The sequence below is a fragment of the Homo sapiens genome, chromosome 3, assembly GCF_000001405.40.
Source record: "Homo sapiens chromosome 3, GRCh38.p14 Primary Assembly".
Lineage (NCBI taxonomy): Eukaryota > Metazoa > Chordata > Mammalia > Primates > Hominidae > Homo > Homo sapiens.
In genome coordinates, this window is record NC_000003.12 from 38,837,270 (window position 1) to 39,406,504 (window position 569,235).

Here is a 569,235-nt window from a genome sequence, read left to right on the forward strand (position 1 = left end):
TTAATATCAAAATCGGGCCTAGAGAGGGGATGGGTCTTGGTGACGGTCACATAGCAAGTTGGTGGGAAAGCAGGGACTGTGAGGAAGGCAGGGAGGTTTTCTCAGCATTGAAGGGAGGGAGCAGGAAAGTAGCTTCAGGCCCCAGTGGCTCTGAGAAAAGGCTGCTGTTGGGCTCATCAGAGCATTCTTAAGTGTAATTGACTTTTAGGCATTAAACTTTTACCAGAATGAGCTCACACAAGGTCTGTAGGGAGAGGGAAAGTGCCTGGCGTTTCCTGCCTCATGGGGCAGTGTCTGTATGGAAAGCCCCTCCTCCTGGCTACAGGATGTGGCCCTCTCCTGGGAGGGAGAAGAGAGGTGAGGTCCCGGGAGATGGTGCAGGCTAGGAAGCAGAGTGTTCAGTGCCCAACTTGTCCTCTCCAACGCTGGGTGGAAAGAGGACAGGGGTTTAGACCACCCACCCAACAGCCGTCAAGCAGTCATGCTCTGTGTAGAGAGAGACTACTGCAGGGGTAGGGAAGAGGAGACAGAGAGCTCAGTCCCTCCTCCTAGGACACAGCCCTCTCCTCTCCTGACCAATCTTGCTCACTGGTTTGTCCCTGAATCTGTCCTGCCATCAATCATGAACCTTGTTTCAATCACTACCAATCTCTGGACATCAGTGTTCTCCTCTGTGTAATGAGCTGAGCCAGATGATGTGTTGAAGCTTTCTGAGTGTGGCCATTCCCTAATGAGGGCATTATCTTCATTCTTAGGTGGGCAGGTGCCAAGACATAGCAGCCATCCCTGGAACAGCTGCAGCCCCTCAGTTTGACTTCAGAGCTAAAATGAGGGATGCTGAGGTTTACTGAGACTTCCATTTAAACCCCCAAACCTCAAGGGCAGGCTTTTTGTTACAAGTTTGTTGAAGCTGACATACTGTGAACTGCACACATTTAAAGCATACAACTTGATAAATTGTGACCCATATTATTCACTTGAGAAATCATTACCATGAACAAGATAGCAAACATATCAACATCCTCAAAAGCTTCCTCCTGCCTCTCTATCCTTCTTTCTTATCAATCCCACTCTCACCCCCAGCTTACCATGGGTTTACTTGTCATTACTGTTTAGTTTACATTTTTTAGAATTTTAGATACATGCAATCACTCAGTTTATACTTGTTTTTGTCTAGTTTCTTTCACTCAGCATAATTCGTTTGAGAATCATTCCTGTTATTGCTATCAACTATCAATAGTTCATTCCTTTGTGTTTACTAGGTAGTATAGCATTGGATGGATATACCACAATTCATTTATCCATTCACCTGTTGATAGATATTTGGGTTGTTTGCAGCTTGGGTCATTAAAAATAAAGCTACTATTAGTGTTTGTGCACAAGTCTTTGTGTAGGCATGTTTTCATTTCTATTGGGTAAATACCTGGGAGTGGAATGGCTGAGTTGTGTGGTTGGTAGGTGTACGCTTAACTTTACAAGAAATAAGGAAACTGTTTCCTAAAGTGGCTAGCTATTTTATGTTTCTACCAGCAATATATGACAGTTCCAGTTACTCAATATCCTCAACAAAACTTGATAGTGTCAATTTTTTCTTTCTTTTCTCTAAAGTCCACTTTATTGTTTTTCTTCTTCAAAAATTAGTACTTTATATGTTGTACTTAAGAAATCTTTGCCAACCCAAGATCATTCTCCTATGTTTTCTTGTAGAAATTTTTAGTTTAGCTCACATTTATGTCTATGTTCTATTTTGGTTAATTTTTGTATATGGTGTGAGGTAAGAATCAATGTTCGTTTTTGTTGTTTTTGTTGTACCTGAGTACCCAGTTATTCTAGAAACATTTTTTGGAAATGGTTTCCTCATTGAATCTCCTTGACATCTTTGTTACGTATCAATTGAACATATATGTGTGGTTCTATTTCTTTTCTGGATTCTGTTCTGTTCTGTTCTGTTCTGTTCTGTTCCATTGAGCTATTTATCTATATTTATGCCACTAATACACCATCTTGATTACTATAGCTATAGAACATTTCTTGAAATCAGGTAGTGTTGACCACTCCAACTTTTTTCTTCTTTTTCTGTTATTTTCGCTATTCTAGGTCTTTTGTATTTTCATATAAATTTTAGAATCAGCTTATTAATTTCTACAAAAAACTTTCAGGGACTTTAGGATTGCTTTGGGGAAAAGTTATGTCTTAACAATATTGAGTCTTCTGATCCATGACCATAGTATTATCTTCTTTAACTATTTAGATCTATTTAAATTTCTCAAAATGTTTTGTAGTTTTCAGTACACAGGTCTTGCACCTTAGTTGTCAAATTTATTTCTAAGTATTTCATATTTCCCCATGCTATTGTAAATAGTATTTTAAGTTTTAACTTACAGTTGCTCTTTGCTAGCATATAGAAATACAATTGATTTTAAAATAATGATTTTGTATCCTGCTGCCTCCCTAACCTCACCTTTTTTGTAGATTCCATAGGAATTTCTATGTAGTCAATTATGTCATTTGCCAACAAAGACAGTCTTACTTATTTTCCAATGTATCTGGATGTCTTTTACTTTTTCTTGCCTTATTTTCCTGCTTAGGATTTTCTATACAATGTTGAGTAGAAGTTTCATGAGCAGCCTTCCTTGCCTTGTTTCAGATCTTTGGGGGAAAGTATACCATTATGTAGTTAGCTCTCCTTTATTTTATGCTCTTCGTCAGGTTGAGGAAATTCCCTTTTATGCCCAATTTGCTGGAATCTTAGAGCATTTTTTTAAAAAAATCAGGAATGAACGTTAAATTTTGATAAATGACTTTTTTTCCATCTTTTGAGATAGTCATATGATTTTTCTTTTTTAGTTCATCAGTATGGTGCATTACACTGATTGATTTTCAACTTCCGACCATTCATGTATTTCTGGGATAAATCCCATTTGTTGTAATGTATTTTTAAAAACATATTTCTGGATTTGATTTGCTAAATTTTGTAAAATATCTTTGGATCTATGTTCATGAAGCTTATTGGTTTGTAGTTTCCTTTTCTTGATACGTCTTTGTCTGGTTTTTATACCAGGACCTCATAGAGTCAATTGGAAATATTTCTACTGCTTCAATGTTTTGCAAAGTTGTGTAGAAATTGAATTATTTTTTCCTTTCCTGGAGTTTTCTTTGTGGAAAGAATTTTAACTAAAAGCTCAATTTTTAACCTAGATATAGTACTATTCAAGTTATTTCTTCTTGAGTGAGGCTAGTTTATGTCTCTTGTGGAATTTATTCACTTCATCTAAGTTGTTGAGTTTATCAGAATAAAATTGTTTGTGATAATCCCTTATCATGTTATTTTCTGTAGAATTTATTGTCTATAGAATTAGTGGGTGATTCTACAACAACACGATAATAAGGGATTCATTCTATTCTCATTCCTGGTATTGGTCATTTATAACTCTTCCTTTTTTAGCTGGAAATTTTTCAGTTTATTGATCAGCCCAAAGAGCCAGCTTTTGGTTTTATTGATTCTCTTTATTATTTTTCTGCATTCCATTTCATTAATTTCTCTCTTATCTTTATTATTAATTATCTTCTGATTAGGAGCATGTTTTTAGTTTCCAAAGCAGCTTTAGGGATTTTTCAGGTATCTTTCTGTTATAGATTTCTAATTCAATTCCATTGTGATTGAAAACATATTTTTAGGATTTGAATATTTAAAATTTATTGAGACATTTTATAGTCCCATCTTGGTAAATGTTCTATAAGTACTTAAAAATAATGTGTATTTTGTTCTTACTGAGTTCTATAAAAATCAGAGCAAGTTGGCTGATAGTTTTGTTCAAGTCTCCTATACCTTTTTATATTTTCACTCAGTCCTGGAGTGGTCACTCCCAACTCCAGGCAGGGCGTTTCCCTCACTTGATGTCTCCCCTGATTAGTGGTCCATCCCTTGAGGCTTTGGTGCCCTCCCATGGAATAGTAGAAACCTCTCTTTTCAAACTTCAATGTGAAAATGGATGATCCAGAACATTACTGAGACCTTCACTTAGATCCAAAGCAATTTTTTTTTCAAGTATTGCTCTTTAAAACATTAATTTAGGAGAAAAACTGCGTAGAAGTCTAACTAGGGCTCATGAATCAATAGAATATGAGCCATCAGCATGATTTGGCTCCAGGTATATTTCCTATAGTCCTATAGCTCCAATATACCTCCTATACTTAAAATATAGGAAGAACTTAGAGTATGGAAAGGGGGCAGGGGAACTTGAAGCTGCACTGGCACCAATGACACAGTGTTTTTACTTAGCCTGTATGCTCATTCAGAGTATCTTGAATTGGGGGATTGGTGCAGATTAAAGGAAGCTAAATTAGTACCCCCAGGATACCTCTTGGTAGCACTACAGTCAGACTAGTACAGTTGTAGTCTACATTAATAGAAGTCTATTGTCCAAAAGGAAAAGATGTTCCATTGCTCCCTGCTCTTCTAAAACCTGGGCACCTGGTTTTAGAAGAGATAGATTAACCATATTTAGAAGAGATAGATTAACCATAGATTGCCTGAAGAAGGGAGAGAATAGAAAAAGGATGGAAGCTCTGTCAAAATATTAGGGGACCAAATACATCTACAGAACTGAGTATATTAAATTTGGAGAGGGAGCACAGCATCTCCCCAGTGTGAGTTTCCACATTGTAAAGACAACTTTAAAAACATGCATTACTTTGAGAGAAAAAGAAATGGATGCAAAAGGTTCACAGACACTAGCAAGAAAACCCTGTACCTTCTGTTTAACATCAAGCACATTGTCTCTTTTTGTCTGAGAGGCAGTGCAGTATAGTGGTTGATAGCTTGAGACCTAGAGCCAGAATGCTTGGGTTTGAATCCTGACAAAACCTCTTACTGGCTCTCGAAGAAGCCTCTTATTTCCTCTACATGCCTTAGTTTCCTCATCTGTATAATGAAGGTTACAAATAGTTTCTACCTAATAGAGATATTGTGAAGAGGTAAGGCTGGTAAAGTGGTTACCTGGCCCAGAGTAAGTGCTCAATAAATGTTAGCTCTTGTTTTCTCAGTGCTACTTTGATTACTCCTTGTGTATCAAGGGACAGGATTGCCCATTCAATGACCCCGGAGGTTCTATCTGGGTTGCCAGGCAACAAGCAATCTGGAATCAGTGGCTTACCCTCCTTGAGCAGGAGTAGCTATACAGGATTTCGGATCCCCAAGGGCATTGGGTGTTAGAAACTGACATTCCAAGACTGCTCCCTGGAATAGCTGGCTCCCTGGCCCAATTGTTTATAAGGCAAGCTCTCATCTTCGCCCTATAAAAAGGTAGAGCAATAAGGGGTGGGATTCTTTCCTGGATCCTGCATGCTGCTTGGTGGAAGGGATGAAAAGGTGGGACTGTGTATCTCATCTTGTTGACCCAATTTCTCCAAGGAAGCCTGCTCTGTTCTCACATTACATGTCATGGTATTTACTGTCACCTACTACCCCACATTCTTCTCTGAACTGTCTCACTCCTCTTCACCTTCATTCCCTGAAAACATACCCTCAGGGCAAGTCCCTTGCCTGCTTCTAGAGCTGGGTGTACTCTCTCTCTCCCATGATGTCTGCTCCTGGGGTTTCAGACATCACCTTTGCACCGAAGACTCCTGTCCACACCTTGTCCTCAAGTTCAAGTCTTGGCTGGGCATTGTCAGTTAGACCTGACATCTTAAACTTTCAAAATATTTAAAATTGAATTACATTTTAGATGTTCTTCCTCAGCCATTAAAACAAACAAACAAACTCCAACCCTTGCTCCTCCTATGCTATTAACTTAGTACCCTTTACTGTCATCTATCTTGTCCTCCCTCATGGTCAGGCAGCTGGCACAAGCATCTTGGAATCACACCGCATTGCCCTCACCTCCTTCCTGGCTCAGTGCCTCTTCCCTACCAGGATCAGACCTTGTTTTTCTCCATTCCACCTTGCACATTCTATCCAGTTATTTTTCTTCCCTGCTAAAACACCTTCAATGCCTTCTTATTATCAAAATACGCTAGAACTCCTCACTCTGGCATTTGAGGCTCTCCACAAATGTCTGTGTCTAAGATTCAGTTGCTGCTGCTCCACTCCCTATACTCCATGTCCAGTCAGTTGGGTAATTCATACTTCCTCACACTTTCTAGTTGCCATTGAGCTGCCTGTACTGTCTCCCCGACTTCAAACACCCTCCAAAACCAGGTTCACCTGTCAAAATCCTACATACCTGTCAAGCGCATCCATCTCAGATGCTCCTCTCTCAGGAGGTCTTTCTGTGAGCTTGCTTCATTCATGTCCTCAGAGCAGAGGCATGTTTCTGGTTTATTACACTTGTTATGTTGTATTGCATTATTATTGCATGGACACTCATCCAATTCTCCTGCCAAAGAGCAAATATGCTCTTGAGACTATAGTCCTATAGTCTATTTGGTTAGAAGCAGTTTACACAAAATACACTGCATTCATCCTTGGAACATGTCTGCCAGATGAATTGCACGGGGGCTGATCTACCTAGAGTAAAGAAAACTCAGAGAATAAGGGGACTGGATTCATGTGCCTGGAGGGCTGTTTGCAGTGGAAACTCAGTATGTCCCAGGGAAACAGAGCTCACACCAACATCTCTGCCTCCTGAGGGTGTCCTGGATCCTCTCGCAGTGAGCAATATTTCTAGGGATATTACTATGAGCTTTCTATCACCCATCCAGGGTTTAGATAATTCACCATATCCTGCCTGGGCTCTTCTCCCTTCAACCCTATGGCTTTCTAAGTGCCAGGCCTGTGTACAGATGATGTGCAGCCCTCTCCGAAAAGAACATGTTGGACATTTGCTGCCATCTAGTGAAGGTAGAGTGGTCCAACCTTTTGATAAAGCTAAGCAGATCTTGTTTTCTCCCTAGGAGGTGGCCCCTGGAAACCAGCCCTGGTTAAACAGAAGCATGTCAGGGTATACAGGTGTGCATGGAAGGGAGGAGGGTGAAGCCTGTTTTATTATTATTTTTATTTTGTTCCACATATTCTGAGGGTGAAGCTTCTATACAAAACAGATCACATTCAAGCTCCTGCATGGCAGTCTGGAATGGGCAAGACCATGTCCTTCCAGATCCTCCCCCTACCTCTAGCCAAAAGGTACCCTTCTTGAAATGATGACGAGCCATCTTTTTTTTTTTTTTAGAAACTTGATAGGGAATCTATAAAACACCTAAGGTTCATAATCAGAGCTTCTTTTAAAGGAGCCATAGGTTACTTCCAGTACCTCAAGGAGAATGTGGCCATGACTTTGTAACTAGTGATTTCCACAAGGCCCTCCCAGTCCTGCACAGGAGCCCTGGTAGCCCATCTCAAAGCTTCCCTGGTCCTGAGCCCACCCACTTCCCCTTCCCATCATGGCACACAGGCTCGGGCTCCACCAGGTGCATGACTGTATGCAGGTCACTCAACTTCTCTGAGCCTCAGTTTTCTCCTTTTTAAATGGGGTATATCTTCCTCATTGGGTTGGTACGAGGTACAAAAGAGATCATTCATGACAAATGCTTAGCCAGTGCCTGATGCACAGAAACCACTAAATAAATATTAGATAATGATATTATCACTATTTTTACCAATGCTTCAGAGCACAAGGCTGCCTACAAAACTCAGGCCCTTGAAATGAATACATCAAGTCATGGTAAGATCTTACACACTGAAAATAATCACCTCTCAGCCCACCACAGGATCCAGTGCTGCCATTCCCTTTGCTGGGCAGTGTGGGGCAGGTCAGAGGGCCCGACCTCAGACTCCAGGCTGCTGACAGACACATCAGTTCTTCTCACCTGTCTGAGATACAGGGTTCCAGGGCTATCTCTATGAGGTTTTCCTCCACTCCTCAATGATCACAATGTAGGTTCTTTGCCCCTCGCCCAGCCTTTTGGGGGACTGAAAGCCTAATGCCTGTTTGACCTCTTGGCATCTCCAGTTTTTAGGGAACTCCTGGGCTCCTCCTGCTCCCAAGCCCTTTTGATAGGTCTGGGTGTTTCTTTGAAACAGACATTCAGCCAAAACTGTAAATAGGGCTCATCAAATGGCTAAGATCACTGGTTAAGCAGTATGTCTATGGATCTCTCACCCCGTGCCCCACGTGTTGCTAAGAGGGTACTCTCTCTGTCCAAGGTGCCCACTGCAAATATCTTAACCAGCCAAGTGGGGCTCTCTTTTCAGTTTCAGCAAGTGATGTGCTGCAGTCAGCTTGAGCCAGCTCTCAAGAACTTATTATGAGCATCTCTTCTCAACTCCACGTCCAGTAACATGTTGATAGCTTGAAATCAGCCATAATGGGAGTACTCACACCACAGAGATTAGTGAATGCTATAAAGCATGGCTTTCTTTTTCCTGAACAGTCAGTTGTTAAACACTTGTCAGATACACCACTGGTTCTAGTCTTTAATTGCAAGCAAAGCACCACATTTAAACCACTACTCACACAACCACTGAACAAAAGGGGAATATTAGTGTACTACCTGAAAGGAACACAAACAGAAAGCTTTATTGAATTTATATATATATATATATCTGAGATGGTAGCTTGTGAAAGGGTAGTAATTGACAAGTCAAGATTGTGCCTCTAGGTTTTAAACAAACCCAAAATAATTAATGTTGGTAAAAAATGTCTGCAATAAGCTATTCATTTATTGGCAAGTTTTGAATTTTCATTTAGCATGCAAAAGAGCTACATGTGATAAACCACATACTTGCATCAGGAAAATATCAAACAAAAATGATGTATCTAGAAACATAGAAAATACAACTTAAAATTTTAATGTGTTTTTTGTTTCTTATTCTTTTTTGTTTAGATATAATTTGAACCATGTTTCTTTTCTTTTCTTTTTTGAAACAGAGTCTCACTCTGTCACCAGGCTGGAGTGCAGTGGCACGATCTTGGCTCACTGCAACCTCCGTCTCCCAGGTTTAAGCGATTCTCCTGCCTCAGCCTCCCAAGTAGCTGGGACTACAGGCGCACGCCACCATGCCCAGCTAATTTTTGTATTTTTAGTAGAGACGGAGTTTCATCATGTTGGCCAGGATGGTCTCGATCTCTTGACCTCGTGATCCACCTGCCTTGGCCTCTCAAAGTGCTGGGATTACAGGCATGAGCCACTGCGCCCGGCCTGAACTATTTCAATCCTAAAATTGGTATGTCCTTTTACAGTCCTTCCTGGTGTCTTCTTCCTTATTATAATAGTACCACTGGTTGTCAAGTAGCCTTATCTTATATCTCTGTAAGTATTATTTAAAATGAAATTGAAATATCATTTATTTTAGCCAGAAAAGAAAATGGAATGGCTAATTTGGTGAATCCACTCCCTGTTGATACACTAAGCTGCTGACCCCTGGAGCTCAGAGGCTGAAGGCAAGGCTGTGAAGCTATGAGGTAGGCGTGGAGGTGAGGGCTCAGTCACAGTGGACCTTGCCCTTGGCCACCCCAAAGCTAGACAAGTCTCCATTGCAAAGAGTCTGGAGTGGTGAATGAGGCCCGTTTTCCAAGTCATTTTGGTCACCTTGGTCACCCTTGGTCACCTTCATCATGTACTTTCGAAAGGCCTTTTGAATAATAGCAGCACCTCTTTCCTCTTCCTTTCTCTTGGTGGTGGTGACTATGGGTTCATACAACTTCTTGAGAGGATTGGCTTCCATGAACTTCTCTTCCATCATTGCTTTCATACTATCTAGGCCATCAGAGCCACCGAGTACCCTAGCGGTGAAGGCGAAAAGAATATCCATGCAGTGGAGGCGATCTTCACTCACCATGGGCAAGTCCATTACTAGAAATTGATATTTATTTGGCTTTGCGACACGCAAAGGCTCAGGCAAGGCATCAGCAAAGTCAGAAAGGGCAGAATATTTGATAAATTGTGTTGCTTCTGGGTCAAACTTTTCCCACACTTCATAAAATATGTCAAAGTCATCTTCACCCAAAGGGTCCTCACTTTCTTCAGTGGCTGTATTGAAGTTCTCTAAAATCACAGCAATGTACATGTTGACAACAATGAGAAAGGAGATGATAATGTAACTGACAAAGTAGGATGTGGCTATGCCAGGGAGGTGGCAGTTTTCTGAGGAAGAGTTACATGATTCTTTTGATCGCAGCATGGGGCTGAGCAGGGAATCCCAACCTGCTGATGTGCTTATCTGGAAGAGACAGAGCATGCTGCTGGCAAAAGTCTTGAAGTTGAATATGTCATCGATTCCAGACTCTGGATTCACTTTGGAAAACCAGTTCATACCCAGAATGGCATAGATAAACATAATCAGAAAGAGTAGAAGACCAATGTTGAACAGAGAAGGAAGCGACATCATCAGAGCAAAGAGGAGAGTCCTGATTCCTCGTGCAGCCCGGACAAGCCTCAGGATTCGGCCAATCCGAGCCAAGCGGACAATTCTGAAGAGCGTCGGAGGGAAAGGAATGTGCTCCTGATTTTCCAAGGTAGAAATCATTGTACCTCAGGAGAAGGAGAAAAGTAAATAAGTTTCCAGAAGGCACACTGGTTTCAGATCCAGCCTGTCTCCTGCCTCAGAATCCTATGGGGGCCAACTTTTTATCAATACTTTGTAGCTTATGTACAAAACTAAGAATTTCTTTTACCACTATCAGGGAAAATACCTATCTGTGTCTTAATTTGGAAAATAGTTTCCAAGGGCCATACAGTTCTTCTACATTTGTGTGTAGAAGAATTTAAATACAGCCCTACTACAAGTGAGGACAGCTTATCTGCTGAAAGAGCCACAATGTCTGTAGGGCTAGAGGGAAATGGTAGCATTGGAATGCTCACCTTTAGGCTGAAGCTGCCCATGGATCTTTCATAATTGTCATCCTCATTCCAAGGACTTCTGAGATCCAAACTCAAAAAGCTGAAGGGACACAATTTGGAGATACTTTCTCTGTTGCTGCAAACCCCATAAATGTCATTTCAGAGGTTTGATCAAACAGCTGAATATTTGACCTAAAATGTCGCCCTGCCTGCTCTGCAGGCAAGTGATACAAGGATTTAAGACAATTCACATTTTGGCCTAAACATTATAGAATGGTTGGAACATGCTTGTCTTGTGTAGACATGGCCTTGTTCTTGCTTTGAGAGTCTTCTAGGGTTGTTAGGGGTCATGGGCAGTATTTGAGTGCCCATGACCCCTAATGACCTTGAGTGTCCTGTAAGGTCACTAGGGGTCTATTAGGGTTCATGGGCAGCAGAATGCTCTGCTGTCACCTAATGACTAAAGAGAACTAGTTGATTATATACTTCACTGACTACCCAATTGTGCCAAAGAAGTTTAATTCATACTTTAATTGGAAAGTCAACCCTGGAAAGATGTAAAGTTTCTTAAGTGCCAATTCAGCAACAACTGGAGGAGGCCCATCATTTAAGATCTACCTCCTCTATGAATATTTCTTGGGCTGATCAAGCCCATAGTAATCTGTTCTTTCTCTGAGCTCATTTCTGCTTTGCACCATGTGATTTGGTGTTCAATTAATTTCCCTATCTTTTTTTGGCACTTTAAGACGAGTAAGCCGTAATACCTCAACTAGATTGTTAACTCCTAGAGAGAGATTCATTTCAACTCACACTCATTTTGCATTTCTCCAAAAACTTAGGAAAGAGCTTGGAAAAGTACTGAGGCTAAAGCGTTGGACGGCAGAAATATTGGCAAAGGCATATAAAACTCTGTCCACATTAGTAAGTAGGATTAATATATGGATTAATCCTACCGCTGAGTATTATTTGGCTTAATATGTAGATTTTCTCATCCACTGGGGCAAATGCCATACAGCATGTATAACTGCAATTGCCAAGCAGTTGTTCAAAGGACAAAAGTCAGAAACATTTCCGCAAAGTGCATGATGCCTGGCACTGCATGGAAGGAGCTGTTGGAATGAATGAGCTTCTCTTTTCTCATCAGAGGAAGGGCTCTTTGAGTTCTTAGAGGGCCTCCCCAGACATCTGACCACCATTTTCTAGCCCTTTTTTTTTTTTTTTTTTTTTTTTTTGCTGCTGTCAATTTCACCAAGACTTGTGATTGGAATTGACTAATAAAAATTAAAGGTCTACTTAACTGTAAACTCATGGAAGAATCTATTGATAAGCTTTATCTACATTAACATCATGGCTTAGAAACCAGAACACACTATGAACTGTAGCATATTTGTTGTTGTTCTCTGAAACATCTGCAATGCTGCAGTAGCATTAGGAACCAAAATATCTTGATCCAATATATCTGTTTGATGCATTCTTTCTGAGATCGCAAAAAAGCTTCCATTTGGAAAATCAGTTTTCTTTGTCTTCATTGTGTTTTGAACTATGAGAAGGGCTCCTGGACAGTTTTACATAATTATAAAATGTCAAGTTAACAGTTTAATTAAAACCAGACTTCAAAAACCCAGAGTAAGCACTTATGGTTTAGCCATGAAGAATTTAATTTTAAAGTTGATGTGTGTATGTGTGTGTTTTATAAGAAGGAGTATGGTAATAACCTTCTTTCTTTTGTATTCTTTTATAAGCCTTTTAGTTAACCCTGCGTGTGATTAGGAAAAATATACTGATTAGAGAATGAGGCTGGTTGGTAAGCGGGGTCAAAGAATCTGAGACAAGCACAGTTCACACTGTGGTTTAAGTTAACATGGGATATAGAATAGAAAAAAAGCTTTGATTGTCTGAATGATATACTCTTGAAAGCCCAATCTAGAGTGGGCCATGGGGCCTTGTATAGGGGTTGAAAGGGGGCACAGCAGTGCCACAGGGGCACAATAATTGTGATCTGGCACCCATGTGGATTTTGAACAAAGGAAAAAACATGGGCAGTAAATCCTTAAAACTAAAAAATGCTCATAGGGCTTATAGTTGCACAGGAAAGGTAGAACTTTGACTCAATTATCTGAATAAATCAGGTTACCACCACAAAAACTTCTGAGTCATTTTAATTTTGTCTATTTCCATTGAATACATTAGCTGCATGATTATTGAACTCTATTTCAGTTGTGTAGTGAGTTAAGGGAACAGAAATTACTCTCTATCTCCTAGCAACTTCCCAGTAGAGAATGGCATTAGTACCCCTGTCTATTCTTTCAGAAAGTACACTTGGCCCAGTTTTCTGCTTTGTGGATAGTTTGAACAAACTTCAAAAAATGATAAGATTTACAAACTTACTTCTGGTTCTTAAAGTCCCTCTGACTGCTGATTTTACTTACTAACAATGGAAAGAAGCACGACCACACAGTCAAATAAATTCCAGCCATTGGTGAAGTAGTATTGCCTCAAAGCAAAGATTTTGATGAGACATTCTAACGTAAAGATGACCACAAAGACCCAGTTGAGATGGTCAAGGATGGATTTCATGGCTTTGGGTTGGTTGTATGATTCAGCCATCATGCTAATCATGTTTAGGATAATGAGACTTATGATGATGATGTCAAAGATCTGGCTTGTGACTATGTCGAACACGAGACCTTGACATTTGTTCTGAGAAAAAAAAGAAATTATAAATCATTTTGAATGCAAGAATAAAATTACATACAATAAAAAGAACATAAATACAACAGAATTTGTTTTTCCTTACAATTAAAGCAGTTCCTTGAAAAATACACAGACCCTTTTCAAAGGGCAAGAAATTCTTATAAATCCCCAGGCTTGCCTTATATATTTTCATTAAAATGTAATTAGTAACTGGTTTTAAGTGCTTGGGCTTATAGCTTTAATTCCATTTTAAAACAAAAAATATTAAAAAGTCTTAGTAACAACATAACTTTGATGTGATTGATGATGTGCTTTGCTGAAATAAAACAGTGCATGTTGGATTTAATAATAAAAAGATGAATCTTGGTATCTATATTTTATCTGTTTCTGTATTCTTACTTCAACAATATTAGTGCAGAGAATACCTGCTCACATAAGTATGTTGGACAAAATGGAATTAGTATCTTCAATGCTCCATTTGCCAATTCACAATAATCAGAACTTAACCAAAATTCTGTATTCAAATAATTCTTCAATGCCAATTTTAAAATTCTTGTTCACTTGAAGATAAAGCTAATAGATGAGATTATAATCCAATAATTACTAAAACTGAAAATAGAAAAAAATGATTAATTTATACTATAACTGAGGGTGAATTTACATGTGGTTTATATATAGATGGCCATACTGCCCAAAAAGTGAGTATATGCTGATTGTTCAGGTACAGGTCCTAACTCAAGTTTGCATGCCAAGTCTACCATATGCAGTGAAATTACTCAATTATTCCATTATTTTCTTTAATACAACTGCTGTGAAGCACTACTTTGTTCTTCACTTTGTGGAAAACTATTCCTAAATACAAATTCAGACATTGAAATTTTATAACATTCTTGACTATACGTTGGTTGCTTTACAATCTGTGTACATATTGTTTTATATTATATTATCACCTAATCAAAGTGGCATACACTATTATCTTTAGAGAACTCACATACTCCTAAGAATACATCTTTAGACACCCAAGGGATCTGTTATATAATCCAGGCAAAGATGATGTTGGCTTGTGGTGGTGACAGCAGATAAAGATAAAAGCATATAGGCTTAAGAGCTAATGTGAGGTGGAAGCAAGAACCGTCAGAGAATTCAAATGTAGTGGGCTTTGAGAAAGTTAAGACTGAGAATATAGTTTCCGGTTGATAAAACCATCTAACCAGCCAGAGAACAGAGGATGAGGAATATTAAAGAGAGATGATAAGATCTGACCTGAGCAGGTTGAGTTGAGGTGCCAGTGGGGGGTCCAAGGGCAATGGGCAGGTAGAAGTATGAGTTTGGAGTGCAGGTACAGAAGCTAGAATACAGATGACATTAATACTGATATGAATTAAAACCACGGGAGTGAATTATATATCACTTGGGGAGAGCAAGGGCAATGAGAGGAAGGAGGGTAGGGACAACACTGGAGGACACTACATTTCAGTTGTGACTTTCGAACCATGTGCTGGGAGCCCCAAGGCTTTTATCAAAGAGCCAGGAGAAGACACTAGAAAGTCAAGTGCCTTTCCTATTTAAGCATGAATTTGGGAAGTCAGAAAGGAGCTGGAGAAAAGGTGCACTCCAGGGAAGCGGAATGAAGGGCAAAAAGAAATATGAGGGAGGGTGAGTATTGGTTTTATAGTTAACTCTAACATCTAGACAAATAGAGGAGATTAAGAGCATAAATTACCTAAAGTGTTGGATTACCTAAAGTGTTGGATGATCAAAAAAAGCATTCTATGTCACTTCAGAACGCAGTGTGACTCCTATACCTCAGTATGAATTTTAAACCAAGAAATGAAGCCACCCTGTGAAGATGCTTCAGGAGAAATCGAAGTGATTCCAAACCCCTTGTTCTATTACTGGAAATGAAATGCATCAATGCTCAGGCTAAAACAGCTATGTTTTCCACCTATGCAATTGCTCTTCGTTTGTTTCGAGGGTCAAAAGCTAATATTTGGATTTTAGAGATGGAAAAAAAATCTCTGGGGAGATAAAGTTGTGGGTCAATGGCTAACTGTTGATTTAAAGTCTAAGCCCAGACTCAGGGACTTCTGGTGATATGATGTTGGATTTATCTCATGCGACACTAATCTGGAATATAAAAGTCAAGATAAACGTGCAGTGTTAGGTGGTGAGATTGTATTTGATTACCAGAATCATTCATTGAAGGCTTGATTGGTGAGTTGTAGCTACACAGGGAGAGCTGTGATTTTGCACCTACTTCCAGATAAGCCATGTGATAAGCATGCTATAAAAGATGGCTAAGGAATGGAGGTGACAGCTTTCCTATGTTAATGTTGTCTGCACCCACTTTCAGTTCATCTCTTGCAGCCTAGCATGCTCTGTGCAGTGCATCTATGTGTTGCAACTTTTGTTGGGCTGTGTGCTGTGTTGCTTGAAATAAACTGATAAATATGTCAGAACATATTGTGTCTTGTGACTCTTTTAGTTAATGCCAAACCCAAGACCAACTGATAATGAGTCAGTGGTTGTATAGCATGCATATGTAAACAAAAATTCTCTCTTTTCTTGTTGTTGGCTCAAGTTCAAGTAAGAATTTTAAAGTGAAATTAGTACTAGAAAGTGAGATTGGTATTTAAAAGCTAGATTCAATTTAGGTAAACTGAAGTCCCATAAACCGCTGGCAGATTAAACCTCCCCAAATATAATTTTATCATTAACCCTGTGGTCAAAAATCTCTCACTATATAAAAGATAAATTCTAAATCCTTGGCCCTGACATTCATTGACTTTTTTAGTGCATCAAAAATACTTCATTTTAGTGTGATGGACTCTGTTTGTGCCTTAAAACATATTTTTTTGTTCAATAAATAATTACTGAGAACACATTTTATGCCAGGCCCTATTCTGGGTGCCGAGAATAGCAGTAAGTAGACTGCATTCATCATTTGCGATCTCATGTTCAAATGGAAACCTCCAAATTATCTGCATGCTTCCGATTGCAAGCCCTTCTTTCATCCTGCTTTCCCTGACTTTTCAGCCTCCACTGACCTGCTCTGCTATGGAGCATTCAAACTCACTTGTCAGAGCTACCAACTCTGTTGTGCCTATTGTACTACTTTATAACCCAATGCTCTAAAGTATGTATACAACATCTCAGCTCCTCAATTAGACTGCAAGCACAGAGCTGCCCTGGATGCTACTTCTATCTTGCCCCATAGTACCTGATAAAGCAGGATTCATAGAGCACAGGGATCAGCAAACCATGGCCTATAGGACAAATCCAGTGACCTATCTGTTATTGTACAGCCCATGAGCTCAGAATGGGTTTTACATTTTTAAATGTTTGGTGAAAAAAAAAATCAAAAGAAGAATAAAGTTTTGCGACATATGATAATTATATAAAATCCAAATTTCCATGTCCCTAAATAAAGTTGTGTTGGAATACAGGCATGTTTATTTGTTCTATATTGTCTATGGCTGCTTCTGTACCACAATGGCAGAGTTGAGTACTATGACAGAGACATATAGCCAGCAAAGACTGAAATATTTACTATCTGGGCCTTTAAGGAAAAGTCTGTCAATCCCTGATATACAAAGTTTATCATAAATACTTGTAAAGTGGAAGTAAGTATGCATGACCTTAACCTCACACTAATAAAAACTGGTAAAAAGTATTACAAGTACATTTTAAACTCATCAAAATTGAAAAAAGCAAAAACAGGAAGATGGGAGATAGGAGGCAGGGCTAACGTGCATCTCGCACTTGGATGGACAGAACAGTGTGTGGAGACTCACACTGTGGACTTTTGCTTCAAGAACCACCGCAGGAACGTAACAGGAAAACCAGAAGAATTCACAGATCCTTTGAAAGAAGTGACATGCCACTGCAGACTGCACGAGACAGGTGAAAAGCCGTGAGTTCCCAAAGTGTGAGTGAGAGGGGGGAAAACCTGCCTCCAAACACACATCCCCACTGGGGAATCTGAAAATGCAGATCACGAGAGAAGGTTGTAACCTTACCTAGAGCTGAAATGACTTTAGGGAGCTGCATGAAGTGCAAAAGTAGAAGAAGCAACAGGAACCTTGAAGGTACTCCCAGTCTCCAGCTTGGGCCCTGGAATGCCATTCCTGACTGTATCTCACAGGGGTCTTCTGAGAAGGCAGCCAGCCAAATAAAAGGAGGGGCCATAGGGTGAAAGAAACTTCCAACTAGATTCTGTGATAATTTCGACTGGGCACAAACTTCCTTGAGCAGAATCCAGGGGGCTAACGGGAGTTGCTGCAGATACGAGTGCAGGAGCTGCTGACATTGTGGGCAGACAGGGAGGGATGTGGCCTGAAAGCCATGCTTGCTTTGTCAGCAGGGAAGCTTATGGCCTGGGGCAGGTCTGAGATCCCTGAGTAGGCTGCCTGGATCTAAACTTGGTGCAGTTAGCACGGTACTGCAGGAGCAAGACCAGCCTCACCAACTGTGTGGGAGCTGGGCGAGGCCTTTCACTACTGGCTATCCCCCACTTCTCTGGTGATCTATACTGCACAGCAGAGGTAGCCATAATCCCCTCTGGAACATAACCTCATTGGCCTGAGGACCACTTCCTCATCCCCCACAGTGGTTATGGCAAGCCCCACTCAAGGAGAGTCTGCACTTGGACCTGCCTAACCCTGCCCTCACCTGATGGTTTTTCTCTACCTGTCCTAGTAGCTGAACACAAAAGACATAAACCCTTGGGAGTTTTATGGCTCTGCCTGTCTCCTGAAAGTCAGAATACCTCCCCTGGCCAACTTAGGGCAAGCGTATATCCCACTGCTAATAGCACAGTGGTGCTCTCTTGAAAGCACCACCTCCTGGCTGGAGGTCAACCAACTCAGGACATGACTGCAATTCATGACAGAATAGCCCTGATCCCAGGAAGGAGAAAACGACAGCTAATTCTACTGCCTGCAACATCCTGACTAACCAGAGGTCCTGAGTCTGTCCACGTGACAACTTCACTGCTAGCATAACCAGCATTTGAGAAAGCCAGCATACTAAATGTATCTACAGCCAAGGACTCTCACAGAGTCTACTTCACTCTCCTGCCACTTCCACCAGAGCAGGTGCTGGTATCCACAGCTGGGAAACCTGAAAACAGATCACATCACAGGACTCTTTGCAAACATTCCCCAGCACCACCCCAGAGCCTAGTAGCCCTGCCAGGTGGCTAGAACCAGAAGAGCAATAACAATACTGCAGTCTGGCTTTCAGGAAGCCCCATCCCTAGGGAAGGGGGAGTGCACCACATCAGGGGATCACCCTGTGGGACAAAAGAATCTGAAGAGCAGGTCTTGAGTTCCAGATCTTTCTGCTGGTGGGTAGTTTCTCACAGCAGAAACACAATTGCAGTGCTGGCACAGTAGGGAAAGTCTGCACCTCTAGCCCAATGGGCAGGCATCCTCTGTGATTGTGAAGGGCCTTAGAAAAGAGGTCCTTGTTTTCCTCTGGCACTTCACTGCAGACACAGCTGGGGCTTCCCCCACAGGAACACAGTATGGAGGCATCTATAGACAGCCTGTCTGGAACAATCCAGGGTGAGTGCGGCCCCAGAGAAGGAGCACACCCTAGATTCAGGCTGTGTGAGAGGCAGAGTCACAGTTCCTCCCTACTTGGAACATCAACATTCCTACAGATGAAAAGAGGTGGCTGTCTGATCTGAACAGCCAAAACACTGGGATAGGAGTGAGGCTGTGAGGTGAATAGCTTTCTGGCTGACCTGGCAGAGGAGCTGAGGTAGCTTCTACTCTTCACCCTGATAAAACCTCAGCGCATCTAACTGAGAGGTCTCCCAGCCACCTTCATCAAGGCTGGGACCTCAGCCCACTGTTGGGTATTACATTTACCCACCTGCCTTAGCCATAGCCAATGCCTACTCAGGGATACCTTCTCTATTGGCCTGAAGCCTGAATCATCAAGTCAGTAAATAAAACACTGGGAAAAAATAAATAAATAAATAAATAAAAATGTACACCATGAGAGAACCAGATAAGCTGCAAGAGATCCCTGCCATTCCAACTCCATAGGAGACAGTGAACTTGCCAGCACACTAAGACAGTAACTACTACAACCAGCATCAGGGAAAGCCAGTGCACAATGACTCTTTATAACTAAGGATCTCATACAGAGTCTTTACTCCTACAAGCACCAATAATCAAATTAGGCTAAAATACACACTGTCCTGATGTTAAAGAGGGAAAATATTTTAAATTTAAAAAACACAGTTCAATTAAAAATAAATCCAAGAACAATTTTAAGTAATAGTCTACCCAAGTGAAAAGGAACCAGAAAAGTAATTCTGGTAATATGACAAAATAGGTTCTATAACACCTCCAAAAGATCATACTAGCTTCTCAGCAATGGATCCAAACCAAGAAGAAATCTCTGAATTTCCAGATAAAGAATTCAGAAGATTTATTATTAAGCTAATCAAGGAGATACCAAAGAAAGGTGAAAACCCACTTAAAGAAATTTAAACAACAATACAAGATATGGATAAGAAAATTTTCCAGAGAAATAGATATCATAAAGAAAAAATACTCACAACTTCTGGAAATGAAAGAAACACCTACGGAAATGCAAAGTGCCATGGTAAGTTTCAACAATAGACTAGGACAAGTAGAAGAACTTTAGAGCTCAAAGACAAAGCTTTTGAATTAAAAGCCAATCAGACAAAGACAAAGAAAAAAGTTTAAAAAATGAATGAAGCCTCCAAGAAATTTGGGATTATGTTAAATGGCTAAACCTAAGAATAATTGGTCTTCCTGATGAAGAAATCTAAAGTTCATAAAACTTATCTGAAGAAATAATTGAGGAAAACTTTCCTGGCCTTGTTAGAAATCTAGACAACCAAATAAGAAGCTCGAAGAACTTCTGGGAAGTTCATCACAAAAAGATTATCACCTAGGCACATAGTCATCAAGTTATCTAAAGTCAAGATGAAGGAAAGAATCTTAAGAGCTGTGAGACAAAAGAATTAGATAACCTATAAAGGAAAACCTATCAGATTAACAGTTAACTTCTCAGCAGAAACCTTACCAGCTGGAAGGAATTGGGGTCCTATCTTTAGCCTCCATAAACAATATAATTGTCAGCCAAGAATTTTGTATCCAGTAAAACTAAGCTTCATAAAAAGAGGGAGAGATAAAGTCTTTTTCAGACAAATAAATGCTGAGAGAATTCATCACCACCAAACCAACACTGCAAGAAATGCAAAAAGGAGTTCTAAATTATGAAACAAACCTTGAAATACACCAAAACAAAACAAAACAAACAAACAAACAAAACCTCCTTAAAGCATAATTCTCACGGGGCCTATAAAACAACAACATAATTTTAAAAAACCCAACAAAGTATTTAGGCAACAACTAACATGATGAATAGAACAGTACTTCACATCTCAATACTAACGTAGAATGTAAATGGCCTAAACGCTCCATTTAAAAGACATAGAATTGTAGAATGGATACAAACCAAGCATCTACTGTCTTCAAGAGACTCACCTAACACATAAGGACTCATATAAACTTAAGGTAAAGGGTGGAAAAAGACATTCCATGCAAATGGAAATGAAAAGTGAGCAAGAGTAGCTATTCTTACATCAGACAAAACAGACTTTAAAGCAACAAAAGTTAAAAAAGACAAAGAGGGACATTATATAATGATAAAATGATTAGTCCAACAGGAAAACATCACAGTCCTAAATATATGTGTACCTAACACTGGAGCTCCCAAATTCATAAAACAATCACTATTAGACCTAAGTAATGAGGCAACACAATAATACTGGGAGACTTCAGTATTCCACTGACAGCACTAGACGGGTAATCAAGACAGAAATTAAACAAAGAAACAATGGACTTAAACTATACCCTAGAACAAATGAAATTAACAGATATTTACAGAACATTCTACCCAACAACTGCAGAATATACATTCTATTCATCAGCACATGGAGCATTCTCCATATCACATGGAGATAGACCATATGATAGATCACAAAACAAGTCATAATAAATTTAAGAAAATCGAAATCATATCAAGTATCCTCTCAGACCACAGTGGAAAAAAACTGGAAATTAACTCCAAAAGGAACCTTCAAAACTATACAAATACATGGAAATTAAATAATCTCCTCTTGAATGATCTTTGGGTTAACAATGAAATCAAGATGGAAATTTAAAAATTCTTTGAACTGAATGATAACAGTGACACAACTTATGAAAACCACTGAGATACAGCAAAAGTGGTGCTAAGAGGAAAGTTTGTAGCATTAAATGCGTACATCATAATGTCTGAAAGAGCACTCACAGACAATCTAAGGTCAGATCTCAAGGAATTAGAGAAAGAAAAACAAGCCAAAGGCAAATCCAAACCCAGCAGAAGAAAATAAATAACAAAGATCAAGCAGAAATAAATTAAACTGAAACAAAAAAAATACAAATGGTAAATGAAACAAAAAGCTGGTTATTTGGAAAGATAAAAATGATAGACCATTAGTGAGATTAACCAAGAAAAGAAGAGAGATCAAAATAAGCTCAATTAAAAATGATACAGGAGATAGTACAACTGATACCACAGAAATACGAAAGATCATTCAAGGCTACTACAAACACATACATGCACAAATTAGAAAATCCAGAGGAAACGGATAAATTCCTGGAAATATACAACCATCCTAGATTAAATCAGGAAGAAATAGAAACTCTGAACAGACCAACAAAAAGTAGCAAGATTGAAACAGTAATAAAAAAATTACCAACAAAAAAAAGTCCAGGACCAGATGGATTAACAGCTGAATTCTATCAGACATTTAAAGAAGAATTGGTACCAGTCCTACTTATGGAACCGCATTTGCAAAATTATAACTGAGGAAATTATGATAGTGAAAGAAATCACACCTAATGGACTCCATCTGCTTCTAACCTTTAAGCTGTCCTTGTTCATTCCTGGGCATAGGCTGAACTAACTTTGGGAAGGAATTCAGTTCATGGCTTGACTTTGAAACAAAATTGATAATAGATCTTTCCCAAAATGACCCCTGCTCTTGCCTGGGGACCAGTCTGCCTTTGCAGGACTAACAAATTAGCTACAAGATTAGAAATTAAGGTTTAGGGGTCATGCAGCCCCTGGGCTCCAAGAGTCTGAACCTCCTCAAATTGCTCCTGGGGATAACATCAGTACAGTACTGTAAAACCTAAGATCAGTGCTTGAGATATTTTGCAGACCTTGCACTGGATGGATCAGCTGACACCACCCAGACCCATAATCTGCCTCAACCAGTTCTGCCATTCCACCCAGGAACAGAAGATAGCAAGAAAACCTCACTTCGACCCCCTATGATTCCATATCAAACCTGACCAATTAGCACTCCCCATTTCCCTAGCCCCTACCCACCAAATTATCTTTAAAAACCTCTGATCCCTGAATGCTCGGGGAGACTGATTTGAGTAATAATAAAACTCCCATCTCCCACACAGCCAGCTCTGTGTGAATTACTCTTTCTCCATTGCAATTCCCCCATCTTGATAAATTGGCTCTGACTAGGCAGGGGGCAAGGGTGGTTACACTAACACTAAAAGATAGAGAAAGAGGGAATCCTCTCTAAATCATTCTATGAAGCCAGTATCACCCTAATACCAAAACCAGGAAAGGACACAACAAAAAAGAAAACTACAGACCAATATTCCTGATGACTATAGGTGCAAAAATACTCAAAAAATACTAGCTAACTAAATCCAACAGCATATCAAAAAGAAAATCCACCATGATCAAGCAGGTTTTATACCAGGAATGCAGGGATGGTTTAACATACGCAAGTCAATAAATGTGATACATCACATAAACAGAATTAAAAACAAAAATCATATGATCATCTCAACAGACACAGAAAAAGCATTTGACAAAATTCAGCATCTCTTTATGATAAAACCCTCAGCAAAACTGGCATAGAAGGAACATAGCACAAGGTAGTAAAAGCCATTTATGACAAACCCACAGCCAACATCATACTGAACAGGTAATGGTTGAAAGCATTCCCTATGACAACTGGGACAAGATAAGGATGCCCACTTTCACCACTTCTATTCAACATAGCACTCAGAAGTCCTAGCCAGAGCAATCAGATAAGAGAAAGAAATAAAGAGTATTCAAATTGGAAAAGAGGAAGTCAAACTATTGCTATTTGCCAAGGCTATGACTGTATACTTAGAAAACCCTAAAGACTCATCCAAAAAGCTCCTAGATCTGATAAATAAATTCAGTAAAGTTTCAGGATACAAAATCAATGTACATAAAACAGTAGCACTGCTATACACCAACAACAACCAAGCTGAGAAACAAATCAAGAATTCAATTTATTTTACAACAGCTGCAGAAAAAAATAAAATACTTAGAAATATACCCAACCAAGGAGATGAAAGATCTCTACAGGGAAAACTACAAAACACTGCTGAAAAAAATCATTAATGACACAAACAAATGGATACACATCCCCTGCTCATGGATAGGTAGAATTAACATTGTGAAAATGACCATACTGTCAAAAGCAATCTACAGACTCAGTGCAATTCCCAACAAAATACCACCGTCATCCTTCACAGGACTAGAAAAAAAAATCTTAAAATTCATATGGAACCAAAAAAGAGCCTGCATAGCCAAAGCAAGACTAAGCAAAAAGAACAAATTTGGAGGCATCACATTACCTGACTTTAAACTATACTACAAGGCCATAGTTACTGAAACAGCATGGTACTGGTATAAAAACAGGCATGTAGACCAATGGAACAGAATAGAGAACCCCCCAAAAAAGCCAAATAGTTACAGCCAATTGATCTTTGGCAAAGCAAACAAACATAAACTGGGGAAAGGACACCCTATCCCACAAATTGTGTTGGGATAATTGGCAATTTGCATGTAGAAGAATGAAGCCAGATCCTCATCTCTCACCTGGTACAAAAATCAACTCAAGATGGATCAGACTTAACTCTAAGACCTGAAACCATACAAATTATAGAATATAACATCAAGAAAACTCTTCCAGATATTGGCTTAGGCAAAGAATTCATGACCAAGAACCCAAATGCAAATGCAACAAAAACAAAAATAAATAAATGAGACCTAATTAAACTAAAAATCTTCTGCACGGCAAAATAAATAATCAGCAGAGTAAAGAGACAACTCACCAGGTGGGAGAAAATATTCACAAACTATGCATCTGACAAAAGACTAATTTTCAGGATCTACAAGGAACTCAAACAAATCATCAAGACAAAAACAATTCTATCCAAAAGTAGGCAAAAGACATAATCAGACAATTCTCAAAAGAAGATTTACAAATGGCCAAGAAACATAGAAAAAAAATGCTCAACATCACTAATTATCAGGGAAATACAAATTAAAACCACAATGGGATGCCACCTTACTCCTGCAAGAATTATCATAATTTAAAAATCAAAAAAATAATAGATGTTGGCATGGATGTGGTGAAAAGGGAACACTTTTACACTGTTGGTGGGAATATAAACTAGTATAACCATTATGAAAACCAGTATGGAAATTCCTTAAAGATCCAAAAGTAGAACTACTATTGGATTCAGCAATCTCACTACTAGGTACCTACCCAAAGGAAAAGAAATTACTATATGAAAAAGACACTTACACATACCACATGTTTGTAGCAGCACAATTCGCAACGGCAAAAATGTGAAACCAACCTAAATGCCTGCCAACCAAAGAACAGATAAAGAAAATGTGGTATATCTACACCATGGAATACTAGTCAGCCATAAAAAGGAATGAAATAATGGCCTTTGCAGCAACCTGGATGGAGTTGGAGACCATTATTCTAAGTGAAGTAACTCAGGAATGGAAAATCAAGTATTGTATGTTCTCACTTATAAGTAGGACCTAAGCTGTGAGGACATAAAGGCATAAGAATGATATAATGGACTTCAGGGAATCAAGGAGATGGGTGGGAAGAGGGTGAGGAATACAAGACTACACACTGGGTACAGTGTACACTGCTTGGGTGACAGGTGCACCAAACTCTCAGAAATCACCACTAAAGAACTTACACATGGAACCAAAAACCACCTGTTCCCCAAAAACTACTGAAATAAAATAAAATAAACTGGTCAAAATTAAGTTCAAACAAACCACTAAGTTCACATGGTCGCAATAAGTATTTACTTAAGCACATATTGCCTGGCTCACTCAAAAATAAATTTAAGTTGTTGTCCAGGCTCTTACTTTTGAGTTTGAGTATCTAATTTTCCTAAGTGTTTGAATATGTCTTGACTTCTGTTGAGTCCTTAATGTCTGCAAATTTTAAGAATAAAGAAGGATGGCATTACGGAAATTTGAGTTCCTCACAGTAACTCAACTGTTCTACATATTTACAGTCATTCAATTGCTCTCACCAGAGGCCGTGGAATGGGTTTTTGAGGTTTTTTGGATCCTAATTTTTTCATTGCATTATAGTATTTCTTCTGTTCTTCTGTCATAAAAATGTCTTGGCCACCTAAGTATATGGAGAAGATAAGAGCTAATTACCTTTAACAGTTTTTTTTTTAATCTAGTTCTGAATTTTTTGACACAATTTTAAAGTTACATTACATTTCTATTAACAATTCTTAAAATTTCAATGGTAAGCTTAAGAGACTGGACCATAGCGAAATGCTGTAAAGAAACAAGATTTAAGTTAAGGTATACAGGAGAAATAAAGTTACCTTTATCAGTTATTTTTCACTTTTTAGAACAGAAAGGTTACAAATCTTCGCAAATATACACAGAATCTTTACAAAAATTTGATATATTTCAGCTTGCATAAATCAAACCATGATGCAACAAAAATAGAAATTAGTACAAAAATTTAGACAAACATCTCATAAAGGGCAATTGAATTTCTCTTAAATAATGAATACACATAACACTACTAACAAAGCTGCATAAAATCTGTTCAGAGCCACTCTCAGGGAAAAAAAAAAGTTCTAACTATTTTCACTACTGAGCAAGAAAGAATAGAAAAATGAACTAGGATTCTCATATCTGGAAATTTGGGGGCAAAATATTTAGAAAGGCTAGATAAACTAGAACAGAATTCTTTTAAAATGTAAAGCTGAACTGGCATAAAAGTAAGAAAAAAATTGGGGGTCTGAAAATTGAGAGATCAAAAAGATAGACTAGTAAATTAGCCCAAAGCCATGGCTGGTCTTAGAACATTTACTAATCTCTGTAAACTAGAATCTCAGTTTTTAGTAAATGTAAGGGGGTAATGGGAAATAAGGCCTACGCAAAGACAGGAGAGGCACAGATGTCTTTGCAAGAATATGGGACTATCCAAAGGTGGCCAACAGAAGGGTAAAGAAAAAAACCCGAATCTGTCTGTTGGTAATGGAAGACAACCAGAAAATTGTCTCAATCCAGACTATGAGTAAAAAGCCAGTCTTCCCTGATCATTTGTGACTTCAGGCTTACTTTGATGAGGGTTTGGGGTTTGACTTTACTCCACCAGCACAGATAAAAATATGTAGCCCTAGAAGTCAACCTAAAAATTAATCAAGTTGTTCTGGGATGCTGGGAAGAAATTAGTCTTTTAGTAATCATATATGTCATAGTAGTATTAATACCACTATTCTGAGACTGTAGTGTGTGTATGTGTGTTGTGAGATAAAGAAAATGAGTAATTGTGGAAATTTTAAATTCTATCATCTTTGCCTTTGAGAATAAGGTTTCTCAGTGTGGAAAGGGGGAGATATAGATGTTAAGTGAAAACTTTGTAGTCCTGAATTTGAGTAATCAGTATGCAAATTTCCACTTATATATTTCCTTGTAGTCCTGAATTTTAAGCAACTCTGTCCACTAGAAAGGCTTAGAAACAATGACAATGAGCATTCTAGACTGTGGTCTTGGAAACCGTTTCCCACAAAGAAACAAACAGTTTTTAGAGAAATAGCTGATTACAGAACTAGGGCAGGAAGGGTACAACCTAAACTTGGAACATCGTGGCATTTCAGAGAACAAGAAAGTTGTCAAATGGAAAGACCTTATGTATTTGAATCCTGATTTGAAAACAAACAAACAAAAAGCTTCAACAGAAACAAATAAGCAAATGAAACACAGAATTAATAAATAAACATTTTTCTTTTAAATTAAAGGCTCAGACCAATTTGAAAATAGACTCGGTATTTGATGAATTTAAAGAACTCACATTAAACTTTTTGGTGTACTAATGGAATTGTGGTTATGTTTAAAAAGAGATGTGTTCTAAAATATTTATGAATCAAATGATGTGATGTCTGTGGTTTGCTCCATAAAAAAAAATCTGGTGGCAGAGTTGAGTAAGGGCGTATATGGCTTAGAACAAGCACATTCTTAAGTCAATAAATGTTGTGCTAGGTGATGGGTATTTTAGGTTAATTCTAGTACACTCTTATGCATGTTTGAGATTTTCTGTAATAAAAAGTAAAACAAGACAAAACAAAAGGATATAGTGGATTGTTCAAAACGATGATTTCTAATGTAAGCTTAAATCTAAAATCACAAAGACTGACATCCAAATTGCAGGTATTGATAGCAATCAAGATGCATATTACAGAGAGGATGCTACATCACACACTCCTGAGTAGCAGAAGCAATACAGTTTGTGTAACAACAGGGAACAACTTTCCCAGCAGATGCTAAGAAGGCTAATTGGTATCAAGGTACATTTTGGATGAATTATGAGAGTCCAGAGGAAAAATAAAAGAAAGCCATAAAACAATTAGGAAAACCAAAGGAGAATATTTAGTTACTTGATTTGGGGATTGAGAAATGCCTTTAGTTCATAAGTACAATTAAAAAAAAGCCAAAAATAACAAGATTGGGAGTTTGACTCTGAAAAATACTAATGTCTATAAGTTAAATATGTTATTACAAAAATATAAGATGCATGTCACAAATTGGACTTATATAAAAATGCAATCTCAGACTTAAAAATAGACAAATGATATAAATAAAAAACTCTTAAAGGAGAAATACTTGTGGCCATCAACCTGTGAAAAAGTGTGTAACCTCACTAATGATCAAATAAATAAATATAAAACAATGAGATAATACTTTCCCCACCAGTCTAAAAAAGATAATAAATATATAACAATTAGAATGATGAGATCTCAGTAACCATGCATTTTCATATTCTGCAGAATAAGGGTACCTAGCACAGCATTTCTGGAAGGTATTTTGACAATATGTCTTCAATGCTTTTAATATTGTAATTCTAGGAATTTATGCTGAAGAAATAATCAGAGATACACAGAATTTTAAAAATGGTCATAATTGTTTTAGAAGAGCAAGAAATTTAAAAACAACCTATAAATGTCCAAAGAGGGGAATGATCAGGATAAATTATGGTCTATCCATAATATGCAATGTAATTCAGCCCTGAGAATTCCTTTTTTTTTTTTTTCTCTTTTTCCTTCTTTGAGATGGAGTCTCGCTCTGTTGCCCAGGCTGGAATGCAGTGGAGCGATCTCGGCTTACTGCAACCTCTGCCTCCCAGGTTCAAGCAATTCTCCTGCCTCAGCCTCCCAAGTAGCTGGGATTACAGGCGTGTACCACCACAGCTGGTTAATTTTTTGTATTTTTAGTAGAGACTGGGTTTCACCATGTTGGCCAGGCTGGTCTCGAACTCCTGACCTCAAGTGATTTCCCCGCCTTGGCCTCCCAAAGTGCTGGGATTACACGCATGAGCCACCACGCCCTGCCAGAGGCTCTGAGAATTCTTATAGCAAAGTTAATTTTATGACATAAGCTTATAACTAATGAGGTCAAAACTACAAAATTAAAAATATAAGGTAATCCTAACTGTGTAAAAGTAATACGAAGTGACTGGAATGGATTATATCAAAATCATAAGAGGCATGGTCTAAAGTGGTTATCATTTGGTGGCCACCTTTGGGTGATTTAAATTTTCTTTTTATCTTGATTTTCCACATTCACTACAAAGCTCCTGTGGATTTTAGAATCAGCAAAATAAACATGTGTTTATTACAATGCATAGGGAAGAAAACCTCCCTAGCCCTGCCTCTTCCCCAATCATCTTCTTTCCGAGTAGGGTGGATAGATCTGCTGAGGCTTGGGTGCTGGGGGCCAGGACACACTGGCAGGAAAAGGAGAGTATATTAGTTTTATAGTGGATAATAAAGTGCATTTGAAAGGTTATTAAAATATGACCCTAGTGTCATATTTAATAAATACTAATCCTGGTGGTTGTTGTTCTATTAGGGTTCAGTTATTAATGGGTTTCATCTCAATAGTAGCAATGTCCATTGATTAAGAAGGTAAAAGAGAATAAAAGTAATGACTTAATTAAACCCAGATGTTTTCAGTCTTCTTTCAGCCTCATCTTTGAGGATCATCTCCAGGCAGACATGGGAGGCTCCCTCCTTGTTATTGTGCAGATCATAAAGGCTACTTTGTATAACATTCTAGGCCAGAATTATGTTTTGTTAATGCATTTGGAGGACAGAGATAAAATTACCAAATCAAGACAACCCAGATACTTATCTTTTTCTGCTGTTGGTTGAAGTTGTCAATGATAACGCCAATGAAGAGATTCAGAGTGAAGAATGAGCCAAAGATGATAAAGACTACGAAGTAAATGTAACCGAGTGAATTGCTCTCAAACTCTGGCTGTTGTTCTTTCTGTTAGAAATTTTTTTAATAAGAGAAAAAAACAATTACTGGAGAAAAATATAAGCATTCTAACTACCTTATCTAGAAGACCAAGGTGTTTCTTAGCAGCAACATTGACTACATAGCCTCTTCCTAACAGCCATAGCCCCTGTTGGGAGCCTGTCTTTCAGTTTTTGCAGCTCAGCTTGAGTGATGGCATGTGGCGGGGACCTGGGGTGATGGAAAATCGGGCTTTTTATTCTAAGCAAAGGAGAATCATTGAGGGACTGTAAGGGAGATGAGTGGTATGATCACATTTGTCTTTTTAAAAAGTCATCCATATGGAATGTCCATATGGGTATGTAACTGGAGGGAACCTGACTGGAGGTGAGGCCACCAGAGGAGGGGCACGTTCACCTTGGGCAGAGGTGACTAAACTACTAAGTGTTGTTGAACTACTATGACCCCCATATAGAGCCCACTGCTTTACTTAATATGTGGTAATGTCCTTTCACTCTTAACTTCCTAGTGCCTAGCATACCTTCTGATATGTAGATTTTTGATACACATGGAATAAATATCTAAATGAATGAATAAATGATCGAGCTCTAAAATGGACACAAATGGACTCCAACCAAGCTCTCCTAGTCTAAGATACAACCCAAATCACCTAAGAGCCCTTTCATCCAAGTCCTTTGCATTGTTATTGGCTTCAAGCACTTTCAGGCAGGTGGCAAAAAGATTTCACTTTTTTTCCCTCTATCACATCAAAGATATAAGTGCTGATAGCTCTGACTAATGTTTAATGCATTTATGGTATTTGTTATTCAACACTCACAATGTAGACTAGTGTAATGAAGGTAATTATTTGAAAACATTATTTCTCTCTTTTGCTATGAAGACTACCTGACTTTAGTCCAAGTTTGCTTGAGGCATCCATTTATTTGAACAAAAGGTAGACATTAGTACAGAAACAACGTAATGGAAAGAATATTTAGCATTAGACATTTAAAATAAAATTGCCAAGTGGGCTAATAGTCTTGCATGTTAGGTTACTGCTTTGAGATATAGGAATGTCTGTACTCCTTCATGTCCCTCTTTGTTAAATCAAAGGTTTGAAGGTGGAGAGTTTTATTGGAGGGAGATTTAGACAAGAAGATGAAATTATCAAAGCTCACCCAATTTGTTCATAGGAAATGTAGGAAAAATAAACAGAGACAGAAAATCAGAGCTGCAAGATGTGTGTCCTGATTATCCCTCTTTGGGTCTGGAAAGGGGGGTTGGAATGCAGTAAATTGAGGGAAACATGGAAGGCAAAGAGGGTATTCTTGCTTTACTTCTGCATTTCCTGGAAGGAATTACTACTGGGAAGGCCTGAGATATATCAGGAAGGCAGGCTGACTTAAGAGATTTGAGTAACATAATTGAACAGAGAGAAGTCTCTTGAACCTCTCAGTTCTCATGTGGCTTGGACACGGAGTTGATAGCCATGGGCCTGTCATGTTGGGCCTTGCAGCAAGGGATGGGAGTAGACTGCCAGGGACCATGGGGAGGATATGGCAGAGTACCAGTATTTAAGGCCAGGAGGAGATGACGGGGAAAACGCTCACAGTTTCAACAACCACAACTTCAATATTTGAGGCCAGCAGAGTGCTGGGTGACTATATAGACAAGAGTCATCAAGCTAGAAGCCAGCATACAACAACCAGTACATATCAGGACCGGCATCAAAACAGGCACCCCTCCACACACTTCCACCCACCTGTCACTCACTCTTGGAGCATTTGCAAGCCACACACCTTGTCTACTACACATCTGCAAAACCTTTCCTCCCCACTCCCCATCTCCACCTCCGCACAGATGGATGTCAAAGCCAAACTAGAGTGAAGGTCATGTACTCGAAAAGACGAAAGAAATGAGTACATTAGTATTTTTAAAATATTTCCTTTGCTATAAATTGTAATTATAAAATTATGTTGTATATATAATTATAAAATTACATTGTATATATAAATATTACAATGTAAACTATAATTGTTATAAACAGTTAAGTATCTACTGTTACCTTTGTCTTTCCAGAAAGTTGACTTTATTGACACACCCAGAATTAAGCAAACTCAGATTTGTTGCTATGCATCATCTGTATATTAACTTATAATGACAATCTGTGAATTTATAATGACAACTGGAATGGCCATAAAGATTAATTCTTATCCCTCGGTGCTGCTATAACACTAATCAAACCACTTCTACTGCTACTACAGGCTGAGTATCCCTAATCTGAAAATCCGAAGTCTCAAGTGCTCCAAAATCTGAAACTTTTTGAATGCTGACATAACATGCAAAGGTCATGCTTAAAGGAAATGCTCACTGTGGCGTTTTGGATTTTCAGATCACGGATGCTCAACTGTAAGTATTATGCAAATATTCCCAAATCTTACAAACTCCAAAATCCGAAACACTTCTGGTCCCAAGCATTTCAGATAAGGGATACTCAGTCTGTACCAGCTCACAGGTACTGAATACTTTTTAGGTGTTAGGCATCAACTCTGCAGACTCCCAAATAGGTCGAAACACACACATGTGCTATAATAGGAAACAATAATTTCTGCCATTGACTCCATTCTTGAGCCAACCATCTGCTTACTCTATGGCTTTGGGAAACTCTTTCTTTTTATCCCTCAACTTTCCAAGCTGGAAAATAGAAACTAGGCTAGATTACTGAGTGCAATTCCAACTTTGGGAATCTGTGATTATCTTTTCTTTAACTAAAATTCAACAGCTGGTCATCACTAGAAACTCTAAAATTCAACAGTTGGCCATCACTAGGGAGTCTGGAGCCATGCGAGGGTCTCCCTTGCAAATTTAGTGCAGTCTTAAGGTTTCCCACAATCTAAAACAGATACTCTTTGAAATTTGGTTTCTGACTATCCAACCATTTGGAGAAGAGGGAAGAAGAAAATCAAGGCATCCTGTGATTCTGCCACTTCTGGCTCCATCTCCTGTATGAGTGGTTTTTCCTTGGCCACCATGGAGAAAGAAGACTGGACTTCAGAGAATACTGGGGTATCAGATACTCACTAGAGGATGCATAAGAATCCTTTGTATTAGGCAGTGGTATCTCATAGTGTTTTGTTCCAAAGAAAACAAGGCAGAGAACCCCAGCTGCTGGAACTATGACGCCAGTTCTGGACTGTCCATGTAGTCATGATATCTCTGACTTGACCATAACACTCCAGAACATGGTAGAACACTGACTCACCTCTGTGGAATCAACAGCTGCATATATAATATCCATCCAGCCCTTAAATGTTGCCTGCAACAAAAGCAGAAAAACATGAATAATACAAATGTAGACTTGCCATCAACAGATACATGGCATGGAAAAGCAGGTGAGGCCCAGTGGGCTGAATATATAAGATGATACCCCAACCTTCTAGGACAGGATGCTCAAATAAAAGAACAGTAGAAGGGAACTCAAGGGTGTGTGTCTTGGATTTTTTTCTTCTTCTTCATTTGTACAAGATACAAAGTTTAAAAACAAGAAATTTCCACCTTAAAAGTTACCAGAGAGGCTGAAGCTGTGGCCCAACAGCTGAAAAGAGACTGGCTAAGAGTTAAAGGGTTCTTTTCTGATGCCATATGTATTTGCACTGCCTGTTCAAGACCTGGCAACTGTGCTTTAAACAGGGAACTGTTCAAAGTGTCATGACCTACACCTGAGGCTCCACTCCTCTCTGCCTGGAGATGTGGAGAGCCAGCAAGGTGCCATACAGGACAAGGTGAGATGTACAGATCCTTAAAGGGGCATCACTAGGAAGCTGAGGCTCAGCAGTCAATGAAGTTGCAGATGCTCAGTAGAGGACAATTCCAGAAGGCATTGGCTTTCATATAAGGAATTAGGATTTGCTTCTATTATCACAATGGAGTCACTGCATTTTTATTAGCTGAGAAACAATTCATGATTCTCTGAAGGTTTTTCTCCTCAGAGTGAAAAACATACTGACTGTACTTACCACTTGCAGCAGAGCGAGGTAAGCATTTCCCACATTGTCAAAGTTGACTTTCTGGTTGATCCAAGAGAAATTGCCACTTTCACATTGACTTTTATTTGTAATGATGGTATAATTTATAACTGAGTCTGTTCCATTAATGCATTTCCCAAATTTTCCAGAAAAGAAGTATACTCCCAGAATACAAAATACGAGCCAGAAAATGAGGCAGACAAGCAAAACATTCAGAATGGCAGGTATGGCACCTATGAGAGCATTGACCACCACCTTATGGAAACAAAAGCAAAGAAAACCATAACAGATGGGTAGGATGCACCAGGCTCTTCAACTTCTCAGCATGGGCCTGATGTGCAGGGCTTGATCTCTTGGAGCTCTGTCCTTAATCTCCACATACATGTGCCCCATCCCCATGACAAGCCCTGCTCTCAGCTCCCTACATAATGGGTCCTCTCTGTTGCCACTGAGGATACCTTGAGAAGTGCCCTGGTGATGACAGTGTTAGAGACTTATGGACACCTACCCCAGGATTCTGAGGCAAAGCTACAGCTCATCTTGGCTGTCACAGAAGCTTTTAGGGTAGAAAGTATATCTTAGGCTTTTCTCTACCCCTCAAATTCTAAGCACTGGGCAGGCTGGGAAGTAACCCAGGAAAAGCTTGGCAATTTAAGGAAATCTCAGCCCAAAAAGAACTGTTGGTCTTTCCACCTTTCTCTGTTAACTGAACTTCTACCCATTCTTCTGCAGAATGTACCTTCATTCCTTCAAACTGGGACAGCGCACGAAGAGGCCTCAGTGCTCGTAGAGTCCGGAAGGACTTCAATTCCATTAAGTTAATGAGGGTGGTCACAGAGACCTGATGGGAAGAGAGGCCACAGATAATGTACCTGACTTGGTGTCCAGCTGGAAAGTCCATTTTTCTCCTTATCTACCAAAGCTACAGTCCATAAACGTGGGAACAATGCACTCACGTTATTTGTTTAGTGAAAGACATAGAAAATCCGAGAAATTGTTGTGAATTAAAGGAAAGCAAAGAGATATAACAATCACATGTAATCTGGGGTGCTGAATTGGATCCTGGATTGGAGTGGGGGTAGGAGGTGGATGCATAAAGGGAATTAACCATAAAGAATCTTGTTATGGCAGTCAATTGAAATTTATTATGATAGTCAATTGCCATAACAAAGATCTTTATGGTGAATTTGAAAAATTTGAAAATGGATGTGGATTTTAATTGAATCAATGTTAAATTTCTAACTTTGATCACTGTATTGTAATCATGTGAGACATTGTCCTTGATAGGAAATATACATTGACATGTTTAGGGGTAATAGGTTTGATGCTTGCAACTTAATCTCAAGCAGTTTAGGGGGAAAAAAAGAGAGAAAAAAATGACAAAGCAGATGGGTGACAATAATTGGTGAACCTGAAGAAAGAATATGTGGATTTCATTATACTATTTCCTGCAACATTTTTCTTAGTTTGAAATGATATCAAAATAAAAAGTTACATGGAAAAAATAAATTATTTGCTAATATTTCCCCTAATCCAAATAGCTCCTTATTGGGGAATTAAATGCTATTTTCTCTCCCAATATGCTTCTTCTCAATAGGACAGAACTGAGTATTAGAAAGCTCTGTTAAGTATACCAAATTAAATCTTAACAATATTTACAGATGCTCAGTAGAGGACAATTCGAGAAGGTATTGGCTTTCATATGAGGAATTAGGATTTGCTTCTATTATCACAATGGAATCAATGCTGAGCTTGAGTTGAATCTGCTTGCTGCAGATCTTCAGCCATTCTTATTATGGAGAGTTTTCAGAGGCTCAGCTTGGAAGAAGAGTTGCTCAGCTGGATAGGAAGTGAATCAGGATAGTCCTGACTAAGCTGATGTCAGAGTTCACTATTACCTAAAAACATTCCTCACAAATCTTGCCAACCTCATTGTAGTAGTGAAGAGAAATTGAGTTAATATGACAGAATATTAAGATTTTGAAATTTATAATCAATTTACAGTGTATTTATAATGTTTTTAGTGGGCTTTTTGTTTACAATGGCACCACTTTTGGAGAGTTATTTAAGTTATTAAGTTATTAAGTAGCTTTCTCGCAAATACTCCACTTATTCCTAGCCAGATGAAAACAGATGGCAAAGTTTAGCAATTCTTCTGTTTTACCAAATCATTGTCATAGTTGGTGAGAAGGGATGTTCCTACAGAGACCTTATACACCTCTTTACCTTAAACCTTACCCAAGTTTCTGTTCCATCAGACTTGCAGGTATCAGTGAGACACATAGAAACACCCACATTCTTTCCCACCATACTGTACTCTTCAAGTGAGAAGTCTTCTACTAGTTTTATCTTATTTTTAAAATCTAACTTGCATTTATCACTCTGCACTGTTTTTGAAATCATCATGTTGATTATATTCTTATGGTTTGCTCCTTGTAACTGTTGAGGAATAGTACAGCATATAAATCTTCATGTTTTACGGATCCATTCCTCCTTGGTGAATACCTAGGTTATTTCCATTTCTTTCCTATTATGCAAAACAGTACACTGGACAGTATTATGCACAACAGTACACTGGGCAGATGTGTGCATTTTTCTTGGGTACATATGCAAGAGTTCTCCTTGGATCTATAACAAGTGATATTTGTGGATTGTGAGTTGGGTCATTTGTGATTTTTACTTAATATAGTGCGAAATATTCCCTACAGTGGCTGTACCAATTAAATTATTAGCAGTGGTTTGAGATCGCATTTTCCTATATCCTTCTAAATATCGATGTTATCCAACTTTAAAATTTTTGCCATGGCATTTTCCTATATCCTTCTAAATATCGATGTTATCCAACTTTAAAATTTTTGCCATGGCTGGGCACAGTCGCTCAAGCCTGTAATCCCAGCACTTTGGGAGGCTGAGGCAGGCAGATAGCTTGAGCTCAGGAGTCTGAGACCAGCCTGGGCAACATGGTAAAACCCTGTCTCCATAAAAAATACAAAAATTAGCTGGGCATGGTGGTGGGCGCCTGTAGTCCCAGCTACTTAGGAGTCTGAGGCAAAAGGATCAATTGAGCTTGGGAGGCAGAGGTTGCCACTGCACTCAAGCCTGGATGACAGAGTGAGACCATGTTTCAAAACAATATATTTTGTTTTCCAATCTAATGAGTAAAAAGAGGCCTCTCATTTTAATATGCACTTCTGTGCTAACTGGTGATAGAACTAGTGTATATTTCATCATACGTTTATTCCTTTTGTGAATTGGCTGTTTGTATACTTCTCCCATTCTTACTCTGGGTTGTTTTTTCCTGTGAATCTGTAGGAAATTTGTATATGTTGTGAATAATAATGATCTGTTGTGGAAAATACTGTCTCCCAGGTTCTAGTTGGTTTGTAACTGTAATTAGAGTATTGTTGAATACAAAAATAAAAGTTTTACTACATTTTGATGTAGTTGAATTGTGTATCTTTTTGTGGTTTATGCTTTTCTAATAAAAATTATGATGGTAATTTTATATAATCTTGATTGACAATAAATATTATAGAACTGTTCACATACATTCTCTCATTTAATCTGTACAACAATATCCCAAGCTAAGCAGCACTTTGCAACATCTACCATATTATAGATGAGGAAACCTGAAGCTCAAAGGATCAGCAACTTGTTTCAGGTCATACAGCTGATAAGTGGTGAATTTCAGATTCACACCACAGTCTGCATGATGTCAAGGCTAATAATAGTAATAGTAAACCACATTTGTTGAGTGCTTTATCTGTGATTTGCAAAGATATATAATTGTAAGATTATTTTCTTATTTGATTCATTTCTGTTCTATTCATTTATTATCAATATTATGTTTATCTCATTAAATAAATTTGCAAGCTTTCCTTCTTTTGTCTATTCTTTGTAACAATTTGAATAAGATGAGATTAATTCTTCCTTGGAAGTTTGGTAAAACTTACCTGCAAAACCATCTGGGCCTCTTGATGATATGATTGTATACATAGAAAATCCTAGAGTCATCCAAAAAACTCCTAGAACTGGCAAATGAATTCAGCAAAGTTTCAGGATACAAAATCAATGTACACAAATCAGTAGCACTGTGATACACCAACAGTGACCAAGCTGAGAAACAAGTCAAGAACTCAACCCCTTTTACACTAGCTGAAAATAAAATAAAATAAAATACTTAGGAATATACCTAACCAAGGAAGTGAAAGACTTCTACAAAGAAAACTACAAAACACTGCTGAAAGAAATCATCAATGACACAAACAAATGAAAACACATCTCATGTTCATGGATGGGTAGAATCAACATTGTGAAAATGACCCTACTACCAAAAGCGATCTACAAATTCAATGCAATTCCCATCAAAATACCACTATCATTCTTCACAGAACTAGAAAAAACAATCTTAAAATTTACATGGAACCAAAAAAGAGCCTGCATACCCAAAGCAAGACTAACCAAAAAGAACAAATCTGGAGACATCACATTTTCAGACCTCTAACTGTACTATAAGGCCATAGGCACCAAAACAGCATGGTACTGGTATAAAAATAGGCACACAGACCAATTGAACAGAATAAAGAACCCAGAAATAAAGCCAAATACCTACAGCCAACCGATCTTCGACAAAGCAAACAAAAACATAAATTGGGAAAAGAGCACCCTATTCAACAAATGGTGCTGGGATAACTGGATAGCTACAGGTAAGAGAATGAAACTGGATCCTCATCTCTCATCTTATATGAAAATCAACTCAAGAGGGATCAGGGATTTAAGTCTAAGACCTGAAACCATACAAATTCTAGAAGATAACATGGGAAAAACTCTTCTAGACATTGGCTTAGGCAAAGACTTCATGACCAAGAACCCAAAAGCAAATGCAACAAAAACAAAGATGAATAGATGGAACTTAAAACTAAAAAGCTTCTGCACAGCAAAAGAAACAATCAGCACAGTAAACAGACATCCACAGAGTGGGTGAAAATCTTTGCAATCTATACATCTGACTAAGGACTAATATCCAGAATCTACAAAGAACTCAATCAAATCAGCAAGTAAAAAAACAAATAATTCTATCCAAAAGTGGGCAAAGGACATGAATGGACAATTCTCAAAAGAAGATTTACAAATGGCCAACAAACATAGGAAAAAATGTTCAACATCACTAATTATCAGGGAAATACAAATCATAACCACAATGTGATACCACCTTACTCCTGCAACAATGGCACTAATCAAAAAATGATAGATGTTGGCGTGGATGTGGTGAAAAGAGAACACTTCTACACTGCTGGTGGGAATGTAAACTAGTACAACCACTATGGAAAACAATGTGGAGATTCCTTAAAGAACTAAAAGTAGATCTGTCATTTGATCCAGCAATCCCACTAATGTGTATCTACTCAGAAGAAAGGAAATCATTATATGAAAAAGACACTTGCACACACGTTTATAGCAGCACAATTCGCAATTGCAAAAATATGGATTCAGCCCAAATGCCCATCAATCAACCAGTGGATAAAGAAAATGTGATATATATATAGAGAGAGAAAGAGACATATGGTGTATATATATGGTATATATATGGTGTATATACTATATATATGGTATATATATGGTGTATATACTATATATATGGTATATATATGGTGTATATACTATATATATGGTGTATATACTATATATATGGTATATATATGGTGTATATACTATATATATGGTATATATATGGTGTATATACTATATATATGGTATATATATGGTGTATATACTATATATATGGTATATATATGGTGTATATACTATATATATGGTATATATATGGTGTATATACTATATATATGGTATATATATGGTGTATATACTATATATGGTATATATATGGTGTATATACTATATATATGGTATATATATGGTGTATATACTATATATATGGTATATATATGGTGTATATACTATATATATGGTATATATATGGTGTATATACTATATATATGGTATATATATGGTGTATATACTATATATATGGTATATATATGGTGTATATACTATATATATGGTATATATATGGTGTATATACTATATATATGGTATATATATGGTGTATATACTATATATATGGTATATATATGGTGTATATACTATATATATGGTATATATATGGTGTATATACTATATATATGGTATATATATGGTGTATATACTATATATATGGTATATATATGGTGTATATACTATATATATGGTATATATATGGTGTATATACTATATATATGGTATATATATGGTGTATATACTATATATATGGTATATATATGGTGTATATACCATATATATATAGTCTTTGGTATATACTATATACATACACCATGGAATACTACTCAGCCATAAAAAGGACCAAAATAGTGGCTTTCACAGCAACCTGGATGGAATTGGAGACTATTATTCTAAGTGAAGTAACTCAGGAATGGAAAACCAAACATTTTATGTTCTTACTCATAAGAGAGACCTAAGCTAAGAGGACACAAAGTTGTAAGAATAATACAATGGACTCTGGGGACTCAGGGGAAATGAGGGTGTGAGGGATAAAAGACTACATTAGGTACAGTGTACACTGATCGGGCGATGGGGCACCAAAATCTCAGAAATCACCGCTAAATAACTTATTCAGGTAACCAAACACCACCTGTTCCCTGAAAGCCTATTGAAATATAATAAATAAATAAATAAATAAATAAACCCACCCATCTCAGCCTGGTACCCTTTTTTGACAGTGTGGCTTTGGACAACTGTTTTGATATTTTTAATGGCGATCACTAGATTTCTAGTGAAACTATCACTAGCTTTCTATTATGTATTCAGTGAATTTGGGCAATTTATAGTCCACATCCTCATTTTTACCTGTGAGAAAATTATTGTCAAAAGAGGGGAAATGTTTTGCTTAAGGTTACACAAAAAGAGGGTAGACCAATTAGCTTTAGGACCCAGGCTCCTAAATGTAGGGCTTGTATCCGGTAAAACAGAGTTCCCTATAATGGAGATAACAATCATCTGTTCACACAGTTTTTAGGGTTTTCTTTTTACTATAATCTATTAAGATAATACGTACAGAGTTATTTGCTCTCTAGAAATTAATAGGACTGACAAACGTGGATGTTTTTATTCCCATCTTTGAATCCTGTTGTAGTTTCTATGGCATTTATACCTTTCTAAAATGCCTGAACCACAATGAGCTTCTGTTTCCTTGTCTCTGAGCCTCTGGTTTTCTTGTTAGTAATGTGGTAGATGTCATGTAATACTGATTAACTCAGAATATTGATGTCCATATTAAATGAACACATGGTCTATTTGTGCTAACCAACAACATTATGGTTCTCCAGTGGGGTTTCCTGACCACATGGTTTATGCTCAGATATTTGTCTTATCTACTTCCTTGCATAGCAGGGACAAAGTTTAACTAATTACATCATGATGGAAAGAGGTAATGTTAAAATCAAGGGCCCTGGAGTGAGACTTACTAGGTTGCACCAGTTTTAATTATATAAAGGTATTACATAATCACATGTATCCTGAAAATATGTCCATCTACTATGTATCAGTAAACATAAAATTAATCTTAAAAAAAGGATGTAATGTTAAATCAAGAGCTTTGGAGTGAGGCTTACGAGGTTTGTATCTCACCTCCACCACTTCTAGCTGGGCAATCCTGAACATGTTTCTTAGCCTCTCTATGACTTACTTTCTTTCTCTGAATATACAAAAATAGTAGCACCTGCCACAGAGTGGCTATGACAACTAAAAGAGAGAAGGCATTTGGAGCATATGGAAGAGTACTTGATACAGAGAAAGCACTCAATAAATGTGATCCACTAATACTATTATTAGCTTTTGTGTCATACAGCTAGACACGTGAATCCCAATTTCACCACTTATCAGCTCTATGACCTGAAACAAATTGATAATCCTCTGAGCTTCAGGTTTCCTTGTATACAGTGTGGGAGGTGTCATACAATGCTGCTTAATTCAGAACATTGTCATGCATATTAAATGAGAGACTGTATGTGAACAATCCTCTTATGCTGCTTGACAATTAAGATGGATATTAGCCTAGTCTATTGGCTGCTGACCAGCTTTGAGAAGTCTTGAAAAGAAATAGAAAGTTGGAAGAAGAAAAAATCGAGGATACTGAAAGTTATTCTAGGTACATATTATACATAAACAGTGCTTATGGAGAGAAGTGAATGAATCCCATCATGGGAAAGGTTGTAGTGGTGAGCATATAAAGTGTAGTGTATGATGAGCGGGACCTAGGAAAGGCTAAACTGCTTACAGACAAATGACAACTACTTACAAGTACTGTGAAGAGGCAATGATAACAAGAAAAACTATTTTAGACAGACATCCATATGCGGCACACAGGAAAAGCAGCCTCCATATGATCCCTGCCTTAACCACTACCCCAGCCTGTGTGGGACACAGAGATGGTAAACTTACAATCACAATGATGAAATCAAGGCAGCACCAGGCACTGGTGAAATACTTTCCAAATCCGAAGGCTACCCATTTTAGTACCATCTCCAGGATAAAAATATGTGTAAAAATAATGTCAGTACAATTTAGTAATTCTTGGATTTTGGGTTGGTTCTCAAGGTGAACATCTTCAAATATCTGAAATGAAAAAGCATAGCCATAGGCCAGGTTGAATATTTGCAAAGAACTCCTTGGTAACTTTACTTTTTGTTTTTCTTCCTTATATGAATAAAAACTGGTATCTCTCTTCGTAATGAGGTTCTGCTCAAAAGATATTAAGGCTAAACTTTTCCAATGGAATCCATTCCTTGAGTAAGTAAAAATGGAAGAAGGAAAATCTTCTTTCTTCTGTTGTCACAATAGTTCCTCAACTGCTTATTACTGGTCCCCTGAATATTAAAACATCTTCCTAATGGATCAGCACATTATTTCCTGGGCTTCCTCATCTTTTCAACTCCTGCCAAATATGTCTTGCCAACATTCCCAGGACCACCCAGTGGCATAGACCATCTCTCATCCTCCCAATTGCCTTGGTGGATTAATTCAGTGTCTCTTTATTGCTTATAACATTAAGTCCAAGTGCCTTAGCCCGTTCTCTAAATCCTGCCAACCCTGATGCCCCTCATCTATCCCTACAAACAGCCTTATCCATTTACCTTACCATTCCCTACAAATAGTGTCATTTCTTATGTGTGCCATGACATTAACAAAATTTGGAACACTCTAGGCTAAAGCTCCCAGTGTAAATTACTTTGAATATTAAACATTGTTATTTGTAATTATGAAAAAGAGATCCTGGCTTTCAGAGAGACCCTTTTTAATGCTACATCCAAACACTTCCCTCACGCAAACTGTATGTGATTCTACAGGGTCTATATAACTAGCGTATAAGCTGTCCTTTTGGCCTTTACAGAGTTACTGAGAATGAAAGAAAGGAAGACGGCCTGTTACTAAAGCTGCCCATGAAATTTACGTCAACATTGAAGGCAGGAAGGGAATCATCCTTGCTGTTGGAGACTAGGGTAAGCCCACAGCTCCAAAGTCCTGGGGTGAAAAAAAGAATGCAAAAGAGTAAAACAGTCTCACTTCCAATTGCCAAATTGGTTTCTGGCTGAAGAAGGCCCTCTATCTCATCCTCTGCTCTTTCAGCTCTTCAGCTTTAAGATTTCAGCTTAGCTGATATTTTCTATAGGAAACTGTCCCGTTCCAGCAGGATTGGGTTAGGTTCCCATCCTACATGCTCCCATGTCACCCACTGCTTCCCTGAGTAGACCACTTAATTGTTCTATCTATCTTGATCTATACTTTCTGGTCTATAATCACTCCAGCTGTCTTTCCTACTAGACTTCAGGCTCCTGGAGGTCAGGGACTTCGTTTGTTTGCCTCTTGAGGATAAACAAATCTGAATGGTATTGGGTGCTCATTTCCTCCCTTATTTGGGAAGCTTACCAGTAAGCTGGTTCAGCAGATCTGAGTTAGCTCAATGGATGAGCACGCTTATACCTGCAATTGAGCTTCAGAGGCTTCCACATTATATCTAGGCCATTTTCTGACACAGGAAGCTCTTATTATTACATAGTTGCCTAGACCAGAGTTTCTCAAACTCTAATGAACCCCAAATCACCTAGGGAACTTGTTACAATGGACTGCTTGTTACAATGTAATACTCTGCGTTTCTAACAAGCTTCCAGGTGATGCTGCTGCTGCTGCTGATAGACACATATAGTGGCAAACAACTTGATGTCTCTTGTTCTCATTCTCTACAAATATGTACAGAGAAATATGGGCTGGGTCCTTCCCCTGGCACCCTCTGCATTGTGTGTTCAGCTTTGCTCTGCCCAGCCTACACCTGCCTTTCCGAAGGCAGATAAGAACTGGAGTTGTGTGCCCTCTGCTACATTTCTGATCATACATTTTCTTTTTATGGCACCATGGGGCATTTTTGCTGTGGCCTTTTGGCACTGTCACTGCTTTCCCACTGCCTATATCATAAGTACCATTTGTGGAATAAATACAAGAAACCCTACACTTGAGTAACAGTAGACAGCCAGTGAAAATGTAGTCACCAGAAAGTCTACAGGTAACCCTAGACCCAAGATTAACAATAAAAATTTATTAAGGGAATTCTCTGGGATGGTTTTAGAGAAATCTGCTTTTCTATTTGAAGAATAATTTACACTGTAGTAAGTAGACAAATGGACATGTATGTTGATCACAGTCCCCGGTGGGCTCTGGTATGTATTCATCTCTTTTCACCTAGAGATCACACAAGTGTAAAACACTAACCAGAAGCTATGGGGTGTAGGAGCAAGACATTTCCTTGTCTTTTTCCACTTGCTAGTGATTCACTGTGAAATGTTCTGTCACTCTTAGCAGGGGAGAACCCAAGGCTCCTGGGTTTAGTAATATGGAACCAAACTCTCATAACAAACTCATAACTTTGTTATGTCAAACAGTAAGAGAATTTGGTTCCCTATTATTTAGCTCCACATTACTGTATGATCATTTTAAGGGAAGATGCATGATAGAAAAAAGCAGAAAATAGAAAAGGAGAGGGCGAAATATGCAGGTGATAAGAGAAAAGATACTATCCCTCCCTAGCAGGGAGGAGAAAGGGAGACAAGAAGGACCAGAAGGTGTGGAGAGAGAGCATAAAGGAGTGGATAGCTCTATGGCTATAGAAGCTGATGGGTTCAGAGTTATTTCTAAATCTCATTGGGACTCATACCACACTTTGACCATGCATATAAAGCAACATCTCCTTGTCCTTTCTTTCAAGGGATCATGAATGACAGAAAATACCAAGGCAACTTATTATATCCTAATCTGGTCCCTGTAACTCCCTCCCATAATATTTTACCTTTCAGAAAACAGCACTATGGCTTATGGTAACAGGGAGAGTAGAAGCACTGCTGTCTAGAGGAAGAACTATGTAGGATACAGTGAAAATGTCTAGAAATCCCCCAAAAATGAGAGGTAGATGATCAAGGACCAGACTCTAGTGGCCACTTTAAAGTGCTGGTTTTAGTTAGTCTTCCACACAGATAAAGCATCTTTGCTTGGTGATATCCCAGTTGAGCACGATTTCAGAAGCTGTGCAAAACCCTGCCCACTGCGGGAACCAGCAGCATCAGAGACCACTTCTGTCTGGTCTCCCATATTCACAGTCCCACGAGAAGCCAAGTCAGAGTGCAGCTTCCCCAGCTGCCCTGATGCCCAATGTCTCCACAAGACAATGATGATTTACCAGTGCCCCACTGCTCAGCAGAATCACAAAGATAATAAAGCTCTCAAACCAGCTGTGTTTCACTATTTGGTAGCAGGTTTTCCGCAGGTTCCACCAAATGACCCAGGGAGGCTTTCTCTTGTCCACGCTACAGCATGGAAAGCAGCAACCAAAGCCTGAAAGGAATTAATGGTAGCACTATCATTAGTGTCTGTAATAAACTGCATTAAAATGCAACTCTTCACCCCTTTCTGTGTTCATGCCCCTTGCCATGCGACCTGCAGTTGCTCCCATTAAAGAAGTAGAGCATCTTTTTCTAACATCTTAAATCTGGTCCCTGCCATGTGACTTGCTTTAGCCAATAGAGTGGAATGGAAGTCACACTGTGCCAGTTCTGAGCCCAGGTCTTGAAAAGCCTTGCATGCTTCCACTTGCTGTCTTGTGCCATCTCCATAAAAAAAGGCAAATTCAGGCTACCCCATTGGGTCTGGAAGGAGGATGATAGACATGTGGAGTAGAGCCATGTTGCCCTGTTGAGCCCAGGCTAGATAACACTTGCATGAATGAAGCCAATCAAGATCAGCTGAATCCTGCAGGCACATGTTTACTATTTTATGCCACTGAGGTTTTGTAGTTGTTTGTTATGCAGCAATTTTTTTGGTAATCATAAAGAGATCATGTCTGGAGGACTCCAGGGAATGAGGTAGGATGGCCACAGGCTTTGTGAACCTCTCAGGTCATACACGAAAGAATTTGATCAAATGTCGAGACGTTTACAAAGAGCTGAGCATTTGTTCTGAACACACACAGGCCTTCAATATAGACCACATTGCCCTTTCCACCTTTTCTCCTCCTCCCCTTGTACAAATTCTGCTGATCCTTATTCATGATGATTATAACATTCTGCTCCTTTCCTCATCTTCTTAAACCACTATGGGCTCTCTTCACTCTGCCTCTTTTCTTCTTCCAAAAACATCAGTAGGTTCATCTTCCTAAAAGACTACACTTTTTTCCTGGCTTTTATCCCACTCCTCCCTTCTTTGATAAAACCACCTTTCTTTCTCATCTCCACTGTTGACATCATATGCACACCTCAAGAGCCAGTGCAAACATAAATGAGGAGAACTGCAATCTACTGGAAATCCTTAATCCAACTCCTGTCCAGCTTTGGAGCTGTTAAGCAACCTGGAATGTGAGTTTGAAACCTGTTATTTGTGTTGCTTCTGGACCCAATTTAATCCTAAACTTATAGATAATTTTTTTAGATTCATTCATTAATTTGTTTCACTTATTTATTTATCAACATTTGTTGAACCCATTTCTGGGCCGGCTTCTATTCTTACACTAGAGATACAATGCTGATGAAGTCACTGCCTTTGTTTTTAAGGACCTCATGGGGGAAACCAGTGCAAATAAGTTCACTACAATGAATATAACAAATAGTAAAGGCCTATAGGAAAAAGCCACTATATCCACTCAAGGAATTAGGAAAGCCTGCATTTATTGATTGCTTATTTTTGTTCCAGATGCTCTTCTAAGTGATTTATATTCACTCATTTAATAGTCACAACAACTCTTTGCTTTGGATACTATTATTACCCTCATTTTAGAAATAAAGCACAGAGAGGTTAACTAAATTGAACAAGTCACACAGCTCATAAGTGGCAAGGCCAGAATTTGAGCTCAGGCAGTCTGGCTTCTAAGCTAAAGATCCTGACTACAATGTCTAAACTCTTTTCTTGGTCTTTCACCTCAAATACACCCTGACATTGAATGCCCTGGGAACCATAGAAAGTGGCAGACATATTGGCCCAGTGGGCTTTCTAAGAGAGTTTTCCAGAGTGTTTACCTGGCATTTTGGGCCATGTGAGAGGAGCCCAATTAAAGCAAGAATTTCCTGAAATCCCCTCTGCCTAGATCCGACAATCGCCTCAAGAATCTACGGGTGCCCTCTCATTGCTTTTGTCTCCAATAGAAGTAGAAAGATGATATCTACTAAAACCACAGAGCTTCAAAGAAGAACAGAAACCCCATCCAAAGATTCTGTGAACTGGATGCAGAAATACTGCCACTTACCTTTGGGCAAACATCTCTCTGGTTGCTTTTTGGGAACCATCTCAGGTAACCATCCAAAGCCATCCTGAAGATCAATGGTGCTACATTCTGATAGTATACTGGTAACATCAGACTTCTGCACATCAGAACAAAACGAAGGGGGTGCCTTTTACTAAGACCTTCTTTCACCATAGTAGTACGGAGTTTCTCATTGTCTGATTTTTTAAGGATGAAATGAACTAGGCAAAGGTTTCTAGGATGAGAGGTGTCAAGAAACACCCCTCCTGCTGGGTCCTTTTCTAAGTGCTATGACCAGCCTGACTTCAGAAGAGAACTCTCTAGCTCATCTCTATAGCTGAGGAATAGCAATGCATATGAAGATACAGTACCTCCACGTTTTCTCCCTACAGATCATAACCCTGATAGGCTGCCTAACTCCAATTATGTGATGAGAAGAAGGCTACTTTACTGAGACTATAATTTTCCACTGTCTCACCTCCTGGAATAATAGGCCTAGACCAGTGGTTCTTATTTCTTTGGCCCTCCAGGAGACATTTTGGCAATGTCTAGAGACATTTTTCATTACCTTAACTGGCGGATGCTACTGGCATCAAATGCATAGAGGCCAAGGATATGGATAAACATCTTACAATTCACAGAAAAGCTCACCATGACAAATAATTGTCCTGCTTCAAATGTCATACTAGTAAAGTTGAGAAACCTGGCCTAGACTTTTGCTCAAAACTCGATTCTTGCAATTTTCTCTGCATTAATTGTGCCATTTTTCCATAATAACTATCCTGGAGAAGGTGTGTGGATGAGCCACAAGTTCCTCTGACAACATCCTAGGAAAATTACCTTTCGGGGATCCTGTATGGTCAGATGAGGCTCATCTTCAGAGAACATGTCAATTTCCACACTTTGAACTCTCTGGCTCGTGGGCTTCTTGTTCTCCTGATGGAGCTCATAGGCCTAACACAGAGAGCCCAGAATAGAATTAATATTCCTCCTGGACATGTCACTTAAGATGAAAGAAGTTTGAATGCTATTTGGTTTTCTCTTTGTCATGAGAATAAGCCTTTGACATTATTACTCTTTTTTCTCTTTAGAAACTGCTCCTGGAAAAACTCAACATAATATAATTCTGGGAAAACTACTAGAGGAAACAGATACTGAACTTGTTACAAAGATACATAATCAAAACAGTATGGTTCTGGTACAAAACTCCGCAAGTAATTCAGAAATAAAACTTACATGGAGATTTAATATAATTTACATGGGGATTTAATATATTTTAAATGTGCTCTTTCAATTCAATGGCTAGATAATAAATTATTTAATAAATGGTACACAATGCCATAATATAGTAAAAATAAAATATATAATCTTATGACATTCTGATGTAAAAATAAATGGGTAAACATTTTAAAAGAAAAATTTGAAAAATAACTTGCTATCATGTGGGGTACAGAGAGTTTCCTTAGCAAAACAGGAAACTAAAAGACATAAAGAAAAATAATAAAACATATCACTACATAAAACTGAAAAATAAATTTGTTCTGATGACCTACAGGAATATCTAATAAGGATGTGTACAGTCATGTAACCAAGCAGCTTGGCAGCTGAGCCTCGAACTGTGTTTTAAACATTTTTTTCTTCTTTTCCTCTTCCTCTTTCCCCTCCAAGTCTCAAGATACAACTTTGAGACAACCTGCATATGTGTTACCTCTTATCTTGAAATACAGCCTTGGAATGTGCTGTGAGCCTCCACTGCCTTTCCTTTCCCATACTATATTCCCATACCTTATGCACATTTATTTACCTAAATGCTTTTTAAGTACACGCCATGTTCTTTTATGTGGTCATATGTTTTCTTAGAAGCTTCGAGAGTCAGATCCTGATAGGGACCAGGTACCTCTAGAATTCTCTCCCCAACAAGATTACTTCAAGAACAGAACCTACTTCAGGCTGTAGAGTGACTACAAGATTGACTGCAACTAATTTATAACCTGGCAGGATCCATGATGGCACCAGCCCCTTCACCACATGGGACAATAATTCAAGAGGGGCCACTGGAGCAAGTCACACCACCTGGCACCTCCTAGCCCCTCTTGCCTATTCTGCATCTCAAACCCTTTCTTTAAAAACCCCCGCATTCCGGGACTGTTGTGGGGTGGGGGGAGGGGGGAGGGATAGCATTAGGAGATATACCTAATGCTAAATGACGAGTTAATGCGTGCAGCACACCAACATGGCATATGTATACATATGTAACAAACCTGCACGTTGTGCACATGTACCCTAAAACTTAAAGTATAATAATGATAAAATAAAAAAATAAAAAATAAAATAAAATAAAAACCCCCGCATTCCTTCCACAAATTGAAGAGTAGAATGGGTCTCTGCTCTTCCCCTTGCTGGCACAGATAATAAGAGAATATTGCTCTTTCTTATCATAATTTGTTATTATTTTGAATTCTTTTCATAAGCAGCTAGCAGCCGGACGGATCCTTTTGCTGGTTACAGTCACATCTTGGGTGAATGTTTTATCCTAACATCTATGTGAAGACTCTTGCAACTCTGACATTATAAGGTCATGATTCAGAAACATTTCTCCACACATGTAATAGCATATGTAAAAATACACACACATACAAATATAGCCACGAATATACCTCACAAACATACACATACAAAAAGGGGTAACCTGTCTGTGGACTAGACACAGAAAAGAAATATAAAGTAGTAAGAATTTAAATAAGATAGCAGGTAATGGTGTCTAAAAGTACCCTAGATGAGGAAGGGAACCAGAGCTATATTTAAGGCTTGAAACTGTGGGCTGAGGTAAAGTTTTTGCACTTAAGAGAGAAAGCCAAAAAACACAAATGTCGCAGCAAACGCTTATGATTACAATTGTATAAAGCTGCATACGTAGGGAGACAGGAAGAAGTACAACCTCAGAAATGGGACCTGGGCAAAAGTACCCACTGGTTCAGTGACTGGATCTGCAATATGACTTGTATCATTATTAGACAACAACCCAAAGCTGGTGATAGAAGACATGGATCTGAAATGGATGCCACAGAAGGATTTATTACAGACAATCATAGAACTTAGACTGCAAAGAGAATGACAGATCTTCCCACTAAAGATGAGCTTTTAAGCTAACATTCCAAAATATATGAGGAAACAAACATAAAATCAGTAGACTTCCTAAAATTAACAACTAGGAGGTGAATTCACTTGAGAAAAAGATGAAAGTTACATAATAATCTGAAAATGTCTTTAAATTAATACATATAGAATTTAATAAAGAAGTTACATAGAGTTTCACTTCCTGGATGATAGCATGATAATCTCTGCGGACGTTCTCCCTAGGGAAATAAGCATAAGTGGTGAAAACTGTTTTAAAAATAATTTAAAGTCTCTAGAAATTATTCTGAGAGTGCACAGCAAATGAAGAAACATTTGTTCAAGAAAATCTACTAAAATTCAGTAAGAACAGCAGAAATTGATGACACTTAAGCCATGATCTGACCTCTCCCCCCATCCCTTCCAGCCAAGTTTTATGGAGGCTCCACTCTAGACCAAGGTGGCCAAGAAGATAGGGCTCCCTCTACCCTAGCTCTCAATCAAGGGATGTGGTGATGGGTGCACCAAAATCTCACAAATCACTGCTAAAGAACTTATCCATGTAACCAAAAACCACTTATTCCCCAAAAACTACTGAAATTAAATTTTTTTTAATGAAATTGAAAAAAAAGATATTGAGCCTTTTGAATGGAAAGGCACATCAATGATATCTGCATAAGGGGAAAATCTTTTTAAATGCTTACATTAAAAAAAATACAGCCTACATGTTAAATTACCTATTGCAGGCCAGGCACGGTGGCTTATGCCTGTAATTCCTGCACTTTGGGAGGCTGAGGTGGGCGGATCACCTGAGGTCCAGAGTTCAAGACCAGGCTGGCCAATATGGTGAAACCCCATCTCTACTAAAAATACCAAATTAGCCAGGCATGGTGGCACACACCTGTAATCCCAGCTACTTGGGAGGCTGAGGCAGGAGAATCGCTTGAACTCGGCAAGCAGAGGTTGCAGTGAGATGAGATTGTGCCGTTGCACTCCAGCCTGGGTGGCAAGAGCAAAACTCCGCCTCAAAAAAAAAATTACTTATTGCATACTTATTTTATTTTAGTGCAAGGCCTGTCACATGGTGGTCATTCAATGCATTTGAAATAAAGAAATGCTGGCCGGGCGCGGTGGCTCACGCCTGTAATCCCAGCACTTTGGGAGGCCGAGGAGAGCAGATCACGAGGTCAGGAGATCGAGACCATCCTGGCTAACATGGTGAAACCCCATCTCTACTAAAAATACAAAAAAATCAGCCGAGTGTGGTGGCCGGCGCCTGTCATCCCAGCTACTCGGGAGGCTGAGGCAGGAGAATGGCAGGAACCCGGGAGCCAGAGCTTGCAGTGAGCGGAGATCATGCCACTGCACTCCAGCCTGGGCGACAGAGCGAGACTCCATCTCAAAAAAATAAAATAAAATAAAATAAAATAAAATAAAATAAAATAAAATAAAATAAAATAAAATAAAATAAAGAAATAAATGCTGTTTAGTATCATCAAAAACAATCCCATTTTCCAATGCATAAATGATTACACCACCATGAAATGCCTACCAATAAAAATGCATGAGTTATGGAAAAAAAAAAAAGCAGCAGCAGCTGCAGGCCATCAGCATTTCTTATCTCTTCCAACTCTGAGTTAAGGCCTCTAAATTTCTGGTGAGTGTGGCCAAAAAGTTGGCTCCCTTTTTCCATCTAGCCCTCCACTCATAGGGCAGAGACTTTATCCCAGAAGCGGCAGCCCAAGAATACTAGAATCATCCTCATTCCAGCTTACTTGTAGGGCAAAAGCTCTGGGGGTGGGGAGGATTAAGGAAGAAGGAAACTGAGAAGTTGAGAGGCTACTGCCCCTGCCCAAGTGCCTGGAATTGTGCTTAAAAGAGTTTGCCCAGAGTGGGAGGTAATTCATAAGAAAAAAGAGCTCTGAAGCTCTCCATAGAACTGACTTTATTTGAAACAAAGTGGTGTGGGGAAGTATAAGTCTAAGAGTGTTCTTGAAAACAATGGATATTGGATATTTTGATCATAAGCAAATAAGAAGAGATTGGTAGCTCTCCTTCATTAAAGGCAAGAAACTAAAACATAGGTCAGCAAATTCACCACAAAGAACTACGGAAAGTGATGGCTAAGGAGAGTCCCCCTGGGGTCAAAACAAATCTCAAAGACTGCGCTTAAAAGCTATCACTTCCTGAATTTAATTGAATCAGACAGTTGAGCAATTTATGCCCCATGGCATTGTCAAGGAAAATAGAGCAATTATCCAGCAATTAGTTGAGCCTAAAATCGAAGTGTAATACCAAAAGAGGCAGACAGCTTAACAGAGAGATCACAAAAGGAGACAAAGATAGCCTTGCTGAAACAACAGTCATCCTACACTGACCGTGTGCACATCCAAGGATGTACTCTCCTAGGAGTGACACCAAAGCTTTCACATTGTGTGTGAATGGAGGGGGATAGGTTGGAGAGGGAGCAGATTCCACTAAAATAGTCTAGCCAGATTACCATTTAATAAAGAAGCTTCAGAGAGGAGAAAAGTGAATCAGTTATAGAGTTTCCACAATATGTTACTTAAAATGTCCAATTCAAAACAAAACAAAAATATGAAATGTGCAAAAAACAAGAAAGTGTGACGCACACAGGGGAAAACAGTCAGTAACAGAAACTGCACATGAAAGGGTCAAGATGTCAGAGCTAATAGAAAAAGAATGCAAAGAAGCCATTATAAATATATTTAAAGAATTAAAAGGTACAATGCTTAAGGAAATAAAAGATACTATGACCATATACAATCAAATACAAAATATCAATAGAAATTATATTTTGAAAAGAACCAAATAGAAACTTTGGAGTTGAAAATTATCATAACTGAAATGAAAAAGTCACTAGAGAGACCAACAGTACATTTGAAGAAAGAACCAGTGAATTTAAAGATGAATCAACAGAGACTGTGCAATCTAAAGAGCACAGAGAAAACAAAAGAAAGAAAAATAAAAAGAGCCTCAGAGAAATGTGGTGCACCATTAAGCACACCAACCAGAAAGGAAAGAGAGAAAGGAACAGAAAAAATACTTAAATAAGTAATGGCTGAAGACTCCTCAAAATTGATCGAAAACATTAATCTACACGTCTTAGTCCAATTTATGCTGCTATAATAGAATTCCTGAAATTAGTAATTTATAAAGAACAGATATGTATTTCCTACAGTTCTGGAGGCTGGGAAGACCAAGATCAACAGGCCAGTATCTTGTGAAGGACTTCCTGCTGCATCATAACATGGCAGAAGGCATCACCACATGGCAAGAAAGAGAAAGGAGGGAAGGCAGCAAACTCATTCTTTTATTAGGAACCCACTTCCACAGTAACTAAACTACTCCCACAATAACAGCATTAATCCATTCATGAGACCAGAGTCCTCATAATCTAATCACCTATTAAAGGTCTTACCTCTCAACATTGTTACTTTGGGAATTAATTCTCCAACATATAAACTTTAGAGGACACATTCAAATCCTAGCACTCCACATCTAAGAAGCCCAATGAAACCCCAAGTAGAAAAAACACAAAGAGATCCACACCTAGACATATCATAGTAAAAGTGCTGAAAGACAAAGAAAAGAGAAAATCTTGAAAGTAGCAAGAGAAAAGTGGTTCATCATGTACAAGGTGACATTGATAAAATTAACACTGACCTTGCATTAGAAATAATGGAGACCAAAAGGCAGTGATATGATATATTCAAAGTGCTGAAAGAAAAAACAACAGTGAACCAAGATTTTTATATCTAGTGAGGCTATCTTTCAAAAATGAAGATGAAATAATCACATTCCCAGAAAAACACAGAGAATTCTTTGGTAGTTCGCCTACCTTATAAAGAATACTAAAGGACATCCTACAGGCAAAAAACAAGTGACCCTAAATGGTAATACAACACACAAGTATGATAAAAAATATATATTTCTTTTCCTTTCTTCTTTTAGCTGATTTCAAAAGCAATTGTGTAAAACAATATGTTTAAAATTGTGTTGCTGGGTATGTAACATATAGAAATAAAATATATTTGCTAATAAGAGCACAAAGGATATGGGTGGGAGCAAAGTTGCATTGGAGTAAGAAAATCACACCTGCAGGTAACTCACAGTCACAGGAACAAATGAAGACAGCCAAGAGTAACTAAGAAGTTTATTAAAATAAATCTTATAAATATACACTTATTTTCTTTTATTTTCTCAGCTCCTTCAGTAGACATCTAGTTATATTAAGCAATAATAAAAAAAAGTTGTTTGGGTTTTAACATATATGAATATAATATGTAGAATTTAAAACAATACAAAAACAGGAGAGAGGAAATAGAGCTATATATGAGTAATATTTCTATAGCTCACTGGAATTAATATAAATCTGAGATAGACTCTGATGAGTTAGATGTATATGTCAAATTTTAGAGTACCCAAATAAGGAAATAATTCAAAAAGATTTTGAAAAAACTAAAGTTATTAAAATGTTATACTAGAAAATATTTACTTAATGCAAGTGAAGCAGTAGAGAAATAATAAAGGAAAAAACATGGAAGACATATAGAAGACAAACAGGAAAATATGAGAAGTAAATAAACTGAATTAACAACAGCATTAAATATGAATGGTTTAACCAATCCAATCAGAAGGCAGAGATTGCCAGAATAGATAAGAAAACAAGATCCAATTATACACTGTCTGCAGAGGACACATTTTGGGTTCAAAGATATAAATAGATTGAAAATAAAAGGATGGAAAAAGACATGTTATGCAAACAGCAACCATAAAAGAAGCTGGGATGACTCTATTAACATCAGACAAAATAGATTTAAAAACAAAAAACTTACTAGAGATAAAGAGGGACATTTTATAATGATAAAAGAACCAAAATATTGGGAAGATATAGCATTTATAAACATATATACACACCTAACAGAAGAGACCCAAAATATATGAAATGAAAATTGACATAACTGTTGGAAGAAACAGACAATTCACAATAAACATTGGAGATCTCAATACCTTATTTTCAGAAATGAATGAATAACAACTAGATAGAAGATCAACAGGGAAATGGAAGATTTGAACAAAACTATAAGCCAGTTAAACCTAGCAGACATCTATAGAACACTTAATTCCAAATGGCAGAATACACATTCTTGTCAGGTACACATGGAACATTTCCAGGATAGACAATACACTATGCCACAAAACAAGCCTCAAAAATTTAAAAGGGCTGAAATTGTACAAAGTATGTTCTCTGATCACAATGGAGTGAAATTCGAAATTAATAACAAATAGAAATTTGAGATATTTATAAATATTAAACAACACATTTTTAAATAAGCAGTGGGTCAAAGAAGAAATCATAAGAAGAATTAGAAAATAAGATAAAATAAAATATAATTAAATATATAGAAAATAAAAATGAAAATAAAATGTATTTGATATAGCTAAACATTGGTTAGAGAGAAATTTATAGCTATCAAATATGAGTCAGTAAACAGGCCCTCCTCAGACATCAAATCTGTCACTGCCTTGATCTGAAACTTCCCAGCCTTCAGAGCTGCGAGAAATAAATTTCTCTTGTTTAGAAGTTACCCAGTCTATAATATTTTGTTATAGCAGCCTGAATAGACTAATACAATATCCATTACCCTCACACTCCCTGACAGCCCTCATCTCCCACCACTCCTCACCCACAAGATTGGTCTCTGCAGAAACTGAGTTTGTTCCCAGCACTGCCTTTTTTTTCTAAAACAAACAAACCAACCAACAAACAAAACATGCTATTCAGTTTACTTCCCAATCCCCTTTTCCTCACTTTTCAGCCAGTCCAAATTCTACATTTCTTGTAGAGTTCAACCAAAGGAACTCCCCCTGTCATCCCAGCCCACTCTGATTTTGCTCCCCTCTGAACTCTTCTGACACCTCCTATCTGTGCCACACCTGCAGGACCACAATAAAGAACCTGTCCTGAGATGTGCACATGGGTATCAAAGGGCAGCCACGTTTTGTACCCTTATTATCCTTGCATAGTGCCTAGAAAAGGGCAGGCTACCAGTGCCCTGTGATAACTCCAGCTTTGTATGACCTTTAAGTCTATGTGTGAACCTTCATACCTGTTGTTCAGGCTCAGGTTGTGTGATGCGCTGTGCATTATCTTCACCAGAAAATTCAACGTCATCTTCCTCCTCCGCAAGTGGTGCCAACCAAGTCCAATCATGCCTGACGCCCAGGGTCTTTGGTACAGAGGTTAGTATACCAAGCTCCTCCTGGGTCTCTGAGCCCCTTTTCATCTCCATGACCAGGGGAATGATGTCTTTGCTTTGTGCAGCACAGCCTCCTGCCACCTCTTTTTGCTGTGGTAAGTTTTGCTTCCTGCACCACTTGTGACAGAAATGCTCAAGAGTGTGTCTCACAAAACAAAAAGCCCGGCGGAATCGATCCAGTGCTAACTGGACTTTAGTTTTCCTGGCCTCTCCTTCTAAGTTTCCATTTCTTTCCTCATTGCTAAAGGAATTGAGCAGTAAGGCAATGAAGAGGTTGAGCACCTGGGAATGGGGTGGGTAGCAAGAAGAAAGGAAAGTTTAGCAAAGGAAAAGATATAGTGGGTTTCCAGGACAACTTTTCCCCAAGACTAAAAACAGAATCAAATTAGAGTTTTATGTCCCACTGTCTCCTAAGAAAGCTCATCTATCCAATAAATAAAAGATTGAGAAAGAAATAGAAACAGTAAGACAGAATAAAAATTGAAATTAAAGGGTGCAAATAGCCAAGTCCACTTTCCCTACATATAAATAATATGGATGAGTAGACCCTTACCAGGGTAAAGCAGAATGGGATAACCATATGGCAAAATTGAGAGTACATTTCTTGAGGAACAGCTGGATAGTGAGCTTTGATTTTTGCTGGAATTTCCCACAAGGATATGAATCTGATATTCAAGCCCAATGTACAGTCCTTTCTTATTTGAATATTTGTGAGATGATGTACTTTACAGTTTCTTTAGGTCCTGTTGCCCTAACCTTAGTAACGTACTGGGGCCAAGCCAAGCGAGTTGGACCAAATATGCAACTCTTTCGTTGAACCACATATCACTTCAAATTCACATAATCCCAATAGCTTCCTACCTGGGTTCTTTGCTCATAATTACACACTCTCTAATTCATCATCTTTACCTCCTCAAATTCCTTTGTTTGTGGCTCTCTTCAGCTCGACAATAGACAGCCTTTGGAGAGAAGTGCCTGGTGGGTGTAAATGGGTCTAGTCACAGTTCCTCAGCTGCACTGTGAGAATTCCCACCTCTGGATCTTTGCTTAAGCTCTCCTCTATCTGTCTAAGTCCTCCTTACCATATAAGTGGTCTTCTCAAGTTCTGTAATCTTCCACGAATCCTTTCTCGGTGCTCTCCTCCCACTCCCACTGGTGATGCCCTGTTCTTCTGAGCTTTTGTATGTATCACTTAGTGTCTAGGCACACCATTTATTAGGTACTTAGGATAAAGCTATCGTGTGTAGAGAGTTAATTATATTGCACTATAACCCCAACTTGATCCTGAAGATCTTGTGCAGTAAGGCAATGAAGTGCACTTAATTAGCCTCCTCATAAATATCTATGCTTCCAGCTGCAAGTAACAGACTCAAGCCAGCTTATACAACAAAAATCTGTAGCATAACAAGAAGTTCGAAAATAGAACAGCAGGCCAATTATGACATGAATACAGGTTTGTTCTCTCTTTTCACTCTACCTGCCTCAGTGTTGGCTTTGTTTTAGGCTGGCTCTTCTCATGGTTGCATAATGTTTGCAGGTTTGGTCCAAACCCCTCTGGCTAGGCCCCAATACCTCATTGAAGTTAGGGGAACAGGGACCTAAAGACACTGCACAAAGTACACCATCTCTCAATTCGTGCAAACAGGAGAGGATTGCACAGCAGTCCTGGATGTCAGATCCATATTCCTGTGGGCAATTCCACCACAGCTCTAAGCTCATGATCTGGCTTTTCCAGGGGTCACAGTCATAAAAAAGCCCAGAGGAAGTAAAACGATCATTTTTTAAAAACACATATTTCTTAAGAACAAAAGATTGTTCCCAAATTGCTCCAGTGGACATCTCTTTACATCCTATTGACCAAATTAACTCACTAACTCCTATTTCAGCCAATCACTGGGGAAGAGAATACTATTGTCTTAGAATAATCATCTGGAATAAAATAAATTTGGGGGCATCAGTCAAATGAGTAATATGTGTCAAAGAGGTTTTTTCATGCTTATCATACTTTTCTCAAACAAAATTTGAATGAATATTTCAAATATTTATTTGGCATTATATTTAGAATAATAATTTTTACTAGTAAAGTTTTGCAAATGAAGTAATGCATTTGAGAGGCATGTAGGATCTTTTTTTTTTTTTTGAAAAAAATCTAAGACACATACCACAAGTTTTCCTATCACCGTGATCAATATGAAGACAATAACACACAATGATGATGATGCATTCGCTTCTTGCATACATTCCCACATATTTTCGATCCATTCCCCGCAGAGGATGCGGAATACCACTAGGAAGGAGTGCCAGAAATCCCCCATGTGCCAGTGCCGTAAACATGAGACTGTCGGGCCTGTCGGGTTACAGAGTTTTGGACTCTTTTGGGAATTGAAGCTACGGCCAAAAAGCTGCATGCCAACTACTGAGAAAATAAAGATCACAATGACCAGGACCACAGTCAGGCTTCCAAGGGCTCCGACAGAGTTGCCGATTATCTTAATTAGTGTGTTCAAAGTTGGCCAGGATTTGGCTAACTTGAAGACCCTGAGCTGTAGAAAAAGACAACAAACAAAAATGGAAGAAAAGCCAGTTAAGGACAAACTCCATCTGCTCATCTATAAAGCAAATGACATATACCCAAACTTATGACATCCAAAACTCTCTTCAAAGTTAAATCTATCCTGAACATAGCCATCAGATCGCTGTCATAATCTAATGCTCACCTGTATCTACTTTCTTATTTGAAAATGGAAACATTGGCCGGGCACAGTGGCTCACGCCTGTAATCCCAGCACTTTGGGAGGCCAAGGCGGGTGGATCACAAGGTCAGGAGATTGAGACCATCCTGGCCAACATGGTGAAACCCCGTCTCTACTAAAATACAAAAAAATTAGCTGGGCATGGTGGCGCATGCCTGTAGTCCCAGCTACTCGGGAGGCTGAGGCAGGGGAATCGCTTGAACCTGTGAGTCAGAGGTTGCAGTGAGCTGAGATTGCGCCATTGCACTCCAGCCTGGAGACAGAGCAAGACTCCATCTCATAAAAAAAAAAAAAAAAGGAAATATTTTGTTTTAGTTTTTTAATCATTAAGGACTTTGGGATCAGCATGGTGACTGAGCTACATAATTATTATATAAAATGAATATTTTGGAATTATATGTAATATACCAAGCGTCAGCGAACTCTGGCCTGAGAGCCAAATACAGTCCATTGCCTATTTTTGTATGACCTCAGAGACAAGAATACTTTTCCACATTTAAATGATTGAAAAATAATCAGGCCAGGCACAGTGGCTCTCATCTGTAATCCCAGCACTTTGGGAGACTGAGGTGGGTGATCGCTTGAGCACAGGAGAGTTCAAGACCAGCCTGGGCAACATGGTGAAACCCCCATCTCTACAAAAAATACAAAAATTAGCCAGGCGTGGTGGTGTGCGTCTGTAGTCCCAGCTACTCGGGAGGCTGACGAGGGAGGATGGCTTGAGCCTGGGAGGCAGAGGTTGCAGTGAGCTGAGATCACGCCACTGTACTCCAGCCTGGGCAACAGAGCCAAACTCTGTCTCAAAAAAGAAAATAACAATAATCAAAAGGATATTTCATGATGCATTAAAATCATATGAAGTTCAAGTTTCAGCATCCATAAATAAAGTTTATTGGAACATAGCCATGCTCACTGGTTTTTGAAAGTCTATGGCTTCTTTTGTGCTACAATGGCAAAGTTTAACGGTTGCCACACAGACCACACAGCCTGTAAGGCTGAAAACATTTACCATGTGGCCCTTTACAGAAAAAGTTTGCTAACTTCTGCATTATATAATTCAGGCCACGAGTCTGAATCTAAGCCTCATAAGAATGATTAGAGTAATATGGCATTTGTAGTCAGGAGAGAAAAGGCAACCAGCTATTCAAGACTTGTATACTTTTTCCACAGAGAAATTTTATCCTAGATCTTCACGGACTTTATAGGAAACAACCTTAGAGAAAACATAGCAACTTGTTTTATAGGTTGTTTCTTATATTAACTTTTGATATAAACTGACGGTTTTACTCCAAAGTACAATTTTGTTAAGCACATCCCCTATTTGGGGATGGAAATGTTGCAGGTCAGTAAGGCTTCTGCTTGAAGAGGACTGTCATTGTCTACTCAAAGGGGAGCTAGGAGCATCCCAGGAAAAACCTGTGGTTCCATTCTCATACAGAGACAATGCCACAGATTTCCGTGCATTAGAGCCTGGCTGTAATAAGCCTAAACAATGATAAAGCAAATGCAATTTTGCTTACCTGAGTGCTAATAAAACATTAGTAGGAAAGCTTAATAACACCTGACTTTGAGCAGTGTAACCTCTTACTATATCCCAAGTATAAAAAATATAAAATGTACATTTAGGTAACTGAATGAGGTGTCTTACTCTATAGGCTTAAAAATCCTATCTGAAAAAAAAAGGTAAATATCTTTGAAAGGGGACAAAATCCCACCTTGGAGGTTTTCTAGTTCCCCTTCTCAGATTGGATTTCTCTGTAGTCCTCTGTCTATACCTTTCCTGGGCTCTGTCACACTGTACTGTGCATGTAGCCCAGTCTTGTATCACTCCTGTGCTGCAACCTTCTCAAAGACAATGATTTCCTCATCCTTTGTGCCTTCCCTCATGTCAGTTTATATTAGGTACTTTGTAAAGGTTTCCAGAATGCTTCCAAACTGGATAGCAGGCAAAGACTACAGAACAGAAATGTAGCACTGGCAGCAGTGAGAAGGAAACTTGTGAGATAGATAGCACCTGCCATCAGCTCCCCTGCATTCCTCCCCGGCATTCTATAGTCTTTGCCCCCCTTGGCGAGCCCAATATGACCTGAAAGATAGGAATATTTTCCCTTATTTATTTATTGCCTCACAGCTCCATGGGAAAAAAAGAGTGTCGGAAGGGTTGTGCACAGAGCAAGGAACAGAGTCCTCACACTGGGAGACACAATTTTGTACCCAGTTGCCTAAAGGGTCATCTCTGGCAGGAATGGGCTAAGGGTATAAGGGTTCAGTTAAGCGAAGTCCCCCCAGGGACTTGCAAGACTATTAAAGACCTGTGCAGGAAGAGGAGTGCAGTTTTGGTTCTGGGGTTAAGGTAAGATAAATTAAAGTTTAGTACAAGATAACCACTGAACTCACTCAAAACGTTTTTTCCACTTAGGCAGCTACGTTTATGCAGTAAAATAAGAAAGTGCCTTACCACTCTGAAGGAACGCAAGAATGGCCAGCTTCTCTTTTGAAGTACACAGTTCATTACATCTGCAAAACTCAGAAGAGCAACAATGCTGTCAAAAATGTTCCAGCCTCGGCGAAAGTAGTGGTAGGGATCGAGCGCAATGATTTTTAGGCACATTTCTGCTATAAAAATGCTAGTGAAAACCTAGAGTGGGACAAAGAAGAATGAGAGAAGGAAGCTGCGGAGATAACACTTTTAAGAATGGCCCAAGGGAAGTACAGAGGTTACAATGAAATGAAAAGTATTCTCATGATTGACACACTATACCCTAAAGTCCATGCAATAGAAATATTTACTATTGTAGCATGAACCTCACTATGACTTTGCTCCTCTCTCCATCCCTCTCCATGGTGCCCAGAGCAATGTAACCAAGCTCACAGACACCAGAATGGAAAATGAATATTATTTCTCATTCTGTTGAAGATAAAGCAAAATGGTATTACTGGTAGATGGCAGGGTGACAGAGTGTCAGGCAATTTCTCCTCTGAATTCTCTTTAGAATACCAATTAAAACAATTAAAATAGGGAGAGAAGGAATGTAAACAATAGCCCTGAAAACTAAGGATAATTATCCCCCATAAACTAGAATCCAGGAGGAGTTCACCTGACCACCTAATTTCAACACCTTGATCAGAAAAATTAAAAATAAAAACAAAAAAGGGGCACAGATCATAGAATTAGAAAACACTTCCAGGGGCAAAAAAAAAAAAAAAAAGTCTTTGAGCAACTCAATATATGGGATAAGCCTTAAATTTGTTATGGTTGAAAGGAGAATTAGTGAATCAGAATATAATCCTAAAACTCATTCAGAATGCAGGGCTCACATTTCCAGAACAAAATATCAAAGAATAAAAAGGAGAGGCAGGAATTACAAAAAGTACTGAATTTTGTATTTTCCATGGGCAAAATAGTTTTGTCTTTGTCTTCAATAATCAGATAAATACAAGCTTAAGAAATATGTAAAAATGTTGAATGTAGTAGCCAATTAAAAAATAAATCTGTCTTCCATATCTTTGCAAAAAATAAAGCAAATAATTTCTTCACGGCAAACAGCACAGTCTTATCACATACAAACACAAATAAATAGAAATGAAAAAAGCAAGAATACAAAAATAATAAGGTAATATTAAAAGGATTAAAGTCTTTACAAGGATTGTTATAAAACTGTCTACTACAATTCTGGGGGGAACCTATAAACGACTAAATTCGATTATTAAAAATAATGGATTATCTATTTTTATAAATGATTCAATGATTTACTATTTATTTTTAAAAATGCCTGAAATAAAATGGCAAAAGTTAAAGACAAAAGGATAGCAAAGATAAATCCAGGGTAGAAAAATAAAAATAAATCAAGAGTTACAAAGAAAATTCAAGTTTATTTTCATATTCCCCCTTTAAATACTGCCATCTACTCCTGCTCAGTGTCACCACCAGTATCTAAAAGCATACAGTGATGCCTGTCCTAGATAATTGTGTAGTCATCCCCACCTCTTTTGACTCACTCCTCCTTCTTGTATCTCCTTTAGGCTTTAGGCATCAAGCTCTACAGCATCACCAGATACCTTGGGACCATTGTTTTGTCAATTCAATCCAACTTTTCTTTATGGCTTCTTGGCATTCAGTGTATCCCTCTGATTAGAGCAATCTCTACCCTAGAGAGTTAATTTTCTAGTCCAGTCCTGCAGAACTCTACAGAGTGGCTTAATCCTGGCCCATGCATCAGAGGAGGGAAGTTTTGATGTGCTCCTTGGAACTTAAGACTCCAAGGCTTCTCTCCACCACTACTACCATGGGAGCAGTAAATAGTGTGGCTGCCATTTTGGTATTGTATGTCCAGGGAGTAGGCCCATGGAATGGAAACACAAGCTATGTGTATGGTTCTACATATTTCCTGCCAATTTTTAGGAGCTAGGGTGCAGCTGCTGCCTGTGTACTTGGAAAACAACAATGTCCCTGTGGCCCTGTGGCTCCTCCTGCTCTGGAGGAAGTGAAGAAGAATGTCAATCACTCAGTTTCCAACTGCAAAATGTAGCTTCACCTCCACACTCAGGATGTCTAGTCAGTGGTAAATCTGAGATGGGGGTTTTTCTCATTTTCTAAATTTGGACCAGCAGATGAAAACAGATCACCACTGCAATTGGGAAGCCCTGTCCACAGAGATGACTCTGGGTTTTTGAGTATTCTCTACAACTTATTCAGTAACTCCATTCCACCAGGAGGTGCTAAAAGGTGGAGTCTGCTGACCATGCCCCTATAGACACAGCTTGCTGCCTTCAACTGAAACAATTTCAGCTCATTTCTGAGATGCCTCAGCAGAGGATAGCTGAATACATGGCCAGGAGACCCTGATCTGTTACAAGCAACTATGTGTTAGGTTTGTCAAGCAGCATGGAATCTAGTCTAACCCATTCACACCCACAAAGCATTTATTCCCAAAGGCAGCATGGAGAAAGGAATTTATGTGCTATGTGCAGACTGCCTGTGAGGAGAACCACCCTGGTTTTATACTACAGTTCCACTGTATCACTGCTCCTTGTGGAGGGATGTGGAACTAAGGATGACAGGTACCTGACTCTAGTGCAGTGGGTTCTTTTTTTTTTTTTGAGATGGAGTCTCACTTTGTCACCCAGGCTGGAGTGCAGTGGCACGATCTCGGCTCACTGCAAGATCCGCCTCCCTGGTTCACACCATTCTCCAGCCTCAGCCTCCTGAGTAGTTGGGACTACAGGCGCCTGCCACCATGCCCGGCTAAATTTTTGTATTTTTAGTAGAGATGGGGTTTCACCGTGTTAGCCAGGATGGTCTTGATCTCCTGACCTCATGATCTGCCTGCCTCGGCCTCCCAAAGTGTTGGGATTACAGGCGTGAGCCACTGTGCTCGGCTGCAGTGGGTTCTTAACAATGTAAAACAAATTTTTTAAAGACATGTAAAAAGACATCACAAAAAAAAAAATGCCAAAAAAGGAGAAAAAATAACACTAAATAAAAATACATACACACATACATACATGCTTACATAAAGCTTGCAAATATTCTGCAATGCTAAAAATGATCATCTTTGTCAGCAGGTACATGGGACATGAATTTCTTCTATTTCCCTTATTTATATTTTTCCTTATTTTTAAAAAATAAAACAGCATTTATTATTTTTTAAATTAGAAAGATAAAACAAAAGTTTAAGAAGAAAAGGCTAGACATTCTGGTAAGGTTTTTAGCTCATTAATCCATCAGCTAATTAGGGTAGATCATCCCGTGGGCAATTATTTGTTGTTTCTGATATTCGAGGGACTAATTTTTCCTTGAGAAAAATGCCTTCCACAAGAACCATAAACTGAAGTGAACAGTCCTTGAAAAGTCTGCTCCCCTTAGTTTTCCCAATTTAACTGAGACTAGATCTATCCAATGAGAAACATATTGAAGCAGGCTCAAGTCTGGAAATTCACCCCACCCCAGCCTGACCAACCCCCAAACAACCCCTTCCAAAAAAGTGAAACTTCCACAGCTGACAGGCCCTGATTCATCTTTCCAGGGAGAATAACACCTAGTAATAGTAGTCACATTATTTTGTGACAAATGATGTCATGAATATCACTGGGACCACAACAGCCATTACCACGGTTCTCTGGATATGGTTAACATTTTCTTGATTATCTCAGAGAGCTGAACTTTTAGGATGTCTGCTTGTATCTGGCTTACCACTGAATGGCTAAAGAGATACCTGAACATACCAGAGGGCCAACTCAGGACACATGGACAGTTTCTGAAATGAACCGGGTAAAAGTAAAACCGTAACAGCCATCTTTTCCCTCACTCCACTGAAGGGGACCAAAAACCTAGGTTAGGTTAGCTCATTCACAAAATGTTTAGACTTTGAAAAAGTTATACTTTAAAGTATGAAATATGTTTTTTATTTTTAAAAAGTGTAATGTTACCAAATTCCCTATATTCAACATCTTCTCAAAACTGGCCTCCATCTTGTGATGCTCCATGGCCAAGAAGACAGTGTTGATGATGATGCAGATGGTGATGGCCAGCTCAGTAAACGGGTCAGTCATCACAGTTCTCAGGACCTTCTTAACGCACAGCCACTGGGGGCAACAGTTCCACACGAGGTACTTGGATGCCAGGTTTTCTCCACAAGGGAGACAAGGCTCTTGTGATTTTTCTTGTTCTGGAGGAGAATGAGCGAGAGGTTGAGGAGTTAGCTCTGAAGCAATCCAGATGCCCTTTGCCTGAGTGCATTCCTTCCTCCCTCTTCCCCAGGGCCTCCTGATACATGATCAGTTGTGAAATGTTTTGATTTGTGTAGTCAGAAAGGTTTTTCCACCAATCTTAGTGCAGAAGAGACAATGTTCCACATACAACTAGCATGCGGTACAGTCAAGTCCATCAAATATTTACACTCTTACTGAGCATCCAGGAGCTGAGCTTTGATGTTAGATATATAGATGTGGAAATCAACATTGGCTGGCTGTGAATCCAAGAGAGAGATAGATACAGGCACAAGTTATGTCCACTCAAGACAGACCATAAGGTCAGCTGTAACAGAGGCAAAAGGGGCAACCAGGGCTCAAGGGAAGGGGCATCTATAAGCACTGAAACAGTAAAAGGGACTCTATCCTCTAGTTGAGTTCAGACCATCCCTGATTTCCCTGGCACCGCTGCAGGGACACATGCAGGGCAAACGAGATGATGCAGTAGGCTTAAAAGTGCTAGAGGACCTATTTGACCCCCCTTGCAGGGAGTAAATCCTGCTCCTGAACACCAACCCCTGGGGTGGGGTCCTGTTACCTGCTATTAATCTGGTCCATCAGATGGCTCCAGCCTTTCTACATAGGTCTTCTATTGCCCATGTGGGGTTTCTGACTCTAACTTCAATAACAACTGCCACCTCCTGGAGACTTCAAAGTCTTCTGTTCTTTGACTGACTATTGTTGTCACTTGGATCTCTTGTGACTCCCAGGCCTGGTTTGAGGCCCTGTTTATGCATTTTGTCTGAAGTCCCATCCCAAGTCTAGCCAGCTTCCACCTCTACCCAGGTGCCAGTTTAGAGTGGGCCCACAGGGAAGGTCTGCTTCTTGTGAGCCACTTTGTTTACATGCTCCAAAGAGGCAAAGGAAGTCACTCTTTGCAGGATGGTACAGTGGGTTGGTTCCAAAACAGCCTCCTTTGCAGAGGGCTTCTAGGGGATTGGGAAGAAGAAGAATGGAAGGACATCACTGAAGTAGACTTTCCCTTGGATTGGGATGTGGAACTTACCCTTCATGGTGATGGTGAGGATGCTGACAGCACTCAGTGCTCTCTGCCTTTGGAGAGGATCTCCATGCTCATCAAAGTGGTCCAGTGATAGATTCTGGGACAGTCGTTTGGTTTGCTCTAGGAGCTGTGGCTGTAAGAGAAGGCATAGGGCACCTTCTAAAGACAGGGGCTGCCTCTCCTCAAAACTTAACAAACTACTTTGTTCCAATGCTACATGTAATGAAAGTGCTCAACATTTTCTATAGGTCTACTCACCTCGTCTTTACAGCATGCCAAATATTCAGTTTTCTTATTTCATGTTTAACAAATAAGAGAAATCTGGTTTGATCATTCATATTTCCTATGCATGCACATTTCTAGAGTCCTACCTACAGACATTTTACTTTCTCTGTGTTTCATTCACTGCCAACAAAGAGCAAACAAAATTTTACAAAAACTAGTAAGCAATGGTTCCGGGTATGAAAGCAATACAAAATCCAATTTGTAAACAATGTTTAAAGGTAAGAAGTGGAGTATAAATTTAGAAAGGTGGACTGGAGCCAGATTGTGAAGTGCTAGCTGCAGTTGTGAAGTGAACAACCGCCTATACGGTTTTTAAAACGGTTGGTAACTAAAAAGAACAGTCCCACTAAATATCACAAAATCTAGATCCTAAACCTCAAACACACTCTCAAGCTGGGCCCAAGGGCTAGCTCACTCTCTCACATCTACCTACAATTCTAAAGTTACTGGAATTAAACAGTGCAAACCTCCAGCTATCCAGAAAATTTGGGTTTTCCTAGTGGCTTATTTTCCAAGGGTTCCGACTCACCAGAGCCCCAGAGGGAACTATCTTTTTTGTGATAAGCCAATCTAGATAGTCTTTCTATGAGATCTCTCCCTATTACTACAGCAGAGAACTGATCATAGCAGTGGATGGGATCCTTCTACCTACTTCTGCAAAGGCCTCTCAATTCCCTTTCCCCACCACATTATCAGGCATACATATCCACCTTCTACCTACTACATCTCCCTCTATCTCAGGAAAGTGGCTCTTGCCATCTTTACCTGTATCTTTAGCATCTTCCTCTCTTCTGACTTTTCTCTGGACAATTAAAATATGTCTGAACATCCCCCTCCTTAATGATAAGAATAACTTTTTCTGCTGCCCATCCCTCCCCCACCACCAGCTTCATTTCTGCACATCACGCTGCCTAATCAACATCCCTGCTTGGAGGTCCCATAAGCATCTGGAAATTGGCACATTCAAAACTGAATGAGCCATCTTTCCACTCCCAAAATGTGTACCTTTCCTGTCTCCATAAATTACCCTCCATCAAGTTAGCTAATCATGTCGGAAACCAGGTCTTATCCCCACACTGTCCATCAAGTCAACTGCTAAATTTTATCTTCTCCAGATCACGGTCGTCTGTTAATTGCTCTTCATCCTCACTTCCCTAACCCTGGTTTAAGCCACAGGCACCTCTTACTTGGTTACTGCAACAGCCTCTTAACTGGTCGCCTCCAGTTTTGCCCTCCTCCAATCCCCTGTCTTCAATGCATCCAGAATTTCATAAATCCAGTCATATCCCTCTCTTATATAAACCTTTCAATGCTCTTTACCCTTAGCCCTCATTGAAAAGGGTAAACTCTCTAGCTTTGTTTTCGAGGTCTTTTGTGATCCCCCAACTGATCACTATAGCCTTGTGCCACCCACCCTCCCCCAGCCTCATCACACATGTGCATGCATGAGCGTGCGTGCACGCGCATACACACACACTGGCAAGTTTTCTAATGGGTCATGTTCTCCTGCTTGCCTTCGCTTCTAGGCTTTTGCACATTCTATTCTCTCTGCAGGTAATGCTCTCTTTTTCCTTTTACTGGTGAATTCATCCTTTCAGCTGACACACTGCATCTTCTGGGGACCCTTTTCCATTGCTTTTCCCCCAGGCCCCATGAATTCTGGATGCTGTTGGTTTTCCCACCCATATGTCCTTACTTGAGGACTTTCTCTAATGATTCAAATCCTGTCTTCCTTAGTGCACAGCAAGTAGGAAATTAGAGGGAAATTATTGTCTTCTGTCTTCAGCAATCTTTAATCTATGATGGTCCAAAGTTGGTATATATATACCAACATATATGTGTGTGTGTGTGTGTGTGTGTGTGTGTGTGTATATATCTATATATACACACACACACACACACACACACACACACACTTTGATGCCCTTACTTTGGAAGGATTAAACTCCAACTACCTGGCTTCAGTGGTAACTGGCTTGATAATGCATCTTCATTGGTTACCTTCCATTCCATATAGCACTTCTTCCCTCCTTTCCCAGTGCTTCCTGGGATCACTTCCCAAATAATCTACTTGCATTGTAATGTCTTTGGGTTTGCTTCAGAGGGAGCCCACACTGACACATAGTTCCTCCTCTGTTCTCCCACAGCAATCAGCACATCAGTCATCACACTGACTCATAACTGCCTTCTTATCAGTATATCTTCATCATTAGCCGTACACTCTGTGGAGTATAAAACATGTATCCCTAGCACCTATCCCAGTGCCAAGAAGATAGTAAACACTGTAAACACTCTAAATTGATGTTTACAAATAAATGGATAATTGAAAAGACACATGGATGCATGAAAGTATGTGCAAATGGATGAATGAATAAATGAGTAACTGAATAAATGAATTATTTCAATTTGATTGGCAATTGGACCTGTCCCCCTGGACAGCAATATGGTATCATTAATTCCCTGGAAAAGACTTACCTTTTTTTGGCAATCTTCATCAGAATCTGACCCAGGAGGCTGGTCTTTCCCAGACTCTCTCAAAAAGAAGGACTTCCTTTTCTTATTACCAAAGAGCTTTCTCTTTTTTGGGGTAAAATATGATGTTTCAAGGGAAGTAAGTGAACTTCTGTCAATTCCCATGGCAACCAGAGCCTTCAAATTGAACAAAAGCAATTAAAGAACAGATTACACCTCCTCATGAAACATTGCAAATGACCCCGACCTGAGAGTGGTGAAAATCTCTCTTCTGGTAGCTCTGTATCATTTAAATTGCTCATCATCTACCTGGACTACGCTAGCTCTGTTATTTATCTGGGGAAACATGTCCTGTTTTTGCACAGAAATTGCAGCCACCAAAAGCAGCATTGACTCTTTCATATCTCTGTGTCACTGCCCCTTAGCACAGTGTCCAGTATGCGCTAGGCACTCAATAAATACTTATGCCTGATAGTGCAGATGTTAAGCACTTACGATGGGCATCCTTCTGACAAATCTTATAGAGGATCAGTGCGAGTATAAAACATGGTCCCTGTCCTGAAAATCTGAGACTTGAGCTGGAAGAATGTAAAGATTCCAAGGAAACTATTAGAATGGCCTATAAATAAGACAAGGATTGCAGACAGGGAGAGGTGAACATTATTCTAGAGTCCACCTCAAGCAAAGGCGCCGAACACAAACATCTCCAGATTTCCAAAAGAAAGCCTGGAGCACAGCCTGGATTTACATATACTTATGTTGTATCGTCTAGTCAGTAATTTAGGGCATGTCTTAGAAGGCTTAGACTTCAGAAGGTCAAAAAGCATCAAGACCAAGCGTTCCCCGTTTTGAAGGGCCTGGTGCCTGGACAATTTTGTGAAAGATAGCAGCACAGCCATTCTTCGAGGGACTTATATTCTCAGAAAAGCACCAGTAGAGAAAGCACTGAGACCAGGCCAAGGGTGGCAGCCTTGAGTCTCAGGTCACATTGCCTCTGGGGACCCCTTCCCCTCCCCAGAGCAGATCCCACTGTCTGACCCCATGTCCCTACCTCCTTTTCCTCCTTTAACAGCTGCTGGGCTTCCTGAAACATCTTTTCCTTGGCCTCTATCTCTGCAGCTACATTCTTGTTCTGCTCCTCATATGCCATGGTAACAACAGCCAGGGTTAAGTTAATCAGGTAGAAGGAGCCCAGGAAAATGACCACAATGAAGAAGAAGACTGAGTAGAGCCCAGTAGTACGCAGGGTCTGCAAAGGACAGAGCATGTTCTTGAATATCAAACCTTCTTCCACAGGAAAGTGACCATCACCTCAAGCAAAAACCACACAGTAGCAGACAACTGGTCTTCCCCCAGCACTGGTGGGCTCAGTTGACCACAGACCATATAGCTTCCCTAATACTCCAGGGATTCCTGATGCCCTATCTCTCAGTGGGGAGATACTATCCACACCTTCACATGGAAGTTTCAGTGACTTTACTATCTATAACTCTCTCAAGAGTATCTGCATTTTTAAAATAAAAGTGGCAAGAGAGATAGGGCAGTAGGGAATCTGGAGGGGGCTAACATTTCTAGGAAGAGGAGGGGTTCTTTGGAGTCTTCTTCCAAATATTGCATTTAAAATTTTCTTGAAGTTTCTTTTTTTTTTTTTTTTTGAGACGGAGTTTCACTCTATCACCCAGGCTGGAGTGCAGTGGTGTGATCTCGGCTCATTGCAACCTCCGCCTCCTAGGTTCAAGTGATTCTCCTGCCTCATCTTTCCAAGTAGTGGGGATTACAGGCACCTGTCACCATGCCCTGCTAATTTTTGTATTTTTAGTAGAGTTGGGGTTTCACCATGTTGGCCAGGCTGGTCTCAAACTCCTGACCTCAAGCCTCAGCCTTCCAAAGTGCTAGGATTACAGGCGGGAGTCAGCGTGCCTGGCCAATTTTCTTGAAGTTTCTAACAGAATTAGTAAGGCAGAATTTAACAGTACAACTGTTAAAGATGAGACAGATGATAAAAGTGGGGGATGAATGGTAGTTATAAATAAATGGTAAATAAATAGGTAAGTGATAGAGGGGGAAGGAAAAGGATGGAGGGAGGGAGAGAGGAAAAAGAGAGACTATAAATAGATAACCTGTTGATAAAGCTTCTCCCAGGAATCTTGGGTCATCAGCCGGAACATGGCAAGAAAAGACCAGCCAAAGTTGTCAAAATTCGTATAATTATAGTCAGGATTAATTTTGGTGTGCTTACATTCATATTGTATGGAACAGGCACTAGATATTGGAAACAAACAGAGAAATAATTATGTACGCCACAGCCAAGCTTCTTTTTCCTTCCAACGACTCTGGTTTTTCCAAGGGCTGTGGGATCACACCAGGAGCCCTAGAGGAAGGGAGTATTTGTAAAGTGGCCCACTGCACTGTCTGACAAGACTCTTTTGCTAATGAACTGATTAATAAATTCATATAAGATAGTTTTTCATTGAAAAATTGAGTACAGTGACACGTGAACAATGAATAGTATAAAAGCACATACAATGAATATTAAGTCTTCCTCTCTTCCCAGTTTCCTGATCCCACTTCTTAGAGGCAATAGTTAACAGTTACTTTTGTAAATTTCCAGAAGTTTGCTATGACTATACAGCACATCTATATCTACACACAACTTTTATAATACACAAAAATGGGAACATGCTTTGCACTCTCCTGCACCTTGCTTTTTTTAATGGAACAATATAGTTCAGAGCTCTTTTCATATCACCATACAGGGAGATATCTTATTTCTTTTCATGTCTATAGTTCTATGATTTATTTAACTGCTCTGCTAATGATGAATATTTAGGTTTCAGTAATTGACAGTCCTTCACTCTTACAAACATTTGGGCAATGAATATCTTTGAACATAGGTCTTTTCACATATTACCAAAACACAAATTATTGAGTGTATCTATAAGATGTACTAAGGGTATGTATTTCTTAGTTTTTTAATAAATAGTATTTTAATCAAAGTAATACATGCACATGGCTTAAAAATTACATGCACCAAAAAGCTTATAATGAAATCAATTGTATAATTCTTTAACTGTCATTTATACACCCCAAATTCAACAACTGTTAACTCTTCTACCTCCGTATATCTAAATAGTGCTTACACTGATATTTGATTTATCAATTGTAGTTCGTGTTGATTAACTTCTTGCTATGGTAGACATTTTTTCTTGGCTTTTTCATGTTGCTTTTTTATGTTTTACTCCCTCATTCTTCTGGAGCACTTGTCAATTAGCTTCTTAAGAAGATTGTGTAATCTTTGCATATATGAATATATATTTATTCCATTTTCACAATCAATTGGTAGTTTGGCCAGAAATAGAATTCTGAGTTGGAAGTTTTTCCTTAGCAATATGAAAGCACTGCTCAGTTATTATCCTGTGTTGCTATTAAGAATTCTTATGCCAGTTTGATTTTTGTTCCTTTTTGGGTGACCTTCTTTTGCCCATTAGTTTTAAAATCTTTTTCCAAAAAGTTCTGAAATGCCATGATAATGTCCTTGGCATGGTCCTTTCTCATTCACTGTGTTGGGTACTTTCTGGAGCACTGAGGGACTTGCATCTTTAGTCCCAGGTAAATTCTCTGCATCATTTCTTCACTAATTTCCTCCCTTTTGTTTAATCAGTGCTCTAGTTGTAGAATTCCTACTTAGTCAAAAGTTGGGACTTTTGAATTGACATTTACTCTCAAATTTTCTGTTCTCTTTTTCCTACTTTCGGGGCTATTTCGTCAACTTTATCTTTTAGTTCTAATGTTGATTTTTGTGTAATAATGTTTAATTTCTAATAAGTTTCTTTTTTTGCTGTTCTTTTTTCACAACAAGCTGCTTTTTGTTTTATGTATATAATATCTCTTTTAATTTCACCAAGGACACTATTCAAAGTTTTCAGAGCCCTTTCTGGTTCTCTTGTTTTGTTCATGGCCACATTTTCTGTGGCTTTATCTTGGCCTCCTTTTTACCAAAGATTTTCTTCAGATGCCTGGTGAGCCTGAGCTGTTCATGTGTTTTAATCAGAGGACCTGACAAGCTGATTGGGATTTGCCTGGTGGGCAGAGTGGGAATTTGTGAGTGGTAGGTTTTGCTTTAGGTTGACTGAGGAGGAGGGCATCCATTGTGCCCTCTTTCTCACCAGACCTGGAGGAAATTCTGTGAAGTCCCAGTGCCCTCTAACTTCCAGGAGTCTGCTGAGGATGGACCTACCATATTTAATCTCCCTCATTTCTTGGTCACCATTCAAAATATAAGCCTGTTTTGTTCAATCTCCTCCTCTCTGGGTGCACCCTCTCATCAACTTATACAGGTGATTAAGCCTCTCCGCCAGCATCCCCATCTCAGCTAATGACATTATCACTCACTCACACTGATATGAGAAGCATCTGTAACAGTTTTCTCTCCTTTGCACTTCCCGCCACTCTCTTACACATGGCTTTGTATGCACAAATACACACCAACATCCCCTCTTCAATCTCCAAATTTTTTTCTTTCTATTTATTTATTTTTACCTATTATTTTAGGTTCTGGCGTACATGTGCAGGTTTGTTATATAGGTAAACTCATGTCACAGGGGCTTGTTGTACAGATTATTTCATCACCTAGGTACTAAGCCTAGTACCCAACAGTTATTTTTTCTGCTCCTCTTGCTGCTCCTACCCTTCATCCTCAAGTAGGTCCCAGTAGCTGTTGTTCTTTTCTATGTCCGTGAGTTCTCATCATTTAACTCCCACTTACAAGTGAGAACATGCAGTATTTGGTTTTCTGTTTCCTGCTTTAGTTTGCTAAGGCTAATGGCCTCTAACTCCATCCATGCTCCCGCAAAAGACATAATCTCTTGCTTTTTTATGGCTGCATAGTATTCCATCATGTATGTGTACCACATTTTCTTTATCCAGTTTGTCACTGATAGGCATTCAGGTTGCTTCCATGTCTTTGCTATAGTGAACAGTGCTGCAATGAACATGCATGTGTGTGTATCTTTACAGTAGAATGATTTATATTCCTCTGGGTACCTACCCAGTAATGCGATTGCTGGGATGAATCCAGCAACAGTAGTTCTGTTTTAGGTCTTTGAGGAATTGCCACACTGCTTTCCATAATGGTTGAACTAATTTACACTTCTACTAACAGTGTATGTGTTCCCTTTTCTCCACAACATTGCCAGCGTCTGTTATTTTTTGACTCTAATGATAGCCATTCTGACTGGTGTGAAATAGTACCTTATTGTGGTTCTGATTTGCATTTGTCTAATGGTCAGTGATGTTGAGCTTTTTATCATATGCTCGTTGGCTGCATGTAAGTCTTCTTTAAAAAAAAAGTCTATTCATGTCCTTTGCCCACTTTTCAGTGGAGTTGTTTTCTTATTGTAAATTTAATTTCCTTATAGATGCTGAATATCAGACCTTTAACAGATGCATAGTTTGCAAATATTTTCTCCCATTCTGTAGGTTGTCTGTTTACTCTGTTAATAGTTTTTTGGTTTTTGTTTGTTTTTGTTTTCTGTGCAGAAGCTCTTAAGTTTAGTTAGATCCCATTTGTCAAATTTTGGTTTCATTCTGATTGCTTTTGGCATCTTCATCATGAAATATTTGCCCATTTCTATGTCCAGAATGGTATTGCATAGGTTGTCTTCCAGAGTTTTTATAGTTTGGGGATTTACATTTAAGTCTTTAATCCATCTTGAGTTGATTTTTGTATATGGTGTAAGAAAGGAGTCCAGTTTCAATCTTCTGCATATAGCTAGCCAGTTATTCCAGCACCATTTATTGAATAGGGTGTTTTCCTCATTGCTTGTTTTGTCAGCTTTGTTCAAGATCAGATGGTTGTAGGTGTGCAGCCTTATTTCTGGGCTCTCTATTCTGTACATTGATCTATATGACTGTTTTTGTATCAGTACCATGCTGTTTTGGTTACTGTAGCCCTGTTGTATATTTTGAAGTTGGGAAACGTGATGCCTCCAGCTTTATACTTTTTACTTAGGATTGCCTTGGGTATTTGGGCTCTTTCTTGATTCCATATAAATTTTAAAACAGCATTTTTTAAATTCTGTCAAGAATGTCATTGGTAATTTCATAGGAATAGCACTGAATCTGTAAATTGCTCTAGGCAGTATATCCATTTTAATGATATTGATTCTTCCTATCCATGAGCATGAGATGTTCTTCCATTTGTTTGTGTCATTTTTAATTTCTTTGAGCAGCATTTTGCAATTCTCATTGTAGAGATCTTTCACCTCCCTGTTGGCTGTATTCCTATGTATTTTATTATTTTGTCACAATAGTAAATAGGATTGCATTCCTGATTTGGCTCTCGGCTTGGCTGTTGGTATACAGGAATGCTAGTGGTTTTCGTACATTGATTTTGTGTCTTGAAACTTTGCTGAAGTTGTTTATCAGCTGAAGGAGCTTTTGAGCTGAGATTATGGGGTTTTCTAGATATAGATTCATGTTATCTGCAAACAGGAATAGTTTGACTTCTTCTCTTCCTATTTGGATGCCCTTTATTTCTTTTTCTTCCTGATTGCTCTGTCCAGGACTCCCAATACTATGTTGAATAGGAGTGGTGAGAGAGGGTATCCTGTCTTGTGCTACTTTTCAAGGAGAATGCTTCCAGCTTTTCCCCATTCAGTATGATGTTGGCTGTAGGTTTGTCATAGATGGCTCTTATTATTTTGAGGTATGTTCCTTCAATATCTAGTGTATTGAGAGTTTTGAACATGAATGGATGTTGAGTTTATCAAAAGCCTTTTCTGCAACTATTGAAATATTCATGTGTTTTTTTACTTTAGTTCTGATGAATCACATTTATTGATTTGCATATGTTGAACCAACCATGCATCCCAAGGATGAAGCCTACTTGATTGTGGTGGATTAGCTTTTTAATGTGCTGCTGGATTAGGTTTGCAAGTATTTTGTTGAGGATTTTTGCATCAATGTTCATCAAGGATATTGACCTAAAGTTTTCTTTTTTTGTGCCTCTGCCAGGTTTTGGTATCAGGACGATGGTGGTCTCATTGAATGATTTGGGGAGGAGTCTCTGCTCCTCAATTTTTTGGAATAGTTTCTGTAGGAATGGTACCTGCTCTTTGTACATCTAGTAGAATTCAGCTATGGATCCATCTGGTCTCAGGATTTTTTTGGTTGGTAGGCTATTTATTATAGATTCAATTTTGGAGCTTGTTATTGGTCTATTCAGGGAATCAGTTTCTTCCCAGTTCAGTCTTGGCAGGGTGTTTGTGTCCAGGTATTTTTAGTTTGTGTGCTTAGAGGTGTTTTTAGCAGTTTTTAATGGTTATTTTTATTTCTGTGGGGTCAGTGGTAACATCCCCTTTGTTATTTCTAATTGTGTTTATTTGGATTTCCTTATTTTTTGTCTTCTGCTAGCTTTGCTCTTGCTTCTCTAACTCTTTCCATTGTGATGTGACATTGTTTAAGTTATTTCTAAGTTTTTGATGTGGGCGTTTAGTGCTATGAATTTTCTCTTAACACTGCCTTAGCTGTGTCCCAGAGATTCTGGTATGTTGTATCTTTGTTCTCATTAGTTCCAAAAAACTTCTTGATTTCTGCTTTAATTTCATTATTTACCCAAAAGTCATTCAGAGGCATGTTGTTTAATTTCCATGTAATTGCATGGTTTTAAGTGATTTTTTTAGTCTTTTCTTCTATTTTTATTGTGCTGTGGTCCGAGAGTGTGTTTGGTAAAATTTTGGTTCTTTTGCATTTGCTGAAGCTTGTTTTATGTTCCATTATGTGGTCAGTTTTAGAGTATGGGCCATGTGGTGATGAGAAGAATGTATATTCTGTTGTTTTGGGGTGGAGAGTTCTGTAGAGGTCTAACAGGTCCATTTGGTCCAATGTTGACTTCAGGTCCTGAATATCTTGGTTAATTTTCTGCCCCAGTGATCTGTCTAATACTGTCAGTGCTGTGTTGAAGTCTCCCACTATTATTGTGTGGGAGTCTAAGTCTCTTTGTAGGTCTCTAAGAACTTGCCTTTTGAATCTGGGTGCTCCTGTCTTGGGCGCATATACCTTTAGATTAGTTAGGTCTTCTTGTTGAATTGAACATTTTACCATTATGTAATGCCCTTCTTTATCTATTTTTTATCTTTGTTGGTTTAAAGTCTGTTTTGTCTGAAATTAAGATTGCAACTTCTGCTTTTTTTCTGATTTCCATTTGCTTGGTATATTTTCCTCCATTTCTTTTATTTTGAGCCTATGTGTGTCATTACATGTAAGATGAGTCTTTTGAAGACAGCATACCATTGGGTCTTGCTTTTTTATCCAGCTTGCCATTGTGTGCCTTTTAAGTGGGGCATTTAGCCCATTGACATTCAAGGCTAATATTGATATGTCCTAGTCTTTCTGTCTCCTAAACGTCTCTGGAATGCATCCATCCAGCTTTCTTCATCACCACTGTACATCTTCATGATCCTTATTCTTTCTACCACAGTCTTGTAATTGGCTTCCTCATCTACTCTATGCATCCATTCTCTATACAGAAACCATAGTGGCTTTTAAAATATGTCTAATCTGCCCAGTCATCTGCCTGCCCTAAAACCTTTCCATGTCTCCTGCTTCCTTTGTGATCAAGACCAAAATCGTTGGCACTGATGAGCTATCACGTCCTTCATGGTTGGCTCTTGTCTCTGTTCCTTCCTGCTCTCTTGCCTGTCTGCCCAAAAAGTTGCTGGGCTTCTTGTCAATCCCTATATGCTCTTGTGCTCCAAGGCCTTATGCTCACCCTTGCTGTGCCTACTGTCTGGAATTGTTCACTCTTTATCTACTGGAACCTCCTACTTAGACTTCAGATCTGAGTTGTAGTCACGGTGAATTAGTCAGCAGGGGAGGAAGCAGTGACTGGAGGGTGAAGACTAGCCTGGGCCCTGAAAAGACCAAAGCCTGCCTGGAAAGATGATCACAGACCTGCCTTCTCAGAGTGCCATCTCCTCAGAAGCAAGCATGTTGTGATCACTGTGGAATGCTGTGTACTAGGAGTTGGTTTACCACAAAACTCTGGAGCATTCATATTGTACCTAGACTGAGAGAGATGTGCTGGCACATAAACTTAGAGACAAGAGCCCTATAAAGACCAGTTGTACATCATTGATCATTAGAGAAATACAAATCAAAACCACAATGAGATACCATCTCACACCAGTCAGAATGGCTATTACTAAAAAGTCAAAAAATAACAGATGCTGGCATGGATGCGGAGAAAAAGGAACATTTATCCACCGTTGGTGGGAGTGTAAATTAGTTCAACCATTGTGGAAAACTGTGGCAATTCCTCAAAGACCTAAAAACAGAACTACCATTTGACCTGGCAAGCCCATTACTGGGTATATACCCAAAGGAATATAAATCATTGTATCATAAAGACACATGCAAGTGAAAGTTCATTGTCACACTATTCACAAGAGCAAAGACATGGAGGCAACCTGAATGCCCAACAATGACAGACTGGATAAAGCTAATGTGGTGCATATGTGCCATGGAATACTATGCAGCCATAAAAAGAATGAGTTCTATTACTTTGCAAGAACATGGATGGAGCTGGAGGCTATTAACCTTAACAAACTAATGCAAGAACAGAAAAACCAAATCCTACATGTTCTTAGTTGTAAATGAGAGATAAATGATGAGAACACATGGACACACAGTGGAGAACAATAGATACTGGGACCTATTGGATGGTGGAGGTTGAGAGAAGGAAGAGAATCAGGAAAAATAACTAATGGGTACTAGATTTAATACCTGGGTGATGAAATAATCTGTACACAAATTTACCTATATAACAAACCTGCATATGTACCCCTGAACTTAAAATAAAAGCTAAAAAGAAGACCAGTTTGTGCACCAAAATCTCAGAAATTACCACTAAAGAACTTATTCATGTAACCAAGTACCACCTGTTCCCCCAAAACCTACTGAAATAAAAAAAATACCCAAGTTTGACTGCTGTTAAGCATGGTATGTGTCCTCTGCCTCTCTACTTTCCCCACCACTCTCTATTGTCATATACACATCACACTTGATTCATTTTGTGTCTGATGTTATTTGAGTTTTCAACAGCTAAAATAGTTTTTTGGACTTTTTATAGCAGTATAGTATTGTAATAAGAGATTTTGGAGGCAAAAGACTTGGGAAAAAAAAAAAGGACTAGTTGGAAACAAGGCTGCTGCTTCTGCCTGTCTAGGTTATACACCCCACGTTGGATTCTGCCTATGGTAACCACACCTGTCTGCCTGTGTGAGGGGTAAAAGAAGTGCTATATGCAGCAGCTGTCGGGCTCCCTTTAAGACAGGGATCCCCAAACCCGGGCCCCAGAGCAGTACTGGTTCATGGCCTGCTAGGAACTAGGCTGTACAGCAAGTGAGCAGCAGGCGAGTGAGCATTACACCTGATCTCCACCTCCTGTCACATCAGTGGTAAGCATTAGATTTTCATAAGAGTGTGAACCCTATTGTGAACTGCGCATGCAAGGGATCTAGGTTGCACGCTCCTTATGAGAATCTAACTAATGCCTGATGATCTGAGGTAGAACAGTTTCATTCTAAAACCACCCCCACTTCCTGCCCACGAAAAAATTATCTTCCATGAAATCAGTCCCTGGTGCCAAAATGTTGGGGAGCTTTCTGGCAACAGGGACCGGTTTCATGGAAGACAGTTTTTCTTTCTAGAATGATCCTCAACAATATCAATGCAGTGTGTGCTGTTGGGAATCATTCTAGAAAGCTCAGTAAGCTTCATATTAGATTAAAGCCTATCGTGTCTTGCAAATGGAATGAGAGAAGCCTTCCCTAATTCTCCAGACAAGGTCACAACCCCATCATACCTCTCAGCACCTGCACATCACCCTTATAACACTCATCACACTTTCTAGTAATCATGCATTGCTCAACAGCAGGAATACATTCTAAGAAATGTGTAGTTAGGCAATTTTGTTGTATAAACATCATAGAGTGTACACACAAGCCTAGATGGTATAGCCTACTACACACCTAGACTATGTGGCATAGCCTATTGTTCCTAGGCTACAAACTTGTACAGCATGTTACTATACTGAATACTGTAGGCAACTGTAGCACAATGGTAATAATTTGTGTATACACAGAAAAGGCACTGTAAAAATATAGTATTATAATTTTATGGGGCCAGTATCATATATATCATCCATTATCAATCTAAATATCATTATGCAACACATAACTGCATTTTCTGTGCATCTGTCTTCCCTAGAAGACATCAAATCCAAAAACGTGGAGCTGCCTTGTTCACAATTGCATTCCTTGAGGCAAACTCAGGGCTTGGCACTCTGTAGATTCTTGTTATCTATTTGTAATTTAGGAATGAATGTCATCTATTTCATCAGAGTACCTTGCATATTATCTTAATTTGAAATACACTCAATAAATCTTCACTGAATTGAATCTTTCACAATAGAAAGCACCGCTAACCTGAAGGAAAAAAGAGTTTCCCCATTGGAGCAGAGGGCCAGCAGCTGTTGGGGCAAGTGTAAGTGGATGTATGTTCAACTGTGTTTGTAATTTGAGGCAATAGTTGTCAACAGGTCAACAAAGAGAAGAAGCATGCTCAGATACTCTTGCAGCAGGGCAATGCCACTGAACAGGAAACAAGGGCCTCACAGGGCTCTCAGTCATAACATCCCTTCTCAGTTTTGAAAGTCTTGAATACCTACTCCATAAAGTTGAAATATCACTGTTTCAGTAGGTTTCTTATAAGCTTCCAATTTAACATAACTAGGGAGGAAAGCTGCCTTAAACACCAGGAAATGATTTTTTAATTTAATAACACAAGTCTAAACATGTTTAGACACATGAAATAATTATGTGAGAACTATCATCACTGTGTCCACCAGTCATTAAAGACTGTTTGCCACACCATTCTAAAAGGTCTAGAGGTACTCTTCTTGGGAGGAAAATGATTATAAACCTCTTACCTGTTACCCATCCAGATGCCACACATTTTGAATTCAGGTGAATTTTCTTTCTTTTCAAAGCAATGGTCTGAGAGAGGAAAAAGTCATAAATTCAGATTTTAAAAAAAACATTGAAAGGAAAGAGAATAGTAAGTATGCAGATTATGCTTGAAAATGGATGTTTCTACATCTTCTAAAATGATTAAAGGAGGTGTGTCCAGAGAGAAACTGGAGCCCAAGACCTCTGGAAGGAGTAAGAAGGAAGGAGGGAAAAGAAGAAGGAAGGAGAAGTTGGAGGAGGAAGCAGTGACATCACCACCACCACTTTGCCTCTCTTAAATAATACTGAACCGAAGATCCTCCCTGGGGGAAGCTGGACACAGACCCATCCCATGAGAGACATCAAGAGAGTGTAGTCACATGAGATTCATGACACATGGAGTAGGTGTAGGGTCAACCTCAGCATGGAGAGGGTGGGCACTGAAAGAAGTGTTGTTGGCCGGGCATGGTGGCTCACGCCTGTAATCCCAGCACTTTGGGAGGCTGAGGTGGGCAGATCACGAGGTCAGGAGATGGAGATCATCCTGGCCAACATGGTGAAACCTCGTCTCTACTAAAAATACAAAAATTAGCTGGGTGTGGCGGCACATGCCTGTAATCCCAGCTACTTGAGAGGCTGAGGCAGGAGAATCACTTGAACCTGGGAGGCAGAGGTTGCAGTGGGGTGATGTCACTGCACTCCGGCCTGGTGACAGAGCTAGACTCCATCTCAAAAAAAAAAAAAAAAAAAAGACGTGTCATTGGAGAAATACTTGAGGAGTGGGGCTGGGAAGCTGCTGATTATTGTTAGCCAAATCCAAGCATTCTAAAAACTTCTGCAAATCATTACAAAGAAGTGGGCAGAGATCTAAATGGCAAAGGGATGGGACAGCATAGAATTGCTCTTGTGGATGTGGTTTCAAGACTTTCCTTCTCCATAGGAAGCCAAAGAATGAGGCAATTCTCTAGGAAATGCATCTGCCCACAGGAGCACCCTGGATGGATGAAGTCCTCCCTTGCTGCTAAGAGACTCTGTAAGGGAAGTGTGAAGGCAGGACAAGTGAGGATAAGGAAAAGTTAACCATGCAAAAACCAAGGAGTGAAAGAAAGGTTGGGTATTTACCATAAGCTTCCGGGTTACTGATATTTTTACAGTCCCTCGAGATGCATTTCAGGTTCAGACTTCCCATGAAGAGCTGCTGACCTACCAGGGCAAAGATGCTGAGGCAAAAGAAGGTGAGGATAATCACGTTGACCAGCTTCTTCACAGAGCGTAGCAAGGCCCCCACGATGACCTTCAGACCTGAGAAAGAGGACAGGCTTGGGGAGAAGCCCATCCCCCTCAGCCAGACACTCACAAAGGCCAAGTAAGGAGCAACTGAAGTCTCGGAAACTGTCAAATTGCAGGCTGGAACTGGACTCCAGCCTAGCCTATGATTCTGATGCCTTGAGTTTGTGCTCCAACTCTGTGCCTTGGAAGCTGAGTGTCATCAAAGCAGTCAACAAGTTTGAGACTCAATCTCTCTATTCCTGCCCTATGCCTGCCTCAGTGCTGCTATGAGGAGCAAGCAAAGAGGCTTTGAATAGAAACATGCCACACGGACTCAAGGCATAGGTTGAGGACAGTTGCAAAGGCACCACCTAAGCTGGGGCCACACTAGAGAATGAGATAGACCTGTATTTAACATTTAGTAGATACTGTCTACTGTCAAAGTACTTGAGTACCATGAGACACAGCTAAATTGTGGGGTATAGGGGATGAAGGAGATTTGTCTAGACCCAAATTATGAGGATATCCTGGGAGGGAAAACTCAGATTACCAGTTAGAATAGGGTGTTTTCTTTTCATTCATTCATTCATTCAAGAAGTATTTATTAAGCACCTACTATGTCCATGGCACACTGTTAAGCTGCCAAAGTTACAAAATAAATAATCTTGTGGCATGCTAGTAAATATTTAAAACTGGCTCTTCAAGCAGGAGGCAGGAGAGCCCTGATCTATAGCATTTACAGGTTTCCTTGTTTTCTGAATTCTGTGGTATAGATCCTGATCCCCACTCACCACCATGGTAGATTTCAAGCTACCAATATGATGTCACTGGACAGAGCTGGAAAAAGAACAAGTCAACTTCAGCAATCCACTGAGTCTCAAGATAGCTGGAGAGATAAACTCCCAGATGTAATTGAAAGGCATGGAATGACACTAAGTGACAAAATTTCAATTGATTAGCATAGAGGTGAGAGCACATGGCAGCATACAGTGGGAGGCCAAGCCCTCAGTGGATGGGCTTCCCACAAAGTATAACACCAGATAGCAGGAACCTGGAGGCCAAGCTGGGACACTTACTATATCACCAATTGAAGGCAAACCAGAGGTTACTACAGTGTCACCCAAGGCAGATTTTAATCTATAACAAGAGGCTTCTCCAAAGCAAGAAATGTGGATGAGTGATGATTGTGATTCCTGGATCATTTTTTAATAGTCTCATAAAAGATTGTGCCTCACACCCTTACTTCCAAAAAGCATCCAGGCATCTCAGTGCATTTAATGGGCCAAAATAGAGACTATATTCACCTGTGTGGAGATGAAGACGGGGACATGAAAGCTGCTAAATGACTGCCTGAATGTGTATTTACTTATGTGAAAATAAAAGGGGCTCAGCTCATGCAGAAAGCTCCTAAATCTACCTGGGAAAACAAAGTCCTACTTGAAAAGAAGAAGGAGAAGGAGGAGGAGGAGGAGGAGGAGAAGAAGAGATAAATTGTATATAAAGTGTCCTCTGACTACCAGTTTCTTTATCACTATTCAGTTGCTTTTCTGAAGTTTCAAAAAATAACCTACTGCTTCTGTTTGAAAGGACTGGAGTTTAGGTATTGGGGCCATGCGGTATAGTTTATGTCTATATCATCAGCACAACTAAATAGTTCCCATGTCTTTTTACAGTTTGCCAAAGCCACTGATAGAAGAGAAAAGAAGGGAAGGGGAGAAGGTGGGGGGAAAGGAGTCCAGAGAGGGAAGATAATAAACTGTTTTGTTTGTTTGTTTTAGTAAAGAAAAGAGAGGAAAGGGGAAGGAGAGGAAAAGGGTGTGCTATAATAACCTCATTTTTAATAAACAGAAATTCATATTCACACCCAACCTTGGCTTCATCCTGATCCGAAGGGCTAACATGACTTCCTCACCTGGCTTCCAGGAGACCACCTTTGGTTCCCCTCCTACTTCACAGGTGGCTGCTGCTCATCTCCTTCCCTGGTTTCTCCTCTTCTCCCTTTCATGTTTCAGTACCCTGGGGCTCAGACCTTGGTCCTCTTCTATTCTCCATCAGTGCTTATTCCCTTGGTGATCTCTTTAGATCTCACGGCTTTAAATATCTATAGACCCTTGATTCCTGAAATGGTATCTCTAGCTCTGACTTCTCCCTGGACTCCTGGACTCATATATACCTAATTTCCTGCTGAATCCTTTCCCTTGGTGGTCTCACAGCCATCTCAAACATAACATGTTCAAAGCTAGCTTGTAATCTGACCCCAAGGCCTGCTCCTCTCACAGCCTTCTCTGTCTCAATCAGTGACATCAGGTATAAAAGTCATTTTTGACTCCTCTCTTTTGCTCACACCATGTATACAATTGATCAGTCAGGAAATGCTATTGTTTCTACCTTTGAATTGACACAGAATCAAACCAGTGTCTACCAACTCCACTACCACTACCTGATCAGAGAGCACTGCCATCCCTTGCTTGGATTATGGTCTCTTGTGTCAGTTTGGGTTTTGAGGAGCAGACATTCTGAGATCAGATGTGCCAGAGATTTGTGGGGGTTGGGAGGACGCCTGTGAAAGATGAGTCGGGGGAGCAGGAGTGGGCAGGGAGAAACTTCAGACTGCAGCTCAAGTTTGATGTCTGAGAGACAGACAAGGGAGGAGGATTGGATAGGAAGAACCTCAGACTGCAGTGCAGCTGTCGGAGTCTCAGCCAGGTCACTGGAGAGTCCCTGAGCCAAAGTTTCCTATTAGAAGAATCCCATATGCTTCAGGAATGGGCCAGCACTAGAACCCACACACACTGTGCAGGGCAGGCATGATCTTGGCATGTGGATGAATGCAGTGGGGAATCCAGAGAGGTGGAAGCCGGGATCTTTAGTCCACTGTGCTCCCTGTAGCAGGAGGTCTTCCTGCTTCTCCCATCTCCCCTACATTCCATTCTCCACACAACAGCTCCCATTTCTTCAGAGTGAAGCGCATATCCTCCCTGTGCCTACAAGACTCCCCTTCAGTCCTTTTTTTTTTTTAGACCTTAGGCTGGAGTGCAATGGCACAATCTTGGCTCACTGCAGCCTGCAGCCTCTGCCTCCCAGGTTCAAGCAATTCTCCTGCCTCAGCTTCTCGAGTAGCTGAGATTAAAGGTACTCACCACCACATCTAACTAATTTTTTTTTTTTCTGAGACAGTTTTGCTTTTGTTGCCCAGGCTGGAGTGCAATGGGGCGATCCAGGCTCACCGCAACCTCCCTCTCCCAGGTTCAAGTGATTCTCCCACCTCAGCCTCCTGAGTAGCTGGGATTACAGGCATGCACCACCACACCTGATTACTTTTGTATTTTTAGTAGAGATGGGGTTTCTCCATGTTGATCAGGCTGATACCAAACTTCTGACCTCAGGTGATCCACCTGCCTCAGCCTTCCAAAGTGTTGGGATTACAGGAGTGAGCCACTGCACCTGGCCTTAACTCTTGTATTTTTGTAGAGACGAGGCTTTTCCATATTGGCCAGGCTGTTCTGAAACTCCTGGCCTCAAGTTATCTCCCCACCTTGGCCTCCCAAAGTGCTAGAATTACTGGCGTGAGCAACTGTACCCGGCCCCCCCTTCACTTCTATGATCCCACCTCTACCTGGCCTCTCACCCTCTCCTTTCCAGTCCCATCCTCATCCTTGCTACTCCTCAATCTCTGTGCTGGCTGTTTCCCATGCTCAGAATACTCTTTCCCATATATCTGCTTGTGTCACTCCCTTGCCACCTTCAAATCTCTGCCACCTCTCACCTCAATGACAACTATCGTGATCACTCTGTTTAAAACTGCAACCTCCTTCCCCTGTACCCTGTGACTTCCCATAGCCCTCATGGTGTCTACTTTTTCTTTATATTTTCCCTGGCACATAGCACTTGCTCACATGCTACATAATGTACTTATTTATTATAGTTGTTGCTTCGTGTCTGTCTCCCCACCCCCACCATAGAAGGTAAAACTCCATGAGTCCGTATCCATTTGCTTACTACTAGATCTCAAGCAGTTAGCACAGTGCCTGGACATATTAGGTGCTCAATAATTATCAGTTGGACCATCAAATAAATTTGTAAAGCAGGCTTTGTTTGTTTTTGGTTTACATGATGACATTTTGAAAAAATTTAAATATAAATTAACATTCTTTCTAGATAGGAGCCAGTGTGGAAAGTGAGAGTGACTTACGTGAAACTACTGAAATTGCTTTCAAAGCTCTGAACACACGGAAGGTACGCAGGGGCAATAGTTTGATGGTGATTCCTGGAATATATGACACAATCCTACAAGACAAAGCACAGGGAAGGCATGGGCTTGCTCAGTCCTGCAGCTGCACTGCACATCTCCACAAAAGCCACAAGTAAGCTCAGCCTGAGGCCTGTGACCTCCAAGGTGAAATCGACAGCCTCACCTTTCCAGCCCCACCTTTATCTTAGGATCTGGCAATACCACTGTTCTTGCTATGAACTGCAGAGGACGCTGTTCTCAGTTCACCTTCATACGTGGACACAGATGAAGACTCCTTGAAATAGTTCATGTAGTTGTGGCTACATCCATGAATAATAGAAGTCCTCTCAAATATTTACTGAGTGGCTGACAAGTTCCATGCCCCAAGGCACTTCACTAAAGTCTCCTGCCACTACATGGTCAAGCCTGAATGTGTAGCCAGGCAGTGTAGCTCCAGAGCCATACTCTAAACCACTGTGCTTCACCACCTTTCAATAACGAAGAGCACACAATCTTTGAACTTCAAATGTAAAACTCTGAAATTACTAGCACCTACCTCCAAGGGCTTTTGTGAATATTAAATAGGAAAAAATATGCAAAGTGCTTAACATAATGCCTGGTACATATTGAATGATGCCAGGTTTACTATTGTTGTGCTGGCAATGTGTCACTGCATTTCTTATTTTTTCTTTTGCTGACTCCATTTCATCATTCAGATTCCAAATCAGTGTCTTTCCTTCAGGAAGAGCTTCAACCTTCACCTTACACCATACATGATAATTAACTCAAAATGGACCATGGACTGAAACATAAAAGCCAAAACTACAGAACTTCTAGAAGTAAACAGGAGTAAAGCTCTTTGTAACCTTGTAGCAGCCAAAGATTTTTTAGACTGCTTTGTTCTTCCTATATTCTCTGACAGCTTAATACATGTATAGCCCCTATCCTGGTACTCATCATACCATATTTTCAGGGCCATTAATTGTTACTTTTCCCCTCTGGACTGTGAGCTTCATAAGATTGAAAACCATGTCTTTTTTTTTTTTTTTAATTTCATTGGCACACCCCTGTATCTTCCATAGAGCCTGGCCCATAACAGGCCAGTGTTGGTGAGTAAATGGCTGAAGGAACACGAACTTGAGTGTTGACCTAGAAATGGCTTTGTGTGTGGGGGCCTCTGGCCAATTGGCTGCACGTGCTGTTCAGGGCCAACCAACACAGCACTCAGAGCTCTAGGCATTACTAGGCCATACTCAGCCACTCAAATGGATCCACACAGAGCTCTGATGGAAGCAAAGGGGCTTCTTTCCCACTCCAAGTCTCTTCAAAAACATCTTTAATATTCTTACGCTATTCCAATGACAATGGAGTCCAGCCAGTTCCATGGATCTCGAAGGAAAGAAAACTCATCCAGAATGAAACCTCTTGCCAATATTTTAATCAAAGCTTCAAAAATATAAATCCCAGTGAAGACACACCTAAAAAGCAAATCATTTACAACAGGAAGAAACATGATAAACAATGTGAAAAGCAAAGAGCCCTTCTATCTTACTGGCCTTGATTTTTTTTTCCATTTCAATGTGACATTTAACATTCTGGTCTTCAGCAAACCAGAGTTCAAAAATGCAAGCTTTTTAAGCAAGTCCTGGTATTTAGAATTTCAGAGAAACAGGCCCAGAGATAAATTGTGAAGCTGCATTTCAAGGCCTAGCTTTATGTCCATATTCTTGAGAATAGTTTCAGGTAACATGAGACCCAAGCACTGGAGGTTGTACTTTGTCACCACCATTCTAGAGCTGTCACTCTGATGTACAGAAGGAGACAATGGTGACAGAACAATGAAGAGAGTAAATGACAAGCAAATAGCTGAATTTTTTCATACCTGTGTTCATGGATTGGAAGGTTTAATATTGTTAAGATATCGTACTACCCAGGGTGATCTACAGATTCAGTGCAATCCTTATCAAACTCCCAATGACATTTTTTACAAAAATATAAAAATCCATTCTAAAATTCATATGGAATTTCAAGTGACCCCAAATAGCCAGAACAATCTTGAAAAAAAACAAATTGTGAGGTCTCACACTTCCTGATATCGAAATTTATTACAAAGCTACAGTAATCAAAATAGGGTAATTTATCATGGAAAGAGATTTAATTGACTCACAGTTCAGTTCAGCATGGCTGGGGAGGCCTCAGAAAAATTACCATTATGGTGGAAGGGGAAGCAAACATGTCCTTCTTCATACGGCAGCAGGAAGGAGAAGAATGAGAGTGAAGCGAAGGGGAAAGCCCCTAATGAAACTATCAGATCTCATGAGAACTCACTATTACGAGAATAGCATGGGGGAAACCCTCGCCGTGACTCAATTATCTCCCACCAGGGCCCTCTACCACACGTTAGGATTATGGGTACTACAATTCATGATGAGATTTGGGTGGGGACACAGACAAACCATATCAAGGTGGTACTAGCATAAAGACACATATAGACCAACGGAATAGAATAGAGAGCCCAGAAGTAAACTTTTGCATATATGGCCAAATTATTTTCCACAAGGGTGACAAGACTATGGAATAGTCTTGGCAATGTCCTTGGAAAAAGGACAGTCTTTTCAACAAATGGTAAAGGGAAAACTGAATCTCCACTTGCAAAAAATGAAGTTAGAATCTTTACTTACACCATATAAAAAATTAACTCAATATGGATTAAAGTCCTAAATGTAAGACCTGAAAAACATAAAACTCATAGAAGAAAAATTTGAAAGTCATATACCTAACAAGGGGTTAACATCCAGAATATGTAAATAACTCTGACAACAGAAAACCAAACACTGCATGTTCTCACTCTAAGTGTGAGTTGAACAATAAGAACACATGGACACAGGGAGGGGAACAACACACACTGGGGCCTGTTGGGGGTGGGGAGCAAGGGGAGGGAGAGGATTAGGACAAATACCTAATGCATGTGGGGCTTAAAACCTAGATAACAGGTTGATGGAGAAGCAAACCACCATGGCACACATACAGCTATGTAACAAACCTTCATGTTCTGCACCTGTATCCCAGAACTTACAGTAAAATAAAATTAAATTAAATAATAAAATAAAATAGAACTCCTACAACTCAACAATAAAAAATTAAATGACCTAATTAAAAAATGACCAAAGGATTTGAATAGATATTTCTCCAAAGATGAAATACAAATGGCCAACGAGCATATGAAAAGATGCTCAACATCACTAACCATTAGAAAAATGCAAACCAAAACCACAAAGAGATGACCTCATGCCCATTAGGATGGCTACTATTTTTTAAAAAACCTAAAATAACAAGTGTTGATGAAGATGTGAAGAAATGGGAACACTTGTGCACTGTTGATGAGATTGTAAAATGGTGCAATCCCTATGGAAAACAGTATGAAGACTCCTCAAAAATTAAAAATAGACCTGCTATATGATCCAGCAAAGCCACTTCTAGGTATATGTATAAAAGAATTGAAAGCAGGTTCTCAAGAACTTATTTGCCTACCCATGATCATAGCAGCACTGTTCATAATAACAAAGAGGTGGAAGCAACCCAAATGCCCTTTGCCAGATAAGTAGACAATCTCCTAAAAAAAGAAAATAGCTTACATCTTTTTTATATTCCCACACTGTCAAAAATACTGGGTCTGTGCACGCACACACACACACACACACACACACACACACACACACATGTTTGGGACTGAAACAAGTAATTCAGTCAAACAACCTGTCAGTTCAGAGTAAAATGTGGTATATACATGTGATGGAATATTAATCAGCCTGAAAAAGGAAGAAAATTTTGCCACATTCTACAACATGTATAAACCTTGAAATCATTATGCAAGGTGAAACAATCCAGTCATAAAAAGACAAATACTGTGTGATCCACTTATATGAGGCAGGGGCTGAGGGGAAGATTGAAATGGGGAGTTGGTATTTCATGGATATAGACTTTCAGTTTTGCAAGATGAAAAGAGTTCTGGAGATGAATAATGATAATGTTGTGCAGCACTGTGAATGCACTTAATTCCAATAAACTTAAAATAGTTAAGACGGTATCTTTTATGTTATGTGTACTTTGTCACAATTTTAATAAAAACTGGGCCCTTCCTTTCTCTTCCCTGAATCTTCCATCATATTCTATCCTTGCTATGGTTTGAATGTTCCCTCCAAAAGTCATGTTGAAATTTAATTGGCATTATTATGGTATTAAGAGGTGGGACCCTTAGGAGGTGATTAAGCCATGAAGACACTTCCTTTGTGATGTATTAATGCCAATATCTCAGGAGTGGGTTCCTGATAAAAGGTGAGTTCAGGCCTCTTTACCCTTGCTCTCTCATGTGCACATTTTTGCCCTTCTGCCTTCTGCCATGGGATGATGCAGCAAGAAGACCCTCACCAGATACAGACCCTTTGATCTTGGACTTCCCAGTCTCCAGAACTGTAAGAAATACATCTGTATTCTTTACAAATTATCCAGTCTGTGGTATTTTGTTATCACAACATAAAATTGACTAAGATAATTCTCTAATTTATTTCCCTTTTTATCTGCTGTCTCAAAAAAAAAATCTCGTATCTTTTGTTATAATCCCAAGCTGCAAAAATACTGAGTCTGCAAGCACAAACACATACACACGCTCACTTGGGACAGAAACAAGCAATTCAGTTAAACAGCTTATCAGTTCAGAGTAAAAGAAGTGGACCTTTTCTGGTAAACTATCCAGTCATAATAGCCCTGAAAGCTAAAGAACAAAGGCCTTGAGGACTTGAAAAAACTCAAAGCAGCCAAGTCCAAGAGCAGAAATGGTCATGAGGCTGCTACAGGCAAGAGCTCCTCCTTGCTTCAGGCTTTTTCTGAGCTGCTCACCTTTTGTGTGACAAATGAGCATATCAGATTAAATAATGTCTGTCCTAAAATATGTGTGTGTGAATGTAGGGTTGCAGGAGGTTGTTAAAAATGTCCTCATATAAACAGGCATTAAAAGAGTTTAAAAAGGCAACATCTTTTAATACCAGTTTTAAATTATAAAGTTATAGATGCTTTGATAAAAATCTGCAATTGCAGATTTGTGGGATTTTTCAAGTCTTCATACAGATCTTAAGCAAATGAGACAGCAGACTGTCGCTGCTGTTTCTGCCTGACATTCTAGTCTCCCACCTCTTACTTCCACCATTCTCTCTTTTCCAGCTGAAGCCTGACCATTGATGGGACAGGCAGATCAAAATGACATCTGATGTGGAGTAAAACCATGCCCACCAGGAGGAAATTACATGCCTCCTTGTATGAAGACATTTTTAACAGCCTCCTCCCACCCCACATTCACGTATCCACTGTTCATCCAAAACTTCCAGGGGAGAGCAACAGCTTTCCCCACACTTGACTCCTGCCTCTCTGCTTAAAGAGGGGTTTTCCTCCCTGCCTTATGGGTATTTTAATAGTGAAAATGGCCTCAGAGCAAATTACCTTCCCATAATAGAGAAAGAAGGCTCCTTGCATCTCACCACAAGGGCTAGGCAGAGCAAACCGCAGCTGTGGAAACAATGCACTCTCCTGATCTGTCTCCTCCATAGGTCCTGCCCTCCTCATCAAAGGCTTCCAGGGAAGCTGCAGTAAGCAACGAGTAGCAACCCCTGCACTCAGTTAGCACCTCATGCAACAGCCAAATCTCCAAAGGGGAGACCACATTCCCCAAGGACATTGCCAGGATGGCACCTATTCCTGGGGCTATCTGTGCCCTCCTCAAGGCACAGCCCCTCCACTGGCCAGCCTTAACCAGGTTCCAGGTTCCACCCAGCAACAGAGACAGACAGTCCCTACAAAGACACCACCTAGAAGGGAGAAGAATTCTCCAGAGACATATAGACCAAACCAGACCTTGTAGTCAAAGAAAGGGCAGTTTTCAAAGTCTGACCACTAACCGGTGTCCCAGAAACCACTAGAGCCAAGTAAAGGAGAATAGATGTGTACATGATTTAGAGAACACTTCCAGGAAAAAGGTAGGGTGGAAGTGACTGGAGACTGCCTTCCCAAATTCCCATTTAAAATCTATGAAAACATTTGAAAATAAGAACATGTTCTAAAGAAGCATGACGAGAGTGGGCATTGCCCAGATTCCAGGAGGAAAGCCTCCCAGGGTCATCAATCCATTTTTCCTTGGAGCATCCAACCTTGTTCACATAGTCCCTTTCCTGATGATGTTGTATTCCCTAATAAGTGCCTGCAAGGTCTGGGAGTCCCCAGTCCTACTCCCCACCAGAGGTACAAACAGCTGCTAGCCAGCTTTCACCATCATACCTCTAGCGGGAGTGATTTTTTGCCTCTGCGCCCAAGTCCCTCAAGCCTTAGAAACAGTAAGTCATTGCTCCAGTCATTTTAGAAATATTAGATAAGCCATTCCATTCACAAGAAGCTTCTTATATTTGCCTGAACCTGAGTGGGTCTCTTTGAATTACTAGAGGATCTGAAAGGAAAAGTACAGCTACAAGGGTAACTAATGTGGGAAATGTAGTACAATACTTGCAACTTGCCAAGTCAGATACCACAAATGTTACTATAAACATCCTTAAAGAAGAATCTGCAAGAAACTGAACCAAAGAGGAAGGGAAAATAAGAATACAAAAGACATTTAGAAAATATTAAAAATTGAAATGCCACATATTAAAACCTACAAGACAGAGACAAAGCTGTACCCCTAAGCATTGTCCCTATAAATATTTTTATTATTTACAACAAGAAGGAAAATGCAGTCAGGCTGGAGCCAAGATGGCCGAATAGGAACAGCTCCAGTCTACAGCTCCCAGCGTGAGCGACGCAGAAGATGGGTGATTTCTGCATTTCCATCTGAGGTAACGGGTTCATCTCACTAGGGAGTGCCAGACAGTGGATGCAGGACAGTGGGTGCAGCGCACCGTGCATGAGCCGAAGCAGGGTGAGGCATTGCCTCACTCGGGAAGCACAAGGGGTCAGGGAGTTCCCTTTCCTAGTCAAAGAAAGGGGTGAGAGACGGCACCTGGAAAATCGGGTCACTCCCACCCCAATACTGCGCTTTTCCGACGGGCTTAAAAAATGGCGCACCAGGAGATTATATCCCGCACCTGGCTCGGAGGGTCCTACACCCACGGAGTCTCGCTGATTGCTAGCACAGCAGTCTGAGATCAAACTGCAAGGCAGCAGGGAGGCTGGGGGAGGGGCACCCACCATTGCCCAGGCTTGCTTAGGTAAACAAAGCAGCCGAGAAGCTCCAACTGGGTGGAGCCCACCACAGCTCAAGGAGGCCTGCCTGCCTCTGTAGGCTCCACCTCTGGGGGCAGGGCACAGACAAACAAAAAGACAGCAGTAACCTCTGCAGACTTAGATGTCCCTGTCTGACAGCTTTGAAGAGAGCAGTGGTTCTCCCAGCACCCAGCTGGAGATCTGAGAACAGGCAGACTGCCTCCTCAAGTGGGTCCCTGACCCCTGACCCCCGAGCAGCCTAACTGGGAGGCACCCCCCAGTAGGGGCAGACTGACACCTCACACGGCCGGGTACTCCTCTGAGACAAAACTTCCAGAGAAATGATCAGACAGCAGCATTCGCGGTTCACAAAAATCCGCTGTTCTGCAGCCACCGCTGCTGGTACCCAGGCAAACAGGGTCTGGAGTGGACCTCTAGCAAACTCCAACAGACCTGCAGCTGAGGGTCCTGTCTGTTAGAAGGAAAACTAACAAACAGAAAGGACACCCACACCAAAAACCCATCTGTACATCACCATCATCAAAGACCAAAAGTAGGTAAAACCACAAAGATGGGGAAAAAACAGAGCAGAAAAACTGGAAACTCTAAAAGGCAGAGCACCTCTCCTCCTCCAAAGGAACGCAGCTCCTCACCAGCAACGGAACAAAGCAGGACGGAGAATGACTTTGACGAGTTGAGAGAAGAAGGCTTCAGACGATCAAACTACTCCGAGCTACAGGAGGAAATTCAAACCAAAGGCAAAGAAGTTGAAAACTTTGAAAAAAATTTAGACGAAAGTATAACTAGAATAACCAATACAGAGAAGTGCTTAAAGGAGCTGATGGAGCTGAAAGCCAAGGCTCGAGAACTACGTGAAGAATTCAGAAGCCTCAGGAGCTGATGTGATCAACTGGAAGAAAGGGTATCAGTGATGGAAGATGAAATGAATGAAATGAAGCGAGAAGGGAAGTTTAGAGAAAAAAGAATAAAAAGAAACGAACAAAGCCTCCAAGAAATATGGGACTATGTGAAAACACCAAATCTACGTCTGATTGGTGTACCTGAAAGTGACAGGGAGAATGGAACCAAGTTGGAAAACACTCTGCAGGATATTATCCAGGAGAACTTCCCCAATCTAGAAAGGCAGGCCAACATTCAGATTCAGGAAATACAGAGAACGCCACAAAGATACTCCTTGAGAAGAGCAACTCCAAGACACATAATTGTCAGATTTACCAAAGTTGAAATGAAGGAAAAAATGTTAAGCGCAGCCAGAGAGAAAGGTCGGGTTACCCACAAAGGGAAGCCCATCAGACTAACAGCAGACCTCTCGGCAGAAACTCTACAAGCCAGAAGAGAGTGGGGGCCAATATTCAACATTCTTAAAGAAAAGAATTTTCAACCCAGAATTTCATATCCAGACAAACTAAGCTTCATAAGTGAAGGAGAAATAAAATCCTTTACAGACAAGCAAATGCTGAGAGATTTTGTCGCCACCAGGCCTGCCCTAAAAGAGCTCCTGAAGGAAGCACTAAACATGGAAAAGAACAACCGATACCAGCCATTGCAAAATCATGCCAAATTGTAAAGACCATTGAGGCTAGGAAGAAACTGCATCAACTAATGAGCAAAATAACCAGCTAACATCATAATGACAGGATCAAATTCACACATAACAATATTAACTTTAAATGTAAATGGACTAAATGCTCCAATTAAAAGACACAGACTGGCAAATTGGATAAAGAGTCAAGACCCATCAGTGTGCTGTATTCAGGAAAAAACCCATCTCATGTGCAGAGACACACATAGGCTCAAAATAAAAGGATGGAGGAAGATCTACCAAGCAAATGGAAAACAAAAAAAGGCAGGGGTTGCAATCCTAGTCTCTGATAAAACAGACTTTAAACCAACAAAGATCAAAACAGACAAAGAAGGCCATTACATAATGGTAAAGGGATCAATTGAACAAGAAGAGCTAACTATCCTAAATATATATGCACCCAATACAGGAGCACCCAGATTCATAAAGCAAGTCCTGAGTGACCTACAAAGAGACTTAGACTCCCACACAATAATAATGGGAGACTTTAACACCCCACTGTCAACCTTAGACAGATCAACGAGACAGAAAGTTAACAAGGATACCCAGGAATTGAACTCAGCTCTGCACCAAGCGGACCTAATAGACATCTACAGAACTCTCCACCCCAAATCAACAGAATATACATTTTTTTCAGCACCACACCACACCTATTCCAAAATTGACCACATAGTTGGAAGTAAAGCTCTCCTCAGCAAATGTAAAAGATCAGAAATTATAACAAACTGTCTCTCGGACCACAGTGCAATCAAACTAGAACTCAGGATTAAGAAACTCACTCAAAACCGCTCAACTACGTGGAAACTGAACAACCTGCTCCTGAATGACTACTGGGTACATAACGAAATGAAGGCAGAAATAAAGATGTTCTTTGAAACCAACGAGAGCAGACACAACACACCAGAATCTCTGGGACACATTCAAAGCAGTGTGTAGAGGGAAATTTATAGCACTAAATGCCCACAAGAGAAAGCAGGAAAGATCCAAAATTGACACCCTAACATCACAATTAAAACAACTAGAAAAGCAAGAGCAAACACATTCAAAAGCTAGCAGAAGGCAAGAAATAACTAAAATCAGAGCAGAACTGAAGGAAATAGAGACACAAAACACCCTTCAAAAAATTAATGAATCCAGGAGCTGGTTTTTTGAAAGGATCAACAAAACTGATAGATCCCTAGCAAGACTAATAAAGAAGAAAAGAGAGAATAATCAAATAGAAGCAATAAAAAATGATAAAGGGGATATCACCACCGATCCCACAGAAGTACAAACTACCATCAGAGAATACTACAAACACCCCTATGCAAATAAACTAGAAAATCTAGAAGAAATGGATAAATTCCTCGACACATACACCCTCCCAAGACTAAACCAGGAAGAAGTTGACTCTCTGAATAGACCAATAACAGGCTCTGAAACTGTGGCAATAGCTTACCAACCAAAAAGAGTCCAGGACCAGATGGATTCACAGCCAAATTCTACCAGAGGTACAAGGAGGAACTGGTACCATTCCTTCTGAACTATTCCAATCAATAGAAAAAGAGGGACTCCTCCCTAACTCATTTTATGAGGCCAGCAGCATCCTGATACCAAAGCCAGGCAGAGACACAACCAAAAAAGAGAATTTTAGACCAATATCTTTGATGAACTTGGATGCAAAAATCCTCAATAAAATACTGACAAACTGAGTCCAGCAGCACATCAAAAAGCTTATCCACCATGATCAAGTGGGCTTCATCCCTGGGATGCAAGGCTGGTTCAATATATGCAAATCAATAAATGTAATCCAGCATATAAACAGAACCAAAGACAAAAACCACATGATTATCTCAATAGATGCAGAAAAGGCCTTTGACAAAATTCAACAACCCTTCATGCTAAAAACTCTCAATAAATTAGGTATTGATGGGACGTATCTCAAAATAATAAGAGCTATCTCTGACAAACCCACAGCCAATATCATATTGAATGGGCAAAAACTGGAAGCATTCCCTTTGAAAACTGGCACAAGACAGGGATGCCCTCTCTCACCACTCCTATTCAACATAGTGTTGGAAGTTCTGGCCAGGGCAATTAGGCAGGAGAAGGAAATAAAGGGTATTCAATTAGGAAAAGAGGAAGTCAAATTGTCCCTGTTTGCAGATGACATGATTGTATATCTAGAAAACCCCATTGTCTCAGCCCAAAATCTCCTTAAGCTGATAAGCAACTTCAGCAAAGTCTTCAGGATACAAAATCAATGTACAAAAATCACAAGCATTCTTATACACCAACAACAGACAAACAGAGAGCCAAATCATGAGTGAACTCCCATTCACAATTGCTTCAAAGAGAATAAAATACCTAGGAATCCAACTTACAAGGGACGTGAAGGACCTCTTCAAGGAGAACTACAAACCGCTGCTCAATGAAATAAAAGAGGATACAAACAAATGGAAGAACATTCCATGCTCATGGATAGGAAGAATCAGTATCGTGAAAATGGCCATACTGCCCAAGGTAAGTTATAGATTCAATGCCATCCCCATCAAGCTACCAATGACTTTCTTCACAGAATAGGAAAAAACTACTTTAAAGTTCATATGGAACCAAAAAAGAGCCCACATCACCAAGTCAATCCTAAGCCAAAAGAACAAAGCTGGAGGCATCACGCTACCTGACTTCAAACTATACTACAAGGCTACAGTAACCAAAACAGCATGGTACTGGTACCAAAACAGAGATATAGATCAATGGAACAGAACAGAGCCCTCAGAAACAACGCCGCATATCTACAACTATCTGATCTTTGACAAACCTGACAAAAACAAGCAATGGGGAAAGGATTCTCTATTTAATAAATGGTGCTGGGAAAACTGGCTAGCCATATGTAGAAAGCTGAAACTGGATCCCTTCCTTACACCTTATACAAAAATTAATTCAAGATGGATTAAAGACTTAAACGTTAGACCTAAAACCATAAAAATCCTAGAAGAAAACCTAGGCATTACCATTCAGGACATAGGCATGGGCAAGGACTTCATGTCTAAAACACCAAAAGCAATGGCAACAAAAGCCAAAATTGACAAATGGGATCTAATTAAACTAAAGAGCTTCTGCACAGCAAAAGAAACTACCGTCAGAGTTAACAGGCAACCTACAAAATGGGAGAAAATTTTCGCAACCTACTCATCTGACAAAGGGCTAATATCCAGAATCTACAATGAACTCAAACAAATTTATAAGAAAAAAACAAACAACCCCATCAAAAAGTGGGCGAAGGACATGAACAGACACTTCTCAAAAGAAGACATTTATGCAGCCAAAAAACACATGAAAAAATGCTCACCATCACTGGCCATCAGAGAAATGCAAATCAAAACCACAATGAGATACCATCTCACACCAGTTAGAATGGCAATCATTAATAAGTCAGGAAACAACAGGTTCTGGAGAGGATGTGGAGAAATAGGAACACTTTTACACTGTTGGTGGAACTGTAAACTGTAAACTAGTTCAACCCTTGGGGAAGTCAGTGTGGCGATTCCTCGGGGACCTAGAACTAGAAATACCATTTGACCCAGCCATCCCATTACTGGGTATATACCCAAAGGACTATAAATCATGCTGCTATAAAGACACATGCACACGTATGTTTATTGCGGCACTATTCACAATAGCAAATACTTGGAACCAACCCAAATGTCCAACAATGATAGACTGGATTAAGAAAATGTGGCACATATACACCATGGAATACGATGCAGCCATAAAAAATGATGAGTTCATGTCCTTTGTAGGGACATGGATGAAATTGGAAATCATTATTTTCAGTAAACTATCGCAAGAACAAAAAACCAAACACCGCATATTCTCACTCATAGGTGGGAATTGAACAATGAGAACACATGGACACAGGAAGGGGAACATCACACTCTGGGGACTGTTGTGGGGTGGGCGGAGTGGGGAGGGATAGCTTTAGGAGATATACCTAATGCTAATTGACGAGTTAATGGGTGCAGCACACCAGCATGGCACATGTATACATATGTAACTAACCTGCACATTGTGCACATGTACCCTAAAACTTAAAGTATAATAATAATAAAATAAAAAACAAAAAAGAAGGAAAATGCATGAACTAAACATTCAAATTCATATTTTAGAAAATGTTATGTCCTATTGAATGTATAATGAAGAAAATAAAAGAAGGCAGAAGGAAAAATATCATATATATATATATATATATATATATATATATATATATATATTTTTTTTTTTTTTTTTTTTTTTTTTTTTTTGAGACAGAGTTTTGCTCTTGTTGCCCAGGCTGGCGTTCAATGGCATCATCTCTGCTCTCTGCAACCTCTGCCTCCCAGGTTCAAGCGATTCTCCTGCCTCAGCCTCCTGAGTAGCTGGGATTACAGGCATGTGCCACCATGCCCGGCTAATTTTGTATTCTTAGTAGAGACGCGGTTTCTCCATGTTGGTCAGGCTGGTCTTGAACTCCCGACCTCAGGTTATCTGCCCGCCTCGGCCTCCCAAAGCGCTGGGATTACAGGCGGTGAGCCACGGCGCCCGGCCAAAAATATTATATTTTTAAATAGAATTTAAGGCCAGGTGCTGTGGCTCATGCCTGTAATCTCAGCACTTTGGGAGGCTTAGGCAGGCGGATCACTTGAGTCCAGGAGTTCAAGACCTGGGCAACATGGCAAAACCCCATCTCTACTAAAAATACAAAAATTAGCCAGGCGTGGTGGTGCATGTCTGTAATCCCAGTCACTTGGGAGGCTGAGACACAAGAATCTCCTGAATCCAGGAGGCGAAGGCTGCAGTGAGTAGAGATTGCTCCACTGCACTCCAGCCTGGGCAAGAAAGCGAGATTCTGTCTCAAAAAATACTAATAAAATAAAAATAGAATTTAATACATAAATAGAATTTAAGATATAGTTTTAGAAAAACATAGAATTTAAGACAAATAGAATTTAAGACATAGTTATAGAAAAACTATAGAATAGTTTTTAAAATGGAATTTAAGATATAGTTTAAAAAAACATAAAAATAGGCAAGCCTCTGGCAATTCTAATCACAGAAAAAAGAAAACATATGAACAAAATGATAAATGAGAAGAAGAATATAGCAAAATATTCAGAGAAATTTTAAAACTGAAAAAGATTACCAATGAAAAATGAAAAAGCTATTAATAAATGAATTCCTTCCCATTTCACTAATTCCTTATATCCCTCTCCAAAAGATTTGCAGATATAAATCACTTTACTGGATAATTCTCTCTTTCTTTCTCCCAGAATACCTCATTTCCATGCTATTAAAAACATTTCAAGGCCGGGCGCAGTGGCTCTTGCCTGTAATCCCAGCACTTTGGGAGGCCGAGGCGGGTGGATCATCTGAGGTCGGGAGTTAGAGATCAGCCTGACCAACATGGAGAAACCCCATCTCTACTAAAAATACAAAATTAGCCAGGTGTGGTGGCGCATGCCTGTAATCCCAGCTACTCTGGAGGCTGAGTCAGGAGAATCGCTTGAACCCGGGAGGAGGAGGTTGTGGTGAGCCAAAATCGCGCCATTGCACTCCAGCCTGAGCGACAAGAGTGAAACCCCATCTCAAAAAAAAAAAAAATTTAATACATGGGAAAGATGGGGAGGAGCCATACAAGTCATCAAAAGAGTAAACAAATGCTGACAACAAATTTTATCAAAAATAGCACACAATTTTATATATATATAAAATATTGATATGTATAATACTGATGTACATACATATATATATATATATATAGTTTTATATAACAAGGCAACTAGTTACAAGGCATAATGAAAGAAAAGACCACATTTATAATGGCAACAAAAAACAGTAAAATTCACAAACAAATTTAACAAGAATTGTGGAAGATCTGTATGAAGAAAACTTTAAAGCAATTAGAGGAACACAAAAGAAGATTTTAACAAATGAAAAATATGTCATGTTCTCAATGAGTTCCAACCTCATAAAGATGTCAGTTTCCTCTAGGTTAATTTATAAATCCTTTCATCATGTCAATAAAACTAACCAAGTTGACTATAAAATTTACATGAAAAAATCAACAAGAGCCATAAAAATTCTCAAAAGGAACCTCTAGCACTCCTAGACATTACAACATTAGACAATCTTGATAGTTAAAAAGTGTGGTTCTGGCATATGAAAACGCAGACCAATGGAAGAGAAAAGAAAGTCCAGAAATAGATCTGAATACCTAAGTAACATTTCACATCAGAGGATAAGAGGTGGACTATTTAACAAATGGTGTTGGGACAAATGGATAGACATCTGGGACGGAACTATGAAGTCAGATCTATTTATGACACCCTACCCTTGAATGAATTCCAAATTATTCAAGGATTTAAATTTTTAAAAAAGGAAACTATAAAAGCACTGTAAGAAAATATGAGAGAGTCCTTTTATAACTCAAGGCTAGAGAAAGTGTTTCTAACTATAAATCAAAATCCACGGGCATAGAGGAAAGTTTGTTAAATTTAATAAAGGAAAAGAAAAAAATAATAAGCAAAATTAAGAGACCATTGATGCCTGCTTCAATTGTGATGAAGACATGAAGTAGCTGGGCAAACCCTCCCACAGATAATGAGTATTAAACTGGAAAATATATATATAAGGACAATTATTTGAAGGCCCTGGAAGGTAAACAAAAGGAGGCAGAAACTGGGGCAGAGTTTCCCCTTAAAAGAAGGTACCTGCAATGCATAAGAATTATGAAAATGTTTAACTGTTTTGGTCTGAGAGTGTTTTCCAACTTCCCCACTCCCACCCCAACACTGGCAAATGGCTGCAGTCCTGAAGATTTAAGGTGGCCGAGGGTGGGGTTCAGAGCTGGCAGAGCAGCTGGAAATTTAGGGAGGAAATCCTGGAAGCATGCAAGAGAGAGCTAAGCAACAGGAGGCATAAAACATGGAAATGACATACTTAAAGTGCTAGAAAAACAAATTGTCAAGCACTGATTCTATATACAATGAAACTCTACTTCATAAATGAGTATGAAATAAAGACATTTTCAGATCAATATAAACTGAGAATGGGTTGCCAACAGAACTGAACCACAAGATATATTAAAGGAAGTTGTTCAGGCTAAAAAGAAATACTACCAAAAGATAACTTGGATCTACAGGAAAAAAAATGTCTTTAAAAGGCATGTGCCCATTAAAAGCAAAAATGATAAACTGTATTGTTGGGTTTATTGTGTACATTAGCATAACTATATGATAAAAAACAAACAGGGGACTAAACTGTGGCATGGTTCCTGTTTCACTTGAAGGAATTCAACGTTAACTCTATTTTGCCAATTTAACAATGCATTGTTTAATATGTGAAGAAACCACTAAAAAATGCAAATAGGTAAAGCTAAAAGGCCAGCAGAGGATTAAAATGAAATACTAAATATACATGATTAACACAAAAGGAAGCAGGAATGGAGAAATAATGGAGTAGCAAAGGAACAACAACAATGACAAAAAAAAAAAGAGATAAATAGAAAACCAATAGAAAAATAGCAAAGCAAAATCCAATTATATAACTATATTAAATGTAAATGAACTTTAGTCATCAAAAGTCAGAGACTGGATTGATAGACTGCATAAAAAGCAAAAACCAACTATATGTTGTTTACAAGATATACGCTACAAATACAAAGACACAGAAGGTTTGAGAGTAAAAGAATGGAAAAAGATATACCATGCAAACAAAGAGCTTAAGAAAGCTGAAGTAGCTATATTAATATTAGACAAAACAAATATTTAAATGAGTATTATTAGAGACAAAGAAGACATTCCATAATAATAAAAGAATGAATACATCAGGAGGATAATAATAATCATCGTAAATATGTATGTACCTGATAATAGTGCTTCAAAATACACAAAGCCAAATTTGACAAAAAGAGAGAAAGAACAGACAAATCCACAATCATAGATAGAGATTTCAAGCCTCTCTTTCAGTAATTCATAAAAATGCTAAGTAAAAATCAGTAAAGGTACAAAAGATCTAAATGACACTATCAACCACCTTAACTTAACTGACCTTTTAAGGAGTATTTAAGAATGTGGCAGAATCCACATTCTTTCCAAGTGCATGTGAAACATTTCCCAAGATAGACTATAAAAGATGTTTCTCTTTATTTCAAAAGATTGAAATTTTACAGAGTGTATTCTCTGATCATAACTGAACTGAAATTAGATAATAATCAGACAACCAGAAAACAACTAGAAAGGTATAAAATATTTGGAAATATTAAAAAACACACTTCTAAATGACATATGGGACAAAGAAGAAATCATGAGAAAATGTAGGGAATATTTTGAACCAAAAGGTAATAAAAACACAGTGTATTGACATCTGTGGAATGCAGCTAAAGCAGTTCTTGGACAGAAATGCATAGCTTTATACAATTGTATAAGAAGAAAAATCTAAAACCAACTATTTAAGCTTCCAACTTAAGAAGCTAGAAAAAGAAGAGCAAATTAAAATCAAAGCAAATTGAATGAAAAAATTAATAAAGACTTTGAAACTTTCATATATTGCTGATATGAATGTAAAATTATGCTGTCAATTTGAAAAAGGTTTAGCAGTTTATTAGAAAGTTACATATATACTTATCGCAGGGCCCAGCAATTACACCTAGGTATTTATCCCAGAGAAATGCAAAAATATCCACAAAAGATTTTTATACGGAAGTGTTCGCAGCAACTTTATTCATAATAGCCCTAAACTGGAAATAATGCAAATGTGCATCAATAGATAAATGGGAAAACTATATCCATTCAATGGAATCCAACTTAGCAACAAAAAGAAAAAAAAAATGTAGAAATATACACAACAACATGGATGCATCTCAAAGCATTATGCTAAATGAAAGAAACCAGATACAAAAATATAGTATCATACATAGCATATGAAATGTATACGAAATTCTTAAAAAAGGCAAAACAAGTCTAGAATGACAGAAATGAGATCGATGTTTGTCTGGGGTTGGGAGTGGGAATCGGGGATTAACTGCAAAGAGGCATGAGACGTTTTGGGGGGTAATTGAAATGGTCTATATATCGATTGCAGTGGTTTATATTGCATAATTAAATAGGAGTTAGAAAAAATGGTCTCATTTATTCAATTTGCATTCAATATGTTCCTGAAAGATTAAAGCAGTAATTATGTTAAACTAGAAAAACTGGAACTTTTGATAAGAAAATATTTATACAAATATAGAACTTTTAAGTTAAAACATTAATTCATATGTCTGAAAAGCCAATGCAAATGATAAAAAGTTAATATTTTGGTTATACAGAGAACTCAAACTGATTAGAAAAGAAATAAAAATGATACAGAAGCAAAGATGGAAACACACAATTCAGAAATGAAAACATTAAAAGAGTCTAAATCAAATATTTCATGTTGTCATTCATATATGGGAACTGAAAAAGTGGATCACATGGAGGTAGAGAATGGAATGGTGGTTACCAGAGATGGGGAAAGACTGGGTGAGAGGTGAGGAATGGAGAGAAGTTGATTAATGAGTACAAAAAACAGACAGAAAGAATAAATTCTAGTGTTCAATAGCACAGTGGGATGACTATTTAGTTAATAATAATTTATTGTATATTTCAAAATAGCTAGAAGAGAAGATTTGAAATGTTTCCAATACAAGGAAATAATAAATGTCCAATTGGGATTGATATCCCAATTACCCTTAAGTGATCATTACACAGTGTATGCATGTATCAAAATATCACATGTACCCTGAAATGTGTACAATTATTATGTGTCAATTAAAATTGTTTTAAGTCTAACCCATCTGGAAATTAAAGAAATGCTAATATTTTTAACTCCATAAATTAGAGAAGAAAAAATTTAATGCTAGCAAGAATGTGATATAATTGGTTATTAGAATACACTGCTGATGGCAGAGCAAATTGATACAAACTTTTTGGAAAACATTTTGTCTATATATATCATTAAAAGCATTAAAATGTACCTTTTTATCTAGAAAATCCATTTTTTTTTTTTTGAGACAGAGTCTCACTCTGTTGCCCAGGCTGGAATGCAGTGGCTCACTGGGCTCACTGCAAGCTCCGCCTCCCAGGTTCATGCCATTCTCCTGCCTCAGCCTCCCGAGTAGCTGGGACTACAGGCACCCGCCACCACGCCTGGCTAATTTTTTGTATTTTTAGTAGAGATGGGGTTTCACCATGTTAGCCAGGATGGTCTTGATCTCCTGACCTCGTGATCCACCCGCCTTGGCCTCCCAAAGTGCTGGCATTACAGGCATGAGCCACCACGCCCAGCCTAGAAAATCCATTTCTAAGAGTGTATCTCAAGAAAATAATAATTTAAGAATAGGGCTGCGTGCAGTGGCTCACGCCTGTAATCCCAACACTTTGGGAGGCCAAGGTGGGCAGATCACCTGAGGTCAAGAGTTCAAGACCAGCCTGGCCAACATGGTGAAACCCTGTCTCTACTAAAAATACAAAAAAATTGGCTGGGCACGGTGGCAGGCGTCTGTAATCCCAGCTACTTGAGAGGCTGAGGGAAGAGAATCGCTTGAACCTGGGAGGCAGAGGTTGCAGTGAGCTGAGATAGTGCCATTGCACTCCAGCCTGGGCAACAAGAGCAAAACCCTGTCTCAAAAAATAAAAAAAAATAAAAAAAGAATAGCTTTATTTTTGGCATAGTGAACTCCCATAACAATTTTTTACAAACAAAAACAAAGAATAAGTAAATACATAAATACAGCTTTATGCAAAAAGATTTTTATGACAATGTTACAATCTACTAAAATGCTAGAGTGGTGAAGTACATTATGGTTTATTCACCTGATAAAATATTATATAACCATCAAAATGGATACCTATAAAACTTATGTAAACACAAAGAAAACCACTTAAAATGTGAACATATGTGTGCTGTTCATTACAAATTGTAAAAAAATAAAGGTCAAAAATAAAACTGATTCTGCCAACATATGTGTTAGAATTATTAGTGACTTTTTCTTTCTCTCCAGTGTAATCATTAACTGTCTTAGGTATATTTGTTTAAAAACTTAGGACAGGTGAGTGAAGGAAAAATACTTACTCTGCAATGTCAGTATTGTTACTGTTGCTGTTTTTAGCAGGCCCTGTAGCCATGAACACGCAGTTGATGATAACGGTGCCGATAATGAACATGCTGAACAATGTGGCCAGCATCCATTAAGGCAGATATGTTGCAGGATGGCATGCATCATTAGCTACTGGGTAAGACTGGGGGTGCCCCTGATGGTCCCCTTTTCTGCAGGTGCATCTATCTTCTGACTGTGAATGTTGGATGAGAACAACTCACAACTGTCCCCTCCTGTGGAGAATTGTCCCCTGCTGAATGGCAGCCTCCTCACTTGGAGAGCTACACACCCCCTTCTACATGTCTGACTGACTTAGGCCCTTGCTTCAAAGTGGGACAATTCTGTGGTGCAATTCATGCTCCAGAGTTCTTCGTGGGATCAGAATGAAGGTGACTCAGCTGAGACCATATCCTTGCTTGGCTCTTTGTTTTCCCCCCTTCTGCTTCCCTTTCTCCTTCTCCAGAAAGCACTCCTCTGTTAAATCACTTAAATAAGAATGCCCATATCAGGCTCTGCTTCTAGGGAACCAAACCCAAATAGTTATTCATTGCCATTCTCCTCAATATTTTACTAAATCTACCAACCCATATCTTTTTCTCATTTCCCTGTCTAAAACTTCCTAGTGTCTCCCCCAACCCTGGCATACAGCAGAAATGCTTAATAATTCCTACCTGCCTTTACATTTTAAGACTGACATTGCAAACCCTAAGTTTTAAGAGCCTGAAAAGGCATATAAATGGGTAAAATGGGCTGGTGTTCAGCCACAAGAGGGGTGCAGAGGTGGTGAGACAGAGCTTACATGCCCCCTCCAAAGAGGCAGCAATTCCTTACTCTACCCATTTTTGTCAGGTATTAACAGAAATGGGAACCTACCCTTGCCAGTTTCCATCTTTCAAGAAAAGCTGGAAATCTGGAGTATTCATGTTAGAAAGTGTTTTTCAAAGTTTTAAATACTGTGTAGGTCCAACACAACACATTATCAACTCAATATACTGCACAGGTTGCCAGTTTACAACTCTTTAGGTGTCAGCTTAGATGCACCTTCCTCTAAGAAGCCATCCTTGATGCCTCTAAAGCACAGCAGTGCCTCTCCCTGCTACCACTTTCACACGACCAATCTCACTAAAGAAGTTGCCTGCCTTTTAGTCTATGCCCTTCTGAGGCCATAGGACCCCAGAGAAGGAGACGACATCTTGCTCACATCCAGCACAGTCCCTGCCTGCAGCAGTAGGCACTCAGCCAGTATTTGTAGAAAGAATTAGCTATTTGCTTCCATCCAATAACATGAACACCGTGGGGCACGTGCACTTTTCAAATGATCTGGACTTAGTAAAAGGTGCAATGAAAGGATATGAATGGACTGAGACTCTAATGGCTAAACTTCTGATTGAATTGAAAGGCCCAAAAATGAACAAGGCATGCTTGGCACTGAAGCGGTAGATTGTCCTCTTTCTGTTTAACACCATAAATGTCTGCAAAACAAAAAAAACAATACAAGAAAACACACACATACACAACAGGAATTAAATGCAGTGACAAAACAATATTTATCATGAATTCATTTAGAGAAAATTATAACATAAACTGTTGGGCTGTGGAATATTTACCCAATGGGATACTCCAGAAGAATCAGAGATGGAAAACACAGGACCTGAAAATACCAAAATTAGGAGTATAGAGGAATAACTGGGGAAAAGAAAACCCTTAATATTGTACTCCATGGTACGTATCAACGGGGAAAGGGACTAGAAGAGAACTTGAAGAGGCAGAAATTGAGCTTGGACATTTAGATTCAGCAGATTATTTTAAATTATTTTGATTATTAACGAAAACTTTGCAATGAATCTTAGAATAAGTGACCTAAAGGGTCCATGTTTGCTATGCCACAGGTCTGAGAAATGCTGTGTGAAATAACCAGTCAATTCTAACCTTGATGATCTTCAAGAAAAAAGTCACCAAGTTTCCTGGATTTGCTCTTTCTTTACCTCTGTGGACATAGGGGCAAATTTCCCTGTGGTTCTTAACCAGCAGGGGAGGTGGGCATTGCCCCTACAGAAGGCATTTGGAAATGTGTGTGAGTATTTTTGGTTGTCTGCTGTAATGACTATGGGCTCTACCGGCCTTTTACTGGGAAGACCCAGGGATGCCAAACAGGACAAACTTGCCAATGGTACATTATGCCCGCCCCCCCACAAAGTGCCCAGTGGAGTCCCATTAAAGAACACTGAACCTCTGCCCATTTTCTCCTAGCATGACTCCCTGGGCACTGGGAATGAAGCAGCCCCTGGACAACAACCTGTCACTAACATGCTTCTAACATCCACCTCCAGACCTCCCTTTTTCCATGTAACTGTAATCTAGCTGTCCCCATATCTGTCCCCATGGCTATCAGTTACAAAAGCCTTCAGAAAGTAAGAGTCATTCCTTTCTCCCCAACTGATGGCTCCTTTCAGATTTGCAAAAAGTACTACTTGGCCATGTAATACAGCATGTTCTCAGGCAGGAGAGACAGACCTCGGCACCCAGGCCCAACGTTAGCACTGTGAGTGCTACCTTGGCTCAGGTGCCAGAACGTCAGCCACTGCCAACCATCAACCTTCCTTTAATGAGCTGCTGGGATTGACTGGTCTGATGGTTATCTGGCTGCAGGGAAAACTGTGCTAGGGTATTTTTCTTTGCCCCCATAATAATGAAATGAGCCACGGGGTTTTTTAAAAATATGAGCCAGGAGCCCAAGACCTGCTTTGGAAATTCTGCGCCTTTCCTTTGAACAGACATACAATTTTGGGGCAGAAACAAACCTCTCTTTGAGATGAGTCACCCCACATTAATAAGTGGTACAATATGGCTCTCCTTCTGTGCCTTTGATTTTGATATTTTATTGATGCCTCTTCTTACTGCTTTAAATATTTTAACTAATGGTGTATTTAACTCTACATGCCAGGGTTTTAATGATTAAAATGATAGGTACTAGCTCCTCCTGCCTGCTTGCTGACACTTCTCTACTTCTTTCCCCTGTTGCTCTTCAAAATGGGGCTTCCAAAGAGAAGTAGCCTGTGATGATAAAAAGCACCCTTGGGTTTGCATCCTAGCTCCACCACTCACTGGCTGCTTGACCTGGCTTAAGCCACTTTCCCAGCTAGGCTCTGGTTTCCTCATCTGTAAGGTAGAGTGCTAATCATGATCACACATACCTCACATGACTGTTGAGGGCACTGGTCATGTGAGATCATGGGTGTGCAGAGCTCTAAACAGATATCGTGTCTTCTTATTTAAAGTGAGGACCCAGGCTGAGAAGTGGTGGTCCTAGAATTACCACCCAGGCTGGAATAGTCCTGTTCTCCCGGACTGTCAGCTGCACACCAAACTGCTGCCTGACTCATGCGTCTCCTCTCCAGCATTGATGCAGAAGGAGACCTCTACAGTTAACTCACCTCCAACAACTATACCTCCAAGAAGGCCCTGGAATCCTGGGGCATCAGAAAAAGGAGAAACATTGGAGTGTTTTTGCTCCTTCAATTCTTTCCCCCTTGCTTGTCCTTCCTACTTATACTCTACTTTCCTCTGTATATGTGGTCCTCATTTGGCCTGGCAACTCTAAGTCTATCCCAATTGAAGTACATGCAAATCAGGCAATCTTTCTTTGAAAGGTCAGTTTCTTATGGATGCCAGCCAAAGATGCTCTCAGCATCCCATATTTTCTAGGGCTTCCCCAAACCTCCCAGCCTCCTAGGTCTCTAACCTCAGTATGGCAAGGTGGGGTTTCCAACCTCTGCTGGATCACACTGCGAGGTGATGATGGCAAAATCTTCTGAGCCTTTCCTGAAAGGGCCAAGTGTGCTCACAGCCTCAGGCTCTAGAGCAGTCATGTGGGAGCTCAAAGTTTACATTCCCTCACTCGGGAGCCCCTTCAAGAAACCTTTACTAGAATTTCCCTGCAAGAACTGCATCCAGGCAGATAAAATAGCAAGGCTTTCACATATTTGCATTGAGTTTACATAGAATCTGCATGTGCCCACTTGGTTACCATTTTCTTAGGTTTCATTTATTGAGCTCCTACTATGCATCAGTTGTTGGTTTGAGCCCTATTAGTCTCATTTAATAGCCTAGAAAGCCTATTATCCAAGAGTTTTTAAGGTAAAATCTTGTTGCTATAATGAGCATTTCTGGACCATGATATTAATCCTTTGTATCAGTATAATGCATTATAGTGATAAAGTGCTTTCCCAGCATGTCTATGCTCTAAGGTAGGAACATCAGGCATTATTTCTATTATACAGATTTTAAAAGTGAAGATTAGTAAAGTGACTTGCCCAGAGTCATAAAGCCAATCAATTGAAATGGCCTGTATCTAACTTCTGGGACTACTAGTCCAGTCCTCTTTCCAGACTTCATTTTGTGTTTTCTCTGTTTTCCTTTTATCCTTTTGCAGTCCCTCATCCTCATCTTCTCCTCTAATACATGCATTGCAGAGAAAAAATGAGGACTGAAAGGGGTTTTCAGGACTATCAAGGCAATGCCAGGGGATGACAGCAAAGAAGAGGCACAGCCTGCCTGCTATAAACCCTAAGAGTGGTGTTTGGAGAACCTGTAACACCAGTTACAACTGCATGGTTAGAACACCCCCACCCCCACCCCCCCCCCCCGCCCAATGAAGTACCTTATGATTTCGGTAGAATGGGTCCAAGTCTTCCAGAGGCTTTCCTATGAGCTCACGAGGAATGTCGCCATAGAGCTTGGGCAACTTCCTGGAGGCCTTTAGGTCAAGCTGAGGCCGAGGCTGGGGTACTTCTCCTGTCTGGTCTTTAGACTTCTTTTTCTCCTTTTGGATGGCAATCCGCTTCTCAATTGCAGCCAGAGAGTCGGAAGTGAAGGGGCGGAAATTCCGCTCATCTGGAAAGATTACTGGGTAGCATCTGTCATCCATCTTCACCCTCAGGACAGAGACAAGCCACAGATCCTCAGAAAGGCCTCAGGAGGCGGGAATAAAACAGCCTGCCCTAGGATTCCAGTCTTAAAGGATGGTGTCATAAGGATCTACAAAAGCTGAGCTGAGGTCAGGGGCCTTGGGAGCTGATTGGCTGTGAAGATCAGAAGAGATGACCACCACTGTGGGTATAGCAGGAACTTTTGGCATAGACAAAACCAAAGCAGGGCATCATTCCTGGAGGACCTGGCAAAAGGCGGGAAGTTGAGTTCAGGAACAAGTGAGCAGAAGAAGCCCAGTCTCTAAAACTGAGACCCAGACATTAAGCAAGACAATAAGGCTGAGCCGGCTGAACTGCTGAAGTGGGATCTGCAAGTAGCAGGCAAGTGGCCACATGGCCCAAACAAGAGAAAAAGGAACAGGGAATTGACTGGGCCATAGTTATGGATTGCAAAAGCAAAACTGAAAGTGCATGGGTCTTTTCTCACATCCAGTCAGTAAAGTTCTTAAAATGTGATGAAATGGGAACAAAAGAGCCATAAACATAGGCATGAACTGCGACCCCCATGCCGGCTCTCTCACTTCTAGGACTTCGACCCTAAGAAAGTGAGAGGTGACAGCGTGCTGGCAGTCCTCACAGCCCTCGCTCGCTCTAGGCGCCTCCTCTGCCTGGGCTCCCAATTTGGCGGCACTTGAGGAGCCCTTCAGCCCACCGCTGCACTGTGGAAGCCCCTTTCTGGGCTGGCCAAGGCCAGAGCCGGCTCCCTCAGCTTGCAGGGAGGTGTGGAGGGAGAGGCGCGAGCGGGAACCGGGGCTGCACCCGGCGCTTGCGGGCCAGCTGGAGTTCCGGGTGGGCGTGGGCTTGGCGGGCGCCGCACTCGGAGCAGCCGGCTGGCCCTGCCGGCCCGGGCAGTGAGGGGCTTGGCACCCGGGCCAGTGGCTGCGGAGGGTGTACTGGGTCCCCCAGCAGAGTCGGCCCACTGGCGCTGCACTCGATTTCTCACCGGGCCTTAGCTGACTTCCCGCGGGGCAGGGCTTGGGACCTGCAGCCCGCCATGCCTGAGCCTCCCACTCCCTCCATGGGCTCCTGTGCGGCCGGAGCCTCCCCGACAAGCACCGCCCTCTGCTCCACGGCGCCCAGTCCCATCGACCGCCCAAGGGCTGAGGAGTGCGAGCGCATGGCGCAGGACTGGCAGGCAGCTCCACCTGCGGCCCCGGTGCGGGATCCACTGGGTGAAGCCAGCTGAGCTCCTGAGTCTGGTGGGGACGTGGAGAGTCTTTATATCTAGCTCAGGGATTGTAAATACACCAATCAGCACCCTGTGTCTAGCTCAGGGTTTGTGAGTGCACCAATCGACACTCTGTATCTAGCTGCTCTGGTGGGGCCTTGGAGAACCTTTGTGTCTATACTCTGTATCTAACTAATCTGATGGGGACGTGGAGAACCTTTGTATCTAGCTCAGGGAATGTAAACGCACCAATCAGCACCCTGTCAAAACAGGCCACTAGGCTCTACCAATCAGCAGAATGTGGGTGGGGCCAGATAAGAGAATAAAATCAGGCTGCTGGAGCCAGCAGTGGCAACCCGCTGGGGTCCCCTTCCACACTGTGGAAGCTTTGTTCTTTTGCTCTTTGCAATAAATCTTGCTACTGCTTACTCTTTGGGTCCACACTGCTTTTATGAGCTGTAACACTCACCACGAAGGTCTGCAGCTTCACTCTTGAAGCCAGCAAGACCACGAGCCCACCAGGAGGAATGAACAACTCCAGACGCACTGCCTTAAGAGCCGTAACACTCACCGCGAGAGTCCGAGGCTTCATTCTTGAAGTCAGTGAGACCAAGAACCCACCAATTCCGGACACAAAAGCAGAAAGGGTTTGTTAATAGGGTTACTCTACCATAGGATAATAGCTTCTTTGAGGACTTTCTCTACAGCCACAGGGTTCAAACTAGACACTGAAAAGAAGCAGTAGTATTCAGGTTGAATGCCTATTTCCCCATGCCAGCCATCCTCTTTCTTTCTTATTTACTGGATGCTAATCTAGGGCTGACTCTTACACCCACTCCAGGAAATTATAGTAAGAAACCCAACATATCACTGGTTTGTTCCTTCAACAATTATATGCCCTGTGTCTGTTCTAGGCATGGTGCTAGGCACTAACGGTGAAGAAACACAGTCCCTGGTCCAACAGTTACACTGTCCTGGAGTAGTAGAAAAGACAAAGACAGGAAACTAAAATAGAACAAATGCTACTACAGAGAGAAGTAGTGGGGCTATGTCTATGCATAGGATAGGTGTCTCATCATAGGATAGGCGTCTCAACAGGGAATCAGGGACTGTTGTCCAAACCTTTAATGTCTAAATTGAGACCTGAAGGAGATGTAAGACTTAGGACAAGAGAAAAAGGGGGACACTAGGATGCTCCAGGGAGAGCAAATAGTGTGTACAGGAACCCTCAGCTGAGAAAGAACATGATGTCCAGCAACTGGTTCTGTTTGCCAGGAATGGGGATTTCATGGAGTGGAATGGCCAATAGGGCTTTACTCAGCAGAGGGAGAGAGTGGGCAGGCCTGTAATCTTTGGTAAAGATCATGGACTTCCCCTGAGGGTAATGGGGAATTACTAAAGGTTTGGGTTTTCATTGCTGTTGTTGTTACTGCAGAGGCGAAACACTATCAGATTTGTTTTTTTTTGTTGTTGTTGTTGTTTTTTTAAAGAAAAGCCACTCTAACTATTGGGAATTGGCAGGGATATGGATGGAGCTGGAAGGCCCTTAGCAAACTAACTCAGGAACAGGAAACCAAATACCACATGTTCTCACTTATAAGTGGGAGCTAAATGATAGAAACTCATGGACACATAGAGGGGGACAACACACACTGAGGCCCATGGGAAGGTGGAGGGTGGAAGGAAGGAAAGGATCAGGAAAAATAAGTAATGGGTGCTAGGCTTAATACCTGGGTGACGAAATAATCTGTACAACAAACCCCCATGACACAAGTTTACCTATGTAACAAACCTACATGTGTACCCCTGAACTTAAAATACAAGTTAAAAAAAAAAAGTCCCTCTAACTGTTGGGGATTGAAAAGGCTTGAGATAGGAAGATAAAGGGGAGGCTAAAATCAGAGAAGTGAGCTTGGAAACTCTTGTAGCAAATCAAATTACAGGGGATGATCTAATGACATGCATGGATTTGAGAGTTAATAAATAGCCTTGACATGAGATTAATGGGAAGAGAGAGACTTGAGGGATGGTCCTTACCGAGATTCCTGGCTTGAGCAGATGAGAGGACAGTGTGGCCACTCACTGAGACAGAGAGTGCAAGAAAAGGAGGGCACTGCGAGGGAATAAATTTGGTTTGCAACACACGAAGCTGAAGCTGCCTGGGGAACCTGCAAGTGGAGAGAACCAAAAGGCACTCGAATATAGGGAAATCATAGTTCACACATGTCAGGCTCTGAAAACAGCGTGAAAGCAAAGAAATGTAGCCAAAATTTCTCTTGAAACTCCCTCAGGAAGGCACCATACTGAAGAGGCATCCCAATTCATTACTTAAACGAGTTCAATACAACCAGCTTTTCTTCCAGGGCCAGAACCAGACACTCTTTCTTCAGGTTAGCCCCAAACAAAGTAGTTGGATTGTGTTTCAGGGCCATGATAAAGGCAATGTATGATCCTTCAAGTATACTATGATTAGGGCAAGCAATGATAATACTGTGAGAGCCATATGTCAGCTGAAACTGAATGTAGGACTGTAGATTCATCACTGTCTGTCCCACATTCATCCAGAGTCAAGCTCATTATTGATAGGTCTGGATGATGGAATTCCCCGCACTATTTCAATTTCCCCCTCCTCATGAACATGTGTAATTGAATTTGTATGAATGAAGTGGGCATATAATGAGACTCTGCTGCATTTGACTCTAGAGCTCAAGAAAGACATTTAATTCAGAGCATAAGTCTTTTGCAGTGAACACAATATGGATGCTAGTCAATCCTGTAAAATGGATGCGCTGTGAAAGACCCTGGATGGTAAAACCTGGACCCTATGCTCAGTTACAGCAAGGAGTCCAGTGGCAGGTGCTGCCATCCTAATGGGGCGATTAAAGAAGCAACTGGACACTTTCACCCTGCCATTTTGACTCTGGGAGATATTTTGCCTGGGTTCTTAAGAAAGAGAAACTTGCTAAAAATAAATATAACACAAAATAAAACTGACAACCCCTGAAACTGTACACAGTAAAATTTGTTATAGATGATAAAAAAACAAACAAACAAACAAACAAAAAAACAAAAAAACACACACACACCTAAAGAACCACATCTTAAAAGTAACATTGGCCAGGCACAGTGGCTCATGTCTGTAATCCTAACACTGTGGGAGGCTAAGGCAGATGGATTACCTGAGGTCAGGAGTTTGAGACCAGCCTGGCCAACATGGTGAAACCCTGTCTCTACTAAAAATACAAAAATTGGCTGGGAATGGTGGCATGCACCTGTAATCCCAGCCACTCGGGAGGCTGAGCAGGAGAATCAGTTGAATCCAGGAGGCGGAGGTTGCAGTGAGCCAAGATTGTGCCACTGCCCTCCAGCCTGGGTAACCCAGCCAGACTCTGTCTCAAAAAAAGAAAAGAAAAGAAAAGTAACATTGAGGCCAGGTGCAGTGGCTTACACCCACTGGGAGGCCAAGGCAGACAGATTGCTTGATACCAGGGGTTTGAGACCAGCCTGGCCAACATGGTGAAAACCCATCTCTACTAAAAATGAAAAATTAGCTAGGTGTGGTGGCGTGTGCCTGTAATCCCACCTACTCAGGAGGCTGAGGCACAAGAATCGCTTGAACCAGGAGGTAGTGGTTGCAGTGAGCTGAGATCACTCTACTGCACTTGAGCTTGGGCCACAGAATGAGACTCTGTCCCAAAAAAAATGAAAGTAATATTGAAAACTGCAAAAATTGACCCAGGAAAAGGAAAACTGAATAAAAATTATGAACTCAAATAAATCTGACAAAATAAAACCACATGCAGTATGCAGTAAAATTTCCTTATTAACTGAAAAAACAATTAATGGAAGAATCAAGTATTCTTTAATAAGTAAACTCAGGAAAATTCGACTGTGAAAATCAAGGCTGCATCCACAAAATAGATAAAATTGATAAATTAATAGAAAATCAATATGGCACAAGCTGTAATTGGTAAAATTTGAAATGACTCAAACCCTTATGGTGAAATTTGTACAGAAATACTTAATTCTGAAAATTTTCTGTGCAGAAAATAGATTGCATTGCTAGAAAATTGATCAAAGAATTAAATTAGCTAAGTGCAATTATTTTCCAAGTCCTGCTAACAAATTTGAAGATAAAATTTTCAGATTCTGAATGACTCTTTACAAAAAAAATTACTTGAGTATATACTCCCAAACAATGAAAAGAGAATTCAGAAAAGCAGGATGCATGGAATCCAAGACATTATGTCCTTAACCGAAGAGTGCAATAAAATATTTCTGGTCAACCACACATCAATAGGCTTAAGAAGCAATTGCTCAACCACCATGGCACATGTATACCTATGTAACAAACCTGCACGTTCGGCACAAAAGCCCGGGTATGGTGTCTCATGCCTGTAATCTCAGCACTTTGGGAGGCTGAGGCAGGCAGATCAGGAGGTCAGGAGTTTGAGCCCACCCTGGCCAACATGGTGAAACTTCATCTTTACTAAAAATACAAAAATCAGCCAGGTGTGGTGGTGCGTGCCTGTAATCCCAGCTACCTGGGAGGCTGAGGCAGCAGAATCACTTGAACCCTGGAGGTGGAGGTTGCCATGAGCCAAGACTGAGCCATTGTACTCCAGCCTGGGTGACAGAGGGAGACTCCGTCTCAAAAAAAAAAGCAAAAACAAACAAACAAAAAGAAGCAATTGCCCTGACAGAAAAGTCAGAGAATCCTGGGAAAAATATTTAAACTATAAAGAAAATTTTATGTAACAAAAAATATGTTTCAGAAAATGGTTTTTCCAAATGTTAAAAGAAAGGTAATGAGAAATTCCATCAAAATAAGACGTACTTCAAAAGTAATGGTTTATAGACAAAGCCAACTAAATGATTTGAACCCTGATACCCTGCCATTTTGACAGGAACCTTGGTAAGGAACATCCTTCAGTATAACAGGAAAAATAAGATAATTCATTTGACCTTGACCTTGAATGTGCAGCAGATAGTAACATCAGGGTCCATTCCTTTACCTTTATTATGGGTCCAAATATAGTACAGTTCTTGGTTCCGGAAAATAGTAGCTACAAAATTATGATATAATTCAGGTTATCTATTAGTTTTTAATTTTCACAATCATCCTAAAGATAAAGCAGAATTAATTATAATTATAGAGTAGATTACAAATGCTATAAATGTTATAAAATTTTACTACAAGCTGAAGTCGGAGAGAAAAAGTGAAGGGAAGATTAAAGATACCAATTTTCTCACCTTAAACATTTAGAGAGTCAAGACACTCTATGAAAGGTTGGTCAAGCCATACAAAAATAAGTTTATACCTTAAAATTACACAGATAAGTACAAAACCAAATTTTAAATACAGATAACAAAAACTGGAAGAATCATGGGGAGCCCAGAAGGATTACCATCAATAAGCTAAATTCCTCATCTCCCATAGGGACAATTCAAAAACTTCTACTCAAACTGTATAAATCAAGAAATAGCAGTGTAAGCTAATTTAAAGTTAGAGAGACCCCCTACAAATATATACAATGATTATTTTGTCAATTGAAAATTAAATAGTCCCTGGGCATAGTAGTTCAAAGAAAAAAATAAAACTTAAAAAAAAATTAAAGAGAGAAAATGACCAGAATTAAACACTAAAATGGTTAAAAGTGGGACTGAGCATAGGTGAAAGTGGAGACATTTTACTTTTAACGTTATATCCTTCTCAACATTTTCTCCTTCTAAGCTATTTGAATTATGTGCTTGTGTTACTTTTATAGGTTGCAAAAGGATTGTGAAAATCCTTCAGGGGATGAAAACATCTTCTGATTCAAACTAGAGAGACAAGATATCAAGCACGACAGGCTCCCAATCCCCTTGGGCCATGAAGGAAACAAGCAGAATCTCAACTTGCATGCAGTCTTAAACTGGGAGGCCGGCCACATGCGGGTTACGACTTGACGTGGGGAATGACAGAGCCTGGGAGAGCAGTGAGGAGGCCCTGCAAGACCTTCATGAGCCCAGGGGCCAGTCTTGCAGGGTGGCCAGGGCTACCTGTCACAGGGAACTCTGCAACTGCTCTTCTGTAGACTGGCCCACTCCTGCCGAATAGACAGAAAGCAAACACTCACCTAGGAGAGAGGACTAAGGCCTCACTTTCCAAAGCTGCAAGCTTTATAGAAGCACTTAGGCCTGACCTCCCATGGTTCATTCATTCATGTGCTGGGCACTGGGGATGCAAAGGGATATAAAGCACCAGCCTTCCAGGGTCTTCCAATCTGTGGAGACCAGGTGAAGAAATGACGGAGGATGAAACCATGCCATGTGTACGTCTGCACCAGAGGCAATTGTTGGGTGCTGTGGGAGCCCTGAGTGGGGCATGGTGACGAGGAATCAGAAGTCATTTAGCTGGGAGGAGGGAGGGAGGTGGCCTGGACAATAGGCAACGTAGTGTGAAAGCACTGAGGGCTGCACACGGACTCCTGGCTCTTATTTATGAATTCGCCTGTAGTTATAAAAGTCACATAGCCTCACTGTGCCCTCCAGCTCACTCTCCATCCTTCCCCACTCTGCTCAGTGATGCAAAGCTGACCCACATGTAGCCCCCCATGGGATCTCTCACACTCTGGCTTATGGCTGGGTTTGGTTGGTGAGAGGTATCCAGCAAGTGACCCGGAATATGATGGGAGAGTGAGGGCAGGGATTTCTCTTCCAGCTTTCCCCTGATGGTGGCCATGGGCCACAGTGCCTGTGAGGTGCCCATCTACAGGGCTCGCACCTCCCTTCCCTTGCCTCTTCTGATGTGGGGTGTAATGGCACCTCACTCTCACCAACCTGAGAAATGCACCATCACCTGCTTCTGTTATGGTACTCTGCCCACACCTTTGTAAAAAGTCCCTTTAATAAAATATCCTCACAATGTCCAATTTGAGCTTGCCATCTGTTTCCTGCTGGGGCCCTGGCTGATAGAGTCATTCACTAAATACAATTTAGAAATCAGGAAAAGGAAATTATTACCCACAAGCCATAGCCATCTAATATGTACAAGTTTTAACATTTTAGTGTATCTCTTTGCAGTAGTCTTTTTGTCCATATATTTCATATGACTGTCATTGTCCTGTATAACAATTTTAAATGGTGACTTTTTCACTAAACCCTATAACAAGAACATTTTCATAAAGAAAGCTACCATTTCATAGTGTCTATGCTGTTCCAGGTGAAATTTGGAGTGTGTTAACTAACATACATTATCTCATTTAACCCTCAAAACAATTTTATGAGATATATATTATTCTTGGGGATATCTGAAAGAAATGTTCATCTAGAATGAAGGTGGATTATTTATGGCCTTCTCTTTAAGGTCAGAGGCTTTAACCTTATACCTTCCTTGCCTGGTGTTTCTAGCTTTCTCTTTTGGCAAAGAGCAAACTGATACTGTGATTCTCATACTTTATCCTAACCAGTAAGGGAAATCGCAAGATGTTTCCAACTGCTCACCTGGAACATTTCAGCATAGATCTGGTCCACACAATCTGGAATGCCAGAGGTCCACACTGAGGTTAATAAGAATTATGAATTATGGGCTAAACAAAGGGGCAAATGCTTTAAATGGATTATCTTTCAGAATTTCCCCCAGAAATCTACAAGGTGGGCATGATTACATCATCCCCATTTTGCAGAAGACATTAGGTCTTACAGAAATTGAGAAAACTTGCTTATGATCACATAAGTAAGTGCTGGAAAATCTCAAGCCGAAACAATTCCATTCCAGGCCTTATACTCTTAGCCACCATGCAATTCCTCCTACGTGCCTAGTTCTTCTTACTTAAAACTAAGATATCCCCAAGGAGATGGGAGAAAGGAGTCAAGAGGAGAAAGCCTCACAAGCTTCCAACTGGGCTGGTATGCGTCTATGGCAGCCTCACTGTGTGTGATGTGGCCTCCCAGGACCTCAACCCACTGCCACCTCCTCATTCACATGTCAGTCCTACGGGCATTCCACTGGCCTCACCATGACACTCTCATCCACCACCCAAGTCAGACAGCTTAATGGTAGACATGCCCTACAGAAAACCTCCTCATTCATTTTAGGTGTAACCTGAACAAGTTCTTAACTTTGGTGACACATAATCCATATTTATTAACGTAAGTTACAAAAAAAAGATATCTCTTTCCCTCTTCATAGATCCCATAAGAAAATCAGAAAGCAAACGAACATGATCAGAGTTTAATGAAATTGATCTCAATTCAAAGTCAATCCCAAGATTAGTTTGCTAGCTCTTCAGTAAAGAAATCATGCATGTCAATTTCTGATTAAATAAATTGGCCACGGGGAATTCAGAAAATATTTGGAGGATTTTTACCATCGCCTCAGTTGGAGACAAGATTTGAGATGACCTTTTCTAGCAAGGTCCAATTGCTGGCACAAAGTCCAGGGTTGCAAGCGCCTATTAGGCCAGCTGGCCATCTCCTGTCCCTGTGAGCCCATGACCTCTCAGTGTATTTGACAGCAGGGAGAACAACCCGATGGACTCCACCAGCTGAGCCATATATCTCGTACCCGCTCTCTGCTTCTAATTTGATCAGAAAATAATCACAAAAGGCCTGTACTCTACCCTGATGAGAAAAACAAACCAAGTTCCAGGTGGCAGGTCCCAGACTTGAAAGAACAGAACAGGCCTGCACCCGGCCCAGAGGACTTACCTGACTTCTTGGTAAGGTGGCTCCAGACAGCAATCCCAGCGATACTTCTTGAAGCTCTCCACAGAGCAAGTCTCTCAGCAGAGTTCGAGCTTCTGCTCCTGGCAGCTGCCTGGAGCCCTTCTGGGAGGAGCGGCTTGGAGGCTGGGTGGAGAGTGTGGAGGAAGGCAAATGGGAAGAAAGCCAAAGTGATTTTAAAGAATTGTGTAGGAAACCCTGTAACCGGAGAAGTGACTGAGAGGGTACTTACATTTATACTTTGGAAGCATCTGCCTTTAATCAGTGCTTAATCTAACTCTGCAGAAAGCATCATTAATAAAGAAACAGGTTGTTGTTTTTTTTTCTGTGGCCTGATCCAAGTGGGTGAGGGAATACAGAAAAGTCTGTGTGAAAAGCCAGGTTGTGCTTCCGCATTAAGCTTAAGCTGCAGGCCTCCTAACCCAGTGTTCTGGGGTCTCACCCCCCACAGGACCCACTGAGGCCCACACAACATGGAATTGCTTACAGGGTGTCCATTTGGCATCTCCTCCTTTCTCTTCTCTTGTGCCATTAACCTTGGGGTTCAGACCTAGAAAAATATTGATAACATGCATGCTTATGTGGTGGCCATAGGGATGCCAAGAGAACTTTTGGTCATCCAGACAACTCTGCAGCAGACTGTCACCAACCCAAAACTCCCCCAAGTAAGCTCTTAGTGTTTTTTTTGTTGTTTGTTTGTTTGCTTTTTATTCCTGGGGAAAATTTAAGTCTCCCTGGAAAGTATCACACCATAAGCTATTGTCACCTTCAGGAGACTAGCTGACAGTCAGCTGAGATAAAGGGTACAGGGTGAGTGTTTACAAGGAAGTAGGTGCTTACGGGAGTGCAGGATGGGAAACAGGAAATTTTGGTCCTGCCACAAGGGGCGCTGAATACTGGTTTCGGCTCCACCACTTCTCAGCTGCATGTTATTGGAAAGATCACTTAGTTTCCTGAGCCTTAGTTTTCTCCATGTTAAATATGATAATTCTTTCAAATCTTTTTACTGTTAAGAAGCAAATGTGATAATAGCTCTAAAAACACTCAGCAAACACTAAATCGAAGTATCTGTGGATTTTTAAGAGGAAAAATGCCTGGTTGCTTTTCTCCCCCTACTAAGCCAACACCCAGGTCCTCTGGAGAGGAATTGAAACCACAGACGTGGGATCAGCCCCTGGCCTGGCATGGAGCATATGGCTTGGGTTTTTGAAGCAGGAATCAAAAATTCTAAGCCCTTGCCTGGTTTCACAGTGACTCCCAGAATAAGAGAAGACCAAAGAATAAGAGAGGTACTTAGAGTTAATAAGCACTTTTTACATAAATGCAACGTGTGTGTTTGAAAAGGTAAGAGGACTCCGAATCCATTATCTTAAAGAGCCCTGGCCTTTTGAAATGTAGACTCTTTAAAAAAATTATTTTTCTGATAGGATTGTTTGGGTTTTTTTTGTTACTGATTTGTTTGAGTTCTTTGTAGATTCTGGATATTAGACCTTTGTCAAATGTATAGATGGTGAAGATTTTCTCCCACTCTGTGGGTTGTCTGTTTACTCTGCTGAAAAGCTCTTTAGTTTAATTAGGTCCCAGCTATTTATCTTTGTTTTTATTGCATTTGCTTTTGGGTTTTTGGTCATGAAATTCTTGCCTAAGCCAATGTCTAGAAGGGATTTTCCAACGTTGTCTTCTAGAATTTTTATAGTTTCAGGCCTTAGGTTTAAGTCTTTAATCCATCTTGAGTTGATTTTTGCATAAGGCAAGAGATGAGGATCAAGTTTCACTCTTCTATATGTGGCTTGCCAATTATCCCAGCACCATTTGTTGAAAAGGCTGTCCTTTCCCCACTTTATGTTTTTGTTTGCTTTGTTGAAGATCAGTTGGCTGTAAGTATTTGGGTTTATTTCTGGGCTCTCTATTCTGTTCCATAGGTATATGTGCTTATTTTTATAGCAGTACCACACTGTTTTGGTGACTATGGCCCTATAGTATAATTTGAAATCAGGTAGTGTGACGCCTCCAGATTTGTTGTTTTTTCTTAGTGTTGCTTTGGCTGTGTGGGCTCTTTTTTGGATCCATATGGATTTTAGAATTGTTTTTTCTAATTCTGTGAAGAATGATGGTGATATTTTGATGGGGATTGTGTTGAATTTGTAGATTGCTTTTGGCAGTATGGTCATTTTCACAATATTGATTCTACCCATCCATGAGCATGGGATGTGTTTCCATTTGTTTGTGTCATCTATGATTTCTTTCAATTCCATCAAAAAGTGGGCTAAGGGCTGGATGCGTTGGCTCACACCTGTAATCCTAGCACTTTGGGAGGCTGAGGCTGATGGATCACCTGAAGTCAGGAGTTCAAGACCTTGGCCAACATGACAAAACCCCATCTCTACAAAAAACACAAAAATTAGCTGGGCATGGTGGTGGGCGCCTATAATCCCAGCTACTCAGGAGGCTGAGGCAGAAGAATCACTTGAACCCAGGGAGCGGAGGTTGCAGTGAGCAGATATCATGCCACTTCACTCAAGCCTGGGCAAAAGAGTGAAACTCCGTCTAAAAATAAAAAATAAAATAATAATAATAATAATAATAGTGGGCTAAGGACATGAATAGACAATTCTCAAAAGATATACAAATGGCCAACAAACGTGAAAAAATGCTCAACATCACTAATGATCAGAAAAAAGCAAATCAAAACTACAATGTGATACAACCTTACTCCTGCAAGAATGGCCATAATTAAAAAATCAAAAAACAGTAGATGTTGGCGTGGATGCAGTGAACAGGGAATGCTTCTACACTGCTGGTGGGAATGTAAACTAGTACAGCCACTGTGGAAAACAGTGTGGAAATTCCTTAAAGAACTAAAAGTAGAACTACTATTTGATCTAGCAATCTCACTATTGAGTATCTACCCAGAGGAAAAGAAGTCTTTATTAAAAAAAAAAATAATCTGTACATCCATGTTTGTAGTAGCACAATTCACAACTGCAAAATCATGGAAACAACCTAAATGCCCATCAATCAATAAGTGGATAAAGAAACTATATCTATTTGATGGATATATATATATATATATATATATATATATATATGATGGAGATATATATATATATATATATATATGATGGAGATATATATATATATATATATGATGGAGATATATATATATATATGATGGAGATATATATATATGATGGAGATATATATATATATGATGGAGATACATATATATAATGGAACACTATGCAGACATAAAAAGGAATGAATTAACAGCTTTTGCAGTGACCTGGATAAGATTGGAGGCTATTATTCAAGTGAAGTAACTCAGGAATTGAAAACTGAACATCGTATGTTCTCACCGATATGTGGGAGTAAGCTATGAGGATGCAAAGGCATAAGAATGATACAATGACTTCGGGGAGTCGGGGGGAAGAGTGGGAGAGAGGCAAGGGATTAAAAAACTACTAATATGGTACAGTGTAGACTGCTCGGGTGATATGTGTACCAAAATCTCACAAATCACCACTTAAGAACTTACTCATGTAACCAAATACCACCTGTACCCCAATAACTTACAGAAAAATTTTAAAAAATTAAACAATTTTTTCTGAACAATTAAGTCACATTTAAGTCACATTCAGACTTCCTGAAGTTTCAAAGAATCTTTCTAGCTTCATCTTTAAGGTAAATGCAAATGATTCCAAGTGTAAAGACTTAAGTGACAAAGAATAATACACACACAGGTCACTTGAGTGGAGTTTGCATTCAGGACTTTTCTGTCCTGTGGGAAATTAAAACATGTGTCTGACAAATGGAGCAGAGCACCTGTGCTGGGTCCACATTGTAAGAGGATGTCAACAACAGACACGTTCAGAGGCGCCCCACATTTGCATCCTTGGAGCCACACAGCACATTGCCGTCCCTTGGTGATGGCAGGCAGCAAGACCCTGCCAGTCTCAGTTCTGCCGTCTGATGAGGAGTCTGGCTTCAGCATCAGTGGCCAGGTAAGGTGCATCAGCTTTAGCAGCAGCAACACCTCCCATCTGCTCATTTAGCAAAGATGACATTGAGCCGCCTCTACTGCAGAACACCATGCTGTATCCTGAAAACATTAAAACAAGACCTTAGGTCTTTAGGAGCATGCATCTGCTGCATGAGAAAGAACAGGTGTGCTGAGAAAGAACCATAAAAAAGCAAGAGATCATCAAGGAGCTGCAAGTAAGATACAGAGGCTTTCACAGAATGGGACAGGGAGCAACTCGTTCTGGTATGGCTTCCGAGAAGAGGTGAGATTTAAACTGAAGCATAGAGGATGACTAAGAACTCAACAGGTGGAGAAAGTGGGGATGGGCTTTCCATGAAAAGCAGGTGCAAGGGCACACAGGCTTGGAGGTACAAGCATGTGTAGACAACCTCTAGTGGTTTCATGGAGATGTGGTATTGCCAAAAGGAGGAGCATGGAAGAAGAGGAGGCAAAGTTGAAGGGATGCCTTGAATACCTCTTGCATACCACCAAGGAGTTCAAACCTAAATTTGTATTGATTCACACAGCAGGCATGATACTGGCACCGTCTCAAGCTCTCGATTACTTTAGGCATAACCACCAAGTCTTCTGTTTCCCTGATGTGGGCCACTGCTGACATCCATGCAAATAAGCAGATGTCAATGGACAACGTTCAGTGTAGGATGAGTGCCGCTTAGAAGAGTGAACAGCCAAAGTGAACAGAGCATTGTGTGGGGAAACTGAGAGTAAGCAAACCAAAAGAACTGGCTGTGACTGATTCTTCAGAGACAGCTCTGAGGAAGCACAGAATCCGTGGCTAGGAAGCACTTCCTCCAGGGTTCTAATGGAGACTCCTAGTAGATCCTTACAGAAAGCATACTCATTGAGAAGAGTTTCATGATCTTGTTCACTGCCGTGCCGTGATTAAAACAGTGCATGTCACTTAATAGGTGCTTAATAATTGTTTGTGAATAAATAAAATAACTGCTAACCTCCTCATAGTCCTTTCTGAGACCCAGCCCTGGCTCCTCAATCTTGTATGTCTGGTCCTGGGAAGGAGGCCCTGCCAGGCCCCTGTAAGACAACGTTTGTAAGGTCTGGTTTCTTCATTCCCATCTTTTGTTTCCAGCCAGCTTCGCCCAGTGCAAGCCCTTCTCACCTCTCATCTTGACCATCATGAAGGCCTTCACAATCGACAGTCTGCTCCAGTTTCCTCCTGGTAAGCTGTCCCTATCCTGACCACCCCTGTTCCAGCCACATCTTGCTCTTCTCTGTTCCCTGCCCTGACCAGACCTTGTGGCCACTCTGAGTCTTGCTAAAGTCGCAGTGCTCTCCTCTTGCCTTTCTTCTCACGCATTTCCCAATCTCTGAATTTCTGCTGCTTCTGTGAAGCCTTTCTTTTTCTTTTTTTTTCATATGACAAGGTGTTTATTGGAGTCTTAAGAATTGCAATTTGGAAGACACAGATTCGACTAGAAGTCAGCTTGTGTTCCAAAGAAAGGGAGGGGAGTATGCATTTTTAAAAGGAAGCCGAGGCCTGGGTATGGTGGTGCACACCTGCAATCCCAGCACTTCAGGAGGCTAAGGCAGGAGACTCATGGGAGCCCTGGAGGTGAAGGCTGCAGTGAGTTAGGATTGTGCCACTTTACACCACCTTAGGTGACAGAACAAGACCCTGTCCCTTAAAAAAAATTAAAAAAAAAAGAAGCTGAGGATGATTATGCAAGTTGTTTTGAAAAAATATATATCACTGGTAGAGGCAGCTGGCTTAGTACCTGAGATCATTGGTTGTTTCTGTTCAGAAGTTGCAGCGCTGGTGAAATTCAGCTGCTTTCCAGAACGTTGCCATCAAGGCTGTTTGGCCCAACCCAAAAATTCGAGGCAAGTTTCTGAGGGTTTTTGTTGTTGTTGTTTGCAAGGTTGCAGGTCGTCAGTCCTCCCTAGAATGGCTTCCTGACTTCACTTTAGAGATCTGAACCAGAGGGACATCATTTTGTGTATCAGTTTCACATAACAAAGGAAATTAACATTTGTTAATGTCATAGTTCATTATTATCATTATAGATCATTCATTCATTACAAAACAAATAAATTATGTAATTTGAGGTAGGAGTATTTTACAAAAAAAAGATGAAGCAAGGTAAGAGGAGAGAGTAGCAAGGATTGTACATTTTTATTGCTATACAATATTTTATCCATTTATGGGGTATATTTGATTTTGTTGCATGCATAGAATGTGTAGCAACCAAGTCAGGGTATCTGGGCCGGTATCCATCACCTTGAATATTTATTATTTGTATGTGTTGGGAACATTTCAAATTCTCTCTTCTAGCTGCTTTGAAATATAGAATACATTGTTGTTAACTACAGTCACCCTACTCTGCTGTTGAACATTAGAACTTATGCCTTCTACCTAACCGTATGTTTGTACCCACTGACCAATCTCTCTTCCTACCACTGCCCTCCACATCCTTCCCAGCCTCTGGTATCTATTATTCTCCTTGGCTTCTGTGAAGCCTTTCTTGACCATGTTTATGCAGTGCATTGCATACTTTCATGTTTCAAAATTATTTTAGACATTGCCTTTGTGTTTTGGTTTGGGTTCCCCCAGAAGCATTAGACAAGCACTCCAGTGTGGGAGTTTATTTGGAAAGTGATCTCAGGAAACAGGATTGAAGGAATGAGGAATGGAAAGCTGAGAAGGAGAAGCCAATAAAGGGTGTGCACTTGAGATGATTACTGATATGGCCAACTGTGGCTCAGCCTCTCTAGAGACTGTCTGAGGAACCACATAGAATGTACTTGAATATTAGGAGGCTGAAACATCTATCCTCTGGCTTACATTCCCTATTGTCAGAGATGCCATGGTAACCAGCCTCCAAGGCAGCCCAATGATCCGTATCTCCTGATTTTCACTTTCTTGTGTGGTTCTATCCCAAATTGAACAGGGCTGACGTGTGTAAACAATAGAATATTGGAGAAGTGACAATGTGTAATTCCTGAGGCTCAGTCATAAAGGGCATTGCAAGTTTTGTCTTGCTGTCTTGGATTGCTCACTCTGGAAGAAGCTAGTTGCCATGCTGTGAGGACACTCAATGAGCCCTACGGAGATTCCACGTGGGGAGCATCTGAGGCCTCTTGTCAATAGCCAGCACCAGCTTACCAGCCATATGAGTAAGTCATCTTGGAAGCAGACCCTCTATTTTCAGGAGTTCATTTCCCTCCCATCTCCAAATCCCTGGGCTATGCTTGTTTGTGGGCTGAGAGAGCTCCCATGGCTTTGGAGAAAGCACTGAGACAGAAAAGCCAAGTGAAGCAAGGCAGACTCTTGAGGTGGGATGCTGTCAGTATGCAAGGGAACTGTCCACCACAGCTTTAGCTGGAATCAGAGGTGGGCTGCTGGAATGTGGCAGGGAATACACAAGCACCTGCTAGACTGAGCAACTTCCTAAAAGATGATTCCTGCATATTCTTATTTCCCCTCCCCAGGGCTCATCAAAGGGCTACTCACACATGTCAGTATTCAGCAAAGGCATCAACGCCCAACTCATGAGAGCTCCTGCAACAGTGAAAATTGCTCCATCCTCTGACTTCCACTATTCATTCCTTGTACCTTTTCTAAGTATTTAGTTCACTCTGCTTCCAATTCTAATATACAGTATTGAGGATTCTTTTGGAACAGAATGCTAACCCTAGCTAGTATAAGCATAAAAGAAAGCTTGCTGGCAGAGAACAGGGGTGTCACACAGAATTCAAGGGGAGAGAAGCTTCTGACCCTCATGGAGTAGAACCGAAGAATGAAGACCTGTAGGAAATACAGGGAGGTCTGTGTCTCCTTGTCTCTTGCAGTTGTTGCTAGTCTACAGCCTCTTTGCTCTCCTTTCTCAGTGTTCACTGGTTTTCTCTGATCCTAGTACACCTGACAGAAAATGTTCACTCTCAACCACCATGTTTACATGCTGCTCTCTCTCATTCCCAGATACAAAATTCCTAGGGAAGGGACTGAGTGGCCCCACCTGGCTCAGGGGCCTGACTCTGAACCTCAACAGAGGCCAGAGAGATGGAGGTCAGGCAGCTGCCCCTGCCAACCTGGTGGACCAGGGAGAAGCAATCCCTAAAGAAAACCCTAATGGGGATAGCAACATTATAGCAATGTTTTAAAAATTAAATGAGGCAGTATGCCAAAACTTCCCTTCATACATTCTAAAATGTTATACAAAGGTCCAACTTTATTGTTATTTGGGAACCAGTGTAGTGTAGAGGGAAAACACACATGCCTCCCCCCAACACACATGTGCACACACACGTGCACACACACATATGCTTACACATGTGCACACGCATACATATATGCAAACACATGCACACAAGCACACACATACACACCCACACACGCACACACATACACACGTCAGAATCAAAGACCTGGCCTGAAGCCTACCTTGTTCTGCCACCTAATAGCTGTGTGATCTCCTTTTGAACTTTCTGAGCCTCAGTTTCTTCATCTAGAAAATGGCACTGATAACATCTACTACATAAAGTTTTCATGTATTTAAATGATCAGGAGTTAACACTTTATAAACTGTAAAGTACATGTGAAAATAAATGCATATGGTTGTGGTAATAGTATTTATATATGTGGTCTCCCACTAGCTACCATGTCCCTACCCCACACACAGATACAAATACATACACACTCCAATTCTTTATGCCCGTCACAGCCCCTACCTACCATATTTGAGCCCCAAGTAGTAGCTGCAGTGGCTTGCTGACTTATTTGTGCAGGAGGGTGCAGGGAAGAGGTGGTTGGAGGGAGGAAGGGAAGGAACAAGGCAGGCAGGCAGGCAGGCAGGCAGGCATGCTGCCAGACTGAGGCTAGGATAGGTGGCCAAGTCTACATGGAGGCCCAGCGAAGGGACTGGCTGGAAGTCAAAAAGGATATAATTAACTTAAGAATCACCATAAACTTGTTGCCACTCTTAATAGGCTTCAAATATTTTCTCAATTTACCCTGGCTTCATTCTTCTTGGTTTACCCTTACTGGGGAGGAAGGAGGAGAAAAATCTTAAAGGGGCAGCACCACCAAGCACATAAGAGGGATGAACAGGTCTAAGCTTTGAACAAAATCTCAGCGGCCTGCTGTGACATCAGCTGCCTGCACGGCCCCTCCTTAGGGAACACAGGGAGTGAGGGAGTTGAGTTGTAGTGACAGGAAGAAACACACATGCCTGACCTGGCTGTGAAGCTGCCATCCTTGACCCTGTGGTCTAGGGGCTGCAGTTTAGTGTTCTTTGAAGAGTCAAGGGAGGATTGCCTTGTGATGCTCCCTGTGTTTGGTCATTTCAGCTTGCTTTGTTTTTTCCTGACTAGGCAGAAAGTGCATGTTGGTATTTCTGGAACAAATTTAAAAGCTTCTGGAAACGAATTCACAATGTGCATAAGAAAAGAGACAGTGTCTGATAACCGAAGTTCAAGCTGAGAAGCAGCATGATTGGATATCACAGGATCAGCTCCTCACTCCACCTTAAGTTAACTGCTTAATGCCAAAGTCTAGTCTTAAGAAGGCTCAGTTCTCTCTCTAAAATTGAGAACACAAACCCCCCAATCTACCTCCCACATAAGGTGGCCCAATCAAAGCCTCCAGGCTTGCCTGCCCCTGTGGCCATCTTTTGAATGCTCCCTTTTATCTGCAGCGCAGATGTTAGCTGCCTGTTTCTCTGCTGTCACCTGTATCCACTCTTGCGGCCCCTGGCTTCTGGTCCCCCAAAGAGCCTGCTCTCAGGAAAGCATTAGTGAGCATCGTAGATCTCACCAGTGTTTCTGTAGGGGAGAGAGCGGAGGAGGGTTATACTGCACAGCCCATAGCAAGAGGGGGGATCTCTCTTGGCCTTCTAACCCTACTGGACCCTCGATTGGATCTATTCACCTCAATTTCCTGCCATCTTTCCTCTCAGGAATGAAACAGATTTCAATACTGTTTCCAATCTTAAAGATGCCACCCCCTGTAATTTTTTGCATGCATGCCCTTGGGATCTTACTCTCCATCTCATCAAGCAATTTACCTGAGTATTTCTTTGAAACAAATAATATGCCCTCTCCAAAATAAATTTTAGTAAAGAAATATGTCACCAGCTCATTAGATTGCCATAATTTGGAATTAAAGGTAACTTTCTCTTTTAGTTTGCTGTCAATTTTATATTTAATCTTAGAAATTAAAAATAGATACTAGAAATCTTAGTTAATTTTTTGGTTGAGGCCTGGCCTTTCAGACACTATTCAAGAGGCCTTGAGGTGAGTGTGTGTGCCTGCTCACAGATGTCTAGAGAGTCAGACCCTCAGGGTCCCTGCTTAGCTCACTCTCCTGGATCATCTGTGACCCATGCTCTGGGCAATCCAGATTGTTAGCCTCTAGGCTCCTTGGACACCAGCAAGACCCCTTCCCTATAACACCCCGCATGATGTTGCCTTCTGAGAAGAGGTCAGCACCATGGGCCGTGAGCACACCCTGACCATGAAGGCTTCATTGTGCCCCCAGAGCTTTGGGACTTTGCTCAAAAGGAGGGGCAGGTGTGGATGCTCTTTCAGCCCCTCTGAAAGCCCAGACTACCTGATCTCCCAATCCCTAGACCCATCTTCCTCCATCAGGGAGCTTAACAGGCTTTGAAGTAGAGGCAGAGCTGCTACCAGAGCCCCAGTGGAGGGTCCAGGGTCTCACAGCCTCAGCAACTCAAAGCTATAGATCCTGTTGCCGTGGCTCAAATCCAGAGACGTAAGTGTCTGATGTGTGTCCCTGAGAGCTCAGCTGTGCATTCACACTCACCCATACACTTACACACTCACATTTTTTCTTTTCTTTTTCTTGTTTTTTTTTTTAACAGACAAGGTCTCTGTCTGCCGCCCAGGTTGGAGCTCAGTGGCATAATCATAGCTCCCCGCAGCCTTGACCTCCTGGGCTCACATACACAGAGCTCAGCAGAAGAGACACGTGAAAGAAACAGACTCTAAAACCTAAAACGTCACTAAGGACACCACCTAATTTCTTCTGGATGGTTGGACTCCCTTTACCCTAGAGGTAAGGAAAGAGGCTCACAGGCCAGGTGATCCCAAAGTGGAGACAAAAGAGCAAGCAGGCAGGTAAAGGGCCTTACTAACTGAGCACTGGCCTGGCTAAGGCTCACCTCTCTGTCCTCATCTCCCCCGCACTCATGCCAGAGACTTATTCCCACAGCCATATCTGTGCTCCTGCTGGACCCCTGTATGAGATGCCCTCTTCTTTACTTCCTTTCCAAATCCACACCAACATTCAGAACTGGTTCAAGTCCTCTTCTTCCAGGGAGCTTTTCTCACTGCAAGATCTGACCTTTCTTGGCCCCCAGTAGCCCAGCCAATGACACTGACAAATACTATGTGCTCCTTCCTCCCCTCCCTGTTTCTTGGTGAATGAGCCTCATCTCCTGGGTGGGCTGAAAGCTGGTTCAGGGCAAAGACTATCCTACTCTCTGTATGTCTCAACACCCAGCCTGGAGTTCATGCTTATAAAGTAATATTCAATTCCTTATTAACTGGGACAAAAGATGTTGGATGGGAGAAGGCTCAGCTGCTTCCAGAAAGACACTTGTGCTTCAAAGCTTAAGGAAGGCAGGAGGCAGGAGGAAGGAGGGAGGCAGAGAGGTAGGGAGGGGGAAGAAGCACTCACTAAAAGCTTATGGAATACACAGAAGAGCTGAGCATCAGAACAAAGACTCATTTAAGAGGGCAAAGGAAACACTAGATGGCTGTTAATGGTGAACTGAATATGATAAATTATTTCTTAAATTACTTGGTTTCACTCCTTGTTGTTATGTACAGTTAATTGGAGGGAACAAAATCCTGCTGCAGAGAAGAGCTCAGAGCTGTGCCTGCCTGGATGGGGGAGTGATGGGGGAGCCTTGGAAGCCCCCTTACAGTCTCAGATTTTTCATTTCTCCAGGACCTCATAGCCATGATCAAGGGCTGACAAACCACCATTCACCCTCCAGCTTCCTCCGGTGACCCAGGTCCTTTTACCTATGCTCTGGTCCCCTAGCAGGCTTGGGTCATTGGCAGCCCAGGTAGCCCAAGGGAGAGAGAATCAGAGGTGAGCTGAGTGGCCAGAGGTCATCTAAAGGATTCCCCAGACTTTGAACACCAACCAGGCCCCAGCTGTCTCTCACCTGAAAGAAAGCTAGATGGCTTCAACAGCAGATTTCATCTCAGTTCAAAAACTTGGATTGTGACTCTTTTTTCCCTTATGTTTCATATATATGTATACACACACACACATACATATATATGTAAACACACACACACGCACACACTGAGACACACTGAGGTACACTGAGTTTTTACCAAATTTTAAAGCACTTAGTGGAGAAAGGGGTCAAAGGAGACATACAGAGTAAGACACAGTTTCTGCCTTCACTTACTTGGGAAGACAGATACAAGTAGATTGAATTTATTATGGGCTGCATAGAAAAAAAAAAGTCGTTCTAACACTTAATTTAACACAAAGAATCTGTTAGAGTTTGGAATTTTATTAATAATCCTGTGGCCAAAGGGAGAAGAGGCAGGCAAAGTGAGCCTGATAACATTGTCAGCAAAGGAAAGAAATTTAGGAACATGTAGAGCTGTGTGACGGACCAGGATTTCACACAAAATGTTTACATGAAAATTAATTAATGAGGCTTGGAGAGTTTTAGTTACATTATATAGGAGACAATATTAAAATGTTGAAGTCCACTTGTCTACAAGATAGTTTAATAATTACTATCAAAAGGCATTTTTATAATTATAGAAGTAGAAAAAAGAAAAGTTATAAGATGTAGCATAGGTGTAAGTTTGAAGACCATGTCACTTTTTCTAAACAATATTTAAATTTACATTTAATCTTATGTTTAGAAACTATTCTCAACCTTCAGTTTTATCACAAGAAAATGTTTTTAATTGCTATATTCGTTTGAATACACTTTTGAATAAATAAATATTATCTCAGGAGAAAAAGCTTTTTCACAAGTCTGTTAATTAGAGGCTCACTGTCTCTTCTTGCAGTCAGAAGTCAACAGTAACACCACATAAATGGTGTTGAGATACACACACACACACACACACACACATATAATTATATATAGCAAAATCAAAATGCTAACAAAGAAAGTAATATGAGATAATGGTTTTTATATTAAAAAACTGTGGTGCTTAAAGAAGAGCCTAGAATGACAGTTCTATCAGTATGGATAGTTAGATACCTTGAATAATTCTTGCTAGTAAAACAACTAAAATATTGGATAAAATATTAAAAGTTTAAAAATTAGAATATTTAAAAAGCTCTGATGATTTAAGCACTCTAAAGATAAATAGAAAACAGAAACCTCTGGATGGAAGAGAGTGTTGGAAGCAGCTTTGACCTGAAGGATCTGTGCCCCACCCTGAAGATCTTAGGCTTCCACTTGGATGACTGCACAAGGTTGAGGCAGGACAGAAAGCCTGGGGACCATCTAAAGTGGAATATTTTAAAGGAGTTTATTGTGTAAAGCTGGAGCACCAAAGGGCTCCACCTACAGTGTAAGGTGAACAAGAAATAAAATCTCTCTTTAGAAGGAGGCTGGCAGATGCCAACAGGAATTCTTTCTGAAGGGGTTGTACTGTGACCCAGACCTTAAGCAATTCCCACAAATAAGATTTTAGTAAAAATATCACCTTACAATCAAAGTCACAAAACATACAAGGAAATAAGTCATCATGAGTGAGAGCCAAAGTAATAGACAACACAAAGGCTTAGGAACTGGAATTAACAGATAGAAAATGTAAAAACTAATAGAAAAGCTGAAAAACATGAGGGTACAAGAGATCATAAAGAATAATCTTAGAAAATTTCAAAATTAAAGAAACAGTATTTCTAGAAATAAAAATAATTAGCAACTGGGATTTAGAAATGTAATGCACAAGTTAAACAGATTACACATATATGAAGAGAAAGTTAGTAAACTAAAAGGTAAATACAACAAAATTAAACCAAAATATGGCACAGGAATACAAAATGATGCAAAATAAGTAAGAAGGGTTGGGACATGGAGAATGAATTAAGAAGGCCTAATTCAAGGCCGGGCGCAGTGGCTCATGCCTATAATCCCAGCACTTTGGGAGGCCGAGGCGGGCAGATCACGAGGTCAGGAGATCGAGACCATCCTGGCTAACACGGTGAAACCCCGTCTCTACTAAAAATACAAAAAATTAGCCAGGCATGGCAGCAGGCGCCTGTAGTCCCAGCTACTCGGGAGGCTGAGGCAGGAGAATGGCGTGAACCTGGGAGGCGGAGGTTGCAGTGAGCCAAGATCGCGCCACTGCACTCCAGCCTGGGCAACAGAGTAAGACTCCGTCTCAAAAAAAAAAAAAAAAAAAGAAAAGAAAAGAAAAGAAAAGAAGGCCTAATTCAAGTCTAATTGAATTTCTAAAAGGAAACAATAGAAAAAAATAAAAACAATATTCGAAGTGTATTATAACAATGGAGAAATTTCCAGAATTATTAGGAAATGCCAATCTTTGAATCTAAAAAGCTCAATAAATCCAAAGTGAAATAATTTTTAAATCAATAACTACGTGCAAAATAGTGAAATTTTGAAACATCAAAGGCAACTAGATTCTGAAAGCTGCCATAGAGAAAATAAAGATCGTGTACCAATGAACGGCAATTTAATTCTTGGCTGATACCTCAATATCAATAAAAGAATACAGAAATCAGTAGAGTAAAATGTTCAATATATTGAGAGGAAAAAACCCAAAACTGTCAACTTAAACTTGTATGCTGATAAAAAACTATTTCAAAAAACGACAGTAAAATACAGACAATTTCAGACAAAAACTAAGAAAAATTTACCATTAAAAGATCCTCACTGAAGAAAATCCTAAAAAATATACTTCAAGCAGAAGAAAAATTCTTCCAAATGCCAAGTCTGAGACACATGAAGGGATGGTGAGTAAAAACGTAGGTGGATATGAATAGGAGGATACAGCTAAGCAAACTCTGACTCTGAAGTTAATAATAACATTAACAATAGTAATAATGTCTAATAGAATAATGTCTAATTCGAGGGGTGAGAAGGTAAGCTGGAAATAAAATATGGGATAACAAAAGCATCTAAGTTGAGAGAAGTTAACAAGAATTAAAGCATTCTCAGATCCTCGTACTGGTCTAATTCAGCAGGATTAATATTTGGATTGGTTTTGGTTTAGTGCAGGCATGTTAAAACACTTGCTCAACAAATTGTTCAACTTCTTTAGCAAGCTGAGCAAGTTGTTCAAGTGGACATAGAGTGGATAACTTTTTCCAAACAAGTCGAGAAGGAAATTTTAGTAAGAAAAGGAAAAGAAGTCAAGAATGAAGATTGTTAAACATTATGTAAAGTGACAATACAGTCACAAAAAGATAGATATTATATGATTACACTTATATGAGATACCTAGCAATTCATAGAGACAGAAAGTAAAATGGTAGTAGCCAGGGGCCGGGAGGAGGGGAGAAAGAGGAGTTGTTTAATGGATATAGAGTTTCAATTTGGGAAGATGAAAAAGCTCTGGAGATTGATCTCACAAACATGTGAATGTACTTAACGCTATATTGAATGGTACACTTTAAAATGGTAGGATGGTAAATTTTATGTTAGGTGTATTTACCACAATATTTTAAAAGGAAAAAAGAGTGGAAATTGTTTAGAATTTTTTTAACCATAAAATGCAGTATAAAGAGAAAACACATAATAAGCATAATAAGATAGTATAAATATATTTTAATATATCAGTAATCACTTTAAAGTTCAATATACTTAACTCTCCAGTGTCATTGTTTTCATATTGGATTTAAAATAACAATCCAGTTACATGCTTGTTATGAGACACAATTAAAATATAAGAAGGCAGAAATATTGAAAGTCAAAGAACAGTAATATACATACTGTCATAAACCAAGTTTCCATACTTATGAGGACTGTTTCTTAGTTTTTACACACTCAAAACATCTACTCACACCTCCCACAAGACACTTTTGAATGCAGCAGACTTAAGGCCTGGGGAGGTGATGGCAGAAATTGCATTACAGAAATACAAACAATTTCAAATCAAATACAGTTAGAGCATTCATAATCTAAAAAATCTGAAGTCAGCAATGCTCCAAAATCTGCAACATTTTGAGCACTGATATGACATTCAAAGGAAATGCTCACTGAAACATTTCAGGTTTCATATTTTCAGATTAGGAATGCTCAACCGGCCTGCAAATATTCCAAAATCTTTAAAAATCTGAAATCCAAGGTACTTCTTGTCCCAAGTATTTTGGATAAGGGATACTAAACCTGTATTGCACACTTGATCTTAGCAGTTCTTTGGTCACCCCACTCCAAAGCTCCAGGCATCATATAATCTCATTGGCTTCTCCCTTAACCCTTCCCCTCTCTCTCCCACACTTGCACCCAGGATCTCTAATTCTTCTTGCTCATCATGCCCAGCAATTCAGCTTTCTCCCGTCCCCCTACCCAAACCCAGTCAATATTCAAATCCATGTAGACGCTCTGAATAATGACAGACATTTTACTTAATAAGAGCCTTCCTTCTCAGAAGGTAGTGATTTATTATTATATGTAGAATTAGAAGCAATCAGGAGAATATTTTAATATCAAATACTGCACAGAGTGTGGCTCATTCCAGAGCAGTAGTTTCTAACCAGCAGTGAGCATCCAACTTCTCAAAAGCCTCTCTGCAAATCCTCTTAATCAGACCTCCTACCATGGATTTGGATCCACAAGTATTTCTGTTAAGCTAAAGAGAAAACAAAAAGAAATTACTGTTGCTGAGTAGGTTGTGATCACTCAAAAAGGAGAAAGAGTGGGTTTCCACTCCACTCTTGACTTCCTAGTCCAGCCCTCCTAATTTGTCTGAAATGTTGCCATGGTTTCTTCTCTAGCCAGTTGGCCTGCTATTCCTCCTCCCGCTCCACTGGCCCTGTACACGCCACATCTGAGACCAGGGCTGCTCAGAAGACTCGGAGGGCTCCCCATTGGCACTGGATAAGAATTCTATCACCTGAACAAGTCACTTTACCCCTCTATGCCTCAGTTCCTTCATTTGTAAGTTGTAGATGGTAGTAATTTGTAGGCAGTCATGAGGTTGATACGGGAATGAAGAGTCAATATTTGAAAACCCTTTAGAACATTGCTTGATACATCATAAGTGCTCAACAAATGCAAGCCATTACCACTGTTAGTGTTGTTTGTGTTTTCTCTGGTTTTGATCACACCTCTTTGCTCTGCAAGTAAAGCTGCAGAATATGGCCCTACCTTCACCTGCCTTTCCAGACTCATTTCCCACTGATACCCAAATTGGAACATCTCCATCACCCAACAACATGCCTTGGAGCTTCCCCTTCTGCGCTTAGCTTACTCTGTAACTTCTACTTGGAATGCATGTTTTTCTTTCTCTCTACATATTGATTAATCAGCAGATAAGCCATTCTTTCAAAGGCATAGCTCAAGTTTACCTCCTCCATGGACTTTTCTCTTCTTGCCACCATCCCATATTAAATCTGCATCATCTCTCACCAGGAATATTTGAATGGTCAGACCATCTTCAGCCTCTCCCCACCAATATTACTATTCTCAATGCTTTCAGAAAATTATTTTCCTTTTAGAAGAACATACATTCACTGATTGTCTATGATGTGCCAAGCACTGTTGGAACCTTCTGCAATATTGCAACTACCCACATACAACAGGTATTACTATCCCCATTTTACAGACAAGAAAACTGATGCTCAATGCCAAGATCACAGAGCTGGTGGTGGAGAGGCCAGGATCCATGACCACATCTGCTTCCTGCAGAACCCACACTTCTTCCACCACAGTCATCTCTGCTCCAGGTTTGCCATTTTTGCCACTTCTACCGAACACCTGTATAACTATTAACTTACTATTTTTATTTATATCAAGTCTATTTTTATTCTTAGATATATTCTTTTTAAAATCTGTATGTCACTCCTGTTCATTAAAAATGAATAACACTTTTCCTCGGCACGGTAGCTCATACCTGTAATCCCAGAACTTTGGGAGGCCCAGGTGGGTGGATAATTTGAGATGAGGAGTTCAAGACCAGTCTGGCCAACATGGTGAAACCTCGTTTCTACTAAAAATACAAAAATTAGCTGGACGTGGTGGCACACACCTGTAATCCCAGCTACTCGGGAGGCTGAGGCAGGAGAATTGCTTGAGCCTGGGAGGCAGAGGTTGCGGTGAACCGAGATCACGCCACTGCACTCCAGTCAGGATGACAGAGTGAGACCCTGTCTCAAAAAAAAAAATTAATAACTCTTTTCATAAACAGAAAGTAATATAAAGTGAAATGAAGATAATTTGATTTTATTAAATTTAAACATGATAAGGAAGGATAAAGAAAAGCTCCCTAATGTGGTTTGTGGACCCAGCGTGCTTTGGCCCTGTCCCCTCCAGCCTCGGCCCCTCCGCTCTCTGCCTTGCCCTTCCACAGCAGCCTTCTTTCTGTCCTTAGTGCTTGCCATGTCACTGCCACAGGGTATTTGCACATGCCACTCGACCTAAAACCTTCTTCCCCATCATGTTTACTTACCTCCTTCTAGCCTTTCAAAGGTCAGCCTCGGGAAACCTTTAAAGAACTTCTAATTGGGCCAAATCCTCTCTACCTCAGGCCTCAGGGCGCTGTGGGTCTCTCCTTCATAGCACTTTTCCCAGGGACAGTTTTGCATTTGTTTGTGAAATTGATTAGCCTCTGTTATGTAAATTCACCAGGGCTATGACTATTCCTGGTTTTGCTCACCATTGAATTTCCAGAATTTAGCATGGTGCCTGACACACTGTAGGCATTTAATAGTATTTGCTGAATGAAGAAAAGAGTGAATGAGTGACTGAATGGTTCCCAGATTTTTGAAATCTAAGTAGTAAAGTGCAATTCCATGTGGATGTAACTTTTTTCTTCCCTAATCAACACCTGTGTTTCTGACTTGATTATGTGGTGTGAGAGATATTGTAAGCTTTCTCCGGTGAGGTCACCACTGCTTCCTTTGACCAAGGAGGCACAGCTGGGTATGGTGCTCACAAGTTTTGAGAGTCAGTGCTTTCTGAATCTTCTGAGTCCTCCAGATACTGCCATCTCCATGGTCCATCCTTTGCAGATCTGTGTCATCCCATTCACACAAGACTGTGACAGATAGGCAGGGGCTTCCATATGGAAAAATAAAGATATAACTAACAAGGTTTAAAACAGCCTTCCATGATTCTTTTAGACTTCACATTTCATAAAACACCAAAAAAATTTGATCATTTCTCTGCCAAGTCTGCATAGTGTTTCTCCAAAGTCTCTCTATCTCCACTGCCAATCTCTAAGTCAAGCTCTTGTCCCTGGCATCTCAACCATTCTAACAGACCCCTCCAGCCTTTGTCTTCTCTAATGGATTCTCTAACAGGCACAGTCCTAAATTCATATATGGGCAGGTTGCCTCTTAGCTGAAAAACTGGGAAGTCTCCCAACTCCCATTTCCCCACAGATCACATCAAGGCTTCCCCAGCAAAAATTTAAAACCCCCTTAGTGCAGACCCCACCCTGCCCATTCAGCTTCTTTGCTCAACAGAAGAGAAAGCCGCTTGTTGTTCTGTGGTCACCCTGAGATTCAACCCAGGCCTGCAGCTCACGTATGGCCCACATCACACCCACACCAGCACCAGGCCCAGGGGACCAGGCAGAAGGAGAACCTGAGCGACTCAGTGTTAGTCCCCACAGCTGAGGAAGCTCTCAGAGGTGCAGACAACCCTTGCTGCTGGGTGCTCGTAAATGCTGGAGGAGGCATCAACTTAGGCACAACTCACAGTAGGTGTGAATGAAAATATCTCTTTCTGCTTTCTTTGAGAAAAAAAAAAATACCAACTCACATTGAAAGAATAGAATCATTTACATTACATGGATCCTGGGAAAACCATGGAAAACTGCACTCAGGGAAAAGAATGGCAGAAACAAGGGGAATCACCTCCAGAGGCAAATTGGTTTCTAAAACCATCTCTCCAGGAAGGGAAGTTAATGGGGAAGCAATTCAACAAAAGACCCAGAACCACTGCAGACAACTGTGATTCAGTGATGTCGGTCATGGAGCCACAGCTGCAATACGCTCTTACTGCGGAGCCCAGGCAAGTCACAGAACCTCTCTGAGTCTGTGATACAGAGATGGTAAACTAAACATCATCAGAAAAGTGGGAGGATAAGGAAAGATATGTGAAGAGGTGTTATAAACTGTAGCCTGGTTTCAAGTGTATATGAGCTCAAGAGAGACCTCTGGGGGCTTTTTGGGTTTTCTGGAGGTGGTTGCTTCTGGCAGAGAGGGGATTACAGATAAATCAGGTCAGATCCAGAATTTTGTCCCCACCTTTGATGATTCAGAAACATTTCATTTATTTAAGAAAATAGTCCTGACTGATATCCAGGGCAGCTTTTCCCCAACATCATGCTACCAAGGAAACCAAATTAATAACCAGAGATTTACTTACTGGGGGTGGAAGCTGAGCCAAAGGAGACCAGATAGTCAGAGACACACTTTTTTTAAAACCACAACTTACACAGAGCCTGAAATTTCTGATACAGTGGAGAAATGGTCTATCAAAACCAGGGTGAGATACCACAGAACACCAGACACAGTATCTCACTCTGTTTGTCGGTAGCAGAACAAACCCTGTAATTGGTTTTCTTCAATTTCAGGAGAAATCCTTTGTCTGCCCTTTCTGTAGATGTCTACCTGTCTGTCTGCATTTTCCACTAGTATGACACAGTTTCCAAGGCTACAGTTTATGCTGTGGTTCTTGGTTTTCTTCCTTATCTTCCTAATTCAGAAAAACCCTAATCTGATCAACCACATGTTTAACAAGCCTTCTCTGAGTTCAGCTTTCCATGTATTACGGAAATTCTTATTATCCAGGAATGTCACTTCCTGACCTGTTGGAGAAATTCAGAGTGCCTTCTTTTGTACTTTAATTACATTTCCAAGTAATTCAGAAAAACAGACTTGGAAAATGGCTTGAATTTGGCTCCAATATGAACAGAGCACTGTGAGGAGAGAAGGACTGAAAAAGCAGCAACATTGAGCACCAAGGTGGCCAGTGCCTCCGGGGCCCATCTTCCTGGTACCTTTAGGCATCAGTGTTTCTGTGTTGTGTGTGTGTGTTTGTGTGTGTGTGTGTGTGTGTGTGTGTGTGTATTCCTCATCCGTGGTCTCAGGAAAGAGCAGCAGACATCTGATTTATGGCAAATTTTTTAGACAAAGTGCCATAGTAGCCATCCCAAGGCCAAGCATGAATCTAGCACCAGGGCAATCCACAGGGAGAATTCCAGTTCAAAAAACATAAGGGAGAGCCTGGCACAGTGGCTCACTCCTGTAATCCCAGCACTTTGGGAGGCTGAGGCAGGCGGATCACCTGAGGTCAGGAGTTTGAGACCAGCCTGGCCAACATAGCAAAATCCTGTTCTATTAAAAATACAAAAATTAGCCGGGCATGGTGGCAGGCACCTGTAGTCCCAGCTACTCAGGAGACTGAGACATGAGAATCACTTGAACCCAGGAGGCAGAGGTTGCAGTGAGCCAAGATCCCAAGGTCATGCCACTGTGCTCCAGCCTGAGCAACAGAGTGAGACTCTGTCTCAAAAAAAAAAAACAAAACAAAAAGCAAAAAGAAAAAAACAAAAACAGACAAACAAAACCACAAGGGACAAGTGTGGCCCCATCCAGCCTCAGGTGTTCCAGTGAGCCGAATGAAGCTGACACGTAGTGCAAAAGGAGATGGCATTAACTTAGAACTGTGGGATTGAGCAAAAGATGAAAGTACCAACTTGGGCCAACCCTGGCCTGTTTGGAACTGGGAGTACTAAGGGGGAAATGACAGTCCCTGCTGCCTACTCTGTGGGACCACATCTGGACCACTACAGGATGCAGAATTCCTGGAACTTTTACTGGGTGTAAAGCGCATTTGTTTCCACAGAGCAAGAGGAAATTAGCTTCATTCTCAACAAAGTGCACAAGTCTTCCTGGCCCACTAAGGCATCCTTTTTTCTTAATGGTTTAATGGGCCCTGGGTAAACAGTGGGTGAGCCCCTGACTTAAATGGAAAGGTCTGAGATTATGTAATACAGCCCTGCCGAGCTAATAAGGCAGGGTGGGGAGCTGCTTCAGAGCTATTGCTTTTATACGAACAACCCAGTGGATTGTTTTACTGGAACAAGCTTTGACATAGGTTTCATTTACTAAGGGAGGAAAATTTCTCTGAAAGTAGGGAATCAGCAGACATAATATATGAAAGATACAGTGGTGAAGCAGCATATAGTTAGTTAAAATGTGTCATGCTACACAGTGACAATGGTGATGGCTCAAGGATGGGGTGGGGGTCAGGAAAGGAAAACCAGGAAGGAAGAACTGTGGACCCAGGGTCAGGATCCTGGGCTGTCATGTAACATCTTCCAATAAATGTGATCTTGGGGGAGACCATTTTGGGCCTTGGTTTCCACATCTGCGAAATGTTATTATAGCCATGAACACTTACTGAAAGCTTACCCCATATGCCAGACACATCTTCCAATCAACTTATGTGAGTTATCTCATTTAATTTTCACAACAATACAAAGTAGCGGGGAAAACTTCTGGCTTCTCTTGAAAACTCAGAAAATCTAACAATGTTGAGTATGAGTCCAAAATGTCAGCAAGAAGCCAGAGCTGAATAGGGAAGGCTGTTTTAGATGAGACCATTAGCCACAGACCTCACCACTCTTCTTACTGTGCTACTTATTTCCTTTATAGTACCTGAGTGGTTCCTGCTGCGTGTGGGTTTGTGGCCCCTGCATTAGATGGCCTTCATGATTCCTCTTCACCCCTGAGCTTTGATGTTTTTTGCTCCATGTCACCTTCACCAGAGTGGTCAGGCCATTCTTCAATATTCAGACCTAGGCAAAAGGTGCATGACTTTGAACTCCCCTAGTTAAGTTAAGGCTTCTAGAAAGAACAGGCTTTGGGAGCTGAGGAAGGGTGCTCACTGTGCCCTATAAAATAGAGTTTCAATAGACACTGGGTCCTCTGTGGCCTGACCTCCCCTGTGTCAGCAACTTGAGTCTCACTTGAATGGGGAAAGAAAGTAATAGAGAAATGAACAAGGAAATTCTGAAACCCTCAAGACAAACAAGGACCCTCCTATCATTAAGGTAAAGCCAAGTGTGACCCTAAGGCAAGTTACTTAACCTCTGCGTCTCAGTTTCCTCATCTATAAGTTAATGACAACCTCTACCCCATAAGGGAGCTTGAAAGAAAATCCAAAAAAGAAAGAATCTCTTTGAGTTGCTAATGACTCTTAAGTTTCTGGTTCTAGTCCTTTGACCATCATGACAGTCCTATGGTTTTACGAAAGAACTATCCATCTCTATTTAAAAAACAAAAAACACAAAGACCTTTTTTGCTTAAGCTAACTTGTGTTGGGTTTCATCCACCAGGAAGTTAGAGAGAGAAATTACTTAGAGATAAACTTACACATTACAAATCCTTCTGTTCTGTGTGCTTTTAAAAATGTTCAATTTCTAAATGGGCCTCTGGTGAAGATAATGATCACCTCATTGATTTGTTCCCAGGAGAACAGGGTAAAATGAAGTCCTGCTGATCACATTTCTAAATCTTTTTAGTCCCATTGCTTTGGGAAAGTTTCCACACCAGTCATCCTTCTACAGCCTCCCTCTTTCCCACTGTTCCTTCTCTGCAACCACCAGGAAAGGAGGAATCCCAGAGCAGTCTTGCTCCATGACCATCAGGTCCTTTTCACTCATAATCCTCTTAGACCACATTCTCTAGGAATGTACTCATTCTTCAATGGGTGCCTCCACTGAGGAAGGTGCCCTATTCATCTGGAGACCAACATGTTCAGAGCTGCTAGTATCTGCCTCCTTCTGGCTCTTCAACATTGCATTCAATCTAAAGAGCTCCCCCTACCTTCCCATAATTGTTATTTTAGTTTAAATAAGAAAGAGCTGGTTTCTGTTGTTTGCAACCCAAGAACCCTAAATCCAATATGGCACCTTAGTGGTGAGGACAAGGGGGTAGATGGTAAAAGGGAGATATTGATATTGAATTGTCAAGGAAAGCCTTTCTGAGGAGGTGAAATTTGTGCTGAGCTTTTTTTTTTTTGAGACAAAGCCACACTCCTGTCCCCCAGGCTGGAGTGCAATGTCATGATCTTGGCTCACTACAACCTCTGCTTCTCAGGTTCAAACAATTCTCCAGCCTCAGCCTCCCAAGTAGCTGGGATTACAGGTACCTGCCACCATGCCCGGCTAATTTTTGTATTTTTAGTAGAGACGGGGTTTCACCATGTTGGCCAGGCTGGTCTCAAACTCCTGCCCTCAGGTGATCCGCCCACCTTGGCCTCCCAACGTGCTGGGATTACAGGCGTGAGCCACTGTGCCTGGCTGAAATTCGTGTTGAGCTTTCAATGAAGGCACGCGAAAGTCTGGGGGAGGGAACATTCCAAGAAAATAAGAGCAAATGCAAAGACCTTGACTCAGAAACACATTCAAGGGCAGTGAGGAGGCCAGTGTGACTAGAGTTGAGTGAATGAGCAAGCATAGTAGGAGATGAGGCAGAGATGTAGGCAGGGGCTGGATTATGTATGGTCACTAGGCTGCAGCAGACTATTTCAGTTTTGTGATACAATGAAAGCCACAGGAGGGCTTAAACAGAGGATGACATATTCGGATTTTTTAAAAAAATGTCTTTCTGGCTGGCTGTCTTTTTTTTTTTTTTTTTGAGACAGAGTCTTGCTCTGTTGCCCAGGCTGGAGTGCAGTGGCGCAGTCTCAGCTCACTGCAAGCTCTGCCTCCCGGGTTTATGCCATTCTCCTGCCTTAGCCTCCCGAGTAGCTGGGACTACAGGCACCCGCCACTACGCCCGGCTAATTTTTTTTTGTATTTTTAGTAGAGACGGGGTTTCACCGTGTTAGCCAGGATGGTCTCGATCTCCTGACCTCGTGATCCACCCATCTCGGCCTCCCAAAGTGCTGGGATTACAGGCGTGAGCCACCGCACCCGGCCTGCTGGCTGTCTTAAGAATCAACTGTTAGGGACAGGTGTAAAAATGAAAAGATCAGTGGGGACACTGTTGCAGGAGTGCAGGCTGGAGGTGACCATGGCTTGGGTGTGAGCTATGGCAGTGAAGATGGAGAAAGGCAGATAGATTTGTGAAACCATTTCAAGAAAAAGCTGTCTTACATAATTTGCTGATGTGGATTGTGAGGGGAAGAGTATAATCAAGGCTGAGTCTTGGATTTTGGACTGAACAACAGCATAAATGCATTTGCCATTTGCTGGGATGGTGAAAACTAGAAGAGACATGTTGTTTAAAGTATTAGTCATCTACTGCTGTGTAAGAAATGACCTCAAAACTTAGTGGCTTAAAATAGCCATAAGTGTTTACCATCTCACAGTTTCTATGGGTCATGAATTCCAGAATGGATTAGCTGGGTTCCTCCAGCTCATGATCTCTCCTGAGGTTGCAGTCAAGATGTTAGCTAGTTGGTCTTGGTTGGGACTAAAGGGTCTGCTTTGCAGGTGGCTCACTCATGAGGCAAGGTTGTACTGGCCATTGGTGGGAAACTGCCATTTCTCCCTACCGGGACCTTTCCACAGTCTGTTTGAGTGTCCTATACAAGTGATGTAAGAAAGTAAGGCAAAAGCCACAATGTCTAGCTTTGGAAGTCACACTTTTTGATTTGCACAATATCCTGTTAGTTATACAGATCAGCTGCCTTCATTGTGGGAGGAGACTACACATGGGCATGAATACTAGGAGCTGAGAATCACTAGAGGCCATTTCAATGGACCGTCACCACACCATCCACACTGCTGCCAGAAGGAAGTGCCGACAGAGCCAGCAGATGCGTCAGGGAGGCCAGTCTAATAAAGAGGAACTGAAGAATATGCAGGAATAGGAGTGGAATGATCAGTTTCAGAGAGATACAAATGGATCAAAGGGAATGATTCCAGACACATGGAATGGAGACTTCAGTGGAGCTGGGTGTTCCCCATTGAAGTGTGAGCTGAGCTGGACAGACCCTGCTTCTGCCTTACATACTGAGTGGCCCACCAGGCTTTATGAACGGTGATGCAGTGAGGTGACCACAAGAAAGAAGAGGGAACCCCGAAACTGAAGATGTAAAAAGAAATCAATCCAGGCTGCTAATCAGGTTTAAGATGCAAGTATCTCTCCCTCCCTCCTTCTCTCTCTCTCTCTGTGTGTGTGTGTTGTTGTTGTTGTTGTTGTATTGAGTGGGAGTAGAGTTGGGGAATGAGCCAGAGATCAACCATGTTGGAGAGGAACAAACAAAGGACAAGGAGGCATTGAAATATGGGGCAGATCCATACAATACTGATACAACCAAGTGGAAGTCCTGCAATTAACCCTGCGATTTTTGCAGCCTGGCCATGCAGAGCACAGCTTTGTGTTTGAGGTTTGTACTGAGTCTCTTGGAGCAAGGATCTATAGAGCCACATGTCATTTTCCAGCTGTGAGACCACTTTCCCCTTGACAGGTCAAGGTGGAATTCAGTCCCCTGCATTTTTGTACCCCTACCCGTTTCTTTCCGCACCTGGACAACTACAGCAAGACCAGTAGAGACACATCCCATTGAGAAACACAAGGCTCTGCCTACCACACACACACAAGTGTTTAATGTGAAACCACCCCAAACACAGTACATAGTGACTAATGCGCAGTAAAAGACAGAAGCTGAGTATCTTTGGAAGGGAGGATGGGAAAATTAACATCACAGGCATTCATCCATCTCTCCTCTTTCCTGTCCTGTCCTGTCCTCTTTTCATCGCTCCTTTCTCCCCTATTCCCTCCTCTTTCTTCTTCCTCCCTTTCTCTCCCTCCCAGTGCCTTTCTCTCTCTCTCTCTCTCTCTCTCTCACACACACACACACACACACACACACACACACACACACCTGTCCTGTCCTTTACAGGATTCACTCATCTTGCAAGGCTGGCTAATGGCACAAGCATGTCTGGGGCCCATATTTCTAGCTTACAGCTTCTTCCACAGGGACAGGGCTGTCTCTCTCTCAGTGCCTGAACCTTCTTAGGGACTCCTCAAGGAATGTGGATCAAGTATTGAGGAAAGTAGTAATCTCCCCAAGACACTCTGAGATCCAAGACTTTTCTCCTAAGAGCAGGCATCACACAAAGGAGACACCATTTGCCCATGTGACCTGAAGGGGTCTAACTTCATCCCTGAGGCGACCTCACACTCGTTCTGGACACTGGCACTTCAGTGAAGCCTAGTTGATCAAATTTGATGAATCTTACCTTAAAAATGCAAAGAGCAGGCTCTGTGAAGCCACAGAGCCCGGGGCTGCTCTCTCAGGGAGCCAAGGTGCCCTCTTGCTCCAGGCCCAGCCTTGAGGAGAAGTTTTCTTAATAAAGGACCACATCCCAAACCTGTCTGGCTTCTCCAGCAGCAGAATATTTCACTGCCCTGTTTCTGTCTCCAGCCCACATTTGCAGAGCTTGCACATAACTCACTTTGCCATCCTGGGAAGGATTTGAGCACAAAGTCTGCAGTTCAGCCTCAGAATCAAGCGTGAGGGAAACAGTCATACCGTCCTGCCTCCAGGACTAGCTACATAATTTGTGGCGCCCGGTGCAAATGGGAATTTGAGGCTCCTTGTCCATAAATAATTAAGAATTTTAGAATGGTGACAACAGAGCATTAAAGCACTGGGCTTTCTGAATGCAGGGCCCCATGTGACTGCACCAGTTACACACACATAAAGCTGGCCCTGCCTGCCTGTGACTTCCCCTGAGTCCACAGCCTTGATGCCTGCCCTTAACATCCTTCCAGCCAGTCTCCCTGCTTGCCTCTCTAGCCCTGGGCTGAGCCACACAGGGCTCTGAAGGAGAAATACTCTTCCTTCCTTATTTATCACCTATCTCTCATTCTCTGAGCCTAGGCAATTCCATCATTCACCTCCTGGCCAGTACAGACCCTGTGGCCTCCATCACAAGTCTCTGGGCTCCCCCATCCCTCCTTGTTACAGTTCTCTCCCCGTCTGCAGCTCATGCCTGCCCTCCACACACCTTGCAGTCTCTTTCTGTCTCAGGTAGTCCTCGCACACATCTTTCCCCTGTCCAGCCCTTACTCCATCTCCCTGCCATTGTTTCTGAAAGCCATCGCCTCATTTATTCGTCTTGTCACCAGGATTCTGCCCAACAAAAGAGTTCTACCATCAGCTTGGGAATATTCCCTCCCCTCATAACAACTCCGTTCAGAGTGTTATAAGACTGCTAGGCTTTAAAGATATTTTATAAGTGACAGGAGATATCTAAAAGTTTATTTTTATTACAACTCTGATTTTATAAATGAGGAAATAGGAATGTGGATGGGGTAAGTGGCTTGTCCAAGGTCACATAGCTAGTGAGTGGCAAAGCCAAGACGGGATTCCAGCACCTGCTGACTCCTACTACAACTCCTAAAGTTGGGACTGATGGGGTCATAGGAGAATAAAAGAATAAGGACATAAAGGAAAAAGGCAGTATGTGGTTTTTTAAAAACAATGGCTGCATATTCTTTGGCACCACTGAGAGGTGGGGATCTATGTCCCTTCTCTTGAGTCTGGGCAGGTTTGTGACTGCTGCAACCATTAGAGTAAGGTGGAAGTGATGAAGGGTCAACAAAAGTCTGCCTGGTTCTCCTGTGATGCTCACTCTGGGGGAAAGCCAGCCTCCATATAAGAACTCCAGACATCCTGAGACTGCGATGCTGGGGAGACCACAAGTAGCGCTCTGGTCAACAGCCCTAGTTGAGCATCCACCTAGCAGCCAGCATTAACTCCAGCCATGCAATGAGCAATCTTGGACTTCCAGCCAGTTGGGCCATTAGAAGATTCCAGCCCCTGCCTAAAAGTTTTTTTTAACTGAGGCCCCAGACATCATGGAGCAGAAACCCGCTGCCCTGACTGAATCCCTAACCCACAGATCTGTGAGTATACTAAAATGGTTGTTCAAAGACAGTAAGTTTTGGAGTGAGCTGTTATGCAACAGTAGTAAGCTGGAACAGCTAGGTACAACCCGTGCATCTGTCCACTGATGTTCAAGTCATAAATTTCACATGACTTACTCTAACTGCTTTTCAGAATTCCTTCAACAGGCAACAAAAAGATGGTGCTTTTGAAGAATGTGCTTAGAAAGAGCAGGGATTCCTCTTCCTCATCCACATGCCTCAGTCCAGCCAGGTCTGCTTTCTGAAAAGAAGTGGAGAGGCTAGGGTTCCAACTCCAGTTGCATACTTAACTTCTCTGAACTTCAGTTTTTCCTCTGTAAAATGGGAATTAGTGAGTAATTCCACATAGTGGAACTGGTAGGTGATTTTAGGAGAGCAAATGTGTGAACATGCTCTGGGAACTTTGCAGCACATTATGAAAATAATCATTAAGGCCCCCTACAATCCGTTCCCCCGTCCACCCCACCCCCTCTCATTTTATCTTGGTGCCTGGTAGATACAGGGTGACTCTGTCGAAATAATGTTCCCAGTCCAAGCCATTAGCTTTCCAGAGGCTCACACAGCTGTCATCTTTCTCTTCCAGTTTGCACCTTTCCAATAAAAGCATTGCCTCTTTTGATTACAGGAGAATTCACTCTAATTGACTTCCAGGCATTAAAGTTTTACTGAGATGAGCTCAGAGGCTCCCTGGGGATCAGGGGAAGTGCAGAGCATTGCTGCCCTTAGGGCCCTGGTGCTGCCGAGAGTTTCTAAAACAGTTGGCTCTAAATTTTGGCAGAGCGACTTCTGGGGAATATAAAGAGCAGCTCAGAGCAAGGGAGGCACTCCATCTCGACTTATCCGAGGTGCTGGAGGGGAGAAACTGCTGGGCCCCGGGCTCCCTGCTGCATCTCACTCACCTCTGCAATAAGGGGCAGAGACCGAACACAGACATGGAGGCCCTCACACCTGCATTCCTGACCCAAATCTGCCCACACAATGCCTCTATGTGGGCACAAAGGAGTGAAAGGCATGGCGCCTGCCCTCAAAAAGTCAGCATTATGCTTGCATGTATGATAGGTGTTGAGATAATGTGAGGCAATATAATTAGGTGCCAATTTAGATGGCATAATTAGCATTAAAAGAGGTAAATTGGAGGAGGAGAGAGGAGCAAAGATTAGGGATGACTGAGAATGGTTTCCTACTAGGAAGGAAACAAGTGCTGGGCCTTTGAGAACAATAACAATAGTAAACACTTACATACCACATGCTCTGTGCCAAATCCTGTGCAAGCCCTTTATATACTTTAACACATTCATTCCTCCCCACAGCCCTTCGAAATAGAGTCTGCTTCCAATCCCCTTTTCACAGATGAGAAAATCATGGCATGAAAAGGTTAAGAAACTCGGCACAGGTCAGAGCTAGCAATTGGTAGAGGCAGGATGTGGAGCCAGAAAGTCTGACTCAGGGGTCTGTGTTCCTGACCACCACACTGTGTGTCTTTCAAGGCAGTAAAGGAGATGAGAAGGAAGGGAAGTACCTTCCAAGCAGGAGACACTGCAGGCACAAATGCACAGAGTGGGGACTCTGCTCCCCATTCAGTGGCCAATCACATCTTTCTTCCGTCTCCTGGGGGAAAAAATAATCATGTATATGGTTTTTTGTGCTTAGGAAATTTCCAGGATGATATGGAAAAATAAATGTTATCAGTGATTACTTCTTAGAAATGGATGGGAGTGAAGTGAAAAAAGTATTTTATACTTTCTAAAAGTTAGAAAGTTTCACCTTGAATCACTTTTACAACTAAATATTGTTTTATAAAAAACAAATTAAGACTATCCTCCCCATGCCCCACCATTTCTCTGAAGGAAACAGTTGCTCAGAAGGAGAAGAAGACCAAGCCAGGGCCAGTCCTTGGGCAGCAACTGGGTACAGGGAAGATGAGCCTATGGACTCTTTCCTCCGCCCAGAGGGAGCTGGGGACCTGCCCTCCTGCCAGCTCACAGAATCCATCCTTCAGGCTCTGGACACTATGCTCACCCCCACCCTCTCTTCCTTTGTCTCTGAGCTCCCCAACCTTCCTACTCACAACTGTGTGTTTGCGGCGATCATAGAGAGATGAAGACCTCTTTGTTTGACCTGATAATGTTGTGCAATTTCCTAAAGTTACTTGACAGCTTACAAAAATTGACAAAATTTGTATAAAAATTTGGATTTCTGACTTTGGATAAAACCAAAAGATCTGACAATCCTAGGCCTCCATTTTCACTGGACAATTTGGAAGCGGAGTTGATGTTAAGGTCAAATGTCATTTACATGGCACCTATGCTGTTGTTTTTCTTATAACTGGCCTGCTTGCTTAGCTACATCACCTGCTGGGTCCTGGTAAGCAGTTGAATTGGCAGTCTGTGCTTTATTTTTTATTTATTTATTTTATTGTATTTTATTTTTGAGACAGAGTCTCACTCTATCCCCCAGGCTGGAGTGCAGTGGTGTGATCTTGGCTCACTATAACCTCTGCCTCCCAGGTTCAAGTGATTCTCATGCCTCAGTTGCCTGAGTAGCTGGGATTACAGGCGTGCACCACCATGCCCAGCTAATTTTTGTACTTTTAGTAGAGACGGGGTTTTACCATGTTGGCCAGGCTGGTCTCGAACTCCTGACCTCAGGTGATCTGCCCATCTCGGCCTCCCAAAGTGCTGGGATTACAGGCATGAGCCACCATGCCTGGCCAGTCTGTTCTTTAGATTGCAAATAACTCCCAGTTGTTTCACACTTCTGCTTTCCCAAAGATTCTTGAGTGCAGAAACGAAGTCCAATACATCCTTTGCATTCCACCTATATTCTAACAGTGAAGCTTTTCATTGAAGGCCTGATGAACTGATGTCATGATTAAGTTACAGAGTAAAGACCTGGATTTCAGTCTATCCAGGATTGGCTATGGCCACATCATCTGTGCAGCTCAACACTCAATCCTCCTCAAGAATGGTCTGTGCTTTTATGCCTCGGAATATTGATAGACAACATGCTGCTCTCCCCTTGGCTTATGGTTTTACTAAATATAACTGCTGATTTCTGTTATCTGTCTTTACAAACAAACTGCATCCTCTGGTGGATCTGCCTTCCCCGCCTTGACAGTCAACTTCCCATTACATCTCTCTTGCTCATGCATATTATATGAATGACTCATGTATCAACAAAAGGAAGAATCCCTTATAGCTTTTACTTGATTCATTTCAAATAGTAAAAGAAAATACCCTTACAGCCTGTGTGTCATGCTAAACCTCTTTCATACCTTTAGTCTCACCAAATACTTTCAGCAACCCCCGGAAGGTGGCATGGTCACCATATTACAGATTAGGAAACCAATGCACAGATAGGTCAAGTAACTTGCCAAGCATCATATCTCCCAGCTGGGACCTGCATCTAATCAAGTGCTTTTTCCTGATACATCAAGGGCAGGTAGAGTTTTACTGGCTACCTTTCCCTCTTCCATTTTGCTTTTGTTCACTGCCTAGCCTTCAGCTGTGGGCCAGGCTGAGAGCTTCCTACGCCACTCTCCTACCTTACCACACACACTTGCCAGCTCAGTCCTAGGTCAGGTACAGACATCCCCGATTCTCAGGAGCAATGGCCAATGCTGCACTCTGCCCACTCAGCCCCAGAGAACTGGTCCCTAATGGGTTGCAATAAGAGGAAAAGAATATGTGGTTCTCTCGAGGCATTCCTCTGCCTCAGATTACCTGTGACCGTGATTGTTTGAGATGACTGTGACTCCCAAGTGCTTGAGAATCCACCTGGACTCCTCTGGGGTGGCCATGGGAGAACAACAGTGTCCTTTTTGAAGGGCCTTGTAAGGGACAACATACGCCAGACACTGGAGCGCCTCTGGGAGTTTTATTCATTGGAGAATCCAGGATGAAGGCTACCGGGATCAGAAAAAAAAGAGCCCTAACAGAAGCCAATCTCAAATGCCACTGAGAGGCACTGAGCCAAAGCTGGGTCTCACTCTCCTCGGCCAGGTTATGTCGTATAGCAGATGTCTCAGAGTTATGCTAGCCTTGGCTCCCTTCTCCTCCTCTAAAACTTCTAGTTTCCAATCACATACTTTCATACTAAACAGGACGGAAATTGGTTTTACTATAAGAAACAAATCATGTGTTGATCGTAACATCAGGCCAAGAGGAACTTCTGGTCACTGAAATTTCATAAAACTACAGGGAGGCACTGCAAATGCAGAAGAAACAGAGGTCTGAGATAGGAAAATCTACACATTCAAAGAAAGAAACACCCAAGCAGTCTTTTTTCATCACTTTTCTCCTGGCCTGTGTGCAACGGTATCAGCTGCTGTTTATGCCCTGTCCAATATCCCACCTATCCCAGCCCACCTAAGTTCCACAGCACTGGAGATGTCTTCCAACCCCTCAAGTGCCTAGTGTCTCTCTTCTTTTCTGCCTCCTGCATGCAGGGAACTTGGAGTAGGGGGCTGCAATTAACACCACTGGGGGCAAGTTCTCCACAAATTACATGGGAAGCAGCCTTGCCTTCCTCTAGTGGGAAGATTTTGCAGCATCTTCCATGCAGTCTCTTAGAGGGTCCCAGTGCGGTGCAGCCCTAGCTGTCCACGCAGTAACCATTCATTAGCATACTCTACATGGACTTTTCTCCTTTCCCTGCCTCATTCTCCTCTGTCCTCAACTGGTCTTCCTGGGATCGCTCCCCAAATAAATTCTGTGCATCCAAGTCCTTGTTTCAGGGTCTGAAAGAAAAGAATCAAACTAGACACAAGATAAGACTAAAAACTAACTCAGTGATATACTTTGATTGCAATTATTCTTATTTTTCTTAATGCTAATTATAAAGTATTCCTATATATTGTCATGGCAGAACGATGGACCAGCTAAGCTCCTGGATCCCTGTATAGGAACCTGTAACAGGATGGTAAAATGAGCACCCAGGATACTGAGCGTCACATTTAAGGTGAAATGCTGGACTAGCATAGGAAATGTTCAGAACATGTTTAGGACATTTCTAGGGTACTTATATAAAACTGTTTCCAAGACTCTTGGCCACTTTCCCATTTGTTGTTGACGTTTAAGAGGCCACAAGCTGGAAAAGAGAAAGAGGATCTCTTTGGAGAGAACTGTTGGTATATTATGATTCCTCCCTACTTCTGCCCTCATATCCATCAGAGATAAGCATGTAGGTTTACAAGCCCCTACATCAAACCTAGTGAGAGGACATCAAGGAGCACTCCTGAGGAAGTTGGCCTAAGTCCCTTGGAGTCTGCAGTGTCTGTGGATCATGGAGGGGTTTGTCAAGCCAAAGCATGGGGAGTGTTTCTATGGACGAAGTGGGAGGCAAAGGGGAGAGACAATTTAAATAGACTTGGCCCACAAGATCCACCTGGAGACAGATGGAAGCTGGAGGGACCTACACTCACAGGGCTCTGGGGGAGAGACTCACATGGCCAGCAGAGGAGCTATTTGTCTGCAGCTGAGAGGCTGCCAGAAATGTGAGGCCAGTCTCTGAAGACCCACAGAAGCCCCACAAAGCCGTCAAGGGAAACACCCCTGCCTCTCATTCTACCTCCCTACCTCCTCGCATCTACATTCACCCACCCTCCACCCTCAAAGATACAGACACACTTCCTGGGAAGCTAACAAGCTTGACAGGAAAGGGTAGAAAAGACTTAGTGTGACTTCTGGGCCCCAAATAAGCCCATATCAGCATATAAGGGAAGCTTTAATTTAAGAACTTTTTTTTTTTTTTTGAGTTGGAGTCTCCCTCTGTTGCCCAGGCTGGAGTGCAGTGGCGCGATCTCGGCTCACTCCTCCCGGGTTCACGCCATTCTCCTGCCTCAGCCTCCCGAGTACCTGGGACTACAGGCACCCACCACCATGCCCAGCTAATTTTTTGTATTTTTAGTAGAGACAGGGTTTCACCATGGTAGCCAGGATGGTCTCCATCCCCTGACCTTGTGATCCACCTGCCTCGGCCTCCCAAAGTGCTGGAATTACAGGCGTGAGCCATGGCACCCGGCCAATTTAAGAAGTTTAAGAAGAAATGTGAATGGAGTTTCCTGGATGAAATTAGTGTTTGAATTGTGGACTCAGTGGACCACCTTCCTCCATGTTGGGAGGCAGGGAGCATCATTTAATCTGCTGGGGGTCTGAATAGAACAGAAAGGAAGAGGAAGGAGAAATTCCTCTCTTTTCCTTCCCACCTGCCTGTTTGAGCTGGGACCTCAATATTCTCCTGCTCTTGGACTAGAATTTACAGCACTGGCTCCCCTGGTACTCAGGCCTTTGGGTTTGGACTAGAATTACACCACAGTTTTTCCTGGTTCTCCAGCCTGCAGATGGCTGAATGTGGAACTTCTCAGCCTCCATAATAATGTGAGCCAATTTCTCACAATAAATTGTCTATCTATCTATCTATCTGTCTATCTATCTATCTATCTATCTATCTATATTTTGTTTCTCTGAAGAACCCTGACCAATACAAAGCCATAATCCCACAATGTACAGATAAGGATGTATATAGAGATAAGGACTGTGAATAAGGTCATAAGAATGTGACTCTAATCTGATAGAGCTGGTACCCTTGCAAAAGATGAAGAGACACCAGAGCATGAGCGCGCGCTCTCTCTCTTTCTGTCTACTATGTGAGAACACAGTGAGAAGGTGACCATCTACAAGATAGGAAGAGGGCCCTCACCAGGAATTTAATTGTATGGCAACTTGATCTTGGACTTCCCAGCCTCCAGAACTATAAGAAATAAATTTTTTTTTCAGTCATCCCACCTGTGATATTTTGTCATAGAAGCCTACTCTTAGACACATATAAATGTACAGAAAGGGTGGATGGACATAGGCACTGGTTCACAGAGAAAATACAGTCAAAAGACAGAGCCCAGAAGCACCCATGTAGCATTATCCAGGGCAGGGAGTGCCTAGCAGATAGGTATTTCAATCTGCTTGAAAAGAATGTCCTTTTCAAGGATGAGTGTATCTTGCTGTCAAGATTCATAACATCAACCATCATTTATCCAATTAGCCTCATTTGCAGGAATCCCAGACTTCGTGATTAGGTGGCTTCCAGGAAGCATTTTTCTAAAGACTCTAGGAAGCTGCCATAAGGCCCCAGTTATCTTGGCAGTGTTGTCTTTTATTGTAAATGAATAAATCAACATCAGCCTTGTGTGGACTTTGAACTTGAGACCCTACTTTTGAGAAGATCAAAGTGCTGAGAAGATAATGTTCCCATAATACTACAACTGCATTGACCCACCTATTAGCATCTGCATCCATAATCACTGTCTTCCCTCCTGCGGTATATTGCGAAGATGGCAACAAATTCTTCCATGCCCTATAGTTGTGTAAATTTGCGGTTTCTCCCATCAAGAAGGAGAGTCAACTGGACATGGTGGTGCATGCCTGTAGTCCTGGCTACCAAGAGGCTGAGACGGGAGGATCACTTGAACCCAGGAGTTCAAGGCTGCAGTGAGCAGCCACTTGATCATGCCACTGTACAGGATAAATGTTAATTCTTCCTTCACCGCCAATCACATCTTACTACTTTCTTTGCCTCCTCCTGGGTTTACATGACCATCAGTTCCCCGCTCAGTTACCACAAGTGGCCTCCTAACTAATCCCCCTGCTTCCACCCTTGCCCCCTCTAATCTATTCTCAACGTAGCAGTCCAGTGATCTTTTAATAAAGTCATGTCATGTCACTGCTCTGCTCAGAACCTTCCCATGGTTCTCCGTTTCTCTCAAAGTCTTCACAGTGACCTCAATGACCTCCAAAGCCCTGTTCTATCTGCTTCACTCCCATTAAATCTCTGACCTTGCTTTTGGTCTCTCTTACTTACACTTACTCCACTTCAACCACATCAGTCTTCCTGATGTTCCTGGGACAAACCAGGATGCTCTCCTCTTAGGGTTCTGGCCCTGGCCATCCCCCTTTGCTGGAGTACTCGTCCCCAGATGTGAAAATGCCTAGCTCCCTCATCTCCTTTAAGTCTCTGCTCAACTGTCACTTTCTCCATACATCTATACCAGTCACCCTATTTAAATTATAATCCACAAAGAAATCCCAGTCCTCATGCTATGCTTTATTTTTATTTTTCGTTTCCATAGTACTTACTCTCTTTTAACATCATATACAACTTATTAGGTTTGATACGTATTCCTCTGCCCCCACTAGAATGTTAGCTACACAAGGGCAAGGATCTGTATCTGTTTTGTTCACTGACAATCTCATGTGCCTAGAACAGTGGATAGAACACAAATGAGACACTTAGTAAATGTTTGTTGAATGGCTAAGTTAGTGCTTGAATAATGGAGATAAATGAATGTGGAATCTCCATGTTCATCTCTAATTTTCCATCTCCAAAGATTCAGAAAGGAGCATAGGCCTTAGACAATGGGGCTTTCCCCACCGTCTGCAGTATCACATAATACCTGTAAGTATTTATCATGAATACCAACCAATGCCTGTTAAGGTACATGTTTATGGATTAATACTTTTAATTCAAGATATCCTCACTTGGGACAATGAAGGTGCATACTGATAGGAGAGAATCCGATTTTAAAAATAAATGTATTAAATATCTATAACTTAAGGATGAGAAGAAAAGGATTTTCATAATCCCCTTCCAAAAACAGAGGGATTCTTTGCTTTAACAACTCCCTCCCATAAAAAAGAAGTCTTGCTTTTTAAACATGGAACTTCTCCCAAAACTGATTAGAATGAGACTCACTTTATAAATATTTACATGTACTGTTTTTCAGAAATATGACTACTACGTTAAGGGAAGGAAGAACAAACAGTTATCTCTGCAGCTGAATTTCTCACGAAGTCCAGAGGGCAGCTTTTATGAGCCATCCCAGCATTTCTGTGATTTAAGTTTGAAGCAAGCAGATGTAGCCATCATAGGAAAATGTCATTCCTCTTGGAGGAAGAAGCTGGATGAGTGAGTCTGGAATCGGGTTTGCAATCTCCACTAACCAAACACATAGCAGCACTTCTATGATGCTTTTATGTCTAGTGGGCTTTGTAAGCTCTTATAAGGTAGAATTAAGGAGTTACTAGTTCAACCATTGTGGAAGTCAGTGTGGTGATTCCTCAGGGATCTACAACTAGAAATACCATTTGACCCAGTCATCCATTACTGGGTATATACCCAAAGGATTATAAATCATACTGCTATAAAGACACATGCACACATATGTTTATTGCGACACTATTCACAATAGCAAAGACTTGGAACCAACCCAAATGTCCAACAATGATAGACTGGATTAAGAAAATGTGGCACATATACACCATGGAATACTATGCAGCCATAAAAACTGATGAGTTCATGTCCTTTGTAGGGACATGGATGAAGCTGGAAACCATCATTCTCAGCAAACTATCACAAGGACAAAAAACCAAACACCACATGTTCTCACTCATAGGTGGGAATTGAACAATGAGAACACATGGACACAGGAAGGGAAACATCACACACCGGGGCCTGTTGTGGGGTGGGGGGAGGGGGGAGGGATAGCATTAGGAGATATACCTAATGTTAAATGACGAGTTAATGGGTGCAGCACACCAGCATGGCACATGTATACATATGTAACTAACCTGCACGTTGTGCACATGTACCCTAAAACTTAAAGTATAATAATAATAATTTTAAAAAAGCCTATTTAAGGATAATTATTCCTGGGAAAAGTCTACTTAACATGAATCCACTTAAATGGGAAGCAACATTTTACAGCAAATAATGGAGGTAAGGGAGAGTGTGGATTGAAGCTTTAGCTTTAAAAGAACTAAAAATTATAATACTACATTTGTTTTCTTTTACATGTAACCACTTTTGATTATCATTGCAACTATAGACGAATTCTTAGGACAGGAAGTTGAATCAAGACTCATTTTGGTGTGCTTTTTTTCTAAAAAACAAAATTGTAAGGTGGCAAAATATGGCATCCATCATTTCTCATTTGACCTTCATATCAAGATTTTAAAGAAGGTAAATTTTGCAAAATAATCAAGGACTTCACTTTTCTCCAGGACCTCTCCTAACCCTTTGAATTTCTAATTATCCCCTTTTGAAGACTCTATTATGTCATCATCTTTGTTAATTTTCTCTTCTTCAATTGTAATCAAACTCTGCCAGACCCTCATTTCTTGGAGGCATTCTAATAATTATTCCATCAGTCCTCCTCCATTGCTTTCATTATCTTAGTGAAATCCTTCATGTTTGTGAGATTGGCAGTTTCACCTTGCAATTTGTCAGCATAATAATCACAGTAAAAACACCTGACAATAATAGTGGGTGGGAGTAGATGCCAGTGTTAAGCCAGAGGGAGGTGTGAGTGGAGACTAGCTTTATAAGGTTCTGTTAGTGAACATTTCGTGTTGGGATGACCTTTGCTTCCCAACTTATAATTATAGGTACTCCAATAGTAAATACTCTGAAAATGAGGTTCCCCTGCACTCAAAAACAGGAATTAGCATTGCAGGTTCTTGGTGAAAGTACTAATTGGAAGAAGTGTGATGATGGATATAGCACCTGGAAAGGTGATCAGCTGTAACCTATGCATGCTGGCTGAGGAACTGACCAATACCCCCTCAGGCTTGGCTCTCAGCTCCTGTAGGTTTGAGCCCTAAAATGTGGTCAACACCTGAAGCTAGAATACTGAAAAGATAAAGTAACACAAATATCTGCTTTGTAGCTACTGCCATCTAGTGACTTTAAACTTCATTTCCAATTTGATGTTTGTTAACATCATAACCAACTCTAGGGGGCAATACATTGCATGTAGTCTGTGACTTGGATGGCTTAGCTTAGCTTTGTAAGAGCTGACAAGACTTAAAATCCTTTCCCCCTGTTGGGAGTCTGTTCGGAAGTCTTTGATTTGTGTCTGGGTTGGTGTGGACTGGGTAGAGCTTGGTTTTACAAGTCCTCAAGGTATGCATGATGATTCACTCTTGGAATAAGGCTTGTTCTTTCATCTCCTGACTTTGCACATGTTCTTTACATTGTTGACCTACTCTCCAGCTTCTCTTCCACTCAATCAGCAAACTGTTCTTAAAAATCAAATTCAAATATACCCTCTAGAAGGGCGTTCTCAACTCCCCCCTCCCCAAACTTGTTCTTACTTTCTTCTGTGCTTTTAGATCAAGTTTTACTCAGTTCTGTTACATTTACCACATGCAACTTAATTATTTAATAGTCCTTTCTTCCTCTAAACTCAAGATTTTGGGGTGCAACTGTTACGGTTTGATCTTATTAGCATGTATTTCATTCACTACCTAGCACGTTGAAGATAATCACTGAACATTTATTAAATTAATTTTTTTAAATACCGTGATTGGCTGGGTGCAGTGGCTCACTCCTGTAATTTCAGCACTTTGGGAGGCCAAGGCGGGTGGATCACTTGAGGCCAGGAGTTTGAGACCAGCCTGAGTAACATGGCGAAACCTTGTCTCTACTGAAAATACAAAAAATAGCTGGGCATGGTGGTGTGCGCCTACAATCCCAGCTACTCAGGTGGCTGAGGCATGAGAATTGCTTGAACCTGGGAGGCAGAGGTTGCAGTGAGCCATGATCATGCTACTGCACTCCAGCCTGAGTGACAGAGCAAGACTCTGTCTCAAAAAACAAAAACAAAAACAAAATCCACGATTATGCCAAATGGTTCTTGGTTTCACCAAGGTTACATTAACCTCCTAAACTCATTTTTTTAGTGAGGTAAAATTCACCATTTTAACCATCTGAAAGTGTACAATTCAGTGGCTTTTGATATATTCACAATATTGTGCAACCATCACCACTTTATAATTCCAGAACATTTTCATCACCCCTCAAAAAAAACTCCATATCCGTTACAAAGCTGATCTCCATTCTCTCCAGTCCCCAGCCCTTGGCAATCACTAAACTACTTTCTGTCTCTATGAATCTGCCTACTCTGGGCAAATAAATACGATTATATAATATGTGGTCTTTTGGCTTCTTTCACTCAGCAAAATGTTTCTTTTCCAAGGTTTATGCATGTTGTAGCATGTATCAGTATGTCATTCCTTTTTATGGCCAAATAATATTCTATTGGATGTATATAACACATTTTGTTTATCCATTCATCAGTTGATGGACATTTGGATTGTTTCTACTTCTACATCTATGTTTTCTTCTAAGAGTTTTATAGTTTTACTTCTTACTTTTACGTCTTTCATCCATTTTGAATTAATTTTTGTGTATGGCGTGAAGTAGGGGCCCAACTTTATTCTTTTCTATGTAGCTATCTAGTTGTTACCAGCAGCATTTGTTTAAAACAAACAAACAAACAAACAAACAAACAAAACACTATTATTGGCCGGGCGCAGTGGCTCACGCCTGTAATCCCAGCACTTTGGGAGGCCAAGGTGGGCGGATCACGAGGTCAGGAGGTCGAGACCATCCTGGCTAACACGGTGAAACCCCGTCTCTACTAAAAAAAATACAAAAAATTAGCTGGGCGTGGTGGCGGGCGCCTGTAGTCCCAGCTACTCAGGAGGCTGAGGCAGGAGAATGGCGTGAACCCGGGAGGCAGAGCTTGCAGTGAGCCTAGATGACGCCACTGCACTTCAGCCTGGGCGACAGAGTGAGACTCCGTCTCAAAAAAAAAACAAAAAAAAACTATTATTATTTCCCCATTGAATAGTCTTGGCACACTTGTCAGAAATCAATTGACCATAGATGTATGAGTTTATTTGTGGACTCTCAATTCTATTCCATTCAGCTATACATCTATCTTTATGCCAGTACCAAACTGTTTGATTACTGTAGTTTATAATAACTTTTGAAATTTGGCCAGTGATTCCTAACCTGAAAAGTTCAAACAAGTCCAAATGAGAAACAAATATTGTGATTTATTTTGTCTATAATATGACCCACAACCAGTGCTTTAATAAATTCTCCTTACATGAGCTTTGTGCAAATGGACTATGTTTGTGAAGTAAAAAGAGCTGAGTTTCACCATCTTGAATGATTTATACAAGCAAAAGGCCAAAGGCAAAAAGGAACAGGAAAACATACACAGTCCAGGAATTTGCTGGCTTCTAAGAAGGGATTTGTATTTCTACAAGTTTTGTAACTGAAGGTTCAAAACCATTTTACCCAGATCACACAAACCATGGAGGCTCCAACTGACATCAAGGGTATGTAAGATGTGAGGAGACAGATGTAGTACAATTCTTCACCCTTCTCTGTATCCATACCCTTTGCCATGTGGCTTTGCAGTTTCTAGCACTCCTTGATTTTGCATTTGGCTTTGTGACTTGCTTTGGCCAGTGGAACAAAGTAGAAGTCATAGTATGTTGGTTGCAAACCTTAAATGCTCTTCTGTAATTTTGTTTGCTTTCTTGAACCTCTGCCTCTGCCAAAGAGAAACATACTTGCGTTAGCCTGCTTGGCCAGGAGAAGGATAGGAGACCCATGGAGTCAAGCTGAACTGCTGCAGCTAAGTTCAGTCTAAATCAGCCAACAAGATCATGTTCTTGTTCTTTTTTAGGAACTTAATTTAGAAAATTAAAAGTTGTTTATTACAGTGCTTTGCCTACCCAACTAGTAGGGAGTAAACTTATTTAGTCTTTGTAGAAAATACTTCTTTTTTAACTTTTATTTTAGATTCAGAGGTACCTGTGAAGGTTTGTTATATAGATAAACCCATGTCATGGGAATTTGTTGTACAGATTATTCAATCACCCAGGTATGAAGTCCAGTACCGAATAGCTATCATTTCTTCTCTTCTCCCACTTCCCACCCTCCATCCTCAAGTAGACCCCCGTGTCTATTGTTTTTCTTCTTTGTGTTCATAAGTTCTCATCATTTAGCTTCCACTTACAGGTGAGAACATGCAGTATTTGGTTTTCTGTTTCTGCATTAGTTTACTAGGTATAATGCCCTCCAGCTCCATCCACATTTCTGCAAAAGACATGATCTCATTCCTTTTTAGGACTGCATAGTATTCCATGATGTATATGTACCAGATTTTCTTTATCCAATCTGTCATTGATGGGCATTTGGGTTGATTCCATATCTTTGCTATTGTGAACAGTGCTGCAATGAACATCTGCATGTATGTGTCTTTATGGTAGAATGATTTATATTCCTCTGGGTCTGTACGCACTAATGAGATTGCTGGGTTGAATGGTAGTTCTACTTTTAGCTCTTTGAGGAATCACCATATGGATTTCCACAATGGTTGAACTAATTTACACTTCCACCAACAGTGTATGTGTTCCCTTTTCTCCACAACCTCACCAGCATCTGTTCTTTTTTTACTTTTTAGTAATAGCCATTCTGACTGGTGTGAGATGGTATCTCATTGTGGTTTCTATTTACATTTCTTTAATGATCTGTGATATTAAACTTTTCTTCATATGCTTGTTGGCCGCACATATGTCTTCTTTTGAAAAGTGTCTGTTCATGTCCTTTGCCCACTTTTTAATGGGTTTTTTTTTCTTGTAAATTTGTTTAAGTTCCTTATAGATGCTGGATATTAGACCTTTGTCAGATGCATAGTTTGCCAATATTTTCTGCTATTCTGTAGGTTGTTTACTCTGTTGATGGTTTGTCTTGCTGTGATGAAGCTCTTAAGCTTAATTAGATCCCACCTGTCAAATTTTGCTTTTGTTGCAATTGCTTTTGGTGTCTTTGTCATGAAATCTTTCCCTATTCCTATGTCCAGGATGGTATTGCCTAGGTTGTCTGCCAGGGTTTTTATAGTTTTGGGTTTTACATTTAAGTCTTTAATCCATCTTGAGTTGATTTTTGTATATGGTGTAAGGAAGGGATCCAGCTTCAGTCTTCTGCATATGGCCAGCCAGTTATCCCAGCATCATTTATTGAATAGGGAGTCTTTCTCTCAATCCTTACTTTTGTCAGCTTTGTCAAAAAACAGATTGTTGTAGGTGTGCGGCCTTATTTCTGGGCTCTCTATTCTGTTCCGCTGGTCTGTGTGCCTGTTTTTGTACTGGTACCATGCTATTTTGGTTACTGTAGCCCTGTAGTATAGTTTGAAGTTGGGTAATGTGACACCTCCAGCTTTCTTCCTTTTACTTAGGATTGTCTTGAGTATTTGGGCTCTTTTTTTATTCCATATGAATTTTAAAATAGTTTTTTTCTAGTTCTGTGAAGAATGTAATTGGTAGTTTGATAGGAATAGCATTGAATCTGTAAATTGCTTTGGGCAGTATGGCCATTTTAATGATATTGACTCTTCTTATCCATGAGCAGGTAATGTTTTTTTTCCCATTTGTTTGTGTCTTCTCTGATTTCTTTGTGCAGTGTTTTGTAATTTTCATTGTACAGAATATGAAAATATCTTTATTTTGCCCTCACACTTTAATTATATGTAGAATTCCAGGTTGACGATTTTTTTCTTTCCACTCTTCATACATATAATTCTATATCTTCTGCTTCAGTCTCATGTGATACTGTAGCAGGACAAGCTGCAGACAAAACCTCTGAGACACCGAATTGTAGAAGGAAGGGCTTTATTCAGCTGGGAGCATCAGCAAGCTACTGCCTTAAAATCCGAGCTCCCTGAGTGAGCAATTCCTGTCCCTTTTAAGGGCTCACAACTCTAAGGATTTCACATGAAAGGGTCGTGTTTGATTTGAGCAAGCAAGGGGTACGTGACAGGGGCTGCATGCACTGGTGGTCAGAGAGAAACAGAACAGGGCAGGGAGTTTCACAATGTTCTTCTATACAATGTCTGGAATCTATGAATAACATCGGTTTTTAAGTTATGAGTTGATTTTTAACTACTGGATTTAGGCCAGGCAGGCCCAGGCCTGGTTTCAGGCCTGGCGCCGGGCTGCCTGTCTTTGGCTTTACTTCCTTGTTGTTTCTTCTAAAACAGGTACTGAGTATAAAACAGTATAAAACAATATGAGAGGGTCTCTCTCTTCCCTCAATACAGGGCTCTGAGCAAAATCTGCCATTCTGTACTAGGATCTCCCCAGACATTGGCAAGTGACTACAACCCCTGAGAGGGGTAACAAAGCTATCTCAGGGACCAACCTCTTTCCTTTCCTACCTCTGGCTTCGCATAATGAGCCCCATTCTAGTCTCCTACCACGTGTGAAAGTGTTTGTGGCTCCCATTCCTGCAAAGGCATTAAGTTTTGGCTCAAAGTGCCCATTTACAGTCCTGGTTCCCCAAGGACCATGTGACTTCAGCCCTTGTTTGCCATGTGGGCTGTCTTTTTGCTTCACATAAACTTTCCATTAACTTCTAGATCAACTATCCATATTTTTTTATTTTAAAATATTGTCTTATCCATTTTTACATATTTGGAGCAAAGGAAAAAGCATTTGGCATGTGCTCACTCTGAGGCTTTGAACAAAACCCTCAATCAGTATTTAAACATAACAATGAGCTTTACTAATTTTTTCCCCTCATTCTGCTTCCTGCCTCCCACTACCTCTCGGATTTGTTTTTTGTTTTTTTTGTTTTGTTTTGTTTTTCTTACCTGAGTACATACTTTAATAATTCCTTCAGAGAAAGTCCAGAGTACTGAGATTTCTAAATCATTATTTTTAAGAAAATAGTTATCTTTCATCTTCAATGTTGAATGACAGTTTAGCTTGGTATATGTTTCTAAATATAAAGTAATTTTCTCTCAGTACTTTGAAAATTCTGCTCTATTGTCTTTTTTGTTCAATGTTTTTGATAAGAAGGCTTATGACAATCTGATTATCATTCCTTATTATGTAATACATGTTTTGTCTCTAAAAGATTTTAGGATTTTTCCCTTTATCCTTTACATTCTGATATTCACTATGAAGTCCACACATGGCCTTTGCTTAGTTTTGCATTGTGTATTGTGTTTATCAACATATTTGATCTTTCAGTGCTTCAAGTGACAACCTAAACAACTAATCAATATCTGGGAATGAAAGAACCTTCTCTTGAGAATCTGACCAGCCCAAGAAGTCCCAATGATACCAACATAAAGGATTCCTTGAAAATAGCCCAGCCAGATCATTCTATGATAAAGCCCACATCTGATGCTCAATCAGGGTTTGCATGCCCCACCATTATATAACCAATCAAGAATCAACAGACATCTGGGAGCTTTTTTATGAAAGATGGAGACAAACCAACCAATAGATAAAAGCAATCTTGAGGAAACAGATTCTGAAAGAAGGAAAAAAAAAAGAAGAAGAAGAAAACATATTATCGAAGTCTTCAGGGTACTTAGAGAAAATGTTGCAGCCATGAAACTACTTGAGCACAGTGGTTCTTGCCTGTAATCCCTAGGACTTTAGGAGGCCAAGGTGGGAGGATTGCTTGAGCCCAGGGGTTCAAGTTTACAGCAAGCCATGATTGTACCACTGCACTCCATCCTGGGTGACAGAGTGAGACCCTGTCTCAGAAAAACCAAAACCAAACCAAACCTAAATAAACAAACAGGAGCATTCAGAGGACTTTAATGTCACTAAAAGAAAAAATTTTTAATTCAATAGAAGAATTGAAAAATAAAATTGAGAAAATTGTACAAAAGTAGAACAAAAATAAACAAGACATAGAAAAAAAGTGGTGGTGGAGAGAGGATCTGAATAGTAGTTTCATAGAGAGAGAGAAAAAGAAGAATTTAAGTGAAACTATTATCAAAGGAAAAATTCAAGAAATTTTCCCAGAATGGAAAAACATGAATTTCCAGATTAAAAAGACCTAGGAAATGCCCAGTACACTGGACTCATACCAAGACATATCACTGGGAGATTTTAGAATGCTGGGAAGAAAGAGAAAATACTTGTGATATAATAAGAAATATACATAAAAGAGCAACTCAAAGCACTCTAAAAAAATTTTAAACAATTTTTTAAAGAAATGTCCATTTTATCTTCATCCCCTGTTCCTGGCACAAAGCTCCTAAAACCCTTGTAATTTCCTGAGTGATAGGAGCACCTTTTGTTATAACATTGGGTCTTAGTCCCCGGTTCCTGACATAAGAGCCTCTATGACCCTTGGAATCTCCAGAGTGATAGGAGAGTCTTCTTTCATGTTAATAAAATGACTGGTGGCTGGGTTCCCTGGATAGCCTCAGGATAGGGTCTGGTTGCCAGAAAGACTGAGGCATTTTAGGAGGGGAAAGGGGCTGGAGATTGAGCTATTCACCAATGGCAATAATTTATCAGTTATGCCTACATAAAGGAAACTCCATAAAAACCCTAAATAACACTTAAAAAAGTTTCCAGGTTGGGGAATACATCATTGTGCCAGGAGACACATCCCAAATCCATCGGGAAAGGAGCTCCTGCACGCAGGACCATTTCAGACCTTGCCCTATGTACCTCTTCATCTGGCCATTAGTTTGTATTCTTTATAATAAACAAGTAAGTGTAGGTAAAGTGTTTTCCTGAGTTCTGAAAGACATTGTAGCAAATTATCAAACCTGAGGAGAAGGTCATGGAAACCCCAGATATGTAGCAAAGTTGGAGAGAAGTGTGGATGGCCCTAAACACCCAATACTTGCAACTGGCATCTGAAATTGGGGGCAGTCTTATGGGACTGAGCCCTTAATCTACGGGGTCTGCATTAACTCTGGACAGTTAGTGTCAGAAGTGAATTAAATTGTAGGACACCCAGTTGGTGTCCAGAGAGAAGTGGAGAATTGCTCGGTGTGGGAAATCTACACATTTGGTGTCAGAAGTGTTTTGAATAGAGGCAAAAAGTTTTTATTTTAATACTAAAAGTTCTCTGAATGTAGAGTAACAGGATCAGTAATCACAATGGCTTTTGACTTCTCAATAGCAACATTGGGGTCTAAAAGATAATGGAGTAATTCATTCAAAATAATAATGGAAAATCATTTCCAAATTATTATATTAATTCAGCCAAACTCTCAATCAAGTATGAGAGGAGAATAAAGTCATTTTCAGACATGCAAGGTCTGAAAAAATGTGTCCCCAGGCATCATTTCACAGAAAGCTACTGCAGGATATATTCCACCAGAACAAGAAAGAGGAAGCCTTAGGATATGGGAAGAGTATATAGCATAGAAGAGAAATCAAGAGAATCCTCTGGATTTTGGTGAAAGGAGACACCCGGATAACTGCTGAGCACCAGATATAGAGGGAAACCATTTCAAATGGAGCAGTCAGAAAGATCCAGAAGGAAGTCCTTTTTAAAAGATTAAATTATTAGAACATCCAATGCATCTAAATATATTTGGAGCTGGGCGCAGTGGCTCATGCCTGTAATCCCAGCACTTTGAGAGGCCGAGGTGGGTGGATCACCTGAGGTCAGAACTTTGAGACCTGCCTGGCCAACATGGTGAAACCCCATCTCTACTAAAATACAAGGGTGGGTGTAGTGGCACGTGCCTGTAGTCCCAGCTACTCAGGAGGCTGAGACAGGAGAATAATTTGAACCCAGGAGGCAGAGTTGCAGTGAGCCAAGATTGTACCATTGCATTCCAGCCTGGGCAACAGAGCAAGACTCCATCTCAAAAAACAAAAAAAAAAGTATGTATATATATTTGGACCAGTAATTCCCAAAGTCAGGTCCAGTGGCCCTAGGGGTCCCTGAAACCTTATTAGATAATTTGCAAGGTCAAAGCTATTTATGTAATAATACTAGATATTATTTTTCTTTTTCAATCTCCTTCTCTCATAAGTATACAAAAAAGTTTTCCAGAGGCTACATGGCATGTGATATTACAACAGATTGAATGAAAAAGCAGATATGAGAAGTCAGCTGTCTTCCAAGAAGCCAAACATTAAAGAGATTTGAAAATATGTAAAATAATATCATTCTTATTATATTTGTTTTGTTTTAGAAAACATAGTTACATTTCATGAAAAATGTTAACATAAAATACATTTAGTATTTTCATGTATTAATACATAGATTTTATTATTGGTAAGTTTTAATTTCAAATATGATAAATGTAGTGGATATGACCCATATAATCAAAAGCTCTTTGGTCGTCTGATCCTGCTCATGCAAAAATAAAAAGTGCATATATATATGTGTGTGTCTATATATATACATATATATATAAAGCTCTTTAGGATTCTCCGTCATATTAAGAGTGGAAAGGGCTCTTGAGACCAGAAAGTTTGAGAATTGCTGATTCAGAAAACTAATGGAGAGTTTAGGTTGAATTTTTGTTAGGTAGACCAAAGCAAACAAACAATTATAAATTCCAGAGAAAATAGAAAGTTGAACAGAAAAGGAAAACTAAGCATAGCATACTAGATGGCTCAGCTGAAAAGAGTGTGTACAGTCTTTTAAAAATATTTTTTATTTTCATTTTTTGAGACAGGGTCTTGTTTTGTCACCCAGGCTGGAGTGCAGTAGCATGATTATAGCTCACTGCAGCCTTGACCTCTAGAACTCAAGTGATCCTCCCACCTCAGTCTCCTGAGTAGCTGGGACTACAGGTGTGCATCATCACGCTCAGCTAATTTTTTTTTTTTTTTTTTTTGGTAAAGATAGGGGTCTCATTATGTTGCCCAGGCTGATCTTGAACTCCTGGGCTCAAGCTATCCTCCTACCTCCGCGTCTCAAAGTGCTGGAATTACAGGTATGAGCCACTGTGCCCAGCCAGGGCATGTACATAGCCATATTAACGTAAAATGATATTGTCTAATCAAAGGTATGACATAACTATATTAGATAGTAGGGGCAAGTCTAGTTAAACGGAAGTTGTCAAAAAAGAGCTAAATTCTCATCTTCCATAGTGAGAAGTCAACAGATAATAACTAATTCTAAAAAGAAGGTTTTAAAAATAAGCATGTCATTTAGAGATATGAAAATAAATCCTAAAAAACCCACAAATAAAAGTAGAGGTAGTGGCCTCTAGAAGGGGGAAATGAAGAGGGAGATGGCATTTTCCCAACAAGTCCTGTGGAATTATTTGACTCTAATTATGTATAATTTTGTTGAAGATGAAAGCTGAAAATAGAAAAAAATTAGTACAAACAGAAGTTTTAGTTTTTCTTTTTTCTTTTTTTTTTTTGAGACAGAGTTTCGCTTTGTTCCCCAAGCTGGAGTGCAGTGGCGCATCTCTGCTCACTGCAAGCTCCGCCTCATGGGTTCACGCCATTCTCCTGCCTCAGCCTCCCAAGTAGCTGGGACTACAGGCGCCCGCCACCATGCCCGGCTAATTTTTTGTATTTTTAGTAGAGATGGGGTTTCACTGTGTTAGCCAGGATGGTCTTGATCTCCTGACCTCATGATCCACCCGCCTCGGCCTCCCAAAGTGATGGGATTACAGGCGTGAGCCACCACTCCCAGCCCGTGAGCCACCCTGCCCAGCCTAATATTTCTTTTTTCTTGACTTTACAATAGATAAATTCATGAGATAGCAGCTAAATTTTCTGATTCAGAGACCACTGCAGTAAATTTGGGATTTTAAATTTTGATTTGAGAAATGGAAGATTGTAATACATGTTTCCGAACTGGGGGGTGGAACATAAGAGAATAACAAGGGTGGGATTGCTGAGGAGGGGTGTGTGTGGTTTGAAGAAAAACTGCTGTTCATTGAAGAACCATTAATATTTATAAGAAACAGTGAATTCAGAATCAAGAGAGCGGACTGTGGTTCCAGCTCTGCCACTTACTCCCCTTGTTGCCGAACCAAACCTAGGGTCTGCTTGTCTGGCACAGCATAGCCAAACATTAACACTGAGGTTTTGCAGCAAGAGAAAGGAGGGCATTTATTTGCAGGGTGCCAAGCAAGGAGACTCAGGCAGCTATGCTTAAGACCCGACCTCCCTGATGGTTTACAGAAAGGGTTTTTAAAGGCAGGGGTAAATTTCAGGAAAGTAGAAGTTACAGGCAAAATTATAAATTGATACATGAAGGTTATACACTGGTTTGGCCTAAAAAGGTGGGATATATTTAAGTGAGGGCTTAAAGGCCATAGGTGGATTCAAAGATTCTCTGATTTGCAATTGGTTCAGGAAGTAAGGCTTTGCCTAAAAACTTGGGGTCAGCAGAAAGGAATGTTAAGTTCTGGCCTGCAGGCGTGTCCTTCTCCAGGGCCCTCAGGAAGAAATTTAGAACAAAGAACAGTGGTCAGAGTTTGGTCCTCAGTTCCCTTTTATCTGAGGTCTACGTGCCAGCAGATGGCATTTTCCATTTGGTGGAGGTCCAGGTTTCTGAAAAAACAACTCTGAAAAAGGACATATGATAAGATATTATCTTTAGTTTCTATAGGGAACCAAATATCTTGTGGTTCTAACTTCCTAGTCTACTGTTTTAAGCTAACTTTTTGCTTATCAGGTTGCTCATTTATTTCTCAAGGCTAGCTAGATGCCTGGAAGTCTCCTTGAAGGAGCTCAAGATTTTCCTATATTTCCAAGGTTGGGGGCGGCGGGTTCCTAAAAATGGTCCCTGCTCTGTCTCATCCTAACCAAGTCACTTGCTCTCAATTTCCCGTTAAATAAGAGGAGTGCACTTGATAGTCACTCAGATTACAATTAAGTCAAAAAATTATTGTATGTTCTACCAATAATATTCTGAATTACAAAAAACAGGTCAGACTGATCTGGACAAGGAAACTCTCTTATCTTTAAAATATAAATAAAAACATTTTAGAAAAGAAAAATAATATTTGATTTGGGCTTTGAGATTTACAAATTAAATAATATGAAATTCTGGGGCCAGGAGCAGTGGCTCATGCCTGTAATCTCAGCACTTTGGGAGGCCAAGGCGGGCAGATCACCTGAGGTCGGAAGTTCGAGACCAGACTGACCAACATGGAGAAACCCCTTCTCTACTAAAAATACAAAATTAGCCAGGCATGGTGGCTCATGCCTGTAATCCCAGCTACTTGGGAGGCTGAGGCAGGAGAATCGCTTGAACCTGGGAGGCAGAGGTTGCAGTGAGTCGAGATTACGCCATTGCACTCCAGCCTGGGCAACAAGAGTGAAACTCCATCTCAAAAAGAAAAAAAGAAAAGGAAAGAAATTCTGTTGATTGAATAAACTTGGTGTACTGGATCAGCTCCTTCCTTACTTCCTTCCTTCCTTGCTCTTTCTTTCTTTCTTTCTTTCTCTCTCTCTTTCTCTCTTTCTTTCTTTCTCTCTCTCTTTCTCTCTTTCTTTTTTTTTTTTTTGACAGAATCTTGTTCTGTTGCCCAGGCTGGAGTGCAGTGATGCTATCTTGGCTCACTGAAGGCTCCACCTCCCAGGTTCAAGCAATTCTCCTGCCTCAGCCTCCCAAGCAGCTGGGACTACAGGCATGTGCCACCGTACCCAGCTAATTTTTGTATTAGAGACAGGGTTTCACCATGTTGGCCAGGCTGGTCTCAAACTCCTGACTTCAAGTGATTCACCTGCCTTGGCCTCCCAAAGTGCTGGGATTACAGGCGTGAGCCACTGTGCTCGGCCTGGATCATTTTCTTTACATGAAAACTCCATAGCAGTTTTTCTTTGAGCTCCTTTCCAATAACTTCCTTGCTTCATAAATTCTACTTAAGATGTTTTCTCTTCCTGATCTCTATGTGGGCAGAAAAAAGGTAGCAATGCTTACGTAATAAATGATTATGCTCATCTTTGACTTTTTCTTATGTTCATTTCTACAGTTTCTACTGCAATTATTTTTTTTAACTGAGGATGGCTAAAAATGTACCTCCAGCTAGAGTTTATAAATGCAAGATAAATGCTTGATGAGCTGCTATTAGAGGTTCCTGAAAATAAATACCAGGTGACAGTTTGCACTGTTCATCAAAGAGCATTAACAGAGATGAGAGGGTGGCATACTTTTTTATTTTAAAAAACAACCAAATGAAAAAAAGTCATCAATAATGCTACCACTTAGAGATAATGATCTTTAGCAAATTACATCATTAACAGTGTCTTCCAATCCTTTTTCTTGGCAGGTATAACAAACTAAGTGATCCAAAAACACATTTTACATGCTTAGTTCACACAAACTTTCACATACATAAAATTTGTATATGCCATAGTTGGAGCTATGCAGGAGATCCAGTCCCTGCTGGAGATGATGCTAGGACACAGAAAAAGAGGAAGAAATTCTCTGGCTTCTGCCTTTTTTTTTTTTTTCCAGTCTCCCAGTAGTGCCTCCCATTGGCTGAACCCAGCCAGAAGTCAGCTGACGTAAGATCTTGGAAAATGCAGCCCACAGCGGGGAAGCCCCAGGAAGTCACAGGAAGAAAGGGAGAGGCACAAACAAGCACAGGATCAGCATAGCCCACCCTTTTTGCTATTCAGCATCCATTCTAATCTTTCTGCCCATACTTAACTCTCATAAAACAACCTTATGCTTCTACCTAACATAAAATGTTAGGCGGAAGATCTGTCCAACAAATAAGGATGTTCTTGCTCTCTCCCCAACAAGGGGAAACACAAAATCTCATCTGTCATGTTGTCCACATCAAATCTAAGATCTCCAAGGGATATGCAGCAACAGCAGGTCTGGCTGTATCTTCTCATACCTGGTTGCCATTGAATTAAAGTTAAGCACCATTGAAAGTCTTTGTGCAAAACCACAGGGAAAAGATGAAGGGCAGAGGCTTGGAATTATTGGTTTAAATACACATAACACTGCAGCCTCAGTCCTCAGCTTCGTATCTGATCATGAAACCATAGTTGATACTTATCACATCCTTTTTCCATTACCCATTCCATAATACCTTTGCCTTCGAGCAGAACCTTGGCTGGTTGGAATTGTTTACACAGTGAGGTGACCCACACCTTCATTCTTTTTGGGTTTTAGTCCTTACTCGTCCTGAATTTTTGTGGTCACTCTTACCCACCTCTTCCACACTGACCTTTTCTACTGAACATGCAAGTATTAAGAGGTGCCCCAGGGAATTCGTGATTCCAGACATGGTCTTCTCAGTCCTCATTGAGTAGAAATGCCTCCAATTCAATGGAACTATTGTGTCTCCTGATGTAAGCATTCTGCTCTTGGGAATTAGGACTTCTAGACCAGAAGTCAAGGTTACAGACAAAGTCAACAAACTCTTGCAAACAGGTTATTAATTGTAAAAAGGAGCCCCTCCCATTTCCATCACTTGGTTTCCAAACAGTGTGCTCTTGCCAGGAGAGAAAATGAAACATATATAAATTATTGGCTCAAAACACATCCTATAAGACAATATCCCAACTTGGTAAAGTATTGTCTCTCAATTATGTCTGCCATAATTGAGTCTTTAGCAGATCATTCTACCATTTTTATCAAGCCAGCTGCTTCTGGATGGTGGGACACATAGTAAGACCAGTTGAATCCCTTGCTGTACTTATTTATGGTAAAATGAGTTCTGTGATTGGAAGTGATGTTGTGTGGGATACCTTGGGGGTGAATAGGAATCCTATAAATCCATGGATAGTGCTGCTAGTTAAAGCAAGTTGAATAGAAGCAATTATTCATATTCAGAAAAAAAATTCAATGAGATAAAAATGCTGCCCACTTAATGATGGAAGGGCTTCTGTGTAATTGATCTACCATCAGGTGGCTGGCTGGTCTCCCAAGGAAATGATATAGTATGAGGGGCTCATCATCAGCCTTTGTTGTTGGCATATTGTGCACTCAACAGCAGCAGCAGCCAAATCAGTCTTGGTGTGGGAAAGTCCATGCTGTTGAGCTGAGGCATGGCCTATGTTTCTGATGTCATGGCCACTGCTATGGTTTGAATATTTGTTACTCTCCACAACTCATGTTAAAATTTAATTGCCATTGTAGCAATATTAAGAGGTGGAGCCTTTAAGAAGAGAGAGCCATTAAGATCAGGGCACTAGGCCTCCACCCTCATGGGTGTGATTGGTGCTGTTATAAAAGGGCAAATTTAGCCTCTTCTAGCTCTCTTCTTGCCCTTCTACTTTCTTCCATGTGATAGCATAGTAAGAAAGCCCTTGACAGATGCCAGCCTCTTGATCTTGGACTTTTCAGCCTCCAGAACAGTGAGCCAATAAACTTCCACTCATTATAAATTACCCAGTCTCAGGTATTCTGTTATAGGAGCACAAATGGACTAAGACAACCACTTTGGGTTTCTATACACAAACCCACTGAGTAAGCACAGAACGACTGAAAAAAGAGACTGACTTATGGCCATAGGATGATCATCTTGAAGCTTGATTATTGTGAAGCTCCACTGATGTTAATGCCATCTGCTCAGTATTTACATTGGATACAAACATTTGTATACTCTGTGCCTCTCCTAATTCAGGTTTCCCAGAAGCAGAGCCTGAAACAGAGGTTCATATATATGCAAAATTTTTTCCAGTGGCTTAAACAAATAGATGTTTATTTATTTCTCATAGAGACAGTGACTACACTGAAAAGGGTTACTGAGCACTGGATTGTTTTGGTCATCACAGGAAAGATGTGACATATATATTTTTTGAGACAGAGTCTTGCTCTGACTCCCAGGCTGGAGTGCAGTGGCGTGGTCTCGGGTCACTGCAAACTCCGCCTCCCGGGCTCAAGCAATTCTCCTGCCTCAGCCTCCCAAGTAGCTGGGATTACAGACACTCACCACCATGCCCGGCTAATTTTTGTATTTTTAGTAGAGACATGGTTTCACCATTTTGGCCAGGCTGGTCTCGAACTTCTGACCTCAAGTGATCCGCCAAACTCAGCCTCCCAAAATGCTTGGATTACAAGCATGAGCCACTAGATGTGATATATTTTTAAGGCGCTATCAGGAGAAACTGATAAGGGAATGAGAGAAGCAGGGTAGGGAAGGAAAAGGAGCTATGTAAGAATGTGGGTTAAAGTGAAGTCTAGCTTCACCTGATCCCACAGGGAACTTTGAAGTATAAATTGTGCCACAGAATCTGTCCCACTTTGAGGCAAGGAAAGGGGCTTTAGTACCCCCATTGCAGATGGTCATTGGCCATGGGCTGCCAGGGTAGGGAAGGCAGTAAAATTCTCAGGTATCTGGGGTAAGATGGCTTTAGTTGTTCAGGGGTGATCCCCCAGAGAAAGTTGCAAGTATGAGGTATTGCCTGAAACACCCTGTCAGCTCAAGCATGTGCATACAAACTAAGGCACTGAAAACAATTCAATTTCTGATGTTTATTCCTTTGTGTAGATCCATGTTTCCACCTGGCATCATTTTCCTATGGCCTGAAAGACATCCTTTAATAGTTCTTATAGTGCATCATGTAGTAGTGATAAATGCTTTCAGCCTTTGTTAAGTTTGGAACATATTTATTTTGCCTTCATTTTTATTTATTTATTTACTTAACTTTATTTATTTATTTTTTGAGATGGAGTCTTACTCTTGTCGCCAGGCTGGAGTGCAGTGGTGAGATCTTGGCTCACTGCAACCTCCACCTCCTGGGTTCAAACAATTCTTCCGCCTCAGCCTCCCAAGTAGCTGGGATTACAGGCACACACCAACATGCCAGGCTAATTTTTGTATTTTTGGTAGAGACAGGGTTTCACCATGTTGGCCAGGCTGGTCTCAAACTCCTGACCTCAGGCGATCCACCCATTTCAGCCTTTCACAGTGCTGGGATTACAGGTGTGAGCCACTGTGCCCAGCCAGCCTTCATTTTTAAAAGATATTTTTATTGGTTATAAAATTATAAGTTGATAGTATTTTTATTTTAGCACTTTAAAAATGTTGCTTCACTAGTGCTTGAACTGACTGTGTTCCCCTCAAATTCATATGTTGAAATCCTAACACCCCGTGTTGTTGATATTGGGAAGTGGAGCTTTTGGGAGGTAATTATATCATGAGAGTGGAGCCCTCAGGAATGAAATTAGAGATCTTATAAAAATACACAAGAGAGCTTGCTTCTTCTCTCTCTGCTCTCTGCCATGTGAGAACACAATAAAAATGATGGCCTTCTGCAAACCAGAAAGTGAGCTCTCATCAGACATCAAGTCTGCCTGCATCTTGCTCTTGGACTTTTCAGTCTCCAGAACCCTGAAAAATGAATGTTTGTTGTTTATGCCACCTAGTCTATGGTAATTTGTTACAGCAGCCCAAGCTGACCAAGGCAACTATTTTCTCACTTACATTGTTTCGAACAAGAAATCTAAAGTCATCCTCATCCTTGCTTTTCTGTAATGCCTTTTATTCTCTCTGGCTGCTTTTAAGAGCTTCTCTTTATCACCAGTTTTATGATGTGCCTTAGAGTTGTTTTCTTTATGTTTCTGTACTTGAGTATTTTCTGAGGTTCTTGGATCTATATAGTTTCCATCAAATTTGGGAAAATTTCAACCATTATTTTTTCAAGTATTTTTTCTGTCTCTCTCTCTCTTTCCTCTCTTTTGGAAGCTCCAACTGTATTGTTTGAAGTTGTCCTGCAGTTCACTTTTATTACAGTTTTCATGTAGAAGTTCTATGTCTTTTTTTTTACATCTTTTATATCTCTACTCAACTTTGTGAACATATGCATATAGTTACAACTGTTTTAATGTCCTACTAATTATAATACCTATGGCACTTCTGCGTGGTTTTGATTGAACAATTTATCTCCTTATTATGGGTCATATTTTCCTACTCCTTTGCATGCCTGGCAATTTTTGTTGGGTGGCAGATATAGTGAAATTTACTTGTTAGGTGTGGGTATTTTGTATTCCTATAAATATTCTTAAACTTTGTTCTGGAACACCATTAATTTATTTGGAAAGAGTTTTGTTTCTTTGTGGTCTTACTTTTAAGATTTGTTAGGTAAAACTGCAACAGCATTCATTTGGGGGCTAATTATTTCCCATTATTAAGGCAAGACTCTTCCACAGGGACTACCCAGTGCCCTGGCTGGTGAAATTGGGCCACTATTCCTGGCTTTTTGTGAACCCTGGGCACTGTTACTTCTAATCTTTTTAGAAACTTCTTTTCCTGACCTCAGGTTGATTCTTCACACACATGCACTGATCAGTACTCTGCCAAATACTAGAAAAGAACTCTCTACAGATCTCTGGGTTTCTTTCTGTGTGCAGTTCTTTCCTTGTTGGTTGTCTGTCCTGAAAACTCCGGGTGTTTTTATTCTCCTTCAGACTCTCAGCTACTTCTCCTCAACTCAAGGAAGCTACTGTACTCTGCTGGGTTCCCCTTCCTGTTCTAAGACCTGGAAGCTCTCTCAAGATAGGGTTCACCTCCTTTGTTTCCTGTTAAGGAAACTGTCTTTTGTTGTTTGATGTTGAGTGTCTTTAAAAAATCATTGTTTTGGGCCAGGCGCGGTGGCTCAAGCCTGTAATCCCAGCACTTTTGGAGGCTGAGGTGGGTGGATCATGAGGTCAGGAGATCAAGACCAGCCTGGCTAACATGGTGAAATCCTGTCTCTATTAAAAATACAAAAAATTAGCCAGGTGTGGTGGCGGGCACCTGTAGTCCCAGCTACTTGGGAGGCTGAGGCAGGAGAACGGCGTGAACCCGGGAGGCAGAGCTTGCAGTGAGCCGAGATGGCGCCACTGCACTCCAGCCTGGGTGACAGAGCAAGACACTGTCTCAAAAATAAATAAATAAATAAATAAATCATTGTTTTGAAACTGCATTTGCAAAAATTATATAACAGTGATAAAGTTATGGCAGTGGGGGAGATCTGATCTAGCCAAATGCTCTTTCTTTTGCCTTTAGCCTTCAAGCTGCCCTCCTAGGCTTAAGCAAGCTAACTTTGGGAGAAATATAGTTCATAATTTACATGATAATAACCCTTCCCCAAAATTCAACCATCTTTGTAAAGCTAATGAGAGACCACCAGGCTAGGAGGATAGAGAAGCCTGAATTCTGCTAAGGTGTAGACATAAACAATTGCCAGCCATTATTCTGGAGGTCACAAGATATGCAACTTCCCCAATTATTCCTGCAGATAACATTAATATTATAGAACCTAAGATTGGCCTTTTGAGATATCTTTTCAGTTTTTTTGCATGTCCGATAATGGATGGCTGTACCTGGACCCACCAACCACTCCTGTGACCCCACCCAGAAGTGACTCAGTGCTCAGGAGAATCATTTCCCACACCCTTTTGATTGCACCTCCAACCAATTACCAGCAAGCACTACTACCCCTTTCCCCAAACTACCTTTGAAAAACCCCTAACCTCTGAGCCTTCAGGGAGATTGACTTGAGTAATAACTCTGTCTCCTGTGTGACGTGGCCGGCCTCACATCAATTAAACTCTTTCTTTACTGCAATGCCATGGTCTCCATGAATTGATTTTGTTTGTGCACTGGGCAGGAAGAGTCCATTGAGCAGTTGCAGTTTCACATGTTTGGTCTATTTTTTCATTGTTTCAGCAGGAGGATCAATCCAGTTTCTGTTATGCCATCTTTACCTGAAGTCAAAGTCCACTCTGCTGTTATTTTTATGAATCCCTCACTTCCATTTTCCAAAGCTTAATTTGTTCTTTTCATAACTTTTGAGTAGAATGTTTAATTCATATGTCACTTTCTTATTTATAATGATATTCCCTTTTATCACAACTTTATCCATAACCCATACATTTTACTTTATAGGGTTTTTCTTATCATCGCTTTCATTGTCTCATCAGATAAATTTTTTAAATCTCCAAATGGTTGGGGTATTTACTGTTTGATCATTTTGTATCATTGTTATTATAAACTTCTTGTTTTTCCACATTATGAGTAAAGGCTGTGGTGAAGCAGACCCCATAGTGGTTAATAGTTTGAATGCTTGAGTCAGAAGGCTGAGGTTTACATCCCTGCTCTGTCTTTTTCTGACTATATGATTTTGCGCAAAGTATTTAACCTAAGGCTCAATTTCTTCATTTGTACAATGGAGATGATAATAATACCTATCTCAAATGGTTGCCCCAAGAGTTAAATAAAGATAATAAGTATCTGGGAAGCCTTAGCGCATAGTAAGCATTCAACAAATCTCAATTAAAGTTTCTATTTGGGAAAATTTATAGATTTCTTTGTGGTCAAATTTTGATACTCACTGATACTTGAAAGAATAAAAAAGGATGTTCTCAATAGGTGTGGTCAATGTTGCAACGGATGTTACTGATCTCCAACTCCATATTCCTTTGTCCCGCCTCAGAGTTTGCCTGAAGCTGCATTGGGCAATGTGCCGACAGGACAGTTTCCCTCAAGAACCTGTACATTTCTCTGCTTGTCTACCTGAAGGTGCTCCAGGGCAGTCCAGCAGTGTTTGAGATTTGAAACTCTCAGAGATAATTCTCAATCAGTGAGGAACAGGAAAAAAGGGATACAAACCCCAGCTTTCCTGTCCCTTGAGAGAGAAAATCGAAGGTGTGTTGTATATATTCTTCCTAGAATCCCCAAAAAGACTGAGCTTCGGTCACCCACAGAAGAAACCCACTCATTTTTTATGCACCCTGGATGGGCTTTTTCCTCTTCCTGTCTCACAGTTCCTGCTCTTTCTCTTGGGCTTCCTGAGATTACCTCCTAAATCTGCTTTCTGTAGGAACACACACTAACACAGATATGTATATGTATTAGATTGTCCTAGCAAATGCACTGTTCACATCCTCTAAGCAGTGGCTCTCAATTCTCATTTCATATTATAATCAACTGGAGAATGCATCAAAATTTCTGGGAATGGTGAAATAAAAAACAAATCCAGATTTAGTAAGGAAAGACTTTATTCAAAAAAAAATATTGCAAAGGGGAGTGGGGAGGAACTATTGCAATAGTGAGAGAAGAGCTATTACAACAGAGAGAACCTTCTGACCATAAGATCTGTTAAAAAAAAAAATAAGCTTATGCACATTAAAATTTTAATAAGTTTATTTGAGCATTCAGCTATTTGTGGATGGGGCAGTACCAGACCACAGGTGGTTTAGCGCTCCACCAAGAAGGTAAGGGAAACTTTTTGAAGGTGTTCATAGAAGTAAGGCAAATTAAATATTTGCTTGGTTAAAATGGAAAATCCCTAGTTAGAGGTTAGTTGGCCATTTCTGATTGGTGAAGTCTCTAGGTAGAGGTTAGTTGGCAGTTTCTGATTGGTTAAGCTTAAGTTTTGCTTTATTGTTTACATTGAGTTGGGTTTTAGTTTGCTTAGGAACTCAAGGTGCTGGAGCTGTATTAGCCTAATGGCCTCCCTATTAATGATTTTGACAGCTCTCAAGGCCAAAAAGGGATTTCTTTTATAGAGAGGAGTAAACAAGACAAGAAAGACCCTGGTGTGGGGAACTGGGATGAAAAGGTGGCCTGATGGAATAACAGATCAGAGAATGGTTTGCTCTGAGGCCAGCCTATTCTTGAGGGGCTGCTAAGAAGATGTTGTGGGGACCTGAGTGAAGGAGAGAATCTTAACCGAAGTTTGGTTAACAGGCATTTGTTCTGAGTCCCACCTAAGTCATGTGGGAAAGGATGGTTCTTTGCAATGGGCCTTTTCCAGAACACAAAATGGGTGGGCAAGGGAAGGATTCTTAACTGTTTCTTTTTTCCACAATGATACGACTCAGGTAAAATTCAATGTTGTCTGGATGGAGCCTGAACAACATTTTCTAGAAGCTTCTGTAAACTAAAAATAAAATTCTAAGCCCCTCAACTGACTGCTTGGCCAAGGAGTCCCCAGCATAATCTTGAAAACTGAGTTATTGGCCATGATGGGATCGGGGGTTCAGACACACCTTGTTATACCCCCTCCCTGACTAACCATGATTAGGCTTTCTTCCCTCAGGGCTTAGCAGAAACCAGCCCTTTCAAAAGACTCCACCACAGATATCAATCAACCAAGTGCCTAAGGCTGCCCCTCCTTTTTTCCCTGATAAGAGATCACCACTGGAGTAGTTCTGGCCTGTCTAAGGAGAAGGCACAGTAATGGTTTGTGTGTCCTCTGCTTCACCTTTTGATATCAGAGGGCCAAAAACTCCACCCTCAGATCATGCTGACATTGCTATGTTTTGTCCCTGGGACTCATGGAGAGGCGTGAAGCTCAATTGTGCATGTGCATGTTTCTCCTTTCATAAATATTCATGACTTTTCCTATAGCTTAATAAATATGTATATTTGGCCACTGTGCTACACATAAATTTCTGCTCCCTTTGCCCCTCCCTTGAAGTGTCTGTTTCTGGCTTCTTACTGGAGGCTGTGCTTCCCAGCCTGTCAGAATGGCCATCCTGCAGGCTGCAACCCTTTATGAGACATAAAGCTTTCCTTCCCACATTTATGAACCTTATCTTTCTTCAGTTGACACTTCCTAGGTAAAGTATAGATTACAATAAGAGACTTGTGAGACACATCAACCAATCAAAATGTGTAGACCTTACTCAGATCCTGAGTTAAACACAGTTTTTCTTGCCAGGGGCAGTGGCTCACACCTGTAATCCCAGCACTTTGGGAAACTGAGGCTGGTGGATTGCTTGAGTCCAGGAGTTTGAGACCAGCCTGGGCAACATGGCAAAACCTTGTCCCTACAAGAAAAATACAATAAGCCAGGCACGGTGGTGCATGCCTGTAGTCCCAGCTACTTGGGAGGCTGAGGCAAGAAGATTTTGAGCTCAGGATGCAGAGGTTGCAGTGAGCCCTGATCATGCCATTGCACTCCAGCCTGGGTGACAGAGCAAGACCCTGTCTCAAAAAAAAAATAAATAAATAAAATAAAATAAACACAGCTATTAAATAATGGCATTTGTGCAACAATTGGAAACTTTAACACTAAATTTTCGATGAAGTTAAGGAATTACTGTTATTTTTTAAGTGTGATAATGATATTATGCTTACAAATTTTTAATTTTTAAAAAGTGATAAGGGTATTGTGGTTATGCTTTTTAAAAGGAGTCCTTACATTTTAGAGATACTGACTGGAAGAAATGTTTATAGATCAAGCAATATGATTTCTGCGATTTGCTTCAATATAATCTGGAAAGGGGGAAACTGGATGGGGACACAGCTGGTCATGAATTGATAATGGTTGATGCTAGGTGGTGGACCATGTGGGCTCATTTGGTTAGTCTATTACTTTTGCATATGTTTGAAGTTTCCATAATAAAAAAGCATTTAAAAAGAAACTTCTAAATTGTTCTTCATATACAGCCTATATTGAGAACTGCTATTCATACCCTTACTTATTTTTTGTCTGCTCAATTGTCAAAACCTGAAAGGGTTTTTTTGAGGGTTCTCCTTCCATGACTTTTATATTTCTATTCATTTCTATTTGTATTTTCTGCAATGCTTCCTTTATATCTTTTATTGCTTTATTATTTGTCAAAGTAGGTTTATAAAAAATACCCTTTTCTCTTTAAAAATAATATATGCTTATGGCAAAAGCAAAGAAAAAATCAAGCAGAATATAAAGGTAGATGATGAAAAATAGACTTGCCTTTCACCTCAGATCCCCAACTTTCTTTTTTTTTTTTTGAGACAGAGTCTTGCTCTGTCACCCAGGCTGGAGTGCAGTGGCATGATCTCGGCTCACTGCAACCTCTGCCTCCCGGGTTCAAGCGATTCTCCTGCCTCAGCCTCTCAAGTAGCTGGGACTACAGGCACCTGCCACCACGCCTGGCTAATTTTTGTATTTTTAGTAGAGGCAGGGTTTTACCATGTTGGCCAGGCTGGTCTCAAACTCCTGACCTCAGGTGATCTGCCCGCCTTGGCCTCCCAAAGTGCTAGGATTACAGGCATTAGCCACTGTGCCTGGCCAAGATCCCCAACTTTCAGTCCTTTCAGTCCCCCTTCCCAATCACCAGTTTTTTCTGTCTCCATGGAGGAGTAGTGACTATGTATATAAACTGTAGGGACCAAAAGGTGTGATACCTGTCCTCCCCATCACAAGTGTCACTGCAGATACTCCTATAACAAAAGACAGGTTAACAAGAGAAGAACATAACAGATTCATTTAGTCAAAGTTTTACATGCTTCAGAAATGAAGACCCAGGGACTCAGGGAAAATCGTTTGTTTTTATGTTTAGGTTCGATGAAGAATGGATAGCCATGTAGAAATGTGATTAGACAAAAGGGTATGACCTAATAGTAGCAGATAGACTGGGGAAGCCCAAGAAGGCCTGTCTGTTCAGAATCTTCTTGGCCTCTCTGTTGTAGCATTTATTCCTCCTGGGTATGGGGCAGGACCCTTTGGAATGAGGTTAGGTCTTATGACCTACTATCAGGCAAGGGCAGATCAGAGAACATCTTTATGGCCAGTGTTGGGGCTCAGAAAACAATATCCCAAAATGAAGGCCTCAGAAGCAGCCTTAAGAGAAAAAGTTTCTCCCCTGAGACTAGCCATACAAACTAGAATCCCTGTTCCCCAAGGCAGGTCACAGAAACCAGAACCCCTTTACCCCAAAGCCAGTCATAAAACCAGAACATAATACTCTAACTTTTCCTCTACCTTTCTGTGTAAAACTGGCCATAAAAAAAGTTATCTGATCTTCCTTGTTTGACTGTAAGTCATAAGACTCCCATTTCAGAAAGGGTCCTGCCCCATACCCAGAAGGAAGGAATGCATGCTCAGAGAGGGCCAGAAGAGTTTAGACAGACAGGCCTTGCTGGATATCCCCAGTCTATTAGCATTAGATCATACCCTTTCTGTCCAATCACATTTCTACAGGGCTGTCCATACTTTTTTGAACCTAAGCATGAAAATGGACAATTTCCCCTGTATCTTTGGGTCTTCCTTCTGAAGGCTCCTGTATATACACATTACATAAATTTGTATGCCTTTTCTCCAGTTAATCTGCCTTTTCCAAGTTGGTTTTTCAGCAAACCCTCAAAGCGCCAAGTGAAACCCCCTGGCCTCTGCACGAGCTCTTAGACAGAAAGGTTGGAGGAAGTTTGGAGTAACAGCTTGCTTTGGATAAAGGGAGTTCTAGCTTCTAAGAGCCCCCCTTAACCCCTGGGGAAGAGCAATTCTTGTTCCTGACTTACTTCAAGAGAGGAGGGGTGGGAGACAGGAGAGCAGGAGGTCAGAGAGACCTTGGTTCTGAGGCTGCTTCTGAGACCTTCCAGTCTCCTTTAGTTCAAAGTACTCAGCATGCCAAATTGCCCTCAGAGAGGGTTCTTCTATCTCACACAAGAAAGGGTTTGGAGCAAGCCCATAGAGGGAAGTGAAAGCAAGTTTATTAAGAAAGTAAAGGAATAAAAGAATGGCTACTCCCTAGACAGAGGAACAGCACAGGACGCGCAGCTGGTTATAGTTATTGTTACTTCTTGATTATATGCTAAACAAGCGGTGGATTATTCATGAATTTTCCTGGAAAGGGATGGGAAATTCCTGGAACTAAGGGTTCCTCCCTGTTTTAGACCATATAGGGTAACTTCCTGGCATTGCCATGGCATTTGTAAACTGTCATGGCGCTGGTGGGAGTGTCTTCTAGCATGTTAATGCATTATAATTAGTGTGTAAGGAGCAGTGAGGACAACCAGAGGTCACTTTCATCGCCTCCTTAGTTTTGGTGGGTTTTGGCTGGCTTCTTTACCACAGCCTGTTTTATCAGCAAGGTCTTCATGACCTGTATGTTGTGCCAACCTCCTAACTCATCCTGTGACTAAGAATGCTTAACCTCCTGGGAGTGCAGCCTAGTAGGTCTCAGCCTTATTTTACTCCTCCCCAATTCAAGATGAAGTTTCTCTGGTTCAAACGCTTCTGACAGTTCTATTGCTATTATTTCTTTCTTTTATACCTAATGCACTAAGTATTTTTATAACTAAAGCAGTATTTTTGTTGACAAAAATACTTAAAAGAGTACTTGCTTCAGCAGCACATATACTAAAATTAGAATGATACAGAGAAGATTAACATGACCCCTGCACAAGAATAACACGCAAATTCATGAAGTGTTCCATATTTTTATTACATTATGTGTCAATTAAAAATAAAATAAAACTTTAAAAAAACATAGAAGAAAATCCTTTCAACCTTAAATATCACATACTGATCTGTCATTAGATTGTCTGCAATGATTTCTCAGCTGACAAGTCATATACAAGGCAGATATTTATCTTTAAAATAATCCTGTGTTCTTTTTTATGTGTGAAGGTTCACTTTCTGAAAATTCATTAAGCTCTATACTTAAGATGTGTTCACTGTTCTCTACCTGGGATATAATTTAGAAATGTCTTCTAAACAACTCATTTGCTCACCACGAATTATCTGAACTACAACCTCGCCGGGTCGTGGGAGTTCTCCCTTTTCCCATCATGATGAAAACCTTTAAGTCCAACTTCCCATGATACCAGTGATTTTCTCCCGGGTAAAGGGCCTTTAACATCCTGCAGACCTCTGTCAAGGAAAACCAGGGCCAGACAGAAGTTAAAGCAGTGAAGACAAATTTTATTCAGGAGCTATTGCAATAGGGAAAGAGAGACCTCAGTTTAGAATGGGCTCCCTTCTGAATACAAGGACAAGTGGGAAATTATGGCCAAGGTGCAGGGTGAGGTCAGTGGATGGAAATTACTAAAAGGGAACATCAGCAATAAGAGGGATTCTAAACTGACTCAGCTTCTAGCTGAAGGCAGCCAGGATAAGAAGATACTGAGGGAGAGGGGTTGAGGAATTTCATCAGATATCAAGGGTGGTCAGATACCAAGGGTGGGGGATTCTAGTGACACTAACTCAGCAGGATTCTTTCTGAAAGCAGAATAAGCAAGCCAAGGACAGAGCCCATGGTCTGGGTCTTCAGGGCTTAGAAGAGCCTTATTAGTGTTAAGTCAGAGAGAGTCTGTCGCTCTAGATGTCCCTAAAGCCCCCAGGGGTAGGAGAGCTAACTTTCCTAGACAACTTCTGAAAACAGCTGGCCCTCCAAATCAAGACTGCCTGATGCCACTTCCTCCCATGGAGGCCACTTCCAGGAATGGGTCACTCTACTAGAAAAAAAAAATGTCCAGCAGAAGCCCTGGCCCTAGAAACAACTCACATGGAAAGATGGGTAGAATGAGGGACATTGAACATCCCTGTCTTGTTTACCTTGGCATGGGGGATTTTCCTTTACTCAATAAAGACTATTCCTTACTTAAGTCATGCTTGCAAAGCCAGTGGCAACCATAAAGGGCCTCATCTGGCAGGATAGATCCTCCTTCAGTTTTATTAAACCACGAGATTTGCAAAAGGATTGTTACTGGGTTTTGGGGGTCATTCACTTACTCAAGGTTGACACCAGTTTTTCAAAAATCCCTGCTTGTTGCCCAGGGGTCAGTGCATGATAGTGAGATTCAGAACATATGACTTTCTTTTGTAAATTGGAAGCTCAGCTCGAAAGTGTAGGTAAGAAAAGAAGGACCAGCATTGGCACTCAGCTGTGGGCAAATTTCTCAAGCAAATGAACTTTAGGAATAAACACTCGGCTTCTGAAAGTTTAGCCCCTTAAAACTATCACTGCCCCTATCCCTTAAAACATCTCACAAACCCGACTGGGGAGGCTGTTTACCCCACATTCACAGCTGCTATTTCAGATACTACCAAGGTTGAAGCAAGGATTTGAGAAGTAAGGAGGTAGGAGAGTTCTTCCTTAGCTGGTGGCTTCTCTGGAACTAGCAGATGATTAAAGCTGGCATTTTACCTTCTAGAGCTTTCTTGGGCACTTCTGGGAGCCCCAGCTCTGTGACCCAGCTTCAAGTCTCCTGAAGAGGTGACATATTCTGCTCCTTGGACTAGCTGCATCCCTCTCAGCCCTGGGTCATGGTGATGCACCCACACATTTTTCATAGTTGAAGACTTCTTTCTCACCTCCCAGGTGGTCCTCTTGAGTGGGACTTAATTCAGTTCAGCCTGGATTTTTCTCCCATCTCCCACACATCCATCTAGTCTACAGAAAACCCTCATCAAACCCCTACCCCCTCCCAAATAAAAAACTGTGGGAGTACAGTCTGTCAACTAGCACTCTTGTGGCTCTACCACCAAAACAACTAGTTGGCCCATCTCTAGCCCTCTAGATTTTGGAGGGTTACACCCCAGACCACCCATCTGGTCACTTACCAAGCTCTCAGATGCTCTCACTGAAGATCTACCTCATTATATTTCAGATCACAGCATACATCCCCTTGGCGGAGAAGGGATAGAGTTCATAGTACAGATTTTTTCCAAAGAAATAGTTTAACCCCTCTTCCCATGTTCTGACACTGTTAATATCCTTAAACCTGCTAGATGCTTATAACTAGTTCTCAGGGATATTTCATTTGTCAATTGGCACATAGGATCCGTCTTAAACCTATTTGAGATTTTATATTAATTATGTTTCTACTTCAGGTCAAACTGAGACAATAAACACTCATGCCATACCATTCTTTAACTGCTGTCTTGTCCTGTTTTCTGTTGTTATAACAGAATGCCTGGGACTGGGTAATTTATAAAGAAAGGAAGTTTATTTGGCTCACAGTTCTGGAGACTGAGAAGTGCAAGGGCATGATGACAGCTTCTGGCAAGAGCTTTGTACTGCATCATAACTTGGCAAATGGCATCACATGGCAAGAGAGCAAGAGTGTGCAAAAAAGACAAAACATGAGGGGTGGCCTTGTGTTATAACAATCTGCTCTCATGGTAACTAATCCAGTCCCGTTGGAGCAAGAACTCCCCATCGAGAACTAACCCAGTCCCATGAGAGCAGCATTAATGTCTTCATGAAGGCAAAGCCCTCATGACCCAAACACTTCATAAAGTTCCCACGACTTTTCAACATCATTACATTGGGAATCAAATTGCAACATGAGTTTTATAGGGGACAAGTCATATTCAAGCCATTAGTAACTGCCTATGCGTGGCAGTATCAGTAACTGTCTGGATGCATCTTTATGGATGTATCAACAATTCATTTAATCTGTCATGGTCATTTACTTCAATAATGCTTTAATAAATATCCCTTTACCTGTGTTTTTAAGTCAACTGTTAATATACCGGTAGGTAAATTTCTAGAAAAAGAGCTAAGTCACTCTCTGAAGGGGTTATACCAATTTACCCTCCCAATCTAAGTGTAAAAAAAGATGGTTTTTCCACATCCTCTGAACACAGTACCTTATTAAACTTTTAAACCTTTTCCAATGTAATAGGTAAAAAATTATATCTATATAAATATGTATTTTCTTGATTATAAATGAAGTTAAATATATTTTTATGCAATTTAAAACCACTTATTTTCTTTTACTATGAGATGCCTGTACATATCTTTTGCCCATTTTTTCCTATTGTGCTTTTGGTATTTTTCATATTAACTTGTAAACACTTCTTGTATTATTAGGGAAATTGGCTCACTGTCATGTGTGTTCCAAACAGATTTTCCCATAGTGGGAAAGGACATAGTGGGCAGGGGAACCCATGAAGAGATGGTTCAAGGCAAACGTAGTACAACTCAGGGCATTTAGAATGTAGCTACATTTGGAACAGCATCTCTCACATCTTCTCCTGTCTTCCAGATGTTACTGAGTTGTTACCTTCTCATTCATAGCAGTTCAGCAATGAAGATTTAATTGAAATGTAAGAAAAAGGGTCCATTGGACAGTCACCATGGCAACTGCCCCTCCCACAATATTTACCATTCAAAGGCTTCTGCAGGCATTCATGTACAACCAATTAGCAAAGAAAGATTCCAGATTCACAACCCTAATTTTGAATGCAGTTTGAAGGTGCTTAGAGACATAAAGAATGCCTGTGCTTTCTATAGGGAGATTACTAGGAAAAGAATTGTCTTCAGTTCCAGCTTCTGTGGCAAGATGATTTGTTCAGACATTAGAGTATATTTTGTTTTTAGTGTAATTTTTCTTCCATTTCCACCATCTGCTGAGGGTTGCCAGCCCACAGTGCTTGCTGGTCTCAAGAGTGGTTTATATTCCTGGGCATAAGGCAGAAACTGCTTAAAGATCATCTCTAGTCTTGCCCTTAGTGAAAGCTCAAGCTCACTGAAGAGTTTTAAACTATAAATCTAAGTGGGGAGGGGCATGGCGAGGAGAAGCCAATTCTCTTTGGAGGCAAGAGGAGGAGTGAGCGAAAGCAGGAGATGCTCTGCAAAGAGGGCAGACCTGTAACCACTGCTGAAAACATCTAGGTTGGTGACAGAACCTGGTCGTGATGGCTGGAGCTCTTCAGGAAGTGCAGCCCTAGGCACTGGGATTCCCGGTCCTAACAAAAAATCCCAGTCTCAACGGCAGAAAAGACCAGTGGCTCGCCCACTTCCACAGGACCATATTTCTGACACCCTAAGGCATCTCAGCCCTAACCACTATGGCCTGAGGATTGTTGGTGCTTCCAGGCATATAACCCCTGGGATACATGAGTGACTTTATGGTATATTAGAGTGTCAGAAGAATCTTAACAGTAACTGAAGTTACGTTTTCTATCATTTTAGCTGGCCAAGAGCTTGAAATTATTTTTATTTTTAATAATGCGACATCCAATTTGACACATCAGTTTGTGGATTAAAATTTACATCCAGCGCACGTTTTTAGACTAGTATTGTTAAGAAGCCTCAGCCAGTTCAGCTCCTAACAAAAATCCTACCACACACACACACAAAGCACATTTGTGACATGGTTTTTATATTGTTTTTATTTTGCCCACTTAGTACTTTACAAACACATTTTGCTTTATTTCTTTTAATGTATTTTCATGATCAATTATAGAACTTTTATGGGAGAAAATAGGTTTCCTGAAAAGATACTTTGGTTATGACTTTTCATCAGTAGGGATTAAGTGTTAAGTATTTTGAAGTCTGACTTGTCATATTCGCCAGTTAGTTCAAATCAAGGATGGCCTGGATGGTTCTCTACTGCCCTCCAGTGGGAAAGCTAGATGGAGGTCAAAGCATTTTTGAAATGGAAAATGGACTGGTTTATGTGTCTCTAATATTGGGACGTAAAATATATAGACAGAAGGAGATAAAAGAACTGAAGGATGTTTTCTTCTCAGTGTGTTCAGAAATAAGTGAACTGTTGAACAATGAACCATTCAGCACCATGACTTCTTACAACTTCAAAAGGATATTGTAAATACTGTATTTAAAACCGAGGTCTTGGCCAGGCACGGTGGCTCTCGCTTGCCTATAATCCCAACACTTTGGCGGGCCAAAGCAGGAGGATCACTTGAGGTCAGAAGTTGGAGACCAGCCTGGCCAACACGGTGAAACCCCATCTCTACTAAAAATACAAAAATTAGCTGGGTGTGGTGGCATGTGACTATAATCCCAGTTACTTGGGAGGCTGAGGCAGGAGAATAGCTTGAACCTGGGAGGTGGAGGTTGCAATGAGCCAAGATTGCACCAGTGCACTCCAGCCTGGGTGACAGAGTGAGATTCTGTCAAACAAAAAACAAACAAACAAAAAAAAAACAAACAAAGAAGGAAGGAAAAAGAAAAAGAAAGATAAAATGGAGGTCTTTCTGCCAGGACAAAAATAGTACACAACTTTGAACTTAAACATTTTAAGCATTCTGAGTCTCTATGTATACTTATATAATCTTGCTTTACTTCTGTATAATTATTTAATTATGATCTTCTAGTCTATTATATATCATAACACCCTTATTTCTTCAAAGAAGACTATTAAAGGGCTATGAAGAAATTATGCGGCTTCTTAGTTTCTCCGTGAATCTGATTAATATCCGTGATAGGCTTGCATTAAAAAGTTTATTTTGTTTACAGAAAAAGTTTGCCAAACCCTGCTAAGTCAGAATTCCCACCACATTTGCATCCTGCTTTAACCAACTGATAGATATATTTTACAGTGAAGGAAAAACTTAGAAAAAGTACATTTTACTAACATAAAAACAAACAAAAAAAAACCAAAAATGGTTATACAAAAGGAGTGGATTAATCTCTGAATACTGACTGATTCTTACGTGCTCATTTCCCCCTGTACTTCTAAATATACTTCTAGAACTGATGTGTTTAAAACAGATTGATGTCTGTGTCAGGAGCAGGGCAATAAAATAAACTCAGTTGCTCAAAAAATTAGTTTATTTAGCATTTCTGCATTATTTAAATGAGTCTTATTCTATTCTTTTAAAAATCTGTCTTTAAAATATCCAAATTAACATATTAATCACTAACAGACAGTGGTGGTTATAAATAAAGGCTCTAATTATGTTGCATTTTTAAATATATTTTCAAAATATATTAATTCCTCTTGAACAAACAAAAAATATGAAAACACTCACCGCTCCCCTCTGGTAAACAAGATGCCAACTCTAGGGTACGGTGGAAAGACATACTGGATACTTTCACTGTGTTCAGCAAATGGATTGAACATGGAGCCAAAAACATGCGAAGCACTGGGACAATCTGAAAACAACAACAACAACAAAAAAAACAAGCTTTATCATTTCACAAGACCTTTTCCAGGTTGTAAAAGCAAGAGAGGAGGCAAGAAAAACAGAAAATTTCAAACTGATTTGAAAATTTTTAAAAAGTGATAGAGCCTGTATTACATAAAACTTATGAGACAGTTGACTCTAGGAAATTATAACACTTTGCCAATGTTTCCTGGGCAAGCTGATTATTAAAAATAATACCTAAAATATATTGAATATTTCCTGCATACTAAGTGCTATGCTAAGATCATCTCATTTGAATTCAGAAGACCCATATGAAATGGGTACCATTTTTATTACCATTTTACAGATAAAGAAATTGAAGATGAGAGAAACTGGCCAGGCACAGTGGCTCATGCCTACAATCCCAACACTTTGGGAGGCCGAGGTGGGCAGATCACTTGAGGTCAGGAGTTCGAGACCAGCCTGGCCAACATGGCGAAACCCTGACTCTACTAAAAATACAAAAATTAGCCAAGCTATGGTGGCGGGCGCCCGTAATCCCAGCTACTGGGGAGGCTGAGGCAGGAGAATTGCTTGAACCTGGGAGGTGGAGGTTGCAGTGAGCTGAGATAGCGCCACTGCACTCCAGCCTGGGTAACAGAAGGAGGTTGCATCTTGAAAAAAAAAAAAAGAGAGAGAGAGAGAAAACTTAATTAACTTGCTCAGGTAATTGGCAGAAGAAAGATCAAACTTCAGAGGATGATTTAACAATAGCAAGTCTGGTTTGTTTGGAAGCAGAAGCCTTCTAAAACTCTTATTTACTTTTTATATTTACTTTTTATATTTACTACATTTTTGTTTATTAGACATGTGAGGTTTCTTTCCAGATGTTAAACTTTTTTCATGTACAATCTACATTTTATTGCACAAAAATGCTTAAAACAAAGATTCGAGACTCAAAGAGAACAGAACTACAATATACCTCAGAAGTACCTTGTGAGAAAAGCATTGTTATTACTATTTTACAGATTAGTTAAGACCTTGGGGGCTTGGAGAGATAATGTGAATTCTCAAAGGGCAAAGGCTGACCTAGGACTTGAACCACATCATGTGAATAACTTCAGGTGTGTAAGATTGACTTGAGAATATTCCTTAGGTCATGGCACATGGCTATCATTAGGCATTCACAGGGAATCTGAGAGATTATATGAACACATCACAGTACAGCTGGCCCTCAATATCCATGGGTTCCACATCTGTGGATTCAAGCAACTGCAAATAAAAAATATTTGAAAAAAACTCAAGAGTTTTTTTCTTGTTATTGCCTAAACAATATAGTAGAACTACTATTTACATAGCATTTACATTGTATTGGGTATAAGTAATCTAGAGATAATTAAAAGTATAGGATGGGCATGGTGGCTCACACTTGTAATCCCAGCACTTTGGGAGGCCAAGGTGGGCAGATCACAAGGTCAGGAGTTCGAGACCAGCCTGGCCAACATAATGAAACACCATTTCTACTAAAAATACAAAAATTAGCAGGCATGGTGGTGTGCATCTGTAATCCCAGCTACTCAGGAGGCTGAAGCAGGAGAATTGCTTGCACCCAGGAGGCGGAGGTTGCAGTGAGCCGAGATCGCACCACTGCATTCCAGCCTGGACAACAGAGTGAGACTCCATCTCAAAAACAAAACAAAACAAACAAAAAAACTATACAGGAGGCAACAAAATACCAGCAAATAGAATTCATCAGCACATTAAAAAGATCGTTCATTATGACCAAGTGGAATTCAGCCCAGAGATGCAAGGACGGTTCAACATATACAAATTAATTAAGGTGATACAACATATTAACAGAATAAAGGACAAAAATCATATGATCATTTCAATTGATGCTGAGAAAGCATTTGATAAAATCCAACATCCCTTCATGATAAAAAAAAATCCTCAAAGAACTGGACATAGAAGGAACATATCTCAACACAGTAAAAGCCATATACAACAGACCTATGTCAGTATCAGACTAAATGCAGAAGAACTGAAAGTCTTTCCTCGAAGATCTGGAACACAACAAAGATGTCCACTTTCATCACTGTTATTGAATATTTTAATAGTAGTCAGTGTCCTAGCTAGAGCAACCCAGTAAGAGAAATAAATAAAAGGCATACAAATTGGAAAGAAAGAAGTCAAATTATCTTTGTTTGCAGATATGATCTTACATTGGGAAAAACTTAAAGACTCTATCAAAAAACTATTAGAACTGATAAACAAATTCAGTAGAGTTGCAGGATATAAAAATCAACATAAAAAATCAGTAGCATTCCTGTATGTCAATAGTGAACAATCTGAAGGAAGGTAATTCTATTTACAATAACAACAAATCAAATAAAAACCAAGAATAAACTTAATCAAAAAAGTAAAAGATCTCTATAATGAAAACTATAAAATGTTGATAAAGGAAATTGAAGCAGACACACAAAAAATAGAAAGATATACCATGTTCATGGATTGGAAGAATTAATATTGTTAAAATGTCCATACCACCAAAAGCAATCTACAGACTCAATGCAATCCCTATGAAAATAACAATAACATTCTTCACAGAAATAAAAAAAAATCCTAAAATTTATACGGAACCATGAAAGGCCCAGAATAGCCAAAGCCATCCTAAGCAGAAAGAACAAAACTGAAGGAATCACATTACCTGACTTCAAATTATATTACAGAGCCATAGTAACAAAAACAGTATGGTACTGACACAAAAACAGACACACAGACCAAGGGAACAGAATAGAGAATCCAGAAATAAATCCATACATCTACAATGAACTCACTTTTGATAAAGGTGCCAAGTACATACACTGGGGAAAGGACAGTCTCTTCAGTAAATGGTGCTGGGAAAACTGGATATCCATATGCAAAAGAATGAAACTAGGCCCCTATCTCTTGCCGTATATAAAAATCAAATCAAAATGGATTAAGGACTTAAATCTAAGACCTCAAACTATGAAACAACTAAAGGAAAACATTGAGGAAACTCTCCAGGACATTAGTCTGGGCAAAATTTTTTCTTTTTTCTTTTTTTAGAGATGGGATCTCCCTATGTTGCTCTGGCTGAAGTGCAGTGGCTATTCACAGGTGTGATCCTGGTACTGATCAACATGGAAGGTTTTTTTTTTTAGATGGAGTCTCGCTCTGTTGCCCAGGCTGGCGTGCAGTGGCACAATCTCAGCTCACTGCAAGCTCCGCCTCCCGGGTTCATGCCATTCTCCTGCCTCAGCCTCCCGAGTAGCTGGGACTACAGGCACCCGCCACCACGCCTGGCTAATTTTTTGTATTTTTAGTAGAGACAGGGTTTCACCATGTTAGCCAGGATGGTCTCAATCTCCTGACCTTGTGATCCACCCGCCTTGGCCTTCCAAAGTGCTGGGATTACAGGCGTGAGCCACTGTGCCTGGCAACATTGAAGTTTTGACTTGCTACATTTCTGACTTGGGCTAGTCCAATCCTCCTTAGGCAACCAGGTGGTCTGGTCCCCTGCTCCTGGGAGGTCACCACATTGATGCCAAATTTAGTGCAGAAACTTGATTGGCATAGTGCGTTATAGCCCAGAACTCCTGGACTTAAGCAATCCTCCTGCGTCAGCTTTCTGCACTCAGCAGATTTCTTTTTATTTTTTTTTAGAGACAGAGTCTCACTCCGTAGCCCAGGCTGGAGTGCAATGGCACAATATCAGCTCACTGCAACCTCCGCCTCCCAGGTTCAAGAGATTCTCACGCCTCAGGCCTCCCAAGTAGCTGGGATTATAGCCATGCCCCACCACATCTGGCTAATTTATGTATTTTTAGTAGAGACGGGATTTTGCCATGTTGGCCAGGCTGATCTCAAACTCCTGGCCTCAAGTGATCTACCCGCCTCGGCCTCCTAAAGTGCTGAGATTACAGGCAAGAGCCACCACACCTGGCCAAGCAGATTTCTTGAGTAATATCCCAAAAGCACAGACAATCAAAGAAAATGGATAAGTGGGATCACGTCAAGCTAAAAAGCTTCTGCACAGCAAAGGAAATAATCAACAAAGTGAAGAGAGAATACATAGAACGGGAAAAAATATTTGCAAACTATCCATCTGACAAGTGGTTAATAACCAGAATATATAAGGAACACAAACAACTCTGTAAGAAAAAATCTAATAATCCAATTAAAAATGGGCAAAAGATCTGAATAGATATTTCTCAAAAGAAGACATACGAATGAAAAGGTGCCCAACATCACTGATCATCAAAGAAATGCAGATCAAAACTATATTATCTCACCCCAGTTAAAATGGCTTTTATCCAAAAGACAGGCAATAACAAATGCTAGTGGAGAAAAGGGAACCCTCATATACTGTTAGTGGGAATGTAAATTAGTACAGCCACTCTGGAGAACAGTATAGAAGTTCCCTCAAGAAACTGAAAATAGAACTACTATACGATCCAGCAATCCCACTGCTAGGTATATAGCCAAAAGAAAGGAAATCAGTATATTGAAGAGATATCTGCACTCTCATGTTTATTGCAGCTCTACTCATAATAGCCAAGATTTGGAATCAACCTAAGTGTTCATCAACAGACAAGTGGATAAAGAAAATGTGGCACGTGTATACGATAGAGTACTATTCAGCTACAAAAAGGAATGAGATCGTGTCATTTGCAACAACGTGGATGGAACTGGAGGACGTTATGTTAAGTGAAATAAGCCAGGCATAGAAAAACAAACTTTGCATGTTATTACTAATTTGTAGGAAGTAAAAATTAAAACAATTGAACTCATGGAGATAGAGTAAAATGATGGTTACTAAAAGCTGTGAAGGGTAGTGGTGGGGGTCAGGGAAGTGGGTATCATTAATGGGTACAAAAATATAGTTAGATAGAATGAATAAAACCTAGTATTTGATAGCACAAGAAGGTGACTACAGTCATTTATAATTTGTTGTATGTTTTAGAATAACTAAGGGAGTACAATTGGAATGTTTGTAACGCAAAGAAATATGAATGTTTCAGGTAATAGATACGCCATATACCCTGATGTGATTATTGCACATTGTATGCCTCTATCAAAGTATCTCATGTACCTCATAAATATATATACATCTACTATATACCTATAAAATTAAAAATAAAAAAAATTAAACTGTACAGGAGGATGTGCTTAGGTTATATGCAAACACTATCCCATTTTATATCAGAGACTAGAGTATACTTGGATTTTGGTATCAGAGGAGGTCCTGGAACAAATCCCCCATAGATATTGAGGGATGACTGTACTTATAATGGGGGATAGAAATGAGAATGGGAGCCGAAAATAAAGAAGGATGTTAAACCTTTCATATTATCTAGGAGTTTTGGCAGAAGTCTTAAAAGCTGAAAACAATGTAATAGGTGTCAAGGCTTCTTACATTTTGAATAACGAAACCAATCTTTTCATAAAGAAAATGCTAAAAAGATTGTTAAAGGAATTCTGCCAGGACAAGCCTCCTAGCAATTTTGTAAGAGAAGGCAAAGAATTAAATGGTAGATTGAAGAGGGTGATGGTAAGAATATCTTTGTGAGAGCTGTGAAGGCGCTGTGACATTTCCACTCCCCATGAGGAAGAGAAGGTGTATTAGTTATCTTTTGTTGCAATGCAAATTATCCCACAACTTAGCCACTTAAAACAATAATAAACATTTATTGTTTCACACAGTTTCTGTAGTTCAGGAATTCAGGAGCAGTTTAGGTGGTTGGTTGTAGCTCAGAGTTTCATGAGGTTGCAGTCAAGATGTTATCTGATTAGTCAAGCTGAGGTTACATGAACATACTTTAACTATAGAAGTGAGTAACTATCCTCATTTTCTATAGTGGGAGTATTGCTCACCACAACCAAGACACATACAGTGAGGAATTCCACACACATAGAAAGAGGGCTCAGATGATAAACAGCAGAAAATAAAACCACAAAAATGTCAAACACAAAGTCATCCCTTTGGTTGCCCAACACCAATATAACCATTGCTTCCAATGTTTACATTTCAAAAAAGTGTTGCCACTTAAAATATTGCAATTTTCCTTTATACAATCAAAGATGCACTCACACTGTCACTCTCCAAGGAAGTCAATCCAATGTGTCATCAGTTACCACATCCATCAACCCAATTCCAAGTCTAGAACCATCCATCACCAAGTCTAGTTGGTGGCCATTCTTCTTCAAGTTCTGTACTGATTTCGTATCCACATTCTGATACTTATGGACTAAATAATGAAGTTTACAACAGTATCACACCCTACATACAATAGTGAAGTATAAAGGCTAAAGAAAAGTGAAAACACATAAAAGAATACATGAAACATTAAAAAATACATAAACAAGATGACAACTCTCATTTCTTCCCCTGATCATAAGGCCTTCCCTCCATTTATGACTTCCTTTCTCTACTAGCGATTCCATGTTCCTTTTACTTTCAGCCAATACCTTCATTTCTAAGGGATCCAAGCATTTGGTAGATCTATCTGTTTAAAGATATACCAGCAGAACTATTTTTTTTGCTTGATGATAAGTTTAATAACATCAATCAATACCATAACCTTCTTCCTCTCTTTCACCTTCTTCTTCTCTTGCTTATCCAATGATAGATGACATGGAAAATGGTCAGATGGCAGTCTCAGCTCCAAATCAAAGAAATCATTGTTTAGCCCTTGCTGGAGGAACTCCTTTCTTTAGAAACAAACCTCTAAAACCACCGAAGCCCAGAATTTCAGAGAATGGAAGTCTAAAAAATTGTTTTAAGTGGGTCATTAGGTATAATATCCCTTTGTTTCTGAATCTATTTATTTTGCCTATGGCAGTGTGATGGTTTTAAAATACATCCACAAACACACAATGAACCCTCTCCTGCAGACTCCCTGGGACCTAAGCTGTCACGGCATGGTACCATTTTGGGAAAGAAGCCACTGCTGAAGTACATCCTGCCCCAGGATCCAATGGCCCTATGTCTCCAATATCCCTGGGGCCCTGCGGTCATTCCACCATGCCCATACAGAAGACTGAGTGCCAGTATCCCAGCCAGACCTAGCAGTAGAGCCATGACTCTAGCACTAAAGCCCACATAGCACTCTGTGCTCCAGGAAGCAGGTAGTCCAGCACAGTAAGGAGGTCACCCTCAGGAGTGAGGAAGCCAATGTGCCTGGCCAGCCACCTGGTACCCACCGCTGCCAGCAACCCTATCCCCTCCAGTGATGAGGCTGCCTTATGCATGGGCACCCCTAGAGACCAAAGATCAGCCCACCTAGAGGCTGTCACCACTGGAGACCCTGCCCCCTCCAGTGGCAGAGCTACCATGTACCTGAAACAGTTCCCAGGGACCAAGGACCTGCCCACTTAGCACCCACTGCTGCCAGCAACCCTGCCCCATCCAGTGATGGAGATATAGCATGTGTACATGTCCGCCAAGGGCTGAGGACTGGTCTACCTAGCACACACCACCTCTGCTAACCCCACCCCCTCTAGAGGTAGAGACATCACGTGCTGTGTTCCTCAGGGCTGGTGCCCACCTGGTGCCCACCACAGCTGGCAATGGCATCCTATAATCAGTAAAGCTGTTGTTCCAGGCAAGCACCCTCCCATAATCCAAGAACTGGCCACCAATGGACACTTACCACCAGCAAAACTACACTATAGCCTCCATAAATGTCAACAGTCTATGCCACTGTGGCACTCAAATACTGCTCATGCTGTTAAAAATCACACAGAGACTACATAACTGTTATTGCTTCTCAGCCTTTTGTCTAAGATCGAGTGTGGAGATTATACTACTGCACCCACTCAGAACCAAAGCCAAAGCACCTTATGCAATCAACACTACAGGTCACAACTACAGGAAAAAAGTCTTTCCCAATGAAAGCTACTCCATGAAATTGGAAGAGGTGACTATTTTACCAGATGCACAGAAATCAACATAGGAACACAAGAAACATAAGAAAACAAGGAAACACGACACTGCCAAAGGAACACAATAATTCTCCAGTAACACATTCCCCAAAATGAAAGCTATCAGATGCCTAAAAAGGAATTGAAACTAATGAGCCTAAGGAACCTCAGCAAGATACAGGATAAATACAGACATACAAATGAAATCAGGAAAACATTAATGCTCTGAATGAGAAATTCAACAAAGAAACATATATTATTTTTTTAAAAGAACCAAACAGAAATCTTGAAGCTAAAAGATTCTGCTAATGAAATAAAAAATACAATAGAGAGCTTCAATAACAGACTAGATCAAGAAGAAAATAATTTCTGAAGGCCGGGCATGGTGGCTCACGCCTGTAATCCCAGCACTTTGGGAGGCCGAGGTGGGCGGATCATGAGGTCAGGAGATCGAGACCATCCTGACTAACACGGTGAAACCCCATCTCTACTAAAAATACAAAAAAAAAATTAGCCAGGCATGGTGGCGGGTGCCTGTAGTCCCAGCTACTCGGGAGGCTGAGGCAGGAGAATGGTGTGAACCCGGGAGGAGAAGCTTGCAGTGAGCTGAGATAGCGCCACTGCACTCCGGCCTGGGCGAAAGAGCAAGACTCTGTCTCAAAAAAGAAAAACAAAAGGAAAATAATTTCTGAACTTGGAGACAGGTCTTTTGAAATAACCCAGTCAGACTAAAAAAAGAAAAAAGAATTCAAAAAGAATAAAGAAAGCCTACAGTACTTACAGGACATCATTAAGCAAACAAATATTCACATTCTGAATGTTTAAGAAGGAAATGAGATGAAAAAGGAATAGAAAACCTATTTGATGAAATAATCACTGAAACCCTTCTAAGACTTTGGAGACATATGGACATTGACATCCAGGAAGCTAAAAAATCTTCAAATATAGTCAACCCAAAAAAGTCCTCTCTGAAGCACATTATAATCAAATTGTCAAAAGTCAAAGACAAAGAGAGAATTTTTAAAACAGCAAGAAAAAAATGTCAAGTCACATATATGAAAATCCCCATTAGACTAACAGCATTTTTCTCAGCAGAAACCTTACAGGCCGGGAGAGAATGGGATGATATATTCAAAGTGCTGTAAGAAAAAAACTGCCAAGCAAGAATATCAAACCCAATAAAACTGCCCTTCAGAAATGAGGAAGAAATAAAATTTTCCCCAAACTAAAACTGAGGAAATTCATCACCCTAGACCATCCTTACAAGAAATACTTAAGGGAGTCCTACATCTGGAAGCAAAAGGATGATAACCACCATCATGAAAACACAAAAGTACAAAACTAACTGATTGAAAAGATACACAAATGAGAAAGAAAAATAAACTTTATCACTGCAAAGATAAATTAGAGAAAGAAAAGAACAAAGAATTTCAAAACAACTAGAAAACAATTAACAATATGACAGAAAAAATATCATATTTCAATAATAACCTTGAATGTAAATGGATTAAATTTCCCAATTAAACAATATAGACTGGCTGAATGGATTAAAAAAACAAGACCCAGGCCGGCACAGTGGCTCATGCCTGTAATCCCAGCACTTTGGGAGGCTGAGGCAGGAGGATCACTTAAAGTCAGGAGTTTGAGACAAGCCTGGCCAACATGGTGAAACCCTGTCCCCACCAAAAATATAAAAATTATCTGGGCGTGGTGGTAGGCGCCTGTAGTCCCAGGTACTCAGGAGGCCAAGGCAGGAATATCGCTTGAACCCAGCAGGTAGAGGCTGCAGTGAGCCAAGATTGTGCCACTGCACTCCAGCCTGAGAGACAGAGCAAGACTCCATCTCCAAAAAAACCCAAACAAACCAAGAGCCTATTCTGCCTATAAGAAACTCACTTCACTTGTAAAGACACACATAGACTGAAAGTGAAAAAATATAAAAAAGAAATCCCAATGAAATTTCTACAAGAAAAACATTGGGAAAACACTCCAGGACATTAATCTGGGCAAAAATTTCTTGAGTAATACCTCACAAGCACAAGCAACCAAAGCAAAAATGAACAAATGGGATCACATCAAGATTCCGCACAGCAAAGGAAAAAATCATCAAGGTGAAGAGACAACACACAGAATGGGAGAAAATATTAGCAAACTATCCACCTAATAAGAAGTTAATAACCAGAACATATAAGGAGCTTAAACACTTCTATAGGGAAAAAAAATCTAATAATCTGATCAAGAAATGAGCAAAAGGTCCAGGTGCAGTGGCTCACGCCTGTAATCCCAGCACTTTGGGAGGCCGAGACAGGAGGATCACCTGAAGTCAGGAGTTCGACACCAGCCTGGCCAACATGGAGAAACCCTGTCTCTACTAAAAATACAAAATTATTCAGGCTTGGTGGCGCATACCTGTAATCCCAACTACTCGGGAGGCTGAGGCAGGAGAATCACTTGAACCCAGAAGGCAGAGTTCGCAGTGAGCCGAGATCATGCCATTGCACTCTAGCCTGGGCAACAAGAGCGAAACTCCATCTCAAAAAAAAAAAAAAAAAAAAAAGAAAAAGAAAAAAGAAATGAGCAAAAGATCTGACTAGACATTTCTCAAAACAAGACGTACAAATGGCAAACAGGCATGTGAAAAAGTGCTCAACATCATTAATTATCAGAGAAATGCAAATCAAAACTACAATGAGATATTATCTCACCCCAGTTAAAATGGCTTTTATCCAAAAGTCAGACAATAACAAATGTTGGCGAGGATGTGGAGAAAGGAGAACCCTCGTATACTGTTGGTAAGAAGGCACATTTGTACAACCATTATGAAGAATCATTTAGCAGTCTCAAAAAACTAAAAATAGGGCTACCATACGATCCAGCAATCCCATTGCTGGGTATACACCCAAAAGAAATGAAATCAGTATATCAAAGAGACATTTGCACTCCCATGTTTGTTGCAGCGCTGTTCACAATAGCCAAGATTTGGAAGCAACCTAAGTGTCCATCAACAGATGAATGGATAAAGAAAATGTGATACTTATACACAATGAAGTACTATACAGCCAAAAAAAAAAAAAAAAACCCAGAATCCTGTCATTTGCAACAACATAGGTGGAACTGGAGGTCATTATATTAAGCGAAATAAGCCAGGCACAGAAAGCAAACATCACATGTTCCCACTTATTTGTGGGATCTAAAAATCAAAGCAACTGAACTCATGGATACAGAGAATAGAAGAATGGTTACCAGAAACTGGGAAGGGTAGTTGGGGGTGGGTGGTGGGGAGGTGGAGATGGCTGATGAGTACAAAAAAAATTAGAAAGAATAAATAAGACAGTATTTCATAGCACAACAGGGGGACTACAGTCAATAATACTTTAATTGTACATTTAAAAATAATTTAAAAAGTATAATTACATTGCTTGTAATAAAAAGGATAAATGCAAAAAAAGAAGGATAAATGCTTGAGGAGATGGATACCCAATTTTCCATGATGTGATTACCATGCATTGCCTGCCTGTCCCAAAAGATCTCATATATCCCATAAATGAATACACCTACTATGTACCCACGAAAGTTAAAGATAAAAATAATTTTTTAAATGCCAAATGTAAACGCAAACAGAAACCAAAAACAAGCAAGAGTTTTTTACTTTAAGTCAAAGACTGTAAAAAGAGAAAAAGAATGTCATTATATAATAATAAAGGGATCAATTCAGTAAAAGGGTGTAACAATTTTAAATATATATACACCCAGATATATAAAGCAAATATCATTAGATCTAAAGGGAAGACAGACTCCAATACAATTAAGTTGGGGATTTCAATACCTTTGACCAGATAATGTAGACAGAAAATCAACCAAGAAACATCAGATTTAAACGGCAATATAGACCAAATGGACCTAACAGACATTTACAGAACATTTTTTCTAACAGCTGCAGAATACACATTCTTTTCATCAGCTTATAGAACATCCTCCAAGATAGACCATATGTTAGCCCTCAAAACAAGTCTCAACACATTTTTTAAAATCAAAACCATATCAAGTATCTTTTCTGACTACAATGAAATAAAACTAGAAATCAATAATAACAGAAACTTCGAAACTGTGCAAATACATATAAATTAAATAACATGCTCCTGAATGATAAATATGTCAATGAAGAAATTAAGAAGGACATTTAAAAATTAATTGAAACAAATGAAAACAGAAACACAACATACCAAAACCAATGGGACACATCAAAAGCATTACTAAGAGGAATGTTTATAACAATAAATGCCTACATCAAAAAAAGCAGAAAGATTACAAATAAACAAACTAATGATGCACGTCAAGGAACTACAAAAACAAGAACCAACGAAACTCAAAATTAGCATAAGGAAAGAAATAATAAAGATTAGAGCAGAAATAATGAAATCGAGACAAAAAATACAAATCAACAAAACAAAAAGTTTTTTGAAAAGATAATATCCACAAACCACTAGCTAGAGTAATTTTAAAAAAAGAGAGCAACAACCCAAATAAATAAAATCAGAAATGAAAAAAAACAACTGTTACCACAGGAATACAAAAGATCATTAGAGACTATTATGAACAACTATATGCCAACAAGATGAAAAGCCTAGAGGAAATGAATTCCTGGACACACGCAACCTACCAAAATTGGATCGGGAAGAAATAGAAAACCTGAACAAATCAATAACAAGTAATGAGATTGTGGGAGAAATAAAAAGTCTCCCAACAAAGAAAAGCCTAGGACCATGGCTTCAATGCTGAGTTGCACCAGGCATTTAAATAACTAACACCAATTCCTCTCAAATTATTCCAAAAAATTGAAGGGGAGGGAATTCTTCCAAACTCATTCTACAACCCCAACACTACCCTAATGCCAAAACCAGGCAAAAACACAACAAAAAAAGAAAGCTACAGGTCAATATCCCTGATGAACATAGATATAAAAATTCTCAACAAAATATTAGCAAACCAGATCCAACAACACATCAAAAGGATTACACATGATGATCAAGTAGATTTATTTCAGGGATGCAAGGATGATTCAACATATGCAAATCAATAAACAAAAGATACATCACATCAGCAGAATCAAGGACAAAAACCAAACGATCATCTTAATCAATGCAGAAAAGGCATTCGATAAAATTCAACATCCTTTCATGATAAAAACTCTCAACAAAGGAAGTATAAAAAGAACATACCTCAACACAATAAAGGCCATATATGACAAACCCACAGCTAGTATCATCTTAAACAGGAGAAAATTGAAAACTCTTCCTCTAAAAACTGGAACAAGACAAAGATACCCACTTTCACCACTCTTATTCAACATAGTATGGAGAATGCTAGCTAGAGCATTTAGGCAAGATTAAAGAATAAAGGGCATCTAAGCTGGAAAGGAAGTGTCAAATTGTCACTGTTTGCAGATGATATGATCTTATATATAGAAAACTTAAAGACTTCATCAAAAAATTCTCAGAACTGATAAAGAAATTCATAAAGTTGTAGGATATAAAATCAATATACAAAACAGTAGCGGCCAGGCACAGTGTCTCACTCCTGTAATCCCAACACTTTGGGGGGCCTAAGCAGGAGGAACACTTGAGGCCAAGAGTTCAAGATCAGCCTGGCCAACAGGGCAAAACCCTGTCTGTACTAAAAATACAAAAATTAGCTGGGCGTGGTGGCACGGGCCTGTAATCTCAGCTACTCAGGAAGCTGGGGCATGAGAATCACTTGAATCTGGGAGGTGGAGGTTGCAGTGAGCCGAGATCAGGCCACTGCACTCCAGCCTGGGCAACAGAGTGAGACTCTGTCTCAAAAAGAAAGGACAGAAGCAAGGAAGGAAGGAAGGGAGGGAGGAAGGGAGGGAGGGAGGGAGGGAGGGAATGAAGGAAATTATAAAACTCTGATGAAATAAATTGAAGAGGACATACACAAAAATGGAAAGACATCCATGTTCATATACTGAATTAATATTGTTAAAATGACCAAACTACCCAAAGTGATCTACAGATTAAATGGAATCCCTATCAAAATACCAATGACATTCTTCATAGAAATAGAAAAAATAATCCTAAAATTCATATGGAACTACAAACGACCCCAAATAGCCAAAGCAATCCTGAGCAAAAAGAACAAAATTGGAGGCATCACACTAACCTCAAAATATACCATACAAAGCTACACTAAACAAAACAGCATAGTACTGGCATTAAAAAAGACACATCAACCAATGGAACAGAATAGAGAACCCAGAAATAAATCCATGTATTTATAGCCAACTAATGGTTTTTTTGAAACAGGGTCTTGCTCTGTCACCCAGACTGAAGTGCAATGATGTGATCTCTGCTCACTGCAGCCTCAACCTCCTAGGCTCAAGCAATCCTCCCACTTTAGCCTCTTGAGTAGCTAGGACTACAGGCATGCACCACCATGCCCGGTTAATTTTTGTATTTTTTGATAAAGACTGGTTTTGCCACGTTGCCCTGTTTGGTCTTGAATTCCTGGGCTCAAGCGATCCACACACCTCAGCCTCCCAGAGTGCTGGGATTATAGGTGTGAGCCATTGCACACAGCCCCCCACCCCCCACCCCCACCCCCATCCCCCCACCCCCACCCCCACCCCCTTTTTTTTTTTTAAGACTGGGTCTTGCTATGTTTCCCAGGCTGGAGTGCAGTGACTATTCACAATTGTAGTATACTGCAGGCCTCAAACTCCTGGGCTTAAGCAATCCTCATATATCAGCCTTCCAAGTAGCTGGGACTACAGGCATGTACCACCATGCCTGGCAATTAACTGATTTTTAACAAAGGCCCTATAACATATTGGGAAAAGAACAGCCTGTTCAATAAATGGTGCTGGGAAAACTGACCCCCTATATGAAAAGGAAAGAAACTAGACTCCCTACGTCTCACCCTATACAAAAATCAACACGAAATGGATTAAAAACCTAAATATAAAACCCAAAACTATGAAACTACTAAAAGATAATACAGGAGAAATGCTTCAGGACATTGGCCTGGGCAAAGATTTTATGGATAAGCCCTCAAAAGCACAGGCAACAAAACCAAATATAGACAAATTGGATTACATCAAACTAAAAAGCTTCTGCACAGAAAAGGAAACAATCAATAGAGGAATGAGACAGCCTACAGAATGAGAGAAAATATTTGCAAAGTATTCATCCAACAAGGAATTAATATCCAGGAAGTATAAAAAACTCAAACAACTCAATAGCAAAAAAAACCCAAATAATTTTTAAATGGGCAAATGATCTGAATACACATTTTTCAAAAGAAGACATATAAATAGCCAACAAATACATGAAAAAAATGCTCAACATCACTAATCATCAGGGAAATACAAATCAAAACCACAGTGAGATATTATCTCACTCCAGTTAGAATCGCTATACGAAAAAGACAAAAACAAATGCAGAGGGTGAGGATGCAGAGAAAAGGGAATTCATACACTGTTGATAGGAATGTAAATTAGTTCAACCATTATGGAAAACAGTGTGTAGATTTCTCAAAGAACTAAAACTACAACTACCATATGATCCAGCAATCCCACTACTACCCAAAGAACAGGAAATCAGTATGTCAAAGAGATACCTGTCCTCCCACAGTTACTGCAGCACTATTCACAGTGGCCAAGATACGGAGTTAACCTAAGTGTCCATCAAAAGAAGAATGGATAAAGAAAATGTGGTACATATATGCAATGAAATACTATTCAATCATAAAAAAGAATAAAATTATGTCATTTGCAGCAACATGGATAGCACCGGAGGTCATTATCTTAAGTGAAATAAGCCAGGCACAGAAAGATAAATACTGCATGTTCTCACCAATATGTGAAAGAGAAATAAGTTGATCTCAGAGAAGTAGAGAACAGAATAGTGGTAACTAGTGGCTGAGAAGGGTAAAGGAGAGGATTATATATAGAGAGGTTGGTTAACACATATAAAATTACAGCTAGGTAGAAGGAATAATTTTTGGTGTTCTATATCACTGTAGGATGACTATGATTAACAATAATTTATTCCATATTTTCAAATAGCTAAAAGAGTGGATATTGAATTTTCCCAAAGCAATTATTACAGATTGTATACAGGTATCAAAATATCACACTGTACCCCATATATATGTACAATTATTATGTGTCAATTAAAAAATACATCCACAAATTTATTGATACTTCATAAAAAAAGGAGTCATCTAATCCCCTCTCCTTAGACACTGATGGCCTTAGTAACTAAGTTCTAATGAATTGACTATGGCTTAAAGTGACACTGCATGACTTCCACTGTGAGTTTAGAAAAAGCATTATAGCTTTCAACCAGATTTTTCTTCTTCGGGATGCTCATCCTTGGAACCCAGTTAGCATATTGTGAGGAACCAAATAGTGCTGTGGAAAGATCATGAGAAGGTGTTCTAGCCACAGCTTTGGCTAAGGACTAGGCCAACACCAGTATCAGTCACCAGACATGTGAGAGAAGGGGTCTTCAGATGATTCCAGCCCCAATCTTTTAGCTGCCCCAGCTGATGTGAAGTGGATAGTGGAACAGAGACAATCTGTTCCCATGAAGCTCTGCATAAATTACAGATTTGTAAGTAAAGTAAGGGTTGTAATTGTTTTAAACCATTGCATTTTGCAGATGGTTAAACAGCAATAGATAAAAGGAACAGGAAAAAAGAGTGCTGAATATTGGACAGTAGTTCAGAGCATATACTGCATCCTACAGGACAGTATCAAAAAGGGTTATCTCCCAGAAGGCACCATAGCTAAGTCTTCAATATATCTTCAATAAGACAAGATACTTCTCAGTGATTGAGTACACAATTAGACCAATAAATTCCATGGGCAATAGCCCATTGCATTACTTCTTTCATTGCAGAGTGAATTTCTTGGTCAAAAGCAATATAGTGTTAGAGAAAATGATAGTGTCTAAAGCACTGAGTAATTCCCTAGATGGTGGTGTCAGCGGAAGTACAGTGAGCAGGGAAAGCAAATCTCAATCTAGAATAAACATATTTTAGAGAGGACAAATAAGAACTCCCTCAATGATGGGGAGGGCCAATGACCAATGGAATAGACTTGCCTACATGTGACTGGCTGACCCTCCCAGAGCATGGGGTATTGGTCACTGCTTCTGAACACCCAGCGGTGGCTTGGTGATCCCATGCATAGCTCCAATCCTGTTGCCATTGCCATTGCCATTTATTTCATGATTCTACTGAGCAGGCAGTGAGGCTGAGTTTCATCACAAAGCAGTTCATTTCATCCATATGATTCTTAAGATTTATTCTGAGAGGTCCATCACTATATCCCTTCTGGAGTCTTCCTTGTCACTAGTTCTCCAGTCTTGCTCTTTCCATGTCCTTCACAAACTGGCCAAAAAATTATCCTCTGACCCTGAATTGACCATTTCTCCTTTCAGCCAAACTGAACATCAAAACATACTGGTGAAAATTCTGCCCACTGAAAGAACTTCACTATTTCAATATTTTTCAGGTCCAAAGCAGGACTACAACATATCAATTTCTAGCAAGTACCAGTATATTGTCCAGAGCAACATACCTGTATTGTATTTTGCACATCATAGGTGCTCAATAGACACTTAAGCAATTTTTAAAATACAGACATATTATTTCCCTACCTGTATTTCAACAGCTTCCCATTGGTCTAAAAGATCCTGCTGGGTATGGCCTCTGCATACTCCTTTCACTTCTCTGTACTCTAAGCCTTGACTCTCAGTTCCTGTAATGTTCCATGCTCTCTCCTGCTACAAGACCTTTGCTCAGACTGTTCCCTCTCCTTGCCTAGTTAACTCTTGACTCAAGATACTTCCTGTCTTACAATCATCTTTCTTCATAGTACTTATCTCTGTATTAATTCCTGTCTCATCCTGGGACTCTAAGTTCTATGACTATGTGCACTCACCACTGATTCCCCAACACCTAATATAGTGCCTGGCATATATGATATGCTAAATAATATTTTGTTAAATGAATGAATACATGAATCAGTGAATGAATAAGCCTGTAATGATGCAGTAATTTACCTATAAGTTATCACTGCCAGTTTTGCTTAAGAAGCTTTCTGCCATCACAATTTTTACTCATCTAATTCACATTTCTTTATTAATTTAAGAAGTATTTGTCAAGACAACTTTTCTAAGCATTACTTATATACTAGCACTATGCAACAGAAATTTGTGACCACATATGTAATTTTAAATATTCTAATATCCATGACAAAATTAATAAATTTTATTTAGCCTAATATACCCCCAAACATCATTTCAACATGAAATCAATACAAAAAATTATTAATGAGATATTTTACATTCTTTTCTTCAAACTAGTCTTTGAAATTTGGGGGTAGTTTACAATTACATATCTCAACTGGAACTAGCTATATTTCAAGTGCTCAAGAGCCACAAATGACTAGCAGATACATCATATGCTATATCCCACAGTGTAGTTCTATAGGATTCACTTTCACTAGAGAGGGTCTGATCACCCTCAGCTCTTATAATTAGTGGTCAGGAAAACCACCTTAAGTCAAACCTAACTGTTCCAGTATAAGAGATGATTTAAACTAGAATTGTCTCTGGGAACAATTTTAGCTGGTGTACCGTTTTCGCCTTCCTATAACATCTTTTTGTCTTGTTTTTTTTTTTTAAACTTTTAAGTTCAGGGGTACAAGTGCAGGTTTGTTATATAGGTAAACTTGTGTCACGGGTGTTTGTTGTACAGGCTATTTTGTCACCCAGGTATTAAGCCTAGTACCCATTAGTTATTTTTCCTGATCCTCGCCCTCCTCCCACCCTCCACCCTCCGAAAGGCCCCAGTGTGTGTTGTCCCCCTCTTTTGTGTCCATGTGTTCTCATCATTTAGCTCCCACTTATAAGTGAGAACGTGCGGTATTTGGTTTTCTGTTCCTTTGTTAGTTTGCTTAAGGATAAGGGCCTCCAGCTCCATCATGTCCCTACAAAGGACATGATCTCGTTCTTTTATGGCCCCACTTTTTATCCTTTTAATTTAAACGGATTCTTTGCTCCCCCTGAAGATGGAGGCCACCTCCTTTGCAAGGACTTCTATCTCTCCCCCTTTGAGGCCACGACATAATTCTCCGCATTTTTAGGTACTTAACAGTAAATCACTTGGTTCACTTGGTTCTCCTGCCTGCCTAGGAAAGGTCAGGAGATGGTCCAGCGCCATGTCTAGCACTGTTAATTCTTTCAGTGCTTTCGTTTTGCTTGGGCCTCTCGGGGAGGGCGCGGAAAAGAGCGCAAGCCAGGGTCTAGGACCACACAAGTGAATTCGTGTTGCTCCCTCAGCCCTGAAAAGTGGCTCTCTCCCCATCAGCATTATACTTGCACAGTGGTTTTGTTTTTAGGTGCATCTACCTCATCACATGGCTACCGGCCACACAGCAACTAACAGCACCGAGGAAACACAACAGCCTGTTTACCTTCAGCCCCGCCACTAACCCTTGGCCAAAGGGAAAGGGGCAGGACATCCTCCCGCTCTGAGCCACCTCCGGAAGTGACGTCGGAGTGTCAACATGCAAGATGGCGGCCCATCACCGGCAGAACACAGCAGGGCGGAGGAAAGTGCAGGTATGGAAGCCCGGTTCCTCGGTCTTCCGGACGCGGCCGGCAGCTCCGGGCCCACTCCAGCTAGAAGGTGCCCGGCGCCACGACCAGCTGGGGTAGCGGCATGGGGCGAACGGGGCGGGGCGCGGCCGGCCACGAGGGGTGGGGCCGCGGCGCTAACGGCTTGAGGAAGGGGCGGGGGTCGGCTTGCTTGGCCCTTGGGGCCCAGGCCCGGGACCCTCGTGGGCGGCATTCTGAGCCCGGGATTGCTTGTCGCCGCTCTTCTGTAGGAGTGGACTTGCGGGGTCGGGATAGGCTCGTTCCCCGCCCACTTGCCTCCCCCTTGCCCTGTCTTTCTTCGAAGCGCTCTGCCCTCGCTGCGTCGGAGCCGAGGCCTCCAGGGGTTTCCCAGGGGGGTGGGCGTTGGAGGAGTGAGCGGCTTGTGCGGGGGCGTGGCGAGGCGGCGGAGCGCCAACGGCCCTGCGGGGTTTCTGCTGAGGATTCCGCACTTGGGAGCCCCCAGCCCTCTCTTATGTGGGAGCTGTCCCCTGGGTAGGTTTAAGTGACATAAGAATGTGCGTGGGGAAATTATAATTTTAATTGTTTTGGTATTTAAGTTCCTCTTCACCATTTCTTCATCTTAAGTGTGCATCGCTGAATCTGTCTTTATTGTTTGTGTAATTTATTGTCCATGTGGTAAAGAGTTGTCTAATCTTACCGTGTGTGTCTTGTGCCTTATGCCTTTGTGAATTCACTTTTGTTTGCGGTTACGCTTAAGAGTTACTGCCACTTCGGGGAACATCACACACCGGGGCCTGTCGGGGGCTGGGGGCGCTAGGGGAGGGATAGCATTAGGAGAAATACCTAATGTAAATGACGAGTTGATGGGTACAGCAAACCAGCATGGCACACGTATACCTATGTAACAAACCTGCACGTTGTGCACATATATCCTAGAACTTAAAGTATAATAATAATATTAAAAAATAGTTATTGCCACTTAATATTTTCAGTGATGCAGGGAATAAAAGCCCTCTTACAGGTGTTTGCCTGCAGGTATATTGTATGTGGTAGTGGCAGTTTGGTGCATTTATTCATTAAACATTTACCTAGCACTTAGGGTGGCCCCCAAAGGGGAAAAGGGATTGAAAGGGTGTAGAAATAATTAACACCTAGGCTTTCTTTATAAAACACAGCATTATATGGAGTTCTGCGGGTTGAAATCAAGTGTCAGATAAAGGTAGTTAGATGAAGGGGTCCTTCAGTAAGGTAATCCCAGCAGAAGGTGGTAGGCCATAAAGTCTTCTGATTAGTTCACATCTTGGTTTTATTGATCTCACTGATCAGTACAGTGTCTTAAGCACTCACTGGATGTTTGTTGAAATGAGTGAAATTAATAAGTCTAAACTCACCCTATTAGGTGTTTTTCAGTGCATTAGTGATAGGATTTAAGTATCACCAGCATCCAAGGCAGGTAGTGAGAATGTCTCCTTGGGACTGAAATATAACTCAAAAAGTAACCCGATTGTATTATAGACTCTATGGTGGTGTACATCTTAGGAGAGTAAGGGTAGTTAATCAGGCCTTTCAGTTTATTGCATTAAGACTTAAAACTCCTATTACTGCAGTGTGTTCCCTGCTTGCTTCCTTCCCAGGCCTGCCCACTCCCAAAATGCATGCAATAAAGTATATATATTTTAAAAAGACTTACAAGGCAATTGTACTAGTATGGGATGGAGAAAATGTAAATTAACTGCAGCAGGTTTGGAAAAACAGTGTTCCAATAGGCTGAATGTGAGCCAGTGCACGTAGAATGAGGCAGGTGATAGATAATTCCACTTTTCACTGGTCAAAGTACAAAATTAGAGTTTGGTGTTCAGCACTTAGGACCTTGTTCTTCATAGGTAGCAATCAGATTGGTGAACTGACTTGAAATTATTTCCTATGAAGAACTTTTGAAAGAGCTGTCTTAGATTAACCTGCTGAAGAGAAGATTCAGGGAACTTTCGGAATTTGTCCCTAAGGTATAGAAGCAGCCTGAGAAGCCACAGGGATTGATTTCATCTGAACCATCATTGTCTATGAGGTGTTTTTTAAACTAATGCGTGTTCATTGTAAAAATCCCAACAAACAAAAACATAAATTAGAGTTGCCCTCCATGCTTCCAAGAAAGCTACTGCGGGCAATGTCATGTTTTAATCCTAGACCAGAGTTTATCAACCTGAACATTCTTGAAATTTCATCTGGATAATTCTTCGCTGTGTCTGAGGGAGGGAGCTGTCCTATGCATCACAGGTTCTTTGGCATCATCCCTGGCTTCTACCAACTAGATGTAGTAGCATCTCCCCAGTTGTGACAACTAAAAATGTCTCCAGACATTTTCAAATGTCCCCTCAAGGGCAAAATTGCCGCTGGTTGAGAACCGCTGTTCTATACCTCTTGCTGTTTGTGTACCTGACTTAACATATTTTTTTGCTATAAATGGAGCCATAGTATTCACTGTTTTGTGTCTTGCTTTGTCAAATTTTTAAATAAACATTCCCTTTAGCCCAGAATTCCTTATCTAAAAATATATTCTACAAAATTGCATATGCATGTATCTGTCCCTACTTATGCAAGGGTGTTGTGTGAAGCCATTCTTGAATTGCTATAAAGAAATACCTGAGACTGGCTCATTTATAAAGAAAAGAGGCATAATTGGCTCATAGTTCTGCAGGCTTTACAGGAAATATGGTGCTAGGATCTGCTCGTCTTCCAGGGAGGCCTCAAAGAGAGAGAGAGTCAAAAAAGCAAGTCAACATGGCATATTCCCATTTCCACAAAGGAAATATGCATTTTAAAAGTCAGGAAGGGTAATAGCAGTGATTATCCCTTTGGGAATAGATTGTGTGATTATAGATAAGACAGGACATGGGATATCTTTTAGTTTGAAATATGCACAACTTTGTATTTTTGAACTTTTTACCACATTATTTGCTCTTATACATCAAAAAGAAAACTTCTCATCTTGGAAAAAGCATACATGGGTACTTGGAGTAAATATACTTTGTCTCCTGACTGTCTCAGACCACGAGACAGTAGCCCTGAGCTCCTTGTCAAGTTGTAGGCCAAGACAAACCCTTGAGACTTAAAAATATTGCTAAATAATCAGTGGAGGCCAGGCGTGGTGGCTCATGCCTGTAATCCCAGCACTTTGGGAGGCCAAGGTGGGCAGATCACTTGAGGTCAGGAGTTCGAGACCAGCCTGGCCAACATGGCGAAATCCCGTCTCTACTAAAAATATAAAAATTGCCGGCATGGTGGCGCATGCCTGTAATCCCAGGTACTTGGGAGGCTGAGACAGGGGAATCGCTTGAACCCAGGAGGCGGAGGTTGCAGTGGGCCGAGATTGTACCAGTGCACTCCAGCCTGGGTGACAGAGCGAGACTCCATCTCAAAAATAAAATAAAATGATACTTAAAATCAGTGGAGAGGGGTCCAAACATACTGCATATTAATTGTAGACATAATTTTAAATGAGTCCATGTCCTACCATCTTCAACTTCTAGGAAAACTAGAGATACGAGGGAAGAGGGATGGATTTGTGACTGTCAGAAACATAATCAAATATGTGAATTCAGATACATGATGTAGCATTTTCTCTGGTAACCAGGATATCAAAGCAAGTCTTTTCCATCCTTAGCAGTCCCTTGGTGGTATGATTTTCCAGCAACCTGAGTCTGTTGATTGGCTCTCTGTGCCTCCATTTTTCCTCCTGTTATGGCCTCTTCCTTCAGTGCTTCACAGTGCTTGGGGAAAAAAAATACTTCGCTTAACTTGCTGCCACTTCTAGTTAAGCTCTTTCCCCAGCTAAATGCCAAGAGGACTTTTGTGCTCACTACCGTATCCTCAGCATTTAGAATAGTGCCAGGCAACAAGTGGGTGCCTAGTTAATATTCGTTGAAAGAATTAAATCCATTTTCCTCTATTTTTCTATAGCCAGACATTTTAAATTTTTTCTCTGTACTTTAATGGATGCAGATAACAAGTTTTTAAGGTGACATGTCTTGAAACATATCAGCATATATAGTTTTCGTTCTTTAATGACCACATAGAATGGATGTACCATAATTTGTCTAGCCATTTCCTTATTGAAGATATTGCTTTGATTTTTTTTCCATCATACTATAATTTGCTTTGAAAAAACCTCCAGTTATAAAATAGTAAAGGAAGTGTTACAAAAATAAATGAAAGGACAAAGATAGATAATACAGAATGCATAAAAGATGAGGGATCAGTTTGAAAGTTCCAGTATCTGACTCATTTGAGTTCAAGAAAGAGCAAAGAAAACAGAGATGATGATTAATAATGGATACAAGAAAATTTCCCGGAGCTTAAGTGCCGCAAATTTCTAGATCGAAGGGGCTTTCTAAATGCACAGAAAAACTAATGATAGAAAAAACAAACAAGAAATGTCACAACACCAAGGAAAAAGAGAAAATCCTGAAAGCTTAGGGAAGGAGATGACGAGGGAGTGGAGGAAAGAATGAAAATAGGATCCCTTTAAAGCTGTATGAAACAGAATGGCATTGAAATCAGTGGCAACATTGGATGCTAGAGGAACTTACAGCAATGCTTTCAAGAGCTGAGAGAATTGCTAAATCAAGTGTAAATGTGGAGGAAAGACCTTTTCAGGCATGCAAGGACTAAGTTGCCAACCCATGTGCCTTTTCTTATATTACTTTCTTAAGGTATTGGGGATGTATTTCAGCAAAACTATGGAGTGAACAAAGAAAGAAGGAGGCATTAGAATTCAGGAAACAATGGCTGTAACCCAGAAAAGCAGTAAAGGAAAACACCAAAGGTGACAGCTGTGCCAGCAGATCTAGAGGGCAGTCAGCCTAGATTGTAATGAGAAGAAGGAGGGTTTGGAGGGGGAAGCCTTCTGAGAAAATAAAGGGGTGGGGGTGAGTTCTGTGGTACAGCAATTAAAATTGAAATTAAAGTGGAGAAAACCATTGAAGAAGGAAAAATTAAAACTCTAGGGAAAACAAAAAGCTCTTTGAGGAAGGAAATGTATTCATAATATAGTACTTAGTAGATAGCCTTACAGTCACAACAATATAGCACGGATTATTTGTTCAATTAAAAATAGGGATGTATCTATATTAGAAGAGTAGAGGGAGGAGATATTGAGGGTAGTTTCAGAACTACATCCTAATCTACAGTAGCATGAGTAAATCGATAATGTCTAAAATGGATGAGCCAAAAAGTTATAGGATAAGCACAATATTTAGAGAAATGCAGTTAACTATCCAGTAGCAACAACTGAGTTGCAATTAGTTACCTTTAGGGATGAAGACTAGGTGTGGGAGTCTTATCCAGACAGTAGAGAGACTGTTTTTCATTACAGTCATTACTATTTGATTTTCTAAATACAAGCAGGAATTACTTGGATAACAAATGATCAAATTTTAAAAACTAAGTAATACATGTTGTTTGTAAAACATTCAGAACACATGAAAGAGACATGAATGAGTGAAAAATCACCATAATCCCATCATTCAGAAATAACTGCTGGTTATTTTATTTTATTTTTATTTTTATTTTTTTGAGACATTGTCTCACTCTGTCTTAAGGCTGGAGTGCAGTGGCACCGTCATGGCTCACTGCAACCTCTGCTTCCTGGGTTCAAGTGATTCTCCTGCCTCAGCCTCCTGACTAGCTGGGACTACAGGTGCGCACCACCACACCCGTCTAATTTTTGTATTTTTAGTAGAGACGGGGTTTCACCATGTTGGCCAGGATGGTCTTGATCTCCTGACCTCGTGATCTGCCCGCCTTGGCCTCCCAAAGCTGGGATTACAGGCATGAGCCACTGCGCCTGGCCCCTGGTTATTTTTATATATGTATAGTCTTCAAAACTTGTGTATTTGTTCTGAAATATTTAATATTTTGAAACATTTTTATAATAATGACTATTGTACATTGTTGTGTTGGACCACACATATTTCACTAAAAATATATCATGGCTTTCCGCCCATGTTTATCAGTCTAGACCTCCATCAACTCTTTCTTATTCTTTAGAAACAGGGCTCTCATGCTGTTGCCCAGGTTGTAGTACAGTGGTGCCATCATAGCTCACTGCAGCCTCAAGCTCCTGGGCTCAAGCAGTCTTCCCACCTCAGCCTCCTAAAGCACAGAGATTACAGGCATGAGCCACCACACCTGGCCTACATCAACATTTTAAGTGATTGAATAGTGTTGTGTTTTACAGATGTGCGTGCTAGAATTTATCCAACTAGGATACTTCTAATTCTTTTGCATTTTAAAGCACACGTCTTTAGGAAATACCGTTGAAGAGGTTGGCCCAGACTGGTTTTAACAGTAATTACTTTCCACCTAGAATGAGAATTCTGACATTCAGGTTATTCTTTCACTCTTGCCTTAACCAGTCAGATAATCTCCCAGAAGTCTGGATATCAAGATTTAGATATGCTGCACAGTCTCAGTTAAAGGAAATGTGAGCTAGGTAAGCAGCCCTGGAACCCCAGAGAAAGAGAGATTGAGAGAGGCTGAAGTTGACATTGAAGCTAGCTTGGTTCCTGGTGGCTTTGGAAAGCCAATTCATGCAATGATACGTATGTCTTTTATATGCCAGACACTATAATGGGGGCACAGGGGTGGAAGGAACAAGGCAGACAAGTCCCTTGCCTTCTTGGAGCTATTATTCTAATGGAGAAGATACACCAAAAAATATAAATGTGGCTGGGCGCGGTGGCTCACACCTGTAATCCCAGCATTTTGGGAGGCCAAGGTGGGTGGATCAGAAGGTCAGGAGTTTAAGACCAGCCTGGCCAAGATGGCGAAACCCTGTCTCTACTAAAAATACAAAAATTAGCTGGGCGCCATAGCAGGCACCTGTAATCTAAGCTACTCGGGAGCCTGAGTTGGGAGAATTGCTTGAACCTGGGCAGCAGAGGTTGCAGTGAGCCAAGATCGCACCACTGCACTCCAGCCTGGGCGATACAGTGAGACTCCGTCTCAAAAAAAAAAAAAAAAAAAAAATACAGAATGTGGTAAGAACTGTTAAATAAGTAATGTAAGATAGATAGGGTCATAACCCTGAGGAGAATGAGATCAGAAAGGCCTTTCCAAGGAGACCTTTCTCCTAAGATCTGAAGAGTAAGGGTGAGTTAGACAAGATGAAAGCTGGAGAAAGAGTATTCCTATAGGGATTCGAGGGGTGGTGAATCTTCATGACACTGGCAACAGTAAATGAGAAGGTACTGGGATGGGAAAGAGCTTGATGTGTTTACGGTAACAGAAAGGAGTTTGGAATGACTGTCATAAAAGAAGCTGGGGGCAGTCAGTTTGAAATGAGTGGGGGATGCAGGGTCAGAACTAAGCATTTGAGGAGTTTGAACTTTAAATTTTGTGAAAAGCCATTGGAAAGTTTCAGCAGAGAAGTGTCATGATTTGATTTTTTAAATGCCTCTTATAAATGATGACTGTATTTCCTGACCTTGGGCTCTGTTAAGATATCCTTGTGTTGAAGTCTCCTTTAAAAAACAAACAAACAAACAAAAGCTGGTTTGAGTAGATCTCAGTTACAGTTAATTGCATCCAAAAGACTGGGTTAAAACAACATCCTTGTAGCTATTTGTGTCTGCAGCCCTGGCCCTTTTTAAAGGACAAATTTCTGGAAATTGAATTTTAAAGAACATTTCAAAGAGTTTAAAACTTTTGTCAGAAAGTGTTTATTTATCCTCAGGGGAAACAAAAATGGCAGTTATTTTAAAAAATTCTTGTATTATAGGTAAAATAATCTCATATTAATTTTGTCTTTGATTATTTATGGGGTTTTTGGCCATTTCTTTTTTAAAAAGTCCCTTTTTGTAACTGTCCCTCTTTCTGTTGGTAAATTTGACTTTTTCTTATTTTATAAGGAATCTTGTTAAGAGTAAACTTTCTTTCATATTTATTTCATTATTCTCTTAGTCTTGCTCGTGTTACTTTTTGACATTCAGAAGGTTTAAGAAAATAATAACATTGTGATAAAATTCACATACCATAAAGTGCACCCTTTCAAAGTGTACAATTCAGTGATTTTTTTGTATATTCGGAAAGTTGTTTATTGGTCACCTAACTCCAGAATGTTTAATTACTCTATGTTCATTAGCAATTACTCCCCGTTTTTCATTTTTCCCTCCTTCAATCTCCTGGCAATTACTAATCTACTTTCTGTGTGGATTTGTCTATCCTAGACATTATATATAAATAGAGTCATAAAATATGTGGCCTTTTGTAAAATATGTGGCTTCTTTCACTTAGCACATTTTCAAGGTTCATCCACGTTATAGCATGTGTCAGTACAGTGTGTGTGTGTGCATATATATATATATATATGCACACACACACATCACATTTTATTTGTTTTGTCCATTGATGGATATTTGGGTTGTTTCCACTTTTGTAACATTATTGTGAATGCCACAATGCTGTGAACATTCTTGTACATAGAAAAGGTTTTGACTTGTATTTGGCCAGATCACCATTGCTCTTTTCCTTCGTAAAGATTACCATCTTTCTTGGCATGTTGGAAGAGTTTTCTCTGGCAAGGGACTATGTAAATATTCACCTGTCTTTTAAAAATTATTTTTATGCTGGCCAGGTGCAGTGGCTCACGCCTGTAATCCCAGCACTTTGGGAGGCTGAGGCGGGTGGACCACTTGAAACCCAGCCTGGCCAACATGGTGAAACCACCATCTCTACTAAAAATGCAAAAATCAGCTGGGCACAGTGGCATATGCCTGTAATCCCAGCTACTCAGGAGGCTGAGGCACGAGAATTGCTTGAACCTGGGAGGTAGAGGATGTAGTAAGCCAAGATCGGGCCACTGCTTTCCAGCCTGGGTGACAGAGCAAGATTCTCTCAAAAAATAAAAACAAAAATTATTTTTATGGTTATTAAATTTCAGTCTTTAATTCATAGAAAAATTCGTTTTTGGTTTAAGATGTGGAGAAAGGGTATAATTGTTCCTAATAGAATCACTATAGGTACTTGAGATAATTTTTTTTAATTATTATACTTCAAGTTCTAGGGTACATGTGCACAACGTGCAGGTTTGTTACATAAGTATACATGTGCCATGTTGGTTTGTTGCACCCATCAACTTGTTATTTACATTAGGTATTTCTCCTAATGCTATCCCTCCCCCAGCCCCCTACCCCCCAACATGCCCCAGTGTGTGATGTTCCCTGCCCTGTGTCCATGTGTTCTCATTGTTCAGCTCCCACTTACGAGTGAGAACATGTGGTGTTTGGTTTTCTGTCCTTGTGATAGTTTGCTGAGAATGATGGTTTCTGGCTTCATCCATGTCCCTGCAAAGGACATGAACTCATCCTTTTTTATGGCTGCATAGTATTCCATGGTGTATATGTGCCACATTTTCTTAATTCAGTCTATCATTGATGGACATTTGGGTTGGTTCCAAGTCTTTGCTATTGTGAATAGTGCTGCAATAAACATACGTGGGCATGTTTCTTTATAGTAGAATGATTTATAATCCTTTGGGTATATACTCAGTAATGGGATGGCCGGGTCAAATGGTATTTCTAGTTGTAGATTCTTGAGGAATCGCCACACTGTCTTCCACAGTGGTTGAACTACTTTACACTCCCACCAACAGTGTAAAAGCATTCCTATTTCTCCACATCCTCTCCAGCATCTGTTGTTTCCTGACTTTTTAATGACTGCCACTCTAACTGGCATGAGATGGTATCTCATTGTGGTTTTGATTTGCATTTCTCTGATGGCCAGTGATGATGAGCATTTTTTCTTGTGTCTGCTGCAGAAATGTCTTCTTTTGAGAAGTGTCTGTTCATATCCTTTGCCCACTTTTTGATGGGGTTGTTTTTGTTGTTGTTGTTGTTGTACATTTGTTTAAGTTCTTTGTAGATTCTGTATATTAGCCCTTTGTCAGATGGGTAGATTGCAAAAATTTTCTCCCATTCTGTAGGTTGCCTGTTCACTCTGATGATAGTTTCTTTTGCTGTGCATAAGCTCTTTAGTTTAATTAGATCTCATTTGTCAATTTTGGCTTTTGTTGCCATTGCTTTTGGTGTTTTAGTCATGAAGTCTTTGCCCATGCCTGTGTCCTGAATTGTATTGCCTAGGTTTTCTTCTAGGGTTTTTATGGTTTTAAGTCTTAACATTTAAGTCTTTAGTCCATCTTGAGTTAATTTTTAACTGTTTATTTCATTACATTAGAAAGTTTTACTTCTGGCTGCCAGCCAGCTTATTGACTTTTTCTTAGGTGTAATTGTTTTCAGTTGATCCCCTGTTTTCACAAGGAACAGACAGAGGTCACCAACAGTAACAAAGTAGGGGAAAATGCCCTGAAGAAAAAGTTTAGTATGTGATAGGAGCTCAAAACCTCATTTTGCTTGGCAAGTCAGGGAAGGCCTTCTAAAGGAAGTATTGTTTAAATGGAAACCTGAAGGCTGCAACAAGAGTTAGCCAGACAGGTCGGAGGAAGAGCTTCCAAACAGAGAGGACCAGCATGTGTGATGGTCTGGAGGCACAATGCACCAGAACCTGGAGCAGAGATGAGTGGCCAGAAAGACAAACAGGGTACTTGAGACCATGTTAAGGAATTTACATCCAATCATGAGTCTAGTAGTCAGCAACTGGAGGTTTTTGAGCAGAGCTGAGATAGATTTTTAAATAATTACTCTAGCTGCTTTGTGAAAAATGGACTAAAGACTGGGAAAGGAGTCCAGTCAGGAAGCAGTTATAGTAGTTTAGCAACTTACTCATGTTGGACTAGGCTATCATTGATACCATCCTTCTCTTCAGCCCTTTAGTCTTTAAGGAGTAAAATTTAAATTTGTATTGGGTTGAAAAAGTACATATTGGAAAACATGGGATTTTCTGTTTCAGATTGGCCACTAGTAGACTATATTTTATTACTGCATGGCTTGTACTTTATAAAAAGCATATGTTGACACATTTGTCAGGTTTCCTATGTTATTCGAGATGAAGTGGAGAAGTACAACCGAAATGGAGTCAATGCTCTGCAGCTGGATCCAGCACTAAATAGACTTTTCACAGCCGGTCGAGACTCTATCATAAGAATATGGAGTGTCAATCAGCACAAGGTAATGCAGGGATTAAAATCTGTACCCAGCAAATTCTGGACAAATGGCTTTTACTGTCTAATATGACACTTTTCACAGTTTCAGATTTAATCTCTCTGAATGCTGAGTTATTTGGTACACTCTATAAAGACATCGCAACCAGAATTCTGTAAGCCTCTGAGAAAAACCATCCCTAGGAAAGTTTCAGAAGTGTTTCAGCTAAGACAAGGACTCCCTAAACTAGGTTTGCCTTACAGAGTTCTTTGCCACAAAGGAACAAAGTGATTTGGCTAGTAGGGGGATTACTTTCAACAATTAATTTTTTTGCTTTAAATATGTTCCCCAACAACCTCTTGGTAACCTTACTAAAAAAAGATTGAATATTCTTTTACATTTCTAATTAATCTTGAAAAAATATTTTATTTTCCTCACTTAAAAGTAATTAGGATCCTCACAAACCCCACACGGCCTAACTAGGTAATACAAGGTTAGGCTGAGCATGGTGGCCCACACCTGCAATCCCAACAATTTCGGAGGCCAAAGTGAAAGGATTCCTTGAGTCCAGGAGTTCGAGACCAGCCTGGGCAATGTGACAATACCCTGTCTCTGCAAAAAAAAAAACTTAAAAATTAGCTGGGCATGGTGGCACACACCTGTAGTCCCAGCTACTCGGGGAGCTGAGGTGGGAGGATCACTTGATTGAGTATGGGAGGTTGAGGCTGAGTGAGCCGTGATCACACCACTGCATTCCAGCTTGGGCAACAGAGGGAGACCTTGTCTCAAATAAATAAATAAAGATAATATAAAATTGGTGTTAAAACTATGAAGACAACATGCTCCCCTTCAAAGATTTCCCTTTCTTAAGCAGGGAACAGGGTTTAAATATGTGTAAAGATAAATCCCCAGGCAAATGGTAACGAGCCCTTTTAGTATTTTGTTGGAACACCTATATTGTGAATGACAGAGAAAAGAAGAATCAGGGAAGAAAAAAAGAGCATTTATTGATCTTCTAATTATGTGCCATACGCTCTTTGCATTTTCATATCCAATGTGATTTTAATTTTCAGTGTCCCTCAAGGTACCTATTAGGATCCATTTTCTTTTTTTTCTTTTTTTTTTTTTGAGATGGAGTCTCGCTCTGTCACCCAGGCTGGAGTGCAGTGGCGCGATCTTGGCTCACTGCAACCTCTTGACTCCTGGCTTCAATCAATTTTCCTGCCTCAGCCTCCTCAGCAGCTGGGACTACAGGCACACGCCACCACATCCAGCTAATTTTTATAATTTTAGTAGAGACGGGGTTTCACCATGTGGGTCAGGCTGGTCTCAAACTTCTAGACTCAGATAATCCAACTGCCTTGGCCTCCCAAAGTGCTGGTATTACAGGCGTGAGCCACCGCGCCTGGCCAGATCCATTTTCATAGATGAGAAAATGGGCTCAGAGAAACCCATGGTTATGTGGCTAGGAAGTGACAGAGAATTAGTACCCAGCCCAACTTGAAAACCCTAGTGCTAGACCTTGTATTTTTAAAAGTTTGTGTCTTTTTAGCAAGTTTTACAAGTCTGATATTCAGTTCAGAAAAAGAACCACTACTTTATGCGCCTATAACTTCAGTCTGGCAGGCTTTGAATTCTTTAGCCAATGGACCATGCAGTGGTGGCCAAATGTCAAAAGCATGAAAAGTAAGAAAACTATGTTTGGCTTTGAAATGCTTTTTGGTACTTATAATTGAATTGGAATGTCTCCTTTCTGAGCATTCACAGTATTTCAAACAAATTAAGAAAAACACCCAAAAGAACTAACCTGAAGAATCTGGAAATCTGCCTGTCTTGCCCCAAACATCTTTTTTCTGGTCTTCCTTTTATGACAAGATTGAATAGCATTATTTGTCAAACAGACTTGTACAGAGCTGTTCTGTTTGCCCATAAAGTGTCTCAAACTTGCCTGTTTTAGGTGTAGGATGTAACTAAATACTGTTCTTTAAAAGGCCTCTCCTGGTTATTAAGCCAGGTAAGAGAAGTAGAATCTCGAATCACCTAATTGAAATGGTGACACAGGTTGTCCTTTCTCAGCCGTTGGGTTTCCTTTCATCTCTGAAGGCCTGTAGGTACCATGAGGAAAACATTTAATTCAGAGGGTGAACCCAACAGTAGGAAGCTGAAAGCAGAAGTGTTTATCTCCCTCTGCATTCAGACCAGGCTCCTTAGTGCACTCATCAGACTCATTGCTGCCCCTGCTGTCTGCTGTTGAGCCTTCACCACCACTCATTCAAATCCCCACAGCCTACAGATTCCTACAAGTCATGTCCTTTCTAGTGAACCCTTTTTAAAGGGTTTTATGTCACACACAGTGCCTAGTCCAGAGCTTGTTGCCTTCACTTTAACAAGGCAAAAAAAAAAAAAATGAAGTATTTGTCCTGGAAACCTAAGCTTTCAGTAAGAGTAAAACTGTCCTGAAACAAAACTGTTTACATCTGTTATCTGGAAGCATCACCTATTTGGTGAGATTCTACTCAGAATTCAGGTGTTAGTTTTAATGCCTAGAGCAGTATGTCACATTAATTGAAGAATTTAACCATATCTATCATTTGTAATATATTTCATTCTCTCATATAAACTCTTAGGATTTTTCTTTTAATTTCAGCAAGATCCATATATAGCATCTATGGAACACCATACTGATTGGGTAAACGACATTGTACTCTGTTGTAATGGGAAAACATGTAAGTATTTCTTTGGATTATTATTGGGCTTCTGATATATTTTTTGTTTTTTATATAAGCTTTTTTATTGAAACATACATACAGAAAAGTACACACACTTCGAGATTGCAGTTCAACACAATTTTAGAAAGTGAATACCCAAATCAAGAAACAATATTACTAGAAGCCCTCTTGTGCCACCCTTTGCCACCCTTTCAGTTATTCCCTCTTGCCCCAAGGTAACTGCTCTTCTGTCTTCTGAACACCAAAGGGTAGTTTTGCCTTCATTTGAACTGTATATAGACTCGTACTATATGTATTCTTCTTTTAGCCTTATTAATACCTCTTTTTGTTCTAATTTTGGTGAGATCCATTCCTTGGTTTTGCAGTCCGAGTTACAGGAATTTTTCTCAATCACATTAGTTGAGCCTTCAACTGGAACATTAAAAATGTTTGCACTGCTTGTTTTAAAAATATATTTTTTTCTTTGAACATGTGTCTTGAGATTTTAAAAAATTGAGGCAATATACAATAGGTTCTAGAAAGAGCTTTTAGGTATGTTTGTGTGTGTAAGAGAGAGAATATGTTAGTTTGAAATAATGTTACATTGTTGTAAGATAAGTTTTCAAAGTTTTAAGTCATACTACTAAGGAGTTTGTTAATTCTTTGCTTCTTCTAGTAATATCTGCTTCTTCTGACACGACAGTAAAAGTATGGAATGCACACAAGGGATTTTGCATGTCAACATTAAGGACACATAAGGTAAAACAATACAGTTCTCAGTGTCTTTAGTGTAATATTGGGATCTCAGTACTTTGTGTGGCTCATTTTATTACTGATCTACAGAATAGATCATAGTATGTCTGTTCTATTACAGGATTACGTAAAGGCCTTAGCATATGCCAAGGATAAAGAACTAGTAGCATCAGCTGGGTTGGACAGACAAATATTCCTTTGGGATGTGAATACTCTAACAGCATTGACTGCCTCAAATAACACTGTCACAAGTAAGGTGTTTAAAAGAAACTTCTTTGAAAGTGATCCAAGTTAACATAAATAAAGAATGGTTTATAAAACATTTTTGATAGGTTTGCATCGAGAGAGTGTTTCATATTTTGAGAGTGCTTCTACCTACAGCGTTCTGGCCCCCAAGAGTATGATTGAACAACAAAGAGCTAGTTCCTCACTGCAGTCTAAAAATGGTAACTTCTCCAGGTATAACCTGGTTATTTTTTGTACGTGTGCATGTCTTAGCTCCCTAGCTAAAATGTAAGTCCCTGCAGGGTAGAGGAGACTGTCTTACTACTTCGTATCTCCCACAGCATTCCCTGGTCCAAATCCATACACTCAGCAGGTATTATTGAAGGAGGTGGCGATTTTCTGACAAAGTAGGCGGTTTTCTGACTTTTTAAAGTGTTAAGAGCTTTTGAGTTAATAGCCAAGATGAAAAATACCCAGGAGAAAGAAAGAAAAGGTTTCCAGTGCCAGTTTATCAAATTTTCTGCCTTTTAGAGCAGCCCTGAGGAATCAAGCCAATTCCAGAAGAGCCAGAACGGTAGAGTGCTTCTAGAGGCAATCCAGAGATGTTCACAGCATGGATGATTCATCAGCTAAGAGATCTCAGACTACCAAGTCAGGCTCATACAAGTCTAGATTTGAAATTGAGCTTCATGCTTGGCCCAACCTAGTAGAGTCCTCTAGGCCAGGTTTCAGAAGGGACTGTTAGGAGCACATTTTTGGCTAGGCCTGACCTGGAAAGTCTACATTGAAGACATGGGCCTGCATTCTCTGGATCCCTACATTATAGGTCCATTTTATAACGACTCTGTGGAGTGTTCACATTGACATAGACAATACAGTTTTACTAATATAGCCTAGTATGTGCCAAGAAGGGTAAGTTGGGAGACTTGTGTTTATAATCTCTTGATTGTTGTTTTGCCTTGTTTTCCAGGAAATATGTGAAGGTCTCAACATTCTTTTTCCCTTGTTCTTGATTTTTCACCTGTACATTATCTCTGATTCATTAGCTGGTCCCTGTTGGGGCTGTCATGGTACATCATTAGGTTTTAAGTCTGGATGTAAGGCCTGCCTCAAAGAGACACTAATGGGAGGGAACAAAGCAAAAAAAAAAAAGCAGGTTGTCACAAGGTCAGGGCCCAGGCTTAGTGGATACAGATTCTGCTACATCTTGCTTAGAGTTGTTTAGAGAGGATATCACACTTTTTTTTAATACATAATAATAAAAATAATACTAATAATGGCTAACCTGTATTGAGTACTTGCTACAAGTAGACATTTTTCTAAACAGTACATGTAGTAACTCATTTACTCAACTTTTTAATATGTTTGTAAAATTGGGTTCATACTATATAGACAGTTTCATATACATCTTTTTTACTTCAGTGATACTGAGAGTATGAACATGATTTTTGCTATAGTCTGAATTCCTTCCTGAAAGGTTGTACCTATTTATCTTCACATAAGTAATATATGAGAGTTCCATTGTACTGTTTTCTTTTTACAATCAAGTATTACCTTGTTTTTTGTCTTGGTGTATGAAACAGTGTTTTTGGTTTGATTTGTGTTTGAAAAATACTGAAATTGAACATTTTTTCATATTTATGGCACATGAATAGCTTTAAACATATCATTTAAGCGGATAGCTTTTCAATGGCACTGCAGTTTATCAGATATTGAGCATTTGTATATATTCAAATCCAGAAAATATGTAAATTTTGATAATAATACTGTTTAGATTTATCTCCATTATAGGTAGATTTCTTTTCCGTAGAGGACTTATAAAGATAAGATTTTCTAAATTGAATAAACTTGCAGTTTTTGCTGACTAGTTACTAAACAGCTGATGATCTTGTTAACATTTAGCTCCGTTTATCCTCAATAGCTTCTTCTTTAAGTGGAAACAAAGATTCCATTTATAGCCTGGCCATGAATCAACTGGGAACAATCATTGTATCAGGGTCCACTGAAAAGGTAAGGAGGAGCTTATTTCTTTATTTAAAAAAAAAAATTATTTTTCACATACCTTGTCTCCTATTTTTTAAGCAGGTATTTTACGATTAGCTTCTTTATATTTATTTATTTAGAGACTGGGTCTCACTCTGTCACCCAGGTTGGGGTGCAGTGGCATCATGATCCTGGCTCACTGCAGCCTTGACTGCTGAGGCTGTAGCGATCCTTCCACCTCAATCTCCTGAGTAGCTGGGACCCCAGGCACACACCATCACGTGCATCAGGCCACTCCTTGTCCCATCTGGCTAATTTTTGTATATTTTTAATAGAGACAGGGTTTCGCCATGTTGTCCCTCCAACTCCTTAGTGCAAGCAATTCACCTGCCTTGGCCTCCCAGAGTGCTGAGATTACAGGCATGAGAGCCACTGTGCCCCAATCGGGGGAGCTTAAAGGGTGGTTTGAACATTAGAAAATAAAGAAACCAAAATAATTTAATCTGTGTAATTATTAAATATATGGACAGTGGTTTTGCCTAGTGGGTGCTAAACAAAAGGTTTTATTTGAATAAGTAAGAGTATAACTATAACTGTTGTGTGTATAGTGACAAGATAAAGAGGCTGTGCATTTTTGATGTTTGAAAGGCCTAATTCCCTGAGGTTGGGAGGCTTAGACAGTGTCCATTGGCAGAAGTGGTATTGCCTTCTCAGAATATAATGGTTATCATTTGACTTATGAGAGTTGTCTGTTATTTAAATTTGATACTGATATATTTAGTTTGTGTAATACTCTATTAAAATTCACAGGTGTTACGGGTATGGGATCCAAGAACATGTGCAAAACTAATGAAGCTTAAAGGGCACACGGATAATGTGAAGGCATTGCTATTAAACAGAGATGGCACGCAAGTATGCAGTTTCATTTGGGTGTTTACCTAATAACCTTGTTAGAAATTTCCGCACTTTGTATACTATTGCATAGGTTGATTTGAACCGAAAGCCACACTTATTATAAATTGTCTAATTAAAAAATTTTAAAATACTAAATTGCACATATAAGCTACATTTAAAAACTATTCTATTTGCATCACTTTTAACAAAACAAAGAATTTCCTTAGAATAATTCTGATGCAGATGAGTATATGCATTTATGGTGCATAGGGGCTAAAATAACTAAAAACATTACCTGTGTAAAGCAAAAGGAAGCTTTGATATCAAATGCTTTTTGCCAGTGTATTAAGTGGAAAATTTGCTCACAGTGGGTCTGACTTAGGGGCACATTTTGTCAGTTGACTATGTAGATATAGTTGATAAATTTAGTTTTCTAACATAATGCTCAGAGTGAACATTTCAAAGAAAAACATTTTGGTAATGTTATACATTAGCTCTGTTGGCCACGTAATTTGTGAATTATAAATCACAATTCTGTTCTGTAGCAATGGAAAATACTTTTTCATCAATGTAGATAATAAAAAACAAAAACTGAGCATCATTTTATGGGTATGACATATGTCTACCATGTACCCTTGACTCAGCCATTTTTTTTCCAGAATGCAGTGATAAGTCAGAGATAACTGGAATTGATTGTGATAGGGTTAGAAAAGGGCAGGTAGAAAGATGATGAGGTGAGAAACACCATCAGTTTCTTTTCCTGTGGAAGTTAAGACTTTAGACATGAAATTGCTAAAATTTCACGTCTAAGAAATTGCTTTAGACATCAATCAGAGAAGCCGTCGCCTCCAGAAATGAACAGAAGGTTTGGAAACTAGTCTAAGGAAGGAAATCATTTTTCAGAACCAGGAGAAGAAAGATTTAAAGATACCTGTGGAGGTATTTGGAGATGTGAAGGATCTTTTTTTTTTTTTTTTTTTAATACTTTAAGTTTTAGGGTACATGTGCACAATGTGCAGGTTAGTTACATATGTGTACATGTGCCATGCTGGTGCGCTGCACCCACTAACTTGTCATCTAGCATTAGGTATATCTCCCAATGCTATCCCCCCACCCCCACAACAGTCCCCAGAGTGTGATGTTCCCCTTCCTGTGTCCATGTGTTCTTATTGTTCAGTTCCCACCTATGAGTGAGAATATGCGGTGTTTGGTTTTTTGTTCTTGCGATAGTTTACTGAGAATGATGATTTCCAATTTCATCCATGTCCCTACAAAGGACATGAACTCATCATTTTTTATGGCTGCATCGTATTCCATGGTGTATATGTGCCACATTTTCTTAATCCAGTCTATCATTGTTGGATATTTGGGCTGGTTCCAAGTATTTGCTATTGTGAATAGTGCCGCAATAAACATACAGGATAGGATTTCACTTTAGTCCTTAATTTGCTTATCTGCAAAGTGAGAATCATAATATATAGTTTATATAGTTGGTGAGAGTGTGTGTATATGTATATATATGTGTTAATAATAAGTATTTTCTTAACTGTAAGCCAGGGCATTTCCTAGAGCTCTCAAGTTCCTTTGTGGCCTCATTTTCACATGACTGTAAGAATTACCCAGTGCAGTCAGCTCCTCACTGTTTTGCAGTGTAGCTGCAAGGCTGCACTTGAGATGGTTGCCCGTGTCTCTTCAGTTAGCTTTGCCAGGATTGGGCGGGATCATATCATCTCCATGGTTTCCAGAAGGGGGCTATGGGCCTGGCAGACCTTCTAAAGCTCTACCTGTCTGCTCCATCTCTTGTTTCCTATCTATGCAATTATGAATGTGCTTCTATAAAAGATGATTTAAGTATCACGTGTACAGTTAGAAATGCACTTCATCTGAAGTCAGCTACAGTCATTGTAAGCAGAGGAAATATTGTGGTTCTACTTTAAAAACTGCCTGTTAGTCTCAGAGTGCAAACTTGATAGGTATCACTCTTCATCTAGTTTCTCTTCCACCCATTTTCCTTATTGGCAACTATGGACTAAATGTAAAATTACCACCAACAACCAAGCATATTTACGTTAGTGAATTGATCAACAAAAAACTATAATAACTGCTTATTTGGGAAAAAGAGATGAGAAAAAAAGAAACTCTTACTGATTAATGAATTGACCAACAAAAAACTATAATTACTTATTTGGAAAAATGAGGTGAGGAAAAAAGAAACTTCTACTTACAGATTCTTGAATTCTTGTAATATGGAAGAGGTGGTTATCAGTTACTGGGCCAAAGTTTATATTGCATCCTGCTAAATTGCCCTGTGAGCTTGTAATATAGGGTACCTGGTGGCTTTGTAAATCAGGAATTGGCAGTAAGATACATATCTTATAGGCCAATGAATCCCATGAATATCTACCTGTTGCCTGATTCTTTTGTTGTAGAATAAGATTCTTATTTACCAAATTTATTTGAGGTTCTCCCTAAGGGAGTTCTGCCTGTAAAGAGATCAGCATTGCAGTTGCTTTGATTGGTGCTAACATTATTGGGCAGAGCCACCTATCTTTTTATTCCTTTTACTTAGGCAATTCATTGCTTGAGGAGCTGGGACAACCTGCCATCTTGATTTGAGTCAGTCATGTCCTTGTATGTCACTCAAAGGGTTCTTTTGGTAATACAAGTCTGCTGATCCTAGCTTATGGGTCTGAGGGTCTCAGAGCATCAGGCCACTTATTGCCCCAGCTTATGTCGTCCACTTGGCTGATCTCTGTTGGCACTTGAGATTGTGTGTTAGTGACCATCCCGGGAACACTCCTGTTGGTCAGCAGCAACTTGGCCTCAGTACACTGGTACTTCCTATCTTCATTGGCAGAAACAAAGAGCACCTGATTAGGGCTACAGACTATTCCACTAAATCTGATTTAGCAGAATCATTGAAGGACATTCTGTCCTAGTCCCAGGAGTTACCTCATAATGAACATCTTCATGTTTATCTATGTTTTTCTAGTGGAAGGATGGAGGCAGTGGAAATGTTTTGATGACTCCTCCAGCTCCTACAAGATCTCAGGCACTATAATTCCTATAAAACAGGACATTCTTTAATTATACTACCAAATGCTGCGAAGAAGTTGGCCAACATAATACTTTTAAAGTGGTTGCTTTGTTGGGGGATCTGCTTTTCCGTAGTCTTAGAATACTGATTACCATCAGAGATTACTTGGCGTTCTATATCAGGGTTGATAAAACTGTGTTTCCTTATCTGCTTCCAACTGTGCACCCTTAGTTTGGGACTTATCCTTTCCTGTTACAAGTTGCCCCAGGCCACGAGGACTTCTAACCATCATATCTTACTTTCCTTGTCCTCTTTAAGTTGTCAAATCTTACTCTGTAGATGCATAGTCTAGGATCTGAGGGATCAAAGCTTTACTAAAAGCTTTGCCACCTCAGAATAACACCTCTTCCTGGAATGGGGAGCCCCTCCTTGGCCCCTACACCATCAGATTGCCACATTTCTCACTCACATATGTTGCAGATTTGCTTTAACTTTGCTCCTGACGTTTGCTTTATTGGTTAGTTTCTTGGTTCCCTTGTAAACTAGCTGGAATAGGTTATTAAACTACTGATGCTCCTGGCATCTTGTGGGAGAGTTTCCTAGTATGTGTTCATTTAATTAAACATGCTTAGAGTTCTCAAGGGCCCTTAAAGTCATGGGGCAGGCCAGTAAATTTTTATTCCTGAAGGCCTCATGTATTTGGGCACCTTCCAAATCTCCAAGCCCACAACTGTCTTTCCTTCTTTGAAGCTCTGCTTACTTAACTTCATACTCCAGCACCAGCAATTGCTTTTTCCTCCGGGCCATTCTTTTTCCTAAGGAAATCAAGTTTTTATACTCTTCTGCAAGTCACCACAGTAACATGCTGTGTGGATGCAGGGTGTCTAATTCAGTCTTTTTCCACCTGAGCACACTCACAGTGTGCTCAGCCCTAATTTGTGTGTCAGCAGCTTCTATGTAGTTGACTCTCTTGAGCCATCAGAAATTGTCAGAATTGCCAGTGTTAACTCACTTGAGGCTCATATGGAAAGTGTCCAACGCAAAGAGTGAATGGTAAGCCTGAGACTAGATTTTGTTTCTGATTCCCGTCAGTAGAATCCAAGAGACCTGGCCTCATCAGGAATCCAGAGCCATGAGACAGAGGTGTAACCCAGGACTTCAAAAGGCTTGCTGGCCTAGTGCAGTGTTTGTCAAAGATAGTGAACATCAGAATCACCTGGAGAGCCTGTTAAAGCACCAGTTGCTGGGTTCCAACAGAGTTTCTGCCTTGTTAGCTCTGAATGAGACCCAATAATTTATATTTTAACAAGTTCCCAGGGGACGCTGATGCTGCTGGGACCACACTTTGAGACCCATGGGCCTAGTGCATACAGCTACCTTCATTTCCACTGCTTTCAAACTCTATCTCCCTTAGTAGTAGATAATGCGAGTAGGGCTTGTCTACAGGATTGACCAGAAATCAACAAGTGGCCAGGTAGAGAGGACAAAGGCAGTTCTGCTCAGAGATTTCTCCTGCTGGAGTATCTCTAAGCATAATGAATAGGTGTCATTCATCTAGTTTCTCTTCTATCCATTTTCCTTATTGGCAACTATAGACTAAATGTAAAATTACCACCAACAACCTAGCATATTTACATGAGTGAATTGATCAACAGAACAACCGTAACTACTTATTTAGGAAAAAGAGATGAGGAGAAAAGAAACTTTTACTTGCAGATTAGTGAATTGATCAACAAAACTACCCTAATTACATATTTGGGAAGAATAAGGAATTTTCCCAAAATTACATAAATTTGGTCACTTTAGCCTGTGGTGCATGGTTGTCAAGCCTTTATCAGAGGCAGAAACACAGGTTAATAGAGTCGTGTGTTTGACAGTGTGGACTCGGGAGAAGTCAAGTGCAAAGCACAAGAAAGCAGGAACTTTGTGGCAAGTTCTAACTTTGCCTTTCTTTGTTTGCAGTGCCTGTCAGGCAGTTCTGATGGGACAATTCGCCTTTGGTCCCTTGGCCAGCAGAGATGTATAGCAACATACCGAGTCCATGATGAAGGTGTTTGGGCGCTGCAAGTCAATGATGCCTTCACACATGTGTATTCTGGTGGAAGGGACAGGAAGATTTATTGTACAGACCTAAGAAACCCTGACATTCGGGTGCTAATTTGTGAAGAAAAAGCACCAGTTCTCAAGGTATGTCATATGTTAATATTTTAGTTTTATAATTAAGGTTGTTACATGTGTTAGCCAAATAGAGCAAAAGCTATATTAAAACATGACTCAACTGCAGGGTTCGGAGGGGGAAGGTTTGTAAAAAAGATATTCCATCATGAGCAGAACTTGACAGGGTAAGGAAGAGTAGGCATCTGTCTGGAGGGAAGAGTGTCAGTATGAGATACTCTGGGTCAGTTCTGGGGCACTTTTGTGTTTTGCTTTTTTTTTTTTTTTTTTTTTTAACAGTTTTGTAAGTCGCCTATAGAAGAAAGTGTGACTTCTTGGTACATCAGTGATGCATGGCTCTCCCACTGATGAATTGTAGTGAAATTGTCTCATACTTGCTCCTGAGCTTGCCTGGCTTTCCTGAGCAGTCCTTAGGAAAAGAAATATGAGGAGTTAAGGTTATCTGTGAGCAGACAACAAAGCAGAGGAAGGTCAGGAAATGTGTCCATGGTTTCAGGAGTAAGGAAGTGGAAGAGTACTCTCCTGAAAGAAGAGGGAGCAGGCTGCTTCATACTCCAAACCACCACTGCCTCAGAGCAGCCCTAACCATCAGGATCTGCCATGTGGGTCAAAGGGTTCTTGAGGAAGTCTTTGGAAGCCATCCATATGGACACCTGCTGAAAGTGAAGGCTGTACTGAAAAATGGCCAGTCGACATGTTCAACCTCACCGATAGTCACAGAATTTCACATTAAAACAACAGTGAAGAAGTTTCCAAAATTTTTTTTTTTTTTTGAGACGGAGTCTTGCTCTGTTGCCCAGGCTGGAGTGCAGTGATGCGATCTCGGCTCACTGCAAGTTCCACCTCCCAGGTTAATGCCATTCTCCTGCCTCAGCCTCTGGAGTAGCTGGGACTATAGGCACCCACCACCATGCCCAGCTAATTTTTTTTTGTTTTTTTAGTAGAGATGGGGTTTCACCGTGTTAGCCAGGATGGTATCGATCTCCTGACCTGGTGATCTGCCCACCTCGGCCTCCCAAAGTGCTGGTATTACAGGCGTGAGCCACCACACGTGGCCGGAAGTTTCCAAGTTTTAAAATGGAGGCAGAAAAATACTACTACTCCCTTTTCTCAGAAATCACCTAAAAGGAAAATGAGAAACAGAACTGCAGATACCCATTCTCTACGAAACTAAGTGACATCTGAAACCTCAGACTGTTGTGTAGGAGGAAGGGCTGAAAAGAGGAATGGAGGTCAAATGCGACGGTTGGGAGGATGTCTGCAGTCTAAGAATTCAGACAAAACTGGCCAAGTACGGTTCTTTAAAATAGATGGCATATCCTAATGGACCGAACCAGTAATCCTTTAGAGAAGCAAGGAGTCAGAGCTGAATTAATAATCATACATATACAACATGTGTGCAGGCAGCAGGCTGATGTGATGGGGAGACAAACTTGGAGGAGAAACACTCTGCATTATGAGTTCTGCAGCTGCCTGGATCTCTTGCCGGGATGTTGGCTGTGGGGGAAAGACTGAAAGAACTTGGCACAAACATAATTATATGTTATAAGGAATATCATCTTGAACTGAGGAGGATTGCTGCTAGCTAGGAGTCCTGCCCTGTTCCCATCACTGCAAACCTGCGGTTTCCTGATGTGGGAAGAATAGTGGATGAATGTAGAGTGATTCCGCTTGTGTAATATATACATGCACATAAACATATTCTTATATGTGCAGTATTTTACATACAGAAGAATATACAGTAAGCTATTCCCAGGTGTCCCGTCCTTAGGCGAGGGTTATTTTCACTTTTACTATGTTGTTAGGATGTTTTTTACTTCAGACATTTTCAAAGTAAAAAGAAATTTATTTCCTTGTTACTATAGAAACATAAAAACTGGAGTAACAAGAAGAGAAAATTATGGAAAGTCTTTATCCTTTTGACTGTATCCATTCAAGTACCTCAAATTGACCACACTTAAAATTATTGGCCACTGTTTTAGGTGAGAAATTACCCCATTACACTTTTATAGGGCTATGAATTTATTTAGCAAAGAAAAAGACTCTCTCATTTTTCTGTGCATCCTTAGTTTTTCACACATGCCCAGGTATAGTCACCACAATTGTTGAATGAAGGAGTTGATATTAATAACATATCTAGTCCTGGCAGTTCAGAAGAGTTGACATTCCACAAAGCAATATTTTTGTGCTTTGTTTTCAGATGGAGCTTGATAGATCAGCTGATCCTCCTCCTGCAATTTGGGTTGCAACAACTAAGTCTACAGTAAATAAATGGGTAAGTGAGCTATTAACCTGGCAAAGGTTTATAAACATGTATTTTGTTATCACAGACCTGTAGACGCCAGTTGCAAATGCTCAGTGTGGCCCTAACTCTAGCATGCTTTTGGGCAGGGGCAAAAACCTGAAAGCCCTGTGAATGTAGGTAGAATCCTAAAGATCATACTAAAATTAAGATAATAGTCAAAATGACTATTCTGACTTCTTTGTCTGGAGCCAAGATACATGTTCCATGTCCTTAGAATAGACACTGTTGCCTGGTAAAACCAGTAAGTCTTAGTACATCTTCTGACCTCATGAAGCTACATTTGAAGATAGGTAGCCCAAGTACCAACAAGGCAGGGAAACTCACCAGGATTCAAATTTGGTTAAACATAAGAGAAAGCAGAAAATTGTGCTTTCAAATTAGTTTTCTTTTTCCTCATAGCATGAAGAACAGGGATAGAGATAGAGGATAAACAGAAGTCATCCAAAGTGCACCGTTAATTCTTAAATCTTAATTTAAAAAGACTTAAGTTTTCTTGCTTACCAGACTATCTGTAGGTAACAAAAGAGAAGGTGTTTGCATTTATTCCTGTTGACATGCAGGTCAAGTGTTCTTTCTGTATACTTATTTTTTAAATGTTGTATATCTTGTGTTAATTTCATCATGCCAACTTATGACCAATACAATTTTACCTGGAAGAGCACTCCTGCTTTCATGCATAGTTTTCTCTCCCAAAGACAATATTCCCTTCTTAAAATTTGTTTCTTTCTAAACGATGATAGATAATTGTACTGTGACCAAATATTTTTCGGTTGATGTAGTGGTTGTTGAGGTTTTCTTGTTTGTTTTTTGACTTTATTTTTCTTGCCACTTTAAACAGGCTGGCAAAGCTTGTAGAGCATAACATGATCAAATAACAAATTTTGTAATTTTAGACTTTGAAAGGAATTCATAATTTTAGAGCCTCTGGAGATTATGACAATGACTGTACAAATCCTATAACACCTCTTTGTACACAACCTGACCAGGTTATTAAAGGTAAGAAAATGGAAGGTACTGTACCCCTTATTGAAGTTAGCGATAGTTACTTAGAGATTGACAAAAATCAAGACAATGACCTTTCTTTAAATATAATCCTGATGTAAACAAAAGATAATACATTGGTTTATTTTTAATATAAGGAAAAGGTTTTTTTTTGTTTGTTTGTTTTGCTTTTTGTTTTGTTTTGTTTTTTTGAGATGGAGTGTTGCTCTGTCACCCAGGCTGGACTGCAGTGACGGGATCTTGGCTCACTGCAACCCCTGCCTCCCGGGTTCAAGCCATTATCTTGCCTCATCCTCCTGAGCAGCTGGAATTACAGGTGTGAGCTACCATGCCCAGCTACTTTTTATATTTTTAGTAGAGATGGGGTTTCATCTTGTTGGCCAGGCTGGTCTCAAACTCCTGACCTCAAATGATCTGCCCGCCTCAGCCTCCCAAAGTACTGGGATTACGGGCGTGAGCCACCACGCCCAGCCAGAAAAAGTTATTTTAAAAAATGCTGTTAATGGGCCGGGCGCGGTGGCTCGCCTGTAATCCCAGCACTTTGGGAGGCCAAGGCGGGCGGATCACGAGGTCAGGAGATCGAGACCATCCCGGCTAAAACGGTGAAACCCCGTCTCTACTAAAAATACAAAAAATTAGCTGGGCGTAGTGGCGGGCACCTGTAGTCCCAGCTACTTGGGAGGCTGAGGCAGGAGAATGGCGTGAACCCGGGAGGCGGAGCTTGCAGTGAGCCGAGATCCCGCCACTGCACTCCAGCCTGGGCGACAGAGCGAGACTCCGTCTCAAAAAAAAAAAAAAAAAATGCTGTTAATGACTTTTAAAGTGGACTTTCTTGAGTCAGTTTATTTGCCTAACATCAGAATAGCCATGATAAAGCCAGTAACCACTTCATAAAATACATAGGATTTAATATTGTACTTAGATATGAGGCAGAAAAGGACAGATATGATCCTCAAATTCTACATGCTGCTGCTGATTATGGCAAAAAAGCAGTATATGTTTAATGTCAGAGTTTGGGATTAGAATTTTGTATGGCACATTCATTTGTTCATGCTGTTAAACCTTTAGAATATTCATTCAGGAAGCAAAAGATGGGAAACCAAAGTTAATGCAAAATGAGACTAATACAGAGACTTCCTGTCATCATTTTGACTTTTCCCAGTGGATAAAGCTGTTGTCCCTCAACAATTTTCCACTAGTACCCCCTTGACATGAAGAGCCCTTTAATCCATAATGTATTATTAAAATCAGATAGTTTTTCTTTGAATGTTTATAAATGGACATAAATAATTTATGGGACTTGAATTGCTTTAGATATAATTATATAGTCTTTAGGTTTGCCTTTTCCTTTCTAGTAGCTAGTACAGTTTATGTTCCTGTTAGATACCAGTTAACAATTGTTACCACACCATGAATTTAAATGTAGAAAGATTGTTTTACCAATTGTGTTTTTTTTTCCCATTAGGGGGTGCTAGTATTATTCAGTGCCACATTCTTAATGATAAGAGACATATATTAACCAAAGATACCAATAATAATGTGGCATATTGGGATGTATTGAAGGTGAGTATTTTTTTTGGGCTAAATATAGGTTGTTAGATTGTATACCCCCTTTATTTTTTATTTTTTGTATGTGATAAGATAATATAAATTAAGATGTAATTGCAGTAATACTTTATGGGGTGGTATATACTTTCTTATATGAATATTAGATAAGATCATAATTCATCTTTTTAAGTAAATAAACTGTTTAAATGGAATCATTTTCTCTGGTTAGTGTATTGCAGACAATCTTATATGCTGCCTTACCTTAAAAGTCTCATCCTTGTAGCTATTGACATCTTAAGCCAGATAATTATTTGGAGGTGGAGGAGGGGGCAGGTAGGGGGCTATTCCATGCATTGTAGGATGTTTAGAACATCTCTAGCCTCCACCCAGTAGTTGCCAGTAATACCCCTCCCTCCCCCTAGGTGTGGCAACCACAAGTGTCTCCACATGTTGCCAGATGTTTGGAGGGAGGAAGAATGGTGTAAAATCACCCTAGATGAGACACACTGGAGTGCACACAATAAGGTTGGCTGTTTCTTAGGATTTATAGACATCACTATGAGCATTAGTTACAACTCTGGGTCATGTTACAATAACTCCTTCTGGGACAGTTGAAATGCATGAAGCTATTCAATCACATTCCAAATAGCAGTGAAGCATTTGTAGGCAGATTAAAAAGTTAGTCTGCTTTTATCATTCTCACAAGTCTCTCTCTTAGTGTTGTTGGTATACTTGTTCATTTGTTCAACAGATATTTCCTAGATGGAATGACTGTCATGTGCAAAGAACCATGCTTGAGGGTCATAAATGATGAAAAAGTCTTTACCTTGATCCCCTTTGGTAGGAGGGACAAGTGGAATGGGAAAACCTTATAGATAAAGAAGGAACAGATTTCAGGATAGCTTATGGATGAGGGAAGTCAGGAGAGCTTCGTGGTGGAGAAATCATTTGAACAAGGACTTAAAGGTTTCCAGTAGATGCATAATGGGAGTAGAAGGAAGAGCATTTCAGGAAAAGGAAATGAATGGCAGAGGCACAGGAAAAGGATGGTATGTGCTTATTTGGGGCAAGGTGAGCAGTTTTGTTTATTTGGAGACCAGAGTAAATATAAGGAAGTAACAGGGGTGTAAGATTGAAAAATGACATTTAGGTCATTTCCCAAAGAGCCTTAAGCTGCAGGACCCAAAGTTGGCCTTTCTTTTGTACTCCTAGAAGAACCTTAGATAATTTTAGAGCAGGAAAATCTCATGTTGAGGGCAGTAGTTGTTAGTGTATGTAATGGGAAACTGAAAGCTGGAAGACGTCATGATTGGAGATCTAAAGGAAGAGACATGAGCACCATAGGAAAGGTTAAATAAATAAATAAAAATAAAGGACGAGACAGGTGTTGAGCTTATTATAAAGGAAGAATTGAAAACAGCTGGTATTTTGGTTAAGCTCCTGGTTATAAAGAAAAGAGATTCACTTAATGAACTAAAGAATAAGACAGGCAAGTTTCTTGCTAGGAAAAAGGGACTGTCACTGAACAGAAACCTTGGCTTGACTACCATTTTTGCTCCCTGTGGGACATCTATGTGGGAAGTCCATTATGAAACAGTTGTTTGGTGAGCATTGCTTCAGAATGAGAGGCTTTAGTTCTTTGAGTAGAAAGTTTAGTTGCGGCAAGCTTCAAAAATCTGATTAGTTTTTCTCTACAATAGAGAGATGCCTGTTGGGGGTGGGGGTAGAAACACATTGATTTCAGAGAGGGTTCTCTTGGGGACTGGCAGGATCCAGAACAGCCCTAAGAAACTCATCAGCAGAAATTATTGATTCTTCACTTTGATACTCTACCACAAATGTGTCCCTAACTCTGTCCTGTGGCTGGACTTCGCCTCATGCTGCCCAGGACCTAATTGTCTCCAGAATACCCAAGAGAATCTGATCAGGCCAGCTCCTCTTTGAGAGTTGACCTATCTGTTTTCTGTATATGGGTCTGTTGCCCACTCTTGGTCTGGTTAACTGAGGCCTGAGTAGAATCCTGCTGTCTGAATGGGAGGTACTTCTACTTAGATGGGGCCAGCATACATCATGATTGGCATTTCTGTGTACCTAGCAGCTTCCCATATCTAGACCTTGAAGTTTTGATATCAAATGATCTGGTGTAATAGACGTGGCTAAACAGTGTGGGACAGTCAGGAGTTTTTTAGGAACATTGGCTTGGGAGTTGGACAGAGCTGCATTCTAACCTTGGCTGTGCCAAATACTCGCCAAGTGATCTACGGAATATGCTAGGGAACATCTCTAAAATGGTTTCTTCATTCCTAAAATGTCGGGGGTGCCTATTATTGGTGATGTTGAGAAGCACAGTGTCTGGTACATAATAGGAGGCTGTTGCACTAATACAGGTGAAAGGTGATATTTGTCTAGACTAGGGTGGGAACAAGGGGGATGGAAAAAATCGAATGATTAGGAAAATATTTAGGCCTGTGAACAAGAGTGATACTTTTTTTTTTCTTTTTTTTTTGATACGGAGTCTCATTCTGTTGCCCCGGCTGGAGTGCAGTGGCGCAACCTCAGCTCACTGCAACCTCTGACTCCCTGGTTCAAGCGATTCTCCTGCCTCAGCCTCCCGAGTAGCTGGGATTACAGGCATGCACCACCACATCGGGCTAATTTTTGTATTTTTAGTAGAGACAGCGTTTCTCCTTGTTGGCCAGGATGGTCTCGATCTCCTGGCCTCATGATCTGCCCGTCTTGGCCTCCCACAGTGCTGAGATTACAGGCATGAGCAACCGTGCCTGCCCACAGGAGTGATACTTTAATGAAAGGAGTATGAGGAAAGGAAAAAGCAAGAATGAGTCCCAGATTTCTTGATTGTCCAGTTTGGTGAATGGAAGTGATGTAGGGAATGTAAGATGAAAAACAGGTTATCAGGAGAAAAGGACATGCTGAGAAAGATGTTGAATTTGAGTTTCTGTGGGATATCTGAATAGAGGTGTTTGGTGGGCAGACAGCTGTACAGTCTCATGCACAGTTAAAGAACTGGGCTGGAGAAAAAGGCTCAGCAGTCATCAGCTTGTGGGTTACAGTTTGATGTCATAGGAAATGTCAGAGTTTCCAAGGGACATATGTAGACTGAGAAGAAACTAAGTCATCAGTCTTTCAGGGATGTTGGGAAAAGAGGAAGCCACAATAGTATATGATTTTAAAAAGTTGCGGGGGAGTAAGAAAATGAAGAGCCAGTGGCAGCTCCAGAACTAATTGAGTGTTTCAAGAAGAAGCTTGCGGTTAGTGGCATTAACCTGCTGTGAGTTGATTTAAGATGTGACTAACATCATGGATTTAAATAAAGAGGGTGGCCTCTGGGTAGAGTCTTAAGGGCAAAAGCCAGGTAGAGTGAGTTGAGTAGTGATTTGAAGGTGAAGAAACAGAAAATTTGACTGGATAATCTTTGAAGAAATTTGATTGGAGGGGTAGGCAGGAAGCGGCGGAAACTAGAGAAGATGTAGGAGTCAGAGGGCCAAAGGAAGCTTTTGATTTTGTTTGGTTTTGTTTGGATATTTGGGTATTTTTCAGATGTAAGAAATTTGAGCATATTTCATTGCTCCTGGGAAGAAGCCAGTAGAGACATTCATGGGTAGATGACAATACAAGGTCATCCCAAGAAGCAAGAGGTGAGGGGGACCGGAGCACAGTCAGAAGGGACACCGTTTTCCTTGCACCAGGGAGAATGATAGAGAAAGTTAAGGGGATTCTGTCAAGGCTTCTCTTTGTTTTGAGAAAAAGGAATCAGAGTCATGTGCTGAGGATAATGGGGAAGGTGGCAAGGTCAGAGGTAGAAGAGAGATTTAGTTGAGATGGACTGCAAGACAGTGACCCCAGGGCTCAAGTCTCCAGTAAATGAGGGAGAGTGGCAGGTTGCTAGATGGCAGTGAAGGAAAGGTGTACCGTTTACTGTTGCTAAATGACATAGGCCTCAGAGAAATAAGTTTTTACATGGGAGATGGTAGAGTAATGGTCTCCATGGAGCATCAAGGAACAATGGGATGTGGGAAAATAAGCAGTCCCCCTTTGAGAAGATGGCCGACAACTGGGACCCTCGAAAGAGCCACGTTGCTGTTAAGATGAGGTGGTATATTATATCAATATCAGCACAATTAAATACAGTTTCTTCCCAAATACTATTTTGTGCTTTTTTAATTTAAATTTTTTATAGCAGCAGATTGTTATTTTAAAAAAGGACCACATTCTTTTTGAAATGTATTTTAGACTGTTTCACTTAGACACATGTGAAAATATGTAAAATTTTGAATAGCAAAGTCAGAATCAAGTGAATTCACCACTTAATATTGATCATTATACTTTCTTTTGATGTATAGGCATGTAAAGTTGAAGATCTGGGCAAAGTGGATTTTGAAGATGAAATTAAGAAAAGATTTAAAATGGTGTATGTGCCAAATTGGTTCTCAGTAGACTTAAAAACAGGGGTAAGTTAGCAATTGATACTTGTATGATTTGGGATAATTGAAGATTTTCATTATAGCTTATAATTATTATTAGTTACAGAGTCCTGTGTTTTTAGGTGTGAAAAAAAAAATTTGTGTTAAAACTTAAAATGCAAAATGGAATAAAAAAGAAAAAAACAAAATTAAAAATATATTAAAAAAGAAAAAAATTTAAAAGTTACAAAATGCCTTTGGTATCCCAGGAAACTAAATTGTGTTGTTGCATTGAATCACACAAAACACATTTTGGTTCCTGAATTTATGACTTAGCACTTTAGTCAAATAGTACAAATAAATGAAGGTTTAGAGACTTGTTTGGAGAATATATTCAAATGGGATGCCACTAAGTTTTTTCTTTTGATAGATGTTAACTATTACTTTGGATGAAAGTGATTGTTTTGCTGCCTGGGTTTCTGCAAAAGATGCTGGTTTCAGCAGCCCTGATGGGTCAGATCCAAAATGTGAGTTTAAGTGTCCTTCATTTTTTTCCTCCCTTCTAAAGAGAAGATGAATATGAGCTGTTTTTTGCTAAGTACTTATCTTTGTAAAAGTTCTCTATATTTTGTTGACTATGTCCTAAAAATGTGGTATGTACAAATACCTAATGTATACAAATCATTTTAGTAATTTCATATGGAAATAGCCGTTTAAAGAATCTGATTCTCGGCCAGGCGCAGTGGCTCACACCTGTAATCTCAGCACTTTGGGAGGCCGAGGCGGGTGGATCACGAGGTCAGGGGATCGAGACCATCCTGGCTAACACGGTGAAACCCCGTCTCTACTAAAAATACAAAAAATTAGCCGGGCGTGGTGGCGGGTGCCTGTAGTCCCAGCTATTCGGGAGGCTGAGGCAGGAGAATGGCGTGAACCCGGGAGGCGGAGCTTGCAGTGAGCCGAGATTGCACCACTGCGCTCCAGCCTGGGTGACAGAGCGAGACTCTATCTCAAAAAAAAAAAAAATCTGATTCTCATGTTTGTTTTTAAATAATAGCTGTATCTGAACAACCAAGTAGAATATGTCTTTGCTCCATAGCATCATTGCTTTAAACATTCTAAGATAAAATTTTAGCAGAATTGGCAAAATGACTAAAGTCTTTATTTTAGACATCATTCGCATTGGGTTAAGAATGTAACATCAGAATATGTACAAACTTACAATTTTTATTCTATTTTTAGGTTAAAGCCAAGTAACTCGCTTTTCCATTTTATCTCTTTTTAATTAACTTTTTTGCAGTGAATTTAGGAGGACTTTTACTCCAAGCACTCCTGGAATATTGGCCTAGAACACATGTGAATCCAATGGATGAAGAGGAAAATGAAGTAAACCATGGTTAGTTTTTATATTCAGATAGTTGCATAAAAAGTTAGAGGTACTTACTTAAAAGGTACTTACTAAAAGGTACTTACTTAAACCGTTAGCTAAAATATTTGTGGTGTACTCAGTTTATTGTCCTCTCTTCCATATCTCAAAGTAGGAACATCCATCCAGTCTTAACTGAGACTGAGATTCCAAAAGAGCAGACCACCTTATGATATGGCTTTTAGTGAGACTGCTCAAGATAAATAAAATACTCTATATTCAGATGACTTTTGTCTTAAAATGAGGCACCTTAACAGACTTATTTCCAAAATATTCTTCAAGGTACCTCTGATCTTTTGGATTAACCTCCAAAGCTAGGTAGTTAGCTGCATCAGAAAGCCAGGTTTGTCATTGCATAGTCACTCTTCATGTTGGGCTGAAATGTTGGTATTTCCTAGTCTCATGGCCTACCTGATTTTGACTCTGTTTCAAAAAAAAATTCAAATTCCAACTCAGAAGTGACAGGGCATATGCTCAAGCATGTGTAAAGAATTAATGTCACTGAGGACATCTGAAACGTGTGTGTGCCATAGGCAGTGGCAGTAACGTTCCCTGAGCAGCAGAGGAGAACATGTTTTGAATATATGCATTTGGCTCAGTTTGATCAAAGGAAGGGGAAACAAGAACTTAGAATTTCACATCCTCATGTGTAACCTACAGCTGGTTGAGGAATCATTGAGTCCCATCGACTGAGGCTTACTCTGCTGAAGATTCTCTGCTGGCCACCAGGAGTGAGCAACAATGGCGAGTACCTCCTGCCAGGGACTTTGTTCTGGCTGTCAGATTCACCCATAATGATATGTGGAATTTAAATCTCTCACATGAGGATGACATGCTTCCTTGAAAACCAGTCTTCTGATGTTCCTGTCAGAGAGAGGGTGCTGTTGCCCCACCCATGGTGGCTTTTCTTTTACATCACCTGACACACTTTGATCCCTGTCAGAATTGTACAGTGGACTTTGAGCTAAAGAAACTGATGGAAAAATCTTTCCACAGAGGGTCAAGAAAGCTAGGTTCTGGGGTGGGCTCTGCTGCTTAACAGCTATGTTGCTGTGGGCAAATCATTTCCAGTTAGATGGGATACTCTCAGCCACCCAAATAAGCAATAAGGATTAAGTTATCAAAACAGTGGTATAGTCATGCACCCTTTGGATCTAGGCTTTGGGTGAGGAGTATAAGGAAGACATCACCAGAAATCACGTCATCCTTAACATCAGACTGCATGGGAAAGGTAGGGCAGGGCATGGCTACTTCCTCATCCAGAGCTCAGACCACAGCACCTGCAGCATACTCAGTGGACACTCTGGAGTTGTTCAGATGGTGCTTGGTGAGCAGCTCTACTATTCAGGGGCCCTTACCAAGTTTCAGGTGGGGGTACTAAAGACACATGGGTATGGTCCCTGTCCTTCAGGAGCTGATGTTCTGGTATGGCAGAGAGTTACTTATGGAAAGCATTCTGAGATAGAAGGGTGCTAGGAGAGAGGTTCCACAAATGCTATAGGATTTCAGGGGGTCAGATGCTTCCAGTTTGATGAGGAAAGTGTCATGAATGAATTGGCACTTGAGTTGGTATCACCCACCTGTGCTGGGTCAAAAGTTTATGAAGAAAGCAGAATGGAGCTAGGCGTGATGGCTCACACCTGTAATCCCAGTGCTTTGGGAGGCCTCTAATATTTGTTGACAGTGATTTTGACGTCTGTGCTTGTTGGGTCATTTACTACTTGATGGCTTATGTTTAGGCTGCCCTGCCCAGCAGCCTTGAACCCAGGAGTTTGAAACCATGCTGGGCGATATAGCAAGATCCTGTCCCTACAAGAAATGTAAACAATTAGCCAGTTGTGGTGGTGTGTGCCTATAGTTCCAGCTACTCAGGAGGCTGAGGTGGGAGGATCACTTGAGCCAGGGGAGGTTGAGGCCGCAATGATCTGTGATCACACCACTGCACTCCAGCCTGGGCAACAGAATGAGACCCCGTCTCAAAGAAAAAACAACAGTGGAAAGGAAATCTGCAGAGAACAATAAAAGCAAAATTGTGGACTCCTTGAGGATTTTTTCACAAATGCTTCTGTCTTTAGTTATGGCTGCCATTAAATGTAATTTTTTTTTCCTCAAGAAATTTTTCTGAGCTTGGTGTTCTACAAAAAACAAAAACAAAAAAACTCTAGATCTTCGTTTATATACAGGCTGTCCTAGACTTCCTTGTGGCTGAAGTAGCTGGTTATGTTTTTGTTCTGAATCTCAAACATTAATCTCTTTTATTAAAATCCTCTAAAATACAGTCATTTTTTCCATGAAATAGACCACAAGTTGCTGTGTTTCTTATTTTCAGAAATTTAACTTGTTTTTAACCTTTATTTCTAACTCTGGTGGACTTAGAGGACATTTGAATTTAATCTTGCAATGTTTGAAGCTTGTGGGAGTAAAATGTTTAGAATCTGTATTTTTAGCACTAACTCTGATATTAACACCACCTGCATCTTTTCCTAGTAAATGGGGAGCAGGAGAACCGAGTGCAGAAGGGAAATGGATATTTTCAAGTGCCCCCACATACACCCGTGATCTTTGGTGAAGCTGGAGGTCGCACACTGTTCAGGTATGGGTAAGAAAGACAAGAGGTTCTGCCTGAGAAGGTATCCCATTTGCTAAGAAGTGTCGACTCAAACTCAGTATTTCGATATTAGAAATAGTTTATTATTAAATTCTAGGGATGCCAGGGATTGGAAGCATCCCATGTCCATGAGATAGTGAAATGTCTGCTGCTGTTAGACCACATTCTAATTGGGAGGAGAAACTCTAGTGTTCGAATGAGGTAGAATACTTTGCCTCGAAGCAGCTTCTCTATTGGTTTCTGTAGGTAATTCTCACTTTCCTTCACTTTGCCCGTGTGACTGCAAGGGCCAAGCAACAGATGATACCACTAGAATTCCCTGCCCACAGAAGAGCTTCAGAGTACATTACATTACTTTTCTTAGGCTGATCCAGCCAAGATGAGCTGGGCTGCTCCTGGGAACTGTTGAGGCTGACACTGACACTGCCTGGGGTGCCAGACAGTTATGTGTGGGGCCCTTCAGGGAAGGGCTGGACTGGTTCACCTCCAAGTTGCTAGCAAGGTCCTGGTAGAGCCGGGGGAGAGCTTACTAGTCTATAGGTGCCAGAAGAAAGAAAGAATAAGACATGCTTGTCTTATTCTTGAGTGCAGGATTATCTATCTTTCTGATAGTTTCCTGAGTGGTTACCAGAAATATTCTGACTTCCACTGTGTGTGAAAGTCTCTGCCATGCACTGTGGCACTAGCTGGGGACCTTTACTGGGTGCTTTGCTTGCACCCAGGTTTCCTGTCATCACCCAAGGACTCCAAGAAGCAGCTGTAGTGTATGCCTGGCCTTGGAATCTGGGGGCCTGATTTTAGGGCCTGCTTTCCCTTTTAGCTGAGTGAGTCATTCTTCCAGGCTGTACTTTTATTTCCTCAGCTGTCAAGTGGGGGTTATCCTACATGAAAACCATGAGGGTTCCTCCCGCTAATATTTGTTGACAGTGATTTTGACATCTGTGCTTGTTGGGTTACTTACTACTTGATGGTTTATGTTTAGGCTGCTCTGCCGAGATTCCGGGGGTGAGACTGAGTCTATGCTTCTTAATGAAACAGTGCCACAATGGGTAATTGACATCACTGTGGATGTAAGTATCCTCCACTCCCACTTTGCTCTTTTATTTTTTTGTAACTCATGAAATTAAGAACTGCTTTAGACATTATAATTTTAAACCTTAATAAAAGCTAGACTCCCAAGTGGAATCCCCATCTGCTTCCTTGCAGTTCCAAAGTTGCAGAAATAGTACTGATAATTATTTATCTATCTAGCTTTGTTGGTTTTTAATTATAAAAATAATATATGCTTATTCAACAAAATAATAAATGAATGAAGCTCTCATCTTCCCCAAGCATTCATTCTTGCCCATTCACTCCCTATCCTTCCTCCCAGAGGTAACAACTATTAATAAATTAATGCATAGCCTTCAGTACTTTTTTCTTTGCATACAAGCATATATTATTTGTGTACATAGATGTGTCTACAGTTCATTTTATATTGCACAAAATCTCTTATACTGTTCTGCAACTTTTTTTTCACCTAAAAAAATGTATCCTGGACATCTTTTCATGTCTGTACATCTTTTCATGTCTGTACATGTGAATCATTCCTTTTTAATGACTGTGTAAGATTCTACTGTATAAATGTACCATAATTTATTTAATCAGTCCCCTATTAATGGACATTTAGGTTGTTTCCAATGTTTTCTATTACAAATAGTGCTGCAGTGAACATCCTTGTACATATATCTTTGTGTGCTTTTTAGGATAAATTCCTAGAAGTGGAATTGCTGGATCCAAGGTTATGCACATTTTAAATTTTGATAGATACTGCCAAATTGCCCTCCACAAAGGCTGTAGTAGTCTACATTCTCACCAACAGTGTATGAGTGCCCATTTCCCCACACCTGCACCAACACTGGATACTTCTAATCTTTGCTAAAAAATAGGCAAATAGTATCTCATTATTTTTATGTGGATTAAAAACAAATTAATAGTGAGGTTAAGCATCTTTTCATATTGGCCATTTGTTTTTCTTCTGTGAATTACCTGTTTGTATTCTTTACCCATTTTTCTATTGGGTCATTTTTCTTACTGATTTGTGGGGTGGTGGTTTATATTGAATATTAACCCTTTAACTATTATCTGTGTCTCAATTAAATTTTCACTTTGTTCCTTTTGCCAGGTGAAAAGTTTTACTTTTTATATAATCAAATTGATCCTTGATGGCTCTTAGTTTCATGTCTTGTTTAGGTATTTCCTACTCCAAAGTAACAAAAATATTCTCCTATATTCTCTTCTAGTTCTTTTATGATAATTATGTCTAGCTCTCTAATCTATTAGAATTTAGTCTTCTGTTTGGTGTGAAGTAGGATTTAGACTTTTTCCAAAGGGACAGCTAGTGTGCTAGCACAATTTATTGAAAATCTGTCCTTTTTCTACTTATCTGGGATGCTATGTTTATCATGTACTAAATTTCTGTATACACATGGGTCTGCTTCTAGACTCTCTTATGTACTGTTGGTCTATTTTGTATCTTTCTAAAGCCATATGAAAAGGAATTTAATCTTTAGAACCTTCAGAAACTTTATTTTCTGTCCCGGATATACCTCTAAGACTTAAAGCCAATGTGACACCTGATGGATATTCCATGGTCTTCTCTATGCCTGAGCACCCCATAAGCCACTAATTTCTTTGAGTGTGAAACTCACCTGGGACGCATTGCTGACTTTAGCCCTGTGGCTTATTCTTGAGAGGAGACATCCAGACAGGATGTGACATGAAGGCTTGGAGGGGATTAATACCCTGAGAAAAGATGACCACGTAATTTTATCCTTCATCTAAGAATGTGGTTTACTTCATGGTAGACATCTGGGTTCTTGGCTGAAGTTTCCACTCTTTCTTAACACCTCAGACCTCACTGTGATGTCAGAGGGAAAGAAAATGGGAGGACTTTGATTGGCCTTTTCAGTTGGATGATGGGCCTCACCAGCACAGAATGTGTGGCTTTGCTCAAAGGTGAATGCTGTGGGTTTCTCTCAAGACACTTAAGTTTTTGTTTGGGCCTTTAGGTATCAACTCCAATATTTTAATGTAGAATTGAGATTCTGGTTTGTATGGCTTAAAAAATTAAAGTTTGTTTCCCTTTAATACCTTGTACTGTTATCTAAGAAGAGCCATGCTACAATTTCATATTACCTCTAATGTTACATATATTTTTCTGATGAATTTTCTCGAAGGCTGACTTAGGTAATTTGATAGCTTACTATACATTTCATAGAAAGTCACTTTTAATTGTAAGATAATTATTACTTGCAAGTCATGTTTTCCTATTAACATTATTTTCATTTATCAACTAATAGAAACTGTTATACCTTTTTAACTTTTACTGTTTCAGAAAAATATGCCCAAATTCAACAAAATTCCTTTCTACCTCCAACCTCATGCATCTTCAGGAGCAAAAACCTTAAAAAAGTAAGTAAATATATGGTTTCTTGATCTAATTAACTACTAGAGAGAATTCCTTTTCCTTATGATTGCTTTTATAGCAAAGGAAGCAAATACCAGATCTAAGGCTGATTTTATAATATTCAAAGTTTATACAATTAAACCACTTACCAGGTACCAACTTTGGCCGATTACAGGTGTTCAAAAATAAATAAGGCCAGGTACAGTGGCTCACGCCCATAATCCCAACACTTTGGGAGGGTGAGGTGGGAGGATTAATTGAGGCCAGGAGTTTGAGACCAGCCTGAGCAACGTAGTGAGACTCCTGTCTCTACAAAAGATTTAAGTAAAAAAATTAGCTGGGCATGGGAGCACACGCTTGTAGTCCAAGCTAGCCAGGAGGCTAAGGCAGGAGGATCATCAGAAGTTTGAGGCTGCAGTGAGCAAAGATCATGCTACTGCACTCCAGCTTGGGCAACAGAGAGAGACCCTGTCTCTAAGAAAAAAATGATAAATAAAACACACATTTTGTCTGTTGCCTTAATTCACAGTTTAGGACCCAACCTGTATATAATAGTTGTTTTTATGGATACTTAAGGAATAATGAGAGTGAGAGAAATAAATGAGCTTTTGGCTGGAGCTTCCCAGTAAGGCTTCTTGAAGGACGTGGAATTTGAGTTGGACATGTAATGATTGGTAGAACTTCAAAAGATAGATATTCCAAGTCCAGGACACAGTGTGATCAGGGATGTGGAAGTGGGAGCATGCATAAGATAGTGGAAAGTAACGTGAGGACCCATGCACCTGCAGCATGGGATGGAGGGGCAGCAGGGGGATATTAGGAGGTAAATTGGAAAAGCAGTTAAAGGTTTTGTTGATGTTGGATTTGAATGCCAAGCCATAGAGCGTGCAGTGACTAAACACCAGAAACTTTTGAGCCAATGTGGGATATGGTCCAGGGAGACCCAAGAGAAGAATTTTAGTAGTGTAGTAATGGGATGCTAAACTATGAACAATATGTATTCTAGCAAATAAAATAAAAAAAATTTTTAAACCTTTTTATTACAGAGATTTCCAAACTTATATAGAAAGAAGCTAGTGAGCCCCCATCGTCCCATCAGATAGCTTCAGTAATTATCAATACCTTGCTAAACATTTTGCTTCACCTATACCTCTACCTGCCCTCCCACCCATCTCTGTCTACACACACACACACACACACACACACACACAATTATTTTAAAGTGAGTCCTAGACATCAGTTCAGATAGATTTAACAACTGAAGTTCAAATGATTTTCAGAGCGTAGGCCTTAGTTTTTTGGTATAATAGTTATTGACTGTTATCAGAGATACAGAAGTAGGGTGTTGATGAGTCTAGTTTGGGACATACAGAGTTTGAGGTGCCTGTAGGACATCCAACTGAAGATACCCAACCAGCTGTTGGGTTTGTGGTTTAGAAGAGAAGGTTGAGACTCAAGGTCTAGACTCAGGCATTGTCTGCTCACAGGTGCTAGCTGAAGGCATGGCAGTGGGGAGGAGAGCCCAGGGAAAATTGAGCACTAAGAGTGTCGGACCCTGGTAAGCACTGGGAGCTGCCTGCCTTTCCAGAATTATTTAGTTTGCCCAGGTTCTGGGAAAGTATTCAAGGGAATAAAACCCAGAAGGCTACTATGTATGTATATGTAAATGTTTTTGTTTGTTTTTCTGAGATGGAGTCTCACTCTGTCGCCCAGGCTAGAGTGCAGTGGCGTATCTTGGCTCACTGCAGCCTCTGCATCCTGAGTAGCTGGAATTACAGGCGTGCACCACCATGCCCAGCTAATTTTTTGTATTTTAGTAGAGACGGGATTTCACCATGTTGGTTAGCCAGGCTGGTCTTGAACTCCTGATCTGAAGTGATCCACCTGCCTTGGCCTCCCAAAGTGCTGAGATTATAGGCGTGAGCCACCACACCTGGCCTGTATATGTCAAGTTTTAAGAACACATATTAATCTCATTTAGTTGTACATAAACTGTGTCTTAGAAGGACACTGTAGAAAATCTTTCCGCAGCTCTAAAAATGGATTAAGGTAATGACTAAAAACATTTATTGGTTTATTTTTCATCTTTAAAATGTTTGCATCAAAGAAAAATAATATGGAATAAATAATATCTAGTGATTTCCCTGATGTCACAATATGCCATTGCTTTTTTACAGAGATAGACTCTCTGCTAGTGACATGCTCCAAGTCCGAAAAGTTATGGAACATGTTTATGAAAAAATTATCAACTTGGATAATGAGTCTCAAACCACTAGCTCTTCTAATAATGAAAAACCAGGAGAACAGGAAAAAGAAGAAGATATTGCTGTGTTGGCAGAGGAGAAAATTGAACTTTTGTGCCAGGACCAGGTAAGTGGACTTGAGGACTACAGCCCCAATTTTTCCAGTGCTGGTGCTCATAAAGAGTTACATGCCTTTGGGTGGGGGGCTTCTACTTTTAGAGGGGCTCTAAGGAGCCCTGGGCCTCTCCTACCTAAAGCCCACCCTAAAGCTCCTCTTTACTGCTGGGGAGATTTTCAGAGAAGGGATACATAGACAAATGTGGATGTGCTGGTAGCTTTTTTTTCTGACAAGAAAAAAGACACATGGTCTTCTTGATTTGCAAAAAGCATGTGCCATGTTTATGATTTAGAGTGAAGGTGTGCGGAGAAATGGCAGAACTGTTTTTTAAATCAAGATGCACTCAAAACGTATCCTCAGAGGAATGGCTGAAAGATGGCCTGGTGTTTCTGGCATAGTCACAAAAGATGTACATCTCACTAAGCTCAATTTCATTCCCGCATGCATGGAAGCCGTGACAGCAAGAATTGGATACCAGGCATAGGGGAGGAGTGAGCAAGCTGGATCACCTGATGAGAGTCCCTGAGTTAATGATAAGGTTTTAGATATTAGAGACTTTGAAATTTTTAAATTTAATTTTGGCTATTCAGGTTTTGGATCCAAATATGGACCTTCGAACAGTGAAACACTTCATATGGAAGAGCGGTGGAGACCTCACCCTCCATTACCGTCAGAAGTCCACGTGAAGGCTGGGCTAATGCTCCTGGATATTCATTTACGACCTTCCTCTATGGCCCCAAGAGTAGTCCTAGGAAGCCCACTGATCCCCAACGGGAGCAAGACTTCTAACGGCTGATTGGTATGGACCGAGATTATCTTTCAATTGAAGTGACTAATCGAGATGTAATATAGAAACCAGTCTCCATGTGTAGATTAAGCTGTCCCCAGGGAAGCAGAGTGCAAGAGCAGAAGAGCCCCAAGCAGACTATGTCTTTCAAGATGTACAGAAGACTGACAACAGGCCAGTGCAGACTTTGCTTCCTCCTTTTGTTTCAAAGGACCTTATCTACCCATTAACACTTGTTAGAGACACCTCAGTCGGGCCACAACTGTCTCTGTTTCAACTTTAAGCCCACACACTCTGTAGCTTTTCTAAAACAGTACATTCCATTCATGCAGTAGATATGAAGGCTTTTTCCAAGTTTGTCATATAAAGTAATCAAATTGTTTTCACCGTTTAAGACAGTTATTTTTAATGGGAATTTGCTGTTGCACAATTTGAGAACCAGCCCATTTCATAATAAAAGATTAATGTTGGGCTTGTTGTTAATATTGCATCTCAGATGTGTTCTTGTAGGAAGATCTGTTGAAATTCCAGGTGCTGGATCATAGCACTTGGACTGTTGGGCCGGAGTTTGTGCAGCCCATGCCTAGCGATGCTGCACCTCCCATGATGTCCTGGCTTTGTGGCAACCCCAGGGAGGTGCAGCAGTTTCACTCCTTCCTCCACTGTGTCCAGTTTTATTTACACAAAGCGAGCTGAGACCACAGGTTCTTGCTCTGGATGAGCAGCATGACACCATCAAAATTTAAGACCATGATGAAATTTCAGTTTCATTCAAATGTTACCTAAAATTTATGGTGTCAGAATAAAGGGAGATCATAGTGAGTTAATTTGATATTCATATCCTGGAAGTATACATATTTGTTTTTCCAAAGTTTTATATGCAGGTTTTTGTTGTACCTGTATCCAGATCTTCTTTTCACTGTTCTAACAATCTAACACTTTCATAGAATCATTTGGATCTTGTATAGAGTGTAACTTATTGGGGATAAACACTTCAACTTTTGGCAGAAAATACTTTGGATTCTCCCCAAGGTCATTTGTATTCAGAGTAAATCAGTGGTCCACCCCCATAAAACTGTAAGACAAGCCTCCTGTATGAAGCCAGAAGCACAAGTGCCTTCAGAGGGCAGTTGATTCCAGTCCAGTTGCCTCCCTAGCTTGTGTGTGGCCTGCCTCCACCATAGCAGGGACTAGGGAGGGAGGCAGGGAACGTTTTTTCTTTTCTACATCTTCACAGGTTCGGCTGGGGGCAGCTGATAGGCCTAAGGCCATACCTTACTATTTAAGATACTCTGATCGCACAACTGCAGAGACAGGGTTCCCTCACTGCTAGTCAGCTTCTTTTGGAAACTGGACAGGCCATTGCCACCTGCACTTTGAAGAAGTGAGCAAAGACGTGGCCACATTTCTAATAAGTTGAAATGGTCTTTCTCCCTTCCTCAGAGAGCAACCAGCTTCTTTTTTTTTAAAAGTCCTTTCTATCTGTTGGATACAACAGTGTGCTTTTGGTGCACATTTTTTAGCAATAGTTGTGAATTAATGGCAAAGAAAAAAAAAATTATTTACCAGCCCTCAGTTGTGTTTGCCCGAGGGGCCTTTGAGCAAAGAAATGGGTTTTGCTGGGTCATTTTGCCCTGTGTGCTAAGCCTTGGGTGGCTGCATTCCCCTCCTGTCATAGATCTGACCCCCAGCATGATTGTATTTCTTTCCCCTCCAGTCAAACCGTAATACAGTTTCCAGAAAATTCGACAGTCTGCAATGCCAAAAGGGTAAAAATCTGTATTTCACAGTTGTATAGAATAAAGGCTTTAGTTAAAATATTTCAAAGTGTAGTACACATTTATTTTCATTTGTTATTTTCTTTCATAGCAGATTACAGAGAAAGAAAGAAACCTCTGGTTTCATGTTCTCCCTGGAAATATTAGCATTGATACCCATTTTATCCTCCAACTTATGGGGGAAGGGAAAGTAAAAGTGAGGGAGGGAAGAGCCAGAACCTTTGGGTGAGGGCAACTTTGGGTCAGACTGCCAGGCTACAGAGTTAAGGGAAGCTGGCCCCAGAACAGTCCTGTGGCGATTCTGTTCTACTTCCTGCATTCCAGCAGACTTGACACTGGGCTCCCAGACGATCCAGGACACAATGCCTCACTGTTATGCACACGTATCAGCTGCTCTGGTAGGCTTGACAAGGGTTTGCTTTAAATGAAGGGTTTGCTAATTTGGGACCCTCCCTCCATATAGTTGGCCTGTGCCCCCCAGAGCAGACATTCCTTGTCCTGCATACCTGACACAGCTTGTGAGTTCCCTGCATGTACACCAGCATTACAAATGATCCTGTAAAGGTGAGACTTTCAACTAGGCACAAGCTAGAAGACGAGGCCAGAGCAGCTTTCATAGTAATTAGCAGTGTGGGAACTGAGGGTCCAGTCAACACAGCAGAGGACTTCAGGTGATGAGGGGCCGTCCCCAGGTGGAGTGCAGGGCCTAACCTAGCCTTAACCTCCAAAGGCACCTGGGGTGGGGAGAACAGCTTCCTCCCCTACAACAGGAAAGAACAAAAGGGTCTTTACCTACTCTTAATCTAATCCCCTAATTCCCCCTTGGGGTTGGGAACCGTGCGTGGATAGACCTAGTCAGGTAGACTGGCTTTGAGAAATTGCTTAGGGTGTTGAACTTAAATTTGTGACTTTTATTCACTATTGGGGCTGGGTAGATGCCTTGTATATTTAGAAGAGATCACTGTTTAAGTTTGGGAGCTAACAGGAGTTGCCACTGGGGATACAGGTCTGTGGCATGTAGTCCCTGAGGAAGAAGAAATATTGTGGTCTGGGCACAAATGGGTCTCTGCTGAAGGGCCTAGAATTTCCAACGCACCTCCCTCCAGGAGATGGGGGCAAGTACACTGCCTCTCTCTCCCTCCTGTGACTAGCATGGTGATCAGCCTGAGCCAAGTGTAGCATTGTAGCCTAGGGACAAGGACACATGACAGAGGACTCAGTGTTTGGGACTTGAAAGGGGGTGGTCCCAGGGCTCCAGGGTCCCTTCCAGTACAGATGGGGTGGGCTGAGCTGTGCAGGAAGAATCAAAGCGACCAGGCCAACACTGGACAGCAACCCCTTCCTTCCTCACCTCATCTTCACACTGGATTATGACCAGACCCTGCTGCCTCCTGGGAAGCCCCAGTGACCAGAGCAGGACCAAGCACTGGACCTGAGGGTACACGGCCAAAAGATATCCTCCCACAAGGCCCATGGCCCCCTCTCACCACCCACTGAGGCCTCATGTCCCACCAAAGCAGCAAGGAATCCTGACCGCATAGTGCAGCCCGGGCTGCCTGCCCACATCTGGGCCTCATGAAATGTCATCATGGGCCTTGTCACAGCCCAGGGTGTTATTCTGTGGTAGAGATCTGGGCCTGGCTGTCCAGCCCCTCAGCCTCCGTCCCAGTATCTAGGCCCTCTGTGCTTGCTGGTTCCTCCTCAGCCTGAGCTTCAAGCAGCTCGGCGGACAGCCCATCTTCTGGTGAGGCTGCAGAGGTGAGACTGTCAGGAAGAGTCAGCTGAGGCAGGTGGTCCGCCTGGGCTTGGGCACCTGGGCTGTCCAGGAAGGAGACCTCAAACTCTGACCCAGACCATGTAGCCTCACCTGCAACACAGAAGATCAGGCTGAGGAGGTCTGCAAGAACCTAGGGCCATGGTGTTAGGGCCAGTAACCCCACCGACCGCTCCCCATTGCCACTCCAGGTTTGATGGGGGATTGGAGATGGAGTGTACAAATGCCTTGGTGTGGCTGTATCAACCCGATGGCCCACTTCTGCCCAGCTGAGGAATTGAGGGCAGCCTTCCCAACAACCCGGGGTCCTTCCCAGAGGACTTCGGAAGGTGATGGCCACTCACCACCCCGCTCATGAGAACTGCTGCTGGAGCAGATGTCCTCTGGCCCTGAGGTTGAGACAGCTGTGGTGGTCAGTTCTGTGGAAGAGGGCAGGCTGGGCCACACACTGGCATTGCTGTTGTCCAAGAGAGAAATTCCCGACACGTCCAGGAAGCCTAGGGGAGGGTGGTGCAGTTCTTTGCCAGCAAGAAACCCTGACTGCTGGAAAGCAGCACCCTGGGCTCACCTTGCCTAGGGCATCTGGCCCAGCCTGTGAGACTGTAATCTCCTCAGCCCCTGGTGATACCCCTCACCCAACCTCAAAGAGGTTCCCACACTGCCTGTTTCTGAGGAAAGAAAGGGGCCTGGAGTTGGTCATCATGTGAATAGCACAGTGGCAGTAGGCATAGACTCTGCTCTGTGTCCAATTTGCTGTGTGACCTGAAGGAGGCTACCTCTCTTCTCTGGACTACAGACTCCCCATCTGTATACTAGATTGGATGATATGCAACTATTAAATATCTTGGTATACATGAGATATGAGGGGTCAGCAAGGCCTGGGGAAAGTTTTGACATAGCTGCCAAAGTCCAGCCCCAAGCCTGGGGCCCACTCCTCTCCAGGGCCTGCCCAGTACCTGGGTCCATAACTCGCTGCACTGGAGGTGGGGGCTGAAGAGGAGTCTCCATGAAATGGGGAAGTCCATCAGGGTCTGGAGCACTGTGGCTGGGACTCCCAGGCCCAGGAAGGGGATCCTCCATGGAGGAGCCAGGTGCCTGCAGCAGGGCCTAGGAAAGAAGAAGAAATGGGTAGGGGACAATCAGGACAGTGCCTCAAGGTGAAGAATTTTGCAGTCCAACCTAACCACCAGTCCCCACTTGTCCCAGGAACACTGCTCTGCCTAAAGGAAGGAAATGGCCTTAATAAACCACCCCTTCTTCTATTGGTGATAGGAAGTCAGGCCTGAGGGGCCTGGCCTGGCCTCCCTGCAGTGTTGGCACTGAGAGGGAGCACTCTTTGCACTCAGACAAGGAATCCCAGGTGCCCACCTGGCCCCAACACATTCCCTTTGCCCCATCAATGACTCATTAGAAGAGAGGGGCTTCCTTGAATTCAGGCATACCTGGAGAACATCCTTGAATACTCCCTGGCCTAGACCCAAGGCACCAGCCCAGTGCCCAAAGGTGCTCTCAGAGGACCCACTCATCAGCTGTGAAGGCAGGGCCAGCACTTCCCTGCAGACTTGGCTAGACAACCATCCCAACTGTGGCTCTGAAGGCCTAGCCCTTTGTCCAGTTTTGCCACAACTCACAGGCACAGCAAGCACCCATCTCTGAGCCTCAGTTTCCCACTCATGAAATGAAGATGACAACTGGTGCTTCACCTCCACCCTCACTTCTAGACCCAAGGGGCAGGAAAGCCAAAAGTGAGTTTCACTGCTCCAGGCATGGCCTGCCTGCTCCCACTGGGTCCCAGAAGTACATGGGCCTCTCAGATCACAAAGGCCCCTGGTGAGGGTTGCTGATGGCTCCCCAAGGGCAGCCTCTAGAGTTTTCTGTCTTCCCAGTTGGCAGATTCTCCCCACATACCTCCATGTAGTCACTCTGCCTGGAACCTGTCTCCAGGGAAGGAGAGTCCTCGGGGGTGGGTCCAGGTGGTAGAGCATCAGGTGGTGGGGCACCAAGTGGTAGAGCAGAAGGTGGTGGGGTGCCAGGTGGCTTCTTGTGGTAGCTGGGGGGCTGAGTTGGGATCCGGTGTAGATACCCATAGCCAATGCCACATCCCAGACTGCCGAAGGCCAGAAACATTCAATCCAGGGGCTTGTCCCACGGCCCTCCCTACCTTTGCTATCCCCACCTACTACCAGCAATAAGGGGGCTGAAAAGGGTACTTCTGAAATACCGGTCAGCCTCAGGATCCCTGGGCCCAGGGCCCAACCCTCCTCCATCTCCACCATAGAACTCTGAGGTCCATGCCCAATGGTCAGGCCCCACCCACCTGGCCCTGCAGCCCTCCAACCCCACGAAGTACCTGCCCTCTCCACCCCAGGCTGCGTTGGGAGTTACAGTCACCTCCCGGCAGGAGTCTGACTTGGAGTTATACACCATCAGCTTCAAGGGCTTCCCCTCATGAGACTCGATGAGCGTAAAGAAGTCCTCGGACTGTGAGAAACGCATAGCACCTGAGGCCTGCTTCCAGGGCTAAAGCCTCAACAAAACCAGACACTTCTCATGGACAGCACCCTTCTCTTCACACCACATCCAGAGGGTCTGGGGAGGGGCAAATTGCGGGTTCCTCACCTCCTGGAGAATCTGGTCCGAACCAACCACATAGTCTGTGTAGGGGCGCAGGCCGGCAAGGGCAGCAGGTGAAGATGGTTCCACATCCTGGGGAAAGAACCGCAAACCACTGGCCATGCTACTAGAGGTGGGGTTGGGGGATGGGAAAGGGCAGGGGGAACTGCCTCTTGAGGTAGTGAGTGGGACACTTGTCCTCTATCCCTAAGCAGGGCTTCAAGCCCATACTCCCTCATTTCACCCCTCCATTCCCCTATCTCCCCCAGGTCTACAGCCTGTCCAGCAGAGGGCAGTACCATGATAAGGCTCAGCACCAGGCTCTGGAATCTGACCCCGGGCTCAACCCCTGGCTCCAGCTGCCCAGCTATATGACTATAAACACATTATTGAACCTCTCCTAGCCTCAGTTTCCCCACAATTAAAAGTAAGATACACAGTACCTAATGATAGGGTTGCTGAGAAAAATAAATAAATATATGAAAAGAAGAAAAGCACACCTTGGCTACAGGAGCACCCACTACATTGCTGCTTCTGCTGCAGGCATGTGGCTAAAGACTCCTAGGGGTTGGAGGTGAGGGCAATGAGCAAAACTGGGTACAAATAAGGATTCCCTTCTCCCTTGGAAAGTTCCACCACTCCCAATCTCCCAGTCTCCCTGGGAAATGCAAAGCAATTTGCATCATCAGTCCCCTTTCCCTCATGGGCAGATTAAGGCAGGCTGTGAAAGTTGAGAAACTTGGCCAGGCTCTCCCAAGAAGTCAGTGAGAAAAATAAGTGGCTAGAAAACAAATCAGCCAACTTCTAGTTCAGAGCACCCTCCTTCCACCAGGCTACAGGACTGAGCATTCAAGAACTTAGATACCATCAATGGGCACAGGTGTTGGGTGTGCATGTGTGTCTGTGGACAGACTAACATCTATGACAGCTTGGTCACTGAGGTTAAGATATCGATTAATCATATAAGAATATACCAGAAAAAACAGTATATTTACAGTCACATTGCTTAATGACAGGGATATATTCTGAGAAATGCATTGTTAGTTGACTTCATTGTTGTGCAAACATCATAGAACTTAACCTACACATAGCCTACTAGACACCTGGAGTATATGCTATGGCCTGTTGCTCCTAGGCTACAAACCTGCACAGCATGTTACTATACTGAGTACTGTAGGCAACTGTAACACAATTAAGTATCTGTGTGTCTAAACATTCAGGCATAGAACAGGTACAGTAAAAATATGGTATTATAATCTTATGGGATCACTATTGTATATGCAGTCCGTGGTTGACTGAAACGTTGTCATGCAACACACACACGGAGAGACACAGAGAATAATAAAAGCAGCAGCATTCCAGCAGTCCAACCACCATTCCAGTAGATGATATTTCTACCTTTCAAATTAAGTAACCTAGGTATAGAAGGTAAGAAAGTACCCAAAGTCATGGCTAACAGGAAGCAAGATACACTGTTCAGGTAGTAATGAGCTGCCCTCTCTGGGACACTGGAATGAGACCACATCCTGCCCTCAGTCTTCCCTGGCCACTGCTCCAAGGCTCCCACTCCACTCCTGCATGTACCCCCTCACACCCCGCCCACACCCAGACCTGCCCCAGTAAACTCATCCTTCCGACACACCCTGCCCTGCCATACCCCACACTCACCAGCACATGCCACACCTGCTCACTGGCCCTGCGGAAGCTGCAGAAGCGCACACTGGCACCCAGTAGGCCCTGGCCGCCCCACATGTTGCTGGGCACCACCTCCACCTCGCGCACCCTCATGGTCTTCATATTGAACACCTCCAGCTTCACGGGCTTCTCCACATTGGCTTTCAGTAGTGCCTTCAGGGTGTCATTCTCCTTGTTCTGTGGGGGCAATGGGGCTGACTCCAAGGCCACCTCATGCCCAGGCTAGGACCCTCAGACAAGTCTGGGCCTGAGATGGGGCAAGGGCCTTAGTGGGCAGCAGCCCTCAGCAGGGTCACTGTGGGGATGGGCCAAGGTAGTGGATGGGCCAGGTTCACAGACCAGGGTTGAGCCTGCAGCCACTGGGACCCCCACCTTCCCCAAGCACTGCCAAACCTTCCTCAGCCTGCCAGAAAAAACAAAGCAAGCAAAAAGCCTCCCAGATCCACAGCATTCCAGTGCTGCCCCACTCTGAGCTGCCCCTTGGCCAGGGCCCTCATATCCCTCATGCCCCAGGAGGCAGGCCCCTTGGGCCTTGTTGCCACCTCCAAGAGGCCATATGTCCTCTGTCCACCCCACAGAGCTCAGAAGCTGAGCACTGGGCAGGGCCCCAGTCAGGCTCTGAGTACAGCCCTGGAAGAAGGGGAGACAGGGCTGGGACTCCCTTTAGAAAAAAAGGGAGGGAAGGGTAGACTGGGGCCCCCTGTGGGACAGATGAAGACACACAAACACACATAAGCAAGCAAAGCAGAGGCAGGTTGGGGAACTCACCAGCCTCGAGTGCCCAATGGTGATGATGAAGTCAAAGTAGGGCTCCAGGCCCGCCTGCTGGGCTGGGGAGTTCTCCTGCACCTATCCCACAGCAAAGACCACAGTCACTGCGCCAACCCTGGGACTCTCCAAGTAGCCCTCTCCCCCATTTCAGGAACCATCAGCACTCCCAGTGTGCCAGCCAGAACACATGTCTGGCATGAACTGTTCCGGACATTCTCAGGGTTCACTCCATGGCCTCTTGCTACCTTCCTGGGCACAAATTTTCCTCTTAGGAAAATGGCTCCTTCCTGATTATGATCCACAGATGCTTTCAGAAATGGCTCACAGCCCAGGACATCCTTAGGGGCTCCCAGGAGGCAATATGGAGACAGGCTGGCCCAGGCCTGTGGGAATGCTGCTCTAGAGGGCTAGGCTAGGGTTGGCCGGAAAGCCAAAAGGGTTTACCAGAAAGGTTTAGACTGGACCAGAAGGGAGGGCCCTGACGTGCAGTGGAAGTGGGCAGGCCTCGGGAGGGATACACCCAGGGCTGTACCCAGAAAGAGGGAGTGGGAAAAGCAGCTTGCAGCCAGGTCCCAGCTTGCACCCCAGCCTCTGGGGTGGGAGACCCAGGCTCAGTCCAGCAGGTAATGAAAGCCACTGGCAGAGAAGCAGACCCCAGGGGTAGAACTAGGCCTGAGCCAGGGAGCCCAGTGAGTGGGCAGTGCCAATCCCCACAGCCTGGCTCTGGACTGAGGAGCCCCCCAGTGGCTCAGCTGCCCTACCAGCCTCATAGTGTAGCCTCCATGCCTGTGCAGGACACCTCCTCCAGGAAGCATTCCCATTTCCAGGGTGCTCCCTGCCCCTCCCTGAACTCCCCACCTCACTGCTGTCTCCAAAAGCACAACAACCAGGCTTTGCAGGCTGTGGCAGAAATCCATCCCAAAAGCCCCATATACAGAGCCTGGCTTAAACAATGCAGGCTTTGTCCCAAGGCCCTAGACCCGAAGATGGGCCCACACCCTCAGGTCTTTGGCTGCGGGCATTTGATAACCTGTTGGCGTAGACACCAGCCAGACCCAGCCCAGAGGGCACAGGACCTAGGCTCTTGCTGCCTCCTCATGGGAAAGGCCCTGTGGCTCCTGCTACATACCAGCCCCTCCAGGTTTGGATTCCCCAACCTGAAGGAGAGCTCATGAAGACTAGGCTGAGAACAAACCGCTGAGATCAAGGCCAGTTTGCCCCTGGAATTAGGATTCCCTTCTGGCAGCATCACCAACTGAGCCCCTCCTTATCACCTCCAGAAGCTGCCATGGCTTCCAAAGGGAGTGAGTGCGGCCCAGAAATCAGATCTGGGCCTAGTTGGCCTGGCCCAGTAGGCAAGCTGCTCCCAGGCCCCGCTGCAGGGGAGCTCTGGGCCCTGCCCTCTAACCCTTCAGGTGAGGGGATCTTTCGAAAACCACAGGACAGGACAGTTATTCAGGAATAGCTTGGGGACAATGCCCCTCCCTAATCAGGGCCACCTCCAAATCACTCCACGTCAGGTGCCTGCCTACTTCCCTCCCCACTCCCCAGTATTGCATGTCAGCTGCTCTCCATCATGAATGAGGTCCAGAGGGTCAGGCCCCAGGCCTGGCCTCCTTGACCCACCCAATACCTCCACCACCCTCTCCTGTGGCTTTGTCCTCTGCTTGGCTACACTCCACTTCTCTCACCTGGGGCCTCATCACTACTCACTATGGCTCCGCAGCTGAAATAATCTATGCTGCTGCCCACTGTACGGCTCCCCCTGCAGAAACCACTGCCTGCCATCCAGCTCCCTCAGGGGCTCCCATCACAGCCTGCCCCAAGGCCCTATAGTGCTGCTTTTCCTCATGCTCCCACCCTATTTTTCCCAATCAGGGAACCTAATGGAACTCACAGTGATCACAACTTACACTTACTAAGGGCTGGTTGGCTGAGTGCCAGGGCATGGCACCACCTCACCTGCTTTATGTGTCATTTAACCTTTTTAATAACCTCAAATGACAAATGAGACCAAGTACTCAATAATTCAGTAATTTGACCCCAGGAAATCCAACCCAGAGCCCTCCCCCTAACCACTGCCCTCTCCTAACAGCTGTTTCCTGGTGAATCTGCCACTACTCTAAGCTCGCTGAGGGCAGCGACTTCTCCAAAGTATTGGGCACGCAGCGAGGTGCCAATATTTCTAGAATGCAGCACAGCTGTTCTTCAGTGTTGTTAAAGGTAAGTAGGTCATGTCACTCCTCCATTTAAAACCTCCTGATGGTTTTACATCTCAGAATAAAATCTTAAATCTTCAGGACAACAGGCAAGGTCCTACACGGTCTGCTCTGGTCTCCTCCTCACACTGGCCACACCATCCAAGCACACCAGCCTCACCTGGCATTTCCTCAAACACACAAGCACAACCTACCTCGGGGCCTCTGCACAAGCTGGTCCTTCTGCCTGGAATACTACTATTCCCCTAAATATCTGTATTGTCCACTCTTTACTTCCTTCAGAAGCATCTGTTCGAATGTGACTTGAGAAGAGGCCCTTCCTGACCACTCTATCAAAAATAGCACCCACTCACCATTCTGTATCCCCTTAACCTGCTTTATTTTTATCACTGGTAATTACCACCTACCATGTATTTTTTCATTTCCCTTCTTTCCCTACCATCATCCAAATGTCAGCTCCAGAACAGGGACCATGTTTGTTCTGTTCACTGCTTTATCTCTAGAGCCTTAGAATTCTGCCTGCCAGAGTAGGAGCTCAAAACTTTGTTTTTGTGACTGACAACCTCTGATCCCTGGTCCCTCTCCAATTTGTCCCTCTCCATCAGGCAGGCCCCTCCCGTCTTCGAAGCTCCCATCATCGCCCCACCCCTCCTCTTGCCAATATCCTGAGTTCCTTTGCCTTTAATCAAACCTGTTGGAAGACGCTCCTGGCTGGATGCATTCCACTGTCCACGCTTGCTGTTTGGTGTCTCACCATAAGAAAGCCCATTCCCAAGCACAAATCCTGTCAACTCTGGGTTCTCCAAGCCAGCCTGGTTTTCACGTTAAGAAACTTTTAGCCCTCTCATGTGGTTAGCTGGCAACAGACCCTACCTTCAAAACACACAAACCGACAAGCTTGCCTGTCTCCACTCATCTCTGCATCCAGCTGCCTTTCACTAGGGAAAGGGGGGGTGCAGGGACGCCTCTTCCCCGCAGCGCTCCGGGGTCAGAGACCCCCAGCCCCTCTCACCTACATTATAGCCCTTCCCTCACCGCAGGCACAAATCTCCATCCGGCTGCGGGACCCTCTCCTCACCCTCACAGCACACTCCGTTCTAGGAACCCCACTCCGTCTCCACTCTCCGGAAGCCTGCTCGCCCAGACCTCCATGTAGCGGCATCTAAAGGCTGGGACCCTCCCCAGCTGCAAACGCTCTCCTCGAGGATTCTGCAGCACTCTCCCGGCCCTCCCGCTCCCCACTATCCCGTGGCTGGTTTGCACCGGTCCTCTACCCTCGGAAGCCCTTACGACCCTACGACTGGCAGGACGCGCGCCGACGGGCTCCCCCGCAGCTGCGTCCACTCGGTTAACCCCGGCCCCCGGGACTGTCCTCGGCGTGGCTGACTCTCTTCCCAGGCCCAGCACGGAGAGCGGCCCGCGGCAGGCGAGCGTAAATGTGTGCTAAGTGCACGAGTGCGTCCCGACTGGTAGTGGTGCATTCTTCACCCGGGAGGAGCGCCATTCCCGGCGGCCGGACCAGGAAAACGCTCCGCTTCCGGCACTGCTGGCACTTGGGGCGGGCGCTGGGCCCGACCGCGGCCGCGGACTAGCCAGGGTCCGGGAGTCCCGCGAGGCCGCCTCTCCCAGGAGGCTCCCACCGGGCAGGGGGCACCTCCCGCCACCCAGGCGGAAACACTCGGGCCGGGACCCCGCCGCAGTCGCCAGCCAGCCGGCGACCGGACGCCCGGGCGCGGGGTTGCGGGCGCCTCGCCAAGGTCACCGGCGCCGCGGCGGCAACTCACCCCGTGGAGGTGGAAGCCCTCGGCGCCGCCTGCGGGCTGCTCAGCGCTGACGCCCAGGCCCATGGCAGCGGCTCCGCTCGGCACCCAGGTCCAGTCCCGCTGCGCCTACCCGGACCGACCCGACGCCAGTAGCACCGACTCGCTCTCTCGGCGCTCGATTCCTGCGCCTTGTGACGTGAGGCGTTTTGTTCCTCCCACTCCAGACACTGGACGCTCCTAGCAACCGGCTAGCAGCTCGGTTTCCAAGGACTGTAACGCCTTCAACCGCCCGCCGCGATAGAGTGCCCACGACCCTGCCTCGGGAATCCCGCTCTGCACCGCCCCACCAGACCCGGACTCGGAGCCGCGAGCGGCCCGAGATGAGCAGCAATGACTCCTCCCTTATGGTGCGTGGCCCGGGCGCTGTCCGAGGGCTCCCTCGTGACTCCCCGCCCCTGACCCAGAGACCGTCTGCCCTGCTACTCTCCTGCCACCCTTCGCTGTCCTCAGTTATATCAGGCGGTCCTGCCTTTTCTTGCCCCACTCCCCCTGGCAAGGGCGTCTTCTCCGGTGGCTTCTGCGCACCCTGAGCCCCAAATTAGCATCCCCGTTTCTTGAGCTACCCCAAACCAGCTCATCCAATCACTATCATTATCCCTTCTTGTCATCATCCCTTCTTCCACCCAGCTCACTCTCGCCTGCGCCTCCCACCCCAGTTGATGGCTTCACCATTTAATCTCCTAGCCTTAACTCATACCTCTTCCCTATACTCATCTTCTAATCCTGTCTACAAGAAATGCCAGCTCCTTGATGTCTCCTGGGTTTTCTTTTTATCTTTTTATCTTCTAGCCCAGAACCAGCACCATCTCTCCCCCCTGAGAGCCTGCAACAGCCTCCCTCCCATCTGGTTTCTCTGCTGTGGCTCTTTTCAGCATCAGTAGTCCCTGCTGCCACCACGGCACACACCCCCCACATGCAAAAGCAGCCAGAGTGGTTGTTGCAAAAATGTACATCTGAAAACATCCCTCGCCTTAAAACCATTCTGCTTTCTGTTACCCTTAGGATGGTGTCTGGGCTCTTTCATATGGCCCATGAGGATGTTTACAGTCCAACCACATCTGCTCCCAACCTAGCACCCACAAACCTTAGAGGAAGTGAAACTTAACTTTAAAATCTCAGCCCCTTTGTCAAGCTGTAGTTTCCATGGGCTTAAGCTTCCTTAGCTGTGAAAGATACTGAGAGGACCATGCACAGGATAGTGGATATGAAGCCCACAATAACTTGTAACTACAATTCGTATAATTTTTCTTATTATTTGTCCTCATTTTTCCCCCCTTATTCCCTTCCTAAGACAAAGCCTTGGTTGAATTCCCCATCATAGTTGAACCAGAATCTGTTGGTAATCCCCCAAACAAACACCTCCAAACTCTTTCCTGGGAAAACTGCATGGAGCTGCTCCCAGGGCTGTTAGAGGACAGGATGAGGCCTGAATGTTTCCTCTTTCTCTTCCCTTTGCAGAACTGAGGAGGAGCAGGGGATAGGGAAGGGAGCAGGTCTCATCCCATCTGGGACAGAACAGAGACAGAGAAGGGACTGGGCTATTGCAGTTATGTCTTCCTTCATACAGGCTGGGATCATTTACTATAGCCAGGAAAAGTACTTCCACCATGTGCAGCAGGCTGCAGCTGTGGGCCTGGAAAAATTCAGCAATGACCCTGTGTTGAAGTTCTTTAAAGCCTATGGAGTCCTCAAAGAAGGTAAGGACTTGGCAGTGTTGGTCTTGTGACCCCAGGCACTAGCTGGGCCCTAACACTCTGGCTCCACCTGGATGCCTTCTTGTATCCTAGTTATGGTCCCATAAAAACAGTTTCACACTCAGCGGCTGGATTCCCACGGGAATCCACAGAGGCCTACGTAATCCATATCTAGTTGACTTTTGAGACCTCAGAGCGCTGACTATCCCTGCTCTGCACCTCGGGTTCCCTCTCTGTAAAATGAGTGGTTGGAGAGATAGCTGCATGATTCTTGAAGTAATTCCAGGCCTGGAAGCTGAGAACTGGTAATGCAGGCAAAGGAGGGGGAAGAGGTAGGTGTGAGGACAGGTGGGTATGGTACAGGTACAGGGAGAGGAGTGAGACCCATGCAGGTGCAGATGGGCTGACATTCAGAAGGTGGTCCTAGGCTGAGGACTGGCAGAATAGCCCATGGCCAAATGTCTGAGGACATGGAGGGATAAATGTAATCAGTGGCTCTTGAGCAGTAGCTGAGAATGCCCTGCCTGAGGTCCTTCTTCAGAACTGACGCAGCTAATAATTGCAGCCTCACACATATCCCCACAAGTACTCACAGGGTGAACCTTTCAAGTCCAAGATTTCCAGCCCCTAACAGCCTGGACCATGTTACCAGCAACTCTTTCAAAGAGCCCCAATCTTCAGGGAACTTGGGTCACTGGGGACCTTTCAGACCAGTTAGTCCAGCAGGTAGTAGTGCTGAGCTGTTGGGTCAGCTACAGAGTCTCATGTCCTCTAGTCCTGGAGCTTGAGAGTATAACTATGTGGACTGTCTTTGCAGAGCACATCCAGGATGCCATCAGTGACCTGGAAAGCATCAGGCATCACCCAGACGTGTCCCTGTGCTCCACCATGGCCCTCATTTATGCTCACAAAAGATGTGAAATCATTGGTGAGTGCCACCATGCTCAACCAGGCCTGACCCACCAGGGGAAGGAAAGCCCTGCCCCAGAGATAACACAGCCCCTCAAGGGCTGCCAAAGGAGGTATGTGCCCTGGTGGCTGTGCAGATGCTGTTAACCAGTGAGAAGTGGCTGCTGCTCCTCTCCCCCTGGAGGCCTGGGAGAAGACTCCATGCCTGGGCCCAACTGAGTGGAAGCAGGCAGAGCCCATGACAGTGGGAGGGGCCCATGCTCCAGATCCCAAGAGTTGGGGAAACACCCTTCTTCTTTGCCAAGATCTTGTCAGAAAAACCAAGCCAATATATATAATTCTACCCCTAATCTCCACATTTCTAGAGTCAGGGAGAGGGTCCAAGAGAGACTACAGACTACTATTTCCCTACTCACAATAAGTTGTGGGCCTGAGGCTAAGGATTTTGGTTTGGCCTGCCTGCTCAGCACACTGCTGGGCACAGAGAAGAGAAGGTAATCTCAGACAGCACACGTGAGTCCACACCAGGGCAGCCCCTGCAGCATCTCAAGGGCAGGTACTGCTGGTTTCCAGGCCTTGGGCTGCATGCGGTGTGCTGCATATGTTGAAGGAGATCCACAGTGTCTGGGGGAGACCCCGAGGTAGTTCCCTGGGCCCTCGGTGGCCCATGCAGAACCAGGCAGACTTCCACATCCTAACTCTCCCTCTTCCTTCGCTCTTGGATTTACAGACCGAGAAGCAATTCAGGAGCTTGAGTACAGCCTGAAGGAAATACGCAAGACAGTCAGTGGGACTGCACTGTACTATGCTGGCCTTTTCCTCTGGCTCATAGGCCGCCATGACAAGGCCAAAGAGTACATTGACCGCATGCTGAAGATTTCTAGAGGCTTCAGAGAGGTACTTACCACACCATGGGGACAACAGGCGAAGAAAGCAGCATCCAAACACATAATAGCAGGGTGGCCCTCATTCCCACAAAGGGCCCTGAAACTGGGGGAGAGCCACACCCAGGCACTGGCAAAACACCGGGTCTCACAGTTGCCCCACGCGTGTTGTCTCTGGGCTTAGCAGAGGTTACACATTGGCATTTGTACACAGAGTCTGATCTTTAGATAGATTTTCTATGGCTTGCACCATATTCTTAAGAAATTTTTTTTTGAGACCTCACTGCAGCCTCAACCTCCTAGGCACAAGCAATCCTTCCACCTCAGCCCCCCAAGTAGCTGGGACCATAGGTGTGTGCCAGCATGCCCAGCTAGTTTTTACATTTTTTGTAGAGACTGGGTCTTGCCATGTTGCCCAGGCTGGTCCAGACTTACTGGTTCTTTTGAAGACCCAGATGAGCTGGCCACACTGGGCCATTCCCTCCCTGTAATGCTCTGCTGGAACTGAATGGTGGCTCATGCAGTGCAGCCCATATACTGTATATCTGCACTAATATGGAATTTGAAGCCTCAGTCTAGGCCATGCCTTCTCAGCAGGGCTGATACCAATTTTCAAGGGTGTAGACATGGTCCCTGGGGGAGAGGGTGAAAAAAATCTTACTCTTTATGTATAAAACACAGATATATATACAGTACACAATACACAGATACGGTATATCTGAGGCACTAACATTTCTTGGAAGGGGAGGGATTGATTAGAAAACAGTATCTAAAGAGACTCCTTAGGATAGATAATAGAAAAAGAGAAATAGAACTATAATAGAGAAATACTGATCTAGGCCATCAAGAGGGGTGCTTTAGGGCAGGGCTCTTCCAAGTCTGCTTCCCAGGCCTGGCCCTCCCCATCTGCCTGGAGAGGCTGGGTGAAGGCTAACATGGAACCAGCGAGGTCCACGAGCTCAGAACGGCTCCTGCTCACCCACTCAGAGGGCATTCCTTGGCTTCCTATGCAGGGCCAGGCCTCGTGCTGGCCTAAGGAGTGGAGACATCAAGAGTGGCCTTGCGTAGGCCCCCATGTTGGCTCCTGACCCCAGTGTAAACAGGCAATGACAGGATAGGTGAGTGTGCCTCAGTAAGGGTCATGGAGAGCTGTAGGGGTACAGGGAGGGAGGCCTCCTAAGCAGGGGCCTCTGAGGCTGAGTTGTAAGTAGTGGTAATGGACATTAGGTGAAGGGGTTTGGTTGGGAGTGGGAGGGGCGCTGTCCAGGGCATTTCCAGACAAAGCAACAATGGGAGTCCTGGCCATGAGAGAGAGCTGGCTGCCCTGGGATCTGCACGGGACTGTGCCTGGCAGGGCCTCAGGGTTTTGGGTGGCAAAGTGTGGATCATGTGCAGGCTGAGTTGATTCTGTGCAGGACCAAGGACTTCATCTTTCATCTTGTTCTCATCCCAGGCCTATGTGCTCAGAGGCTGGGTGGACCTGACCTCAGACAAGCCCCACACTGCGAAGAAAGCCATTGAGTACCTGGAACAAGGAATTCAGGACACCAAAGATGTGCTGGGGCTGATGGGAAAGGTGGGCAGTGGAAAAGGGAGAGGTGGAAGTATTCCTGGCCAGGCCACTGGAACCAGAGACCCACCAGGTACCCCCAGGCCAAACCCTCGTAGTCTCCAGATGCCTCATCTCGTAGATAAAGAGCAGAGGCCCAGAGAGGTTCAGCAACCAATCCAGGGTTACACAGCAGTCCAAGGTCCACTCTACTTCTCAGATTTCTTCCTGCTTGATCTGAGTTTCTGTCTCATTTGCATGGGGGTCTTCTCAGGGTCACTTTCTTAAGGTCTATCCTTCCTTGACCCTCTCAGGCTTTCTCTCTGCCTCTGTGTTAGTTTCACTCAGTGCCCTTCTCCCTTTCTTCTTTTATTTTGACCTTCCCATTTCACTTCTTTCTACCTGTTAAATTCATTTAGTGTGCCGTAAGAGAAGGGAGGTATATATTTTATATGTTCTGTGTTTTCTGATCTTAAGTTTCTTTTTTCTCTTGTGAACCTCATGGAATTAATCTTTGAGAGAAAAAATGTCCTCGTATTTTCTTCTGTTTGCATATATTTTTATTATAAAAGAATACATACTTATTTAAGAAAACAGAAGCCTAAAAAAAGTCAACAGATGAATTAAAATGGCAGGCTTAGTCTTACCGCTCCAAGACAAATGTTAGTATTTTAGGGCAATGTCTTCTAGTCTTCTTTCTATACTTGGGTCCAGGGTGTGTATTAGGTTGGTTTTCTGGCTGGCAGAAAGCAATGGAGATTATTGTGAGCCAGCTTATCACAGAGCACCCTTGGGGCCAGCACCTGTGGAAAGAGAAGGCGGGCTGTGAATAGTCACAGCAAAGGCCACAGCCTACTCTTTGGGGAACTCTGGAGCCGGGATGCCCCTTCAGTGAGCTCCCCATCAGTGCCTTGACACTGGAGGTGGGCTGCCCCAGGGACAGGTGTGACCTGGGACAAAGCAGCTCCCTTCAACCATGGGTGATCCCTGGAGGGAGACTCCATGGAGAGCCATCAGCCACCAACTCTCCTGCTCCTGATGGTAGGGGGTGGGTCACACACAGCAGTCACTGTGGGGTGGGAGACAGTGTTGGTCTATAACGTAGTTTTCACCCTAGGGCATATTGTCATTTAGTTTGTTTTTCTTCATGTAATATTTTCTTTGTGTAATATTCAAAATGTCAGTTTGAACATGGATATAAAGCCAGTCTTCTACTGTATGAGCATAATGTAATTTACCAACCCAGTCCCCTATTGTTTGGATATTGGGATTGTTTCCAGTTATGCACTTAAAGTGCTTCAATGAACACATTTATGCGTAAGTCTTCATTATACGGAATAATCCTCTTGTTTTTAATGACGAGTCTCTTAATGGGGGTTACTGTAGGTCTAAGGGAAGCCGTCCTTTCAGAGTCCAATTTCAAGTCTTTTAGAAGCATTGCCCCCTGGCCCTTAGGGCACCTGTGTCATGACCCTTTGAGGAGAAACTGGTGGCTGGTGTTGGCCTGCAGAGGCCATGACCACAGCCCAATAGGCCTTGACAGAACAACAACAAAAAAAACGCCACAACCTTGCTATAGAAGTAGTTGCCAGAAAACCCTAACTGACTCAGAATTGCTAAACTGGGCCTTGGCGAGCAATTTCAGTGAGGAAATATGGAAAAGTGAATGGGAAATGAATGGAAAATGTATGGAACTGGAAAGCACCCAGTGACCTCACCTCTCCCCTTCAGGGTGACCTCACATGGCCTTACCCTATCCCAGGCCTGCTAAGTTTTCCAAGCTTGAGGCTTAGCTATCTCCCCAAAGCCCCTGCTCATCCTGTCCGAGAACCCAAGACTGTTGTAAACCTGGATATGTCACTCCTTCTCCCGGGAACTTTGAGGGGCTACTGGCCCAGCTGAGAGGACCCACGGTGCCCATGTGTCAGGTTCTGTTCCTGTTTTCATGGAGACACAGAGACAACCCCCCTCCAGCAAACTCCCTTCATGGGCACTCCCTTCACGGAGGCTCTTCTGTCTGGCTCCCAACAGGCAATGTACTTCATGATGCAGCAGAACTACTCAGAGGCCCTGGAGGTGGTGAACCAGATCACTGTGACTTCAGGGAGCTTCCTGCCAGCCCTCGTCCTGAAGATGCAGCTGTTCTTAGCTCGGCAGGACTGGGAGCAGACAGTAGAAATGGGACACAGGTGAGCTACTGCACAAATGGGCAGCCAAGGGTGGTAACAGGTATTTACCATCTTATAAGCTGGGGAGGCAGGAGAACAAGACAGAAAGGTAAATATCGCCCATAGAGGAACTGGGAATTGTGCTATGGCCAAATTGGGATGAGGAAGAGAGCAGGGATGGGTGCAAGCAAATGAAATACACATGATAACATGAGGCTAGGAGCTGTGGCCTATGATGGCTAAATCAAGAAACAGAGGGTAAAGGCTTATTGTTTAGAAGAGACAGGGAAGGACCCATCAAAAGAACTAAAGCAAGAGTTACAGGGTAGAAAGCAGTTGCTATGAAGACTGGCAGGAGAATGAGACTAGAATATATTGCATTATTAAGGTTTTTTTAAAACTATTAAGTATAGTATACCTTAATAAAAACTTTAGGGGAAAAAAGTCACTGGTGACTTTGAGAGAAGTGTTTTAGCAGCAGGCTGGGTACATAAACCAGAGAGCAGATTTCAGGAGTTATTGGGCATGTAGAAACCAGACTCCAAGTGTAGAGTGATCTGGAAGCATTGTGAAGAGAAATGACAGCCGCTTTGGGGAGGGTGTTTGATGCAAGGCTTTTGGGGAACCAAAAAAAAAAAAAATTATCTCTTTAAACTCTAATGGGCACAGTGGCTCATGCCTGTAATCCCAACACTTTGGGAGGCCGAGGCAGGAGGATTGCTTGAGCCCAGAAGTTCAAGACCAGCCTCGGCAACATAGTGAGACCTTGTCTCTACAGAAAATTAAAAAATAAAATCAACTGGGCATGGTGGTGTGCACCTGAAGTCCCAGCTACTAGGGAGGCTGAGGCAGGAGAATCACTTGAGCCCAGGAAGGTTGAAGCTGCAGTGAGCTGTGATTGTGTCACTGTGCTCCAGCCTGGGTGACAGAATGAGACCCTGTCTCGAAAAAAATAAATAAATAAAACAAAATAAAAATAAACTCTAACACTTTATTTTTATCGCAATCATTCTAAAATGTGTCATCTTCACTTTTTTCCCATAAGGAGTTAATGGCCCATGAGTTATCACTATGACTTGTAACTGAATTATAGGGAAATATATAGCACAGGTCTAAAAAAAAAAGCATATAATCAAACCTCTTCCTTCCCTGGAGAAGAATCCTAATTCCTCTGCTGATGACTGGAACTTGAATCTTATAGAGAGGTGCTGGTAGCAAATCAAACTTATCTCTACCCTGCCCAGCGCCACACATGTAATGCCTGTGTGGACCTCAGCTTCCCTCTCTCGCAGTGTAAACCTGGCCTTGGTAGGAGCTTGCTTTGGAGGCTAGGCCTCAGGCCAGCAACTCACCTGGAAGCACCTGGCTGAAGCCATATGTGGATGTTTGTGGCCTCCCTGGCCCTGGCCCTGCTGTGCCCATGTGCAGGGAGACAGTGTGTGGGGCCAACAGATTGAATCCAGTGCCCCAGCGTGTTCCCTCATGGAAGCTTTCCCAGTTAGTGGGATTCATAGAATTCCCTCACTGATTTTTAAAACTCTGCTCTGTAAAGATGTGTTTCTGTTTTCACCCCTAATATATTTTTTCTTTCTTATTTTTCTTCATTAATATTAAAAGTTTGCCTCTCTTATTAGTCTTTTTAAAGAAACAGCTTTGAGTTTTGTAGCTCCTTTCTATTATATTCTAATAAAATAGAAATTTTGTATTATAAATTCTATATCATATTCTTTGTGTATTCTAATTTATTAATTTCTGCCCCCCCCTTTTTTTGGGGGGGAATGTCTTGCTTTGTTGCCTAGGCTGGAGTGAAGTGGCATAATCATAGTTCACTGCAGCCTCGAACCCCTGGGCTCAAGTGATCCTCCCAACTCAGCCTCTTGAGAAGCTAGGACTACAAGCAAGCACCACCATACCCAGCTATTTTTTTTATAAGCTATTTTTTGTTTTTATGTTGCCCAAGCAGGTGTCAAACTCCTGGGCTCAAATGATATTCTTGCCTCGGCTTCCAAAAGTGCTGGAGTTATGGGTATGAGCCACCATACTCAGCCTAATTTCTGTTCTTAACTTTTTTATTTCCTACCAACTGCTTTCTTCCAAGGTATTTTGCTATTGTATTCTAACTTTTTAAAAATTTTAGTTTTTAGTTTTATTTTTTAATTTTTAATTGGTAGAGATGGGATCTCACTGTGTTGCCAGGCTGGTCTTGAACTCCTGGCCTTAAGCAATCCTCCCACCTCAGCATCCCAAAATGCTAGGATTACAGGTGTAAGCTACCGTGTCTGGCCTGTTTTCTGACTCTTGAGTTGGATGCCTGTCTCAACCATTCTCAATTTTACTTTGGAATATAAGCATTGAAGTCTGTGCGTGTCCCTTGAGGTACCATTTTTGCACAGTCTACACATTTGGATATGTAATATTTTTCCATATCATTTGGCTCCAAGAATTTTCTAATATCTGTTTGATTCTTCTTTGGTCTATAAGTTATTTCAAAGTATGTTGCAGTTTTTGTTAATTCTCACATGTATGAGGTTTACAGTGCTTTCAGAAGTATCAGAAATGGTTAGAACTTTTTCAATGCTGATTGTGTCTAATCATGTCGGAATTTAGTATGTGAATTAGACTAACCTGCTATTAAGCAGAAAGTCATTCCCTGATAGGCTGAAAAATGGGAAAGAATCTTTCTATAAAGAAATAGAATATTGAAAACCTCATAGTATGGTCAGAAGCTATAGCTTCACAATAGTACAAAATTGAAACCCAGGTTCCTTTTCCATCTTACAGTGACTGCCCCCCAAGTGCCTTTCTGGCCACCTCCAGTCTCTGGCACCATGGTCATGTCTGGTTAGTTGGGTTATGAATAAGTTTCTGTGGCAAAGATACCCTCAGATACACAACTTAAATAACATAAAAGGTTATTCCTCCTCCAGGCAAAGTTGGTGGTGGCTCAGGGCTGGGATGACAGCTTAACTCTGGGGAGTCCCAGGCCCCTCTGTCTTGTTGCTCTGCTATTCCTAGGATAATGCTCACATGGTCCACATTCCATACAGTAGGCAGGAGGAAAGGGGGGAAAGGGAAGGCATGCTGGTAGGGCACAACTGGACAGCACACCCCTCATTTGTACTTCTATCCTGTAGGTCAGACCTTTGTCACATGGCCAAATGTAAGCTGCAAAGAGAGGCTGGGAAATGTCTTTATTCTGAGCAGCTTGTGCCTGGCTAATTTGGGAGTTCTATTATTAAAAGAAGAGGGGAGAATGGATATTCAAAGACAATCAGAAGTCGCCAACACACCATCCCAGCTTTGCCTATCAATACTCTCAATTCATGTGCCTCCTCTTCTTCCTTCAGAATCCTAGAAAAAGATGAGAGCAATATTGATGCCTGCCAAATTCTAACCGTGCATGAGCTTGCAAGAGAAGGAAACATGACCACAGTAAGTTCTTTGAAGACTCAGAAGGTGATCCTTGAAACAGAATCAAGGAGGAACCCTTCATGACCTGTGCACCTGACCCAAAGCCCTTGTAGGGAGCTCCTGGATCTCAGCTTCCTCTTTTCTACCCCACCCCTATACTCGCTGCCAAGGAGGCCTGCTCTGGTTTGACTCTTTGAGTTGTGTAGCTTGGGAGTCAGGCAGCATCAGGCAGTGAGATTGATTCTAGGCTCTGCCATGTGCTATCTGTGGAAGCCTGGGCAGGTGTCCCCACCTGGATAAGCCGCAGGCTTCCTGTTTGTAAAATAGACAGAATTCCACACAGGACTAAATGTGATAAGAAGTGGGAGAGTTTGGAACAGTCCCTGGCACACTACAGTAATTCCATCAATGTTAACTGATAGTAGAAGTCGTGGTAGTATTTCTGAATTCAGGAAATGCCTTTTTTTTAGGGGATAGTTGGAACTGCTCAGGCATTGGCCAGGTAATACTGGGCCCCAAACATGCTCGTAAGTCTTGTAGTTTTCCAAAGAAACCAAAAATAGCCCTCAAATGCAGTCAGAAACACCTAGAATTCTTAGTGAAACCTCAATACCCAGACAGGTTCTCATTTTCAGAAAGGTTTGTTTTTAGCCAAAGCATTGCCTTTTAGATCAGTGAAATATATTGCCTCTATGGAGAGCATGGCAAACCAGGAGTCTCTAAGGGGTCATGGTGGGAAGGGGAAGCTTCTGGTTTCTTCTGCACAGCTCTGAGATTGTGGATTTTGTGGGATGGGGTGAGGTAGAGGGGAGAGTCCGTATTTGGGAGAAAAAGGCCCCAGCCCTTTTCGTCTCTGGGTAGGAATAAGAGAATAGGACTATCCTCAGCTCCCTGTGACTCCAGATCCCTAAGCAGGCCTTCCTGGGGCCTGGCCTGAAAGTTAATCCCAGGGGCAGACTTAGCATTTAGCTAACTGAGATTTAGCATTAGCCCCTTTTTTACTCCCACTTCAAACCTTGGGACCTCCCCACCGACCCCGGGCTGGCTACCCAGTTCTAATTTTGTTCATACTTACTGAACAGAGTGGACCCATACCATCCTTGGTTTTGCTTTTGGCACTTCTCTGCAGCTGGGAACTAAGAATTCCTTACTCCTGGGTGGGGAGTGGGAAAGAACCTAAGCTTTGGAATCTGTCAGTGACCTAGGTGGCTGGGTGACCTCAGACCAATTGCCTAACCTTTCTAACCTTTCATGTGTTGGACAGGAAGGTTTGGAAAGTTCGAATAGTTATACTGACTTACATTTGATTCATGTCAAAATGGAGCAGAGGCTTCTGGGCCAGCACTAGTTAGTTTGCTGCTGGCCTGGCAGGCTGCACTGTGGACACAGTGAGGGCTAGCTCCTGGCTCTGCCTGGGTGGGTCTGAAAAGGCAACTTCTCTTCACAAACTCAGGAACAGGGCTACTCTATGGGTTAGCCCTGCTCCATAAGGAGCAGTCAAAAAAAAAAAAGAAAAAAAAGAAAAAAAAAAAACAAATTCAAGAACAGAGGGGCAGTGCCAGCTCTGGGTGAATAATGTCCCCAGGAGTTCCACTTATAGGCCTTTGAAGTAATTCTGATGCCTGGACCACTCCAATTCACTTAAATCTGAATTTCTGGGGGGTTGTGCCTGGGCATGGGCATTTTTTAAATCTCCCAGCTGATGCTACTATGCAGTCAGGGTTGAGAACCACGGCGCAACTCTGACCTTGCACCTTGCATGTTGACATTCTCTGTTTTGTCCCTGCAGGCTACCAATCACGTTAGAAATCTGATTAAGGCACTAGAGACAAGGGAACCCGAAAATCCAAGCCTCCATCTTAAAAAAATTATTGTGGTTAGCCGACTGGTAAGAAGGTTCTTTCCTGGTTCTGAAATGGTGCTTCTCCCTGCTTTCCTTAGAGGAGAACTGTGCTCCCCCAGGAAGCTCCTTGAGTGCCTTACCCCTCCCTTCTGGCTCAAACTTGTCCTTTAGGGTAGTGGCTCATATCCTGCTGTGCCTACTTGCCTCTGGCTGATAACTGTGACATGTGGGTTCTACATCCTTAGCCTAGGTGCCCCCTCAGAGATGCCATGAAGATCAGGGAGACGGGGTCTGAAAGTGCTTTTGGAGTGGGCTGTGCCTTATTTGGGGAAAGCGGGTGGTATTGCAGCTGTTATGCAGCAGAGCCACACCCAGCTCTAGCCTCTAGTGCCTGGGTGCCCATCTCCCATATTCTTTTTTGTGGAGGTGACCTGAGAAGGCTGGCCTGCCTAGGCCTCTCAAACATCAGGGAAGGTTCAACTAGACCAGGTTGCCAACAAATCTGTATCTCTTTCAGACCCTTCAGCCCCAAAGCAAGATTTACTAGAAGTAGTTGCTGTAAGAATGAAGGCAACTCTGGGACCCCAGGAACCAGAACTGTGGAGTTGCATAGGCACCATCTCTCCCTCTGTATGTCTGATTCTCTCTGCCTTGTTCTCCACACATGGCAGGGAACATGGCTGATGGCAGCCTTTGGGGCCACTTCTTATTACTGGACACATTCAGCTTCAATTTTTGAAAAACCTCTTGGTGACTCCTTAGACCAATTACTGTGACCAGACAGGGGATAGGTCCCTCAGAGGACCCTGTGGCTAGAGGCAGGTTCCACAGTTGTGGCCAGTGAGAGGTTCCTTGGGAGCCAGACAGCAACACAGACCCAGCTGCCTAGACACACGGTACCTCTTGGCTCTCCTGGGCCTACCAGCCCTGCCTACCAAAGTGTCCCCCGTTTCTGACATGACCTTGCTCATACAGGCTGGACTGACTGGTTTCCCAATTCCCACCTTCCTGTTTCTTGCAGTGTGGGAGTCACCAGGTGATTCTAGGGCTAGTGTGTAGTTTCATCGAGCGCACCTTCATGGCCACCCCCTCGTATGTCCATGTGGCCACAGAACTGGGCTATCTCTTCATCCTGAAGAACCAAGTGAAAGAGGCCTTGCTGTGGTATTCAGAAGCCATGAAACTGGACAAGGATGGCATGGCTGGTTTGACAGGTATATGCAGGTGTGGCAGGGCTCAGGGATGGGTGTCGGGAGCCAAACCGGGCAGCTTCCATGGGTCCAGAAGAGAGGTGCTGGAAAGCATTCTCCTTGAAGGGTATGTGAATTTTGGGGTACAATGTATGATGGGGTATCTTTCTGGGAATCCACAAGTATAGATGTAAGAGGCACAGCAATGCTCAGAGGTATGATCAGAGTCACTCTGATCTCCACCAGACCTCCAATGTCTGTCTACACTGACTGCCCCAGAAGACTGACAGGCTGAACCTTATACTCAGTGGGCCCTGCCTCTTCTCAGGCTGCCCAGGCCGGGGTTGGAGGCAGTTCTACTCACCACCAGTCCCCACATGCAGAGCCTCTAGATTCACCTCTGTAGACCCTCCTTCAGGGCTCTGAGCTGAAAAACCACCAAAAAGAGTAGCTCTGAGAATTATATATTTCCCTGTCTGTCCAGGTGACTTTAAAAATCTTTTCTATAAATGCCAAATGAACTTTCTACAGTGCCATTTCCATTTTACGCATTTTTTAAAGCCCCCTATTCCATGGTCTGTGGTGAACTCTGAAGTGGCAGTATTTGGTTTGGGTTGAGGAAGTTGTGTGGTCCAGTGCTCAAGGCAGGCCGACTCTTGCCCTGGCTCTGAGGGGCTATGTGTTTGGGGCCAAGTCACTTCTCCTTTCTAAACTCCAGGCTCCTCATCTGCATAGCACATTTATCAGAGTAGTTTATCTTGACTTCTGGTTCAACATGTCAGGCTGACCCCCTCAAATCCATGCTTTCCCTCTGTCCCCAAATCCCATGAAAATAATGAAAGATATCTTTAAAAGGTAATGAGCCAGGCGTGATGGCTCACGCCTGTAATCCCAATACTTTGGGAGGCTGAGGTGGGCAGGTCATTTGAGGTCAGGAATTCGAGACCAGCCTGGCCAACATGATGAAACCCCATCTCTACTAAAAACACACAAAAATTAGCCAGGTGTGGTGGAGGACACCTGTAATCCCAGCTATTTGGGACGCTGAGGCCGGAGAATCACTTGAACCCGGGAGATGGAGGTTGATATGAGCCGAGATGACACCACTGCACTGCAGCCTGGGCCACAGAGTGAGACTCCACCTCAAAAAAAGAAAGAAAAAAAAAAAAAAGAGTACATAGCAGCGTGGACCAGAAACTTTGAAGAATTTCACATTTCTAGAAGATGGAAGGCAAATGGTGTCAAATACATGGGAATTCGAAGCAGATCTAGAAACCCATAAGCAAACATAGGCAGAGATGGGTTAGCTAAAGAATTTAGTAGACCAGCTTTCCCCAAAGAGTTCCAGGAAAAACAAAAACTAAAAAAGACGAGCTCAGGGTCACCAGAGGCTGAGTGTGAAAGCATGCCACGGGGCAGTGAGAGCGATAATAGGAGGATTACTGGAATCATGCCTTGGCCAGAGGCTAGAATCCAGGAGGTGTGTATTGGGTGTTGGGGCAGGAGGGAGAGGAGCACTGCTCTGGATGATTTCCCACCATAACCAGGGACATGAAGGACAAAAGGACTTGGCTGCTCAGCACAAAAGCAAAATTCCCTAGAATGTTCTTCCACCAGGTTGAGTCCTTCCCTACTTCCTCCTTCAAGGGGCAGAGTCCCAGTGGTTAGCCAGAGGAAAGTCCACTGGTCAGGATGTCTGTCCCACTCTCCCAGTCCAAGCTGAGCCCACCTGTATGTCCTGGAGTCACCATATTTTCTGCCCAGTCTGACAAAATCAGTGACCTTAACAGTGTGTAAAATGTGCCTAGTTGCTGCCCTTCCTTTATAAATCTGCTAGCAGTCTGAAAGGTTGGCCGAGTGGAACATGCAAAGCAGTAGCCCTCTGAGGAGCAGAGTTAAGGCTAGTACAGAAAAGACTTTTCCTCCCAAAACACCTTCAGTGTTTGGAGAGGCTATTATGTCAATAAGTAAAGAACATGCTACTGTGAAAAAGGTACAGGAACAAAAAAGAGTTGCCAAAAATAAAAAATATTATTGTAAGGTAAAAAATTTCATAAATGGGCCTAATAGTGGGATGGATATAACTGAAAACTAAGATGGTGATGAGGAAGACAGTCAAGAATAAATATACCAAAGTAGCAAAGAAATACCTGTGCAAGTAGAATAGCTTGCTTCAAACAGATGAGATTTGTCCTCCCAACATCAAAACATATCACAAAACTACAGTAATTAAGTCCCTTTGAGGCCAGCACTGACTGGGATAAGCAAATAGATAAATGGGATGTAACAGGCCTTATTTCAAACTAATAGGTTGTTCACCAACTCCTAGTTGGATACCCTGCTATCCATTATGAAAAAGAAAAAAAGGTAAGTTCTCATCTTACACCATACTTAAATTTCAGATGAATTAAGTATTAAACATAAAAATTAAATGAAACATGGGTTTCCCTGGGGATTCTAAGCCTAACTCCAAACTTGGAAGCTGCAAAGTTTGGCTTTGTGGCTCTACATGGAAAAAAAAAATAGAAGCTGCAAAGGAGAATATTTTACCTATTTGACTACATAAAAGCTTAAAATTACTACATGACAAGGTACTGTAAAAATAGTTAAAGGATAAATGGCAAACTAATAGAAAACACTTGCAACAAAGGGTTAATAAAACATAAAGAGAAAAAAAATCACCCCCCCCAAAAAAACCAGGCAGGCTGTGAACAGAATATTCACAGTAGAAAGGAAAAGGCTATATTGGAAATATGAACAGGTGTTCATTCTCCCTAATAGTTAAAAAAGGTGTTAAATGAAAACTAGTTACTTTTCATGTTTCAGACTGGCAAAAATTACAGCACGTTTGAGGTTATGAAGAAAGGATATTTTAAATTCTTGATAGTAATATAAGTTCAAGTATCTTTGAGGGCAAGTTGACCTTATCTATCAGTATTTTAAATATATGTGCTCTATGACCCATCAGCTCTCCCTCAGGAATTTGAACTTATGTAAATGTTCATCATAGCATTGTAGTATTTAAATACCAAAAATAAAGTAAATGTGAAATTAGATGTCCTTCAGTAGGGCAATAGTTAAATAATTAGTAGGGCAATAAATTGTTACATCCACAGTAAAACATTGTGTTGTCATCAAAGAAAATGGGGTAGATTTGTATGAAGAGATGGGAAAATATGACTATCATATACAAATTTTAAAAAGCAGATTGTGGCCAGGCGCAGTGGCTCATGCCTGTAATCCTAGCACTTTGGGAGGCTAAGGTGAGTGGATCACCTGAGGTCAGGAGTTAGAGACCAGCCTGGCCAACATGGCAAAACCCCGTTTCTACTAAAAATACAAAAATTAGCCGGGCGTGGTGGCCATGCCTGTAATCCCAGCTACTCAGGAGGCTGAGGCAGGAGAATTGCTTGAACCTGAGGGGCGGAGGTTGCAGTGAGCCAAGATCGTGCCACTTCACTCCAGCCTGGGCAAAAGAGCGAAACTCCGTCTCAAAAAAAAAAAAAAAGCAGATTGTAGAATGGTGTATGTGAAATTTGATTCCCTTTGTGTATGTGTGTGTTTTTAAACCCATTGGTATGCTCATGTGTACATATATATGTCTGAGGTGTCTATATAGTAGTAACGTATTATACCTCAAATTGTTCCTAGTGGTTATCTCTAGAGAGAGACATTGTTACAGCCAGAACATGAGCTAGGGATGTTTTTCTGTATTGCCTTAGGGTTTGAATTCTTGAGCATGAGCATGTATTTCTCTTTAAGTTTGTAGAAATGTTGGAAAAGATCCCCTACACTGAGACATCTTCCTTCCACTGTCTTATCCATGCCCCTTGACCTGATGGGCTGCTGGCTATGCTTCAGTGTTAGCTGCTCATCATTGTTTTGTCCCATTTACAGGGATCATCTTGTGTCATATCTTAGAAGGCCACCTGGAGGAAGCTGAGTACCGGCTGGAATTCCTGAAGGAGGTGCAGAAGTCCCTTGGGAAGTCTGAGGTCAGAGCTCCCTGGGGGTATGGGTTGCTCCAGGATGATGTCCTCTGCTGTCCTCCCACCCCCACTTTCCAATAGAAAGCATGCAAGGTGGTCTGGACCTTCACTTTGCCCTTGCCTACCAAATCTGCCCAGGCTGACATTGGCACTGAGACTCGGTCCTCTCTTCCACAGGTGCTAATTTTCCTCCAAGCCCTCCTGATGTCCAGGAAGCACAAGGGGGAGGAAGAGACCACAGCGCTCCTGAAGGAGGCAGTGGAGCTTCACTTCTCCAGCATGCAAGGCATCCCTCTTGGCTCTGAGTACTTTGAAAAGCTGGACCCGTACTTCCTGGTCTGCATTGCTAAGGAGTACTTGCTCTTCTGCCCCAAGCAGGTTAGGGGAAGGCCTGTCTTCATGGTGGGGGTCTGGAGTACAGGTTTGGATGGTGCCCACCTGAAGGACAGAGGCAAGGACCTTACTTGGCCAGTCACAAGTAAGGATGGGGTGAGCCTTGGGCAGCTGGGGAGCCCAGTGCTCTTCAAACTTGAACATACAGCACACAGGTCACCTGGGAGGTTGTTCCAGTACAGATTCTGACTCTACAGGGGGGTCTAAAACCCTGCATCTCTAACAGGCTCCCAAGTGATATGGATGCTGCTTGTCTAGGGACCACACTTGGAAGAACAGGGCACCGGCCCATGGCCCTGCCTTTATCCGAGATGAGAATTTGGCTTCCTTTTCCGCAGAAGCCCCCTAAGAAGTATGTTAGTCTTTACTTGTTTGTCCTGCTCTTCCAGCCAGTCAGGATTCTTTGTGACCAAGGATCATATTTTTATACACCTTAATATCCCCCCAGTGCCTTGTAATGAGTCATTCAGCAAATATTTATTGAGTGCATTACTACATGCCAGATACCATTCTCGGTACTGGGGACACAACAGTGAACAAAACAAAGTTCCATAGCCTGGAGCTCGTGCTCTAAGCACTAGGTGATACAGAGGATAATAAATAAGTGTGGAATGAAGCAAAATTCCTTCACTGAGAGCATTTTCTGAGAGCTCCAGGAGTCTCTCTTAGAATAGGGCAAACCTACTCCCACCTCCACCGCCGTGTTCCCACAGCCCAGGTTACCAGGCCAGATCGTGTCTCCACTTCTTAAACAAGTCGCCGTGATCTTGAATCCTGTAGTCAAAGCAGCACCAGCTCTGATCGACCCCCTGTATTTGATGGCTCAGGTCAGGTATTACTCAGGTGAGCGGGGGATCCTGACAGCCGGGTGGGGCCTTGCAAACACCTGATGTAGCTTTGTGTCTGCAGGCTCCTTGCCTAGGATACTACACACACACACACACACACACACACACACACACACACACACACACTCTCCTTGCCTGGGGTACTACGCACACACACACACACATGCATGCTCCTTGCCTGGGGTACTACACACACACACACACACATGCATGCTCCTTGCCTGGTGTACTACACACACACACACACACACACACGTATGCACACACGTGCACACACACACAGGCACATGATCCTACAGGCCTGCCCACTCCCAGCCTCCATTCCCTAGTAAGCTTCCTGACCTCTCACCAGCAGGGGTCTCTCCCACCTAGGCCTTTGTGGATTTACTCATTTGATCTGTGCTGGTAATAGTTATTGAACTTCTTCTGAGATACAGTAGTACCAAAAATAGGCAAAAATTCCCTCATGGAGCTTGCATCTAGTAAGGGGAAATTGACAACTGAATACAAGCTCCACGAGGGAGCACATCGTATTTTTTTGCTAGAACATGGTAATGCTATGGAAGAAGCTGAAACAGGGAAGTGATGCAGGGGTGGCAGGGTTGCGGTTTTGAAAAGGTATCCAGAAAGAACTTGTGGAGAAGTGAGAACCCTGTACCATGAGGCCTTCAGAGCCTCCAGGGGCCCTTTCACCTTCTCCCTTCTCAAGGCCCAGACCCTGGAGAGAAAGGGAAGGAGAGGGAAACTCTTCCATGGGTGCTCTATTGTCCTATCTGATGCAGAGTCCTCCCCTGAAGTACTGTCTCCCTGTGGCCTCTCACCCAATCCTGCCTGCCTGGAAACCAGGCTGATCTGTGGTGTTCTGGGGGTGTCCAAAGGGATCAGAATACTGTGGCCATTTGTCTGTCTTCTGGCATTGCATCGTGTGGGTTGCACTCCTGCTGAGAGCTTTCCTGTCTTCATCCTTAGTCCTCCCTATGTTCATTTGGGTGCCAGGTTTCCCCACAGCTTCAAGGTATCCTGGATACAAGGCCAGGGTGAGAGAACTTCCCCTGGGTGCCGGCATCTGCCAGCAGATTTGGGCCCAAAGCAGTCTCCAGCTGTGTAGGTTGCCATGGTGACCTCTTCACATTTCCACAGCACATAAGAAGGAGCAGGGAGCTTGGGACCCAGAAACAGGTGCTCCCTACCCACCAGGTTATGGATCCCAAGTAGGAGTTGTTGAGAGACCTGACTGCGAGGGAAGAGAGTGCCCCTACCAACTCATCACACCCAACCCCTAGGCTGCTGCTACCACCCTGAAAGTGCCAGCCTGTCTGCAGGGAGGCCCCGCAGCCCTCAAGCCCCAGGGGGTTCAGAGCTGAAGCTCAGGAACCCAATAGGCCTGGACGTAAATGCCAACTTCGCCCCTTCCAAGCCGAGTGGCTTATATCACTGGAGCCCCAGGTACCACATCTGAAAAGACAAGAACAATAGCACCAACCTTGCAGGGCTGGGCAAGTAATAAATCAGACTTTCTAAAGTGTTTTGCAAGTATTGAACATAGAGCAGGAGCTTCTTAAATTGTAACTATTATAGTTGCTGTTACTACTAGGTTTTGTTTGCTCTTAGGTGTGGGAATTGAGACTTAATGTGTTCCCCTGAGCTTCTGGATGGAGCTGTGAAGTGACTTAGCTATCTCCCTGAGGGTTACAGAGACAAGAAGGGTGTTGCACTGAGGTTTGAGTTTCCTGTCGTTTGTCTGAGTCAAGGAAACAACTGTGTAGTCTTAATTTTAGAAATGGACCCCTGAGTGAAGCAGAACAAAACTGGCTAAAATACTCAATTTTGTATATTTCTGGGGAACAGGACATGTAAAATTCATTCTGCCCTTGCATATCAGGTCTTAGGAGCCCTTGGGAACCCTGCATGTAGAGGTTTGTGTATTATTTCTAGGAGAGCTAGAGAATGCCCAGAGCATCCTGCAGCGTTGCCTGGAGCTGGACCCCGCCTCCGTGGATGCCCATCTCCTCATGTGTCAGATCTACTTGGCTCAGGGCAACTTTGGCATGTGCTTCCACTGCTTAGAGCTGGGTGTCAGCCACAACTTCCAGGTGGGTGCCCTCTCATCCTCTCAGCATCCCAAAGCCCAGCTAGCTGTGGCCCCTGTTTGCCTTCTGAGAGTAGCCCCAGGGGCTAGCTGTGTCCCGTAGATCTTTCTGCTCGTCCAAAGGCAGGGGTAGGCTCAGTGGGCTCCTGAGGCTTTCTCTGACCTGGCTGCTGTGAGCAGCAGCAGTAGCAGCAGTGAACTGGAGCCCCACACTCTGCTGTGCTCCTCCTAGGTCCGAGATCACCCCCTCTACCACCTCATCAAGGCCAGGGCCCTCAACAAGGCTGGAGACTATCCAGAGGCCATAAAGACGCTGAAAATGGTCATCAAATTGCCAGCTCTGAAGAAGGAAGAAGGCAGAAAGTTCCTCAGGCCCTCTGTGCAGCCTAGCCAGCGGGCATCCATCTTATTGGAACTGGTGGAGGCCCTCCGGCTGAATGGGGAGCTAGTAAGAAATGCCGTGCTCTCTTCCCTGGGGACTGGGGCACACTGGAGGCTCAGGGTAGGCCCAGGAACCAGGTTCTTTGATTCCACCCACTGTTTACTTGTGCATCAAGTGAAGGGTCTGTTTGATTCCCATGTTTTAGCATGAGGCCACCAAGGTCATGCAGGACACCATCAATGAGTTCGGTGGCACACCAGAAGAGAACCGCATCACCATTGCCAACGTGGACTTGGTCCTGAGCAAGGGCAATGTGGACGTGGCGCTGAACATGCTAAGGAACATCTTGCCCAAGCAGTCCTGCTATATGGAAGCCAGAGAGAAGATGGCCAACATCTACCTGCAGACCCTCAGAGACAGGCGCCTCTACATCAGATGCTACCGGTAAGCCCCACAGGCAGCACAATGACAGCTTCTTCTCCAATGGTATCTTAGGGAGTGTTTCCTTCAGATGGTATTTCTTCAACCTGGGTCTCCAGAATGTGTCCTTGGAGTGTAGTTGATGAATGTATGGAATTGTCCATGGGTTACAATTTGAGCATGAAAGGTCAGTAAGCCCTGTTCATGGATGAGGATACAGAATCGAATTGGCCCTGAGCCCTGCTTGCCTCCCCCTCACCTGCTTGCACATGCTAGTGGGAGACTGTAGGCCTGGTTCTCAGAGCAGACACACTGAAGCTCCAAGCTGCTGTCTCTGTATGATTTTGCATTGGGACCTCCAAGGTGCCTTCCTCATCCCTTTCTTCTGGCAGAGCTGCATCTAAGCAATTTAAAGTGGGAGGTGGGGATGCTGAGGGAGTAGGGAAGGCTATCCAGCAGTGGGAAACCAGTGAACAGTATGGAGGCACGGCCAGATTGGAGTTTTAGAAAGAGTGACATTGCTGCCTCATGGAGAGGGATCTGGAGGGATAGCAGGTAGAGTGAGAGGAACAGGTAGAGGGCCTGGCCATGGCCTAACTACAGAGATGGATGTGGAGAGCCTGACTCAGGTAGCTAGCACAGTGCCTCATTCACAGTGGACTTTCTATAAATATTGATTGATGAATGAATGAATGTCAGCCAGAATCAGTGGGAAGGAAGTGAAGGAGATGATTTCAGGAACATGAGGTGTGTGCGAACCTGGGATAAGCTTTTGGTTACTCTTGCTTGCAGTGAGCTCTGTGAACATCTGCCTGGCCCCCACACCAGCCTGCTACTGGGCGATGCCTTAATGAGCATTCTGGAGGTAAGTGAGAGGCCTCACAGCCTTGCCAAGTGGCCCCCCAGTCTCCCTTCTCCAGTGGGAGAGAAGAGGAAGACCCAAAGACACTTTCCCCACCAGCCCGAGAAGGCCCTGGAGGTCTATGATGAGGCCTATAGACAGAACCCACATGACGCCTCCCTGGCCAGCAGAATTGGGCACGCTTATGTGAAGGCCCACCAGTATACTGAGGTCAGGCTGGGCTAGGGTGTGAAGGGGCAGGGAGGGCCAGCCCAGCAGGGAAGGAGGAGGACGGTACATGACTGGGGAGCTCTGGGTGGGAGGAGAGTGGCTGACTTTTCACTCAGCTCCTTGCTGAATGGGGTGCCAAGGGGAGAACTCAGCAACTCTCTGCTGCTGACCACACCTGCTTAAGCTGAGGGTTACACCCTGTGCCAGCTGGGAGGAGTGCCTTTTCACTTTAGGCTATGTTCTGGAGGGGCACACTGGTGTGATGGCTGCTGAGGGGAACATGGTGTCGGGCACTGAAGGGCAGAACCAGGCCAGAGGCTAATATTTACTGTTTGCACTAAGGCAATTGAGTATTATGAGGCTGCCCAGAAGATTAATGGACAGGACTTTCTGTGCTGCGATCTGGGCAAACTGCTCCTGAAGTTAAAGAAGGTCAATAAAGCAGAAAAAGTTTTGAAGCAGGCACTGGAACATGACATTGGTGAGGCAGCATTGTAACCCATTTCTAGCATTTGGAGCAGACATACTCCTCCCCCATTCCCCATTAGCTGAAGTCCTGATCCCAGCGCTCCCCACCAACACAGCTTCCCAGGAGCCAGTGAACTAACACTAATTTGAGTTTCCATTTAACAGTCCAAGACATCCCATCCATGATGAATGATGTTAAGTGCCTGCTTTTGCTGGCAAAGGTTTACAAGAGCCATAAAAAAGAAGCTGTGATAGAAACTTTGAACAAGGTAATTGACAGGTGGACTCAAGCTCTTTATCTGCCATCTGCTGATGGGGGCTGAAGGAGGAGGAAGGAGAGAGCTCCAGGTCTGGAAAGCCCCAGACCTCTTCCTTAAAAAAGGACCTAGGTTACACCTCTGACATCCACCTTCACTTATTTTCCCGTCCTGGTTCATTCAGTTATGGTACACTAATGTGCTCTGAGCTGTGGTGGGCTGGGAAAGGCAGGAAGTAAGAGAGTGCCTTTGTCCTCAAGGGTGATAGTAGAGATAATAAGGATGGTAATGACAATAGCTCCCATGCATTGAAAGCTCTGTGCTAGGTTCTGTAGGGTTTTTGCTTTCTTATTGAATGATCACAGTAGCCCTTTGTAATAAGCATTGTGACATTCCCATGTAGCAGATAAGTCTCTAGGAGGTTGAGAAATGTGCCCAAAGTTGGGTTCAGTTGTGTTAGTCTGTATTCTGTTGGTGTATACCAGAATACTTGAAACTGGGTAATTCATACATTTTCTACAGTTCTAGAGGCTGAGAAGTTCAAGGTGGAGGAGCCACATCTGGTGAGATCCTTTCTGCTCAGGGGAAGGGGAACTCTCTAAAGAGTGCAGTGCAGGGCATCACATGGTGGGCGGGGGGTGCCGAGCATGCTAACATGCTTGCTCCGGTCTCTCATCCTCTTCTAATGAAGCCACCAGTTCCACTCCCATGATAACCCATTAATCCATTCATCCATGTGTAGTTTAATCCATTTATGAGGGCAGATCCCTCATGATCCAATCACCTCTCAAAGGCCCTAACTTTCAATACTGCCACATTGGGGATTAAGTTTCCAGGAAAGCTCATGACATTTGGGGGGCATGTTCAAACCATAGCAACGTCATATGTTGCTTATCAGCAGGGATATGATTTTGTTGTGTGAACATCATAGAATGTACTTCCACACACCCAGATGATATAGCTGACTTCACACCTAGGCTATCTAGTGTAGCCTATTGCTCTGAGTCTATAAACCTGCACAGCATGTTACTCTACTGAATACTGTAGACAGTTGTAGCATCATGGTAAGTATTTGTGTATTTATACACAGCTAAACATAGAAAATGTACAGTAAAAATACAGTATTATAATCTTAAGGGACCAGCATCGTATATGTGGTCTGTCATTGACTGAAATGTTATGCAGCACGTGACTGTACCAGCAAGTGGTGGAGCTGAGATCTGAGCCAGGTCTGGCCTTTCCCAACCCATGCTCTTTGCACACTGGGCTGCCCCTGATCCGAGAGCCCCCGGCCATTCCTGTCATATCTTCCTCACGTTTTTCCCCCCAGGGGTGTGGCCTCAAACTTGTTCCTGGAGTATGCTCTGTGCTTCTAGAGGGAGGGCCCACTCTCTGACTGTTTGAGATGATTTATCCCCTTGTTTACCACTGGATTCCCATTCCTCTTTTTGGCCCTCGGGGAGCCAAGTGCTGATTCCTACCCATGTCCTACAGCTTAACCCTGGCATCATCATTTCCTCTTGCCCTGATGTTCTCTGCTTACTCACCTGATCATTTGTGTGGTGAATATTTGTGGGTGCTTCCTCAAATTCCCAGCAGGGAGGCATACAGAACAGAACAGTCTACTGTGTGCCTTGGACACCTACTGTGTGCTAGTTCTAGCCTGTAGTGCAGTGAAGCGAATTAGACACAGAACCTCAAGGTGTGATGGAAGCAGGTAAACAGGCTAAGTACAAAAGCGTGTTTTGTTTGAGTCCTTTGCTTCTGCTCCTGCCCCCAGAGGCAGTGCCAGCTTGCCTCATGTGTACTCAGCCAGTGGCTTTGCCTATTCAGAGTGACCCAAATTTGCCCAAGGGCACTTATGTGTCATTTTTCATACTTCTGGCTTTGAATTAAGAACTTAGGACTTTCTGTGAACTGGTATGTCAGGCTCTGAGTTTCTGATCCTGGCTTGATTGGTTTCTCGAGGCCTTGGACCTCCAGTCTCGGATACTGAAGCGAGTTCCACTGGAGCAACCAGAAATGATTCCCTCCCAGAAGCAACTGGCAGCCTCTATCTGCATCCAATTTGCAGAGCACTACCTGGCAGAGAAAGAGTATGACAAGGCGGTACAGTCTTATAAGGATGTCTTCTCCTACTTGCCAACTGACAATAAGGTGAGTGGCCCTCAAAGCAAGAGGCTGCTTTCTCCCTCAGGGCACAATGACTTGCTGAGCTCACTGACCAGGTACAGGGGCCAGTCCCTTCTCCATTCTTCCCTGAGGAGTCACAGATATGATGGGCATGGGAGGCCAGCTAGCAGTGGCCTCTGGGGTAAGGTGTCTGCTCCTGCTGACCTGGGGCCTCACCTGCTGCAGCCCTTGGAGCAAGGCTCACCATGGATAGCCAAATGTGAAGGGTGTAGTGGGGAAGACATTGCTGAAAATCACGTTAGTCTGACATTTTCAAGTCCCCGTTGGAGGTGGGGAGATGATGAGGGTTGCAGCTGTCAGGGCACTTTGGGCATGAAGTGCAGGCTGAGCTTCCAAGAGGGCCTAGAGTTGTGAGGGAGGTGTGGCTCCAGATAAGGGAACCATAGTTGGAGTTCACGCTAACACAGTAGATGAAGAGCTTAGTGACCGATACATTCATTCATTTAATACTCAACTCATTTAACAGATACCTCATCTAATATGTGCCAAGTACTTTGCCCGGCTCTGGAGACATAGTGGGGCAAAGCTTGGTCACTGCCCACAGATTACCCTTGGGCAAGGGCATGTAGACGAGAGCACAGGCAGCGCTAATGCCATGCAATACATGCCTGCATGGGGATACAGGGCACCACTTGGAGGAATGGTACCTGCCCCAGAGTCTGGGGCACAGAGGGCTCTCAGAGCAGTGAGGCCAGAGGTGAAGCTGAAGGATGAAAATGTGTTAGCTTGGCCCAACTTTCAGAGGTTAGTAAGACACAGGGTATGACTGGAGAACTGCATGGGAGAAGGGGAAGGCCAGGACGTTCACGTGGGGAATTCGAGACATATTTTGAAGGCAGAGCTGATAGAAGTGGGGTGTGAGGGAAAGAGCTGTCAAGGATAACCCCAGGGGTTTCCCATGGTGTTTACTAGTTAGTTTATTATATCCGGCCTTGTCCCAGGTGATGCTGGAGCTGGCGCAGCTCTACCTGCTCCAGGGGCACCTGGACCTGTGTGAGCAGCACTGTGCCATCCTCCTGCAGACTGAGCAGAACCATGAGACCGCTTCTGTGGTAGGAAGCCCCCAGCACCCACTCCCTCCCCTCCCTTCCTCCCTTCCCAGGGTCCCTGTGACCAGATGCAGGCTACTTCCTAGCCCCGTAACCTCAGATGCCTCACTGACACACCTCTGAGGAGCTGTCGGGCAGAGAGGACTCAGTGCTGCACCTACTCTGCCCTTTAGCCGGAAGCGGTAGGCTGGCTGGCAGTGGGCAGCATCAATCTCCTGGGCCAGTCTAAGGTGGGGTGAGGTTGATTCACCCCAGGGGAAAGCACATTCACTGTAGGTGAAGGCAAGGGCGGGACAGGTTCCTGGGGCTTCAGGAAAAGCCCTCCTCGGTCCTGCCTCTCTCTTCCCTATCATCCAGACCTCCTCTAGGGCTGGCCCAGGAGCAGAAGCTGAGCCCTTGCAGAGCAAGGAGGGGTCCTCATCCCTACCTCTATTGCCTGGCAGTTCTCAGAATGGGTGGAGAGGCTTCCCCTGTAGGCTGTCAAAAAGCCCCACTGGTCTCTACCACTAGTCTTACCTTCCCATGTACATCCTCAACCCAACTCTTCTTGCCCCTCACCTTGGGAAGTCCTCACCTTCTGGGTGGGGGCCTGAGAAACCCTCAGGCTTCTCCTGTGGCAGCTTCTCACAAGGCCTAGGGAGGCTGCCTTGCAAGTCCTTTTCTACCTTCCCTTCTTACCACCATCACCCCCATACCCCCCGCCTCCCCCTACACCCATGCAAGCTGCCACTGTTGGGAAATCTGGAGCTTTGTGTGTTTTCTGATAGTTGATGGCTGACCTGATGTTTAGAAAACAGAAACATGAAGCGGCCATCAATCTTTACCACCAAGTCTTGGAGAAAGCGCCAGGTAATTCTGCCCATGGAGACTGCCTGTACCAGTTCCCACTGAGCAAGGGCCGCTCTCCCAGAGAAGGGTGGGACCTCTCCCTCCTTCCTGACTGGGCAGAGGAAGCCCCTTCCTCCCTGATTGTTCCAGAGAAGCAGGAAACTGATAAAGACCCAGTGGAACGTGCCGGCCCTTCCCGAGTCCAAGGGGCCAGTTCCTGGTCTCAAGGACTTGGCACTGGACCCAGGACAGCATGTCTGTCCCCAAATCACAGCCAATGGGGCTTGACACAGTCCCCTTTTGAGGTCACAGCCACTTGTAGGGACTAGAAATTCTCCCCCGTTGTATAGCTTCATTCCCATTCACTGCAGCGTAAAACCACCCCTTATTGCTGGGGAAAGGGGCCAGACCTGAGGCTCAGGTTGGAGCCCTGGCAGGCCCATGGCAGTGTGCCCATAGGCCCAGGAGGTCACCACGGTTAGGAGTATGGGTGCTGGGGCCAGGCTGCCTGGGTCTGAGTCCTGGTCTACCACTTACTGGTTGTGCAACTTTCAGCAAATTATTTCTCCATGTCTCAGTGTCCTCATCTGTAAAACAGACACAATAAGAGTACCTACCTAGGCCGGGCATGGTGGCTCACACCTGTAATCCTAGCACTTTGGGAACCCGAGGCGGGCAGATCACAAGGTCAGGGGATCGAAACCATCCTGGCTACACGGTGAAACCCTGTCTCTACTAAAAATACAAAAAAATTGGCCGGGCGTGGTGGCGGGTGCCTGTAGTCCCAGCTACTCGGGGGTGGGCTGAGGCAGGAAAATGGCATGAACCCAGGAGGCAGAGCTTGCAGTGAGCCGAGATCACGCCACTGCACTCCAGCCTGGGTGACAGGGCGAGACTCCGTCTCAAAAAAAAAAAAAAAGATTAGGTACCTACCTAATCTTGCAGTTAATATATAGGTAAAGCACTTAATACCAGGTACAATATAAGTGCTATATAAGTGTTAGCTGCTATTCTTTACTATTTTTAAGCATTAGTATTATTCTTTACTCAACCCTGGAGACCAGTGGAGACTCTGGAGCTGTTGGAATGTCCCTGCTCAGCCCAGATGGGCAGTATCTCTTGGCTTCTCCTAGGGCCCCAGCACCCTCATCTGATAACAGCTACTGGGCATTTCAGCCTGGAGATTTCTGTCTCTTATTTTAGACAATTTTTTGGTATTGCATAAATTAATCGATCTGCTAAGAAGAAGTGGAAAACTTGAAGACATTCCTGCCTTCTTTGAATTGGCCAAGAAGGTGTCTAGCCGGGTGCCTTTGGAACCAGGGTTCAATTACTGCAGAGGTATCTACTGCTGGTGAGTTGGGTGTGGTGTGTTGAGGGGCAGCTGTGTGCAGGAAGCCCTACTGGCAGATAGGCTAGGCCCTTGCTCTGCACAAAAGGAGCAGAAATTCTGCCTCCAGGACACCCGGACCCAGCAAGTGAGGGCCCATGGGGGCAGGGGTGGAACCCTGTGGAAGTCAGGGAGAGCCTGCAGCCTCTGGATGGAGGCCAGGTGAGGGCCACTTGGGCAGGCCACCAGCCTGCATCCAACACACAGGTCCGACGCCCGCATCTCCTCCAGGGGAGCTGGGAAACCAGAGATCCAGCCTCTGCTTTGTGCAGACTCACAAAGTGGTCCTTGTATATCCCTGCCCTGTCTGGGCCTCAGTTTCCCTCACTGATTCTTGGTGTTTTCTCCACCACAGGCACATAGGGCAGCCCAACGAAGCCTTAAAGTTCCTGAACAAGGCACGCAAGGACAGCACTTGGGGCCAGAGCGCCATCTACCACATGGTGCAGATCTGTCTGAATCCAGACAACGAGGTTGTGGGCGGAGAGGCTTTTGAGAACCAGGGAGCTGAGAGCAAGTAAGGGCCCATGGAGGCAGGGGCGGAACCCTGGGGAAGTTACAGAAAGCCTGCAACCTCTGGGTTGAAGCCAGGTGAGGGCCACACGGGCAGGCCACCGGCCTGTGTCTGATACCCAGGTCTAACACCTGCAGCTACATGGAGAAGAAGGAGTTGGAGCAGCAGGGTGTGAGCACCGCCGAGAAACTGCTGCGTGAGTTTTACCCACATTCAGACTCCAGCCAGACCCAGCTGCGGCTGCTGCAGGGCCTCTGCCGGCTGGCCACCAGGGAGAAGGCTAACATGGAGGCTGCGCTGGGCAGCTTCATCCAGATAGCGCAGGCTGAGGTGTGGCTGGTGGGGACTGGCGGGCATGGGCAGGTGGCAGGGCCGAGAAGACCAGGCGGCCAACACGTGCTGACGTCCACTTCCTACCTGGTGTGTAGAAGGACAGCGTCCCTGCCCTGCTGGCCTTGGCACAAGCCTACGTGTTCCTGAAGCAGATCCCCAAGGCGCGTATGCAGTTGAAGCGCCTGGCCAAGACCCCCTGGGTGCTGAGTGAGGCTGAGGACCTGGAGAAGAGCTGGCTCCTGCTGGCTGACATTTACTGCCAGGGCAGCAAGTTCGACCTCGCCTTAGAACTGCTGCGGCGCTGTGTGCAATACAACAAGGCAAGGAGCCACACACACACTAGGGCTGCGGGATGGCGGAAAGGATTCTAGGCATTCCAGGAAGGTGAAGCAGGCTTTGCAGGTAGAGGCCATATGGAATAAGAACTAGTCGGGAAGAGGCAGGCTGAGAGGGGCACATGGGCGACAGACCAGAATAGGAATGAGGATCAAGGGCGATGGACCAGGTGAGAGGAGGTGCACAGGGGTCGTGTTATGTCCAGAGGAGGGAACACTAAAGGACAGAAAGAGATGGGAAAGCTTCATGGGTTCCAAGCTGGAGGGACTTTTGCAGGTCAGAGCAGGCCAGGAATGGGAGTGGCGGAACAGGAGGGCTACAGGGAAAGGGGTTACGCCAGTGTCTGGGGTAGCTGAGAGGAGGGCACACAGTTGGCTTCTTGCAAAGGTTGGGGTACCCCTGGGGTCCCTTGGCAGTTTGGTTTATGGCAGCTCACTTCTGTCCCTTGCCTGCTTCTGGTTCTGGTCCCAGTCCCACCCTGGCCCAGGGAACCAGTTGGGGCTTCCGCTCTGCAGAGGCTCTAACTGGCTTTCCCTGCAGTCCTGCTACAAGGCCTATGAGTACATGGGCTTCATCATGGAGAAGGAGCAGTCCTACAAGGATGCAGTCACCAACTACAAACTGGCCTGGAAGTACAGTCATCACGCCAACCCTGCCATTGGTAAGGCAACCAGCCAGGGTGCACGTGAATGGACGTGGGAGGGAGGTGGGCAGGAGGGCCCCCACCATGACCCCAGAACTCAAGGCCTGTACCCTGGCTGTTATGAGAACCAGAGGGGTTCTCAGGTCACCAGGGTGCCACCATCTTTGCTCTCCATGTCCCCGGTAGGCTTCAAACTTGCTTTCAACTACCTGAAGGACAAGAAATTTGTGGAGGCCATTGAAATCTGCAACGATGTAAGCCAGCAGCCTTGGTGGGGAGGGCCTGGTGTAGTGGTGGGGAAACCTGCATGATACTGCACACCCATTCTCTCTCTGTTCCAGGTCCTCAGGGAGCACCCCGACTACCCCAAGATCAGGGAGGAAATTTTGGAAAAGGCCCGAAGGTCCCTGAGGCCCTAGCTGGGGTCAAGGGGCCTGGACCAGTAGAAGCCATCAACCTACTGAAGTTGTGTGGAGGGATGGAAAGTGGGTCAGTGGAGAAGGGATTCAGAAAATGACACATTCTTCCCCATTTCTATAGTGTATGTGGTTTATTTTGAGTCATGTCTCATCTGACCTAACTTTATGTTTTTAAGGCACAAGAAATTTTGCTCTGGGAAGAAAGACATCAACTGGCTTAACTTTTGCTGGGCTCATTGGGCGCTTTCTAACAGACCTCGCTTTTATCCCAGACTCTTTGAGGGGGCGGAGGGGAGCAAAGAGGGGGCTCCTAGTGGAATGGTGGTTGAAAAGAATCCCCTTCAGCTGTTTTTCAATGGTTGTTGCCCCTCTCCTGTCTGGTCTCCAGGATCCTGGAGCTAAAGAAGCAGATACTTCTCCCTGCCATGCTACCCTGAGTCTGCCTGGCGGTGGGCCCAGGATGCTGTGGGCAGTGGGCCCAGACAGGAGGATTAACTGCAGAAGGCCCGCACAGCTAAGGCCCTGTGTGAGAGGGCCTGCAGGGTGCAAGAGCCATTGTCCCACCCTGTCCATGCATTGTTTCCCTTGCCCCTGCCCCCCGCACCCCCACTCCCCGCCAAGTCCAGCTGGCTTCTTCTAGTCCTTACCAGTTTGGGACAAACCTGACTACCCTCGCCTGGCACAAGGAAATACATGCCAAGAAAAAATAGTTCCCACTTCAGCTTTTACAAAATACACTGCCTATCTAACATCCTACAGAAACCCTTTTAATGTCTAAGGGGGCAAATGCAGTGGTTCCTATTTAGATGAATAATGTTAACTGCAACTGGCAAGAGGGTGACAGAGGGCACCTTTGCTGTGCTCCCAATACCAGTCTTCCTTGATGTCATTAAGGATGCCAATAATGGGACAGTCTGGCCTCAGGACAATCAGGAAGCCTAGGATCTCCCAATGTGGCTTTCCCGGGTCCCTTCCCCTCTCTGGGTCTTAGTGTCCCCATTTGTGGCAGGAAATTAGATGTCTCCCAAATCATGGCACAACTCTCTGCCAGTGATACACAGCAAACATTTTAAAGTTTAATAACTATGTGTTTTTAAAAACACATCATTTTTACATGGAAAACCAACTAGCACAGAAAAGTCAGGAATTTATGGGTGCTGTTCCATGGGATGGGTTTAACTTTTAAGCATACTGATATAATTGATTTAAAGAAAAATTATTTAGAGTAAGTAGAATGCAGATATGATATGGGCAGAGTTTTCAAGAGCAGTTGTCCAGTGACTAAGGTTTGGGAACAGTGGACAGATAAGGGTCCCTTTGGAACAGTGTAACTCGGATGGTGCTGAGCCTTGTTTTTATAACACACTGCTGATCACATACATGGTTTGTTGATATGAGCTGGGGATCTGGAATGCTTTCTCCAGGTTACTACCATTTTTCCTACGGGAAAACCCAGTCCCCTTTCTGTGATCTGCTTTACAACCCAGTTTTGTTGGGACAGGTTTGTTGACAGGTCTATCTATATGGAGAATGATCCTGTAAAGGGATTGTACATTAATCATGTTTTTGCTGTAAAACCTAGATTGTCTTCATTTATCTAAAAACAGAGAAACAAAAACTAAGAACCCTGTGGCCCTAGATGGGAGTAGGCAGGCCTCAGTCCAGCCATGGGCTGAGTCCATGTGGTGGAAGCCTGTTGGGACTTCCTGCCAGAGTACTGGAGCTGAGGGCTGCCACCCAGACCACCAGGCCAATCAGAGTGACCCTGGGAACCCTTGAAGAACCCAGGTTTTGGATTGTGCTTGCTGAAGTAATCGCTACAGAAGGGTGTCTAGGCACCAGTGAAGAAGAGACAGGACAACTCAATGTACCAGGGTACTCTAACCTGAGAAGCCTATTCCTAGTTAAGCTGGTTACAGGGACATACTGCCGCACCATAGGCCAGACTCCAAACTATGAGTCCTCTAATGGCACTGATATGGCCATGTGGTCATGACCATGCATGTCCAGAGGCAAGAGACAGATACCTGAAGGGTGACAGGACAGGCAAAAAAAGGATTAAACATTCAGAGAAAGAATGGCAGAAACATGAAAATCAATGCAAGTTGCAAACATACACAGGACTTGCATGTTCCAGGCACTCTTTAAGGGCTTTGTAAATATGAAATAAACAAGTTTATGAGGTGAGTAGTGTTACTGTTTGCATGTAGTATTGAGGACACCCAGGCACAGAGGGAGTAATTTGCACAAATCACCTCACTAGGTAGCAGAAAATCTGAGATTCAAGCCCAGCATTCTGGCTCTGTGCTCTTACCAGTTAAGCCAAAGAGATGAGTGAGCCCAGTACAGACCAAGGCAGAGAATTAGAGCAAGGAGACCCAAATCAGTTCTCCTCTGGCGGTTCCTCCTTCCAGCTCTTGTACAAATCACTATCATTCCTAAGGGGGAAGTCAACCTTTCTCAGGCCCCCAGACTGGGGCTCCCCAGAGCAGGGTGTGGCCTACTCCTCTGGCCTGCTGCCCAGCTGAGCTGCCAGGGACAGGTCAGACAGGTCTGGCTGGTGCAGAGGGATGAGGTTCTGCAGCTTCCCCCTGCCCTTTCCGCTGCCCCCCTGCTCAAGTCCCCAGGGACCACAGCTGCTACGTAAGGCCATCACCAGGCCTTGACCAGGCACATGCCCTTACCCTGCCTCCACCCAGGTTGGTGAATTCACCCTCAGGACAAGGCCTCAGCTCAGTGTGGGTGTGTAGGAAGAAGGGTGCCCTTACCCATCCCCAGCAGATAGCCCCATGTCAGAAGACCCTGGTGCTGCTCCTCCCCACCACCCCAGGTCACCACTGTAGAGGAACAGGTTACTCCAAAGGAAAAACTGCTCTATCTGCCTGGCCAGCCTCTCAGCTGGCTTCCTGCCTCCAACTTGACTGGCTTGCCTGGAAAGAGGCCCAATATGCTGGGTGTGCCTACTCCTACCCCTCAACACAGCCTGTGTCCATACTCCCCTCTGCAGGGCTTGTCCCCCATCCCCTTTGCCCCTGCTTCCCACCCCACAAATACATACCACATTGCTAAAAATAAAGCCTCTTTATTGGTACCTGTAAGCTCAGGTACAAGGTGTTCCCACAAGCACACAGGCTGGCAAGGCCTCCTGGGCAAGGGGCAGGCCCAGAGCCTGCGTTTCTTGGCACAGACACAGAGAGAAATGGAATAAATTATAGTTCTGACACTCAGGGACAATGTAGAAATTATGATGCAAAATTAAACATTAGCAAACAAAGGGTATAAAAACCCTCAGGAGCCACCCCTCGCCAACTGGCCTCAGGGCATGGGCAGGTGGGCCACGCTGAAGTGCAGTGCCCAGAAAGCCCTGAGATAATAGTCTGGGGCATGGTTCGCGCCCCGAGGTAGGCCCTTTGCCCTCTCTGGGCTTCCTGTTTCCTCCTTCCCCCTCCTACATCCCTGGGCCTGGAATAAAGGCTGTGGCCTTTGGGAAGGGGGAAGATGGAACAGAGGGCAGGAAGTGGAGGGGGCAGGGTGGGGCAGAAGGGAGTTTTGGTCACAGCTGTTCAGCCCAGGCTCTCCCCCTGCCTAGATGATGTCCTTGGCCAGCACCTGCCCACAGAGCCATCTAGGAGCCAGGCAGCAGACATAGATCACAGAGCTCAAATCCACACCTAGTCTGCACCAAAGCCCAGGCAGGGCAAGGTGTAGGACTACAAGGCAAAAGGGGCTCTTGAGGGCCTGTGCCCACCCCACCCCTGGCATTACCCACCAGCCAAAGAAGTGCAACCAAAGCCTCCTCAATCTCCAAATAAATTATGGAAATAAATTATAGTCTTCACAGTCCAGTGGATTTAGCCACCCATGGGTCTAGGGCTCAGGGTGGCAGAAGCCACCTGATTTCAGCCCTGTCTCACCGTCTTTGGGCTAAGGAACATCACGCAAAGACCGAAAAGTGGTCTGCCAAGCTCCAGAGGAGCCACATTTTCTCCTCTTCCAGGCTCACGTTGTGGAGATAGAAGAGCAAGCTGTGGGTGTGGGGGGCCGGGCAGCTGAAAGGGGAAGCCCCCTCCCCCCAGTCCTCTCTTCAGCACAGAAAAGTTAAAACAAATAAATAAATCCAGAGAATTGTTTGAAAACCAGGAGTGTGCACATGGCACCTGTGGGTGAGCCAGCCAGTGGGAGACTGTTACGCAGACTCTGGGGAGCCCCATAATTACAAGAAAGCAGCAACAGGTCTCTTGGGGCTGGGAAAAGACATCCTGGTCCTCACACCGGCACAGGCTCCATTAGAGATGCTGGGACAGTGTCCTCAAACTGGCTGTCAATAAAGGGATCTAGGGCTTCGGCGGCTGGCTCGGAGAAGCCCATGAGGGACTCCAGGAAGCAACTGCTGGCATCCCCAGGTGGAGACAGGCCAGGCAGGGGGAAGTGAGGTGCCTCGATGTTGTCCAGGCTGTCAGACACCTTCTGTGATGTGTAGTGAGGCCCCAGACTATAATCTGGCAGAGCCTGGAGTAACTCAAAGGAGTCACAAGAAGACAAGCTGAGATCCACTGAGCTACTCCGGCCAGCGTCCATGCTGGGTGGCACTGAGGTGCCAGGAAGGCTGCCTTCCCTTGACCCTTCAAGGCCACCATTTAGGAAGCAGCTGGCATCCAGGTTGGCATTCTCATCCAGGACGCCTGATGTGAAGCTACAGCCAGAATAGCTGTGGGTCCAGCTGGCCAGGCCACCAGGGTCACTAGTACCAAAGATGTCAGCTGGATGGAAGCAGCTGAGGTTGTCCAGGTTCCCCACGCTCCCTTCCTCCTCTTCCTCCTCCTCCCCACCGAAGTCAGAGTCACTGAAACTCAAGATGCGTGCCAGGCTGTCATCATCAACGCCAGGCTGGAAGCCAGGGCCAGGCAGGCCTGGGTGGGTGGGGCAGTCAGGAGCCTCACTAGTGCCCGATGCTGATGAAGATGCTGTAGAAGAATCAGTCATGTCGCTGCTGCAGCTGTTGTCTCCCAGCTCATTGTTCATGGGGGGCTTGGCCAGTGGGAAAGTAGGGACCAGGGCCTCCTCACCAGGGCTGGGTGGGCTGCCCTGGGCAGGGGCCTCCAGCTCCCTAAAGCTCTCAGCCTCCTGTTCCAACTGCAGGCGGGTGAGTGTGTGGATGAAATGGGTCTGAACTCTTGCCTGATTAAATTCCACACGGCCCATGGGGTTCTCACAGCCCTCCCTGCAGCAGCCACAGGGGAATGCTGTGTGGTCCATCTGCAGAGAAAAGTAGAGGTACAAGTGAGGGTTCTGTGGAGTGCAAAGAAGTCCCCACGCTCAGGATCCCCATCCCAGTCCAGCCACCACACCTGGCACTTGATGCCTGCCAGGCTGCAGCTGCAGGTCTCAGGGTCGCAGATCCTATCGCAGTGACAGCCACAATCCTCCCGGGATTGGCGCAGTGCCTGCAGCTCCCGCTTCTCCTCCCGATCGATCCTTCGCACACCTGAAGCCCTCAGCAGAGCTCGACGTCGCCGGGCTGGGTAGGGCTGTAGGAAGCTCACTTCTTCCAACCGGCCACCTGCCACAGCGACTGCCAAGTCCTCCTCCACAGAGGCGTCATCAATGGCATCCACCACAGGTGGCAGCCCTGCCTCTGCCTGGGGTACCCCAGCTGCCGAAAGCTGCATCCACAGGAAAGAGGGATGTAAGAAGCACAGACATGGACATGGGCTTAGCCCTACTGTCACTAGACAAACCCTCCCCAAGTGCTTACCCCCCCACTACTCGTGCTTAATCTGCGATGGGCACTGTGTGTCAGACAGTGAACAGGACAGCCAAGAAAACTGCCCTCAGGGCATTTGAAAAAAAAAAAAAGAGATATCCTACTCATGGCATTCCCTAGATCATGGACAGACTCCCTTTCCTAACCAGACAGATACGCACCCCCTCCAGTTCATATCAACTTCACATCCCCCTCTCCAAAAAGTTCAGATTCAGGTATCATGCCCCCAGCCCCTGCAGCAAATAGACACGAGCCCTCCTCTGCGCCTCCTGTTGCAGACAACCCAGGCAACAGGCTCCAATCAAGCCAATCACCAGGCCCACAGGCCTGTTTCCCCATAACCATAATGAGCAAGTCAGCACCCACCCCTGGTACGCCCACCCCTCAAGGTTAGGACTCCAGGAGCTGCCTCAGGAGGTGCGCCACGGAGAGGACTCTCTCTACCTTCCACTGCAGCATCTCCAACTTCTCCTCTTTCAAGCGCTGGCGGAGCTTCTCGTGCCGTGCACGGGCTTGCTCCTGCGCAAACTCAGCCAAAGAGAAGCGACGGCAAGCACTGTGGCGAAGGGCCATACCCAGAGTACAGCCACCACGGCTGGGCACACTGGTGAAGCCCTGGCAGCGGGGGAAGTAGAAGACGGTGATCCCATCAAAGGCTACACGGCCTGGGCGCTCCCGGCGAGCCCGCTTCAGGATAGACAGGGCTAGAAAGCAGGCAAAGATGGGCTGGGGATTAGTTTTCAGTGAGGCACAACTTACCTCCAAAAAGATCATGCCAGACTGCCCTCCCGCCTCCCACCTTTTCCCTCCTCCCTCTCCACCCATTTTGAAAAAAGAAATGTGAATTTAGGAGCCTGTGTGGTTGGGACTGGAGCGGCTGAAACTGAATACCACACCCATGTCAGAACTGGCTTATTGTTATTTACCAGTCCAAATGACAGTATTCGTAAGATTAAACATCTTTCCTATGTTTATTAGCCATGTACAGGTCCTTTGTACAGTTTTCTATTGTTTTTTATTGATTTGTAGGATTTCTGTGTTTTGCAACAGGCTTAAAAAGGCTTTCCCTTTACAAGTTAATGTTTATTGATTAGTAAGCTATGTACTGGTATTTTCATTAGGTTGAACCATAGCAAATTACCATGTAATGGTCAAATATTGGAAATTCCATATATTTCAACTTACTATATTAATTTTGTACCCAGCTACCAGAGGGAATTCCCTTCTAAAAGGTTTTCTGTTTATACTGTTAGATTCCATGTGCTAAAAATTATATTCTTTTTATGTGTAATGCACAGATATATACCTACAGTACATAAAAAGGTAAACAGCACATCTATTGTATTAAAATTTCATGGTGGGGGATAATTAAGGAGAAAATGTCTAAATAGGCTTCCTGGGGAACAATAATGAAAAATAAGGTCCAGAAACACTGCTCTAGGGCCATGTTCATCAGTCTGGAATCACAACTATACAAGCTTGAAAATAACCAGGAAAAACCCCTTTTCACTATGTTCAGGCAAAATGGACAGCATTTTGACAGGAGAGGGACCGGCTTGACAGGCCCCGTGGCAGAGAAGCATGGGGCGGGCGGGGAACTCCAGCAGTTCCATTTGTAGGACGGTAGGGTGCTCATTGGAGAAACGAAACTGGAACAGAAGGGAGGGGCCAGACCGGGAAGGCCCTGAGAGCACTCTGCAGAGCTGCATCCCGGATGTCATCACTCCCAAGGTCAAAGGTGAATTAGCTGGGCTCAGGTGCCCCTGGACAGTGGACACTGAGTGACCACTATATTATAGCTCATGAGAGCTACCGCCATGGGGACCTAACCACCAGAGGCCAAAGGCATTTGGTCAGGGACTTCTAAATTTCATCTTTCAGGAAGGCAGGCAGGTGATGGAGTTCCCAGGGGAGGGAGTACTCACGGGTGAAACTTCTGGGGCCGCAGAAGTCACGGTCAGGCAGGGGCATCTGATCCCAGGGGCCTTCCTCCTCTGAGTCCCAGGCACGGGAGACAGAAGAGCTTGGGGAGCAGGAGCGAGACTGGCACCCAGAGGAAGAGGAGGAGGAGGAGACCGAGGAGTTGTCCTCATCCAGCTGGTCAAATTTCCTCTTCAACAGCCCAGTCATGGTGGTGCCGGACGTGCTCTGGGGTCTGGGGACAGACAGCCTGGAATAGGAATGAGAAGGCTCTAAGTGGCAGGCAGGCAGCAGCAGGTGGACTTCCAGCCAGGATCATCATCCCTCCCACTTACCCTCCAAGGCATCCCAGACCCTGGCCTCTGCCCTCCAGCCCTGCCTGTGGAGCTCTGTGTGGGGGAGGGCACAGTCTCCAGGAGGATCTCTGCACAAGACACAGCACCTCCCTCCCTCCAAACTAATGTGCAAATCCACAGCCTGATGCTTCAAACTCCCACCTCTGCCCAAAGCCTTCCCAGGCACCAGGCACCTTCCCCACTACCTCCTACAACACACACTTACATACATACACAAAACACACACACACACACACACACATGCATCCACACCAGCAGGGGAAGGAGGCAGACAGACCAACAGATGGACTGACAGACCTCAGCCTGGTCTCACTCATTCCCCGACAGGAATCCTGGCGCTGACTCACAGGCTGGGTGATTCACACAGCTTGCATCTGTGTGCCTGTGTGTGTGTGTGTGTGTGTGTGTATGTGTGTGTGTGTACGCCCTACAGCCCGCACAGCCCGCACGGCCCTGGTATGGTGGCTCTGCTTCCTCCTCCTCCTCCTCCAGCACATCCAAACAGGCACGCCACTCTGCACACAGGCAGGGCTGCGGGCCCTTGCTCCAGGCTAGCCAGGCACTCTGGGGAACAGGCTGGCTTTGACGTTGGCCTCCATTCCTAGACGGAGTAGTTTCTGAGCCCTTCCCCTCCCGGTGTGGGAGCTTCTCAGACTTTCCCTTAGAAACCCCCGCTCCACTGTCAAGAAGTCTCCTGCCTCCAGGCCTGTGTGACCACAGCCACTAAGGCTGTCTCTTTAACATCTCATTTGATCCTAATGTCCAAAGTCTCTCCTGTCTGTGGCTTCGTGACATGGAGCACCCCACAACACAACACTGTCTCCCAAGTGAGAGTCTCAGCCCTCAGCAGAAGCATAACCAGAGACTCCCACAGCTGGCTGGCCTTATCCAAGCAGAAGAGACTTGGGGCTCATTCCCTGGAATGCTTCAGCAAATAAGGGTCCTTCCCAAGGTTTGGCAAGCCCCAGAGGACTCAATCCCAAAGGCTGAGTACAGCTACCTTGTGTCTGTTGCTCCAGCTGGGCCTTCGGGGAGGTCACCAGGGGGAAAGGGAAAGGAAGTTGAAGCTGAGGCCGAGGCCCCAGTGCTGGGGAACCCTTCCCCCACTGCCATCACAGGAAATGAGAGAGAACAGGAAAAACCAACCAGAAGGCTGTCTTGGTCTCCTCTACTCAGGTGTCCTTTCCAAACACTCCTTTGCCCTCTTCCCAGCCGCCTACAAAGTCCCCGAATCCTGTAGAGTTTGCTGTCAACCTTACTAACTGGATAATGTTTACCCCAGGGACAGCCTCCCCTAGGCAAGCGTGAGAGAAGCAAGAAAATCTCCCTCCCCAGCCAATCCCCCACCCTGGGCCTGGGGGAAGACTCACAGATGTTTCCGGGGGCTTCTCCGTGGGTAGTTTCTCAGGCTTGGCACCCCCCTCCCAGGGTCAAACCACAAACAAAAACAACCCAGCTCCCAGCTGACCAGCAGGTTCTCCCAGGAGGTGGGGGATTCATGACCCAGAGGCAGGCATACTCACATGTACACACATGCTCAGACAACACGGAAACACACATATGGACAAACAACACCCACACATCCTGTCCCCATCGCATCCTGCCAAGAGACCCCATCCTTTCCCCAGTTCCAGATGCCATCTACAGGGCCCTGAATGCCTCCTTCACCACACATCCAGCCTGAGATCCCCCAGGACCCACTGCCCACTTGTTATCTCCGCCCAACCATCCCCTAGAAACATAAAATTCTGCAGGCCCCAAATCGAACCCCTTGTGTCTGTTCCCCACCCCCCATGCCATCTGTTCCTCTTCCTGTGTTCCCTATCTTAGTAACAGCCCCACCACCCACCCAGTCACTCAAGCCAGAAACCTGCAGTCATCCTCAACTCCTTCCTCTCTCTTCCTCCATCTATATCCAGGCACGCCATGCCTGGGAGTTCATGTAAATCCGTTTAATCCACACAGAGCCAGGAACAGACCCAGGAGGTATCATGGAGGCCACGTGGCCGTGTTAAGAGCTTCGGCTCCAGGACCAGACTGCCTGCTTTTGCATGGAGGCCACGTGGCAGTGTTAAGAGCTTCGGCTCCAGAACCAGACTGCCTGCTTTTGAACTCTGGCTCCACTGTTACTTGGCTGGGTAATCCTGGGCAAGTTCCTTAACCTCTCTGTGCCTCCAATTCTTTGTCTTAAGACCTCATAGGGTTGGGGGGTTTAGAAGAATCAACACATGTCACATGTTCTTAGATTAGTGATAAGTGCTCAGTGAATGTGTTATTCCACACTGTTTAAAAAAAAAAAAAAAATGAGCTCCAGCTCCTGGATGCACACGACACAGATGCATCTCACAGACATCATGCTGAGTGAAAGAAGGCAGACACGAAATACATGCAAATGTTCAAAAAAAAAGGCAGAACTACTCTGTGATGATATAAGTCAGAGCAGTGGTTCCCCAGGAGAGGGAGAAGGACACCCTGGAGAGAGTCATGAGGGAAATTTTCTGGGGTGGGAGGTAGGAAGGGCTGGGGGACCTGTAAAAGTTCTATGTTGATCTGCATGGTGGTTAAATGAATGTCTAAAATTGTAAAAATTCGTCTTATGGACACTTAAGATTTATATACTTACGCATTTTATTTAGGTTACTATCAATTTAAAAAGTTCACTAACCTTAACATGTCTCTGTCCCCACAGTGGCCACCCCATGTCCCTCTACTCCTGCCCTCTTTCCCCAGCCATTCTTGATCCTGCAGCCAGAATGACCTTCTTAAACCACACATTTACCTGCCACTCCCACGCCTAGAACCACTCTATAGCTCCCCTTGGGGCATTAGGATCAAGTCCAGAATTCAAGAAGCTGAAGCTGACCTGGCCACTGCTTCCCTCTCCCCACCTTGCTCTCTTTACTCCAGCTGAACTGGCAGTTCCCGTAATGGCCATGTCCCTGCTCACCTCCTGGCCTCTGCAAAGCTGGAACAACCCAGCCTTATTCCCTTTCAGAAAGTCATCTTTCAAGGGGCTTCCTGAATCCCCCACTCCTTCCTCCTGCCTTTCTGTGCTCCTGCTATGGACTGAATATTTGTATCCTACCAAAATTCTTATGTTGAGACTGAATCCCCAGTGTGACGGTATTTGGAGGTGGGCCTTGGGGTAATCAGGAGATGAATGACACCTTATTAGCACCTTTATAAGAAGTGACACAAAAGAGATGGTCTCCCTCTCCAACATGTGAGCTCAGACCCAGCAAGAAGGTGTCCATCTGCAAGCCAAGAAGGCAGACTTCATCAGGCTGACTAGAGCCTTGATCTTGGACTTCACAACCTCCCAAAGTGTGAAAAATAAATCTTTTGTTTAAGCAACCCAGTCTATGGACTTTCCATTATAGCAGCCCAAAGGAAAACAGCTCCCAAAAACCCTGGTATTTCCCTATCACAGACTATATCTGATCAGACTGCAAGGGCCTCATTGCTCATCTGCCTCACACTGAGGGCATTTCTCTCTGGCTGCCCATGTGCCCATGTCTAGGACAGAGTCTGGCATAGAGAAGGCACCTGATAATACCAGAGGTAAGCAGACCAGCCCTGCATATCGGGTATAGACCCAACTGCACAGGCAATCTTACCCACATGAGGCTGCTGAGGGCGACTGGTCAGTGTGACCTTCTCCTGCTCCTGTCACAGTTAATTTAAGAGGGGCAGGAGGAGAGTCACATGTCTATCCCCCAGCTGTGCCAGAGGGTACAAGCAAGAATGGTGCTCAAAAAGGGTGGCTCTGGTGGCAGGAGAGGGAAGCTCAGGCTGCAGGCAGGTGCCAATGTAGGCAATCCCAGGAGGCTCCCTGGTCCCCCAAGAGGAAACAGATGGAGAGAGATGTCAGGAAAGCAGGCTCAGATACGCACTGCGGCTCTGCCTAAGGGATCGCCACAGAAAGAGAACTTAAGGTGAGGAGGTTATGACCTCCAAGCCTACAGACAGGGAAACAGAGACACAGGGAAGCTACGGTCATGCTGCAGGTTCTAGTGATGAACAATCCCCTCCAAATCTGCAGAGCGGGAATGAAATGAGAAATTACCTCCTCCCTGATACTCCTCTGGAGAGGCGGGGGAAGTGCCCCTGGTTCTCATGTTCCTCTGTTCCACCTCGGAATCCAGAGGCTAAGAGGCAGAGGCAGGAGATGAAACAAAAAGACTGAGCCAGAGACAAGGAGAGGCCAAGAGGGAATGAAACATAGTGAGAATCTAAGAAAAGTGTCAGACAGTGAGTCAGAGGTGGGGGGAGGGGCCCTCAGCAGCTACCCAGGAATCAAGATCCTGACCATGGCAGTGTTCCCAGGGTGAGCACAGCCCCCTCCCTAGGGTCCTGGAGGAAGGAAAAGCAGTTCCCAGGAGCTGGCTCAGACAGAAATACCACACCGCCGAGGAACCCCAGAGACAGGCCCTGAATCTGAGAGCCAGGCTTCTTCTGGGATCTGAGCCCTGACAATCAGGCAGCCCTCCTGCCACCACACACAGGCACTGACAACCCCCCACTCAACTGGCCACAGTTATCCACACGCTCAGGTCACACTGTGCAAATCCAGGAAAGGCCACCTCACCCCTGGGCACCAAGTAACCAAAGGCTGTTTTTGAGAAGTGGGGGCGGGGCTTGAAAACGTCACAGCAACTCCTCTGTCCACCTCAGCAGTCCTACCAGTGCCCCAGGCCTCAACCCAAGCCAGTCTTAGGGAGGGGGCACCTTTAGCTGCCTCCATCCCCCTTCAGGAATCTGAAGAATGTGTCCTTTAACCTCAGAGCCCCAGGCCTTGGCCAGTCCCCCCAAAACACTTGGGGTCACATGACCCCTGTCCCTCAGGAACTTCCTGGGAGAAGGGGAGGGCACCTCCCAGCACCTCTAGCCCCCACTGAAAAACCAGCCTGGGTGGCCCTGAGAGGGCAGACCGAAAGCCTTGGCACCTCCTCCCCAACCATCCCTCTGAAGGAGAGCTGGGGGAGGGGACGGCTCCTCGGCTTTGGCCTCCAGGACCTGGCACTGGATAGGTGCCAAATGTTTGCTGGCTACATGAGGCACTTGTTCCTGCAGAAGGGAAACTGCACCTGACAATGACTGCTTCCTCCACCTAAGTGGGGCCTTCTTCCCTCTCTCATTCATTCATTCAACAAATACACACTAAGCTCACATATGTGCCAAACACTGTGGCAGGCACTCGCGCATGCAGGGAGCAAGACTTATACAACTGCTGCCCTCTTGAAGCTCTGAATTGAGCAGGGAGGACAAATAGAGTGGGGTGCTGGGATGGAGGGTCTGAAGGGTGGGACAGGGTACGGCTGGGGTGAAGGTAGGTCTCTCCGAGGAAGGAATGTAGGCAGAGTTCCAGATAGGGGCTCCGCATGGGTAAGGAACAGGAGGAGGGACCAGCACAGTGTGATCGGAGGAGGGGCAGCCCGCGAGGCTGAGCCTGGGCTCCAGGGCAGGCTTTACCTCGAGGGCACGGCAAGCCACAGAAGGCTTAAGTAGGGAGTGACAATGCCAGATTTGCATTTTAAAAACGTGGCTCAGCACCGGGAGTGGAGGGGGTGTGACCGGTTGGAGGTGCTGCCAGGGCCAGGAGAGATGACAGGTCAAGGGCATAGGAGAAAGGCAGATACCAAGATGTGGAGAAGGAAGAGGGCAGGGCTGTCAAGGATTTGGATCGGGGGAGGTGACGAGCTACTCTCCAAAAGGCTTGAGACTTCTGGGTGGAGGTGCTGGGTGGGCAGCAGGAGACGGGGAGGAACCCTCTGGTGTCAGGAGTGTGGGCTACGGCTGTGTGTGTTTGTGCCGGGAGCGGGAGTGACTAAGTGTGTGACTATGGCTGTGGTGTGGGCATCTCCACAGTGCGTGCCTGTGAATGGGCCCCGGGGAGGAGAAACTGAGGAAGGGGAGGAAGTACGTGCTGCGGAAGGAGGAGAAGTGCGTGGGAGAGAGTCTACGTGTGCCTGCGGGTGGCCGGTGTAGCTGAGCCCGTGACTCACAGCAGTGGCCTCTGAGAGTGACGGCGACTGACAAACAGGTGAGCCTACGACACAATCCCTCCCTCCCGGGGTCCGTGACTCACCGCGCCTCCCTCTACGCTCATCCCTCCACTCCCTCCCTGACCCCCGCCGGCCGGGGGCGCCCGGCACACGCCGCAGCTCCCGCAGCCTCCCCGAGGGGGGAGCCCGAGGAGGAAGGCGACAAATGTCACCTGCTCCGGCCACGCGAGGAACTTCTGAAAAGTTCTCAGGCAACTGGGTCAAAAGGAAACTCACCCGCGGACGCACGCCCCCGTCGCCTCGCCGCTCGCGCGCAAGCCCGGCTCTGTCCCCACTCGCGCCGAGCTCGGGGAGCCGTGACTTCTCTCGGGGTTACCGCGGCGGGCGGGGGAGGGGAGCAGAAAACCTGCGACTCCCGCCGGCCGGGCCCCCGGCCCCCGACTCCGGCCGCGGCACGCCGTCAGAGCCGGGCAGCTCCAGCCCCCGCGCCCGCTCAGGGTGCCGGGGAGTGAACGGCAGGAGGCAGGAGCGGCAGTGCCACTCGCGCTGAATGCCCCCTCCCCAAAGTCCCGTCCTGCCGGGCCCGAGGCCCCTCGGCGCTCACCTGCAATCCGGACGCTCGCGGAGGACAACGACGCGACCCGCGTCCCGGCCGGGGACGCCCCCTGCGCCGCGACTCTGTGCGCTCGGCCCGGCAGCCGTCGGTCCAGCCGCCCCTCGCTCTGCGCGTCCGGCAGCGGCGGCGGCGGCGGGAGACTGCCTGCGCCCAGCCCCGCCCGCCGCTCCGCCCTCCTCGTCAGTGGAAAACTCCGGGGCTCACTGCGCTGACGCACGCCGGGCCTCCAGCCAGGCCGCCCGGCAGCCCCGCCCCGGAGGCGCCGCCTCCTCCCCCGCCTGGAGCCTGGCGCAGCGGCCTGGGGGCCTCCCTGCGGACTGTGACCCGGCGACTGCGCCTCCGCCGCTCTCCGCCCCCAGCCCTCTCCCGCCAGCGCCCTCCCCGCCCCGCTTCCAGCACGGTCCCTAAAGGCGCGGACGACTCAAGCCGGCAGAGCCGAGCGTAGAGATCCCCACCTCGCCCCACCGCCCCAGTTTACAGATGGGTAGACCGAGGCCGGGAGCACCTCGTAACTCCGCAAGGCCACGGGCTAGACAGTGGCAGAGCCGACGTCTCCTGTACGCTCTCCACCCCCACCCCTCTAGAGGGAGTTTATTTTATTCCAATCTAAAAGTTCCCCCCTCCGCCCCCAACCTACCACCCACCCCCAGATCCGCCGGAAAAGTAAACTGTGGCTGGAGAGGAATCTGGGGTGTGTGGGGAGCGGGGAGGCAGGGAGCGGGAAGGATGGATGTAATCAGTGGGCCTGAACTTCATTCCTGCCCACGGGCCAAGAGACCCTTCCCTGCAGAAGTTCCAAACTAGGGGTTCTTAGAACTAGCTTCCCCACTCCCACCTCAACCTTCCCTTAAAAAAATAAAAAGGCTGGTTTCTTCCGGGCCAGATCTTGGCCACTTAAAATGGTCCACTGCCTTCTCTGCTCCCGCCAAGGCCTTTCCTGACTCGGGGCCAACCCTCCCGGTACGACATGCCCCGGCAACCAAGTCCTGGCCTGGGAGCCCACCCTCAGCCCCACTTCCCAACCGCAGGTACGAGTCTACTCATCACCTCGAGCGTTTCCACCCTCACGCTTTTACTGCAGCCGGTCTTCTCGACTGGAATGCTCTCCTGCCCTCTCTCTGCTTACCAGAATCCCAATGCCTTTAAGGGCTCAGCTTGCACTGCCTCCTCCAGGGAGCCTTCGTGGGAGCCTGACCCTCCCCCTCCCAGTCCTGCTCCCGCTGCATTCTGGGTTCTTCTGACTGTCCTAGATGAATGCTGTCAGCCACTAGCCCAGCCCTCAGGATTCCATTCTACCTTCCTCCAGGTTGGGGGTGGGGGTGACCTCCTGGCCTTCTTGGATGGCATCTGCGGTGGAGTTGATGGTGAGAGCCCCTCTTCAGCCACAGATGTGCATGTAGAATGGCAGGGGTCTGCTCCACTTTACCTTTCCTGCAAGAACAACAGGAGGAAAGCAGGTTGGGGGAAGATAAAGGCCCTGTCCTTCCGCATGCATTGAGTGTGTACCTGGGAGCCTGCAGGCGGAGGTGTCTGGGCAGCTGGAGCCAAGCTTCCAGTGGCTTCCCAGTACCCTCCTGATGAAGTCTCAACTCCTTGGGGCCTACAAAGCTGAAATAATCGGCCCTTTCTCACTTTTGCAGTCTCACCTCTCTCTTCATACCCTCATTTACCACTCCCTTCCCCCCCCTTCAATGCCATTAATGTGTGTACGTGTCATTTTGTTGGTTTATGTGCTTTTTTTTTTTTTTTTCCGAGATGGAGTCTCACTCTGTTGCCCAGGCAGGAGTGCAGTGGCTCAATCTCGGTTCACTGCAACCTCCGCCTCCTGGGTTCAAGCGATTCTCCTGCCTCAGCCTCCCGAGTAGCTGGGATTACAGGCATGCGCCACCACGTCTGGCTAGTTTTTTTTGTATTTTTAGTAGGTATGGGGTTTCTCCACGTTGGCCAGGCTGGTCTCGAACTCTTGACCTCAGATGATCCACCCGCCTTGGCCTCCCAAAGTGCTGGAATTACAGGTGTGAGCCACCGCGCCCGGCCAGTTCATGTGCTTTTAACGTTAGTCCTTCTGCATTTGGTTTTATTTTATACATGAGGTATGATTCTGTCGCAGCCTCACCTGTACACTTCCACCTCATACCCCTGATGACTGCTCTCCAGCTCTGTTGGCCAGTTGTCAGTTCTCAGAGTATGTCCTGTTTTAAACTTTCAAGGATGCTGATCCCACCTTGCACCTGCCTTGCACCCACTTAGTTGTGTGGTTTCCTTGTGCATTTCCTTGTGCTTTGTCTGTGAGCAGTGGGAGGGCAGGAGCAATGTTGGACTTGATCACTGCTCTATCTCCAGTGCTTGATAAGAACTTGTTGAATAAACTAAACATGACTAGCAAATGGGTAAAGTTGCTAGGGCTCAAGGAGAGGGCAGGGCTGGAGGTGGCAGTGGATGGATTTTTAACACACAGCTAGCACACTGAAGCTATAGTGTAGCTGAGAATGCACAGGAAGGAGCTTAAAGGCTACAAAGCTGGGTGTCTGTTGCTAGAGGTGACTCCACTCTCAGGGCTTTAAGGGGTAAACCCGCAGGCCACCCACCCTCCACCACCCACCTCAGACCTCAGCTGTGCTCTCACTGTGGCTGCGGGCTGCAGACGTTGCTGTTCCCAAGGAATCCTTTCCACTGCCTGCCTTCCTGCCTGCCTCTAATCTCCAGGCCAAGTTTCCAGCAGAAGAGAGGCTTCTATGATACCCAGAAGTGATCTAGTTTTGTTTCTGTCCCTGACTGTCTCTTTCCCTCACTTTCTGGCCTTTAGCTTTTCAATCTGTAAAATGGAGGCATTGGACAAGAGAACCCTCACCAGCTTCAACATTCCTTGACTCAGTTTCTAGAAGATGCTGCCTGCTTATCAGGGAACTGGGCAGGGTTGGGCACTAGAATTAATGAGGGTCTCTCATGCTGCCTACGTTTGCATCCTGTTGAGTTGTATATTGGGGAAACCAGACGAGTCAGAAATCAGGGTAGGGAGTTTGCTGGTGAGGGCTGGAGTGGCGCTTAGAGTGGGGAGCCCAATGGAAGAGAAAGAGAGAACAAAGGAAAATACAGGAGAATAAGAAGAATCAAGTGACGTGTGTTCTCCAGAAAAGCATCTCCCCGTCCTGGGATGGACTCACCAGATGTTCCCCAGATGTTACTGATGATGGGAAACATCTCCCTCTGGGATCCCAAGTAAACTCTTCTTATTCATGGGGAAAAGAAAGGTCTGTTCCAAAGCATTAAGGGTGGGGTCTAGAGCAGCATCCATCTGTGACTATGGCACATATATAGGCAGAAACACACCCACATATCCTCAAGGAATTTCTGAATACTTGGAAGAGTCCTAAGTTTCTCCAACATTCAGCATCCATGAACCACCAATTTTAGGTAAATAAAAATTATCACAAGTTTTAAATAAAATTTTTTTAAATTAAAAATTAATGCTTTATTCCCATTAGTAAAGCTAATCTCAAAGGAAACTAATAATATTAAATATGACAAAATTGAGAATTGACCAGATCCGTTGTAAATTGTTCAGGCTGGAGTGTAGTGGCATGATCTCAAGTCACTGCAACCTCCGTCTCCCAGGTTCGAGCAATTCTCCTGCCTCAGCCTCCCAAGTAGCTGGGACTACAGGCACATGCCACCATGCCTAGCTAATTTTTGTATTTTTAGTAGAGATGGGGTTTCACCATGTTGGCCAGGCTGGTTTTGAATTCCTAACTTCAAGTGATCTGCCCACCTTGCCCTCCCAAAATGGTGGGATTTCAGGCGTGAGCCACCATACCTGGCCCATCGTACATTGTTGATGGGAGGGTGAATTGACACAATCAGGGAACTGGGCAGGTTTGGGCACTTGAGTTAGTGAGGGTATAATTGGAAACTATTGGAAATAATTCCACTATTCAGTATATACCCAGGAGAAACAAGGCGCTTATACACACCAAGAGACATTTAAAATAATGTTATAGCAGTTTTATGTATGTTTTCAGCCCATAACTGAAAACAACACGAATTCTACTAATAGGTAAGTGAAAATTAATTGTTATCATATAATGGGATATTACACAACAACGAAAAATAACGAGCTATTGCTTCATACGATACTATGGTTTGAATGTCCCCGCCAAAACTCAGATTGAAATTTAATTGCCATTGTGTCAGTACTGGGAGGTGCGACCTTTGAAAGAGGAGTAACTATAATTCCACTTATTTTATTAAATTTTAAAGCAGGTGAATTAAAGCACAGTGATAGATAATGTTGCCTTGGGGATATTGACTGGGAAGGGGCACAAGAGCCTTCTGGGATGCTAGAGATGTTCTATATCTTGATCTGTGTAGCAGTTGGACAGGTATATACATGTGTAAAGATTCAAGTTCCTTACTGAAGATTTGTTCACTTTAAGTTTTACCCTGATTTTTTTTTTTTAAAGAGAGGAGAAGTTAGTGTCAATCACAGTGCCATTATTGTGAAAATGGAGCCAGTGTTTTCAGCCTTTCACCGATAATCTACATCTAGACCAGTGAGGTATATCTGGGGTCCACAGGTCAGGTTCAACTGTTTGGTTTCTCTTCATCTAAATTAGTGTGATGGTCTGGAGAGTTTTCCAACACCTACAGCCAATTATCTGATTCTCCAGACACCAGCTGGGTGTTCAACAATTCAACTTTAACACTAACTTCCCAGCATTAGTGCAGACCCCACAGCTTCAGGGCTCAGTCTCACAAGACTGACCATTCCTCTCAGACACCAGTCACAAGTTCCAGGCTTATTGTACTTCTGACCAACCAGCTATAAAGCTGGAGTTCCCACAGCCCCCTCCTAAAGTTCAATAATTTGCTGGAATGGCTCACAGAACTCAGGGAGACGCTTTAGTTACCAGTTTATTATAAAGAATGCAAACGAAGAGCCAGACGACGAGAAACAGATTAAGGTTCAGAAGTGTCTGGAGCACTGGGGTCTGCTTCCCTCTTGGTATGTGGATGTGTTCACCAGCCTGGAAGCTCATTCCGTCTTATTGTTCAGGAGTTTTTGTAGAGCTTAATCTCTAGTCCCCTTCCCCCTCCTGGAGGTTGATGGGTAGAGTTGAAAGTTCTAGCCTTCTAATCCCTTGGTCTTTCTGGTGATCAACCTCATTCTGAGGCTAAGGGCCCCACCCTTAATCACTTTATTATAATAGCATAGACTCAGGTGTGATTGTAAGGGGCTCCTGATGGATAAATCCTGTCACTCAGGAAACTCCAAGGGAAATTCCAAAGGAACTCTGAGCAAGAAAGTAGGGACAAAGACCAGATATATTTCTTATTTTGCCACAGATGGGTAAGAATTTTATTCCATTCATGACTCTCAAGTGCAAGGAGCTTCAAGTTATTTTTCATCTAAGAGTTTCATAGTTTTAGCTCTTACGTTTAGGTCTTTAATCCATTTATAGTTAAATTTTATATGATAATAAGCTAAGGGTCCAACTTCATTATTTTGCATATGAATATCTAGTTTTCCCAACATGATTTGTTAAAAAGAATTCCCCCTCCCCCAAATCAAATCCGAGCAGCTAAGTCTCAAGGGGAGCTTCCCCTTCAGTCAGCAGAGACACTCTCCTGTGTGCCATCCCAACCCCACCCCTCTGAGGTCTATCTGAAGAATGGGGATGCCTTCCCCTGTCTAGGATGACCTAGCTGTCTGATTTTCAGTCCATACTGTCTGCTTGTGGCTAATATTCTCCTTCTCCAAGCCCATGGATCCACTGAGCATAGAAGATGGGCCCTGCTATTTCTGAGCTATCCTTGGTTGTGCAGAGGGAAGGGAAGACTCTTTTATGAGGCTGCGAATAGGGACTAAGTTCCTGGCTTCTTAGGGGGCTCAAACATTCCCCTCTGGACAACCCCACCCAAACTACCTCCTCCTCTCCATAGTCCTGAGGGGAATTCTGCTCCTCTCCACCTTGCCTTTTACTCTTCCCCCTCCTCAAAGGAATTCCCCTCTCTAGGCCTTCATCTTGGTTGGAGACCCACCCCAGCCCTCTCAACAGGCTAAGGCAATTGTTCTCAAGTTCTAACGCCTGACCATCAGCATCAGCATCACCGGAGAAGCTGTTAGAAATGCAGATTCTTAGGTCTTTCCTAGACCTACTGAATCAGAAATTCTGCAAGTGGGGCCCAGCAACCTGGGTTTTAACAAGCCCTCCAATTGATTCTTATGCACATCAAATTTTGAGGCCCACTGAGCATTGCATTGGAAAGCAAGAATGCAGAAAGGAGACTGTCTTAAAGCACATTTCTTGAACATTCTTATTTATCTAAATTGGAAGACTTTTGTGCATAGATCTGTAGGTTAAAAATCCAAGCAGTTGAGTTCTGGGTCAAAGGAGTTTGAAAGACATTGCCAAATCACCATCCCAAAAATTGCACCAATTTCACTCTCAACCAGTAGTGTCTGAGGGTGACTGTTTCCCAACACCCTCCCTGGCACTGGGTGCTATCAAACTGTGAATCTCTGCCAATCTGATAGGAGAAACAAATCTTACTGTTTCAGTTGGCATTTCTCTTTTTACGAGTGAAGTTGAAGCTTTTAAAAACCATTTCTATTTCTCAGTAAACTGCTGGTTTATATTCCTTACTCATTTTGTCTTGAGTTGCTTTAGGTCTTTGAGGATGAAGGAGGTGAGCTTGTCTGTCTGTTACACAGTAGCACTTATTATTGGTTTGTCTTTCACCTTGCTTTATAGAATGCTTTACCGTACAGAAGTCTTTTTTTTTTTTCTTTTTTTTGAGACAGAGTCTCGCTCTGTCGCCCAGGGTGGCTGGAATACAGTGGCAAGATCTTGGCTCACTGCATCCTCAACCTCTAGGGTTCAAGCAATCCTCCCACCTCAGCCTCCCAGGTAGCTGGGACCACAGGTGCACACCACCACCCCCAACTCATTTTTTTTTTTTATTACTTGTAGAGACCAGGTCTTGCTATGTAGCTAGGCTGGTCTTGCGCTCCTTGGCTCAAGCAATCGTCCCACCTCAGCCTCTCAAAGTGTTAGGATTACACGTGTGAGCTTAAATTTTTATATAGCCACATTTCATAAATGTTTACTTTAGGGATCCTGGATTTTATTTGCTGAATTCTTTATCATACTATTATAAATAAATTTACTTATTGTTTCTCTATGGTCTTATGGTTTTATTTTTAATATATATCCTTTATCCACCTGGAATTTATTTTGATTTAGGGAATAGTGTTCCCATTATATTTTTCCCCCAAATGGGTAGCTAATTTTACTACCACCTTTCTCTACTAATTTAGAATGTCACCTTAAACGTAAACTGAATTCTGATATGTGTTGGGATCTATTTCTGATTTTCTATTCTGGTTTACTGAGTTGTCTATTTCACCTTTGGATACCAAATTGCTTTACAAATTATAATTTCATAATATTTTTATCATCTGATACATCTAGCCTCATCTTGTTGCTTTTCTTTTTCAGGGCTTTCCTGGCTCTTATTTATTTCCTCATTTGGTTGTCATATAATTTTTGACAAGTTCCTCACCTGACTAACAAACAAATCCTATGGGTATTTTGATTAGAGTCACAGTGAGTAAATGGATTGAGAAAGCACTGACATTTTTTATTTTTAAATTTTTAAAATGTGGAGTTGAGGTCTCACTATGTTGCTCAGGCTGATCTCAAATTCCTGGCCTCAAGTGATCCTCCCTAAGTTCTGGGATTACAGGAATGAGCCATTGTGCCCAGCCAACACTGACATTTTTATAATATTGAGTCTTTCTATTCAAAAGCACAGAATAGGCCGGGCACAGTGGCTCATACCTGTAATCCCAGCCCTTTGGGAGGCTGAGGCAGGTGGATCACCTGAGGTCAGGAGTTCGAGACCAGCCTGGACAACATGGTGAAACCCCGTCTCTACTAAAAATACAAAAATTAGTCGGGCGCAGTGGCTAATGCCTGTAATCCCAGCACTTTGGGACGCCGAGGCGGGTGGATCACCTGAGGTCAGGAGTTCGAGACCAGCCTGGCCAACATGGTGAAACCCTGTCTCTACTAAAAATACAAAAATTAGCTGGGTGTGGTGGCAGGCACCTGTAATCCCAGCTACTCGGGAGGCTGAGGTAGGAGAATCGCTTGAACCCAGAAGGCGGAGTTTGTAGTGAGCCGAGATCGCGCCATTGCTCTCCAGCCTGGGGGACAAGAATGAGACTCCATCTCAAAAAAAAAAAAAAAAAAAAAAATTAGCCAGGCATGGTGGTGGGTGCCTGTAATCCCAGCTACTTGGGAGGCTGAGGCAGAAGAACCACTTGAACCCCGGAGGCAGAGGTTGCAGTGAGCTGAAATCACACCACTGCACTCCAGCCTGGGTGACAAGAGGAAGACACTGTCTCAAAAAAAAACAAAAAACACAGAGTAGTCTGGCTACAGTGGCTCACACCTGTAATCCCAGCACTTTGGGAGGCCAAGGTGGGAGGATCACATGCATCCAGGAGTTTGAGACCAGCCTGGACAACATAGGGAGACCCTGTCTCTACAAAAATTCGAAACTTTGTGGTGTGTGGTGGCATATGCCTGTAGTTCCAGCTACTCGGGAGGCTGAGGTGGGAGGATCACTTGAGTCCAGAAGGTTGAGGCTGCAGTGAGTCATTATCATGCCACTGCACTCCAGCCTGGGAGACAGAGTGAGACCCTGTCTCAAAACAAAACAAAAAACAAAAGCCTAGAATAGAATGTTCTCTATTATTTTATTTATTTTTATTTTTAGAGACAGGATCTCACTTTGTTGCCCAGGCTGCAGTGCAGTGGTGGGCTCATAGCTCACTGCAGACTCAAACTCCTGGGCTCAAGCAATCCTCTTACTTTAGCTTCCCAAGTAGCTGGGACTACTGGCGTGCACCATCACATTTGGCTAATTTTGTTTGTTTTTAGCAGTGGTCAGGCTTCACTATGTTGCCCAGACTGGTCTTAAACTCCTGAGCTCAAGCCATCCTCCCGCTTTGGCCTCCCAAAATGCTGGGAGCACTTTGCCCAGCATTCTGTATAATTTTAATATTATCTTTGTAAAGGCCCTTATATGTCTTTTAAATATTTTTCTAAATATTTTGTCTTTTTGATTGCCATTATAACTGTAATTTCTATCGTATATTTCTGATAGATTTTATATATATACATATATTATGTATATAAAGTAAAGTAAAGGAGAGCTACTGGGTTTTGTATATGAACCTTGGAAACTGCCATCATCTTTATTTATTTATTTTTTTGAGATGGGATCTTGCTCTGTTGCCCAGTGGCACAATCTTGGCTCACTGCAACCTCTGCCTCCTGGACTCAAGTGATCCTTCCACCTCAGCATCCCTAGTACCTGGCACCACAGGTGCTCGCCATCATGCCTAGCTAATTTTTGTATTTTTTGTAGAGACAGAGTTTCGCCATGTTTCCAGGCTGGTTTCGAACTTCTGGGCTCAAGAAATCCACCTGCTTCAACCTCCCAAAGTGCTGGGATTACAGGCATGAGCCACCGCACCCGAGCCATCCTGAATTACTGCCTCTCTAATAGTTGGGAATTTTCCAATCACATCATCTACATATAAATTTGCTTCCTCTTTCCAATATTTACATCACATTTCTCTTTTTTGTCTAATTACACTGGCTTGAACTGCTAGAGCCATGTTAAATGATAATGATCATGATGGCTGCTTTCACCTTGCTTTTTATTTTTTGGCTTAAAACAATAGAAATTTATTCTCTCACAGTTCTGGAGGCCAGAAGTCCTAAGTCAAGGTGTTGGCACTGCTGTTTCCTTCTGGACACTGTGAGGGAAAACCATTCCCTGCCTCTCTTGCAGTTTCTGGTGGCTGCCGGCCCTCCTCGGCACTCCTTGGCTTGTGGCCGCGTCCCTCTGGGCTCTGCTCTGTCTTCACGTTGCCTTCTCCCCTGTGGGCCTTTTCTCCTCTTCTCTTCTGAAGACACTTATCATTGGATTTAGGGCCCATCTCAATCCATGATGATGGCATCAAGATTGTTAACGGAATTACACCCACAAAACTCCTTTCATACATTCACAGCTTCCAGGAGGACATTATCTTTGGAGGCACTACCTTCAACCTGATGCTTTTTCCTGAAATGACTTTTTTCTTTTTACATTTGGCTACTGTGGTATAAACTGTTGTCCCATCCGAATGACCTGACATGCACCTGAAACATGTTTGAAAACGCAACGTTTGTTAGTGCAGTCAGCTCTCCTCTGGAACTTTTCAGCTAATCTGTCACCTTACAGCTCTTGGTTTAATCCTCCTCTTACCTGGGTATAGGATGTGCCCACAATGTCAGGCCTTTTCGTTCTCTCTCTATATATAATTTTTTCTTTCAATAGCTTGTGGGGTCCCAGGGGGTTTTGGTTTCATGGATGAATTATATAGTGGGGAAGTCTGAGATTTTAGTGCATCTCTCGCCCAAGTAGTGTATATTGTCCCAATATCTGTCACCCCTTTTCCACCCCCCTACTTCTGAGTCTTCAAAGTTTATTACACCATGCTGTTTGCCTTTGTGTACCCACAGCTTAGCTCTCACTTATAAGTGAGAACATACAGTATTTGGTTTTCCACTCCTGAGTTACTTCACTTAGAATAATGGCCTCCAGCTTCATCCAAGTTGCTGCAAAAGACATTATTTCATTCTTTTTTACAGCTGAGTAATATTCTATGGTATATATACCACATTTTCTCTATTCACTCATTAGTCGATGGACATTTAGGTTGGTTCCATATCTTTGCAATTGTGAATTGTGCTGCTGTAAACATGCATGTGCTGGTGTCTTTTTCATATAATGACTTCTCTTCCTTTGTGTAGATACCCAGTAATGGGATTGTCAGATCAAATGGTAGATTTAGTTCTTTAAGAAATCTCCATACTGTTTTCCATAGACGTTGTACTAATTTACATTCCCACCAACAGTGTATAAGCATTCCCATCTCACCACATCCACACCATCATCTGTCGTTTTTTGGCTTTTTAATAATGGCCATTCTGGCTAGGGTAAGGTGGTATCTTACTGTGGTTTTACTTATTTCATTGTTATTATTTTTTTTTGAGACAAGGTCTCACTCTGTCACCCAGGCTGGAATGTGGTGGCATAATCACGGCTCACTGCAGCCTTGACCTCCCTGGCTCAAGTGATCCTCCCAACCTCAGCTTCCTGACTAGCTGGAACTACAGGCACATGCCACTATGCCCCACAAATTTTTGAATTTTTGTAGAGACAGGGGGTCTCCCTATGTTGCCCAGGCTGGTCTCGAACTCCTAGATGCAAGCAATCCCAAACTGCTGGGATTACAGGCATGAGCCACCACACCCGGCCTAAACTAGATTCTTCAGGTGGATACCACTCTTGCTCCTGTTTAACTTTTTTTTTTTTTTTTGCCTCGTTTCACATTTTTATATTTAATTTAATTTTGGCTGATGGTAACATTGCAGCCTTAGCTTACTATTTTCTGGTACACCTTGGTTTGTATTTTATTTTTAACCTTTCTGAGTTATTTTGGCAAAGATGCATCTCTTGCACACATCATACACTTTTTAAGACACTTTTATCATTCGATGTGAGAATCATTTTTCTATCATGAGTAGTTTTATCCCATTTACATGTGCTGATATAACTGACATATTCGCCTTAACTGTGTCTTCTTATCTTGTTTTCTATTTAAATACTGCTTGTGTTTTCTATGTTTTACCCTGTGTATTTTTGTCTTCTTCGGTATGCATGTGTGTGTGCGCCTATATGTTTGTATTTTTGTCTGATTATTTGAAGGTTCATAAGTCTGTTTTTAATATTTCTAGTGGTTGCTTTTATATCAATTTATTTCTCTGCCAAGAAAAGAAAACATTTAGATGTAGGAAAAGAGTTGTATTCTCAAAGGCTAAGCTTTGGCACCACAGTTCTGTCTTCAAAATCTTGATGTCTTTTTCTCAATATGAAAGAGGTTGATAGCCTTGCCCAGAAGCCAAAAGTTCAGGGTAATCAAGATACTGAATGTGCCACTGAGATGCTGCTTGAACTAGCCACCTACATCAAAGAGCTATCAGTACCACAAAGGGATGCTGTATCTCATCTCTTCTTTCAAAACCTCATGTGAATATCTTTCCTTCAGCAACCAGCATACTTTGTTCAACAGTGTCTTTGACTTACTGTCCATTTCTCTACACAGTATTCTGAGAAGACATAATAGGAGAGGCCATGAATTGAAGGCATTGACTCTTCTTGCTATTTGTTTCTATATATATCGAGATTAGGAGCCAGATTGTTGCCTGACAGCTGGTCTTTGTGAATACAGTGGTGTATGGTTGACATTCAGCTGCAAGTTTTTTTTTTTTTTTTTAAATCTGTGAATTGATGCTGGTTGGTCAGTCAGTATACCAAAAGATAATAGCACACTTAAAACCAAGATGAGGCGGCTCTGCCTATGGAGTAGCCATTATTTTATTCCTTTACTTTCTTAATAAACTTGTTTTCACTTTAAAAAAAAAAAAGGCTTGTTTTAGGAAGCCTGATTTTAGGAAGGCTTGTTTACAAGGGGACTATTTGCAGTCTTGCAGATATAGAAGTATGCCAAGAGATGATACAATAAACTGGAGAAGCAGTAGCAAAGCTGTTACCACCAACAGGCCTGAAGAAAAAAAGGGTGGAAGGTGTCATTAGAAGGGAGAGAACCGATGGAGTGGGCTGTCTTGGGAGGACCAGTGGCCTCCTGTTGAAGGATGCATCCAACCCATGGTGACTCACAGGCAGGAAGCCAGGGGATTAAGTGCCCTGATCTCACTCTCTTCCTTCTCCATTTCCTGCTGGGGATTGCCATTGCTGAAACCCAACTGGGAGCCAGAAGCTCATTCATCTAATCTTGCAAAGGAATTCGGTGATAAACAGCATAAAAAGTTAACAAGCACATTTCCCTCATGTGTCTTGAAAATATGTGAAGAGCTGACTCACACTCCACACACCAGTGGTGCACCCATTAGCAATGTCTGCAACTATCAGTGATGGAAAACAAGTTACAGTGGCTTTAAACATAGAGAGGTTGACTTCTATACTATAGCAGGCAGTCTTGAAGTAGTCAACCACTGACATTCAGTGGCTCAATAATGGCAGTGCGGATGTGCCTACAATTATTTCAGCTTTTACCTTGTACTGGTTGCTTCATATTTGCAAGATGGCTGCCCAGCCCCAGGCATGGTCAACTTAGGAAGAAGGAGGGAAAGAGGTACCAGCATGTATGCCTAATTATTAAGAAAACAAAAATTTTCAAGAAGTACCCTCAGCAGACTTCCCATCACATTTCATTGATCAGAATGGGGCTTCGTGGTCTCCTATAGTAGCAAGGAAGACTGGAAAGGTGGAAAATGGGTTGATCATGCCTGATTTAGATGACTTGTAATTAATTGCTTGAGACTGGAGACTTTGGTGCATGGATCAAAATCAGGGATTTGTCATCAAGAAGGCAGGGATGGGATGAATTCTTGACAATGAATGAGGCTTACCACAAGTAGTTTTATTCAACAATGAAGCCAATTGTGTGCTAGCACTCACTCAGGACAGCAATTGCTCTTTCACAGAATGTGCCATTGATTTTCTGTGACAGCCAAAAGTGTTGTTTGATCCAGTAATTTCATCAAGAGCTTGCTCTGCTTTTTCTGTAATCATCATATTCCCTGGTAGCCTATGACTCAGTTTATAAGCCATGATGTGAATTGTGTTGATTTTCACTGTAAGTTGGACAAGTTTAATGATGCCTTTGTGGTTTCAATCTTTTCTCTGTCTTTAGTGAGAAAGTGCATCCCTATCACAGTAGACTTTATTTACTCACATTCAGGAGAAGCTTGATTGGTTTTCTAACTAGCTTACAAGGTCTGATGCAAACAAATATGATGCAAAGGCCTCACTGGGCATCATGCCACTATCTGACAAGTTTCACAATAGATGATGCCTCAAGAGGAAATGCATTACAAGCTAACAAAATCCTATTTTTGGATATTCATTCCCATACCCTTATTTCTGATTCGTACTTTTTTTCCTACTTGTATAAAATCATCTGATTCAACCACTCATCAGCCCTAATATATATAATCACACTTTATATTGCAGTATTTTTGTTACTATTTTCAATAATACTTTTATTCTTTAATGAACCTTTTTTGAACGATGGATCTATCTTTATGATTTGGGGCCATACTGCCATTATTATATGATATAATAACAATAATAGTAACAATAAAATGGAAATATAATAAATATAAATAATACCATGAAAACAGTATGAAAATGTTTTATCAAGTTGGACTACAGCTAATGGTATTTATTCTCTTTACTAAATACAAGCTGAGCTAAACTGCTTAATTCAGCTCTGATGGCCCAGGTGCATGCTACAAGACCATGATAATTATTACAAAGGTATTGAGATTTCTATGGAAATTATCATTGATCTCACATTTATGAAATGTATGTGAACAAAATTTCTTGTCTGTGTAGCAACCTCTGTGTAGCCATGCCCTGCTTGTATCCCCTTGGCCTTCATAGTTCTCACACCTCCTGATGGTTTCTCACTGCAAACACAGGTGACTCTCTGCCTGAGTGATGTTTCTGGTCACAGGACTATGCTCCACAGGCACACAGGGCAGGCTGGACATGCCCCTGAATACAGCCCTTAGCTGACAATGGGTTAGGGTAGACACTGAGGGGTGTTCCAGACAGCATCCCAGAGGTCCCAGGGAGATTGAGCTGCAGCTGCCCACCCTGGTAATTTACTCATCAACACACCCTGTGTTGGTTTCCTTCCCTTCCCTGCCCATCTTCCTTTCTTTCCATGAGTGCTTCCTGGGATCCAAGTGAAACACTCAAATCTTTGTCTCTGGGTTTGCTTCTGAGGGAAATGAGCTCGAGGCAGTTTTTTCTTTGAAATATCCCTGCCGGCTCTGAGATTCATGGAACACATTTTAGGAAAAACTATTCTAGACAACTCTGCTCATTTCATCAATGAGCGGACTGTGGCCCAGAGTCGGGGCCCTGAAGTGCCTAGGGTTACTCTATGGTGAGGGACAGACCCAGCGGCCCTGGTGTTTCTATGGAACCAGCATAGACTGATGTCCTGATGCCCTTGGGGGCTGCCTTGGAGGTGTAACCTGAACTCCCCCAACCAGGCAAGACACACAGGGGCCTCAGCCCTTCTTAGACTTACCTGGAAGATCCACTGAGGACAGGGAGCTCCTGGCATAAGCTGGGGCAGGAGGGGAATAAGAGAAGAGGAAGCTAAGGCTGGAAGGGGTCTCCAGCCAGTGAAGGGCTGGGCCTGACCACTCTGTACCTCCTCTCTCCCCTGAACCCCTCTCACCTCGCTTTCCCAGCTCTTGTGTTTTTCTCCTTCCGCTCCTGCCCTCACCATTGAAATGAAGGGTTTTCTGGTCTGTTCCTTCCTGGATCTTTCCTAAAGAAGTCCCCACACAAACATCCCACACAGAGATCTCTTCGGCTTATGATGGAGTTAAGTCCTGATAAACCCATCATAAATTGAAAATATCATTAGTCAAAAATGCATTTAATACACCTAACCTACTAAACAACATAGCTTAGCCTCTCCTACTTTAAATGTGTTCAGAACATTTATACTAGCCTACAGCTGGGCAAAATCATCTAACACTTTTAAGACTATCTTACAATAAAGTGTTGCATATGTCCTGTAATTTATTAAATACTAAAAGTGAAAAATAGAATAGTTGTATGGGTACTTGAAGTACGGTTTCTACTAAATGTGTATAGCTTTCACACTATAGTGAAGTACAAAAATTGTAAATAGAACCATAGTAAGTAGGAGATCATCTGTGTACACACTCGTTTCTCTCTGGGATTAGACCCTGGCTCTGTGGATCTCAAAGAAACTGAGAGGGGGCTGGGCGTGGTGGCTCACACTTATAATCCCAGCACTTTGGGAGGCCAAGGAGGGTGAATCGCCTGAGGTCAGAAGTTCGAGACCAGCCCGGCCAACGTGGTGAGACCTTGTCTCTACTAAATATACAAAAATTAACCGGGCATGGTGGGGCATGCCTGTAATCCCAGCTACTCGGTAGGTTGAGGCAGGAGAATTGCTTGAACCCAGGAGGCAGAGGTTGTAGTGAGCCGAGATTGCGCCACTGCACTCCAGCCTGGACAACAAGAGTGAAACTCTGTCTCAAAAAAAAAAAAAAAAAAAAAAAAAAAAGAAGAAGAAGAAGAAGAAGAAAAAGAAAAAGAAACTGAGATGGATTCATGTCCCACAGAACAAGGCATTTTTCTCTGTGCTTCATCTTTTCCTATTTCCTATGAGAGAAGCTTGTGACCCTGTCAACCATTTCCAGAAGAAGAAATTGGCTTCTAACCTAGTTTTCTAAATAACCGATTGGAAATGTCTAACCTATGGACCTTTTCTTATTTCCATTTGACAGACTAAGGCCAAGAAAGAGGTTATATCATGAACCCATGACCTGACTCCAGACAATGATTTTGCCATTCCAACTTCAGAGGAAGCTTTGGAAGGAGTTTAAACCATAAGCTTACCCTCTCAATCATCCACTACCCCAAGGTAAGTAGGGCCTATTAGAATCATGGCCCTGCTGGTAAAATCACCCGCTCTCCTAGCTGTGTCCTGTCCAGATCCCTCACCTCAGGTTTTGTTTGTTTGTTTGTTTGTTTGTTTTTTGAGACAGAGTCTCACCTCTCACCCTGTTGCCCAGGCTGGACTGCAGTGGCACAATCTCAGCTCACTGCAACCTCCACCTCCTGGGTTCAGGCGATTCTCCTGCCTCAGCCTCCCAAGTAGCTGGGACTACAGGCACCTGCCACCATGCCCGGCTAATTTTTGTATTTTTAGTAGAGACAAGGTTTCACCATGTTGGCCAGGCTGGTCTCGAAATCCTGATCTCAGATGATCCACCCGCCTTGGCCTCCCAAAGTGCTGGGATTACCGGCGTGAGCCACTGCACCTGGCTCTCACCTTAGTTCTTATGGGGCCAACTGGGATGTCATCCTAAGGAACTGGAGCATAAATGTCCAGGGCCAGCTCTTGCAAGAGGAAATTCATTTATATAACAGTCACTGAATCCTGCAGGGCCCTAGGCTCACATGCAGAATGATAGAGGGCTCAGGAGATGAACCTTAAAGAATCGAATGCATTCCTGCCCTCCCGCGGTGAGCGCATAGGCTAAGAAGTGGGATAGTTCCCATACTACAGGCTAGAGCATACTAAAGGCAACAACAATAATAATGGCTGTGATGGTTTAAAAACATGCCTACACATTCTTTCATGCTTTTTTTTTTTTTTTTGCAATTAAGTCTTTTTTTTTTTTTTTTTTTGCCAGGCTAGAGTGCAGTGGCATAATCTTGCCTCATTGCAACCTCCACCTCCCAGGTTCAAGCAATTCTCCTGCCTCAGCCTCCCAAGTAGCCAGGATTACAGGCGTGTATCACCATGCCTGACACATTTTGTGTTTTTGGTGGAGATAGTCACCATGTTGCCCAGGCTGGTCTTGAACTCCTGACCTCAAGTGATCCACCCACCTCGGCCTCCTCAAGTGCTGAGATTACAGGCATGAGCCACCACGCCTGGCCACATGCTCTTCTTATCAAAATCAGAATCTAACATCCCTCCCCTTGAAAACAGGCCAGGTGGCTGGGCGCAGTGTCTCACACCTGTAATCCTAGCACTTTGGGAGGCTGAGGCGGGTGGATCACAAGGTCAGGAGTTCGAGACCAGCCTGACCAACATGGTGAAACCCTGTCTCTACTAAAAATACAAAAATTAGCCAGGCGTGGTGGCGCGCGCCTGTAATCCCAGCTACTTGGGAGGCTGAGGCAGGAGAATCGCTTGAACCCTGGAGGCAGAGGTTGCAGTAAACCGAGATCATGCCATTGCACTCCAGCTTGGGTGACAGAGCGAGACGCCGTCTCAATAAAAAGAAAGAAAATGGGCCAGACTTAGTGACTTGCTTCTAATAAATAGAACGTAAAATAAGTGATAGTGTGTGATTTCTAAGGCTAAGTTAGAAATGGTGATATAGCTTCTACCTAGCTTTTTCTTGGAATACTCGCTTTTGAAACTCAGCCACCATATTGTGAGGAAGCCTGGGCTACCTGGCAGACACCTCACATGTAGGTGTCCTGGTCAATGGCCCCAGCTGACAGCCAGCATCAACTGCCAGATTCATAAGTGAACACAGTTTCAGATGATTCTCACCTCTAGCCTTCATGTCTTTCCAGTTATGAGCTATTCTCATCAAGTTCTGCCCAAATTATAGATTTATGAGCAAAATAAATGTATGAAGCCACTACATTTGTCAATTGGTTATGCAGCAACAGATAACTGGAACCATACTAAAGTGTATTGAGTATCTACTACAAGCCAGTGTGCTAAACACATTACAGGGTTATAATCACATTTAATCCTCCCAACAATCCTATAGGTAGATATTATGGGATGTCTACCTTATAGAGAACTGAAGCTCAGAGCAATTAAGTGACTTGATGGAATCATAGAGCTTGTTAGTGGCAAAACGGGACTGGAGGCAGTAGTGTGCTGGTAAATGATTAACAACCAATTCTCTGGGTTGGGGCAGGGATGGAGGGAGGAGGGAAGCCATGATCTTTAGTGTTTTCCAATTTCTGTGGTGTAAATTATTCCACGATGGCTGATTTCAAGCTACTGGCACAGAAAGTGAAATTGGGCAGAGATGTGCACAATCACCTCTCTGAGGCTATAGTACACCACTGAGTAGAGGCTGCCAACCCCAGGACCTATGTGTGTGGGGTTCTAAAAATGGATGGTTGGAAGATTTCTGAGTGGGTGATGGAGAAGCTGGTTTAGGGAGTTTCTCCTGAAATGTAGTTTGAGCTGCGGAAAAGGCATTTTGGGCATTCATTCATCCTGTGTACTCAACTGAGTGCCAGATGGTATTCTAGTCATTGATCATTAGCAGAAAATGATACACACAAGCTCCTTGCTGTCATGGAGTTTTCTTTTTCTTTTCTTTTTTTTTTTATCAGGACAGAGGTGGGAAAACTCAAAGGCACAGGCTGTACTGAGAAGTTTGAGCAATGGAGAAGAAAGTGGAGCTCTGACTGACCTTAGCCCACCACAGTCAGGCTCCAAGAGGGGAGATGGCCTGGGCTGATGGCTCCCTTTCCTCTGCTGGCCCTTCCCTTTTGGGAAAACCCCCATGTCAGAAAAGTCTCAAGTCTGTCAGACTGGGAGTCCCCAACTCCCAACCCAAGGAAGCAGCCCTAGGAAAGGAGAGGATGAGATTTCCCAAAGCTATCTCTTACCACTTCCCTCCCCCAATCTCATCCCTCCATCTATTGGTGAGAAGCCTCCTAAAGTTGGCCTGAGGCTCCTGAGGGACTGGTTCCACCGGAGTCTTTAACCAGGACCCTATCCTCCTTGGGACCTGCAATAGAGATAAGAATCAGAGTACAATCCTCAAATAATTCCCACAAATTTGGAGCTGATTCTTAACTGAAAAGAAAGAAAGAAAGAAAGAAAGAAAGAAAGAAAGAAAGAAAGAAAGAAAGAAAGAAAGAAAGAAAGAAAGAAGAAAGAAAGAAAGAAAAAAGAAAGAAAGAAAGAAAGAAAGAAAGAAAGAAAGAAAGAAAGAAAGCTTTCTGTCCAGAGGATTCTGCGCTCTGCAAGGAAGACACACCTTGTCTGAGGGTTAGCTTCATCAGAAAGAGAACTAGGAGGAATCTGTCTTCCAAGATGACATCATCCAAGCTTGGACATCATCTAAGGAGGGGGATTTATTTTTGATATACAAGACTGAAAATACTTAAAGCATGACATGTAAAATTATTGAAAAGATACTAAGATGTGATGAATTAAGCTTTCTTGAAGTCTTGAGTTGGAAGGAGTGGAGTGAGGGGCAAGTCATGAAGCACATAGCAGGACATAATTTAAACCAGATGTCAGAGGTCACTGCTCCTAAAGCCATTGGCTGGACTGACACATGGAGAAGATGCTTCCAGCCATTCTCTTCTCAGCCTTGCCCATCCCAGACTCTATCAGCTCTCTTTCTCAAATCCCAGGGTTACCCCCAAGGCTGCCTTTCTTGTTTTTTTTTTTTTTTAACTTTTATTTTAGGGTCAGGAGTCCATGTGCAGGTTTATTACCTTGTGTCACAGGGGTTTGGTGTACAGATTATTTCATCATCCACGTACTAAGCTTAGTATCCACTAGTTGTTTTTCCTGATTCCCTCCTTCCTTCCACCCTTCACCCTCAAGTAGGCCCCAGTGTCTGTTCTCCTCTGTGTGTCCATGTCCATCATTTAGCTGGTCTCAAACTCCAAACTGAGAACATGTGGTATTTGGTTTTCTGTTCTTGCATTAGTTTGCTAAGGATAATAGCCTCCAGCTTCATCCATGTTCCTGCAAAGGGCATGATCTCATTCTTTTTTATGGCTGCATAGTATTCCATGGTGCATATGTATCACATTTTCTTTATTCTGTCTGTCACTGATGGGCATTTAGGTTGATTCCACGTTTTTGCTATTGTGAATAGTGCTGCAATGAACATAGGCATGCATATGTCTTTATGATAGAATGATTTATATTCTTTTGGATATATACCCAGTAATGGGATTGGTGGGTTGAATGGTACCTCTGTTTTTATGTCTTTGAGGAATTGGCACACCGCTTTCCACAATGGCAGAAGTAATTTACACTCCCACCAACAGTGTTAAGCATTCCCTTTTCTCCGCAACCTCACCAGCATCTGTTATTTTTTGATCTTTTAATAATCACCATTCTGACTGGCGTGAGATGGTATCTCATTGTGGTTTTGGTTTGCATTTCTTTAATGATCAGTGCTATTGAGGTTTTTTTAATATACTTGTTGGCCACATGTTTGTCTTCTTTTGAAAAATGCCTGTTCATGTCCTTTGCCCACTTTTTGATGGGGATGTTTGTTTTTTTCCAAGCCTGTCTTTCAACTGATTAAAAAAAACTGTGGGCCGGGCGCGGTGGCTCACGCCTGTAATCCTAGCAATTTGGGAGGCCGAGGCGGGCGGATCACGAGGTCAGGAGATCGAGACCATCCTGGCTAACACGGTGAAACCCTGTCTCTACTAAAAATACAAAAAATTAGCTGGGCATGGTGGTGGGCACCTGTAGTCCCAGCTACTAGGGAGGGTGAGGCAGGAGAATGGCGTGAACCCAGGAGGCAGAGCTTGCAGTAGCCGAGATCACGCCACTGCACTCCAGCCTGGGTGACAGAGACTCCGTCTCAAAAAAAATAAAAATAAAAATAAAAATTTTTAAAAAGAGTTTTTGTTGCTTTCCAGAAATATGCTATGTACATTATTTACAGACACACACACCCTCATCCTACTAGACCTCTCTGGAGTCTTCATCTCAGCCCTGCCTCCCTTCCCCTTCCTAGACACACTTGCTTCCCTTGGCCTCAGGCACAGCTCTCTGTTCTCCTGTCTTACTGACTGCTCCTTTGGCGGTTCCTTTCCTGGCTCTATTTTATCTCTCAATCTCTAAATATTGGAGGGCCCCAGGACAGTGAACTGGGTCCACTTTTCTATCTGCCTCACTTCCTAAGAGATCCCTTCTCCAGCCTTATGGCTTTGCGGATCACCTTCACTGCTGGCTCCTGCGTCCCTGGCCTCCATGCGCCACTCCAGACCCGCTTGCAATCCTTCTCCTCCCTGCTCTGGGCTGGGGACTGACCCATATGTGCTGCATCCATGGGCTCTCTTGCTCTCTGGCTTCCCACAGCCTTTGGAGGAGGGGTGGAGAGTGAGGTCAGGATATTTGTTCTCCCTGTAGGGTTGCCATGGACTGGCTGCATTTTTCCACCAAAGGCCTCAGCTCCTGTCAGTTGGCAACATACAAACTTGTCTATTAAAAGATAAATCCCAGGCTGGTGTGGTGACTCACACCTGTAATCCCAGCACTTTGGGAGGCCAAGGCGGGTGGATCACCTGAGGTCAGGAGTTCGAGACCAGCCTAGCCAACATGGTGAAATGCTGTCTCTACTAAAAATACAAAAGTTAGCCAGGTGTGGTGGCGCACACCTGTAATCCCAGCTACTCGGGAGGCTGAGGCAGGAGAATCACTTGAACCTGGGAGGCGGAGGTTGCAGTGAGCCAAGATTGTGCCACTGCACCCCCCCAGCCTGGGTGACAGAGCAAGACTCCATCTCAAAAAAAAAAAAAAAAAAAAAAAAAGATAAATCCCCTTCCTTGGATGAAATCACATGAGTTTAGATGTTGTCTTCTCCACTCAGCTATCTTTTAGCTATCTTTGTCCCCAGGTTCCAGCAACTCCCTCTTCTCACTCCTTCAGAACTATGGATGGTTAAGGCCCCACTGTTACTAGCCCTGGGGGCCTACACTGCCCTCCTGGTTTCTCTACATCCTGCTACTCTTTTCTAAAGGCTCCTTTTATTAAACCCTCCTCAAATTTCCCAATTCCAGGGTGCCAGCTGTCTCTCCCTAGGACCCTCTCTGCTACAAATTCCAAACAGCTCTCATGTTTCCATCACTCCTGAATTCCCAACCCATGTGAGTTCAGACTGATTCTTCACCCCGGTCCCCCAAAATCTTGCTCCTCCCACCAGCTTCCCTCTCCTGATGAAAGATAACTCCATGCTTATAGTTACACACTCCTCTTTCTCTCATACTTACATCTGGGGCTATCAGCAAATCCTATCAGCTCTACTATCAGAATGTACCCGGAAGCAGATCACTGCGTGACATCTCCTACCACCCTGGTCCAGCCCTGCTGTATCTCCCATGGTTGCAGCAGCCTCCTTCCTGGGCTCTCAGATTCTACCCTTGCCCCTCTGTAGTAGTCTCCACTCAGCAGCCAGAGGGATCCTTTAAAACCTAAGTCGAGTCATGTCACTTCTTTGTGCAAGACCCTCCAATGGCTATGAAAGCCAAAATCCTCACAAAAGCCTAGGAAGTCCTACCTGACCCTCCTCCTCCTCTCTTTCACTACTGTTCCTCCTACCACTGTGACCCTGCCCGCTCCTCTTCAGCTTTGCTGGCCTCCTGGCTGGTCTTTATGTCCAAGTAAAATCCTGGGCACAGGCTAGGCCCTACACCGGGCAGATAGGTGACATTCTCTCCCATCATTCTGGTCTCTGCTCCCAAGTCAACTTGTCCCAGAGGCCTTCCCTGACCACCCAATCTAACATAGCACAACCCTGACATTTTCTGTACCCCTTGCTCTGAGTGAGTCTCCTCCAAAGCACTTATCACCACTTGATGCATTTTATTGGTTTTCCCCCATCCCCATAAGCTGTTTTGTCCTCTGTTTTATTGCCAGTATCTGCAATGTGCCGTGCACTTTGTAGGTGCTCAAAACATGTCTGTTGAATGAATATATACCTTTAAGAAATGACCAGACCAGGTGTGGTGACTCACGCCTGTAATCCCAGCACTTTGGGAGGCTGAGGGGGGTGGATCTCTTGAGCCCAGGAGTTTAAGACCTGCTTGGGCAACATAGTGAGACCCCCATCTCTACAAAAAATTGAAAAATATTATCCAGCCATGGTGGCGTGCACCGGTGGTCCCAGCTACTTGGCAGGCTGAGGTGGGAGGATCACTTAAGTGAGCCATGACTGCACCACTGCACTGCAGCCCAGGAGACAGAATAAGACCCTGTCACACACATACACAAAAAAGACCGTAATGGGGAACACAGAGCTGGCTCATAAACAGCTGCCTCATTCTTTTTCACAGCACATAGTATTCCAGAGTACGGATGTACCATGGCATTTTTTAGACTAGTTTCCTATGATGGACATCTAGGTGGGTTCTAACCTTCAGTATTTCAAATGATGCTGCTGAAAACTCTCTTAAGCATTTATCCTTGTATTTCTCAGTAGGATAAGTTCCTAGATGTGCGATTGTTAGGTCAAAAGGTATGCTCATTTAAAATTCTGATCATATTTCCAAGTTGTTCTCCAAACTGGCAGACCCGGCCAGTTCTCTCTCCCTGACAACAGTGGATAAACACTGCTGTTTCCCCATCTGCTCCAACACCATGCAGTATCAGACTTTTTGATCTTGGTCAATAAGGATCGGTATTTCTGTGTTCAGTCGGCATTTCTCTAATATGGTAGTGAAGCCTAGTTTCCTTTGGAACTTTTCCAGGGGTCACACCGGCCAAGGCCTGATTGGAGACGCCTGGGACCCTGCCGATCTAGCGGGGGCGGGGGGGGGAGGGGGCGGAGGGGGGAGGGGGCGGGGCCCTTCCCGCCTCCCGCCTCCCGCCCCTGGCCGCGACAGCACCCACAACTCCGATCACTGCTCCTTCTTTTTCTGCGCTTTCCTTTCTCCCCCACAAGCTTCTGATTCTTGGAACCAGGCTCGGTGACCTCACGCGAGTGACTTCATATCCGGGACTTTCTGGGAATTCTCAGCAGCACTTTTTCGTAAGAAACGTAACTGGGGAGGCGCGGGGTGGGAAGGGGGTGGGAAGGGGGTGGTGGGCGGAGCTTTTGAGGAAGAAGAGAGAGAACAGCTCAGGGCCAGCTTCCTTTTTCCGATTAGGTCGGGTGGAGCTGGCAGGGCGGGCGGGCGAGCTGCAGCCAGCGAGACCCGAGTACCGCCCCCTTGGCCCGCAGCAGGGCACCCCCGTGCCTGCCTTCCGGGACGCAGGTGGGGGTTGGGGACACGGACCTCAGTCCTCATAGCTCCTGATTTGGGACCAGGGAGTGGTTCCTGAGGGTTCCCAGGCAAAGCCTCTGCTAGAGTTTTCTTCGGAAGTTAGCTGGGCATCTAACTAGGCAGCTCTGCCACAGGCTGGGGGGAAGGACAGCATAACCAAAACCAGAACCCCATTATGATTTTTGTGGGCCCTAAGTACCTTTGCCTTAATGGGCTCCTTTTCCATAAAAAAATATTTAAAAGTATATTTTACGACTGTGGTGGTATAAAGCCGAATATGTTAATGTTATATATTCAAACAATTTCTTCGGCCTGAAAGTTTGTTTTTCCCTTCTGATAGTAAAATGAGTTAAACATTTTCATGAGCTTCTAAAAGGATTGTGGACCCTAGGCAGTGTTGCCCCCTGTGCCGGATGGGTGAGTTGGCCCTGGGTAAAATCAGAGCGATGTGACACAGCCTGGAAAGAACATGAAAGGACCTAGAGGATAGAATTCTCCCCTCCTGGAGGAGGCCATAAACACAGGAACAGCTGCACAGGAAGGGCCTTGAATGACCTAAGAAGTGTGGATTTTAAGGCGACAGAGGTGGTGAGAAACTGCTGCAAGGCTGGATTGGAGGACTGATGGTTTGGGGGTGGCACTGGTGGTGGGGAGAGAAATGAGGAGGCTGTTGCTATGGTAGTCACATGTTGGAGCTCACAAATCAATGTGGAAATGAAGCAGGGGGCAAGGGGAAGACATACTTGGGAAGCCGAAGCCCACTGATATGAGGCAGTAATGCAGAGAGAAGCCTGGGCTATCTTCTCTGGCTTGGGTGAATGGCAGATGCTGCTACCCCTCTTGGAAAATAGGAAGACGGGAGGAGAACGTGTATGTGCACCAGGACTTTGGGAAGATCAAATGGAAGGTCTTTCACAAATAACAAAGCAAGGAGACTTCGAGTAACTTCACAGGCTTGTGGGCAGCTTCAGGGCCACCTCTTGCCCAGACCCTGCAAGTTGGGACACTTTCCTGCTCACTATGGCCTGGAGGACAAAACCACCTCACTTGGACATTTCCAGAATAAAGAATGGGGAAAAGCAGACTAGGTTTTCAATACCCTTTCAGTAGAAAACTGCCCCATAAACTCATTGGCTACCTACTTCTTAATCCCCAATAACTGTTTTTATGTGCGCATCCCCACCCCCATAATAGGCTTGACTCCCACCCTCCAATACAAACACTGGGCTTTCTCCAGAGCAGATCAGGCCAAAAGCAAGGGCTGGGACAGGAAATACACTTACAGGGAGAAGAGCTGGGTCTGAATGACTCCTTGAAAGATAATCCTTCATGTATTCACTCTAAAACACGAATCTAGCACTTACTATGTGTTCTGGTACCATTCTAGCACTGGGGATGCAATAAAAATCAAATAAGACGTGGTTCTTCATGGAGATGCTACTTCAGTGGGGGGAAGACTGACTGTGGAGATGTCACTTTCCAAAGATGTATGCATGTTCTAGAATTTTGCCTCTTCCCTACCAAAAGGTGATGTCCAATACCCCCTTCCTTTCAATCTGGGCAGACTTGTGACTCACTTGTAACCAACGGCATGTTGGTTACAGATGTGATTTTTCATGACTTCTGAGACTAGATCATAAGAGGTGATATAGCTTCTGCCTTGTTAGATGGGACATGTCTTTGGAGCTACAACTTAGGAAGTTCGACAACCCAGAGATTGCCATGTTGTGAGGAAGCCCAGGCCACATGGAAAGGCCACACATGTGTGTTCTGGTTGACATCCCTGCTGATGTCCCAAACATTGTGGCACAGAAACAAGCCATGCCCACTGTGCTCTGTCCAAATTCCTGTTTGGGGTGGTTTGCTATGCAGAAATACTATCTAGAACACTAAGAAACAAGTGAATAAGTGAGCAAGATAATTTCATATTGTGAGAGGGAAATATGGGAAAACATAAAACAGCATGAAAATAAGGGCCTCTTTAGATGGGGGAAGGGGGGAGGACTGATCAGGAAAGGCCTTTCTGGAGAGACATTGGAACTGAGACCTGAGTGAGAAGGAGCTCAACCGCTAACCCTCTGGGAGAAGAGACTTTCAGCCAGAGGGTTCATCAAGTACAAAGGTCTGGAGGCAGAAATCAGCTTGGTATGTTCTGAGAAGAGCAAGAAAGACAGTGTGACTAGGGTGATGTGGGTGAGGAGGAGAGTGGGGCCAACGAAGGTGGAGAAGAAGGCAGAGAGGCAAGTCATTCTGGTCCTACAGGTCACTGAGAGGAGTTTGGATTTAAGACTGAGTGAGCTGGGGAGCCGGTGGAGGGTATTATGCAGGAGTGACTGGATCTGGTCAATTCTTAGTAAGAGTTCTGGCTGCCTGGTGGAGGACAGAGCGTAAGGACACACAGGGCAAAGGGAGGAGGACCATTGGGGAGGCTATGGCAGTGCCTAATCCCCCAGGGAAGGGAGGATGGACGGTGGCCTGAGACATGGTGATGGCGGTGAAGATGGGGACTGGTGGACAAATTCCGGACACAGAGGCAATGACAGAGAGCACCAGGGAGGGAGGAGGCGCCCAGTCCTGCAGGTCCCGGGCAGGATCTAGACGTGGGTGAGGACAGGAACCCTGTATCCGTCTGGAATCCGAAGGGAGCCTCAGCGAGAGGGCTGGCCAGGACGGCGCGTCCTGGCGCCCGGCGTCTGCAGTGCAGAGCCAGTCCCTGGCTGCACGCCTGCCGGGCGTCTCCCAGCAACAGCCGCCGCCGCCCGAACGTTCTGAACTCGGCGGCCCCTTAGTCCTCATCGTCACCTTGGCGACGGCCGGTGGGAACACGCCCTGCGGGCTCCGGGGGCGGGGTCTGGTCGCCACGCGCTCCGCCTCCCGCGGGGTGCGCCTTCAGCCCCGCCCGCCCCCGCCCCTCCTCGGCGGCACGCGTGGCCGCAGGTGTGCAGGGCACCGGGAGGGGCCTCGCCGAGAAGCCGCTTCTCTCCTCTGTGCACGCCGCCGCCGGCGCGCACCACCGGCCCAGTCACCTCTCCCCACTCTTCCCCCTAGGCCGCCACCTCCAACCAATCGGACTGGCTCTTCTGTCATTCGGGTCACCTCCGCTGAGATGCCTTCCCTGACCACCCAAGTTGAAGGAACTGCTAACCTTTTCTCTTGGACTTTGTTTTTTATTTCCTTCACAGTATTTCTCCCCTCTAAAATTATCTTGTCTGCTTCTACCTATATTGCCTTCCCTCTTGAAACCTAAGTTCCATAAACTGAGGCACAAATTCTGCCTTGTTCATCTCTGTTCTCAGCACTCTGAACAGAACCTGGCATGAATGAGGTGCTCAATAAAAGTTACTTGGATGAATCGGCAGATTTACTCAATCATTTCATTCTTTATGCATTCATTTATTTGACATTTATGGAGTGCCCTCTAGGCACTTGTGGTAAAGACGTACCAAGATGAATGAGACAGTGACCCCCCTGGAGGTAAGAAAGAAGATATATATTTTTTTAAAATTACAATAATACTAAAAGTGAGTGTCTTGGAGTTCCAGATGCCAGGCATAGCTTCAAGCACTTTATACTGCCTAGTGTTCCATTATTGGAACGCTAAGCATGTGGGAGTTATTTATGCGACTGCTCAAGGTCATTGCCAAGGTCTGATTACAAAAATTCAAAAAATTGCGACCTCAGGCATAAATGGGTTAATTCACTTAATCTTCACAATAGTAGGTAATATAGCTGTGCCCACTTTACAGATGAGAACATTGAGGAGAACCGTCATGCTATATAGGCCACTGGGCCCTGTAATCAAGTGAGATCCCACAGAAGGCAGGGGATCAACAAGATTCATGTACCAGGCTCAAGCAGGTGGATTTGGTACCTTGATTATTCTTGACACAGCACAGTCTCCCACAGGGCACAGGCTCCTTCCAGATCAGAGCTGTGTTGTCCCAAGGGAACCCTACCCATATTGGCTGAGCAGGCAATGAGGGGCCTGTGAGGGTTGTGGAAGATTGGGCCCTGGGCTAGGGGTAGGCTAGGGGCCTGTCTCTTCCATTGAAGCAAAGTGTGGGTGACTTTCCACATAAACTTGGTGTGAGGCAAACCTAGTTTCAAAAGCCTGGGTATCCAGGAAACCCAGGAACTAAATTTATTCCACCTCGGGGTCTTTGCAAGTGCTGTTCCCTCTACCTAGCATGGTTCCTCCCTCAATTTTCACATAGTTGCTCTTTGTCATTTAGATCTCAGCTGAGGTGTTTTTTTCTTAGAGAGCCCTGCCTTGGCCACTCCGTCTAAGGCAGTCACCTGCCATTGTCATATGACCATATTTTAAGACTCTTATCCCAAAGTGGGAGAGTGGCCTAGTCAGATGCGTCACCCTATTCCTGATCTAATTTTTCTTATTTATTGTCTCTCTGTCTCCTCATTCTAAAAAGTTCCCTGAAAGCGGGACCCCATTGGACCTCACCTCTGTGTCCCCACTGCCTAGAACAGGCCTGGAATACAGAAGATGCTTAGTGATTTTTGAAAGACAGCATGAAAAGGGCCCTTCACCAAAACAACCTGACTTTCCAGGCCAGGATCTGAGCACTTCATTTCTCAGGAACCACTGCTTGGCACACAACACCTGGGCTGAACAGGCAGAAGTGATCCAGCCATCTTGGGCACAGGAATTCTCCTGGCGTGAGTTCCTCCTGCTTCCCAGTCCTGACTGGGCTGCTCTCCAGCTCTGGGGCAGGATTCTAAGAACCCCTCCAGGATGGTATTCAAGAACATCCAGGAGGCGAGGTCGAGATAGAGAGGGCAGCACTGTGTGTGTGTGTGTGTGTGTGTGTGTGTGTGTGTGTGTGTGTGTGATGGGGATAGGGGCAAGGAGAATAGAAGTGTGGGCAGGGCATTTCTGGTTGCCAGCCAAGATGGTGGAGAAGGGGTGGCTTTTAGAGCCTTCCCACACTGCTGTTGCTAGGAAGACGAGGCACCTGGAGGTTGTGGCTGTTTTCTCCCCCTGCAGTAGGAACACATACTGGAACAGATGTACACACAGTCAGACATGCACAGAGTAGAGAATAAAACTTGGATTTATTCAGACCGTATGCTTCCCATTTGGGGTGCAGAGTGGGGGACAGTCATGGGGACAGAGAAAGGCAGTGCATTTGGCTTCTAGGGACATGCTGATTGCTGACTCTTTGGGTGACCTTTGGGCCACCAGATGACCAGCTGAATGATGGAGATGGTGATGAAGGGGCTGGCGGCCAGGTCCTTCTGGAGACCTCACAGTGATTCCAAACAGAGACCAACGCTGTGTCCAGTTGGCTCTGTTCCTCTCCAGGGATTAAGGAGCAGATGGCTGGGAACACTCAGACTAATTAAAGAAATAAAAACTCTGGGTAGAGGGACACTCTGGGGGGCTCCAATTCAGGCAGTGGTGTGCAAATTCACACATGTCGATGCGTGGGCCAGGCCTGTGTGAAAAACATGTGTGTGTCTGTATATATTACATCCTCCACAAGCAGCTGGGAGCCCCCATCCTACCCCCACGCCTGTGCAACTCTGTGGGCCTCTTCCAGACCTTTCTTTTTCCATTTGGAAGAACTGGGCCTATTGAAAGAACTGCGAAAGGGAAATGGCCCACAGTAATCCTCTGAAGATGCCATTTCCTCTTGGTCCTTGCTCCAGTGTACAGGAGGCAGGTACCCACTTCAGTCCTGGGGCAGTGGAGGCCAGGAACAGGTGGCAGGTGTGGTGGGAGGCGGTGGGCCTCACTGGGCAGCTGGCTGGGAGTAGCTGCAGGACACCTGCACCGTCTCAGCTTCTGTCAGGTCACTGCTGAACCCAGCTGGGCTGTGCAGGAACTGCCTCAGCAAGGGGGAGGCGTGGAGCCCGAGGTGGGAGCCTGGGTTCCTGGGTGGCTCTGCCTGCTCGGTGACTGTGGTGGAAGACATGAGGACTGTGTTCCCAAACTGGTCCACCTCCTCATACTGTTCAGTCACGGTTCTCATGGCTCCATAGTGTTGTGAGCTCCCTGGCCCCGTCTGTAGCTCCAGAACACTCTTTTGCCACCCTCTGGGCAGGGGACTGGCTGAGGGAGGGGCAGGTTCAGGTTGCACAGAGCACTGGGTGATGTCCTTCTTCCCAGTTTTGTCTTGGACACCTTTCTGGTGGAGCAGGGCCTGGCCTATGTCCTGAGCCAGTTGTGTGCTTTTCACTGAGACATCAGGGTTGCCCTTAAAGCTGGGAGTCTCTAGAGGCTTCCTTGTGGCCGACTGGATGGAGATAAATGTTGGGGAGGAGGGAGAATCTCGGCTGGAAGGTAAAACCCGAGGAGGGCACAAATACTCTCTTGATGTCTCCTGCCTCCTGGTGGAAGGGGCAGTTGAGGCTGTGTGACCTCTGGCCTCTGTGTGATTTCTGATCTTGACTTGACTCTGGGCCTCAGTGTGGCATTCAACCTTGGCTTGGTTCTTGACTGCAGTTTGACCTCCGACCTCCTGGCCTGAGCCACTGGGCCTGGCGCTACTGCTGACTGTGACACTGATCTTGTGGGCACTGTGGTCTTTTGGAGGTCCCTGGAAATGGCCTCTGGCACTGGCCTCAGGCTGGAGGCTAGACATGGAGCTGAGTGCCTTGTGCACAGCCTCTTCAATGTCCAGCAGCCTTGCCAAGGTCTGTTCCTTCAGTTGAGCAACTTCCGTGCTGACCCGTGTCAGCTCCCCAAAGGCCTGCTCCACTGAGGCCTCGGGCTTTTGGTGGGCAGCAGGAGCCTGAGGAGCAGCCCCTCCCAGCTGGGGCACGGCCTCAAAGAGCCTCCGCAGGGCCTGCACGTCCACACTGCTTGCGGCCTCCTTCTCCAGGGCTTGCACCTGGTTCAGGAGGCCCTGGAGCTCTTTCTGGTTTCTTTGCAGACTGTCAGGGCTCTCAGGGGCCCCTTGGTGGGAACCTTCCATGGGCTGCTCTCCTGAGGGGCCGGGGCCCCACTGTGGTGAGGTGGGATCATGGTTGAGGGCATTGAGCTTGGGGGGCTCAGAGCTCTGGGCATTGCTGCCTGTAGCCTGATTCTTGGTGGGCCTGGGGGCCGTGGTGCTGAGGCCATGTTGTAAGCTGGGCTGGCTATGTCCACTGGGACATCTGGCCAGAGGTATGTGGCCCTGGTCTACAGTAGTGGGAACCTTGGCTGGCTGAGGGATGGCTGTATCTCTCTCACCTCGTTGGTGTTCTCTTTGCCCCACCTCCGAGGAAAAGCTGGGAGATAGAGGCAAGGGCTTGGGCAGCCTCTGAGGAGGGTGGCTCTGGGTTAGGTGTGCAGGTTTAGGGGGCAGCTGCGGCTTCTTCTTTGGGGGCATGGTGGGGTCCAGTTTTGGGGTCTTTGTCTGTGACCCTCCAGGGGTTCTCTGGCCAGCAGGGCTGCTGTGGGAGTGAAGAAGGGGGTCCTTCAGGGGCTCAGAGGCTTGCTGGATGGAGTCCTCAGCACGGTGGGCTCCAGCTGGAAAGTCAGGTCCTGTCACAGCAGCTGGGAGAGTAGGAGGAGGAGGAACAAAGGCATTATGGGGGTGCGGGCTGGCACCTGCAGCTTGGGGCCCAGAGGCCAGAATGTGGCGGCCTAGAGGGGCAGTCTTCAGGGTGGTCTCTGCAGCTTGGAGGCCCCCTGGGCAGACTTCTGCCATCGCCTTCCCTGGTGGCCCCCAGGCCATCTGTGTGCAGCCCCCAGGCTCCTCCCGCCCTGGCCCAGTACTCTGACCTGGGCCTCCCTGGAGTGGGCGGGGAGCCTGGACTGAGAGGGCAGTCTCCCTGTGCCTTGACTGGGGTTCCCTCTGAGAAAGCTGGACACCCCCAGGTGGGTCAAAGGTCCTCACGGGATGAGCGGTGTAGATGCCATCCTGAATTGTCACCCACCCCCCAGGCAGCCCTCTGGGTAGTGCTTGCTCTTCCCTACTGACCTTTCTGGGGGCTGCTGGGATCCGGGGATCACTTCCACCCCCAGGCCTTATGTTGCTTTGGGTAGCCCCAGCTTTCCGAAGACCGTCCTGGATGGGGTTGGAAGTGGCTGTTGGGGTGGGGCCCTGCTTGTGCTTGTTCAGAACTTGCTGGTGCAGGCTCTGGGCTTCAGCTGTTGCCATCCGCAGACTCTGCATGGCGGCCAGGAGGTCTGGGGCCCCAGGCCCCGGAGGGGTAGTCGTGGCTCCTTCTGACTTTCCCAAGACTGCCATCCCTTTCTGTCCAGAGTGACTGTCTTCCTGCTTTTCTGTGTTTTGCAATTGGGCTGGTGCTGCAGCTTCCCCAGCCAGAGGGACTGCCTTTCCAATGGCCTGAGGAGGGCAAGGGGTGGCCCCTGAGGCTCTCAGATGCCCCATCCCCATGCTGGGGTCCAGTGGGGGAACATGGATGATGCTCTCAGTTGGGTGCAGGCTCTGGGCCCCCTCGCTGGCTGGCACTGGACTCGGGTCAGCCGGGGGCTCCCACCGCAGACTGTGCAGGCCACTCAGGTCTCCTTTATCTATGCAGCTGGCCAACAGCTGCACGCTGCTCCTCTCAGAGGCCTTGCTAGTTAGCCGGGGCTGCAGAGAGTAGGCAGTCAGTGCGACCAGGCCCTGCTCTGTCTCCTGCATCACCAGCCCAGTCCTTGCCACGGAGGTCCCAAGACCGCAAGCCAGCAGCTGCTGGAGCTCAGGGTCCATGTCTTCAATATTCCCACTGCTGCCTGGAGTTGGCAGCCTCAGCGGCTTGAGTTGGAGCTGGCCAGTTGGGTCTTCCTGCACCAGCAGCCCCTGCTGGTCCACATCTGGCCGGCGCAGGACTTGGCAGATGATCCTGGGAAGTTCACCTGACACCAGCTCCTCCTTTCGTATATAAGGGTGCCCCTGCCCTGTGCCCGAGAGCACATACTTGGCAAGACAGAGCTCCCCTGGCCCTCGGGCCTCCATGAGGATGCCTCCATGGTGCAGGATGCCAGGTGTGGCATGCAGAGTCCGCAGGGTCCCCTCAGCTGCAGTCTCCTGGCTCTCTTGCATCCTGTTGCCTGAGGGGCTCATGGGCTGCTCTTCCAGGAGGTTGCCCCCTTGGATGCTCTCAGCTGCCAGGGAGCCCATGGGACAATTCTCAAAAAGCCAAGTGAACTTGTGGACAGAACCCGCGGGGATGGACCCAGCGATTACCCGGGGCTCCTGTTCTTCCTTCTTGCCTGCCTCCAGGGCCTGAAAAACCTCTTTCTGACGAGACACCTGCCCTGAAGGGATCTCCACGCGGCTGCAGTATCTCACAGGCCGTCTTCCACAGGGACGGCCTGAGGCCTGAAGAGGCTCGGTCTCAAAGACGTGTCTGTCTGTCTGTCTTTCCCCAGCCGGGACCTGGCTAACCTGCAGGTGCTGCTCCCTGGAGCCCACTGGCCTGTCCACAGGTTGGGGCTTGAACATCCAGGTGCAGGACTGTGCCTCAGCCTTGGCTGTGGGATCTGTGACCTCTGACCCCTGCTTTTCGGCCAACTCACTCATTGGGCAAGTCTCGAACAACCACCGGATGGTCTGCACATCGCCCTTTGGGGGTGCCTCAGGCTGGGGGTCTCCCTGACTCTTCCCTTCTTCTTTCTGTCGTTCCTGCTGCTCCCGTTGGTGGATCATCTCCAGGGGCTGGGTCTCAAAAAGCCACCGAGCTGTGCCAACGTCCCCAGCCACCACTTCCTGCCGGGTGATGCCCCGCACCACGTCGATGGTACTGGGGCTTCGGCCGAGCTGGTCTAGGGGCTGTGTCTCAAACATCCACCTGTAGCCCTGCACATCACCTCCGACTATCTGCTCTCTGCTAACAGAGGTCAGGGCATGGAGGCGGCCCTTGCTGTCCTGCATGGCATACACTGGGGACCCTATGCCCTGGGCCTGCCCAGCAGAATCAGTTCCTTCTTCTCTGCTTGGACTCCCATGGGCCAGAACCTCACCCTGTCCAATGCTGTCCAAGGGAAGGGTCTCAAAAAGGTTCTTAAAAGTCTTCACATCCCCCTTTAGCTCATCCCTCTGGGGGGCACTCTGAGAGAAGGGCAGTGCTGAGGAGCTGTCACTGGATAGATGCCCCTCACCGTCCTGGGGATCCACTCGCTGTAGGTGACCCACTTGGACCTTGTCTCTGAAAGCATCCAGGGGCTTTGTTTCAAATAGCCACAGGGTGGAGCGGACATCACCAGGGACCACTTCCTCCTTGGGTGGGGCCTCTGCTCCAGCCTCTTCGTCCCCCTTCAGAGTGTCCAGCGCTCGGGTCTCAAACAGATGCTGCTGCTGCTGAACATCTGGACCAGGTGGGATAAGGTCTGGGGATGGCTGGAAGTCCTTCTCATCTACCAAGATCTCCCGGATGGCATCCAGGGGCTGTGTCTCAAAGATCCAGCGAGTTGCACTGACGTCGGGCCGGGCCCCCTCCTCCAGGGAAATCCCCCGGATCACCCGCACCTGGCTGGGGTCCTGGTTGATGGCGTCCAGAGGCCGGGTCTCAAAGAGCCAGCGGGCAGACCTCACCGCGTTGCTTTGGATCTCCTCCCGGCATGCGGCCTTGACCTCATGGATGGCGCCCTCTGCATCCTGGATGGCACACAGGGGCTCCGTTTGGAAGAGCTTCACTGTCTTTTTCACATCACCCTTCAGCTCCTGGATCTCTGAGCGCAGTTCCAAGGGGCTCTGCTCCTGCAGGGAGGGGCGGGAGCCCAGGCGGTCCAGCGGCCGCGTCTCAAAGAGCATCCTGGTACCCTGCACATCTCCGCTGGCTGCAGGCTCCCTCACAGTGGCCTCCAGTTCCTTGGCTTGCCCTGTCAGCTCGTCCAGTGGCTTTGTCTCAAATAGCCAGCGGGCTGCACGAACGTCTCCTCCACCTGGCTGGGGCCTGGTTGGCTCCTGGTCTGTGCTGTTGGCAAAGGAGCCTTCCTCAAACTTGCGGGAGGTGGCCTGGACGTCACCACACAGCACGGGCTCCTTGGCAGCTGGCCTCTCGTGTTCTCCAATGGCATCCAGTCTCCAGTTCTCAAAGATCCAGCGCATGCACTGAACGTCACCCTCGGTGGGTTCCTCAGAGCCCAGGACCTCAGCCAGATCCTCGGCCACAGCCTCAGCCAGATTCTTGCGGAGCTCAGGGTGGATGTGCCTGTAGAGGCGGCGGAGCTCACTAGCTTGCCGCTGCTGATGGAACTTGGAGAAGGATTCCTTGGGTGGCGGCAGTGGCAGGTCCTCCAGGGCTGGGGGTGGAGGGAGGGGCAGGTCCTCTGCAGTTGCCATCCTCATGGTTGGTGTGGGGGCCACCTGTGTCTGGGTGTCGGCCATCCTTCTGAGAAGAAGGGGCAGAGATGAGGATGGGATTGGGAGCCTTAGATCTAGATGTTCAGCAGGGTAGAGGCTGGATGCTGGGAGAAATGGTAGTAAACAGGGCTCAGAGTCAGAGTAGCTCTGGGTGACTTACGCTTAGAGACTCCTTCCCTCTCTCTATGTGCCTGGCCTGGGCTTCACTTCGCTGCCTGCATGGTTCGTGGGCAACAGGTCTTGAACTTAGGACATGGACCCATTAATCATAGTGGGTTCCTGCTTTCCCTACATCTCATGCGTTGCTAGGGAGTGACCATGGTACCACTGGACATGAGACACTTTCCTTTAGCTCCATAAGGGACGCATAAACCTCCAGTGGGCAAACTGGACATGCCCCATCCTCACCTTCCTTTGTTAAAAATCAGTGTTTCCCTGGAAGACTGCCAGGGGAGTGGCCTGGGGGAATCCTGACTTTTGGAGTCCCAGCCTTGGAGAGGCAGGTCTCTAAACTGGTGACTGATTTCCTATGGAGACGAGATTCCTTTGCAGAACACCAGAGGGCAGACTTGCCATGTTGACCTGGAACGCTGCCTAACTTTTACCTCTTGGCTGTCAACGCACTCCAACCTTTCCCAGGCCCAAGGAGGCAAGCAGAGGCCAACAGCCCATGCTAGAGCGGAAGCAGTTGAGAATCAGGGCTGGGAAGCTGCTCATCAGATATCTCGTGCTTAGGCCAGATCCAAATTCTGAATATCTGGTCAGGGTTTTCTGCATTATACTCGAAGACTGAGAATGTCTGAGCTAGGGGGATCTCAAAGGTCTTTTAGCACAATCATTTATAAATAAAGATGAGGGAACTTAGGCCCAGAGTCAGATCTTGGTGAATAAATGGAAGGCCGTGCTGGCTTGGGGTCCCTAGACTCCATTTAGGGCATGGCCCCAAGAAATAAGAGGGTAGCAGGTGTAAAGCTTTCTTATTGGCCATAGAACCCGTCTATTCCCCAGCAGGCACCCCTGGGAGGATATGAGGGTGACAACAACCAGGGAGAGGACCATGGGATCAGGGTCCTTTCTGCAGAGACAGCCCTGCCTCTTGCTCCTGGATACCGCTCTCTAAGCAAGCAAGCACAGCTTCAGGGGCTCGGACTCAGGGGGGCTTCAGGCTAAGCCCTACCCCTGCAGGCCTCATGGCCACCCCAGCTCAGCCTCTCCCCGGCTACACCCCCGCCCCTCAATGACCTACCACCCCTCAAGCCCTTCTCTGGTCTCTGTCCATGTATGTCTTATCTCTCTTGTGACAGGTGTACTAACAGTCCCCAGAGGCCAGTAGGGAAAGAATGGGAAGCACGTGCCCCCTCCTGCTGCCCCTGACCCACTGCTCTGCACCACACAGGGTGCTAAATATAGCTGAGGTCCTGGCCTCAGAACAGCAGCCCTGGGCTCAGAGGGAGGCTGAGGCCCAGCCAGTGGGGACCCTCAGTACCCTTGGCTCACCTCATCTCCTTCATTAGCCTGGGCTCCCCTATCCTGCCTCCTGGGCTGGTGTCAGGCCCCTGGGCTGCAGGCCAGCCAGGTGCTAGAACCTGGACACCTTCCCTGGCCAAAGGAGTCTGCACTGGGGGGAGGTACTGGAAGTAAGTGGGGCAGGACTTCCTCCCTATGGCTACCTCAGAAGGAGGAGAGAGGAAACTGAGACCTGCTGACCCCATGCCCACCCTGGCATGTCCACCAAAGACATCAGAACCTTTGGGGAATGTGAGCTCTGAAACCTGCAGCCTGAGTCTCATCAAAGCTCTGGGTGGTTTTCTTTCATTTCTGAGCTCCAATGAGGATCCCCTGCCCAAGGCAAACCTGAGCCTGTCTCCACCTCTACTCCATCCTGTCACCACCAGGGTGGCCTGAGCAGATGGTGTGTGCACACCATCAGCTTCACCCCACCCCCGCCCCCAGGAATTTCCAGAATCTCTGCTAAGGCCACAGACAGTTATTATCATGGAGTCCAGGGATGTCAGGCCTAAGGACCCTCAGAGGTCACTCAATCTAAACCCCTTATTGTTCAAATAGGGAAACAGAGGCCCAAAGAGGGGAAAGGAGCTGTCCAAGGAGGCTCAGCAAGGCAGTAGCAAAGCCTGAAGCATGTCTCCTGACTCCTGGCCTTCCCACCACCATCTTTGCCTGGCTTGAGACTGCTGGGACAAGTGTAGAGTCAGGACAGAATTCATAACTGGGACCAGACTTACGTGGGGTGAGCCCCAAGAACTGTCCTAGAGCTTGGTCTCCTAGGGCTGGGCCAGCCTCTCAGGATGGTCCCCCTGCTGTCCTCGGGTCACCTCCTCCTTGGCCCAGCTGGCTCCATATGTCTTTACATCTGGGCAAATTCAGATCTGGTCTCCCTCCCGTGAGCCCCCCAAATCTGCCCTGGGGGCTTTCCCACTGGGCAAGACTATGGACATGGGCAGAGTCCGAATTCCACCCCAGGTTTTAGGCTATGATATGTAGGGAGCTGGGCTCCGGCCAGCCCCTGGGAGCTATCCCTGGGCCAGATATGCCAAGAGTGTCATCCACAACAACTAGGCATGGGGCTTGTTCTAGCAATGCACACTCAGGCCTACTTACAGCCCCCTGCCCCCACCTCTCTCCTGTTCCTCCTTCCTCCAGATCCTGGGCCTGCCTGAAGCTTCCCTGGGAGGAAGCCCTGAAGCCTGAGGCACTCCATACCTGTATTTTAAAAATCACAACTCCAGGCCTTTCTGGATCATGCCAGCCTGGCAGGAGCCTATCCTTTCTGCTAGCTTCAGGCCTGTGGCAGCCACTCTGAGAGCTCCCATGGGGCTCACACTGTCTTTACCTCCTTTGTGGGTTCTTTATGTCTGAGACTTCCACTCACCTCCTCCCATGCATGCCCCTCAATCTCCTTCCCCTACTCAGAGCCATTCCTAATACGTCCATTTCAGAAGGAGAGGGGATCCCAGCTGTGAAAGCCAGCCTTGCTGTGGAAGGATGGAGAGGTAGGTTACTCACCAAGGGTCTCTCTTGGCTGATGGGGTGTTTGTGGTCTGTAGCAGCTGTGGTCTCAGGGTTCGTCGTTCCTCTGGAGGTTCTTGTTCAAATTGGTTCTGTTCTGCTGGCTCCAACAGACACCTTCTTGCTGCCCTGGCTCCAGGTCTCTGTCCCCTGCCAGCCCCAGCAGCTGCCTTTATCTTGCTGGCTAGTGGGTGGGCCGTGGTGGGGGCGGGTGGGAGAGGCTATGTTCCGAGTATTAAGTGGTTCGGTTATTTTTAGGTCTTGTGGAAGTCACTCTTCCATCCTGGGGAATCAGTTACATGTCCTTTGGGCTGGGGAGGGGAAACAGAGGGGGAGAAGCTTCATTCATCCAAAGTCTGATCTGGGGATTGGGGTCAGTGACTCAGCTGGGTTGTGAGGTTGGGGGTGTCCCAGACTATTTTGAGAGAGTGACTAAGAAGAGGCATCTGACACCTTGGACAGCTTGCTCCCGTCTTGTGAGCCCCCATCATTCTACTCTGGCCCTGCCTCTGACTCTTCCTGACGTGTCTCCACCCACCGTGCCAGGAGACTGGAGGTCTCCTGAGGGCAGGCTGGGCACCTCCTCCTCTGTTCTGAGCCTGGATACCTCTGAGTGTGATGCTCAGCTCTCTTTCTTCCCCATTCCCTTCTGCACTAAAGAGTTCCTTCTTTCTTATCCATTCCACCCTGTGCCCCACAGCACAGGTCAACACAGCCCCGATGAAGCTGGATTTGGGGGGAAGACATCTGAATGACCAGGCCCAGCTCTTCACTGGGCCGAGATTGGCCAGGCCCAGCTCCTCCTTTGCACCACTACACCCAGTTAATTTTTGTATTTTTAGTAGAGATGGGGTTTCACCATGTTGGCCAGGCTGGTCTCGAACTCCTGACCTCAGGTAATCCACCTGCCTCGGCCTCCCAATGAATGAATTCCACAGCAGGACTCTATGGTTTTCATTCCAGATTATCTGAGTCCTTTCTTCTCGACTCTTCCCTCTGACTCAGGGCCCAGGCTTTCTGGGAATGGAGGGGAGGGGAAGGGCGGCATGCAGGGAGCTGACCGTGGGGTTATTTCTGACCCTGGAGTCATCAGCTTCCCAGTCACAGATGGAGTGGCGGCGGGGGTGGGGGGGTCACACCTGCCTCCTCCTTTGCTTACCAGGGCGTGAGGGGCCCAGGAGGCCCAAGAGATCCTGGCAGTCAGACCAGTGTGGTGAAGGATGTCAGGGGACCATCTGCAAAAAACTCGAAAGAGGTGTTTTGTCCTAGGTGGGCCTGGCCCAGGCTCCATGCCTGTGGGTATGCAGGTGCATTCTGTGGCCTGGCACATGAGGTCTTCCTTCTGACTCCCCAAATGCCCTCTGGTACCAGGGGGTGATGCCAGACATTGCTCACTTTTTCCATGTAGTCAATGTCAGTCCTGCAGCGTCAGCTGGGATGGGGGTAAGGACATCTGGGAACCCCCTCTTCCTGGTCTCCCTCCCTCTTGTCTCTTCCCCTGCTCTTTTCTAGCCCTCTGCCTGTCCCCCAGGCTCCTGGCTCTCTCTAGGAAGGGCAGGGAGACCGATGTACCAGTGTTTCAGGGAAAGGGCAGCCTTAGGTTTCTCAGGATTTCTCCTGGGAGGAGCTTTCTCCCTGTGGGTACTGAAATTTCTTACTTTCTAGGATAGTTTTGAGAATTGAAGGAATTATTATATGAAAAGAGTGCCTCCAGCCAGGCACGGTGGCTCACGCCTGTAATCTCAGCACATTTCGGCAGGCTGAGGCTGGTGGATCACTTGAGGTCAGGAGTTCGAGACCAGCCTGACCAACATGGTGAAACCTTGTCTCTACTAAAAATATAAAAAATTAGCTGGGTGTGGTGGCACACACCTGTAATCCCAACTACTTGGGAGGCTGAGGCAGGAAAATTGAATCTGGGAGGCAGAAGATGCAGTGAGCTGGGATCGCACCCCTGCACTCCAGCCTGGGCGATAGAGCAAGACTCTGTCTCAAAAAAAAAAAAAAGTGCCTGAGAGTACTTAGCACATAGCCTATGCTTTAGAAGAGCCAGCTATTATACTGTATATAATATAAAAAGAGAAAAGCCCCTAGGTGGAACTCACTTTTGTACTCACCTCCTGTGATAACTCATGGGAGAAATTCCTCAGGCCTCAATATTAGGAAAGAGGCTCTTCCTGAGCACTTGGTTTCTTTGTATCTAGTACAGCTGTGCTGTCCAATAGAGTTGCCACTAGCCAAATGAGGCTATTTAAATTTAAGTACATTAAAATGAAATAAAATAAAAACTCAGTTATTTCACTACACTAGCCATATTTGAAGTGCTCCATAGAGACAAGTGGCTAGCAACTATTATATTGATTTTGTTTGCTTGTTTGTTTTTGAGACGGAGTTTCGCTCTGTCGCCCAGGCTGGAGTGCAGTGGCGCGATCTCGGCTCACTGCAACCTCCACCTCCCGGGTTCAAGCGATTCTACTGCCTTAGCCACCCGAGTAGCTGGGATTACAGGTGTGTGCCACCGTGCCCAGCTAATTTTTGTATTTTTAGTAGAGATGGGGTTTCACCATGTTGCCCAGGCTGGTCTCAAACTCCTGACCTCAGGTGATCCACCTGCCTCCGCCTCCCAAAGTGCTGGGATTACAGGCATGAGCCACCGCACCCAGCCTGAAACTATTATATTGAATAGTGCAGAATGTTTGCATTATTTCAGAAAGTTCTACGGATAGTGCTGTTATAGATGTTAAAATAAATAAGAAAATAAATTTTTCTGGAAGGAGAATTGTCAATAGAATAAACAATTTTTATGACATATGGTGTTTCTCTTTGACTTGGCTGCTAGGAAACTCAGAGCTAAATTTTTAACCTAGCAAGTAGACTTTATGGTCCAAATCCTGTGTAATGAGGGTGACCAACTTTTTGTTGTCTGTCTCTGAGGAGTTTTGCAAGACAAGGGATGTTCAGTTTTAAAACTGGAAAAGTTCTAACAAAACCAGGACAAGCTAGTCACTCTATGTGTAATGATCTAATGATATCACATCATCATGGTATTAATTATGAGGCTGTCAAGATAGTAAACTAGGCATTATTTACTGGAGTATCTTTAGTGGTATTAAGAAGGTAAACTGAGGCACAATAAATTTTTTAAGAGTTTATTTGTGCAAACAACAATTTTTGAATCAGGCAGTCCCAAACCAGAAGTGGCTTGGGAACTCTACTGAGGGAGCACAAGCGGGAGGTTTTTATAAGACAGATACAGAAGTAAAGCAAATATAATATTTGATTGGTTACAGTTATACAGTTGCCTTATTTGATCTATCCCATTGGAAAGTCCCTGGTTATATAATTATTTGTGCTGGCTGCTTCTCATTAGTTGCACTTAAGTTTTATTTTTCTTTAATATAGGCATTTACAAGAAATAGCTCAAAGGCAGGCATGGTGACTCACACCTGTAATCTGAGCACTTTGGGAGGCTGAGGTGGGAGGATCACTTGAGCCCAGGAGTTGGAGACCAGCTTGGGCAACATAGCGAGACCTCATCTCTACAAAAAATAAAAGAAAATATTAGCTGAGTGTGGTGGCATGCAATTGTTGTCCCAGCTACTTGGGAGGCTGAAGTGGGAGAATCGCTTAAGCCAGAAAGGTGGAGGCTGCAGTGAGCCGTGATTATGCCACTGCATTCCAGGCTAGGTGGCAAAGTGAGATCCTGTCTCAAAAAAAAGAAAAGAAAAGAAAAAAGAAAGAAGGAAGGAAAGAAGGAAGGAAGGAAGGAAAAGGAAGAAAGGAAGGAAGGAAAAAGAAAGAAAAAGGAAGGAAGGAAGGAAGGAAAGAAGAAAGGAAGAGCTCCAGTTTTGCATGTCTGCAAATCAAGCAAGGGTAAGGTCCCTTACGAGACCTAACTTGTTTTGCCTGCTCAGGGATGCTTCAGGTCTGAGCTCCATTTTTTTAACAGTGGAGATACTGTGCATCTATTTCTTTAAGCTCTCTCAAATCATTTTGGGAACGAGGCTGGAAATAAATAAATATCCTGAGGTTGAACAGCTGATCTTTGCCAACAGGCAGAGAGGTGCTCGGGGAGGGGGTATGAGGGAAGGGTGGTTCCCTTCCAGCTATCGCAGTCCTCTCTTTGGGAGCCTACTGGTTTTTAGGGTCCAGGGCATCATCTCCTACCAGCCCCTCCCTCCAAGTAGGGCTCCATCAAAGTTGGGTTTGGGCAGAAATTCACGCATAAATCATGAAGGAGCCGAGTAAGTAGCTGGCAGTTGACTCACTTCAAGTTTCAGGAGAGACAGGATTCGAGAATGATAGGAGCCAGACTGCTTGAGGCTGAATCCTACCTGTGACACTTAATAGCTGTGCAACTCCTGGCTACCCTGGCACTGGCTGGCAGTCCTGGCTTCCTGCTGGCTGGGAAGCAGGCACTGGTGCCAGGAGGACAGCTTGGGCAGCCAGGCTGGCTCTGTTCCAAGCCTGCAGGTGAAGGGTCTGCTCAGCCTCTTGATACCAGAGAAGAATCATCTGAAGCCAGAGAAGGGATTTTCTGCTCTGGGGTCAGCAGATTTGAGGGGAGAGTCTCCACCCTCCTGCCATGGGAATATCATGGCTACCGTGTGAGAGGGAACAGAGCATGGTGTTTGAGAGAGTGGGAGCTGGTGTCAGATGGCCTCAGATCAAATTGCCAGTCTGTCTCTTACTATTTATTTGACCTCTGAGAGTCTTTCAGCTCTCTGTACCTTAATGTCTGTATTTAGGTTATTCCAAGAGCGGAATCTGAGACGAGCATTTGAGTGCAAGTGATTTAACCGGGAGAGGATCCCAGGAATGTAGTGAGGGTAGAGAAGTGAGTAAGGGAAGGGATGAAAGTGGGTTACCTCTGTAAACAAGTGGGGCTTAATCTCCTAATTTCCTTTTCAGGTAGTTCATTGTTAGAGTATAGAAACACAACTGATTTTCATCTGTTGATTTTGTATCCCACGACTTTACTGAGTTTTCATCATTAGTTCTAACAGTTTTTTAAATGGAGCCTTTAAGAGTTTTCTATATATAAGAATCTGCAAACAGGGACAGTTTTACTTTTCTGATTTGATTAACTTTTATTCTTTTTCTTGCCTAATTGTTCTGGCTAGGACTTCGGTACTATGTCTACTCAATATAGAAGTGGTGAGAGGGAGCGTACCTGCCTTGTTACTAAATTTAGAGGAAAAGTTTTCAGTTTTTCACTGCTGAGTATGAAGTTAGCTGTGAGCTTTTCATATACAGCTATTAGTATGTTGATGTTCCTTCCTTCTATTCCTAGTTAGGATGTGCCTTCCTTCTATTCCTAGCTTATTGACTGCTTAACCTGTCAATAAACTAGGAATAGAAGGTATCAAATGCCTTTTCTTTTTTCTTTCTTTCTTTCTTTCTTTCTTTCTTTCTTTCTTTCTTTCTTTCTTTCTTTCTTTCTTTCTTTCTGTCTCTCTCTCTCTCTCTTTCTTTCTTTCTTTCTTTCTTTCTTTCTTTCTTTCTTTCTTTCTTTCTTTCTTTCTTTCTTTTTTCTTTCTTTCTTTTTTTATCGAGTCTCACTCTGTCACCCAGGCTGGAGTGCAGTGGCATGATCTTGGCTCACTGCAGCCTCCGAGCCTCCACCTCCCCGGTTCAAGTGATTCTCCTGCCTCAGCCTCCCAAGTAGCTGGGATTACAGGTGCACTCCACCACACCTGGCTAATTTTTCTATTTTTTTCAGTAGAGATGGGGTTTCACCATGTTGGCCAGGTTGGTCTCAAACTCCTGGCCTGAAGTGATCCACCAGCCTCCCGCTCCCAAAGTGCTGGGATTGCAGGGGTGAGCCACCAGGCTCGGCCATCAGATGCTTTTTCTAAGTCAACTGAGATGATCATGTGATTTTATCCCTTATTATGTTAAAGTGGTGTATAATATTAATTGATTTTTGTGTGTCGAACTATTCTTGTATCCTAGGGATAGATTCCACTTCATCATGAAACTGAGTTTAATCTCACTTGAGACCCTCTGACAGATGGGGGTAGTGCATGCCTCACTTGGGGTGAGGAAAGTGAGTGCTATGGTTTGAATATTTGTCCCCTCTAAAACTCAAGTTGAAATTTAAGCCCTAATGTGGCAGTATTGAAACTCGGCAGCCTTTAAGAGGTGATTGGGTCATAAGGGTTCTGCCATTCATGGATTAATAGATTATATTAGTAGATTAATGGATTAATGGGTTGTCATGGGAGTGGGACTGATGGCTTTATTAGAAGAGCAAGAGACACCACAGCAAGCACTCTCAGCCCCCTGGCCATATGATGCCCTGAGCTGCCTTGGGATTCTGCAGAGAGTCCTCACCAGCAAGAAGGTCCTTACCAAATGCCATTCCTCAACCTTTGACTGCTTGGCTTCCATAACTATAGGAAGTAAATTTCTTTTCTTCATAAATGACCCAGTTTCAGTTATTCTGCTATAAGCAACAGAAAATGGACTAAGACAATGGGGTATTTGTCTACCAACCCTCACCTCCCATTGATTGGGTGCTGTTTCAGGAAGTGCTATCTACCTCCTCTTCCCCTGTACTTCTTGCCTGCTCCTTAGGCAGAGAGAAGATGCAAGTATTTGAAGTAGGAAGCTCTTATAGGAACTGTCTATGGAAGTTACAGGTGACCCCAAGTGGGGCAAAGATAGTATGGGACACGGGCAGCATATGCTATGTTAGGTTCCCATATCTGTGAGATGAGGGAGATAATAGCAGGCCCACGTCATGGGGTTGCTTTGAAGATTTGGGCCAGTGCTGTTGGGTAGAAAAATAATGCAATTTGTCTAAATAATATAAGCCAAATAGTGTGAGAGAGAGCCATATAAGTCATTTAAAATTTTCTAGTAGCCACATTTTAAAAAGTGAAAAAAAGAGATGAAATGAATTTTAATATTTTATTTGACCTAGATTTCCAAAGTATCATTTGCACATAAATTAATATAAAATTATTAATAAGATATTTTGAATTATCTTTGAAATCCAGTGTATATTTTATATTTATAGTATATCTTAATTCAGACACTAAATTTTCATCAGAAACACTTTATCTGGCCAGGCATGGTGGTGCACGCTTGTAATCCCAGCACTTCATGAGGCCTAGAGGTGGTGGATTTCTTGAGCACACGAGTTTGAGACCAGCCTGGACAATGTGGCAAAACTCTGTCTCTACTAAGATTAGCCAGGAGTGGTGGCACACACTTGCAGTCCCAGCTCCTTGGGAAGCTAAGGTGGGAGGATCACCTGAGCCTGGGAGGTCAAGGCTGTAGTGAGCCGAGTTGGCACCACTGTACTCCAGTCTGGGTGACAGTGAGACCCTGTCTCAAACAACAACAACAACGAGAAAAACCACTTTATCTATATTTAATAAAATGCATTGCTGAAAAGTAGATTCTCAAGTTGTTCAAGCACATTTAAAATTTTCTAGTAACTTAATTATCAGTTTTAAAATTTGAGTGAATTAAATAAAACTAAAGAAGTCATTTGTGCATTTTGCATTTTGTTACCCTTGTCATAATTCAAGTGCTCAGTAGCCACATGTGGTGAGTGGAGACTATATTGGACAGCATAGATGTAGAGGGTTAATCCCTGTGAGGTGTTTAGGGCAAATAGTCAGCTTATATCAGCTCTGGCTGGGTCTGCACACTGAGAGAGGCCGAAAGGTACTGGGGCAAGCGCTGGCCTGGAAGTCAGGAGTCCTCAGTCCTAGCCCCACTACTGCCCTGACAACCCCTCTTCATTTTCCCCATCTGTGAAATGTATAAGATAACAGTCAATGGTATTTAAAGTCCTCTCCGGGTCAAAAATCTCATTGACAGGGAAAGATTGAATCCAAATTCCTATTTTCCAGTTGAAAAACCTAAGGCCCAGCAAAGGAAAGCGATTTGTTTATGGTTAACAGCCACAGGGAAGGTAAAAGTGTTAACATTTAGTTCACTTTTCTTGGCTTAGAACACCTTTCCCAGAGCTGCCAATGTTCAAATCCCTCCCTCCTTTAATATCCAGCTCCAGTGTTCTGAGGTCCTTTTGCATGTGCTTGACCACATGCAATCCTCACAGAAGCCCTGTGAGAAAGTTATTTGGGCCCATTTTACAGGTGAGGAAACAAAGGCTCAGCGAAGTTATGTTAAGATGTTAAAGTGATACAGTAAGCGAGAGGCACATCAAGGACTAGAACTCAGGTTTCCTGAACCCTTGATCAGGGTGGCAGGTATACTTCTATAGCACCCAGGGATACCTTGTGAGAAGGGATGTAATGGGGGATGAGACAGGCCTAAGTCTCTCTAAGGACCTAGTCCAACTCTGCCTGGGTGGGGCTGCAGAAAGCTGAGAGATGGCTGCCCCCTAGTCCTTGGGCTTGCAGAACTGTCGTCAGCCATGCAGCAGTCTTGGGGACCCAGAACACTTTTCACTAGGAAGATGTGTGGTTGGCAGCCTTTGTCAGTTCTCCTGGGGTTGGGGGCCCTGTCGCTTGACCTTGTTAGCATCCCCTGCTCCTCTGTTCCTCCCCAACACTTATTGATGCCTTACTGGGAGCAGGCCTCTGCTGGAGGATTCCCAAGGCACACCAACTTGTCAGCTTTGGAGCCTTCCCTAGAACCTCCCAGTCTAGTGGGAAACTGACATGGTGGGAACAGAAGTACCAACTGGGTGTTGGGGGACCCAGTGAGATACAAACTCCATCTAGGGTGGTTTTATGGTTTTATGCAAGAGGGAGCCTGTGAACTGAGCCCACCAAATGAGATACTTGATGGGTGGAGATGGTGGGTATTGTGGACTAAATTTTCTTCCCCTTCCCCAATTCATATGTGGAAGCCCCAGTACCTTGAAATGTGACTTTATTTGGAGATAGGCCCTTTAAAGAGGTAATTAAGGTTAAATGAACTCATAAAAGTGTGGCCATAGCCCTGTCGGTGTCCTTATAAGAAGAGGAAGAAACACCAGGGATGTACATGCACAAAGGGAGGGCAATGTGGGAACACAGTGAGAAGGCGGCTGTCTGCAGGCCAGGGAGAGAGACCTCACCGGAAACCAACCCTGCTGACACCTTGATCTTGGACTTTCAGCCTGCAGAACTGTGAGAACAGAAATGTCTGTTTAAAAGCCATCCAGTCTGTGGTATTTTGATATGGCAGCTTTGGCCAATGAATATGGTGGGGAACAGCATTTAGGTAGGAGGTATGGCCTAAGTATGGACAGGTAGGAGGAAAATCTGGTTAAGCACAGATGAAAAGAGGGGCATTGAGACAGGAGTCCCAGAGGCCATGTGGTCAAATTTTGTTCATTTCTGCCCCCCAGCACTGCTGAGTACAGGTTAGGTGTGGAGCAGATAGCAAACGCCTGATGAATGAGGGTCTGGTCAGACTTCTAAAGATGGCCCCTCAAAAGTTTTCCCAAGCTGGTGACAGAAGAGAAATGCGAAGAGAGATTTGAAGCATGAGGGGAATTTGCCGCACCATTGCTGACTTGAACTTGGAGGGATCACAGGAGAAGGACTGTGGGTGACTGCAAGGAGCCAGGAGAGGCTAACAGCCTCAAGAAAACAGGAACCTCAATCCTGGAAACTCGGGAAATTGAATCCTTTCCCCAACATGAATGAGCCTGGAAGATTTCTCTTCAGTTCCCAGATGAGAACACAGCCAAGGTTCAGCCTTGGAAACCTTGAGCAGAGAACCCAGCCATGTGTGTAGGACCTCTGAGCTTCAGAACTGTGAGTGGAAACATCCTCTTAAACTGATAATTTTGTGGTATTTTGCTACACAGCAATAGATAAGGAACACAGACTGGAAACTGGCGAACTTGAGGGCAGGCAGGAGGCCATGCCGCCTACTGGTCATAGTGTTCTTAGTGGAAAGCACTCACAGGTCACGCAGGCAGTCCCTGAGGGGGGTCTGGCCTGAGCACTCTCCACTCAGTGGCTGGCTAGGGACCTGAGGCAGCTCTGCTCAGTGCCCCCAGGTCACCAGGGAACTTCAGAGCATCTCAGAGTCAAGAAATCCTGATCAGGCAAAGTTGGAGCAGGAGGACTCCTTTGTTTTTTTATTTCCCCCTTTTACACATGGGGAAGCTGAGACTTGGAATAAAGTCTGGACCCTGCAGAGCAGTGAAAAGAGCCTGTTTCAGATAGTTTTCCTTTGGGACCCCAGCTCCACTACTTCCCAGCTCTACAACCTTGGGCAATTGTGTCAGCTCTCTGAACCTGTTCCTGGCCAGGTGCAGGGGCTCACGCCTGTAATCCCAACACTTTGGGAGGCAGAGGCGGGCAGATTACCTGAGGTCAGGAGTTTGAGACTAGCCTGGCCAACATGGTGAAACCCCATCTCTACTAAAAATACAAAAATTAGCCAGGCATGGTGGCGGGTGCTTGTAATCCCAGCTACTTGGGAGGCTGAGGCAGGAGAATTGCTTGAGCCAGGGATGTGGAGGTTGCAGTGAGCTGAGATCATAGCAATGCACTCCAGCCTGGGCAACAGAGCAAGACTCTGTCTCAAAAAAATAAAAATAATAAAATGAACTTGTTTCTTTGTCTGTACAGCGGGGATGAGACACTTTGGACATGAGAAGATGAGGGAAGGAGGCTCTGGGCAAAGGGAAGAGAGTGGCAAAGGTACAGAGGCTTGGATGGTGTGACGTGTGCAGTTTGCTTTGAAGGCAGGATGGATGGGCAGAGGTGGAGCGTGGTCTTGGAGCGCATGGAGCCAAGTTGTGAAAACTGAATGGCAGGCATGGAAGTTTGGGTCCCATCCTGAAGGATTTTAATCAGGGGCAAGTTGGAGTATAGAGTCGGTTAGAGTCAGTCCACAGGGGAGAAGATAGGGCAGGGAATCTGTCCCAGCAGTCCAGGTTCCATGTGATGAGGATCTGATGGTGGCAGATGAGGGAGAGGAGGGACTGTCTGAGGGCTGCCCAGGAGTCAGAGTCGACAGAACCTAAACGAGCTAAAATATGCTAAAGTTCTTGGTGTACTGTTTGATGCAACTTCTGAAAACCATCTAGTGACCCTGGGGGTGAGGAAGGGAAAACTCTGGGCTGCTACCCGGCTGTCTGGATAAGTGAGTGGGGGATGCATAAGTGGGGGCAGTGGGAGTGGGAGAAGGGGCAGGGTGGTTGGTGGTGTGTGGAGACCACAGGCTGACTTTGGACAAGATAAGCATTAAATGTCGGGCTGTCCCAGTCAGAGCTGGCTTTCTGGGGACCAGGCAATCAGATGTGGAGCTCAAGAGAGAAGACTGGGCTGGCAAGTGTTTGTGTGCAGATGGGGATTGAGGCTGTGAGGGGAGCAGCACTCGCAGGGGTCTGTGAAGAGAAGCGGGCTTAGGGTCAGATATGGGAGAAGGACTTCAAAGAAGCAGCAGCCAGAGAGGGAGGGAGAAAACCTGGAGAAGAGTTGGTCATGGAGGATGCTAAGGGAAGAGCATATTTGAGGGGGGAGAGAGCACCAATGTCTGGGGCTACACAGAGTTGTGGTAAGATAAGCAGGCAGGATGGGCTGCTGGTTCAGCAAGGATGCCCCTGAGCACTTTGGCAGAGCAGTGACAGTGAGAAGGCACAGCCAGGTGGCGGGGCTGAGGAGGGCCGGGTGAGGCTGTAGAGATACCAGGAGGGAGGCTTCTGTTCAGCAGCTCCTCTGGTCCTCAGAGCTCTCATTGATCAAATAGTAATCAACACAGGGGTCGGAATTCCTGTTAAAAAGAAAAAAATCAATCAGCCGTTGGGGGGCCGGGCCAGGTGGCTCACCCCTGTAATCCCAGCACTTTGGGAGGCTGAGGATCACTTGAGCCCAGGAGTTGGAGACCAGCCTGGGCAACAAAGCGAGACCCTCATCTCTACAAAATAAATAAATTAGCTGGGTGTGGTGGCACACACCTGTGGTCCCAGCTACTCGGGAGGCTGAAGCGTGAGGATCACTTGAGCCCAGGAGGTCAAGGCTGCAGTGAGCTGAGATTGCACTACTGCATTGCACCCTGGGCGACAGAGCGAGACCCTGTTTCAAAATAAATAAATACATAGATACATAAAAAACCAGCCACTGGGAGAGTGCCTTGTAAACTGAGAGTGACTTGAGGCAAGGGGTGCGTAGTTAGTTCCAAAGACATGATGCCTTTGAAATGGCTAGCAATACCGTAGTGCCCAGAAGGTGACAGCACGTCATCAAGCCGCACTTCATCTAGCGGGACTAAGCAGTTATTTAATTTATTTTATTCTACAAGATTTCTTTGTACTCTTTGTACAGCTGCTATGTGTTAGACTCTGGGCTAAGCACTGGAGATTATTGTATATGTACATACCTAATAAAAAATCTAATATATTAATATAAAATATGTATAAAATTATATATATGTACATAACTTCTAGGAAGCCTAAATTTTAGTTGAAGAGGCAGTTAACACAAAGAAGTGAATTATCTTCGTAACTGTCAATTAACTCTCCAAACTCCAAGGCTTTATCTTCTCCAGGTTAGAGAGAAGTCCTTCTAGACTGTGTGACATATATCCCCTCCTCCTAGAACAAAATGTACTGAGCAGAACTTGAGTTCAAATACTGGGTCCACCAGGAAGTGAGAGTGTTTGCCTATCCATGGGACAGATTAGATGAATTTCCCAAAGATGGTCACTGCAATATCTCCCACCTCATATGTTATGCATATAATGTGATTTTGATACTCTTTCAATTGAGAGAAAGAGGTCTTTGTGCCATCCCCTTGAATCCAGGCTGGCTTATGACTTCGGTGGCAGGACACTTTGTGACTTCTGAGGCTGGGTCATAGAAGGCAATACAGCCTCCATCTCTGATGACATTGGAACCCAGCCACCATGCTGTGAGGAAGCCCAAGCGTCCTGTGGAGAGATTATGTGGGAGAGAACCAAGGCCCCCAGGCCACAGCATTGGCTGAGCTCCCAGCCAACAGCCAGCATCAATTTGTGGATATTCTTGGAAGCAGATATTCCAGTCTCAAGATGAGTTGTCCCAGCTGATACCACATTGAGCAGAGATGAGCTGTTCCTGATTGTCTAACTGTAAGCAAAATAAATGATTTTCATTATTTTAAGCCATTTAAGTTTTAGAGTGGTTTGTTATGCTGCAATAGATAGAGATAATTCATTAATTAATATTTATGAGTGCCCACTCTATGCTGGGCACTCTTTGCTAAGAGCTGGGGATGTATGGTGAACAGGACAGACCGTCTGTGCTATTATAGAATTTACTGCCTGGGTGGGAAAATGGATTGCGATCAAAGTAAACTAATTTGCTGGCTAACCTAAACTTGAAGCTGTGACAAGGTTCCCAGGCTCCAGGCCCCTGGCCTTTTTGACCTTATCTCCAAGTATATTGCATATACAAATACCCTCCCTTTCCTCAGAGTCATTGTGACTCTCCAATGGGATAATAGCCATTAAATGCACACACAGAGAAGCATGGGACTAAGAGTGAAGCTAGAAAGATGATTTCTTAAAGGAAAGGGTTTTTCTTCCCCTCTCCTCAAGTTTGATAGGGGTCTTCAAGAGAGCCATTGGGAGAGCTTGGCCTGAGTCCCTCAAGCTGACTGGGGGACAAGAGCGAAGAGAACTGCCAAGGTCTCCTGCGAGCCCACTCAAGAGGATGCTGGCAGGGCAAGGACCTGTGCAGGCGGGGAAGCCATCGTAAGCAGTTGGCTGGAGACTGTGTCGCTCTTGTCAGGGAATGGTGCACCTGTGGGATGGTGTCTCCAGTGCACCCACCAGAGCACCCCACAAGAGAAAGAGCCAGCATTTGGACATCTGACCCACCCAGAGGGCACCAGCAACACTTTTCTGCCACTCTATCTCTCCACTCTCTCCTTATCCAACTCTAGATGAGTCAGGAGTGGCATCATCAGTGGGTAAAGAGGAATGAGGAGGAGGGGAAGAAATAGTGAGGGAGCCAGCGACACTTCCCTTCCTCACCAAGTTTCCAAGCTGAGCCAGGGCAGCCTTCCATGTACCCACCTTGTCCATATCCCCAGCCTGCCCAGCTTGTACTCCAGCTTTTTTGACCTCTCCAGGTCAAAACTCAAGGGATGGGGCAGGGAGACAGGTAAAGGGCAGGAAAGAGATTGAATGCCTGGGACTTCCCTAATGCATCGCTCCCGGAGTTGGCAGGTGGCTCTTTCTATCATGGGTGTTTTGAAGGTTCTTTGGGGATTTCCATGCCCCATACCCCCTGCAGTTACTGACACAAGTGATGTACTTTCCAGCCTTCTCCTGACAACTCCCATTCAACCCCTCGTCCTAGGAGATCATCTCTACAAATCAGTTGGGCTCCTATTGGCCCTCCAGGCAGCCCCCGTGGGCAAATCCTTTTAAGACATCTCTCTCCATCTCAATGTACCTGGGACCGAGTATTCTCTATTCAAATTTCCATCTCACTTCCAGGGCCTGTGTGGTTCTCTTTTCTAGGTTCATCCACTGAGGACAGACTATTGTGCTAAACCATACACCTTTAGGCCTGGGAGGGTGGCCAAAAAGAGGGGAGTTTATGGATGTACCTTGGATCTGCAGTCTGGGATGTTCACACATATGCACTTCATGGAGCAGAACAGAACCAGGGAAGAGAAGAAAAGAGGGATGAAGCCAGGGATCCATTTATTCTCTCGCCTGTCTGTAAATGTTACAGACATATGAGATAGGAGAGGAGGCTAAGATGTCCCCAGCAGCCCAGCAGTGGAAACAGCAGGTGCTAAGACCCTGAAGTGAGAGAGAACATTGTGCATTCTGGGGACAGGAAAGGGAGGGAAGGAGAGAGTGCTATGAGTCTCAGTAGGGGATGGAGGTGGACAGGTGGGGTGGGTGCATCACACAGAGAACTGTGAGCCTCGGCAAAGACTTTGATCTTATCCCAGAGTAGTGGGAAGTCTTGGAGTGGTTTAAACAGGTTAACAGTGTAAACAGACTGCATTTTAGAGAGACCTCTTTTGCTGCTTTGCGACTTGGTGGTGGGGGTGTTGGGGGGAAGACACAAAGAGTAGAAGCTCGAGGAAGAGTTGGGGTATTGATGTCACAGTGAGACATAAGAAGTGATGACCTGAGCTAGGGCAGGGCTTCTGGAGATGGTATCATGGACCATCAGACACCTCAGGCTGCCTCTGGGCCCATGCCAGCTTCCCCAAATATAGCCTGGTGGCAGGTGGTGAACTAAAAAGTGAGAAACAACTCAGTCACCATTTTTCTGCAAGTTGCCACTTCATTTGAGTGTGTGGCATTGAATGCATTTTTCTTACTTCTGGAGCTTTGACCAAAATCTCTGAGACAGGAAGAGCCCCTGAAAAGTTGTGTTACATGAAGAATGATTCTGCACCTGCAGGGATCCAAAATGCACTTCAATGGCATAAAGATTATTTTAAGCTAGAAACATCTGAACAAACAGCAGCTGCAGAAACAAACAAACAAAAAGTACCTAAACTGCTGACTTAAACAGGACCTCCTGAACACTGCTGCCATAAATCCCCTCTCGAGGAAGTTTACAGCCAGAGAAGAGACTAATCATTGTCACCGTAATGAGTAATTGCTTAAACAAATGTTATCTGAAACTCCATGCCTTCCATTTGTTCTTCCATGGAAGTTCTCTCTCCGCCTCCCTTTCTCTTTGTTAAGTGGATATATAAACCCCTATTTTTGGCTGTTTAGACAGCCATATTTATCTGAAGACTCCTTTGAATAAATAAACTTCATCTTTTTTCCCTGTTAATCTGTCTGTGGTTGGTTAATCTGTAGACTCTGAACATAAATAGGTAAAGAAAAAGTGTTTTCTCCCAACACACTTTCCTTTTGCCAACAAGAGTATGGGTGACCGACAAAGATTTTCTATCTGGTACTGGATTTTATCTTCCTGGCCTGCCAAAGTTGCTGAATAGCAGAGGGTTGCTTATTGTCTCTTTCTCTTTCTCATGCATGTTAATTGGATTAGAAAAGATGGAGGAAAAGAGACCATATAGGAGACTGCACTGCCAAATGTACTATTAAAGGGTAGCAGAATACTCCACCCCAAAATATGCCACACTGGCATAAGTATTATTGTGAACTGAAGGTAACTGAGAAGAGGCAGACACAAGAAAAGCTCTTTGCTCTCCCCATTTGCCTAAAAACAGGATATAACTTTACAAAGGAGTTCTTCCTCCTCTCCCTGTCAGGAAGAACAAAGACCGACGACAACTTTAGGCCCTCATCAGCCTGAAGGTGGCACCAGAGGAGTCGACACAGCAGACTTCACTGACTAGCCTTTATCTACCGTAAAGTTCCCATATATTTGCTTTCCCACAATTTTCTCCACCTGGAGACTCAAGGTCTTTTTCTTTTGTCTTGACACTACTCTAAAAATGTATTGTTCCTTGTTGAAGATGCTACGTAGTTGAAGTTCTAAGCCACTTATTTGAGAACTAATCTTTTCTTGAGTATTTTCCATATATATATAAAATATACATGTTAATACATTTCTCTTTGTTTTTCTCTTGTTAATCTGTCTTTTGTTACAGAGGGTCCTAGGCCAACTAAGAAGAGTAGAGGGGGTCAGGCATGGTAACTCACGCCTGTAATCCCAGCACTTTGGGAGGCTAAGGCGGGTGGACCACCTGAGGTCAGGAGTTTGAGACCAGCCTGACCAACATGGCGAAACTCTGCCTCTACTAAAAATACAAAAATTAGCCAGGTGTGGTGACAGGTGCCTGTAATCCCAGCTACTCGGGAGGTTGAGACAGGAGAATTGCTTGAACCTGGAAGGTGGAAGTTGCAGTGAGCCAAGATCACCCCACTTCACTCCAGCCTGGGCGACAGAGCAACTCCGTCTCAAAAAAAAAAAAAAAAAAAAAGAAAAAAGAAAGGAAGAAAGAAAAAGAAGGGTAGAGGGAAAATTATGTTTTGTCCCCTACCTTATTTATATAAATCATTGTTATTTCCAATTTAGCCACAAACAATGAAGGGCTGGTGTATGCTGTAGAATGGCTGAACAAAAGGAATGCTTTCTTGCTTTCTTGTTTTCAAAGTGATAATGGCCAGAAGGGTAGATGAGTTATGCTGGTTTACATTTAGTCTGGTTTAATTGCACTTAAGTAGAATGCTAAATGTCAGCAGGTGGCTGATTATACGTTGACTGGACCAAAAACAGATTAATAGCTTCTGTATTAGTCTGCTAGGGTTGTCATAATAAAATACCATAGACTGGGTGGCTAAAACAGCAGACATTTAGTTCTCACAGTTCTAGAGGCTGGGAAGTGCAAGATCAAGGTGCTGACAGATTCAGTTCCTGGTAATGGTGGCCACCATCTCACTGTATGCTCACAGAACCTCTTCTTTGTGTGCATGCAGAGTGAGCTGTGGTCTGTCTTCCTTTTCTTATGAGGACACTAATCCTATCATGGGGCCCCACCCTTCATGACCTCATCTAAACCTAATTAGTTCCCAAGGGCTCTACCTCCTAATACCATCACTTGGAGGGGGTGGGGGAAGGGTGGTGTTGGGGCTTCAACATGTGAGTTTTGGGTGGTCACAAACTATGAGTCCATAACACCTTCTCTATAAATAAAGACTAGTTAAAAAGTATTATAATGAATACAATACCAAATGTTCATGTTAAAATGTGTTGTTTTTGTTTTTGTTTCTGCCAGTCTTTTGTTAGATCTTGCCTGGAGACATCAAACCCTTCTTCCTGTTCCTCGCCTGCCAGAAACTCAATCTGCCCTTGCGAGGACTTATACGTTGAGTTCTTCTGTCAGAAAAATCAAGTGTAGGAAAAAAATCTTTGTATTTCAGTAGAAAACAATGCACTGTCTGTAGCACACCTTCCTGCATTATAAGATTCTAGGCCTGTACATTGTCTGAGCTATTTTGAAACTCTCTGTAAGTTGTAACTGGTATGTAAATGCTGTACTGTCTGGTTGTGATTTTAACTGACTTCTTCCTCACTGTGGAAAACTCAGTTTTGTCCCCATTTGCAATTTATCTTAACATTCCTTTACTCCATATAAATCTGTTTTTGAGTTTTCCTTTAAACTGGTTATAACACCTGCTTGCTTTTCTCAGATCATATAAGTGAAGTAAATTCTTCAACATGTGCTAATTTTTACATCTATATGAGAGTCATGATTTTACCTTTCACTGAAAATTATCATTTAACACAGGGAAGCCTTTGGGGGGAAGTGGCAGGACTTGGCTTCCAAAGAAGAATGGACTGAATCTCTGAGCCCTGTGTCTCTCCCCCATTTAGGTTTGTGGCCACGCATTCCTCAACTGCTCAGGCCCCGAAGCATTCAGGTCATTCTTGACCCTTCCCTTTCTTGCACCCCCATCTCCAACCCTGTATAGGCTACATAATGTCTCCCCAAAGCTGTCTACATCCAAACCCTGGAAGCTGTGAATGTTTGTTATCTTACACAGCAAAAGGGACCTTGCAGATTTGGTTAAATTATGGATTTTGAGATAGGGATGGATTATCCAGGCAGACCAGTTGTAACTACAGGGAAGCAGAAGCATCATAGTCAGAAAAAGGAGATGTGAGGATCAAAGCAGGGTTGGAGAGAGGTGCTTTGAAAATGGAGAAAGTGGGCACATGCCAAGGAATGCAGGTGGCCTCTAGAAGCTAGAAAAGGCGGGGGAATTCTCCCCTCAGAGCCTCGGGAAGGAACCAGTCTTGCTACTCGATTTTAGCCCCATAAAACTATTTTCAGATTTCCTACCTCCAAAATGGTAAGGGAATAAATTTATATTGTTTTAAACCAGTAACTGCATAATGTGTTACAATAGCAATGGGAAACCTATACAAATGCCATAGTAAATTACGTTGGCTTCATCTTCAAAATGTAGCCAGAATCCGACCATTTTTCCCCAGTGCTGCTGTTAGCATTCGGGGCCAAGCCAGTTCCATTCCTTGCCTGGGCTGTTGCAATGGCCTGCATATGGGTCTCCTTGTTTACCCTGACCACCCAGCCTTTTCTGCTCCCTGGAGGCAGTATTTGAGTCTCTCAGTATTTGAGTCTCTTGATATGCTGTCTAGGAGGCCCTCTGGCTTTCACACCTGACACTTTCTCCAGTGCTTCAGTAGCTCCCAGCAATGGCCATCCAATTCCATTGTCTTTATAATGACTACTCAATAGTTCACACAGGCCTGGTACATTCCACCCACCAGGGCATCCCTTGCCTCCATATACCATCCTAGTTCACCATGCATGACAGATTTGACAATTGCACTGCCTCAGTTTGTTGGGGCTATTTGTACTTCACCTATAATCAGCAGTAGGGCTCTCCTTGCTAGCCAGCTGGCAAGTAAACAGCTCCAAAATCCCACTGTAAAGTTTGCTTTCTTGGACCACTGCTGGTATCAGCTGTTGCAGGTCAGGTTCTCTGGATTCTGACTCAGAGATGCAGATTTGCATGCAGGCAGGTTTTTGGGGAGTGCTCATGAGATCAACACCTGTGGGAGAGGGATGGAAGCAGATGGATTCCCGTGGGGAGTGAGGCAGACTGTGGAAATGCCATGCAGCCACAACCAAGATCACTGCTGGCAATCCCAGAGGGAGCTCTGGAGCTGGGGCAGTGCTTTGGAACTGTCTGCACAGGGCGCAAGAAGGCCAGGCCTTTATGCCCTACATTCGTGAGTCATTGAATGTAGGCTAATTCCAAGTAAGGAGTGCTACTTTTTTTCTGTTCGTTTGTTTTTGTTTTTATTTTTTTCTTGAGATGGAGTCTTGCTCTGTCACCCAGGCTGGAGTGCAGTGGCGCAATCTCTGCTCACTGCAACCTCCACCTCCCGAGTTCAAGCGATTCTCCTGCCTCAGCCTCCTGAGTAGCTGGGATTACAGGCGTGCACCACCATGCCTGGCTAATTTTTTGTATTTTTAGTAGAGACGGGGTTTCTCCATGTTGGCCAGGCTGGTCTCCAACTCATTACTTCAGGTGATCTGCCCACCTTGGCCTCCCAAAGTGCTGAGATTGCAGGCGTGAGCCACCACGCCTGTCCAGGAGTGCTACATTGAACAAGGCAGCGCTCTTCAGCCATGAGCAACCCTTGGAGAGGGACTCACCTGAGAGCTTTTGGCCACCAACATTCAGGATGAGTTCTGAAAGGGGTGGGAGGGGAGCATGTCTGAGTGCCAAACTGTAGCATCTATCACAGTGAACTTTGATAGAAGTTACATTAGATTTTACCACTATCCTCCTTAAATTCCTCCAATGGCTTAAAATGAAATCCATGGGTAACAGACCCTACATACTCTGGCTACTGATTACCTTCAGAAGTATCTTCTCCTTCTGGCTTATGTGCTGCAGCTATATTAGCCTTCTCTCTTGCCATTTGCTCAACAAATATTTATTGAATATTAACTATGGACCAATGTTCTATATTGGGGCTAGAACTGTGGACCATAAGCTAAATTGTGGGACTGTTTTTGTAAATAAAGTTTTATTGGAACACAGTGACTCCTATTTGTTTAAGTCTTTTCCATGGCTGCTTTGTGCTACAACAACAGAGTTGAGTAGAGGCCATACAGCCCTAAAGCCTAAGATATTTACTATTTGATCCTTTACAGAAAAAGTTTACCGACATTTCTTTTAGATCAGTGCTGTCTGATACACACAGACACAGACACACACACACACACACACACACACATTGCAGATCACAATTTAAGTTTATAAAAAAGAGAAATACATTTTAATGATATATTTTATATAACCCAATATCTACCAAATATCATTTTAACCCATAACCAGTATAACAAATTAGCAGTGAGTTATTTTACATTTTTCTTTTAATACTAAGCCCTTAAAATCCCATGTGTATTTTACACTTATGGTGTATTTTGAGGTGGGACAGCCATTTTTCAAGTGCTCAGTACCCACACATGGCTAGTAGCTACAATATTGGATGGTGCAGTTCTAGAAGTCACACAGCAGTGAGTAAAGCTGACCAAATTCCCTGCCGTCATGAAGCTAACATTCCTATGGGACAGAGAGACAATACACAAATAGGTAAAGTGGGTTTTAGGCCTGCTGGTGATAAGTGGTGCCCATGACTTCACAGAGAACAAACGGAAGCTTCATATTTAGAGAGACCCTCCTAGACTCTGCCTTGGCTGATTTTATCCCTCCCCTTGGCAGATTTTAATCTGTATGGCTTCCCTGTAATACAACATAACTATGAATACAACAGCTTTCCGTGAGCCCTGCTAGCAAGTTATGTAACCTGAGGGTGGTTTTGGGTGGTTTTCCCCCTAAATTGCAGTTGGTGTCAGAAGTGAGGGTGGTCTCTTGTGGGGACTGTTCTCTCTAACTGCACAGTTGGCTTAAACTCTTTGGGGAAGGGGATGTGTGAGTAAAGACCAGAAGGAAATGAGGGGACTGGCCAGGAATCTGTGGCCTGGGGCAGAGTAAGCAAAGGGGAGTGGAAGGAGATGCCTTCTTTACTCACTGCCATAGTTAAAACGCTTTACACATAGACCAAATGCTCATGCTTTAAAATTGTAGCATCAGGATTAAGGTTTAGGTTAACACTGAGGTTAGGGCAAGGGGCTGGAGACTAAGGTGAGTTTTAGTGTTTTGTTTGGTCTAGGATTAGAGTCGGGGTGCGGGCAGGGTTTAGGCTTTAGTGTTTAATATTCAGTGTTCAGACGTTTATAGTTAAGAGCAGTGCAGTCTCTTGGTACGCAGCTGTGAAGAGGACACTCCGCAGACTCGGTGCCCACCAGCGGCCTCCCCTGTGTCCCTGTGACCGTGGCGGCAAAGACGGACTCAGGAGTGCAAGTTGCTGATGAAGTATGTCACATTTTTTGTGACATAAAAGTTCATAAATGCTCCACATCAGAAGAAATCAAGAAAAGAAAGAAGACTGTCATTTTTTGTCTCAGTGCAGACAAAAAGTGCATCATTGTAGAAGAGGGCAAAGAGATCTCAGCTGGAGATATTGGTGTAACCATAACTGGTCCTTTCAAGCACTTTGTGGGAATGCTTCCTGAAAAAGATTGCTGCTATGCTTTATATGATGCAAGCTTTGAAACGAAGAAATCCGGAAGAGTATTGTTTGTTTGTTTGTTTTTGTGGGCACCAGAACTACCACCTCTGAAAAGTAAAATGATCTTCACAAGCTGTAAGGATGCAATCAAAAAGAAATTTCAAGCAAATGGACCAGAAGATCTCAACTGGGCTTGTATTGCTGAAAAGTTAGATGGGTACTTAATTGCAGCTTTTGAAGGATGCTCTGTGTAGGCCATCATTCAGTGCCACAAATGGAAAGCTTCCATGTTTAATGTTATCCGCTTGCTATATAAATAAAGCAAACATATGTTTTTAAAAAAGAGAAAACAAGAGTAGTGCTCAGATAGAATGTGTAGCTCATGGAATTCAGTACTGGGAGTCATGTTTAGTTCCTGGTGTGTGCATTTGCTAAACAGGATTCCACTAAACAGCCAAGGATACATACCCTCTTTTAATTAAATAATAGAAGCCACATGAGCATTGTCTTAGAGTTTGGGGAGAAAATGTGTAACCCTAGAAATTATGCCCATTCGTGTATTATCAATGTGTACAAGTCACAGAAAGACATTTTGGAAAGTATATTGCCCAGGAACTTTTTCTGAAAAGGGTGATATGGCTGAAAGGATTCAGCCAAAAGAAAACTAAATTCAAGTAAAATAAATTAAAAATAAAACGAAGAGAGCTTCTATAATAAAGAAGCATTTTCTGTGAAGAGGCATTTATGTAACTATTGATAACAATGAAACCCAGTTATAAATAGTTAAATCTAAATATTTCTGATAATATGAAAAAGAAAGAGGTTTGATGTGAAAAATTAGTAAGGAATTAAACATACATATTTTTCCAACACTTCGAGTCATATGGGGGGAGAAGTTACAGTGTCCAGAATTTTGATGATCTGAGAGGTAAAGAGTTATTTAAACAAAAATAGTTGTTAGGCTGGGCACAGTGGCTCACGCCTGTAATCCCAACACTTTGGGAGGCTGAGGTGGGTGGATCACTTGAGGTCAGGAGTTCGAGACCAGCCTGGCCAACATGGTGAAACCCCGCCTCTACTAAAAATACAAAAATTGGTTGGGCATGGTGGTGCGTGCCTGTAATCCCAGCTACTCAGGTGGCTGAGGGATGAGAATCACTTGAATGCGGGAGGGAGGTTGCGTGAGCAGAGATTGCGCCACTGCAATCCAGACTGGGTGACAGAGCAAGACTCTGTTTCAAAAGAAACAGTTGTGGAAGTGATAAATGCACAAGGTAAAGACATTTGAACCTGAGAAAAGGCGTGCAATTAAGAGTAATGAAAGGTAAACCTTCATCCTGGGCTTTCCCTTCATTGCTCTTCTGAGATGGATTCACTCTTTCCTGCCCTTGTCTTTCTTTGATTTCCTTATTTTGTTGGAACACATCCTAAATACGATGAAAGGTATGTTTATTCTACCATTTTGCTGTATTGGTGATTGAGCTAGGTCTAGAATTCTAGAACTTTAAAGGCTTGCTTTTTATTTTCCAGCCCCCAGGATTGCTGATGGCATTCTGACACCTTTTTGTGTGTGTGTGTGACAGCTTTTACTGCTGTTATCATTTTTGTGTGTGTGCCTGAAGACTTTAAGATTGCCTCTTCATTTTTGGTGTTCTGAAACTTGACCATGACGTGTCTGGTTGTAGGTCTTTTTTCCATTCAGCCTATTTAGTAATTGGGGAGGGGAGCTTTGAGTGTCTTCAGTCACCTATGTGAATTAACCCAGCCCTTTTTCTTCAAATATAAATGGGCCACCATGGACCACCAGACATTTCTGCAAAACCAACAGTAAAATTGAGAAGGACTAAGATGAACAAACAGGAAAAAAAAAAAAAACAGATAGCATTAAGGGAACTGAAAGTTGTAAAGTGCTGACTGGTCTCTCTCTCTAAATCCATGACCACTGAAACCTCAAGTAGCTCAGAGTGCTGCTCAGCAGCTGTCCTTCTTTCCCCATTCCATCTGCTCCCCTAGGCGATGCCTTTATAGCTTACCTCTTTCAGACCTCCAGTGCAGTCTCCCCATGCCACCTCAGCTGATTACCTTGCTCCTTACTTTCTTGAGAATTAGAAGTGCCAGAAGAGAATTTTCATGAGCTCCCATTGCCAGATCCACTCAGTCTCCTGACCCAGTACCCACATGCCTTGTCTTCCTTCCTATTTGTGTGCAGTAATTGTCTCTACTCTTAGCTCAGGCTGGCTCTTTCCCTGAAGCCCTAGATCCTAACCTCTCTCCGCTTCTTAAGAACATGGCTTCACCATTCTCTGCCTTCTCTCCTGAATCATCATTTCTCCCCTCTCTACTGTATTATTCCCATCTGCAAACATGCTGTTATTTTTCACATCTTAAAAAACCACAAAAAGCATTTCCACCTTCCCCTCCAGCTACTGCCTTTCGTCTCCCATTGTCTCTCTCTCTGTCTCTCTTTTTGAGACGGAGTCTCACTCTGTCACCCAGGCTGCAGTGCAGTGGCGCAAACTTGGCTCACTGCAATCTCTGCCCCCTGGGTTCAAGCGATTCTCCTGCCTCAGCCTTCCAAGTAGCTGGGACTACAGGCACACGTCACCATGCTCAGTTAATTTTTGTATTTTTAGTAGAGACAGAGTTTCACCATGTTGGCCAGACTGGTCTTGAACTCCTGACCTCAAGTGATCTGCCCACCTTGGCCTCCCAAAGTGCTGAGATTAGTCTTGAGCCACAGTGCCCACCCCCATTCTCCTTTAATCAAGATTTTGCCCCCACCACTCTACCCAAACAAATCTTGTCAAGTTCAACAATGACCTCCTTATAACTAGACCCAAAGGTCAATTTGCAGGCCCCAGATTCCACTGGATGCAGGGAATCATGCCACCTACCTTGAAGCACCATCTTTACTTGGCTTCCAGGACCCCTGCACTCTCCTGGTTTGCCTCTGATCTCACTGGCAGCTCCTTCTCACTCTCTATTGGTGGTTCTCCCTCCACTGTCCACCCTCCTAATATTGGGATCTCCAGGACTCAGTTCTTGATCTATTCTCTTCTTTATCTACACTTCATGAATTTCTTTTTAAAGTCCATGTATATATAATATCTATAATCCTAACTTCTTTCCTCTGATCTCAAGGCTCATGTATTTCACTGCCTTGTAACATCCCCTTTTGGATCATAGGCATCTTATGCTTAGAAAGTCCCAAATTGAGCTCTTGACCTACCCCTTACCTCCAAAATAGCTTCTTCCACAGTCCCCCTCATCCCTCAGTAAATGCTAATTCAGGTCTCCTAGTACTCAATCTGAGAACACAGGAATCTTCTCTTTTCCTCACTTGACACATCCCATGCATTATGTATTATATAAAACTTACCCATTATATATCCAGAATCTGACATCTCATAATCATCTCCATTTAGCTGGTCCAAGCTATCATCGTTTCACACCAGAACCTTCTGAAATAGTCTCCTAACCAGAGTAGCCAGCTTGTCACAGTTTGCCTGGTACTTTCCCAGTTTTTGCACTGAAAGTCCAGTCTCAGGAAATCCCTCAGCCCTGGGCAAACCAGGATTATTGATTATCCTACTTCCAACTGGAATCTTCTCTTCTTCCGTTGCCTCCTTACAGTCTATTTTCAATACAGCTAGGGTGATTCTTTTAAAATGCAAATTTTATTATGTCACTTCTCTGTTCAAAACCCTTCAATGGCTTCCTACCCAACTTAGAAAGAAAGCTATTGCTTTCAGTGGCCCACAAGACTATAGGATCCACAGGCTTGTAGGAAAAGATGGAGAATTCAGCTTTGAGCAGGCTGATATTGCAGTACTGTGGAATGTTCAACTGGCAATGTCCAAAATTGAATGGAGTATCAAGAATATCTTCTGTTTGGAAAACAAAAATAGATTGCTATGGAAAAACTTGCAAGAAAGAATTCTAGGAAATTAGAAATATTTGTTAAAATGAAAAAAATCAACGGTAGACCTGAAAGACAAAATTATAGATGCTCTGTCTGGTGATACTAATGATATATTCATAAGTAATATGCATATGATATAGTTATATATTATGTAAGATAAAAATATATAAAATACATATAAATAAATTTATTAAAAAATACATTTGCAACATGATGCACCAAATTCCCAAAATCTTCAGCATGCATCTTTCCAAACCAAGGACACTCTTCTACATAACCAGCATACAACTCTTCCAGTCAGGAAATAAGAAATCAGCTCTAACACTAACATCTAATCCAAAGAATATATTCATATTTTGCCAGCTGTCCTAACAGTGTCTCTTTCCTGTCTAGGCCAGGATCACACTTTGTACTTCATACACAAGTCTCTTTAGTCTCTTTCAATCTGGAATAATTCCTTGGTCTCTCCCTGTTTTTCATGATCTCATTAGTTTGAAAGAGTGCAGACCTTTCAGTCTCTAGGACGAAGCTCAGCCTGGTTCCACCAATGTTTCCTCAGGACTGGATTCACATTTGTGTTCTGGGAGTGCCGAAGCTCAGCCTGGTTCTACCCATATTTTGTCAGGACTGGGTTCACACATGTGTTCTTGGAGTGCCAAAGCTCAGCCTGGTTCCAGCAGTGTTTCCTCAGGACTGGGTTCACACATGTGTTCTGGGAGTGCTATACGGAAGGGAGGCTGTCCTCTTCTCACTGCATCACACGAGGGGGCATACAACGTGGGCTTGTCCCTACACTGGTGATGTTCATCTTTAGCACCTGGTCATTTTGTGTCAGGTTTCTCCACATTAACTCATCAATTTTCTATTTGTAATTGATGAACATTTTGTGGGAAGATATTCTCAAACTATGCCAATATCTTGTATCCCATTAAATCTCCACTAACTTGACTTAGTAGTTATTGATTACTTTTGCCTGAATTAACCACCATTATGGCGGTTGTAAATGGTGGTTTATCCATTATCATCATTCCTACGATATATATTAGCTGCTATGCTACTATAAGGAAGACATTTCCCTTTTCCTCCACTTACTTTTTTACTTTTTAAAAAAATTACTCATACTCAATCCTCTACTTATTTTTATTGACATAGACTCATGGATTCCTATTTTATTCAGCAGATTTAATCCATTACCATCAGTATTTATTTTAATATCAAATTATTCCAGATTTGGCTAGAGGATAACCATTGAAATTTGTACCTATGAGCTATAGACATGCCCCCATCATTCTTTGAGTAATTCTTTACTTTCTGGCACAAGAAAATGTTTCAGGTTCATCTTGTAATTTCCCTGCCTTGGCCTCAGAATTACTTATTTCTACAAGAAGTGCTAGAGTTGAGAATGATATTTGGAGACTATAATCTAGGTACTTGGTTGCTTATTGCTTCTGGGCCTTCCTGCCTCATATTGGCGTAGGATGGGAAAGTCAGGAGCTGGGGACACCCTCCCTCTCTCAAGAGCAAAGTAATTTCTCAACTTTCATAGACCATAAGACTTACTCATCACTGCATCTCTCTGCATCCTCCTTCTTTTAATCAGCTTCTTTGCCTGCACGTGGGTCTCTGTGCCCATCAGCCTTGAGTCTGACCTGACTGCTGACCTGCCCACCATTATTGGCTACGGAGTCTGCAGTGCCCAAACTGTGAGAGCAATAATCTGCATGTCTCTGTCCAGTCTATAGATTGGTTCATCTTGGGCTTGGGTTCTACCTCTAGTCTAATCACTTTTTGTCAGGGCAGTTAGCAATGTTACAATAGTGGCTGGGACAGCCCTGACAGAGCTGTAGAGAAGATGGTGCAGTTTCTCTAGGGAGGAATGAGTCCTGTGGAGGACCCTGACTACATCTGCCACATTCTATAGTCATACATTAGGTTCTTATAGAAAAGTTTTTAGATTTTCAGAAGTGAGGACATTTGGTAAAGGTTCTGTGTATCTGAATATTAAGGATCATTTTGGGTTCATGGATCAGTTATTGGGAAACACTGATCTAACTCCAGCACTTCAGTTTCTCGGATGAGTAAACTGAAGGCCAGAGAGAACAAGAGACTTGTCCTCATGTACATGGCCTGTCAACAGCAGATCTGGGATTAGAACCAGGGCTGGCCATCCAGTGAGGCGAGAGAAACATCTAAGAAGCAAAATGTAAGGAAGCCCTCACCGTCAGGATCATGCAAGTGCCCTAGGGGCTTCCCTTGACTCACCCTAGGCCCAGCCCAGATTAGAACTCCAGGATCCTGCTTGCCAGGAGGGAGAGATCACAACTGGCTTGCGGTGTATGGGTAAGAGGGACTGATGGGGAGTTTTCCTGTGTTGCCACCTTCAGGGAGAAGGAAGTTCCTGAGGAAGGCTGGTTAAGCTAGTGTTCCCAAACTGAAGGATCCAGTAGCTTGGGATGGCTGCTCACTGGAGAAGCTTGAATTATCCTGCATGCACAGAGCACTGAGGCCCCTTCAGTCTGGGTGGAGAGTTCCTGGCCTGGGTTATCTTTAGCTGGTTGCTGAGAGTTGCAGCATTTCTCAGCCCTGGTGATGGACACTTCTGTTTTCCCCCGTCTCATAAAAATAGACCTTCCCTCCAACCAGACCTGCCTTGTTAGATCTGTTCTTACATAGACAGGACGTGTGGGGTTTGTGCTTTTTTAGCCTCCAGTCTGGTGTCTGCTTCCTTCATGTGGAACTGCTTACTAAGAATTTTACCACAGGAGGATTTTAAGAAAGTAAATGTTGGCTTTGTTGTTGGTTGAGGTTAAAAACAAAACAAAACAAAACAAAAACAACAACAACAACAACAAAACCATCAAGATAGTCAAAAGAAATAAAGGAGAGAAGAACAAAAGAGAAACAGCTGAACCATTTTGTGACCCTTTTTCTGCTACTGCCCTGGTCAAAGGCACAATTTGTTCTCACCTGGATTCCTGCTGCATCTCACCCTGATTTGGTGTGTGCTCAACAAGGCAGCTGTTAGCTAACATACAGATTAGGCAAGAAAATGAAAATGAAATAAAAGGCATTCAGATTGGAAAGGAAGAAGTAAAACTACCTCTATTCACAGATTATATGATGATGTGTATCCACTAAATCCACTGAGAAACTGTCAGAATTAATTAATGAGTTTAGCAAGGTTATAGGATATGCAGACAGTATGTAACAATCAATTTCTATAACTTTGCAATGAACAATCCAGAAATGAAATTAAGGAAACAATATTTATAGTAGCATCAACTAGAATAAAACACTTAGGAATAAGGTTAACAAAAGAAGTGCAAAACTTATACTCTAAAAACTACAAAACAGTATTGAAAGAAATTAAAGAAAACTAAATAAATGGGAAGACATCCCATGTTCATAATCAGAAGAAAATAAATATTGTCTCAAATACTTAATAAATATTAAGCATTAAAACAGCAATATTCCCCAAACTGATCTATAGATTCAATACAGTTCCTATCAGTATCCCAGATGACTTTTTAATAGAAATTGACAAGCTGATCCTGAAAATTATATGGAAACTCAAGGAACCCAGAAGAGCCAAAAACAATCATAAAAAAGAAGAAAAAATTAGGACTAATTCTTCCTAATTGCAAAACAATAATCAAGACAACATAGTACTTACTTAAGGATAGACACATAGATTAATAAAACAGAATTCAGAGTTCAGAAATAACCCCATTTATCTATGGTTAGGTGAACTTTGACAAGGATGTCAAGACTATTCAATGGGGAAAAATGAGTCTTTTCAACAAATGGTGTTGGGATAACTGTACAGCCCCATACAAAAGGATGAAATTGGACCCTTACATTGTGTATAAAGATTAAACCAAAGTGCATCAAAAACCAAAATGTAAGAGCCAGAATTATAAACTCTTAAAATATTGGTATAAGTTCTCATGACCTTGAATTTGGCAATGGATTCTTAGATATGACACCAAAAGCACAAACAACAAAAGAAAAAAAATTGGAGTTCATAAAAATTAAAAACTTTTGTCTTTCAAAGGACACTACCAAGAAAGCAAAAAGACAACTGATAGAATGGGAGAAAATATTTGTAAATCTAGAAGATATAAAGACCATGTACAACTCAATATTGAAAGAACACACAACCCAATTAAAAAATGGGCAAAGGATCTGAATAGCCATTTCTCCTAAGACATGCAAGGGACCCCTAAGCACATAGAAAGATGCTCAACATCGGTAGTCATCAGGAAAATGTAAACCAAAACCACAGTGAGATAATACTTCACACTCACCATGAGGACTACAGTAAAAAAATCAGATAAGTGTTAGCAAGGATGTGGAGAAAGAACCTTCAAGTACTGCTGGTAGAAGTGTAAAATGGTTTAGCCACTTTGGAAAACAGTGACAGTTCAGCAAAATTTACACATAGTTACTGTTTGATCCACCAATTCACTCCTAGGTGTATACACAAGAGAAATGAAAACATGCTTCCACTCAAAGATTTTTACGTGAATGCTCATAACAGCATTCATAAAAGCCCAAAAGTCCATTAACTGATACATAGATAAATGTAGTATATTCATATAGTGAAATGTTATTTGGCCATAAAAAGGAATGAAGTACTAATACATGCTACAACATTGATAAACCTTGAAAATATTATTCCAAGTGAAAGCAGACAGTCACAAACGACCACATATTGTATGACTCCATTTATAGGAAATGCCAAGAATAGGCAAATATATAGAAACAAACAGAAAGTAGACTCCTAGTTGCTTAGACCTAGCAGGGGGAAGGGGTTGATGAGAACACTGTGAAGTGCTGGCTAAGGGGTAGGGTGTTTCTTTTTGAGGTGACGAAAATATTTAAAAATTCACTGTGATGATGCTGCTGAGGCTGTGGAGAAATAGGAATGCTTTTACACTGTTGGTGGGAGTGTAAATTAGTTCAACCATTGTGGAAGACAGTGTGGTGATTCCTCAAGGATCTAGAACCAGAAATACCATTTGACCCAGCAATCCTATTACTGGGTATATACCCAAAGGATTATAAATCATTCTACTATAAAGACACATGCACATGTATGTTTATTACAGCAGTATTTACAATAGCAAAGACTTGGAACCAACCCAAATGCCCATCAATGATAGACTGGATAAAGAAAATGTGACACATATACACCATGGAATACTATGCAGCCATAAAAAAGAGTGAGTTCATGTCCTTTGCAGGGACATGGATGAAGCTGGAAACCATCATTACCAGCAAACCAACACAGGAACAGAAAAGCAAACACTGCATATTCCCACTTGTAAGTGGGAGCTGAACAATGAGAACACATGGACACAGGGAGGGAAACATCACACACCGGGCCTGTTGGGGGGATAAGGAGCAAGGGGAGGGAGAGTATTAGGACAAATACCTAATGCAAGCAGGGCTTAAAACCTAGATGACAGGTTGATAAGTGCAGCAAACCACCATGGCACATGTATACCTATGTAAGAAACCTACATGTTCTGCACATATATCCCAGAACTTAAAGTAAAATTTAAAAAAAAATCACTGTTGTGATGGTGGCACAATTCTGAGAATGTACCCATTAAGTGTGATATTATACTTTGTAAATGAGTGTATTGTATGGAATATAAATTCTATCTCATTAAAGGTGTGTGTGTCTATACAAATCGGATCATATCTTGCCTCTGCTGAGCATCCTCCAAGAGCTCTCCTTTCCTTTAGAAGAGTAAATTTCCAAGTCCTCCTAATGCCCCACAAGGCCCCACAGAATCCAGAACCCTCATCACTACCTCCTGGTCTCATCTCCTAGTCCTGTACCCTTTCTCTTTGCTATCCCTCTAACTGGACTGCTTTCCTCCCTTATAACTGCATGGCTCATACCCTTCCTTCTTCCAGCTCTTTATTCAAATGCCACTTTCTCAACTAATTGACTCTGACCATTCTATTTAAAATTGTAGTTCTGACCTTACTGCCTTGTTCCATTTTTCTTTTCCATAGCACTTATCATCTCAGCAGGTGTGATAGTCAAAATATTTAACAGTCCATCCTATAGGGTAGAGAACTATAGGGTACGAAAAAAGGTAGGAATTCTAGAGACCCCTGCTGGGCTAGCACGAACCCTGTAGTTACTAGATCATGAAGAGATCAGGGTGGTGGTGTTCCTGGAAAGGGGCAAGGAAGCTAGGGAGCACCAAGGCCTTAGGGCAGAGGTACAGAAATATTCCCACTGGACTGGCAGACTAGTACCTGATAAATACCTGATCTACTTGTATTACATTACATAAGTTTCTTGTTATGCTTATTATCAGCTTCCCCTATTAGGACATAAGTGCCACGAATGCAGGAGCTTTGCCTATTTTGTTTACAGTTATATTCCCAGCCCCAAGAGAAGCACATAGCAGGCTTTAAAAAACATTCGTTGAGTTTAAGAAATAACAGCATGTGGATTTTGGAAATAGGCACGAAATCTATATAACCTGGACCTTCGTGGTTAAGATTTTCCAGCTGCAACACATGTTGAGAAGGTCTGTGTGTTGATGGCCCAGGACAAGCACCCTGGTTTTATCAGTTACTGAAAATGCCATACAAAGAAGAAGGGGGCTAAGTTCCTGGACCTAGAGGTGGGGAGGGAGTGGATTAGTCAGAATTCTTGGCTGCAAGGTACAGAAACTAAATTCATACTGAAGGACAGGAAGGAGTTAATGGCTCACATAACTGAAAAGTTCAGGGTTTTATCTGGCTTCAGATGCAGGTGGATCCAGAAATTCCAACACTGTCATCAGAAATTTATCTCTTCATTCCTTTGCTCTGCTTTCTTCTAAATCACCTTCATTCACAGACTAGATCTCCCCAGGTTGTAGCAAATACAACCACAGGCAGATTTAGTTCTAGCAGCTGAGTACATTTCTTTGGGAAGACAGGACCCTTTGCTGCGCAGTTGGCCCAGGTTGGATGACAGGCAATCCAGAAGAGAATCTGCCTGTGATTCAGACAGACCCCTGTCCAGGGGGATGGAAGTCCAATTACCCACAAGGAGGAAGGAGGCCCATTGAGTTCACACCAAATCCTTTGTGGCTTTCAATTACTCTTGGCTGAGGGTCATGATATAGTATTGGATTCTTGACATATTTTGATGGTAGAGTGGGCAAGATTTGCTGAGGGATTAAATCTAAGGGGTTGGAGAGGAGTCCAGGATGATCCAAGATTACACATCTGGGCAATTAAATGTATCAAAATGCCATAAGCCAAGAGGGAACACTGAGAAGGAGATGTTTTGGGTGGAAGTCAGGAGGTCAGACTTACTCATGTAACTTTGAGACATTTATTAACACACAACTAGAAGATGTTAGGGAAACCACTTGACATACAATCTATAGTTCGGGAAGATGCCCAGGTGGAAAATATAAATTTCATGGTCATCAGAAATGGATTATATTTAAATCCATGAGCCTGGCTGAGCACCTAGGCAGCAAATATAGATAGAACAACGGAAGGATGAAGAAGTGAGTCTTGAGATGCTAAAACATTAACAGGTGGGGAGATGAGCCAGAAAGGAAGACTGAGAAAGAGATCCAGCAGAGTAAGAGGAAAACCAAGAGAGGAGGAAGAGGGAATTGATCAGTTGTGCCAAATGTGTAAAATGCTGTTTATAAGTTGAGTAAGATGAGAAATAGGATTGACTGTAGGAGTTAGCAATGTGATAAATGACCTTGGCCAGAGCTGACTTTGGCCAGAGCTATTATGGTGAAACAATGTGGACAAAAATTTGATTGGAGCACATTTAAGAAAGACTGGAAGGAGAGGAATTGGAGTCGGTAAGCAGAGAAGAAAACTTCTTTTTTAAAGACTTGCTCTGCGAAGGAGAACAGAGAAATTGAGCTGTGGTATAAAAGGGGAAGTGGTATCAACAGGCACTTTAAAAGTTAATTCTTTATAATTTTTTCTGTAAGTTTTCTTTTTTTTATTATTTTTTAATTAAAGTTTTTATTTGGATTAAAGTTTTTACTTGGAGGTAATAGTGGATTCACATACAACTGTGAGAAATAACACAAAGACATCCCATGTTCCTTTTACCCAGTTTCCCCAAAGGGTAACATCTTGTAAACTATGGTAGAATACCACAACCAGGATATTGACATTCATAGTGTCAAAATACAAAACATTTTCACCACTGCAAGGACCTCTCACGTTGCCCTTCAAGAGACACACCCCCCTCCCTAGCCCCCAACAACCACTAACCTCTTACTCATTTCTATAATTTTGTCAGTTCAGGAATATTATATAAATAGAATCATAGAGTATGTACCATTTGGGATAGCTTTAAAAAAACTCAGAATAATTCTCTGGAGATTCATCCAGGTTGCTCCATGTATTAATAGTTCATTTGTTTTTATTTATGAGCAGTATTCCATGGCACTGACATACCACAGTTTGACCATTCATCTGTTGAAGAATATCTGAGTCATTTTTAGTTTTGGGTTATTATAAATAAAACTGCTATAAACATTTGTGTACAGGTTTTCTTGTGAGAACATAAGCTTTCATTTCTCTGGGATAAATTCCCTGAAGTACAATTACTGGAACATATGGTAGTTGCATGTTTAGTTTTAAAGAATCTGCACCCCTCTCCCTCTCCCTCTCCCTCTCCCTCTCCCTCTCCCTCTCCCTCTCCCTCTCCCTCTCCCTCTCCCTCTCCCCCTCCCTCCTCTCCCTCTCTTTCCACGGTCTCCCTCTCAGCCGCCGAAGCTGGACTGTGCTGCTGCCATCTCGGCTCACTGCAACCTCCCTGCCTGATTCTCCTGCCTCAGCCTGCCGAGTGCCTGCGATTGCAGGCGCGCGCCGCCACGCCTGACGGGTTTTCGTATTTTTTTGGTGGAGACGGGGTTTCGCTGTGTTGGCCGGGCTGGTCTCCAGCTCCTAACCGCGAGTGATCCGCCAGCCTCGGCCTCCCGAGGTGCCGGGATTGCAGACGGAGTCTCCTTAACTCAGTGCTCAATGGTGCCCAGGCTGGAGTGCAGTGGCGTGATCTCGGCTACAACCTCCACCTCCCAGCCGCCTGCCTTGGCCCCCCAAAGTGCCGAGATTGCAGCCTCTGCCCGGCCGCTACCCCGTCTGGGAAGTGAGGAGCGTCTCTGCCTGGCCGCGCATCGTCTGGGATGTGAGGAGCCCCTCTGCCTGGCTGCCCAGTCTGGAAAGTGAGGAGCGTCTCTGCCCGGCCGCCATCCCACCTAGGAAGTGAGGAGCGCCTCTTCCCGGCCACCATCCCATCTAGGAAGTGAGGAGCGTCTCTGCCCGGCCGCCCATCGTCTGAGATGTGGGGAGCGCCTCTTACCGCCGCCCCTTCTGGGATGTGAGGAGCGCCTCGGCCCGGCCGCGACCCCGTCTGGGAGGTGAGGAGCGTCTCTGCCCGGCCGCCCCGTCTGAGAAGTGAGGAGACCCTCCACCTGGCAACTGCCCCATCTGAGAAGTGAGGAGCCCCTCCCGCCCGGCTGCCACCCAGTCTGGGAAGTGAGGAGCGTCTCCGCCCGGCAGCCACCCCGTCCGGAAGGGAGGTGGGGGTCAGCCCCCGCCAGGCCAGCCGCCCCGTCCGGGAGGGAGGTGGGGGGGTCAGCCCCCCGCCCGGCCAGCCGCCCCGTCCGGGAGGTGAGGGGCGCCTCTGCCCGGCCGCCCCTACTGGGAAGTGAGGAGCCCCTCTGCCCGGCCACCACCCCGTCTGGGAGGTGTACCCAACAGCTCATTGAGAACGGGCCATGATGACAATGGCGGTTTTGTGGAATAGAAAAGGGGGAAAGGTGGGGAAAAGATTGAGAAATCGGATGGTTGCTGTGTCTGTGTAGAAAGAAGTAGACATGGGAGACTTTTCATTTTGTTCTGTACTAAGAAAAATTCTTCTGCCTTGGGATCCTGTTGATCTATGACCTTACCCCCAACCCTGTGCTCTCTGAAACATGTGCTGTGTCCACTCAGGGTTAAATGGATTAAGGGCGGTGCAAGATGAGCTTTGTTAAACAGATGCTTGAAGGCAGCATGCTCGTTAAGGGTCATCACCACTCCCTAATCTCAAGTACCCAGGGACACACACACTCTGCCTAGGAAAACCAGAGACCTTTGTTCACTTGTTTATCTGCTGACCTTCCCTCCACTATTGTCCTATGACCCTGCCAAATCCCCCTCTGCGAGAAACACCCAAGAATGATCAATAAAAAAAAAAAAAAAGAAAAAAAAAAAAGAATCTGCAAACTGTTTTCCAGAGTGTCTGTAGCACCAGTAATGTATCAATGACCTAGTTTCTCTACATCCTCGCCAGCATTGATGATGTCACTATTTTTTTTTTTAGTTATTGATAGTTTTTTAGTCTATAGTTTAGATAGTTTTAGTTATAGCTAGCTTTTTAGTTCTTGTGATACCTCACTATGGTTTTAATCTGCGTGTTCCTAATGGCTAACAATGTAGAACATCTTTTCATGTGCTTATTTGCCTTCTGTACATCTCTTCGGTGAAATGTTTCTTCATGTCTTTTACCCGTTTTCTAATTGGATTGTTTGCTTTATTTACTGTTTAGTTTTGAGAGTTTTAAGAAATATATTCTTGATATTAGTCTTTTGTTGGATATATGGTTTGCAAATATTTTCTCGCTCTGTAGCTTGTCTTTTTATCCTCCTAAAAGAGTCTTTTGCATGGAAAGCATTTTTTAACTTTGGTAATGTCAAGTTTATCAATTTTTTAATTTTATGGGTTGTAATTTTTATGTCAAGTCTGAGAACTCTTTGTCTAGCTCTAGTCCTGAAGATATTTTACTAGGCTTTTTTCCTCTTATTTATTTATTTATTTATTTATTTTTATGGGTTTTATTTTCCTAGAAGTTTTATAGTTTTACATTTTACATTTAGGTTTGTGATCATTTTAAGTTGATCTTTGTGTAAGGTGTGAGATTTAGGTTATATTTAAAGTGAGGTTTTTGTAGAGAGTTTATAATTTGGCTATGTTTTTAAATGTCTTCTGCCAAGCTCTGTATTTTAATTCATGTATTTAGACCATCACATTTAATGCAATTATACATATATCAGGGCTTAAGGCTGCTATTTTATCTTTTGTTTTTCTTTTCTTCTTTATCTGTTTTCTTTTGCTGTCTCCTATGGGTTACTTGAACATTTTTTAGAAAGCAGTTTTGATTTATCTATAATGTTTTTGAGCTTATTTTTGTATAGTATTTTTTAGTGATTGCTTTAGGTGTTACCTTATGTATATCTACCATCACAATCTACTGATGTTGACATTTTATGAGTTTGAATGAAATATAGAGACCTTGCTCCCTTTACATCTCTTTGCCTTCCCTCACTTATAATTTAATTTTCTTTTCTTTTTTTTTTTTTTTTTTTTTTTTTTTTTGAGACGGAGTCTCACTCTATTGCCCAGGCTGGAGTGCAGTGGCATGATCTCGGCTCACTGCAAGCTCCGCCTCCCGGGTTCATGCCATTCTTCTGCCTCAGCCTCCCGAGTAGCTTGGAATACAGGTGCCCGCCACCAAGCCCGGCTAATTTTTTGTGTTTTTAGTAGAGACAGGGTTTCACCACGTTAGCCAGGATGGTCTCGATCTCCTGACCTCATGATCCACCCGCCTCGGCCTCCCAAAATGCTGGGATTACAGGCATGAGCTACCGCACCCAGCCTAATTTTCTTAAATATTTATTTTATATACATGTGGAATCACATGAGACGGTGTTATAATTTTGTTTCAATTATCAAACATAGTTTAAGGAAAATGTATTATTTTCATGCATATTTTTCCTACTATGCTCTTTCTTCCATCCTGACATTCCAAAGTTCCTTCTTTTATTGTTTCTTTTCTGTTTAGAGAACTTCCTTTAGTCATTCTTCAAGGCAAGTCTGTAGTCAACATATTCTCTTAGGTTACCCTTATTTGAGAATGTCTTGATTTCCCCTCCATTTCTGAAGGATACTTTCAATGGATATAGGATTCTAGATATGACAGTTCCTTTTCTTCTCTGCACTTGAAAGAACTGAAAAAAGCACTTGAAAAATGCTGAAAGAACTTCCTTCAGGCCTTTCTGGTTTACGATGAGAAATCCACTGTTATTGGGATTATTTTTCCCTTGCATGTAAGTTGTGATTTCTCTTTTGCTGCTTTTGAGATCTTCTCTTCGTCTTTAGTTTTCAGAAGTTTTACTATTATATATTCAGGTGTGAATTTTCCTTAAATTTTCCATTTTGGCTTTATTCAGCTTCTTAGATCTGTAGATTTATGTCTTTTGCCAAATTTGAGAAGCTTTCAACCATTATTTCTTTGAGTACTTTTTCAGGCTTGCCTTTATCCTTCTATCCTTCCAGGGTGCCACTGACATTAATGCAGGTTCTCTAATTATAATCCTGATATCCTTGAGATTCTGTTTATTATTTTTTTCCAGTCTATTTTCTCTCTGTTGTTCTTATCTTCAAGTTCACTGATTCTTTCCTTTGTCCCCTCCATTCTGGTGTTGAGCCCATCCACTGAGTTTTAAAATTTTGGTTATCACATTTTTTAGTTCTTTTTAATATCTATTATCTACTTAATGAGACTTTGTGTTTTCTTACTAAGACCTTCCATTTTTTCATTTGTTTTGAGCATGTTTGTAATTGTGTTGAAGCATCTTTATGATGGTTGTTTTGAAATCTTTGTCAGATAATTCTAACATTTTTGACATCTCAGTGCTGTCATCTGTTGATAGTCTTTTTAAATTCAATTTGAGATTTTCCTGGTTCTTGGTATGATTAATGATTTTCTATCGAAATCTGTATATTTTGGCTACTATATTATGAGACTCTGGTCTTATTTCAACTTGCTATTTTAGCTGGCTTTTTTTTTACACCAGTCCCTTAGGGGAAGGGGTGGTGCTGCCTTATTACTGCAGGTGAAGGTAGAAGTCCGGGTTCTCCACTTGGCCTTTTTTGACGTCTGAGGAGGGAAGCTCCTTACTACTGTTGGGTGGGTATGGGGTTTCTGGCTCCCACTAGGCCTGCACTGATACCTCCTTGGCTGAAAGGGGTAGGAGTGCTTTGTTACTACTCTCCACGTGGCCTTCATTATCACTAATCAGTGGTGAAAGTCCTGACTCTTCAGCAGGCCTCCTCTGATGTTACCGCAGTGGAGAGTTGGAGGGGTGCCTCATTATTGCCTGGCATGAGTGAAAGTTCAGGGCCTCACGGAGTCTCTACTAACACCACACAGGGTGGGGATTGGAGGGGAGGGCTTGTTACAGCTGCAGGAAGGTCAAAGTGTGGAGTCCCCACTCTGCATTTGCTGGCATGAGTTGGGGTGAGATCTCTGTGTTTTCTGTGGTGTTTGGCTGGAGTAGAGCAGTTGTCTAAAAGTTTTCTGTCTTGCTAGGCTGTCCCTTTCCTGTTCCTTTGGCTGGAGACAAAAGTCTTTTATTGAGCTTAAAAAAATTTTGTTTTGTCTGTGCCCATTAGCGTTTTTGGATTTTCAGCTTTTTCAGCTCTGAGCCAGGATATATGAAGCAAAATGAAAAAACCAGAGGACTCACTGCCATGTCCTCCCTTGGGTCCTGAGATTTCTAGCTAGTCTGCCTTATTCTCTCCAACTTCCAGAGTTTCTTACGTTTGTTTTATATGTCCAGGATTTATATAAAGATAATGCAAAGATAAAGTTTGCATGCTTATGGGAACAGTAGGAAAAATAATAATGTAGGGAAGGAGGAGAGCAATGCTGGTAAGATGTCCTTGAGGAAGAGGCAAGAGGGGTGACATCAAGCATACAGGGTTAGCTATAAGTAGAAGAAAGGACAATTCATCTAGTAATGTGTGTGAAGGCAGAGATTGCAATTAATTGAGTTCAGCAAAGAAAAAAGAAAGAAGAAAAGAGAATAAAGAATGTGATAGAAGAGTTATTTTACACAGATGGTTTTTCTGAGCAGATAACCTTTGATCACAAACCTGTATGAAGCAAAAAGTAAACTAGGTAAATATGTGGGGGGCAATGTCAGTTGGAAATGGGTTTATCATGTTCCAGAAACAGAAAGAGGACCTCCTCTTCTGTGCAGCTCTGCTAGACCACTCTGCCCCTCCTCCAACCTAACCAGCCTTCCTGTGTGGACCATTTGGCTTACCTCTATTATTTACACTGGTGATTCTCTCTGTACTGCAATCAATTTCTTCCAGCTTTCTAATATCTCTCCCATTAAGCCTTCTGAGGAGAGGAACTACACCTGTTTTATCTTGGTAACTAGCACTTTGCACCATGCCTGACACAGAGGAGGTGTTTTAAAACTGTCTTTCAATGGATTACCACAGAAAAAAGTTGCTCACCTCTAGAAGATGCTAGAGCAGGTACAGTGGAAAGAGCATGGACTTGGAGGGCAGACAAAGGCATGGACTTCGTGTTGAACTGCAGGTTTGAGCCAAGGAATGGTGAGGTGTGTTTGGATGGGCTGCTTTCCTGCTTCTGGCAAAAGAACACGCACAGTATTGTTCATTTTTTATTTTGGATTTCCAGAGATAGAATGAAAACCATACAAAGTAGGAATTGTGCTCTTGGTTTAATTTCTCCTGATCCCACTTGTCAGACCTTCATGTCTGACAGGCATGCTGGTTGGCAGGCTGGTTGGTTCCCTATTTTAAGATGGTTTTGGAGGGGGAATAAAAGCCCTTTGCTTAAGCTCTAGCTTATCTAACGTTCAGCCAATCAGTAACAAAAGACTCAAGAAGCTGTTAGGTGTTTCTATTTCAGGGAGCTGGAGGCTTCCTCAGAGCCCCACGTGTGCAGTTAGTCTTAAAATCCAACCTATAGTTACCCCTTCCTCATTTTAATGCTAAAAATCATGCCCAGGGGTGGCGATTTAAAATGCTAATGCTACATATGATGTATAAAGAAGTGTGTTGAGCCACTGTGCAAGCACTAGAAAAACCTCTCCTATATGTGCCCTGATGTAACCCTTCCCTATAGAAAGACCCTATAATACTAACCCACATATTGCCCTTGGGGAGCAGCCTATTCCTTTTCCTTTCTTAGTGCCAGCTCCCTTGTGCACGAGCTAATATAATTTTCTCTTTGCTGCTATACCTGCTAGTCTCTTTTGATTTCTATCTTGGGAGATTACAAGAACCCAGGGCATGGGTGACATTACCATGTGGATGGTCTCTTGACTGGTGCAGATGGTACAGACCACCTCTCCTTTCTTCACTTGGCTACCTTCTCCTCATCTTCCAAGGTTTTGTTCTTTTAAATTCTCACCCTAAAGTACCCAGATTCCCTCTTTTTCTGGATCAGGACTATTTTTCTAAAAATTTCAAGCCTTCAGCCTCCTCTTCCATCTTTGGAAACTGGCACAGCCTTTGGCTAGTCTCATCATAGCTCCTTACCCTCTTGCTCTTTCTAGACCATTTGGGTAAGGGAGAGGCTTTAGTGAGGGTAAAGGAGGGCAGGAAGGTTTTCTTTTTTGGAATTCTACCCTTTTATCTTTAAAATTTGTACTCTTTCACTGTTTGGCTTGGTCTGCTGCTGCTACTACTCAACAGGATTCATATATTGTTGATAATCCTCCCAGCTAGCACTAGTGTAATTTTTAGACTTCATGCTAAAAGGCTTTCTGTCTCCTTTGCCCACCTTGATTTATCTTACACATCTCCTCTGTTAATTTCCCTTGGTGCTGCCATGTGCGGGAACTATGTCCCAATTCTGAGGTTCCCCCTAACCCCCCAGCTTAGAGAGGCTAAGGCTATTCCCTGTGACTCAGATGCCCCTTTTACTTTCCTATCCAACTTCTGCTCAGCCTTTGCAATTTACCTCTTGGGTCAGCTCCTCAAAACAGATATCCCTTCTTCTCCTGCACAAGGTCCTCCTCCCATTGAGGCCAGAGGTCTCCTCCCCTGGGCTGTGCTTACTCTGATGGAACACTTGCCACACTAGATCTAAGGGTCATTTTTCATGTTGGTTTTGCCAGTAATGGTGAACTCCCTAAAGGCAGTCTTTTACTATTAGGTTGGTGCAAAAGTAATTGCAGCTTTTGCCATTAAAAGTAATGGCAATTACTTTTGCACCAACCTAATAGCTCTTACTCCAGGCTTCAGTCTGTGTGGGATCCAAATAAACGATATGTAAAATAAATGCTTATTTTACCCCATCGCACTGGCCAGATGGAAGGGATATCAAGTTGAGGCAGAAAACTCTGGTCCATGATTTGGGGAAGGGGCGGAGCATTGTCTGCGAGGAGGGGGTCCTGAAGGGAGGAAGGTGGGACGCCTGTGTTCTCAGAGTATTCTCTCTATAGGCAAGAGTTGTAATTTATGGCAGGGGAGTGATGGGCAGGCAAGGACCACAGAACTCATGCTGGAGAAAGTGAGCAAAAACAAATGGAAAAACTGTCAACCTTTAGGGGGTACTGAGAGATAACTCAGTGATACTTCAGGGCAATGCCCTCTGTCTTGAAATGTCTAGGTTTGCATTTCTTTGAAAAGGAGCTGAGAAAGGGAGTGGTTCTATTTCCTGCTAACAGCAGCAGATCTGCTGAGACACCAGCAGCAAGTGGGTGTCTCCTTCAGCTTAGAGGTGAGAAGATCACACCCAGGGAGCTGCTGTTTGCCCCTCCCCTTCTGCATTAGGGTGGCGACCTGGATGAGGCGTCCTTGCTTCTGGGTGCAAAGACTCCTAGCTGGAAGTCTAGGAAAAATTACCTAGGAAAAAAGACTTCAATTATAACTGATAAATTAGAGAAAGTTGACGTTTAAGGATTAGCGTCATAGATGACTTCAGGGCATTAAAATTTGGAGCACTAAAAACATCACTTGCCCCAGGGAAGAAATTAAGAACGGGCAAGAAGAGAGAGCTGGGGTCATAGTGGACATCAAATGGTGATGAAATTAAAGCGCTTGCTATTAGCAATGTGGCTGTCAATAGGGAAAGTGGGGCAGGCCTTGGAATGATGAGGAAGTGGCTGAAATGGTCACAGATCCTGGGAGGAAAGATAAGGAACTGTTTACAGAAAATCCATAATCATCTTCAAGGGTTAAGAAGGAGTATAAGGCCAGGAGCGGTGGCTAATGCCTGTAATCCCAGCACTTTGGGAGGCTGAGGGGGCAGATTGCTTGAGCCCAGGAGTTCAAGACCAGCCTGGGCAACATAGTGAGACCTCATCTCTATTAATAATTTTTTTAAAAAAGAAAACACATTTTTAAAAAGGAAAGAGTATAAAGAGATTTTATATAATTGTTCCCCGTCTTTAGAGGGGAATCAACTTTTGTGTGTTTTCAACAAATGTGTGTTTTTGTATGTGTGTGTTTTCAGCAAACATGAAGGAGTTAAAAGAGTTACAGTTGACACATAATTAATTAAAATACACTTTGATGATGGCAAATTTTCCATACGATTTTTAGCGTTTCACTTGGAAAGGGTTCAAAAAATTGAGTGTCATTGCTATTAAAAGATAACCCAGCTGGGCACAGTTGCTCACACCTATAATCCCAGTACTTTGGCAGGCCAAGGCAGGAGAATTTCCTGCGCCTAAGAGTTTGAGACCAGCCTGGGCAACATAGGGAGACTGTGTCTCTTTAAAAAAAATGAAATTTTAAAAAATCAACTGAGTGTAGTGGCACACACCTATAGTCCCAGCTACTCGGGAAGCTGAAGCGGGAGAATTGCTTGAGCCTGGGAGGTTGAGGCTGCAGTGAGTTGTGATGGTGCCATTTGCACTCCAGTCTGGGTAACAGAGTGAGACCCTGTCACTAAAAAAAAAAAAAAAAAGAAAGAAAGAAAAAAGAAAGTCCTTCCATTACCATCTATTTATTATTATAGTTAAAAAGACAGAATTAGAATTGATGCCAAATTCTGTCTTATTCTGTTAATAAGTTATATTCACCTATGGAAACATGAACTAATTAGGAAAAACCACAAGTTTCATCTCAATGAGATGCATATTCATTGGAATTTTATTTTTTATGTTTACTATTTATCAAAATATGTTATTTTGATTCAACATTCACCAATAAATAATTGTAATAATATTCAATCTAGAAGAAACTTTAACACTTAGAGTCTTACTGTTATAGGAAATTTTTAAAACCCCATTTTAAATAAATAGATGGTTTTCTCAATTTGTTTCTTTATTGAAAAGAAAATACATATTCATAATAAAAAATTCCAAGACTACAAAAATAATCCAGGCTGAAAATTAATCCTCCTCCCATCCCTGTCCCCAGCCACCCTGTGCTCTTGCCAGGGGCACCCTCTGAAACCAGTTTCTTGGTTGTCTGGCCATAGATTCTATGTGTGAACATTTGAGGAGATAGTTGGCACTCAGTGTGTCACTTTTTAAATTTTTGCCTCCTTCATTCAGAAAAAGAACTTTTTATGGCTCCACCATGACTCTCTGAGGTTGCTGGGCACAGCCTGAGATTAAGTCCTGCAGTAAACAGAACACCTTCCTTCTGCAGGCACCAATTTGGTGGTTTCTGCCTTGGAGAATCTGGTGGAAATGTTGGGAAGCCCAGAGAGATCCTGCCGAGCGACACCCAGAAGTGTGAGGCCATAAGCCGCCTCCGCCATACTTCACATCATTACCCACTGGCTCTGTTCGGGGCTCTCCCAGCTCAGGAGTGTTGAGGGTTAAATTGTACTCCCCCCAAAAATATATTCAAGTCCTAGCCCCTGGTACCTGTGAATGTGACTTTAGACATAGAGTCTTTCCAGATACAATTAAGTTAAATGAGGTCACACTGGATTAGCATGGCCCTACATCTGATGACTGGTGTCCTTATAAAGACGCATGTGAAGACACAGAAACACAGGCACACAGGGAGGACACCATGTGACAACAGAGGCAGAGACTGGAGTGACGTGTCTGCCAGCAAAGAAAAGGCAAGGGTTGCCAACATCCACCAGACGCTAGGAGAGAGGTGCGGAACAGATCGTCTCTCCCTCAGAGCTCCAAGAAGGAACCAATCCTGCAGATATCTTGATTTCAGACTTCCCGCCTCCAGGACTGTGAGAGAATAAAGTTCTGTTGTGTTAAGCCTACAGTTTGTGGTACTGTGTCATGACAGCTGTAGGAAACCAATACAGGTGGTCTCAAAAGCCGCTCCAGTGCTCATCTCTGAGTACCTGAAGGAGGGTTCCTTCCTGCAGCAGGGGCTACCCTGCCCAGATTCCTGACCTCCATTTTAGCAGCTAGAGCTGCTGCCAAAGGCTCATACCAGGGACCTTCTCTGGAGGCTTGCTTTCTGGAGGATAGAGCACTGCCCCACTGGTGCCTGGGAGGTATGCCTCCTCTGCCCATAACCGATGACATTCTAGCCCTCTGGCCTAGAGAAAGACAGACTGGGTGCTGTCTATAGCCCAGAGCTCTCTGAGGCATCCAGCTGAGCCTTGACATCAGCTGGCCCCAGATCCTTGCTTAACTTCTTCCCCTGCCCCATCCTGCTTCCCTCCCTCCCTCCGGAGTTTCTCCTGAGAGCATCCCTGATCCCAAATCACCTGCACCTGAACCCTGTCTCAGCTTCTGCTTCTAAGGAGCCTGATAAGACATTTTCCAGGGCCCCACTCCTCTGTTCTTGGGTTTAGGGTTGTCCTGAAGTGCTGTGGTGTGGAATGTCCATGTGGTGAATTTAGACCAGGATTGAGTGGATCCCTGAGGGCGTCAATGTTGTTGGGTGATCTGTAAGGGGCAGACACTAATGAAGTCCTTGTGAAGGCTGGTGGAGGGAACAGCTGGCAGTCCCTGGTGTGGGTGATAGTAGGATCTTCCCCAGTGGAACCCTGAAAATCACAGAAGGTGACTGAGCACCAATAACATTCCTGTGGCCATTTGTCAGACTCACCCACCAGCTCATTCTGGAGGACAGCTTCTTGGCTCCTTCTCCAAGGCTCTGAAGTCTCTCCTTTCTCAATCTCCTTCTTCCTCTCTCTTGCCTGCCCCTCATATATTAATTCATTCAACAAATATTTATTGAGTATCAGCTTTGCATCAGGCACTATTCTGGATGCTGGGGACAGAGCAGTGGATAAAAAAGACCAAGTCTGTGGTCTCATGGAGCTCAGAGTCAGATGGGGAGACAGAAACACACACAGATGTGTCAGATCAGGTCCAACCCTGGGAAGTCTCCTTAGAGGCAACGAAAGCATTTCCTTTGCCTGCCTTTGTCAAGATGTTGCAAGTCCTTTCTCCTACAGATTTAAACTATAGTCTAATTATAATAATAGTATTTGTGAATATTATTATAGCAGCCAGCCTTCTAGGATATTTCTTTTCTGTCCTGTCCATGTTACCTGCTCATATGGGGAGAGAAGAAGGAGAAAATACAGGAAGAAAGAAGCATACATTAATAATTCAAAATATTAACCTATATTTTGCTTGTTAAATCATATCATTAGGTGTCAGCTCATAGATCCCATTAGAAAGGGGAGAGGTGAGGGAATATTTCTGGAACATTCTATCACTATCTTTAGGGTTTGGGGAAGGGTATAGGAAGACCTTGTGTGTGACTTTGGGCGAGTCCCTTAACCTCTCTGGGCCTTATTCTGGAAAAGGATGTGTGTCACGGGGGGTTGTTATACAGATTATTTCATCACCCAGGTATTAAGCCTAGTACCCATTAGTTATTTTTCTTGATTCTCTCCCTCTTCCCACCTTTCTCCCTCCTATAGGCCCCAGTGTGTGGGATTCTGATATTACTTTGAGGGTTTATTTATTTTCCTTGGTTTTCTAGGAATAGATTTCTCAACAAAGCAAGTGCTCACATAAGCTGCTGAAGTCTTAAATGGAGAGCAGAGATAGCTGGAGTCCTGTGGGTACTTTAAGGGAGTTTCAGGTATGTCCTCCAGTTCTCAGCTCTCTCGTAACTGCCCAGCTGCTAGGAGATTTTATGAGTCAAGGGATGAGGGCAGGTGGGGTGCGATGGGTTCCCAGAGTGGTTGGGGGTAGAGGAGCAGGAGATCTTAATGTATTTCTGATGGGGACAGTGAGCAGGTCCCTATGTTTTCTGCCTCTGAGTTTTCCAGAGAAGATCATCCTCATATCTTGTACTCAAGGAATAGGCAAATGTAGCAATTCTTGCTTCCCTGATTTTTGGCTGGATTGATCATCTATGTGTCAAGTTAATCATGGGAGAGCGGGTTTTATTTTCTCTCAAACATTGGGCAGGATTATGTGAAAATGTGTGGGTTTTCTTTAGCCCTCATAGTATTTTATTTCTTTACTTATTCATTTTTATTTAACTTTTATTTTAAGTTCAGAGGTACATGTGCAGGTTTGTCGTATAAGTCACGGGTACATGTGTCATGGGGGTTTGTTGTACGGATTATTTCATCACCCGGGCATTAAGCCTAGTATCCATTAGTTATTTTTCCTGATCCTCTCCTTCCTCCCACCCTTCACCCTCAGGTGGCCCCAGTGTGTGTTGTTCCCCTCTATGTATCCATGTGTTCTCATCATTTCGCTCCCACTTATAAGTGAGTACGTGTGGTATTTGGTTTTCTGTTCCTGCATTGGTTTGCTAGGGCTAATGGTCTCCAGCTCCACCCATGTTCCTGCAAAGGACATGCTCTCTTTATAGTTCATAGTATTTGATGGCATATATGCACCACATTTTCTTTATCCAGTCTACCTTCGATGGACATTTAGGTTGATTCCTTTGCTATTGTGAATAGTGCTACAATGAACATACGCATGCATGTGTCTTCATGGTAGAATGATTTATATTCCTTTGTGTATATACCCAGTAATGGGATTGCTGGGTCAAATGGTATTTCTATTTTTAGCTCTGAGGAATTGCCACATTGTTTTCCACAATGGTTGAACTAACTTACATTCTCACCAACAATGTATAAGCCTTCCTTTTTCTGTACAACCTCGCCAGCATCCATTATTTTTTGATTTTTAAATAATCACCATTCTGACTGGTGTGAGATGGTATCTCATTGTGGTTTTGATTTGCATTTCTCTAATGATCAGTGATATTGAGGTTTTTTTCATATGTTTGTGGGCCACATGTATATCTTCTTTTGAAAAGTGTCTGTTCATAGGGCAGGGCGCGGTGGCTCACGCCTGTAATCCCAGCACTTTGGGAGGCTGAGGCGGGCAGATTAGAAGGTCAGGAGATCGAGACCATCATGGCTAACACGGTGAAACCCCGTCTCTACTAAAAATATAAAAAAATTAGCCGGGCACAGTGGCGGGCGCCTGTAGTCCCAGCTACTTGGGAGGCTGAGGCAGGAGAATGGCGTGAACCCAGGAGGCAGAGCTTGCAGTGAGCTGAGATCACGCCACTGCACTCCAGCCTGGGTGACAGACCGAGACTCCGTCTCAGAAAAAAAAAAGAAAAAGAAAAGTGTCTGTTCATGTCCTTTGCCCACTTTTTAACGGGGTTGTTTGTTTTCTTCTTGTAAATTTGTTTTTTACTTATAGATGCTGGATATTAGACTAGCCCTCAGAGTATTTTAAATAACACTTTGAATTGGTTGCCAGTTAATATCAGGAGATTTCACTTTTAACATTCCTATTTTCAGATGTTAAGAGATTCAGAGACACAGGTGCTGAGACTCCCAAAGGCAGTGTCCCAGAGATGTGTTGCTGCTGCCGTCTTATAATTCAAGACTACAACATCAACTCTTCCTTGGATCTTCAGCCTGCCAGCCTCTCTGCAGATTTTGAACTTGCCATTTCCCATAATCTCATGAGCCAACTCCTTAAAGTCTCTCTGTCTCTCTCTTACACACAGACACAACACCACTACGACCACCACCACCACCACCACCACCACCAGTAGGTATATGTCCTATTGGTTCTTTGGAGAACTCTGACTAATGCAGGTTCTAAGCTAAAGCATGTTTTTGCATAACATAATTTACCTCATTTAATGCTCACAACATTCCTTCAGAAGTAGGTGTTGTTGGCTCTGCTGTGCATTTGCTTTTGAGAATGCTAAAGGGACAGAGAGAGATATTAAGAGATTTTTCTAAAGTGGGAAAAACAGATACCTAAAGGCAGGTGTATCTGGATGGAGAGTCAGCACATTGAGTCAGAAGATGAAATAAGACCAAGGTGTGAATAGGAAGAGTGGGCTTCTTCAACTCTTTCGGGTCCTTCTGTTCTCTGTCTGGCTATTTTTCTTGATCCCTCTTCAAGTGACAGTCACCAGAGACCTTCAGGGAGCCAAGCTGAATTAGGTATGAGAATGTGTCAGGCAGGCAAAGCCTCTCTAGTGGGTGGAGGTGTGTGCAATTTAGACAAAGTTACTTCCAGTAAGAGATGTTTAGGGAAGTCCTAGTCTCTAAAATAACTATCTCAGGGTGAGATTCTGTTCCATGTTCTTCATTGCCCAATACTTTAGGTTGCAAGTGATAAAAACTTGCAACAAACAAAAAAGCATCCTTCATCAAATTGAAGTAAGTAAAAAAGGGACTTTACTGGCTTACATAATGAACAGGCCAAAGCCTGGGTGTGTTGGGATCCAGGTCCTTGAGCTAGGTCACTGGGATTGCTTTCACCATCTTTCACCATCTTTTGGTTCTGCTTTTGTCTCTAATGGTAGCAAGATATTTATGAGATTATATTTTTATCTCACCAGTTGAGGAACTCCAGGAGAGAGGGCGAGAGAGAGAGAGAGAGAGAGACTGCTTCCCAACAGCTCCCACAAATGTCCTGAAATTGAAATTGACTCTCTTTGGGCCATCTCAGTACATGTGCTTACCCATGACCAATCTCTGTGGTCAGAAGTGTGAAATATGATAAGCTTCCCACTGGGGTCCACTCAAGCTCTGGACAGCTTAGAGCATATCAAAGTCCCTGATTTTAACATAAAAGAATTCATAAAGGAAGCAATTAGCAGATTTGTCTAACTGAAAATTAAGAGCATTTGAATATCAACATCCATCATAAATAACACGAAAGAGAAAACAGAAAACTGGACAAAAATATTTGTCACCAGTAGTTTTATAATAGTCTTTATATAAAAATGGCACACACCTTGGTTTAAAAAATATTGACTCTATGACTTAGAAAAATGTTCATGCATGCGTATGTTCATTGCAGCACTATTCACAATAGCAAAGTCATGAAGTCTACCTAAATGCCCACCAATGATAGACTGGATAAAGAAAATGTGGTATCTAGACAACATGGAATACTATGCAACCATAAAAATGAATGAGATCGTGCCCTGTGCAGGGACATGGATGGAGCTGGAGGCCATTATCCTCAGCAAACTAACACAGGAACAAAAAACCAAATACCATGTGTTCTCACTTATAAGTGGGAGCTAAATGATGAGAACACATGGATACATAGAGGGGAACAATACACACTGAGGCCTATTGGAGGATGGAGGGTGGGAGGAGGAAAAGGAACAGGAAAAATAACTAATGGATACTAGGCTTAATACCTAGGTGATAAAAAAATTTGTACAACAAATCCCCATGGCACACATTTACCTATGTGACAAGCCTGCAATGTACCCCATAACTTAAAATAAAAGTTTAAAGAAAGAGAAAAATGAACAATTGGCAGCACCACTTATATATCCCACAGGTACTTCAAAATCAGCTTGCAAAGTAGACCCCCTTATTTATATCAGGTAGAATTCTCTCAGAAGTAAGTAACAGAAAATCTGACTCATACCAGCTCTAATCATAAAAACCAGAGGTATATTGGCCTCAGATATAGTTTGATCAGAATTCTAGTTCAATTTCTCTGAAATTTCCTCTTTCTTCCTTTCTCCCCACATTCAACCTCCTCCTGAGGCTGACTGCTCTCATGGAGATGAAAAGGCTGCAGCAACTTCAGATTTCATGGACTCAACACCACACTGTCCAGAATGTGTGTCCCAAAATTCCAATCAAAACACTGATTGGGTTATCCTTGAAGCCACACATAGACAGAAAAATGCCATAGGCTGATTGGCTTAGACCTCGTTCTTTAACTACTCTCTTTGTAAAGAGAAATTATTCTAAGTCCGTCAGAATCTACCCTAGGAGCTGGGAGGGGTCAAACCTGCCAAACTTCATGGCTACTGTAAGATGAGATGGGGGAAGAATCATTGCTGGGGAAATAGTCGCAGAGTCCATGATATCACTGTTGTTTCCAAAAATGCCTCTCCTTGCATGTTCCCCATCTTTCAGCATTGCAGCCAGAAATTTTTCTAAATCTTGCATAATTCTTGCTTAATATCTTTTTAAATTTAACTTTTAAGTTCAGGGGTACATGTGCAGGTTTGTTACATAGGTAAACTTGTGTCATGCGGGTTTGCTGTACAGGTTATTTCATCACCCAAGTATTAAGCCTAGTACCCATTAGTTATTTTTCCTGATCCTCTCCCTCCTCCCACCCTCCATCCTCTGACAGGCCCCAGCATGTATTGTTACCCTCTATGTGTCCATGTGTTCTCATCATTTAGTTCTCATTTATAAGTGAAAACATGCTTAATCTCTTTTAATGGTCCCACTCTACATGCACGATGAAGTCCAAATACTTCACTATGACTTACAAAGTCCTCCAAGAACTGGCTGTTAAGATCCAAGACTTTTCTTTCGAGTCTGTCTAGGCTCATCCCTTTTGTCCTGACCTTTCCCACCTCCTATCATCCAGGCACACTAATGTTCTTTTCTTCTTTCTTTTCTCTTTCTTCCAGAACTTTATACATACTGTTTCTTTTGCTGGGAACCCTCTTCTGCTACATCTTCACCTACGCTAGTTTCTCCTTAATTCTTAATTCCTGGGTTAAGTGTGTCTTCCCCTGGAAAGACTATCCTGACCTCTCTCTACTCTAAGGCTAGGTGAAGGGTCTCTGTATTCTCATGTGTCCTCTCTCTCTGCCCCCTACCTTGTCAGCTCTGTTATGACAGAAATGAGTTTATTTTGTTCAATGCTGTTTCTCTGGTGTCTTCCCCTACTCCATCACACACACAGTGTGTCCAGTAAATATATGTTGAATAAATAAGTGAAATAACAGAGGAAGTATAATCATTGAGAAACCTATGTAGAATATTTATCTCTGGGAAGTGAAATAAAGCTAATTTTCAAATAGCTTTCCATAAAGTTCCAAATTTTCTTCAACAAGCCTTTATTATTTATATAACAAACACAGTGCAGAAGAAGGCAAGTTCTCCCTAATGTCAACTGGAGATTTGATTCCCAGTAACCTCCCCCATTGATCCTGGCTCTAACCCTGGGTGTTTGTGCCTTTTGGCCTGTCTTAAATTCTGTCTTCCCCATTTTCTAATTCTCTATTTAGCTGCATTTATTCTACTGCTAAGTCTGTCTTTTGAGTTTTTAGTTCTATCACAATTTTTATTTCTAGGAGTTACATTTGTTTTTTCCTGAAGCTGTTTCCCTTTAACTAATATTTTCAAGCTTCTCTGTTACTTATTGGAACATATTAAATATTGTATTATCTTCTATTTCTTTTATTTCCAATATCTGAATTTATTTAGGACTAATTCTGTCAGTTTTTTTCCCTGCTAGCCTTTACTTATGGTGCCTTTTCTCCTTGTATGTTTTATTTATTTATTTTTAACTTTCAATACCTTGGACATTTGTGGATATTCTTTCAGAATTGGGATAGGGGAGTTTCCTCCAGAGATTTGGATTTACCTTTTTCTGGTACTAGGGTTACTATCTGTTCCAGGACCACCTTAAGTTATTAGGTGAGCTTTTCTGACCACTGGGAAAGAGTGAATTGAGGCTTCAAATTCATGTGAGGGAATGGCTCATGGTTACAATTGCCAGGGGAGATATTTCCTGCTTCTGTTCAGGACAAAGGATCAAGACCTTCACTTCCCTGGGTTGGGATGTAGGCAGTTCATTGTTATCCGTAGCAAACTAACGCAGGAACAGAAAACCAAATACCACATGTTCTCACTTATAACTAGGAGCTAAACATTGAGCACACATGGACACAAAGAAGGGAACAACAGACAGTGGGGCCTACTTGAGGGTGGCGGGTGGGAGAAGGGTGAGTTCGTTGTTTAGTTCATTGTTACGCTATGGAGGCAGTTCATTGTTAGTGCATTGTTACACTATGGATGCAGTCCTTTGGGGTTCCAGCTTTGGAGCATTATCCTCTTTGACTCTCTGCCTTGAGTAAGCCATGAGCTTTTTCTGTCTCTTTAGCTCCTTGAAGTAGAAAAAGTCATACTCAATTTCACAAAGTTTTATAAATGCTGTTAATGTTAAAGCTGGCTTCAGAGCTCTACTTACACACGTTAAATTAGTTCCTGCTGGAACATTCCTCTTTTCCCATATTAAATGTGCTTTCAAGAAGTTGGGTTTTATATTTTTATATATTTATTTACTTATTTACTTATTTGAGACAGAGTCTCACTCTGTTGCCCAGGATGGAGTGCAGTGGCGTGATCTCAGCTCACTGCAACCTCCGCTTCCTGGGTTCAAGCGATTCTCCTGCCTCAGCCTCCTGAGTAGCTGGGATTACAGTTGCACGCCCCCACACCTGGCTAATTTTTTATATTTTTGATAGAGATGGGGTTTCACCATGTTGGCCAGGCTGGTCTCGAATTCCTGACCTCAAGTGATCCACCCATCTCAGCCTCCCAAAATCCTGGGATTACAGGCGTGAGCCACCATGCCCAGCCAAGAGTTCGGTATTTTATTCAGCATTTTAAATTGTTTTTACCATGAGAGAAGTGAGCTACAAACACAGAATGGGGTATTTCCATTGTATTGTTGGATTAAAATCAGTATCAATATGGACTCATAATTTAAAAAAAAAGATAAGCGTGTGTGTATCCTAACTCTATCCATAGAAAGAGATTAGAAATAATGACATCCAGTAACAAGTAGGATGCTTATTCCAGATGTTAGTGTTCTTTTTTGCTTCCAACTTTCTTTTAGGTTCAGAGGATACATGTGCTGCATTTGTTACATGGGTAAATTGTATGTCACTGGGGTTTGGTGTACAAATGATTTCATCACCCAGGTAGTGAGCATAGTACGTTTTTCGATCTTCACCCTCCTCCCACCCTCGGCCCTCAAGTAAGCCCCAGTGTCTGTTGTTCCCCTTTTTGTGTCCATCTGTGCTCAATGTTTAGCTCCCACTTATAAGCAAGAACATGCAGTATTTGGTTTTTCTGTTTCTGCGTTGGTTTGCTAAGGATAATGGCCTCCAGCCATTATCAGTTGGGATGGCCCATTAAAGTTGTTCCAAGTTGGGGTGAGGGACTCAGGTCTTTTTATTTCCCATCCACTCCCCCATATTGTCTAGAATGATGCCTGGGCATCATTGGAGAAGGCAGTTCCTTCCTATGGAGGATAATTCCTGGGGACAGCCTTGGCTGAGAGCCCTCAGCAGATGACACTCTGAGCAGCTGGGGAGTGAGTGCCCTGGTCTGAAGGAGAATCGGGAAAGCAATCACAGCATCCACTACAAAGCCAGATAATAAATAATAAATATAGAAGGAATGATATAATTAGAAAAACACAATTTTTCCAATTCCAATCTAATAATGGATCCAAGCAAGGACCACCAATGATGCTAAGATCATTAGGTGAAAGGTTTCATGGGAACAAAGTATTCATATGGTCTCAAAATTTGTCCTCAATTTTATTTATTTATTATTTATTTTAATAAGGTATAGTTGACAAATAATTGTATATATTTATGGTTTGCAATGTGATGTTTTGGTATGTACATATACATTGTGAAATAGTTAAGGCAAGTGAATTAACATATTCATCATTTCACATACTTATTATCTGGCTGTGAGAACATTTAAGATCTACTCTTTTAGCAATTTTCAAGTATATAATACATTATTATCAAGTATAGTTAGTATGCTGTACAATCTCCTCACTGTTCAATTACTTTAGTTACTTTTTAATTACAAAGGGGAAAAGTGCCTTTACAGTGGAGAGATCTGACAGATACCATCTTAACCAAGAGATGAAACTTAACCTTACCAATAATGTGACAAATTAACTTCATATACCTCCTGATATATGCTCCATGTTGCATTTTTGCCTAATATTTTAACCTGATCTAATACTGAGAAAACAATCAGACAAACCTAATACATATATGGGATATTCTACAAGATAGTGTGGCCTGGATTTATCAAAAATATAAATGTCTTAAAGAGAAAAAAGACACAGACCTACCTAACTCTTCATAGACAAAGTTTGCCTCACTTCTGCCTTAAAGATGACTAAAGAGACATGACGATCAATTGTCAATGCAATGTTGAATCTTGATTGGATCCTAGATTTTTTAAAAAGCTATAGGGGAAAATTTGGGTATCATTGGATTGTACATTAAGTGATATTACTGAATCAATGTTACATTTCTTGGGTGTGATAATAATATTGTGGTTATGTGGCAGGAGTCATTATCCTTAGGACACATATGCTAATGTAATTAGGAGTAATATATCTGTCACTTACTCTCTGATAGTTTAGTCAAAGAAAAATCTCTTTCTGTCTCTTTTTCTTACTCTTTCTTTCTCCTCTCACACAGAGAGATCAAACACAGGTGGCAGAATGGTAAAGTTGCAGAATCCAGATAAAGGTTATATGGTGTTTGTTGTAGTGCTCATTTAACTTCTTAGCTTTACCATTTTTAAAATAAAAAGTTGGGGAAAACGGTAAAAGAAACTTTCTTAATTTTAATTCTTAATCTAGTTAAATATTCCAGCAGTCAGTTTTCAGCCTCTTTAAAGTGGTTTGTTTAATTTTTTCCAAATGTGAAAGTCGATCTTTCTATTCCCATAGATAGAACAATAGTTCTTGTTCGAGAGGGAGAGAGCTGGGTGCTTTCAGCCTATGTGAGGCGTCGGCAACACCAAGCAGGCTGAAAGGGAAGGCTGCCATGATGTAAAAACACTCAGTAATACCCAGTGAAGATGAATTCTCTACCTTTCAGTTCCTAATTTTTAGTTTTGAATCTCAAGGAACGGACATTTCCAAATTAAAAACAGCTTCGTGGGCCGGGCGCAGTGGCTCACGCCTGTAATCCTAGCACTTTTGGAGGCCAAGACGGGCGGATCACGAGGTCAGGAGACCCAGACCATCCTGGCTAATACGGTGAAACCCTGTCTCTACTAAAAATACAAAAAAATTAGCCGGGCGTGGTGGTGGGCACCTGTAGTCCCAGCTACTCGGGAGGCTGAGGCAGGAGAATGGCGTGAACCCTGGAGGCGGAGCTTGCAGTGAGCCGAGATCGCGCCACTGCACTCCAGCCTGGGCCACAGAGTGAGACTCCCTCTCAAAAAAAAAAAAAAGAAAGAAAAGAAAGACAAAAACAAAAAACAAAAAACAGCTTCATGGAAAGAGTGTGGCTGGGTAGTAATGTGGTACTATGTTCAAATCCCAGCCTGGGCCACTTTCTACTGCTAGGACATACGTAACAATGATCACCCTCACCACTACCACAAACAGTGTGCGTGGAATTTGTGCCATGTGCCAGGTCCAGGTCTAAGAAGTTCTCAAATACTAATTCATTTAATTCTTACACTGTGAAGTTAGCCGTTATTATCACTCTCATTCTACAGAGGAAGAAACTGAGACCAAAAAGTGTGAAGAGCTTGCCCAATGTCTCACAGCTGGTGGGTGGAATGACTGGGATTTAAACCAGGCAGTGTCCTTGGGAGCTCCCACCTGTCACCACTGCACCATAGGCTCTTTCAGATGGACGTGGGCTGACTTTCCAGAACTGGAATCTTGTAACTTGGGCCTACTATTAAATTTCTGTCTGGATTCATCAGGCACCCAACTTAGCCATCATGGCCATGCCATCAGATGTGGCTTTTAAGGATAAGAGTTATGGTAAAGGCAACTGGCTGGTGGTTGGGTTTTGAGAAGAGGCCAGTCCATGGACATATTGATCTTTAATGCCCTCAAGCAAAGCATGTACATAGTTTACCAAGAGTGGTTACCCTTATGATTGGACCATTGCAGATGTGGTATCTGTAAGGGCAACTTTTGAAGGAATCAATCCCAGTCCACAAAATGAGAGATGCTTTATAAGGGATGAAATAAAGTTTCATTGAATTTAGTTCTGGGTGGCAGGTAGGTCTGCTAGCAAGTTCCGAAAGACCAGCCGTTTTCTTTGAGTTATATGCGCCTGAAACTCCTCCTCGTAAACATCTGAGGCTCACTCACACCTCAGTGATGAACTGCCACCCTCCTCCACTGAGAGCAGGAAGAGAGCACCCAGAGTGGATACCATGACAGCTCAGCCAAACAGGCTCTCTGCCAGGAGGGCTGAGGCAGGAACCCGTCACATAGACACTCTCCAGGAATGAACTCAGGAAAGATCATGCACTTGACTTGGTCAACCTGAAGTCATACCCTAAAACCTCTTTGTTAGCCTCTTGCAGGTAACAGCCACCACAATGGTGTGACCCGAATGATGCTGTGACTAATTTCTCAGACTTTCAGGACTGCCCTGTGGCTGGGTACCTATCACCAAAAGCCATAAAGGGCTGCAGACAACATTGCTAAGATTACTTTAGCACAATGCCTGTATTCAGCAGACACACACAGATGGTAGTTCCTTTCTTTGAGTCAGTTTGTGCTGGGATGCTGACATTTCCCCAGACGATGCCACCCTTTTGGGTGTGCATAATTTCCTAGACTGTCTCATCCTGGGCCATGTTCCTTGAATTAGAAATAGAAGGGAGGGGGTCAGGTCATCCTTCAGGGTGCACAGCTCCTCTCGTGTCCCATCAAGGGTAGCAGTGTCCCTGCTGGAATAGCCCCTCTTAGTCCTCTCCTCTTAGAGCCTCGGAAACTTAATTTCAGAATAAGACATGGCTTCTTCTATTCATTTTTAGAAAGGTGCTATTTGGATTTTGCACATAGCTGTGAAAGTAAAAACAGGATTTATAATGCTGGAGATTGAGGAAGAGTTTTGCAACTCAAACCTCAAAGGAGAAGTATTGGCTTCCTCAGCTTCCCCCTGACAAGGGAGATTAATGTCATTCCACTATGCTAGTGACTAGCCAGCAGAGGGAATTAAAATAGATCTTTGTTGTGCCGGGCAGGAGGAACAAATGTTGGAAGCTCCTAGAGCTGCTCTCTTCTCAGCTCTCTTCTCTGCTCTCTTCTCTCTTTAGGAGCTGACAGGTGAAGGCTGGATGCTGATTAGCAAGGGCTTCCTAGCCTCCTGTGGGAAGTAAGCCAGGGTGGAAGCTCAGGCACAGGTCCTCTAAGTAGGGGGGATGGCTGTGGTTCTGAGGGAGACTCCTGCTTGGCCCACACTTCCTGAAGGTTCAGTGTGGGGAAGCAGAGGCATATGGAGGCATCAGCCTCGGGCCTTCCCTCACTCACATTTAGGGCTGCACACGGTGCCCCACCCCACCCATCACCCACCCCCCCTGCCCAATGCCATTTCTCCCCTCCGCCTACCCCTCTGTGGCCTTTCCCCTTCCTGGAAGGGGACTGTGGCTGGAGGGCAGATCTGAGAGGAGACCTAAAAAGAAAGAAAATAGGAAGAAAACGAGGGGGAAAATAATAAAAACAGGAGGCTTATTGAAGGAGGGAGGAGCAGGGGAGAGTGGGAGCATGGGGAGCAGACAGTTTGTTCCAGCAGGCTGGATGTTGGGAGGAATATGATGGGGGCTCAAAATAAATAAGACTAGCTCTATTCTCAACACTTCTATCAGAATTAGGCAAATCCTTAAATTCTGTGACAGCCCAATGGCAGATGTGAGAAGGTGCCCTCAGAGCTCCTCAGAGCTCCGACTGTCAGAAGAACTTGACCGTTGTGCCCTGAAGTTGCTTCCCATCGAGGGACTCAGCATGGCAGTTCCAATCCTGGGAGACATCACCTGAGCTCCATGACATCCCAGTGGCCTTGCCAAAACTTTCCTTCCATCTCTTCCACACAGGGAACAGACCTGTGTTGTGGTCTGGAGGCTTCTCAGCCTCTCACAGCCTCCCTTTTTCCCTCACAGGTGTTCTCCCTAACACATCTCTCATACGTCCAATTCCTTCCCATCTTAGCACCTGCTTCTTGGAGGAGCCAAAACAGCAGAAACCCCAACACTGGGCACCATTGCTATGTTTATTTTACAGATGGGAAAATCAGGGCACAGAGACATTAAATGAATTGCCTCAAGTTTTGTAGTCAGTACATATATGGTGGAGCTAGGAGTTGAAACCACCTGCTTAAGTCTCATGCTACTCTTATTACCATTTTTCACATGGAGAAGCTGAGACAAGTTCAGAAATAAATGCACTGTCCCTTGGCTATTGTGGCTCAAATGCCCCAGGATACTAACGGGGCCCAATGAACACCAAGCCTCCGTCATCTTGAGTCTCCAGTCTCCCCTGAGTAAGGACAGCATCTCTCTATACCTTTCTGGAGTGAGAGGGCAGCTCACAGGTGTTCAGGGCCAAGTCCATGCCCTCCAATGGCATCCTACACATCTGCCAGGCATCGGGCGTCTCCTGCCTGCTATCACATCTCTTCCTGGCTCCCAGCAGGACTGTCTATGGTACACTCCAGTGACTGCAGACTTCCTGAGACTCCAAAACCACCATAGCCTTGCTGGCTTTCACGCAGTTCCAGGGAGTTCTCAGAGGTTCTGGGGCAGGTTTGGGGCCAGATACCTCCTGCTTCTTTTTCTCCACACTTTTCACATCACTGGTCCCAGATACCTTTGCACAGAAGTGGCTTCCTTAGCTACATGCCAGTTACCCCCAAGAAGACTACATTCTGCTAACCAGGGGACAGCTGCCTGGATTTAGGAGGGCTCAGATGAAACACTCTGCACAGCTGGGAAGTGCTGGACCGAGATTGAAGCCTGGGTCTGCCTCCATGTATAACAGCCCTGCTCTTCTGCTCCTCTGCTATAAGCAGAGGAGGAAAAACCTGGAAGAGAGGGAAATCATAGGAGTTAGGACACAAAGTCATGAATGGAGGTGGGGACAGTGATGCTCTTTGACGAGGAGAGATAAGGAGACTGGAGAGAGGGGGCATCTCTGCAGATGTCAGGCTCCCCTCATGAATGGTCCTGAGGGTGGCCATGGGCCAGGAGGGCATTTGACTTGTCTGGCTGTGTGAGGGTTGTTTGGGGAAGGTTCTCTCTGAGACTTGGGGGCTTTGCCCACATGTCAGCAGGACCTTTCCAAGTCCCCAGGATCACTGCTCTTTCAAGCAGTCACCAACCTTCTTAGCTTGGTCTCACCCACCCAGTGACTTGTGGCTTCTCCCAATAGCTTACTGAGTTCTCATGGGGCTTCCTTCTTATTCTTAATACTTCCACATCGTTAAGCCCAACTGCCATACCCTCCATGAAACTTGGCCCTTCTCTTGGTCCTAGGAAGGTGTGTGCATGTGCGTGTGCATGTATGTGTGTGTGTGTGCGCACACACAGACCTACGGGCTCTTCCAGCCAGCCCCATGGACTGCTGGCCAGCCCCCAGCACAGGAGGACTGATGGGCCACAATGGCGATGGAGGGGTGAAGGCCTCCAGCCAGTGCTGACAGTCTTTTAAGGAGGTGACAAGACAGAAAGGAGCTCCAGCAAAGGTGATCCCATTTCCTCTCATGCTGTGGCCTTGGACCTGGAAGGCCTGGGGAGGAGTGGCTGGGAGGATGCATGGTGAGAAGCTGGGGCAGGAGACTCAGGTGTGCAGGCGGTCACCAGGCAGTGCTGGGGAGACCGGCCTTGGTGCTGGCAGTGGAGCTAGTGGCGATAGTAGCGTGCAGAGTGAGGGCAGGGAGAGGCTATTGACAGAGGGTCTGGTTGAAGGACAACAGGGAGGGGGTGACTCTGAGGGTTGACTGTGTGAAGTGGAGGATGAAGAGGACTTGGGGGCTACTTTTGCCTGCTGCTTCCTGTGCCTCTGTGATTACTTCTTTCTCCCCCCGCCCCCAGTTAGCATAGCGCATCTGTGGGATTCTTCCAGTCTTGCCTGGTCTCTAAGGCTCCAACCACAGCACCTGCATTATCTAATTCTTCCACCTGAAACCTTCCTCTTTGACCTCCAGAGGCTCTGCCATGCCCTGTGGCACACTGGCCCTCTCTTTTATCGCTTCTTTCCAAATTCATCCACATCTATCTGACACCTAGTCTTTACCATGCCCTGTGAAGCAGGACAAGTCACAAAGAATTTTAACTTATTTTTTTCTGGTTCTACCTTTTAAAGATCTAAATTTCTTAGGCAATGCTAAAGAGGAGGCTTTCCCCTTTCCTCTCCTTCTAGACGATAAACAGATTTCCTGGGCAGGAGGAGGCAGGGGGTGGGCAGGGCAGCTACGAATGTATAGACTCAGGTGTCACAGAGAGCGAGGCCCTTCTCTGCCTCTTGGGCAAAGCCCTGCAGTTGCTGCAGCACCCATGATCATCTGTAGGATCCAGCGGCAACAGGCCTGTGCTCTGCTCCCTGGGCAGAGTCCTGGGAAGGAGCAGACCCCAGAGAGAGAAGAGGTCTAGGCAGATGGCCATAACCAGCGTTTTGGAGAGGCCCACGATGTGGTGTGGCATGGGTGCAGCAGAGTGACTCCGGCCTGCAGCGTGGCATGGGAAAGTGGGCACAGTAGTTGGACCTGAGGGCCAAGCCAGACAGGAAGAGGGGCCAGACCACCTATGTGGCTCGATGGCTGTGGTATAGGTGGGAAGGTGGATGTCTGGTGAACACCTGCGTGGCAGCAGGGGATTCAGGGAAGGGTAGTTACCAGCTTATTGCAGGGAGCTGCAAGGAGCAGAAAACCCAATAGAAGGTGGTATGAACAAGTGGGAGGCTTTGTGACTCTTGTGCTAGGAAGTCCTGCATGGGCAGCCCAAAGTGGTTGCAGCACCATGACACTGTCTCCTGGCACCCAGGCACTTGAGGCGTGTTTTCTTTACCATTTGCTATGGTTTGAATGCGTCTACTCCAAAATCCAGGTGTTGTCAATGTGATGGTATTAAGAGGCGGGGGTCTTTAAGAGGTAATTATGCCATGAGGGCTCCTCCTTTGTAAATGGGATTAAGTCTCTTATGAGGCTTCATGCAGCGTTTGGCTAGCTTGGTGGCTTGTCTTTCTGTCATCTGCCATGTGAGGACATGGTAAGAAGGCCCTCATCAGACCAAATGCTCATGCCTTGTCTTGGAATTCTCAGCCTCCAGAACTGTGAGAAATAAATTTTTGTTCTTTTTATTTATTTTTTTATTTTATTATTATTAGTATTATTATTATTTTGAGACAGAGTCTCGCTCTGTCGCCCAGGCTGGAGTGCAGTGGCACAATCTCGGCTCACTGCAAGCTTCGCCTCCCGGGTTCATGCCATTCTCCTGCCTCAACCTCCCAAGTAGCTGGGACTACAGGTGCCCACCACCACGCCCGGCTAATTTTTTGTATTTTTAGTAGAGACGGGGTTTCACTGTGTTAGCCAGGATGGTCTCGATCTCCTGACCTTGTGATCCGCCTGCCTCAGCCTCCCAAAGTGTTGGGATTATAGGCATGAGCCACAGCGCCCTGCCAAATTTTTGTTCTTTTTAAATATCCCACTCTATGGTATTCTGTTATAGCAGCACAAATGGTCTAAGAAACTATTCTTTTATTAGGAAAAAAATAGCAAATTGTGGTTTTAGATTTAAGAGATAAATTTAATTCATGCAAATGATTCATCCTATAAAGATGAGTCATAAATACCAAAGAAGTGCATCCTTTTTTAGACATGTTTAAATATAGTCCACAAATACCAGTGCACTGCTAACTATAGCTACTCCTACAACTTCAAGTTATCTCCTACTCAGCCAAATGTCAAAATTTTACCAGTGAAAACTTAATCACTATTTTTCTTGCTGCATTAATTTCACCCCAACAAGCCTTTAGTACTTTAGTAATATTTTGTGCCATCTGAATAGCAGCAGCTGAATTTACCCAGCACATGCCACTAAAGCCAGAAGCCATGTATTTTGAAGGGCCCACTCAGGTTCATCACAGAGCAGAATGACACCTCTTGCCTCCTCAACTCTGCATCCTTCATATTCTGCTTCTGTGCAAAACTGTGTTGACGAAAAAGTACATATAACTTTAGGTCCTGCTTCAGCCCCAAGATAGGTTTAAATCTGCGTATGCTGCTTAGGCATTCCTGGGGATACCTGTGTGCATGAGGCCTCAGGCTACAAATCTTCATCTCATTCTTCTCCTGAAGAGGGAAGAGAAGTGAGGAGTCCATGGGAAGGTTTCTAGACACTAGAGTTAAGGCCACCATGCTGTTTCATGCACAAAAGATGGGAGACAAAGGCTGGAGGAGCATGAGCTCACCTCAAGGTGAAAGACAGGCCAGGGACATTGGGTTGCAGGCTATAGAAGGGTTACACATGGGGCAAGGAAAGCTTCCTGTAAAATCACCAACAGCAAAGCTGACATTGTGGTGTATCAGGAAAGAATGCAAATGAGCTGGTCCACTCGACTGTGGTAGAGGGAGCAGTAGGGCCTCGGGGAGGGCCCCTTAACTTTGGGGAAGCTAGCTGTGTCCTTTGGGGCAACAAACAGAAGAAAAGGGAAGTGAGCCTATTCAAATCCTCTGCTGTGGGCAATACACTGTGCTAGATGCTTTCACTGCAATCTCTCATTTTCTCCTCAACCCTGAATATAGACATTGCCACCCCGTTTTTCTGAGTAATAAGGCCTGAGGCAGTTAAGTAATTTCCAAAGACCAACACTCTCAGAGCGTGGATGTCTAACCTTCAAGTTCAGGCTCATCAGCTTCAGAGACAGGGTCTGAGGAGGGGCCAGGACAGAACCTTGTAGGCAAGAACGTGGCAAAATGGCCTCAGGGCCCTGTTGGTCTCACTGAAGATGGTACAGTTGGGGAGTCTGGACTCCACAGATGGCACCTGTAATACTTGGAGGAAGAGAGTAGTCTGGGGCAGGTGTTCCCTCAGCCTGGGAGTGGCCAAAAGTGACCAGGCTAAAGGTTGATAACCTGGGCTCCTTACTTCTCTCAAGGTTGCTCTGACACTGTATTTAGGATTTACACATGGTTTTTTCAATTCTTTTTTGCCAGTAAATATACAGGAGATTTCAAAGATACTCTCAACTCTTAATTGCTGCAATTACACCATCCCTAGACTGAGCATTAAAAAAAAATGCTTCCTGGTATAAGGTTTTGGTACTGTCTTAGCAGTTCATGCCACCACAGGTAAAATACCTGGATGCCCTTACGAAGTAGCCAAATGGAGTGTGATCAGTACTCCAAGGAGTTGGCATGGGCATCAATTGCGTATTATTTTCTCCAGCCTATATCTATCTGCCTGTACTTGGAGTACTGATGAATTAATGCAGTGTTGGCTCTGCTGCCTCTGATCAGTTTACATTAACGACCATGATAAATATGTTGTAAATAAAAGTCATTTTCTTGACTTTCAGGTTTAAATGGCATCTGGCTAACAGCCCCTGGGCAGCCCTTTCCAATATTTTATTAAAATGCTAATTAATACATAGGAAAAGATGAAAATGCTCAATAATGCCGCAGACTAAGACTGAAACCACGTTGTGAGAATAGGGGAGGAAACTGCATTCTACAGGCTAGAGCTTTTTTTTTTTTTTGAGATGGAGTCTCGCTCTGTCACCCAGGTTGGAGTACAGTGGCGCAATCTTGGCTCTGCAACCTCCGCCTCCCGGGTTCACGCCATTCTGCTGCCTCAGCCTCCCGAGTAGCTGGGACTACAGGTGCCTGCCACCATGCCCGGCTGATTTTTTGTATTTTTAGTAGAGACAGGGTTTCACCGTGTTAGCCGGGATGGTCTCAATCTCCTGACCTCGTGATCCACCTGGCTCGGCCTCCCAAAGTGCTGAGATTACAGGCTTGAGCCACTGCGCCCGGCCTGTAGAGCTATTTTAAAAAAGAAACCACTGTAGGTTTTGCCCTACATGGAGTGCCAGGGAAAGTGGATCATCTAGGATGACTCCGAGGTTTTGACCAGAGCAACTGGAAGAATAAAGTTGTCATTTACTGAGACAGCACAGACTGTAGGGGAGTGGGTTTTGCGATGAGTGCCAGGAGATGCTGATTCTATATCCAAGGGAAGTTGTTAGGGAATTGAATACACACATCTGGACTTCAGAGAAGTCTGGGCTGGAGAAAAGGTTTAGACCTTGTCAGTGTAGAGAGATGGCTTTGCGACTGGCTGAGAAAGGACAGAAGAGAAGGGAGGGGAGAAGAAGAGGGAAGCTGGAAGGAAAGAGGAGCAGATAAGTCTGGAGACTGAGCCTGAAGCCCTTGATGCACAGAGGTTAGGGAGGCAAGAAGGAACCAGAGAAGGAGACTGCAGAGGAGCATCCAGTGAAGTTGTTGGAGAACCGAGAGAGTGGCATCTCCAAAGCTGAATGGAAAAGCTGCTTCAAGAAACTTTGCCTAATTCTGCTAATGGGTCAAGTAAGGGGAGGCCTGATTATGGACCATGGGATTTAGCAACACAGAGAACGCTGGTGACTTTGACAAGAGTGTGTCTGGGGGAGGGTTGAGAAGAAAATTCAAGAATGAGCTCACCTCAAGGGGAAAGACAGGCCAGGGACATTGGGTTGCGGGCTATAGAAGGGTTACACATGGGGCAAGCTCATAGGGAGCTGTCTGGAGAGAACTCTTTTGAGTGCCTCTGCATGGACAGGAGCTGGGGGAGATGTGGTATCAAGGGGAGGCTCCTAAAAATGAGAAGTATTCTGGCCTGCTTGCATACCAATTATCCAGCAGAGGGGAGAGACAGATAATGCAGGAGAGGGGATAAATGCAGGAGGGGAAGGTTAAAGGGGCTGGGATGCATCGTTCAGGTGGCAGGTTTGGCTTTAGATAAGCGCAGGGACGATTCTTCCATGATACGAGGAGGGACTGCAGAGTGCACTGGCACAGCTGCAGGAAGATGGGAAGATGTGGTTGGGGTAGGCCATGGAAGTTCTTTTCTGGTTCTATTTCCTCAGTGAAATAATGCGCTTTCAAAGGGAAACTCATATAGTAGTGCTGGAAGTGTAAATGAGCCTTTTGATATTAGGTTTCCCAGTCTGGCAGCTGGGCATCCTCCTCCCCAAAGCAAGAGTACCGGGATATGCCAAGGGGTTCTTAAAGCTGGAACTCATGGATTTCCCTGGCTGATTGGAGCATCACTGCTGCCAGCAAAGCCCAAGGTATAAAGTATGCATAAAGTCACTATGGTTTGAACTTTTAATAAATTTTACTTCCATGTAACGTATAGATAATTTGTGAAATGCAACCGAGAGATAATTTACAAAATATTTAAATAAAGTTGCTAATGTTTGATTTTGTTCTTTCTTTTATTTTACAGGTGTGAGCTCTACATTATGCTGAGATGGCTATGTACAAGTATATCCAGAATGACGGTGGATACGTTGAAAGTCCAATCAACTGTGCTAAATCTTGAATCAGTTCTCTCTGTTGCCTTTTGCAGGTTGTTTAAGTTTTGTATAGAAGTGGATATTTTGAACATTGAAACTGCACAAGGGCTTTATGGTTGCTCTGCTCACCTCTATTTCTTCTTCTCCTGCTAGGAAACCCCATTATCCTCAGAACAAGTCTCTCCACCTCCTGCTCTTGCCTGATGCTGTATGGCTCTGATGGCTTGTCCTGTGTCCCCTTAGCCCAGGTGCTAAGTGGTCTCTGTTCCCTTAAAATAACTGTTTTGGGATGTTATGGGTCCTGTTTTAAAAATCCCCTCATCCCTCTTCTTTTCTCTCTTCTAAAGGGCAGCCTTACCATCTCCTTTTAAGAACAGAAGTCTTTTCTTTCTGCCTCTTAAAGTCAGTAGCTGGTTTGTCACCCAATAACAAAAGCCCACAATATCCTGACCTCAAAGACTAGGAAGGTAGGTGGTGCTAAGGTCAGGGATTGGGAGTCTTAGAGAGCCAGCAACACAGTGTCATCTCTCTGAAAAGTAAATTTCCAGTAGCTAGCAAGAGATTTACAAATGCTGAAATCTCTTAGTCTACTAATTCCTTTCATACAATCAAAGATATGTGCAAAGATTTATGTTCATCATACTGTCACTCCTCATAGAGAAAAGCATGGGAGTAACACCCATGTCTGTCAGTAGGGCTTGGATGGATAAAGTCTATTATTGAGTCCTTTGCAATCATTCAAAATCATGTTTGAATATAATAGATGGGAAAATGATCATACTATAATGCTAATTGAAAAAAGATATAAAACTGTATATATGTTCTCATCTCAAATTTTTAAAAAATAAAAATGTGCTTATTTTATATATATAAACATATATATATAGTTTATATTTAAAAATAAAAATGTGCTTAACTCTGAAATTTGTCTTTTTGACTTAAGGATATATTATGGACATCCCTTTAGGGTCATATTTATAGAATTGACTCATTCTTTTAAATTATACTGTATTTTATTGTATGGCTAAATTGAAATTTATTGGACCATTTTCTTATTGATGAAATTCAAGTGCTTTTAGGTTTTGTTCAGTTTTTAAAATTGTAAATGGACAATTTATAATTATATAGAACTATGGGGTAAAAAGCACTGTTATGATTTATGAATACAATGTGAAATAATTAAATCAAGCTAATTAACATACTCATCATCTCAAATACTTAACATATTTTGTGGTGAGACCATCTGAAATTTACTCTCTTAGCAATTTTGAAATGTGCAATACTCTATTCTTAACTAGATTCACCACACTGTGTAATAAAACTCCGAAAAAGAAAAAAGCAACATATTCCTCCTATCTAGCTGAAATTTTGTACCCTCTGACCATCAGCTCTCTGCTCTCTCCCCACCCCCTACCATCTGTAACCACCATTCTACTCTGCTTCTATGAGTTTCATTGCTTTAGATTCCACACATAAGTGAGAACATGCAGTATTTGCCTTTCTGTGCCTGTCTTACTTCACTTAGCATCATGTTCTCCAATTCCATCCATGTTGTCGCAGATAACAGAGTTTCCTTCTTCTTAAAGGCTGAATTGTATTCTATTGTGTATATATGCCATATTTCCCTTATTCACTCCTCTGTTGATGGACACTTAGGTTGATTCTATAACTTGGCTATTGTGAATAGTGCTGCAATGAACATGGGGGTGCAGGCATCTCTTTAACAAACAGATTTCACATCTTTTGGGTAAATACTCAGAAGTGGTATTGCTGGATCATATAGTAATTCTATTTTTAGTTTTGGAGACACCTCTAAAATGTTGTCCATAATGGTTGTACTAATTCATATTTCTACCAACAGTTCACAACAGTTCCCCTTCTGCCACGTTCTTGCTGACATTTATTATCTTTTGTCTTTTTGATAAAAGCCATTCTGACAAATCTGAGATATATCTCATTGTGATTTTAATTTGCATTTTCCTAATAATTAGAAATGTTGAACATTTTTCCACTTACCTGTTGGCCATTCGTGTGTCTTCTTTTGAAAAATGTCTATTCTTATGTATTTTTTTTAAAATATGGTCATAGCAGAAAATAACTTCAGTGTTAAACCACAGTTATCTCTGGGAGGTTGAATATTGTGTAATTAAACATTTTTAATTTTAAATTGTATATTTTTCATGTTTTCTATACTGAGTATCTTTCTTTTAGAATCAGAAAAATGTACAAATAATTTAAAACAAACGCCTTGAAAAATGAACAATCTTACCTAGTATTCAAAGAAATGCAAATTAAAATGTTATTTTTGTTTCTATCTCAGTAAATAAGGAAATATGGAGTAAAAGAGTAATCTTCCTGCTGAGCATGTTTTGCGGTTGCCAGCGCTGCCCCGGGTGTGTCTGGAGGAACACTCCCTGTTGCCTAACAACTGCTGTAATGTAACGGAAATAGAAGCACGATGCCACACATCCCTCAGAAAACGACTTGGCCCTTGGCCCTCCTGTGGATGAAGAGTATATTGAAGAGAAACTGGATATTTCTAAATTTGCTAAGACTCGCTTTTCTCACTTGCTCTCAGATCACACTACTTTTGAGTAGCCCAAAATTTTGTTGCCAACTCAGCAAGTTAAGCAAACAATATTACAAATCATGTTGAAACTGAAGTGGTCCCCATGGGCCAGTGAGTACGGTGCAGGTGGAGAAAAAATTAGCTGCTGAGTTAGGACAAACTGCTCCAATTTTGAAGGCACAAATGGGCATCATCTTGGGCCCGGGTACTACCCAAGGTGGACCTCTCAATCAGGCTCTTATGCTCCCAGGTGTAGTTGTTGGGTGAACTCTCTCCCTGGATGCTCAGGGACAGCATCTCAGAGAGAGGTGAATGGAAAAACCATGAGACCCTGTACACACTCTAGGTGCAATGGATTACAAGGGTTGATAGCTCTTCTTAGTAACCGAAAGCCTATATGCTCCATCTTTCTTGATGGCAAGGTCCCTGGGAAGGAGACATTCTCTTAGAATGTCATTAAATGACCATAGAATAAGCATGAAGTGAGTGGAATTATGTGGAAGGGATTCAGCATTTTACCCAAGCACTGGGCAGCCCCTGGGTGTGGCTGTCCCTCCACAGTGGCCTGTCTGTCTAAGTCTTGACCCACCCACCCAGATCCTCTTGGAAGCCACTGATAGCATTTGCCTCTGGGAATTCTGCAGCCTTTGCTGATGAGTCTCAGTTGACACCATCTATCATTGCAGATACAGATGTCTCCAAAAGGCAATTGCCAAAGGCTGTGCCACACAGCACACACCTGTCCATGTGCAGATTGATTCTGTTAAACTCTTCAGCTATCTTGTGGGCTGCTTTTCCCTGCCTCATTATCTGCCTGCAGACCTTCCTTCTGTGTTCTCTGCTCTTAGAGGTCAGATTGATCTGTATTTTTATCAAGATGAGGAAGGAGATGGTAGACTGTGAATCAAGGATCTACCTCTCCCAGTAATTCACTGTGGCATCTTGGGGCACCTGCTGGCCCTCTCTGAGCCTCCATTTTCTTACCCACGAAATGTGGATTTGGACCCAGTTATCTCCAACCACCCAAGAGTCTGTGATTCTGCTACTAAGAAAAGCAAAAGGCAAGTACAAGATAGCATGTGTTTAGTTGCTGGGGAAAGCTCAGTCTAATATTAAAAATAATAAGTATAAAAATAATCACCACCATTCACTCGAGCTTGCTTTGCCAGTTCTGCACTGTGATCTTTGCAGGGGTAATCTTACTGAATCCTCTGCTCCAACCCTACCAGGTGGGAACTACTTTTATCTTTATTTTTCTGATGAGGAGATTGAGCCTCAGAGATGTTAAGCAACCTGCCGAAGCAGAGAGTTAATATGTCGGGATTCATCACAGGCAGATCCCTCTGCTCTTGGGAAGCCCAGACCTCAGAAGCAGGAGTGGGTCTGATTCAGGTGTGCTCTGAGGGCCAGCTGTCCTTTCCAAAAATGCCTTCCTTTATTTAGACACCAACATCCTTGCTATTTTGGATTTTTCAATGAGCTTCCTTATTTTCTCCCTATTCTGTCCTATTCAGCAAAATGAATGAATAAATATAGGTTCCTAATGTTACAAATTTAATTTTCTTCTAGAAATGAAAGTGTTTATTTCTCTTCTTTTATTTCTCAAGCCAAAATAATTATTTCCTCCTTCTTAGAAGTCCAGGAATAGGTTAAACTTTAATTAAAAGTCTTATGGTTCAACAGTTGGAATGAGGATCAGGTAATAACGAAGAAACCCCGTAAACACCCTGAGGAGAACCAGCACCCCCTCCATTGGTTGTTTTAGCTCAGCCCACAGCTAACAGCTCAGCTCAGAAAGTTCCTACCACCCACTCCGCTTCTAACGCCTTTTAATATTCGCACAGAGTTTTCTCACATTGTGGCTCTCACACACTTCCTTTATACATGCTGTTTCCTCAGCCTGGAATGCCACCTCTTTCTTTACCTGGAGAACCCCTGTCCCTTAAAGACGCAGGTCAGAAGTCACGTAGTACTCCTCTGCTACCACCTAATGCAAAGCGTGATTATTCCTTCACTTCTCTTCTGCATTTAAATTATTGAGGGAAGAGGCTTGGTCTCATTGCCTTTGGAATAGCTCTGGATCTGCGTTCATGTTTTGTATATAATACGACTCAGTAAAGGTTGTGTAATATATGACTTTCATATGTGTGTATGCAAAGATAATGTGTTCCCATGCCCTTTGACTCAGTTTTCCCCATGGCAATGAATTTAACCACAGGAAATAATTGAATAGGAGAAAGAAGATTACACAGATGGAAGTTCTATAAAATATGTATTTGCTAAACATTGGAAACAAGTTAAATGTTTATCAATTGAGTAATGGCAAGTAAATTGGGGTACATGATCTTGAAGGAACATGACTTATTCTCTCATTCATTATACAAACATATAGACTGCCAAAGAGCTATCAGATACACAGCAATTTAACAGTTACCACATCTGACTTCAATGAATACACAGTCTGGTAGAGTCTTCTAAAATGATAATTACCAAACTACATAGAAAGCGAGCACTATTTGTGGTCTAACGTTAAGAGGAAAACAAATCAGATTATAAAACCATCTGTACATTACGATTGCAACTCTAAACATGTGAGAGTGTGAACAAGGTCTGGACGGGTGAATACAGGAATGACAATATTGATGTGGTTAGATTGGATGACTTTTTCTTTAGCATTATTACAATTGTTTTCGAGCTTTAAACTTTTAGATTGTTCCAAACGTTTCTAGGGGGGAAAAAAAAGCTGCTCCCATAGCCCTGGCTCCCCAGGTTGGCAGTAGCATGAATGATGGGGTATTTTCCCAGATGGGCAGGGGCTTGCCACAAGGTGACTGGGAGGGGATATTCAAGGCAGTCCAGGAGAGTTGGGTTACGGAAGGCTATCACTCTGTAGACTTGGGAGTGCTCACTGGGTGCCATCGTAAGAACCAGCCTCTTCTGTGTCTGGGCTATGCCACGCAGCAGCACCTGCAGGCTCTTCCAAGCTTTGTCAGCACCACAACTTGGGCACAGCACAGCAGTGCCAGGTGTGGAAAGCAGAAGTCTAAGAGGCAGACAAAAGGGTTGAGACCTGCAAGAGTTGGTGGCTAGTTCCTCATGCTGGAAAGGATGATCTCTATGTGAAAGGTACCTTATCCCTCTTCTACAGACCAGGAAACTGAAGCTTGATTTGTCCCAAGCTACTGGAGTTGGGGTTGGAATCCATCCCTTCTTATTTGGGGGCAGGGTTTTTCTATTTCCCTTACTGGCCTGGGAGCAGGTGGAGATGCATGAGGTCATATGGAAGAGACAGGCTGATAGGATGGGTGGAGTCCTTTGGGAAGGAGGAGGCAATGGGGAATCTATTGGTAGGACCCCATGGTGGACGTATGAGAAGCCAAGCATTTGAGTTTTGACTCGATGCAGTAGGCAGTGGGGAGCCCTTGCAGGTTTGGGGACATGATGGAAGAGGGCTTAATGAAGACGAGGCTGGTGTAATCAGGGGAGAGGCTGGATCAGGCACATGGTAAGGGTGATGTGTGGCATTTGTTTTGTGTAATCAGAATAGTACCCACCCATCCAACTTCTTGGAAATATGTATTTCTGCTTCTCCATGAGATTGGACTGGAAGCTTCCATCTTATATATCCCTTCCCCATGGATAACAGCACCTTCCAGGGATGGGCACCTGATACAAACTTGGCCTATCAGAGCACTTCCCTGGGAATTTTGCCCTTGGGGCCAGAGAAACATGGGTGTCAGTCCCTCTCTGGTGATAAAGCTGTGTCATGTAAAGTCTGGGGGATCTATAATGACTAAAAGATTTGAGAGTCAGAGAGAGGGAATTCTAGCTTGGCTCAGGCCCTGGTTTCCCCTCACTTTGAGGGCTCAGACACCCTTTTGCTTGTGCCACAATATGAACAATATTCACCACCCTCATTTAACTAAACTAGTCTGAGTTGAATTTTTGTCATCTGCAAACCAAAAAGTTCTGATGACATTTGCAGTAAGAGAAATGTCTACTCTTTGTCATTCAAAGAGTTCAATTTGTTCATTCTTCAAATTTTGAGCACAATTCTCAACAACACTCTAGGGTTGTTTTGTGTGCATTGGGTCCATCATTTTGTGCCTGTAAGAAATAACAACAAAAATCTTTCCTCACTAGTCAGCATCAGGTTCAGGAACTCCAGGTTCTCTGTAGACACAAGGCTTTGGGATTCCCTTCAGAGAAGGAGCAATGCATCTCCATCACTCGTGTGGTAAGTAAAATTGCTGCTCAGAACACTTCCATGCCTGCTCCTTTGTGATTCAGATGAGGAGAAATCAACGTGGACTGAGCGCCCACACAGGACAGCCAGGCATTTCCCATACAGGTGGTAAAGGTATCTTCTGAACTTCTCCCCAGCAAATGCATAGATGAGAGGATTCAGGCAACAATGGCTAAATGCAACCGTCTCAGTCACACTGAGGGCCAGCCTCAGATCCTTCCTCATGTCACAACTGGGAAAGAAGTCATAGAGCTTAAGCGTCTCCAGGAAAATCATAACGTTGTAGGGTGTCCAGAAGAGGAAAAACACGATGACCACCAGAAGGATCAGTTTAATGGCTTTGGCTTTCTTGTGGTTCTTGCAGGAAAACAGCGTCTGGATGATTCTGAAGTAGCAATAACTCATAATGAGCAGGGGGAGTAGGAAGCCAAGAAAATTTGTTTCCACATTGCGGAGCACGGGCCAGATTTCCTGGAGGACCTCGGGGTAGTCACCAAGGCATTCATTTTCTTTCTGCTTTGTGAACATGAACTGGGGTGCTGCCACCAAAATGGCTGCTGCCCAGACGCCTAGGCTGATGGTGACGCCATGCTGCACGGTCCGGTTGTTCATGGAGTTGGCGGCCAGGACGATGGCCAGGTACCTATCAATGCTGATGACGGTGATGAAGAATATGCTTCCAAAAAAGCCGATGAAGAAGAAGGCGGTAGTGAATTTGCACATGGCATTGTGGAGGCCCTTTTCATTTATCAAATAGTGAGTCCAGAAGGGCAAAGTGGCTACAAACAGCAGATCAGACAAGGCCAGGTTCAGGAGGTAAATGTCGGTGACACTCTTGGGCTTCTTGCTGTTGGTGAGGGCAAACACTACCAACAAATTTCCCACCAGGCCAATGGCAAAGATGACGGAGTAGAATATGGACAGGAACACAGTCCCAAAGACCACGATGTCCCCAATATAACAGGCCTCAGCCAAATCATCGTACTCAAAGTTTTCTGTCACTGATTCAGGGAACTGATCCATGGTGAAGGCCTGGATCAGAAAGAAAAACAAGTAACTGTGTTAGTTATCAGAGAAACAAAGTTGGAATTCTGTGTGGCCTCATATGTAGGCAGGCAGGAAGAAACAAATATTGGTTGGGTGCACACTACATTTCCCAACTTCCCACTTGCCATCTTGTTTAATCCCCACAACAGTCTTGTGATGAAGACTGCAACAGACTCTTCTGACAGGAGAGGCGGACTCCTTTGACTTGCCCAAAGCCATGCAGTAAATGGCTCTGTGAGCATTTGGCTCTAGGCATTTTTTTTTTTTTAAATGGAGTCTCGCTGTGTCACCCAGGCTGGAGTGCAGTGGTGCGATCTCAGCTCACTGCAACCTCTGTCCCCTGGGGTTCAAGCGATTCTCCTGCCTCAGCCTCCCAAATAGCTGGGATTATAGGCGTGCACTACCACGCCTGGCTAATTTTTGTATTTTTAGTAGAGATGGGGTTTCATCATGTTAGCCAGGCTGGTCTCAAACTCCTGACCTCAGATTATCCTTCCGCCTCAGCCTCCCAAAATGCTAGGATTACAGGCGTGAGCCACAGCGCCCAGCCAGCTCTAGGCTTTTTGAAGCTTGAGACAGATCTGTTTTACTTTTACTGCCCAAAATCTCTCCAAAAGCTAGCTAGTTTGACCAATGTGTGGATGAGAAAGGGAGAACCATGAGCAGGAGGGGGAGGGGGGTGAGATGGGGTGAATTGGGGGTGCAGCTGTAATTCACACTTCCAGTCCAAACTTCCCCAAAGCAATTCTCCATCCTCTTCCTTTGTTTCCACCTTTTCCACCCTCTGGCCCCTTACTTTTCCATGAAGCTAGGCCTGGAGAGAGAAGCCTCAGACCCAGAGCCTTGGGCAGAACAGCACCCGGAAGCCCTCATCTTTGTTTTTTGAGAACCATTTCACCTCCTCTTCTCCTTATAATCAACAAGTCCTTCTCTTTCTTAGCAGGTATCAGACAGAGTCATACACTCTAGAGTGACTACCTTGTTTTGGGCTGCCCAGGACTTTCCTGGTTTTAGCCCTGAAAGTCCCATCTATTGGGAACCCCTCAGTCCCAGGCAAATCAGGACTGTTGGTCATCCTACAACGCTAAGTGAAGAGAAGGTGTTGCCATCATTCAGGACTCTGCAGTCATAGAGGGGCTGACTGATTCAAGATGGAGGATGGGGCTCCGTTAGTCTGCTGGGCTAGTCTCCGGGTGACTAATTCCCCCTACGATTACCAGCCCTATAGTTCACTTTGGTTTGGACTTCCCCACTATTCTTATCTCCTGTTTCCTTCTGAGCAGGAATTGAAAAAAGAAGACACTTCTGCAGGCTGCACTCCCCTTCTTTTCGCAGCCAGGACTTGCTGCTCATTCACTCCAGAGCCGGCTGGGAGGCAGCCCTTTCACACGGCTCCTCTGGGCGTCTCCTCGTGATACCACAGATGGGTCCCTCAGAAACCCTCAAAACAGGCCTCCTGGTTGTCACTGCCTCCCTCCTTACCACAACTTACAGCAAAGCTCACGCTTTAACCGAGGGAGTTTCCACGCCCCACTACACCCTTTCCATGATGGTTTTACCCAGGTGGTGTCTCACCAAGATGAGGGCCCACCCAGCCAGGGTGTGTCACTTCTCGCTTCCCAGCCTCTGCTTTGGGGCCTGCATCTCACCCAGACTCTCCTGGGATAAGTGGGCCGGGGCTTTACAACCTAAGCTGTCTCAGGCTGTGATGAGTTCTCAACCCCAGGGAACGTGTATGCTTTCTCTGCTTCAGGCTACAATGCCCTTTTCTCAGAGAATAATCTCTGGCTGTGACGTTAATTAATAACATTTAAGTCAAATGGTATAAAATGGCTGACATACAGCTATTTTTGAGCCACATCCATGTCAGTTTTATATGACTCAAGCTAATATGTGGGAAACAGAAATTGCTACTTAGTGCCTGCAGCTTGTCACAGAGCATGATCTTCCCAGACAAGCTGCTGTATGAGTAAAAATAGTCAAGTCCTTGGTGGTTCTATGTTAGGGACCCTGGAGCTAGCTACTTTCTCCCTCCCCTTCCCCCAGTGAGAAGAGCTGGCAAAGCCGACCTCGAGAGGTGGCCAAATCCAGTAAAAATTGTCTCGCATCTCTTTATGTGCCTGTGGTCGGTCCTTCAGCACAGGAACTTCTGTGGACTCGGGCACTCCCGAGATTGAATCCTGCATCTGTCCTCTCTGGCTGAGTGATGGGTGAGCTTGAAACCTCTGAGCCTAACATTCCTTGTCTGTAAGATCGGGATTCATTCTCATGCCTGCCCACAGAACTGTTTTAAGGGGAGCACCTGGCACAGTGTGTCACATACAGCAAGCACTTAATACATGTTCAATTTGTTTCCTGCATTATGTGAGGAAGCAAAAGCCCTTTGGATCTTTGGAAACATCCAGGCTGCCTGTGGACTCCCATGTTCCACCTCCACCCTGGGTATCCTGGGAATTTGGTCTTTAAAGGTCACTTTATTTTTTTTTCCCCCTGAAATAAGACATGCTTTCTTTTCAGATTATTTTGGGGGAGGTAAGCCACCCTTTATTGAGCTTTTACTAAACTGTCAGGCTCATTGCTCTGTTTGGATTAATATTGATCTAATCCGTTCTGCAATTCTGAAAAAAAAAAGTTCTATATTTAATTCACTGCACTGCTGAATGCCTCTGGGGATATTCATGATGAGAGGAAGGAATGGGACAAATGTGGAGAAGGAAGGGAAAGTTAGAAATAAGCAACTGATTGCCTGGTGGAGTGGCAGAGGGGTCCCAAATCAGGCCCTTTGCCTTACTGGGTGCTTGGGCTCAGGGCTGCCACGTGCACAGGGGCATCTCTAATTTGCACCAAGTCTCCATATAAGCTGGGGGTGGTCTGGCTTGGCAAGGAGCTCATGAAAAGATCAGTCAGGTACAGTCTAAGCCAGGAAGGGGCTTGTCTTCTCAATGGGGAAAATTCACATAAAGACTTTGATTAAGACAGAATGGAAGAAGTGGGTGAATGTATCTTCTGCAGATGGGATGCAAATTCAGATAATGCTCTGGGCAGGATGGTTTTGCCTGATACGTGGTGATATTATGTATTGAGAGCCAAATGGCTGGTTATGGGCATCCATCTGGCTTGGGACTGCTCCCTGCCATCCAGGGGGTCTGCTCAGTGAGGGCAGACGAACACTCTGCAGCCCTCATCCTAGCTCCCTGCTGTCTCAGAGTCCCCAGTGAAGACCCTAGAATTGCTGTGGCTCCCACAGGAGTCTCTCAGTGCTGGCACAGTGGGTGCATGCAGTGGGTGCTCACCCAGCATATCATGGTCCCTGCTATGAGCCATCTGGACCATGCTACAGAGGAAAGAGCAGTACCAATATCGCTTTCTATGAGTTCCCACGTGACTCTGAGGAACAGCACTGGTCATTGAGGGACATTTTTGATCTTCATGTTCACATTTCCATTTTGCACACACTGTGCCTCACAGGAGGCACAGCTGGGTGAAGCACCTGGCCCATCCCACAGCTAGAAGCAGGGGGAGCAGGACTGAGGCCAAGGCCTGTGCTGTTCCCACTCTCCCTTGAAGATGGAGGAGACTCGGGCCCTGGGCTTAGGGGCCAAATCCTGGCAGGGGAGAAGAGTCAAGGACTCGATGACTATCAAACAGTTGAGTCCCAAGTCCAGTGGTAAAAAGGCATCAAAACAACAGCCTTAGCTTCCTCCTCTAAAAAAATAACCTCTTAGGTTTGTTGAGAGCATAAGAATTAAATTACTTTAAATTGCTTATTGGGATTTATCGTAGACACACACATGCTCAAGCAAGTGTGTACACTGTCACTGCAACAAGCTTCAAATATAAATGAAGGGAAACAACCCCAATGTCCATCACTAGGGACAGATCAAAGCACGATAAGTCCAATTAATGGAATACCAAGCAGCTGCTTAAAAACCAAACAGTTTCTAGCTCTTGGAAACTTGGGAAAAACAACAAAAACAGGCAGATCTGTATATTCTGTCATGCAACAATCTCTAAGATATACTGGTAAGTGAAAAAAGCTAGGTGAGGTACCATGTACATAGTATGCTGTCATTTGTGGAAAAGAATGATGTGTGCGTATTTTGTATAAAGTTTAAATATCTCTTAAGGAATACACTGGTGGTGGTAATTATCCCTGGAGAGGGATTCTGAAGGATTGAGGATATGGGAAAGGAGACAGTTTTTATGGTAAACTTTTGGAAATGTTTTTTACCATGTACACATACTACGTATTTTGGAAAATAGTTTAATTAATTCGTTTGGAATTTTAAAATAAAAATCAACAAAAATATGAGTTATATGAAAAACTAAAAAATGAGTAACTTAGTACAATAACAAGCATGCTGCACATAATAAGTGGTAGCCAACATATAAAAGGATCATCTCTATTTTTATGGGCAAATAGATGAATTCAGAGAGGGTGAATAACTTGTTCGAGGTGATGCAGTGTGTGTGCAATAGGGCTGCAGTGAGGGCCCAGATGTGTTCGGCCTCAGCACTTTTTTTTAACTTCACATTACAGCCCTTCCCCATTCCTTTTTCCCAAGACTAGGAGTTCCTAAGAGAAGACCCACGTCCTCTTCAGCTCTGCAGGCCAATGTTCAACAGAAGGCCTGGTACACAGCGAATGCCATATGAATATTTGCAGAAGGATAAATATTATATCCTAGACCTTTGTTCCAAAGAGTTTCATCTAGTAGTGATGACAGCACCCTATCAGTCACCCTGATCCCAGGGGTGCTCATGAGCACACAGGTGTCCTTTCTGATCATAGGCTAGGAAGCCTTGAACTCTGAGAAGTTAGTAGGTGCCTGATGTGTTAAATGAATTAATAAATAAGTGAATGAAAGACTTCAAGGAGCAAGAAAAGAGATTCGTCAGCTCTATAATATGGAGCCCCAGGAGATGAGAAGAGGCTCACCAGCTCTCCACAGTCAGAAGACAACTTGGCAAACACAACCTCTCATTTCAACCATACCTCTCACATGTGGCTTTTGAACATATGTGGTCATGAAATAGATATCAGCGTGGGTAATTGCAGCTCTGTCTTCTGTGCAAATCTCAAGAAACAGCAGGAGTCATTGGGCAACATAGGGTTTTGCCTGGTTCTGAAGAGACTTGTATTCTGTGTGCTGGAGCTAGTTCAAACCGCCCTTGGTAGCCAAATGCCCCAGAGCATGTGAAGGCACCATTTACATAAAAAATCTGACATCGCTGAAGCTGTGTCCTTCGCAGAAGTATTCCAGTGAACTTGATAGCTTTAGCAAGGCGCTTTTTAAGGAAGACTGAGCCTGAGCTGAGTGTACCTCCTATTTGTGGATCCTCCAAGATGTTCAAGGTTTGGGAGCTGAGCCTAAGATAGGGCCTCCTGGCAGCAGATGCGAGTGTGGCCGTGCCTTGGGGGTGGCCCTCAGGGTGGTCAAAGGCCTGCCAGAGGTCTAATTGGTTTTCATCTTAGACTGGACCATGGCTTTCCTTTGTCCCTGAGGGACACTAGAAACCAAGTGGAAGAATCAAATGAGAAGACTTTGCAGTGTCTACCCAGCTGGGTTTCATATCCACAAGGGTTGTAAGACGCATGCATTCTGGGATGTTGCACTAATAAAGGCATCATCAACTAAGGCTGCACTTTACAACTTAGTGCAGCAGCCAGTAAGAATTTAAACCTTCTCTGGGCCATCCTCAGGCCTCCTTACCCACTATTCAGTTAAGCCAAGGTTTTACTAAATGGCCTTGAGCTGGGAGAGTTTCGGTGAACCTAGACAGAGCTTTGAGTGTACACATGTTTCACACCCAAGTAGAAATTTGTAAAATTCCCCACTCACATCCGTGGCTGATCCTGGTCTACTTCCTCTGGCCTACTTCCTTTTCTCATGCCTGCTCATTTATTTTTTAACTTTTTAGGGGAGGGACACTCATCATTACCCATTGTTTCCAATCAGCTTCCCTTTTCTATACTTCCCTTCTTCTTTAGGTGGCCAGAATCCATTTCTTCTTCAATCTGACATTCTTTTATGTTGCTTTCTCCCTCTCTTTTGGCTTCACATCCAGCTTACTGTTTTCTAAATCCAGTGTATCTTCTGGTAGTTTTTACCCTCCTGGTCTCTGTTTATGGCTTTTTAGTAAAAGTGAAGACTGGGTTTGAGGTTCAGTCTGGTGCCAAGAAAATTGTGAGGCTTAATTTTTTTCTTTGTACCAAATGAGAGTAGAGAATTGCTTGAGGAGCCCCAACCCAAACTTTCCTTATGAGGATGCCATTGTGCTGTTGACATTGTGGAATCTGAAGTCACCCTCAGAAAGCCCCAGTTTAGAAAGGGAGGAGGCTGCCATTCCCGGATGCCTGCTAAGTGTCATGCTCCACACACAAGATCCCACCACATTCTCTTCACAACCCCACTGGAGAAATGATGATCCCCATGGTATAAATTAACCAGCAGAGGCCCAGAGATTTGGTTAACTTGTTCAAGGAAGCAAAAGAGCCAGGATCTCAACCCCAGATGCCTCTTTCCACAAAGCCTGTGCTCCTTGCACCGCACAATGCTTTTCTCCCTGGAGGGGAAATCTGCAGGATATTGCAGGCCACTTCTCTCGAAGTAGAACTGAAAATAGTAGACCCAGGCCCCTTAAGAGAAACTGGTCCATGATGCATCTCTGAATTCGTTGGGGTTCTCCCCCTGTGGGCTCATAACCCAGCAGGCTGCCCCTCAGGGATTGGTGAGTGGAAAATGGAATGCGGGATATTATTTGCTCCTCTAGCCACCACTAGGTGGTCCACACTGCCAGATCCCCAGGAATCTAGCTCCCAGCAACCATAGTGAGGAAACTGGGGTCATTTTCTCTGGAGAGGAAAAGTCTGAAGGCTGAAGGTTTAGCCTATTTTCTGCCTTCAAATATATGATAGTGCTTTTAAGAGCCACATGTTTCACAGGAGCCCATACATTTCTGAGCATGAATGGCTGAGAGACCCTGGGCAGGTCACTCTGCTCTGCTTCAGTTTCTTGATGTATGAAATTAAAGCATTGGACCAGACCACCTCTAAGAGCCTTGCTAGCTCTGGCATGCTCAATTTTTCAGCAAGAATCAAACAGAAGGAAACTGTTTGTTTGAGACAGGATCTCGCTCTGTTGCCCAGGCTGGAGTGCAGTGGCATGATCATAGCTCACTACAGCCTTGAACTCCTGGGATGTAGCAATCCTCCCACCTCAGTCTCCTAAGTAGCTGGGAGTATAGGTGTGCACCACCATGCCCAGCTATTTTTGGTAGATATGGGGTCTTACTATGTTGACCAGGCTGGTCTTGAACATCTGGCCTCAAGAGATCCTCCTGCCTGGGCCTCTCAAAGTGCCAGGATTACAGGTGTGAGCCATCATGCCTGGCCAAGGAAGCAGTCTTAAAGAGCAACATGAGTCCTAGGTCAGCAAAAGTGTGGTCTATTGTCAACAGAGAGGCTGCCCAGCAGCCTGCCCAGGGAACATGACACTTCTACACTTCTGGGGCACAGCCTGTGAGCATTCAGATGAGGTTCTGTTTGGAGATAGGGAGCTGGATCAGTTGATCAAGTCTTGGCAAATCTTGTTTACCTTGTACTAGATAGAAAGGTTCTCAGTCGGCTGCCATGCCCAGACCCCTGACTGTTTGGGAAGCCAAGTTTTACCAGGTCCTGATGGTTTTCTCATTTATGATGGCAGCTATTTTTATAACACATATCCCTTGGGATTCAGAGAGAGCTAAGGCTGATGGGGAGAGGGGTGCTGAATTCCATGTTAAGGAGCTATAAGGAAACATTTTATACCCCATCCCCTATGCAAGTAAATTCAGTGACTATCTATTCCTATAGCAATGAGCCCATCTAGAACAGCATGGCATTGTCTACCCACCAGTTTTTCACACAGGCCAAATGCACACCCAACCCTTCCCTCCAACCACCACCAAAAAAAAAAAAAAAAAAAAAATAGCAACAGGAGAATCCTATTGGGTTTAGTGAATTGCCCCTTTACAAAACCTGCCATTATTTTGTGTTTGAAGCCCCACCCTTCCCTTTCCTCTTCAAAATACTTTATGGTATTTATTTATTTATGTCAAAGTAAACTGTGAAATTTTGAAGGGAAATACTTCATAATTTTTTTAATAATTAGGAAAGAGATAGACTTGTTAATTGTTTAATTATTAATTAAGTCAATATTTTTGAGCATCTGTACCATATTCTAGTCTAAGTAGAAATTAAAAATAAAAACATTTAATTATTCTTGTTAAAAATAAGGACAGAGATCTCCTCACCTTCTGTTTTTTTCTCAGAGCATTTACTTTAGAAAACTTTTTTTTTTTTTGACATGGAGTTTCACTCTCATCGCCCAGGCTGGAGTGCAATGGTGCCATCTTGGCTCACTGCCACCTCCACCTCCTGGGTTCAAGTGATTCTCCTGCCTCAGCCTCCCAAGTAGCTGGGATTACAGGCGCCCACCACCATGCCCAGCTAATTTTTGTATTTTTAGTAGAGACAAGGTTTCACCATGTTGGCCAGGCTGATCTCAAATTCCTGACTTCAGGTGATCCACCCGCCTCAGCCTCTCAAAGTGCTGGGAATACAGGTGTGAGCCACCGTGCCCACCTAGAAAACTTTTACATACTTTCTCCTCTCTTTGAACATGTGTAAATCCTTTTGAAACTAGATAGGCTTTTTGTCAGCTTTATGAGCTAAGCTAGTCTTTCCCAAGGACCTGGGCGTCATCTCTTTGAAATGTAAACAAACCTAAGGGAGATAGTGCTTCTATCTCTTAGTTTCTGTGGGAAGGTATGAGCCTAACTGAAGAGCCTTGCTCAGTGCTGCAAAATTACCCCTTGTCTTAAAGATAAATTTGATTTTCCTCTGGGTAGAGCCAGTTAGCTAACACAAGTGGTTACCCTAATTACCAGGTAAATTTAGAGTGAACCATGTACGGCAAACGGTGCTGGCAAGACCTCTTACTTGAGGAACAGTTATTGTTTGCCTTGATAACATGTATGTAACAGGTTGTATCTACTTGGCTATACAAAAGGGGGAGATTTCTTTCTGTTCTTGCAACCTCTTAGTAGATGGCCTATAATGCTCTGCATATTTTGGTTTACTGCTTATTCCATAATAAAACTGTTCTTTCTCTACTCCTTTTGTGGAGAGAATCTCTGTGTTGAAAGAAGACTTTGTTAATTATATTTCACCAATACTAGGCACTGTGCTAGATTCTGTAGAGGCAAAAGTGTTTAAGATACAGTTCCTAGAAGTGTTTATTATTGCTCAGTAACAGAATATAAGAAAAGTCATGGGAAGCCCAAGGATTGAACCTCTATATCTGTCTCCTTAAAAACTGGGGGAGGGTGATCAAGAGGATATCACAAAAAAAAAAAAAAAAATCTGCCGTTTGAGCTGATGTTTTAAGGATGGGGAAAGTCTTCCAGGTTGACCAAGATGGAGGTGGCAGTGAATAGTGGGTGGGCTTTGAAGACAAAGGCACAGAGGGTCTGAGCATAGGAAGGTTTCCTGGGGCCAAGGCCAGGCAGAGGGAAATAGGAACAGAAGGCAGTGAAGATGGTGGAGTTGGGAGGAGCCCACATGCTCCCAGAGTGTTCAGGAAAGTCAGTTTAGGCTGAGTGCAGGGCTTCGGGGAAGGATGCAGAGAAAGCCAAGGCTGAAAAGGGAGAAGAGGGACATAGAGAGGGGTCTGAAATTCCACACTAAGTAACTACAAGGAAAAATGATGAAAGACTTTGAAATAGACACACACTGAAGATTACTGGGAGTCCTTTCTGGCATACTCTTTGGGGCTACCTCCCCCTTTTATTGCCTGAGCTAATTTTACAGCACCGTAGGTTATAGCAGATAGCAGTGCAAATGACTCTTGCTCATGGAAATACAAATTTTGTCTAGTGGAGATGCACTGGATTAAGTGCCCTGTAGATATGGACCAATTGTGCCTTTATCTCTAAATTCATCTCAGTATTTCTGGAAGCATCTCACCCATGCTGTTGGTTTGGCTGTAGACTGCTAATTCTCCTTGCTGCGTAGGATTCCACTGTGTGACTAGTCCATGATTTATTGCCATTTCTACTGCTAATGCACACATAGGTGGCTTTCAGTTTGTTGCTAGTTTGGACAATGTTGCCGTGAAAATTTTTGTGCATGTACATCTCCTACAACGTGGATGCATTTTAAAAGTTTAGTCTTGAGCCAAACCAAAAAGTATGAATCCAAATATGAAGATCAAAAATAGGCAAAGCTAAGCTATATTGTTTAGGGATGATATTTAGATTCAGTCAAACTATAGGGAAAAGCAAGGAAGTGATCACCATAGAAGTCAGACTTGTGGTTCTTTGTGGGAGAGGAAGAGGCTGTGGTCAGGAAGGGACATGAGAGAGGCTTCTGGGGTTCTCTTTCTCAGCCTGGATGGTAGTAATGTGGGAAATTAAATCTAATACTTTGCTAACCCAGACATTGTTCTTTCAGTGTGTTGTATTTTGCAATAAACAAAATACAACACACTGAAAAGAGACTTTCCATTTTCTCCTTAAGCACACTTTAAGGGGAAAACAAAGGTGGTCTAGGAAGATGTTTAAAGACATATGATACAGCTTTTCTTCCTTACTCACAAGCTAAAAAGCTGCACTTTGGCCAAACAAGATGAGGGGGTCGAAGCATCAGCTGTGGCCAGCGTGCCGTGAGAATCCCACCTGTGAAGCAGCCAGCAGATTCTGAGCCCCTCAAGAGGGCAGGTGGGATCAAGGTTCAGCTAGAAGCCCCAACTTTCCCCTGGCTCTTCTGGGCAGAGTGAGTGATGCCAGAGAGCCCAACTTCTCGGAATGCCTGGGCTGTGCTGCTAGGAATCAGAACAAGTCCTTGGGAAAGGCAGCCAAGATCTGGATTCTGCCATTCTGGTTCCACTCCCTCCTATGACCGTGACCTGCTGTGGAGCAGCAGAAGTTCCCCTCCTTGTTCAGCTCCTCCATTACAGGTGCTGGTTCCAAACGTCTCTGGACTCAGGATACTGGGTCAGAGGCTGGGGCTGGGGAGGAGCAGTTGGATGCCTGGATCCCAAGAAGGAGGTTTTTTGAGGCTAGGGTCTCTGGCTAGGGAGAACCATACCTGACATTGCCACTGTGCCATAGCTGCCTAGGGCCGGGCAGGCTTCCTCCTGGGATGGGGTGGGGTGAGGAAGGGGATAGACGATCGTCCTGACTGGGTCAGCTCTAATACGTTCTTTGCTTTCCTGCCCCTACAGCTCTGGATTCTTCACAACCTCATTCAATAGTAGTCAGTGTTTTTCAGGTATCCAAACTTTCTGAGGCTCAGTTTCCTCATGACAACAACATATATCGTTTCTTGAGCATCAAAGATGGGTCAGGCAGTGTGTTTGGGACTTCCTATACCATGCCTTTAATCCTTGCAGAAAGTTGACACATACCCATTACATGGCTTCAAAGGCTGATGGACAATCTCCATTTTAAAAGCAGGAAACAGACTTAGCAAGCCCAGTGCACAGTCACCAAGTGCAGAGCCAGGACTTCATTCCTGACTTCATTCCTTCATTCCAAAGCCAAGCTGCCTATGTCCCCATCTGTGAAGTGGGGCCAGCTGAGGAGCAGGGTTCAGGAGCAGACTTTGTGGAGACTGGCACGTGGCTGATGGATAGTAGGTGCTCCCATCCCAGAGGTGTGGCAAGTGCCAGGTAAGCCTGAGCACTAAGAAGAACCACACTGAAGTTGGGCTGAGACTATTTCCTGCCCTGCCTTCCTTTGTGAAAATAAAGCCAAGCAAAGAGGAAGATGAAAGAATCCACCCTAGCCTTCCTGAGCCCATTTCTCATTCCCAGGGGTTTTGAACCCCAATCCACTGCCCCCATTCCCAACCCACAGTGGTCCTCAAGGCTCTCCAGCACAGGTCCGTCACCCACCCTGCCTCCTCTCAGGAAACCCAGCTCCCTCCAAAGCGCCCTCTGGGCCTGGGATGCCCTGAGCAATGCAAGCTTTCTTGCCTGCTTTCACGTGGTTCAATTTTCCTTTTTTTTTGGCTCAATTTTTTTCTGCCTCAAGTTTTCTACCTCAAGTATTTCAAAAATTAATTTTTTTTTCTTTTCTTTTTTTTTTTTTTTTTTGTGGAGTGGGTGTTGAAAGAATCCTAAACTTTCTTAGCCATTCTCTGGACTGAGCTATAAACTCACAAAGCAAGGATTGCAGGCTCTGTGAGGCTGTGATTGCCAGAGGCAAGGCAAGAGAAATAACAAGCCGTGGTCAGTCCTCAGCTGGGGCCTCTGATGGATTTCCTCCTGTCTTGCACTCATAATTTCTTTCTGAAGACCATGTTTTCCACCCACACAAACCTGAGCCTGAGTATCCTCACAATGGTTATAACAACATATATCAAAATTGAACACTAAATTTGTGCCAGGAATTTATTAATGGAGAAACCCCGCCTCTACTAAAAATACAAAATTAGCCGGGCGGTGGTACATGCCTATAATCCCAGCTACTTGGGAGGCTGAGGCAGGAGAATCACTTGAACCCAGGAGGCAGAGGTTGCAGTGAGCCGAGACTGTGCCATTGCACTCCAGCTTAGGCAACAAGAGCAAAACTCCGTCTCAAAAAACAAAACACAAACAAGAAAGAAAACCCAAAAAACAAAAAACAAACAAAAACCCATAGATGGTACAAAAAGTGGAAGAAAAAGGAAAAAAAAACCCATGAAACTATCTGCAATGCAGTTTCCTAGAATCAACCACAGTAATCTTTTAGCTTTTCTCTATCTAAATGTTATACATATTTTATATTTATATTAAGTGCATTTATATTTATATTAAAATACAGATACAAATTTAAAAACTCTTTATTATTAAATTTTCAAATAAAAAGCAACTTTTCAAATAAAAGCAGCGAGAACCTCCTTATACCCAACACCTGGCTTCAACTATTAGCAACCCATGGTCAATATTTCCTCTATTTCCCACTTAATGTCTCTACTGAATTATTTAATTTCACCCATAAACACTTGTGTGCATCTCTAAAAGTTAAGGACTCTTTTTTGAAAAAGACTTTAATACAATTTCTCATCTCAAAAAATTAGCAATAATTCCTCAACAGCATCCAGATGCAATTTTTCATGCTTTTTTCAGTTAGTTTAAAATCATGAGCTTTTCTCCATGTCTCTAAAATGTAATTACTAATGCTTCTAATACTATTCCACCAGGTTGAGTGTATTATAAATGATCTGATCACCCCTTGCCTCCCACTCTTCCATCCCCTTGGACATATTTAGGCTACAACATCCCCAGGAAAATGGTTTCCATTGTCTGCACGTAAGCAAACAGGCATTATTAACCTATTAGCTGTCCACTGCTCCACCCCACCCACAGGTACCCAACTAGTCCTGTGCACCTACCTGGCGTGGACTGCCAAGGGAACCTCTGGATCTGCCAGTCAGCCACCCTGTCCTGCTCAGACTTTACCAGAGACGAGTATTTCCCTTTCCTTCCCTCTAAGAGCATTTTATTTGCAGAGTTAGCCAATAGTATCTTGTTTCCTGTAAGGGAGACTATCTTTAGATGCTGCCACAGGCAAGCTCAGATACTCCAGGGTGGAGGCCAGCTGCCAACAGGAGGGCCTGACTTTATAAACCTGGAAGATCTAAACCTCAGGGAAGACTGCGGAGCTGGAGGGAGAGAGGTGCCACTTACCCCAACCTGGAGGTGGGGGGCAGGGAGCAGGCCCTGCAGTCAGCAAAGCACAGCACAGTCAGCTCTCATTAATGGGGAGCCTTCAGGAAGCTGGGAGAGCTCATGGGGCCCTCAGCTTCCCTGCCCACGAGAGGGAGCCCAGAGTACTCACTGGACCACACTGGGGCACACACAGCTCTTCTCCTCAAAGTGCAGTCCCAGGCACTGGGAGCTTATTAAAGACAGCACCTCAAGCCCTGCCCTATATCTGCTGAATTAGAATCTGCATTTTAATGAAATTCTTAGAAGAGTGATATGCATACTAAGTTTGAGAAGCTTTGGTACTGAAGGCATCTAGTGAGTACCTTGCACCTTGTAGATGCTCGGTAAATATTTTTTTCCTCACCTCTCTGCCCCAAGGCATTTAGTGGCTCCCTATACCCATCAGTCAAGGCTGAGGACACAGCTTTCACCCAGGACCTGGCCTATGCTCCTTTCACAGTCTCTCCCCCTGCCACTCTTGCCCTGCAGTGGGGAGCCTGGTGGGCTCCGGCATCCAGCCATGCTTCTGCTCCCTGGCCTGGCCAGCTTGGGGCGACTGCAACGTGAATCTCAACTGCCACTGCCTCATCACCTTCCGATCACTTCATTACCTGCCTGACCCCTGGCATATGCTATATAATTCTGATCCATCCCTAACTAGGGCCTGGCCCATGGTGGCCTTCAATACACCTTCATTAAATGGTCTGTGACCCCTTCAAGGCCCCTCTGGCCCCTTGCTGCCCACATCCCAGCCACATCCGGTGCTCCCTTACCTCTAGTCGCTGTGGTGTTCCGAGGACAGCGGGTGCTCTGTGTGCTCCCCACCTTGCCCCTCCTCACCTCCCCCAACCCCAGGACAGAGCTGGGGGCTGCAGTGCAGTGCTGCGGGCTTGGTGGCCTGCTCATGGTGGAAGAAGTCCACCAGCAGTTTTCTTTCTTTGTTCTTGGTCTCAGTGTTTGGCCACCTTTCCCTGCCTTTGGCCAGAAGGCCACAGGACAAAAGCAGAGTCAGGCCGCTCCCCATCCACTTTCTGACACTGGCCCCTCCCCACCCCACACCACCCCTTGATACCTCTCCTGGGGTCCACTCAGCTGGGCTGGCTGCCTCAGCCCCTTCCTTGCCTCTGACTCCCCTCCTCTTCTGAGGGCTCCTTTCTTGGATCTGGCCAAGACTCTCCCTCTCTTCCTGTCCCACACTCTTGACGACAGTCTCATCCACCCCACATCAGTAATCCCCTCCGTGTTCATGAGCACACATCTCTACCTCCATCCAGGGCCTGGATAATTTCCCAAGCCCATCTAACCTTCTCCGTTCTCTGTCTTTCCTCTCACCACTTACCCCACTGGCCATTCTCCACCCAGAAGCCAGAGAGCTCTTCCTGAAATCCAAGTCTGCCAACTTAAACGCCTCCAGGGGTTCTCTCATCCTGGTTTAAGTCCACGGCCTGGTAAGCACGGCCCGCCCCTTCTCACTTCCTACTGTGCTCTCACCACTTCCACTTCCCCCAACATGCCTGTGCCCGTGGCAGGCTCTCTTCCCTTCCCAACTCACCTGGCTGTCCTGTCCAGGACGTGATTTTACCCTCTTTTAAAGCTAACGGCTATGTTCCACAGCTGCTAGCAGCACAGGGCTTCATGCTTGGCAAGCATGAGAACCAGCGTCCAGTGTCAGTTGCCTTGCCCCCAAGCCCCACAGAGTGATGCCATGGCTTGGATAGATACCTGTGAATGTGTGAGGGATGGGGAGGTTATAGGAAGGGAACTCTGACCTTGGGTAACGTGCCATTTTATAGCAAGCAGTAAGCAAGTCGGTTATTTGGCCCTGAGCGAGATGTCAGCTCATCCTTCAAGGTTGCTCACTGCAAACTCAACCCTGCAAGATGGACCAAGTGAAGAGCATTAGTGCTTTGCATTCTTGACACACTCATGGAGACAGAAAGAGCCTTGGCAGCCTTCCCCCTCCCTCCACGCCTCCTTGGGCCTCTGTAAAGGAGTCTCTGGCTCAGCGCTGGGAATTCTCTCCTCCCTGAACTCTTGTTCAACCCCTCCCCCGTACTCTCACTCTGGTACAGCCTTATTCCTTAGATCCCCGTCTTCATCTCTCTTTCTGCCCAGCCCCTTTGGCTTCACTCTCTGTTGGAGCTGACCCTTGTTCACAAGTTCTTTGTCATTCTGCATTTCTCTTCCAGTTGAGACAGTAAATGCAGAGGACAGTTTGGTTTCTGCTGGGCAGAGAAATGAGAGTGTGGTGGGCTGGCTCAAAGGCAGGAGGCCAGACAGAGAGGCTGTGAGGATGGTGGGGACACCCTGGACAGTGATGGGTGTCCCCACCCATCACTGCAGGCACCCATCACACAATGCAGGCAAGGACTGGAGACTTGGTGTGAATAAAGCTTTGTGGGAATGTGGGGTAGAGATGCAGAAAAGGAGAGTGAGAATGTGATTCACCTTAATTGCCAAACCAAGATACTTCCATGTTCTTCTGTGGGCCCTGGAGAAATTTGGGAATAATTACATAAGCAGTTGTGCAGCACTAGGTCTGCCTGAGGCAATGTCCTAAGTCCTCGATGTACATGAACTCATGTAGTGCCCCCAGTGACCCTATGATGCAGGTGCTAATGTTTTTGTTTTTGTTTCTTTCAGACAGGGTCTGGCTCTGTTATCCAGGCTGGAGTGCAGCCACATGATCATAGCTCACTGCATCCTTGATCTCCTGGGCTCGAACGATCCTCTCACCTCAGCCTCCCAAGTAGCTGGAACTACAGGCACACATCACCACACCCAGCTAATTTTTGTATTTTTTGTAGAGACAGAGTTTCGCCATGTACCCAGGCTGCTCTTGAACTCCTGAGTTTGAGTGATCCTTCTGCCGCAGCCTCCCAAAGTGCTGGGATTACACGTTTAAGCCACTGTGTGTGGCCGCAGGTACTATTATTATCCTCATCTTATATGTGAGGAGTTTGAGACAAGGAGGAGAAGTTATGTAACTTGTACAAGACCACACAGCTCATGTGTGGTAGGGCCAATATTTGAACTTAGCATTGAGGTTTTATGGTCTATGCTGTGCATTCTTAGTAGAGGTGGTATTACTTCCAAGGTGGCGAAAATTGGTTCTGGAAGGTTCTTGTGCTTTATGTATAAAACACAGATATACATATAGTAGCTAAACCAATAGCATATCTGTGGAATAAAATTCCATGGTAGGGGGAGGTGAGTAAGAATGTAATGTGGGCCAGGCATGGTGGCTCACGCCTGTAATTCCAGCACTTTGGGAGGCCAACGTGGGTGGATCACGAGATCAGGGGTTCAAGACCAGCCTGGCCAAAATGGTGAAACCCTGTCTCTACTAAAAATATAAAAATTAGCCAGGCGTGGTGGCGGGTGCCTGTAATCCCAACTACTTGGGAGGCTGAGGCAGGAGAATCGCTTGAAACCGGAAGGTGGAGGTTGCAGTGAGCCGAGATAGCGCCACTGCACTCCAGCCTGGGCGAAAGAGCGAGACTCCATCTCAAAAAAAAAAAAAAATTATATATATATATATATATATATATATATATATATATATATATATAATGTGGTTAATAGGCACAAAAAATACTTAGAATAAATAAGACCTAGTATTTACAAGCACAACAGGGGCACTATAGTAAAAAAAATTTAATTTACCTTTACAAATAACTAAAAGAGTATGATTGGATTGTGTGTAACACAAAGGATAAATGCTTGAGGTGATGCATACCCCATTTCCTCTGATGTGATTATCACACGTTACATGCCTGTATCAAAGCATTTCATGTAACCTACAAACATATACACACGCTATGTACCCCGCCACACACAAAAGAATATAATATCTAAAAGGACTTGTTGGGGAGTGATTAAAAAAAGCTGAGAAACCATTGTCTAAGTTTTTTTTTTTTGTTTGTTTGTTTTTAGACAGGATTTACTCCCATCACCCAGGCAGAAGTGCTGAGGTCCGCCTCCTGGGTTCAAGCTATTCTTCCACCTCAGCTTCCCGAGTAGCTGGGATTACAGGAGCCTGCTACCACATCTGGCTAATTTTTGTATTTTTAGTGGAGATGGGGTTTCACCACGTTGGCCAGGCTGGTCACGAACTCCTGACCTCAAGTGATCTGCCCACCTTGGCCTCCCAAAATGCTGGGATTACAGGCGTGAGCCACTGCGCCCAGACAAGAAACCCTTGTCTAAGGTCTTAATCAGACCACTCTGCTACCTCCCAGTTTAAAGTCTGGGGATTAGAGGGTGACATGACAAAAGTAGTCTCTTCAGAAAAATCAATCAATGGGTGGGTGTGAGGGAAACGGCTGCATAAAAGGGAAGGAAAAGACGTACATCAAGGACTTCTCCATGCCAGGCCCTGTGCGAGGCACATTGTCCATTATATCTCTTTTTTACTTTCACTTTCTAGTCAGGTATTATTTTTTCCATTTTCAGATGATGAAATGGGGAGAAAAGAGCAATGAGTCCTAGGCCACACAGCTGAAAAAGGGTCAAGTCAGGATTGGAACTTCCTGCCCAGATGCAGGCAGGGAACAGCAAGAGGGGAGCCAAAGCAGTGGGTGGTGGAAGACGGAGAAGGGATCTCGCTACAGGAAAATGCATAGAATTGTAAAGGACCAGACACGTTGAGGGTCAAGTGAGCATCCAAAGGCTGTGTTGCCATTGACAAGTCGAAAGCAATATGCTGGGAGATTTCAGAAGCAGAAAAAAAGTCTCTCTTTCCTCTTCTACCCTAAGAGGACAAAAGATCTTCTCCCTCTAAGAGGAGAAAAGATCAGACTTAGAAAATTAGAGGCCAATAGAAAATTGGAGGTGGCTCATGCCTGTAATTCCAGCACCTTGGGAGGCCAAAGTGGGAAGATCATTTGAGTCCAGGAGTTCGAGACCAGCCTGGGCAACATAGGGAGACCTCATTGGTACAGAAAAAAAAAAAAAAAAAAAAATAGCTGGGCATGGTGGTGCCGACCTGTAGTCCCAGCTATGGGAGGCTGAGATGGGAGGATCACTTGAGCCCAGGATTCAAGGGTGTAGTGAGCAGTGATCCTGCCACTGTACTCCAGCCTGGGTGAAAGAATGACTCCAACTCTTAAAAGAAAAGAAAAGAAAAATGGAAAGTTGGAGAGGAGTAAATGTAGACAAAGTAAGTGCTATTTACTACCTCCTTCTGTCCCAATGTTTACATTTAACATCATCTGTGGCAATTTTCAGGTTTGTTTCATAAATTCTGCTCAACAGTGATTAAAAGCACTTCCCCTTTGGAACCATAGCAAACAGGATCTGGCAAGGAACTCCAGGAGTACTTAGGATAAACTATTTTTTAGGCATCATTCAACTTTTGCTTTGCAATACTTAAAAATATCTGTCTGCAGACAGTATATGTCATTTTTTAAAAATTAAAAATTAAAAAATCTGCTCTCTCACCAAATATGGCATGTGTTTCCATTAAAGTGGAACTTACCAATGGAAGAATAATGGAAAATGAATAAATGAACTACAATCTTGAATTTTAAAACATGCCCATTTTAGCCCTTTGAAATACACAGGTAATTCAAATTAATTGCCAAAATGTCTTTATATTGTTTGCTGATATTATGGAGAGTCTGCTTTAAAAAATAAGGAAAATAATAGTTGTCTCTCACAAACAGCTTTAAAACAGCCTTTTCTGTCCTCGCTGTACAGATAATATAACGTTAAATAACTAGGGCAATAAAGTATCAGAACTCATGAGTCTGTATCATTGGCCAGATATTGAAAAATAAGCTGCCAGATTAGCCAGCTGGCCAGGGTATAAGTGCACCTACAAGATAACCTTACATGTGGCATTGTATGACTACAGAAGTGACAGGTAGATTTCCTAAACTATTGCTTTCAGGATTTTACTTATTTCAAAGGGTCATTCCAAAAACAAAAGCCAAGGGGCTTATAGTACAGTGCAGAGGTGAGGAACACGTCCAGAGGCAGCCTTGCACTTGCTGACACAAATGCAGCAGGTTCACTGACACGAAGAGACTAATAACAGGTGATCTTATGGATATTTGGGAGCTGCAGTGGATACTGTTTAATATAAGACTATAATTGGGCCGGGCGCGGTGGCTCACGCCTGTAATCCCAGCACTTTGGGAGGCCGAGGCGGGTGGATCATGAGGTCAGGAGATCGAGACCATCCTGGCTAACAAGGTGAAACCCCGTCTCTACTAAAAAATACAAAAAATTAGCCGGGCGCGGTGGCGGGCGCCTGTAGTCCCAGCTACTCGGGAGGCTGAGGCAGGAGAATGGCGTGAACCCGGGAAGCGGAGCTTGCAGTGAGCCGAGATTGCGCCACTGCAGTCCGCAGTCCGGCCTGGGCGACAGAGCGAGACTCCGTCTCAAAAAAAAAAAAAAAAAAAAAGACTATAATTGGACCACAAATGAAGTTGGGGGGTGGGATTCTGGGTCCAGTGTGAGCCAAATTAGCTCCTGATAAACTCTCTCAGTTGGACAAACTTGAATCAAGAATTTTAGACACCTCAGCTACACTTTTTCATCCTTTAGAGGATTAAGTAATCCTTTACCTGAACTGAAACTTGTTTCAAAAGTACAAGATGCAAACATAGCAAAGGCTGTGAAAGAAACATCTGACCATCTACTTTCTTAGCATTCAGAATATCTGAAATAAGCAGATATTTGGCTGCCGTTGTCAATGAAAACTTAAACAGTATGAAATTGTAGTTGTGGCTACAAGTGAATACAGGGAAGCCGGGCTGGAGAGTGTTGCACAGCCGTCAACCTGTGGTTATAGCAAGAAGCCCTTTCTTAGGTACTTTTGTCCATCTCTATTCTTTTATAACAACAACAAAATGGCTGTGCTAAGTAAAACAATCTGTATTTTATTCAGAGCCAGCTTCTAATCTCCTTGACTCTAAAACAAAATATCAATATTTATTTCTGCTTGATCTAGCTGCCAAAAGACTCTTGTCTATATAAATCACACTCACAGTTTTATCTATGTTTAAGGTAATGAAGACCTAATCTATATGTGGCTGTAGAAGGTATTTATTTTGCTGTTTACTGTCGTGCAGATGTAGTTGGTAGAGCAGGTGGTAGGTCCTCAAGTGACCGTTTGGCCAGGAGGGAGTGTTTGGTGTCCAGCAAGCAGTGCTGAGTCATTTCACTCGGTCAATACACTTGGTGATGGAACCTGCAGTAACATTTCAATTTAGAAAGAGCCAAATGGAGATGCCATGCTCACTCCAAAGTTTCTGACACTCTGCTTGGTAAACGGACTTCAGATTGTTTTAGTGCCTTCAGCACATTTATTTTCGACAAATTTGGAATATCCTTGAAACTGAATTGGGCACAAGGAGGTATATATTTCAATAATTTGAATGGGTCAAATGGAAGGTTCACGTATTCTCCTTTCAAAAGTGTTTTAGATCAATGATCAAGATTTTGTAAATCTACAATGTTGAGTTAATTTTACCCACATGCAAAAGAGGCTGAGAGGTATATTTCCTTGAAGCCAGTACATATTCTATAGCTTAAGTGTATGTCTGGGTCCCAGGAAGAAGCTGATGTTTGTTGAAATCACACATTCGGCAACATGGCTATAATTCCTGGATGGTGACATTTCACCAAAGGAAGCAACTTAGGATGTGAATTAAGCAACAGTTGTCATATTCAAAAGCTCACGTATGTGTGTGTGTGAGAGAGATGATTTAATGTGTGTGTGTGTGTGTGTGTGTGTTTTAAATAAGTGAAATCCATCTGTGATTCATATGTGAAAATGTGTCTGTCATTCTCTGGGAACCTAGCTTGGGTTGAATTATTTTTAAACCTCAGTATGTTGAGGCAGAAGTCCTAAAAGGCTCATTGCAGACTAAAACAAAAGTGCCTCTTTATTCCCAAATGAACCATCACTTGCCCCATATACTGCTTAATAGTTATTGGTAATTGCCGCTATTATGTGTCACACTTTTGTACACAAGCAATGCATCTCCAACCTGACCCTTGCTCACTCACTTGCCAGGTATTTAGAAAGCACATGTTGCCTGCCTACCTTCTGCTCAGGGCTGTTTGTTAAGGATACAAAGATGAATAGGGCAGGGTCTCTACCCTTTCCCTTAATGGTCTCGCTTTGGCTTCCACTCTTCCAGGTAGCTCAGGAAACTTAAGGTAATCTACAGTCATCAGATACAGGAGTGAGCTGCCTTGCCTCTATCCCCTGAGCTCTGTCTCCCCCTCCTGGTGTCTCTGGCTCTCACCAGCAACCCCCAGGTCCAGGAGCAGCAGGCGGAGCAGCCAATCAGCAGAGATGGCCCCACCTGGTGGGCAGCCCTTTGGCTTCAGAGCTCCCCTCTGGTTCATTGGTTTTACTCAAAACACTTGGCTTTGCTGACAGTCATCTGTGGTAGCTGCATTTCCCCAGAGGAAGTGGTGTGTGCAGGCAAATCTGGCAAGCCTTTGGGTTACAGTTTTGTGATGAGCCAGCCGGCCCACAATTACCTGGAATCCCACTCTCCTGGTTCAAATCCTGACCCTGCTACTCTCAAGCTGTGTGGCTTAGGGCGAGATATTTCTCTAAGCCTGAATTTCCTTATTGTTAAAATCAGGGCAGGCCGGGCACAGTGGCTCATGCCTGTAATCCCAGCACTTTGGGAGGTCGAGGCGGGCGGATCACCTGAGGTCAGGAGTTCGAGACCAGCCTGACCAACACATCTCTACTAAAAGTACAAAAATTAGCCAGGCATGGTGGCGTGCATCTGTAATCCCAGCTACTCAGGAGGCTGAGGCAGGAGAATCACTTGAACCCGGGAGGTGGAGGTTGCAGTGAGCTGAGATCGCACCACTGCACTCCAGCCTGGGCAATGAGTGAGACTCCATCTAAAAAAAAAAAAAATCAGGGTAAACTTATATGGCAAAGTCGGCATGAGGATTAATGGTGACATGTGTAAAGCACTTCATATGGTGCTCTGAGTAGGGTAATGAGGGTAATAGAAATCTGTGTTCCGGGGATACAAAGAAGGAGCAATCTCTTCCTAAGAGTCTTGGTGGATGCATTCACCTGGGCAGGATGTGCCAGGAGAGGGACCAAGTTGTACAAAGGGTCAAGAGGGTAGAAGAGCCTCACTCATTAGTGGAGCCTCTCAGAGTAGCCTCCTTCTGGGCTCTCTGGAGCTTTGCTGAAGCGCAGCTGTCCCTTCAGAACTCATTGCACTGTTTCTGGTCCTGGTTCCCTCTTACTCCACTTGCTTGGCAAAAATTTCTGAGTGACAACTCCCTTTTCTACTTGAAACTGGTGGGCAATCTTGTCCCTCTCCTCTCCTGAATGGCCTTTTAACTATTCTTAGAAAAAAATTAAAATCCAAGTATATGGACTGAATTATGTTTCCCCCAACTCCCATTCATATTTTGAAGCCCTAACCCACAATATGACTATATTTGGGGATGAGGCCTCTAAGGAGGTCATTAAGGTTAAGTGAGGTTATAAGAGTGGGACCCTAATCCAACAGGACTGGTGTCCTTATCAGAAGAGAGAGACACCAGGGATGTATGTGCACAGAGAAAGGAGGCGGCATCTGCAAGCCAAGGAGTGAGGCCTCAGGAGAAATCAAGCCTGCTGACACCTTGATCTTAGACTTCCAGCTTCCAGAACTGTGAGAAATAAATTTCTATTGTTTAAGCCACCCAGTCTGTGGTATTTTGTTATGAAAGCCCAAGGAGACTGACCCCCAAAGTTAATGTCAATTAATCAGGGTGAAATTATTTCTCATAGTTTGTGGGCTGAAGACCATGAGGAACATCTAGAGTTTAAAAGTTAGGTTTGTTTAGCTTACTGCGGCAAGGGAAGACACATGTCAAAGGAACCAGGGAGCATGTCCTTAATGGGGAGCTGGGGCTTGTGCTGGACACGTCTAAGGGAGGATTCAGGAAGCAGGGGCAGTTCTAGATCAGGCACTGTCAAAAAACAGGGGCAGTTCAGTGACTGAGTGTCTTAGTGGATTTTATCTGGGGGGATTGAAGTGGGCTAGAGTCATCATTGCTAAAGAAGCAGCAATCCCTCATGCCGATCAGAGGTGGGGATGTTTAGTTTTGTGGTTGTGGAGTGGTCTTCTTTGAGCCTTTTCCAAACATGGTCACAGTGTGTGGGAACATCACAGTCTGGCAGCTGACAGGCAAGTTTTCACTTTCTTTTTTCATATTAGGGAATCCCAAGTGGTACAATCTGCTAAATGTGAATGTAAAAGGAAAATAAAATCTCGGGACCTTCATTCACTATGCCAAAGGGAGAGATTAAGCTGGAAGCTGAGTCACAGAATAAACTGCCTTCCTTTTGTTCCTAAGAATATAGCTACAGATAAAAGGTCAGATAGGGCCGGGCGCAGTGGTTCACACCTGTAATCCCAGCACTTTGGGAGGCCGAGGTGGGCAGATGACGAGGTCAGGAGTTTGAGACCAGCCTGGCCAACATAGTGAAACCTCGTCTCTAGTAAAAATACAAAAAATTTGCCAGGCATGGTGGTGGGCGCCTGTAATCCCAGCTACTCAGAAGGCTGAGGCAGGAGAATTGCTTGAACCTGGGAGGCGGAGGTTGCAGTGAGCTGAGATCGCGCCATTGCACTCCAGCCTGGGGGGACACTGCGAGACTCTGACTCAAACAAATAAATAAACAACAACAAAAAAATAACAGTCAGATAGAAGGCCAGGTGTCTCCACAGGTAGCTGCCCTATGCTTACTTTATCTTACGTAAACATTTGCTGAACACCAGATGAATAAATAATTGACTTTTCTTTTCTTTTTTTTTTTGAGACAGAATTTCACTCTTGTTGCCCAGGCTGGAGTGCAATAGCGCAATCTCAGCTCACTGGAACCTCCACCTCCCGGGTTCAAGCAATTCTCCTGCCTCAGCCTCCCAAGTAGCTGGGATTACAAGGGCCTGCCACTATGTCCACCTAGTTTTTGTATTTTTAGTAGAGATGGGGTTTCACCGTGTTGGCCAGGCTGGTCTGGAACTCCTGACCTCAAGTGATCCACCAGCCTCCGTCTCCCAAAGTGCTGGGATTACAGGTGTAAGCCACTGCGCCCAGCCCATAATTGACTATTTTGGTATTCTGCCTTTTTTCACGTGCAACATGTAGATTCAGTCATGTGACCATACATGTGACCATACGCTCCCTCTTTCCCCTCCCGCCTACTTGTCCTCTTCAAATATTGAAGCACTCAAAATCCTCTTTGGAAAAAAGCACAGATCACAGGTTGTTCTTGGGATTTTGTGTTCCTTTTTTGGGAGGCACATCCTTAACCTTGGCAAACTAAGTCTCTAAATTTATTGAGACCTGTCTCAGATACTTTTTGGTTTATAGGAACAATGAAAAGGACAGTTATGAAACACATGTGCAGCTCACTCCATGGTTTACAAAGCACTCCCACAGGCACCAAGAGTGATTATTTCCAACTCTTCCTTTCAGGTGAGGAAACTGAGGCCCAAGAAAGTTAGAGAAGTAACTTGAAGACACTCAGCTGATAGGTTGGTGGGAGGGCCACCACAGGTCACAAATTTACCTACATGCAGTGTTTGGCCTTGGAAAGCAGGGCTGTTTCTCTAAGAGTCACTGAACCTACAGCAGATGCCTTCGGGGTCTGCAGAGCTCCTTTCTAAAGGGCTTTCTCCTGGCTCTAGGATAGCAGTAGGGATGTGGAAGGAAGGGCTGAATGACAGGTTCAATGAAATGGTTCCAGTGAATGGAAAGCTTAGGGGCGCCCCCTTGTGGTAATCACATGAAGTGCTGCTCCAGGTCTGGGCTGAGACGGGTGTGGGCAGCAAGGTCCCCTCTAAGGCAACAAGAGCAAGTGCCAGGGATTGAGCACCTGCCTTGGGTCAGGCCCTGTGCACGTGATGGTCAGGGACTCATTTGACCCTCAGCCCGGCAGCCTGAGAGCTGGGTGTTCTCAGCCTGTGTGAGAGATGAGAAAACAGAGATGAAGGCAGAGTTTACCCATGAGAAGAGTGGTGGAGCTAGGCTGGAAGACCCGGTCCAGTGGCAGAGCTGCTGTTGTCAGGTGGAAGCCCCTTCCCATTTCTAAGTTCCTTGTGACTTCCTAAAGTCAGACCCTCAACTAGACTGTAGCACCGAGGAGCTGCTTCTGACTTTGTAAAGGGCCTCCTGGTTTTACAAGGTGTTTTCATACTCCTCATCTCTCATAAGCCACACAGAATCCTGCAAAGCAGGGTTTTTTAGGGATGATTGTCTCCACTTGAAAACCAAGAAAACAGAGGCACAGAGATAATAACAGTTAAAACATAGTAATAGACACTGTTTATTAAATGTTTACCATGTGCCAGGACCTGTGCTAAGTAAGTGCCTTCTATTTATTATTTTGTTTAATCCTCCAGCAATGCTAGTAATTGTCCTCATTTTACGGATGAGGATAAGGAGGCTCAGAAAAGCTGAGTGTCTCTCCCAAATTACACAGTTCAGGAACTGGAGCTGCAGTCTGACTCTGGAACCTGAATTCTTACTTACCACACTGTACTTAACAAGTGTGACTCACTGTAGGCACCAGTCTGGTAAAGGATGAGCACAAACTGGCATCTGTCTGCTTTGACACCCTAGACAATCTTCTTTCTACAACATCACACAGGTTCAGATGTCCTCTTTCAATATCTGGAGGTAATGATATAGCTAGAAACAAAACAAAACAAAAGACCAGTTACAGTCAGTTCTTTGGGGTAAAAATGTTGGAAAGACTAATGAGGGCATACTCAGGGCCCCCGAGAGGGGGTATGCACTTGCTGTACTATGAGAGTGAACTAAGGTCTAGGTCAAGCTCTAGGCCAAGCCTATGACCTAACCTGGCTGTAATTCACGTAAAGCTGCTGTGTGTGCTAGCTGCTTCCTGGAATATTGTTCTAAAGCACTTCTGGCAGGTGTCTGAAGCCTGTGCCAGTGAACCAGTCTTTCCTGGGAGTAGTGGTTGCAATATTATGATGTCCGGAGCTGTGCTGTCCAATACGATGGTCACTGGCCACATGTGGCTATTGAGCCCTTGAGATATGGCTAGTCTCAGTTGAAATGTGATATAAATGTAAAATATTTGCCAGATTCTTAAAGACTCAGTATTTAAAAAGAAATGTAAACTATCTCATTAATAATTTTTATGTTAATGACATGATGAAACTATATAATATGCCTTACATTAGATGCCTTACATTTAATATCTTATTAAAATTAACTTTACCTATTTCCCTTTGCTTTTTCAATCACACCAGGAAATTTTAAATTACCTACATGGGCCGGGTACGTGTAGCCACTATGAACTCATTTCAGTTCTCAAACGCCCTAAGCTTTCTCCAGCCTTGACCCCTTCCCCTCCATCCTCACTACTTAGGTAGCTCCTTAGGCAGCAAGTCTGTTCTATAGAGACCTCCTGTGACCCCCTAAGCTATATTAGGTCCCCCACTCTGTCAATTATCTCAGTCCATTATTTCTTCTTTGTGAAATTGATGACACTTCATCACCATCCTCTTATGTGTGGATGTGTTTAATGTCTGTCTCCCCCACTAAACTGGAGCATTATGAGGGTAGGGATGGTGTTTGTGCAGCTGTGTCCTGGTGTACACACAGTCACTCTCACAAGGATTTGTCCATGACTGCTTGCTTGCACAATTAGGAGAGAAGTTGCCACTGGCCGTCGTCGTCATCCAGTCTGAGCCGGGCACTCTGCATGCCTTATCCTCACTCCCCACGGCAACCTTCAGGGGTGCGCCACTGCCACATTTCTGCTGTGGAGCAGCCCAGCGGCTTGGGAAGGGAAGTCACTTGCCCACAGTCTCCTTGTGGGGGAGTGCCCAGGCAGGACTCGAAGCCAGGCCTGGCTGCTTCCCACTCTGTGTGCCTCCTTCCTTGCCAAGGGTGCCCCTGTTTTCAGGTCCCATCTCAGAGAGACTGCGCTCATCCTGGCCAGCCTTGGCTCTGCTCTGTTCTTTGGGAGATCCCAGGGTCAGAAGACCAGGAGGCCAGGTGGGTGATGGGTGTAGATGCTGAGTGCATGGGCCGGGGGCACTGAACCCCAAGCTTGGGGTTGGTTCCAGCCAGATGGGAGCATAGGAGCTGACAGCAGGTCCGTGTGGCCTTGCTCCTCCCAGGTGCAACCCTAGGGGTCCCACACAGCGTGCTGAGGTGCTTGCCCTTACCTCCCAATTCCTCACGGGTATGAGTCCATGAGAATAGTATGGGGTGCATGGACGACCAGGCTGGCAGAAAACAACCTTGACAGGCCGGATGTGAGCAACAGCAGAAAAAGTCAAGCACTTCGATCACAGAAGAGCAAGGGCCTGGTTTGAAAGGGCTTCTTTGAGAAGAGACTGAAAGGGATGTTCTGAGGACCTATTGACAAGACGAGCTAACCACTTCACAAGGGGCCCCTGCCCTCCTCTCAGTGGGAGCCCTGCACAACCCCACTCCGAATTCACCCACATCTTAGAACCCAATGAGCAGGCCCTGCAGTCCTGCTTTCCTAGTCCCCTGCCTGGCAGAGAAACGCTCGAGGAGACAGTAATGTTGATTCAAGTTGGCCAAAAACAGCAAAAGTTCTAAAAGCACAAGAATAACAAGGGATCTGCCGGATACTGAGTGGGGCAGAGATCCTCCTGGGGGAAGGGACACAGGAGTGGAGAGGTCAGAGGCCCTGGCTGGGGGAAGGATGAAGCCAGGAAGTCCACATGACAGGCTCCCCAGTGTCCTGGGAAATGTCTGTGGGCCCTACTCTTGTTCTGGGCAAGGGGTAAGGCAGCCAGACACAGGGGGCAACACCTGACCCTGTGCTGTCTGGAGTTATCACTGGAGGCTCAGAGGGAAAAACTGCATGAACCATCTCAAGGGTTCCTTGAATTCAGCTTTGCACATAAAACTCACGTCGCACTGGTAGGCTTTGAAGATTCCACACTGTGAATGACCAGGCCACAAAGGCATACCCACTCAAGTGACACCTAGGCTGCAGGACCAACCAGAAAGGCCTTTGGAAACCCCCTCCCATGGACAGCTGGCACACAGAGGCTTCATGAAACTCCATTTACTCAGGGTCATTGATTCCTAACAATGGGCGATACTGGGGTTCAATGTATGACTTCATTTGGAGTTTCACTTTGAGTGAATAGTACATTGTATATGTTTTCGCTTCACGGTGAATAAGAGCTGTGCACAGATTGACTGGGAGTAGAAATTGACAGCTATTTTAAAAACTGCTTTTTAGTCATTCTTTTAACCCTTCTCACAGCTGTATGTCAGAAGCAGGTTCTGGCTGGCTGGAGTGCTGAGCCCTAACATGCTGTGCCTCAGTTTGCTGCTGTGTACAATAAGAGGAAGTGACCATGTTCTCCCCTAGAACCTCTCCAGCTCTACACCGCTGGTGTGCATGCCCTCTGTTTGCCAGATCACCCAGTTCTAGGAGACAGGGCATTCTCTTGTAGATGTACTGCATGAAGTATTGAGCTAGGCTAAGGGTGGATGCAGAACTTTGAATTCCAGTGAGTCTGTCTGGAAGCCTCTGAGACATACCAATGTCATATCCTGGGAGGGATGGAAGACTATGGCCTGTGGAAAAGAAAGAGGGAGAGAGGGGAAAAAAGGAGAAAAGAAGCAATTTCCAGATAATAGAGGTGTAAGAATGTCTAGAGGACCCCCTCCTGATATAGAACACCTAGGATGCTGGATAATTACTCAAAAATACCTTTTTAAATAAATGGTTGATCTGGAAAAAAGGTGAAGAAAATCCTCAGAGGCAGAATGCAAATCTGCTGGGTGAAGGAAAGGCTGGAGCTCACATTCACCCTGGGCCCTCTGTGGCCCCTTAAGGCCGGGAGCCTGGCCTTCATGGGTCATGTGCCTGCAACGTGGAAGACAAAGACAAGTTCTGGGCTAGGAAGGGTGAGATTCTATCTGAAGCCCAAACAAAACCAGTATCCCCAAAGGGGAGCTCCCTTTGTAAGTGAAGTAAGAGTCCCACCCCAGTCTCATTTCCACACAGAGGGGAAATTATATAACGATGCCTACATTGGCTTTGGCTCCAGTGAGTAGAAAAAAAGAAAAGTCCTCTCCAGAACTCTCAGCCACAAACCTGTGTTCATGCATATTGGGGCTGAATTTCACACTTCCTGTGTGGCCAAAAAGCCAATCAAACACAGAGGTCCCAGGTTGGAAGTACCCCAGAGTACTGGGTGAAGTAAAGGCAAGTCCCCTCTGGAGGAATGTGCGTTACAACTGGGCCTCAAGGAATAGCACCATTTCCATCAGGGCTTGCTTAGTTCCTTCCCTAGGCAACAGAGGCTGAGGCAAAGCCTGCATGGTGATGCCATATCAGAATGTGAAATTCAACAGGAACAAAGTGCAGGAAGAAGTGAAGTGAGGCAGGGAAAGAGGAAAGCAAACACAGAGTGGTGCATTCCTGAGCTGGCCATAGCTACAGCAGGAAATGTAGCTGGTTATGCAGGCTCTCTGCAAAAGGCCCATGGAATGGCCCACTGCAGTAATTCACACTTGTAATCCCAATGCTTTGGGAGGCTGAGGTGGGAGGATCAATTGACATCAAGAGTTTGAGACCCAGCCTGGACAACATAGTGAGACCCCATCTCTACAAAAAATTTAAAAAATTAGCCGAGTGTGGTGGCACACAGCTGTAGCCCCAGTTACTCAGGAGGCTGAGGTGGGAGGATCACTTGAGCCCAAGAGTTCGAGGCTGCAGTTAGCCATGATCATGCCACTGTACTCCAGCCTGGGTGACAGAGTGAGACCCTGTCTCTAAGAAGCTTAAAAAGCCCCTGGAACCACTGCTTCTTGGAACTGTTGGCTGTGGAAACAAAGGACAACAATTCATTCCTCACCCCTTTCTCTTCTCTTATGTCTCTTTGATCAACGTTTTCTTCTTTGTTTTTTTTTTTTTTCTTTTTTTTCTTTTTTTTTTTTTTTTGAGACAGTCTCACCCTTGTCCCCCAGGCTGGAGTGCAATGGTGCGATCTTGGCTCACTGCAACCTCCGCCTCCCGGGTTCAAGTGATTCCCTTGCCTCAGCCTCCCAAGTAGCTGGGATTACAGGCACCTGCCACCATGCCCCGCTAATTTTTGTGTTTTTAGTAGAGATGAGGTTTCACCATGTTGGCCAGACTGGTCTTGAACTCCTGACCTCAGGTGATCCACCCGCCTCAGCCTCCCAAAGTGCTGGGATTACAGGTGTGAGCCACCGCTCCCGGCCAGGTCAACATTTTCTTTATGGAGCATTAACTTCCCTGAACTTTCAGGTTGTGTTACCTAGGCTCTCTAGTTAGCCACTGGGGAAATCAGAGCCTCCATGGGTCCAGGCAGATCAGGCCTAGAAACCAGAGCTGTTGTGTCTCCCAGTGTTGTGGGCATGATGGAGGCAGTGCCAAAGCCCAGCCGTCATCCCTGGGGAAATGAGACAAGGAAGGTGGAGGCCTAGACTTGACAATCCTGGAGATTGCATGAGCCACCTGGGAATGCTGTGTCTGGAAACAAGCAGATAAGGTTCAGAAGGCGAGCAGGGTTGAGGAGTCCTGGGGAGGCACAATAGCTATGTCTAGTATGGATGTCAGTGAAAATAGATAACACACTTAGGAAAATTCAGGGATGGTTTATTTATAAAGGGCTACTTATACAGATATGGGCAAGTCGAGGAACCACAAGGACTAGTGCAGTAACCTAAACCTCACAGTAGTAACTGCACTACTACTGTGCCACTGGTGGTAGCAGAACAATCTGTTGCCACCTTTAGGCTTAAAAGGACAAAAGGACACTGCTGGGGGCTGCTGCCAGGACTCAAGTGTAAGCCACTGGCAGTGACCCTCCTGCCCCCAGCAGTGGAGCTGCTATGCATTTACAAGTACCTGGAGGACAGGCTACCCTGACTGCAGCTGCCACTTGGAGGTGAAACGTGCACTCCCCAGCCACCTGACTATGGCTGCTGCCACTGAAAGCAACCCTGTCCATCCTAGTAGCAGGGCCACAGCTCAGCCACTGCTGCCCCAATCTGAGCATTTCACCAGGGATCCAGAATCACCCCATCCCTGCCTACCACAGCCAGTGCCTGCAAACACCATCGGGGGCCTGAGAACCCATCGGCCTGGCCCAGCTCCATATGCCTGCAGTGCCCAAGCATGCTCTCTGGGGTTCTGGGGATCAGCCAGCACCATCCACCATCATTGGCACCTGAGCATGCCTCCTGGGAGGCAGAAGGCAGGCCAACCCAACTTGCTATCATCACCACAGCTGATACCACCCCACGTGCAACCTGTTGGCCTGGGCACTTTCCTGAACAACCCATCTCAGCCACCACCAACACCAGTGCAAATTGTTTGGGAGCCTGAGGGTTGTCCTACCACTGCTACTGCAATGGCCTATAGTATGCCTGCTGCCAAGGAGCCTGAAGACCTGCCAACCTGCCCAGCCTGCCACTGCAGCTACTGGCTCCTAAGCAAGCCACCTGGAGTCCAAGAATCAGCCCACCTGGACCCACTAAAAACAGTGTTGGTATATGTCACCCTGGGGCCCAAGGATAGGCACACTCAGCCTGCTAATGTCCCCACCAGGGCCTCAGGACTGGCCCACCTGGTGTCCCCAACCCCAACAAAACTTCACCACAGCCTCCACTAATAACTGCACCCTAAGCCACTGAGGAAATCACAGACATCACGGGTGATGTTTACAGCTGAAGAAATCATAGGTGACTACACTACTGCACACACTCAGAATCAAAGCTAAAGTGCCTTACCCAACCAACACAATAGGTACATTTTCAGGAAAAATTCCTCCCCTATAAAAGGAAATTCAAAAAATTAGGAAAAGTGACTTATACATCACATGCACAGATAACAATGTAAGGACACAAGGAACATGAAAAAGCAAGGAAAAAAGACACCTCCAAAGGAACACAATACTTTGGCAACACAGTCCAATGAAAAAAGAAATTTATGAAATCACAGAAAACAATTCAAAATGATAATATCAAAGAAGCTCAGTGAGATGCAAGAGAACACAGATAAACAATACAAAGAAATCAGGAAAACAACTCAGAATATGAATGAGAAATCTGACAAAAAGATAGATATCATAAAAAAGAACCAAGTGTAAATTCTGAAACTAAAGAATTCATTGAATGAAATAAAAAATACATTCAAAAGCTTCAACAGTACACTAGATCAAGCAGAAGAAAGAATTTCACCTAGCTAGAGCAATTAGGCAGGAGAAAAAAATAAAGGGCATTTAGATTAGAAAAGAAGAAGTCAAATTATCCTTATTTGCAGATGATATGATGTTATATTTGGAGAAACCTAAAGACTCCACCAAAAAACTATTGGAACTGATAAACAAATTCAGTAAAGTTGCAGGATACAAAATCCACATAAAAAATCAGAGCATTTCTATATGTCAACAGTGAACAACTTGAGAAAGAAATTTTTAAAATCCCTTTACAACGTCACAGATAAAATTAAACACCTGGGAATTAACTCAGCCAAAGAAGTGAAAAGTCTCTGTGATAAAAACTATAAAACACTGATGAAAGAAATTGAAGAGAGCACCAAAAAATGGAAAGATATTCCATGTTCATGAACTAGAAAAACCAATATTGTTAAAATGTCCATGCTACCCCAAACAATCTACAGATTCAATGCAGACTCTATCAAAATACCAATGACATTCCTCACAGAAATAGAAAAGAGAATCCTAACATTTATATGGAACCACAAAAGACCTAGAAATCCAAAGGTATCCTGAGCAAAAAGAACATAATTGAAGTCAGAACGTATTATCGGACTTCAAATTATACTACAGAACAATGAAAACCAAAACAGCATGATATTGGAATAAAAACAGATACACAGACCAATGGAACAGAATAGAGAACCCAGAAAGAAGTCCACACACCTACAGTGAACTTGTTTTTGACAAAGGTGCCAGGAACACACACTGGGGAAAAGACAGTCTCTTCAGTAAATGGTACTAGGAAAAATGGATAAACATATGCAGAGGAATAAAACTAGACCCCTGTCACCATATACAAAAATCAAATCAAAATGGATTAAAGACTAAGTCTAATACCTCAAACTATGAAACTACTATAAGAAAATATTGGAGAAACTCTACAGGACATTGGCCTGGACAAAAAATTTCTGGAGTAATACCACCCCACAAGCATAGGCAACCAAAGCAAAAATGGGCAAATGAACAAAAAAACACATCAAGTTAAAAAGCTTCTGCACAGCAAAGGAAAAAATCAACAAAGTGAAGACACAACCTACAAAATGGGAGAAAATATTTGCAAACTACCCATCTGACAAGGGGTTAATAAAAAATGTGTAAGAAACTCAAACAACTCTATGGGAAAAAATCTAATAATCCAATTAAAAATGGGCAAAAGATTTGAATACACATTTCTCAAAATAAGACATATAAATGGTAAACAGATATATGAAAAAGCACTCAACATTATTGATTATCAGAGAAATGCAAATCAAAACTACAGTGAGATATCATCTCACCCCAGTTGAAATGGCTTTTATCCAAAAGACAGGTAACAGTAACTGCTGAAGAGGATGTGGGGAAAAGGGTACTCTTGTACACTCTTGGTGGGAATGTAAATTAATATAACCACTATGGAGAACAGCTGGGAGAGTCCTCAAAAAGCTGAAAATAGAGCTACCAAATGATCCAATAATCCCACTTCTGGGTATATACCCAAAAGAAAGGAAATCAGCATATAGAAGAGACATCTGCACTCCCATCTTGTGGCACTGTTCACAATAGCCAAGGTTTGGAAGCAACCTAAGTGTCCATCAACAGATGAATGGATAAGGAAAATGTGATACATATACAAAATGGAGTACTATTCAGCCATAAAACAGAATGAGATCCTATCATTTGCAGAAACATGGATGGAACTGAAGGTCATTATGTTAAGTGAAATAAGCCAGGCACAGAAAGACGAACATCACCTGTTCTCACTTATTTGTGTCATCTAAAAATCAAAACAGTTGAATTCATGGAGATAAAGAATAGGAGGATGGTTACCAGTGGGTGGGAAGTGTGTTGGGGGGTGGAGGAAGGTGGGGATGGTTAATGAGTACACACAAAAAAATAGAAAGAATGAATAATATATGGTATTTGATAGAGTGACTATAGTCAAAATTAATTGTACATTTTAAAATAACTAAAAGAGCATAATTGGATTGTTTGTGACACAAAGGATAAATGCTTGAGGAGATGGATACCCTATTTTCCATGATGTTATTATTATGCACTGCAAACCTCCATCAGAATATCTCATGTACCCCCATAAATAGATATGCCTACTATGTTCCCACAAAAATTAAAAAACAAAATTTTGGGCTGGGCACAATGGCTTATGCCTGTAATCCCAGCATTTTGGGAGGCCAAGGTGGGCAGATTGACTAAGCCCAGGAGTTCAAGATCAGCCTGGGAAGCATGGAGAAACCTTGTCTCTACAAAAAAATACAAAAACTAGCCAAGCATGGTGGTGCATGCCTGTAGTCCCAGCTACTTCGGAGGCTGAGGCAGGAGGCTTGCTTGAGCCCAGAGGCAGAGGTTGCAATGAGCTGAGATTGCGCCATTGCACTCCAGCCTGGGTGAAAGAGCAAGACCCTGTCAAAAAAAAAATTAAATTAAAAAAAGACTTTCAGAATTTAACGACAGGTTTTTTTGAAATAAACCAGTCAGATCAAAATAAAAAAGAATGAATAAAACCTACATGACATACGGGACACCATAAAGCAACCAAATATTTAAATGTTTGGTGTCTCAGAAGGCAAAGAGAAAATAAAAGGGGTAGAAAACTTATTTAATTGATTAATAGCTGAAAACTACTCAAACCTAGCAAGAGATTTAGACACCCAGATAGCGTTTCCCATATAGAAACATTCAAACATCCAGATACAGTTTCCTAAATAGAAACAATTCAAAAAGGTCTTTTCCAGTGCACATCATAGTCAAACTGTCAAAAGTCAAAGACAAAGAGAGAATTCTGAAAACAGATGCAAGAGAAAAGTGTCTAGTCACTTATTAGGGAACCCCCATCAGACTAACTGTGGATTTCTCAGCAGAAAACTTACAGGCGGGGAGAGAAAGGGATGATATATTTAAAGAGCTAAAAGAAAAAAAATGAAACCAAAGGATATTATACTCAGCAAAGCTATCTTTCATAAGTGAAGGAGAAATAAACTCCCAGACAAGAAAAAGCTGAGGAAATTTATCACCACTAGATGGGTCCAATAAGAGAAATGCTTAACAGAATCCTATACCAGGAAAGAAAAGATGATAACTACCATGATGAAAACACATGAAAATATAAAATACTGCTAAAGAAAACAAGCAAATAAGGAAGAGAAAATGCAGATGTTACCACTACAGAAAACCAGCAAACTACAGTGATAAACAGAGAGAAAGACAGGAACAAAGGATGTACAAAACAACCAGAAATTGATTAATAAAATGACAGAAATAAGCCTTCACATATCAATAATAATAAACCTTGGATGTAAATGGATTCAGCTTTCCACTTAAAAGATATAGACTTGGCCAGGTGTGGTGGATCACAACTGTTATCTCAGCAATTTGGGATGTTAAGGTGGGAGCATCATTTCAGGTCAAGAGTTCAAGACCAGCCTGAGAACATAGAAAGACCCTGCCTCTACAAATAAATATATACATTTATAAAAAAGGTATAGACTGGCTGAATGGATAAAAAACATGATCAAACTATGTGCTGCCTGAAACAAACCAATCTCATCTGTAAAGACATGTATGGGCTGAAAGTAAAGGGAGGAAAAAAGATATTCCTTGTGAACAGAAACCAAGAGCAAGCAAGAGTAGCTATACTTGTAACAGATAAAACAGACTTTAAGTTGGCTGGGCGCAGTGGCTCACATCTGTAATCCCAGCACTTTGGGAGGCTGAGGCGGGCAGATCACGAGGTCAGGAGATTGAGACCATCCTGGCTAACATGGTGAAACCCCATCTCTACTAAAAATACAAAAAATTAGCTGGGCGCGGTGGCGGGCGCCTGTAGTCCCAGCTACTGAGGAGGCTGAGGCAGGAGAATGGTATTAACCCGGGAGGTGGAGCTTGCAGTGAGCTGAGATGGTGCCACTGCACTCCAGCCTAGGTGACAGATCAAGACTCCGTCTCAAAAAAAAAACAAAAAACAAACAAACAAAAAACAACCCTTTAAGTCAAAAACACGAAAAAGGAACAAAAGGTTACTATATAATGATAAAGGGATTAATTCAGAAAGAGGATATAATAATTCTAAACATATATGCACCCAACTCTGGAGAACCCAGATATATAATGCAAATATTATTAGATCTGAAGGGGTATCTAAAGGGTACAGACCCCAATACAAAAATAGTTGGGGAAATTCAGCATCCCACTCTCAGTGTTAGATAGATTATCTACATAGAAAATTAACAAATAAATGTTGTATTTAAACTAAACTTTAGACTAAAGGGACCTAATAGATGTTTACAGAACATTTCACCCAACAGCTACAGAATATATATCTCCTCAACAGCACATGGAACATTCTCCAGGATCGGCCATATGTTGGTACACACACACACACACACACACACACACACACAACTCAAAAAGTTTTAAAAACTTGTAATCACATCAAGTATCTTCTCAGACCACAACAGAATAAAACTAGAAATCAATAACAGGAGGAACTTTGGAAACTGCACAAATATATGGAAATTAAAGAACATGATCTTGAATTACCATTAGGTCAAGAAAGAAATTAAGGAGGAAATAAAAAAAAGTCAAGAAACAAATGAAAATCAAAACACAACATACCAAAACCTATGAGATACAGCAAATGCAGTGCTAGGAGGAAAGTTTACAGCAATAAACCCTTACATCAAAAAGTAGGAAGGAGGTGGCTGGCAAGATGGCCGAATAGGAACAGCTCTGGTCTGCAGTTCCTAGCGAGATCAATGCAGAAGGTGGATGATTTCTGCATTTCCAACTGAGGTACCTGGCTCCTCTCATTGGGACTAGTTAGACAGTGGGTGTAGCACATGGAGGGCAAGCCGAAGCAGGGTGGGGCACTGCCTCACCCAGTAAGTGCAAGGGGTCAGGTAACTCTCTCCCCTAGCCAAGGGAAGCTGTGAGGGACTGTGCCCTCAGGAACAGTGCACTCTGGCCCAGATACTACACTTTTCCCACAGTCTTCTCAACCTGCAGACCAGGAGATTCCCTCAGACGCCTATGCCACCAGGGCCCTGGGTTTCAAGCACAAAACTGGGCGGCCATTTGGGCAGACACTGAGCTAGCTGCAGGAGATATTTTTCATACTCCAGGGGTGCCTGGAATGCCAGCAAGACAGAACTGTTCTCTCCCCTGGAAAGGGGGCTGAAGCCAGGGAGCCAAGTGGTCTAGCTCAGTGGATCCCACCCCCATGGAGCCCAGCAAGCTAAGATCCACTGGCTTGAAATTCTCACTGCCAGAACAGCAGTCTGAAGTCAATCTGGGATGCTCCAGCTTCTTTGGGGGGTGGGGGTGTCCGCCATTACTGAGGCTTGCATAGGCGGTTTTCCCCTCACAGTGTAAACGAAGCCTCCAGGAAGTTTGGACTGGGTGGAACGCACTGCAGCTCTGCAAAGCAAGCCAGACTGCCTCTCTAGATTCCTCCTCTCTGGACAGGGCAACTCTGAAAGAAAGGCAGCAGTCCCAGTCAGGGGCTTATAGACAAAACTCCCATCTCTGTGGGACAGAGCATCTAGGGGAAGGGGTGGCTATGGGTGCAGCTTCAGCAGACTTAAACATTCCTGCCTGCCAGCTCTGAAGAGAGCAGCAGATCTCCCAGCACAGTGCACGAGCTCCGCCAAGGGACAAACTGGCTCCTCATGTGGGTCCCTGACCCCCATGCCTCCTGACTGGAAGACATCTCCCAGCTGGGGTCAACAGACACCTCATACAGGAGAGCTCTGGCTGACATCTGGCAGGTGCCCCTCAGGGACAAATTTTCCAGAGGAGGGAACAGGCAGCAATCTTTACTGTTCTGCAATCTCCACTGGTGATACCTAGGCAAACAGAGTCTGGAGCAAACCTCCAGCAAACTCCAGCAGACCTGCAGCAGAGGATCTGACTGTTAGAAAGAAAACTAACAAACAAAATAGAATAGCATCAACGTCAACGAAAAGGATGTCCACACAGAAACCCCATCTAAAGGTCACCAACATCAAAGACCAAAGGTAGATAAATCCACAAAGATGAGGAAAAACCAGCACAAAAAAGGCTGAAAGTTCCAAAAACCAGAGTGCCTCTTCTCCTCCAAAGGATCACAACTCCTCACCAGCAAGGTAAAAAACTGAACAGAGAATGAGTTTGATGAAGTGACAGAAGCAGGCTTCAGAAAGTGGGTAATAACAAACTCCTCCGAGCTAAAGAAGCATGTTCTAACTCAATGCAAGGAAGCTAAGAACCTTGATAAAAGGTTAGAGGAATTGCTAACTAGAATAATCAGTTTAGGGAAGAACATAAATGACCTGATGGAGCTGAAAAATACAGCACAAGAACTTCATGAAGCATACACAAGTATCAATAGCCAAATCAATCAAGCGGAAGAAAGGATATCAGAGATTGAAGATCAACTTAATGAAATAAAGTGTAAAGACAAGATTAGAGAAAAAAGAATGAAAAGGAACAAACAAAGCCTCCAAGAAATATGGGACTATGTGAAAAGACCAAGCATACATTTGATTGGTGTACCTGAAAGTGACAGGGAGAATGGAACGAAGTTGGAAAACACACTTTGGGATATTATCCAGGACAACTTCCTCAACCTAGCAAGAAAGGCCAACATCCAAATTCAGGAAATACAGAGAATACCCAAAGATATTCCTCGAGAAAAGCAACCCCAAGACACACAATCATCAGATTCACCAGGGTTGAAATGAGGGAAAAAATGTTAAGGGCAGCCAGAGAGAAAGGTCGGGATACCCACAAAGGGAAGCCCATCAGACTAACAGCAAATCACTCTGCAGAAACCCTATAAGCCAGAAGAGAGTGGGAGCCAATATTCAACATTCTTAAAGAAAAGAATTTTCAACCCAGAATTTTATATCCAGCCAAACTAAACTTCATAAGTGAAGGAGAAATAAAAACTTTTACAGACAAGCAAATTTTGAGAGATTTTGTCACCACCAGGCCTGCCTTACAAGAGCTCCTGAAGGAAGTACTAAATATGGAAAGGAAAAATCAGTACCAGCCACTGCAAAAACATACCAAATTGTAAAGACCATCGACACTATGAAGAAACTGCATCAACTAAAGGGCAAAATAACCAGCTAGCATCATAATGACAGGATCGAATTCACACATAACAATATTAATCATAAATGTAAATGATTTAATACCCCAATTAAAAGACACAGACTGGCAAATTGGATAGATAGTAAAGACCCATTGGTGTGCTGTATTAAGTAGACCCATCTCATGTGCAAAGACACACATAGGCTCAAAACAAAGGGAAGGAGGAAGATTTACCAAGCAAATGGAAAGCAAAAAAAAAAAAAAAAAAAAAAAAAAAAAAGGAGCAGGGGTTGCAATTCTAGTCTCTGATAAAACAGACTTTAAATGAACAAAGCTCAAAAAAGACAAAGAAGGGCATTTCATGATGGTAAAAGGATCAATGCAACAAGAAGAGCTAACTATTCTAAATATATATGTACCCAATACAGGAGCACCCAGATCAATAAAGCAAGTTGTTAGAGACCTACAAAGAGACTTCGACTCCCACACAATAATAGTGGGAGACTTTAACACCCCACTGTCCATATTAGATCAATGAGACAGAAAATTTACAAGGATATTCAGGACTTGAACTCAGCTCTGGACCAAGTAGATGTAATAAATATCTACAGAACTCTCCAACCCAAATCAACGGAATATACATTCTTCTCAGTACCACATTGCACTTATTCTAAAATTGACCACATAATTGGAAGTAAAACACTCCTCAGCAAATGCAAAAGAAAGGAAATCATGACAGTCTCTCAGACCACAGTGCAAGCAAACTAGAACTCAGGATTAAGATATTCACTCAAAACCACACAACTACATGGAAACTGAACAACCTGCTCCTGAGTGATTACTGGGTAAATAATGAAACTAAGGCAGAAATAAATAAGTTCTTTGAAACCAGTGAGAACAAAGACACAATTTACCAGAATCTCTGGGACATAGCTAAAGTAGTGTTTAGAGGGAAATTTAGAACACTAAATGCCCACAGGAGAAAGCAGGAAAGATCTAAAATAGACACCCTAACATCACAATTAAAAGAACTAGAGGAGCAAAGCAAACAAATTCAAAAGCTAGCAGAAGACAAGAAATAACTAAGATCAGAGCAGAACTGAAGGAGATAGAGACATGCAAAACTCTTCAAAAAAAATCAATGAATCCAGGAGCTGTTTTTTTTTTTTGAAAAGATTAATGAAATAGATAGACCACTAGCCAGCCTAATAAAGAAGAAAAGAGAGAAGAATCAAATAGACACAATAAAAAATGATTAAGGGGAGATCTCCACTGATCCCACAGAAATACATACTACAATCAGAGAATACTATAAACACCTCTACGCAAATAAACTAGAAAATCTAGAAGAAATGGATAAATTCGTGGACATATACACCCTCTCAATACTAAATCTGGAAGAAGTTGAATCCCTGAATAGATCAATAACAAGTTCTAAAATTGAGGCAGTAATTAATAGCCTACCAAGCAAAAAAAGTCCGGGACCAGATGGATTCACAGCCAAATTCTACCAGAGGTACAAAGAGGAACTGGTACCATTCCTTCTGAAACTATTCCAAACAATAGAAAAAGAGGAAATCCTCCCTAACTCGTTTTATGAGGCCAGCATCATCCTGATACCAAAACCTGGCACAGACAAAACAAAAAAAGAAAATTCCGGGCCAATATCCCTGATAAACATTGATGCAAAAATCCTCAGTAAAATACTGGCAAATTGAATCCAGCAGCACATCAAAAAGTTTATCCACCACAATCAAGTTGGCTTCATCCCTGGGATGCAAGCTGTTTCAACACACACAAATCAATAAACGTAATCCATCACATAAACAGAACCAAAGAAGAAAACCACCTGATTATCTCAATAGATGCAGAAAAGGCTTTTGATAAAATTCAACACTCGCTCATGCTAAAAACCTTCAATAAACTAGGTTTTGATGGAACGTATCTCAAAATAATAAAAGCAATTTATGACAAATGCACAGACAATATTATACTGAATGGGCAAAAGCTGGAAGCATTCCCTTTGAAAACCGGCACAAGGATGCTCTCTCTCATCACTCCTATTCAAATAGTATTGGAAGTTCTGGCCAGGGCAATCAGGCAAGAGAAAGACATAAAGCATATTCAAATAGGAAGAAAGGAAGTCAAATTGTCTCTGTTTGCAGATGACATGACTGTATATTTAGAAAACCCCATCGTCTCAGCCCCAAATCTCCTTAAGCTGATAAGCAACTTCAGCAAAGTCTCAGGATACAAAATCAATGTGCAAAAATCACAAGCATTCCTATACACCAATATTAAACCAACAGAGAGCCAAATCATGAGTGACCTCCCATTCACAATTGCTGCAAAGAGAATAAAATATCTAAGAACACAACTTACAAGGGATGTGAAGGACCTCTTCAAGGAGAACTACAAACCATTGCTCAAGGAAATAAGAGAGGACACAAACAAATGGAAAACATTCCATGATCATGGATAGGAAGACTCAATATCATGAAAATGGCCAGACTGCCCAAAGTAATTTATAGATTCAATGCTATTCCCATCAAGCTACCATTGACTTTCATCACAGAATTAGAAAAAACTACTTTAAATTTCATATGAAACCAAAAAAGAGCCCATATAGCCAAGACAATCCTAAGCAAAAAGAACAAAGCTGGAGGCATCATGCTACCTGACTTCAAATTATACTACAAGTCTACAGTAACCAAAACAGCATGGTACTGTTACCAAAACAGATACATAGACCAATGGAACAGAACAGAGGCCTCAGAAATAACACCACACATCTACAACCATCTGATCTTTGACAAACTTGACAAAAACAAGCAACGGGGAAAGGATTCTCTATTTAATAAATGGTGTTGGGAAAACTGGCTAGCCATATGTGGAAAACTGAAACGACCTATTCCTTACACCTTATACAAAAATTAACTCAAGATGGATTAAAGACTTAAACGTAAGATCTAAAACCATAAAAACTCTAGAAGAAAACCTAGGCAATACCATTCAGGACGTAGGCATGGGCAAAGACTTCATGACTAAAACACCAAAAGCAATGGCAACAAAAGCCAAAATTGACAAATGGGATCTAATTAAACTAAAGAGCTTTGTACAACAAAAGAAAGTATCATCAGAGTGAACAGCCAACCTACAGAATGGGAGAAAATTTTTGCAATCTATCCATCTGACAAAGGGTTAATAACCAGAATCTACAAAGAACTTAAAGAAATTTCTGTGCATATTTTTAAATCAAAGTTCACAACATATTGTATCTAGACTTCTAAAAAATAGCTAAGGATATTTTAAAACTTAACTTTGCATTATGAATTTTTTTATATCATTGAAAATTCTCTCATACATGCCATTTTAATGCATAATAGCTTATCATACAGAAGTCTCTAAATTTATTGAACTGCTTCCTTATTTTGGAATTTGGGTTGATTTTAATTTTTTTGCATTGTAAATAATATTGTAAAAATACAGTTGAATATATATTTTTGAACATGTTTCAACAATTTCTTGAAACTCCTGGCTGTAAAATAATTTAATGGATCAAAGTAAGTATGTATTCCTAAGATATTTGATACTCCCTATCAAATTGCTTTCAGAGGCCAGGCACAGTGGTTCACGCCTGTAATCCCAGCACTTTGGGAGGCCAAGGTGGGAGGATCACCTGAGGTCAGGAGTTCGAGACCAGCATGGCCAACATAGTGAAACCCGTCCCTATTAAAAATATAAAAATTTCGTTGAGCAGTGGTTTGTAGTTTTCCTTGAAGAGGTCCTTCACATCCCTTGTAAGTTGGATTCCTAGGTATTTTATTCTCTTTGATGCAATTGTGAATGGGAGTTCACTCATGATTTGGCTCTCTGTTTGTCTGTTATTGGTGTAGAAGAATGCTTGTGATTTTTGCACATTGATTTTGTATCCTGAGACTTTGCTGAAGTCGCTTATCAGCTTAAGGAGATTTGGGGCTGAGACGATGGGGTTTTCTAAACATACAATCATGTCATCTGCAAACAGGGACAATTTGACTTCCTCTTTTCCTAATTGAATACCCTTTATTTCCTTCTCCTGCCTGATTGCCCTGGCCAGAACTTCCAACACTATGTTGAATAGGAGTGGTGAGAGAGGGCATTCCTGTCTTTTGCCAGTTTTCAAAGGGAATGCTTCCAGCTTTTGCCCATTCAGTACAATATTGGCTGTGGGTTTGTCATAAATAGCTCTTATTATTTTGAGATACGTCCCATCAATACCTAGTTTATTGAGAGTTTTTAGCATTAAGGGCTGTTGAATTTTGTCAAAGGCCTTTTCTGCATCTATTGAGATAATCATGTGGTTTTTGTCTTTGGTTCTGTTTATATGATGGATTATGTTTATTGATTTGCATATGTTGAACCACCCTTGCATCCCAGGGGTGAAGCCAACTTGATCGTGGTGGATAAGCTTTTTGATGTGCTTCTGGATTCAGTTTGCCAGTATTTTATGGAGGATTTTTGCATCAATGTTCATCAGGGATATTCATCTAAAATTCTCTTTTTTTGTTGTGTCTCTGCCAGGCTTTGGTATCAGGATGATGCTGGTCTCATAAAATAAGTTAGGGAGGATTCCCTCTTTTTCTATTGATTAGAATAGTTTCAGAAGGAATGGTACCAGCTCCTCTTTGTATCTCTGGTAGAATTCGGCTGTGAATCCATCTTGTCCTGGACTTTTTTTGGTTGGGAGGCTATTAATTATTGCCTCAATTTCAGAGCCTGTTATTGGTCTATTCAGGGATTCAACTTCTTCCTGGTTTAGTCTTGGGAGGGTGTATGTGTCCACGAATTTATCCATTTCTTCTAGATTTTCTAGTTTATTTGCGTAGAGGTGTTTATAGTACTCTCTGATGGTAGTTTGTATTTCTGTGGGATTGGTGGTGATATCCCCTTTATCATTTTTTATTGCATCTATTTGATTCTTCTCTCTTTTCTTCTTTATTAGTCTTGCTAGCAGTCTATCAATTTTGTTGATCTTTTCAAAAAACCAGCTCCTAGAGAAACAAATGGAAGAACATTCCATGCTCATGGATAGGAAGAATCAATATCGCAAAAATGGCCACACTGCCCAAGGTAATTTATAGATTCAATGCCATCCCCATCGAGCTACCAATGACTTTCTTCACAGAATTGGAAAAAACTACTTTAAAGTTCATATGGAAACAAAAAGGAGCCCACATTGCAAAGATAATCCTAAGCCAAAAGAACAAAGCTGGAGGCATCATGCTACCTGACTTCAAACTATACTACAAGGCTACAGTAACCAAAACAGCATGGTACTGGTACCAAAACAGAGATATAGACCAATGGAACACAACAGAGCCCTCAGAAATAATACCACACATCTACAACCATCTGATCTTTGACAAACTTGACAAAAACAAGAAATGGGGAAAGGATTCTCTATTTAATAAATGGTGCTGGGAAAACTGGCCAGCCATATGAAGAAAACTGAAACTGGATCCCTTCCTCACACCTTATGCAAAAATTAATTCAAGATGGATTAAAGACTTAGATGGAAGACCTAAAACCATAAAAACCCTAGAAGAAAACCTAGGCAATACCATTCAGGACATAGCCATGGGCAAGGACTTCATGACTAAAACACCAAAAGCAATGGCAACAAAAGCCAAAATTGACAAATGGGATCTAATTAAACTAAAGAGCTTCTGCACAGCAAAAGAAACTACTGTCAGAGTGAACAGGCAACCTACAGAATGAGAGAAAATTTTTACAATTTACCCATCTGACAAAGGGCTAATATCCAGAATCTACAAAGAACTTAAACAAATTTACAAGAAAAAAAATCAAACAATCCCATCAAAAAGTGGGCGAAGGATATGAATAGACACTTCTCAAAAGAAGACATTTATGCAGCCAAAAGACACATGAAAAAATGCTCATCACCACTGGCCATCAGAGAAATGCAAATCAAAACCACAATGAGATACCATCTCACACCAGTTAGAATGGCAATCATTAAAAAGTCAGGAAACAACAGGTGCTGGAGAGGATGTGGAGAAATAGGAACACTTTTACACTGTTGGTGGGACTGTAAACTAGTTCAACCATTGTGGAAGACAGTGTGGCGATTCCTCAAGGATCTAGAACTAGAAATACCATTTGACCCAGCCATCCCATTACTGGGTATATACCCAAAGGATTATAAATCATGCTGCTATAAAGACACATGCACATGTATGTTTATTGCAGCACTATTCACAATAGTAAAGACTTGGAACCAACCCAAATGTCCATCAATGATAGACTATATTAAGAAAATGTGGCACAAATACACCATGGAATGCTATGCAGCCATAAAAAAGGATGATTTCATGTCCTTTGTAGGGACATGGATGAAGCTGGAAACCATCATTCTGAGCAAACTATCACAAGGACAGAAAACCAAACACTGCATGTTCTCACTCATAGGTGGCAATTGAACAAAGAGAACACTTGGACACAGGGTGGGGAACATCACACACTGGGACCTATTGTGGGGTGGAGGGAGAGGGGAGGGATAGCATTAGGAGATATACCTAATGTAAATGATGAGTTAATGGGTGCAGCACACCAACAGGGCACATGCATACATATGTAACAAACCTGCACGTTGTGCACATGTACCCTTGAACTTAAAGTATAACAACAACAACAACAACAACAACAACAAAATACAAAAATTAGCCAGGCATGGTGGTGGGTGTCCATAATCCCAGCTACTCAAGAGGCTGAGGCAGGAGAATCTCCTTAACCTGGGAGGCAGAGGTTGCAGTGAGCCCAGATTGTGCCAGCCTGGGTGACAAAGTGAGACTTTGTCTCAAAAAACAAAAAACCAAACACACACAAATTGATTTCAGAAATGCTGCAATAGTTTTTGCTCCCACTGGAAGATCTAAGACTTTGCCAGCACTGAGTATCATCAACCCAGGAGGTTCAATATCTCACAAATAGGAGTTCCAGAAAGGAAAAATAGAAAACAAAAGAAGAAAATTATCAGGGTACAGGTGCAGTGGCTCATGCCTGTAATCCCAGCACTCTGGGAGGCCGAGGCAGGTGGATCACCTGAGGTCAGGAGTTCAAGACCAGCCTGGCCAAAATGGTGAAACCCTGTCTCTACTAAAAATACAAAAAATTAGCCAGGCATGGTGGCAGGCACCTGTAGTTCCAGCTACTCAGGAGGCTGAGGCAGGAGAATTGCTTGAACCCAGGAGGCAGAGGTTGCAGTGAGCAGAGATCATGCCACTGCACTCTAGCCTAGGCAAAAAGAGTGAAACTCTGTCTCAGAAAAAAAAAAAAAAAAGAAAGAAAAGAAAGAAAATTATCAAGGACACTGGCCTGAAAAATATCAAGTTGCCATTTTTACAGGTTCAAAAAAGGTTAAATATCAGTACTTTCAGGTACGTCAATCTATTACAGGAAAGATTTGTCAGAACCGAAGGTCATGAACCACCAGCTTGAAAATGCCAAAAGAACAAAAGATGATGAATAAAAGAAGAATCACACCAAGTTACAATATTATGACATTTGGGGATAAAGGAATGATCCTGGAGGATGTATTGCAATCAGGGGGGTAAGGCAAGGAAAGACAGATAGGGAAAGGGTCACTTTATTTTTTTTATTTTTTTATTTTTAAATTTTTTTGAGATGGAATCTCGCTCTGTTGCCCAGGCTGGAGTGCAGTGGTGCAATCTTGGCTCACTGCAAGCTCCGCCTCCTGGGTTCATACCATTCTTCTACCTCAGCCTCCCGAGTAGCTGGGACTACAGGCGCCTGCCACCACGCTCGGCTAATTTTTTTATTTTTTTATTTTTAGTAGAGACAGGGTTTCAGCGTGTTGGCCAGGATGGTCTCGGTCTCCTGACCTCATGATCCACCCACCTTGGCCTCCCAAAGTGCTGGGATTACAGGCATGAGCCACCAAGCCCGGCCGGGAGAGAGTCACTTGAAAAAGTTGAGGAATCCTAATGCATCAGACTTCTCAACAGCAAAATGCCAGTTAATGCTTGAAAGCAGTGGAGCAGTGTCTTTACAATTCTAGAGAACCTAGAAGTTGCCCAGAGAATTATCAGTCAAGTGCAAGGGTAGAATAAAGATTTTTCAGACATGTAAGAACTAAATGACACTACCTCCCAGGTGTCCTTTTGTAGGAAGTTACTGCAGGGTGTGCTTCAGAGAAACAGAGAGGAAACCAAACAAGAAGATACGGGGTTTAAGGAAAAGGAGCTCCAGCCCAGGAGGGTAGAGAAAGGAAAAATAAGGATAATAACTGTTACTTAAAGAGCAGATTAGGGTGGAAGAAATGAGGGCAAGGAGGGGCTGATTCAGGGCAGGGGAGGAGGGGAGAAGAAACCAAAAGAACATTAGGCATTTAGAAAAATTACTAGTCACTGATTGGGCAGACCTGCAGGAACATTTGGAAAAAATAATTGTAGACACAAAGGAGACTAAACAAATAATTTAAAGAGAGATAATAAAGGGAGAACAAAAAATATCTTAAGAAAGGAAACAATACTTTTTGTGTTATAATCATTTTGAGAGGTTGAAGAAGTGGGGAAGGGTAAGAGAACTAAATCCTCAACCATCTCAATAGGAAATCAATAGAAAATAAAAGTTCTGAACTGAAAAGTACATGATAAGCATAGTATTTAGAAATTTTGATGGTAAATCCCAAAAGGAAAAAAAGAGCAAAAAGTGCTATTGGTGATCTTTTCTGGAGTGTGGAACTAGTGTGGGAATTGGAGATAAGAAACAGCTATGTTTTGTTATAAAGTTTTAGTACTGTTTAATTTTTTGCATATATTACTTAGGAAAAAATTAAAATTTAGTAGTTTAAAAATCCCCTGCTTACCCCTTTTCCCCCACCCCAGAAAAGGCATATGAACTAACCTTATGTATTTCATAGGTCAGACAGTCATTTTTATTTCTGCTCTGATGTTTATCTGGAAATAAAACCATTTTGGTGTTCTCAAAGAACTCTCTGACTCATACCTGGAGATGTATCAGCACATGTGACCTCAGAGATTTCTAGGTCTGTCCCATTATTACAAGTAATCATGTAAAGGATTTTATAATTTTCCTCTCCCTTCTTTGAATTTTCTTTCTGGCATTTATCAGCGGCTGGAGAGAATGCCTATTACACACCAGAGATGGGGCATAGTGTTTTGGTAAAAGTATTAGGATGTAACAGCTATAAAAGGGTTGGCTAGGTTGAGGGTTCTCATCTACAGCAAGTCCCCTAAACTCCCCTAAAACTGTAATTGCCCAGTGGGTTCTTCCTGCCCACTGGACAAATGAAACCAGTTCACTGAGACCATGGCCTTACAGTAAAGAAAGAGTTTAGGCTGAGCACAGTGGCTCACGCCTGTAATCCCAGCATTTTGGGAGGCCGAGGCAGGTGGATCACTCTCTGAGGTCAGGAGTTCAAGACTGGCCTGGCCAACATGGTGAAAAAAAAAAATTAGCCAGGCGTGGTGGCACATGCCTGTAGTACCAGCTACTTAGGAGGCTGAGGTAGGAGAATGCCTTGAACCCGGGAGGCAGAGGTTGCAGTGAGCTGAGATCACACCACTGCACTCCAGCCTGGGTAACAGAGCAAGACTCCATCTCAGAAAAAAAAAAGAAAGAAAAATTAAAAAACAAAGAGTTTAATTGACTTGAGCCTGGCCACACAGGAGATGGAGTTATTACTCAAATCAATCTCCTTGATGGCTCAGAGGTTAGGGTTTTTCAAAGATAGTTTGGTGGGTAGATGTAAACCAAAAATAGAATTCTAACCCCCCAAGCAACTAAATGGACCCTTCCTCTCAACCAAGGACATTCAAAAGTAAACCTGAAACACTAGTGCAGGCCATGATGGGAATGGGTGGTCAGACATCCCTCATTATACCTTCCTTCATTTGGAATTCAAGCACAGCTGACCAGCATTAACATTAAAACAGAGCCCTTAAGACTGACAAAGGTCCAGGCACAGTGGCTTACACCTGTAATCCCAGCACTTTGGGAGGCCAAGGCAGGAGGATCACTTTAGCCTAGGAGTCCGAGACCAGCCTGAGCAACATAGTGAGACCCAGTCTACAAAAAATAAAAAATTAGCCAGCTGCAGTGGCTCACGCCTGTGGTCCCAGCTACCTGGGAGGCTGAGGCAGAAGGATCGCTTGAGCCCAGGAGGTCAAGGCTGCAGTGAGAGCCCTGATCGTGGCACAATGCTCCAGCCTGAAAAACCGAGTGAGAACCAGTATGAATTTAAAAAAACAAACAACAACAAAAAACCAATAGCAACCAATCAGTTATGTTTCACATTTTTCTTATTTTTTGTAATAAAAAATTAAAAATTGAATTAAAAAAAGACTGGTAAAGCAGATTCTTTGTAACAAGAAGATACCAACATAACAGCAGGCTTTGACATATTTTGAAATGTCCCTGCAAAGCTCTCTTGTGGGGAAAATCTACATTCTGTAGAGAATCCCCTTCCCTTTCCTGGGTCTTCTTCCTGATCCAGGAGAGAATTAACTAAAAGTTTGACACTTTTTTAGAATAAGAAACATTTACAATCAATTTTCTAGAAAGCCTGGTACCTGAAGATTTCATCTGCATAATAAAAACTTTGGTCTCCACAACCTCTCATCTTAATTAACCCAGACACTCCGTTCTAGTGATTCCAGGTCTTTAGGTAAACTCTTTCAACCAATTGCCAATCAGAACATCTTTGACTCCACCTTTGACCTGGAAGCCCCCACTTCAAGTTGCCTCCTTTCTGGACTGAACCAATGTACATCTTACATGTATTGATTGATGTCTTATGTCTCCCTATAACATATAAAACTAAGCTGTAGCCCAACCACCTTGGGCACATGTTCTCAGGATCTCCTGGAGCTATGTCACAGGCCATGGCCACTCATATTTGACTCAGAATAAATCTCTTCAAATATTTTACAGTTTGACTCTTTGTCAACATAGGGGACTAGGGAATGGGGAATGCTGCTTGGTTGTGGATGCCATTATTGGCATGTGGAAAATGGTCCTTGTGCACTGAGTCCACCTCTAGGTGGAAGGACACAGGACTGGTTGAGTCATGAGTCATTATTTCAAAAGACCAGTCTTAGGTTATACAATAGTGATGTTATCTACAGGAGCAATTGGGGAAGTTACAAATCTTTTGACCTCTGGAACAATGGCTGGTTACTGTTTAACTATGCCTACATCTTAGCAGAATTCAGACTCCTTTCATAATCCTAACCTTATTGACTTCCATTAGTTTTACAAAGGCAATTTATTTTTAGGAAGGGCCATTATCATTTTTGCTTTAAGGTTAAACTATAAACTAAATTTCTGCCAAAGTTCACTTGGTCTATGCCCAGGAATGACCAAGGACAGCTTGGAGGTTAAAAGCAAGGTGGGGTCAAATATGTCAGATTTCTTACTGTCAAAATTTCGCAAAGGTGATTTCAAAACCAAACATTTTTATAAACTTTGGTGCCTCGGCAGCTGGATTTGAGCTGATCCTGCCATTTATTAACTTCCTTGACCTAACTTAACTGATCTAAGCTTCTATATTCTCATTTAGAAATAATAACCTCTCTTTATTTAAGTTTTGGTGAGGACTAAATGGAACAATATATGTGATAATATATGTAGCATATTTATCTGGAGTGGTCAATAAATTAGCTATGATCAGTATTATTTTAAGAACAATGTTGACCTTATACAAATCACTTATACATATAGTTAGCATAAGTGGTACTGAAAATAATGTAGTACAGTAAAAAAAAAAATCATGGAGTTGGTATCAGACAGATTGAAGTTCAGATCTGGGCTCAGTTACGTGCCTTTTATATGATTCAAGTGAATGATCAAACAAAGGTGAGGTAGTCAGTGCATCACACTGGGAGTCATGGCATGTCAGTGAGCTCACACAGCTGTGTCTAGGATAACTAAACCAAAACTCAATTGCTAAGTTTTTAAAGTTTTGATGAATAGAATTTGAAAATCAGCCATCATCTTAGAGCCATACAAATAACATATTCAATATAGTAATATCCATATATATAAAGAGTTCTTACATATCAATAAGAAAAAGGCGACTAAATGGAAAAGTGGGCAAAAGATATGTCAGAAGAAATAGACCAGAATTATAGCTATATACACAGTTTTCCAATATGTAATATTCAAATAAATAGAAAATAAAACAATGATATAACTGGTTGTTTCTGGTATATAGGAACCAAATTGATGTTGGTGAATTTGCTTATTTTTATTTTATTTTGAGATAATCATACATTCACATGGAGTTACAAGTAATAATTCAAAGAAATCCCATGTATTCTTTACCTAATTTCCACCAATAGAAATCTTCTATAAAGCTGTAGTACAATATCACAACCAGGATGTTGACACTGATATAGTCAAGATACAGAACAGTTCAATCACCACAATGATCTCGCATGTTGTCTTTTTATAGCCACATCCAAGAATATTATATAAATGAAATATGAGACTTTGAAATATGAACTTTTGAGACTGAATTTTTTTCACTCCGTCTAATTCCCTAGAAATTTATCTCACTTGCTCAAGTTGAATGATGAGGAGCTCCTCTGCAAAAAAAAAAAAAAAAAAAGAAAGAAAAAAAGTAAAAAGAGAAAGAAAGAAAAAGAAAAAGAAAAAGAAATTCATCCCAGTTGTGATCTGTCTCAAAAGTTTGTTCCTTTTTATCTCTTGATTACTGTATAATGTTGGATGGTATGGATGTACCATAGTTTGTTTAACCATTCACTCATTGAAGAATAATTATGTTGTTTACAGTTTTTGACTATTACAAATACAGCCACTGTGAACATTCCCATTCAGATTTTTGTGTGAATGTAAGTTTTTATTTCACTGGAATAAATGCCCAGAGGAACAATTCCTGGGTTATATAGTAGTTGCACATTTAACTTTTTAAAAGAAACTACCAAACTATTTTTCAGAGTGGCTGTATCATTTTGCATTTTTATCAGCAGCATATAAATGACCCAGTTTCTCTGTATCCTTGCCAGTATTTTAAAATTTTAGCCATTTTAATAGGCATTGTAGTAGTATCTCATTGTGGTTTTAATTTGCATTTCTTAATGGCTAGTAATGTTGACCATATTTTCTTGTGCTTATTTGCTATTTGTTTATTTTCTTTGGTGACATGTATCTTCCTGTCTTTTGTCGACTTTCTAGTTGGTTTGTTTGTTTTTTCACTGTTGAGTTTTGAGAGTTCTTTTTGTATTCTAGATACTAGCCTTTTGTTGGATATAGGATTTGCAAATCTTTTCATTCATTCTGTAGCATATCGTTTTTTTTTCCTCTTAACAGTATCTTTCACAGAACAAAAGTTTCTTATTTCAATAAAGTCCCGTTTATCAATTTTTCCTTTTTTAAATTGTGCTTTTGGTATCATGTCTAAAAACTTTTTGCCTATTCATTAAGTACTGAAGTTTTTCTCTGTTTTTTTTCCCTAAAAGTTTTATAATTTTGAGTTTTACATTTACATTTGTGATTCTTGAGTTAATTTTTCATAAAGTGTGAGGTTTAGGTGGGGTTTACTTTTTGCTATGGATGTCCAATTGCTCCAGCCCTATTTGTTGAAAAGGTTACTCTTTCTCCATTGAATTATTTCTGCATCTGTGTAAAAAATCAGCTGTGTATATGTATGTGGCTCTGTTTCTCAGTTATCTAGTTTGTTCCATGACCTATTTGTCTATTCCTCCTCAGTACCACACAGTTTTCATTACTGTAGCTCTATAATAAGCTTTCAAATCATGTAGGTTATTCTTCCCATTTTATTCTCTTTTTAAAAATTGTTTTAACTATCCTTGTTCCTTTGTTTATCCACATAAAGTTTAGAATATCAGAGTTATATAGGCTTCATAAGATGAATTGGGGAGTGTTTACTCCCATAATCTGGAGGAGATTGTTTAGAATTGATGTTAATTCTTCTTTAAACATTTGGTAGAATCCTCCAGTGAAACCGTGAGGTTTCTTAATTGAGAGTTTAAAAATTATTAATTTAATTTGCTTAATAATTATAGGACTATTTAATATTGGGTGAGTTATGATAGTTTGTACTTTCTGGGAATTAGTCCATATCATCTAAATTGTCAAATTTTTGTGTTTAGAATGGTTTGTAGTATTGTTATATTATCTTTTTGATGTCTTCAGGGTCTGTAGTGATATTCTCCATTTCATTTCTGATACTGGGAATTTACGTACTCTTTTTTATGGTTAGCCTAAGTAGAGGGTTGTCAATTTCATTCATCTTTTCAAAGAACGAGATTTTCCTCTTGATTTTATCTACTGTTTTTCTGTTTTCAATATCACTGATTTCTGTTCATATCTTTGTTTTTTTCCTTCTGCTTGCTTTGGGTTTATTTTGCTTTATTTTTTCTAGGTTCCTGAGATGAGAGCCTAGATTATTGACCTGAGACTTTTCCTCTTTTCTAACATAAACATTTATTACTTTAAATTTTCCTGGCTGGGCACAGTGGTTCATGCCTATAATCCTAGCACTTTGGGAGGCTGAGGCAGACAGATTGCTTGAGACCAGGAGTTTGAGACTGTAACTGCCCATTGGGTTCCCCTTCTCCACCGCTTGGACAGAGCTGATTTATCAAGACAGAGGAATTGCAAAAGAGAAAGAGTAATTCACACAGAGCTGGCTGTGCAGAACACTGGAGTTTTATTGTTACTCAAATCAATCTACTGAAGGATTTGAGAATCAGAGATTTTTTTTTTTTTTTTTTTTTGAGACAAGAGTTTTGCTCTTTAGCCCAGGCTGGAGTGCAGTGGTGTGTGATCCTGGCTCACTGCAATTTCTGCTTTCCTGTTTTCAAGTGATTCTCCTGCCTCAGCCTCCTGAGTAGCTGGGATTACAGGCACCCACCACCACACCTGGCTAATTTTTGTATTTTTAGTAGACACGGGGTTTCACCATGTTGGCCAGGCTAGTCTCAAACTCCTGACCTCATGATCCACCCACCTCGGCCTCCCAAAGGAGGATCAGAGTTTTTAAGGACAACTTGGTGGCCAGTGAGCCAGGAGTGCTGATTGGTTAGGTAGGAGATAAAATCAACAGGAAGTTGAAACTGTCCTGTTGCACTGAGTCAGTTTCTGGGTAGGGGCCACAAGATCACATGAGCCAGTTTATCCACCCAGATGGTCCCAGCTAATCATCAAGTGCAGGGTATGCAAAATATCTCAAGCACTGATCTTAGGAACTGTTTAGGGAGGGTAAGAATCTTGTAGCCTCCAGCTGCATGACTCCTAAACTATAATTTCTAATCTTGTGGCTAATTTGTTAGTCCTACAAAGGCAGTCTAGTCCCCAGGCAAGAAGGAGGTTTGCTTTGGGAAAGTCTTTGCTACAGTCTTTGTTTTAAACTATAAACTAAGTTCCTCCCAAAGTTACTTCAGCTTACACTCAGGAAGAAGCAAGGACAGCTTAAAGGTTAAAACCAAGATGGAGTCGGTGGGCCTGGTGGGTGGCTCATGCCTGTAATCCCAGCACTTTGGGAGGCCAAGGTGGGCAGATCACCTGAGGTCAGGAGTTCGATACTAGCCTGGCCAACATGGCAAAACCTCATCTCTACTAAAAATACAAAAATTAGCTGGACATGGTGGCAGGAGCCTGTAATCCCAGCTACTTGGGAGGCTGAAGCAGGAGGATCACTTGAATCTGGGAGGCAGAGGTTGCAGTGAGCCCAGATCATGCCACTGCGCTCCAGCCTGAGCAACAGAGTGAGATTCTGTCTCAAAAAAAAAAAAAAAAAAAAAAAAGATGGAGTCGGTTAGGCTAGATCTCTTTTACTGTTTCAGTCATAATTTTGCAAAGATGGTTTCAAGTCCAGCCTGGGCAAAATGGACAACCTTGTCTCCACAAAAAGAATACAAAAAATTAGCCAGGTATTGTGGTGTACACCTGTACTCCCAGCTACTAGGGAGGCTAAGGTGGGAGGATCACCTGAGCCTGAGCCTAAGAGGTCAAGGCTCCAGTGAACTGAGATCACACCACTGCACTTCAGCCTGGGTGACAGAGTAAGACCCTGTCACAAAAAAATAATAGAAATAAAAAATAATTTCCTTTTGGCACTGCTTTAGTTGCATCACACAAATTTTGACAGTTTGTACTTTCATCTTCAGCTCAGTTCAATTCTGTGTGTGTGGGTGTGGGTGTTTGTGTGTGTGTGTGTGTGTGTGTGTGTTTTAAATTTCCTGTAAGGAGGAAAAATAATTTTCTTTCTATTCTTCATAGTTCTTAGTGGAAACAAACTCTTGTAGCAAAAGATAAATTAATAAAAGGAAAGCAAATAGAAGTTTTAATAATGTGTATACCTCCTGAATACCTGGAGACACCTACAAAAAATGAGTAAATCTCAAAGAAGTGGCTTTGAGTTCATGCTTATCTATGATCTTCAAGTGAAACAAAGAAAGAAGGGTGTTGGGGAGGTCAGTAATAGGGAGTTGGCCAGGAAAAATATGGTAAACAAGGGTAAGGTTTGTTATGGAAATTTATGTTGGAGCCTTCTCCATTGATAAGACTGTAGTAATTTAGAGTCATCTTCTCTTCCTGGTAGACAGAGGAGACACCCTTGCAAATGGAGATTTCCTTTATCTATTGAAACTTCTCTTGCAAAAAGAGCAATTTCTACTCTTGTTTTCAGAGCTTCTCCTGCTTGCCAAAATAATCATCTCAAAATTAATCTTTATGCCAAAAAAGGTATATTTGGAGTGGCATGTTCTGGTCTCCTTCAGTCATATTTTGGGGTGCCATGTCCTGATCTTCATCATTCCCTTGAGACCACCTCCTTGGGCCAAGATTGTACCACTGCACTCCGTCCTGGGCAACAGAGTACAACTCCATCTCAAAAAATTTTAATTAAAATATAAAGAAAATGTAAAGAAAATTATCAGAAGAGCCCATCTCTGTGTTTGGAAAGTGTGTGTGTCTTTGTTCTCTTGCAGGACTTCCTGTTTCTGCAGACTCTTCTTCCACCCCATGAGCTTTGGAAGCTGCTGGACACTCACGCAGATCTGTTAGCTATTACAGAGCATTCTTGTTTTGCTCTCTTCTTCTCCAGAGAGCCTGCCATTGAGACTGCTGTGTCTTCCTGGCACAGTTGACACTTTTCATAGGCTCAGCTGCCAAATTTTCTGGGTGTGGCCATTGTCTTCAGGTATCAAGCAGTGGAGATATAGGGGATCCCACTTTCACTTTATTGGACAAGCCTTCAAATATACCATCTCCACAGTAACAATTCATTGTATTTTTAGGAGCAACACATTTTCCTAATCATGTTTACACATATTATCTCATTAAATCACAATGTCCTCATGAAGTCATGAAGGCTTCTTTTTTTTTTTTTTTTTTTTTTTTTGAGACAGGGTCTCACTCTGTTGCCCAGGCTGGAGTGCAGTAGTGTGATCATGGCTCACTGCAGCCTTGATCTCCCTGGGCTTAGGTGACTCTTCCACCTCAGCCTCCTGAGCACCTGGGACTACAGGTAAGTGCCACCATGCCCAGCTAATTTTTTGTATTTTTTGTTGAGACAGAGTTTCACCATATTGGCCAGGTTGGTCTCAAACTCCTGGGCTTAAGCAATCCTCCCACCTTGGCCTCCCAAAGTGCTGGAATTACAGGTGTGAGCCACTGCGCCCAACCCTCATGAAAGCTTTATTCCCATTTTACACACGAAGATCCTAATGCCTTGTCAAAATGTGACCAGCCACACTAACATCACCTGGGAGCTTGTTAGACGTGCAGAATCTCAAGGCTCAGAACTGCTAAGTCATAATCTGCTGCTTAACAGGAGTCCCAGGTGATTTGGGTACACATTAAAGTAGCACTGGACTAAAACTCAGAAAGGTTTAGTGGCTTTCCCAGGTTTCCAGAGCAATGTGGTAGCCCAGTTGGGACAAGGCTCTGGAGACTCCAAGAAATGCTTTTCTTAATGCTTCACTCCCGGCTGGAAGGCACACCCATTCTTTAAGGCCAGCTCCCTGATCTCCTCCACATTCTTACCCTGAAGACCCAGGAAGAATCAAGAGTCCCTTTTGCTCCTGAAGCCCTTCATGTATTCCTCTGTCACAGTAATGAATGCATTTGGCCTTGTAACAAGATGGAGAAGAAAAGAGGGAATAAAACAGTATTTCACAAACCCCTCTTCTATGCAGAGGAACAGGGTAAATATTATCAGGAGTGAAGAAGAGAAGTATCTTGACATTCTACGTTTACCCTTAACTTGTGAGCATTTTTCCTGGGCAGAGGCGAACTCTTCCTAGTTTCCCCTTAAGAGTTTTTCATGTGGCCCAGGTACTGAACATAAGATAGACTTGGAGAGGCCATTGGTTCTGGAGGACTCACACTACTTTGGCCTCATATTTTTTTTTTCTCCCCAACTTCATAATGATAAACTCAGGCTTCCTTTGTGTACCACTTTTGGCAATGCAGGTGCTTTTTGCAAGTCAATGGGAGAGAATTACAAGTGTGGCTTATTAAATTGATCTCCAATTTAATCAATAAATCATTCACAACATGAAAATGTGTTTGCTTTGAATTAGTGCTTGATAGCAATTTTCTATTTCCTAAAAACTTGTAATTGAAATGACAGCGTGCCTTTATTAAAGAGAATTTTAAGAATAAAAAGAAATAACCTAATATAAGATTGTTTTAATTTCTGCCTATTTCATTCTGGATGTACCCACACTCATCCATGCTTCGCAAAGAGACAGTCATAGTATACATGCCACCTTAATCATAAAGATTTCTCTGGGTTTCTACATGGTTTTCACAGTGATACTTTTTCCTTTCATTATTCATCATTCTTCAGAGAACCATCACCTCCTGGGACTCCTGTGATGAAAGTGCCATGATTGCTAAGCTCCTTAAGTGAGGAAATCATAAATTTCATTTTTTTATCCCTTCTAATGGCAAAAGCAGTTCTGAGAATATGCTAGGCACTTCAGTGCTTGTAGCCTTGGAAAAAGGTGGTGAGCATGTTTGTAGAAGATAAATTCTGGGAATAAAGCACCACCAAAAGGCTAAGAGATTTAGCCGGGCATGGTGGCATGCACCTGTAGTCCCAGCCAATCTGGAGGCTGAGGCAGGAGAGTCTCTTGAACCTGGGAGGTGGAGGCTGCAGTGAGTTGAGATCATGCTGCTACAGTCCAGCCTGGGCCACAGAGGAAGACTCTGTCTCAAAAAAAAAAAAAAAAAGAAAGGCCGGGCACAGTGGTTCATGCCTGTAATCCCAGCACTTTGGGAGGCTGAGGCGGGTGGATCACCTGAGGTCATGAGTTAGAGACCAGCCTGGCCAACATGGTAAAACCCCGTTTCTACTAAAAATACCAAAAATTAGCCAGGTGTAGTGGCGGGCGCCTATAATCCCAGCTACTAGGGAGGCTGAGACAGGAGAATCACTTGAACCCAGGAGGCAGAGGTTGCAGTGAGCTAAGATTGCACCATTGTACTCCAGCCTGGGCAACAAGAGCAAAACTCCGTCTCAAACAAAACAAAACAAACCACTAAGAGATCTAATCAATTATTCTGGCACACAAGGTAATATGAATTTCCTGAAAATGCAACTAAAAATACGTTATTAACCACATTTCTCCATATTCAACCCTTCAAATCAAAATTATGATGATACCTTTTTTTGTATTCTGACAATTGTCATGATTACTCTTATGAAGGAAATAAATAGTAGTAAAAAAGAAAATCTGTTTCTTGTTACTCTTTTTTGTAATCCATATGGGAAATTAAATTATATAGACAGCAAAACTGGCTTTACTATTAATAACACACGAGCTTTTCTTAAACTCTGGCTTTGTCTAACACTTTTCGTTAAGCAAATGCATTTTTACCCTACAAATCACTGAGGGACTGACATATAGTTGAAAACTATAGAAAATACAGAAAGACTTCCTCTAGTCTTATCCACAACTCTTCATAATGTTATTGCACGAGAATTTTGAATGTGGTGCAGTAAGAAAAGCACCCTCAGCTGTGCCTCGGAAGACCTGAGTTCTGGCTCTGGCTCTACCACCAAATTACTGTGTGATTTTGGGTGAGCCACTTTGCCTCTCTGGACTTAAATATTACTACTTTGAAAGAAAGAGAGGGAGAGAGACATCAGCTGTATGACCTGAGGCCATTTTCTGCCCTAATACTCTATGACAAATATCTGTGATAGTAGTAATTTCTACATTTACACTTAGGGTTTATTTAAATACAGTTTTTTCTTTCTCTTTATTTTGGAGGAAAGGAGGTCAAATATGCTGCTAGTCTCTTTTTCCCTCTGAAGTGAAATACAGTCTTTTGAACCTTTGGAGGGACCCAGTAGAATTGAATTTAGATGGGATGTCCCCAATGGATCTGATCCAGCATTTTCAGAACCCATTGAATGTGCAGCAGAAGGTAGACTTGGAGAGGCCATTGGCTCTGGAGGGGTCACACTACTTTGGTTTTGTAGTTTGGTTTCTGCTGCCTTCCCATAGAATGCCTGAATCCCTGATGTAGGCCCAAAGGTGAGGAACCAAGGCTTGTCAGTTAACTATGTCACAGTTTGTCTGTCTTCCGAGTCAGGATGTTGTGGGTTGAATAATGGTCAACCAAAGAGATGAAGTCTTAATTCCTAGAACTTGTAAATGTTACTTTACTTGGGAGAAGAGCTTCTGCAGATGTGATTAAGTCAAGGATTTTGAGATGGGGAGATTATCATGGATTACCTGGACGGATCCTAAATCCAATCATGAGTGTTCTCATAAATCAGAGGTGGGTGAGATCTGATGCAGACACACAGTGGAGAAGGAGATGTGAAGATGGTGGAGATTAAAGTGATGTGGCCACAAGCCCCAGGTTTGCTGGGGCAGCCACCAAGAGCCAGAAGTGGCAAGGAACAATTCGCCCTTCAAGCACCCAGAAGGAGGCAGCCCTGCTGGATTATAGCCATCTGGCCTCCAGAACTGGGGGAGAATACACGTCTGCTGCTCTAAGCCACTAAGTTGGTGGTAATTTGTTACAGCAGCCACAGGAAACAAATACACAGGTGACAGCAGGCAAGTGTCCAGTCCTGCAGGGGCCCACACCAGCCCTCAGATCTGGCTCAGGAAACACAAAAAGAGGAGCATCCTTCCATTCTGGCTGTTCAGTCCTTTCCTCCAACTCTTCACCAGACTCCACATCTCCACCTTGCCTCATTCTCTCTGTTCAACTATTTATTAAGAAGTTGCTGTGCACTAAGCACTGTGCCAAGTATGGAGGAGCAGCTGATAAAAGAATCCTCAGGAACTGAAGATAGAGACTGTTTGGGGTTTAGATCAGCTTGCACTAGAAACTGGGCTTGGGGGGAATTCCACCTTAGTCCCTCAGGCCTTGCTTAACTGGGCTTTGGAGGGGAAGGTGGCTTCCCCCACACCTGCCCTCACTGATGAGGCGGTCCCATAGTTCCCACCATCATGACATGGACTAGTAATACCTGAGGGCCCTGAGTTCTCCATCGGCTCACCATTGATCTTTGCTTATCACATACAAAACTCTCATAAAGGAACTGGGTTTTCCCCAAACTGCGTCAAAACATGAATGATGGTGAGGGGAATTTGCCGAGGTATGAATTCAGGTACCAGCAGATATTTCCTTTTATTTTTTCTTTAGAGACAGGTCAGTGGCTCAATCATAGCTCACCTCAAACTGCTGGACTCAAGTGATCCTCCCACTTTAGCTTCCCAAGTAGCTGGGACTACAAGTGCATGCCACCATGCCTGGCTAATTTTATTTAAAAAATTTGTACAGATGATGCATTAGTCCGTTGTCACACTGCTATAAAGAAAGACCAAGATTGGATAATTTATAAAGGAAAGAGGTTAAATTGACTCACAGTTCTGCATTGCTGGGGAGGCCTCAAGAAACTTATAATCATGGTGGAAGGCAAAGGAGAAGCAGGCACATTTTTCACAGGTCGGCAGGATGGAGTGAGTGCAAGCAGGGAAAATGCCAGGTGTTTATAAAACCATCAGATCAGATCTCTTGAGACTCACTCACTATCATGAGAACAGCATGGGGGAAACTGCCCCCATGATCCAATTAACTCCACCTGGTCCCGCCCTTGACACATGGGGATTATGAGGATTATAATTCAAGATGAGATTTGGGTAGGGACACAGAGCCAAACCGTATGAGATGGGGTCTTGCTATGTTGACCAGTCTGGTCTTGAACTCCTAGGCTCAAGCAATCCTCCTGCCTCAGCCTCCCAAAATGCTGGAATTACAGATGTGAGCCACCGTACCTGGCATCCAGCAGATATTTCTACTGCATTTCTCCAGGAATGAGTGGGTTGGAGATGAGGAGATTCTGGAACTTCTGTCATTTCCTCCCAACAATTCTGGGACTCATGTTCACTCTCCTGGGATAGGGGAAACTGACTTAAAGTGATTTTCAAATGGCATTCCTGTTGAAAGAGTTAATATATGTACATGCATACAACATACACACACATTTGTGTATGCTACATACCATGGAGGAAAGCCAGTCCTGGTATAAATTGTATAACTTCAAAATAATAATGGAATTATGATTTCATTTTAATACTGATTTCAATTAAAAATTTTAATAGACTATTTTTTAGAGGTTTTAAGTTTACAGAAAATCTAGGTAGACAACACAGAAAATTCCCATTAACCCCTGTATTAGTCTGCTAGGACTTCCATAACAAAATACTACAGGCTGAGTAGCTTAAACAACAGAAATTTGTTTTCCCACAGTTCTGGAGGCTAGAAGACCAAGGTGCCCACAAGTCTGGTTTCTGGTGATGCCTATTTACCTTACTTGCAGATGGCTGCCTTCTCCCTGTGTCCTCACATGGCCTTTCCTCTGAGCACCTGGAGGCAAGAGAGTGAGCTCTGGTGTGTATTCCTCTACCTAGGAGACACCAGTCCTATTGAATTAGGGCCTCAGCCTTACGATCTCATTTAACCCTCATTGCCTCCCTTTAGGTGACTAGGTGTGAGGGTGGAGCCCTCAAGAGACTGCCTTCTCTCCATCTGCTGTTTGTAGTGGGAGGATACCTCCAGAGAGGCTGCTGCTCATTGAGCTGCACTCACATGAGGATACAGACTTTGTGAAGAAGGAATTGGCAACACTGAAACCTCCAGAACAAAGGCTGTCACTAAGGTATGTGCTACAAGCATCCTTGGGGAAGAAGGGCATGAGTAGGCAGGGGCATTTTTATATCTTTAGAGGATAGGCAAAGGGAAGACCAAAATTTCAGAGGTCTAGCACAAGAAGTAAAATTTTTTTTTAAATCTTTGCATTTCCTCAGAGCCCACAAACATGCATGTGTCTTAGTGGCTGCCCATGCTCTGGCTGAGGAGAGCAAACCGTGCCATATTCTCTGCAGGCCTTTAGGAGAGAGTGAAAACTCCTACAAGAGTGGGAAGGTAGATAAGAGAAGATCCTTTATAATACCAGGCATCTGGGAAGATCTGTCCTTGTGCTGGGTACAGGGCTTCTATCAGGTAACTGAAGGACACCTGGGTGCTGTTCTTAAGGAAAGAAGCCAGCGAGCAAACTTTCATATGACTAAAGAAGTTGCTGGTGGGTGCCTGTAGTCCCAGCTACTCAAGAGCCTGGGGCAGAAGGATTGCTTGCGCCCAGAAGTCAGGGCTTTGTGTGAGATCACACCTGCGTATAACTACTGTACTCCAGCTTGGGCAACATAGTGAGACCCTGTCTCTAAAAAAATAAATAAATTGCTTGCTTGCTTGCTTGTGCTTTCAAATCATAGAAAAGTAGCAGAGTGGAGAGGGGTGTCTGAATGTAAAGCAAACAAATGCCTTGGAAAAATATGTCTGGATTGAAATTGCATTGAATGTATATATCAATTTGAGAAGAATTGTCAAGTTTTATAATTTTTATGTAACTGAATTGCATTTTTATTAGTTTTATTCCTAGTAATGCTAGTAATTTTCATTGCTAGTATAATTGGGATCATTTTTCTATTGCATTTATAAAGTTATTTTTTTTCTGGTGCTTAGGAAAGCAATTAAAAGAATAAACTGATGAATATCATGCAGATATATCTCTAAAACAATAAGCAAAATACAAAGGGAAAAACAATATATCATTTATGTAAGTTAAAACAATATATCATTTATGTAAGTTAAAACACACAAAAATATATATTGTTTATGGATATATATAAATATGTAAAAGTACAGGGGGAAATTGTTTGGAATGATACATACCAAATTGGTTTTAGTTGTTGTTTCTGTTATGGGGATAAGTTGTGTAGTTAAAGGGAACATTAGCTTCATCTCTATTGCATCAGAAATAAAAAAAGAAAGAGGGATGGAAGGAAGAGAGGGAATGAGGGAGGGAGAAAAGAAGGGAGAAAAAAAGAAGGAAGGAAGGAAAAAAAAATAACCCAAAGCATTGTGAGAATATGTTAGCAGCTGCTAATTCTAGGTGATGGAACTATGGGTATTTACATTTTCTTTGTAAGTTTTGGCTTTTCTCATCTCAGCTGACTCCCTTTGGTTTACATAACAAAATACAATAGACTGAGTGGCTTAAACAACAGAAAGTGTTGTTTAACATACTTCTAAAGGCTGGAAGTCCAAGACCAAGCTGCCAATGCAGTTGATTTCTGGTGAGGCTTCTCTACCTGGCTTGCTGATTTCAGCCTTCTTGCTGTGTCCTCACATGGTCTTTACTCCATGCACAAGGGGAGCAAAATTTCTTGTGTCTCTTTCTCTTCTGTTAAGGACACTAGTTCTATCAGATTAGGGCCCTGCCTTTTTTGGTTTTGTTTCTGTTTTCTTTTTTTTGAGACAGAGTCTCACTCTGTCACCCAGGCTGGAGTACAGTGGCTTGATCTCGAGTCATTGCAACCCCTGCTTCCTGGGTTCAAGAAATTGTCGTGCCTCAGCCTCCCGAGGTAGCTTGGATTACAGGCATGTGGCACCATGCCTGGCTAATTTTTGTAATTTTAGTAGAGACGGGGTTTTGCACTGTTGGCCAGGCTTGTCTCGAACTCCTGGCCTCAAGCAATCCGCCTACCTTGGCCTCCCAAAGTGCTGGGATTACAGGTGTGAGTCACTGTGAGAGCCAGGGCCCTGCCTTTATAACCTCATTTAACCTTTTTTTTTTTTTTTTAATTTTAATTTTTTTTTTTTTTTTTGAGACAGAATCTCACTCTGTCGCCCAGGATGGAGTGCAGTGGTGTGATCTCGGCTCACAGCAACCTCCACCTCTTCGGTTCAAGTGATTCTTCTGCCTCAGCCTCCTGAGTAGCTAGGATTACAGGCATGCACCCGCCATGCCCGGCTAATTTTTGTATTTTTAGTAGAGACGGGGTTTCGCCATGTTGGCAAGGCTGGTCTTGAACCCCTGACCTCAGGTGATCTGCCCACCTTGGCCTCCCAAAGTGCTAGGATTACAGGCATGAGCCACAGCTCCCGGTCTATCATTTAACCTTAATTACATCTTTAAAGGCCCAAATAGTCTCACCCACTCCAAATAGTCACACCCACACCGGAGGTTGAGCACTTCAACACATGAATTTGGGGAGGACACAGTTCAGTCCATAACATCCCCCTAATTTTTAAAAAATAAAAATGTTTTTAAGGAGTGAATGTCTTTTATGTGTCTCTGTGACCAGGTCCCGCTGCCTTGATGGATTATACACTTGACCTCAGTGTGACAACAGTGACCGACTACTACTACCCTGATATCTTCTCAAGCCCCTGTGATGCGGAACTTATTCAGACAAATGGCAAGTTGCTCCTTGCTGTCTTTTATTGCCTCCTGTTTGTATTCAGTCTTCTGGGAAACAGCCTGGTCATCCTGGTCCTTGTGGTCTGCAAGAAGCTGAGGAGCATCACAGATGTATACCTCTTGAACCTGGCCCTGTCTGACCTGCTTTTTGTCTTCTCCTTCCCCTTTCAGACCTACTATCTGCTGGACCAGTGGGTGTTTGGGACTGTAATGTGCAAAGTGGTGTCTGGCTTTTATTACATTGGCTTCTACAGCAGCATGTTTTTCATCACCCTCATGAGTGTGGACAGGTACCTGGCTGTTGTCCATGCCGTGTATGCCCTAAAGGTGAGGACGATCAGGATGGGCACAACGCTGTGCCTGGCAGTATGGCTAACCGCCATTATGGCTACCATCCCATTGCTAGTGTTTTACCAAGTGGCCTCTGAAGATGGTGTTCTACAGTGTTATTCATTTTACAATCAACAGACTTTGAAGTGGAAGATCTTCACCAACTTCAAAATGAACATTTTAGGCTTGTTGATCCCATTCACCATCTTTATGTTCTGCTACATTAAAATCCTGCACCAGCTGAAGAGGTGTCAAAACCACAACAAGACCAAGGCCATCAGGTTGGTGCTCATTGTGGTCATTGCATCTTTACTTTTCTGGGTCCCATTCAACGTGGTTCTTTTCCTCACTTCCTTGCACAGTATGCACATCTTGGATGGATGTAGCATAAGCCAACAGCTGACTTATGCCACCCATGTCACAGAAATCATTTCCTTTACTCACTGCTGTGTGAACCCTGTTATCTATGCTTTTGTTGGGGAGAAGTTCAAGAAACACCTCTCAGAAATATTTCAGAAAAGTTGCAGCCAAATCTTCAACTACCTAGGAAGACAAATGCCTAGGGAGAGCTGTGAAAAGTCATCATCCTGCCAGCAGCACTCCTCCCGTTCCTCCAGCGTAGACTACATTTTGTGAGGATCAATGAAGACTAAATATAAAAAACATTTTCTTGAATGGCATGCTAGTAGCAGTGAGCAAAGGTGTGGGTGTGAAAGGTTTCCAAAAAAAGTTCAGCATGAAGGATGCCATATATGTTGTTGCCAACACTTGGAACACAATGACTAAAGACATAGTTGTGCATGCCTGGCACAACATCAAGCCTGTGATTGTGTTTATTGATGATGTTGAACAAGTGGTAACTTTAAAGGATTCTGTATGCCAAGTGAAAAAAAAAGATGTCTGACCTCCTTACATATGCAAAAATATACCTTCAGAGACTGTCAGTAGGCTGGAAGAAGTGGATATTGAAGTTTTGACATCAATGATGAGGCTCCAGTTGTCTATTCATTGACTGATGGTGAAATGGCTGGAGTGATTCTGAATCAAGGTGATTGTGATTATAGTGACAATGAAGATGATGCTATTAATACTGCATAAAAAGTGCCTGTAGATGACATGGTGAAAATATTTGACAGGCTTATGGAAGGACTACAGCAGCATGCATTCATAACAGAACAAGAAATTATGTCAGCTTATAAAATCAAACAGAGACTTCTAGACAAAAACCATTGTTGATGAGGCAGATGCCTCTAGAAGAGACGTTTAAAAGCCATCAAACACAATGCCTCATCTTCCCTGGAGGACCCACTTCCTGATCCCTCAACTGTGTCTGATGTTTCTTCTCATGTAAGAAATAAAAAATAAAAATAAAATAAAATATATTGGTATGTAACTACAGGAAAAAAATAAAAAATATATAGTGGACAGTAACCTTTCAATCAAAACTCAGTATCATAAGTAGAGACTGAAAACTTGCCGTTATTGATTGTTGTTATTAACAGCTGATACAGGTATTCTGCTGATGCTACTGCTGCCTAGTTACCATGAACACGTTTTTTCACTATTAATGGTGCGTCATATTTTTTACTTTTAAGTACTTACGTGTGAGTAAGTGTAAGAAAATGATTGCTTATCAGTAGTATCAATGATTTACTCAATATCTGAATCACCTTGATTCAGAACCATTTCAGCTGTTTCACCATCAGTCAATGAATAACAGCCTCATTGATGTCAAAAACTTCAATATCCACTTCTTTCAGCCTACTGTAGACTCTGGAAGTATACTTTTTGCATATGTAAGGAAGTCAGACTTTTTTTTTTCACTTGACATACAGAATCCTTCAAAGTTACCCCTAGTTCAACATCATCAGTAGACAAAATCACGGGGCAGAGGTTGTGCCAGGCATGCACAACTATGTCTTTAGTCGTTGTGTTCCAAGTGTTGGCAACAAGATATATGGCATATTTCAGATAAGTTCAGAGTCAGGAAAGATGATGGTGCCAAACAACCACAAGCTGGGCACGGTAGCTCACCCCTGTAATCCCAGCACTTTGGGAGACTGAGGCGGGCAGATCACTTGAGGTCAGGAGTTCAAGACCAGCCTGGCCAATATGGTGAAATTCCATCTCTACTAAAAATACAAAAATTAACCTTTCTGCCTGTAAATGCCATTGAAGAAGCACCGTTAGATTCTCTCTTCTCACTGCCGTCCTGTCTAAGTCAGAGTCTTCTAAAAAGCCTGAACAGCTGAGGAAGCTCTTCATTGGAGTGTTGACCTTTGAAACAACTGATGAGAGCCTGAGGAGCCATTTTGAGCAATGGGGAACGCTCACGAACTGCATGGGTAATGAGAGATCCAAACACCAAGCGCTCCAGGGGCTTTGGGTTTGTGACATATGCCACTGTGGAGGAGGTGGATGCAGCCATGAATGCAAGGCCATGCAAGGTGGATGGAAGAACTGTGGAACCAAAGAGAGACATCTCAAGAGAAGATTCTCGAAGACCAGGTGCTCACTTAACTGTGAAAAAGATATTTGTTGGTGGCGTTAAAGAAGACACTGAAGAACATCACCTAAAAGATTATTTTGAACAGTAAGGGAAAATTGAAGTGATTGAAATCATGACTGACTGAGGCAGTGGCAAAAAAAAGGGCTTTGCCTTTGTAACCTTTGACAACCATGACTCCGTGGATAAGACTGTCATTCAGAAATACTGTACTGTGAGTGGCCACAACTGTGAAGCTAGGAAAGCTCTGTGAAAGCAAGAGATGGCTCGTGCTTCAACCAGCCAAAGAGGTCGAAGTGGTTCTGGAAACTTTGGTGGTGGTCGTGGAGGTGGTTTTGATGGGAATGACAACTTTGGTGGTGGAGGAAACTTCAGTGGTCGTGGTGGCTTTGGTGGCAGCCATGGTGGTGGTGGATATGGTGGCAGGGGGGATGGCTATAATGGATGTGGTAATGATGGAAGCAGTTTTGGAGGTGGTGGAAGCTACAATGATTTTGTCAATTACAACAATCAGTCTTCACATTTTGGGCCCATGAAGGGAGGAAACTTTGGAGGCAGAAGCTCTGGTCCCTATGGTGGCGGAGGCCAATACTTTACCAAACCATGAAACCAAGGTGGCTATGGCAGTTCCAGTAGCAGCAGTAGCTATAGCAGTGGCAGAAGATTTTAATTAGGAAACAAAGCTTAGCAGGAGAGGAGAGCCAGAGAAGTGACAGGGAAGCTACAGGTTACAACAGATTTGTGAACTCAACAAAGCATAGTGGTGGCAGGGCTTAGCTGCTACAAAGAAGACATGTTTTAGACAAATACTTATGTGTATGAGCAAAAATCTTGAGGACTGTATTTGTGACTAATTGTATAACGGTTATTTTAGTTTCTGTTCTGTGGAAAGTGTAAAGCATTCCAACAAAGGGTCTTAATGTAGATTTTTTTTTTTTTGCACCCATGCTGTTGATTGCTAAATGTAATAGTCTGATCATGATGCTGAATAAATGTCTTTTCTTTTCTAATGTGCTGTGTAAGGTTAGTCTACTCTGAAGCCATCTTGGTAAATTTCCCCCAGCAGTGTGAAGTTAGAATTCTTTCAGGCTGATGCAAGGTTCTATTTGGAATTTATATACAAACTGCTTGGGTGGAGAAGACATTGTCTTCAGAAACCTTGGTGTAGTTGAACTGATGGTTATTGTTGTGACCTGAAGTTCACCACTGAAAGAGATTACCCAAGCAAAATCATGTAATTATTGGTTATAAATATGATTGTTGGCACATCCTATGCAATATATCTAAATTGAATAATGGCACCAGGTAAAATTATAGATGGGAATGAAGCTTGTGTATCATCCATTATCATGTGTAATTAATAAATGATTTAATTGTCTTAAAAAATAAAAATACAAAAATTAGCCAGGTGTGGTGGCTTGTGCCTATAGTCCTGGCTACTTGGGAGGCTGAGGCAGGAGAATCACTTAAACCTGGGAGGCAGAGGTTGCCCTGAGCAGAGATCACGCCCCTGCTCTTCAGCTTGGGCAACAGAATGAGACTCAGTCTCAATAAATAAGTTAAATTAAATTTATAAAACTACTGTGATGGTTAATACGGAGTGTCAACTTGATTGGATTGAAGGACACAAAGTATCGATCCTGGGTGTGTCTGTGAGGGTGTTGCCAAAAGATATTAACATTTGAGTCAGTGGGCTGGGAAAGGCAGACCCACCCTTAACCTGGGTGGGCACCATCTAACAGCTGCCAGCATGGCTAGAATATAAGCAGGCAGAAAAATGTGAAAAGAGAGACTGGCCTAGCCTCCCAAACTACATCTTTCTTCCGTGCTGGATGCCTCCTGCCCTTGAACATCAGACTCAAGTTCTTCAGTTTTGGAACTCAGACTGGCTCTCCTTGCTCCTCAGCCTGCAGATGGCCTACTGTGGGACCTTGGGATCATGTGAGTTAATACTTAATAAACTCATATATATATATATATATATATATTCCATTAGTTCTGTCCCTCTAGAAAACCCTGACTAATACAACTACCTTCAGGCTATGTGTATAAGGCATATATAAAACATAAATGAATTCTGTGTTTAGACCTGGGTCCCAACCCCAAAATATCTCATTATGTATACACAAATATTCCAAAATCTAAAAAACAAAACAAAACGAAACAAAACAAAAAACCAAAATCTGAAACACTTCTGATCCCAAGCATTTAGGATAAGGGATATTCAACCTGTATGTTAAAATATTTAACTATGATTGGAAGTTTGTCTATTTTTCATTTTAATTATGTAAATTTTTGCAGTATATATCTTGAAGCTACGTTATTAGGTGAATGCATAAATAGTATTGTTATGACTTTTTATTGAATTGACTCTTTTAGCATTATGAAATGCCTCTTTCTCTCCAGTAATACTTCTTGTCTTAGTATCTACTATGCTTAGCATTAATATAGCCACACTGGTTTTTCTTTTGATTAGTGTATATGTTGTGTATTTCCATGTTCTTTCACTTTAAACCAAACAACTCTCCTATATTTAAATATTATAATATATTATATATTAATATTATATTATTATATTTTAATGTTATTTAAATATTCTTTTGTAAGCAGAATTTAGTTTGGGCTCTTCTTTTCTCACAGAGAGAGAGAGGATTTTATTGCCACAAAGACAAAATCATTTTTAGGTAAAATATTCTGTGGGATTCCATTATAGAGCATACAAAGGGTTGATTTCAGATTTCAAAATAATTTTTATCTTTTATTTTCTGGTTTAACAATGTAATTTCAATTACAGAGGACACACTCTTCAAGGCTAATGGCCTTGAATCCAATCATTTTGAGAAAACATCCAAATGGCTTTTTCTTAAAATGTTTTAATATGTGCTTATGATATTTATACCATCCCTCAAAAAAGTGTAGGCTTCTGAAAAACATAAAAAGTTCTCTTTTTTCTTCTGCTCTAGACATAAATTCACTTAATTCTGAATATTCTGTGAGCTCCATTATTATGTTGAGATCAGCAATAACAAAAGACAAATTCCTCATTCTTAATTTCCAGAATCTGAAATACAAGTTGAAATCTAACCCCGTGGCAATTTCCTGATAATCTGTGTTTTTGTACAACCTTTGTACTCTTTTCTGTCATCTCAGTGGTTAAGGCCTCTGTTTTCTTGGAATACAGTCTGTATCAGCAATTCCACATTCATGGATTCAACCAACCACTGAAAATATTTTTTGTATTTTTTATTTTTTTTAAAAATACAAAGTCAAAAATATAGTATAATGACTACTTACATAGCAAATACCTTGTATTAGGTAATGTAGGTAATCTAGAGATAATTTAAAGTATAAAGGAGTATGTGAAAATATTAAGCCATTTTATATTAGAGACTTGAACATCCTCCTGTACTTCCGGGGGTTCTAGAACCAATTCCCCATGGATACCAAGAAGACTGTAATTTCTTACATTGATGTCGGTAAGCATACTTAGAAATGGAAGTTCTGATTCTAAATGTCTAAGGTTACTTCCTAGATCTTTTGAAGGCTGCCATCCTTCAGAAATTGGTATATTTCTTGAAATTTTTGGACTCTGGAGGTCTCTTCTCAGGGTGTAAGTAGCTCTGCTATGGGCATCTTCCCAAGCACATCAAGCCAGGGTGCACTCCTATTGAACCAGCTCTTGAGCTTGGTGGGGGAGGTGGGAGAGCAAGAAGGGACTCCATGACCCAGCATATAGAATTTCACATTCACATAATATTCCAGGGGTATTATGTCCCTGCACACATTGCCATAACTATCTCTAAGCAGTGCCTACACTTGGAGAGAGTTTGTTCATTTTAAGCAGAAGCCAAAGAGTACCACCTTTTGTATTTTTATTTATTTATTTTTAATTGTTTTATTTTATTTCATTTTTTTTGAGACAGGGTCTCATTCTGTCACCTACCCTGGAGAGCAGTGGCACCATCTCAGCTCACCCCAGCCTCAACCTCCTAGGCTCAAGTGATCCGCCCATCTCAGCCTCCAGAGTGGCTGGGACTACAGCCAAGTTCCACAACACCCAGCTAATTATTGTATTTTTGTAGAGACAGAGTCTCCTCATGTTGCCCAGGCTGGTCTCAAACTCCTGGGCTCAAGTGATCTGCACACCTTGGCCTCCCAAAGTGCTGGGATTACAAGTGTGAGCCACCATGCCTAGGTGTCTTGTATTTTTAAAATCCAGTATAACAATCTTTGCCTCTTAATTGTACTGTTTAGTGCATTTACATTTAATAAAATTATATAAAGCAACAGCACAAAGACAAGAGGGGATAAATGGAGGTGTAAACAGAGTTAAACATTTTTATGGTTCTTACATTACTTGACAAATATTTAAATCCTAACTTAAGATTAATCACAATAGGTTAGAGATGAGTATTGAAATTTCTAGGATAACCAGTAAAAAAAAAGTACAAGTACATATAAATACAAACTAATGGAAAAAAAAGAAATTAGAATGATAGTTGACTAATATAAAACAAGCCAAAAACAAAAACAAAACAAAACAAAACAAAACAAAACAAAAAAACAGGAAATGGGGATAGCAAATAGAAAACAAAAAGCAAGATGGTAGAATTAAACTCAACCATATCAGTAACAGGTATCAACCCAAAGCTCTCATATCATTGAGTTGCTAGGCCAATCCTGAAACCTCCTACTGTTAGAATCCTTTGTTTTAGATGAAGGTAAAACTTACATAAAACTTACCAGTTAATCATTTTAAAGTGTATAGTTCAGGAGCTTTTAGTACATTCACAATGTTGTGCAGATATCACCACTATCTAGTTCCAGAACTTCTTCATCACCCCAAATGGAAATCCATTAAGTGGTCACACTCTATTCCTTCTCCCTCCATCCCACTCCAAGCACTAATCTGCTTTCTGTCTCTATGGATTTGACTATTCTGGATATTTCATATAAATGGAATCATACAATATGGGACCTCTAGTGTCTAGCTCTTTTCGTTTAGTCAAATGACACTTTTTTTGTGAGCAAACTGAACCTTGACTTTTAACTTTGGTAGTACCAAATGAGGTATGTTGGACTAACCATTCTATTGTGGAGAGAGAAAAAGCTGGACAAAAATTAAAAATATGTATGTATCCAATTACTTGAAAGTTAATGGATAATTATAAAATCTTGGAAAAGACATAAATCCAGCATTTGGGTCTGTTTTTCCCCTGGAGATATTGCCAATTTCAGACAAAGCTTCTGCAAGCCTGAGAATCTCAGTAGCATTTTTGACTGACTCACAGGGGTAGGAGATTAAAATTGGACCTCAGTACTTTCCAAAAATGGATGCTGGCAAATCTCTTCTGTCTTAGGATGGGTCCCTTAGAGCTATACCTTAAGATTAGTGTAAATCAGACATAGGGCAGCCCTTGAAGGAACTGGCACCTAACTTCCAGTTTTCTCAATCCTTAGAAATTGGTTTGAGGCAATCTCAGGTTGCTATCATTCCCCCAGGAACCAGACAGAATCAAATATTAATCCTCTCTAGAGGAAGATAATACCATTCTATTTGTCAATCATTACTACAGTTTTCTGATTATTTTTGAAAAATTTATTGTGTCTTTGGCACATGATAAAAATAGCCAGGCACATGAAGAGACATGACACCATACACAAGAAAGACCAGAGGCAAAAAACAGAAGGGGCAGAACTACAGGAGCAACAGATACAGAAGGGTCAAGATTAGGCTTTAAAAACAACTATGCTAAGGAGAAATGAACTGGCCAAGTTGGAAATGAAGGCTCTCAAAATTTTCATGCTCAGTAGTTGGATCACACCTGTGAATAGCCACTCATTACACTCTAGCCTAGGCAACATAGCAAGCTCCTGTCTCAAAACAAACAAAACTTTGGGAGGCTGAGGCAGGTGGATCAACGAGGTCAGGAGATCGAGACCATCCTGGCCAACATGGTGAAACCCCATCTTTACTAAAAATACAAAAAATTAGCCAGGTGTGGTGGCACGCACCTGTAGTCCCAGCTACTCAGGAGGCTGAGGCAGGGGAATCCGCTTGAACCCAGGAGGCAGAGGTTACAGTGAGCTGAGATCATGCCACTGCACTCCAGCCTGGTGTCAGAGCAAGACTCTGTCTCAAACAAACAAAAACCCTAAAAAACAAATTAAAATAAATAATTATGCTTTCTATGTTCACCTAGATAAAGAAAAAACTTGGCCAGGTGCAGTGGCTCATGGCTGTAATCCCAGCACTTTGGGAGACCAAAGCAGCTGGATGACCTGAGGTCAGGAGTTCGAGACCAGCTTGGCCAATATGGTGAAACCCCATCTCTACTAAAAATACAAAAATTAACCAGGAGTGGTAGCATGCACCTGTAATCCCAGCTACTCCGGAGGCTGAGACAGGAGAATTACTGGAACCAAAGAGGCAGAGGTTGCAGTGAGTCGAGATCGTACTACGCCAGGCACTCCAGCCTGGGTGATAGAGCAAGATTCTGTCTCTGAAAGAAAGAAAGAGAGAGAGAGAAAGAAAGAAAGATCTTGATAATTTTGGCAGAGAACTGGAAATCATAATTTTTTAAAAGAGCATATTTGAAAGGCACTAAATAGAAAATTTGAAACTAAAAAGTAAAATAATTAAAATTAACAACTCTATGGATGAGATTTTCAGTAAAGTGGACAAAGCTAAAGAATTAGTGAACTGGATGATAGGCAAGAAGAAAATATCATGAATAAAGTGTGGAGGGACAAAAGAAGAGAAATAAAAATATAATAGAGAGAGTAAGAGGCATACAGCATAAGATGATAGAGTCTAACATATGTTTTTAAGAGCCTTAAAAGGAGAATAGAGAAACAATGAGGCAGAATCAATATTAGGAAATATAATGACTGAGAATGTTCCTGCACTGAGGAAAGACATAAAAAGACAAATTGAAGCAGTCCTACAATCCCAAGTAGAATTTTAAAAGCCTGACACCTATGCATACCAAAAACTGGTGGAAACCAAATGTTTTTCAGATTAAGAAAGTGAAATTTTAAAGCCAGATTTTAGAAAAGACATTATCTTCAAACAAGCAGCAATTAAAGTGAAATCAGACTTCCCAATAGGAATAGTAAAAGCCAGTAAAAAAGGAATGATAGCTTTAAAGAACTAAGAGAAAATAATGCCAAAGTAGAATTTCACATCCAGTGAAGATATCTTTAAGAATAATGGTGATGCTGGGCACGGTGGCTCATGCCTGTAATCCCAGCACTTTGGGAGGCTGAGACGGGCAGATCACGATATCAGGAGTTCGAGACCAGCCTGGCCAACATGGTGAAACCCCGTCTCTACTAAAAATACAAAAATTAGCTGGGCATGGTGGCACATCCCTGTAATCCCAGCTACTCAGGAGGCTGAGGCAGGAGAATTCCTTGAACCTGGGAGATGGAGGTTGCAGTGAGCTAAGATCACCCCACTGCACTCCAGCCCGGGTGACAGAGTGAGACTCCATCTCAACAGAAAAAAAAAAAAAAAAAAAGGAATAATGGTGACATAAAATATTCTATAATTTATTTTTTAAATGCGAAGTATCAAATATAGACAAGACATAATAATGAAAATAAAGCTTTCAAACAATCATATAAAAGAAAATCTTCATGACTTTAGTACAAGGAAATACGATGCCTTAAATGAGATTCAAAAACACAAACCATACATGAAATTTGACTGCACTCTGTCTTTTCATTAATAGAAGTTAACCCAATAAGTTAATGACTTCTGTTAACTAAAAGACAGAGTGGTAGACGCTATGATGTTCAGAAATAAAGAATTTATTATTCCAGCTTCTGGGAGAGCCACCAGAAGGCATTGCTTAGCTCTCAGTCCCTTTGGGGACTGCCTCTCTTGCCTCCTTCAAAGGGTGGCCTGCATCGCATGATCAACAAACATGAAGGTATAAAGTCCCAGCTCCTCATTGCAACTTGGAATTGCTTTGAAGGATAGGGTCAGCTGAAGTTCCTGTTGAGACTACAGTGCAGCTCTCCCTCTGCTCAGTCCTGCTTTCTTCCCTTCCCCTCCTTTCCCAGGTGTTGATTGCAAAAGTACTTTCAAAGAAACTTCCTGCACACTAGTCTCCATCTCAGAATCTGCTTCTTTGGATATCCAACCTGTCACAGACAAAAGTAGATAAGCAGGCCTTGGAATGGGAGAAGAGTGTGAGTGTGTGTGTGTGTGTTTGTGTGTGTGTGTGTGTGTAGAAAACAGGAGGGATTGATTCATAGTTGAGTCATTTGTTCTTGATTATAGCACTCAACCTGCAAATTACATTCACCTCTTGGTAACAAAGGGGAAACTTCCTCTTCCCTGAGCCATTTCACTCAGATGGAATTATTCCTGGGTAATCCTTATCTATATATCTGCCAGCAATTGCCCCTTTCCTTTCCCATAGTAATATGTAAACTCTTTCTTATCAAGAATAACTGGAGAATGATGTCTTTAGTTCAGTTGCATAGCCATATACAATAGAGAACCTCTGACTTTTCAATGGATTTGATATATTCTGAAATCCAGATCAATATCTCACTTTATTTAACTTGTCTTTGATGATCCCAAAGGCATTTGAGAACATTATCTGGCAGTGTCTCAGAGTTACTGATTTTCTCTAGATAGTATTAAAATTTATAGGTTTGTTAAGTCTGTCCTAACCCTGGGTGTTCATTCTGAAAATAATTTATTTGAATCAGCAGGTTTTGATACATTTTTCTCTATGCCATTCTGTAGTCTCAAAATGAACAAAACAGGAAGATTCCTTTTGCTCATCCATAGTTTCTGAATTGTCAGTAATAAAAATGTATTACTTTTGTAAGGAAAGTTATAAAATTCTAACAAAAAATTAAAAGTAAAATATAGGGTGTTTAGATCTCAAGTAAGCAGGAGCTTTAAGACATAGTTCTGTTTGACCCCATGTCTTTAAGTGGTGATGCAGGGTGGCCTGGGTGGATGCTGTGCATGCAGTGGGCATGCATTACAATCGAGGAACCTCATGCTTTGGAAACCCAATCTTTTAAAGGAACTGCTAGCAAACTTGTCCTGGAGGGAGACATTATTTTCCTGACAGCAGAGAAATCTATCCTCACTCCAAAAAGGGACAGTATCTTACAAGATATTTTGCTATACAAAAAGCCAAGAAAAGTTAGTCCAGAACAAAAGCTGTCAATGCCTTCACTCAGAAGATGGGTAGAAACATTAGAGACTCATTGAGACTTGATTCCCAGGAGGCATACATGTCTAAACTAAATAAAGACCTTCTACATACTAATATGAAAAAGACAGATAATCAGTAGAAGGATGGGCAGGGAATATCAGCAGACAATTTTTGAAAGAGGAAGTCTAAATGGTCAAAAAGTGAAAGAATACATGCTCAACTTCACTAATAACTAGGGAAATACACATTAAAGCCATGATAAAATATCACTATAAACCCATCAGAATGGCTAAAACTTAAAAACTAACAATATTAAGTGTTGGAAAGGATATGGAAGAAGGGAACACTTATACACTGCTGGTGAGACTAAGTGATCCAATCACTTTAGAAAACTGTTTGGCATTATTTACAACACTTGAAGATACACATGTCCTATGACCTACCAATTCCAATCTTAGGTATAAATCCAATAAAAATGCATGCATATGTGCACCAAGAATGCTTATAGGGACATGATTCATAACAGCTCTTTTATGGGTTGAATTGTACCCCCCCAAAAAAGAAAATATGATGAAATCTTATTCCCTGGTATTTCAGAATGTGATCTTATTTGGAAATGGGATGTTTGCAAATCTAACCAAGTTAAGATGAGGCCATTAGGGTAGACCCCAGTCCAATATGACTAGTGTCCTTATAAAAAGTGAAAATGTGTACACAGGCACACACAGAGGGAAGATGATGTAAAGCCACACAGGCAGAATACATGTAACAAGGATGGCAGAGATTTGAGTTATGCAGCTGGCAGCCAAGGAACACCAAGCATTGCCAGCAAACCACCAGAAGCTAGGAAGAGTCAAGGAAAGATTCCCCTACAGGCTTCAGAGAGAATGTGGTCCTGCTAATACCTTGACTTCAGACTTCTAGCCTCTAGAACTTTGAAACAATACATTTCTATTGTTCTAAGTCACCTGATATGTGGTACTTTGTTACAGCATCCATAGAAAACTAATGTAAGCCCCAAAATGGAAATAATATCTATCAATATCACATCAATAGTAGGAAGGCTAACTTCAATCAGAAATAACAATTTCTGAAATAACAATAGATAGAAATAGCTATTTAAAAATCACAGTTATGGCCTGGGAATGGTGGCTTATGCCCATAATCCTAGCACTTTGGGAGGCCAAAGCAGGAGGATAACTTGAGGCCAGGAATTTGAGACCAGCTTGGGCAATATAATGACACCCTGTCTCTAGAAAATAAAAAATAGGCTGGTTGCAGTGGCTCACACCTGTAATCCCAGCACTTTGGGAGGCCAAGGCAGTCAGATCACTTGAGGTCAGGAGTTTGAGACCAGCCTGGCCAACATGGCAAAACCCCATCTCTACTAAAAATACAAAAATTAGCCAGGTATGGTGGAGCATGCACCTGCAATCCCAGCTACTCAGGAGGCTGATGTAGGAGGATTGCTTGAACCTAGGAGGTGGAGGCTGCAGTGAGCTGAATGAATAAAGAAATAATAAAATAAAAAATAAAAAATTGCACCTACACAAAAAATCATGAATGCATCTGACAAATAAGATGTTTACCATAAGAAGCCAGACACAAAAAGAAACATATTATATGATTTCATTTATATGAAGTTTAAAAGGTGGGCAACTAAACTATAATGTTTAAAAATGCATGCTTATGTGGTGATGAACTATAAACAAAAGCAAGGACAGGATCACTGCAGAAGTCAGGATACTGGGTATTTGGGTGGGAGTAGGTGGGGCAGGGAAAGAATGAGGTAGTAGCTGAATCAGGGAACTGGAAGCTTCTGGGATACTGGCAATATTTTGTTGATTGATCTGAGTAGTGGTTACACAGGTGTTAACTGAGCAATATACTGTTATTTTGTGTGCTTTTCTGAATGTGTGCATATTTCACAATTTTAAAAGTTTTATACAACTGTTGTTTAAGTCACTTATAAGAAAAGCTCATAAAAAAGAAGGTTATTTTGTAATTTTCATTCAACAGCATCCTTACTGAGTCAATGGCTTAAAGTCATTCCATGAAAACTAATGCCCAAGCATGTTTTTAGATGTTGCACTCTTGAACTTGATGCCATTAGATATGGCATAAAGAAGTGATTTCTTTGGCTAGAGAACTGTAATTTGCAAAACATTATAAGAAAGAGATTGACTTCTTTCATGACACCATAAGGAGCTTTGCTGACCTGCTTCCCAATGAAACTGGTGAAAATGACCAAAAAAAAGTAGTCATTTAAAGTCTCTGGAAATGGTTCCAACAACAAAGAACAAATGAAGAAACATCTATTCAAGAAAACCTGTAAAAATTTGATAAAAGAAAGCAAAAGTCTATGGTAGTTAAGACCCCACCACCCCAGCTCAATATGGTGGAGACTCCACTCTAGACTGCTACACCTAAAAAAGCACAGGTCTCCTTCTCCCCACAGCTTCTGAAACTGCCTTTGCAAAATTATGACTGAGATAGTGAAAGAGATCTAACCTAACTGACTTCACCTTGCTTTTAACCTTTAAGCTGTCCTTGTTCCTTCCTGGACGTGGGCTGAACTAACTTTGGGAGGAAGTTAGTTTATAGTTTATAGTTTAAAACAAAGATGATAACAGTCCTTTCCCAAAACAAATCTCCTTCTTGCCTGGGGACTAGACTGCCTTTGTAGGACTAACAAATTAGCCACAAGATTAGAAATTATGGTTTAGGAGTCATGCAGCTGGAGTCTGGAAGATGAGGCTGTAAAACCTAGATAATCAACTCCTGCACAGAGGGAGTGCTTTCTGGGTAATCGCCAAACTTCACATACATATGATGAGTCCCAGTAAAAAGAGTGGGTCTTAATGAGCACTTTCCTTTCCCTTTTTTGGGGTCAAACTAAGATAAGAAAGCTGGAAGCTTGCATGGGGGTGGGGGGATGCCTGCAGCTGCAAAGAGGTACCTAGGACCAGGCATGGAAATTCCCCTCCTCTTTTTAACTCATGCAGAGTGGGAAGGAGATACCCAGCATAGGAGGAGCCCAAGCTAAGAACCCACCTGCATGACAAAAGAGTGGGATGGGGGCTGCCAGAGATTCTGCTCTATGCAGATGGCACACCTGATCCCAACCAGTTTTTTGTGCTCTACATAGATAAGATACCCCCTCCCCACTAGCTCATTTATGAAACACCTTATGTTTTACTGCAGTATGGCAACCCATATGTGACTCCTCTCTGTAGCAGAGAGCTGTTCTTTTCCTTTCACCTATTAAATTTCTGCTCTAACCTCACCCTGCGTGTGTCTGTGTTCTTGATCTCCATGGCCATGAGACAAAGAATCTCGGGTGTTATCTCAGACAACGAGGCTGCTTCAGAAAGAGCTAGGGGAAAAGGCAGCTGACAGGAGCTTGTCCAGGAGCAGAATAAATATCAAACACTGACTTCAGAAACTATTCTTTCAAAGGAAATACAATTTCTTTGGTTTAGATTATAAAGCTATTTTTGCCCCAGGACATTGTTGAAAACAGTGGAGCAATCAGCAGGCAATTAGTGAAGATTTAACATCTAGGTGTGGTCAGAGAAAGAGAAGTGGCCTTTACCAATATCACTGTCATCCCAGGATAACTGTAGGCATACCCAAAACTGTCTTTCTGAGGAGCAATGTCAGAGGCTTCATTAGCACTGTGGGGGTTGGGGGAGAGTGTTTAAACTTTACTAGAATAATCCAGCCAGCCAATAAACTGATAAATAAACAAATAGCAATAGCAAGCTCTGGGGGTGGAGAAACTGGTACCCAGAATTGATATTACACATAATCTGAAAGGTCAAATTCCCAACAAAAAATAACAAGGTATACAAAGAAACAGTAAGGTATGATCATATACCAGATTAAAAAAAAAAAAAAAAAAAAAAACAGGCGGCTGGGCATGGTGGCTCATGCCTGTAATCCCAGCACTTTGGGAGGCCAAGGCAGGTGGATCACGAGGTCAGAAGATCAAGACCATCCTGGCTAACATGGTGAAACCCCATCTCTACTAAAAATACAAAAAATTAGCTGGGCATGGTGGCGGGCACCTGTAGTCCCAGCTACTCGGGAGGCTGAGGCAGGAGAATGGTGTGAACCCGGGAGGTGGAGCTTGCAGTGAGCCGAGATGGCACCACTGCACTCCAGCCTGGGTGACAGAGAGAGACTCCATCTCAAAAAAAAAAAAAAAAAAAAAAAAAAAAGCAGAGGTAATAGCTCTCACAAGAAGTCTCTGGCTAGCAAAAGACCAAAAGACAAATATTTACACAGATTCCAAATATATTTCTGCCACTTTGCGTGTTCATGAGGCTATTTACAAAGAGAAAAGACTTTTAACTGCTGAAAGTAAAAAAATAAAGTACAAGGAAGAAATTCTATGGCTCTTAAATGCTGTATAGGCCCCAAAAGAGGTGGCAGTGATGCACTGCAAAGGGCACCAAAAAGCAAGAACACTAAAGGCTAAAAAAATAGAAAGGCAGACAAAGAGGCAAAGCAGGCTGCAATGACAACTCCACCTTCTAAAAAGAAAGCCTTAGCTATGCCTCTCCTCCCAGAGATTCCCCTCCTGGAGATCCTGAGCTACTCCAAATGAAAGGGCTTAATTTGCCCAGAAAAATAAAAACTACATTGAAAAAGGATAGTAAAAATTCTCCAATGGGAGGCTAGCCATACCTGAAATGGTGGCCCCCAGATTTGTAAAAGAGTTCCACCAAGGAACTCACATGGAGAAAAACAGCACTAAAGACATTATTAAGGCATCACTTCTATATGCCATGGCTCACTGCCATTACTCAAGCCATTTGTAAACAAGCAGTGTTTAACTTGCACTCAGAACAATCCACGACAAAGGCCTACCTGGCCCCCGGGAGATCAGAAAACAAAAGCCATGCCCTGTGAAAAACTGCTTATGGACTTCACCGAATTGCCCTGAGAGGGAGGCTATCAGTACATGTTGGTGTTCATTTGCACCTTTTCAGGGTAGGTCATGGCCTTCCCCACCTGGACAGAGAAGGCACTAGAGGTAACCGAGGTGTTAAGAGACATTATTCCCAGATTTGGACTGCCTCTAACTCTAAGATCAGACAATGAACCAACACTTGTGGCTGAAATAGTTCAAGACTTAACTCGACTACTAAAAATAAAATGGAAATTACATACAACCTACAGGCCACAGAGCTCAGGTAAAGTGGGATGCATGAACTGAACACTCAAACAGCTGCTGAAGAAATTTTGTCAAGAAACTCATCTAAAGTAGGATCAGGTCTTGCCCATGGTCCTCCTCCAAGTCAGGTGCACCCCCACCAAACAAACTGGGTATTCGCCCTATGAGATTTTGTTCGGCCGGCCACCCCCCATCATAGGTCAGATTAAAGGTAATCTCTGTAAACTAAGAGAACTAACTTTAAAAAGGCAAATGCAGGCTTTAAGTATGGCCATGTAAAAGATGCATGGCTAGGTATGAAAAAGAATGCCTATAAGTCTAACAGACCCGGTACACCCTTTCAAAGCTAAGGACTTTGTTTAAGTTAAAAAATGGAATCCAACCACTCTAGAACCCATACAGGATAGGCCCCATATTGTAATCATGTCTACTCCCACTGCTGTTAAAGTTGCAGGTCTCACACCTTGGATTCACCATAGCCAGCTGAAACCAGCGGCAGCAGTAACTCCTGATGATGACCAGTGGATTAACCAACAAGACCCAGATCACCCCATCTGAATAGTCCTATGGCAAAACCCAACCACCAGTAAGAAGGACAACTGCCCTGCTCTGACCACACCGGAAGCTGGTCAGTCTACACATGGCTAAAGCTTGAGGATCCTGCAAGATCTGCTCTAGTCACATCCCGGAAGCTGACTAGTCTACGCACAGCCAAAGCTAAGAGGACCATCTCCGGATAAGTAAATGTAAATACAATTTATAAGCCTAGTTATAATTCTGTCAATACTGATTGTTCTGTTGTTATGTTATTACTGCAAATGCTGCAAATGTCTAGGCCCAGAGGAAGGTTTGCCGTGCCCATGTGTAGTATAAGCATGTTTCTATTACATACACTAATGTTCTTACCATTTCTGCCTATACTGAAAAAGGAGAAATCTCTAGAAAGATGCCCACACTGTGTACACACTACCTGGGTAAGAAATACCTAGTTAAAACTCTACTGTACCATACCTACTATAAATATACAGAAACCAAGTTAGGAACCTGCACATACAACCAGGCCACCTATTCAGTCTGTGACCCAGGAAATAAGCAGCTATATGTATGTTATAACCCTTTTACCCTATGAATTCTCGTTTGAGGTACCCATCAAATCAGAGAAAAAAAAAAAGGAGAGGTTATAGCTTGAACCAAAGAAGCCCCTCCCTCCTATAAAAGGCCTATTTCCTTGTACTTTGATGCCTGCCACGCCACGTATGTTCATAATCATAAAAAACCAGAAGCAGTCTGCAATGGTTTAACACAAGAGAGGCTTAGCAGCAACAGTCCTAAACTTATCTGTACGGAAAACCACAAATCGGATGCCCAAACTGTAACATTCAGTGGTCTGTGCTAACACAGCTCCAACATTTATATTCAGGAAGGACTGCTCTACTAAGTAGTATGTCAACCAAACCAAATTTTAAGATAAGGACACGCAATCCTTTAAATTTTACTACCTTAAAGCCAGAGCTACCTTTTTGGTCTACAGGACAGACAGCACTATTACGAGTTGATAGACAAGAAGCAGGCCTTGAAGTTCCACTACTGATTGTCAAAAAGACTAGAAGGACTCAAATGCATCCAACCCTGCAATTCCAGGTCCATAAGTCATTCTATAAGCATTTTGATCAGCCAGTGTCTGAGCTCCACCCATTAACCAAAAACTTATTTGCTCAACTAGCTGAAAACATAGCTGGCAGCTCAAGAATTTCCTCATGCTATGTATGTAAAAAAACTAATATGGGGAGCCAGTGGCCACGGGAGGCAAAGGAATTAATGCCTTGAGATAACTTCACTTCACCTAACCCTGCCAGTGAACCAACAGCCTCAGCCAGTGTTTGGTTGTTAAAAACCTCCATAATTAAAAAGTACTGTATCGCCCAATGGGGAAAGGCTTTCACAGAGGCAGTAAGAGAAACAACCTGCCTAGGGCAACAGTATTACAATAAGACTAAAAATAAAACTCTATAGAGAAATGCCCAGAACTACTCCTACTTACCAGATCCAAACCCTTTCTCTCGATTCTCTACTCTGAGCCACTCTTGGCATCAGCTAGAGGCTCCAAATGCTTGGAAAGCACCCTCTGGCCTATATTGAATCTGTAGTGTATGGGCATATCAGCAACTGCTGGCCAAATGGACAGGGGCATGTGTGTTAGGCGCAATCAAGCCATCCTTTCTAATTCCTCCAAAGCAAGGGGAACCCTTAAGATATCCAGTTTATGATAAAAATTTTAAAAAACTAGAAGCATAATTACAAAAATAGACACAAATGTCAAAAAGATGTGAACATAGGAGACTGAAAAGATAAGGAATGGCCTCCTGAAAGAATCATTAAATATTATAGGCCAGCTACCTGGGCGCAAGATGGGTCATGGAGATATCGCACCCCAATCTATATGCTCAACCGCATCATAAAGTTGCAGGTAGTCCTTGAAATTATAACCAATGAAACATCAAGGGCACTAGATTTATTGGCAATACAAGCAACACAAATAAGAAATGCTATATATCAAAATAGATTAGCTTTAGATTACCTTTTAGCCTCAAAAAGAAGAGTATGTGGAAAATTTAATTTAACCTACTGTTGCCTAGAGATCAATGATAATGGCCGAGCTATCATGGAAATCACAGCTAGAATGCCCGAGTTGACCCATGTTCCAGTTCAGACTTAGTCCAGGTGGTCCCCAGATTCCTTGTTAGGAAAATGGTTCTCAACCTTTAAAAGATTCAAAACCCTCATTGGTAGGTTCTTGCTTATTCTTGGCATCTGCCTCATCCTCTCTTGCCTTTTACCTCTGTTTATTAACAGTATTCAATCAACTATAAAGGCAATAGTAACCCAACACACTACAGCGTAGTTGATGGCATTAACCAAATATCAGCTGCTGCCAGCAAAAGAAAAATCTCAGCTCCACGGAGAGGCGGCAAAATGTAGTGCTTTCTATTAACACTTTTGTTATAAAAAGCACCAAAGAGGGGAATGGAACAGGAACTAAAAGAAATTAAAGAAATTGTAAGCAGAAACTCAGCTGTATGTAAGAAAACCCCATTCCCCCAGAGAAAAAGAAAGAACTAGAGTCCTCCAACAAATTTACAAGAAAAAAACAACCCCATCAAAAAGTGGGTGAAGGATATGAAGAGATACTTCTCAAAAGAAGACATTTATGCAGCCAAAAGACATGAAAAAATGCTCATCATCACTGGCCATCAGAGAAATGCAAATCAAAACCACAATGAGATACCATCTCACACCAGTTAGAATGGCAATCATTAAAAAGTCAGGAAACAACAGGTGCTGGAGAGGATGTGGAGAAATAGGAACAGTTTTACACTGTTGGTGGGACTGTAAACTAGTTTAATCATTGTGGAAGTCAGTGTGGTGATTCCTCAGGGATCTAGAACTAGAAATACCATTTGTCCCAGCAATCCCATTACTGGGTATATAGCCAAAGGATTATAAATCATACTGCTATAAAGACACATGCACACGTATGTTTATTGGGGCACTATTCACAATAGCAAGACTTGGAACCAACCCAAATGTCCAACAATGATAGACTGGATTAAGAAAATGTGGCACATATACACCATGGAATACTATGCAGCCATAAAAAATGATGAGTTCATGTCCTTTGTAGGGACATGGATGAAGCTGGAAACCATCATTCTCAGCAAACTATCACAAGGACAAAAACCAAACACCACATGTTCTCACTCAAGGTGGGAACTGAACAATGAGAACACAGGGACACAGGAAGGGGAACATCACACACTGAGGCCTGCTGTAGGGTGGGAGGAGGGGGAAAGGATAGCATTTGGACATATACCTAATGTTAAACGATGAGTTATTGGGTGCAGCACACCAACATGGCACATGTATACATATGTAACTAACCTGCATGTTGTGCACATGTACCCTAAAACTTAAAGTATTAAAAAAAAAATTAACTGCCTCTTTTTCTGTGGCTAGTGAGCCTTATCTCTCCTCCTTTCCCAGGCATTGTGAAGACGCTGTTTCTCTAGCTATGCAGCTGCAAGGTCACTAGACAGATAAACTCAAGTTGCAAAACATGTTTTTCCTTGAAAAGTAAGAAATGATAGAATGCATGTCTCAATTAATTGAATAACTGTCTCTGTTTCTTGCTTCTGTAATATGCTTCCCCCTGCACAGATCTCCCCCCACCCCATGAAATGCTTAAAAGGTAACTTAACTCTTTGTTCAGGGCTCAGTCCTTTGGATGTTAATCTGACTGGGCCGGTGCACCTAAATAATAAATATCCTCCTGGCCAGGCGCAGTGGCTCATGCCTGTAATCCCTCATGAGGCCGAGGAGGGTGGGTCACAAGGTCAGGAGATCGAGACCATCCTGGCTAATGTGGTGAAACCTCTTCTCTACTAAAAATACAAAAATTAGCTGGGCGTAGTTGCAGGTGCCTGTAGTCCCAGCTACTCGGGAGGCTGAGGCAGGAGAATGGCATGAACCTGGGAGGCGGAGCTTGCAGTGAGCCGAGATCGCACCACTACACTCCAGCCTGGGCAACAGAGACTCCGTCTCAAATAAATAAATAAATAAATAAATAAATAAATATCCTCCTGAACCCCATCGGTCTCTCTGATTCCTTATCAATCCGGCTACAGTAGGATCTCCATCTGATACCAACAAAATTAGAGTAAGGTGTCAGAAGTGTGGGGAGAAAAGGGAGCTGACAGAATTCAGAACCCCTAAAAATCTTAATTCAGTCCTGGATCCTCTCTTATATTCCCTCGAGATCACATCAGATGCTGGTGTGTGGGAGTTGTTGTCTCACTGGCTCCAGAATATGCAGACCTCTTGTCTTCACTAGCTCCTTCTCCCCCTCCACAGAGGGCATTCTCATTGTAGATAGGAAAAATCATTCCTACTGTCCATTTCTTTGAGATTCTTCCTGTGTAAGTTTGCAGTTGTATAAAACAAAACTCAGAAAGATTTGTAGGGTCTTTCTATTTTTCTGCTCTGCAACATTCTCATGGTACAGCATAGAAAGATAAAGGGTGAATTTCACTGTGTGTAAATTATAACTTAATTTTAAAATGCAACCCTTTTTACAGATCGCTTGAGGTCAGGAGTTCAAGGCCAGCCTGGCCAACATGGTGAAACCCCGTCTTTACCAAAAAATACAAAAATCAGCCAGGTGTGGTGGCACATGCCTGTAGTCCCAGCTACTGGGGAGGCTGAGGCAGGACAATCGCTTGAACCCAGGAGTCAGAGGTTGCAGTGAGCCAAGATCGCACCACTGCACTCCAGCCTGGGTGATGGAGTGAGACCCTGTCTCAAAAAAATAAAACAAAAATAAATAGAAACAAAAAAATAATAAAATGCAATCCTTCTCTAGAAACAAAAAGAAACATAAAAACTCTTCAACACAGAATATAAAACCCTACAGAGCCAGCCCTGTACACCATTCCTCCTCACATTATCCCACTCCTCTCATTACTTGCATTACTTGTGACATTTCAGCCACTGTGGCTTTTCTTTAACCCTGAGAGATCTCCATTATTTATTCAAATAGTTTTTCCTTTCCATTTCTCTCTGTCTCTCTCTCTCTCTCTCTCTTCCCTTGAACTTTAGTTATCTAGGTGTTAGCACTTTTACTCTCTCAACCTAAATAATAAACAGAGAGGCTCTCTCAAAGAAGATATTTATTCAGGAACAGAGCATTGCAATAGAAATACATGTGCCATAGTAAACTATGGGCATGTGCATATTCAGGGAGGTAAAGAAAGACAAAAGTTTTTAAAGGAAACATGAGGAGGATTGTATAATTGTTTTGAGATAATTATCCTTGGCTACAATAATCAATAACAAGGTGATGCTAGTTTGAGGTTAAACTGGCAGTTGCTGGGCAGATATACTCAAAGACGTATTTTTTTGTGTAAAGATGTGATGGCTTTGGTGCAAGTTTGTTGTTTCTGCAGAATCTTTTGTGATAGTTCTTTTTATCAGACATTTATGCATGAGAGCCCTCCCTTCATAGACTTCCCTGGCTCTATTTGTCAGGGTTTTCATTTTTTTCTAACACAAGTGACTGCATTTTGATTCTGACAACTTTCACATTTCCCTCTTTTGATCAAGATCTTTCTTCAAAACCATCATTGATCAATCATCCTGTAGTTAGGTTTTGATTGCCCCTTGATCCTGGAATGGACCTGTCTTGGTTTGGACTGGTCTAGTGCAGTGAGCAAAGATTGCACCACTGCACTCCAGCCTGGGTGACAGAGTGAGACTCTGTCTCAAAAAAGTAAAATAAATTTAAAAAATAGCAAACAAAATTCAACAATACCCTAAAAAGATCATTCACCAGGATCAAGTGGTATTTATTCCAGGGATGCCAGAATGTTTCAATGTATGTAAATAAATAAATGTGATACACCAAATTTACAGAACGAAGAACAAAAACCATATGATCATTTCAATAGATGCTGAAAAAGCATTTGCTAGAATTCAACATCCCTTTATGATAAAAATCCTCAACAAACTGGGTATAGAAGGAACACACCTGAAAGTAAAGAAGACCATTTATGACAAGCCCACAGCCAACATTGAACTGAACATGAAAAAATTGAAAGCCTTTCCTTTAAAATCTGCAAAAGGACAAGGATGCCCACTTTCACCACTTTTATTCAACATAATACTTGAAGTCCTGGCCAGAGCAATCAGGAAAGAGAGAGAAATAAAAGGCATCCAAATTGGAAAGGAAGATGTCAAATTAGCCTTGTACTCAGACGGCATGATCTTATATTTAGAAAAACATAAAGACCCCAAAACTTGTTAGAACTAATACATGCATTCAGTAAAGTTGCAAGATACAAAATCATAATATGCATATGAGGTGGGGTCCTGAAGTCCCCTACAATTACTGTATTGCAGCCTATCTCTCCCTTTAGATCTATTAATATTTGCTTTATATACATAGGTGCTCCAGTTTTGGTTGCATAGATATTTATAATTGTTTTATTCTCTTGCTGAATTTACCTCACTATCATTATAGCATTTATATATGGCAACGGCAAACAATCTGAAAAAAAATCAAGAAAGCAATCCCATTTATAATAGCTATAAAGAATAAAATATACTTATAAATCAGTTTAACCAAAAAAGTGAAAGAAAATTTTTTGCTCAGGATTGCTTTGGTGATTTGGCATCTTTTGTGGTTCCATACAAATTTTAGCATTGTTTTTTCTATTTCTGTGAAGAATATCACTGGTAATTTGATAGGGATAGCATTGAATGTGTGAATTTTCTTCTATATAAAATAATTATAAAATGCTGATGAAAGAAATTGAAGACAGAAAAAATGAAATGATATTCCATGCTCATGAATTGGAGGAAGAATTATTGTTGTTAAAATGACAATACTACCCCAAATGATTTACAGATTCAATGCTACCCATATCAAAATACCAGTGATTTTCTTCACAGAAATAGAAAAAACAATGCTAAAATTTGTGTGGAACTACAGAAGATGCCAAATAGCCAAAGCAATCCTGAGCAAACAGAACAAAGCTGGAGGCATCACACTATCTGACTTTAAAATGCACTACAACACTATATCAGCAAGGTACTGGCATAAAAACAGATGCATAGGCCAATGGAAAAGAATGGACAACCCAGATATAAATCCACACACTTACAGCCAACTCATTTTTGACAAAGGCACCAAGAACATACAATGGGAAAATGACAGTCTCTTCAATAGATGGTGCTGGGAAAACTGAATGTGCAGAAGAATGAAACTAGATACCTGTCTCTCACCATACACTGAAATCAACTCCAGATGGATTAAAGACTTAAATGTAAGGCCTGAAATTATAAACCCATTAGAGAGAAACATAAGAGAAACACTTGAGGACATTTGTGTAGGCAGAGATTTTATAGCTAAGACCTCAAAAGCACCACCAACAAAAACAAAAACAGATAAATGGAACTATATTAAACTAAAAAGTTTCTGCACAGCAAAGGAAACAATCAATAAACTGAAGGGACAACCCACAGAATGGGAGAAAATATATGTGAACTATGCCTCAGACAAGGAATTAATAACCAGAATATATAACGAGCTCAAACAACTTAATAGGAAAAAAGCAAATAATTACATTTTAAAATGGGCGATACTCCTAGCACTTTGGGATTCTGAAGCAGAGGGATCATGTGTTCCCAGGATTTCAAGGTTATGGTGAACTATGATCATGCCACTGCTCTCAAGCCTGGGCAACAGAATGAGACCCCATCTCTCAAAAAAAGGGGAGGAAGGCAAAAGATCTGAATGGACATTTCTCAAAAGAAGACATACAAATGGCCAAGAGGTATATTTTAAAAATGCCGAGCATCACTAATCATGAGAGATATGCAAATCAAAACTACAATGAGGCTGGTTCCAGTGGCTCACACCTGTAATCCCAGCAGTTTAGGAGGCTGAGGCAGGCAGATCACTTGAGATTATGAGTTCAAGACCAGCCTGGCCAACATGGCGAAAGCCGGTCTCTACTAAAAATACAAAAATTACCCAGGCATGGTGGCATGCACCTGTAATCCCAGCTACTAGGGAGGCTGAGGCTGGAGAATCACTTGAATCCAGGAGGCAGAAGTTGCAGTGAGTTGAGATCACACCACTGTTCTCCAGCCTCAGCAGTAGAGCAAGACTCTGCCTCAAAAAAAAAAAAAAAAAAAAAACAAACAAAAAAAAAAAACAAAAAACCTACAGTGAGATACCATCTCACCACAGTTAAAACGGCTTTCTTTTTTATCAAAAAGAAAGGAGCTTTTTCACACTGGTTTTGCCACCAGAACACAGGTGTTGTGAAAACTACCCCTAAAAGCAACAATGGGAATGGAAAAGACTCATATCAACATTGTTGTCATTGGACATGTAGATTTGGGCAAGTCCACCACTACTGGTCATCTGATCTACAAATGCGGTGGCATCGACAAAAGAACCACTGAAAAATTTGAGATGGAGGCTGTTGAGATGGAAAAGGCTCCTTCAAGTATGCCTGGGTCTTGGATAAGCTGAAAGCTGAGCGTGAACATGGTATCACCATTGATATCTCCTTGTGGAAATTTGATACCAGCAAATACTACGTGACTATCATTGATGCCCCAGGACACAGAGACTTCATCAAAAACATGATTACAGGGATGTCTCAGGCTGATTGTGCTGTCCTGATTGTTGCTGCTGGTGTTGCTGAATTTGAAGCTGGTATCTCCAAGAATGGGCAGACCCAAGAGCATGCCCTCCTGTCTTACACACTGGGTGTGAAACAACTAATTGTTGGTGTTAACAAAATGGATTCCACTGAGCCACTCTACAGCCAGAAGAGATATGAGGAGATCATTAAGGAAGTCAGCACTTACATTAAGAAAATTGGCTACAACCCTGACACAGTAGCATTTGTGCCAATTTCTGGTTGGAATGGTGACAACATGCTGGAGTCAAGTGATAACATGCCTTAGTTCAAGAGATGGAAAGTCACCCATAAGGATGGCAATGCCAGTGGAACCATGCTGCTTGAGGCTCTGGACTGCATCCTACCACCAACTCATCCAACTGACAAGCCTTTGTGCCTGCATCTCCAGGATGTCCACAAAATTGGTGGCATTTGTACTGTTTCTGTTGGCTGAGTGGATACTGGTGTTCTCAAACCTGGTATGGTGGTCACCTTTGCTCCAGCCAACATTACAATGAAATAAAATCTGTCAAAATGCACCATGAAGCTTTGAGTGAAGCTCTTCCTGGGGACAATGTGGGCTTCAATGTCAAGAATATGTCTGTCAAGGATGTTCATCGTGGCAATTGACAGCAAAAATGACCCACCAATGGAGTCAGCTAGCTTCACTGCTCATGTGATTATCCCGAACCATCCAGGCCAAATCAGCGCTGGCTATGCCGCTGTACTGTATTGCCACATGGTCCACATTGCATGCAAGATTGCTGAGCTGAAGGAAAAGATTGATTGCCGTTCTGGTAAAAAGCCAGAAGATTGCCCTAAATTCTTGAAGTCTGATGATGCTGCCATCATTGACATGGTTCCTGGCAAGCCCATGTGTGTTGAGAGCTTCTCATACTAAACACCTCTGGGTCGCTTTGCTGTTTGTGATATGAGACAGACAGTTGCCGTGGGTGTCATCAAAGCAGTGGACAAGAAGGCTGCTGGAGCTGGCAAGGTCACCAAGTTGCCCAGAAAGGTCAGAAGGCTAAATGAATATTATCCCTAATACCTGCCACCCGGTCTTAATCAGTGGTGGAAGAATGGTCTCAGAACTGTTTGTTTCAATTGGCCATTTAAGTTTAGTAGTAAAAGACTGGTTAATGATAACAATGCATCATAAAACCTTCAGATGGAAAGGAGAATGTTTTGTGGACCACTTTGGTTTTCTTTTTTGCATCTGGCAGTTTTAAGTTATTAGTTTTTAAAATCAGTACTTTTTAATGGAAACAACTTGACCAAAAATCTGTTACAGAATTTTGAGACCCATTAAAAAGGTTTAATGAGAAAAAAAAAAAAAAAAGAAAGGGAATAACAGATATTGGCATGGATGTGGAGAAAGAGGAACCCTCATACACTGTTGATGGGAAGATAAATTAGTACAGCCATTATGGAAAATAGTGTGGAGTTTCCTCAAAAAACTAAAAAATAGGCCAGGCATGGTGGCTCATGCCTGTAATCTCAGCACTTTGGGAGGCCGAGGCGGGTGGATCACCTGAGGTCAGGAGTTTGAGACCAGCCTGGCCAACATGGTAAAACCCTGTCTCTATAAAAAATACAAAAAATTAGTTGGGCATGGTGGCAGGTGCCTGTAATCCCAGCTACTCGGGAGGCTGAGGCATGAGAATCACTTGAACCCAGGAGGTGGAGGTTGAAGTGAGCCAAGATGGCACCATTGCACTCCAGCCTGGGTGACAGAGCAAGACTCTGTCTCAAAAAAAAAAAAAAAAACACAAAAAAACTAAAACTAAAAAATAGAACTACCATATGATCCAGCAATTTCACTATTGGGTATATAGCCAAAAGAAAGGAAATCAATACATCAAAGAGGGATCTGGATTCCCATGTTTATTGCAGCACCCTTCACAATAGCCAAAATATGGAATTGATCTAAGTACTCCTCAGTAGATGATTCAATAAAGAAAACAGGTGTGTGTGTGTGTGTGTGTGTGTATATATATATATAATATGTATATATATAAAATATGTATATATAATATGTATATATATATGCAATGAATCATTATTCAGCTATCTAAATAATGAAATCTTGTCATTTGCATCAACATGTTAAGTAAAATAAGCCAAGCACAGAAAGACAAATATCACATGTTCTCACTCATATGTGGGAGCTATAAAAGTGGATTTTATGGAGATAGAAAGTTGACTGGTGGTTACCAGAGGTAGGAAAGTATGGGTACAGGGGGAATGAAGACAGGTTAATTAATGGATACAAATATACAGTTAGATAGAAGTAAGACATGGTAGTCAATAGATCAGTAGGGTGACTATAGTTAACATTAATCAATTGAACATTTCAAAATAGCTGGAAAACAATAATATGAATGTTCCTAGTGTAAAGAAAAGATAAATATTTAAGATGATAGATATCCAAGGATTCCCGCAGGTAGTTAGAAAGAGACCACAGACATTGAGGGAAGCTCACTCAGTATCTGCTCCTCACCCTGTCTCTCTGGCAAAGTAGTAAGCGAGGTGCTGAGCAGAATGAGCTACTTTGTGGTTTCCACTGTGAGCAGCCCTGTCCCTCATTCAGTGACTTGTCCTGCAGTGGTGATGGCCGAATAGAAGCAGCTGTGGTCCGCAGCACTCACAGAGAGTAAGGAAAATCGCAAGTGGATTTAGCACCTTCAACTGAAATATCCAGGTTCTCACAATGGGACTGACTAGAAAATTAACCTGACTCAAGGAGAATGAAGAAAAGCAGGTTGGGGCAATGACCCACCCGGGAGTAGCACAAAGCCAAAGGAACCCCCACCCCCAGCCAAAGGAAGTGGTGAGTGATCATGCAACCCTGCCCAGGAAACCATGCTTCTCCCACAGATCTTTGCAGCCCACAGATCAGGAGATCCCCTCGTGAGCCCACACCTCTAGGGCCTTGGGTCCTATACACAGAGCTGTGTGGGGCCTTGGCAGAGCAGCCACTCAGGCACTCGCAGAGACCCAAGACTTTTACATACTCTAGCCCCAAAATCCCTGGTGAGGCAGCAGATCTGTTCATACATTCCCCTAGGAAGGGGGCTGAATCCAGGGAACCAAGAAGTGTCATTCTGCAGGCCCCACTTCCACAGCACCTCACAAGTTAAGACACACTGGCTTGGAATTCCAGCCAGCCAGGGGCAACAGGCTGAGCCCACCTGAGATAGGAAGGAGTTCCCAGGGGAGGGGTGGGCACTATTTTCATAGTGCGGTCAACTAGTATTCCAGCCTGCCAGCTCTGGAGAGTGTAGGTGGTCAGGACAAGAGGGAACCCCCTAATGCAGCACATTTGACTTGCCAGATTGTGCCCAGACTGCCTCTGTAAGCAGACCCCGATCAAGTCCTCCTCACTGGGTGGGGTCTTCCTGTGGGAAGCCTTCAGTTACTCCAGCCAGTATTATAAAGACCTGATCTCTCCCTGGGAGGGAACTTGGTGGGGGCAGGGTAGGCGGCAGGGATGGCTTCCATATCTGCACTTCAGTTGACTCAGCTATTCAAGCCTGCCAGCTCTGGAGAGTCTAGGCATCTGGACAAAGAGTAGCCTTGTCAACACAGCAAACCTGCTCTACCAAAAAGCAGCTGGACTGCTTCTGTAAGTGTTTCCTGAATTCTATTCCTCCTACCGGGTGAGACCTCCCAAGAGGGGTCTCCAGACACCTCCTACAAGAGTGTTCAGGCCAGGAAAAGGTCAGTAACCCCCGGGGACAGAGCTTCCAGAGGAAAGAGCAGGCTGGCATCTTTGCTGTTTCACAGACTTCACTGATGATACTTCCAGGTACAGGAAAAACTGAGGCAACTAGGGTCTGGAGTGGACCCCCAGAAAACCACAGCAGCCCTACGGTTGCTAAGTCAGTGCCCTGTTAAGAGAAAAACAAACAAATGGAAAACTATGACAACAATATCAACCAAAAAGACCCCACAAAAAGCCCATTCAAAGGTCAGCAACCTCAAAGATTGCAGGCAGATAAGCCTACAAAACTGACACTGAATCAACAAAACAATTCTGAAAACTCAAAAAGGTGGAGTGCCTCTTCTCCAAATGACTGCAATAACTCTCCAGCAAGGGGAATGAACTGGGCAGAGGCTGACATGGCTGAATTGACAGAAGTAGGCTTCAGAAGATGGATATTAATGAACCTTGCGAGCTAAAGGAGCATGTTGTAACCCAATGCAAACAAGTTAAGAATCATGATGAAACAATACAGGAGCTACTAACTAGAATAGCCAGTTTAGAGAGGAACATAACTGACCTCACGGAGCTGAAAAACACAACATGAGAACTTCACAATGCAATCACAAGTATCAATAGCAGAATAGACCAAGCAGAGAAAAGAATCTCAGAGGTTGAACACTATCTTTCAGAAATAAGACAGACAGATGAGAAGAAGAAAAAATAATAACAAAGGGTTAACAAACTCTCTGAGAAATATGGGATTATGTAAAAAGACTGAACTTAGCACTGATTGGGGTACCTGAAAGAGACAGGGAGAACAGAACCAAGTTGGAAAACATACTTCAGGATATCATCCAGGAAAACTTCCCCAACCTAGCAAGACAGGCCAACATTCAAATACAGGAAACCCAGAGAACTCCAGTAAGATACTCCATGAGAAGATCAACCCCAAGACACATAATCATCAAATTCTTCAAGGTCAAAATGAAGGAAAAAATGTTAAGGGCAGCTAGAGAGAAAGGTCATGTCACCTAAAAATGGAAGCCCATCAGAGTAACAGTGGGACTCTCCGTGGAAACCCTATATGCCAGAAGACATTGGAGGCCAATATTTAACATTCTTAAAGAAAAGAATTACCAACCCAGAATTTAATATCTGGCCATACTAAGCTTCATAAGCGAAGGAGAAATGAGATCCTTTTCAGAAAAGCAAATGCTGAGGGAATTTGTCACCACCAGGCCTGCCTTGCAAGAGCTCCTGAAGGAAGCATTAAATATGAAAAGGAAAAATTGTTACCAGCCACTACAAAAACACACTGAAGTACACAGACTAGTGACACTATGAAGCAACTACATAAACAAGTCTGTAAAATAACCAGCTGACATCATGATGACAGGATCAAATTCACACATAAAAATATTAACCTTAAATGTAAATGGGCTAAATAAATGTCCCAATTAAAAGACACCAAGTGGCAAGCTGGCTAAAGAGGAGACCCATTGGTATGCTGTCTTCAAGGGAACCATCTCACATGCAAAGACACACATAGGCTCAAAAGAAAGGGATGGAGGAAAATTTACCAAGCAAATGGAAAACAGAAAAAAGCAGGGGTTGCAATCTTAGTTTCTGACAAAACAGACATTAAACCAAAGATCAAAAAAGACAAAGAAGGGCATCACACAGTGGTAAAGGGTTTGATTCAACAAGAAGAGATAACTATCCTAAATATATATGCACCCAATGCAGGAGCATCCAGATTCAATTCACAAAGCAAGTTCGTAGAGTCCTACAAAGAGATCTGGACTCCCACACAATAATAATGGGAAATTTTAACACCTCACTGTCAATATTAGGCAGATCATTGAGATAGAAAATTAACAAAGATATTCAGGACCTGAACTCAGCTCTGGATCAAGTGGACCTGATAAAACAGAACTCTCCACCCCAAAACAACAGAATATACATTCTTCTCATTGCCACATGGCACTTATCTAAAATTTATCACATAATCAGAAGTAAAACATTCAGCAAATGCAAAATAACTGAAATCATAACAGTCTCTCAGACTACAGCGAAATCAAATTAGAATTCAAGATTAAGAAATTCACTCAAAACCACACAACTACATTGAACAACCTGCTCCTGAATGACTCCTGGGTAAACAATAAAATTAAGGCAGAAATCGAGAAGTTCTTTGAAACTAATGAGAACCAAGAGACAACGTACCAGAATCTCAAGAATGCAGCTAAAGCAGTTTATAGCACTAAATGCCCACATCAAAAAACTAGAAAGATCTCTAATTAACAATCCAACATCACAACTAAAAGAACTAGAGAACCAAGAGCAAACAGATCCTAAAGCTAGCAGAAGACAAGAAATAATCAAGATCAGAGTTGAACTGAAGGAGATAGAGACATAAAAAACTCTTCAAAAAAAATCAGTGAATCCAGGAGGTGGTTTTTTGAAAAAATTAATCAAATAGATAGACTGTTACCTAGACTAATAAAGAAGAAAAGAGAAAATAATCAAATAAACACAATCAGAAATGATAAGGGGGATATTACCACTGACCCCACAGAAATATAAACAAACACTGGAGAATACTATAAACACCTCTATGCACATAAACTAGAAAATCTAGAAGAAACTGATAAACACCCTGCCAAGACTGAACCAGGAAGAAATTGAATCCCTGAATAGACCAATAATGAGTTCTGAAATTGAGGCAATAATAAATAGTCTACCAACCAAAAAAAGCCCAGGACCAGATGGATTCACAGCTTAATTCTACCAGAGGTACAAAGAAGAGCTGGTACCATTTCTGCTGAAACTATTTTAAAAAATTAAAAAGGAGGGACTCCTTCCTAACTCATTTTATGAGGCTAGTGTCATCCTGATATCAAAACCTGGCAGAGATACCACAAAAAAAGAAACCTTCAGGCCAATATCCCTGATGAACATTGATGCAAAAATCCGCAATAAAATACTGGCAAATCAAATCCAGACATTTATATAGTCAACAAACATATGAAAAAAAAACAAACTCAACATCACTGATCATTAGAGAAATGCAAATCAAAACCACATTGAGATACCATCTTACAACAATCAGAATAGCAATTATTAAAAAGTCAAAAACAACAGATGTGCTCTTGAGGTTGTGGAGAAATGGAAACGCTTTTGCACTGTCCGTGGGAGTGTAAATTAGTTCAACCATTGTAGAAGACAGTGTGGCAACTCCTCAAAGATCTAGAGGCAGAAGGACCATTTGACCCAGAAATCTCATTACTGGGTCCATACCCAAAGGAATGTAAATCATTCTATTATAAAGATACATGCATGCATATGTTCACTCCAGCACTATTCCCAATGGCAAAGACATGGAATCAACCCAAATGCCCATCAATGATAGACTAAGGAAAATTTAGTACATACACACCATGGAATACTATCCAGCCATAAAAAGGAAAAAGATCATGTCTTTTGCAGGAACATGGATGGAGCTGGAAGCTGTTATCCTCAGCAAACTAACACAGGAACAGAAAACCAAACATCACATGTCCTCACTTATAAATGGGAGCTGAATGATGAGAAGACAAGGACACACGGAGGGAACAACACCTACTGGGGGCTGTTGGGGGTGGGAGGTGGGGGAGGGAGAAGATCAGGAAGAATAGCTAATGGATGCTGGGCTTAATACCTAGGTAACGAGATGATCTGTGCAGCAAACCACCATGGCACACGTTTACCTCTGTAACAAACCTCCACATCCTGCACGTGTACCCCTGAACTTAAAATAAAGTTGAAGGAAAAAAAAAAGATGATAGATATCCCATCAACCTTGATTCGATTCTGTGACTGTATCAAATTATCACACACACTCCAAAAACATGTACATCTATTATGTATCAATAAAAGAAATACTAAGTGGAAATGATGAGAGTAGGAGGAATATATGGAAAGGAAGAAAGGAACACTCACATTTTTAAACACCTACTGTGAGCTAGGCACCTAATCAGCATTTTCTCACTTATTCTTTTTTTTTAAATTTTATTATTATTATACTTTAAGTTTTAGGGTACATGTGCACAACGTGCAGGTTTGTTACATATGTATACATGTGCCATGTTGGTGTGCTGCACCCAGTAACTCGTCATTTAGCATTAGGTATATCTCCTAATGCTATCCCTCCCCGCTCCCCCCACCCCACAACAGTCCCCGGTGTGAGATGTTCCCCTTCCTGTGTCCATGTGTTCTCACTGTTCAGTTCCCACCTATGAGTGAGAACATGCGGTGTTTGGTTTTTTGTCCTTGTGATAGTTTGCTGAGAATGATGGTTTCCAGTTTCATCCGTGTCCCTACAAAGGACATGAACTCATCATTTTTTATGGCTGCATAGTATTCCATGGTGTATATGTGCCACATCTTCTTAATCCAGTCTATCATTGTTGGACATTTAGGTTGGTTCCAAGTCTTTGCTATTGTGAATAGTGCCACTATAAACATACGTGTGCATGTGTCTTTATAGCAGCATGATTTATAATCCTTTGGGTATATACCCGGTAATGGAATGGCTGGGTCAAATGGTATTTCTAGTTCTAGATCCCTGAGTAATCGCCACACTGACTTCCACAATGGTTGAACTAGTTTACAGTCCCACCAACAGTGTAAAAGTGTTCCTATTTCTCCACATCCTCTCCAGCACCTGTTGTTTCCTGATTTTTTAGTGATTGCCATTCTAACTGGTGTGAGATGATATCTCATTGTGGTTTTGATTTGCATTTCTCTGATGGCCAGTGATCATGAGCATTTTTTCATGTGTCTGTTGGCTGCATAAATGTCTTTTGAGAAGTGTCTGTTCATATCCTTCGCCCACTTGTTGATGGGGTTGTTGTTTTTTCTTGTAAATTTGTTTGAGTTTTTGTAGATTCTGGATATTAGCCCTTTGTCAGATGAGTAGATTGTGAAAATTTTCTCCCATTCTGTAGGTTGCCTGTTCACTCTGATGGTAGTTTCTTTTGGTGTGCAGAAGCTCTTTAGTTTAATTAGATCCCATTTGTCAATTTTGGCTTTTGTTGCCATTGCATTTGGTGTTTTAGACATGAAGTCCTTGCCCATGCCTATGTCCTGAATGGTATTGCCTAGGTTTTCTTCTAGGGTTTTTATGGTTTTAGGTCTAACATTTAAGTCTTTAATCCATCTTGAATTAATTTTTGTATAAGGTGTAAGGAAGGGATCCAGTTTCAGCTTTCTACATATGGCTAGCCAGTTTTCCCAGCACCATTTATTAAATAGGGTATCCTTTCCCCATTGCTTGTTTTTCTCAGGTTTGTCAAAGATCAGATAGTTATAGATATGCAGCATTATTTCTGAGGGCTCTGTTCTGTTCCATTGGTCTATATCTCTGTTTTGGTACCAGTACCATGCTGTTTTCATTACTGTAGCCTTATGGTATAGTTTGAAGTCAGGTAGTGTGATGCCTCCAGCTTTGTTCTTTTGGCTTAGGATTGACTTGGTGATGCGGGCTCTTTTTTGGTTCCATATGAACTTTAAAGTAGTTTTTTCCAATTCTGTGAAGAAAGTCATTGGTAGCTTGATGGGGATGGCACTGAATCTATAAATTACCCTGGGCAGTATGGCTATTTTCATGATATTGATTCTTCCTACCCATGAGCATGGAATGTTCTTCCATTTGTTTGTATCCTCTTTTATTTCACTGAGCAGTGGTTTGCAGTTCTCCTTGAAGAGGTCCTTCACATTCCTTGTAAGTTGGATTCCTAGGTATTTTATTCTCTTTGAAGCAATTGTGAATGGGAGTTCACTCATGATTTGGCTCTCTGTTTGTCTGTTATTGGTGTATAAGAATGCTTGTGATTTTTGTGCATTCATTTTGTATCCTGAGACTTCGCTGAAGTTGCTTATTAGCTTGAGGAGATTTTGGGCTGAGACAATGGGGTTTTCTAGATATACAATCATGTCATCTGCAAACAGGGACAATTTGCCTTCTTCTTTTCCTAATTGAATACCCTTTATTTTCTTCTCCTGCCTGATTGCCCTGGCCAGAACTTCCAACACTATGTTGAATAGGAGTGGTGAGAGAGGGCATCCCTGTCTTGGGCCCATTTTCAAAGGGAATGCTTCCAGTTTTTGCCCATTCAGTATGATATTGGCTGTGCGTTTGTCATAGATAGCTCTTATTATTTTGAGATACGTCCCATCAATACCTAGTTTATTGAGTTTTTAGCATGAAGGGTTGTTGAATTTTGTCAAAGGCCTTCTCTGCATCTATTGAGATAATCGTGTGGTTTTTCTCTTTTGTTCTGTTTATATGTTGGATTACATTTATTGATTTGCATATGTTGAACCAGCCCTGCATCCCGGGGATGAAGCCCACTTGATCATGGCGGATAAGCTTTTTGATGTGCTGCTGGATTCGGTTTTCCAGAATTTTACTGAGGATTTTTGCATCGATGTTCGTCAAGGATATTGGTCTAAAATTCTCTTTTTTGGTTGTGTCTCTGCCCGGCTTTGGTATCAGGATGATGCTGTCCTCATAAAATGAGTTAGGGAGGATTCCTTCTTTTCTATTGATTGGAATAGTTTCAGAAGGAATGGTACCAGCTCCTTTTTGTACCTCTGGTAGAATTCGGCTGTGAATCCATCTGGTCCTGGACTTTTTTTGGTTGTTAAGCTATTGATTATTGCCTCAATTTCAGAGCCTGTTATTGGTCTATTCAGAGATTCAACTTCTTCCTGGTTTAGTCTTGGGAGGGTGTATGTGTTGAGGAATTTATCCATTTCTTCTAGATTTTCTAGTTTATTTGCATAAAGGTGTTTATAGTATTCTCTTATGGTAGTTTGTATTTCTGTGGGATCGGTGGTGATATCCCCTTTATCATTTTTTATTGCGTCTATTTGATTCTTCTCTCTTTTCTTCTTTATTAGTCTTGCTAGTGGTCTATCAATTTTGTTGATCTTTTCAAAAAACCAGCTACTGGATTCATTGATTTTTTGAAGGGTTTTTTGTGTCTCTATTTCCTTCAGCTCTGCTCTCATCTTCATTATTTCTTGCCTTCTGCTAGCTTTTGAATGTGTTTGCTCTTGCTTTTCTAGTTCTTTTAATTGTGATGTTAGGGTGTCAATTTTAGATCTTTCCTGCTTTCTCTTGTGGGCATTTAGTGCTATAAATTTCCCTCTACACACTGCTTTGAATGTGTCCCGGAGATTCTGGTATGTTGTGTCTTTGTTCTCGTTAGTTTCAAAGAACATCTTTATTTCTGCCTTCATTTCGTTATGTACCCAGTAGTCATTCAGGAGCAGGTTTTTCAGTTGAGTAGTTTCCATGTAGTTGAGTGGTTTTGAGTGAGTTTCTTAATCCTGAGTTCTAGTTTGATTGCACTGTGGTCTGAGAGACAGTTTGTTATAATTTCTGTTCTTTTACATTTGCTAAAGAGTGCTTTACTTCCAACTCTGTGGTCAATTTTGGAGTAGGTGTGGTATGGTGCTGAAAAGAATGTATATTCTGTTGATTTGGGGTGGAGAGTTCTGTAGATGTCTATTAGGTCCGCTTGGTGCAGAGCTGAGTTCAATTCCTGGGTATCCTTGTTAACTTTCTGTCTCATTGATCTGTCTAATGTTGACAGTAGGGTGTTAAAGTCTCCCATTATTATTGTGTGGGAGTCTAAGTCTCTTTGTAGGTCACTAAGGACTTGCTTTATGAATCTGGGTGCTCCTGTATTGGGTGCATATATATTTAGGATAGTTAGCTCTTCTTGTTGAATTGATCCCTTTACCATTATGTAATGGCCTTCTTTGTCTCTTCTGATCTTTGTTGGTTTAAAGTCTGTTTTATCAGAGACTAGGATTGCAACCCCTGCCTTTTTTTGTTTTCCATTTGCTTGGTAGATCTTCCTCCAGCCCTTTATTTTGAGCCTATGTGTGTCTCTGCACGTGAGATGGGTTTCCTGAATACAGCACCCTGATGGGTCTTGACTCTTTATCCAATTTGCCAGTCTGTGTCTTTTAATTGGAGCATTTAGTCCATTTACATTTAAAGTTAATATCGTTATGTGTGAATCTGATCCTGTCATTATGATGTTAGCTGGTTATTTTGCTCCTTAGTTGATGCGGTTTCTTCCTAGCCTCGATGGTACTGGTTGTTCCTTTCCATGTTTAGTGCTTCCTTCAGGAACTCTTTTAGGGTAGGCCTGGTGGTGACAAAATCTCTCAGCATTTGCTTGTCTGTAAAGTATTTTATTTCTCCTTCACTTATGAAGCTTAGTTTGGCTGGATGTGAGATTCTGGGTTGAAAATTCTTTTCTTTAACAATGTTGAATATTGGTCCCCACTCTCTTCTGGCTTGTAGAGTTTCTGCCGAGAGATCAGCTGTTAGTGTGATGGGCTTCCCTTTGTGGGTAACCCGACCTTTCTCTCTGGCTGCCCTTAACATTTTTTCCTCCATTTCAACTTTGGTGAATCTGACAATTATGTGTCTTGGAGTTGCTCTTCTCAAGGAGTATCTTTGTGGCGTTCTCTGTATTTCCTGAATTTGAATGTTGGCCTGCCTTGCTAGATTGGGGAAGTTCTCCTGGATAATATCCTGCAGAGTGTTTTCCAACTTGGTTCCATTCTCCCCATCACCTTCAGGTACACCAATCAGACGTAGATTTGGTCTTTTCACATAGTCCCATATTTCTTGGAGGCTTTGTTCATTTCTTTTTATTCTTTTTTCTCTAAACTTCTCTTCTCGCTTCATTTCATTCATTTCGTCTTCCATCACTGATACCCTTTCTTCCTGTTGATCGCATTGGCTACTGAGGCTTCTGCATTCGTCACGTAGCTCTCGTGCCTTGGTTTTCAGCTCCATCAGGTCCTTTAAGGACTTCTCGGCATTGGTTATTCTAGTTATCCATTCATCTAATTTTTTTTCAAAGCTTTTAACTTCTTTGCCATTGGTTCGAATTTCCTCCTGTAGCTCAGAGTAGTTTGATCATCTGAAGCCTTCTTCTCTCAACTCGTCAAAGTCATTCTCCATCCAGCTTTGTTCCATTGCTGGTGAGGAGCTGCATTCCTTTGGAGGAGGAGAGGTGCTCTGATTTTTAGAGTTTCCAGTTTTTCTGCTCTGTTTTTTTCCCATCTTTGTGGTTTTATCTACTTTTGGTCTTTGATGGTGGCAACGTACAGATGGGTTTTTGGTGTGGATGTCCTTTCTGTTTGTTAGTTTTCCTTCTAACAGACAGGACCCTCAGCTGCAGGTCTCTTGGAGTTTGCTAGAGGCCCACTCCAGACCATGTTTGCCTGGGTATCAGCAGTGGTGGCTGCAGAACAGCAGATATTGGTGAACCGCAGATGCTGCTGCCTGATCATTCCTCTGGAAGTTTTGTCTCAGAGGAGTACCCGGCCATGTGAGGTATCAGTCCACCCCTACTGGGGCATGCCTCCCAGTTAGGCTATTCGGGGGTCAGGGACCCACTTGAGGAGGCAGTCTGCCTGTTCTCAGATCTCAAGCTGCGTGCTGGGAAAACCACTAATCTCTTCAAAGCTGTCAGACAGGGACATTTAAGTCTGCAGAGGTTACTGCTGTCTTTTTGTTTGTCTGTGCCCTGCCCCCAGAGGTGGAGCCTACAGAGGCAGGCAGGCCTCCTTGAGCTGTGGTGGGCTCCACCCAGTTCGAGCTTCCCAGGGGCTTTGTTTACCTAATCAAACAACTAACTCAGCAATGGTGGGTGCCCCTCCCCCAGCCTCGCTGCCACCTTGCAGTTTGATCTTGGACTGCTGTGCCAGCAATGAGCGAGACTCCGTGGGTGTAGGACCCTCTGAGCCAGGTGTGGGATATTATCTCCTGGTGTGCCGTTTTTTAAGCCCATTGGAAAAGCGCAGTATTAGGGTGGGAGTGACCCAATTTTCCAGGTGCCGTCTGTCACCGCTTTCTTTGACTAGGAAAGGGAATTCCCTGACCCCTTGTGCTTCCCGGGTGAGGCGATGGCTTGCCCTGCTTCAGCTGGCACACGGTGCGCTGCACCCACTGTCGTGCACCTACTGTCTGGCACTCCCCAGTGAGATGAACCCAGTACCTCAGTTGGAAATGCAGAAATCACCCGTCTTCTGCATCACTCACGCTGGAGCTGTAGACCAGAGCTGTTCCTATTCGGCCATCTTGGCTCCTCCAGATTTTCTCACTTATTCTTGAAAGAATTTTTCCAGATTATTATTGTTAACCCAGGAGGCTGTCAAATTAGAAATGAATCTGTGCCTCAAAAGTTAAAGAAACCAGTAACTAATAGAAATAATTGAGTTTGCAAGATGGCAGCTAAGAAAGAAATAATTTGTTGTTAACACTGAAACTCTCTCTGCTTATGAGATAAAGTAACTAACATCAGTTGGAATCAATATGGCCAGTGCATGTCTGTGCAGAACCAGCTTGCTGACATCACCACCTGAATTTATATGAAATGATTCATACTAACTCCCCTTGAATTTGCACATGTGATCCATGAGGTATCATGAAGAGACAACTGCACATCCCCAGAGACTTTCCAGACCTCCACTTTTCTTCCACCAATCACCTAATCTCAAAATCCACCCCCTGAAACTTTTCTAATAAAGATACTGCTTTGAAGCCAGCACAGAGAGACAGATTTGAGCTTCACACTCCTGTCACCTTGTGAGTTAACTTCCAATAAGACGTCTTTCTTCTCTCAAAACCTGGTATCATAGTATCGGCTTCTAGTGCATTGGGCAGCAAGCTCCCTTTAGCTTGATAACAGAGTCTCAGAGTAGAATGTCTTTAAAATCGTCTCTACCCTGCCTCCTGCATCAGCCAGCTAGTCCATGCTTACACATGCCCTGTGCTTTCTCAGCTTTGCTGTCCCACTGCCTGGCCTACAGCAGGCCATGCCCTGGAAGACTCAATTCTGAGTGCAGCCAGCCCTATGAGAGGAGCCACCACACTGGGCACAGCAGTATTGGATCAGCTCTGTGATTGGGGTGAGATTTGAAGAGAGGTCTCCTCCACCTTCTGCCAGACTGCTGCCTGTCAGGACTATTCTCTCTCCGACCCTAGCAAAGACTATTTGGAAGAGCCAACACTTGTGAAGTGGAACATATTGCTGGATCTTGAATCATTCCAAGCTTTCCTTAGGGGACACTGCAAGGGATATATTGGAAGACCTGTCCTGGACCCTGCTCCTTCACTTACAAGCCAGCCTGAACTAACCTCTTTGAGGTTAGTCACTGGTAAGATAGGGATGATGAAGATGATGATGATGTGCCATCTCTCCTGCCTATTCTATAGAATGGCCTTATATCCAATCTGTAACCTGCAAAACCTTTGTACACATACAAAGGTTATTAATAAAATAAACAGCATGTAGCCTTCTACTGGTAGTATAACTTTGGGCAACTTATTGAAACTTTTCTGGGCTTCAGTTTCCTTATATGTAAAATTGGGATAGTAATAATGTATTCCTCTGGTCTATGTGTTCAGGGTTTTGAAATGGTGTTCTAACATCACCTACTATTCACTGGCTAGCAGTACCACTACTTGCCTACAGTAGAATAGAAAGAATTGGAGCTCATTCCTGTGTGTATATATACGTGGTATGATATGAATATGTCTGTCAAAGAAAGGCTAAAGCACTGGTCCAGATTAAAGGAAACTAAAAAGACATGACATCTCACTGAAATATTAATATATAATTCTAAATTGGATTCTGGATAGGGGAGAAAATGCTGTGAAGGACAGTTTGAGGACAATTGGTGAAATTCAGATTTGGACTGTATATGAGATCTTATAAGTATTAAAAGAAATAAAGCAGAAATATTTATAACAGTACCTGGGGTGTAGAAAGCACAATAATTAGTCATTACCTATAGGATGTAAGCCATGTTTTGTTCAGTACCATATCCCCAGAACCTAGAGCACATAATATGTGCTTAATTTTTTTGAGTGAATGAAGAAACTGGGCTCCTACAACAAGACAGAGCTAAGAACTAGGGTGAGGTGCCCAGGGCCAACTGTCCTTACATGCAGGGACTGATTGTCATTGTTGGTTCCTAGTCATTGTTGGTTACCTTAGTGACCCTTGGCATGCAAAACATTCTAAGATTGATCCAATTATTCCAGGTACCTGGTTAACACAACCAAAATTCCTGGCAGCTCTACACATCAAATGCATTTGTAATTTACTAACTTATGATTGCTTAGTGTTTTGCCTGGCAAGGCAAGGGGGTGGGTTTTGCTGCTGTCCTCTGCCTCTCAGGAGACAAAGACAGGCTCTGCTTGGCTGAGGAAGAACCTCAGGCCAATGCTCATCTAATAGGAGTGAAGCTAGCCTTTGTGAGGAGGTTCAGTTGGCAGATCTCAGCTGGATGTCGTGCTGCAGAGAGGTCTCAGATGTCTGGTGGGGTGCCGACATGCAGCACCCCTTCTCCAAGCTCTGGCTGGCAAGCACCTGCCACCCAGATCAGCTGGTCCAGCTCATCACTGTGTGTGTCCTCATCGCCAGATGCTGGGCAGCTGAGGCTGGTCATAGAGCCCCAGAATGAGACAAGTAACACCTTAGATAGTATTCGATCTGCTGCTCTCCTTTGACAGATGAGGAAACTAAGGCCTGGAAATACAAGTTGGCCTGCCCAAGGCCACAGCAGATATTGGCAAATTCATGAAGACTTAGGGCCAGGGCTCCTGATTCTTAGAAGGTGCTCATTACACTTGGCTCTGTTAGCCTATTTTGAGGGGTGAGGATCTCAAAGTGAGGCCACCAAGGGCTAAGAGACAGTACCTAGAGGTCCCTTCACTCTTACTGACTCTGTAGCCATCCTCTAGTTTCTCTTGAACATTTCTGATGTGGGAAAGTTGAATTGTCAAACCCTAGTGTGGGTAGAAATGGGGAAAGAAAATCTGAGCAGTAGCACCTGGAGGGAAAGCAGCAGTTACATTTTAATAAGATAATTTCTAGGCCGGGCACAGTGGCTCACGCCTGTAATCCCAGCACTTTGGGAGGCTGAGGCAGGCAGATGACCTGAGGTCAGGAGTTCAAGACCAGCCTGGCTAACACGGTGAAACCCCATCTCTACAAAAATACAAAAGTTATCCAGGCATGATGGCGGGTGCCTGTAATCCCAGCTACTCGGGAGGCTGAGGCTGGAGAACTGCTTGAACCCGGGAGGCGGAGGTTGCAGTGAGCTGAGATCATGCCACTGCACTCCAGCCTGGAGAACAAGAGTGAGACTCCATCTCAAAAAAAAAGAAAAAAAATAGGCAGAATTAAAAGTGAATTGTGTGCAATTTAAGTGCTAAGAAGTAGCATCAACTGGATGTCATCCCTTTCATATTTTCATGAGTAACCTCATCCCAAAAAAGATTTCAGTCCAGGCTTCGTTAATATAATCATTGCTTAAAAAATTCTTTGGGCTCAAACTGGAGAAGGAGAGATTTTTTTCCTGTTGAATTCAGATGAAACTAGCATCTTGGAATGCTTGCTCTGGCAGGTACTGAGCCAGGTCCATTCACATTATCACTACCTCATGCAGTTTGCACAGCAATTTGCAGGGAGGGTGGTGTTATTCTCATTTTTACACATTTGAACATTGATGCTCAGAGCAGTTAAGTGACAAGCAGCAGTAAGTGTGGCATATTAATGGGAAAAAGTTTCCGAGATTGAATTCAAATGCCACTACCATCCACTAGCTCACAAAAGAAGAGCTTCCTGCAGAATGGCAGTAACAATTGTTGATCATTCCTTCACACCTGACCCCTCGCCTTTAAGAACTTGTCTATTTATAAGTAATTTAAGAAGCTATGTTTCTCTCCATCTGTTTAGGTAGAGAAGAGCATATAGAGGGAATTGTGAGTAAGCCAGATTAATGCACCAGAAAAAGTAGAAACTGCACCAGAAAAAGTAGAAACTGCACCAGAAAAAGTAGAAACTGTACCAAGAACAGGAAGGACGGATTGGCACCAGTGAATTCAAACAATAACCAGGTAGAAGATAAAAGAAGGTGTTGTCATGTGATGGATTATCCAAAATTCCCAGTGGGGAGGACTAGCTATCTGGACTCAATCATCTACTCTGTCTCCCAGAAAAGGGAGTCTCTGGTTGAGCCGCCTTTTTTTTTTTTTTTTTTTTGAGATGGAGTCTCACTCTGTCGCCCAGGCTGAAGTGCAGTGGCGCGATCTCGGCTCACTGCAACCTCCACCTCCCGGGTTCACACCATTCTGCTGCCTCAGCCTCCCGAGTAGCTGGGACTACAGGCAACCACCACCATGCCCGGCTAATTTTTTGTATTTTTAGTAGGGATGGGGTTTCACTGTGTTAGCCAGGATGATGGCTGAGCCTTCTGATTGTAATAGGACAGTAAGGAGATAAAATAAACTACATAGTCAAACAAGGTGAACCGTCTTAGAAGCAGAACCTGAAGGAACTGGGGAGCAGGAGAGGGAGGCACAGAGGAGCTGGAAGCTGAAAGGAAACAGGCAGGGGAAAGAATGTGTCTTTGAATTGCATATCAGCAAGGCTCTCCAGTGTGAGTGAGACTTGACCAGTTTGTAACTTCCCGTGTACGGAAATCCTTCTAACATGCAAATCTGACCCTTTCATTCTCCTGCTTAAACCTCTTCAGCATAAAGCCTACATTCTCCTACATGGTTGATGGAGGGCCCCAGGCTCTCCCTCTGGCCTCCTCCCTTCCATTCCTTCCCTCCTACTAGACGTTTCCACATTTACAGTTCTAGGAATCTGACATGCTCTCTCTTACCTCTGGGTATTTGTACATGCTCTGCAAGATGAAAACAGACTCATCTATTAGTAAATGCTTGAATGAATGAGTCAAATCGGAAGGTACTGGGGACAGTCCACCACCCCTTTTGGACTTTTCAGGTCTCAAGCAGTAGCCACCTCCAGTCTGATACAAAGGATTACTCCCTCCCCAGTGCCAGCTGGAGCCCCATCATGGTGAGGCTCTACAATGAGTTCATGGAGAAGACTGTGGATGGGTCATGGACAAGACTTCCAGGTTGTTGGTGCTCTGTGCAATTCCTTAAAGAAGCAGACCTTACTAAGATTGCTAAAGCTGTCCCTGGTATGTTGAAACCCCCTACACCAGTAGGGTTTAACTGGGCTTGCAGGGGTGCTCTAAATAATACAGAACTGTTGGCAAAACTTTGTTTATGCATATGCATTTTCCTCAGTGCAATCTGTGCCCCAGCCTATCTCCTATATCTCCTCTGTGGCTTGCATTAGCCTGAAAGTCAGGACCAAGGGAGTCTGGAGATCATGATCCCTGATTCATATGATATTAGCCCAGAAAAGGAACTTGGAGCCACTTAGTTCAAGGCCCTCATCTTACACGTGAGAAAGCTGAAGCCTAGAGAGGTGACAATGAGTTTTTGTCAGATATTGGACTAGCATCAGAAACTCCTGACTTTTAGTTCAGTGTTCTCTCCACTTCTATCCGAAGCCACTCCTGGCATCTCCTTATACTTTCCCACCACAGCTGGTCTCCTGTATAGACCAGACAGATGAAGCATACATGAGGAATTGGAAAGGGGCAGCGTCTGGGACCAAGGGCCAGTGCCTTCACCCTGGTACACCCAAGGCCAGTAGCTCAGTGACAATGCCAGTGGGACTATCAGGTAATTTACAGACACCTGAAGCCAGGACCCAGAACCTGTTGGGAACAGGACACGTGTTCCCTCTAGTGGCCAGTTTGAGCTGAGCTTCTGACTGGGTGAAAGAGAACAGATGGGAAAGAATGGCAGATGATGGAGTGCCACGCGTGTTAAGAAACAAAGGGGCCAGAGGGAAAGACTTCTAATTTACATACCTAATCTGTCATTAGAAATTCTGCTTTGAGATTTTTGGTAAAAATGCAGATGTTTGGTAAGTATTTGGAATTAAAAAAACATAGACACAGGGTCTTGCTCTGTCACCCAGGCTGGAGTGCAGTGGTGCAGTCATAGTTTGCTGCAGCCTTGAACTCCTGGGCTCAAGAGACTGTCCTGCCTCCACCTTCCGAGTAGCTGGGACTACAGGCTCATTCCACCACACCTGGCTACTGTTTTTATTTTTGTAGAGACAAGGTCTTGTTATGTTGCCCAGGCTGGTCTTGAACTCTTGGGCTCAAGAGATCCTGCTGTCTCGTCCTCCCAAAATGCTGGGATTACAAGCCGGAGCCACTGAATCTACCCTAAGTATTTAATTTTATATATGGGAGGCTTCACTCTTGACCTCTAATTAAGGCCCATAAACTGGCCAGGCGCAGTGGCTCACATCTGTAATCCCAGCAATTTGGGAGGCCGAGGCAGGCAATCACCTGAGGTAAGGAGTTTGAGACCAGCCTGGCCAACATGGTGAAACTCCATCTCTACTAAAAAAACAAAAATTAGCTGGGCGTGGTGATGTGCGCCTGTAATCCCAGCTACTCAGGAGGCTGAGGCAGGAGAATCACTTGAGCCCGGGAGGCGGCGGTTGCAGTGAGCTGAGATTACACCATTGCACTCCAGCCTGGGCAATAGCACAAGACTTATCTCAAAATAACAAACAAGAAAGTTGAGGTGAATACACAGCTAGCAGGTGACAAATCCAGGATCAAATACAGAATCAATGCCTGATTCCAAAGTCCACTTTCTTTTTACAGCATTACTCTGCCTCAGTGGTCTCTCAAAGACACACAGAAAAAAGCAGGAGATAGCCTCTACCCTTTAAGGAAGGGAAACAAGGTGTATTTGTCAGGGAAATATGTGTCCTGATTTTCTTTCATCCAGATTATGAAAGATAATCTCCTTTACTTAAAGTCAACTGATTACAGAGGTTAACCACATCTACAAAATACCTTCACAGCAACACCTGGATTAGTGTTTAATTGAAAACTGGGTATTATAGCCTAGCCAAGTTGACACATAAAACTGACTGTTACACAAGATGCTGCTTATAAATGAAGTCATTCTGTCCAAGATAAAGAAAAGCTGGCCTGGCATGGTGGCTCATGCCTGGAATCCCAGCACTTTGGGAGGCCAAAGTGGGCGGATCACCTGAGGTCGGGAGTTTGAGACCAGCCTGACCAACATTTTGCTAATTTTGCTAAATGCAAAATTAGCCAGGCGTGGTGGCGCATGCCTATAATCCCAGCTACTCAGGAGGCTAAAGCAGGAGAATTGCATGAACCCAGGAGGCGGAGGTTGTGGTGAGCCGGGATCGCAGCATTGCACTCCAGCCTGGACAACGAGAGTGAAACTCTGTCTCCAAAAAAAAAAAAAAAAAAACCTTCCACATATGGATAGAGCTATAAGCAAACCACAAAACCACAAGTGGGTCCTGCTTACCCCTGTGGGAAATTCAGATCAATCAGGACCTAGAAGATTTGTGACCAGAAAATATGTGCTTATGTTTATAAACTTTTAGCCAAAATGTTGCCCGTTTCCTCATTGTGAAGAAAGCAGGAAAACAAGAAGAGTTTGATTTTTTCCATAAGATGGGGAACTGCTTTGTCAAAATATTGATGGAGTGACTTGTGGCTTCCATATGACAAAACACAAAACACCACACTGCCTGGGCACGCACCATGGCTCCTCTCCCTTCCACTGCCCCTAACAACTTGGTCCTTGGAGTAGAATGTGAAGATCCCACTCCTGCAGGAACGCAGTCCACCCCACAGAGCCATCTGCCCCTCCCTCGGATACCAGCTTGTAAGCCGCTCTAACTCATTGTTCTCTCGTAGCCTGGTCACCCTTGGCTCAGGGGTGAGGTTACAGGCAATAGTCACTGGCACAGAAGGAAGAAAGGTGTTTCCTTCTTGTGAAGCCAAAAGCAGTGACAGGACCATCCTCTTTGTGGAAGTTTCTGGGTAAAGCCATTAGAATTCCCTTTTTTTCTGCAGTATTCACCCATTCTTGTGATCAGGCAAAGAGTGGCTTCCCCCACTGGTGAAGACAGTGCCCTTGGAGACTCTTAAGGCTTCTCTTTCAGGTTGTGCATGTTTAGGATGGGAGCAGATATTCAGATGGAGAGGAGCCTCCATTAGTTACAGGACGAAGACTATCATAAGATGCCCATTAGACCTGAGAGGCCAGTAGGCATAGAGAGACTGATGAAGATGGGCGGTAAGGGAGGTTGTAGCAGAGAGAATGCATGGTATCTCCCCTCTCAATCCCCTATTGGTTTCCAAAAGGCAAAGGCTGGCCTCATTGTTTTGGCATCAGTAGAAGAGAAAATTTAGATATTTCCAGAAGCAGCTCTGGCTCCAGGCAGGTAGAAAGATCTTGCTGAGCTGGTCTGCTGGAAACATGGAGGTGGGGGCAGTGATTTACCTGTGTGCTTTTCACCATTCCAGCCATCTTCTTACAAATGAAGTGACGCAGATGCAAGGTGCTGCAAGGCCCACCTCCTCCTGCTCTGACAGGCAGACAGGAAACCAAAGCCCCTATCTGAGCAGCCTCTGTCTCTCCCATTCACCTCCAGCTTCCCATGTGGACCTTTGCCTTTTCCTTCTTGGATGGTGGAAACTCCTCCAGATGTCAAGACTTGCTGTGAATAAAGTTTTAAGAGGAGGTCATGTATCCAAACTGATACATGTGTATTTCTTCCTGGGTAGAGGGTGTCTACAATCCTTGGGATGGGAAAACATCATGTAACCTGATCATACAATCCAGAAAACATGGGCCACTTTGGATCTTTGAGGGACCAGTGTGTAATTGAGGGAAGTTAGGTCATAAGAGCCAAATCACCTTCCCTTGACTGCAGATAAATCCATTAAGGCTTGCCTTATGCTAATGACCTTGTTTTGAATTAAAGTCACAATGTTTTCTTTTTAAAAAAAAAAATTCACTCCTCCAACTTTGCCATTAAGTACTGCTCCAAACCCCCCACTCATCTGCCAATGGGTGATGCTCTTTCCCCATGATCATTATATATCTCTGCATCCCCACAAACATCCAGGGGAGGAGATGTGGGAAAAGAAGGGCCTGTGGGCTTTAGAGTTATGAGTAAGCATGGCAGGAGCAGATACAGAGGAGGGAAATCTGCCAGCTGCCACCCTTGAAAGCCAGCCCATTTCTTCTGAGCCCACAGCCAAGCAGGCATACCTGGAAGGGTGAGGGAGTGGAGGGCCGGCTTTCACTCTAGATCCCACCTGTGTTCCCACACCCAGAGTGGCCAAGAGCAGTCTCTAAAATACGCCAACCCATGATTTCTCAAAAGTAGGGATTCTTGTCTTATGGAATCAGTGCAGCGGGGGTGGGTGTCAGGGTGGAATTAGGTCTTCCTTTAAAAAGAAGTTTCAGTGCATAGTTATCAACATCACTACTGCACAAAGAAAAATAAGCCTTGCAGCTTAGAACAAAGGGTAGCAAAGTATTCAATCACCAGGCAGGTTTGTAATTTTGTTTCGTTTTGTTTTTTGAGATGGAGTCTCGCTCTGTCGCCCAGGCTGCAGTGCAGTGGCACGATCTCGGCCCACTGCAAGCTCCACTTCCTGGGTTCACGCCATTCTCCTGCTTCAGCCTCCCGAGTAGCTGGGACTACAGGCGCCTGCCACCACACCCGGCTATATTTTTAGCAGAGACGGGATTTCACCATGTTAGCCAGGATGGTCTCGATCTCCTGACCTCGTGATCGGCTCGCCTCGGCCTCCCAAAGTGCTGGGATTACAGGCGTGAGCCACCGCACCCGGCCTGTAATTTTTTTTTTTTTTTTAATGTTTATACTTTCCTTAATCCTTTCTGGGAATAACCTCCTCTGGGACCACTTTCCTTCCTGTTCTATGTACCTCAGAAGCACAGGAATGAAGCCTGAAAAAATATTATCTTGCTCCCTAAGTCACTTTCCTTTCTGATCTAGTTCTTGGGTGATGAATGAAGGTGGAAAGTAGCGAAGGTTGCTATGAAAAGCTTGGACTTTATTACCAGGGCCACTGCATTTTCAACAGGAGTGTCAGGATCCCAGCAGTAATGCTTTTCCATGGATCAGCCAGACAGGCATAAGGGGAAGTTGGGAGACCAAAAAAGCCATTGACAGATTCCAGGTGAGCAATAAACCAGAATTTTGACCAACTAGACCAGCGCTGTCCTACAGAAATGTAATGGGAGCCACATGTTAAAGTTTAAATGTTTTACTAGCCACATTTAAAAAGAAACACATGAAGTTATTATTATTTGTTTTAGAGACGGGGTCTTGCTTTGTCGTCCACGCTGGTCTCCAACTCCTTGGCTCCCTCAAGCAATCCTCCAGACTAGGCCTCACAAAGTGCTGAGATTACAGGCCTGGGCCACTGCCCCCGGCCTGAAGTTAATTTTAATATTTCACCTAACCCAATATATCCAAAATATCATTTCAACATATAAAAATTATTGAGATTTTACCTCACCAGTCTTAGACATCCAGCGTGTGGTTTATGCATACAGTACATATCAATTCCACACTAAATTTTCAGCATTTAAAGGGAAATATGGTCCTGAAAAAAAAACAACAAAACAAAAAAACGCCTGTTTAAGGAGAAAGCATTCCACACTGCTTGTTTTAATATAATTAAAATTAATGTATCAATTAATAAATCAATAGCCCACGTTGGCTAGTGGCTGCCTTACTGGGCAGACCAGGTCTGGATTGTAAATACGTTCAGACGTTCCACGCAAAAGCAAAGTTCCCTGCAGACGCTCCATTAAGTTCTGGGTGCAAGGAAGCGCGGATCCTTCAGTTCTGGGCGTTTTCACCAGGTGGCACTCAGAACACCCTCACGTGACAAGCGTCCCACCCGGAAGCGAAATCTCCCCTTCTACAGAGTTCCTCCGGCGCTTCCTCCACCCCGGGATACACAGAACCTCATCTCCTACGGTGCTGAAGCCTGCAGCAGGGCAGGATGGGCAGGAGAGCAGAGCCGCGGAGTCTGCGGCGCGGGTGAAGAGCGGCGCGTAATTCCCGCAGCAAGATTGTTCCGCGCCCGCAGCCCCTGGACTAGCAGGATCCGAACCCCGGCGGCTGCGTGCTTATAGGCGCAGACGTCAGAGAGCCCGCGGCTTAAAGCGCGTCGCCTGGCTAGCGCCACCCCCTAGCCTTCTTCAAGGCCTCCAGGGCTGGGCCCAAGCGCCCGTCGACGGCACCCTGGGCCCAGAGGACTCGCGGGCCTCATCTCCAATGATTCAGAACTCACGTCCGTCGCTGCTGCAACCCCAAGATGTCGGAGACACGGTGGAAACGCTTATGGTGAGGGCACTGCGGGGAAGGAAGGGCAGGGGTCCGAACCGCGGGCTCGGGCCGGAGAATTCGGGGCGTTGCTAAGGCTCGGCTACCCTTTTCCGCGCCCCAGGGTGCGCTCAGGATTTAGGATGCGGCGGGAGAGGAGTCTGACTAAGGGAATTGAGAAGGGGGCAGGGAGTGAGGAGAGGCCAGGAGCTGCAGGCCAGCCCTGGGGGCAGGCGCTGTAGGGCCGATGTCCCGGTAAAGGGCGGAATTGCCGGGGCCTGGACTGGACGCGTGCCGGGGAGTGTGCCCGCGCGGCCCCCACAAGGTGCGAGTAGGCTGCCAGGTGGAAGGGCACCCGGGCAGATTTGGGACGGTCACAAGGCCTGATAATAGCGCTGACGCTGAGAAGCCGTTGATGCCGCAGCGAGCTGGCCGGGTAGCGCTGTGCGCCCGCGGGCGGCGGCCTACCTGGAGGGGCCAGTCGTGGCGGCACCCTTCCAGCCTGTTGGGACGGCGCGTGGTCCCCCAGCGACGCCACGCCTCCTCCGGCGTTCGATTGGTCATCGTGCCCGGGCCGCCGGGCCGCTATTGGTGGAGGCGGAGGCGGGGCTGGCGGCGTGGTTGCCCGGTAGGTGGAGTCGGGGTGCAACCAGTCTTTAGACGCTAAAGGCCTGAGGCCACTGCAGCTGCCGCAGCTCTCCCTCTGAGGTCTTGCGCCCGAGGTAGGGGCGGCTTTTATTTTTTTTTTTAATCCTTAAAGGCGGAGACGGCGGCGGTGGCGACTTTACGTTGACGTCTTTGAAAACCTGCTTACCTTTTTCAGGGCTCTCCAGCCCTCGCCTCCAGATGTGAATTGGACTTAGGATAGTTTTTTCAGGGCAGTAGGAATTGCTTGTGGATCCAGTTTGTACTCTTATGTGCTACTTATTTCGTGTGCGTATTATTGTTTATGCCCTCTTCTTTCTCCCCTTAAAAAGAAACTACTTTTTTATTTACCTTGAATATATTTTTGAGCTTTCTTTTCTTTTTTCTTTTTTTTTTTTTTTGAGACAGAGTCTCGCCCTGTCGCCCGCGCTGGAGTGCAGTGGCGTGATCTCGGCTCAACTGCAACCTCTGACTCCCGGGTTCAAGTATTTTTCCTGTCTCAGTCTCCCACGTTGCTGGGATTACAGGCGTGCGCCACCACGCCCGGCTAGTTTTTGTATTTTTAGTAGAGAGAGGGTTTCACCATGTTGGCCAGGCTGGTCTTGAACTCCTGACCTCAAGTGATCCGTCTGCCTCGGCCTCCTAAAGTGCTAGGATTACAAGTGTGAGCCACCGCGCTTGGCCTTGAGCTACTTTTTAAAAGTTAAGTTCACTCGCAAAGGATGTGTGCCATTCACCATTGACAAAAATCTTAAGACCATTCAGTATTACCTGTTGGGATGGTTTTTGTTGTTGTTGTTGTCTTGTTTTTGCCTATTAGAAGTTGATCTATACTGCTAGTATAAATAACATCTGCTCTGTGCTAATGGACTGGGAAAAGTACAAAGCTAAAAAAGTTATTGGCTCAATAACTTGAGCCAATAACATGTCTAATCACTGTGCTGTGAAATAAAAGACGTTAAGAAGATATTTCCTGCAATCAAGGGTGGGAAGGTCAAGGACAGCAGCAAATTTGTTTTAAAACAAATTCCACACAGCACCTGTGTGAGCACTGGGGAAGCAGCGCCTAACATAACTGCCCAGAAACTAACTGCAGGTCATTCCTATAGCCTTGCTGGAGCAAGGGGCCTGGAGAGAGGTGGGGGAGATTAACCCATCCTGGGATGAGTCATGCAGGGCCCACCGAGCCCTATCATGTGGGATTGTGCTCAAAGGGAGAGCATAAGGTTTCCTGTTAGGTGGTAAGATTCATTCCGCTGTCACTGCTGAACACCTACTGTGCACCAGGCTCCGAGGTCAGTTCTTGAGATATCACCATGAACAAGACAGGCAGGAGTTGTGACTATTCTGTCTTTGACACGCAGTCATAAGGGAGATGGGGACAGGTGTTGCTGTAGAAGCCGGAAGGAGAGGCACTGAACTTGGACATGGGGGAGTTAGGGAGCAAGACCGGTGCTAGGGCATAACAACATGTCAGAGTTTTCAGAGGTGAAAGTAAGGCGGAGTCCTCCAGTATGGCTGCAGAGTGTGTTAGTGGGAGGGTGAGAACATAGGCCAAAACGGTTAGCAGGAGCCCTGTGATACATGAAAGGCCCTGCAACCAGCAGTTTGGACTTTATCCTGAGAGGAATATGAACCAATTAAAGGGTATTGGTTTGGTTGGGTTTTTTAAAATTATAATTCAATTAGTATTAATGACAAATTTGTGGGATACTCTGTAGCTCCTAATACATTTGTCATTACTTGTATTTTTATTCCATCTTTTTTTTTGGTCTTGTTTTTAAGCTAGTAACTTCAAATTTCACAAAACATTATCTTTCATTGAAGGGTTTTATTTCTGAAAGCAGCATGATCAAATTTGCAGTTTTAAAAGATGACTCAGGCGGGGCATGGTGGCCCACACCTATAATGCTAACACTTTGGGAGGCAGAGGTGAGCAGATTGCTTGAGTCCAGGAGTTTGAGACCAGCCTGTGCAACATAGCGAAACCCCGTCTCTACAAAAAAATTAGCTGGGCACGGTGACACACACCTGTGGTCCCAGCTACTCGTGAGGCTGAGGTGGGAGGATCACCTGAGCCTGAGAGGTCATGGTTGGCAGTGAGCCATGATTGTGCCACTACACTCCAGCCTAGGCATCAGAGCAAGACCTTGTCTCTAAATAAATAATAAAACAGAAGATGACTATGGCTTCAGGGTAAAGAGTGGATTAGAGGGGTCATATAGATGACAAATGGGTAAAAAATTGGTGGCCGTCACCAAGGCAAGAGATAACAGGGTTCTCAGCTGGAATGGATTGGTGGATTTGAGAGCTGTTTTGGAGATAGAGTGAACAAGTGTGGAGAGGCCAAGTCCAAGGATGGTGCTCAGGTTTCTGGCTGGGGTGCTAGAGAAATGGCATGGCATTCACTGGGATGGGGCACCTTGGAGGAGGAGCTGGTCGGAGGTGTGGGAGAAAGGTAAGTTCAGGTTTGGAAACATCATCTGAGGTGGCCATCTGAGTACGTGGCTGTGTGAGACTGAGCTCCAGCGAGAGGCTGAGAGTGTGGAGGGGAGGGTGGAAATGGAACCCTTGGAAGTGGATGAAGAGCCATGGGAGTATGGTTCATTTAAGGGAGAGGCCAGAGAAGTGGGAGGAAACCCAGGACAGTATTAATCTCTGAAGCCAAAGGAAGAGAGCATTTCAAGGAGGGAGTGGTGGTGAATAGTGGAATGCACTGAGTGGCCTAAGTATCCTGGATTTTCACTTTAGACTGGGTGGTATGGTGAAAAGAGTATGAACTTTAAGTCCTGGCCAGTGGCTTCAACCCCTGTGACATAGGACACATTTGTAACCTCTGTGAGCTCCAGTTTAATCTGTAAAACGGGTTTAAAATACCTAGCTCATAAGATGCTATGAGATTTTGAGGTGGTGTCTATAGATGCCTCGCCCAGTGCTACTCTGGGAGCAGAGTGGAGGGTGGGTTGGCATAGTTGAGGCTGGAGACTGCTGCAGAGGTCATTAGGATGGATCAGTGGAGGCCAGACTGGGAAGATTGAGGGCTTGGTCAGTGGGACTTGGTCATGTAGCAGCAGGCATGGTGAGTTTTATGTGTCTCTGAGGTTTCCAACCTGGATTCCTGGAGTATCCCAGTGTGGATTGGAGAAGAGGCAAGTGTGTGGAGAACTGTTGACCAAGTTTCCATTTTGGACATGTTGAATTTGAGATGCCTGTGGGCCATTTGAGGGAAGACAAGGAGACATTAGCAGAGTCTGGGGAGAGGCCAGCCTGGGCTGGAGATGTGGGCATTACCAGCATGTGTGTGAAGCCTGGATATGGGTGAGGTTACTCTGAAAGGAGATAAGAGGAGCAGTCCTATGTGAAGGGCAGGCCAAAGAAGAGAAGGAGAGAGAAACCAGAAACTGTGAGGAGAGGCACTCAGCTATATGGCATGTACCAGAGAGGCCAAGTAAGATAAGGGCAGGGACAGGAACGGGGTCCTGGGGTGCAGCAGGTGCTTGGTGAGCCCTCAGAGGCTGTGTTAGTGGAGGAGATTTAGCTGGATAGCAAACTGGGGGGGCCTGCGGAGGGACTGGCACAGAGCAAGTGGAGATGGTGTAGCGTCAGGCTGGAAAGATGGATGCTTTGGAGCCTGTTGCCTGGCAGAAGAGGAGATGCCAGTGGGAGCGAGAGACCCAGTGTGTGAAGAAGGGGGGCTCATTAATGCCACAAAGTCTTGGGGAGAGACTAGAAACACAGAACTCATGAGAATATTGGTTGGCAGAAGAGCAGGACACCTCTTGGGGAGAGGGAGTTGATGTAGATACAGACTTGCTAAAATACGCACACCTTACTTGGTTTTACCTGTTGTCTTATCAGACCACCCTTTGGTACTTCAGAAGTTATTGCATCGTGGTTGTAAACTCCAGTTTTTAATGACCTTAGTTCCCCCCACCCCCTGCCTCCAACAGTCTTATGAGGAATTCCAGTTATAACTGGCTTCTTTGGTGGAATTTGAGATACACTCTCTTCTCTGTTAAGCAAATACTGCAGATTACAAATATTTCAGTTCCAGGTAAGTAGTTATGTGATGTGTAATGGAAACTTTATATATATTCATCTTAATGTTTTAGGGCCACAATGTGTCATTTATTTAAAAAATAATAGTGCAAATGCCACTTAATAAGGGAAGAGGTCTTTGGGGATGAATTTGCCAAACATTTTTGGAGAAGATAGCTATTTGTTTATTTATTTATTTATTTATTTTAGGGAAGGGGAAGAAGGTCACTGGTTGGATTTTAAGTACCTTTTCACAGTCATTTGTGATACTACTGGGTTCTAGGGGTCTGGAGAAAGGATGCTGTCCTGTAATGATAGCACCAGTGCTGGAAGCTGCAGCTCCTGGAACTAAGGGAGGTATATTTAGTCTTTGAAGGAGTTCCACCCTTCCAGGTGGTGTCTGTAGATTAGCCAGTGTATATGACGGTTCATGGGTTGAAGGAGAAGCAGCAAAGCCAGGGGAGGCTACTGGTCTGTAGGACTGTGTGATCTGCTTAGGGCCCAGTGAGATGGTAAGGGGAAAGTTTTAAATGAAGGAAATACTAGGTTCTACAGGAAGTGGCACTTACATTTTACACAGTGGTTGAGCTTAAGGTTTCATTTGCTTTGGCTTGGTCCTATAAATACCTATAGGTCTTAGAGCGAAGGGAGTCTGCACATCATCAGTTCAAAGTGAAAGCACTGCATTCAATTGACTTTGCTTTTGCAAAGATAGGGAGATGACCAGTAACTTTTTGAGTCAGAACAAATAGGGAAGAGTGGTCAGTGGCATGGAAATAGTTTTGCTCCCACTGAGCAATATGTCTATCAGCAATACGAAGACCAGAGATACCTCTTGCAGCATCCAATGTCCTCAATAACATTGCAGTATTTTTAATTTCTGGCTATACTTTTTCCTTCTCCGAGGTATGAAGAAAACATGAGGCACCACCAGGTAAGTGTCTAAGAGACCATTATAAAGGAATTTGCTGGTCAGGTATAGAGAAAGGTGAGGCTCACACAGGCAGAGCTACTGACACAATATTGTCTTATCCTGCAGTTACATCCGGTGATCAAGGCTTTCCTGTGTGGCTCCATCAGTGGGACCTGCTCTACCCTCCTTTTCCAACCTCTGGATCTCCTTAAAACACGCCTGCAAACCCTCCAGCCCTCAGATCATGGGTAGGCCCTGCATTTCATTGGGGAACTGATTTCAGCAACTTCTCAGACACAGGAACATCTTTACTGTGTTAAGTCAACTTCCATTCTGTTGGATGTTCAGAGAGAAACACAGGCCATGCCCAACTTTCATATGTTCTCTGAATTGTTTTTATATTTGACATTTCTTTTTAATTAAATGGGGTCCGTTCCTGAGCAGCTTCCTGGAATCGGCTCAGTGACATTTACACTTTATTGTGTTAGCTTGTGATGTTATAACTGTATTGCCTGGCATGAGAGTACCAGGGGATTTTCTGGAAATAACATCAGTATTATCTGTTTTTGTTTTTGTTTTATTTGTTTTTTGAGGCAGATGCTCGCTCTGTTGCCCAGATTGGAGTGCAGAGGTGCGATCTCAGCTCACTGCAACCTCTGCCTCCCAGGTTCAAGGGATTCTCCTGCCTCAGCCTCCCAGGTAGCTGGGATTGCAGGTGCTCGCCACCATACCCAGCTAATTTTTGTAATTTTGGTAGAGATGGGGTTTCGCCATGTTGGCCAGGCTGGTCTCAAACTTCTGGCCTCGAGTGATCTGCCCACCTCAGCCTTCCAAAGTGCTGAGATTACAGGCATGAGCCACTGCACCCAGCCTCTATTGTCTGTTTTGTGTGTGCCAACCTACGAACACATAGAGTATCTCCAAGGTGCATTGTAGAGATTGTTAAGTGTCCTAAAAATGAGTCTATAAAGGAAGTGTTTGAGTGGGGAATTGTTTTATGAGGAAGTGATCTAAGTGATTTTTTCCTTCCTGTCTCCATTTTGTCTGCTTTCAGGTCTAGACGTGTTGGGATGTTGGCTGTACTCTTGAAGGTGGTTCGCACGGAGAGTCTTTTGGGCCTTTGGAAAGGGATGTCCCCTGTAAGCTGCCATCTGGGTCTAGGTTCCCTAGCATCCACTCCTTAATAACCAGCTATTTCTCATCTACCTTACCAGCTCTTAAGGATATGTGAGAGTCAGAAGTGGTGGGAGTACCTATGTGGTCTTATCTCTCATACTACAACTAACTTCTGTTTGAAGGCTCAGGGATATGTTGCATTTGCACATTATGCTTAGATGTGATTTATTAGTGCAGCATAGTCTCTACAGCATAGGTACCTAATGTCCCACCTGTCAGAATGCCCTTGCTCTTATCACTTCAGTAAAAGTGGGATGGTACCTCCACACCAGCATTTCTTTGCTCAAAGGCTTTTTCTGGCCTTAGGGACTCACGCCAAGGAATTAGTGCCCAGCCCAAACCCAAATCAGAAATCCATACACTGATTTCTCTATTATCCCAGTAATGTACTTCAGAGTAATTTTGTGTTTTGTTTTCAAGAGTATAGGCCAGTTATATAACTCACTGTAGGTTTATTTGCAGTTTCTTTGTGATTAGATTTAGTTCTACATTTTTAGCAAGGAGACCACAGAAGTGATGTTGATTTCCTAACCCACAGCACTGTGCATTTCCAAACCCACAGAGTCCTCAACCACTGAAAGATGAGAGTTGGTGTTTAAAATCCCATGTCCCTCCCCACTCAGTTGGAGGGATAACTCTGAGGTGTGTTCTACACCGATTCCCAGAGTTCCCCAGTGGGATTAAGTTGCCCACAGCAGAAACTGGTTTTATAACATCGTTTATTGACTGCCTTCTCTCCTATCTCATGTCCCCCACTTCCCTATTGGTGTTCCTTCCACACCTTAAACAAAGCACTTGCATGCGAATCATCTTGGGGTCTTTTGGGAAAACCCAGCTAAGATAATACTTAAAGTGTTTGGTCTTTGATTTTCTTTTCTCCCTGACCTTCTCTGCAGTCCATTGTGAGATGTGTCCCTGGCGTTGGAATCTACTTTGGCACTCTCTACTCTTTGAAGCAGTATTTCTTGCGAGGCCATCCCCCAACCGCCCTGGAGTCAGTCATGCTGGGGGTGGGCTCTCGCTCTGTTGCAGGGGTCTGTATGTCACCTATCACTGTAATCAAGACGCGCTATGAGGTGAGTTCAACCACTTTAGGGCCTCAGGATAGTTCGGCTTAGCCACTGGGCTCCTGGGGAGTGACCACCGATGTCAACTCCTGATTTGTAATCTAACATAGAGTCTGATGTGGTCAGACAAGCCATATGTGAACTAGATCCCATGGTAATGCCCCATAACCTGCAGTCTGCTTGTTCAGTGCTGAAATGCAGCGCCTCCATGCGAGTCACTGGTTCTGTGCTCTCTTTGCAGAGTGGGAAATATGGCTATGAGAGTATCTACGCTGCCCTGAGGAGCATCTATCACAGTGAGGGGCACCGGGGCCTCTTCAGTGGCCTGACAGCAACTCTCCTTCGAGATGCGCCCTTCTCAGGAATCTACCTGATGTTTTACAACCAGACCAAAAATATAGTGCCTCATGGTAGGGATAAAGGAAGATCTGGGGAAGAGCTATCCTTGAGACATCAGATCCTCACCATTTTCTCTGGGATATGAGACTATGTGTTTCTCTTAGCAGAGTGTTAGGAACTGAGCCATATCATGATTGTGTCAGGAACTGGGATGCAAAGGTGGATATGACAAACTTGATCCCTGCCCTTTGGAGTTTACATCCTATTAAGGCAAACAGTATTTACACCACTATAATTTGGCGGGGTGAGGATAGGGTGGGTGGGAGGGAAATAAAGCATGCTTTGCAGAGTTTCTGCAACAGTACTTCCCAAATTTGATCTTAAGATTGCTGGGTCCCATCCAAGGCCTCTTAGATGAGAAACCTTGGGGTACAACCTAGGAGTCTGTATTTTTCAAGACGCACTTGATGTGATTCTTGTTAAAGTCAGGGAAACAGTAGTAAGTTAGGAGTTTAAAGAAAAATAATATTTTCATCTCCCTTGCTGTGTTCCCAGTTAACATGGTTTTGAGCCCTCCATTTAGGTGGAGATGAAGGTGTCAAACTTCAGTCAGTGGGGGAGGCCCACCCCACCCCACCAGTTAGCTCAGGTTGGGCTAGACATGGACAAAATTGGTAGGCAGTAAACAACGACCCAAGCAGAACAAGGTATTGCTAGAAACACATCCATAGAATGAACCTGCATGTAATAAAGTGTCTATGGATAATTTGAGCAAGGAATTGCAACCAAGGTCCTTTAATTAGGAATGTCAGCATGCCCGCCATCATGACTATGGGGACCAGCTACAGCTGGAGTGCCTTGGGAGATTTGCTGCTTCTACCCAGGCACCAGAAGGTGTAACTCTGCAGGTCACAGCCTTATTTTGTGACAGAAAGTTAAGGCAATAAGGAAGCATAGATGGGCAATTTTTAACTTCTCAATCCATCTTTAAAAATTTCTGAGGCCCATCACTTCTTGGCCTTTTGGCTAAGATCAAGTGTACAAATTTCTGAGGCCTGGTGCGATGGCTTATGCCTGTAATCTCAGCACTTTGGGAGGCCGAGGTGGGCAGATCTCTTGAGGCCAGGAGTTCGAGACCAGCCTGGCCAACGTGGTGAAACCTGGTCTTTACTAAAAATACAAAAATTAGCTGGGCATGGGTGGCACATGCCTGTAATCCCAGCTGCTTGGGAGGCTGAGGCACGAGAATCGCTTAAGCCTGGGAGGTGGAGGTTGCGGTGAGTTGAGATCATGCCACTGCACTCCAGCACTCCAGCCTGGGTGACAAAGTGAGACTCCGTCTCAAAAAAAAAAATCGATCTGGTATTTGGAAATAAACTTGCAAAAAAGCCACAAGAATAGTACAATGTACATATTTTTTTCCTGCCCTTTGAGGGTAAGTTGGAAACATGATGCCCTTTTAACTTTAAGTACCTCAGTGTCTATTTCCTATGAATAAGGACATCCTGTCATATAACCATCTTATGAAATTCAGGAAGTTTAACCTAGATAATTTTTTCTTTTTTTTGAGACAGAGTCTTGCCCTGTCACTCAGGCTGGAGTGCAGCAACGTGATCTTGGTTCACTGCAATCTCCTCCTCCCTGGTTCAAGTGATTCTTGTGCCTCAGCCTCTGGAGTAGCTGGGATTACAGGTGCATGCCACCATGCCTGGCTAATTTTGTATTTTTAGTAGAGACAGAGTTGCACCATGTTGCCCAGGCTGGTCTTGAACTCCCAGGCTCAAGTGATCCTCCCGCCTCGGCCTCCGAAAGTGTTGGGATTACAGGCATGTGGCCCAATTCTTTAACCTACAGTCCATATTCTGATTTCTCTAATTGTCCCAATAATGTACTTCGTAGTAGTCCTGTGTTTTATTTTCAAGAGTATAGGCCAGTTATATACCTCATTGTGGGTTTATCTGCAGTTTCTTCATGATTAGATTTTTAGCAAGAGGACCACATAAGTGATGTTGTATCCTCACTGCTTTATATCGGGAGGGTCATGACATCAATTTGACCCATTATGAGTGATAGTAACACTTTATCACTTGGATAAGATACTGACAGGTATCTTCCCTGAAAACTCACCTATTTTTCCCATTGTAATGTCTAAGTATCTTTGTGGGAAGATAACTTTGAATCTGTATAAACATCCTGTTTCTTTTTCCCACATGTTTTAAAATCAGTCAATGATTCTTGCCTGAGTCAGTTATTGTGATGGTGGTTTGAAAAAGGTGCTTTTCTAACTCTATCATTCCATCCACATAAATTTACTAGTTGCACCTTTAAGTTTTGAATTCGTAGCCTCATTTGAATCCAGACCTTTCTTGGTTTGGGGAAGAATTGGTGGGCAACTTGCACTGACCTTTATCTGATTAATATAAGATCTATGTCCACATGTTACCTTTGTTCTATTTCAGACCAGGTGGATGCAACCCTTATTCCTATTACAAATTTCAGCTGTGGGATATTTGCTGGTATTCTGGCCTCACTGGTAACTCAACCTGCGGATGTTATCAAAACTCATATGCAGCTTTATCCACTGAAGTTTCAATGGATTGGCCAAGCAGTGACACTTATTTTCAAAGTAAGACTACAAAATAAGTACTGGTTCTTGTGGTGTTTAAGGATCTCTTTCTAGAGCAGTAGTTCTTACCCTTCACTCACATTAAAATTGCCTAGAGAGCTTTTAAAAATCCCCATGCCCAGGTTAAAATCTAGGCCAACTATATCAGAATGTCTAGTGAGATTTTTTTTTTAATGTTCCCCAGTGATTTTAATATGTTTTAAGGTTGAAAACCACAAAATTGATATTTCTTTGAGGGGTGGAGACACTTACATTAGGAACACCTGTGATATTTGTTAAACACTGCAGATTGCTGAACTCTACCCCAGACTTACTGAATCAGGAAATCGGGGTGAAATTAGTACTCTAATTGAGGACCTAGGGTAAAGTACTATTTAGTCAGAGGGAAAAAAAAAACCCACACAAACACATTGTTTTATTCTAGCAGTTTGCTCTAATATACAGGTGTCTAGTCTTTTGGCTTCCCTGGGCCACATTGGAAGAAGAATTGTCTTGGGCCACACATAAAATACACTAACACTAATGATAGCTGATGAGCTAAAGAAAAAATGTCACCAAAAAAATCTCATAATGTTTTAAGAAAGTTTACAAATTTGTTTTGGGCTGCATTCAAAGCTGTCCTGGGCCACATGCAGCCTGCGGGCTGTGGGTTGAACAAGCTTGCTCTAATATAAATGGACAAATGGTGGTATTGAAGATAAAAAGTATAGTAGAGGCTGGGTGCGGTGGCTCATGCTGGTAATCCCAGCATTTTGGGAGGCTGAAGCAGGAGGATCCCTTGAGCCCAGGAGCTGAAGACCAGCATGGGCAATGTAAGGAGACTTTATTTAAATTAAAAAAAAAATAAATAAATTACAATAGATGTATACTATCCATAAGCCACTCTGTTGGCTCTTTTAGAACATGTATTGTTATCACAAAGCAGATATTCTTGCTAAAGGTAAATGTGAATTTGTGTTCTTATCTCTATATCTAAAATCAGAAAGTTTTAAAATAATATTTTCTTTATGTGAAATCGCAAATCAACCCAGATTATGAGGGAGGAGGAAGGGGCATTTTTTCTTTAATTAATATGAAGAGAGGGCCACCAAGAGCATACAGTGAATTACAAAAAGATAAGACAAATGACAAGAAGGCACCTTTTCCTTCAGCCTGGATCCAGGATCCAGGGTTTGGCAAGCAGGTTTCTGCCTGGATTTCATCTGCTACTTGGGGCTTAGTGCTTCTGTACAGTATACAAACTGCACAAGTACACAGCAACCCTGCATAAAGACTTTCAGCTAAGAAATCCCCCTAGATAGAGCAGCCTAAAAAGGTAAGCCCAGCAACTACAAAAAAAAAAAATGGTTTTTGGCCAAGCGCGGTAGCTCACGCCTGTAATCCCAGCACTTTGGGAGGTTGAGGTGGGCAGATCACAAGGTCAGGAGTTCGAGACCAGCCTGGCCAATATGGTGAAAACCCCATCTCAACTAAAAATACGAAAATTAGCCGGGCGTGGTGGTGGGCGCCTGTAGTCCCACCTACTCGGAAGGCTGAGGCAGGAGAATCGCTTGAACCCAGGAGGCAGAGGTTGCAGTGAGCCGAGATCGCGCCACTGCACTATAGCCTGGGCGACAGAGCCAGACTCTGCCTCGGAAAAAAAAAAAATTTTTTTTAAGTTCTTTGGTTGTCTCCTTGGACCCATTATTCTTACTTTGGGCATAAAGTTTAGAAACTAAGTCTTAAACATGGGATAACAGAGACCCTCACTGTGGTACCAAGTGGATAATTAATTGTATTGCTACTTTGCTTCCAGAGTTCTGACATTTATTTTCACCATAGGACTATGGACTACGTGGCTTCTTCCAAGGTGGCATCCCCCGAGCCCTCCGCAGAACTCTAATGGCAGCAATGGCGTGGACGGTGTATGAAGAGATGATGGCCAAGATGGGCCTGAAGTCCTGACCAAGAGAGGACTGGGAACGGGTGAAATCTGTTGCCCTGCTTGGTTTCTGCCAAGGGCTGCTGCTTCTTACTATTCTGCAGTAAGATGAAGTCCTACCTGGAAAACCAGGCAGAAATTGTGTTGCCTTTGCCTTCAGTAATCCCCTTAAGGAGAAAATATATGGACCTGATTTCAGCCTTCAGAATCTCCAAAAGAGGAGTCATCAATTCATAGAGCACACTAGGGTGTTAGGAGAGAGCTTTGCATACTCTGAGAGGCTACTTGGAAAGGCATTTTCCCAGGAGAGCTCTGTCAGGTGGCTGCGCTTCAGCCCCACCCCTACACCACAGGGTCTCCTTGGGTATGTTCTTGGGCAAGCAATCACAAAGCCAGAGAAGCTGTAAGCTGCCTGCCGGGCCTGAGGAGCTCCAACCAGGGAAGACTGGATGTGAGGAGAGGAGTCACTGTCACCAGGTCACAGACTGACTGAGGTGATGGTAGGATGAGGAGGAACAGATGCCCTTCTTTAATTGGTTCTCAGTTAACTTCTCAGAGGCTCTGGAGAACGGGACAGTGGCTTTCTAGCCTCTGAATGTTCCAAATAAAATTTTTTGGTCTTGGCCCCTGTACTGTTTTACCTCTAAATTCTGGCATTTTTTTTTCCCTGCAATTAAAGTGCTGTACTTTATTTATTGAACTTTATCATTGAAAGCTGTTTGGAAAACCTAAAAGATGTTGTCACACTTCTGTTTTCTTTACCTGTGCCTTATAAAAATGGACCAAACCCTTTTCTAAAATAAAATAGTTCTAGGGTGGCTGGTTATTGACCTATGTAGGTCCCTAAAACCTAATTTCTGTTCAAAAAAGCAGCTTTACTGAATGATGCAACCATCACTATAAATCAGTTTAAGAACATTTTTATTCCCCAAACAGATCTCTCATGCCTTTTGTAATTAATCCTCATTCTCAGCCCCAGGCCACCACTGATAGGCTTTCTGTCTTCATAAATTTGCCTTTTCTGGATACTTCATATAAATGCAGTCTGTAGGCCGGGTGCGGTGGCTCAAGCCTGTAACCCCAGCACTTTGGGAGACCGAAGCGGGTGGATCACATGAGGTCAGGAGTTCAAGAGCAGCCTGGCCAACATGGTGAAACCCCGTCTCTACTAAAAATACAAACATTAGCTGGGCGTGGTGGCATGTGCCTGTAATCCCAGCTACTTGGGAGGCTGAGGCACGAGAATCACTTGAACCGAGGAGGCAGAGGTTAAAGTGAGCTGAAATCATGCCACTGCACTCCAGCCTGGGTGACAGAGTGAGACCCTGTCTCAAAAAACAAAAAAACAAAGTGACTATACCATTTTCCATTCTCAGCCACAGTATATGAGAGTTCCAATTTCTCCACATCCTTGTCAACACTTGTTATTATCTCTTTTATAGCTATTCTTATTGTGCACTCAAATCTTTTCTTGAAAATTCAGGAAAGATGGCCAGGCAAGGTGGCTCCTGCCTGTAATTCCAGCATTTTGGGAGGGTGAGGCAGGCAGATTACTTGAGGCCAGGAGTTCAAGATCAGCCTGGCCAAAACAGCAAAACCCCATCTCTACTAAAAATACAAAAATTAGCCAGGCATCGTGGGGCACGCCTGTAATTCTAGCTACTCAGGAGGCTGAGGCAGGAGAACCACTTGAACCCAGGAGATGCAGGTTGCAGATCACACCACTGCCCTCCAGTCTGGATGACAGAATGAGACTCCATATCAGAAAAAAAAAAATCAGGAAACAGCCATTACTTTATACAAGAAGCACAAGTTGGGGGGATATTTAGTCTTGTGGTTAAGAACATGGGCTCTAATCCAGGCAGCCCAGGTTGAAAGCTGCTTGCTCTCCACTACCTAGGCATGGCACTGAAACTATGCCTAGGAAATGGGGTTAGTTTGTTTTGGGGGTTTTTTAGGGGGCGGAGAACAAAGTGTCGCCCTGTTGCCCAGGCTGGAGTGCAATCGTGCAATCTCAGCTGACTGCAACCTCCACTCCTGGGTTCAAGCAATTCTCCCACCTCAGCCTTCCAAGTAGCTGGGACTACACGCTGGGCTAATTTTTTGTATTTTTAGTAGAGACAGGGTTTCACCATGCTGGCCAGGCTTGTCTTGAACTCTTGATCTCAAGTGATCCACCTGCCTCAGCCTCCCAGAGTGCTGGGATTACGGGTGTGAGCCAGCGCCCCCAGCCGGAAATAGGGTTAGTAATGTTTCCTGCCTCTTCAGGTGGTGGTGAGGGTTAATTAATAAATGTTTCTGAAATGTGGTATTAGCTTCATAGGACAGCCACAACAAGTTACCACAGTCAGAATGGTTTATAACTCAATCTGGAGGCCAGAAGTCTGAAATCAATGTGTCAGCAGCATTGCACCTCTGAAGGCTCTAGGAGAGTCATGCTTTGTCTGTTGCACCTTCTAGTGGTGGCTAGCATTCCTTGGCTTGTAAAAACATCACTCTAATCTCTGCCTGTCTTCACATGCCTTTTCCCTTGTGTATCTGTTTCTCTCTATGTTAGACCCTATTTCCAAATAGGGTCACATTCGCAGGTATTAGGGGTTAGAACGCCAATATATCTTTTGGGGGGACACAATTCAACCCACAACACAGATTAAGCTGATGTATAAGTTAAAATCAGTTTATACTTTAGGCTTTAGGTTAAAACACCATATTTAAAATAGTAATTTGGGTAGGGGTGTGGGAGAGGATGAAGCAGGGTCCTAAGCTTACAGTGGCACCCAAGCCTCCAATGCTGTGACCTGTGTGTTGTGAGGCCTCGTGCTGTAGGAAGCAGGGGAGAGGTCAGGATGGGAAAGGAGAGAAGGGAGGGACAGTTGGATGGAGTGGCTGCTTCCTAAGAACTTAGACTCTGGAGTAGGTGTTCCATGTCCCTTGCCTCCTCAGCCTCCTTTGACCCTCATCCTGAGTGCAGGGAACCTAATGCCAGTGAGGACTCTTAGGGAGGAGGGGCAGAGATAAGGCCGAGAGAGTTGGGCTTCTTCCCAATGCGAATTTCCTGGCCTCACATTGGCAGATGAATTTCTGCCACCAGATTCCCCCTCACATTTTCTTCATTTGTTTTTTAGGGGAGCAAATAAATATGATAAAATCAGGAGAAATCATCTAGTTTTCTCTAAACATGAGGTAGAAAATTTGTCTTTGTGAATCTCGAGTCCTGCGGCAAGTAGCCTGTTTTTTCCTCTCTCACAGTCTCAGTATTAAAGCTTGGAAAGCAATTGGCTAGTGAGCGTTAGCTGGCTTTGGAAGCATTGCCCACTTTTTTTTTTTTTTGAGACAGAGTCTTGCTCTGTTGCCCAGGCTAGAGTGCAGTGGTATGATCTTGGCTCGCTGCAACCTCCGCCTCCCGGGTTCAAGCGATTCTCCTGCCTCAGCCTCCCAAATAGCTGGGATTACAGGTACCTGCCACCGCGCCCGGCTAATTTTTGTATTTTTTAGTAGAAACGAGGTTTCACCATCTTGGCCAGGCTGGTCTCGAACTCCTGACCTCATGATCCATCCGCCTTGGCCTCCCAAAGTGCTGGGATTACAGGTGTGAGCCACCACATTGGCCTTTTTTTTTTTTTAAATGGTTCCTTCTTGGCTGCCTTAGACTTATTAAAGCACATTAGAGGTGGGGCTCTGTGGGAGAAAAATAGTCAGATGGTGACTAAAGATAAGGCAGTGTAGGGCTAAAGCCAAAAGAAGACACAGAAGCAAAGGTTTCAAGCTGTATTACACTCACTTTCTAAGAATACATGATTATGAAATCTTTCAAGCCATCACAATAGGAAAGCCAATGGTCTACTGGCCCTTCATTCATATCGCTCAGATGGAGCAATTGCCAAGATTTTGCCACACTTGCTTCTCTCCCCTAACTGTGTCCCCTGCTCCTGCCACTCCTTTTTCTTTTTTTTTTCTTTTTTTTTTTTTTGAGACGGAGTCTCGCTCTGTCACCCAGGCTGGAGTGCAGTAGCGCAGTCTCGGCTCACTGCAAGCTCTGCCTCCTGGGTTCACGCCATTCTTCTGCCTCAGCTTCCCGAGTAGCTGGGACTACAGGCGCCAGCCACCACGACTGGGTAATTTTTTTTTATTTTTAGTAGAGATGGGGTTTCACTGTGTTAGCCAGGATGGTCTCGATCTCCTGACCTCGTGATCCACCTGCCTCGGCCTCTCAAAGTGCTGGGATTACAGGTGTGAGCCACCACGCCTGGCCTCCTTTTTCTTTTATGAAGCTTTTAGAGACAGATCCCAGACATCATATAATTTCACCCTTGCTTACTTCAATATGCATCTCTTAAAAATTATGGACTTTTTTTTAACATAAGTATGTCATTACCCCACCTGGAAAAATTTAACACATTTTTTGCATATCATCCATATTCACATTTCCCAGACTGTCCCAACAATGATTTTTTACAGTTGGTTTATTTCAATTAGAATTCAAACAAGGTCCATACAAGGCATTTGGTCTTTTATTGATGTTTTAGAAACAAGGTCTTGCTCGTCACCCAGGATGCAGTGCAGTGGTATGATCATGGTTCACTGCAACCTTGAACTTCTAGGCTCAAGCCATCCTCCCACCTCAGCCTCCCAAGTAGCTGGGACTACAGGTGCACGCCACCACACCCAGCCAGTTTTTAAAAAATTTTTTTGCAGAGACAAGATCTCGCAATGTTGCCCAGGCTGGTCTCAAACTCCTAGCCTCAAGTGATCCTCCAGCCTCAGCCTCCCAAAGGATTGGGATTACAGGTATGAGCCACCACACTTTGCCGGCAGTTGGTTTTGAAAATCTCTAGGCTGGGCACAGTGGCTCATGCCTGTAGGCCCAGCCCTTTGGAAAGCCAAGGCTGATAGATCGCTTGAGCCCAGTAGTTTGAGACCAGCCTAGGCAACATAGTCAAACTCTGTCTCTACAGAAAAATTTAAAAATTTGCCAGGTGTGGTGAGGCACATCTGTAGTCCCAGCTACTCAGAAGGCTGAGGCAGGAGAATCACTTAAGCCCTGAAAGTCAAGGCTGCAGTGAGCCGTGATCAGGCCACTGCACTCCAGCCCAGGTGACAGAGCAAAGCCCTGTCTCAAAAAAAAACCTCTTTATTCCAGGACACCACCATTCTCCCCAATTTTTTTGTTCTACATTGTCTTTGTAGGGACTGAGGGGACGGGGGAACAAGACAAAGTTAGAGGAAACTTGATTCTGAAGCAGTGTCTAAGGCCTCTCTTGGCATATCAAAGGGCTAGTCTTTGAGGTAACACATCCTCAGCCCCAGTATCCTGTAAAATGTCCCATTTTCTGAATTTGTTTTCTGATGGTTTTAGCTCATTTCTGTTTCACACATGTTCTATAAACTGGATGTTACCTTGGATGGCTTGATTACATTTAGGTCTATCCAATTTCTTAGGCAAAGGAAAGACCAGAGCTATAGATTCTAAGTGGTAGAAAGTCTGAAAAGGCATACGAGGGTCTCTCACTTAGCAAATGAGTGAGTGCAAATGAAACGTTCTATTCACTTCATTCAGTTACTTCCTCCCAAGAGAAATGAGGAGAGGCTGAAATTTCTTTAACCAGCAGTTAGAAAGGATAAATAATTTTGAGGCAAACCAAGGTTAGAGTGAGTCAGTTCTGAGGGCCCAATCAAGACAGGGAACCCAGCACTGACTCTGGGAGGTTGCAAAACTGAAACCTGCTCACCAAGGTTATGCCTTATGCCCCTTCCATATACTTCTGGCTGAGCAGTGCATTTATAACTTGTTGGGTTTTTTGTTTTTTTGAGACAGGGTCTCACTCTATTCCACAGGCTGGAGTACACTGGCAATCTCAGCTCACTGCTCTCAGCTCACTGCAGCCTCGACCTCCCAGGCTCAAGCAATCCTCCCACCTCAGCCTCCCAAGTAGCTGGGACTACAGGCATGCATTACCACACCCAGCTAATATTTTTGTATTTTTAGTAGAGACAGGGTTTCGCCATGTTGCCCAGGCTAGTCTCGAACTCCTGGGCTCAAGGGATCTGCCCACCTCAGCCTCCCAAAGTGCTGGGATTACAGGTGTGTGTCATCACGCCTGGCCTTCTAACTTATTGTTGATATTAAATGTAACAACCAGGCTGGGCACGGTGGCTTATGCCTATAATCCCAGCCCTTCGGGAGGCTGAGGCGGGCAGATCACAAGGTCAGGAGTTCGAGACTAGCCTGACCAACATGGTGAAAACCTATCTCTACTAAAAATACAAAAATTAGCTGGGCATGGTGGCACGCGCCTGTAATCCCAGTTACTTGGGAGGCCAAGGCAGGAGAATCGTTTGAACCTGGGAGGCAGAGGTTGCAGTGAGCTGAGATCATGCCATTGCACACCAGAGGGAGACTCTGTCTCAAAAAATAAATAAATACATTTAACAAGCAGCAGGGCACAGTGGGTCACACCTATAATCCCAGCACTTTGGGAGGCCAAGGCCAGTGAGATCACTTGAGGTCAGGAGTTCAAGACCATCCTGGCCAACATGGCAAAGCCCTGTCTCTACTAAAATTACAAAAAATCAGCCAGATGTAGTGGTGTGCACCTGTAGTCCCAGCTATTCGGGTAGCTGAGGCACAAGAATTGCTTGAATCTGGGAGGCAGAGGTTGCAGTGAGTTGCAATTGCACCACTGCACTCCAGCCTGGGAGACAGCAACTCTGTCTCAAAAAAAAAAACAAAAAAAAGAAGAAGAAGAAAAAAAAATTTAACAATCCACTGTGTCTTAAATTTCAGCTTTTGTCACCACTCCCTCCAAAAAAAGGTGCCTCAATGCAACAGCCTCTAGGTAGAACTAGCTTCTAAGTTCTTCTCTGCTCCTGGGAGCCATTAGCTTAGGTAGTCAGGAAATACCCTAGGCCGGGTGCAGTGGCTCATGCCTGTAATCCTAGCACTTCGGGAGGCCGAGGCGGGCTGATCACTTGAGGTAAGGAGTTCAAGACCAGCCTGGCCGACAAAGCAAAACCCTGTCTCTACCAAAAATACAAAAACTGGCCAGATGTGGTGGTGCGGGCCTGTAGTCCCAGCTACTCGGGAGGCTGAAGCTGGAGAATTGCTTGAGCCTGGGAGCAGAGGTTGCAGTGAGCTGAGATCACACTACTGCACTCCAGCCTGGGTGACAGAATGAGACTGTCTCAAAAAAAAAAAAATTACATAAAATAAAGAAGAAATACTCTAGAGTCTAGGATCGTGGTTTTTAAACTCAATATGGCTGCACATTGGAATCATCTGGAAAATGTTGGGGCTCAGAAAATGATACCCCTGACTGAATAAGGCACTTTGGCATGCTGCATGCTTTGAATTAAAGAAAATTGAAAGGCTTCTGAAATAGCGTCAGAACCAAGGTTTCTTTCTGACCTTCCCCTAACCCCATCTCTCAATCCCCTTTTCCCAAAGCATCCGGAGGGGCTTTGTCTGAAGTTCCCTTATCTGAATAAGGTAGGTTCCTCCAGAATAAAATACAATAGTCTTAAAACTTCCTCCCTAAGAATCTCATCAGGTAACCAGGAAATATTAACCACTGGGAAGAGAAAAGACTAAAAGTCATCACCATGCCCAGACAGACTCTTCATCTATTTTTCTGAGGGCAGCTTTTGAGAGATTTTCCAGGAGACATTATTTGCCTAATAAGGCAACCTTTGGTCACAGTGAAGTTCCTCCCCTTACCCTTTGCTGCTGTTTCCCCCAGAGCTCACAGGAACTTTGTCTCAGGCAAATTTTCTGTTCTTTGAACTCATTCCTATCCTTCCAAAAATCACTTACTAGCCCTCTAAATTGTTTACCATCCCATCTCCCTTCCCTGTGAAGTAGATGCTATTTAAGCTTCAGCCATCTGGCCCTTCTTTGAGTCTTATATTTCGTGTGGCTCCTGTGCATAAGCACATTAATAAATGTGTATGTTTGGCCTGGTGTGGTGGCTCACGCCTGTAATCCCAGCACTTTGGGAGGCCGAGGTGGGCAGATAACCTGAGGTCAGGAGTTCAAGTCCAGCCTGACCAACATGGAGCAACCCCATTTCTACTAAAAATACAAAATTAGCCGGGTGTGGTGGCGCATGCCTATAATCCCAGCTACTCGAGAGGCTGAGGCAGGAGAATTGCTTGAACCCGAGAGGTGGAGGTTTCGTTGAGCCGAGATTGAGCCACTGCACTCCAGCCTGGGCAACAAGAGCAAAACTCCGTCTCAAAAAAAAAAAGTGTATGTTTCTTCTCCTGTTAATTTGTCTATTGTCAGTTCATTTTAGCAGTGAACACTCAGAGGGTGGAGGGGAAGCCCCTACAAGAGCTTTAAAAGCTACTGATGCTTGGGTCTCACTCAGAGATTCTGATATATTCAGCCCAGGTGTAAGATTTTAAAAGCTGCCCAGGTGATCCTAATGCCAAGGCTGAGGCCCCTGGAGGAACCCTGCAGAGCTGCACTCACTACTCAGCAATCCCAATCCACACGTGAAGGGTTAAGCAGGAGTACATTTGGGTGCAGGGGGCAGGGCATTGTTTTGGGACTCAGGGGCCTCTGAGGAGGCTTGTGGCCTGAGTTTCTGCCAACAAACTGAATGCCTCCTCTTCCCATAACAAAGCGTAGAAGCGGGAGGCATTTGCATTTGCCGCAAGGGGCTGTGACTTCTCTGAATTTGTCCCTCAAGCCCCAGGTGCTTCAGCCTTGGTGGGTGATGAAGCAGAGCAGCCTGGGGGTGACCTGTGCTAGGGTCCAAGGGTTTCCAAGCTCCTCAGAAAATCATACTGGCTTCAGTGGAGCTGCAGAGCCACTTGCAGGAGAACCTGGATGTGCTGTCCTTTGGAAGAGTGGCCATAAGGGTCTACGAGTTCATTTTAGGGTGGGCTCAGAAATCAGATTGACTCAGCAGGCCCCAGAGAGGAACCTGCACTTTTTTTTTTTTTGACGGAGTCTTACTCTGTCGCCCAGGCTGGAGTGCAAGTGGCGCAATCTCCACTCACTACAACCTCTGCCTCCTGGGTTCAAGCAATTCTCCCGCCTCAGCCTCCCCAGTAGCTGGGATTACAGGCATGCCTGGCTAATTTTTGAATTTTTAGTAGATACCGGGTTTCGCCATGTTGGCCAGGCTGGTCTCTTGAACTCCTGGCCTCAAGGGATCCGCCCGCGTCAGCCTCCGAAAGTGCTGGGATTACAGCCACCGCGCCCCTTCAATTAACTCCTATTTTTTTGTTTGTTTTTTGGAGACAGAATTTCGCTCTATTGCCCAGGCTGGAGTGCAGCGGTGCAATCACATTCACTGCAGACTTGACCTCTAGGCTCAAGCTATCCTCCTGCCTCAGCCTCCTGAGTAGCTGAGACTACAGGGACGCACCATCATGATTGGTTAATTTTTGTATTTTTTGTGGAGATGGGGGTCTCCCCATGTTTCCCAGGCTAGTCTTGAACTTCTGAGCTCAGGCAATCCACCCACCTCGGCCTCCCAAAGTGCTGGGATTACAGGCACAAGCCACCGCGCCCGGCAAACTTATCTCCTACTGATGGATATTGCAAAATTTTTCTTCTACCAAAAAAAAAAAAAAAAAAAAGATAGATATAATCCATACCATCTGTTCAATCTTGTCCTTTTTAACTTTTTCAGGGAAACTTCCCCCAGGTGATAGATGGATAGATACATGAGATAGACATAACGCATACGATCAGTTCAATCTTATCTTTTTTAACTTTTTCAGAGAAAACTTCCCTTAAGTGAACATTTAAATCTGAATTACGTCCTGTTAAACTGTTCTCCAGGAAAATAAAATAAAATAAATCTTCAAGTTTTTGTTTACCTAACAATTTGTTGTGTCGAACAAACCTTCCTACTTTTCAGGTAACAAAATGGCAGCTTAGGCTAGAAAGCCGCTCATATTCGCAGGTACAAGGGCTGGGTAAGAACGCCCCGCCTGGCTGACTAACTTGAGTTCCGCGCTCTGGACAGGAATTATGCACAGGGCGTCGCTGTGGC

General features: G+C 43.1%; 10 protein-coding genes, 6 long non-coding RNA genes, 1 other non-coding gene and 5 pseudogenes across 98 annotated transcripts, besides 53 other annotated features; 15 read left to right on the forward strand and 7 right to left on the reverse strand.

Moving 5' to 3' along the window:
* Positions 8,495 to 214,675, reverse strand: SCN11A (sodium voltage-gated channel alpha subunit 11). 8 transcript variants are annotated; one of them, XM_047447378.1, is made up of 32 exons: positions 214,592 to 214,675; positions 195,111 to 195,234; positions 123,516 to 123,578; positions 123,014 to 123,154; positions 119,338 to 119,388; positions 116,360 to 116,490; positions 112,827 to 113,100; positions 109,520 to 109,638; positions 108,142 to 108,243; positions 89,534 to 89,662; positions 88,146 to 88,240; positions 83,807 to 83,986; positions 82,666 to 82,732; positions 72,797 to 72,938; positions 71,728 to 71,925; positions 70,680 to 70,853; positions 67,923 to 68,052; positions 66,596 to 66,834; positions 62,625 to 62,804; positions 59,576 to 59,956; positions 57,264 to 57,695; positions 48,856 to 48,969; positions 48,019 to 48,133; positions 45,964 to 46,118; positions 42,681 to 42,854; positions 34,924 to 35,025; positions 34,176 to 34,439; positions 33,422 to 33,475; positions 30,052 to 30,189; positions 25,926 to 26,030; positions 13,212 to 13,482; positions 8,495 to 10,473 (listed from the first exon to the last, which is right to left on the reverse strand). In XM_047447378.1, the coding sequence occupies exons 3-32, from the start codon at positions 123,558 to 123,560 to the stop codon at positions 9,425 to 9,427; spliced, it is 5,751 nt and encodes a 1,916-aa protein (XP_047303334.1). In that variant the 5' UTR covers positions 123,561 to 123,578; positions 195,111 to 195,234; positions 214,592 to 214,675; the 3' UTR covers positions 8,495 to 9,424. The 8 variants fall into 8 exon arrangements, 7 of the variants coding, with proteins under 7 accessions (XP_047303334.1, NP_001336182.1, XP_016861139.1 ...); NM_001349253.2 differs by lacking the exons at positions 119,338 to 119,388; positions 123,516 to 123,578; XM_017005650.2 differs by lacking the exons at positions 116,360 to 116,490; positions 119,338 to 119,388; positions 123,516 to 123,578; positions 195,111 to 195,234; positions 214,592 to 214,675 and having other exon boundaries at positions 112,827 to 113,339; positions 123,014 to 123,135.
* Positions 33,614 to 34,813: an enhancer, noted in NCBI's record as "CDK7 strongly-dependent group 2 enhancer chr3:38912374-38913573 (GRCh37/hg19 assembly coordinates)". NCBI's record gives its function as "activates an origin of replication core promoter dependent on BRD2, BRD4, P300/CBP, MED14 and CDK7 cofactors, with strong dependence on CDK7, by STARR-seq in HCT116 cells {active_cell/tissue: HCT116}" and the evidence as "EXISTENCE:reporter gene assay evidence [ECO:0000049][PMID:35650434]".
* Positions 141,629 to 142,130: an enhancer, noted in NCBI's record as "NANOG hESC enhancer chr3:39020389-39020890 (GRCh37/hg19 assembly coordinates)". NCBI's record gives its function as "activates a minimal SCP1, AML or CMV promoter by ChIP-STARR-seq in primed H9 embryonic stem cells {active_cell/tissue: H9 hESC(primed)}" and the evidence as "EXISTENCE:reporter gene assay evidence [ECO:0000049][PMID:30033119]".
* Positions 188,718 to 188,824, forward strand: RNU6-1227P (RNA, U6 small nuclear 1227, pseudogene; annotated as a pseudogene).
* Positions 213,908 to 214,780: an enhancer, noted in NCBI's record as "H3K27ac hESC enhancer chr3:39092668-39093540 (GRCh37/hg19 assembly coordinates)". NCBI's record gives its function as "activates a minimal SCP1, AML or CMV promoter by ChIP-STARR-seq in naive H9 embryonic stem cells {active_cell/tissue: H9 hESC(naive)}" and the evidence as "EXISTENCE:reporter gene assay evidence [ECO:0000049][PMID:30033119]".
* Positions 213,908 to 214,810: a biological region, named in NCBI's record as "H3K27ac hESC enhancer GRCh37_chr3:39092668-39093540".
* Positions 214,451 to 214,540: an enhancer, noted in NCBI's record as "active region_19687". NCBI's record gives its function as "activates an Ori minimal core promoter by ATAC-STARR-seq in GM12878 lymphoblastoid cells {active_cell/tissue: GM12878}" and the evidence as "EXISTENCE:reporter gene assay evidence [ECO:0000049][PMID:35858748]".
* Positions 214,551 to 214,600: an enhancer, noted in NCBI's record as "active region_19688". NCBI's record gives its function as "activates an Ori minimal core promoter by ATAC-STARR-seq in GM12878 lymphoblastoid cells {active_cell/tissue: GM12878}" and the evidence as "EXISTENCE:reporter gene assay evidence [ECO:0000049][PMID:35858748]".
* Positions 214,621 to 214,810: an enhancer, noted in NCBI's record as "active region_19689". NCBI's record gives its function as "activates an Ori minimal core promoter by ATAC-STARR-seq in GM12878 lymphoblastoid cells {active_cell/tissue: GM12878}" and the evidence as "EXISTENCE:reporter gene assay evidence [ECO:0000049][PMID:35858748]".
* On the forward strand, positions 214,747 to 259,395 carry WDR48 (WD repeat domain 48). 11 transcript variants are annotated; one of them, NR_144401.2, is made up of 20 exons: positions 214,747 to 214,804; positions 225,781 to 225,921; positions 228,542 to 228,620; positions 229,279 to 229,361; positions 229,477 to 229,606; positions 231,502 to 231,590; positions 232,374 to 232,475; positions 237,457 to 237,681; positions 239,870 to 239,944; positions 240,868 to 240,970; positions 242,442 to 242,539; positions 246,886 to 246,993; positions 247,376 to 247,472; positions 248,246 to 248,341; positions 249,032 to 249,115; positions 250,859 to 250,964; positions 251,962 to 252,049; positions 254,356 to 254,432; positions 256,605 to 256,797; positions 257,379 to 259,395. NR_144401.2 is itself a non-coding variant. In NM_001346225.2 (20 exons), exons 1-20 carry the CDS (start codon positions 214,757 to 214,759, stop codon positions 257,472 to 257,474), a joined length of 2,148 nt encoding a protein of 715 aa, NP_001333154.1. In that variant the 5' UTR covers positions 214,747 to 214,756; the 3' UTR covers positions 257,475 to 259,395. The 11 variants fall into 11 exon arrangements, 8 of the variants coding, with proteins under 8 accessions (NP_001333154.1, NP_065890.1, NP_001290332.1 ...); NR_144400.2 differs by lacking the exon at positions 249,032 to 249,115 and having other exon boundaries at positions 257,379 to 258,145; positions 258,212 to 259,395; NM_001346225.2 differs by lacking the exon at positions 249,032 to 249,115 and adding an exon at positions 229,688 to 229,801.
* Positions 214,851 to 214,950: a silencer, noted in NCBI's record as "silent region_14216". NCBI's record gives its function as "represses an Ori minimal core promoter by ATAC-STARR-seq in GM12878 lymphoblastoid cells {active_cell/tissue: GM12878}" and the evidence as "EXISTENCE:reporter gene assay evidence [ECO:0000049][PMID:35858748]".
* Positions 249,122 to 249,181: an enhancer, noted in NCBI's record as "active region_19690". NCBI's record gives its function as "activates an Ori minimal core promoter by ATAC-STARR-seq in GM12878 lymphoblastoid cells {active_cell/tissue: GM12878}" and the evidence as "EXISTENCE:reporter gene assay evidence [ECO:0000049][PMID:35858748]".
* Positions 259,330 to 270,358, reverse strand: GORASP1 (golgi reassembly stacking protein 1). Of its 17 annotated transcripts, none has more exons than NR_103866.2 (9): positions 270,210 to 270,358; positions 266,204 to 266,284; positions 265,409 to 265,612; positions 263,747 to 263,833; positions 263,519 to 263,608; positions 263,036 to 263,234; positions 262,084 to 262,234; positions 261,472 to 261,624; positions 259,330 to 261,220 (listed from the first exon to the last, which is right to left on the reverse strand). NR_103866.2 is itself a non-coding variant. In NM_001410726.1 (9 exons), exons 1-9 carry the CDS (start codon positions 270,270 to 270,272, stop codon positions 260,967 to 260,969), a joined length of 1,233 nt encoding a protein of 410 aa, NP_001397655.1. In that variant the 5' UTR covers positions 270,273 to 270,358; the 3' UTR covers positions 259,330 to 260,966. The 17 variants fall into 17 exon arrangements, 14 of the variants coding, with proteins under 14 accessions (NP_001397655.1, NP_114105.1, XP_006713364.1 ...); NR_103867.2 differs by having other exon boundaries at positions 263,036 to 263,185; positions 263,478 to 263,608; NM_001410726.1 differs by having other exon boundaries at positions 263,036 to 263,185.
* Positions 265,713 to 266,212: an enhancer, noted in NCBI's record as "H3K4me1 hESC enhancer chr3:39144473-39144972 (GRCh37/hg19 assembly coordinates)". NCBI's record gives its function as "activates a minimal SCP1, AML or CMV promoter by ChIP-STARR-seq in naive H9 embryonic stem cells {active_cell/tissue: H9 hESC(naive)}" and the evidence as "EXISTENCE:reporter gene assay evidence [ECO:0000049][PMID:30033119]".
* Positions 265,891 to 265,940: an enhancer, noted in NCBI's record as "active region_19691". NCBI's record gives its function as "activates an Ori minimal core promoter by ATAC-STARR-seq in GM12878 lymphoblastoid cells {active_cell/tissue: GM12878}" and the evidence as "EXISTENCE:reporter gene assay evidence [ECO:0000049][PMID:35858748]".
* Positions 269,988 to 270,307: a silencer, noted in NCBI's record as "silent region_14217". NCBI's record gives its function as "represses an Ori minimal core promoter by ATAC-STARR-seq in GM12878 lymphoblastoid cells {active_cell/tissue: GM12878}" and the evidence as "EXISTENCE:reporter gene assay evidence [ECO:0000049][PMID:35858748]".
* Positions 270,411 to 301,631, forward strand: TTC21A (tetratricopeptide repeat domain 21A). Of its 26 annotated transcripts, none has more exons than NR_159494.1 (29): positions 270,411 to 270,595; positions 271,816 to 271,945; positions 272,760 to 272,870; positions 273,582 to 273,748; positions 275,189 to 275,311; positions 277,316 to 277,473; positions 280,800 to 280,884; positions 282,653 to 282,751; positions 283,728 to 283,920; positions 287,794 to 287,891; positions 288,063 to 288,263; positions 288,992 to 289,121; positions 291,062 to 291,219; positions 291,448 to 291,663; positions 291,803 to 292,041; positions 292,810 to 292,882; positions 292,979 to 293,089; positions 293,432 to 293,570; positions 293,723 to 293,826; positions 295,783 to 295,971; positions 296,949 to 297,059; positions 297,824 to 297,905; positions 299,088 to 299,238; positions 299,630 to 299,791; positions 299,926 to 299,984; positions 300,217 to 300,441; positions 300,998 to 301,118; positions 301,287 to 301,354; positions 301,442 to 301,631. NR_159494.1 is itself a non-coding variant. In NM_001366899.1 (29 exons), exons 1-29 carry the CDS (start codon positions 270,569 to 270,571, stop codon positions 301,517 to 301,519), a joined length of 3,966 nt encoding a protein of 1,321 aa, NP_001353828.1. In that variant the 5' UTR covers positions 270,411 to 270,568; the 3' UTR covers positions 301,520 to 301,631. The 26 variants fall into 26 exon arrangements, 23 of the variants coding, with proteins under 23 accessions (NP_001353828.1, NP_665698.2, XP_005264978.1 ...); NR_159496.1 differs by lacking the exon at positions 288,992 to 289,121 and adding an exon at positions 294,337 to 294,377 and having other exon boundaries at positions 299,061 to 299,238; positions 299,926 to 300,118; NM_001366899.1 differs by having other exon boundaries at positions 280,800 to 280,908; positions 299,926 to 300,118.
* Positions 285,682 to 285,741: a silencer, noted in NCBI's record as "silent region_14218". NCBI's record gives its function as "represses an Ori minimal core promoter by ATAC-STARR-seq in GM12878 lymphoblastoid cells {active_cell/tissue: GM12878}" and the evidence as "EXISTENCE:reporter gene assay evidence [ECO:0000049][PMID:35858748]".
* Positions 288,074 to 288,249: a silencer, noted in NCBI's record as "fragment chr3:39166834-39167009 (GRCh37/hg19 assembly coordinates)". NCBI's record gives its function as "represses an EF-1alpha promoter that drives an FKBP-Casp9 reporter gene in an ReSE screen in phorbol 12-myristate 13-acetate-treated (for megakaryocytic differentiation) K562 erythroleukemia cells {active_cell/tissue: K562(+PMA)}" and the evidence as "EXISTENCE:reporter gene assay evidence [ECO:0000049][PMID:32094911]".
* Positions 298,973 to 299,878: an enhancer, noted in NCBI's record as "H3K4me1 hESC enhancer chr3:39177733-39178638 (GRCh37/hg19 assembly coordinates)". NCBI's record gives its function as "activates a minimal SCP1, AML or CMV promoter by ChIP-STARR-seq in primed H9 embryonic stem cells {active_cell/tissue: H9 hESC(primed)}" and the evidence as "EXISTENCE:reporter gene assay evidence [ECO:0000049][PMID:30033119]".
* Positions 300,937 to 300,997, forward strand: MIR6822 (microRNA 6822). The gene has a single exon (NR_106880.1). It is a non-coding gene; the product is annotated as a microRNA 6822 (primary transcript).
* CSRNP1 (cysteine and serine rich nuclear protein 1) lies at positions 304,586 to 317,372 on the reverse strand. Of its 7 annotated transcripts, none has more exons than XM_047448723.1 (5): positions 317,307 to 317,372; positions 309,209 to 309,453; positions 307,728 to 307,987; positions 306,868 to 307,182; positions 304,586 to 306,775 (listed from the first exon to the last, which is right to left on the reverse strand). In XM_047448723.1, exons 2-5 carry the CDS (start codon positions 309,411 to 309,413, stop codon positions 305,786 to 305,788), a joined length of 1,770 nt encoding a protein of 589 aa, XP_047304679.1. In that variant the 5' UTR covers positions 309,414 to 309,453; positions 317,307 to 317,372; the 3' UTR covers positions 304,586 to 305,785. The 7 variants fall into 7 exon arrangements, with proteins under 7 accessions (XP_047304679.1, NP_001307489.1, NP_149016.2 ...); NM_001320560.2 differs by having other exon boundaries at positions 317,228 to 317,372; NM_033027.4 differs by lacking the exon at positions 317,307 to 317,372 and adding an exon at positions 316,169 to 316,322.
* Positions 308,806 to 309,025: an enhancer, noted in NCBI's record as "active region_19692". NCBI's record gives its function as "activates an Ori minimal core promoter by ATAC-STARR-seq in GM12878 lymphoblastoid cells {active_cell/tissue: GM12878}" and the evidence as "EXISTENCE:reporter gene assay evidence [ECO:0000049][PMID:35858748]".
* Positions 308,806 to 309,526: a biological region, named in NCBI's record as "H3K27ac-H3K4me1 hESC enhancer GRCh37_chr3:39187593-39188286".
* Positions 308,833 to 309,526: an enhancer, noted in NCBI's record as "H3K27ac-H3K4me1 hESC enhancer chr3:39187593-39188286 (GRCh37/hg19 assembly coordinates)". NCBI's record gives its function as "activates a minimal SCP1, AML or CMV promoter by ChIP-STARR-seq in naive H9 embryonic stem cells {active_cell/tissue: H9 hESC(naive)}" and the evidence as "EXISTENCE:reporter gene assay evidence [ECO:0000049][PMID:30033119]".
* Positions 309,527 to 310,220: an enhancer, noted in NCBI's record as "H3K27ac-H3K4me1 hESC enhancer chr3:39188287-39188980 (GRCh37/hg19 assembly coordinates)". NCBI's record gives its function as "activates a minimal SCP1, AML or CMV promoter by ChIP-STARR-seq in primed H9 embryonic stem cells {active_cell/tissue: H9 hESC(primed)}" and the evidence as "EXISTENCE:reporter gene assay evidence [ECO:0000049][PMID:30033119]".
* Positions 311,519 to 311,578: a silencer, noted in NCBI's record as "silent region_14219". NCBI's record gives its function as "represses an Ori minimal core promoter by ATAC-STARR-seq in GM12878 lymphoblastoid cells {active_cell/tissue: GM12878}" and the evidence as "EXISTENCE:reporter gene assay evidence [ECO:0000049][PMID:35858748]".
* Positions 311,729 to 311,868: an enhancer, noted in NCBI's record as "active region_19693". NCBI's record gives its function as "activates an Ori minimal core promoter by ATAC-STARR-seq in GM12878 lymphoblastoid cells {active_cell/tissue: GM12878}" and the evidence as "EXISTENCE:reporter gene assay evidence [ECO:0000049][PMID:35858748]".
* Positions 314,647 to 315,507: an enhancer, noted in NCBI's record as "H3K27ac-H3K4me1 hESC enhancer chr3:39193407-39194267 (GRCh37/hg19 assembly coordinates)". NCBI's record gives its function as "activates a minimal SCP1, AML or CMV promoter by ChIP-STARR-seq in naive H9 embryonic stem cells {active_cell/tissue: H9 hESC(naive)}" and the evidence as "EXISTENCE:reporter gene assay evidence [ECO:0000049][PMID:30033119]".
* Positions 314,666 to 314,715: an enhancer, noted in NCBI's record as "active region_19694". NCBI's record gives its function as "activates an Ori minimal core promoter by ATAC-STARR-seq in GM12878 lymphoblastoid cells {active_cell/tissue: GM12878}" and the evidence as "EXISTENCE:reporter gene assay evidence [ECO:0000049][PMID:35858748]".
* Positions 315,496 to 315,555: a silencer, noted in NCBI's record as "silent region_14220". NCBI's record gives its function as "represses an Ori minimal core promoter by ATAC-STARR-seq in GM12878 lymphoblastoid cells {active_cell/tissue: GM12878}" and the evidence as "EXISTENCE:reporter gene assay evidence [ECO:0000049][PMID:35858748]".
* Positions 315,496 to 316,615: a biological region, named in NCBI's record as "H3K27ac-H3K4me1 hESC enhancer GRCh37_chr3:39194268-39195127".
* Positions 315,508 to 316,367: an enhancer, noted in NCBI's record as "H3K27ac-H3K4me1 hESC enhancer chr3:39194268-39195127 (GRCh37/hg19 assembly coordinates)". NCBI's record gives its function as "activates a minimal SCP1, AML or CMV promoter by ChIP-STARR-seq in naive H9 embryonic stem cells {active_cell/tissue: H9 hESC(naive)}" and the evidence as "EXISTENCE:reporter gene assay evidence [ECO:0000049][PMID:30033119]".
* On the forward strand, positions 315,515 to 336,982 carry LOC101928263 (uncharacterized). 2 transcript variants are annotated; one of them, XR_245209.4, is made up of 3 exons: positions 315,515 to 315,602; positions 332,668 to 332,804; positions 335,261 to 336,982. It is a non-coding gene; the product is annotated as an uncharacterized LOC101928263 (long non-coding RNA). The 2 variants fall into 2 exon arrangements; XR_940735.3 differs by lacking the exon at positions 315,515 to 315,602 and adding an exon at positions 316,445 to 317,208.
* Positions 315,586 to 316,615: a silencer, noted in NCBI's record as "silent region_14221". NCBI's record gives its function as "represses an Ori minimal core promoter by ATAC-STARR-seq in GM12878 lymphoblastoid cells {active_cell/tissue: GM12878}" and the evidence as "EXISTENCE:reporter gene assay evidence [ECO:0000049][PMID:35858748]".
* Positions 317,147 to 317,646: an enhancer, noted in NCBI's record as "H3K27ac hESC enhancer chr3:39195907-39196406 (GRCh37/hg19 assembly coordinates)". NCBI's record gives its function as "activates a minimal SCP1, AML or CMV promoter by ChIP-STARR-seq in naive and primed H9 embryonic stem cells {active_cell/tissue: H9 hESC(naive and primed)}" and the evidence as "EXISTENCE:reporter gene assay evidence [ECO:0000049][PMID:30033119]".
* Positions 328,889 to 329,183: an enhancer, noted in NCBI's record as "tiled region #1375; HepG2 Activating non-DNase unmatched - State 22:ReprW". NCBI's record gives its function as "activates a minimal TATA promoter and a strong SV40 promoter by Sharpr-MPRA in HepG2 cells {active_cell/tissue: HepG2}" and the evidence as "EXISTENCE:reporter gene assay evidence [ECO:0000049][PMID:27701403]".
* Positions 336,983 to 340,479: 3,497 nt separating the features above from the next.
* LOC105377035 (uncharacterized) lies at positions 340,480 to 344,252 on the forward strand. The gene is made up of 2 exons (XR_940740.3): positions 340,480 to 340,659; positions 343,943 to 344,252. It is a non-coding gene; the product is annotated as an uncharacterized LOC105377035 (long non-coding RNA).
* Positions 343,619 to 344,028: a silencer, noted in NCBI's record as "silent region_14222". NCBI's record gives its function as "represses an Ori minimal core promoter by ATAC-STARR-seq in GM12878 lymphoblastoid cells {active_cell/tissue: GM12878}" and the evidence as "EXISTENCE:reporter gene assay evidence [ECO:0000049][PMID:35858748]".
* Positions 345,946 to 355,326, reverse strand: XIRP1 (xin actin binding repeat containing 1). Of its 5 annotated transcripts, none has more exons than XM_047447588.1 (3): positions 355,177 to 355,326; positions 348,820 to 352,180; positions 345,946 to 348,392 (listed from the first exon to the last, which is right to left on the reverse strand). In XM_047447588.1, the coding sequence occupies exons 2-3, from the start codon at positions 352,174 to 352,176 to the stop codon at positions 348,384 to 348,386; spliced, it is 3,366 nt and encodes a 1,121-aa protein (XP_047303544.1). In that variant the 5' UTR covers positions 352,177 to 352,180; positions 355,177 to 355,326; the 3' UTR covers positions 345,946 to 348,383. The 5 variants fall into 5 exon arrangements, with proteins under 5 accessions (XP_047303544.1, NP_001185550.1, NP_001338306.1 ...); NM_001198621.4 differs by having other exon boundaries at positions 348,820 to 352,256; NM_001351377.2 differs by lacking the exon at positions 348,820 to 352,180.
* Positions 354,097 to 355,086: an enhancer, noted in NCBI's record as "H3K4me1 hESC enhancer chr3:39232857-39233846 (GRCh37/hg19 assembly coordinates)". NCBI's record gives its function as "activates a minimal SCP1, AML or CMV promoter by ChIP-STARR-seq in primed H9 embryonic stem cells {active_cell/tissue: H9 hESC(primed)}" and the evidence as "EXISTENCE:reporter gene assay evidence [ECO:0000049][PMID:30033119]".
* Positions 367,541 to 373,264, forward strand: LOC124909366 (uncharacterized). Its single transcript, XR_007095872.1, has 2 exons — positions 367,541 to 368,214; positions 372,813 to 373,264. It is a non-coding gene; the product is annotated as an uncharacterized LOC124909366 (long non-coding RNA).
* Positions 373,229 to 373,897: an enhancer, noted in NCBI's record as "H3K27ac hESC enhancer chr3:39251989-39252657 (GRCh37/hg19 assembly coordinates)". NCBI's record gives its function as "activates a minimal SCP1, AML or CMV promoter by ChIP-STARR-seq in naive H9 embryonic stem cells {active_cell/tissue: H9 hESC(naive)}" and the evidence as "EXISTENCE:reporter gene assay evidence [ECO:0000049][PMID:30033119]".
* Positions 373,898 to 374,565: an enhancer, noted in NCBI's record as "OCT4-NANOG-H3K27ac hESC enhancer chr3:39252658-39253325 (GRCh37/hg19 assembly coordinates)". NCBI's record gives its function as "activates a minimal SCP1, AML or CMV promoter by ChIP-STARR-seq in naive H9 embryonic stem cells {active_cell/tissue: H9 hESC(naive)}" and the evidence as "EXISTENCE:reporter gene assay evidence [ECO:0000049][PMID:30033119]".
* Positions 375,533 to 377,403, forward strand: DSTNP4 (DSTN pseudogene 4). The gene is made up of 2 exons (XM_047449432.1): positions 375,533 to 375,575; positions 376,871 to 377,403. Exons 1-2 carry the CDS (start codon positions 375,533 to 375,535, stop codon positions 377,401 to 377,403), a joined length of 576 nt encoding a protein of 191 aa, XP_047305388.1.
* Positions 383,706 to 383,805: a silencer, noted in NCBI's record as "silent region_14223". NCBI's record gives its function as "represses an Ori minimal core promoter by ATAC-STARR-seq in GM12878 lymphoblastoid cells {active_cell/tissue: GM12878}" and the evidence as "EXISTENCE:reporter gene assay evidence [ECO:0000049][PMID:35858748]".
* Positions 395,232 to 422,194, forward strand: LOC102724104 (uncharacterized). The gene is made up of 3 exons (XR_940742.4): positions 395,232 to 395,533; positions 401,817 to 401,918; positions 421,333 to 422,194. It is a non-coding gene; the product is annotated as an uncharacterized LOC102724104 (long non-coding RNA).
* Positions 418,681 to 418,920: an enhancer, noted in NCBI's record as "active region_19695". NCBI's record gives its function as "activates an Ori minimal core promoter by ATAC-STARR-seq in GM12878 lymphoblastoid cells {active_cell/tissue: GM12878}" and the evidence as "EXISTENCE:reporter gene assay evidence [ECO:0000049][PMID:35858748]".
* Positions 419,702 to 419,751: a silencer, noted in NCBI's record as "silent region_14224". NCBI's record gives its function as "represses an Ori minimal core promoter by ATAC-STARR-seq in GM12878 lymphoblastoid cells {active_cell/tissue: GM12878}" and the evidence as "EXISTENCE:reporter gene assay evidence [ECO:0000049][PMID:35858748]".
* Positions 426,225 to 455,697, reverse strand: CX3CR1 (C-X3-C motif chemokine receptor 1). 5 transcript variants are annotated; one of them, XM_047447538.1, is made up of 2 exons: positions 455,523 to 455,697; positions 426,225 to 429,249 (listed from the first exon to the last, which is right to left on the reverse strand). In XM_047447538.1, the coding sequence occupies exon 2, from the start codon at positions 429,238 to 429,240 to the stop codon at positions 428,173 to 428,175; it is 1,068 nt and encodes a 355-aa protein (XP_047303494.1). In that variant the 5' UTR covers positions 429,241 to 429,249; positions 455,523 to 455,697; the 3' UTR covers positions 426,225 to 428,172. The 5 variants fall into 5 exon arrangements, with proteins under 5 accessions (XP_047303494.1, NP_001164645.1, NP_001164642.1 ...); NM_001171174.1 differs by lacking the exon at positions 455,523 to 455,697 and adding an exon at positions 444,340 to 444,466; NM_001171171.2 differs by lacking the exon at positions 455,523 to 455,697 and adding an exon at positions 443,774 to 444,004 and having other exon boundaries at positions 426,227 to 429,249.
* On the forward strand, positions 449,465 to 450,629 carry ADAD1P1 (adenosine deaminase domain containing 1 pseudogene 1; annotated as a pseudogene).
* Positions 457,623 to 457,692: an enhancer, noted in NCBI's record as "active region_19696". NCBI's record gives its function as "activates an Ori minimal core promoter by ATAC-STARR-seq in GM12878 lymphoblastoid cells {active_cell/tissue: GM12878}" and the evidence as "EXISTENCE:reporter gene assay evidence [ECO:0000049][PMID:35858748]".
* Positions 457,733 to 457,872: an enhancer, noted in NCBI's record as "active region_19697". NCBI's record gives its function as "activates an Ori minimal core promoter by ATAC-STARR-seq in GM12878 lymphoblastoid cells {active_cell/tissue: GM12878}" and the evidence as "EXISTENCE:reporter gene assay evidence [ECO:0000049][PMID:35858748]".
* Positions 457,913 to 458,072: an enhancer, noted in NCBI's record as "active region_19698". NCBI's record gives its function as "activates an Ori minimal core promoter by ATAC-STARR-seq in GM12878 lymphoblastoid cells {active_cell/tissue: GM12878}" and the evidence as "EXISTENCE:reporter gene assay evidence [ECO:0000049][PMID:35858748]".
* Positions 458,875 to 458,924: an enhancer, noted in NCBI's record as "active region_19699". NCBI's record gives its function as "activates an Ori minimal core promoter by ATAC-STARR-seq in GM12878 lymphoblastoid cells {active_cell/tissue: GM12878}" and the evidence as "EXISTENCE:reporter gene assay evidence [ECO:0000049][PMID:35858748]".
* Positions 490,582 to 490,671: an enhancer, noted in NCBI's record as "active region_19700". NCBI's record gives its function as "activates an Ori minimal core promoter by ATAC-STARR-seq in GM12878 lymphoblastoid cells {active_cell/tissue: GM12878}" and the evidence as "EXISTENCE:reporter gene assay evidence [ECO:0000049][PMID:35858748]".
* Positions 491,022 to 491,111: an enhancer, noted in NCBI's record as "active region_19701". NCBI's record gives its function as "activates an Ori minimal core promoter by ATAC-STARR-seq in GM12878 lymphoblastoid cells {active_cell/tissue: GM12878}" and the evidence as "EXISTENCE:reporter gene assay evidence [ECO:0000049][PMID:35858748]".
* On the forward strand, positions 492,440 to 496,411 carry CCR8 (C-C motif chemokine receptor 8). Its single transcript, NM_005201.4, has 2 exons — positions 492,440 to 492,560; positions 495,049 to 496,411. Exon 2 carries the CDS (start codon positions 495,063 to 495,065, stop codon positions 496,128 to 496,130), a length of 1,068 nt encoding a protein of 355 aa, NP_005192.1. The 5' UTR covers positions 492,440 to 492,560; positions 495,049 to 495,062; the 3' UTR covers positions 496,131 to 496,411.
* HNRNPA1P21 (heterogeneous nuclear ribonucleoprotein A1 pseudogene 21) lies at positions 497,646 to 498,808 on the forward strand (annotated as a pseudogene).
* On the reverse strand, positions 500,860 to 501,610 carry CENPPP1 (CENPP pseudogene 1; annotated as a pseudogene).
* Positions 509,521 to 509,570: an enhancer, noted in NCBI's record as "active region_19702". NCBI's record gives its function as "activates an Ori minimal core promoter by ATAC-STARR-seq in GM12878 lymphoblastoid cells {active_cell/tissue: GM12878}" and the evidence as "EXISTENCE:reporter gene assay evidence [ECO:0000049][PMID:35858748]".
* Positions 510,153 to 510,363: a silencer, noted in NCBI's record as "fragment chr3:39388913-39389123 (GRCh37/hg19 assembly coordinates)". NCBI's record gives its function as "represses an EF-1alpha promoter that drives an FKBP-Casp9 reporter gene in an ReSE screen in HepG2 liver carcinoma cells {active_cell/tissue: HepG2}" and the evidence as "EXISTENCE:reporter gene assay evidence [ECO:0000049][PMID:32094911]".
* On the forward strand, positions 521,213 to 522,850 carry EEF1A1P24 (eukaryotic translation elongation factor 1 alpha 1 pseudogene 24; annotated as a pseudogene).
* Positions 524,226 to 524,455: an enhancer, noted in NCBI's record as "active region_19703". NCBI's record gives its function as "activates an Ori minimal core promoter by ATAC-STARR-seq in GM12878 lymphoblastoid cells {active_cell/tissue: GM12878}" and the evidence as "EXISTENCE:reporter gene assay evidence [ECO:0000049][PMID:35858748]".
* Positions 539,243 to 543,883, forward strand: LOC105377037 (uncharacterized). Its single transcript, XR_001740661.3, has 3 exons — positions 539,243 to 539,311; positions 540,207 to 540,408; positions 543,658 to 543,883. It is a non-coding gene; the product is annotated as an uncharacterized LOC105377037 (long non-coding RNA).
* Positions 540,933 to 540,982: a silencer, noted in NCBI's record as "silent region_14225". NCBI's record gives its function as "represses an Ori minimal core promoter by ATAC-STARR-seq in GM12878 lymphoblastoid cells {active_cell/tissue: GM12878}" and the evidence as "EXISTENCE:reporter gene assay evidence [ECO:0000049][PMID:35858748]".
* Positions 542,162 to 547,056, reverse strand: LOC105377644 (uncharacterized). Of its 2 annotated transcripts, none has more exons than XR_007096252.1 (3): positions 546,972 to 547,056; positions 545,684 to 545,775; positions 542,162 to 543,851 (listed from the first exon to the last, which is right to left on the reverse strand). It is a non-coding gene; the product is annotated as an uncharacterized LOC105377644 (long non-coding RNA). The 2 variants fall into 2 exon arrangements; XR_002959626.2 differs by lacking the exon at positions 546,972 to 547,056 and adding an exon at positions 545,888 to 545,994 and having other exon boundaries at positions 542,578 to 543,851.
* SLC25A38 (solute carrier family 25 member 38) lies at positions 546,101 to 560,082 on the forward strand. Of its 8 annotated transcripts, none has more exons than XM_047448413.1 (8): positions 547,166 to 551,202; positions 552,093 to 552,120; positions 552,226 to 552,347; positions 553,154 to 553,238; positions 554,172 to 554,351; positions 554,584 to 554,752; positions 557,141 to 557,307; positions 559,129 to 560,082. In XM_047448413.1, the coding sequence occupies exons 2-8, from the start codon at positions 552,106 to 552,108 to the stop codon at positions 559,249 to 559,251; spliced, it is 861 nt and encodes a 286-aa protein (XP_047304369.1). In that variant the 5' UTR covers positions 547,166 to 551,202; positions 552,093 to 552,105; the 3' UTR covers positions 559,252 to 560,082. The 8 variants fall into 8 exon arrangements, with proteins under 8 accessions (NP_060345.2, NP_001341727.1, XP_047304369.1 ...); XM_047448414.1 differs by having other exon boundaries at positions 547,166 to 550,596; positions 551,007 to 552,120; XM_047448415.1 differs by having other exon boundaries at positions 547,166 to 550,596; positions 551,099 to 552,120.
* Positions 546,410 to 546,589: an enhancer, noted in NCBI's record as "active region_19704". NCBI's record gives its function as "activates an Ori minimal core promoter by ATAC-STARR-seq in GM12878 lymphoblastoid cells {active_cell/tissue: GM12878}" and the evidence as "EXISTENCE:reporter gene assay evidence [ECO:0000049][PMID:35858748]".
* Positions 546,610 to 546,709: an enhancer, noted in NCBI's record as "active region_19705". NCBI's record gives its function as "activates an Ori minimal core promoter by ATAC-STARR-seq in GM12878 lymphoblastoid cells {active_cell/tissue: GM12878}" and the evidence as "EXISTENCE:reporter gene assay evidence [ECO:0000049][PMID:35858748]".
* Positions 546,720 to 546,769: an enhancer, noted in NCBI's record as "active region_19706". NCBI's record gives its function as "activates an Ori minimal core promoter by ATAC-STARR-seq in GM12878 lymphoblastoid cells {active_cell/tissue: GM12878}" and the evidence as "EXISTENCE:reporter gene assay evidence [ECO:0000049][PMID:35858748]".
* Positions 547,000 to 547,149: a silencer, noted in NCBI's record as "silent region_14226". NCBI's record gives its function as "represses an Ori minimal core promoter by ATAC-STARR-seq in GM12878 lymphoblastoid cells {active_cell/tissue: GM12878}" and the evidence as "EXISTENCE:reporter gene assay evidence [ECO:0000049][PMID:35858748]".
* Positions 547,240 to 547,309: an enhancer, noted in NCBI's record as "active region_19707". NCBI's record gives its function as "activates an Ori minimal core promoter by ATAC-STARR-seq in GM12878 lymphoblastoid cells {active_cell/tissue: GM12878}" and the evidence as "EXISTENCE:reporter gene assay evidence [ECO:0000049][PMID:35858748]".
* Positions 566,794 to 567,586: an enhancer, noted in NCBI's record as "NANOG-H3K27ac hESC enhancer chr3:39445554-39446346 (GRCh37/hg19 assembly coordinates)". NCBI's record gives its function as "activates a minimal SCP1, AML or CMV promoter by ChIP-STARR-seq in primed H9 embryonic stem cells {active_cell/tissue: H9 hESC(primed)}" and the evidence as "EXISTENCE:reporter gene assay evidence [ECO:0000049][PMID:30033119]".
* Positions 569,172 to 569,235: part of an enhancer, noted in NCBI's record as "H3K27ac hESC enhancer chr3:39447932-39448723 (GRCh37/hg19 assembly coordinates)", that runs on past the window's edge. NCBI's record gives its function as "activates a minimal SCP1, AML or CMV promoter by ChIP-STARR-seq in primed H9 embryonic stem cells {active_cell/tissue: H9 hESC(primed)}" and the evidence as "EXISTENCE:reporter gene assay evidence [ECO:0000049][PMID:30033119]".

Coding starts and splice junctions, on each gene's coding strand:
- SCN11A (XM_047447378.1), bottom strand. CDS start 123,560: ATGGCACAAGAGAAGAGAAAGGAGGAGATGCCAAATGGACACCCT. Junction 89,663..108,141: donor AACAATACTGACATTGCAGA/GTAAGTATTTTT, acceptor TTTGCTTTTTAG/GTGTGTCTTCACTGGGATTT. Junction 30,190..33,421: donor CAGCTGTTGATTCCACAGAG/GTGAGTCAGTGT, acceptor AATTTCTAACAG/AAAGAACAACAGCCAGAGTT.
- WDR48 (NM_001346225.2), top strand. CDS start 214,757: ATGGCGGCCCATCACCGGCAGAACACAGCAGGGCGGAGGAAAGTGCAG. Junction 246,994..247,375: donor CAGTAGACTTAAAAACAGGG/GTAAGTTAGCAA, acceptor TTCTTTTGATAG/ATGTTAACTATTACTTTGGA. Junction 252,050..254,355: donor TAATTGACATCACTGTGGAT/GTAAGTATCCTC, acceptor TTACTGTTTCAG/AAAAATATGCCCAAATTCAA.
- GORASP1 (XM_006713301.5), bottom strand. CDS start 269,194: ATGGGCTTTCTTATGGTGAGACACCAAACAGCAAGCGTGGACAGTGGA. Junction 266,285..269,116: donor CCAGGAGCGTCTTCCAACAG/GTTTGATTAAAG, acceptor GCTGTGGGATAG/GTGCAGGAGAACTCCCCAGC. Junction 263,834..265,408: donor AGCAGGTGTGGCATGTGCTG/GTGAGTGTGGGG, acceptor TTCTTTCCCCAG/GATGTGGAACCATCTTCACC.
- TTC21A (XM_005264921.6), top strand. CDS start 270,569: ATGAGCAGCAATGACTCCTCCCTTATG. Junction 282,752..283,727: donor TTATTGTGGTTAGCCGACTG/GTAAGAAGGTTC, acceptor TGTTTCTTGCAG/TGTGGGAGTCACCAGGTGAT. Junction 289,122..291,061: donor TCAGGTCAGGTATTACTCAG/GTGAGCGGGGGA, acceptor TATTATTTCTAG/GAGAGCTAGAGAATGCCCAG.
- CSRNP1 (XM_047448721.1), bottom strand. CDS start 310,672: ATGGCAGTGGGGGAAGGGTTCCCCAGCACTGGGGCCTCGGCCTCAGCT. Junction 307,988..309,208: donor CGGCCCCAGAAGTTTCACCC/GTGAGTACTCCC, acceptor CCTGCTTTCTAG/CCCTGTCTATCCTGAAGCGG. Junction 307,183..307,727: donor TGGAGATGCTGCAGTGGAAG/GTAGAGAGAGTC, acceptor CTGTGGATGCAG/CTTTCGGCAGCTGGGGTACC.
- XIRP1 (XM_005264909.4), bottom strand. CDS start 352,176: ATGGCCGACACCCAGACACAGGTGGCCCCCACACCAACCATGAGGATG.
- DSTNP4 (XM_047449432.1), top strand. CDS start 375,533: ATGTTCTATATTGGGGCTAGAACTGTGGACCATAAGCTAAATT. Junction 375,576..376,870: donor TGTGGACCATAAGCTAAATT/GTGGGACTGTTT, acceptor GACACTCCGCAG/ACTCGGTGCCCACCAGCGGC.
- CX3CR1 (NM_001171174.1), bottom strand. CDS start 444,426: ATGAGAGAACCCCTGGAGGCGTTTAAGTTGGCAGACTTGGATTTCAGG. Junction 429,250..444,339: donor GGTGGAGAATGGCCAGTGGG/GTAAGTGGTGAG, acceptor TTTCTGATCCAG/GCCTTCACCATGGATCAGTT.
- CCR8 (NM_005201.4), top strand. CDS start 495,063: ATGGATTATACACTTGACCTCAGTGTGACAACAGTGACCGACTACTAC.
- SLC25A38 (NM_017875.4), top strand. CDS start 546,456: ATGATTCAGAACTCACGTCCGTCGCTGCTGCAACCCCAAGATGTCGGA. Junction 554,753..557,140: donor CAAAAATATAGTGCCTCATG/GTAGGGATAAAG, acceptor GTTCTATTTCAG/ACCAGGTGGATGCAACCCTT. Junction 557,308..559,128: donor CAGTGACACTTATTTTCAAA/GTAAGACTACAA, acceptor TTTTCACCATAG/GACTATGGACTACGTGGCTT.